This window comes from Peromyscus leucopus, chromosome 5 (assembly GCF_004664715.2).
Source record: "Peromyscus leucopus breed LL Stock chromosome 5, UCI_PerLeu_2.1, whole genome shotgun sequence".
NCBI lineage: Eukaryota > Metazoa > Chordata > Mammalia > Rodentia > Cricetidae > Peromyscus > Peromyscus leucopus.
Genome location: NC_051067.1, coordinates 25,330,882 through 25,907,597, shown reverse-complemented (window position 1 = coordinate 25,907,597; position 576,716 = coordinate 25,330,882). Strand labels below are relative to the sequence as shown.

Genomic DNA, 576,716 nt, shown 5'->3' with positions numbered 1-576,716 from the left:
GGGTCGTCCTTAACTCCATAGTGAATTCAAGGCTCTATGTGACCCTGTCTAGAAAAGAAAAATAAAGAAGAGATATTGAGAAAGCCTAGGGGATAGCACTGTACGTGTACAGTCTTGCAGAGCCCTCCTGGGAAAAAACAGGCCATCTGGGACTCAAGACCATGGTTCCAGTGCAAACTGAGCTCCTAACGACCAAGGTCATGGAACTTGAGTCATTTCAGCACAAGTACAACCAGTCCTGGGTTTTCTGGTTACATGGGACTTTTCCAACAGAAAAGGAACAATAACCTAAATAATTCACTTGTTTGTAAAGAAGGAGTCACATACTTATATGCTTAATTACAGTTTATGAAATGTCCACAGAAGATGTTGCAGATACCCAGGGGCCATGCATGAGACAGTGGACATGGACGCTGTCATCTTGCATGCTCACATCTAGCCTTTTCCTCAGCGAGTTCTCATCAAGACAGATGTTCCCAATTTAGCCTTCAAAAGTACACAGTAATAAAATAATCTGTAAATTAGCATGTCGGTAGGGCCCAGTGTTTACAATCCAGTTCCAAAAGAAGGCCCTGCTTCTGCCTGCCTGCATCTGTGTGGGGAAGATGGGCTTGCTCAGAGAGCATTATCGTGTTATCTGTATCTCCTCAGCTTTCATGTGCGCGCCATGGCCCAGTGGAACATTCTTCCTTTGAAGCTGTGTGCGGAAGCTGACCAAGTATTTGTACTTCCTAAAACACTCAATTTCTCCCTTTTTCTTTCTCTCCTTTTTCTTTGTCCTCCTATTCTGTCCCCTCTTCCTCTTCCTCCTCCTCTTCTCTGCCTCTCATTACTTATTCCAACTGTGGTCAGTCTTTCTTAGAAGACAGTCAAAGCCTGTTTGATGGGTCAAGCCTCCTTTGAGGGAGTGGATTTCAGAGCTCTTAATTTGTTTAACCTGGGAAAGATCTGGATCAGCGAGGGGAGAATGAAGAATCAGCACACGGTGGGCTGGCTGATGACCAAGGGCACCTTGCAGAGAGGAACGTGGGGCATATGTCTTCTCGAATGGCCTTTGATTTACATGGTCGGTAGACAATCCTTTCTAGGCCCAGCCCATGTAGAAGTCCACTTATGAGCTCCGGGTGCAGATTCTCTGTGCTGAGCCGTCCCTTGGGATCTGGTCTGGGCTGATCCAGTTGTAAGAGGGCTTGGTGATGGCTGTCACTGTCATGGCTGCGTCACTGTCTCTTTTCCTACCAAGAAAGTGGTGAGTTTGCTTCCTCTTCTAGAGCCCAGGCAGGTCTGTGATGGCTTTCACAACAGGATAGCAGAAGAGAGATGTGTGGGCAGTTCTGGACCAGGGCATTGAGACAATTGTAGTGTCCATCCTGGGCTATTAGAGGACTGGGCTTCTCCATAAGTAATCTGCCTACCCCTTTGAAGACTCCACATGGAAAGGCCCTGAGACCGTGTCAGGAGGGAGAAGGGTCTCACCCAGCCAGTCTCTAGACAGTCCTTGAAGGCACCAGACCTGTGAGTGAACCAGGCTCCAGATGAACACCACCTAGTGATCTGTTAATCGCACAAATGGAAGAATCATTGGTTGAGTTCAGCTCAAGACCCCAGCCCATGAAACTGAGGGCAGTCATTGTTCCAGACCACTGTATTTTGGATGGTTAATTTTATGCAGCAACAAATAATTGGAGGAAGCATGGTGCCATCTAGAAAGTATGCAAGGTGTTGACACTTTCTTGGGGCACATTCGTGGTGATTTATCATAAAGAAATAAACCCAGAAGGGACAGTCTTCTCAATATTTCACCTTTCTCCAGAAAAGCTCACAGATGCTCAGATTCAACCTTATTAGTGCCCTGGTCACACATGTCTGCCTAAGTCCCTAAGCTTCTTGCCAAACCTCAGACCTGCAAATACATGTTGAATGGTTAGGTTCAAGCTGCCCAAATTATGTAGGAAAGTCTCACTGGTGCATATAACTTACATTGGGACCTGTTGTCAAACAAGTATCTCTCCTGTCTCCAAGGCCAACAGCCCTGACTTGTCAGCTGCCCCTTCTCCATTACTATGGATCAAATAGCTCCCCCATTTTCTTGTTGACAGAGAAGCAGTGGGTGACGTTGCTCCCCTGTCCAACCCAAGCCTTGTCTATGTCACAGCGCAAGTGAGGTGCATACTGTGCTCTCAGGACAAGCATGATTCCAGTTTGAGGAAAAAGGAAAGAGCACAGTGCAAAGTGGCTTTGTAGATAAGGATACAAAATATTTTTTAACATGTGAGAAAAGTGAACCAGCTGCTCAAGCTTGGTAGGCACCACACAGACAATAATATAAACAGCATCAGCAGTATTTACTCATCAGGGGTGACTCTGCCTCTGGAATTGCAATCACAGAAATTAGGTTTTAGCTCCTAGTAGGTTTATTGTGCTCACAGTTTGCCCTCTAAGGATAAAAGTTATGCAATGGAAATGGAAAACGCACTAAGTCGTCTTCTTTAGGAGGCAACAAACCCTCATAGAGAAATGGTGCTAAATTGATGAGTATAGCCTGGGAATGGTGGCACATGCTGGTGATGCCAGTACTGGGGAGGCTGAGGCAGGAGGAGGTTCAAAAGTTCAAGGTCAGCATGGGTTACAAGACTGTCTCCAAAATCCCAAACCGAACCCCAAAGCCCCTAAGAGCAAAAGCAAACATTGATTAGTATAGTGAACCTTATTTAAGGGTTTTTTTTTTATTAATCTTTTCTCCACTGTTAAAAAAAAGTGGTATGAAACTGAATTTTCTCTCAATCCTTTTGAAGAGTTAACTATTTGGGGGTTTATGGCGTATGTGTGTTTGTATGTATGTGTGGTGTATGCATGTGGGTGTGCAGTACACACACCTATGCAAGCCAGAGGAGGCCATCTTGAGTCTTTCTCTGTTGCTGTCCACCTTTAAGATAGGGTCTCAGGGCCAATGAGTTGGCTCAGTGGGTAAGGGTGGAAGGAGAGAACCAGCTTCCGTCCTCTGACCTCCACGTGTGTGTACCCATCCCCTAAATAAGTAAGTGTTAAGAGAGAGAGTCACACACACACACACACACACACACACACACACACACACACACACACACGCGCGCGGGAAGTAGCGATTCCTTCCCCACCTGAGTTGTGTCGTACGCCTCTGCGGACCCTCTTTTCAATACTCTGTCTCCTGAGCTCATGAGTTAGAAAGTTGGACTCTGCAGCTCGGCAATGGATGGGGAGGAGAAGTGAGAAAAACAGAAGGAACAAAGGTGGCTTTGTTTTTGTTTTCTCCGACAAAACTTAGGAAGAATGAGGGAAGATATTGCAAATTTAAATTGGTATTTAAAAACATACTTTTCTGTCTCTAGGAGGAGGGGAGGGAACACAGACAGCAATCAGAGAAGCTGGCAGGTCTTGATTTACCTTGGAATGATGGGGAAGGGGTAAGCCACTCTGAGGATTTGGAAATGCCTGCTCACCCGTCCACAGAAGGACTTGCTCAGAGAGTCACAAATATCACGCTTGCCCTGTGTCCTTAGACTCGCTCCAGAATGAAAGCTTCCATGCTGTAACAGAAAATGAAAGAATTTCCACACGTTCATTAACTGTAATAAAGAATAACAGCCGGGTCTGATGGCGCCTGCCTGTAAACCAGCTACTGAGAGGCAGAAGCGCAAGGCCTGAGGGTCTCAAGCCTGCCTGGGCTTCAGAGTGAGTTTAAGGCCAGTCGGGGAAACTCAGAAAGATACCATCTCAAACACACACACACACACACACACACACACACACACACACACACAAACAAACAAATAAATAAAATACAGCAGAGATGGGGATGTAGCTGTGTGGTAGAGCGCTTGCCTGGCATGTTCTAGATTCAAACCCCAGTATCACAAAAACAAAACATTTCAGTAGTACCAGAAGGCATGACAGGTTCCTAGTTATTAGTGGATAAGAATATAGTAACTTAGTAGTAGAACATCAGAACCTCATTACGTGAGCCTGGACGTGACGCTCGGGGGTTGAGTGCTGGCCCTGCTTGCACTAAAGCCCTGGGTTTAATCCCCAGAACCACATAAACCTAGGGGTGCTGGTACGTGCTGGTGCGTGCTGGTGCCCACAGTTCCAACCTGTGTAAAGTGTAGGCAGATGACCAAGGTCATCTTCACCTACATAGTGAGTTGGAGGCCAGCCTGGGATAAAACTCTCTCTGTCTCTCTCTCAAAACCCCAAACACCCCAAAAACCATTACTGTGAATTTAATATGCATCAAATATCATTGGTAAGTTGTGAGTGGAACTGCCATGTGATCCAGAAATATCACTTCTAGGTATTGATTCAAAAGAAGCAAAGACATTATCTCCATTCACATGTTCATCAAAGTATTAACACAATAGCCAAGAGGTAGAAATAGCCGAAGTGCCCATCAATAAATGCCTGGATAAAGAAAACATACATAGATATACAAGGGAACGCTATTCAGCCTTAAAATGAAGATAAACCCGTCAAATGATACAACATGTGTGTGTGTGTGTGTGCGTGTGTGTATGTGTGTATATCTGGGAGTAGTTGAGAGTAAGCTGGTCACAGAAGGACAAATGCATATGATTTCTTTTTCATGGGGTATTCAAAGTAGTCAGACTCAGACAAAAAGTAGACTTATGGCTCCTGGGGATTTGGAGAAAGGGAGCAAATGGAGAAGTGTCATTCAGTGAAAACTGAGTTTCAGTCATGAAAAGGTTCTGGAGATTTGCTGTACACCATACATGCATTTAGCAGAGCTGTATCACAAATGTCAGAGATCTCAGGAGCCATCTCTGGTGGCACACACCTGCAATCACAGCACCTGAGAGAAGGCAGGAGGATCATGTGGTTGAGACCAGCCTGGGCTTCATACTGAGTTTGGAGTCATCCTGGGCTACATAGCAGGACTCTACCTCAAGAAACACGACAAGCAAGCAAAAATCTTATGCTATGTGGTTTTGGACACAGTAACTCTCATCGATGACCTATTTGGCCCATGTGTTATTTTTATGCTTATATTTCATAAAGTGCTATAATGGTGTGCATGTTTTCTTATAATTTCTCATTTTCCACCTTTTTTTGGCTTAGAGTTTCTAAAATTTAAACTGTACTCTTGGGCTCTTGAGAAACTACCTCTTATGGCTGGAGGTGGAGCACACACCAATGCCAGCTGCTTATGGTAATTTTATGTGGTTGTAATTTTTTCAGAATTAACTGGTGGTGTGTCTGAGCCTTTGATGTGAGTGGCTTTCTAGATGCATTTTACCATAAAAAAAAAAAAACATGGAAGCAAGCGGGGGCTCTTTTAGTGAGTTTCTTTCACAGTTGGTGACTCCTTCACTGTTTGTCTTTACAACTAATTTTCAGAATAACTTTGGTGCTTTAATAGGAGCACACAAGGTCAGGAGACTAACCTGAAGACAGCAGCTTGTAAGAGAATATCAGGACCCTTAAAGTTATTTCAGGTCTTAAAAATAGTCATTTTCAACTGACTTGATTTCTTTGGGGTTTTTTAATAGTTCATGTTTAATGAATGTCCTTCCTCTCCATAGCAGAAAAACAGCTATACTTTGGAATATTAAGAAAGCTTTTGCTAGGCCTGGGAGGCTGAGGGAGGATGATCTCAAGTACAAGATGTACCTGGTCTACACAGTGAGTTCAAGTTGCCTGGGCAGCTTAGTGAGACCCTGTCTCAAATGAAAAAGTGTGAATTAGGGACTGGGAAGATGCGTGGTCAGTAAAGTGCTTCCTGCTCAAACGTGGGGAGCTGGCTTCTGATCTTTGCTACCCACATCAAGTTGGACACCGTGGTTTGCACCGGTAACCCTGTGCCGGAGAGGCAGTGAGAGCGGGATCCTTGCTGGTCATCTAACCGCTGGTGAGCTTCAGGCTCAGTGAGAGACCTGGGCTCAACAACAAGGTGGAAGACACACAACATCAACCTCTTCACACCTGTCATGTACATGCATGTCCACGTGTACATGAACGCATACACACACACAATAAATTGGAGAACAATTAATGAGTATGACTGGTGTCAGCCTCTGTTCTACACACACACACACACACACACACACACACACACACACAAACACACATATGTACAAACACACTCATGTACACCCCCCCCCAAAAAAAAAGCAAAACTGTCTGGGAATATAGCTCAGTGGAGGTGCTTTCCTGGCAGTCAGAAAGCCCTGGTTAAATCCCTATTACAGAGAAACAAAGAAGAAAAGGGAAGGAAGAAGGGAGGGAGGGAAGGAGGGAGGGAGGGAGGAAGGACAGACTTTTGACAGTTCTTCTATACCCAGCGGCTTAATTTCATTTCTGTTGCTGTGACAAAATACCCTGACTTGAAGTAACTTAGGGGAGCGAAGGGCTTGTTTGACTTCTAAGTCCAGGTTACAGTCTACTATCGTGGGGGGAATTCAAGGTAGGAAGTCACATTCACAGTCAAGAACAGAGAATGCTCCCATGTTGCCTGCTTGGTGTGTATAGCTTTCTCTTGTCCTACGTAGTTCAGGCCTTCCTGCTTGGGGAATGGTTCCACCCATGATGGACCTTCCTATATCAGTTAACAAGCAAAACAATCCCCCAAAGACAATTACTCAACTGAGGCTTTCTTCCCATGTGATTCAAAGTTATGAAAAGTTGAGGGTAAACACCCAGTGACTGAGAACTTTGAGAGCCAGGAGCTTCTGGCTCAGGTTTTGTAGGTTTTTCTTTTTCTTTAAGAGTAGATTTTACCACTGTCTTCTAAATATTCTCTAGATCAAGAGTTCTTAATGGGATGGCACCGAGGAAGGCTGGAATGAAGCTCAGTGTTCTGTGAAGGTCTTCACAAATCACCGCATGCAGACCCAGGGCTGATCCCAGGTCTCTTTCAAATGTCGTGGAGTGTGATTGGGCCTTACTTGACAATATGTTCATACTGGAATCTGTTCTAGGACCCAGAAAAATCTAGGACATCTCATGGCAGGTGCTGTGACCCTGCTTCTTTATTTGTCACCACGGGCTGCCACAAGAAAGCACCATGGACACGGTTGGAATGGGGCTCATACCACGGGAATTTATTTCCCACAGTTCTGGAGGGTGACAGTCTACAGTCGAAAGATCAGAAGGGGCAGGTGATTGCATGCTGCTGAGAGATGTCTCTGGGTCACAACCATCTTCTTGCTATGACCTCACATGACCTCTCCTCCCTATGTGCACTTGGAGAGAGATCTTGAATCCCTTTCTTCTTAGGGCCCTAGTCCCATCCTGGGCATCCACCCTCATGACCTCATTTAACCCCAATTACTTCTCAAAGGCCCCACCTTGAAACACCACACTGGGGATTAAGACTTCTGCATCTGAGTTTTGAGGAGACACCCTTCAGTACCCTTCAGTCCAGAACAACTTTTCTTAGATACCTCTACTGTGGAAGAAAATCCAAGCTTTGATATTTCTGGAACACTTTCAGGAAAATTGCTGCTTGTTAGAATCTTGGCTTAAATATCTAAAGTGATTCTTATCAGTGATTTCTTGAGAATGTCAATATTTATCTAGATAATAATTGCATGTCATAAAAGATTAAATCTGCTTGATCCCTTAGATGTAAAAGTTACCCTGAGGTATAAAGTGACTGCTAGTGATTATCATGTTTTTGGACATAGGATCTTGCTGTGTAGCAAAGATTAGCCTGAAAACCAGGATCCTGTCAACCTCTGCCTCCCAAATACTGAGATTACAGCTGTACACCACTGCTCCCGGTTTCTGTTATCATTTTTATTGATATGTCATTACTATAAGCACATATTGTTATTAGCATTCAAAATTTCTTTTAACTTGTGGGGTCTACTTGGTGTAGAATGACCTCTAATCTAGATGGCCCAGAGTCTAGTCTAGATGCCTGGGTATTTAGTAGTCTGGAAGCTCAGGATGTAGATTCTGGCTCTGGAGCTTGTACATCAAAACTGTTAGTCTTTCTACATTTAAGAAGTCCCTTCCTTCCTTGTGGTGGTTTGAAAAAGAATGGTCCTGGTAGATTCATATATTTGAATATGTAGTCATCAGGGAGTGGCGCTACTTGAGAAGAATTAGGAGGTGTGGCCTTTCTGGAGTGTGTCACTGGGGGTTGGATTTGAGATTTTGAAAGCCCACACCAGGCCAAACATGTGTCCCCCTGCCTCTCTGTCTTCCTGTGGATCATGATGTAGCTCTCAACTACTTCTCTAGAACCATGCCTGTCATGCCTGCTGCCATGATGAAAATGGACTAAGCCTCTGAAACTGTAAGCAAGCCTCAAATTAAATGCTTTCCTTAAAATATGAGTTGCTTTGGTCATAGTGTTTTTTTTACTGTAATAGAACAGTGACCAAGATACCTTTGTCTGAAACATCGCTCTTGTTCTTTCTGTGTATATGAGTGACTAAGTTCATGTGTGTGAAAGGATGTTGATTGAAAGACTCACTATCCAACACCAACTGACTTAGGAAAAGGAGAGATATATTGATTTGCTGTTATGATTTGAATGTAAAATGTATTCCATAGACTCATGCATTTTAACACTTTGGTCTCCAGCTGGTGTCCACTGATTTGATGGTTGTGGACCCTTTAGGGGGTAGAGTCTTAGTATAGAGTAAATGGGTCACTGGAGGCAGGTCTTGAGGTTTAATAGTCTGGGCCTCCTTCCCATCTGGTCTCTGCTTCTTATTCCATGAAAATGTAAAGAAGTGAAGAATCCCAGCTGTCCACTGCCATGGAGCTGCCATGCCTTCCCCACCAGCATGGACTGCACTCTCAAATTGTGGTACAAAAGAAACCTTTGTCCCCTTAAATGGCTTCTTTCTGGTGTTTTATCACAGTGATGAGAAAGTAACTATACAGTAAGTTGGCACCAAGAAGTGGAGTCACTGGCTGGGTGGTGGTGGTGCAAGCCTTTAATCTTAGCACTGGGGAGGCAGAGCCAGGTGGATCTCTGTGAGTCAAGGCCAGCCTGGTCTACAGAGTGAGATCTCGGACAGGCACCAAAACTACATGGACAAACCCTGTCTCAAAAACCAAAAAAAAAAAAAAAAAAAAAAAGAAGAAGAAGAAGAAGTGGAGTCACTGTTGTGAGAGGCCTATGTGGTTCTTAGGTTTTTGGAACTGGTTTTCAGGAGGAATGTGGAAGAGTCTGGAGCTGTGGGCCATGGAAGACTAGAATGGAAGTCTAGTATATGGAACTGATAGACCATTCTGGTGGGAGCTCAGAAGACCAGGATGCCAACAGAACAGTACAATCAGTAGGGTGCTGAATCGATGGCCCAGTGGCTAAGAAATACAGACAGTAGACTATGCTCATGAGATTTCAGATGGGGACAAGGACTCTACTGGAAACTGGGCTAGAGGCCACACATTTTATATGTTGGCAAAGAATCTGACTGTGTTTTTCCAATGTCCTAAAAACTTGAATAAGGCTGAATTTGGAAAGCAATGGACTCAATTTTTTTGGTCAAGGAACTTTCATGACAGCATAATGTCTAGGCTGTGGTGTGTACTTGTTGCTTCCTGTGTTTAGACTTACAGTGAGAACAGGGCCACAAGGATCTTGAAAGAGATGAGTTTGGGCAGCTGTAATTGTCAAAGAATTGGTGCCATTAAGGAGAAACATGTGTATTTACACTGGGACAGTAGGGAAGGTGCCTGGGAGGTAAGACTCTACCCATCTGGAGCTCCAGGGCACAGAAATGCAGATTCATTGAAAATGAGAGTGGCTAAAAAGATAGAGCCTTCAGAGCACCCTTCTAGGAATGGCTTCCAGGCATGTACTTTCGAAGGTTTGGATAGGACAGCAAGTAATCTCTGCAGCTATAATCCAGTCTACATCTCAAGCTGGCAGCAGAACTGGGCATTGTGGTTTGTGTAGTGCTGTTGGTCTGCAGGATTCAAGGGTATGGGCCATGGAAGCTAGCACTTAGGTTTCAGAAAACTGCTAAGGACCAGGTCATGGGTAGAAAGGTGAGACTACCTGCATGGAGCTCCTGAGTAGGTGAAGTCTAGGTTCTGGTGGAGACCCCAGGATACTGGAGACGCCAGAACCAGGGAGTGTTTTGCCAAGGAATGTTGCAGGCACCAAGTAGAACCCAAGAGAATGGCCATATGCTCAGCAGGTAACAGAATGGAAAAGTGTGACTACCCAGGCCGAATGGAGCCCAGATGGTGCTACCACAAGCCCCAGATATTAGATGGGGACCTGTAAGATTTGTGTTTGCCTTGCTGGGTGTTGGACTGGCTTTAGTCAGATCTTCCCTTTCTGTCCCCCTGTTACTCTCTTTTAGAATAGGAATGTTTTCTTCGTGCCATTGTATATTAGAAATAGGAAATTTGTATTTCAATTTGTCACAGTTAAGTCTTAGGGTGGACTTTGGCATTTGAACAGCATGGAAACAGTTAAGAATATGGGGGCTTTTGCAATTGGATGGAATGTATTTTGTACTATGAGATGGCCTTGAGCCTGTCGGGGCCAGGGGTAGACTGTTACGATTTGAATGTAAAAGTCCCCCCACAGGCTCATGTATTTGAACACTTGCTTCACAGCTGGTGCTACACTGTGGGAAGTTGTGGGAACTTGAGGAAGTAGCACTTCCCTGGAGGAAGTGGGTCATTAGGGGGTTGGTCTTGCATTTTTTAATATATATAATCTTATATCTTTATTTATTATATGACTGTCTTGCTGCATGTGTGTCTATTCACCACATGTGTGCCTGGTCCCTGTGGAAGTGAAAAGAGGGCACCAGATGCCCTGGAACAGGTGGCTGTGAGCCACAGTATGGGTGCTGGGAATCGAACCCCGGTCCTCTACAAGAGTAGCTGGTGCTTTTAACTTTTGAGCCATCTCTCCAGCACCTCAGGCTTTGAGGTTTTATATCTTGTCCTCACTACCTGTCAGCTTTGTTTACTGATCTACCAAGACATGAAGAAGTGTGGGTTTCCAGGCTGTAGGCTTCTGCCACTGAGCTGCCTGACGCCATGACTTCCCTACAGTGGCGGTCTCTATCTTCACATCATGGAACGAAAATGATCCCCTTCTCCCATAATGTGCCCCTGCTTAGTTTTCTGAAATAAGGTTTCATGTAGCCCAGGTTGGCCTCAGATCTTGCTTTGTAAGGGTAGCCTTGAACTACTAATCCTCCTGGCTCTACCTCATTAGTGCTGGGGATACAGATATATGCCAGCAAGTCTGCTTTTGTTTGTTTCTTGAGACAGGATTTCTTTAGCTCTGGCTGATCTGCCTCTGGTAGAATTATAGACACACTGCCATGCCTTGCCTTGAGTTGCCTGTCTACCCTCATTCCAGGTTTTTTGTTGTTGTTTTTAAATCACAGTAATGAGAAAAGTAACTAATAGACTTTCCTAAGCAAGCATCCTCTTGGGTCTGGTGAGGCTGAACAATCATATGATTAAGCAAAATCAATTTATCCCTCCCAGGGAGACAGCAAAGATAAGCAGATGCTTAGAGGAGGGCAAGCCAGCTCCTCAAGGCTCCGGAAAACTTCCAGGGTGGAAGAGTCTTCCCTACGCTGCCCTGTGGCTAAGTGACACCCAAACTGCTCACTCTGGGTTTTATGCATCAGGTGAAACTGGGACCTTTGAGAACAAGTACTGAAGGACTCTTGGTGCTAGGAAGGGCGGGCAGGGGTGTAGTCTGGGCTGTCCCAGACAGTCCCCTCCATGCCCAGCAGCTGCATTCTTTGTACATTTCAGTTGTTCTGAGAACTACACACAAGTGAGGGAGATCTGGGCAAGGCTGAACCATCCAGGGACCCATTCTCTTGCAAGTAGGAAAACAGGGATGCCCAGAACTAAGAGGGAATGCTCCCTCTACCCCTCCTCCTCCCTTCCTCTTCCTGCCCCCCTCCCTCTTCCTTTCTCTCAAATTATCCTCCATAGGACCAAAAAGGAAAGGATTCTAGTTTCTTGGCTCAACAAAATAGGGCAATTGTTCTGATTGGCTTGCCTTACCTGCTGGGCCATATGATGAGCCTAGCTATGGTAAGAGCTTTGTGAAGGACACCCACTTAGCTCACACATAGACCACCGGTTGGAATGAGGCTGTTTACCACAAGAGGCAGAGAGGGCAGAGACACACCCACCTAGCCCTGCTGCCTGGGCAGCCTTATCCTTCCTCATCTAGCTTCCAGTCCAGTAGGAGAGCTTCTCCTTGCAGCCGACCTCACACAGCTGTATGGGTAGAGCCACCTCAACTCTCTACCCACCTTCAGACACATCTCAGTGAGCCAGGGTAGAAGAAGCATCTCAGGGCCCAGGGATGAGCAGGTGTAGGTGGCCTTTGCTACCCAAGCTCTCCAGAGTACTCCCAACACAGGTTTTGGTACCGCTGCCTTCACATGTCCAGTTTCAGAGCTTGTTATGACACACTCCTGGTCGACTTGGTCGACTTGCCAACATTATTCTACCCTGCCTACCGGTCTGACTTGTAGCACTGCATAGCTTTGCTGCTGAATGTGTAGCAGAAAGAAAGATTGACAGTCTTCTCCTAATTCCACAGTCACAAGTCCTACTTAAAACAGAAGGCTGTTCACCTTGGATTTCAAATTATTTCCCCATGGGTCTGCAGGGATTAGCACACAGATCCATTACTCAGCCATACTTGATGACTGGTCCCTTGGATTCTAAAAATGGCTTGCCAATGCAGAGTTTTCTGGCTATAGGACCAAGTTCATAAATGAGAACCATGCTTCCTCATCTCTGACTGGGAAAAACGTTTTGGGTTTCTTCCTCCTCTCCATTATGTGGGTTATTTTAGTTTGGGCATCCATGGTGAGTTTGACAATTCTTTGAAGATAATGGTTTATCTTAAATTAACGTCAACTTTTCATTCTACTCAGTTATATCTGTTTACTATATAAGCAATGTTTTAGATTACTTTATATTGAGGAAAAATAGATTTTCTGAAAAGATACATCATATTTATCTTATTTTCCAATTTTTTTGTAATTTTGAGTAATTCTTGGCAATGGGTTTGAGAGCACAGTCACATGGAATTACAGTCTTCACTACCCTTCCCCCAGTCTCCCGGAGCAACTTTGAGAACTCAGGCTTTATAAACTTGAATATCTGGAACATACAGCCTCCTCTAGACTATAGAGTGCTGTGAATGGAAAAGAACTTTCCAGACAAGCTCAACAGTCCAAGTTCATCATAGCAACCTTTGGCCTATACAACACGCATGCCTTCTTTTGACAACTCCCTGACCGGGGACATGCACGTCATATACTTGCTGGCCTCATGAATGTCATTGAGTCACCCGGCTGAGTGCAGCAGCACCATCCTGGTCAGCTTTGACTGCAACTCTACAAAGCAGGGGGTGGAGAGGCTACTTTGGGTGTGTACATGAGTCAGGACATCCCTAAGCCTCTGGATGGGGTGGATGTTTTTCTGCCCAGTGTCCATTCGCTCGGCTCTGATAACCACACCCAGTGCCCCTCTGGGACCCAACACTAATGCACACTCATCCTTCTCCTTTAGGTGGCTTTCAGTCCTTTGAGGAATGAGGCATATGGCTCAGGTCTAGGCAGCCAGGATGTTCCTGTTCCCTGATCAGACACTAACTGCAATGTAATCACAGCAAATAAAATGAAACGCTGCTCAGCTTAAAGCCTAGAGCATACACTACCTAACCTTTCTGCATAGATTTTTTTGCCCCAGGAAGAAACTTTGAAAATAAAGCCCAAACAGACTAGGTTGTGGCTAATAGGCTGTGTGAGGAACAGAAACTGTCCTGGTGACATTGGTGAGTGTTTCCTACAAACTGTACTCAAAACTAATACCACCCTGAGCTTTTCATTTGTCTTAGTTAATCTCCCTCCCTCTCTCCCTCTTTCCCTCTCTCTCCCTCTTCCCCTCTCTCTCCATCTTCCTCTCCCTCCTTCCTTTCTCATTTCCTAGATGAGTGGAGTTTTGTTCTTTGGAATGAAATCGTTTCCAATTAGCTGTTCTGTGCAAGCAGGGATTGCTTCCATGGGCCATGAGAGAAAACTGGCAGCGGAGAGGCTGCCGCAGTCATCCACATGGCTAGCCAGGAAGTAGGTGCTGTCGTCCTCACTGAGCACACCATGGTGTGCTTCCTATCGGCGAGCACCACGAGCTCTTTTCCATTACTGTCTTTCTCTGCTGATGGCTTTATGGTGAGGATCCTGTTTGCTTCCACCTCTGTACACCAAGTGTATCAGCAGTTGCTAATTAGATTTGGGTCTTTTGGAAAAGCGGTTGAGTGTATTCTAAGTATACATAGGTACTTTGCAAGATGTGGGAGGAGGTGGGGCAGGCAGGGAGGGAACTTAGACCTTCCCCTGGGCAGACATTCAGGCTGCCTCCTTGTTCAGTGTTAGTGAGCATGGCTCTCACAGGTCATCATGCCCCCGCAAGTGGTATTGGTGAACCGGTGAGGGCAGTTCTGTCTTCTTTCTTCCCTGTTCTTAATTATCTGAATGCTTTACAAAAAAATGGTGCCAGTAAAAGTGAAAAGGAATGACATTTTGCCATGAAAGTTTACTGTTGTGTGATATTTTGTTTGTGTTCTGACAAATAAAGCTTGCCTAGAGATCAGAGGGCAGAGCTAGCCACTAGTTAACCATATAGGCCGGGCAGTGGTGGCTCACACCTTTTATCCCAGCACCTGGGAGGCTCATGCCTTTGATCCTAGCACCTGGCAGGCTCAAGCCTTTAATCCCAGCACTTGAGAGGAGGAAGCAGGAAGATCAGGAGTTCAAGGCCACCCTGGGCTACACAAGATTGAACCAGTCTAAAAGAGAAACAAAGCTGGGCAGTGGTGGCTCACACCTTTAATCCCAGCACTAGGGAGATGGAGACAGGAATGTAAGGTGGTTGGAGACAGGATCTCAGCCCCTTCAGTCTGAGCATTCAGAGGTAAGAAGTGACTTCTTGCGGCTGCTCCTTTGCTTCTCTGATTTTTCAGCTTCCACCCTTGATATCTGACTCCGGGTTTTTATTGATAAGACTAATTAGGATCGCACCTCAGTTTACTCTTAATAAAAATAAACAAACAAACGAACCCTTGTCATTTGTGCATGCCGGTGCATACCTGTAATCCCAGCATTCAGGAGACTGATGTAAGAGGGCTGCAAGTTCTAGGCTAACCTGGGCTAGGTGCCAAGCATCCCTTGGAATCTCCTATGGAATTAAATAACTCCCTTTTATTTTATTTATTTATGGCTGTTTGAGACAGTGGTTCCTCTGTTTCCAGTGTAACCCTGGCTGGCCTGGAACTGGCTATGTAGACCAGGTTGGCCTTGGACTCAGAGATCTGCCTTCCATTGCTTCCTGGGTGCTGGGATTAAAGGCATGCGCCACGACCGCTCTTAGAGAGTGGGAGGGAGCAGAGGTCTCTTCAATCCAAGACATTGCTTGAAACCTTTGCCCTGTGCACTCCAATTTAGACATCCGTCTCACTGTTCTAAGTCCTGATGATAATCTTGTTCACGGTTCTGTCAAAATAAACAGTTAATATATCCCAGGAGGGAAGAGCCAAACTTCAGGCTTGCTTTTGTGCTTGGTCCTACCTTGAAAAATATTGATCATGGCTTGCAGAGCTTTCTGGAAGGTCTGCATTTGAGATGATGCCCTTTGTTACAATAACTCTGACAGTTTCATCTAGGACAACGGCAGACTCAGAGCTAGTTTCATTCCTGAGCTCTGAACTCTACTGGAGACATTCACACGGACTTCAAGTTACTTTCTAGATTTACAAAAGTATTTTAGGATGTCATACCATCTTCCAAGATGCTAGTCATCTGCCAATAAATACAAACTTTGGCTTCGTAGTGCACCCTAGGCATTCTCTTATGGTCTGCGGTTTATATCCCAGGTTTTGGAAAGTACTGTCCCAATTCTGCCATGTCAACAACTGTTTAGCAACAGATACAAAGCCAATCTTTCAGCAGCAGGGAGTCAAGCATGCTTACCAGGAGGAGCTACAGCACACGATTGGGTTAGGAGCACCACCAAAAACTCTCCAAAGCACAAGGTTTCAGGAAACAGGACTGAGCATTTCAGTGGAACTGCTGCTGGATTTCCCACTGCTGGACCCATGTCACTGGTCTTTGCTGATAGCTGGAAGGCTATTTCCAAAGGCGTGATCATGGAACAACCAATTCCAGCCACTGCATCTTGTTTTACCCCCTGACCCCAGTCCTCTGCTTCCTTCTTATTACTCTCTCACCTTGCTCTCACGCTAGGGAGATGGGATAAAGAGATTTGTTAGGGATGGGACCAGAACACCTGCTGGGAAAGATTTCTGCTTCTCTTGGCACCAGGGCATATGCATGTGGTAGGACTCAACAAATAATTAGCCAATAAACAGGCATATTTACTAACATATCTTTTTTAATGTTTGTGTGTGTGCCTTTGTACATGTGTATACAGGTGAGTGTGTATATATGTGCATGCAGAGGTCAGAGGTCAACCTTGGGTTACACTTGTTTCTCAAGTGTAATCTATGTTGTTTTTGAGACTAGATCTTTTCTTTTTTTGAGCGGGGGAATAGATTTTCTTTTAATGGAAACCTGGGGAAATCTCCATTTCAAATATACCTGCTCTATTCCGTGTTTGGGAAGATGTGTTGGAGATGTTGCACCCTAATTCTGCCTCTGGGGGGAGGCACTTTCAGGAACAATGGCAGTTGTCCTCAGTGTTTTCTTTTTCTCTTCTCTTTTCTTCTCTTTTCTTTCTTTCTTTCTTTCTTTCTTTCTTTCTTTCTTTCTTTCTTTCTTTCTTTCTTTCTTTCCTTCTTTCCTTCCTTCCTTCCTTCCTTCCTTCCTTCCTTCCTTCCTTCCTTCCTTCCTTCTTTCTTTCTTTCTTTCTTTCTTTCTTTCTTTCTTTCTTTCTTTCTTTCTTTCTTTCTTTCTTTCTTTTGTAGGGGGTTAAAACAGGGTAACTGTAAGCAGCTGCTTCACCAGATAACTAAATAGCCAGCTAGATCTCTTCTTTAGCCTGGATCTTGATGAATAGACTGAGCTGGCTGGCCAGTGAGCTCCAGGGCCCACCCATCTCTACTCCCCCACTACTGAGACTTCAGGCATGTGCACAGCCATCCCCAGCCTTTATATGTTGGTTTGGGGATCAAACTCGGGTCTTGTGCTTCAAACACTTTACTGACTGAGCCATTTCCTGGGCCTATTTACATATTTTTCATACACATTGATAACATTCTTGGACATCTAGTCCATGAAATGAATCTCACCTCTTTAAATTTGGAGCACTGCTTAAAATAGAATTTATGTGGCATTCTGGATTGTATTGCCCATCCCTTCCTCCTTCCTCATCCCTTCTGCCCAAGGCTACTGGGAGGTCAGGGCCCTCAAAAGCTCTGCATCTCACAGCTCCTTGCCTGGCTTATATTTTCTAGAAAACAATTATATTTGACTGTATAAGCATTCAGTTTTAATTTTGGAAATAAGAAATACAAAGTCAGATATAAAATAGGACAAAGCTCATCTGCTTTATGAGCACAGCAATTGAATAATTGTTGACAAGAGACTTTAGACCAGGATTCTTCATCACAATAAACATCTTTTGCACGGATGGCCAGTTTTTGCAGTTATTTCATTCATCTGGTAATTTCCCAGACTGCCTCCATTTGCTGTGTGTTAGACTTGTTTTGTATTTTCATTTTTTTCCCTGACATGGCTTTGCTGAAGCTGGTGCTAGATTTTCCTATTATGATCGTCACATTCAGAGCGTGGGCTGGAAGTGAAGTGATGGCTATGCTTCCCAACTGTCTTTAAGAGCTCACCTATGGCCAGGTGGTGGTGGTGGTGGTGGTGGTGGTGGTGGTGGTGGTGGTGGTGGTGACACACACCTTTAATCCAAGCACTTGCGAGGCAGAGCCAGGCAGATCTCTGTGAGTTCAAGGCCAGCCTGGGTTACAGAGTGAGTTCCAGGAAAGGTGTAAAACTACACAGAGAAAAAACCCTGTCTCGAAAAACAAAACAAAAAACCCTAAAACAACAACAACCAAAAAAAAAAAAAAAAAGAAAGAAAGAAAGAAAAGAAAAGAAAAGAAAGAGCTCACCTATGACCTCAGCTACAGATAAGTTCTCATGACTACATACCCCCAAATGGATGGATTTCTGTGTAAGATATGGTACGTAGGTGATAGAAACCTGCCTACACCAGAACAAAGATCTTCATTTCCAACTTGGCAATTAATTGATTTAATTATTGGTCTTAGGATCATGCCCTGTGATCTTGAGGAAGGGCCACCAATATTTTGTCAACATGATGCTTTGCTGGGAGGGCTCATCCCACACACAGAAGACACAGAACATCTCCGGGCCTATCTCAGGTACCTGCTTAACGGGGGAGTTAAGTCAACAAACCAAAGTTCCTCCCATATCTCTAATCCCTCACCCCTCCCATAAGCAAAAAGAATGAGGACTTACATTCATGAGAGCATGGAGTTGAAAGCAAACTTAACAGTTCCTTTGTGGAGAATGCCTGGGACAGACAGAAGAAACATGTCCACCTTTTACACAAAGCAGTTAATCCAGCAAAATGAGATCTGGGCTTCAGATTGGTCAAACTCTTGATTCAGACCCAGAAAGACTCCAGAAACTTCTCCAGAAAGGGACTACATGTGCCTATTGTTTTCAAAGTTTGAGGGTGTCTCTAGGTTTTATCCTATGCTTCTAAATAGAGAGCAGTGGGCAACAGCAGTCTCTTGTAAAAGGGCTCAAAGTAGATATGTGAGTTTACCGAGTGCTTTTTCAGGACCAGTTCCGGTTTGTGTAGAACTTACATGAAAAGTCTTGATATTTCGAGCCTGGACAAGTTTCAAGGGGTGGAGTGTTATCACTCATGACATATCTTTTTATTTCTCTGTAGGCACTGTAATATAAAGCTTCCATCAGCCATATGAGTTGTGTTACATGGGAGAGGGAAGAGATCTTGGCTTTAGTAGGATAAAAACTTTCCAAAACTAATAAAAACTTAAGGGACCAAATGCTTATTATATGTGATAATCAAAAGCTTTAGAATGTTGTTTTCATGGGCCTTGGAACTGCATATTTATAAACATAACACTCTCATGGGTAGAAGAAAATTCCAGTTGAGGTTAGTTTTGGAGAAAATGGTAGTTCTTTGTCTCTTATGAAATGCAGAGGACGGATCACATTTCCAGGGTCTCTGTGACTGCATCAAGTTAAGGAGGTTAGTAGTCCCAACTGTGGCTAGATAGTGGTTCGTAGAGAGAGCAGGTGGTAGGCATGTACACAACTCTCTTTGAAAAGGTTTAACCTACCGAATGTGCTTTATGTGCAACACTGTCAACTGCTGAAGGAATAAACAACAACAACAACAACAACAACAGACAAACATGGGTTTGTTTCCTCTCTAAGTAGAGATCAAATGAGCCACACGCACATCAGGGACAGCCAGGAAGCCCTGCCAGTCACGTTAGCATCACACACCATGATGGTTGTCTTAGTCCATTTTTTTTGTTGCTGTAATAAAATCCCCGAGGCTGAGTATTTTATTAAGAAGTTTCTCACAGTTAGGTCCAAGGGCATGGTGCTGTCGTTGGGGCAGCCCTAATGAAGGCCTTCTGGTTGTGTCACATCATGGTAGATAGCAACATGATGGAGGACACATGCAGGAAGGAGAGGTCACGTGGTGAGACAGGAAGAGAGAGCAAATTCATTTTAGACCACCCCGATTTGCTGGTACTTGTCGAATATTACCACAGTCAACATTAGTTCATCCATGAGGTGGTACCCATGATATAATTGCCACCTAATAGGCTCTACCTTGTAAAGGTTCCATGACCTCCCTATTGGTGCAATTATTAAGGCCACTCCACGTAGTTAAAAGGGAAGTTTATTTTGTGGGGTAACTCACAAGTGAAGGGATAGGTAGCAGGGTCTGGGAAAGGAGTAGCGCAGTCCAGCGGTATTCTCTGGAGAACTCTGCTCGGTCTACCTTCAGTGTCCAGGGTCCAAGAACCAAGAGAGCCAGCCTATCTGGATCTCGGGTCTTTAGGGTCCTCCCTTGGCCCCACCTTGTAGGCATGACAGTTACCGAAGCCTCAGTGGGGGTTGAAACTTCCAGATCAAAGCTGAAATGGCTACCCACTACATCTCCCTACTCCAGCACTGTGGGCATCAAACTTTCAGGAGGTGAAATGTTGGGATACACCCTTAACCCACAGCAATGGTCAACAAGGCAGTGTGCAGAGAGGCTCTGTCAGCACTGGCCACATCTTAGTAGCTTCATCTTGAAGCTGTGTTGCCACACATGACACCTAAGTATTTTCTATGAGAAGATTTCAGCCATCACCTCTGTAGGGATTGCTTCAACATATGCTTCTAACTGCAGGTGCCATGTTTTAGGAGGGAGTGGTGGTGGTGGTGGGTGTTTCCAACAGACAGACAGACAGAAGCTAGAAGTGCTCTAAAGGCTAAGAAAGGAAGGCTGAGGCCAAATGAAGGGAAATAGGCATTCATCACAAATAAAGGTGTAGATGGGGAGGTTCAGAAGAAGAGAAAGGGATGAGATGCTCCCTGAAGAGTTAACAGTCATGTTCTAGGAGAAAGAAGGGGGAGGGGTTACTTCTCTGGTCCTGGAGGAGGCCATACCAGCTTGTAATTGATGACAAACAGAACCGCCCTGTCCTTCTCTCCCTTCCTTCTCCGTTCCTGTTCCTGAGAGAGCAGGGGAGGAGTGTGGGAGCACTGTGGAGACCCAGTGAGGTTCCTCCTTAGATTCTCCTTGCCCAGCGCTGACTTCAGCTGCAGCAAGCAGCTCATTATGGAGCTTAGAGTCTCATGAGGCAATGGACACCTTCATGACTAAAATAGGTCCAGTCCGCAGCATGATATGACCACAAGGATACGTTCTCATCCCTCCCTTTATCTCTTTCTAAAATCATTACTGCATTCCTAATATCTAGCATAGTGCCAGCACCTAGCAAGTGACTGACAGATGTATTTCAATGAACGAATCTCTGTGCCATCATCAGGAAACATCAGTGCTTCTCTATTCATTGTGATCAAATACCTGACAAGAAGAAACTTGAGGAGAAAGTTTTATCCTGGCTCAGACTTGGAAGGGATGCAATCTCTTGTGGGGAGGAAGGCATGGTGGCAGGCAACTCCATGGTGATGAAGGCTGACAGCTGGGCCTCCTCACGTACCCTTACGTCTTGGAGGAATAGCAATCAAAGACTGGATTGGATGTGGGTAGTGCTATAAACTTAAAAAGTCTTCCCTCAGTGACCCACTGAGACTCCCCCTCCTAAAGGTTCTGCAGCCTTCCTTAATAACAGATCAGCTGGGGGCACCAAAGACATTTCACACTCAAATCATAAAAGAAAGACTAGGATACCTGTGTGTGTGTGTGTGTGTGTGTGTGTGTGTGTGTGTGTGTGTGTGTGTGTGTGTTCGGGGCAGAGGGGGACGGGGCATGTGTGCACATGTCTGTGGAGGCCAGAGGAAGATATGGAGCGTCTTGTTCTGCCTCTCTCCACCTTATCCCCTTGAGATAGGATCTCCTCCTGAACCTGGAGCTCACTGTTTTTCAGCAAACCCCAGGGGTTGTCCTCTGTTTCCTCCCAGCAGCACTGGGGTTACAGAGGGTGGTCACACCAGGCTTTTTATATAGGTGCTGATATCTCAACTCTGGTTCTCATGCTTGCATAAGTGTGCTCTGTCCCAGGCCTTGTCTCTAGGAGGGTACACTTTTACCCTGCTCTGGGGTGGGTTTTTTTTGTTTGTTTGTTTGTTTGTTTGTGTTTAATGATTGACACCCAGGGCTGGTACAGCTTTGTTGGGAGGACTGCTCTCTAGGGTGCTTAGCAGCTTTTGTGCCTCTACATACCAGGTTCCAGGAGCATGTGCCGCCTGACCCCCTAGACATCGCAACCCATGATGCTCCACACAGTACCACATATGCTGAGGACAAGGAGGAGGACCAAATCGCTACTGGTTTTGAGTCAGTCACTATTTCGAAGAGGCTAAGGTAGTTCCCTTTTAAAAAATATAATTGCATTAACAAATACATGTGTGTGTGTGCGATCATTTGTGTTGGTGGGTACGCCTCAGCACAGGTGTGGAAGTTAGAGACAACTTGTGGGAGTCCATTCTTTCCCTTCGCCATGTGGGCTCCTGGGGCACTTTGACCTGCTTTTCATCTTGCTGGCTTAAGTAGGTTTTATTCTTATCTCCACATGCTTTTGTAGTGTAAAAACTCTACCGGGAGCAAGTATTTCTTCTGCTTAAAACAAAACAGAACAAAAAAGTAGTGTGTGTGTGTGTGTGTGTGTGTGTGTGTGTGTGTGTGTGTGCGTGCATGTGTCAGGTGTGGGGAGGTCAAGATTCAGGACTGTCAAATGCCAGAGAGAGAAGGTGAACCGGGAAGACATTTCTTTGCAAGTGGCTCTGACACTGTCAGTGACCTGTGGGCATGTTCAGGGGGTGCTGGGAAGGCGAGGTCACATGACTGGGGGTTTAAAGGACCAAGGAAGAGATGAAGTTAAGGCCGAAGAGGTCCAGCATTGGACAAGGAGAGGGGAAAAAACAGAAGTAATTAGTGATGAGTCTCAAAGGTTATTACTTTTCCCACTTTTCAAACCCTGGCAGTTAGTCCATTTGTTTGCTAGGACCACAGGCTGGGATGTAAAACATGGTCGTTTATTGTCTCTTCTGTGTGTTAGAAGTCTGCAGTCTAGGTGTAGATGGCTCATTTCTCAGGAGGCCTCTCCCTGTGGTACACAGATGGTGTCTTCTCCTTGTGTCCTCTTATGGACATCCTTCTGGGTGTGTCTGTGTCCTAACCTCCTCTTCTCACAACTGGATTAAGGTCAACTCTAATGGCCCCGCTTTAATGTGATTGCCTCTTTGAGACAGTATCAAGAATGTGTCCCATTTTGAGGTCAAGACTTCCACATATGAAGAGAGGGAACACAAGTTGACTTGTGACATTAGTGACCATCTCAGAGAGGTGGTACAGCCAGAGGTCCCTACCACCGACACCTCCCACCTCCATTGCAAGGGTCACAGCAGGTAACTCTAACCAATATGGCCACCATTGACCACGGCACCCTCCTTCCTCACAGTGACACACACATTCCTCCCTGGGATGTGACTACTCCTTGGTCATCCTGGGCGTACCTGCCACATTGGAATCATCTCAGGACCACTCCTTGCTTACTAATCACTTGAACCTAAGATCAAACAGGTTCAAAGTGACTGTGTCAATCCTCAGGTCTGGGTTTCAAACTCAGGCATTTACCTAAAGCACCACAATACTGCTAGTCTTAGGTGAACTAAGGCATGCCCCAGTTAGGAACTGCAGGGGGGCAAGGTCTCCTGGGAAGCCCTCGCTCTTCGAGAGAGACATCCTGTTTACCGTGAGTCACTTGTAACTGTGGCAGCTAACATCTTTTGGTAACTCGCTAATGAAACGCTCTCTGTTAAGTACGCATATAGAAAGGTAAAAATAGGTGGGACGATTTCTAAATAACCCTGGCTCAAGGTAAAATGGTAAGGGAGTTATTAGTTCTTTTCAAGGCAAAATAAAGTAGTTCTTCATCCTCTCCAACCACCCTTCAACTTCATCCCAGGACAAACAAGTCACCCCCCCCCCCCATTTAAAGAAAATGAAATCGCTGTTCATGACGGGGTGGCTTCAGAAAAATGCTTGGCCTCTGGAGCTGCAGCTTCAGTGGGCCTCATTCTTACAGACTCTAAACCTTGTGGTTTTTTGGTAGGAGGTAATTTCTGTGCTGGTTATGATTTGAAGGAGCTGGCCCACAGCTCAACCTTGCTTAAATTGGAACAAGATGTCACCCGTGGTCTTGCTCCCATAGTGCGCTCTTGAAAATAGATCGTCAGATGGGTGAATTGTAGGCCACTCTGGGGGACTCCTGTTAGTTTCCATGACCGGAAATGACACCACCATTCTGTCACTGCACTTCATGAACTGTGTAGGGACTGAGTTGTTATGGGTGGTTTTCTTTTTTTTTTTTTCTTCAAGCAATGAAGGCAATGGCAAAGAATATTTCATAAAAAACAAGTGACAAATTTCACTCAAGTTACTGACACATACAAGGAAAAAATGAGTTTTTGCTTTGAAGCTAACCAGAAACAAATGGGACCATTTCTCCAAAGGAAAAGTTGGGAGTTCAGTTATGATCCATCTCCCAGAAATCTAGGAAATTATACATACCGTCCCCTCTGTTTATAAGAATATGAATAACATGATTGTGTGCTGGGGTCAGTTACAGGTCAGAGGAGAATTTACTGCCTGAAGCAGCTACTGCATCCCGGCGGTGAAAGACTGCCCTTAACCCCTTATCGACACCCCCCAAAGGCCGGCGTTTTAAGAAAGGCAGTGGGAGTTCCTTCAAGTTAGGAAGTGAGTCTCCAATGCCTATAGAGAGCTGCCCACAAATGCCTCCTTCGAAAATCTTTGGGAAACCTAGAAGCTGGGAATGGTAAAGACTGCCTCATCTCCAGGGGGGCGGGGAGGGGCAGGCATGATGCCCTCACGTGAGTTACATGTGATCTTGGAATGAAGCTGTCTGCAGTTAACTTCTTTGTTCTGGGTCCTGGGGGTGAAGCGCCGTGCTCCTGCCATGCTGGCTGGGGAGCTGAAAGCTGTAAGCATGCTGAGAGTTTTCCCAAGTACTGTTTGCTTTGTCTCCATTTAATTTACCAACCGAGGAGCGCATGCTGCCTTCCTTTTAGGGGTGAGGGGTACTTGGCCCAGAGGGGTTAAGCAGCTTGCAGTCTTATGTAGTAAGTACAGTAAAAAGGGCTCACACCCAAGCTTCACTGAGTCCAAAGAACCCCACCCTCATGGTCGGAGGTTCATGAGCCGGTCCCCACCAGATACAATGGGAGGGCACAGGCGGGAAATCTGGCCAGGCTGAGGGGTCCCTGGAGTCCTGCCTCAGTCACAGTTCAGGACCCCTCCCTGCCTCACTTCACTGGGGGTTGGGGGAGGGGTGTAGCAACACTGAAGCGCGTGGGGCAGTCCAGAGTCAGCCTAGGGGTCCTTGGAGGAAGGACGAAGCTGTGTGGAGGAGGCAAGGATGCCATTCTGATTGGCAGCCCCAGGGCGAAGCAGCTCAGGAAGGGATCTGGGAGGCTAGACTGCGCCGCTGTGGCGAAGGCCTATGGTCGCGTGGGAGGAGGGTGCGGCCCCAGGGCAGGATTGTTTACAAGCACTCAGGCCTTTTTAAAGCACCAGCGGATGGCGCCACCTCCTTCACTTCTACTTGAAATCCCCTCTGAGTCACAGGGCCCTTCCAGCCACCTGCAGCCCCCAATCTGCTGCAGAAAATGCAGCACAGCCCAGGAGCAGAGGGTTGGGAATCCAGCTGTGATGTGGACCAGCTGTGGGCAGACTGCTTAGGAGCTCTGCATCCTCCTTGTGGGGGTTATGATACCCATCTTATGCAATTCTTGTCCAGCCCTGTGCAGTGTTTAGAAATAATGCCTGACACCTAAGAAAGACTCGGATACTGTTAGTTTCTGAGTTCTGGAAAAATAAAGAGACTGTTGTTGCCCATATTTCTAAATTGATTTTGGTAAGGCGTGGTGATAGCAAGTCTTCGAAAGCACGCCTGCCAATGATTCTGCTTCTCTTTTACTGTAGCCCTACTACTAGGATGGAAAATTAAATAAAATAGAACCCTTCATTTCTGGGCCCTTAGATTCCACTGAGGAGATAGACACACAAATAAACAAATTACGTATCACTTACTAAATACTGCCTCACTGGGAGCAGGGAGGCTTGAGAAAGCCAAGGGAAGGGTTGCTGGTAGTTCATTGGTAGAATGCTTGCCTAACCAGTTTATGACCTTGGCTTCTGTCAACAACAGCAGAAACACACACACACACACACACACACACACACACACACACACACACACCACACACAGGAAACATTGGGGTCAAAGACATGGCTTCAGTGTGAAGGCATCTACTCAAGTCTGATAATCAGAGCTGGTCCCTGGAATCTACATTAAGGGGGAAGGAGGGAACCACACCTCTCTGACCTCTACACTCAGGAGCTGTTGGATGTCCACCATGGCAAACGTATCATAGACACGCACAATAAAAGAAAGAAGCTAAGACAGGAAGGCAGGAAGAATACAGAGAATGGTTGGTGGGTCCAGTGTGGAATCACATGTCATTTCCAAAGGAAGATACTCAAGCTGAGTCTAAAAGGCCAGGGGAGTGGTGACCTTAAGCTTGCTTGCTTAACAAGCTGGGACTACATTTCCCATAATCCCCTTTGCCCTTTGGATTCAGCAATGAGGAGAAGTTAAGGGGTAAGGGAACTTGTTAAAGTAGGGTTTGGGCTATACAATTCATGTGGGAATCATGATGCGAGCTGTATTTAGAATAACGTGTAGCACCCAAGAGCAGCGGAGGGCAGTTATACTGGCAACCAGACTTGTCTTGCTGCTTCTAAGCTGATGCTTGCTGTTGTAGTGCTTTGGACCCCCACTGGAGGCCCAGTTTGCAGCCGCCTCAGCTCCGGCTTGGACTCCCTCCTTTGGTTTCTGACACCTGGCCATCTGTTTAGATCGGTGATGCAAGCTGTGAGTTTCCCCTGCAGCATGCTGACCCGTGAGGTCTGAGTGCTCACTTCAGTTCCCATTTCCTCCTCCCGGCTTCCAAGGTATGCAGGTGGGATCTACTTGGCTTACTCTCCCAGGCTTCACATCCCTTTTCTCTTCCTAACTGTCAGCCTGCTGACTGCATTCATAGCCCCAGATGCAAACATGGCCAGATTAACTGGTTATGCATCTCCTACAATTGTGTGGGATAAACCCCTTGCTTGGTATCTTCACACTGAACAGCCTTTGATGGCTAGGCCAACTAAAGATAGCTGCGACAAAATAAACCAGGAAAAGGGAATGGAATAAGCATATTCATGAGACGGTGGGGGCTGTGTGAAGGCCTCATATCCCTAGAAATAAAAGGAATAGTTGGGGAAGGAAGATGAGGGTGTGGAGGGAGAGAGTGGCAGGTGGTGTGGGAAAATACTTGGCCAGCACAAGGACACCTGAATGAAAGAAGCTTCTACACATTTGCGAAAGATGCTGTGACTAGCTGGTGAGATCCGATATGCTGTTTGTTGTTCTCTGAATAATGCTCCACATGATACATCCTTCGAACACAGTGCTCTCTTTGAGCAATGCTGTTTCCTATGGGCGTATGACAAGGATTAGGAAATGCATGGTCTTGCATTGCTCGATGATGAGGAAACGTTCTAAGAAAGGGATTTTTTGGTTGGGGTCGGGGGTAGTATTTGTCACTGTGTGAGCATCTTAGACCACTTACACAAACCTGCATGGAATAAGCATGGCTTCTTGTGGCCTTTTGATGCAGCCAAGAAATAGTAATGGCAATATGGACCAGGCTGCTTAGCATCATATGGCTGGTGACTTTACAGTCAGCATTTTAAAAGTAGGAGTGTGAGCTAAAAGAATGATAAAAGCATAAAGCAAATATACACAACAGTAATGTAGTCACTTGTGGCTTCCATGTACTGTGCTCACCTGTATGTGTTTTACTTTAACACAGAGTGTCAATACAGACATGTGATGAACGCCGTGCTATGTAGTAATGACTGCAGTGACTCTGGATGGTGGAAATATTCTAGCTCCATTATTACCTTCATGGCCATCATCTTACGAGCCTGTCATTGACTAAAATGTCATTATGAGGCATGTGACTGATTGGAACAGATATGCTAAGAGTGATGAGCAAACTGTGTATTTCAGTAGCTTTATGCTACAAAGAATTTTTCATGTTTTCCTGGTCGGAGTAGCACTGTTGCTGTCTCTGGACTCCACTGATTCTTTTTACGACACAGGGTCTTGCAAGGAAACTGAGGCTGGCCTGTAAGCCATGATGCTCTTGCCTTAGTCTTCTGAGTACTGGGACCACAATGCTCTACTATGCTTATCTGTGTGTGTGTGTGTGTGTGTGTGTGCGCGCGCGCGCGCGCGCGCGAACGAACGCACATTGCTGGAGACTGAACCCAGGGATTTGTGCATGCAGGTACACTACCCCTGAGCTACACCTCCCCTAAGCCTTGTCTGTTTCTGATACTGACACAATATGTGATCTAAGAGATTGCTAAGAGAGGGGACACCATGGTAGACCATCCTGCTGGTCAGGAGCAGGTGGGCCATTGGTCAGGCCTAGAAGTGACTTATATGACTTCTACCAGCTCCACATTCATGGCACCCAGACATGCTTCCCTAACTGCTAGCAGGCTGGACAAACGTGGGTCTGGAAAAGAAAAAGAAAGTGAGATTTGATGCACACATGGTGTTGTATCTGCCACTACTGTCAGCTTAGAAGCTGTTCTTTACAGCTCACTTGCAGTGACAGAGCAGCTGTGTTCCTGCAAGGCGGGATGTGGAGAATGCTTTGTATTACAGATGCTCACACCACTTGAAATAAAACATCCCGAGTGGGTGAGGCAGTCAGTCCATCGCATCTTCTGAACAGAGAGCACAGCACTCATACAGCACACTGTGCAGAACCAACTGTTTCCTCATATGCTCTCAAGGCTCTGTTTGCCCCTCAGCCCCAAGGAGGAAGAGGGGCAACCACAGCCTGCACATTACCAGCCTCAGAAAAGACCCCAATTCCAAGTTCAGGTTCTAATGAATGTATATCAATTTCACGCCTTTGGAAAGTTGAAAAAATTTTCCCTTTGAATCATCTAAAGCTGGGATCCATAATCCTCTACATTTACTTAAACCAGCCAGTCTGCTGTTGATAAACACTCCCAATAGGGGAGCAGGTGAGTGAGTTCACTCTCCAGGATTAACACCCAAGTGCTAAATGGTTTAGGTTGATGTCAGCTAATAAAAATGCAGAGTGGTTACTTTCTGTCTGTTTGTTTGTTTATGTTGAGACATGGTCTCCCTATGTAGCCTTTGCTGCCCTTAAATTCACCACATAGACAAGGATGGCCTTGAACTCAGAAATCCAACCTGCTTCTGCATCCCAAGTGCTGGGATTAAAGGGGTGCACCTCCACACCAGGTCCACACCATCTTAGAGAAGTTACTTTCTATGATTACGTGAACAGAAACACAATGGTTCTGGTGTTCAAGGGCATGGGTGCTCCCAAGTTCTGGTCTTTTTGGTTCTTCACAATCCCACCAACCAATGGAGAGGCTGCTACAGGCAAAATACCACAGGAATTACCCTGTTTATTTACTTTCTCAGACTGTTATACAGAAACATAAGGATTATATACACTAATGAAGAACCTGTACAGTGTTTCCATACGTATATCTTTGTATACATATACAATGTGTTAAACACGTTCCCTCAATTACTTATCCTTTCCTCCTAGTAAAAACATTTATTACTCTTCCTTTTGGAGACGTACACTAGGTGACTGTCATCTATGGACCATGAGCTGTGCGACACCACCAGGGCTTCCGACCCCTATCTAGCTGTAAGCTAGTGTACAATGGTCAACTTCTCCACCCCCTCCCTCTCCCTCACAGCTGTTTTGAGGTTTAGGGTGTGTTTCTCCATAGACACAGTGTTGCAAATAATGGTAAGGTATGGGCCAGAGGAAACCATCAGTCTTGCACTTTTTCCAGCCCAGGATGGACCAAGCAGGAGAAATCAAATTGTTTATTATATCAGCTGTCACACATGTTTTGTCATGAAGGCAAGGCAAGGGGCCAAAGCTTTGGAAATAATGACTTTCTTTCCAGTGTCCAAGTAGTGTAAACAGTAAATTTTCTTGTAATGTCTCAGAGTCCGAAAGATGCTTGAAACAATAAGATCACACAAAGTACAGTAACGCTTTACTTGTAGAGAACTTTGAGGGTGGAAAATATGATATTGCAGTGGGTAATTTTATATGTCAACTTGGCCAGAATAAGATACTGATGAGATATTTGATGAAATGTTATTCTAGGTCTTGCCATGAAGGTATTTTTTTTTAGATGAGCCAATAATTTAAACCATTAGACTGAGTAGAGTAGATGACCCTTCATAAAATCTTAAATCACTTGGCTTCCTTAGAACCAATCAATCGGTTTATCTATCTGCAGCCATTATTTTGGAGATAAGATCTGACTGTAGCCCAAACTGCCCTAGAACTCACTATGTAGCCCAAGCAGCTTTAAACTCATGGTGATCCTCCTGCCTCAGCCTCCTGAGTGCTGGTATTACATACTTGAGAGGCACTCCCCTGTTGTAGCTCCAACTTAAGGCTTTTGTTTCTCTGGACAATCCTGACTCATAGGAACATCTTTGTCTTTCTGAGAAAAGAAAACAGATAGTGGTCTACAGAGAGAGTTCCAGGATAGCTGGGGCTGCATAGAGAGACCTAACTCTTAAAAACAGAAAAACAAACAAACAAAACTCTGTCTTTAGCCAGGTGATGGTGGCGCATGCCTTTAATCCCTGCACTTGGGAGGCAGAGGCAGGTGAATCTCTGAATTTAAGTCCAGCCTGGTCTACAAAGCAAGTTCCAGGAAAGCCTGGGCTACACAGAGAAAGAAAGAAAGAAAGAAAGAAAGAAAGAAAGAAAGAAAGAAAGAAAGAAAGAAAGAAAGAAAGAAAGAAAGAAAGAAGGAGGGAGGGAGGGAGGGAGGGAGGAGGGAGGGAGGGAGAGAGAGAGAGAGAGAGAGAGAGAGAGAGAGAGAGAAAGAAAGAAAGAAAGAAAGAAAGAAAGAAAGAAAGAAAGAAGAAAGAAAGAAAAAAATCAAATGGACAATATCCATTAGTTTGCATCAAAGCCATTTAGAATTTCACACCTACAAAATGTTCTTTGAGAAACAAGAATTCATTTAGGCATCTGAGGTTTCCTATTCTTCTGGTTAGCTTGAGCTGTTACTTGATATAGCCCAGTTACCCGAGGGAGTCTCAATTAGAGGATTGTCTTAATCAGTTCAGCCTGTAGGCATGTCTGTGGGGCCATTTTCTTGATTGTTGATTGATGTGACCCAGTCCACCGTGGGCAGGACCAATCAGGGAGTGCTGGCCTACGCGAGAAAGTTAGCTGAGTAGAAGTTAGGGAGCAGGACAGTAAGTAGCCTTCTCCCTTGGTTCCTGCTTCTGCTTCTGACATCCCCCAGTGATGGACTGTGACTTGGAAGTATAAACTAAAATTAGCCTTTTGTCTCAAGTTGCTTTGTGGTTTTTATCCCAGCAACAGAAAGCAAACCGTGACACATGTCCATATACCTTAGGCCATCTTCTGCTTTTCCCATCTTCTATAATCCTTGTGATTTCTCCTCACTTCTGCTTGATGGCAAATCAGTCGAACCCCACTTGAGTTCAGGCAAATAAACCCAGGACTATCTGCTCTTCATTCCATGGACAGAGCTGTTCTTACTCTGAACTCTTATTCTGCCTCTGATAAAGAAGTAAACTAATGTTAGTACATGTTAGATACAGTCCCAGAAACAAAAGGAATCGGCGCTAACCAGAATTAAATAGCACTTGGGCACAAGCCAATGGAAGAAATGAAAATGTAAAATATGATGGAGGCTGTCTGCAGCCTGCCTCTCTCCGCTCGGGCTTGGCTGGAGTTCTGACGCTCAGGGGGACGCACTGCGAGGAGGATGGCTGAGCGTTGGAGCTGGTCGGCTGCACAAAGAAGAAAGTGTCAGCTTTATGGAGGTGATTTGTGCTCTGTGAGGATTACTTCCTAAATAACGTGAACAGAAGAGCCCCAGTCTGCCCCGTAAAGTGGAGGGCTGCCTAGCAGCAGCCTCCTGCTGTCAGAGATGGGACACATGGTTCTGAGATGCTCAAAGGAAGCAGAAGGGAGAAGCCGTGAGGAATGGTACAGAGGATGACATCCAACCTAGGAGACGTTGTGAGAGGCAACTTGTTCTTATTACGTTAGCAGACAGTAAATTTGAAAAGATTAAAAAGGAAGGGTAGGGCAGGGGAGAAATGGAAGGTTAGGAGTTAAAATCCCCCCACTTTGTAAACTCCCCCTTTTGGCCTGCTTTGGAAGCTGGGGTGGGAGTGTATTTCTTCTAGATTGAAATCCCTGTCATAAACCTCATAATCTTAGCAATGCGGGTGCCATCAGTCATCCCACGAAAGGAAAAGCTACAGCAGAGGCAGCTGTGGCCGGGCTGCTGTAGCCAACGGAAGAGAGGTAGTGATCTAGAACTAAGCCTTCTGCTGGGCCTGATGGTGTATGTCTGCAATCCCTCTGCTCTGCAGAGGCCGGGAAGGACGGATCATCGTGAGTTCAAGGCCAGCCTGGTTTCCATAGTGAGTTTCATCCCAGCAAGCAAGCAAGGAAAAACAAAAAACAAAATGAAAACAAAGCTCAGGAAGCAGAGGCAGGGGGATCTCTATGAGATCGAGACCAGCCTAATCTACATATCGAATTCCAGGGCAGCCAAGGCTACATAGTAAGAGTCTGTCTCAAAAACAATACAAAATGTAAAAAAAAAAAAATAAAATAAATTAAAGTTAAAAACCAAGACTTTTACTTCAGTAGGAGCAGAGGGGAACAGAGGAGAAATGAAAATTGGAGCCAAGTGTGGTAGGGCTTATCTGTAATTCATCACTAGGGAGGCTGAGGCAGGAGACCAGCCTGGACTATGCAGCAAGACCCTGTCTCCAAAAATCCAAATCCAGCTAATAAAACAACAATAAAATCAAACACACACACACACACACACACACACACACACACACACACACACACGGGAATATGATTAGCCGAAAGCACAGAGGGATGTTACATTAGAGAGGGCATGCCCTTCCTGGACCTAGGCAGCCTTGCTATCTGGGATCTTCATGGACTATTTCCTGCTTTCCAAGGACAATGATAGCTTTGGATTTACACGAGTGCCATGCAGGGGCTATGCAGGGGTTCTAGGCGTCTCCACCTCTGCATACTGAGCCTAGGACCTTTTCACTCATCATATTTTGCTAAGAAATCTGACCATTTTCTCAGGAGATATTCTAAAATCAGCTTTTTCATATATGGCCTGTACATTGCGCAATATGAGGCTTGTTCTCAGCTTTTGTTGTTGTTATTGTTTCTAATTTTGTGTCTTTGGGCAAGTTAATACTTTGTCCAGGCTTCTATCTACACGATGAAGAGCCGAGGAGGTTTTTTTCTCTAACTCTCTTTCACGTAAAATATTCCGTGATTCTGTGAAACTAGGTTGAGGGGTCCCAGAGCTTCAAGCACATAAACCTTACCTTAAAGTTAAGCCCAATTCCATCACAAATAGTCAAAGCATGAAGTAAGCAGACAGAATGCCCAGAACTCATGGAGGGAAGCGCCTTGTTCTTCCCATTGGGATGGTGGTGTTCCTAGACCCAAGGTAGGGTCTCTACCCTAAAAAGAAGGAAGGTATAGCAGAGCCCCAGAGCACAGGACTCACCCGGTCCCAGAGCCAAAGAGAGCTCCATCAAGGAAGGAGACTCAAGAACTATTTGGGAAGGACTAGCATCCCTCTTGAGGCATGCTGTGGTTGGATTCAGTTTGTCCCCCACAGGTTCATGTGGTAGAAGCTGGGCATGGCAGTATTGACATGACAGCCTCTCAGAGGTGCAGCTAAAGGGTGGGGACCATGGCGGCTCTCCTCTCAGAGAAGCACTCGTGTCTATGCCTTGGGAGTGGGCTAGGTTTGGAGGAACTAAGTTGGTGGGTGTAAGAGCAGTGTGGGTTAATGCCTGCAACCTCTACCGAGACATGTTCATGATACTTTTTGCTTTGTTACAATGTAGAATGACACCCACCCCCAAGCAGATGTGGTAGCCTGGTCTTTGGTTCCAGAATGCAGAGACAAAATACACCTCTTTTCTGTACAAAGTAGCCGGTCTCAGCTCCTTCACCGCAGCAGTTCAGCAGAATGGAGTAAGATAAGAAGGATTTCAGAGTATGTATAGGAGCGAGAAAACGGGATGGGAGTGGTGAATGTGGGCAGTTTGCAGAGGGCCTCGGATGCAGAGCGCAGGGCCTGTGCTTAACTGACTAAACATTTCTGAGGAAGGGCACCAGAGGACATTCTGTAATAGATCAGTCAGGAACTAGACAGGGAGAGAGGACCAGAGGCACACCCACTGAGTAAGACAGACTTCGGGGACAGCAGGGATAGGGCAGCTTTCTCACTCGTGACCTGGTTCAGCCAGTGGTTCATGCTATAAAAATGGCATATGGTAAATGAATGTGGTAGAGGGATGTCATTGTCACTGGTATTGACTACGTGCCTCTGAAGGTGTCTGCTTGTTTTGCTAGGGTATCTCCCGGAAATAGTTTTGTTTTCCAAGTGTGTCGTTGACGCAGCCCACGGTGGGGAGGTTTGGCTTTCCTCCCGTCCATCTCCTAATGCTCCTTTTTTTTTCCCCCCTTTGGCTGTCTAGTGGCAGTTTGGTACATGTCTGGGTGCAGCAGCCCTGAAGGGTGTGGTTCTCAATGGTCCTTTCTTTACTTCCTACCAGGACACAAGGCAGGGGTGGAAATGAGAAAGCCAGGATGTCTTCTGGCTCTCATTGTTGATTTTTTTCTTTCTTTTTGTAAATGGGATTGCTGTATACATTCTTCACAATGCATTCTAAGGCCAGTGTTTACATGGCCATTGTTGTTAGGCAGGAGGGTTTTCTTTACTTCTTTGTAAGTACCTCCTTCTTTTTATGGGTTTTTTTTTTTTTCCCCAACCTCTAGCATTTTGCAGGCCTTCTTTACATCATAGCTTCAGAATTTTTGTCTAGCCAGGCATAAGGACAAGAGTCCTGGATTGAGGACTCGAAGGACCGGCATGGTAACACAGTGGGTATTTTAGGGACAGACCCTAGGAGGACATTAAGGGAGGTTGGTATGGTACATTATTTCTTGTTCACTTGAGCTCAGGGTAGCTGCCAGCTCCCTCCATTTAAATGATCACTTCTCTTTCTGTTTTTGTCTTAAGGCAGTTGACCCCATTTTGCTGATTTTTCCACACTTTGATGTCTTTGGTAAGGATTCCACATTTGCGTTTTAGTCAGTCCCTGCTTCTCTGTTCTGTCCTGTAATTCCCATGAGCCTCCCCTTTTGCAGGTTAAGCACCACACTGTTCACACTTCAGTTCTGGAGCTTTGGGCATGTTTGCACGCGTGTAAGCACAAATGTCCATGCAAGTCCGGCTTCCAAAGTTACTTCAGCTTGTTTGCAGCTATTTTCATAAGATTTTGAGTCTGTGTTTTGTGTTTGTTTATTTTTCCTCTCTCAGATTTCCCGTCGGGGGCATTTCACTTTAGGACCAGCGTTCGGTTCACTGTAGAAGTGTGGATGGTCTCCTTACCCCAAGAACCGACTTGGGTTTTCAGTCAGCTTGGATGGGAAGCTGGAGCAGCAGGAGGGAACGCTCAGGTTCTGGTAGTCATGTTCTTCTCCACAGTTGCAAATATGCTCAGAAGTGACATGTTTGAAGTTGTCCGTAACATTGACATATAACTTTATGTGGCAGAACACACATCACATCACATCACACACAATCAAAGGAAAAGTAAAAACCTCTCCATACTAGGGTATTTGTCACAAGTTGCCAGATTATGCATTTCGGATTCAAAAATGTCCGTGGAAACAGCTGTGAAGTCATCAAACACACTGTGGTTTTTTAAGTCTGAGAAACAAGGAAGGATTCCGGTTAAGGGAAGTACAGCTAGGCAGGAGATGGGAGAGGGACAGAACACGGAGGGCATATCCCCTGCTAGCTTAAAGACTGGTGCAGTGCAAACATTGATGGTGGTCATGGTCTGGATCAGGTGTTTCTAGGTTCTTGATTCCTTATTCAAAGCATTGAAAAAGTACAAACAGATTGCAAAGTAGCAAGGAAATTTTATTTATGAGAGAAGTGAGAGTACATGTCAGATCCACTGCTGAAGAGAGAACAGACCCTTTGAGTTCAGAGTGTCCACGGGCTCCACGTCATTATTGTATGGATCCTGCCTTTTTTAGATCTAGGAGGTGGAGGACTTTGGTTGCTAGGGGCGTGGTGCGGATTGTTCTCTGTTTTGATTGACAGCCTTGGATTATGTAAGTTTTTCTCTATTGTAATGTCCTTTCTCATAATGCATCTGACTAAAATTATGATATGCATAAGATGGTATACAGAGGATTTTCCCTGAAAGTTCACTCAGAGGACATAGTTTGCTGTATTGTGTATGTTTCCAAAACCAGTCTAGGCTAGTTGTTCCCCTCATTTCTGTGTCTGGATATGTTCTAGAATACGTTTGCATAAAAACTATTGATGGTTGTAAGGGAAGAGAAACTTATTCCATTGTTCAGGGTGTAGTATATGGCAGCCTGGTCAAGGTAGGAGGGTCCTCAATTGCCTCACTTGCTAGGATTGACGGGAAAGGGATATCTATCTCTATCTCTATCTCTATCTATATCTATATATATATCCCAAGCCAAATGGAGTCCTAGCTTGCTAAGCAATTCTATACACTTGCCTGGATCAGAAGCAAGGTGTGGCAGAGTTACATTTATAACATGGGACTCTTATTAGAGAGAGATGTTGGCTGTTCGGTGCCTTAGAGGAACTGTAAGGTTCTGGCATAACCCTGATCTTGGCAGAATGAGTGGTGACTGAGGTGGAAGTTTGCTGAGCTAAGATGCTCGGGGGGTCAGTGAGATGGGCAATGTCTTAGTCCCTGTTCTATTGCTGTGAAGAGACACCATGACCCAGGCAACTCTTATAAAGGGAAACATTTAACTGGGGGCTGGTTTACAGTTTCAGAGGCTTAGTCCATTATCCTCACGGCAGGGAGCCTGGCTGCACACATGGCACTGGAACAGTAGCTGAGAGCTACATCGTGATCTGTAGGGGGAGAGAGGGAGAGAGAGTGCACGTGAGAGAGCCTGGTCCTGGTATGAAGCCACCTCCAGTGACACACTTCCTCCAATAAGTCCACACTCTACACCTACCCCAGCAAGGCCACACCTCCCGATCCTTCTAATCCCTTCAAACAGTGCCACTCCGTGGTGACTAAGCGTTCAAATATATGACTCTGTGGGGCCATTCTTACTCACACCACCACAGACAGACTTGTAGGTCGTCTATATGGAAACTGCTAGTGACACAGAGCAGGCTTGCAACTCAGAATAGAGACCAAAACTGAGCCAAAGAAAGAGCGTGTCTCTTCTCATTGGCTTCTGTAATGAAAACTCAGTGTTTCATTGTTCTGGTTTTTGTGATGTGCCTCCTCCAAAAGTTTCAGCTTTGGAAATGAATTCTCCACTTAGTGTATCGATGGCTTTTGGAAGTAGCACTTTGGGGGAGGGGGGCAGTTAAGGTTAGATGAGGTCATGAGGGCGGAGCTCCATGGTGACCTTGGTGGCTTTCTGAGAAAAGGAAGACGTGAGGCTGACATGTTGTTGTACTCTCTGGCCATGGCTTGTGTACAAGTGAGTCAGCAAGGAGGCAGGCCCTCAGCAGAAGCTGGCGCCTTGATATTGGACTTCTCAGCTTTCCAGAATATCAGCTGCAGAATACCTATGTGGTGTTCTGTTATAGCAACATAAAACAGACAGCGACAACAATCCGTTTAACACTCATTTAAAAATCAGGATGCCTTAAGTGCCAATCAAATAGCAGATGCTGTGAGTTGTTGGAGTTAGAAACACACACACACACACACACACACACACACAAACCAACCAATTAGCCATGTTTCCAGCAAAAGAAGCTGACTCTAATTGGAGTTTATACTGCTATCTCAAGCCACCTTAAAAGCTCCTGGTGCTGTAGGGCTATGGGAAGAGTGAAACCAGCAGGTGTGATGTGTTGGGAATGTCTGATAACTGTGGGGAAATGGGGAGCTCAGAGTCCGCCCAAAAGATGCAGCTGGTAAATCTTTTAAAAAAAGATTGTGTGTGTGTGTGTGTGTGTGTGTGTGTGTGTATGTGTGTGTGTGTGTCTAAGTGTCTGCCACTTGTGTGCTGGTGTCCTTAGAGGCCAGAAGAGGGCACTGGATCCCCTGGACCTGGATTTATAGGCAGTTGTAAGCCACTTATCATGGGTGCTTGGAACTGAATTCAGACTGTCTAGAAAAGTGCTCTCAACTCCTGAACTGTCTCTCCAGCCCCAAATGTTTTTCTTTTATTTATTAATTTAAATTTTTTTCATATAATATATCTTGGTCATATTCTTTCTCCTCCCCCAACTCCTCCCATATGCTCCTCCAATTTCATAATCTTTCTCCCTCTTAAAAACATAAGCAAACAAACAAAAAAGCACCAAAAGAAAAAAAACCATACATATATACCTACAAAAGAAAAGCACAAAACATAGAGTCTCTTTTGTGTTGGCCTACTACTTCTTACAAGCATGCAGCCTACCCATAGTGTGGATGATATACCCAGTATCACCCTGAAGCACAAAACTGATTTTCCTTCTCCTAGCCTCTGTCAGCTGCAAATAGCTTCTTGGTTAGGGGGTGAAATTCCCTTCTCTGTGCTGGTATTTTGTCTGCCTTAAATTTGTGAGATCTTGTACGTGCTGTCACAGTCTCTGTGAGTTCGTGTGTGCATCATGTGTGTCTGAGAAACACTATTTCCTTGGAGTCATCCTTCACCTCTGGCTCTCAGTCTTTCTGCTTCTTCTTCCATTTAGATCCCTGAGCCTTGAGGGGTAGGGATGTGATACACACATCCATTTAGGACTGAGTGCTCCAGAGTCTCACTTTCTTCACATTGTCCAGTCATGGGTCTCTGTGTGTAGTTTTCCCATCCCAGGACCTGCTTACAAATGACCACACAAAGGCTTATATTAATTGTGGTAGCTCAAGTGTACTACTAACTAGCTCTTACATTTTAAGTTAATCCATATTCCTTATCTACCCTCTGCCACTTGGTGGTACCTTTATAAACATGGCACATTCATCTCCTCCTCCCTCTGCATCTGGCTGGATACTCCTCTGACTCCATCCTCTTCCTTCCCAGCATTCTCAATTTGGCTTTCCTACCTAACTTTATCCTGTTCAGTTATTGGCCAGTCCGCTTCTTTATTAAACCAATCACAGTGACAAATCTTCACAGTGTACAAAAGGATTATTCCACATCTGTATTAATTCCCATCTACCACAAGAAGAAGCTTTCTGATGAGGATTCAGCAAAACACTGATCTACGGGCATAGTGATATATTGTGAGAAGTCATCTTGCCTTGAAAAGAAGTCAGACATGTAGGTTTATGACAGTAAAATGTTATAATTTTATGATTTTTTAGCAAACAATTTTAACAGTTTTTAAAAAGAACATACCAGTAGTTTGGTGGCCTCTGGTTTAAATAATTACTGATGCAGGTAACTTTGTGTTTCTGACTTTGCCCTGAACCTGCTGGTGATGTAAGAAAAATGACTTAACTTCTTTGGACCACGGTGACCCATCTATCATGAAGAGCAGTGACCTGTTCAGCATGAATGCTAGAGTTTTTCCCTAGTTCTGTGATTCTGTGATTTTGGTATCCAAATAAGCTAACTTCCTCCCTTTTGCCAGGGCGAGGGAGTCTGAAGGCTGTATCTTCTCTGCTCCTTTCTCTAAAATGTATAGAGTGCTGTCACTCTCTAGCAGTGGTTCTCAACCTGTCTGTTGCAACCCCTTTGGGGGCTAAATGACCCTTTCACAGGGGTCACCTAAGACCATTAGAAAACACAGATGTTTACATTATGAATCATAACAGCAATAAAATTACAGTTATGGAGTGGCAGTAAAAATAGTTTTATGGTTGGGGGTCACCACAGCATGAGGAACTGTGATAAAGAGTGGCAGCATTAGGAAATTTGAGAACCACTGCTCTATAGGAATTTATCTGATGACTGAAACTGGACCAATTGCAATCAAGAAAAAGGGACCAGGTTCGGAGCTACTGAGATGACCTTTCCTTTCCGTCCCTTTCTCCTATGCCTGTGGTCAGGCGGGATGTGGGTGTGGCTAATGGAATGGGTCAGACAGATTCAAGCTGGAGTCATGAATCTGTTAGTGATGTCTGTGAGTGGGAGCATCCTTTTCCCTGGGCCCCAGCTGTCACCAGCTGTAGGGCTGGGAAAAGAATGTCCTCCCGTAAGAACTTGGAAGCTTCCCCTTGCCAGAGGAGAACCATATCATCACACGCTGTGGTTGGAGCATGAAATGTGTCCCCTACCCCCAATCTGGTAGACTCTTGTATTGGAATGCTTGGTCCTCAGCTGGTGGAGTTGCTTTGGAACATTGTGACATCTTTAGGAGTTGGAGCCTCACTGGAAGAAATAGATCAGTAGTGCTGGACCCTGAGGTTTTACTGTCTGGCTCCATTTCCTGCTTTCTGATTTTGGAATGTGACCAGGCGCCTCATGTAGTTCAGCCATGTCTTCCCCACTGTGACGGACTGTATCCCCTCAAACTGTGAACCAAGACGAAGGCTTCCTCCTTTAAGTTGCTTCTTGTCAGGTTCTCATTGTTACAGTAATGAGAAAAGTAACATATCTACTTGTTTGGGTTTTTTCCCCCCCTCAACTAGAGAAAGCAAAATGTCTGGACCAAGCTAGCATAAGACCACTTTGACTAAATTATAACTTAATGATTTATTTTCTTCAGCATTATTGTCTTAAAAAATGACTATTTTCAATGATTCAAGATGTCAGCTCAGTATTTCCTATGTGGCTAATTAACCTGAAAGTCCTATAATGTTGACGAGAGGAGTTGTTGGTGGGGCCACATGAATCTTCACTGAACTTTGGCTTCCCTGAGTAAGGCGAGCAAGAAAGCGGGAGTTGAGCTGCTTGGAGAGTTTTCAGAGGTTGTGTGAGGAGTAGAGCTTCCTGTGAGAGAGAAGAAGGGAGACCTAGGAAGGAAACCAGCGAAAAGGCTTCCTGGTGGATGACGATCTCCAACATGAAGTTGGATGGGGCTTGGCCCTGTCTCAGCGGTTCGCAACCTTCCTAACACTGAGACCCTTTAATACAGTTCCTCACTTGGGGTCACCCCCAGCCATAATTTTTCTTGATGCTACTTCGTAACCATAAATTAGCTATGGTTATGAATTGTAATGTAAATATCTGTGTTTCCCAATGGTCTTGGGTAACCTCTTGACTCAAAGAGGTCATGACCCACAGTTTGAGAACCACTGCCCTATGAGGTCTGTAACCATATTATCCACTTCATCTCACAAAACCACCAGCAAGCAACATCTTTACCACTTGCTAGTGATGCTTGATAACATTTTGATATTGCTGGCTTCAGTGGTTGCTTGGGAAGAGCTGAAGCTATCCTGATGGTCCAGCCACCCATGGATTACGTGTCCTTTATCAGAAATGCTTGGGACCAGAAATGTTTAGATTTCAATGTCTTTCAGATTTTAGAGTATTTGCAAAGACTTTAATAGTGGCTTGGGATTTTTGGATTTGGGAATTAGGGAAGTTCAATCTATGTAAGTGTTCCATAATATTTTATTGTCAAATGTTATTGCCAGAAAACAGCATGTTTTGTCAAATAAAAGTATGGGCCTCCTTCTGCCTAAGGAGACCTACATGACTAATTGAGCATTTTGGTTTTAGCCTTGGTTAAATAAAATTGGAACAAAATTTAGTGTCCAATTATATGTCACCAGTTCCTAGTATATTTATTTTTTCCTCATCATCTTTGACTTCTTTCCCCATTTGGAGGTGGAACAGCCCTTTCACAGGGGTCGCCTAAGACAGATATTTACATTATGATTCATGACAATAGCAAGTTATAGTTATGAAGTAGCAGCAAAATAATTTTATGATTGGGAGGTCACCACAATGTGAGGAACTGTATTAAAGTATCACAGCATTAGGAAGGTTGAGAACCACTTCTGTAAAGTTTATGTATACAAAATTTGTGACATTTTATTTTATCTATGACAAGGTTTCACTATGTAGCCCAGGTGGGTCTTGAACTCAATTAAATTTTTTTTTAACTTTATTTATTGTGTATATGTATGTAGTTGTGGATGGGAGTGTGGGTGTGACTGTGGCATGGGTGTGCTTGCAATGTACATGTAGAGGTCAGAAAACAACTTTAAAAAAATAAATTATCTCCTCCCATGATTTCGAGGCAGAATCTCTCTCGTTATTTCTGCCACCTCATTGCCTATGTGATACCAGGATCCAGTTTCATTGTCCAAACTCAAGCCATGCTGTTTGAATTTACATTCTAAATATCCAGATTAGGAAAGCACATCCAAATTTTACTGAGAAGCAACCACCTCACCCCCCATCCCCAGGGCTGAGAATTGAACTTAGGCCTTCACACTTTCTAGGTAAGCCTCTATCACTGAACCATATTCCTAAGATCCTAACAAGTCTTTTTTTACATTATGTTTAAATTAAAGCTGAAAAAAGTAAAGTCTTAAAAGATTATAAAGCTAGAATATGTTAAAAAATAAAATGACTGAAGATACCTAAATTTGGGCTATGGATGTAACTGAGTGGTAATGTGCTTGCCTAGCACATGGAAGACTCTGGTTCAATACCCAGCACTGCAAAAACCAACCCATCAATTGTAGTGGGTAGCTATTCCAGCTTGGATCTGGAAGTTCCAACCCCCATTGAGACTCTGGCAATTGTCACGCTTAAGAGGCGGGGCCAAGGGAGACGTCTGGAGACCTGAGACCTGGATGGGCGAGCGCTCTCTCTGTTCCTGGATCCTAGACGGTGGAGGTTGACTGAGCAGAGCTCCAGAGAACACCACTGGACTGCGATACACCTTCCCCAGAACCCCACAACCTATTTATTCCTTCATTTGTAAGTCACCCACTAAATAAATCTTCCTTTTAACTACGTGGAGTGGCCTTTATAATTTCCCCAATATCTGGCGCCCAACGTGGGGCTCGAACCCACGACCCTGAGATTAAGAGTCTCATGCTCTACTGACTGAGCTAGCCGGAAAAAAAAGGGAAAAAGAAGAAATGGAATGGATAGGTATAAGATATTATGGTAGATCATTGTATATACTAGTAAACAAATTTAGTAAAATAGCAACCTTAGATAATTTTCACTATAACTTGTACTGTTATGGATTCTTATATGTTGATACAAATGTAAACTATTTTTATATTCCTGTTTAAGATAATTTGTATATTGATACAAATACAGAACTATATTTGTTATAATGTACATATATTTCTACTCTTATTTGAAATATTTTTATATTGATACAAATGTAAATTTATATCTGTCATACTTTATGTATGTTCTACTTCTGTTTAGGATATTTGGTATATTGATATATATTTAAGATTATTGTCATATTGCATATCGCACTATATATTCCTACCTCTGTTATAAATATCTTGTGTATTGTCACAATTTTGAAGTTATCGTTCTTCACCATACATTTGCTCATAGACTGTTTACCTTGTTTACATGAAGCCTTAGTCCTTAGGTTATTTCAGTAGATAAGACTTATAGATTTATAGTCACCTATGCCTGTCATCTCAATAGTTACATTAGTTAGGTTATCCAGATTTACAGATACATAGGTCAGATGGACAGGTAATCTTCAAACACTTCATAGACCTAGAGAATATGGCATTTAAATAACTTAGAATTCTGTTGACGTGAGACACAATTGCTCCTGGCTGCGCCAATTTGATCCCGAGAGAATGTTGGGCTTCTAAGACATTTCCATTTGGAAGTTTGTCTTCTTGGCACAAAATGGCCTACTGGGCAAAGAACTGCCCTTGCCTTGACGGCTGACAGTACAAATGCAATGCTGTCCTTCCTGGACAAGCGGGACACAAGGAAAGTGACCACTGTACTCTGCCAAGACAGGGTAAGATGGTCTTTCAGAATTCCTGCTTCTGAAGATGGTCTGTCAGATACTCTAGGCCTGTAGCCAATTTGAATGCACCAACAATGCTGAGAAACATTAGGTGACTGTCTAGGCTGCCAGCTGTCTCTGTCTACTCTTGCAAGACTCCGAAAGTTGCTTGAATCCATCTTCCATTTCTCAGGTACCATTATGTTCCTTCTCAGGTCTTTGATGGGCTTGAAGACTAGCAGTTATAGTTACAACTTAGTATATATAATATCTTAGATAGAACATATTAAGTATTAGATTCAGGTTCTTAAGGATAGGATACCTTTTGGAATGATCTTTATAACATGCCATTTACCTATGCTCTATACGTCTCTGGATTTTAGTATGTGTTTCTTGCTTGATATTGTTTGCATTGGTTGTAGTTCCATCTTATCTAGGTCATTATCCCTCATTATTCCTGGACAATATTTGATAACCATTCTTTTGTATATAGTCTTGTATTAGTTTAGAACCTTCTTATTTAGACAAAAAGGGGGAGATATAGTGGGTAGCTATTCCAGCTTGGATCTGGAAGTTCCAACCCCCATTGAGATTCTGGCAACTGTCACGCTTAAGAGGCGGGGCCAAGGGAGACGTCTGGAGACCTGAGACCTGGATGGGCGAGCGCTTTCTCTGTTCCTGGATCCTAGACGGTGGAGGTTGACTGAGCAGAGCTCCAGAGAACACCACTGGATTGCGATACACCTTCCCCAGACCCCTGCAATCTATCTATTCCTTCATTTGTAAGTCACCCACTAAATAAATCTTCTTTTTAACTTTGTGGAGTGGCCTTTATAATTTCCCCAATAATTAATCAATTAAACAAAAGAAGTCTAAATTAAGAATAACAGCTGTTAGCCAGGCCTGGTGGCTCACACCTGTGATCTGAGGTGGGGCAGAAGAAGAGTTGGTGGCCAGCTGTGACTACATGGTGGGTTCCAGATCAGCCAGTAATATATAGCAAGACCCTGTTTGAACAATTAACAAAAGTAATTGGATAAAACAACTTGAAAAAAGTTTATTAAATGGGGCTAGCGAGATGGTGCAGTGTGAGGGGGCTCTTGCTGCCAAATCTGCCGGCCTGTCTTAGGAACTCATGTGGTGGGGGGAGCCAGTTCTCAGAGACTTGTCTTCTGACCTCAAGAATGTGTGGCACATGGGCACCCACACACATGCAATAAATAAATAAATGTAAAACTCAGTTCATTCATGTTTAGAATTTTCCCATGCCAATTTCAAGTTTTTTTTTTTCATTTTAGCCTCAGTAAATTGAGGTTCTTATTTTTTATTTTAAGCCCTTCCAGACAAACCAGGGTTGACGTCCAATAAAGCAATCATGAGGTAATTGGACATGTCATCTTATGGTGAGAACTTGTTTTATAATTTTTCAGTAGGAAGGGGCTTTCTAATTATAATCCTAAGACAATTTCATTGAAAAAAACCCCATACATTTTACTCTTGATTTAAAAATACTTGTGTAGCAGAAAACTTCACAAAGTAAAAGCCAAACAAATTTACTTACAACAGAATGCCAATCAACTGCCAAGAGCTCCTTGGGGTAAATTCTTAAAATTCTAATAGAAAAATGGACAAAGTGTCAAAAAAATAATTCATGCAGAAAGGAACACCACCAGAGTTCAGTTATATGGCTCAGTGGGTAAAGGAGCTTTCCCAATATTCTGAGGAGTTCGAGCCCTTGGACCCATATGGTTGAAGAGAATAGACTCCTGCAAATTTTCTTCTGGTGCCCACATGCATGCCATGGTACACAAAAGTGCTTTATTTTTAAGGAAGTATGATAATTTACTGACTTGCAGAATTATATTGGTAGCACCATCTCTTCCTTAAAACCCACCAGGCAGAAATGCCATGGCATGCATATGGAAGTCATAGAACAACTTGAGGAAGTCAAGACTTTGCTTCTACCTTGTGGGTTATAAGGATTGAACTCAGGTTGCCAGGTTTGGTGGCAAGAGCCCTTACCTGCCGTCTCATTAGCCCCAAAGTAAAATTTCTTGTATACTGTTTAAATAGGAATAAAAAACCCGATCTCTTTATAAATATTAGATTGAAAATCAAGGACATCTTATTTTGTGTGTGTGTGTGGTCTTGTGTGTATATGTGTGAGTGTATGTGTAGAGGAGACCGGAGGTCAGTGTTTAATGTTGTTCTCAATTGCACTCACTCTGTACTTCTTTCCTTTTGTGCTTTTGTGGGTGCATGGCTGCCTTAGTATGCACATGGAGATCAGAGGACAACTTGTAGGAAGGAGTCAGTTTTCTCCTTCCACAATGTGGGTTCTGAGGATTGAACTAGGTGTGACAGCAAGGGTCCTTCCCCTCTAGCCATCTTGCCTGCCCCTCCATCTTACTTTTTAAGACAGGGTCTCTACAGAACCTAGAGCTCACTAATTCATCTAGACTGGCTGGCTGGCAAGCTCGAGGGTTCCCCTGTTCCTGCCTCCCCAGGGCTGCAGTTACAGGTACTCACAACTGCACTGTTGGGGGCTTTGTTGTTGGAGGATCGAACTCAAGTCCTTGGACTCCTGATTTTCCTGCCCCCGCTACCAAAGAGCTGGGATTGTAGATACATGCCGTTGGTATACCACCCCCTGACCTCTTAAAAAAATAAACAAATAAGGACTTTGGATTTGATGACCTATTCTTCTCCCCCCCCCCAAAATAAACTCCGGATACCTTGATATATAAGAGTGTAAACTGTGAAGAAGCACACAGACGAAGCTTGTGACCTGCCACAGCTCTCATGAGCTTCACTGCGCACACTCAGGAGGTGAGGTAGAATCTGCCGGAAATCCCTCACCAGCTTCTTTCTCCTTCAGAACTGTTACTATTGCTGTGATGAATCCATGACTGCTGTGGGATTTTGTACACTGTGAAGATGTGTCTCAACTAAGGCACCTTCTTCTGACAGGTTTAATAAAGAGCTGAATGGCCAATAGCCGGCAGGAGAGACCAGGGTTAATTAAGTTATAAGAGCTAGTTGGGAATAAGACTAAGCTAAGGCCAAGTTTTCATACTTAATAAGAAGTCTCCATGTCATTATTTGGGAGCTGGCAGTCCAAGAAAGGCCAGCTACACTCGACCAAAGCAAGTTGAGTAGTATCTTAGTTAGGGTTCCTAATGTTGTGGTGAAACACTATGACAAAAAAGCAAGTTGGGGAGAAAAAGATTTATTTGGCTTATATTTCCATATTGCTGATCACTGCTGAAGGAAGTCAGGATAGAAATTCAAACAGGGTAGGATCCTGGAGGCAGGAACTGATGGAGAAGCCTTGGAGAGGAGCTGACTTGCTTCCCCTGGCTTGCTCAGCCTGCTTTCCTTCTTTCCTTCCTTCTTTCTTTCTTCCTTCCTTTCTTTCTTTCTTTCTTTCTTTCTCTCTCTCTCTCTCTCTCTCTCTCTCTCTCTCTCTCCTTCCTTCCTTCCTTCCTTCCTTCCTTCCTTCCTTCCTTCCTTCCTTCCTTCCTTCCTTCTTTCTTTCTTTCTTTCTTTCTTTCTTTCTTTCTTTCTTTTTGGTTTTTTGAGACAGGGTTTCTCTGTGTAGCTTTGCGCCTTTCCTGGAACTCGCTTTGGAGACCAGGCTAACCTTGAACTCACAGAGATCCACCTGCCTCTGCCTCCCCAGTGCTAGGATTTAAGACATGCGCCACCACAGCCTGGCTCAGCCTACTTTCTTATAGAAGCCAGGACCACCAGACCAGAAATGGCACCACCCATCATGGGCTGGGCCCTACCTTGCTGATCACTAATTGAGAAAATGCCTAACAGTTCGATGTCATGGAGGCATTTCCTCAGCTGAGGTCTCTTCCTCTCTGATGACTCTAGCTTGTGTCAAGTAGACACACAACCAGCCAGTACAAGGAAGAAAGGGTTCATTTGGCTTACACTTCCATATCACTGTTCATCCCTGAAGGAAGTCAGGACAGGAACTCAAACAGGACAGGAACCTGGAGACAGGAACAGATGCAGAGGCCATGGAGTAGTGCTGCTTACTGGCTTGCTCAGCCTGTTTTCTTATAGAACCCAGGACCACCAGCCCAGGGGTAGCACCACCCATAACAGGCTGGACCCTCCTCCATCAATCACTAAGAAAATGCCCTACAGCTTGCCTACAGCCCAATCTTATGGAGGCATTTTTTTCAATTGAGACTTCCTCCTCTCAGATGACTTTAGCTGTGTCAAGTTAACATCTAGCCAGCACAAGAATCTATGTTCTTATACTTGGTTCTGAACTTGTGTGCGAATAGAACCATGTAGCAATGAATCCCGCACCCTTAGTGGGACATTTAGTTATATTTCAAATTACTGCTTTTCTTACCTTTGTATAGATATACCAAGTAGCAACAAGGATTATTGGACTGGCTAATGCCCCTGCTTCTTCTAGGTCTTAAATTTGAACCTGAAAGTTAAGAGAATTGCAAATATTTTTGTCCAATAAAATTATCTTTAAAAAAATCTAAAGGCATTTAGGAAATGTACACCATACATTTCTATTATATTTTTCTCCAGTGTTATCTTCCCAAGCATGGTTAGACATTGGTCTTAAACTTGGGCTGATATACTGATCCTGCCAGATGATACATCCTTGGTGAGTAACCAAAAATGACCTAGGAACTTTTCCTGCTTTGTTCTTTTGAGCTCGTATTTGACCTTCTGCTTGGTGATATTAAAGCTGGGAGAGGATCCTAGAAGATTGTGTACTTAAACCTTCTCTACATTTGAATATTTGGAAGGAAATCTATGTGCCTGGTCTGGTCCTAGCTTGAGTCCTGTGTGGTGGAATACACACACACACACACACACACACACACACACACACACACAGATACACACAAACACATCCACACATATACACACAGATATACATGCAGACACACACACACACACAAACACACACATATACATCATACAAACACACACAAACACACACACACAAACACACACACACAGACACACACACACACAATCTTCTCTATGCTCTTTGTGGTACAAGCCAATTATACTGGTTTGGTTTTTGTTATTCTTTCCATCGAGAGAACCTGGAGTCACAGCTCTGGGTTTCAGGGCTGGGGCAGGTCTTATTTTCTAAGCAGTAACCAAGCCACAACAGAAATAACACAATCCCTAACAATTAAAAAAATGCCTTGAAAAACAATATCAATAGCACATCCTCTGGCTAACTCAGAGTTTGAATTCAGTATCACACCCTGAGATGCCTTCACAGAGCACTGGGCCAGCCACTCCTTCCATTGTTCCAGCCAGCCACACCACAGCTCAAGGGAAGGATATTCCCCAGCTGGGTGTGGCCAGTGGGTGGGCGGGCGGGCGGGTGGGGGTGGGGTGGGGGCTTGTGGGGGTGTGGGAGGACGGGCAAGCCGTGGATTTCTTGGTTATTATAACGCAGGAATGATTTTTTTGTAAACTGGCTTTTATAAACAGGGCTAAGCTGGAAGATTCTCTCATTTCCCCTCTCTGCCTTTCATCACTACAATTCTGAGTTCCTTACCTCATGGTAAGAGTTTTAATGGAAATTAAATGCTTTTATTTTTGCTGTTGTTTCATTTCTAAGTGAGAAGCTGGTATAATTCATACATTTAATTACAAACTACCCTCATGGGATTTGATAAATGTTGGCACTCAGGGCCTACAGAAAAAGTCATAGAATGCTATGCTGGATGCGAATCCTTCTGTCGGTGAGTGACTGGGCTTGAAGGCGTATCATTTGCCTGAGGTTTCATAGGCAATTAGTGGTAAAGAAAACTAGTATCTTGGAAGCCCCCATTTTCCAGTCAAAGACTCTTCTTTTATATTTTCATTCTCTCAGAACACACTGATACTGCGGGAGTTGAGAGAGAGCATGTGTGTTAGAGCAGCATCTCAAGAACATAGTTAAACATTTTTTTCCGGGGATCAGTTGAACAATCTGAGGAAGGCAGACTTCAGCAACACTTTGCTTTGGTGGTTTAATGATACTTTCCATGATAAGTTTCATTTCCAACTTCCCAGTTGCCCTTTTGTGGTGTTACCGATTTCTGTTTTTAATACAGCTATCAATGTGCTGCCTCCTTAAGACTCAAGAAGTAAGGGAGGGCATTGTTCTGGAAAGTTCCAGAAGATCTCTTCAAATCTCTCCTTGTATTACATTGGTTTTGATGGCTGATAGGTCCATCACGAACCTTCAGCTGTGGTTGGGTTACACTGATTAAGCATTGTCTGTGTTGTAGGTTCTATTCTGGAATCACATTCCTTTAAGGGGAAGTGTAGTTGGAAGGACAGAGGATAGAGGCAGTTGCCAAGGAAGGGGAAATACATAGAAAGGCATGAGCCAAAACTACAATAGGTACACCATCAGATATTAACCGGAACTTGTTTAAATGAAGAGTGAGAATTCATTCAGAAGTATAGGTTCATCTTGTGGAATCAGAAGCTATGGGGCAAAGAGGAAGTATGGACCCATGAACCAGAGAGCCTTAGCCAAGATCGTCTTTTTTCTTCCCTTCCATGCTCTCCCCTCCTCTCACTTTTTTCCTTTTTCATACTGACATCCCCCCATCCTTCCTTTCTCCTCCCTCCCTCCTTCCCTTCCCTCCCTCCTTCCCTTCTCTCTCCCTTTCGGTCCCTGTCACCCACCCCTCTTCCCCCTGCCTCTGGTCTTTCTCTCTTGTTCTCCTTTCGTCCTTTCCCCACTAACTGGCCATCTCTGACTTCCAAGTCTTCATCCCAGGGAATCTGTTTAGTTATCTTATCTTGGACTAGTGCCCACACTGTGATGAGCAGAGCATCAAGGCAAGATAAGGCTACCAGATCCATTGTTGGGTTGTGTGTGTGTGTGTGGGGGGGGGGATGGGCTTACTGCCCTGGTTCTTAGAGGACCAAAGCTAAGGTGGCCCCCTGAGGGCACTAGTAGATAGGGACTTGGAGCTTTTCATAGTGGCTGTCTTTCACGTTGTTTCTGGAACTGGAATGTGGTTAATGGTGAGAGAGACATCTGCTAGTTCACCCATTGCTCGCCTTCCCAGTTTGCAGGTCTGGAGTGTGGAGGAAGGTATGCTGGGAGGGGAGGAAGCAGATGGCACGGGCTAGAAGAGAAATCTTGCTTGTACGCAGCTGCCATGGAAATGAGAGGAAATCTTCCTGTAGAGCCATAAAACTGGAAGGCTCTATCTGCTGAGGCTCAGGACAGCTTTTACAGTGTTTGACGCTGCAGCCGATGAGGTCCTGAGAGGCAGCCCACAATGATCTCTTTCAAACCCTGCCTCCACACTACCTTTCGGGAGCCCAGAGCTCCTCCCTGAGACAGCACACTCCCAAAGTTCTCAGACTCAGGTGCTGCAGGCTTTCTGTTTACATTCAGCAGCCTCACCCTTTCCTCTGGGAGGGTGAGTCACTGCCCTGGATCGCCAGTGTCTGAGCCAAGAGACAAGTCAGAGGTGACTGTTAGGGGGCTAGAAGCTGTCCTCTGTAGTGAGGGCAGTCGTCACCGCCGCCTTGCCATTGACAATAAACCCACCACAGCCTTTTCTGTTTTATTGTCGTAACTCTCATCAACACCTAGAATGATGATCTTATGAGTAGGCTCTGTGTGTGTGTGTGTGTGTGTGTGTGTGTGTGTGTGTGTGTGTTCTGCAGTGGTCAGTTTGAAAGGTGAGAAACATTAAGAACAGTCTCTACTGCCAAGTAATGTTAAATTTCTCACAAAACAAGGCCATTTTTTGAGACATCCTGGACTAGCAAACAGTATAGGGCTAGCAAAGGGTACATAGAGCAAGGGGTCCAGGTTGGCAAAACCCAAGGTCCACCTCACTAAAGGAACAACGCCAGAACCAAGAGCCACTTAAGAGAATCAGAAGACCAAGATGAGGAGGGAGACCAGAAGAACTGGGAAGAGACGAGACCAATGATGGGCGCTGTCAGGCCGACACTGCAAATCGATTGGTTTGGGTCCTTGTCATCAGCAGCTAAAGCTGAGCAGCCATTTTCCTTAAAGCACCTTGGATTTGACAAAGCTCCTTACTCACACTCAGGATGTTGCTGCACCCCAAAGACATGTTCTAGAGGGTAGCCATCATCCCATTCTGAATGAATAAAGTGAGGCTGGATGCAGTGAATATTTTAAGTGTCCCATTGTGTGAGTCAGCTTTCTAAGACCAGAGGGAAAACAACCTGAAACAATCAATGTCTTAGGATGAAAGGTTCATTTTGACTCTTGGCTCCTGAGGTTTCAGTCTATGGTTAACAAGCCCTGTTGCTCCGGGCCTGTGGGATCTCCGTACATCATACGGAGGGCACTTGGCAGGCCAGGCATTTTCACCTCTTGTCAGCCATGCGGCAAAACGAGAGACCGGAAGGAGTCTCGGTCTCCTTTGATGACATGGCACACAGCCAATAAGCTAACCTCCTCCCTCTAGGCCTCACCTCTGTTTCTTTTGTGTCCACCTCCCCGCTGGGATTCTGCCTGGCTTGAGCTTCCACAGGTCCTGGGTGTGTTGTCACAATCTCTGTTCATATGTGCAACTTTCCTGTCCTAGCTAGAAAGTACTGTTTCCTTGAAGTCATCCGCCATCTCTGGATCAATCCTTCTCCCTTTTCCTCAAAGATCCTGAGCCTCAGAGGGGAGAGGTATGGTATAGATGTGCCCGTTTAAGGTTGAACGTTGGAATCTTTTATTCTCTGTGTGGTGACAGTGGGTCTCTGTGCTAATTACCATCTATTGTAAGAAGAAGCTTCTCAGATGAGGCCTGAGAGATGCTCTGATCTGTAAGTATAGCAATATAGATAGCACGGGGAATTACTTTAATGGTATACCCATTTAGCAGAGGAATAGTGTTAGCTCTTCCCTAGGGCCTATGGTCTGTCCGCCACAGGTTCTTGGCCCTGACTACAGTGCTGGGTATGGGTTCCATCTTGTAGAGAATAGGCTCCACATCTTAGAGGTTTTACCACTTCCCAGTGCTTCTACTATTGGGGGGCAAGCCTTCAATGCATGGCCCTTTTGGAGGCATCCCAAGTTCCAAACCATAGCATCCATCTAGTGAGTTTGGGAGCTGGGATACAGACTTGGGTCCTCTGTTGCATTATACTGTCTTACATTCTCTTGCTGTGTCTTAATAAAGCACACCAGCCATTATCCTCTCACTCCATTCTCACAATGACAGTGCAAATTTGCTTATTTTTTATTATGCAGATGAGGAGAGACATGATAAATACATTAAGTACAGATTGATTATATACCAGACTCTGGCCTAAGTTCTCTGTGCTGTCTTCTTTGGCTTTTACCACAGTTCTACCACCCTTCATTTTGTGGTGGAGAAACCAAAACTTGGAAGGCTAGGAGCCTCTCTGTTATCTGTATAACTGTGCAGCATCACAGAGAGAGTTCAGATCTGGTCCTGTTGTTCTTCAGTAGTCTGCCTAATTACATCCACATGGGATGGTTCTGAGCATGGAGCCCAGACAGGCTTACCTCAGCTGACCCAAGTTACCTTATGGAATTCACTTTTCACAGCATTCACCGAGACCCTCTTGAGTGCTCAGCCCTTTCCTAAGGATGAGGAGGAAAACTTGCACCAAAGATGCCTTTTCTCTGGAAACTCACAGGGTGATGGGGAGGTGTAACAGAGGTATTCACACAACCAAGCATCATTCAAGTGCTATAGCAGAAGGCCTTTATTTCTTTGGGTTCTACAGAGATTTTTTTCATTTATTTTAAAATCTGAAGAAAAAGATGAATTTTAGGGCCAAAAGATTTGTCTTTATGTATATAATATTTATTTTGCACTGATGCAGTTGTAACATGTAATTTACAGATAGTCAGCACTCCCTGCCCCCAAAACACACCTGCAGAGTCTACATCGCAGATTCAATTTTTTTTAAAAGGATGTAAAATATTGGAGAAAAAAATTGCATCTTTTCTAACATATACAGACTTCTTTCTTGTCATTATTTTCTATAAAATACAGTATGACAACCAATTATGCAGTGTGCAGCTTCTATTAGGAAAACCATCAATAGCTGATTGAATACAGGAGGGGCTGGAGAGATAGCTCAGTAGATAAAAGTATTTGCCATGCAAACCTGACAGTCTGAGTTCTGTCACCAGCCCCTACATGAGAAGTCAGATGCAGTCATGGGCATGTACAACCTCAGCACCTGTGTAGCAAGATCGGAGGCAGAGGCAGGATAATCGACCAGACGCTCTCAGGCCAGTACGAAGCACAGCTACAGAAGCAACAAGAGAGACCATGCCTCAAAATAAGGTGGAAAGTGAACACTGACTCCTCAAGTATGTCCTCTGACCTCCACATGCAATCAGTGGTGTGCTGGAGCCTAGACAGACAGACAGACACACACACACACACACACACACACACACACACACACACTAAATAAATAGACAGACAAACAGATAGATAACCAGATGAATAAATAATAGGGGTTTTTTTTTGTTTGTTTTTTGGTTTTTCAAGACAGGGTTTCTCTGTGTAGCTTTGTGCCTTTCCTGGATCTCACTCTGTAGAAGAGGTTGGCCTCGAACTCACAGAGATTCCCCTGTCTCTGCCTCATAAATAATAGTTTTTTAAAAAGAAAGCATACAGGAAGATGTGCACAGGTGTTACATGATACTATGCAATTTTCAGTAAGGGATTTTTGTGGTGGTCTGAATCAGATTGGTATATAGGTTCACATATTTGAATGCTTAGTCACCAGGGAGTGGAACTGTTTGAAAAGACTAAAAGGATCAGGAGGTGTGGCCTTGTTGCAGGAAGTGTGTCACTGGGGGTAATCTTTGAGGTTTCAAAAATTATGCCTAGCCGAGAGTCTCTTTCCCTGCTGCCTGTGGATCAGGATGTAGAACTCTCAGTTACTTCTCCTGCACCGTTCTGCCTGTGTACATCCGTGCTCCCTGCCCTGAGGATGATGGGCCAAACCTCTGAAACTATAAGCAACCCCTCAATTAAATGTTTTCTTTTAAGAGTTGACTTGGTTATGGTGTCTCTTCACAGCAATAGAACAGGGACTAAAAAAGACTTGATTATCTACTGTGCCTATTGAAGGATGTATAGATATACACATGTGTGTGCACATGTAATTCACATACTTTTGTCATGGACTTGGTATGAACACAACCACACTGCCATGGTACCCTGGGAGCTCTCAGAGCAACAGTATCTTTGAGGCATGTTTTCATTCTCATCCATCTGGTGACCAGACCTCTATATGGACTCAGTAAACATTTGTGAAGTAAGTAATATGTTTTACAAATATCATGTGTGTGTGTGTGTTTTCTCTTTTTATGTAGGAAGGTGCAGTAGATCAGCAATGCCTAGTTGCCACAAGTGTCCTGATATGTCCCTGATAAGTAATCTATTATAAGGCAAAGATCCTGGCTGGTTCTTCCATGGGCCAAGTGATGTGGGACATGAACTAACTTCTAAATCAATCAGGGAGGGTAGAGAGCTGTGTTGAGAAAGGTTTTTTGTCTTTAAGTCATGTTTTATTTACTTTGTGTGAGTAGGTATGTTTATGGACACATGCACCATGTCAGGCAAGTAGAGACCAGAGGACAATTTGAAGAAGTCGAATTTCTCCTTCCACCATGTGGATCCTGGGGCTAAAAACTTGGGTCATCAAGCTTGGAGATAGACCCCTGTTTCTGTTGAGCCATCTCACCAACCCTGAGCTCTTAGTTTAATAGCAGCAGTTGTGAGCATGATCATGGCTCCTAATGCTGTGCCAAGAGTGTTCTCTTTGATATTTCTGGAGCATGTGCTTGGTTTGATGGACTTTTGTGAATGTTTACAGCTGAACCGGGCAATTCCGTAGGGACTCTTTTTGTGTTTGGACTTAGGAAAGAGGGCCTTGCCTACCATTGTCCTTTTCATTCTTAAAAACATTTTCACATTTATTTATCTAATTTATTTATTTATCGATCATTTACTTACTTATTTATTGTATGTGTGGCAGGGCAGAGTCACGTGCCATGGCGCCTGTGTAGAGGTCAGAGGGCAACCTGCATTGGTTCTCTCTTCTTTTTTGCGGGTTCCAAGGTTGCATCTTAGGTTGTCAGGTTTGGTAGCAAGTACCTCTACCTGCAAAGCGATCTCACTGGCGCTTGGGGGGAGGGGGAGTGAAACTCTTTAAAAGAACTTTGCCCTTCAAAGAACTGTATTTTCATCCTCCAATGGCAGGATATATTTGTGGGTATGACTCAGGAGGCATTAGCTAGAAAGAATTGGACAAGAGATACCAGGAGCCAAAATTTCCAGGTGTGGGCAGTGATATGGATGATGGGACCTCCAAAGGGTTGATAGTTGAGGTTCTTGAGGAGCTCCATTTGAGAATTACATACCCTGTAACTCTAAGAGCTGAAGCCCTTCTGTTCAAGAAGAAGTAGAACACACATGACCTTCAGAGAGACTGTGTCCAGCTAGCATACTGTGAATGGCTTGGGAATTTGCCTCTTGCCTTTGCATTTTCCTGCAGGGGTTCCATCTACAGACACCCAAGGCTCCTTGGGCTCCTTGGCTCATTGAGGGCCTTGGTCCAGTTTAGAGCACCTCCCCAGTGTTTTGAAAACAGATGGGTCAGAATTGGCTCAAACCAACATGACTAATAAAGAATGTTACCTGGGTTTGGTCAGCTTTCTGTAGCCATGAAGACAAGAATCATTGTCTGTCTTTGTTGATAATCTGGCATGGGCCAAGTTTATTCTCAATACATACTTTCATACAGTAGTCAGTAACTCGGGCAATAACTCATTTGGAGGGTACCCCGAGTGTTTGCTATTCATTTATTTTTACTCAATCATTAGTTCACATGACAGATGTAAGACCAAACTGTGATAGTTACCCACCCCTTACAACACCTTTAGTGGCTTCTTGATTCTCTTGAAGAATGACTGACTCAATGGCTGACTGAGGCCTTGTGTGGCCTCTGGCTTTTCGGGTTCCCCAGTCTTCTCTCTACCTTCTCGTCTCTGCTCTGCCCTTGCACAGCCTAGACCTTGGATCATCAAACAGTCAACCCATTCTGCTGCAGACTTCAGACAGAGCAGTGGTTCTCCCTGTCAGTTAGCTCTGCCTTCCCTTTAGGTATTTGATTGAATACTACTTAATTTAAAGATGGTGTTTCTGGGGCTGGAGAGATGGCTCAGTAGTTGAGAGCACTGACTGCTCTCCCAGAGGACCATGGGTTCAATTCCCAGCACCCACATGGCAGCTTACAACTGTCTGTAAGTCTGGTTCCAGGGGAATGGACACCCATGGCAAAACACCAATGCACATAAAATAAAAATTTAAAAAAAGGATGGTGTTTCTGACCTTCATTGGGTCCAATCCTGTCTAAGCAGTGTTCTTTAGAAAGTTTTGAGGTTCCTTTTGGGGTACTAATGCCAATTGTTTGGTTAGAAATTTTTAAAAAAATGATGCTTTTATGTATGCTATATTATTGTATTGTCTCACATATACAATGGATTATGATTAGATCAGAATAAATAATTTGGTTTTTCTTTTGTTTAGCCTCATTGTCTTAATCCTCCTGCCTCAGCTTCCTACTTACCGGGATTCCAGTCTTGCACATCCAGTGCAGAATTTCTTTCTGACAGCCAAATTGGCCAATTAAGGTATTCCTTGACAGATAATAAATTAAAATGTTTACATATATTAGAAGATTATTTATCCATTAAAAGAATAAAAGGGGCTGGACAGATGGTTCAGCAGTTAAGAACACTGGCTGCTCTTCCAGAGAGCCCAAGTGTGTTTCCCAGCACCCACGTGACAGCTCACAACTATCTGTAACTCCAGTGTCAGGGGATCTGACACCCTCATCTCGCCTCTAAAGGTACCAGGTACACACACAGTGCACAGACATACATGTTGGCAAAACATTTTTTTTTTTAAAGAATAAAATAAAACTTGGCATGGTGTATACACAGAGGCTTTTCTCTTTCCCACCCTGTTCCCAAATACCTGGCAGCCACTTCCTAAATTATTGACTTGGAGGCTTAATATTACTTATAAATGCTTGGCTGATAGCTCAGGCTTATTACTAACCAGCTCTTATACTTAAATTAACCCATAATTCTTATCTGTGTTTAGCCATGTGGCTTGGTACCTTTTCTCAGTATGGCATTCTTATCTTGCTTCCTCTGAATCTGGCTGTCGACCTCCTGACTCCAACCTCCTTCTTCCCATCATTCTCATTTTAGCTTTCCTACCTAACTTCCTGCCCAGCTACTGGCCAATGAGCGTTTTATTAAACCAGTTTGAATGACAAATCTTCTTACAATGTATGAGGAGGATTACCCACAGCAATGGTGGTACATGCTATAATCCCAGCATTCAAGAATCTGAGAACGGCCTAGGCTATGTGATGAGAACCAGTTTTCCAACCCCTCAAAAATTAAAACAAACAAAAAGCAAAGAAAGAAAACGAAAAAAAAAATGCAGTCCTGTCATTTATTGCAACATGGGTAGAACTGGAGGGCATGCTGTTAAGTGAAACAAGCCTGGTGGGGGAGATAAGCGCGTGTGCTTCCCTCATATTACACACGCTAAAATAATGGTCAAACTTCCTTTGTGATTCTTTGATTCCTGTGGTTAATCTTCCTAGATTTTCTACTGGGGCAGGAACAATGTCTGATGCTGTTTGCTTTCGTCTCTCCAGTGCTTACAGGATAATAAAAAGTTAACCAATACTTGTTAGCTATGAGGTAAAGTGAATAAATGATAACAGTGGATAAAAGAAAGATGAAGGCAAGAATAAACCCTTGTTGAGCCAAAGGGAAGCATCTGTCATGGAATATAGAATATAGAACCACTTGTTTAGGGAAAAGCAGGCTGACCAGTATGATATCCAAATTACTCATATAACAGACAGGACATTTTTTGTTTTTTGTTTTTGTGGGGGAGAGAGGGAAAATCCCATAACCAAGCAAGCCTCACGTACAAAATGATAGATGCCTATTATGTATTTTTTCCCTTCTCTGTATTTTTCTTAATGGAAGCAAATGGAACTTTCCAAATATCACTGTATGATTGGAAAAAGTGAAGTGCTCCGTAGTGCCATTTGGGGGGAAGGAGGGGGCAGACAAGGCAAAGATTCTGAAAAGGGTTTATGTTTTCTAATGGAAATCAGATGTGGGGCTCATTTACATCGCTCTGCTAGAGGGCTTCCTTCTCTCCATCAGAGGCTGTGTCCAGCCTAGGATGTCCAGAGCCCCTCTAAGATGCAAATGCTCTTTGCATTCTGGCTCTCCTTGTACCTCAGTTATTTGTCCCCCCCGGCTTGCAGTGGAGCTGAAAGGACACTCTGGGCAAACCTCAGACGACTTTGAATCAGAACCTGCCTGAGAAAGATTTCTCTTACAAGCTAAATTTACATTTCCACTCGACAGAAAGGTACTGCTGTGTGGCCATAAAAAGCTGGCCAAAACCCTGACACCTTTTGCAGTTAGTCATGTTATTTTTGGTTCGTGCCAACGCGGAGCACAGCTGTGACTCAACAGAACCACTGAAGCAAGAATTTGGAGTTGAAAGACCTCAACCCCAGAAAGCACTTTTTTCCCCCTTGTGGGTCATTACGCAATGTGTCTTGTTGCTTACCTTTCCGGGTCTTCCCTGTATACACACGAGTTGGGCTGTCCTTTGGAAGATGAAATCTCTGAGTTGCGTCAACACCTTCCTCAGCTCGCACTGCAGGCTCAGGCTGGGGAGCTTTCCTTCTTGGATGTTTGCTTTACGTAAGTAGTGACTGCCTTTTCAGACTTAAAAAAAAAAAATCTGTGTTGATATATTTCTCGCTCAAATACACTCAAAATAGGAGAGGGGTTGATTCAAATGTTTGCACCTTCCTATGTGAATGACAGTAGCCCTGTCCACTGGGTCTGTGTCTGTTTTGGCTCTTCCCAGTTGATGTTCCTAAAATGAGTCCATGAGTTTAGACCTCACCAAATGGAAAGCAGGGAATCTTCTCTTGTGTCTATCAACATTATTATTATTATTTTTTTTTTTTTTTGGCTTTTTCGAGACAGGGTTTCTCTGTGTAGCTTTGCGCCTTTCCTGGAACTCACTTGGTAGACCAGGCTGGCCTCGAACTCACAGAGATCCGCCTGCCTCTGCCTCCCGAGTGCTGGGATTAAAGGCGTGCGCCACCACCGCCCGGCTGTGTCTATCAACATTATAAACATCCTTTGGATCTTTATGTTTGTTTTCTGTTATTTACTTATGTATTAAAACACTGGGGACGGGGGTAGACCCAGGCCTTTGGCATGCTAGACAAGCACTCTACCACTGAGCTGTGTCTTTGCCTCTCTCTCATTTTTTTAAAATTGCTTAAATTTGAGAAATACTGTAGTTTTCCCTTTCAGGGGCACATGGGAGGAGGATACAGAGAAAAATTGTTTATGTATATCAAGTATGACTTTGTTTTAATGTGTATGGGTGTTTTGCCTACATGTATGTATGTCTGGGCAACATATGCATGCAATGCCTCTGGATATCAAAAGAGGGCATCAGATCCCCTGACAATAGAGTTAGTTGTGAGCTGTCATGTGGGTGCTGGGAGCTGAACCACAGTCCTCTGACAGAACAGTGAATGCTCTTAATCACAGAACCATCTCTCCAACCCCCTAAGGATAGTTTTTTAAGTTTAACGATTAAAATTAAAACTTGTAAGTGGTACTGCATTCCTATAATTCTAGCACTTGGGAAATATAGGCTGGAGGTACAGGAATCTAAGGCCATCCTTGGCTACCTAGTGAGTTTAAGGCCAGCTTGGACTACTGGAGACCCTGTTTCAGAGAGAAAGAGCGAAGGGGTGGGGAGACCCATTAGTTCACCAAATAGTTTCCAGGGCAACACCTTCAGCTAGCTGACTTGTCTGGGAAACATCTGGCATTTGCAGCCTCTGGTTTTGCTCACTGTTTTAGTGTGGCCACTGAGACCAGGCATGGCTCTTCCATCCTGACTCCAGGATAAGTTAAAATACGGAGCCAATTTTAGACCTTTCTGCTGTAATTTAGCTTTTAAACACCACCCCCAGAAGCTTGGTTTCCAGGCCATGGCACTACTGAGTGGTGGTACCTTAAAGAGGCAGAACCTGGTGGGAGGAAATTAGGTCATTGGGGGTGCACTCTTGCAAGGGATAGTGAGATTCAAGTGCCATTGTCTCTTGCTTCCTGGCCTCCATCAGGAGAGCAGCCTCCTCCTCCTCCTCCTCCTCCTCCTCCTCCTCCTCCTCCTCCTCCTCCTCCTCCTCCTCCGTGTGCTCCTGTGTGATAAGTTGGGTTCCCCCAGGCTTAGAGCAGCAAGATGAGACAACTGTGGACTGCAGTTTTCTGAAACCACGGGCCAAAGGCAACCTTTCACACTCATCTGCTGATTTTCTTAGGTATCTTGTCACAGTGATGGAAAGCTGACTGGCACTCCTCCAAATGCAAAGAGTCTTGTCCTAAAGGAAAACATATTTGTGTTGTACCCTTTGGGTGTGGTAGAGAGCTATATCTCTAAGGCACATGGGTGAAACCCTCAGAAACCCCCTTCAGATACTGAGCAAAAGGGAGAGGGGAAGGTACTTTGCTGGAGGAATGCCTCTTTGTGAGCTGGTCTAGGAACTGGTGTTCAGCCTATACATCCTAAATTCTAACTGAGGAGAGGCAGGCTTCCTTGTGTGTTGTCCTCTTATTTCAACACATTCTTACCTGAAAAAACTGAACTACAATGAAAAAAAAATTATTTTTATTTGTGTGTGCATGCAATTTGGGTACCCATGGAGGCCAGAAGAGGTCGCCAGATCCCCTGGAGCTGGAGTTACAGGCAGTTGTGAACTGCCAGGTATAGGTGCTGGGAGCTGAAGAGTTTGGAGCACTCCTAACCACTGAGCCGTCTCTCCAGCCCCCGCGGTTTTTGAGGGAGAGACTTCAGGAAACTTGTAGGCTCATCATCTTATTTGTAGTAGAAGAAAGAATGCAGAAAGGTCAAGGAACTCGCCTAAGGTCACATGGTGGATTCACGGCAAAACTGGCCTTCACATCCAGATTCAGTATTTCCTTTGAATCACCCTGCTACTGAGAACAAATTGGTTCAAAGAAATAACTGCTCCAAAGAGTTTGGATTCTTAAATCCTAAGAATATTATTTCAATCACTAAATGTCAGGAGCATTAACACTGAGACTACCAAGCAAACAAATGGGGATTTGAGAATAAATGGAAATTGTGTTTATTTAATAAAAAAATTCTTCTTCTGTCCTATGTGTACAATGATTTTTAGATTATCTTTTAAATTGTTGATGTTTAGTTTGGAAAAGCAATTAACTTTGAAAGGCATGTTAATAAACTGAAATTTTATTTGTTGAGTTTATGTAAACAAATGGGCACTAGAATGTTATCTGTGAAAAGGATTCATTTGTTCCTGATACATATGAGCTCAGTAAATATTTGTTGGATTATTGAATAAAAATTGCAGTGTATTTGACTGTAGGTACATTAATAAGATGTATAAAACATGGAGTTGAGAAAAATAGCCAAGACACAAATTAGCATACTATATAACTGACTGACAGATGACTGACTATCTATCTATCATCTATCTATCTTTTTTTATTTATTTAAATTTATGTGCATTGGTGTGAAGGTGTCAGATCCTCTGGAACTAGAATTACAGACAGTTGTGAGTTGCCATGTGGGTGCTGGAAATTGAACCCGGGTCCTCTGGAAGAGCAGCCAGTGTTCTCAACTGCTGAGACATCTTTCCAGCCCTATCTTTTTTTTTTTTTTGAGACAAAATCTGACTCTAGTCCAGACTGAACTGAGACTCATTCACTCTGTAGCCCAGGCTGGTCTTGAACTCATGGCAATCCTCCTATTTTAGCCTCCTGAATGCTGGACTAAACTTACAGGCATGAGCTACCATTGCTGGCTTGACTACTTTTGTATGAAGTTAAAAAACAGGCAGAGTTAATGTAGACTGTTGCAAGTCAAGATACTGGTCATTCATGGGATAGGTTTTTAGTTGTTAGGAGTTTCTGGAAGGGAACTTGATGGACTCCCCATGTTTTTCTTGACTCGGATGCTGCATATTTATGAGTGTTCAGCTTGTGAAACTCTATTAAGTTACACACACACACACACACACACACACACACACACACACACACACACACGAAATTTCATACAACCAGAAAGGATTAACAGATATTTACTTCTGGGGAGAAATTCCTATAGCATACATTTACAGAATGATATCGGGGTGGGGTTTTTATTTTCTACAATGCTAAGCATTTGCAACTCTCATGCTGTTCCTGGCTAGATAGACCTTGGAATGCCTCGTCGCTTTCACAGCTCCCTCTGTAGACTCTGACAGGTTTATCACATTTTTGACAGTTACAAAGCATGTGTTAGACATCAGGATGATGCATGATGATGCTGGAGAGCCTGTGTATGCAGGCTCTGTAAACGGAAAATGTCTTGGCAGAAAATAAGCCATGGTGTCAGTCAGTTGACCTATGTTGCCAACTTTATGGAAGCACTTTAAGTGTGATTCACTAAATAGAAAATGCTGAAGGATTATCTTTCTAAATTAGCAGACTGGTTTTGGAAAAATCACATCCAAGTGAGTACTTGTTTAGAAGGAATATCTAGCTTTAGGTATATTAATGTGTGTCCGTCAGGGTCCATCAGCACCCTTTTTAGAGGGAAATAGATAATCAAGTGATACTTGGGCTATCAGACACCGAGGTGAAAACCTCTTTTGTATAGAGTTTTATCAGTTTCCTACCTCACCTCTTCTCAAGAAGAGGCCAGTGTATTTTTAAGAAGCAGACAATTTCAAAAGACTCTCTGGCTCTTTTGGCAAATGCACTACACTTTGGAGCTAGCTTGTGTGTGTGTGTGTGTGTGTGTGTGTGTGTGTGTGTGTATGTGTGTGTGTGTGTGTGTGTGTGTGTGTACTGGTGAGGTGTCAGATCCTCTGGAATTGGAGTTACAAACAGTTGTGAGCTTGGAGCTAGCTAGCTTTTTAGTGTAGCCATAACAAAGGAATCCTTTCCTCTGGGAGATGTGTTCATTCAGTGTTTGATGGCCCTGTGTCTTTCATGTATCAACAAAAGTTAAGATGTAGGTGGATTCACATTCCAATGGGAGGGTCTTAACAAGAGAATCCATTCAGTGCATAAATAAACACCCCCTTTCCAAAGCAGATTCCTTCAAGATCTGTTCTTAGTGGAATGTGTGCATCCAAACGAAAAGTGTCCATTCTGTGTTTTTGCAATGAACAGTCAGTTGGTCTGCTTAAAGAAATACAAATGAATTAAACCAGGTATGATATGATATTCATAACTAGATTTATTTAGCATGTTACAGTGTATAGTCTGTGTACTATTTCTCCCCTTTCTAGTCAATTCTCACAGTAATTATGCTAGTATTATTTAAGTATAATTGTTCTCTTCCTAAAGAAGAAATTTTTCCTAACATATTCTTTGAAAAAATAAGTTTGCAAAAAATATGCTAGAATATGCTGAGAAAATTGTTTTCAAATGTACAACTACAACCTGTCTTCCAAAATAATAATTCACTATATTCAGCAAATAAATTTTATTTAAAAAAATTTATCCCTCCTCACCCCCTTCCCTCGTGGTACTGGGGATGGACTCCAAGGTCTTAGCCAATTAGGCAAATACTCTGCCCACTGAGATACACTGCCTCTATCAACTTTTTATTTGACAGATATCTTTTCAGCATCTCCCAGGAGTCACAAAGGATGCTGGGTTCTGGGGAGAATACACATAATCCTCAACTTCTGGACAATTATGAAGCTGTTTGCCAAGACAGAGAACATTTTAGTCACACACAAATGATAAATGCAGTGGTCCACTGGTATCCACAGGGAGTTGTTATCAGGACCTCCTTTGGATAGCAGAATCCCTCCAAGTACAAAACCCTTCTGTAAAATGGTGTAGTGTTTTCAGAAACCTACACATACTTTCTTGTGTATTGAAACTCTCTCTCTCATGACTTATAATATCTAATACAACCTATATTGTATTGCCTAGGGAATAATGATAAGAAAAATGTCTGTGCATGTTCAGTACAGATACAGGTTTTTTTTTCCCTGAATATTTTTGATTTGCAAGTGGTTGAGTCCATAGGTGGAGGACTGATAAACACAGGGAATCAACAGTTTAACTAAACTGTGCTCAATAGTACCACGATACCTGTAGAGGGCGCTGTGAGCAGTTGTCACTGGAGAGATACCTAAAGTCCAGTGAAAGCTTTTTAGAGGAAGTGATATAGAGTATCAAGGCAAGGCTTGGGGAGGTAAAGAAATTTGGTGAGGAGAGATTATTCCAGAAGGAAAGAACAGAGTTAAAGCAAAGTGTAGACTGAAGTTTCTCAGTCCCACCTGGTCCCACCCTGGCATCAACTGTTTCTATAAAATAATCACTCAGAGGCTTAATATTAATTACAAACTGCTTGTCCTATGGCTCAGGCTTATCACTAGCTAGCTCTTACATCATAAGTTAACCCATTTCTACTAAACTATGTATCACCACATTATAATTATAGTTTTTCTTAGTTATGATAAAAGGTAAATTAGATATAAAACTTTTGACTCACAAATATAGGATAGATGATAGAATATTTTCTTTAATTTTGCCAAATACAAATAGACTAGATATTATAACTGTAATCCATTCTTGATAACTGTTTTGTTATATGTAATTTTACTATGTTAAAATGAAAACCTTCCTTTTTGACTAGACAGAAAAGGGGAAGTGCTGTGGGATGGTCTTTCTGTATGCTGTGAATATGTGCTGCTACCGTTGGTTATTAAAGAAGCTGCCTTGACCTATGGCAAGACATGTTATAGCCAGGTGGGAAATCCAAGCAAAGACACAGGGAGAAGAAAGGCAGAGGGGATGACAGCCTGCTGCCCAAGGAGGAAGATGCCAGCAGACCAGTAACACCAGAGCCTCGTAGCAAAATATTGATTAATAGAAACGAGTTAATTTAAGATGTAATAGCTAGTTAGCAAGAAGCCTAAGCCATAGACCAGTTTGTAATTAATATTAAGCCTCTGAGTGATTATTTTATAAAAAACAGCTGCTGCCTAAGTGGGACTGGGCAAGACCAAGAAATATCAGTCTACGGCAAAGTCCCTGAGGCTGGAGACTGAGACCTTAAGGAGGTGGGAGGAGCCTAAGGGTAGCAAAACCACATAGTGAATGACAAGGGCAGAGCGTGTTTTTGAGGCTGTGAAGGTTGGTAGGGTTTTTGGAGACTGTTGGAAGATTTTGACAAGGGATACAGTTTAGATTTCAAGTCTGTTGTGGCTGCTGTTAGAAGAATGGATGCTCCAGAAAGAGCAGAGGCAAAGGACCAGAAGAAGGGATAGGATACAGCCAAAAGAGGACTTTATTCAAGTCCTGAGGCAACAGTGTTTTAAGAACAGGGATGAGGTCATGTGTACCTGTTGCTGTGAGAAATTTGCAAAGCTCTTGGCTTTGATGGGCTAAGTAAGGCTAATGGTGGCCCGCAAGGGGAAAGATGGAAGCCAGTTTGAATAGGCTGAAGAGGAGACAGCATGTACAGATCACTCTTTGTGGGAAAAGGAAGAGATGGAGGGGAAGCTTGTTGGAGGGTGCTGTGCTCTGAATGTTTGTGTCCCCATCAAGTGTTGTAATCCTAACCCCCAAGGTTACATGTTAAAAGATGATGCAACTTGGGAAATGATTAGGTCTCAAGGATGCTGCTCTCATGAATAGTGTTAGTGCCCTTATAGAAGAAGCTTGGCTACCCTTTCTACCATGTGAGGACACAGCAAGAACATCCGTGTACCAGAAATTCCTTACTGGACACAGAATACACAGGTCCCTTGATCTGGGACTTCTCAGCCTCCAGAACTGTGAGAGTTGAGTTCTGTTGTTTATAAGCCACTCAGTCTGTGACATTTTGTTAGACCAGCTGGAGCAGCCTGACACAGAGTATGCATTTATCAAGGGATTAAAGGGTAGGCCTCAACAGGTAAACAATCCCAAACTAAGGCACTTGGCAGAGGATGAATGTCATGTGTCTCGGATGGAGAGATCAGTGATAATGGTGGCATATGTGTGAGAAAATGTGACACAGGACACACTTTGGGCTCATTAAAACCAAAGTGGCAACAAAACCAAAAACCAAACATCCCCTGCCCCCATAAAAAGACCTGGGGAGTCACAAGATGTGGTCATAGCACCCATGGAAGCCTGTGAGTTTACTCTGCCCCTGAGATAGGAAAGCCACTGCATTACTGTAATACAGGACAGGGAGCAGATGTGTCTGTAGTCTTGGTGTAGGAGGATGGAGGCATTTCTTCCCAAGAGGTTGCTTGTCTTTCTCTTTCTGGCCTGACTCAAAGTCATAGTAAATGACAAGAAGTCAGCTGCAGCCAAGTAAGGACATTCAACACTGCCTTGGTTTGGAGTTGGAGAGCTCTCGGAGTGCAGTGTCCCCGAGAGACCAGTGAGGACCATGGTGACTCCAGACTGCACCCTGGGCCCCTTCTGTGCCCTGTATGTCCAGCTGTGCTGGTTTGGAGGTTGTCTAGGTTGCAGAGAACAGCAGGGAAGGTGTCCGTTGGTTAGATTATACTTCGGCTGTGTTTTGGGAGACATCTAGGAGCTCCATCACAATACAGGTTGTAAATGTGATGTGGCAAGAACTGACTGAGTTCGTGGGGCCTCAGAGCTTCAGTGGCTCAGTGAGTCTGGCTTCTCTGGTCCTTTCATTGGAGTCAGAAGTAGAGATTTAGACAAAGAAATAGAATGCCAACACTGGAAATTCAATTTCTGGCTACTGAACTCTACCACAGTGTTGGATGCCCCACAAGGTATTGATTCCTACCCTCTTCTCACCTTGCCAAGGAGGGAAGAGAGAGGGACTCCCTGGATCAAGATCAGGAGAAGCATGGCTTTTTTTACTCACCCCCTTGCCGTGGAGGGGCTGTTTCTGCACAAAGCTAGATATCTGTGCAGCATCCACAGGACCTGCTGTGGAGACAAGAACATTCTACAAAGGGAAGGTTGGGCCTCATGCCTTCACTTTGTGCCTGTGAGCCTGGAAACCTGATGGTCGGCTCTCATGCTACAGGAGAATAAAGAGAAGCTAGGGAACAGAGTCCTGGGGAGGCCTACCACATGTTCCCTGGAGTTTAGGGGGCCCGTGTACATGGAGAAATGGGAACCTCCTCTGCTGGAGATTTCTCAAGGAGGGCCTTTCTCAGTAACCTTTGGTGGCAACTGTGCTGAAAGGCCATGCTGCAATGGGCTTTGTATGATGAGGAAGGGCACTGAGGGGTCTTGTTGCAGTTTCCCTGGCCTTCAGAGACTGTGGGAAGGATGCCCATGGCTTGACACGAAGGAGCACAGGAGCTGGACAAGGAGAGAAGGGAGAGTGAACTAGATGGACTTTGGGGCCACCAAAAGGAGGTTCAGCTTAAGAGACAGAGGTCATGGGCCCCCATCGCAGTGCCCCCTTTCTGAAGGATCTTCAGTGATGCAGAAAGAGAAGCAAACCCCAACCCAACCTATAGGCCACATGTGTAGGCCTTAGGTCCTATGTGTGCTGAAACCACTCTGTCACAGAGGGCAAGAGTACCAGATAGGACCAGACAAGACTAAGGATGACTACCATTAACACCTTACCTGATGTTCCAGATTGTTCCTGCCATGCTTCATCCCTGTAGATGGTACACTCAGAAGAGGGAAGAGAAAAGGGTCCCACAGTGACCATACCTTTCCATTCAGTTACAGGTACAGGTATGGAAGGATGGTAGGCAGAAACAGAGCTATAAGTTGCATGTATACCTACATACATACTAATAAACATATACACATATGTATACATAAATACATGCATATAAAACATGTACACCCACAAGCCCAGGCACACACAAGCACATCTACCCAACACACACAAAAATAAAATATGAACATACAAACACACACACACACACATACATGTTGAATATATACCCCAAATATAAGTATACATATCCAACACGACACATGCACATATACACACAAACAACACAAAACACAAGTATATATGTATTCAACACATACAGAATCAGAGTGGTCAAGGAAATATTTGGAAGAAAAAGACAAACAATTTGAGCACTTAAAGTTCCTGTAGGTGAACCCACCCCTGGATTTTTCAGGTGTAGAACATACCTAAACTACACAACCAAACAATACACAGAGTATTTGTAATCTTTTGCAAACCTGGACCAAGGTAATAAAATATTGCATCACCAATGAATCAGTTCTTGCATTAAACCATCCCAAACATAATATCCATTTAAATGTTAGAGCTCTTAAAAGATGAAGAACAAAGTATAAAAAGTAGAGATTTTAAAAAAGGTTCATAAATAAATGATTATCATATCAAGACATACATCAGTAGGCACCCCAACTGCCACGTGTATACATGCAAGGTAATCATGCTCATAGATCCTCAGGCTGTCTTAATTAGGGTTTCTATTGCTGTAAAGAGACACCATGACCATGACTCTTATAGAGTTTTAATTGAGGGGCTTACAGTTTCAGAGGTTTAGTCCATTATCATCATGGTGCAACAGGGTGGCATGCAGGCAGACTTGGTGCTGGAGAAGTTCTACATCTTGTGCAGGCAACAGGAAGTGCTCTTAGACACTGGGTAGTATCTTGAACATATATGAGACCTCAAAGTCTGCCTCCACCGTGACACACTTCCTCCAACAAGACTACACCTACTCCAACAAGGCCACACCTCCTAATAATGCCACTCCCTTTGGGGGCCATTTTCTTTTAAACCACTACATTCCACTCTCTGGTCCCCAAAAGCTTTGGAGCCATATCATAATACAAAAATGCATTCAATCCAACTTCAAAAGTCCCTATAGTCTATAACAGTCTCAAACTTATTTAAAAGTCTAAAGTTCAAAGTTTCTTCTGAGATTCATGTAATCTCTTAATTGTAATCTCCTGTAAAATCAAAATTAAAAAGCTGATCACATAATTCCAACATATAATGGCACAGTATAGTGATATTTTATTTGTACTGAAATGTGATTTGTATGTTAATAAAGTTGCCCTGGGGGTCAGAGCTATTAGCAAGCCATAGCGAAAGCTGGGCAGCAGTGGTGTATGCCTTTAATCCCAGCACTTGGTAGGTAAAGCTAGGTAGATCTCTGTGTGGTCAAGGATACAGTCAGCATTGGAGACACACGCCTTTAATCTCAATACCAACCACAGAAGGCCTGGAGGTCTGTACAGACAGGAAGTGATGAGGTGGTCATGTGGTTGGGTTTACAACCAATAGAAGGCAGAGCAGAAACACTATAAAAAGACAGACACACGGGAAGTAGCTCTCTTTTGGAGAGGTAGGGCAACAGTGAGAGTGAAGGGTAAGGTTTTTAGCTCTTAGCTATTGCTCTGACCTCTTGGCTTTCATCTCTGTATTGGCTGTGTTTCTTTTTTTTCTTTTTTTTTTTTTTTTTTTTTTTTTGGTTTTTCGAGACAGGGTTTCTCTGTGTAGTTTTGCGCCTTTCCTGGAACTCACTTGGTAGCCCAGGCTGGCCTTGAACTCACAGAGATCCTCCTGGCTCTGCCTCCTGAGTGCTGGGATTAAAGGCGTGCGCCACCCACCGCCCGGCTGGCTGTGTTTCTTATTGAATAAGACAGTTACTTCTACATTTGGCACCCAACGTGACAAGAATCCATTAAAAACTGCTTGGCTTGGCTTGGCGGCAGGTCTGGTTTCCCGCCTGGGCGGCCCGGCTCCCTAGTTGGGACCCAGGTCGGCTTGGTCTTAGGCCAGACTGACCATAGCCCCAAGCGGTTAGCTGAAGCTGGAGCTACTTGCTTAAAGCCGGTGTACAAACAACTCAGGCCTGCTCTGCAGAACAGGACCCCTGCCTGTGAAGCCAATGCACATGGTCAGAGCTTAAGGAAGCCAGAGCCAAGGCTTGACTCGACTCAGGCGGGAACATGTGGCTGGATTTAAGCTTTTAGCCAGAACTTGTGGCTTCTCTCTCTCTCTCTCTCTCTCTCTCTCTCTCTCTCTCTCTCTCTCTCTCTCTCTCTCGATTCATACCTCGGACACTAGGTGGCTGTTTTGAAATTCTCTCAGATTTCTACTGTTCTATGCAGACTTGGTAAGTCAATTAAGATATCAGATATTTTAAAGGAAACTATTTAAAAGAGAAATTTTTTCCACATTTAAAAAAATGGATTTTATGTGTACATTGGAAGAAAATTGGGCTTTGTTTGAAATTTTAGGCAGTCTGACAATGGAACAACTATATGAGAAGATTAATGTTGATCGAATTATGCACTTTATTACTTTTCTTATCCTCATTTCACTATTTAAAAAGATTATCAATTTAAGTGCTAGGATAAAAGTTTTAGAAAAACCTGTTAAACCTATTAAAATGAATTATAGAGAAATTCAAATTCAGACAGAAGAAATTAACAGTGAAGTTTTTTCAAGATTGGATCATAAGGTTACAGAAAGAAAGCCTGTTTTTACATAGTCACCCTTAATTTATCCGGTAACTGTATAACAGTTACCTGATCAAGTGAATACACAAAATATTTGGACTCCAATTGAAATGTTAGATTTACGAAGGTTTAAGGAGGCAATAGTATCTTATGGCATGCATTCCCCATATGTAAAGCAAATGTTAAACACCTGGTCAATTTATAATAGGATTATACCACAGGACTGGTGGGAGCTGGCACAGGCTGTTCTGGAACCCTGACAAAGGCTCCAGTGGCAAATGTGGTTTAAAGAGGAGGCTAAAAACATAGAGAAACAATGGAGGGATAAAGGAATATAAGTCTTCCAGGATCAGCTTATTGGAGAAGGCCAATATACTCTAGTACAAACACAATGTTTATATGATGTCCAAACCCTAATTCTATGTTGAACGGCAGCCTTGAATGCATGGGACAGAGTTGAGGAACCAGGAAAGAAAACTGAGTCATTTACAAAGGTTATACAGGGCCCAAAAGAATCTTTCACAGATTTCTTACAAAGATTGACTTCAGCAGTACAGAGAATGGTCCCGAATTCAGAAGCTAGTCAGATAATAATCGAATCTTTGGCCTTTTGAGAATGTGAATGCAGCATGCAAAAGAATAATCAAGCCATTAAAGGCAAGATCTGCACCCTTGGAAGATTGGAGTAGAGATACGGTTAATGTTGCGGCTCATGACCATGATAATATGTGGGTAGGAGAAGCAATTTCAAAAAGTTTGAGGAATGTTAGATGTTTTGGATGTGGAAAGCAAGGACATTTGAAAAGGGACTGTAAACAGGTCATTCCTAGAAACAATGTTTCTTCAAGGAACAATGGCAACAGAATGCCCCTTCCTTCTGGAGTATGCAGAAGGTGTGGTAAAGGAAAACACTGGACCAACAAATGTAGATCAACAAGAAACAGGCAAGGTAATCCTTTGCCTCGGTTGGGAAACTCCCAGAGGGGCCTCAGGCAGGCCCCACAGCAAATCCAGTTCAAAACTTTCCTGCAGTTGTAGAGGAAACCCCTACTTAGAGCAATTAAATAACCAAATGCCTATTGGAATAAATCATGCTGGTTGAGATGATGAAACAGAGAGAATAGAAAATTCAGGAAAAAACATAGAGAAATTTTTTTGGCAAACTTCTATTAATGAACAAAGATCAAAAATAACAATAAAAATAAATGGTGTTTTGTTTTCTGGTCTGGTAGACACAGGTGCAGACGTTACCATAATTGCACCAGAATTTTGGCATCCAACTTGGCCTCTGCAGGAGGTAAATGTTCAACTGTTAGGAATTGGGACATTATCTCAGGTGAAACAGAGTGCAAGATGGCTCGAATGTATAGGTCCAGAAGGACAGAGAGGAAAATTAAAACCATATGTGGCTAACATAGCTATGAACCTGTGGGGTCAAGACCTGTTTTAACAATGGAATACTCAGATTAACATCCCTTCAACCTCAGAAACAAATAATAAACTAGCACATGTTTCTGAGAGAAATATTAGAAGATATTTTTCTAATGAGTGGTCCCCAACCATCCATATTATACAAGAACAGGGCACAACAACTGATGATCTTCCAAAGACACCAACAGCTCTACCTTTAAAATGGTTAACAGACAAGCCTGCATGGGTTCAGCAATGGCCTTTAACAACAGAGAAACTCCAGGCTTTAGAAGAGCTGGTAGAAGAACAGTTAAATGCTCAGCATAGTGAAGAATCAACCAGCCCTTGGAATTCTCCTGTATTTGTTATTAAAAAGAAATCTGGTAAATGGAGAATGGTAACAGACCTTAGAGCAATTAACAAAGTAATTTAGTCAATGGGCTCTCTAGAGTCTGGAATTCCTTTGCCTACTCTGTTACTAAAAGGATGGCCTCTCATAGTTATTGATTTAAAAGACTGTTTCTTTTTAATACCCTTATAAGAAAAAGACAGAGAAAGATTTGCTTTCACAGTGCCTACTTATAATAATTCTCAACCAGTTAAAAGATTTCAGTGGAGGGTCCTCCCACAGGAAATATTGAATAGCCCAACTCTGTGTCAATATTTTGTACAACAGCCATTGGAAGTGATACATAAAAAATTTCCTAAATCTATAATTTATCATTATATGGATGATATTTTACTAGCTGACTCAAATGCAGATACTTTAGAAAGAATGTTTGAAGAAGTAAAGAAAAATTTGCCTTGCTGGGGATTACAAATTGCTCCTAAAAAGATACAAAGAGGAGATTCTATTAATTATTTAGGATATAAAATAGAACTACAAAACATTAGACCCCAAAAGGTACAAATTAGGATAGATCGACTACAGACTCTTAATGACTTTCAAAGATTATTTGGAGACATTTCTCATCTACTAACTATTGTTGGGGTAAAAAATGATGAACTGAATAATTTGTTCAAAACCTTAGAAGGTGACAAGGACTTAAATAGTCCAAGAGAATTATCACCTGAAGCTGAGAAAGAATTGGCCTTGGTAGAAAAGAAAGTACATGAAGGGCACATGGATCGTATTGATCCAAAGCTGGATTGCATTTTGGTTATTTTACCTTCTAGGCATTCTCCTACTGGAATATTTATGCAGAGGGAAGATATTATATTGGAATTGATATTTTTACCAAATAAACCAAATAAAAAATTAAAAACTTATGTGGAAAAAATTGCTGACTTGATTTGGAAAGGAAAATTGAGACTTCGTCATTTAGCAGGAATAGACCCAGCAGAAATTGTCGTACCTTTAACTAAGGAGGACATTGAAAAATTATGGACAGAATGTGAACCTTGGCAAAGAGCTTGCAGCAATTTTTTTGGGAGAAATTAACAGCAAATATCTCCAAAATGATAGAATTGATCTTATAAAGAGAGCTGATTGGATCTTGCCTTGAATTGGATGGGAAAAACCCATATCTGTAGTTTGTACATTTTATACAGATGCCAACAAACAAGGAAAAGCAGGTTACAAATCAGAAAATTTAAGTAAAGTGATTCAAAGTCCTTATAATTCAGTTAAAAAATCGGAATTGTATGCTATTCTGTTGGTATTAATAGATTTTTCAGACATCTCAATGTAGTAACTGACTCTCAGTATGCTGAAAGAGTGGTATTACATATTGAGACTGCAGAATTTATCCCTGACGCTTCAGAATTAACTTCACTATTTATTCAATTACAAGATACAATCAGGAAAAGGAGTGATCCTTTATATATAACTCACATTTGATCCCATACTGGTCTGCCAGGCCCTCTAGCACAAGGCAATGATGAGATTGATAACTTATTGATAGGAAATGTGCTGGAGGCCTCAGAATTTCATAAAAAAAAATCACGTCAATAGTAAAGGCTTAAAAAAGGATTTTTCCATAACTTGGCAACAAGCCAAAGAGATAGTAAAGAAATGTCTTACTTGTTCCTTCTACAATCAAACGCCATTACCAGCAGGATGTAACCTAAAGGGTACTCAGAGGAATGAAATCTGGCAGATGGATGTGTTTCACTTTGCAGATTTTGGAAAACTGAAATATGTACACCACACCATCGATACTTATTCAGGATTTCAATGGGCAACTGCTTCGAGTTCTGTAAAAGCTGATTCTGTTATCACTCATTTGCTAGAAGTTATGGCCATCATGGGTATACCTGCACAAATCAAAACTGACAATGCTCCATCTTATGTCTCTGTTAAAATGAAACAGTTTTTTTGCTTATTATAATATAAAGCATATTACAAGCATACCACATAATCCTACAGGTCAAGCAGTTATAGAAAGATCAAACAGAACTCTAAAGAATATGCTAAATAAACAGAAAGGGGTAACCCCCCAGAAATAGACTGTATAATGCTCTATTAACTTTGCATTTTCTCAATGCCAATGAGAAAGGAACAACAGCTGCAGAGAGACATTGGATAATAGAAAAAAACTACAGAATTAAACCAGCCTGTATACTTTAAGGATGTGCTGACCTCAGAATGGAAACCAGGATATGTGTTACATTGGGGACAAGGTTTTGTTTTTGTTTCTACAGGAGAAGATAAGCTGTGGGTACCATCAAAATTGATAAAAGTTTGATTTGAATAAGAGAGACCTCTTAATTAAAAGAGGTGATTGTTCATCAACCAGCATGACCATCCAATTTAAACTAAATTATACCAGTAACACATGCCTTTTCATTTAATCAGATAATAACTTGCCAAAAAGGAACCTCCCCAAAATTAGTCTCAGGGAAAGGTTTTTGTTTTTGTTTTTTAGGAGAATAAAGGCTAAGAAATCTGAAGAACACTGGACAATGAGACAACTGAAGAAAAAGGACAAATCATCTATCCCAGGAAACCGAGTAAAATGGCCTATTGGTATATCATCTATAAATTTTTTTTTTTTTTTTTTTTGGTTTTTCGAGACAGGGTTTCTCTTGTGTAGCTTTGCGCCTTTCCTGGAACTCACTTAGTGGCCCAGGCTGGCCTCGAACTCACAGAGATCCGCCTGGCTCTGCCTCCCGAGTGCTGGGATTAAAGGCGTGCGCCACCACCGCCCGGCCCATCTATAAAATTTTACAAGTCTTCCTAAGTGTTTGTTTCTGTTCTTCTCTAAAGACATTTAACACTATTGGTCTTCGTGTAGTCCCAGTTCAATTAAAATTTAAAGCTGACTTTGGAGTTGGAGAATGGCTCTCTCCTTCTTTAATCTCAAGCATGTTGTTAAAAGGAAAATGCAAACTCCCTGTATCATGCCACGAGAAAAGAGCCATCTTCTGCTATGGGACAGGAGAAAAACCAAATTAATTAAGGGACTATTCTATTACTAATCTCAACTCTTTGATTCTATTCTGATTCTTTAAACTTTTCTTAAAGTATGAATTTTATATCAAAATTTACAAGATATATATATATATATATATATATATATATATATTTTAAACTTTGTTAAGGTATGAATGGTCATATAGAGTACTATTTCTAGAAAGAAAAAAGGCTTTAATTAGCTGCATATATATGTCTTTGTGTTTGAGTCTCTTATCAGTTTTCTGCAGGAAATCACGGCCAGGCCTAACATCAACTGAAGTCTCCAGGAAGAAGATGGGGCCCCACAACAACAACATTTCCACGTGGACAATAATATCACTAAACTGACAAACATCATCTATAGATCAGCTTTGGACTACAATGTGCTCAGAGCAATTTTGAGAGGGCTAGCTGAGATGATCCAGTCTCAAAGACTACTTGAATAAGGACTTGAGATAAACCCTGAACTTTGGCATTATACACAGACTGAATAACGAAGGATATAGTTACCTTTCCTTGAATTTGACAATTAACCTAAAATTTTTCTTTTCAGGATAAAGATACCTTCACCCATACCCAGCAGGAAGCAATTTTAAGAATATGACGCTCACATTCCCAAAGAGGTGGTGTGGGGTGGGTGATTTTTTGATCTTTCAATGGGTTTTGGGTCTGGGATAATTTTCATTGTTTAGAGGGGTTGGTTACAAGTTGTTGTCAAGGGTTAGGAAAAGGACTAAGCAAAGGAGATTAGATTTAAGGTTCTTGTGCTGTGGGATGTTCTGTATGGTAAATGTGTTGCTCTGATTGGTCAATAAATAAAACACTGATTGGCCAGTGGCTAGGCAGGAAGTATAGGCGGGACTAACAGAGAGGAGAAAAGAAAGAACAGGAAGGGAAAGGGAGTCACTGCCAGCTGCTGCCAGGACAAGCAGCATGTGAAGATGCTGGTAAGCCACGAGCCACGTGGCAAAGTATAGATTTATGGAAATGGATTATTTTAAGCTATAAGAACAGTTAGCAAGAAGCCTGCCACGGCCATACAGTTTGTAAGCAATATAAGCCTCTGTGTTTACTTGGTTGGGTCTGAGTGGCTGTGGGACTGGCGGGTGACAAAGATTTGTCCTGACTGTGGGCAAGGCAGGAAAACTCTAGCTACATTCTTGCTTTTTTTTTTTTTAAAGACAATTACTAGTTTTAATACTTTACATTGGATTGGATTGTTTTGTATTTTGTAAAAATTATATATATTGAAATTGATATTGTTAGAAAATGCTACATGTATATTTTTAATTGTACTTATTCCGTTCATTTAACAATGGAATGCAATTTTCTGGTCCTTGAATGTTATTATTATCAACTATTAGGATATAAAGAAATGAAAGTTAGTAGTTAGACATTATAATAGAACTTGTAATAATATTAATATGTTTTCAAAATTGAGCAGATATATTTTAGATAGACAGGTCATCTTCAAACCCTTCAGAGATCTACAGAATATGGCATTTAAAATGTTTTAACAACTTAGAAAATTTTTCTTTTTTGTTATGACTATGAGACATGTCGGCTCCTGGCAGTACCAATCCACTTCAGAGAAAATATGGGCATTGAAGAAATTGCAGATGGAATTAACTTCCATTGTGGCAAAAGTTAGCCACTGGACAATAAAGTGTCCTCAAATCAACTGCTGACAAACAGGATAGACAGGACATGAAGCAAAGGACTACCGATTCTTGCCAAAACAAGTGTGGTTATGACTTTATTAAAAGGCATCTTTTGAGGCCAAGGCAATAAGGAACCATCCCTGAAGTGGCCTTCGCAATCTGGAAAAGGTACAGTGCCCTTTTCTTCAAAGGCAGCTGAACAGGCAGTGGGCTGATGGCTTCTGATGTGCAGTGGAATGACAGCTGAAATAGTTATTCTTGAAGAGTAACTAAACTCACACCTCCCAATAGTAGACTGGCATTTAATAGAGGAATATGGAGAAGAACAGGATGCTGATATGAAGCCACACACACATATAGCCAAGAAGAATGGACAGCTAAATTAAAAAAAAATCAACAATTTCCAGAATTTAAAATCCTGAATCATGACAGGACACTAGTGAAATTCAGGTGTTTCTGGTACATGGACTGCTCTCATCCAATGTGAGGTCAAACTATTGACCTTGTGTACATCCTACTTCACAAATGAGTCTGTCAGATAACGCTAAGCCTATAGGCTGAAGATAATGCCCCAACACTGCGGAGAAACCTCAGTGACTGTCCAGGCAGCTGGCTGTTTCTGTCAACTCACATTTTTTTTTTTTTTTGGAAGCTGCATGCATTCACTTCCTGTTTTTATTTTTTATTAGGTAATATTATTTCCTTCTTGGGTCTCTGAGGGAGTTGAAGATTAGTTAGTTATAGTTGAAGATTAATTAGGATAGAAAGTGAATTAGATACATTTTGGACTTACCAAAATAGGATAGATAATGGAATTATTTTCTCTGAATTTGTCAAATACAAATACATTGTTTAGGTATTTATTATTTGTATATATGGTATGTAGTTATTATACTTTTATATATAGTTTTGCTTATGTTAGTTATAACCTTTTTCCTTTTTTCTTTTTATTAAAATAGAAAAGGGGAAATATCAAAATTAAAAAGCTGATCACATAATTCCAACATATAATGGCACAGTATAGTGATATTTTATTTGTACTGAAATATGATTTGTTTGTTAATAAAGTTGCCCCGGGGGTCAGAGCTATTAGCAAGCCATAGCAAAAGCTGGGCAGCGGTGGTGTATGCCTTTAATCCCAGCATTTGGTAGGTAGAGCTAGGTAGATCTCTGTGTGGTCAAGGATACAGCCAGCATTGGAGACACATGCCTTTAATCTCAATACCAATCATAGAAGACCTGAGGTCTGTACAGACAGGCAGTGACGAGGCAGTCATGTGGTTGGGTTTACAACCAATGAGAAGGCAGAACAGAAACACTATAAAAAGACAGACACACAGGAAGTAGCTCTCTTTCTGAGAGTTAGTGCAACAGCAACAGTGAAGGGTAAGGTTTTTAGCTCTGACCTCTTGGCTTGCATCTCTGTATTGGCTGTGTTTCTTATTTAATAAGATAGTTACTTCTACAGCACAGGATATATATTACCATTCCAAAATGTAGGGAAGGGAGATTAGTGAGGAAATACTGGACCAAAGCAAAACTGAAAACCAGCTTGGCAAACTCCAAACTCTGTATCTCCATCTCTGATGTCAAAGAACTTTTCAGTTCTCTACCTCTGTTCAGCTTTGTTGACTGCAACACAGTTCTTTCTCTGGGGCTGGTTCCACTCTCTGTTAGCAGTTCTCCTGGGCAGGTATATAATGGCTCTGGCATCTCCAACAACTTGGGGTCTCCAAGGCAATCCAGGCTTCAACTTCACAATTTCACGAAATGGCCTATCTAGGCCTCCATTCAGAGACACACCCCTGACACATGCCTGGCCTCAGTGACTTTCCTTATTCTCAAAGGCAAATTCCATAGTCCCTTTTTTCTGTCCTTAACTCTAAAGCCAGAACCATGTGGCCAAAGCTGCCAAGTGTTGTTGTTTATTTTGCTCTTTTGGGGATCCCGCCACTCAGCTCCCAAATAAACCACACACAGAGGCTTATTATTAATTATGAATGCCCGGCCTTAGCTTGGCTTGTTTCTTGCCAGGTTTTCCTCACTTTAAATTAACCAGCTTGTCTTTTGTCTCTGGACTTTTACCTTCCTCTATTCATGTATACCTTTCTTTCCTTCTTACTCTGTGTTTGGCTGTGTAGCTGGGTGACTGACCTCCTCCTTCACTTCTAGATCTCTCCTTTCCCAGATTTCTTCTTCTAGCTATTTCTCTGCCGCCAGCCCCACCTATCCTTTCTCCTGCCTCGCTATTGGCCACTCAACTCTTTATTAGACCATCAGGTGTTTTAGACAGGCACAGTAACACAGCTTCACAGAGTTAAACAAATACAACATAAACAAAAGTAACACACCTTAAAATAATATTCCCTAACAGTCAAGTTCTGCTAGTTGCTGGGGTGAAACATGGCCCCCTCGTTTAATTATATCTTCACCAGCTTTTTGTTTTGATGGCTTCCTTCACTGCCTAAGCTTGGCTGTTGTGGAATTTGCTCTATAGACCAGGCTGGCCTCAAACTCAGAGATCCTCTCTCTTCTTAGTGCTAGGATTAAAGGTGTGTGCCACCACACCCAGCTCTAAGTTTCTCTTTAATTTGTTTTCACAAGTTGGAAACGTAGCTGGGTGGGATCTTGCCTTGAGGTCACCACTCCCTTTATTCCATTTCTTAATCTGTTACTCCCCTTTCACACAGGACTTAGATGCATTCCACTTCCTGGTGCTCCTTTTCTCCTTAAATTTTACATTTTGTAATTTACTCCACTTAGCTTGCTCCTTTTCATTAGAAATCTTCATTAGAGTTACCAATAAAAACCACACAGCAGAGTCTATACTAGGCTGTTTTGAGATTTCCTCTGCCGACAGAATTAATCCAAAACTCTTCACTTTAGCCTCAGGCAGACTCTTTGGACAAGGGCAAAGGCAGCCATTTTCTTCACTAAAATATCACAAGAACCATCTCTAGGCAACATATTAATATTCTTTTCCTCTGAAACCTCTTGAGCCAGCCCCCACAGTTCAAATCACCTCAGTACCACTGTTTTCCATGCTCCTACTAGTGTGGCCCATTAGGCAGTGCTTAAAGCATTCAACTGCTTTTCTAATCCACGGTCTCAAGCTTCATATTCCTTCAAACAAAAGCATGGTCAGGCCTATCACAACAAAACTGTTGGTTAGTGGCCATGCCGGCAGAGCAGAGTGCTGATCAGAAGAATCACAGCTATGATTACCTTTTTAGAGCTTTATTGGGAGAGAGAGAGAGGGAGAGAGAGGACAGACAGAAAGAAGGAATGGAAAGGAAAGAGAGAGGACGCACAGAGGGCCCACCTACTTTTTAGGCTGGGATGCTGTTGCAAGCTGATGATGTAATTAAGGACAGAATCCTTACAAAAACCCCAGTCCCTAGTACCAATTTCTATCTTAGGGTTTCTGTTAATGTAAGGAGACACCATGACCATGGCAACTCTTATAAAGGAAAACATTCAATTGGGTGGCTTGCAGTTTTAGAGGTTTAGTCCATTACTATCAGGGTGGCATTCAGGCAGACTTGGTTCTGGAGAAGCAGCTGAGAATTCTACATCTTGTGCAGGCAACAGGAAGTGGTCTCAGACACTGGGTGGTATCTTGAGCATATATGAGACCCCATAGCCCGCCTCCACAGTGACACACTTCCCCCAACAGGACCACACCTACTCCAACAGGGCCACACCTCCTAATATTGCCACTCCCTTTGGGGGCCATTTTCTTTCAAATCACCACACAAGCTTTTTTCCCCCCTCTGAATACCATATTTTAAAGGCAGGTGATCAAGAATCAAGAGAAACAGTTTCATCGTGACAGTGAACTGTTTTTCTTACAGTTATAGCTGCTGTTTTCTCCTGGTGTTGGAATTCCAGGCTTTATTGGGGGTAGAATTGAGAAGATCTTGCTGAGAAACAGTGATGGTCTGTGAGATTGGCTTTGTGGAATATTATTACAAGATTTTAACTACTTTTCATTCAAGCTGGGGACTGAACAATGGACTTGGGGTCCCGCTTAAAAGTATTAGGCATTTGATGAAGACATTGGAGGGCTATACTGAATGGAATCTTAAATCATTAAACCTTTACCATCTCTGCTAAGAGATGAAAGATAGGGATTTGAAAGTAAACAGTTGAATGCATAGATCTGAGAAAAATGTGTAGGGTTTTACATTTTGATTACATGCAACTGAGACCGGAGTGGCATAATACACTTGATTTTTTTTTCTTGTTTGAATTTTTCATTTGCTTCTGTTGCTGTGTAGCAACTCACCCCAAGACTAGAAGCTTAGCGCACACAGGCTCTCCCTGCCACAGTTTCTGAGTGTCAAGAACCTGTGAGGAGCCCAGCCGGCGGTCCAGGACTCCTGGGTTTGCTCTCAAGCCACCAGTTCCACTCGAGAGTCACCTGAAGGCTGCACTGGAGCAGGATCCCTTCCTAGCTCCCCTGTGTGGCTGTTTGCGGGCTTTAGTTCTTGGGCTGTGGGACTGAGGCTGGTTGGCCAGAGACCTTCCTCTGTCCCTCTGCTGATAGGCTTCTCCACAGGACCATCCCTAACATGGCGGCTAGTTTTCCTCAGAGCAAAAGGGTAGGATGAGGGAAGTCACGTTTTATTTTCGTTTTTGTGTTTTTCGTAACCAATTCACAGAGGGAATTTCCTTCTTTACATTAGAGATGACTAACTGGAAGTAGGGGTATCAGCAGCAGCCATCTTTCTGGCTGTTTAACCTCACACCTCACTGTCCCTCTATAGTTCCCAGTCTCACCTAGTAACATGGCTTCACACTCTTTAAGAAAGCAGGTAACGTCCTCTATTTATCTTCTTGCAGTTCTTGTGCTGGGCTTGACAGGATAGGATGGTGATTCATCACACTCTGAAGAATGAAATTCTCTAATTAGGAAGTTTTCAGTTTAATACTGTCAAACTGTGGTTGATGACAGGTAACTGAAATGACAGGAAAGTGTCAGATAAAGGGGACGGGGCACCACTTTTCTGTACACAAATTTTGTTCTTAAAAATGAGATTGATTTTTCTTTTCTTTTTAAATTGTGTGTGTGTGTGTGTGTGTGTGTGTGTGTGTGTGTGTGTGTGATATGTCTGTGTGGATGTGCATGTCACATAGCGCATATGGAGGTCAGTAGATAACTCTGTAAAGTTTGGTTCCTCCTTCTATCAGTACATAAGTTCTAGGGATCAAACTCAGGTTGCTAGGTTTGTGTGGCAAGTACCTTTACCCACTGAACCTTCTCATTGGCCTGTTTTTGGTGTTAGATGGGATTTTAGACTTGTAATTCTTCTGCCTCATCCTTCCAGGGATGACCAGGACTCAGGATGTTATTTTATCTGGCAGATATCTCTAATTTATGGAATGGTTCTTCCGTTCACTTGAAGATCTTTGGATATCTCAGAGAGACCTCCAACTAAATGCCTGTAATAAAACTTTTTGCCCTTCACCCTAGCTTGTTTCCCTGTACAATCCCCCACCTCCACAGTGCCTTTCACTTTCCTGTCCATTTCCCTACCGTCTTCATACTTCACCCTTGCCTCTTGGTTCATTGCGTCTGGCTTTTAGACTGTGCACAACAGCCTAATTAAGCAGCTCAAAATTCTGTGTTAGACTGTGTTCCTTTTTCCCTTTGTTCTCTGGAGACTTCAGTTGCTCTAATTTATGTGCAATGTGTCTCCTGATGGTCCTTCCAAGCTCAGATCATTTCATCCACCTGCACTTACCATGTGTCAGCTGTCACCTCTAGCAGCTCTGAAGAATGCCAGGTTCTCCATGACAGTTCTTCCTGGACCTCTGCGCATTTCTGTTCCTTCAGTTTGAAATTCCTTTCCTTCTGTTTCTTGCAGTGGCTAGCTCACACATTTATTGCAAAATTATTTAGTTGCACATTTATTCACCCTGTTCAGTTATGGCCTATCGCATTAGACTGAAAGCTGCTTAAGGAAGGAGACCAAACCTGCTGAGTTCTCAGTAGTAAATGTAGCACCAGTCACTTAACATGGTTCTTCTTAGAAGAAACAGCCTGCAGCCATGCTCTAAGTCTTCCCTTAAATCTTCTTCTCTCAGCCAGCGTGTAGACGAATTTTTAGAAGGTCTTATTAAATAAAAACAAACCCGGGAGCCAGATATTGGGGTGAACGCTGAAAGATCAGAAAACAAAACAAGCCACAGCCAACCTCACCTCGCCAATTCCTCAGCTGATCTTGTTTCCTCAAACTGGAAGCCTCTGTGTCCTCACCCGAATGGATCTCAGCTGAACTGCTGCTCAAAAGCCTAAAAGCTTAAAAAGCTTCTAGTTCTTGGTCCTCATGTCTTATATACCTTTCTGCTTCCTGCCATCACTTCCTGGAATTAAAGGCATGTGTCACCATGCCTGGCTGCTTCCAGAGTGGCTTTGAACTCACAGAGATCCGGATGGATCTATGTCTCCAGAATGCTAGGATTAAAGGCATGTGCTACCACTGCCTAACCTTTATGTTTAACATAGTGGCTGTTCTGTTCTCTGACCCCCAGATAAGTTTATTGGGGTGCACAGTATATCAACGACACCAGTGAAATCTTCCCAGATTCCTTCAGGCTCACCTAGACATTTCTTTCCTTCCCCTGTTCCCTGTAGCAGCAGCTGTGACTTATGGACCACTCTGCACTCCCACTACAGTAGACCATACATACACTTGTGGAACATGCTTATTGTCTTTCCATCAGCCCAAACACAAGCCTTCTTTATGGTGTTTGATAGGGACACATGTGTGCCTGGTGATGATCTGAGACTGTGTGTGTCCACTACCCTGCCCCAGCTCTGGGGTAAGAGGGAAGATGGCAGCGATTTTCCTGGCTCAGGCACAAGACCTGGTTCCCTGGCCACTCTGCCAGCCTCCTCCCCTGGGACCTGTAGCAACCTGAAGGGCGTGGGAGCCTATCTGGGAAGTGCCCCTTCCAGGCCTTGGGATTTTGCTAAGGGAAACATGCTTGCATTAGGAAGGACAGCACAAAGGTCTTGCAAAGGCTGTTTACTGAGTCCCTCTGCTCAAAGATAAGAGAAAATGACACAGGACAAGGGTAGTTACATTACAGTAACACGTTTAACCCCAGGCCAGTGCATACACACACACACACACACACACACACACACACACACACACACACACATACACACACACGAGTGATACCATCTTCATTTTATTAGCTGAATACAAACAGCTTTTCTTTCCCCTCAGTTCCCCGCTAAGGGCATGGGCAAATCCCATTCTTCATTTAGCAGAGCATGCCTAGTGACAGCAGCCACGTCCTGCTGGCATTGCCCGGAGGTTCTTTCTCCTGTCCGTGCTGGGGAGGTGGGATTGGAGGCAGGTGTGAGTGTGCATCCAGAGGGCGTGTGAAGGAATCTGCTTCTCATGCCAGGAGATTCAGTTCTGGTGAGGGACATGAAGGAAAATTATGAGAACAAGTGTCCTATTCACAGGCTAGGAAAATAAATGTTTTACTAATCCTTAAATAACATTTTACTCTGAGGTGTATTGGCAAATTTTAGTTTTATTTCTGTAGGAAAGTCTCATTTTTAGAAGTGTGATTTGTACACATTTAGGTAGTAGAAGTGACTGTTAAAATTAGCTTCTATCATCCTGTTCTAATGTCCACATAGAAAGAGGGTAATGTAATTAAAGTTGTAACATTCTTGTAGTGTTTAACAAATAATATTTGTCACCACAGGCTGTAGCTTATTTTAAATGTTACAAGCATGCTGCTCATCTGTGTTTTAATGCTCTCTTCTCATAGAGCATAGAGGACGATGAAGGAGGTATCCTATGTTTTCTTTCCCCACCCAAGGACTTACCCAAGAAAATTCCATCATTGAACAAATATTTATTGAGCACTTTACTGTGTTCCAGGCACTGTGCTAAGTCCTGGGAAACAAAAGAGCCTAGAGCCTGACTTGCTGGTTGGTGAAAGTGGGAAGGAACGGGTTTCTTATCTGTAAGGATCAGGAGGGATATTGGGAGTGACCGAGGAGGTGGCTGCTGTTACCTGTCCTGTTCATCTCCGTTCACATGTCAGCAGAATCAATTTTAGAAGCCTCCATATAAAGATTGGGCAAATCTTTATGCCACATAAAAGCCAAACAGGTTAAAACTCAAGTAGCTGTTGGGGACCATGGCCAGCAATGAGTATTCCTTTATTGCTACCGAGCCACATGGGGTTCAGTGGGCTTGTGGGAGAGATCATCAAGCATTTTAGACAGAAGGGATTCCACCTTGGAGATCTGAAATTTATGCAAGTCTAGGGAGACCATCTCAAGGAGCAGTGCATCAGCCCGAAGGACCTTCTGTTCTCTACCTGCCTGGTGAAATACACACACCCAGGGCCAGTGGTTATTATGGTCTGGAAGGGGCTAACTGTTGTACAGACGGGCTGGGTGATGCCTCGGGAGTCCAACCCTGTGGATTCCAAACCTGAGACCATCCCCGGAGACTTGCATCCAAGTCTGCAAGAACATCATTCACGGCAGCCATCCTTGGAATGCATAGAGAAGGAGATCAACCTGTGGTTTCTGAGGAACTGGCAGGTTGCCAACCTCCCTGTCCATTCCCACAGGCAGGGCAGCAGACTGTAGCAAATTTAATTATTTCTAGAACTCCCTGATAACCCAGTGTCTTAGTTGCTGTTCTGCTGATGTGTAGAGACATCATGACCAAGGCACGTTAGTTATAGCCCCCTATTTAATTGGGGGCTTGCTTATAGTTTCTGAGGGTTAGTCCATGATCATCATAGCAGGGAGTGTGGAAGTAGCTGGGCAGGCAGGCAGGTAGGCAGGGATGGTGCTGGAGAGGTAGCTGAGAGCTTACATCTGGCATGAGATTTTGAAAAGCCTACCCCAGAGACATCCGTTCTCCAACAAACCCACATCTCTTGATCCTCCCTAAACAGTCCACCAACCGGGAACTGAGTATGAAAATGTATGAGCCTATGGAGGCCACTCAAACCACCACGCCTGGCAAGAAACTCGGAGCTGTGAGTGCTCCCTCCCCGTCGGTATGCATCGCCATCAGATCCAAACGATACACTTCAACAGTGGCTTCCATTCGGTGATGGACCATACCATCTGACTCTCACTGGAGAAGCTCCAGCATGTTTAATATATGTATTCAAGTAAAACGGGGAAATTAGCATGTGCTCGTCAATTGGAGGAAAGGATGTCAACACTCAGATGCTTATCCAAAGAACCACGAGAGCAAAACAAGTCACTGTAGACAGTCAAGCGTCTGGGTGTGGGGAAGCTGGCTCTGGGAAGCCTCTTTTTTTTTTTCTAAAGACCAGACGCCAGCCCTCTTCAAGTGGGCATGGAAACCCCACTTCCACCTCGCCTTCTCTGCCTTCCCAGCTGTAAGCTTCATCATGGCAAGGCTTTAAGCCCTGCATGTGTGTTGCTGTCATCAAATCTGGTGTCCGAATCTCAGGAGGAAAAGGATGGTCTGTGGTCTCTCCCCTAAGTTTCTCACCCTTTTGTTCTTCCGTTCTGATCCTCCAAGAAGATTTCTACCACTTTCCTTCTGTTGAAGGGACTTCCTTTGCCCGTTCTCTAAAGGCAGGTCCCCTTGCGATAGATCCCCTGAGTGGACCTTTGCCTGAGAATGAGTTACCTGAAGGAGCTGAAAACTTGCATCGACACAGAAAACTGGCCTGGGTGTTGACAGCAGCTCTCCTTGTAATTGTTAAAACCAACATGAGCCAACAACACCTGCTTCAGGAGGAGAATGGATAGACCGGTGGTTCTCAGCCTTCCTAATGCTGTGACCCTTTCATCCAGTTCCTAATGTTGTGGTGACCACCTCCCCCAACCATAAAAATTATTTTCATTGCTACTTCATAACTGTAATTTTGCAATTATGAATCATAATGTAAATATCTGTGTTTTCCTATGGTCTGAGGGGACCCCTGTGAAAGGATCACTTGGCCCCAAAAGGGGTCACGACCCCCAAGTTGAGAACAGCTGGGTTAGACTGAGAAGCACTGGGATAGACAAAGCGTGTGGTTCAGCCAAACAGTGAAAAAATTTATTATTCAGTGCTAAGAACAAAAACAAATGCAAAGCAATAGCAAACACGAGGCACGGAGCAAACTGATGTACATCATCCTGAGTAAGGGAACCCAGTCTGGAAACCTGGAGAGTTTGTCATTCCAACTCTGTATGGTTCTGAAGAAGGGGAAACCATGCAGAGAGTAAAAACAAACCGAAACAACAAAACCCCCACACTTCTGGGGATGCAGGTGAGGGATGAGTGGAGCACAGGCATTTTTAGGGGAGTGAACCTGTTCCCTGTGAGATTATGGTAGGGGGGATATGTCCCGATGCATCTGGAGGTACATCACCAAGTGAGGACTGTAGATTTTCCCGGATAATGTGTCAAGGAGGTTTATCAGTTGTAACAAATGTATCACTCTGGTGGAGGGTCCAAAGGGGAAGTATGGAGGACACGTGGGAAACTTTTGTATCTTTCAGTTTTGGTGTAAACCTAAAAACACCCTAAAGAGTTGTGGGCTTTTTTTTTTTTTTTTTTAAAGACAAATTGACAATAGCACAGAAATCAAGCAGATGTAGAAATTATCCCACATCATCCAAATCAAAGAGTTTTAACTAGTTGTCACACACAAAGCACTTGCATCGTCAATTATACATTCTAAAGCAAATGGAGAGCTGCAAATCTTGGCAACAAAATAGCAGTTTTATATTTTATACTGATATACTGCAAAAAAAAGAAAGAAAGAAAGAAAGAAAAGAAAAGAAAACTTGCTAATTAGGCTGAGCAGCATAGATGACAGAGGATGCAGTTCAGAGGACCGGATCGTTGGAGGTACCAGTAGAATCCATTCATTCTGATAACATGGAGAAAATCAGGGATGCGAATCAACAGAACCCGGGGCCTGTGGAACAATCACAAAAGATTGAGCCATTTCATTGTCTAGTCCCAAAAAGAAGAAAAAGCTGATTTTCCTTCCTTCTGACAGGATCTCAATTATCCCAGACTGGCTTTGAACTCTCTATGTAGATAAGAATGACCTTGAACTGACATTTTTGCCTCTACCTCCTGGTACAGGGATCATAGGCCTGCGCCATCATGGAGTTTATGTGGTTCTTGGATAGCGTTCTACTTACTGAGTTACAAACTCCAGGTTCTACTTTGTCTGCACCCCCACAAGTCTGGCAATATAGCTAAGGGACCTTTATTTGTGATCCTTCTATTTCGGCTAGGATTATAGGTATATGCCACCATACCAAACTCCCCTCCACAGATTTTTAACACATATCTACATATTTAGGAAGCTGAGGAAAATCTCAAATAAAATAAACCAAATGAAATTCACTCAAAGACATAATTAAACTACTGAAAACTAAAAACAAAGGGAAAGTCTTGGATGAACCATACAGAGTTGGGTTGACAAACTCTCCAGGTTTCCAGACTCGGTTCCCTTACTCAGGATGATGTACATCAGTTTGCTCTGTGCCTCGTGTTTGCTATTGTTTTGCATTTGTTTTTGTTCTTAGCACTGAATAATAAATTTTTCACTGTTTGGCTGAACCACACGCTTTGTCTATCCCAGTGCTTCACAGTCTAACCCAGCTGTTCTCAACTTGTGGCTCGTGACCCCTTTTGGGGCCAAGTGATCCTTTCACAGGGAAAAACATGTGGGACACTAGATATTCATCTGAAACCATGGTGGAAGAGGCACAGCATGCTTCAAAGGCTGAAAGAAAAGAGCTGCCTACTGCTGTCAGTTTACCTCCAGGGAAACTGTCCGTCAATGGGCCGTTTCATTTTTCAATACCAACTTGATACAACCTAGAATCACGTGAGGAGTCTCCGTGGAGGGGTTGCCTAGATCAGACTGGTCTGTGGGCACGTCTGTGAGGAATTGCCTTGATTGTTAATTATGTAGGAGGACACAGCCCACTGTGGGTGGCTCCATTCCCTAGGCCCTGGGTGGGGCAAGAGTGAAGAAAGCTAGCCTAGCAAAAGGGGCAAGCAGAACTTGGACACTTTTGTTTCTCTCCTCTTGAATGGAAGGGATTTATGAGCTGTTTGAGTTTCTGCCTGACCTCTCTGAAACGATGGGGGTGTAACTTAGAATTACAAATCAAATTAATCCCTTTTTCCCTGAGCTGCTTTTTGTAGGCTGTTTGAACATAGCAACAGAACAGATATCAGGGTCATAAGGAGTGACGGGAAAACAAAGCATGGTTGCCTCCGAATGGGAGTGGTTCCGGGATCTCTCGCATCCCCAAAGCCTCAGGTGTTCATAGTTTGTCTTAGTTCCTCACGGGAAGTAACTTAAAGGAGGAAGGCTTTCTTTTGGTTTGTGGGTCAGAGGGGATATAGTCCATCACAGAGGGGACATGGAATGCTGTGTCACCTATGCATACCCTCATGCATGCTTTAAATTACCTGTGGATTAATATGTGGCACAATGTAGATGCTGTGTGGGTTACATACATTGTTTAGTAGGAGATAATGGCAAGAAAAATCTGTATATGTCTAGAGCAGATAACATATTGCTTTGAATATTTTTTGGCCTGTGGTGGGCTGAGATGGAAAGCCTGCAGATAGGAGTGCCAGGAGAGCCAATGGTAATTCCAAAAGGAAAACCCACAACTTATTGTGAGCAGACCTGTCCTTAAAGAATGACTGGAGGAAGATAATAATAATAAAAGATTCTTGGACATCAGAGAGCAGGATGCTCATGAACCAGAGACTGTCATTTTCCTCCTGAGTTTTAGAAATTCTGTTTGACGATGACCACAAAAATTATACTTTTGTCACATTTATATTATTACTTATAGGAAAATGAAATAATCAAACTTAAGAACAGGAAGATGAAGAAAGGGGTTAGAATCTAATGGTTCTCAACCCATGGGTCATGACCCCTTTGGGGACCGCATACCAGATATTTACATTGCAATTCATAACAGTAGCAGAATTACAGTTATGAAGTCGCAATGAAAATAATTTTATGGTTGGGGGTCACCACAGCATGCGGACGAGGGTCACAGCATCAGGAAGTTTGAGAACCACTGGAAGATGGAAGTATGGGTCTTGTGCCTCAGCACAGGTGAAAGTGAAATAATCTTAGTAAGTGTGGAGTAAATGAAGTAAAATCTTAGTGACACAATCACCCTGTGACACACCAAATCGGAACAAAGGGCCACGTTCTTTCCTGCAGTGAAGGAATAGCTGCATCTGTCACATCCTCACAGGAAAGCCACAGGAACACTTAATTTTTAAAACAGCTTTTATCTTGGGGTTCATAGTTAATCCCAGCACCCAGAGTCTGAGGCAGAAGGAGTCCTGTGAGATTGAGGCCAACCTTACCACGTAAGCCAGTGTTAATCCAACCTGGGCTATAGACTGTGATCCTGTCTCAGAAAAAAAACAAAACAAAACAAAATAAAACAAAAGGAACAAAAAACAAATTTCTTAAGCCAAACAAAGCAAAAATGAACTCAACACTTTTAAAAATACTTCTATTCTGAAATGATTTTCTAAAGGTTTACTTTTATTTCTTTTAATTATGTGTAGATATGTATCTCTGCATGTAGTTATGTGAAGGTGCCCTCAGAAGCCTGAGTCATCAGATCACCTGGAGCTGGAGTTACAGAATACTGTAAGTCATCTGATTTGGGTGCTGGGAACAGAACTCAGGACCTCTGGAAGAGCATCAAGTGCTCTTAATGGCTGAACTCACTCTACAGCTCCTATTCTAGTTTTGACCTTCAAGAAAGTTTTCACATGTAGTGGTGAGTTTCTGTATAGATCATGTGTAGTGGGAATTTGCTCTGCCCATGACCTGGGCTATCTGGCCTGATAGAGGGTGCTTCTTGTCTGCCTACATGACCTCTTAAAAGGGAAGGGGAGGGGGTCGCTAGCTCTCTCTTGGATGTGGAAAGTTTCCTGGAACATGGTTCTGAGACCTAGTCTGGAGTTTCCCCCATCTTTTCCTGGGAGACGAAGAGGCAATGGTGCTTCATTTTGTATCAGTTAGTCTGTGTTTCCCATAGAACCCCTTAATAAATTGATATATAGACCAGTGAGGTTATCATTACACATGGCGCCCAACATAGCACAAGGTCATGGGCAGTGTGAATTCCCACTATAATCATGCCTGGTGTCTCCTGTGATTGTAATGTACCGTCTTACATTATTAAAACACATTTATCATCTTCCATGAACCACCATGGATACAATACTATCAACTATATCCTTTAATTCTATCAGTTTTCTCTTAATGTCTCTCTTTTTTCCTGCTGTGCTATCCAGGATACCACTGGAGGTTTTTCATTTGTTATTTAACTTGGAGATGAGGTCTTGTTATGTTGCTCAGGCTGACCCTTCCCACCACAGGCTCCCAAGTGCTGGAACTACTGTGGGATACTATCATGCATAGCTTACAGGAGTTTTTGTAAAGTTTCTTTCTATTGGCCTTCTTGTGTCTCAGCAGAGATTCAGAGGTGGAGGGGTGGTAGTAGAGAGTTCACTGGAAGGCTACTGGGGGCCTTGTCTTGAAGTTGTACCTGCACGGTGAACTTCTGATTATTTGGGGTCATATTTTGTACTAGAGGGGCAGATGGAGAGCATGGTTACACTCTCTCCACAGCTCCTTAGCATGACAATAACCTTTAGGGTCCTTGACTTTGGTCCTCAGCAAATTTATCTACCACTCCAGGCTTTGTGCAAGGAGTGGAGGTTGGAATGACTTGTGTATGCAGTTAGCACATCTCCTTACTGGGTTCTGTCTTCACAACTTGTCCAGACCCATCTCCTTTGCCCTGCATCCTCTGCTTCCCTCAGAGGGTTGCTGCGAGCTACTGTCCTCTTCCTCCGATTATAAGCAAAAAGTTCATTGCTGGTCTCCCTGGTTCTGCCCTGAGAACATCACAATGCTATTCTTAGCCCAGTGGCCCAAGAGATTCTGTTAACACATAAGTCAGTTCTAATCTCTCCTCTACTCAAAGCCACCAACGACTTTTGCAGCTCACATTTATTTGATGCTATTGCTTTATTTTAAACCAAAATTGTACTGACTTTATACAGAAAAGTGTCTAAACCATGTGCAAAATATTCCCTGAATCAAGAAAATTGACATCATCTGTATGGCTTCCACCCAGGTGAGAAAGTGGACCAATGGCTGGGAAGTTCCTGTTGGGTTCCATGTCGTTCTTCCTCTCAGGATTTTTTTCTTTTGAAAGAGAGCTACTCAACTGACTTCTAGATTCAGTCAGCCTGTCTTTGAATTTTACATAAGTGCAATGGTAGGATGGGTTGCTTCTCATCTGTATGTTGGCAAGATGCATCTACGTTGAACCATCTAATTTTTTTTGTTATTTATTTATTTATTTATTTGCTTGTTTGTTTGTTTGTGTTTGAAAGCTGATATCCTTACCAGGGTTTCCATATCAACTTTCCAACAGAATTTCCTGTTGCTGTTCCTTCTAATGTCTCCTACTATAACCTTATTCTTCCTCTTTCTTTTTCAGACTTCTTAGGCGCATCCCTGCCACATGGCTCTTGCACACACTGCTTCCACAACCTATAGTCGGATTTTTCTGTCCTGCCTGACAGCTTCCGAATAACCACACTGAGACTTCTTATTAATTATGAAAGCTCAGCCAATAGCTTAGGCTTGCTACTAACTAGCTCTTATAACTTAAATTAACTCATTTTAATCAGTCTATTTTTTGTCTCATGGCTTTATTACCTGCCCATGCTGCTTCCTCTCTGGCTAATGACACCCTTCTCCTTCTTCCCAGCCTGAAAATCCTGCCTAGCCATTGGCTGTTCAGACTTTTATTAAACCAGTCAGAATGACACATCTTCACAGTGTGAAAAAGGATTATTCTACAACAACAACCTATTCTACAAAAACAGCCCTTTTCAAGATATCCTCCTGATTGACCAGCCTGGTCTACAAACTGAGTTCCAGGATAGCCAGAACTGTTACATAGAGAAACCCTGTCTTGAAAAACCAATATATACATATATTTTTATATGGCTCCTGCCTGGTTTCATTTATTCTACCAGAGCTTCATATAAAGCTGCTTTATTTGCAAAGCCTTTCCTGAGTATCAATATACTTCTAGCCCTTTCCCTGTCTACACATTCTCCATACGACTTATCATCCAAATAAATACATGTTTGGTAGTTTTTTTGTTTTGTTTTTGTTTTTGTTTTGTCTTATTGCTGAAAGAGCACACATTTAGTGGCTTAAAACAACCTCACTTCCTGGTCACAGTTCTGAAGATACGAAGCCTGACTCATGCGGATCCTTTCTTTGTGCAAAGGTCCCAAGAGGTCACTGCCCTGGGCTGGTATCTGTAGAACCTGACCTGGAATCTGAGTGAAGGTTCCTCTGGGTTGTTGACTCGATCAGGAATTAAGGCCGGGTTGCTGTTTACTTAATTCCTGTTAGCTGTGCTCCTTGTATCCCCTAACCTGTTGCCACTTCACCTTTAAAGTCTCTCTCTCGCTGGCTGTGCCTTTCTATCTTTTTAAGGACTTTTGAGGTTACACTGGGCCCCTTGGAAAATCCAGGACCAGCCCCATCTTTAGGCCACCCATCTAACAACTTTAATTCTATCTCTGAAGTCCCCTTTGTAACACACTGTAAAACAGTCTGCATAGGTGTAGCACCTGGAGTAGAATCCCCAGCAAATTTGTGGTAGACTGCTAATCCCAATGTAGTTTCTTATTTTGTCCATTTCCCAATCGAGGCTGTAGGTGGGCACAGGTCTCTGACTATTTGGTTTCTCCAATTTGGGACACTGCCTACCACATGGCAGATATTTGAACATTTGTGAAATGACTGAGTGACTGAGGCTGGGTATGTAGTCTTGCCCTTTCTTCATAGCTGAAAGTCAGAGATATTGGTTTTTAGGGGTTTTGTTGTTGTTGTTGTTTTTTCTTTTCTTTTCTTTTTGTTTGCTTTGAAAGAAGGTCTCAGTGTGTGGCCCAGGCTGGTTTGGAATTCAAGTCCATCCTGCCTTAGCATCCCCAGTGCTGGGATCACAGCTATGCACCACACCCCACGTGACTTTCATTCTGACCTGAGTGTACTCAGTGTGGTGATTTGCTGGCCTCACATGTCACCAGCATGGTCAAGAGGACTGATAGCACAACATGCCATCTTATCATGTAGCCTGCTAGTAGATAGAGACATTCCTAGAATATAGGAATGCCAAGAAACCTAGAGATTGATGGGTCAGGGGACTCCCTGCTCTACCCAACCAAACACATGTCCAGTGCTTTCTCAGAACAAGACTCCTCAGGGATAGTAAAGCTAGGCAGGGAAAAGTGGTATTGTTTGGTTCAGCTTAAAAAAAAAAGTGACTTCATTTACACATGCCAGTTGGCCAATGAAAAATTTAGAAATGACTTAATGAACCACCTGGATTCAGCTAGTACTTCATTGTTCTGTATTATAGAGATAGTTCGGGTTCTAGGATCTTGAGATCTCAGAGTGTGTGAAAAGTGAAACTCAACAAATAACAGATTTGCTATTTGGGTTACAGTGTGGAAAAAAAAAATCTCTGGAAACAGAGTTATATATTAGTTTTTCACTTTGCCAGCAGATGTCCTCCAAGTAGGAAAATGTGATGGTCTGAGTGACATTTTGAAGTGTGAATGCCCAGCATTTTTGAATAGACAGTGAGGGGAGAGTGTGAGGGAATGTACATGTGACCGCAGACTTTTGGATGAGACACGTATTTTGAAGTTTGCCTTACAGGTGTAGCTTTCAGAAGCAATATTTATTTAACACTCAAATGTTCGGTTTCTCGTGCTCAGCAAACATTTACTTAACATAGTTCCTTTTCACTTAATCCCAAACTGGTATTTTTAAAATGTGAGTGGGTTTATTATATTTTGGAATTAATGTTAAACTCCTCCAACCTTGTGCTAATTATAATGATGAAAGTTTAGTATTTCTACTGGAGCATCCCAGGGACTCGAGGAGGGCAGAGCTCAGGCTTTTAACCACCACAGCCACATATAGGACTTTTATGTTGACTTCTGAAGGCAACAACTTACAGCTTTTAGGGAAGGTGATGTAATACAAAATCAAAGACTGCACTTGGAGTATATTTTTCGTTTGTTTGTTTTGTGGGTTTTTTATTTTTGTTTTTTGTCAAGACAGGGTTTCTCTATGTAGCCCCAGTTGTTCTGAGATTCGCTCTGTAGACCAGGTTGGCCTCAAGCCACCTGCTTCTGCCTCCTGAGTACTGGGATTAAAGGGGTGACTACCACTCAGCTACTTGTAGTATATTGTTACTACAGCAATCCATAGGGAAGTATAGAGTATTTCATGTATTAAGTAAATAAGCAGCATTGTTTCAAAAAAGAATATTTAGCATGGTAAATTAATAAACAGTCACTTTTCAAATCAGAAATTATAAGGCCAAGTGTGTTGTAAACATAGAACTCTCCATAATATATAAGGAACAATTTTGAAAATCCTAATTTAACGAATTTTCTGTGGGCTATTCTGTGCCCCAGTGAGGATTCCCACCCTGTCCCTAGTATCATTGAACGTGTGGAACAAATTTGTGCTTTATGGTGAGGCCATCTTCACTTCTTCACGAAGTGGGGAAAGGGTGGGACAGACAACCTATTTCCAGAGACTGAGGCCATCTGCATGAAATGTCAGCCAAGCAGCCAGATGTTTGCTATGGGTTGGCTCTCACATTTGGCTTCTTGACGGAATTCCTCCTCTTTCCCCCCATATGCTTGAGAGATGCTCAGAGAGAACTTAATGAAGCTTGTCTGGGTTTACAGAGGAAGGGGCCAGTAATATTTTGGTGTCCTGCAGGGGGCGAAGTGACCTCTGATTTTCTCCAAGTGTTCACAGGTTCCAGTGAATCCAGAAGCCAGAACTGCTCAAGTCCCTTCAACGTTATTCTGCACCCACTTGAATCCCACATGTGCCTTGTCAAGTCCCCTGATCTAAGACCTCTGGACCACATAGAGTCTCTAATGGGATGTGGTCAGGAAAAGCAGGGAGTCAGAGGGATGCCAATTAAGGTTCTCTCTGCGCCCTGAGTTCCAGTTGACATAGAGAAGCTGTAGTCCCACTTTGAAGTCATTGGAATCTCAGGATAGTACCTCTTTATTCACTTTGAATCCAGATGGATCCAAGTGCTTGCCTGCCTCGGCACAGTAGACATGTAAGAACACATCTTTTGTGACCCTCAATTGGACATCACTGTCCTTATAACCTTTCATGTCATACCTTTTTTTCTCATGCTTCCCCAGACTCTCATACTCACTGTCTGAAGGCACCCCCAAACACTCCTTTGTTCTAGCACTATTTTATAAGAACAGAGTTCCTCTTGGTAGGGTTGGGGAGCCCGTGACACCTGAATTAGGGATTCTGTTGTTGTGATTGAAAATACTTCACAAAGTGTTATTTTAGACTCACACTATGTGGGTCCCCTAAATGAGGGCTCAGTAGTGTAGCTCCACATATGTGTTCTCTACGAGGCTTATCTCCATAGAATCCTACACCCCAGATGAGTCACAACCTCACTTTTGTGTTTTAAATGGCACTGCCCTGTGGAGTGCCCTCAAGGTTTATTTGTTCATTTGTTCCTCTATTTCTTTCCACAGATTTCAATGCTGTCTTCTCTGCCCTTATAACTTGAGCTCCTTTTGCTCCATATGTGCCTTGCCAGGCCTCTTACAAAGGAGGCGTTGCTGAGTCTACGCGAGGAGTAGGCCCTCGGCTAGAATCCTGCATTACTTGTTAGACTTCGGATCTTCTAAGCGGTGCTCCAGGCCTTTTGGGCAACACAGCAGTGATTTTATACTTGTAGGATGTCCTAGACAGAAGAAATGGTGCAGGCTCTGATTTCTCAGGGTCCTGGCATCCTAGACCAAGTATCGATGACCTAAAATGTTTCAGACTGTGTAAACGAAAACTGAAAGTTGGTGAAGTTTTTGTTTCCTAATCCTTGCATTCTCCCCAGGTGGAAGAATCTAATGTTTAAAGTGGATTTGCTTATACCATCCACAAATGAGCGGGTATTTGAATTGTGTTGAAGAAAATGAATTTACATCTTCATTGGTAGAGGGTGGTGTTGGAAGAGGTCCCAGTTTGTTCAAGGATCGAAGCAACCTGTGTTAGGGCCCTGTTTATTATCCTGGCCATTTTCCATCCTTTCCAGGCCTCTGCCCTCATCCAGACTATCTTTACCACCCTCTTTATGTTTTACCTGGCACTGTGTAACTTATATTGTATTTCAGTACATTAAAATGCAATGCCAACTGACAAACTGCATTGAGAGATTAGAAAGAACACAGGGGAGGCTTTCCTAGTAATACTAGCAGATTAAGGCCTCTTTTATTTGGGTTTTAGTTTAAGAAGCCAAACGCAGCCCAAATGAAGAGATAAATTGGAATACCCGACTGGAAACCTTCAGGACTCTAAGCGGGCTTGTCCTCGGCCCTCTTTGCAGCGTGTGTGTGAGCAGCTTCTTCGCAGGGTGTGTCTTAACTTACAGCAGCTGCCTTTGAGAGCCACGTGTCCGCTAAACGCCTACATTCCATCAATAAGAGAAACCAAGCAGGTCAGGAGAAAACTGTCATATTATTTTCTCCTTCAGCAACTGCATGGATTAAATAACCGTGTTTACTTATATTTAACATAATTGACCTTTGACGAGGTAGTAGCAGAGAAAGCTTTAGATCGGGGTCGGGCTCAGATCTTTCTTCTTAGCAATGACCTCTTTACCTTTCTTACCCGCCCAAGCAACTCCCCGTGCCTCCAAGAATTCTCTGTGCTAGAAACCTACGCGCGGTGGAGGCGAGGCCTCGGGAGAAGGGAGGGTGAAAGAAGGGGTGGGTCTATGTAAATATCCACAAGAATCGTCTCTCCATTGGGTGGTAGCCTGTCCGTTACGGAGAAGGGCGGGGCATTCCTGGGCTTGAGTGCGGTACCTGAGCGAGACGCGCAGCAGAAAGCCCACGTTGGCGGCTGCCGGGAGCGCAGCGCTCAGAGGCGGGAGACTGCGAATTCCCGAGCCGACGCCGCAGCCTCTGCTCTGCGCCCGGGTCCTCGTCTCTCCCATCGCCTCGGAGAGTGGGATCCTCCGGGTATCCGAGAGACCGCGGAGCGGAAAGCGAGATCCTGGCCGCCTCCACTTGGGGAGGCGTGTGGAGATTCCGAGGGGGAGCGACGGTGCCCGAGGACGGAGGGGCTCTGAGTTTCGGGACAGAGGGAAGTTAAAGCTACGCGGAGAAGTCTGGCTTTTCAGGACGCGAGGTCGCCACAGCCAGGGACCCGCGACGGGGTAAACTTCACGATCGTCTTACAAGCCAGGAGGGACGTGCACAGGGATGGTGCCCGACATCGCCCCCAGCTCCTGAGTTGTTGCCACGGGTCCCCCTCGGCCAGCCTCCTGCGAGGGCACAGGGCAGCTCACGTGTGCGGATTGCGAGTGACCGCGCCGTGACCCGTCCAGGGGTGCCGGCTGCAGCGCAGTCCTGCCTAGGACACACCTGGCTCAGCCCGTGCGCCTCCAGAGACCCGTGGGAGAGTGGAGATCCTGGCCGTCGCCCCTTCGTCTCTCCTCCGCCTGGGCTTCTGGGGGCGCCGCGGATGACCATGAGAGATAAGGACTGAGTGCCAGGAACGGGAAGAGAGCCAGCCGAGAGGTGGCGGGGACTGCCCACGCCAAGGGCCACAGCCGCCGCGCTCCGGCCTCGCTCCGCCGCTCGACGCCTCGCGTGGCCCGCCGGGGCAGCCGGGCCGGGCGGCGATGCCCGGGCTGGGACGAAGGGCGCAGTGGCTGTGCTGGTGGTGGGGGCTGTTGTGCAGCTGTGGACCCCCGCCACTGCGGCCGCCTCTGCCGGTAGCCGCGGCCGCCGCCGGGGGGCAGCTGCTGGGAGCCGGCGGGAGCCCGGTGCGTGCCGAGCCGCCGCCGCCGCCGCAGTCCTCTTCTTCGGGCTTCCTCTATCGGCGGCTCAAGACCCACGAGAAGCGGGAGATGCAAAAGGAGATCCTGTCGGTGTTGGGGCTCCCGCACAGGCCGCGCCCCCTGCACGGCCTCCAGCAGCCTCCGTCCCCCGTGCTCCCGCAGCAGCAGACCGCCCGCGAGGAGCCCCCTCCAGGGCGGCTCAAGTCCGCTCCGCTCTTCATGCTGGATCTCTACAACGCCCTGTCCGCCGACGACGAAGAGGATGGGGTGTCGGAGGGAGACAGACAAGAGCCCGGGCCCCACGGAGGGGCCAGCTCGTCCCAGCTCAGACAGCCGTCTCCAGGCGCTGCACACTCCCTGAACCGCAAGAACCTCCTGGGTCCGGGGCTCGGCGGCGGCGGCGGCGGCGGCGCGTCCCCATTGACCAGCGCGCAGGACAGCGCTTTCCTCAACGACGCGGACATGGTCATGAGCTTTGTGAATCTGGGTAAGGATTTGGGGTGGTGTCACGCCGAGAGCAGATCCCTCCTTTCCAGTCTCCCGGGTTCAAGTGGTGGGAAGCGGTGGAGGAGTGCGCGCGCGCGCGCGCAGCGGGGATGCGGGACAGCTGGCGCTCCTGCCACCTGCGCAGCGGAGGGGAAGGAGTGCGCTCCGCTGCGGTGGGAGGGGCTGGGCGCGCCGAGGTGCCCGCCGAGGGTGTCTTCTTGGGGGAGCTCGGGACACTTTCCCTGTATTCCTACTCCTAGCTCGGGCCACTTCAACTCAGTTCTGGCCCGAGTGTGGCCATCATTAGTAAGATAAGGCCCTCTGCACTCTTGCCCTCTCTGAACTGTCCTCCTCTGCCCCCCGGACGCTTGGGGTGCTAGTTTACCCACCTTGACTGTCAGGGAATCCGACAGCGGTTGAGAACTTTGAGAACCTGATGTGAGTGCTTTATAAGAAACTCCTTAAAGAAGGAGGGCTTTGGTGGCTGAGGAAGGTCCCACAAGACCGTGACAGGGGTCCCAATCCCAGCCAGGCGGGGCTTGCGTCAGTGTGGGGCGAGATTCCAGCTCAATTGGGGTAATCCACCCAATGCCTGCGCTCTCATGCCCTTGGCCATTGTCCCAAAAGGCTGACCCTTTAATCAATGCTGCCCAAGCTGCTGGGGTGCAGGGTAGGGGCCAGGGTTGGCCGCTGAGCTCCACCGAACTCCGTTGCCAGGCAACAGAATGGAAAGTCGAGGGCGGCTAAATTGGGCTCTGCCACAAATGTTCTGTGGCAAACTCGGACAGAGTCACGTCCCCCACTCCCCCCTGAAGTTTTCTCTCATCTGTAAACAGAATAGGGGGTAAGGAGGACTGCCGAGCCAGTGCGGTACTTCCGATCCTCGCTAGACTTTTTTCATAAACTTAGTATATATAGACCGGGAATGTAGGAGGCCTGTCCCCAGTGGGTAGACCTGGGGAAGTCGACACGCCTAGAGTGGGTGCAGCTGTCCCTGGGTCTTTGAGGGCTTTCTGACCCCGGGGAGACCCAGGCCTGTACCCAGGCCCCAGAATGGGTTAGCATGAGCTTGTCAGAAGGACTGCAAGGCCCTGTCAGAGACATCCATCATTTTCGAGGCAGTAGTTACAGGAATGATCCAGTGTTAAGTATCTGACCGAGTTCTTTGCAAGTGTATCTAGGATTCTCAGTTAAGCCGAGGTGGAGCGGTGCGTGTAGAAGAAAAACGAACCGAGAGTTACAATCAAATGGAGTAGAAAGTCTGGAGGCAGAACTACCGGCATCCAAGTAGGGCTGAAATCCTTCTGGGAGTTTCATGAAACAGAATCTCAGAGGGAGTGGAGGGTCAGGGCCTGCCAACCTGGCTACTTGGACTGCAAGGGGATCTGACTGGACAGTAATTCTCACAGTGTACTGGAATCAAATTGAAGGTTGAGCCACCTCCAGGAAGCACCCTAAGGAAATTGTCTCTCATGCCAGTCCATAAAACTTGGTGGTCAGGGCTGCAGAGAACCAGTGCTGTCCTTATTCTAACATGTCTGGTTCTTTGATTTCATAATTTCCATTCCTGTTCTCTCCTTCAGTACCTCCTTCCTCTACGTTTCCTGACTGCTTTAGACAACACGTTTTATTGCCATTTGGGGTGAGTCCTAAGGTAAAGTGAAGGAAAGCTGGTACTGTTGCCTCCCCTCAGCATCTCACTGCAGTTCTGTGGAAGCAAGAGGTTTGTGCCATATAGGCCTCAGCCTTGGCTGCTGACATTGGTGTCACTTGGGGGCCTATAAAGTACTAGGGTGCTGGTCCTACCCAGACCCAGAGATTGGCAGAATCTTGTGGGTGAGCTCAGGCATCTTTTATTTTTTAAAGTTCCTTAGATTTTTTTTTTATTGAGTGTGCTACTGTGGTGAAGATGTCTGAAGAAAATCATATAACATCTCTGGAGACATAAGAAACAAGGCTTCCGAACGCTATGGCACATTGGAGTAACCTGCGGGCTTTGAGAGTGCCAGGTGAATCTGCGGTTCAGTTGGCATGTGCAGGGTTGGGCAGAATTCAGAAACTATTTTTTTAAGTGCTGCCCCAATAATTCAAGGGCTCAGAAACCATTGTTTTTGATGGGGTTCAGAAACCTTTGTTTTTGGCAGTAATTGAAATGTTACTGGTCTGGTTTGAGACAAATTTGTTAAGTATGGTTTTGTGTGTGTGTGTGCGTGTGTGTGTGTGTGTGTGTGTGTGTGTGTGTGTTGACTTCCAATTTCCCCTCTTTCCTTGCTTTTCTGACCTTTTGTGGTTTAAAATGCATACAGCTTCTGAGTCACACTGAAGGTGGTTGGCAACTAATTTTGTTATGGCTATATAGTTCAGCATCATATCTCCCATGGCATGTTTTTAACTCTCTTTCTCCATCCCTCCCTCTGTCATTTCTCCCCCCCTTTTTTTCTTTTCCTTTCTTCCATCCCATCCTTCGTTTTTGAGAGCTTACGCTGTGTAGCCCAAGCTGGATTTGAACTGGAAACCCTCCAGCCTGAGCCTCCAGAGTACTGGCATTGCTGGCACACATGATCATATCTGACTTTATTTTTCATAAATGATTTTTTTTTGGTTTTTTGAGACAGGGTTTCTCTGTGTAGCTTTGCGCCTTTCCTGGAACTCGCTTTGGAGACCAGGCTGGCCTCGAACTCACAGAGATCCGCCTGCCTCTGCCTCCCGAGTGCTGGGACTAAAGGCGTGCGCCACCACCGCCCGGCTCATAAATGATTTTTAAAGGCTGAAAGTTCCAAGTGAGCACATTAGTAGGACAAGGGAATTCCTGGATAGGCTGACACAGAACACAAAGATCCCACTCTTTGTCTGAGCCTCTTATATCTCATCATGGGGCTCCCTGCTGTTACCCTTACTGGAAGTCCAGTTCTAGACTCCACAGGGGGAAAGGAGAAAACCGCTTCTCAATAGGTAGAATTCAAGCAACAAGCCTTACCACCTGCCAGTAAAACGCAATTGTATTCATCTTAATCCATGCAGCAGTGGGAAAGACAGATTTCACCAGAGGCTAGAATGTGATAGCATCTGATGACCATGGCTGTGAACTAAGAAGGGGCTTTAATCTGAGGAAAAGGCCCCAGAAGCTCAGCAGTGTGGATTCTCTAAGGGTGTTAGAGTCCTGCAGGCTTCCTAGTTGGTGTCAATGTCATGTTGAATGATGTAATACATGACTCATCTATTAAAGAATCTACAGAAAGATAAATCTTACATCACTGTGTTTGTACGTTATCCACTGGGCTAAGAAGGTTACTCATTAAAAACATAAGGGAAAGTTACCCATCTTTGTGAGCACGCCTCTTTGCTGGGACGAGAGGAATAATTTGCTCATGAAATACATTTGAAACACCCTAGCTTTGTCAGCCAGCCCGACATCAGGAAGTATGAATCAACAGGATGGATCTCTCATAGCCTGAACGCCGGTCATTCGACCAGCTCATTGTTGTTGATGTTCACTGTTCAAAATCCTATCTTGGAAACAGGCTGGGATGTGGATGGCTGTCTGCTGTTGATGCCATGTGTCAGCGGAGTGCCTGGGTGAGCTTGTGAATTTACAGCAAATTAGGGCCACAGATGTCATTTGCTATTTGTTTTCTACTGCTCAAAATGTCTTGGCAGTCTACTAAGCAAGCTTGCCAATTTGGTGACCTTGGAGAGATATCCTGAAATATCCTTTAGGTCTTAGGTTAAGATTCCCCCTTCTGCAAACACCTTCTTACTACATGCCTTCCCCTCTTCTTTATCACCCCAGCACCCCGGTCCTTTCCTTCCTCCTGCTGATCACATGGAATTTCTCTCTCTGCCTGTCCCTCTCTGTTTTTAAAATTGCTTATTCATTGTGTGTGCACACTTCAGGATGTCAGCTTCCAAAGGCAGACATCACATGGATCCACCGGGGGAGCCTAACCTAATACGGAGCACTCTGACAGTGTTTCCACAAGATTGAATTAGTGAAAATATAAGCAGCATCTGTATTTTAAATTCCCACTGATCTGTAAGCCTTGATTCTTTAGAAAAGATATTCTTTATTTATGCTTGTTTATTTGTTGTTTTCCAAGACAGGGTTACTCTGGGTAGCCCTGGCTGTCCTGGAACTCACTCTGTAGACCAGGCTGGCCTCGAAATCAGAGATCCACCTGCCTCTGCCTCCCAGTGCTGGGATTAAAGGTGTGCACCACCACTGGCCAGCTTGATTGGTGTTTAGTAAAATGCTTGGAGATATTTAGAACATTCATTGAGGCATTCATAAATAATAAATGCTTTATTAATAGGCCTTTAAAGACCAACTCCCCACATGTGCATTAATTTGTAATATCTCGACACGTGTGAGAGTAGAATTGATGCCTCTTTAAATCTGTGTACTTCAGGTTTATCTTGAATTAATAAGGTGTTGCACTCCAGATGCTAGGATTAAATGAAATGAAAGGCTCACATCGTGCTCGGGTAAGGGAACCAGTAAGTGTTCGTACAAGGAACAAGAAACTTATTGTACTGAAAATACTGGCAATCTTCTCAACAGAATTGCTCTTGGGAAACATAAATTAGAAGAAAAATGGAATACTCCCTACTTGTGTTTGTAACCAGAGACACTCTACTGTCCTTCTCTCATAAACAGGATCAGTACTACAGTTTTTCATCTGGGCTGCCTGTACTTAGCAAGATTTCTTTCCTTCTTTTTTTTTTTTTTTTTTTTTTTTGTAACAGAAAATAAATTTGTTGCCTATAAGCTATCCTCATCAAAAGTAGCTGGGAGAATTTGAAAGAGTGTGGTCTAGGGAAGCTGTAGATGTTTTCCCGAAGGGTTTTAAATGTGAAATTCAGTGGCATTTCGACAAAGAAGTTGGACACAGTGTTCTTCAGCTGAGATCAAAGGGCAAGTAGATACCATTGTTTAGCCCTCCGATGACACTTCCTCTGTTGTCCTTCTAAGAATGGGTATAAATCCTTTTTTAAATGTGCTGAATCATGCTTAGTTCCTCTGCTGGAGAACCAGCCTCTGATTAGCTGGGAAAAGGCTTTCCCGGGCTGTGGGAATCTCAGTGCTAAGTGAAATAAAGGGGATGTTCATCATTTTCTTTACAAGTCATGGTTGCAGTGACTCTGGCTGGGTATCTTCAGAGTCCAGCTGCTGTATATGCTGGATTTCATTTTCCAGGGCTGGGGATCGAACCCAGGACCCAACGCATGCTAAGACCACACTCTGTCACTGAGCTACACCCAGCTCCAAAGCAGTATTTTGCATGGATATGGCTGGAGGTTGTGAAGACGTGCCATTGAGGATTGCGGAGGCGGCTCTAAGGATGATTGTCTCACCCTAGGCTTACTGGAGAAGTGGCCTTAGGAAAGTGGAGGACGAGTCACCTATCAGCCAGCTTTGTCTCAAACCAGCCCCGCACTCTGCTTCTCATTGCACTATTCTAGGGAATGTGTACTTTATAGCTTGGTATAAAGTTACTGTGGTTTTGTTCTTTAATATCCATTTTGGGCTGCTTTTCTCTGCTTTCTCTCTTTCTGAGTTTCATCCATTTCACCGTTGTTGGCTTCCAGCATTGGAAAGAAAGTAGGCAATATTTTAATGAGGTAATTTTGTTTCTGATTAGAAGTTGTCATGAGTATCTAGTTTAAAGCAGTGGGGATCATTGCAGGAGTAAGATACTAGTAGTCAATTTACAAGGGCCCAGGCATGTAAACAGCTGTAACACATTAACCGTCCCACCCTCCAGAGGCTGCACTACAGCCCAACCACGTGCCGGCAATCCAGCCCAGCTTCCCTGGCCACAAGCTGTCACCCAGGAGCTGACAAGGGGAATGGCCGGGGCTGGTGTCTTTCTTTTGTGTCACTATCAAAGAACCAGTGTGTTCTGCTGTCCCTGTTTCTCTCTTGCCACCGAGACGGCTGAGTTCATCTCATTCAGACACATCCTTCTGTCCCCGAAACCCTCAGCCTCTAGTCCATACTCATCTGTGGTCCATCTCTTGTCCACATGAAATCTGTGAGCCAGAAAGCAAATGCGGTCTCACCTGGAGTATGAGAAAAGAGTTACAATTGTATTGAGGAGGAGGAAATCTACCACTTTAGTAAAATTTAGTTACTTAATAACCAGTGCCATCAAACTCTCAAGTGCCTGGGCATGTCAGAAATTCTCAGAGCCTAAGTTCCACCTGCCAGTCTTTTACTATTAACATGAGAAATTAACAATGGGTTGTGGGCTATTGATTGATTGATTGATTGCTATTTGTTTGCGAAAAGGTCTCACTATGAAGCCCATTCTAGCCTCAAACTCACAATCCTTCTGCCTCTGCTTCCTAATTGCTGGGATTACAAGCATTTGCCACTACACCTATATAGTAATGCATAGCTGATCACTTTTTAAATTAGTTACAAGTGTTTTGAAGATGTTCTCTCTATATCTATATATATTTTAATATAAATCTGTAGTCTTCCAGCACCCTGTGAATAAAGTTAGGATCCATAAGATGGCTTGGAAAACATTCACACTGGTTTTTCTGAGGAAACATGCCTTGCAACAGATAACTGATTCTGGGTTTATTGATGAACCTAGTTTGGGATTATTGGTAACTGTTAACTGAAGACTTTAGAGCCTGGAGAGTTCTCCCATGCCACCTGGCCTCCTCTGTTGGTAATGCATTTGTTAGATCCATTCAGCACCAATCCCCCTGTTCTGGTGCTAGCTGTCAATGGTAAGGGGAAATCCCTAGACCCAAGAAGCCATCCTTAGTGCACTGGAGCAGGAGGGCCGTGGGGCAGACCGATTAAATGATGGAGGAATGGCAAAGGCATCCTGAAGCACTCTTCCAGTTAAGAGGTGGGGGAGGCACACAGCTTCTGGATTTTTCTGGACGTTTTCGTGGCCAGTAACATTTCCTCCTAGAAGCCTGCTTTCTGCAAATAAAATGCCAAGTATGTCTATAAATATGTCTTGCTTGGTGTGCTGCAGGACTGTTGGCCCCACAAAGAATTGTTTTCTTCCAGAAACTGAGTTGAAAACCATGCTGTCTTTTGCTGCATTGTTCCACTGGTACGCACCAGGAGATCCCTCTTCCTGCCCTTCCCAGCTCCATTATCCCCTGACCAGGCCCATAATGGAGATGGTATCTAAATTACATCAGGTAATTCCTTGATGGCTCCCCACGGTCTTATTCTCTCAAACACAATCCCAGATGACTGGGCTGAAGAATCTCCTTCAAACATTTCTGCTGAGAGAGGGGCTCCTGGTTCTGGGAGGGCGGGCCTTCCTGGCTTTCAAGTTCATGGGCATACACCCTTGATAACTGATCCTGCTAAGATAGCTTGGGACTGCCCTAGACCTGACCTGTCTGTGCTCCCCAGTGCCGATTTTATGTTCAGCTTGTTTTCTCATCATCGGGAGCTTGGTCTGGGCGGGGGAGTGTAGACTCACAGCAAGCTGGGACAGTGTCCCTTGAGGTTCCACTCCGAGTTGACCTTTGCTATCTGCCGCGGTCCCAATGATCACTCGCTCACCACTTACCCTTTCACCTTGCCCAGAATGCGACTTCCAGCCCGAAACATCTGTGCCTGTTGATTGTTGTTCCTGTGTTTACAGTCTTGTTGGTTTCCTGTTCATGAACATGGGCTGGGAAAAATATTCCGACTTGTGTCTTAGAAGAGGAGGAGCTTAGCTGTATCATTGGGGCAAACTGTCTGTGCGGATGAGGCCAGGGGATATTTTTACAAATTGGCTTTGCTTACTCTCCAAGACCAGTTATTTTCCCTCCCTAAAAAAAAAAAAAAAAAAAAAAAAAAAAAAAAAAAAAAAAAAAAAAGTCTGAATTGCATTTAAATTGTCTAAAGGCTGACTTTTTCCAACTGCAAAATGACAAATTTTTACTTGGCTTAATTTTTCTTCCAGATTTTATTTGTATTTTCCCATATCAGTGTATGTTAATGACAGAGACAGTATGCTAAAACGAAATAATAAGAATATATATATGAAGTTTTAGTTTCATAACAAAATTGAGCAGAAAGTTCCAGAAATTTCCTCTGTAGACCCTGCCCCACCACATGCGCACATCTTCCCAGGAGCATTCCTCACCAGGAGTGGTCCATTTGTCATAGAGGACACAGCATTGTTACCCAGCACCCACAGCTTACTGGGTTCACTCGTGTGGTGTACATTCTGTGGGTTTGTACAAAGGTATAATGAGTGTCCACCATCATAGTGTCGCACAGAATAGCTCATTGCCCTGGTGTGGAAAAGCTGTCCATTTAATGGGCAAGAAAACTCTGTGGATATATACAAATTCAAAATATGTAGGGTTTGGAGAAAGAATAATGAAATACCTTTGTTGAGTATTACTTGGTCTCCACAGTTCCACCCTAGCATTGTATAAACTTTTGATTGTATATGACAACGTGGGTCTTACAGTGTTCTTACGTGTTGGCAATGAATCTATCAGAAATCTTTCTTTCCTTTTTTAAAGTCTAGGAGCTATTTTTTCCCCTCTGCATACTTTCACTGAGGTGTCTGTCACCATAGTACCTAGACAATCCCTCAGGCAGAGAGAGACACGAGTGATTAAATTTCTCCCTGGTTTGTGCTCTGTTTGATCCATGCTCGGCAGGATTTGAAGAAGTAAAATAAAGAGTCCTGAAGAATGAGCAAGAATTATTGGAATTTTATGCTTGTAAATTATTGAAATTGGGGGTGCTTAGGGGAGGAGGTAAATATTTTTCCTTCCTTTCTGAAAATTTATATTAAAATAGTGTGAATTTGGGATTGAGAAACTTCTCTCTCTTACACCCTTCCCCCACCCCACAAAATTTTTTTTTCTGGACCTAGAGGCTAGATCATAGCCTATCTTAGGAGAAACTACTTAGGCTGCAGTAAATCTAAATTAATTGAGACTCATAAATCCAAAAGGCTTTGTAAATAACATATAGAGTAGGCTCTTTTGCCTTTAACTGTTTTCTATTAAGAAGGGCTATGCAGATTACTGGTAAATAAACATGAAAATGGGATACCAGAAGCAAGGACCATGGGCACTCTGAGTGGCATTGACCTCACAGTAGTTTGTCTGAGATGTGTCAAGAGTTTGAGTATTCTTTTATGAATATTCATCATAGGCAGGGGTATTTTCCCATTGAATTATAGCCAAATTCCCACTCCCTTTTCCCCATATACCTACCACCTGCATAGAGAGACCTCTCCAAATAGGGAAGAGCTTGGGGCCATGGCTGTAGAGGTAGGTTCAAGAAATTCACCTGTCCTTCCCTAACATGTGACTTAGGGTGTGTTCTGGGAGATAGGGTAGATATTTAATTGAACAAAGGAGAAACGATATGAGCGATAGAGCAAAAGATTGTGGGGGGAATTGTAAGAAGGTGGTGGGTACCTCCAGCTAGGAAAAAAAAATCAACAACCCAGAACTGTTTCTTTCAGAGGGCCATGGAGCAGGCCCGTCCATTTTTATGCAGTTTGTGTTGGACAGGAACCTCTGACACCAGCCTTGGGGGCTCCTCTTTCACGTTTGGCCCCTTAGTTACATTGCTTGCTTAATGAAAGTTATTTGATCCTATTGTTACACAGATACATGTGTGCCATTGTAATAAACGTGATAACGTGGTGGCCGGGATGTAGGTGGTATCTAGTGGATTTTAGTTTTTTTTTCTCTTTGTGCCTCTCTCTTTTTAAAAAAAGATTTTTGAGACAATTTTTCATGTAACCTAGGCTGGCCTTGAACTTGCTGTGTAGCTGAGGATGACCTTGAACTCTCAACCCTCCTGCCTCAGCCTCCAGAGTCTTGGCATTACAGATGTGTCCTACCATGCCCAACTCTCCCCTCTTTTTTTTCCTCCCAATTAATAGCACCAGCAACTTCACTGTGTTTATTCTCTCTCTCTCTCTCTCTCTCTCTCTCTCTCTCTCTCTCTCTCTCTCTCTCTCTCTCTCTTGGGTTTTTCGAGACAGGGTTTCTCTGTGTAGCTTTGGGCCTTTCCTGGAACTCGCTTTGGAGACCAGGCTGGCCTTGAACTCACAGAGATCCGCCTGCCTCTGCCTCCTGAGTGCTGTGATTAAAGGTGTGCGCCACCACTGTCCGGCTATTCTCTCTTTTTAATGTATGCTCTTTCCCCATAGTTTGGGTGCATTTGCCATTGACCCAATAGGGCAGGTAATACACTTTCCCAGAGAGCTTTGCCAGTCACTGCTGACTGCTATGGTTAAGTAGTTGGTTTCTTGATGGTGCTAAAGTACTTACAGTCTTTTCCCTACAGATTTGAAGGCCCTTTGGTTAAGACCTGGAAGCTTGAATTTAGACTCCAGTCTTTATAGTCTCCTTTTTTCCTATCTTGTTCAAGCCGCTTAACCAAATGTCTAGGGTTCTTTCCTTGTCTGTAAATTTTCAATACTGGCCTAGATCAGCATTTCCCAAAAAATATTTCATGGGATACTCCTTTTCCAAAATGGTCTGTGAAAGAAAGATCATGGAGGTACTTAATAATCCTCTTGCTGAGATGTATGTGCTTGTCAGGGTACTGAAGCTGTGACTGGGCTGAGAGCAAATCAGCTACTGTCAACGTAGCCTTGGAGCCTGCTTTTGTTACATAACCCCTTCCCATGAAAGTTCCTCCTGGAGGTAGGAAGTGGCTCACCATTGTCGCTGGTCTGTCCACTGCCATTCCACTACCTGTTAGGCTTCTGAATTTTCCCATTCCTATGGACCATCTCTTTATGACATCCCCTGGATGGAAACATTTGCTTCCCTGGTTGGTCCCAGTGCTGGTCAGTTTCCATTGTTGTAACAAAATACCACAATTAACAACAGAAGGATGTGTGTGTGTGTGTGTGTGTGTGTGTGTGTGTCTTTCTGATGTGTGATTATATGTATGCAGTGTGTGTGTTCATGTACATGAGTGTGGGCCTGCATATGCCATGGCACATGTGTAGAGGTCAGCAGATAACCCCAGGTCTCTTGTTCAGGTTATGCCAGGCTAGATGGATTCTAGTCTTACTAAAATATGAGTCCTATTTCAAAGAGGACTCTATTTCTACCCCATCTCACCCCATCAGTCCCACTCCATAGGACTGATGGAAGTGCAGACATACATATGCTTCCATATCTGTCTTATATGGTATCTGGGGATTTGAACTCAGGTCCTGTGCTTGCACAGCAAGCTCTTCCCACTGAACCATCTCCCCAGCTCCCTGATGGCTCTTAATGTCCTAGAATACAGTTCAGAAACCCTAGACTAGCCTGGAACCCACCTAGTTCTAGGGTTGTTCCCTAATATGTTCCCCTGAGATACAATCAGCTTTGACATAGAAGGTATCAGTGAAATTTTCACCACAGTCATAACGAATAATATCTTTTGAGCTACTCCAAATAGTTTTCCACCAAAGGGCATGGAATGACCAATCCTAACACATAGGAAGTGATGCTCAAAGGCCCATCCTTCATCCATGCCATTTCTCTTGCTCTTATCTAGAGGATGTTTGCTGTCCATATGCATGGAATGCATTGAAGGTGTTTGTGAATGGTTTTCTTGGACCAGAGAACCACGGGGTCGGGTCTGCATGGGCTCTGATCTACAGGGAGTCAAGTTGACTCTTTGTAACTGTAGTTGGCCTTAGTCTGGTATTTCACTTTTCCTATTTATGTTTGAAAAATCATGATACACGTAGGCACATTTCTTTTTAAAATTTGAGAGCTGCCATCTGGGGTACTTTGGGGGTTGTTAGTGACCCTCTCAGCATCTTCTTTCTTAAGAGTCGAGTTTAAAAGATCGGATCCTGCTGGAAAGCAGCACAAAGATGCCTCTATGGCTTTCTGTTTTAAATTCGGGCAATTTAGGGAGGGCATAAGTCCAAAAACTTTAAGAAAGCAGTCTCCAATCAACTCCCAACTTTCTCCCCATGCTCCCCCTTCTCCCAGGGTCCAGGAGGCAGAGGCAGATACTACTGCTTTTGGTTTTAGTGAGACAATGTAAATATTGTATTTTGTTATGATCTCTTGCTTTATGGAATAGCTGATGCTACTTGTTATCCTGTTATCTCAGTAAGGCAGAAACTTCGACTTCATTAGCTGTGCAGATGCACAGAGTAAGGAGAGACTTTGAAAGTCTTGGGAGAAAATGGTATTTAAGGCAATGCTAACAAAAGTGTCTAAACAGCATTCAGTCCGTGTGTGTGTGTGTGTGTGTGTGTGTGTGTGTGTGTGTGTGTGTTGTGTAGGGGTGTGTGTGTGTGTGTGTGTGTTGTGTAGGGGTGTGTGTGTGTGTGTGTTGTGTAGAGGGGTGTGTGTGTGTGTGTTGTGTAGGGGTGTGTAAGGGTGTGTGTGTGTGTGTGTGTGTGTATGTTGGGTGTGTGTGTGTTAGGTGTGAATGTATAGTGCAGAGACCAGAAGTTGATGTTGAGTCTTCTCTATTGTTCTCCACCATACTTCTTTTTTAGAGGTCAATTTTTACTTTATTTAATTTAAATTTTGAGGTAGTAGGGACCAAACCCAGGGCCCAGCACATGTTAGTCAAGGCTTCTACCACCAAGCTACATCCCCAATTGTAACAGGTCTGTTTTTACACAGAACATATAGAAAGTTATGGCAATATGAACTCTTAGAAAATCAGTCAAAACCAATACAAAGGTTATAATCTAGAAAATGTACCATTTGTTAAATTTATTAAAAATAGTATTGAATCAGTTAGCGGTAGTAATCTGCTAAGCCACCTCAGCAAAGTCTACAACTGTAGTTATACTTGCCCAACACAGGTGAATCTGGTCAGGGAGTTTGTTCTTTGGAGGTAAACTTTTCTCTAGTCCTTCCTCCGATTATGGTAAATTGAGTGCAGAGCCCTGTTCTGGAGTTCTTAGACATTCAAATCTAAAAGCTCACAGAAGTGCAAAAGTTAAGTATTTCTGGAATTAAATTAATTTATGGCTTTAGACATAGTAATTTTTTTTTAATGGTTGTGGGATAGCCTCAACCTTATTTGTTAAGGGTCATTCACTGAGCCTGGAACGTGCTGTTCCAGTTAGGCTGGCTGGCCAGTGAGCTCCGGACATCCACTTGTCTCTTCTCCACATTCTTGGTGCCGTACTTGTAAAGACACTTGTCGAGGACACTTGGCTTTTATATGGGTGCTGGAGATCTGAACTTAGGCCCTCATGTTTGTGGAGCAAGCACTTTGCTGAGGCATCTCTGCATCCCCATGCTTTTTTGGTGGTGGTGGTAGAGTTTTGCTCTGTAGTTAGTGCTGGCCTCGATTTCATCATCCTTCTGCCTTAGGCTCCATGCCTGGTTCATGTATTGGTTCTGGAAATGACTTGAATCCTTCTTGCCTGCCATTCAGGGAAGCTGCATATCCCCTGCAACCTGGTTTCTATCTTAGTTGCTTTGTTAAAATTGCTTTATCAGTGGCAACTAATGGCTTCCCCAAGTCCTTGTCCCCTTCTCCACAAGACCTGATCATGTTGGTGCTCCTTTGTTCTGTTGTCTAGCTTGCTGTATTTTTGTACATTTCTGAAACGTAACAGATTCAGAAGATTGACACATGGCAGGAGAACTACACACTGGGCTCAGGGAAGGAAGGGAGGGCACAGAAGGTCAAATGTGGGTGCAGGAGTGAAGGGAAGTGGCCAGTGGGTCCTGTGATGGTCACATAGAATTCTTGGGTGACGCACTGCGGAGGCCATGGCAGCCAGTGTGCTCTGATGAGACGTGTCCCTCCTTTGTCTTAGCATGCAGATGAGCATCCACTGAAGACATTCCTTACCCTCCTCCTCAACTGACCCATCTCTTCTCTGAAAGGCCTAAGACACTTCTGTGCGGGAGTCATATAGTTTAGCATTCTCACACTGCCTTGGTACAAGAATGGTGTCATTTCTGTTTAACAGACAGTAGTAACTGTGGACCCGTAGTTTTGCAAAATTCATGAGAAATGAATTACTAGAAAAGTGACAAAAGCCAAATGTGCACAACATCAAGCCTCGGTTCTGAATTATTAGATTCCATTCCTATAAGGTCATTCGTTAGATTGCCATCGAACTGTCTGCATGCTCTCCATTTCTGTTCAGATCTCATGGCAGGACAGTAATGGAGAGTTGGGAATCATCACAGATACTGTAACATGCAGCTTCTTACATCTGCTCTTGACTTTGGGGGGGCGGGCGGGGAGTGTGCAATTCTGCATCATAGCAAACTCTTGGTGATGGGAGCCAAGTAAGGGTTGAGAACCATAGTTTTCAGGTTTAAGTTTAATCTGCTCTCACTTCCACATCCATCCAACGGCCAGATTCACTGTTTCTGATTTGGAAATCTCTCACTCCCACCTGCCCATCCTCTTTCCATTGTTTCCCAGGTTCCCCAGATGAAGCCTTTAAGATCTTTGGCTTGACTTCTGCCCTGGCCTCCCTGTTGCTAATCCACCCCTGCATCCCTGCCAGTCCAGCTTCTCTGTAGCACAGATGTGATCTGTTCCCCCTCCAGCACCTTCATTGGATCCTTATGGTCTACTGAAGGAAGCCAAAATGCTGGCTCCCCCAAGCCTGTCTGTTTTTCCTCCATTCTCTGGTCTGTCTTTGCGAACACTCACCTGTTCCCTCCCTCTGCTCCATGACATTGCCCATTTACATTGCACAAGTGTCTGCTTTCACACTCTCAGTTCTACCTGGTTCTTTAAACCCAGCTCAGATGCCACCTTAGCCTGGAGACATTGCTGAGGTTCACATATCTGTATGCCAAGATTCTTTAGGAGAACATTTGGGGCCAAAAGAGAGAGGACTTTCTTAGTGCACAGAACCCTGAATGGCATTCAGATTCAGATTCCTGTTTGTGGATGAGGAGCTGGCAGCCCCGAGTTCTTGTCTCTGCCACCCATCAGATGTATGAACTGGTCCAATTCTTTGAAGACTGACTTGTCTGATGACAGTCCTCTAAGTTTTGTTTGTTTTGTGGTTGCTGGGGATCAATCTCAGGGCCTTGGGCATACGAGGCGAGAGCTCTATTGCTGAACTAGATCCCCAGTCCTTCCCTCTATATTTTATTCATCTTTGGCATGTCTGTCTTCCCACATACCTAGCACGGTGGGAACTGAGATGATATCTAAGAATACTAATGTGTAGGTCAGGTTCTCTAACAATGCAGTGGCTTATGCTGCAGTCTTTTCTTTTTTTCACCAAGAAGACCAAACTTTTGAATGGTAAAATCCTGAGTTGGGAAGTACTGAGAGTACTTGTCAGGTTCTGTACACAGCAACTGCTATAACAAAGAGAAGTTCTCTTTTTTTCAGGGTGTATGTTCAAGAACTTTCTACATGGTTGGAAATAAAAACAGTCCCTAGGAAGAAGAAATACTATTTTTCTTCTAACTGATATCATTGAGACTTTAAGTCTCAATGTTGCCACCAAGAGTGAATTTAAATTCCCTGCCTATGCCGGGCAGAAAGCTCACATGCAGGCAGGCAGGGCTCCTGCAGAAAGTTCACATGCAGGCAGGCAGGGCTCCTGCAGAAAGCTCACATGCAGGCAGGCAGGGCTCCTGCAGAAAGCTCACATGCAGGCAGGCAGGGCTCCTGCAGAAAGCTCACATGCAGGCAGGCAGGGCTCCTGCAGAAAGCTCACATGCAGGAAGGCAGGGCTCCTGCAGAAAGCTCACATGCAGGCAGGCACGGGGTTCCTGCAGGTGCTGATACCAAATACTTATCTTGTCAGCTTCAGCTGTAGCCTTGCTTGGCTTGCGTGGTGAAGGTGTTAGACATTCTGTTTACATAGGAGTTGAGAGGTGACATAATGTCTATTGAAGTGGAGTCACTTTGCTCCCCACCAGGCAGCAGGGAACATTTAAAAACTGAAAACAGATCAAAGCCTGGAGCAGGGTTAAGATGCCCCTGTTCAGAGGGGAGGGTGGTCTCTTGGTTCGGTGCCTGAAACAGACGTGCATTATGGCCTCAGTGTATTTCCAGACCATTGGAGAAATGAATCAGGCAGAATCAGAGCTCAGAGAGGCCAGTCCAGAGACACTGATTCAGTAAGTGCCAGTGTGGCCAAATAGGTTGGAAAAAAATGTCATGAGAGTAAGCACATGCAAGATGTGATGGTTCTCTTTTTATAGGCTGTTATAAAGTGTTTAAAATTAAACATCTTTTCAGTACTGAAATGTCTCTAATGAGATAGGAAGGTCTTGGGAGGAAGACCACTTTTCCTTTCCTTCCTGTCCCGTTAACCTTTTACTCTCTCCACGAGAGCCTGTAGGATGCAAATGCGCTCATCTCTAGGACAGATACTAGCTGTAAGATGGAGAGAATGGGGAGGGAGAGAGATGGAGTTGACATAGCAGTAAATCCACATGCCTTCCACGTTTGATTTAATGGAAATGGAATGGAAATAAAATGGAAAGGAAAGATGAAAGCAATTTTATTCTCATGTTTGTAAGTCCTATCAGGTGGTAATCTTGTCTATTTTGATGGATTTTGGTACCAGGCATGGAATCCAGGACTTTGGGTAAGCCAAATATGTGCTCTGCCACTGAGCTATACTTCAGGCCTATCTCGGGCATCTCATGTTTTTAGAATGTGTGACACATAGAGGGAGGTTTCTAGATGGTATGTTCTCCCTACACCTTCCCATTCCAAATCAGTAGTTTTGTGTTTTGTTTTTCATTTTAAATTTTTGTCTGCATTCTGAAAATGCTGATGGGTAGTAGTGTATCATTCACTGTTTTCAAGGTTTATTTATCTTGGCCTTTCACATACATGTGGCTTCTTTTTCTAGCTGGCAGGCTCTTATTAGAACCATTTATCTTGTGTCTGTAGGATGCAATCTAACCATGGCACCCTTCAGTGTTGGAGGACATGGGGTGGTCCATTTTAGGACAAAAGGATCGGTCATCCCTTTGCCCTTTTAACCCAGGCCCGGAGAAATGAACAAGCCATGCTCCACCCGCTAATTTAAATGCATGTTCATCAACAGGCATGCAAGTGTCCTCTCCTCTCATCCAGTATTTTCATGGCACTTTAGGAGTTTGGGATCTGGCTCACAGAAAGTTGAACTCAGACTCAAAGCTTATCCTGAGGTGCCACCTAATGCCACTAACCACACAGACTACCGGGATAGCCCTGTTGACACTATAAAAATAAAGTATGTCACCAGAACATTTCACGGGAATGAGGATGTTCTTTCCATGATTCTCTAAGGTCACCTCTAGGACATGCTTTTTCCTACTAGAGGGCAAATGTGTTTTACCAAACTCTTACCTAAGTGCTTCTCGTTTACAACTCTGTAATAAATTCCTGGCTTCCTTCGTATTGACTTCAGCAAATGTGGGGCTTCCACAGTTTTTGTGGAGGGACCAAATTCCAAGCCAGGATGCACCTTTTAATTTTTCCCAGCATTTATTTTTATTGTGAAAAGTTTCAAGCACACAAAAAAATAGAGATGCTTTATAGCCTGGCACGTAGAGTCTACCATTACCTGTGACTACACCTGCTCTAAATATGTCCAGTCATGTTTTTATCCATGTCAACCCATCTCTTTTTAAAAAAAAATGAATTTTAAAATAAATTTGCAGGTACTAGTATAGCAATATCTCAGAACTTCTCCTTGTGTGTCATTACAGTTCAGTGCTTACATGGAATGTGTGTTTTTTTGTTTGCCATTTGATGAATTTTGATATATACATACACCCGTGCAAACCATACTCCTATTAAGATATATAGTGCCATGCTGGGCGGTGGTGGTGCATGCCTTTAATCCCAGCACTCGGGAGGCAGAGGCAGGTGGATCTCTGTGAGTTTGAGGCCAGTCTGGGTTACAGAGTGAGTTCCAGGCAAGGAGTGAAGCTATACAGAGAAACCACGTTTCAAAAAAAACCAAATATATATATTTGTGTATATATATTTGTCATTATGTATATATATTTGTCATTATGTATATATATATATTTGTCATTATGTATATATATATTTGTGTGTATGTATATATATATTTGTGTGTATGTGTGTGTATATATATGTGTGTGTGTGTGTGTGTGTGTATGTGTGTGTGCGTGTGTGTGTATATGTGTGTGTATGTATGTGTGTGTGTGTATGTGTGTGTGTGTATGTGTGTGTGTGTGTATGTGTGTGTGTGTATGTGTGTGTGTGTATGTGTGTGTGTGTATGTGTGTGTGTGTGTGTGTGTGTGTATTGCCTAGAAAGTTCCTTGAGGCCACATGCTGTCTTGGGTGTGGATGGTTGAGGGGTCACTCAGAACTGAGGATTTTACCTCCCCATTTCTCCCTTCTGAGGCCCCTTTAATAGCTGGGGTGCTCTGTATCTGTCCCGTGATTCTTTCAGGCAGGCCTGTGGGTCTCTTGCTGGTGATCCAGCTAGGGTTAGCTGTGGTTAGCTTTACCTGGAAGTCACAGGATTGGGAAAGCCATCCCACTTCAAAGTACCAAGCCCTGGAATATGCCAGCTTTTGGGCAGCCTCTAGAGCAGTGGTTCTCAACCTGTAAGTTGTGACCCCCCAGGGGGTCAGATATTTACATTATGATTCATAACATTTGCAAAATTACAGTTATGAAGTAACAATGAAATTTTATGGTGGTGGTGGGGGGTCACCACAACATGAGAAACTGTATTAAAGGGTCACAGCATTAGGAAAGTTGAGAACCACTGTTCTAGAGCCTTCAGGTAGCTGGATGTGGGCTTTTTTTAAATCAATTTTTATGAGTTTGTCATTTTTAATCCATGGAATGGTCAGTCTAATAGGATCTTACTGGCCATTACCAGAATGAATGGTATTAATTTCTTTTATAGTTATTGTGTGTCTAATGCTCAAAAGCTCTCATAGGATTCCGGCTGGATTGACTTCGAAGTCTTCTGCCTCATGCTGCTGCAAAAGCAGTTCATACTCTTTAGAAGTCATACTTGGGATTTTGATTTTGGATTATCACCCAAGCTGGCAGTGTGCATTTGGTGATGCCAGTGACAATGGCGGGCCTCTGCTCCTCACCACTCCATGACCATAAGGGGTGACAACTTACAGCTCCATAGTGTGCTGTGAGGCTCAGATGAAAGAGTTGGGAGGTGACATGGATTCAGTACAGCGTCAGCTTATGATTTTTTAACTTAAGATATATTAAGATATAAAACTCAGCTGTCCTAAGTCATACTTATGGAAGGGTGTCAAGGAACATTATGAGGAAAACAGTATATGGACCCTGTCATCATGAAACTCCAGAAGATGTAGTGACAGTGTTTCTCTAGCCAAATGGAACTACAGTTCCAGCATGAAGAATATTGTCCAAGTTCATAGAGTGTCTTCTGTATTGTATGTGGTACTTTTACTCTGACTGTACTGACTGTATTGGGTTGGCCTTAGCTATAGTAGAGAGGGGTTAATTTGAGGGTGCAAAATGCTGGGGGATAAATCACTGGTTTGAGAGAGAGAGGCAGTTGAATTGAACTGACTCTGACCTCAGAGACACATGTTGATGTTTATTGAGGTAAGACTGGAATGTTCCAGGAGCATCCAGAGGGTGTGGTTATTGAGGGGGGCACTTCAGACATGCGGGCTGAGTGTGGAAAGCAAAGATGGGTTTCTGCTGGTTGATGAGGGCGAAAGGGGAAGGCTGCCTCAGGAATGTTCCAGGGACCATGGCAATGGTGATTTGGGAATGGCGAGCAGTCTCAGGGGACCGGTCCCCAGGGTGCACTGTTGCTGGTGGCGGCATGCGACAGGTGGGAGAGCTCTTGCAAAGGCAAGCTGAGACAAGTCGGGTGACGTGGAGGCATGCCTGAGGATCCAGGAGTTGAATTTGTAGGCAGTGAGAAACTGTGACCCCCTCAGGAAGACTGGAATAATGGCTGTGTGGAAGTGGAAGGCCAGGAAATGGGGCCATGAGGTAGGACATTTTTTTTTGTAGTTATCTAGATAGATTCTGTCCCCAGTTTAAACTCTGTTTGCAACGCTTGATTGTGTGTGCCTTTTTTGAGATTTTAAAGTAGTTTGCATTTTTACTTTCCTGTAGCTACATTTAGAAGGTTTTAACCAAGTAGGTGAAATTAGGTGATGATGAATTTGTGACTAACACCCCGGAGATTGTGACTTGTGGAAAAAAAAAAATTCTTGTTCCAGGAACTAAAATCTGGTGAGTTCTGATTTAAATAGACCTATCTTCCTGGAACTCTCCCCTCATCTCTCCTTACTATTAAAAGCACCCATCTGGGAGCTGGTTGCTTAGAATTGGCATCTGCGGTCAAGGTGCGGAGACTATTCTCATTGTGAATCTAATTGGCCCACAAGGAGGCTTCGGTGATCTGGGACTCTTTCACGGGCTGCTCAACCTGCCTAATTGGCTGAACTAAATCAGCTTCATTTTCTCCCTGGCTTACCCTCATTCTCTTGCCCAGTCCACACCTGCCTAGGTATGGTGAAATGTCTTTGAGGATGGCATCCACCAGTGCCAACTGAAGCAAGGTGATGGGAATTGACAACCGACCAGATTCCCCACCCCCACCCCCAATTCATCACACCCATTTTACTCCTACGAAGGTTTTGTTTACAGGATGCAAACTTCATTACTTTGTCATAAAAAAAAAAAAAAAAAAGGACAGCCGCATATGTAGGTGTAGAAAAATCTAGACATTTTATTGCTGTGACCTGAGAAAATCAACATGGGGGTATTTAGGCTCATGGTCAGTTTTAGAGGTTTCATTCAGTGGTTGCCTGTGCTCACTGCTTTGGCTCTGAGGTAGGGCATAATGTCACAGCAGTTGAAGCAAGTGGCAGAGACTGCTCACTTCATGGCCATAAGGAAGCAGAAGGAAGAGTCACAGGAAGGGGCTGGTGACAAGATAAAGCTTTCCTCCAAGTAGGCCTTGCTTCCTGCTTCCCACCTCCTTCCAATGATGCAGTCATGTGATTCCACAAAGGGATAATCCATTACTGAACTCAACCCTCCTGATCCCATCACTTCCCAAAGCCTTGGCTCTGAATACTACTGCACTAGGAAACAAGCCTTCAGTATTTGTGCCTCTTAGCAGGACTGTTCTTATCCCAACCTAACAACAGAGGAGGTGAGTGTTTTTTGTAAGCAGGATTTTGGCCTCTTGATTTTTACTCCTGGTATTTTATCTGTGACTATGTTACCTTACCTGGCAAAGCAAATTATGATTATGGAACAGCTGACCTCAAAACAGGTGTTTTCCTGAACTATCCTTCACAGGGCCCCTGTGAGGAGGAAGACAGGATATTCAGGTGGAAGAGACAAGAAGGGACTGACTCTATGCTTCAGTTTCTGAAGATGGAGGAAGGGGGCTCGGGCCGTGGAGCTATGACCTCTAGAAGCTGCGAATAACCTTGAGCTGACAGCCATTAAAGAAGGGGGTCACTGTGCTATAGCCACAGGGACTTAATTCCCCCACAGGATAAATGAGCGAGGAAATGGATCCTCCTCCCCACCAGCATCCTAGAGAGGATGGAGTGCAGAGATGCCTGGTATCCTGACTTCAGCCCAGTAGACCAGTTGGGCTTCTTTCTTACAGAACTGGGAGTCAATAAAATTGTGTCGCTGTAAGTTGCTAAGGCATCAGTGAAAAATGAATAGAGGTATTTTCTGTACAGTTCATTCTCTTGGCATTGCTTCATTAGAATGTTTTAAGCTGGTAGACATTTCTGGAGAGGCTGCAGGTGTTGGAGTAAAGGTGCTTGAGTTAGCCTGTTCACCGGGCTTTGAATAAGCGGCTGGCCACCTGAGACTGCCTACTATCAGCCATGGTCAACGCCACCATGTTTTCAACATCAGCATTGGTTGTAAGGTCTTTGGTACCTTCTCCTTTGATCTGTTTGCCAGAGTTTCAAAGACACCATAAACTTTTGTGTCCTGAAGACTATAGGATAAGATTTGGTTGCCAGGGTTCCTGCTTTCACAGAAATGTTCCAGGATGTATGCTCTCTGGTGGTGACTTCATGTGCCACAATGGCACTTAATGGTATAAAATTTGATGCTGAGAATGTCATTCTGTAGTACATGCATCCTGATGTTTTCTGCACAGCAAATGCTGAAGAGATGAACACAAAAGGTCCCATGTTTTCATCTGCACCAATACTCAGGTTGGATGAGCATGTGATCATTGGAAAGGTAGAGGAGAATGTGGATATGGTGGATACTATCTAGTGTTGGCGTCCAGTTATGCTAAGAATCAGCAAGGTCACGATTGCTGACTGGAGAGTGCTAATGATTTGACTTCCATGTTATCTCTTTCTTTCTGTATATCTTATTCATTTTTTAGATTAACTTTTCAGTTAGCACACACATGATTTTTTTTGTGACATTTTAATCCGTACACCATTTACTTTGTAATTTTTTTGCCCCCCCCACTGGCCTCTGCAATTCCTCTTTGTCTTTTGTGCTTAAATAACCAGGCCCCCTCCCATTGCTTTGGAGAGTGCTGCTCTGCCCCAGGTGCTTACCATCTTGTTTTCATTCCTGCTGTGCTCCTTTTGATTCCTTACTTGAAAGTCTGGTTAGATGGCCAAATTAAGTTTATGATTATGAAATAAAAACTAAATAACAGCAAACATGATCTTAGCTCTTAAGGTGGTGTGGCTTAAGGCAAGTTGCCCTCTTTGGGCTTCCATTTATTAACCACAAAATGGACAATGTGTACAGTTGTCAAGGTGGCTGTCAAGATTGGTGGAAATACTGCATGGAGTCCAGAATGGTGGTGCATGTCTGTTGTCCCAGCACTTACAAGCCTGAGGCGTACGGATATGGAGTTCAAGATTAGCCCAGGCTACATCATGAGATTCTGCCTCAACCCCTTCACATCCTAAAAGGAAAGAGAAAGATAACTACATGTAAGGAGGTTATCACAATGCATAGTACATTTTAAGCATTCAGTAGTTATAAAGTATTATTAGACTTGTTTGTAATAAGGGGCCACATAAAACAAGGTCTTCATGCTCCTTGCCCATTACATTATTTAGCACATAATCAACTTATGCTGAGGGTGGGGAAACATCCAACAGAAAGTTAGAAAACCTCAAGTGGTTCCTGTTTGTTTTTAAAGTTCTTCTGGAAGACACTTAATATTTTGTAATTTTTGGAATGTGAACAGAAATGAAAGGCACTTATAAGTTCAAGGGATCTGTCAGTGTATGGCAAAATAGACGAGAATTTTTGAGTTGCACTAGCCATGGGTACTGTGAAGACCCTGTGAGTTAGGTCAGAGCTACAGTGGGCTTCAGCCTGGGGTGGAGATGTTTGCTATAACTGCTCTAACTCAAGTGGAACCATCAAGGTTCACTGCTGATGTCTGAGTAGCCAACAGTACTGAGAACCATTCCAATGACCTGGAATTTTGGAATTCCACATTCTCACAATTCCACAGTCGTATGGCTTTCTTGCATCTCACAGTGTCTCTATGACTGTAAGAGAGTGGTTGTGTTTTGAGGATGCCTTCATCCTGGAATCAGTTGAGGAGGAATTTAAAACAGTCCTGAGAATCTCAATGTTCTTGAATGTTCTTTTAAACAATCAGCAATCTTAGTAAGGATGAAAAACAAACAAAGGAAAACCTCTAAATACTATTGAGTATCCCTTGTCCAAGACACTTGGGACCAGAAGTACTTTGGATTTTAGAATTTTGGGGATATGTCCAAATTTAAATACAAAATTCATTAGTGTTTCCTATTACACCTATATATACACACTGAAGATGATTTTATGCAATGTTTTATTTATTTCTCTCTCTTTAAAGATAGGGTCTTAGTATATAGCCAGACTGGCTTCAAGCTCCTAATCCCCCTGCCTCAGCCTCCCCACATGCAGTTGTAGTATTTGAAATGATTGTGTGTGGGGAGTAGATTTATACACTTTCCCTCTTGTAGTCTCATTATTGCTTATAGGTTTTCTATTCCCCATCTTGGTGTGTAGTTCAGTAGCAGAGAAATTTCTAGCATTCTTTGGCTCTGGATTCGATGCCCCCCTCCATCTCTCTCTCTCTCTCACACACACACACACAGACACAGACACACAGAGCTGGGAGGACATGGGGTTTCCAGAGTATAAATACTCAACCTGAACCAGGAATGCCTTTATTAAATGACAAACATAATCCAACCATATCTAGAATGCAAGGGACAAAGGAGATAATTGTTTTGTTAGTGGAGATATATGGGAAATTTTCTCTTTATTTTTACACTTTCAAACATATGTACAATGAAATATGATCATACCTACCCTGTATTGTGAACTCACAGCAGCTATGGTAACCTGCACGAAACCAAGCCGGAAAAAATTCCTGTGTAGATGAGGTAGGTGATCTCAGTGATGGGATTCTTGGGCTTTTTGGAACTGGAAGCTCAGCTGTCATTGTTTGGAAAAGTCAGGAGTTTTTTTTTTTCTCACTGGCTTTTGTTTTTCCTAGTGAAGATTGAGACCCTCACTGGATGACATAGTTGTTTAGGGTTTAAAGAACTCTGTTTAGCATCTGGTAGGCATCTGCCTACATGATGGTTGATGTTGTCAACTAGATTAAGGCATGCTCAGGGCATTACTGAGGCCCAACTTTACACTGTCTGTGAGAGTGTTTCCAGAGTTATGTCTCCCTAATGCCCTGGGAGAGGAGAGTCAACCCTGAATGTGGGTAGCACCGCCCCATGAGCTAGGGTCCCAGACTGAGTAAAACCGGAAAAGGGGAGAATGAGCCGGGTGCTGGCCTTCCCTTTTCCTGCTTCCTGGATGCAGATGCAGGTGACCAGCTGCCTCATGCTCCCACATGCATTCCTACCTGCCATGGCAAACTCTGCCCCCTCAAAATGAGCCTTAATAATCCTCCTCTTAAGCTTCTGTTGTGGGCATTTGATTACAGAAATAAATAACTACAATTAGCATACCCACCTTAACCATTTCTTATTTTCTTGCCTCCTTTCCTGTTTATTCTTGTTTCTACATCTGCTGACTGTTTGCGTTTGTTTCTTTACTCATTGCTGTGACTGTATGATAGTCTTTCTGCATTTTCTAGAGGAAAAAACCCCATGGAACACAATCGTTTGCAACACTCCCAACATTCATAAAATAAAAAAGGGGAAGCCGGGCGGTGGTGGTACATGCCTTTAATCCCAGCACTTGGGAGGCAGAAGCAGGTGGATCTCTGAGTTTGAAGCTAGCCTGGTCTACAGAACAAGTTCTAGGACAGCCAGAGCTACACAAACAAAAATCCCTGTCTAAAATAAATGAATAATCATAATAATAACAACAACAACAACAACAACAACAATAATAATAATAATAATAATAATAATAATAAATTTGGCTCACAGTTGCAGGGTTTCCGTTCTAGTCAGTTGGCTTTTTACCAACTTTTGGGGTGTAATGAGGCAGCATGTTCACCTCATGGCTGCCTGGAAGCTGAAAAGAGAGAGGAAAGCGCCTAGGTCCCAATACACATTATAAGGGCGCTCTTCATCTATGTAGCTTTCTTCCACTAGATTCACTTTTTAGTTGTTGTTATTTAAGTTTTTTTATTAAATTTATAAACTTTCCTAAAAATTTGAAATAAAAAAACTCCACACTCTATACATTTCCATGGATGTCTATGCAGGGGTAGAGAAGGTGTTTGGAGCAGAAGCTGTGGAGCTTCTCATTGGATTTACACTTTTACTGCCAAATATATTTGTTTTGAGACAGTGTCTCCTTGGCTGGCCTAGAATTCACCATGTAGTCCAGGCTGGCCTCAAACTCACCGAGATCTTTCTATCCTCACCTGTCATGTGCTGGGACTAAAGGCATGTATTACCAAGCTCGGCTTCAAATACATTTTAATGCATTCATCAACCACTCAAAATGAAAAGTCTGTGACAGAGTTAGGCTTAGAAACACACTTCTTTATGTCTTTTTTATAAATCATGTCCATTACCTGCCCTCCGTCCTCCCTCATCTCCTAACATTTAGCCTTTCATGTTCTCATTTTTGCACGTTATCCTGTGTCATACATGTGGGTGCAGTCTAACATGTAAAAACAATTTCTACCCTCCTTCTCCCTCCTCAACACCTCCCATGTCCCCCTCTCAAATTCATGACTTTTCTTGTAACACATATATATGTTGAAAGGTATATTATATATATATATACATTTAAAGTGTACACACACATATACCTAACATGTAAATGCAACACTGAGTCACTTTAGTATTCCTTGTATAGATATGTTTTGTTTCTTTCCAAGCCTCTGACACATGGGCCCGTGGAGAATATTCCAGATCCAAATGGTCACTATCAGTTTAAATATTTAATATGCCCTGTACCAGTGAAATATTGAGGACCTCCTATGTGCTAGCTACCTGTATGGGTTCCCATGATGCTAAAATCTCGAGGCCACATTCTCCTGGAAGCATGTGGTTTAGAGGGGAGGGGCTGCTATGCGGAGGCACAGGACCACTGTAGCAAGTACCAGTCCAGGAATATATTTGGACATATATCAATTCGGAAATGATAAGGGCAGGATGAGGAAGCAGAGGGGTTCTGAAACTGAAAGCTGAGAGGGCTTTTTGCATTTTTGAGTTTCTAAAGTCATACAATGCAGTGATTCAGCTAGGGATTCCCACAGGAGCTTTTATAACAATAACTTTTTTATTTTTCTTGGATAGTTCGCTTGTGTTTTACCTGCCTTTTTAAAAATTTAATGAACTGTAAAATATAGTGGCCTTGACTAGGTATATTTGGGATTTTTTTTCCAGTGGGTTCTGGAACATGAATTCTTTATTTTTTAAATCAAAAGCTTCTTTGACTTTTCATCCCCCCCCCCATTTTGAAAATACAAAGCGAACATTCTTTATTTGAAAGATTAAAAATGGCAATTTTTTTTTAATAACTTGGCTACTGTTTCTTTTCAAGTCTGGTTTCCATGGCCATCAAATACTTGGAGGGGAAGTGTCAGGTAACCTCCTTCCTCAGCTCTGCCTCTGCCCCAGTTCTGAGCTGTCCGAGATTGAGCGGCCCCCACCTTGCTTCTCTTCTGACTGCCTTAGCTGTGAGGGTGGAGGAGCCACATGGGATGCCGCTGACCCACGTCTGGAGGAGGGCTGACGTTTGCAACCTACTTCTGGCTGGCTGCGATCCAAGGCTGTGACTGTTGCTGGATTACTCCCTTCTCAGCCACATTAAGCTCCGGCCTTTGATGTAGCTGAAAGGCAGACTTGACCAAGTGGCATTGCCTCCCTCCTGCTGATGCTTAGGTGGAAGCCAGCACCATAAAAATGAACATCTCACTCAGAATACTTGCTGGACTACCTGCAGCCTCAGCCAATCACGCTGCCAAGTTGGTCAAAGAAGAAATTGGCTTGAGAACTGCAAAGTCCATTCCTCTGGCCAAGACACAGAGCTCAGATCAGCCTCACGGGGCTCCCTAACTAAAAAGTAGTAGACATGTGAACATTTTAATTGGAAATTTCAAAAAAAAAAAAAACCCTCTTAAGAAATGAACCTTTGACAACTTAAGCATTCCTTATCTCTTACTTCTAGAAAATAGTACTTTTGTTTTAAAAGATGTGAGCAGAATGGCAGATATTTCAGAGTATGTATATGGGTTGATGTATATGTTCTTTGTCTCTACATCTGTGGGAAGACTAGAAGGATCTGGCCCTCTGGATTGCATAGATACATTATTAAATCACGTTTATAGATCTCTGTGGAGCAATTGTGGCATGCTGAAAGCTTTAATGGTCACAGAATTGGACATGGCTTCTGTCCAGCAGCGTTAACTTCAGTGACCAGTTACTGACGAGCAGGCCTCCAGAAGGTACCCAGGCTTCTTCTTTGGAAGATGCAAGTTCTCTTTTCGCCTTTATAAAGGTACAGTGTAAGATGTTGTTCTTGGTTATCTAAGTGAGACTGCTTTTCAAGAAGGCTCATGTGGACCCCTGAGCAACTGATAGCGGTGCAGTGAAGCCGAGGCTTTGATTGACTTGTGCGTCACTGCACCTCACCCAAGACCCCACCTCAGGTCTTAGGGTGGTAGCCTCATATGACAGCAGCTTAGACACTCCCAGGTACGTAAAGTCTAACGTAAAGTCTGCTCAGTTGAGTAACTCTTCACCCTTCTAAAACTTCTTGATCTTTGATCAACTTCTGACACAGAGGGCTGTGACCCAGGGTGGGGTTGAGTAACTCAACGTGGGAATCGCAAACATTTTGACAGAGATTGAAGGTTTCAGAAGGTACAGCGACCAACAATTTAATTTTAAACCGAACGTGGAATGAAACTGAGCTCCTGGCAGTGTCTGCCCACGTGGCACGGCATGACTCCTCGGTAGCCTTGGTTCTGAACACACAGCACGCCCAGTGGTGTGCTGCACGGGCCGTCAACATCAGAGAAGCTGCTGGAAATATATTAGCTCATATTCTTGACTACTGTTGTTGCATACATGTTGTGCATATGTGTTTCTGGTCTTACAGAAACATAAGGATTTAATGATATGAAACCAAGACTTAATCAATCCTCAGCATGTAAGTATCAAGTTAGTATATTTTTTAGTCATATTGTCTTAGAATGTGATTTTTAAAAATTGCTGTCTGAGTTGCTGACTTGAGTTCCACTTTTTAAAAAAAGTGAAATTAATTTTGGCCAGGGATTAAGAAGGATTCCCAACAGTTTATGAAATGGCCCTAAACATGTTTCTACCATTTTGTACTATGGGTTTATGTCAAGTGGCATTCTCATATGTAATCAAAATATAATTATAAAATCAAAATATTGATACATTTTGACAAACAAAAATGTTCTGTGTCCTGCGGTATCAAACATGCAGCCAATAGTTCTTTGTTTGCTTAAATTTTTAAAATTTTAAAATAGTATACAAAGTATTAGATATTGTTTTGGCATTTTCAAACAAAGTGTGTTTTAGTAGACTTCTTTCCCCTTCATCTCCCCCCACCTCCCTACACAAGATTTAGTTCTTTATGTGAAAATAAAACCCACCTCATTTGTGTGCAACTTGCTTTTGTCTTCAGTAAATGATGAGGTATGTGCATACTAAAGATTTATTTAAAATTTGTGTGTGTGATTTGTTGTCAATAAATGTTTGATTTGTATGCCTAACCAATCTTAAGAATACCAGTCCTGATTCTGAAGAAGAACCTTTGTCCAATCATGGGGGTGGATTCTTTGGGCCTCCAAAGATCTTTTTTTTTTTTAAAAAAATTTAGTCTATGTGTCTTTCATATCATGTATCTTGATCCCATTCATTCCCATCCCTTTGCATCCCCTCTCTGCCTCTGCATGCCCCCTAAACAAAACAAAATTCAAGAGGAAAAAGAAAGAAAAATAAAATGAAAAACACAAAAGTAGGGGAAAAAATAAATAATCTCATCATGGAAGTTGCAGTGCAACCCAACAAATCATGCCGTGTACTCCTTTGTCCATACATCTCTACTTGCAAGTGTTCATTGCAAAGAGTCATTGGTCTGGTTCAAGGCCCCTGGTCTTCACTACACGGTTGATGCTGGGCCCCCACTAGGACTCTATTCCTAGACATCCTGCTGCTGCCCTGTGTTGAGATCCTGCAGCTTTGGGTCTGCGGGTCAGATCCCTTCATGTGCTCCAGCAGATCGTGGATGGGATGGATGGTGCAGCAGGCCAAGTCATAACCCTGGGTCTGGGCCTGGGCATCTGTAGGGTTGGTCCGCCAGATGGGAAATGGGGACAGTTTTCCCATGGTCACAATTTCAGGGCTGGTTCACCCACACCTGCGCCAACAGTGTTGGCTCTATTGTACTGCCCTGGTGAGGTACAGGGCCTGCAAAGATCTTTTAAAGGCCCTCCACCTTGGGTGCCATTACAGTGGGCAATTGAGGCTCAGGATGCGTTTTACTGGGTCCAGTCACGTTCAAACCACAGCAAATCCCAATAGACGAATTTGTAACTAGAATTATCTAATGTCCTAAATATGTGTGTTTTCATTATGGAATTCAGTTTGCTTCTTGATTACTTTTTTTATTTATATTATATGTGTTTATGTGTCTATGTTTGTGTGCATGTGTGTCACAGTGCATGGGGAGGTTGGAGGATGACTTGCAGGAGCTGATTCATTCTTTCCACCATATGGATCCTGGGGATTGATCTCAAGCTGTCAGACTTGACATCAGGCACCTTTACCCATGGAGTCACCTTGCCAGCTAGCCTCCTACAGTATAGCAGCCTTGTTTTTTTTTGTTTTTGTTTTTGTTTTGTTTTGTTTTGTTTTTTGTTTTTCGAGACAGGGTTTCTCTGTAGCTTTGGAGCCTGTCCTGGACTAGCTCTGTAGACCAGGCTGGCCTTGAACTCACAGAGATACGCCTGCCTTTGCCTCCTGAGTGCTGGGATTAAAGGCATGTGCCACCGCCGCCCGCCTTGTTTATTCTTTTTAAGAGAATAATTGAGACGCTATTTAGTTTTTAATGTAAGGAATCTATAGCTTGAAGAAAGTGCTTGTGGTACTGATGGATGAACCTTATGTTTGAGTTGGCACTGTGGAGTAGAAAAAGGTGCCAGTGAACAAAGGCAGGGGTGGATATGGTTCTGCCTGCATACAGCCATCCTTGCAGGGCTGTGGCGGTGATTTGGATGTAGACGTGGTACATAGAGTCACTGCATGGAACGCAGCACATGTATTCTTTCCACTGTCCCACTTTGTACTTTCTTCTTTACCGGTTGACACCTTCTGGAGGGCCAAATGATTGCCAGAGTGTTATCCTCTGGGTATGTAAACGGCTCCATCTATCTCAAGAGAGCAAGACACTGGGTCAACCAAGAGTCAGCACTGATGCTGCACGGAATCCGCACCATTTCCCATTACCTATGGTAAGAGTACTACTGACCTTAAAAAATCTTTCTGGTTTGAGTCCAGAGTAGTTTTAGATTTCAAAGAGCATTCAGAGTATTTTAAGTAACAGTTATTAAAGCTAGTCCAGACCTCAGTCAGACACCTGCTATTTAATTGACCCATTGGTCCCTGGTGATTCCCATCTCTCTGAAAGTGAATAAGGACCATAAAGAGAAAAGAGAGGAATGCTAGGTGTGATATCCACTCTGCTCTGAAGTACAGGGGTATCCAGGGGCTTTCAGAGATGGAAAGGATAGGACGCAGGAGGAAGTAAGAAAAAGAAAATAGTGGATCCTAGTTGAAGTGCATTTACCAAGCAGGCTGTATGAACGAGCATGCTCTGTGGAGCCTCAGCATCTGTTATGAAGGATTGTAGTTAGAGGTGCAGAATATATGACATCTCCTCACCTCCCGCATGACTGTCAATCCTTGGCATTTGTGGCTTGTAGGAGTATCACTTCGGTCTCCACCTCTCTTGTCATTACCTTCCCCGGGCCTATTTCTGTGTCTTTTTTCATAAAAGGATCTTTATCATATTGGAATAAGGGGCCACTCTATTCTACTATGGCCTCACCTTAACTTTAGTTATATCGAGGAAGACCCTGCTTTCAAATCATGCCACATTCTACGGTTCTGAAAAGGACATTAATCATGGAAGGACACTAGTCAACCCAGGACATAGGGTGCCTGTGAGTCCCAGCCTTCATTTGATCCCTTGATAAGGAAATTCCTTATCCTGAAACAAGGCTAATGTCAGATATGTGGCTTGCTTTATCCCCAGCTCTCTCCTCCTGTGTCCCTGCACCCTGCCCAGTGATCTGTTGGTATTTTCTATGTTACACAATGTATCGTAGGCTTCATCTCCCCACAGCAGGAATGTCTGATTCTTGTAGGCCCCTAGATATCCCTGTACTGCAGAGCAGGGTGGATATCGCATCTAGCATTCCTCTCTCTTCTCTTCATGGCCCTTAGTCATAACTGCTGGTCACCTCCTTACCCTGCTAATGTCAAAAGTTCACATATGTTAGAATCCTGCCTTAGATGATCTGCACAGGTTTTCTTTGTGATGCTCTCCCCAGCTGTGACTCCTTTTCTAGATCAAAGTTTTAGAATAATGAATCATGGCAAATTGTACTCCTGCTGGTGGAGAAGGGCACCATGGCCCGGGAAGAGAACCAGGCAGATAGATGTGTTTCATTTTTTACTGAGCTACAGCTCAGCCTGTCATCATCTGCACAAGATCCAGAATATGCCCGTCCTTTATTTCTCCCCCCTTCCTTTTTATCTGGTGCTGGGATGGAGCCCAGGCCTCCCACTCTTGAGCCACACCCCAGCTCCAGTGGTCTAGCATCTTCGTGGAGTCACTGAGATTGTGAGTTCAGGTTGAGCAGCCACCACACTTTGATAAGCAACATGCCAGTTCTGTGGGCAGAACTGTGTGAAGAAATAAAGATCCTCCCTCAAGGCTAAAATAGCAGTACCAGGAATAGATTCAGTGAATTTGGGCTCAATACTCAACACCAGGCACTTTCTTAAAGACCAAAGACCTTCAGTCAGGTGTGGTGGCACACACCTTTAATCTCAGCACTCGTGAGGTAGAGGCAGGTGTGTCTCTGTGAGTTCAAGGCCAGCCCGGTTTCCAGAGCAAGTTCCAGGACAGCCAGGATTACACAGAGAAACACTGTATTGAAGAACCAACTGATAAAACAGGAAACAACAGCAATAAAACCAAAGACATTTATCCAGGCTTCTATTAGGTCCTTGCAGGACCAATAGTCAAGTTTTTAGAAAATCACATGCTGACAGCGAGGATTTGCAACCAAGACTGTTTAAAACAAGATGAATGGATCTGCTCTGCTCTCTTCTCTGCAGTACCTTGTGGTGTGGCATCTTTTGTGTTGAGTTTAACTTCTCTCCTGTAGCTGTGGCCGAGGTGGCTGAAGGGCAAGGCTTAACAGTGCTCTAGAGAGGCCAGTTACAGGGGTCTCCTAGCCAAGCATGATACCTAGAGAGCATGCCTAGCGTCAGGCTAGCCCTCGCTACTCGGCCATCCTGTCTTTCTGGGACATGGCCACAAACACCATCACCCTCCTCCACCCTCTTTTCGTGGGCTCATGTATATGTGGGGTGAGTCAGGGTCCTCTCCTTTATATGCTCACCTCATACACAGATGCATTTGTGGTTAAGGGGAGGCTACATGGCCAGAGTGGAACTGAAGTGCCCATGGAAGACCAACATGAATGCTCCATGTTCTGCGCTGGCTTTCCCACACCCTGAGAGCTCCTAAGGCCAGGGACCTTCTTGCTCCTGTTTGTACCTGTCATGTCTGCCACAGTGCTGGAATTGCATCCTCAGAATTCTCTTCTGAATGGCTAAGTGGATCAAGGAAATCTTGCCTTGCATGTCTTTCTGGGTGCTGTTCTGAAGACTTGAAGTTCAACGGCCCAGTGGGTAGTCCTTGCTGTTTTAAGTCCTGTAAGGACCACACTTCATGTAAGTGTGCTTGACAGTTGTGATTGCACCCAGTTACATCAGGAGCTCCGTGTCCCTGGGAAGACAGAAAACTGCACCTTCCTTGAATGCCTGTCTGTAGAGGAGAGCTGTGAAGGTGGGTGAAAACGTGCACCAGATGCTGTGGACAGCTGGAACGCATGTCTTCCCACTCACCCACCACATAGCATACTGAAATCCCAAGCATGCCAGTTAGTCCTGGTTTTGCCATTAACAAACTGGTGATCTTGGAGTCATGTGACATTTCTGGATCCCAGTTGCCTAGTCAGTGAAGCAAGCACATACTCTTCAAGAACCTTCTAACTCTGAATTCTCACCTGGTGTCTACTTTGAGTTTTAAGTAATAGACACAGGTAGGACTAAATAGATCACTTATTCTATTTTATTATTATTATTATTATTATTATTATTATTATTATTATTATTGGTAGTGCTGGTGATTGAGACCAGTGGTTCAGTATTGTTAGACAAGCACTCTACTATTGACCTACATCCTCAGTTCAGCATTGTAATTTATTTTAGAGACAAGGTCTTGCTATGTTGCTGAGGCTGGACCTAAATTCCTGGGATCCAAGAAACATCTTGCTTCTGCCTCCTGAGTAGCTGCCACTGTAGGCACGTGCTTCCATCCCTGTCTCCAATCAGATTTCAAAGACTTTCATGTTGGGCCCATGTAACCTGTACAAGTAACTTAGGTATATCTATAATCCCAGCATTTAGAGGAGCTGAGGCAGGAGGCTTTCAAATTTGAGGCCAACGACATTGAAAGTTTCAGGCAATCATGAGCTACATAATAAAATGGTTTCAAAAAATCTAAAATCTAAAATGCAAAACAAATAAGTCAAAAGCCTGAGTAAAATAAAATATCCTTTGTGGTTGCTTTTAAGAAATAAGTAAAATTTAAAGACAAAATAATTTCTTGGTTTTTTGTTTTTGTTTTTGTTTTGTTTTGTTTTAATGTGGCCTTGGCTAGCCTGGTATTCCCTGTGTAGCCCAGGCTGGCCTTGGACTTGGGGCATTCCTTCTGTCTCAGCTACTTCTGGACTACTGGGATTTTAGATTTGCACCACCTCTCTCAGCTTTCAATTAGTTTTTTTAAAAAATGAAACCTTCAAAATTTCTAGTATGATAAATTCACAAAATTGAAACAAAATGCAGAATTATAACTTCTTTTGCCCCGTTTCTGGAATGTCCTTGTCAGTCTGCACATGGGTGGAAAGAGATGTCAGAGTGAGGAAGACATTTTTCTACCTTGACTTTTGTGCTGGGTGACTTTGGGCAAGTTGCTTCCCTGTCCTGGACTGTGTGACTTCACATGTAAAAACGAGGATCTGCTAGATAAAATGAAAATCAAAATCAAGGCCTTGGGTGTTTCAAAAGTTCTCTGAACAGGCCAGAGAGATACCAGTCAGTAAAGTGCTCACACAAACATGAAGACCTGGGTTCAGACTTCCAGTGTTCATTGTATGAAGCTGGGCATGACAGTGAATACCTGGAATCGCAGTGCTGGGAAGGCAGGCAGGAGGATCTCTTGGCCTTGGTGGCCAAACATTCTAGCCAACTAATGAGTTCTATGTTTGTGAGAGACCCTGTCTCTCCAACAGTAAGTTAGGGAATAATCAGGGAAGACATACACTCATACACGAATCTATGAACATACACACACACACACACACACACACACACACACACACACACACACACACCACAGAGTTCTCTGAAATAAGTACTGCTGTCTTGTGGGGCCTCCCAAGTGCATTTCCTTTGCCCAGTGCTGCAGTGGGTAGAATGTTGGCCGTTAACTTGGTAAAATAGAAGCCTCCATATGTTAGTTTCCCCAGGATTAACCTCCTCCCTGCCCATTCTGAATAGTTGTGGCACATCTTGTTTGAAAAGTGGATTTGCCCTTGCCTTCTATTGAACACAAAGCTATGGTGTGAGACAATAACCTCTCCAAGGCTCAAACTGTATCCTCTCATTTCATACTTTTCTATGTAACACGTCTCCAGGACTATCTTTGGGTTACTTATATGCACAGCTGTTTCATTAGACTGTGTTGGAGTTTATGAGTCAGAGTACTGTTACCCAAATGTTTGTGAAATCACTTCTGAAGTCATGGTTTTGCATCATGTACAACCTGTTTGACAATCAAAACATTCTGACCTTCAGCTCTTGGCTGGTCATGATAGTAAGTTTCCAGTCAAGTGTTCCACTATAATATCATTGGCAGTGGATAGAAAGAACACGGTTTATTATCTTCGCATAGCATTCTAAGTGCATCTCTTTAAGTTGAGAAGGGCTTGTGACATCTTGTAATAGCCTCATTGTCATCAACCCACAGCACGGAAATCTTGCAGTATAGCGAGGGGGCTGCAGATACAGGCCTGGTCATCCTCACTATTTCAGAGTCACTAGTTCTCAAAGAGACACTGAAAGAGTAAGTCGAGCACACTGCTGTGGGCGGCTGTCTCTCACTGTCTTGGGTGTGTTTTGACGATGGCTCAGGGCCAGCCTTCAACCTCAAATGGGAGCTACTTCATTCTTGATATCTTCCCAGTAGACCCCAGCTTTCCTGTTTCTCCAAGTCTTCTCAGCGTTCTTTTTCCACCCCGCCTCCTTAATCCTTCAATTCTTACTTGTTTGCTTTTCATTTGTCTAACTCTCTTGAGGGCAAGGCCTGTGTCTTGCTTGTGTGTCTCACAAGGAAAAGGTTGCTCTTTTCTTAAGATGAGACTCCATGTGGTCGATGCTATTTTTCCAAGGAAACATCCAGGTCCAGCCGGGGACTCCCTGGGTAGACCTTTGCCTCAGTGATGAATTGTCTCACACCTGCTATTGCTAAGACACAGTGTGGCAGAACTGAACTTTTCTGCAGTAAACATTGCCCTCCTAGAGTTTTATAGCATATTGGGGGTGATAAGAAATACAAAAGAAAAATGAACGGCACCATTGTGTTCTAAATGCTAGTCTAGTAAAATAGTTAATAAAGTCTGTAGAAATGTGAACCTCAGCCTTATTTCATAGCTTCCTGACCTCCGTTCTGGCTCTGGGCATGGAGGCATCTGTGCTCAGATCTGGTTTAGTTACGAGATGCGACAGTGTGCCTGTCCCAGTGTGTCTGTCTACAGGTTTTAAGTATTTTTCCAGTGGCTCTACAGGTTGAGCATCCCTAATCTGAAAATCAGAAATCCAAATTCTTCCGAAATCCAAAATGTTTTGAACATTGACATGGATACACAAGTGGAAAATTCCGTACCTGGCCTGCTGTGAAAGGCAGGGTCAGAGCAAAGACACACTGAAAACACTGTGTAACAATACCTTCAGCCACATGCATCAAGTGTACAGGAAGCATCGATGAGTTTCATGTTTAGAGCTAGGTCATATTCACGGGATATTTCATATATATATATATATGTATATATATATATGTATATATGTATATATATATATGTGTATATATATATATATATATATATATATATATATATATATATATATATATATATATATATATCTGCAAATGTAGCAGAATTGGGGAAAATCCAATCCTGGAAATATTTCTGGTACCGAACATTTTGGATAAGGCACGATCAACATGTAATTTGCCCTGTCAACACATGGGTTGCACATCCATGTAGTCACATTTCTCTTTTAGGGAATTAGGCAATAGGATGCTGGCTAGATCTTGATAGTTGGCTCGGCGAAGCAGCCAGGTGGGACACAGACGTACATGCAGCTGAGCTGCACTTTGAACTCAAGGCATCCTGAGAGCCTTCTACACAACCTACTCACTGTGGCTGTGCAGTTTAGGCTCCATGTTCTGTCTGAGCCCTAAACTGTGATGGCTTTGCACATCCCCGCACTCTGCTGGGCAGAGACACAGAGAAGTCTGTGAGCCCTGGATGCACAGGTGTGTTTTCAGAAGAGTGTGTGTTGCAGTGCAAAGGATGCATCTCCAAAGTGAGTTTTGAACGTGGAGAAAGTTGTCCAGTGTGTGTGTGTTCCTTCTCTGGTGTCTGTGGTCAGCTCCAGGGGGAGAGAAAACACAAAGGAGTTCTCGAAAAACAGAAGATATGCCTTTACTTTACAAGAAGAGGACTTAGTATTCCTTTTAAAAAAAACAACCAAAGTTAAGCCTTTTATTTTTATACAGAATAATACTCATCTTATTGTTTTTATTTTAAAGCACTGGGGGGAAGGCATCCATGGGGGGGATCAGAGAAACCCAAACCAAAAGAAAATACAAGTGTTTTTTCAAATAGAAGAGACTCTAGGAAGCAGCCCCATTTTCTTTCATGTCCTTGCCTTTTACCTCATCCTGGTGTCACTTTAAAAGATAGACCATGGTTAGTTTCGTGCACAAAGCTATTTGCCTCCTGGGATCATGTGTGGGTTATAGAAGTGTGGTTTGCAGTCACTGACATCCATGTTCACTCTGGGGAAGTTCACAGGGTGACTACTGGCCTGTCCCCCGTGTGTGTGTGTGAGAAGTGAGTGTGCCATCAAAGGTAAACAAAGGTCAGGTGCTGATGGTGACTGTGGGTCTGGAGGTGTGGCCTTTGGCCCTGCTGAAAGGAAAAAAAAAAGTCTGTTTGTCTACAGCATTTAAAGTAAATAATACCAGATCCCTGGACATGGCAGCCTTCTGTCTATCTACCCGCTTGGCTCCCATTGATGGCAAGTTATAACTGGGCTACATAGAGCAATATATTGTGTAGTCTAGAGGGGGAAATGCCAAAAGAGAAACTCTGCTGGATCAAGCCAACGTGTCTTGTGCTCATTTCTAGGCCTGTAAACAAACACAGCTGTTGAGTGAAGGCCGGTCTTCAGAAATGGTGAAAAACAGCCATGCCCTGCCAGGGAGCTCGCAGCAGGAGAGTGTTCTCCAGGACTTTGGAGGCACAGGCGAGGCTCAACAGGCTGTGTCCATGTGTCTTCTCTGTCTTCCAGAGCAAGCTGGGTGTGAGCAGGGCCAGTTCTGTGTGTCCAGCTGAGGCAGATGGAGGGGTCAAGAAGGATGAGTGTGGAAAGGCTTTGGGGGAAAAGGAGTCTCAAATTACATCTGCCTTCTTCATTTTAAACCTTTTTTTTCTCCCCCATACACAAGACCGCAGCTGCCTTTCCTGGTGGTGATGGGAGAACTTTTCTCTCTTTTACTTACTCTCATTTAAAAATAATCTGTAATTTTAAGTAAGAACATGGGAAAATCATGGACCAAGCAGCCTGTGTGCCATGTCAATTCCTGCTGAGACTAAGTCTTGTATCTCCTGCTTCCTTTCTTTCTCTGAAGCTAAAACATACTACATGGTATGCTATATGTAAATTTGATGGCATGATCTTGATAACATACAAGGACTGTACTAGGTGACTTTGTGCATGGACAACCTGTGACCTTGGCATCTGATGGCTGGAGGCTTCCATTTGTGCCTTCCTTTATTTAATAGACATCTATGAAGTACTTAGCAAATACAGGTAGTTAGCTGACTCCATGGCCATATCTATTCTCAGTATTTCAAAGCTTGTGATAAACTTGAGTTTTGTTTCATTCCTTCTTATCTTCCTCACTGTTTCTCCCTTGTGATATCATTTTCAGTGAAGGCCCCAAACCTACAGAAGTGATAGGCGATGGAAACACTACTTAGCCTGATGTGGTCATTATGCCTTGTATTGTATAATGTATTGAAACATTACATTGTACTCCATAAATATGCACACTGCTCTGGCATGCATCACTCTTGAGACTTGCAGGCTTACATTGTCCCGATCATTAGTTTATCCCCTCTCCACCTGCCGTTGGTTAAAATAGTTGACTGCTCTAAAGGATGCTAATGAGCTCAAGGTTGTGGGGGTCATTCTCAGAAAGTTCAGGTTTCTCAGACAGGGAATCTGATCATTCTCATCACCTGCTGCCTCAAGATGATGATGGTGACGATGCTATTGTGACAGTTATTGCAAGACTAGGGACAGAAGCAGGGCCTTGTGCATAGTCATCGAAATTTCCACCCCCTTCCTTATGGAGTCAGGGGTGTGCTGTGTTGCCAGTCTGCTCTTCGACCCTTACTTAGTCCAGTAGTCATTTATCCTCGGCCTCCTGAGGGGCTAGGAGTATGGGTGTGTGCTTCAGGCATCTGGCCTCCTAAACCTCAGGAATGCTGGGAGAACAATGTAACAATACAGCGTTAACACCAATAGTCATCCTCACAGTTGCAGGACCTGGCCACTCCTGGCTTGGTTCAGTTAAATTACCTGGACTAAGAGAGTCACAGAGGGTCACACACCAGCCAACAGCGTTTCTTAGCATGTCTGTGCCTGCAGCATCTGCGAAGGAAGCCCCCCGACTCTCAGGTTTCTCTGTCACCTCCTCAGCTTGACTCGCTTTTAGCACACACTGGTGGGTAGCAGTTGGGGCAAATGACCAGAGACTTCGTGGTAAGATATTCAGATGTATTCTTCAGTTCAGTAGATGAGAGTTCATCAGTCTTACTATAAGGTCAAAGCTGCGGCAGGTTCTATTCCTTCTGGAAGCTCTGGGAAAGAATTCACATCTCATGTATTATTTTTCCAGCTTCTAGAAGCCACTTGTGTCCTTTGGTTGATAGTTCATGGTGCTTTTTTTATGTTCAAACCTTGCAGTTGGGAACTGGGGCTGTAACTAATGGGCAGAGCACTTACTTCGTACACGAGGCCTACAGTTTAACCCCCATTACTAGAAAAGAAAAGCTGAGCATTTTCTAACCTCCCTGTCTCTTTCCATTCTGCTGTGGCCATCAAGTTCCCTCTGCAGACTCTTTTTTTTCTTCCTTTTGTAAGAATCTTGTGTTAACTAGGTTTATTATGTAATTTAGGAAGCTCTCTACTTTGTCCTTCACTCAATGGGGCCAGTGTGAATTCTCTCTGGTTCTTCTAGGTAACCTGTTCACAGGTTCCAGGGATTAGGATGAGGGCATCTTCATTGGAGGAGGGAAGGTTGTATGATTCTGCCTGTTACAGTAGACTTGATGTTTCTCTGGTTCTCACCACTTCTGAATGGGAGGCTCTTTCTGTGTTTGCCCTTTAGCAAATTGTAGAAAAACCCTGTGGAGTCTTTTGAAACAGGTCTGTAGGTTTTCTGAGTTTTTTTTTTTTTCCAAACAATCCTTAATGATAAGTTAAATAAAATGGTTTTTTTGTTTTTTTAAGACAGGGTTTCTCTGTGTAGTTTTGGTATGTGTCCTGGATCTTGCTCTGTCAACCAGGCTGGCCTCAAACTCACAGAGGTCTTCTTGGCTCTGCCTCTCAAGTGCTGGGATGAAAGGCATGCTCCACCACTGCCTGGCCCATAAAGTGTATTTTTTGAAATCATTAATTAGAAGGTATGTAATCATAGGCTGATATTACTGAAGATTACCTGATTGATAAAATAAATTTAATGTGTAATTTGAAGGTACATCCTCTACAACTTCATGGCCATAGGTAAGGACATTCTAGCTATCACCTCTGTCTTCTAGGTCAGTTTACTACTCTATTTCATAAATGGTTTTTTAAAAAATCCAAGAAGGCTGGGCATGGTAGTACGTATCTGTAATATGAGCATATGGAGTATGGTGTGTGTGTGTGTGTGTGTGTGTGTGCATGCAGGCATCAACCCAACTCATTCCCTTAGGCAAAGCCCCCATGACCTAATCTCCTTTAATGGCCCCACTTCTTAATACTTTTAGATTGGTGATTAAATTTTAACATGAGTTTTGGAGGAGACATTCCAGCCATGGCAGAAACATTCAGATAATTAAAAAAAAATACTTCAGTACATGAACCAACAGGTTTGGAACATCATAATATTTTGAAGATACTTCAGCGCTTCTAGTGCTTATTGTAGAGAGTAGCAAAAACATTTCAAGTTGGTCGTTCGTTCTGCTCAGGGAGGTAGGGAGTGTGTCTCTATTTTTTTTTTTTTTTTTTTTTTTTTAGCTTCCTTTGGCACAGAGCAGTTTTCCCCAAACTGCTTGATCATCAGAGAACCTGGTACTTTGCAAACTGTAGATTACTAAGCCCCACCCTGGAGGTTTGGGTCCAGTAGGTGTGGGGGTGGATGCCAAGGAAACTCAGTTCCCAGCTATTTTCCCTCCCAGATACAAAGCTGTCTTTTTCTGTATTTATTATGCTAGGTGAAAACCTAATACAGTCAGCTCATTCAGGCCAAAGACAATCCTTATTCAGGAAGTAGCTGGCAAATCTCTTGCCCCTGGCACTTAGCTGTAGTTATTTCAATTTCCGGATGCGATCATTATGGCTTCTTTAAAGGCTCCACCTGAGTCTGTCTTGATGCTTTGGAACTTTCTTGTCTCTTAGTATGCCTTGTACTTTCTGTCGAGCTGGATTCCTGTCCATCGATGTCAGTGACTTCTGCTGCTCAAAGAAGCCGTGGTGATGGGGTGGGCAGGTGTGGGGGCATGGGAGACATTCTGAAGTCCGTGGTAGGTTTTAGTCTTTAGGGATGCTGGGACCCTCACAAGGGTCTCTCATCTTCTTTCCTCCTCTTAGGTGTGGCAGGAGGCTGGAAGGAGCTAGAATTGGATGCTTGCCTTCCTCCAGGTTGATGAGGCCCAGACGAAACCATTGGCTCTGCTGGAGTAGCTCCTGTGGGCATCCTTATATCACAGCAGCGCTTGTGCTTGTCAAAATGGTTCCTTTTTCTGCACCTGGTTGGAGGCAGAAGGAAAGTCTGTTCTCTTACTCGCTGTGAGGACCCCTTCGTCCCCTGGAGGCAATGCTGGTAAAAGTGCCACCACCGCGGCTGGCCTCCCTAATTCTTTTATCTCCTAGACTTGTCTACAGGGAGCCGCCAGCAATCTACCAGTTTCCCAAACCCGGTGCTACATCCTCTGACATTTTCTATTGGCCTCTTCTGCTCTGGTAAGTCGTTCTCTTCCACATCCAGCTGTCGGTGTCCCCACTGAGCAGCAGTGTGTCCCACGTGCCCATTCCCTGGGAATCTGGGCAGAGTGGTTGATTTTTTTTTTTTTTTGGTTTGTACAGTTTCTAGCTTATTAGGATGGTGTGCCTACCAGAGTGTCACACACTGAACTTGGAACCAGAGTTAAAATTACCAATGTCACTTGGGTTTTGCTTCTTGCCTAGTTGGGCCTGGGGGCCCTGGGTTCTGTTACTTTGACGCCTGCTTCTGAGCATAGGCAGGTCCCCGGCCTGGAGGTGGCCTCTGCTTCCTCAACACGTGTGTGCCACATTCCATTTTGTCCTGCTCTTGTTGACTGTAGCGGTTCCTCTGGAAATGAGTTACCTCAGCCTGTCTGACATCACCTTGTCACTTCACCAGGTCACTGTCTGGGGACCCATGGGCGTCTTTCTTGGTTATTTCACTCCCTCAGCTGGAGTGTCTGGCATATCCTTGACTTAGTAGTTTGAGGGGTGGAAAGAATTCTTCCCTCCCTTTGAACTCCCTCTACACTTGATTTTTACTTTCATTGTGGTCTGTGAAATACCGTGGTTATTTGTGTCCTTTTCTACCGTATTGTGAATTACACAAACCCCAGAGTCAGAGATGGAAGTCTCATTGCTCTGTTCCCCAGTGTCCAAACGAGTATATTGCAGTCAGTAACAGTGTACAGCAGCTTCCCTTTGCAGAGTAGATAAAACAGTGCTGGGGAGTTGGGGGGCGGGGAGCAGACTGTTCCTACCCATGCTTCTTTCCACACACCTTAGCCCAAAGGTTGTCAAGTATGTGATAGTTAGTACAAAATAGTGCAGTAAAACAGAATCCAGATCAAACTAATCAAAAGTCCCAAGTAACTACCGAATTAAGGACAGAACCTAAGAGCAAAGGGTACAGGCTGGCTAGTGAGGAAGGGCCTAGGGGTCCGCACTGGCCAGCATGCTTATGGCCCATCAGATAGGCATCCTGAAAGTTGTTTAAGTCAGTAGTTCCGGATTCTGTTGGACATTAGAACCACTTTGGGGGGGGTGGGTGCGGAGTGTGTCTTTAAAAAGAGTCATGCAGTCTGTAACCCTTCAATTTCTGTGTTTGGGTATAGGTGCTAGGCCTCTTTAAGGGACTCCCAGGTGAGCCTCTGTGTGCAGCAGCGTTCAGAGCCACTGGATTTTACATCAGATGTGTTAAGGGTAGAGTGCCTAACCTTTTGCGGGGCAGTGTTTTCTGCATTTTGTAGTTTTTAAATTTAAAAGTTGTGAGGCCTGACCGTAGATTCCCACAAGCATGGAAAAACATGTATGGCGGTTTCCACAGGAGTTTTAGAATGTCAAGGAAAAAGACATATTTGAAAGAGTTATTGATGTCAGCTGTGAATTGTAATTTGCAGTTCTTTTTTTACTTTTAACTGATTATTTTGGAATCTCACATGGTGCACTCCAATCTTGCTCACCTCCTAGTCTTCCAGTGTTCACCCCCTCCTCTGTGACTCCCCTCAAAAGAAAGCAAGTTCATTTTGTGTTGTCCATATATTCACTGGAACATGGTCACATCCCTAGTGGCCAGTGTCTCCCCCCACCCCCTCAGGATGAGTCTTTCTTTGCCTGTATCCACCAGAAACTATCAACTGAGGAGAGCCTTGTGGCTGCCAGTGAGGGGCAAGGCCTGCTCTTCCATGAGGGTCGAGATTAGCTCTCTCTAGCCCACGGACATTATCAGGATTCTCCCACCCCCCAGGCAACAAAGCCTGAGGACATCACCAACCAAGGCATCACACAGTGGCACTAACTGCTTACGTCCACGTGGATTTTAAGTTTCCAGCAGCATGGACCACAGTTGCCAACATGGCCTCCTATGGCTTCATGGACCACAGTGGTCCTTCGAGAGGTCTAATCCAGAAAGTGAACCTTTCTTTCTTCACCTCGGGTTTCCATTGTTGCTCAGAGCCAGGAGGATCCCCTGGCCCAGTGGAAGTTTTTTTTTTTTTTTTTTTGGGGGGGGGGGGGGGGGGGGCGGGGTGCAGCTGAGTCTGCATCTGCATAAGCTCCAAGCCATAGTGCACCCTCCTGCTGACTGGACAGTGACAGCATGTCAAGCCCAGCCCTCTCTCACATATCACCGCCATTCCGTCTCCAGTTCTGTTTGCCTCTCTCCATAGAGTACACATTCCTCCGTTTTTTCTCTTCTTCTACCTCTCCATCACATATTTGTTAATCATAGTGGTGCCTGCCTGCCCCAGGCTGTGGGGTCCCCAGGTGGAGCTTGGGTGTCTTCTGCCTGCCCTGGGGTCACAGGGCCAAGCCACTGTAATTTGCAATTTTGTGTCTTCAATGACACTATTGAAGTCACTTGAAAATGGTAAACTTTTATAGGAAGGTTTTCTAACCTCAAAGCATTGTTGCATCCTGCAGTTAACCTTGTGGTTGTCTGTATATATTTTAACAGACTGTTATCTTAGTATCTTTAGATATAGTCAGATACAATTTGTTTTACATTCCCCTCCCCATGCTTCTTGAGTTTTGGCATGGGGTTGCGTGTCTATTTATAGAGCCAACTTAATGAGCTTGGAATCGTTCTGCGTTATTGTTGTTTAATGCCATGGACTAGTCTAAACAACACAGCATAAAACTTATTTAAAATAGGAAAATAAGCCACATCCTGTTTTGAAGCAGCTGAGCATACTCTGAATTGAATCAGTATCTAAGTACTATTCAGTGGTGTGAGTGAAGCTGACATCATGGTTGAACACTGGGTCCTGGTTGTTGTTTGTTCAAATAATATTGGGGGGGGGGATCCCATGGGGAGCGGCCAAAACCACGTGTAACAATTGATTCTCTTCTCTGGGCCTTGTAGTCCCCTGAGTAAGGATGGAGAATTCTCAGAATTGCTTTTTTTCTTGTTTCTTTCATCTGTCATTTAGGTCTAGGACATAGGTTAGAGCTGCAATAAAATCCCAAAGGGGAAGGGGGGAGACTCTGGGTTGTGGATGGAAACATAATGCTTTGTGTCGTTACTTTCAATTTCCTACTGATTTTATGATATTACCTACACTATTTCTTGTTAATGCCCCTTGTCCTATGGACCCCACTCCAGAGTGGATCATTCAGAAATTCTAGGAAAGGGGGCTGGGGTGCATGGTAGTCAAGTTACCCCAGATGACCCCTGTTATGAGGGGAGCTAAGAAAACCCTGTCATGGTGGAAATAATTTAAAGTCCATTATAGCTGTGCTGTTAACTCTTGTCTAGAATCCATGGGGGAGCTTAAATCCCAATGTTCTGGCCTCCCCGGCTAAGTGAATCCATCTCTGGAAACAAGCCTTGGGCATCGGGATTTTCAGTGTTCTCTGCCAGCTTTGAAATGTTGACTTTGAGCATTCCTGGGGCCCAGCTGATATTCTTTGAGATGACTGATGGTTCTTTGGCGCATTGGAAGATCAAGACTGAGTATAACAGAGCATGATGTGCCTTTGTATAAATATGAATGACACTGAACTTTCATTCTGTTCTGATTTTTTATGGTACTTCACTGTCTTTCTTGGATTTAATTCTACTTAAAATCCTACTGGTCAACCAAGTTAAACCTTTGCGGGGAAACAGATGTGTACCCAACACATAGTAAATGCTCAATATACACCAATTACTGCTGGTAGATTCCAGATGTCATCCAGGCCCATCCAGCTCCCTGGGCTTGGGGCCTGATTGTGTGCGATTGTTCTTCTGTGCCCCGGAGACAGCTGCCTGCCAAGTTAGAGTTGTGGGTTCTCCTGGCCTTTGCTCTGTCTTCTGTACAGAGTTGGTTTTGATGTACAGGCAAGCATCCCGTCCATCCATAGAACTTCGTGATAATTCCATCGTCTATACGACTGCCACAAAGTCACCGCCATTCTAGCCTTTCTTCCCTGAGGAAATGGAGGCAGAGAAGTCTTAGGACTTTTTTCTGAGGTCTCATGGTGAGTGTGTGGTGGATCAGGACCCTGTCTGAGGGCATATCATTCTGAGGTCTACTGGGTCCTCTAGCTCCGCCCTATCAGCACTCGGTTTTACTGAAGTCTGGCCTGGTGTGGGAAAGGATGTCACCTAGGGACCATAGCAGAACAAACAGTCACAATCTCAAACTGAATACCCATAGTTTCTTTTTCTTACACATCTTCTGCTGTCATGTGATCCAGGAACATGATACTTGGTTTGTGTACCTGGGTGTGCCGACTTGTCTCCTGCTGAGATCACCTGTGGGAACGCCACACACTCTGTCCTCTGTTTAACAGAGCACTTCCACTTTGACTTTGCGACACCAGGCTCATCCAGGTCCTAGACCGGCAGGATGGTCTCTACCGAATGGAGATGGGTTTCCTGTCCTCCTCAATATTTGGAATAGGATCATTGTCTTTCCCATTTTCAAGTAGCCTTGTATTTGTCAGGGGCGGTTTTCTTGGGGGAATGTGGGAACTTGGACCATGGTCTTAAAGGTCCATGGCCTGACATGTTGGCCATGAGCTTACTGACTGATGATGGAGTTACAGGGACAGAAGGTAGCAGACAGCTCCAGTTGAATGTGGGAGCTTTCTCTCCCTGTAGGTGGGGCTGAAGCAAGCAGCACTCCAAACTTAGTGCTGGTTCATTAGCATACCCTGGGATGATGACTCCCAGTGGGACCAAACTTGTGTCCTTTGGCCAATATGTCCTTTCTCCAAGGACTGATACCACAGAGTCATAGTATAACTGGGAGGTGGTTGTACAAAGCAGGAACCAGAATGCAAGAGTGTGTTAGATCCTTCAAACTATGACTTTTTTTATTCTGTTTTCCTGAGGTTGTCTCACCTAATTCTGGATGGTGCTTGGGTAGGACCCATGTCTGATCTTACCTATGGACCCTGCTTTCTGTAGTTCCTCCCTTCCTAAGGAGACAGGCTCTCTTTATATAGCCTACGATGGTCTAGAGCTCACAATCTGCTCTCCTCAACCTCCCAAGTGCTGGGATTATCTGCATGAGCCACCATGCCTGGCTTTGGATCGATTTTCTAAGGTCCGGTGGCTGACAGGTGACAGGAACACCCCCTTCCCCGGCTGATTACCACATTCTTCAGGTCTTTTTTTCCGATCTTTTGTGAAACACTTGATCTGATTACTCCCAGGCCTGCAAGGCCTGGGAGCTAATCTGTCTCTTTATGGTGGCTTAACTTGTCTTAATTGGATTCATTATGGGTTGATTTCCAAAATTTAATTTTCCAAGGGCAATTTTATCTCCAGATTCTCAGAGGAGATTTCTCACTATAGCCCCCTATGATGCAGTCAGCAAAATAACTGAAGAGAAATACATACAAGGACTTAGTAGATTCTGTTTCCATAGGACTTCAACCAACTGATGCCATTTCCGGAGTTTCTGTGTGTGAGTGCTCCCCAGTGTGATTGTAAAGTCCTGGCACGGTCCTCCCTCTGCCCTGCCTCTCTGCACGCATGTGGACACAGCCCAGGAAAACCAGGTTTATGCTTGATTGCAGTGTTTTAGGCAAAGCCAGAGGAGTTCCCATATTCCAAAGGGAATCGGGAGGGAACAGGAGACCAGAGAACATCTGGAATTAATCATGTTCACTCACCACAATGCATTTTCCTAGAGAAGGTGGCTGAGCAGACTCGATGGGATAATAGGAAAGTGGGGGCTTACCATGGAGAGCATCCTTCAGACAGGATTGGAATAGGGAGGTAGGAAAGCCAGACTGTACACCACATGGAAATGGCACGAAAATGCGAGTAGTGAATGAGGTTGGTGCTGATGCAGAAGCAGCCTGGAGTTTATCGGATTTACTTGCATTTTAAATCTCTTGCAAGAAGAAAGGCACACCACGGAAAGAAGCTCAGTCAGAGTGCACGAGAATCCTTGAGTCCATCTCGTGACCATGGAGTACCTGGAACTTGACCTCTCGAGTTTGTCTATTAGTGCCTCAGGGTGCTGCTATACCATTAGCAAACCACAGCCCCTTCTGTCAAAGGTGTTTGTGTGTGAAATGTTCCCCAGCTAGTGATGCTGTCTTGGAGGCTGTGGAACCTTTAGGAGGTGGGACCTCACTGAAGGAAGTGGACTGCTGGAGGTAGGCCTTGAGGGCGATAGGCCCAGCTCTGCCTTGCCCCTTCTCTTGTACCCTTCTCTACTCTGTTCTGCTGATATGAGGAGGGGAATAGTCTCAGGCTGCATATTCCTATGCCCATGGGGAGAGAGTCTTTCTCTGTACCGCCAGCTCACAAAAAAAATGGCATAGAGACTTATTATTAATTTTGAAAGCTCAGCCTATAGCTTAGGCTTGTCCCACTAGCTCTTATAACTTAATTAGCAACCCACTTATATCAATCTATGTTTTGTCGTCTGGCTTTTTACCTCTTTTCCATCTTGCACCTCCTGTTTCCTCTCCGTGTCCTCTGGAGTATCTCTCGTGCCTAGGTTTCATCTCCTATTCCTCTCTCTCTCTCTACCCGGAAGTCAAGCCTAACCTCTTCCTGCCTAGCTATTGGCCATTCAGCATTTTATTAAACCAATTAGAAGGCGCCTTGGCAAAGACACATCTTCACAGTGCACAAAAGGATTATTCCACAACGCCCCTGGAACTGCCAGCTACCATGCCTACTCCAGCCATGCTGGATTGTAGCCTCTCAAACTATGGGCCAAAATAAATATGCCCTAATTGTGTGTGTGTGTGTGTGTGTGTGTGTGTGTGTGTGTGTGTGTCTGTCTGTGTAGACTGGAGGTCAGTGTTCCTCTGTGTTTTCCTCTATTCCTCTTTACCTCATTTGCTGAGACAGTGTCTCTCACTGAACCTGGAACAGCTCATTGATTTGACCAGGCTGGCTGGCTAAGCCAGTGGACTCAAGAGATTTGCCTGTTTCCATTGCCCAGTACTAAGGTTAGAGATCTGCACCTGTGTAACTCTGTCCAGCTTTTACATCCTCTGCGCTGGAGGCTTGGGCGATGTCCCTTCTCCCACTGAGCCATCTTACCAGCCCCTTAAGTTGCTTCTTGTCGGGTAGTTTGGTGCAGTAATGAGAAACGTACCCACTAGAGGTCTCCTGTAGGTTCCTTTGGCTGTCAGCGGCGGATCATGATTGACAGGCATTTCTTTGAAATCCTGGGTTCTTTCACCACATCAGAACTGCCTGCTTGCTCAGCAGAGGTGCCAGTTCCAGGAGAGAGAGCAGCCAGGTTGTCTCTAACGCAGTGTCAGGGAGGACTCTGTGTCCAGAGGGTGTGGGGATGGGGAGTGTATAGGGGAGGCTCCTAACCTTTGTCAGGGGTACTAGGACAGAGTGTCATTGAATTGGATGGATGGACATTTCAGCAATCGGTCTCAGCTGACTCTCCAGCAAGGCAGCAGGTACATTTGCTGTTTTTGTGGAGATTTGAATAGCTTGAGGGCCTGGGCTTGCCCTGGATTTTGTCCTTTAGAATGGGGATGATTCAGTGCAAGGCTGGACTTTCTTGCTGCCTGCAAGGACAGTGGGCTGGCTCCACCCTCCTGCTGTGCTTTGCATCATTCAGGCCCAGCTGCAACCAGCCTCAGCTCTTGGCATGGTTCTCAGTTCCCCACTTGGCTGTGCTTGTGGACAACTTCAAGTTAGAATCACCTTAGGCAAGGGGAGCAAGGCAAGTGTGTGGGAGTCTGAATTTGCTGGTTGGTGCTAACCTTTCAAGTCCAGTACATTATATTTGGTCCACCAGCAGATTCTTGTTTCCCTGCTTGTGCCTAAGATGATGTGTGGTCCTGGATTCCAGGCTATCTGCAAATGTGGTAGCAATTCTTTTAAGGAAGCCACTTCCGGAGTGTTGTTCTAAAGCAGTGGTTCTCAACCTGTGGGTCGTGCCCCCACTAGGGGGTCACATATCAGATATCCTGTGTATCAGATATTTACACTAGGATTCATAATAGTAGCCACATTACAGTTATGAAGTAGCAATGGAGTAACTATGGTTGTGGGTCCCTCTGGTACTTACTGTGGCTCAGTATACACCCAGTTGCCCAAACTAATTTTTTATAGATATAGCAGTCTGGTCATCAAGCTGACTTGAGGTGTCTCAGCTACTTATGGCTTTCTGTACAATTTAAGAGCCTGAGATAAAAAAAGTTTTCTAGACACTCCACATAGCTTATTAAAGAAAGGTAGGGAATTAAGATTTATGCTTTCAACAACATTGTACACCGGGACAGCTGGTCTCCACCATAGCATCCTTTCAGAGGTTCTAAAATTATGCAACAGGAAGCGAGAGAGAGAGAGAGAGAGAGAGAGAGAGAGAGAGAGAGAGAGAGAGAGAGAAAGAGAAAGAGAGAGAGAGCGCACCCAACTTCACTATTGTGGTTCTGAGGTGGAGATATGAAGATGAGTTCATAGCCTTGCCTCAAGGAAGTTGGGATTTGAGGGGAGGGGATGTGGAGGGACCAGTACACAAGACAAATACATTCAAACTTATATGCATGTCTATTTGTATATAGAATCCTCTCTTCAAATTGCTATGTTGGGTTTTTGTAATGTTGGGGATTGAACCCAGGGCCTTATCTGATTTAGGAAAATACTTTGCCACTGAGATGTATCCCCAGCACACTAGGTTGAGTGTTATTGTCTGCATCTGGACTCCTCATGATATAGTTGAGTCAGTATATGGTGGCTGCTAAATATTCTCACTGCTTGGACTGCAAGACAAGAAGAATGCTGACTACCACAGGACTATTTCAAACATCTCTTTGCTTCTTATTTTTATCCAATATGATATCACACATACATGCCCACTCACACACACATGACATATACACAACATATAACATACATACAAATCTACAAGTAATAAGTTTATTTTATTGATATTTGAGACAGGGTCTTTCTACACACTGGCTGTTCTGGAACTCACTATATAGACCAGGCTGGCCTTGAACTCAGAGATCCACTTACCATGCCTCCCAAGTATACCACTGTGCCCAGCAAAGTCCAGATTTATAGAGGATTTGGGATCCCATGTTCAAAATGGTTTGAACAGACTGGGTGGGTGAATTTAAAACACATTCGTGTTTTGCAGAAGCAAAATCTGAAACTTCCTATCACAAGAAAATCCCTCCCAGATATTAGGAGCAGACATAGAGTCCAACATTGAAGACTCTTCACTTATGCTGTCGTGGGCACAGAGTAGAAGTCCCGGGCTTGTGTTCCTTGTGTTCTTGTTCCTTTGTCTCCTTCAAGCCCCATTAGCAAACCTGTTCTTAGCATCAATGAGTTTTAGTAGTAATTTTTCCTCCAGACAGAGAGGAGGTGGCTGCCAGTGTTACCATTTAGCGGTGGTAGTGCCGATGTCCTGATAGTGATGAGTAATTCTAATAAGACTCGAAAAATCAGTGACTTTGTGGGCGGCACAGAACTCTGCTGTTGTTCTCTGCTGGACAACTTGAAAGAATGCAAGCATAACACGTCCAAGAATTTCTTGAAATGGTTTCACAACATTCGTGTGAAAGCTTAAGCAGCAGGTTGACGGCTTGCGCAAAGCCCAGGCCAAGTGGTATCTTAGGAAACATTCTGGACTCACACTGTTGCCCACAAATCCCAGCTCTGAGAGCCTAATTCAGTGAGTTGTTTAGCAACTCTTGGCCTCAGTGTATCCTCACTGTAGAATGGTGGAGGATGAGGTGGGTCATTCTGGAGTTATTTCTGGCTTTAGATGTCTCTTGTCTGTATTTATTGCTGACCATTGAGGCTGCTGTCCTGGTGGCGTGGGCTGCCTGCTTTCTTCCTGGGGAGGTAAATAAGTAAAATTATGTGCTACATTGCATATAATAACTCTGCGTGTGGTGTGTGTAGTGTGTGTGGTGCATGTGATATGCATATGGTGTGCGTGGTGTGTGTGTGTGTGTGTGTGTGTGTGTGTGTGTGTGTGTGTGCGCTGTGCATGCTGAATTTGGGTTTTCTGATGCCATTTCTCCTCCCTCCCCCAACTGATGACAGAAGAGTTCTTATGGAGTTCAAGTTCAGGCTGTACTTTAGAAGTGTTTAAACTGGCATAAATCCACTGTGTTGTCCCCACAGAATAATGTGCAGTGTGTCCTGTGTGCACCCTCCTGACCCTAAGAGCACATTTATCCCTTGTCACTGTCATGAGTCAAGCATGAGCTCTATGGCAGGAACCCGCTCTATAATGGATTCTTACCAGAATCGCCGAAGGGTCTACTTAGAATTAAGTTTACAATATGGAATGTTCCAGCATTTCAAGGGCTTGGTGCTTTTGTTCATTCATCTCTTCTTTCGCCTCCATGTTCTACAGATGGCTGTCGTGTTTTCATGCTGGGCGGAGTGCTAGGGGTCACGGGGCAGAATCCCTGGGGCCCTAAGCTAGGACAGAAATAGTGACTGCTCCTTTACTTTTCTTTCCATTTCCCTCTCACCTTCCAATTTTACCCTTTTATTTTTTTTTAACTTCCTTCATGTGTACATATTGCACAAAGCAATGTGGTTCCCAGCGACATTTTTTTCAAGAATGTCATGTGCTTGGACTATACTCCTTCCTGTCCCCTTTCCCATCATATTTATCCTCTCTTCTAGATTGTCCTTCTTCTACTATGCCATATGTGTGTACACACACCCCTCTACATACGAGAGAAAATACAAAATATTTTTGTCTTTCTATGTCTGGCTTACTTTGTTTAATATGATCTCCAGTTCTGCCTATTTTCCTGCAAATGATATATTTATGTTCTCCTTGATGGTCCCATTATGTGTATAAACTACTGTGGTGGTTTGAATAGGAATGGCCCCCATAGACTGTGTTTGCATGCTTGGCCCACAGGGAGTGGCACTATGAGCAGGTGTGGCCTTGTTGTCTGAAGTGTGTCACTGTGCAGACGGGCTTTGAGGTTTTTATATGCTCAAGCTGGACCTAGTGTGACAGTCTTCTTCGGCTGTCTGTCGATCAAGATGTAGACCTCTCAGCGACCCTCCAGCACCATGTCTGCCGCCATGTTCCCACCATGATGATAATGGACTAAGCCTCTGATCTATAAGCCAGCCCCAATTAAATATTTCCCTTTGTAAGAGTTGCCGTGGTCATGGTATCTCTTCACAGCAATAAAACTCTAACTAAGAAAACCACGTTTTTAGATTTACCTGTTGATGGACACTTAGGAAGATTCTGTAATTTGGTTATTGTGAATAGAGAACTATAGTAAACACGGATGAGCAGGTGTGCCTGTGTTATGCCGTCTGGTATTTCTTAGAGAATATCCAAATGAAGTATAGTTCAAGGACAGTGCATCCTCCCCTGCTGAACTGAGTTCAAGTGAAAGTCAAGTGCATTTGGAGGGCATTGATGGAGAGGTGTGACTCCAATGCCCTTGTCTTGATAACAGAGAGGAGCAGGTGCCAGGAACTGTCACGTGATAAGGCATTCACAGACTTCCACTCAGCAGAGTTGAACCACCTGCGTCCTTCTGTGTGACCACCTGGGAAATCACGTCTTAGTTGCTTGGTGACTGAACTACAGGTGACAGCCCACCAGATGTGGGTTTTCAAGAATCCTGATACTTCTTGAAATGGGTTTCCCATGGACCTTGTGACCGTGGCGCCTTCTCACATGGGTATCTTCACTCCTCATCTGGGCAGGTTGCATCTGAGACTTTGACTTCCAAGCAGCAAGCCTGGTGTCAAGGCTAGTGATAAGAGTACAGTGCTCTCCCATAGCATGTTATGACATCGAAAGTGTCCTCAAACACACTATTTAATTCATTTGAACCACACTTTTGTGAGAGAGAAGAGAAATTGAAGTAGGGGAGGAGGCAGAACCTAAGTAGCCAAGGGATGCCAGTTGAAGTCAAGAAGGGACCGGGAGAAATGGCATTTTGCTGGTGTCCCCTCAGGCTGGCTATGTCTTGTAGTGTTCAGTGAGTCTGCTTGGGTGAAAGTGATCTTTCTTCCCTGGAACCACAGGTTGCCTTAAGGAAACCAATGTGTGGCTCTGGTTCACCTCGTTCTGCCTTACTCCACAGGCCATGTTTGGCTGAGTGTATATTTACATTCAGGAGAATCTAGATAGCACATGCCTGGACATTTATTTCTGTAGTTCTTTCTACTCGACCATGGTCGAAAGTCTTCTCTGGTCCCACCCAGCCCTGTGGTCTCAAATAAAATAATCACTCAGAGGCTTAATATTATTTACAAACTCTATGCCCTATGGCAGGCCTCTTGCTAGTGAACTCTTTTTTTTCTCTGAGAGATAAGGGTTTAATAAAGTAGGGTGCAGGGCAGTGCTCACTCACTGTCCTGAGCTTGGTCTGCAGTAAACGTCGGCAGCCACTACGGAATCGCTACTGAACTCTTATATCTTAAATTAACCCATTTTTATTAATCTATGTTTTGCCATGTGTTCTGTGGCTTTACCAGTCTGCTGGCATGTTGCTCCTTGGGCAGCAGGCTGGTGTTTCTCCAGACTCCGCCTTTCTCTTTCCTGTCTCTCTCCTTGGATTTCTCACCTGCCTCTAAGCTGCCTTGCTGTAGGCCAAAGCAGCTTATTTATTAAACAATAGGAACAACATATATTCAGTGTACAGAAAGCCATCCCCCAGCACTCAACTGTATGTTAATTTGCCGTGGTTTATTCTAGGGAATCACGGTATTCTCACACTTCTCTTGTGTTTTTGAGACCACATTTGCTGGTGTGTTTTAGTGCTTCTACACTGTTCATATGTCAAGTAGTACTTCTAGTTCTTTTTTTAAAGTAAAGGAAACTTTTCAAACCTCTCAATTTTCCTCAATTCTTTTTTTCCCCAAGACAAAGTTTCTCTGTGTAACATCTCTGGCTATCCTGGAACTTGCTTTGTAGAAGACCAGGCTGGCCTTGAACTCAAAGAGATCCGCCTGCCTCTGCCTCCAGAGTGCTGGGATTAAAGGCGTGCGCCACCACTGCCTGGCTTTTCCCTCAGTTCTTGAATCAACATCCTTTTAGACCTCCAAACAGCTTCAAACTTAGTGAGGACTCCATGCATAGTTGTTTACTGTGAACAAGATCATCTTATTTTTCACATGTACCTCTTGGGAACTTGCTAGTTCCCAAACAGGACAACACTTTGTGTCGCCATCTTTTATCAGCCCTGACACTCTCATTACAGCAGTTTCCACAGCTACTTCTCACCCTCTCTCATGGAAGTCACTAGTCAAGGCTATCCGCACTCTACTTACTCCCTATCAAGTTCTTCTGAATACGAACAGGGAACCCCCAATTCTGCGCACGGCCATGAGGCTCAGAATTTCACGTTTGGTGCATTTCTGAAGCCATGAGGGCAAAGCCAGGCAGTGGTGGCACATGCCAAAACAGACCTTTCTTCATTCAAGCAGACTTTCTTAGGTGTTTCGTCACAGTGGCCGGAAGTGGAATGACGGTGCCTGTCAAGTGTCAGGAGCTAGGTACGGGTTACTGTGAAATAAAACCACAAGGCTATTAACCACGTAGTTACTGGACTGAAGATAAAGACAAACTGTGTTAGGTGCTCTGAAGGAGCAAGAGCTATGGGCTAGCACAGGGAACCCTGGGAAGGTTTTCTGGAGCTGTAGCACTTGGTCAAAAGACCTGTCAGTGGGGGCTGCTGGACTTGTGGAAGGGGATGTGATAAATGCAAAACCTTATGGGATACATTTGGGATTTAAGTGTAGAAAGAGTAATGGGACTATAGCTCAGCGGTAGAGTGCCTAGCCTAGCATGCATGAGGCACTGGGTCCAATTCCTAGCATAAATAAATAAACAAAGGTAATGGGAAGTCACGAGAATCTCTATGTGACCACAGTTGAAATGGTGGGAGGTAACTTGACCAAACATGCATTTGCAAGGAGCCTTTGAAGCTACTCACACCTGTAATCCTAGCATTTGAGAGGCCGAGGTAGAAAGTCAAGAGTTCAAGGCCTGCCTAGGCTATGTGGCCAGACCTTGTCTCACAAGACTGAAAAGCTGGTGGTGGGGAGAAGAGCCATTGAAAAAGACACAATATGGGTAGATGAGTGACGGGGGTGGGGGGAGCCCTGACAAGCTATTTCTGTAGCTGGACGGGGCAACGGTGGTAACGTAAAAAGCAGGAAGGCAGAGTAGATGAATCGGAGAGATTCAAGAGGGACGTGAGAAGGGGGTGGGGGCAGATAACAGTTGAAGGAACCTCTGAGAAAGAAGAGTGAAGTCTCTTGGAGAGACTATGCTCTTCCTAGAGACTGGGGACTCTGGAAGCCTGTGCACCAGAGAGGAAGGTTATGTCATCCATGCTCATGTTGAGTTGGAGGCATCTGTGAGACACAGAGGTGGAGCTCTTGCTCTGGCATTGGTTGACAGAGTTCTGGAGGTTTAAAGAGCTGAGCAGGGTGGGTGGAGCTTGGTGCTATCAGTTGTACAGAGGAACTGAAGCAGTGGGAATGGACGTAACGACAGGATACGTGGGCAGAAGAGGAGAGACGACTCAGGCCCAAGTCAGGACTGGGAGACCAGGAACAGTGAGAAGAGGCATGTCAGGAGACAGGGAAATGACGGAGTTTTCAGGATGGTGGTAGAGTTCAGCTATAAGACTTTTGAACATCCCTTACCGGAAATGTTTGGACCAGAATTTGGTTTTTTATGAAATTTTGGAAAACTTATATATATGGTACCTTGGGGAGAGGTTGGGACCCAAATCTAAACACAAAATTAATCTATGTTTATACACATTGCCCAAAGATCATGTCATAAAATTGTGTGTATATGTGCACATGTTCATGTGTGTTTGTGAGGGGGGAGGAGGGCACAGAGACCAGAGATCAATACTAGGTATCTTCCTTAATCGCTCTCTCACTTCTTGAGGCTATTTGTCTTGGATTCTATAAGAAAGCAGGCTGAGCAAACCATGAGGTAAGCTGTACCCCTCCATGGCTTCTGCATCAGCTCCTGCCTCCAGATTCCTGTTCTGTTTGAGTTCCTGTCCTGACTTCCTCCAAGGACAATGGTGCTGTGGCAGTGTAAGAAAAATTAACCCCTTCCTCCCCAAGTTGCTTTGGTCGTGGTGTTTCATCGCAGCAGCAGTAGTGACCTAAGACAGGTAGACAGGAGTTAGGAGGAAGGGAGGACATGGAGAGCAGGCATCTGCTATGAACTCTGGCTGGGGAGGAAGGAAAAGGCAGATGTGAGCACTCAGAAGGTAGAGTGACTGTCAGAGGGATGTAAGCGTGTTTAAATGGTCCCTGGGAGGGATCCAGGTAAGAAGGCACAGCTGACTGCAGCAGGAGGAGGCCGGCTGAGAGTGTAAGGTGGAAAATCACCCTGTGATAGTACAATGGGCTCCACGCAGCAGGTCTCCTCGCTTTCTGTGGTGATGGAGGTTTTTCCTGCATCCTTTCTAAGGTCCATGTTACTTGTCTGAAAAGCCTTCACATTGGATGCCCCTTTGCCAGTTGTTTTCTTTCCATAGAAAGCAGTGTCTCTCAACATTCTAATTCTTTGAAGTTCAGTGCTTTTATTATAAAGCGGGTGTGATTCTTCAGCAATGTGGTTAAATGGGCTTGTATGTTCCGCAGACGTGTGAGGTAGGACTTCTAGTCGCCTAACTGTATGTCTTACATAAACTTCAAAACACCCCCTTCTTCCCCAGCCCTTCTGTGACTGTTCACATTTAAAAAGACAAATCAAGCTTCTGATCTCTCTTCTTGGATCTCCTCTGCTTCAAACCTAAGTCCTTCTCCTTTATTACTTTAGTGCTGATTTCTGTTAAAAATATACTGTCTTGCTGGGCAGTGGTGGTGCATGCCTTTAATCCCAGCATTAAGGAGGCAGAGGCAGGCAGATCTCTGTGAGTTCCAAGGCCAGCCTGATCCACAGAGTGAGTTCTAGGTCAGCCTCCAAAGCTATAGAGAGAAACCCTGTCTTGAAAAATAAAATAAAATAAATAAATAAATAAATAAATCTACTGTCTCTAGAGTTCAGCTGATAAGTCTGTGTGTGTGTGTGTGTGTGTGTGTGTGTGTGTGAGAGAGAGAGAGAGAGAGAGAGAGAGAGAGAGAGAGAGAGAGAGAGAGAGCGAGCGAGCACTAATGTTATCTGGAGGTAAAGTGTTAGTAAAGTTTTCAAATTTTTGTATCAAATTTAGGTATTTTTTCCCCTGAGTGTCTTTTATTTTAAAAAAACTTATGCATCTGGTGACAGTCACTTTGTCTTATAAAATCCTTCAGACTTTAAATGGCAGGATTTGATATGAGTGCAGAAGATCCAACACACAAGTCCAGAAGATACAGTAAGTTGTTCTTAGTCTGTGCTGAAGTCATTCCACTTCTCAGTTGGATGCTAACCCAGAGTTTTAGGAGCAGTAAGGGAAGGGGGGGCCACTGTCCCAGGACAGCTTGGCTACTTCCTGCTTTTGGGGTGGAGGGGCTGTCACGTGATTACTTTCTTTTTTCTGAGACTCCAGAGTGTTCTGTGGAAATCACATGCTAAAGTGCACTCTTGACTCCAGGAAAGGGGAGCCCCTAGGACCCTGCCTTCTTAGTAAGTATAACACATATGGAATATCCCTTATCCAAATGCATAGGACCAGATGTGCTTCAACTTTTGGATTTTTTCCAATTTTGGAGTATTTACATAGACATAATGAGCTATCTTGGGGATGAGACCCAAGTCTAAACACAAAATTCAATTATGTTTTGTATACACCTAATATACATAGCCTGTTAGTGATGTATGCAGTATTTTAAAAAGTTCTCTGTGTGAGACAACGTTTCACAGTGTGGAATTTTCTGCTTGTGATATCATGTCAGCACTCACAGCTTTGGATTTTGCAGTGTTTCAAACTAGGAATGTTCAACTGTGCTTATAAACCAAGACAGGTTGTCATGGTGATGAGAAATGTAGGTCAGTCCTGGAGAAAACTGACCCCCTACCCCCATGCCAAACACCTGTTCTAGGTAGCTTGAAGGGGCACTTGAGGTTTATGGGCACAGTGCTGTGCCAGCTAGGTCTTTCTTTTTTTTTTTGGAGTGGTCCTCTCTCAGCAGCTATGACCTAGTGACAGGCACTTGTGGTATCTCTTCAGGAGAGAGGATACTGTGTCTATTTCAGAAGTGATAGTGTAAACAAGTATCATTGCTGAAATGAATGAAATGTATTCATTCACTGATTGTGATGGCTCATTTGCTGGCTTTTCTCTTCCTGTACCACAGCCGGCATCCTTGCTATTAGCCGTCGTGGTGGATGAGAAAAGAGTTTTTCTCGTGTGTGGAATTTGAATTGCCAGGCACTTAGTAAAATCAGTTGTCTTGGCTATACAACCTTTGGCTTTTTCTGCTGGACTGGGGTTGGGGGAGGCCTGTGCTATTTCACACTCAGGGCTTTCTTTTGCTTTCAACTCCAGTTCCATTTTAAGTGATTAAGGGAATAAATGGAGGCCACGGGGCAGGGTGATTTTCCTTAACTGTCTTCCCATGACCTACCATGTCTGCTGCTGGGAGGACTGTGTGGAGAACTTAACCTTCGGTTGTGTCTTTTGCCTTTCAAAAAAAAAAAAAAAAGTCTATTTATGGAGGAGGAGGACATGGCTGAAAAAACACTTGTACATAAAACAGCTGTTAAGCAAATCTCCACACACAGAGATCAAGAGAATGTGAAGAAATATGTTTTTCTGAGGACCCTTTTAGCAACTTGGAGCCTCCTAAAGAGAATAAATACAGCCATGCTGCAAGTTTCTAGTAACTTAGTTACTGAAAAATACTTTGAGCTACTTAAACCCTTGAACTTTGATTGGAAATGAAAACAAAAACCCAAGAGCTCTGGGTTCCTTTGCAGTAATGCACAGAGAGCTAAAGAGACTGCCCAATGTGTCTTTGCTCTTTGATGAACTGTGTGCCCCAAATAGTCTCAAAAAAAAAAAAAAAATGCTCAAGGCAGGAGTCAAGGCATTCCCAGCAGAGGCATTGGGTTCTCCAAACCCCATGTCCTCTACTGTTCCTCCCTGTGGCCAGCTGTGGTGGGGACAGTGCACTCAGTGGCATTCCAGAAAGCTCAGTGCTGTCCCCAGAGAATACCCCTGGACTCAGCGCTCTGTCCCCTCCTAGGAACACCTGGGACAGTGTATTGCCTGATGTATCTTGTGTGGGCTGGGGTCTTGTTTCTGAAGTATGAAGTCCCTGTAAAGCCTCATGGTCACACTTAGAGATTCTGGTCTTGTGCTACAGATGTTTTATAGTTTATTTCCAAACAGCTGTTTTTCCCTTCTTTAGTCTGTTTTTCTTTTATTTCTTTCCTCCCCACCCCCCCAATAAAATCCTTCCGGAAACCATTCAGCTCACATCTTTGGCAAAGTGCTTCGTAGAAGCCCTTAGCTTCCCTGTCATGGTATATTCCCACTAGCACCTGTTACTATCAGCCATCGAGCTGACAGGTTGCTGTTGGGAGAGCCAGGAGTTTAGTGCATGTGTCAAAACTGTAGACTCAACCCCCCAAGAACAGAGTGGCCCCCAACAATGAGCAGCCCTTCCTGTAGTTTCATGAGACAATGCAAACAGCGGAGAGTTCAGAAAACCACACTCAAGGATTGATGACTAGCTCAGAGCATCAGGTAGCTGAGCAGGTGGTTTAGTGCTGGGTTTCAAGAAAGCAGTTTCTTAAAGGCACCCCAGTTTGCCATCCCCCCCTCCCCAGCCTTTGCCAGCAGCTAGCTGTCAGTGTCCCTGACCTTTACAGGTAAGAACAGGAGGAGGAATTAAAATCCACAGATAATCCTTAAATCTTGCTAATGGTTTTCACATCCTTGGCGAGCCTAGGATCATTTTCTTTAGAGCTGCCTCATGGAGCTAAATGGCTAGTTTTTAAATGCAGTCTCCATTTCTGGGGAGGGGGGTGGGGGTGGCAGAAGAAAAAGTCCAGTCAGGGAGGGAACGATGGACCGAAGTGGAGAAATCCTTCCTTGGATAGCTGTCTATCAGCTCTTAGAAAGGGGGATGTATGTCCGGGTGTCCCTTTGCCAGTTGTACAAGGACAAGCGCACACCATCTGCACAGCAAACCTGTGCGTGGAGAGGCACCAAAGTGAGTCAGCCTCGGAGATGGAGTTGCACCTCTCGAGCAGCTATCAAGTATTCAGGGATGAAGAGCTGCAGAAGCCACGAGAGTGAAAACAATCTATAAAGGCGGGTTTGGCCAGCCCTCAAAAATCTTAGACAGTTGCAACACAGCCCTTGGCTCTGGTGCTGGATTTTTCCCATTCATGCACTTTTTTTTGACAGATGAATTGTTGCAGGCTGTGAAAAAGCTCTGCAAGGAATCCACCCTGCTCCTCTCTCTGAGCAGGGCTCCTTCCGGCTAGCAAACCCAGGTGCCCTGTGTTCTGAGTCATCCGCCACTTGGCCTCTCCTCAGCCTCAGCAGCCCCGTCTGGAGAGGGCTAGGTCACACTGGGGGCTAGTGTATGTTTGAGTTAGGCTGGAATGAGCCCTCCATTTGCTAAATCTTAGACATTGGTATAAGTCTTCTGGAATTTGTATTTCTTAATTCCTATGGAATGCTTATTATTTTCATTATAGCAGTAAGTTTTTTTTTTTTTTTTTTTTTTTAACTCAGAAGCCCACAAAATGACTTGGCCTTGACATTTCCCTTCTAAAGCTAGCCTTCCTTTTTGCTGATAAGTGAGTTCACATTTATATCTGGCAAGATTTGAGCCACCTCCTGGTTTGCTGGCTGGTAGATTCTGGTTACCGTTTTGTTGTGTTTGTTTCTGAGACAGAAACCCACCACATGAGCCCAGGCTGGCCTTAACCTCCACCTCTCCTCCCTCAGCCTTTAGAACTAGGAGTACAGATGTTCACCACCACAGTCTGCTTCTAGATTAAAAAACAAAGATGTTTTTCTCTGTAACGTACTATTTACCTATGCCTATAAACTTATAATCGCAGTAAGGCTGAGGCAGGAAGATTCTGAGTTCCAGATTAGCCTAGGCAGCACCATGAGACCCTGTCTCAAAAAGAAGTTAAAAGTCAAGGCAAAAATTTTTGATGTAATGAGCACCCACCCTGATATAGTTTTAAACATGTAGCTTTAGACCACATGTGGTAGATGTGCCCTGTTAGTGATCCCACCAACAGGTGGTTGATGTTTAATTGCAAGGGTGGTTCAGCCTCTCTATGGGCAGTCTTTGCACAACTCTGGGATTTATTTCTTTTTTTCTTTTTTTTTTCTTTTTTTTTGAGACAGGGTTTCTCTTGTGTAGCTTTGTGCCTTTCCTGGAACTCACTTGGTAGCCCAGGCTAGCCCCGAACTCACAGAAATCCACCTGCCTCTGCCTCCCAAGTGCTGGGATTAAAGGCGTGCGCCACCACCGCCCGGCCCGGGATTTATTTCTTGAATCACTGGAGTAAAATGAAGTATCTTTCCAGAGGCTTAATCAGTTAAGTGTCACACCCTCAGGTCACACCCTTTCTTGTTAAAGGTTTGATAGCAGCTAGCCATAGACCACAAACTCGGCTGTAGCTCAACCAAAGAAGAATCACCCCAGGCAGCTAACGTGGAAAGAACTAGGCTTGCTTAGATGAGCGCTCTCTCGCTGTAACGAACATCCAAGGTAAAGCATTGCCTCACAGTTTAGAGTGCTTCATCCACATTGATTGGCCTTGTTATGTTGGGTCTGTGGCAACACCGTCCATCATGGTGGGGGTCACATGGGGGAACAAACCACTCACTTCATAGCCCAGACATGTAAGTGAAGAGGGGCACAGGGCTGGGGTCCCTTAAGTCTCTTTGAGGGCATGTTCCACTGACTTGAAGACTTCCTACTGGGCCCTTCCTTTGAAAGGATTCACAAACCAGGGATGCCACATAGAGACCACAAGGGTCTTTGGGTGACATTTAAGATACACACTGTAGCAGGATCAGCTTACCCAGCTAGACTCTAGATAGTAACTTCCATGTCCAAGATGGAACACAAGTATGTGCTGTTGGACACTGATGCAAAGCTGAGAAAATAATTAGCTACTCCCAGTGTGTGTGCTGAACAACTATAACCCTTTATATGTTTTTAAGCATCAACTAAAGATCAAAAAATCAGCTTGGATAATTTGAGAGTTGGACATGACATCCCATGAATCCTAACACTGTGTATATGCTTTCAGTATATTTTCAGCAACACTTAAAAGTTAGTAATTTTTCTCCTTTCTACTTGGGAAAATGTTCATTGCAAATTATGGATGATGGCAGAGCTTGTCTTTATTCATAAAAAAGTTAATGTTATTTTGCCTTCTAATTTAAATTTATTAACATATACCCCAACCATATTAACATACATCCCAAACAACAATATTCTGTATGAAATTAAACTCTAAGATATATGTATGTGGAAAGGAAGAGACAGTAAGGACATTGTAGTATTCTGGAAGAAATAATGTCCCTTGTTAACCCTCATATCATAGCTTATTCTTATCTCTATCTGCTTTTAAAAGACATATTCCGAGCTCTGTCTTCAGGGGCTCCTCCTTGGGAATGCGTTTGTAGATTACTGTTTGTATTCAGCACACATAGCTCTCTCCCATGGATTTGAAGATACATCCTACATGGTTGGTTGTATATGCTTAAAGCATCCAGCTTGATTCGATGTATTTGCTATGCAATGTTACTTGAAATACTTATCATGGTCAAATAACACACCCATTGCTTGAGCTCCATCTTTTTGTTTGAGAAGGGATCACTTACAATCTACCTTGTTAGCAAGTTTCACATGTGTGGTACATGTTACTAACTAACCACTGTCACCACACTGGACAGTAGGTTGGGAGACTTGAGTGGCTGAACTCTTTGCGGAGCTGAGGCTTGTGCATCCTGTTTAATAACTCCCCACCTATCCTATAGTCAAACCAGGTGGATAGAGAGTTTCTCTGTGACATTTGTTATACAGAAGGACAACAGGAAAGTTACAGTAATGTGTTTTTAGGCCATGTGGCTGACTTGGCGGAAGAGGGTAGAAAAGGTGAGGTGGACGACGTGAGGGCAGAGGTTTAGAGAGTCTTTGCCTCTAAGGTCCTTCGTTAGGGATGTTATTGTTTGAGCCCAACACAGGAAAGAGTTCGTCTTGGCACTGAACTTCTGGGAACTGAGTCAGCTTTTAAAAACCACCCACACTCAGGTCTGCTCCAGAATGTCATTGTAAACACCTAGCCGATTGTGAACCCCAGCTGGGAGATAACTCTCATGAGGCATGTGGAGAGAAAAACTCATTAAAGGGTTGTGAAAGAGAAAACCATGTTATCTGACTACTTACAAAAGAAAAGGTAGAGATAGAAAGACAATGTGGAAGGAAGAATGAACCCATGAAACTGTAGTTCCCATGGATCCGTGAACTGAAACTGTGGATGATGTTGAAAGACAGGCAGGTGGAGAGGCTGGCAGATGCCCCAGATCTCCTGGGAACGGGCCACTTGTTCCTAAGCAGCCAGTTCCAAAACATCTGACCAATGTACATGGGGCCAGTCCTCATTGTCCATCTTATGGGAGACCTTAGGAGACTCCTCCTGACTAGCCTTTTACAAATAATGCTCCTATCTTTTCAAGACAAAGAAGGTTCTTGGGTGGGGGTGTCTTTGAGCCTAAACAACCCACAGGGAGTCCATAGAATATGGCTTCTTTTCACATACCACCTGCCACGGACCAGGGCTGTGGGACTAGGTGGCATCCTGTGTCCGAGACCCATGTCTCTGTCTTCCTACCTCTTCCACCTTGTGAGAGTTTATCCAGTGTGGGTCAGGGGTACAAGTGGACAGTTACCATTTGGCAGTCATTTTTGTGGTTCTTGAGACCTTATTAGTACAAACAAACTTGAATGAGACACAAGCCACCAGTTTCTGTCACTTGTGTGATGTCAACTGCATTGTCCTTTATTGCCATCAAAGAACTCTCACTATGTCAACCCAATACCTACTCCACTCCTTCCTGCCTCAGAAATCCACCCATCCTTTCCGCTTTCATGTTCACATACACCTGGCTGCAGAGTCCTCCCCATGACACCAAAATAAGCTTGGGTCTTTCTTTTTAAAATGCCTCCTAGCCTGTTTTCCTCTTTGTACTCTAGCATAGAAATCTTTCCTTGTCTTCATAGGGTTGTATCTCATTTATTGAGTTTGTATGGCTTTGGAAAGTAAGTGGGGAGGATATATCTGTCCTTGGTCATATTTTTCCAGGCAAATTCACTGGATTGTTCTCACATTTTGTACTCTCATCTCTTCCCACTTTGATATATGCTTATACATCTATATAACACTCCCTTTTGTAGCACTGTAACTAAATGATGCTGGGTTCTCAACCTGTGGGTCGTGACCCTTTGGGGGTCAAATGACCCTTTCACAGGAGTAACCTAAGACCACTGGAAAACACAGATATTTACATTGTGATTCATAACAACAGCAAAATTACAGTTATGAAATACCAACGAAAATAATTTTATGGTTGGGGAGGGTCACCACAATATAAAGAACTGTATTAAAGGGTCACAATATTAGGAAGGTTGAGAATCACCATTCTAAATAATAGAAGTTCATTTATCTCAAGTTTTAGAGGCTAAAAGTCAAAGATTAGGTGGTTTCATTGACTCAGCCTCTAGTGAGGGCCTCCCTGGCTGGGTAGCATGATGGAACATGTAGGAAAGAGATCACCTGGTAAGGAAAGAACTCAGAATATGGAAAAAGGCAGTCTTGTATTATAACTTCCTCTCAACAGGATTAACAGATCCCACAAGAACCACCTATCCTTTCTGAAGTCCATGTACTCAACTACTCCTGCTAGACCCTGCCTCTATCACCTTTCTAGAGTACCATGCTGAAGACTCATTGACCAACACATTAACCTTTGGAGGAGAAACCACTTCCAAACCATAGCCAGCTGCCTGGATTTTCAGGTACCTAGTCCAGGCCAACATATGCTACTTGCAAGTCCTTTTAAGATGGCGTGGCTATCTAGCAGTTAATTTCATCCTTGAGCACATGCTCTAAATGTCAGTAACCCCTCTACCCTCTGAGGGCGCTATTCTCTGTGACTTTTTGAGTTCTACCAGTGGCCATGTCCACCCTTCTGCTCCTAAATGTTGTGTGTACTGTAGGTGTCTCCCAAGACTCTCAAACAGGATCTGAAAACGTGCTGCATATTGTCTAAGCTCTGCCTGAAGATGCAATTTATCTTCTGGGCCCCATAGTCACACGCTGTCCTGCTCTGTCTGGTGCCAGAGAGAGAGAGAGAGAGAGAGAGAGGGAGGGAGGGAGGGAGGGAGGGAGGGAGGGAGAGAGAGAGAGAGAGAGAGAGAGAGAGAGAGAGAGGGAGGGAGGGAGGGAGAGAGAGAGAGAGAAAGAGAGAGCACGCAGAGGGAGAATTACTCATCCCAGCACATGCTCTATCAAAACTGCTTCCTCGGGGAGAGTCCTGACTTTTGAAAATCAAAATGTTGGACTCTGTGGTTCTCTTATTGTGCTTTGGTGTTTTGTTCGTGATAATGGCCTACTTCATATATCATAGTCTACATAGAAGATAGTCATAGGACAAAGAGAAGACTAACAGGGGCCTGGGGAAGTAATGCATCATTTGATAATTTCCAGTAAATCTGCCACAGTTATAACAGTCCTAGATCATATGTCACTGCCAAGAGAAGATGGAGAAATGTGATGCAAGGCTGCAGCCGCCATCACATTTACCCAAAATCTAGAGGTGGGGCAAGGTTGTGGACATGGGCTGACCTGATATCACTGTGTCATTTACAAAAAAAAAAAAAAAAAAAGAAAAGAAAAGAAAAGAGGCCGTTCTCCCAGGAACACCCGTTCATGGTGTGAGGAGAACCAGCTGCAGCATTAACTCAAGCAAGACTTTCCCCACTACACAGAGAAAGCTTTCTGAACCTGGGGATCCCCATTACTGTCTAGGAAATTATAAGGATCCCTTCTGAAAACACTTTTGTTTATGTTTTTTTTTGTTTGGCTTTGCACTCTATTAATCTGCAAAGTAATGCAATAGTTGCTATCTTAATGGGGGGGAAAGGCATACTGAACCATCTGTCAGTCACTATAGATAAAGCACCTAGTGTGTGCAGTGAGCTTGAAATTCTCCATGTCTGTGACCTTTCATGAGGAGAAACACAGAGGTGGGTGGTTTTACTTTATACCTAGGCTACAATTTTGAAAGAAGCATATAGCATAGCTGTAGTGGGTAGCCGTTCCAGCTTTGACCTGGAAATACCACCCCCTTTGAGGCTTTGGTAACTGTCACGCCTACAGGGCAGAGCTGAGAGAGGACCCCTGAAGACCCGAGATCCAGATGGGGGAGCTCTCTTGGTTCCTGGACCCTGGATGCTGGAGGTAGACCGAGCAGAGTTCTCTAGAGAACACCACCGGACTGTGCTACACCTTTCCCAGACCCTGTTACCTATCCCTTCACTTGTGAGTTACCCCACAAAATAAACCTCCCTTTTAACTACATGGAGTGGCCTTAATAATTTCACCAATACACAGCTACAGAGGTTCCCCAAGGAGGGACCCCAGCTCTATCTGAGGTGGTGGGTTTAGATCATCAAAGTCAGTGGCAATGACGAATAAAAGGAGTTGATTTGGGCAGATGATCTAGAGAAGCAGTTCTCAATCTGTGGGTTGAGACCCCTTTAGGGGTCGAACCACCCTTCCACAGGGGTTGCATATCAGATATTTGTATTATAGTTCACAACAGTAGCAAAATTACAGTTATGAAGTAGTAGTGAAAATAATTTTATGATGGGGGGGGTCATCACAACATGAGGAACTGTATTAAAGGATCGCAGCATTAGAAGGCTGAGAGCTACAGATCTAGAGGATATGTTTGGCAGGGGTAGGTGCTGCTCCAGGCTGAGCAGATGAAGAAATGAAGCCACAGAATGAAATCAGCTCTGTTGCGCAGAGATCTCTACCACGGAGGGACATGGCCAGACTAAGAGGCCAGGCCCAGCATGCACAAGGCCAGTTAGAGGCCATTTAGATGCAACTCCCTTGTTGATGACAAAACACTGAAGCAACCTGGTCAGGAGTAGTGTGGTCAGCCTGCGCCCCCTGACTCAGTGGGAGACGAGTGGGTGAAACAGAACCTGGAGGGGGAAAGCCATCCTGTAACACAGTGAAGAGACGAAGGCCTGAGTAAGGCAGCGAAGGCACAGATGGAGAGCAGGAGGCCCAGGAAAAGTGTAAGAGGGCAATTCAGTTCCAGTCACTTTGCACTGAACCGGACCCCAGAGGATGAGGTGTCAAGGATGACTCCTAGGCACAGATCTTAAATTGTTTAGTGGATGGGTAACTCTTGATAGCTTAGCAGTGGTTCTCAGCCTTCCTAATGCTGCAACCCTTTAATACAGTTCCTCATCTTGTGGTGACCCCCCAACCATAAAATTGTTTTTATTGCTACTTCATAACTGTAATTTGCTGTTGTTATGGCACATAATGTAGATGTCTGATATGCAGGCTGTCTGATCTGTGACACTTGTGAAGGGGCTGTGACCCACAGGTTGAGAACTGCTGGTTAAGAAACTGAGGGGAAACAGTAGATTTGTAGGAGAGGCAGAGTTCGTTGTATGCTGACTTAGAGGAACCTTTGGAACCCATCAGGTAGGCAACTGGAATCAAGACTGGAATTTTCCAAAAAAAAAAAAAAAAGCCAAGACTAGAATTGAAGGACTACAGCCTAGATTGATGCATAATTTAATAAATATGAATAGCATTTCCTAGAAGAGTACCTGAGGTTAAAAATGAGGTAGTTACTGGGATAGACTAAGAAATAGGGAGGTAGTGAAGAGGACTGTGGGAAGGAGGTGAAATAAAAAGAAAGGTGTAGAATCCCAAGAGTAAAGACCAGTAGAGTCAATATGCTGTTCTGTAAAGAGGTCTAAAAAAAGCAGGGAAGAACTCCATCTGTGTTTCCAGTGAGAGAAAGACAGAGACAGAGACAGAGACAGAGAGACGGAGAGATCTACCCACCCACCCATCTATCCACAGTGGCACAGGGGAGGGATGTCTTGGCAGGGTTAGTGAGGATGAAACCAGAAGCAGCCACAGTGGCTGAGAAAGGTTGGTCTTGTTTTAGGAAAGTCCTTCTTGGGCCAGATAGAAACATGATTCTTTCTCTATCCCACTCTCCACATTGTTTCCTTAAGGGCTGCTAAATGACATCCCCCTCTTCCTTATGCATAAGAATGCTGGAGCTAAGATTAGTCTTTGCTGCTGGACGATTGAACCAAACCTACCTAGATTCTTACCAGATGCAAAATGGACATTCTAGGTAGAGAAAAGATATCACTAGGTCTCCAGTGTCTTGATTCTTAGGAAATCTGGACTTCGTTGTGGTGAAGTTATTTTTTCAGATAAGCAATACTCAGCAAATAATGTGATTTTCCATCTCTATTGTCTTAGTGTAACCCATCCCTGTACTGTTAGTAAAGTCAAGACATGCAATTTTAGTCCTACCTCATAAGATTTGATCTGTAAGCAAACTAATGCAGACTTTAAAAAAAAAAGATAAAGTTGCTGGATTCACATAGAATGGAATCTTTACATTTTAAATTAGTGAATTAATTTGGGAAATAGTGGTCATACTCAGAGATACAAAAATCTGTCTGGACAATTGGTTCTGTGTTAAATATATCAGCCCAGCCTTCAGGCTCATAAAAAGAACCCAGGGGTTTAGTTCTCTCTCTCTCTCTCTCTCTCTCTCTCTCTCTCTCTCTCTCTCTCTCTCTCTCTCTCTCTTGTCATGTGGGTTGGTTGGAGTTTATTTTTTATTTGTCAACTTAGATCTAAAATTCTGTGTGTAAGCCTCTTTACTAGGACCCACCTCTTCACGGTGTGCTTTATTGTAGAAGAACTAATCCCAAGATGAGGAGCTTTTGGTAAAGCAACAGGAAATTTTGCAGTAACTACAACAAATATACATCGTCACACTCTTTGTGAGGTGACATACTGGAAATTCCAGGTGGTGCTTATTTTTAAATGTATGCTCTATTTAATGTGTCCCTAAGTTCTCAGTCTCCAAAATAAATCCAGTGTGGGCAGCACCCCATCTTCCATCCACCATGCAGAACGTGGGCTATTACAAATCCCAAGCAACTGAGTGTTATAATCATTCCAACTTTGTCTTGGCATCTAATGCCAAGGAGTGGATAGTCTAATAGGTGATGTATTTTAATCTTAATAAGCACCTAAGAATTTGTTGAATAAGAAGTTAAGGTTAGCAATTGACCTTGGCAAACTGAGACTTATAAATTCTGTCAATGTGAAATTGAATTGTAGATGAGGAACCAAGAGTGGCTGTTGAGAAGGAGCATAAACCATCACTCTGCAAATGGGGACATTTCGTCACAAAACTGCTCTTATTGGACGTTATTCACGAGTGTACCTTTGATTTATTTTTCTCCATGGGTCTGTAAATCTCTTTCTTGGATTGCAGATTGTATGAGTAGTAAGTTCCATGTGCTTGGAGATGGCTTGATTCATCTCTTAGGTTTCAACTTTATTAAATACAGCAACAAAATGTTAGAGACATCAACATAAAAAGATATTTTAGATTCTGTGTTATTTTATATGTATTTCTTTTTTCTTTTCTTTTCTTTTTTTTACTAAATGGCCTTCTCTGTGAGGATTAGTCCCATCACAATGTGATGAGAAATACAGAAGCCAGCACCTGAGTGGAGTTGACCATTGGCTTATCTTTCTTGTGGGGTGGGATGGCTTCTGCATATAATAGTGTTGTGCATCTTCTGCTTTACTGTTTGCTTCCCCTCAGGTTAGCATGAGTATGGAATTCTCTTATCACTTGAATTGTAGACTTAACTCATTGACTTGTTTGGTTGGGTGAAGTATGGAGAAGTACAAGACTTGGATTTACTAATGGCAAAAACCATCTTCTATTTTAACCTAAGAATGTGTCACTATAGAGTTCATTACATTTGTAGAGTCTTAACATTTGATGATCATAGGCCATGTATACCTATAGGTTAAGTAGCCATATCTTTGTTATGGGTCATGGAATAGAACTGGTTACAAGACCAGAAGATTCTGGACCTGCAGGAATCTCCTGGATGACCTGGGCCACTTTCCTTACCCTATAAAGGATGAACTGAGACCTTACAAGATCAAGTCCATGCAAAGCCCACAGCCTCTTCTAGTTTGTATTGAATGGCCACACTTCTGCACAGTGCTGTTTCTGGTATAGTGTGAATAGTTGTCTCCAAAAACATTCTACATTATTGTCATAAATGAGCAAAATACACTAGGACCCATGCTTATAGGTTCCTAGCCATTTCTATTTCCTATTCCTCAAGCCAGTAACGTTCTCCCACTCATCTCGAGGGTGCTTCTTAGGTGTCCCACAGTCACCGACTAGACACTGCAGTGTATCACATGAGTGATCACAGGACAGATCATCCACCTGTTAATGGGAAACACTTCAAAATAGTCTTTGGATTTTTGAACCATGTGTAGCATAAGGAAAATGCTACAAATGAACATAATTCTCTTATGTTCAGCCTTTAGAGTAACCCACGTAGGAACCTGAGGAGTCCGTGCTAGGGTTAGAGGTGACTTTATCCCACAGCCTCTGTGGCTAGATGCCTAGGAAACACAGGGAAACTGGGAACGTGGTCACCAGTGGGCCCTTTTGGCAGGCCGAGGGGATTGAATCATCTCATTACCTCATTTTTAATTATTACCTCTTGACCTCATTCACTCACTCTCCCTCACCACATCGTGTACGGATTTTAATTGGTCAGTAGCCGAAGAGGAACAAGCTTACCCGAACTTTCCAACACAGCTCAGGAAACCTTGGGCTACTGCAGATTCCAAGGTTTTGGATGGCAAAACCTGGCAAGGCCTCCAAAGCAGGCCAGGAGCAGAGGGTGGCTTGCTCCACAGAATAACCTCATCTAAGGCCCGAGAGCCAAGCTCATTTGCTAAAATTACTACACTCACTTCTCAATTATGCATTTCAAGGATTATTTATGTTGCGGATTGTCAATGGTCCCCCTGCCTCGGCCAACCAAAGCAGGGGATGCAGTCAGATGCTAAATCAGTAATTGTGTATAAAGTAGGGTTCAGAGAACCGCTAATAACTTGGATTATTCAACAGAGAAGGCCTGTTGAAATTATTGAAGACATTAATGTTGACATTTTTTTTTCCTCTGAAAATAGGGCTGCTTGATTCTAGGTGATCATTATCGTGCAAGTTGCCTGTCTTTTCTGTGCCGCAGAATCTCCCTGTAAATTAGGGCTATACCAAGATAAATCTTAAGGTTTCCTCCAATGCTGGCATCCTATAAATATAGGACTGTTACTTTAAAAGGCCAATGGTGACATAAAGAAATGGCCAAATAATCTTGATCTGTGTAACTTAATCAACAAGCAACTGTGGTCTTCAGTTAACTAAAGTACCACCAATCTATGCTGACTTCTGTTATGGGTATACTGTCTTTTTCTGATGTGTTTGTTTGCTTGCTTGCTTGGTTGGTTGGTTGGTTGGTTGGTTTGGTTTGGTTTGGTTTTTTAAGAATCTGTTATATTTAAAAATCATGTCATCTTAGAATGTTTTTTACTGGAAAGATCTTTGGTTTGTCTCAACCTTGCTACCCGTTAAGTCTTTTCTCTTACACAGACATCTTCTGCTTGCTTAAGGGACTGATTTCTTATTGATTAATGGTTAATGCTGAAGGGTCTGGTGTCTATAAACAGTCCCTGAATCAATGAAACTCCTGGTGTGCTATAGTTTGGACTATAAATGTACCCCAAAGGCCTGCGTGTTAAAGGTATGGCTCCCAGGCCGGTGCTGTTGGGGAGTTAGTGGTTTACTTTAGGAGGCAGGGTCTTGTGGGAGGTCTTTAGGTCATTAGGGGTATGCCCTTTGGGATAGTGGGGCCCTGACCCCTCCTATTCCTTGTTCTGCCTCCTTGCTTCTATTCATGCTTCCTGTCATGACCATCTGACAACGTCCCACCAGAGGCTCAAAGTAATGGCTCAGTAGAAACCGCCTCATCCCCTAACTCAGCCCCAAGAGTCTTTTTCTGTTTATAAGTTAATTATCTCAGTTATTTTTATCATAGCAACAAGAAGTTGACTAACACATTGTGCACAATGAATGCTTTGTAGGTTTTTATGCTCGTCATTTTTCTGTTATCATTTGTATCTTCTTCTAACCAAGAGATGGATATTCTCGCAATAAAGAAAAGGGCACATGAGAGCACATGTATGAAAGTCTCTGTGTTTTATTTCAAAGCTCCCACTTGGCAGGTAGCTTCATTCCTTTTTATTCCCACCTTCAATCATCATCAGATTGCCTAGGATATTTTACCTTAGAGGCTCAGCTATAAAATGGGATCATCTTTCTCTTCCTTACTTCCTCACAAGGAACAAATACAAAGAGAAAAAACATGACTGCTCCTTGAATTTTTAAGGAAAGTTTAAATGTGCATTTGAAAAATTGCCTCACAGAGCTAAATATTTCCAGTAGAAAATTTCCTACATAGTCAATAATGTCCATAAAGTGTTTCATTTGATCTCGTTTCCCTATGGATTAGCTTCTATCTCCATGGCTCATATGTCCTCTAAAATTCAAACATTTCTCCTCCCTTGCCCTCAGAGGCCTGGAAGCAAGGTCTAAACCATGTTGGGTGGCAGGATCTCTATTTCATCTTTATTATTCACTAGCTCCGCTTGATACTTATAGGAATTGTTTTTTATCCTCTAGAGCATTGGCATTCAACCTTCCTAATACTTTGACCCTTTAATACAGCTCCTCATGTTGTGGTGGCCCCCAACCAGAAGATTACTTTGTTACTTTATAATTATAATTTTACTTCTGTTATGACTATAGTGGCTGTGTTTGCTGAGAGGGTCACAACTCATCAGTTGAGAACCCTGCTCTAGAAATTAGATTTGTATATTTACATTTTGGGATTGCATTCTAATTTTATCATACCATTTCATTTTCATGTGCAGAAGCATAGTGGGAATGCTCATCTGTAGCTAGTTTTCCTACCTCGCCCACAGTCAGGACAAATCTTTGTCACCTGCCAGTCTCACAGCCACTCAGACCCAACCAAGTAAACACAGAGACTTATATTGCTTACAAACTGTATGGCTGTGGCAGGCTTCTTGCTAACTGTTCTTATAGCTTAAATTAATCCATTTCCATAAATCTATACTTTGCCACGTGGCTTGTGGCTTACCAGCATCTTCACATTCTGCTTGTCCTAGCGGCGGCTGGCAGTGACTCCTTCTGCCTTCCTGTTCTTTCTTTTCTCCTCTCTGTTAGTCCCGCCTATACTTCCTGCCTAGCCACTGGCCAATCAGTGTTTTATTTACTAACCAATCAGAGCAACACAATTGCCATACAGAACATCCCACAGCACTCATCAGAGTGGCTTTATTCTACAAACCCACTGGCCACATTGATCAATAAATATTCCTCAATATAAGCAAACCACATTCAGCCACATTTTCTAGTTTCAATGATTCTTTAGCTGAGAGCAAGATTAGTCATTCCAGGGTGGCTATAAGACAAAGAAAATGAGGGGAAGGCTATGTCCTTGACCCTGGCAGTCAGCTGAGCTGGTCAGTCCCCAGATCTACTTCAGTTCTGTGGAAAAGGGTAAGCATTGGCCTCAGGTCGGAGGGAACTGTCTGTGAGCTTTTCAGAACTGAGACTGTTCTCATCTGGCCACTGACTTTGGAAGAAGAAATGTATCACATTTCTGGAATGTAGTAATCAAGTCAAAGATGATGAGGCAAAAATATTTCTAACTGGATGGTTCCTCCTGTGCACATGAATGATATTCCTTCGGCTGCTCAGCCTTAGCTTTTTAATAGAATATTTATTAACTTAAACCATACCCTCTTAAACTTTCTTGCAAAAATTCCAAATGGCTCTGTTTATTGTTTTCTTGAAGACCAGCCCTCTTGTTTTTGGCATTGCCTGATAGCATTGGACTTCAACCCAGCCCTTCATCGCTGAACAGTGACGCACCGAGAAACCCGATAGAGAAGCACCTGCGAGGAGTGACGCTCGATTGCTTGGGTGGGCTCAACAGGGCCCAATCTGAATAAATCCTCAAGAGCAAACCCAGGTGAACAGGAAATCCTGGCCTTTTGGTCAGCATGGAGCTCCGAGATCCGAAGTGATCAAGTGGCGTGGCCCAGGACAATTGCATGCTGCCAAGTCATGCGTCCCTGCCAGCCTTACTGTCCTCAGTGACCTCGGGGTGGGGGGGGGGACCCTCACAGTGCAGGGACTGAAGAGGTCTGTCTCGATAATGGAACAGTGTAGTGTCAGAGGAGATTTTCGACTCTGGGTGGAGAAGATGTGTGCCAGACTGGGACGGGTGGGAGGAAGTAGTGTGGACACGGATGCCTTCTGTGCCTCTGTGAGTTCTGTAGAGAGCCTAGGCATGGGTGCCCATCGTGACTTAGTGGGCTTCTGAACTGTTTCATGACAGAAGCCATTGCATGCTTGTTGGATAGCAAGTATTGTGGGGTTGGCAATGGTTCAGTACCGAAGGTGATCAACACAGTCAGCTTGATACTGATTAGAGAGACAGATGTGTGTAGAAATGTGTAGAAGACCTTCTGTTAGGGTGACTTGGTGTGTCCTTTCCCAGCCTGGGGCTGAGAGGGTAAATTCCTCATTGGTTTCTGGCTACATGGGCAGGGAAAGTGTTTGGTGGGCTTCCCCAGAGCTGGGTGTGTGGCGTGTGTGGGTGTGGCCCTGACGTGAATCAGTTCATTTCCTGCCCTCAATCCCTTCTTCACGTTCCATCAGTCATGAAAGAAAAAGCTCGCGCGCGCGCGTGTGTACTGATAAATTCAGATGTAAAAGGGAAGTGTGTGTGGTCATGTTACTGAGTCAAGGGGGCACAGCATCAAATCTCTCTGTGCTCTCGGCCCTGGCGACGCAGTGGTGGACACAGCAGGTGCGGCCTGCAGTGTCGGATGATGGAACTTCACTTGGAGACTCTGGGTAGCCCCTACTGTCATTTGTCCCCCTGGGATCTGTTGGACACAGTTGTGGCATTGGCTTAAGGGGTTTTGAGAAGCCACTCAGAGTTAGTATACAGGCACAGTGACCCTGGGTTGGTGGCAGGGAGTCAGCTTATCCAGTAACCCATGGGTAACAGAGGAACAAGGCAATCGTCTTGATCCAGAGAAGGATGCTGCCACTGTCGCTCTGACCCTCGTGAGCAGACTGCTAAATGGAGGAGGTGGTAGCTGTGCCCTTGATGAACTGGGACTCCTTTGATTGTCACCCGATGATTACCTATTCTTCTGACTGTTGAGTGTCTGATTGTCACGATCTCTTCATCCCGGAGACACTCTGAGGCAATGTCTTAGTTCCAGATGGCAAGTCCGAGGAAGTCTGGGGACCACCTGGAGTTCGGACATAGAGTGTTCTTGCTGCAGGGAGGTAGGGTCAGGCTTAAGTGTGGCTGCTCTAGGTGCACTGCCAGGCACCTGGGACCAACCAGAAGATAGGAGAGGCCCAGCTGCTATAATGATGAACATAGTTTACTTATAAAGAGAATAAATCCAGCCTGTGGTGGACGCTCGCAGAGAACATAGAAGCTGGATGGGAACTAACAGGCCTGGTGGGGATGGCTGGGGTAGGTCTCTCCTGCACAGGTGAGCACACTGAAGGGTGAGAGGGATTGATGTGTGAGGAGTAAAGGAGTGACAGCCTAGAGTGGTGGTTCGCAACCTTCTGATGCTGCGACCCTTTAGTACAGTTCCTCATGTTGTGGTGACCCCCCCCCCATCCATAACATTCCATTACTGCTTCCTAACTGTAATTTTGCTTCTGTTATGAATCATCATATAAATATCTGCTATGCAGGAGAGGTGATGTGGGATTTCATATCAAGGGGTCACAACCCACAGTTCGAGAACCACTGGTCTAGGCAAAGGGAGCCGTATGCACAAACACCCAAGGCTGAGAGATCTTGGCCAGCTCAGATACAGATGTTTCAGCCAGTGGTCAAGCGGGAGAAGGGGTAGACTGAGTTGGGAGAGGGTGGGTGGCCAGACAGACTATTGAGTGCTTTCACGGTCCTGGGGAAGAGTTTGGGAGGTCCAACTAGAATTCACTGATGGTTTGAATACAGTGGCGACGTAGTCCTAGATAACAACGCCGTCAGATTCCTGGGCTCTGTGGGCTGACACTGCGCGGAAATCTGGAGCTCTTCGCCTTCCTCTGGTGTTTGGAGTCCTTTGATTCTTATCTTCTGTTTCCCCCCAGTATGCAAAGTTAGCTCAAATCTAGTGTCAGAGTCTGCTCTCCTTCCATACATTCCTCCTCAATCTCCATTCATGTGATGAGCTAGACCTACAGAAGCCCCCCTCCCCACTCCCCTTCAAGGCTCCATTCATATGACATTCCTTCTCCCAGGCCTTTCTACCATTGGCTTCTCAGTCCAGGTGTGATTTCTTCTCAGTACTAGCCCCTTGTAAGTTAGGAAAACCATAGTATTCCATTAATCAAGATGTGTGGTTTAATAGATCCTGTCATTTCTATTAAGAGTAGCTACATAAGCATGCATATTGGTGTGTGCGCGTGCATGCAAAGGCTTGCTCTGAAGGGACATACAAGCTATAATAAGAGTGATTTACTCTGGAGAGGGGATTGTTCAATGTCTTTCCTCACATGTGTTAAAACAACTGTCTGGTGACTATAATAGGATGCAGTTTTGTGTGTGTGTGTGTGTGTGTGTGTGTGTGTGTGTGTGTGTGTGTGTGTACTCAATGCCAAGTGTTAAACTTGCTGGATCACAGCTGCCAATTTTTGAAAGCTAGATCAGTCTTCAAGTGGAGCATAATAGTTGTATAGAATCAAAGTTTGATTTGCCAAGTTTTGACCTTTCTCCGTAGTTACATAAATGAATGCTGTGCTTCATTGAATGTGGCATCTTAAACTGGATAAAATGCAGCAATCAATTTCAACCTATAAAGAATCAATGTAATCGCATTTTTCTGCATTGAAAACTACGAGCTTAGGGACAATGTGGTATCCCTTTCTGTATCCATTTTAAAATGTGGAGTTGTCTAGAGTGGATGGAGCGTTCTGGTAGTGGAGGGCCCAAATGCTGTGCTAAGGACTTTTGATCTCCTTAGAATTACCTCAGACTGTATGTAGAGGGAAAGACACAAAAGTGGGGGACATTAAAACAGCATAAAGCTCCTGTACTTTTGTCTTAGCTTTCCGTCACTGCTAATAAACGTCAGGACCAAAAGCAACTGGAGGGATAAAGAGTTTATTTCATCTTACAGCTCCAGGCCACAGTCTTATCACTAAAGGAAGTCAGGGCATTGAACCTAGAGGCAGAAACTGAAGCAGAGACCATGGAAGAATGTTGTTCACTGCCTTGTTTCTCATGGTTGCTCAGCCTGCTTTCTTATACAACTCAAGACCTCTTGTCCGTAGTGTTACCACCTACACTGGGCTGGGCCCTCCCATATCGATCATTCATCAAGAAAATGCCAAACAATCCAATTAAAAAATGGGCTATAGAACTAAACAGAGAATTCTCAAAGGAAGAATTCAAATGGCTGAAACACATTTAAGGAATTGCTCAGCATCCTTAATTATCAGGGAGATGAAAATCCAAATGACTCTGAGATACCATCTCACACCTGTAAGAATGGCTAAGATCAAAAGCACTGCAGACAGCTTATGTTTGAGAGGATGTGGAGCAAGGGGAATACTCCTCCACTTTTGGTGGGAGTGCAAACTTGTACAGCCACTTTGGAAATCAGTATGGCAGTTTCTCAGAAAATTGGAAATCAATCTACCTCAACAACCAACTATATTACTCTTGGTCATATACCCAAGGAATGCTCAATCATACTACAAGGACACATGCTCAACAATGTTCATAGCAGCATTATTCATAATAGCCAGAACCTGGAAACAATCTAGGTGCCTCTCGACTGAAGAATGGATTAAGAAAATGTGGTACATATACACAATGGAGTACTACTTAGCAGAGAAAAACAACGACATCATGAAATTTGCAGGCAAATGGATGGAACTAGAAAATATCATCCTGAGTGAGGTAACCAAGACTCAGAAGGACAAACATGGTATGTACCCACTCATAAGTGGATACTAGATATAAAGCAAAGGATAATCAGGCAACAACCTACAACTCCAGAGAAGCTAACTAACAGGGAAGACTGAAAGAGGTATGCATGGACTGTCCTGGGAAGGGGAAATAGATGAGATCTCCATGAATAAACTGGGGGTGAGGGAAGGGCCAATGGAGGGTAGGGGATAGGGGATGAGAACATAAGGGAATGGGATGGTTGAACTGGAACAGGGAGGGAGGAGGAAAGCCATGAAAGAGATACCATGATAAAGGGAGACATCATGGGGATAGAGAGAAACCCAGTGCTAGGGAAGTTGCCAGGAATCCCCATGGATGACCCCAGCCTGGACTACTAGCAATAGCTGAGTGGGTGCCTGAACTCATCTCACCCCAGTGATCAGACTGGTGAATACCCTGTCATCACAGAGCTTTTCTCCAGTGACTGATGGAAGTAAATGCAGAGATCTACAGCCAATCACCAGGCAGAGCTCCAGGAGTCCAGCCAAAGAGAGAGAAGAGGGATTCTATGAGCAAGTGCATCAGGATCACGAAGGGGAAACATGCAGGAATGACCAAACCAAACTAGAGGGAATTCATGAAAGTTGGATCAATGACTGTGGAGCCTACATGGGACTGGACTAGGCCCTCTGCATGGCAAGACAGTTGTGTAGCTTGATCTGCTTGGGGGCCCCCTGGCAGCAGGATCAGAATCCATCTCTGGTACATGACTGGGCTTTTTGGAGCCCACTACCTATGATGGGATGCCTCGTGCAGCCTTGAGGCAGGAGGAAGGGTTTGGACTTGCCTCTACTGGATGTGCTTCCCCATGGGAGGCCTTCCCTTTTTGTGGGTGGGAATGGGTGGTGGGTTGGGAGGGGAAGGCTGGGAGTGCGTGGGAGGAGGGAAAAGGGTGATCTTTGGTGTGTAAAATGAATGAAAAAATTTCTTAATAAAACAAAAACAAAAAAAAGAAAGAAAAGAAAAAAGAAAAAGGAAGGAAGGAAAGAAAGAAAGGAATGAAGAAAGGAAGAAAGAGAAAATACTCCCACAGACTTGCCTCTGGGGCAATCTGATGGAGGAGTTACATTCTTGCCACTTAGATTTAAAAAGAGAAAAGAAGGGAGGAATAAAGGAAGGGAGGGAGGGAGAGAAAGTGCCTCTATTTGTCACCATGTTGGTTAACTTTTTCATTTAGCAGTTTAGAGGAGGTGAGGCTTACTGCGGCTCATGTTTCTGGAGAGTGCAGTCCATCCTGGCATGGGGACTGGAGGAGCTCAGTTTGTGGTGGAGCTGAGGGCACAGAGAGCTCACATGGAAATGGGGACATGCTCTAACATAACCATCCAAAGGGCTGGCCCCAGGAACCCAACTCATCAGCCCTGCCTCCTGCCCAAAAGGTTCACAACTTCCTAAAACAGCCCGCAAGCTGAGCCTAAGTGTTCAAACACACAGCCTGTAGAGAGCATTCTACCTTTGAAAATACCTTTGTATTTTCCCATGACCTGGCCTCAAAATTCCCTTTCTTTTTCCCTCCCCCACCCCTTTATTGTTTGGTTTAGTGACTGTCAAGAGTTTTCAGGGATCCCTGTTGATTACCAGAACCTGTTACCAAAGTCCTTTATCTAAGTGATTAATTTCATCTTAAGCCTGGACTTTAATGGAGATAAGAGTTCAGAACAAAGACACATGAGTAATACTAGAAGACTCCTCCTCCTTCCTTTACAGTTAGAAAATCCATTTGTTCAGTGAACATCTAATGACTTCAGGGGTGTGTGTGTGTGTGTGTGATGCTAGGGAATGAACCCAGGGTACACACACCCTCTCTTCCTCTGAGCTACAGTCCTGCATACCTAGTGTTTTCTGTGTTAGTCATAGTCGTGAGTGCAAGAAATACAGACAGAAATGCCCCCTGCCTTCCATCAACTTCTGTTCTACATAGAGTCTTTTGAAAGCCATTTAGTCTAAGAACAGGACCTGTTTCTGAGTGTGGACGAATGTGGTATTTCCTGACTTACTTTCTGATTCCATAACCAAACCAAATATCTCTGTACTAACTTCCATTTCTTAATACAGATAATGTAAACTCTCCACCTTTCCCCACTTCAGTATAGTGCTTGTAAACTCATTGCCAAGCTATGGCAGGGTGATTAAAAGAAATCTTTCCCAGAATGCTAGTTATTATTGAATTCTAAACACTGTTCCAGGTCTAACCCTATGAATATACTATGTTTGAGCAGGTGAAAACTTCCCTTGCCTATAATCTTCTAAGAAATAGCAGCAAGAAGGATAAGCAATCTCACCTAGGATCCTTCCCATGTAAAAGCTTACATTTCATCTGCCATCCTTTTAGTAGAGCCTGCTGAGTTCATTGTCAATGCTTTATACAATGTGGAGTTCATCAATGCCATCTTGTATTACAAAGCCACACACTGATATATAGGTGTGTAAAGTGATCCATATCTATCCAGTATGCACCCAATGATGGTCTTGCTCACAGACATTTTTAAAAGTAGACTGAAACGTGTATCCTTTTAACTTGAGACACTGGAAAGCTGCCATTCCTGCTACCCTGTTGTGTTCACCTGTGGTAGCAGCGGTGGCGGCGGCGGTGGTGGTGGCACACAACTTTAATCCCAGCACTCGGGAGGCAGAGCCAGGCGGATCTCTGTGAGTTCAAGGCCAGCCTGGTCTACAGAGCAAGATCCAGGACAGGCACCAAAACTACACAGGGAAACCCTGCCTCAGAAGAAGAAGAGGAAGAGGAAGAAGAAAAGAAGCAAGCTCGTTCTGCTCTCTTGTTCAAGTGGTGGAGGATGGACTATTAACTGCATAGCTGCCTGGGAGGCAGAGGAAGGGAACCATGTCTAGTGTTGTTAGAGTTTTGTGGGGGTCTCACATAACAGAAATGAGCAGGAATCAGTGAGCATGTGTTTTGTAATGATGGCAAAAAACAGTCTCACTATCTGGTTCAAGAGCTTTGTGGTTTTCTAAGGGCCTTTGTAGGACCATGTAAGGCAAAATAAAACCCCATGAAGAGCAAGTTGAGGGTCAGTGAGACCATAAATTATTCTGGCACAGAAGTCAGAAGGCCATTAAAATCTGAAAAATACAGCGTGTAAAGTATACTAGTGAGGCTGAGCGAGGTCAGCACAGAAGGCGCATTCGAGTCTGCTTATCTCTGGTTGGACTGACACAGGACTCCAGGCACATTTGGTCTCATTACTGCTCAAGTGTGAAGGGTCCCCTTGGAAAGAATGTACCCTTTCACACACAAACATTGCTGCATTCTGAGACACGGGTCAGCAATGTGGTTTAGGAGATTAGCACCAAACGTTTCCACAGAGCATACTCAACACATTAAGTTGACCAGTTGGAAACACCCTCCCAGGGTGAGTGCTGCCCTTGGGTTTCCAGCACCTGGACCTCTTGTTTCAGAGATCCAGGTCCTCAAAGGAGGATGACATGTATTGTAATCCAACCCAACTTGGTGAGGCTGTTTTCTTTGTTGGTGATCACTTCTTAGGGTGAGTGGGAAAAGCTATACGTTAAACTCTCATGTCCTGTTCCCAGGACTTCTAGACAGCTAATTGCTTCATGCAAACAACTTGGTGACCCTTTAAGATTCTTGTCCTGTAAGTATGTGGACTGTGACTTTTTTCATTCCCTTACATGGATCTTTGACTTAAAAAAGTCAGGCTTCTGTGGTAAGACTGTGTTCTTTTGGCTTGTGATGTTTTCTGTGATTCTAAGGACCACATTCCACCTATTTGTCTAGACAACTAGGAAACCAAGTGACTTAAGCTGCCTAAGCCCAGTGAAGTAGTCAACAGAGACTTCTGTTGTTGTCTTTCCTTGGTTCTTTCCCTTCTTGGCTTGGCCGACATTCAGTGTTTTATATCCCAGTGAAATTAATGCTTTCCACTTAAGCCTAAAATTAGTTTATCTTCTATGAGCTGAAATGGGATTGCTATTTTTTTTTAAAGAAAGCAAAGTTTAGAATTAAAGTTCCATGTTATAGTGGCTAGTTCATGTAGCATAGTGAGGAGGCAAGAACTATTACAATTCATCTCACCGGGATGAAAGTGGATTCATTAAACTTTCTGTCCAGGGTGAGTCATCATACTGAACTGTAAATTGTCTACTTATTCTTCTGGCAAGAGGACTTTACTGCTTACCCCATCTCAATACTTAACAACCCTCCCAGTTTTAATCTGAACATCTCTTGACTCAGTTTGTCAGCTTTCTTAGTCTCTTTTTTCGGCGGGGGGTGAGGTGGGGTTCAAGACAGGGTTTCTCTGTGTAGTTTTGGTGCCTGTCCTAGATCTTGCTCTGTAGACCAGGCTGGCCTCGAACTCACAGAGATCTCCCTGGCTCTGCCTCCCAAGTGCTGGGATTAAAGACGTGCACCGCCACCACCACCCAACAGCTTTCTTACTCTTTTTTTTTTTTTTTAAAGATTTCTTTATTTATTATGTATACAGAAGAGGGTGCCAGATCTCATTACAGATGGTTGTGAGCCACCGTGTGGTTGCTGGGGATTGAACTTAGGACCTCTGGGAGAGCAGTCAGTGCTCTTAACCTCTGAGCCATCTCTCCAGTCCAGCTTTCTTACTCTTAAAAATAGAAACAAGCGAGCAAGCCAGATGGCTCAGTGGGTGAAGGCGTCTGCTGTCCAGCCTGACGACCTGAGTTCAATCCCGGAACCCGCATGGTAGAAAGAAAGAACAGACTCTCAAAAATACCTTCTGGTCTTCACACACTATGCTCTTCTCAAAACATGCTAAAAAAAGATTTTTGCAATAAATTGACTGGTAAGACAGAAGAGGAGGTTGGGAGAGGATGTTTGAAAAAAATATGGAAACCAACTACTTTATAAGCCTCTCTCCCTCCCTCCCTCTCCCTCCTTCCCTCCCTCCCTCCTTCCCTCCCTCCCTCCCTCCCTCCTCTCAATTGGAGTTAACATGGGTTAATACCCCCCTGGAGACTATAGACTGCTGAACAAAAAGCCCAGTGCAAGGTGTGGGAAACCTCTTCCCTTCGAGTTTTTGGTCAGGAGAGTCCCAAAGACACCCCAAAGCAACACGGGCTCTGGCTCTGGTTCTTGGTGGCCCATCAGAACTTTATGGTAAGACCCTATTGCTGAAGACACCACACAATTGAGTCATAGAACATGGAAACATCAGGCTGGTATTGATCAAGAACTTCCCTCCATGTTGGCTAGTTTTCCTAGTATGGGAAGGTAGTATGTAGGCTGCTGGAAGGAAAATCATCAATATTTTGTGAATTTGTGAGCTACGGTAATGACCTACATGGCAAGATATGCTAATAAGTACAATAATGGCAGAAATATTATGGAAGTAACCATCCACTTTCTGATTGGATTTAGGCTCCACACACATAAGAGAGTAAATCTGGTCAAGAACCCATGGCCGGGAAGCTCAGGGAGAATTTATTTTTTATTATTTTCCTAACTGGACATAGTATCAAACTGCTATCTAAACGCACACCTCTCTGTTCATAGGTCAGTGCAGTTCTCTGTCCTCATCAGAGAAGCTTCTTTGTACAGTAAGTGGCAGTTAACAACAAAACTTACAACCAGTCAAAGTGGAGAGGACAAATGTCTGTGGAGTGCTTGGCCATAAGTGGGACATTTATAGCACATCCTTTCCCTGCAAGACTTAGGGATCGTCACAGAAGAAGTGATAAAAATGACCATAAGAACTAGAAGCCAGGGAAGATTAGAGTATAACAGTAAGTTCTGGACATGACAGCACGTTTCAGTGATTGCCTGTACAAGACTCAAGATCAAACTAGTCAACATTAGAGCATGAGGAAGGGAAGGGCCCACGAGCCCTTCCCATGCCCGGGTGAGAAGCTATTGGCAGTTGATGGTTACTGGGTTTTCATTAAGGGTGTTGCCTCTGGTAAATCAACCGTGCTTCAGTGGATGACCCCACACCTGTGCCTGTATGGACAGTAGAAATTGGATTTAGTAGGTTATTGGGGGTGGGAGCTTAAAATTAAGATACAGTTAGAAGTCTTGGGGGTAGATCCAGGAGGAGTGAGGGGCAGAAGTGGGGATGGATATGACCAAAATACATTATATGCATGTATGAAACTCTCAACGAATTAATGAAAGCACTATATTAGAAAAGAAATAGAAACCAGTGAGCTGTTATCCTACAGAGTAGTCAGTCACCTAATCACTATAGATGAGAGAGTGGTACCCTGCAGGACGCCTAACCTTGTGTTCCATCTCCAGCCTTTTGATAGACACAGGGCATTGATTCTCAAAGTGTGGTCTGCATTTGTCAGCATTACTGTCCCTTGAGGACTTGTTAATTGTGGCTCTGGAGCCTACACCAGATCACTGCTAAGCTGCAAGTGTTGGGTATGGGGCCCAGCAATTTGACTTTTCACTGGCTCTGCAGGAGCTTCAGATGTATGCTGAGTTTGATGTATGCTTAGAGTGAAGAGAGTTGAGGAGATCAGTCACAAGGAAGAAGTCTGCCTCTGCTTCACGTGTCTGCTACTTCAAATTCATCTTGAAGACTCGTATGTATGGTAGGCAGGCTTGGTCAGTGATCCCCCAGTGTCTATAATTGACTCCAGGCTTTTTTTTGGTCAAAGGCAAACTTCTGGAATATTGAACATTTACTGATGGATGGGAAAGGGTTTTTGAAATCTGCCTGTGAACCCAGCAGATGTCATTCACCAGAACCTGCTCAGAGCTTCTTGGGGAAACCATCCCTAATATTAGTGCTGTAGTTAGCATCTCAGCACCACGAGTACAAGTTCTGAACTGTCAGTTTTAAACTTTTCATTTGTTCTTCAGACATGTGGCACCTAACAAGGACTTGGATGGCTTTCATAACCTCATCTCTCCTCCTTTCTGACAGCTGGTGCTAAATAGATTTCGAGATCATCTTATTTGCTTTGAAAGATCAAACTGGCCCCAAGTCGTCCATTTCCTATTGCACATCTGTGCTTTAAAGGTTCTTGAAACTTGTGACCATCAGGAACATCGAGAACTATTTTTTTTTTCAGTGTGGGGCTTTGGTTCCTCTTATTCCAATGGGTACATGTCACAGGAGTATAGCCTTTTTATGTCTATGTTGAAAAAACTTTAAGTGGTTGCTTAAACATTTCATCCTTTCAAAATGTTTGGCTTGAGTTTATATAAGTGGAAATTTCTGGTAGCTTTGTGAAACCTGTAATAAACTCTTTGGAATGAGTGCGGAACTGATATCATATGTTTCCTAAACCTTCCTTGGATCTGTGGCCGGGAAAAGCTGTCATTCAAGGGTTAATGGTATCCAGGCCTTATTTACGTTTGTGGGATTGGGATGTGCAAAATGGGCCTCTTGCACTCCGTCCAGGTTTGTGGAAGATTAGCTGTTCTAAACAGAAATGGAAGAGCAGCCCAGAAGAATTGGGAAAAGAATGCGTAGCGTGGACAACAGGATTTTTCCCCTGTGTGTGGCTATGGAGGGTCGGAAAAGGATGAGATGAGGTTTAAAAATTAAGTGTAGACTCATGGCTCCTCTCCTGATTAGTGTCAGAATACATTCAGTTTGGGGGCTACTCCTGACGGGCTAACCACATTCCACCCACTGTTATTCAGTAGAAATCTCCAGATTCTGTGAGGCAGACAGGCATGGTTATGACTGTAAATGCTGTTTGTTGATTTCAGTTGACAGCCCAGTGTGTGGCTGTGTTCGAACTCATGCTGTGCTGAGCTGGACAGGGAAGTAGCCATGTGGGTTGAATGTTTAGGAAGTCTTCTAGGGAACTAGGCATCTCTGAGACAGCAGAACCTGGGGGACTAGAGTTGATTATGGAAATAACATATTTTTTTCCACAATCTCTTGCACCGAGAGACCTTTCATTTCAGCGTTGGTCACTGAGAAGTTGTCTGACTGCCTACTGCATACAGAGCTAGAGATTATTAACTCAAAGCTTTGAAATGATTTCTTAAAATAATTATGGGTAGTATTGGTGCATGCCTTTAATCCCAGCACTCCAGAGGCAGAGGCAGGCAGATATCTGTGAGTTTGAGGTCAACCTGGTCTACAGAGTGAGTTCCAAGACAGCCAGGGCTACACAGAGAACCCTGTCTCAAATATAAATAAAATATAAATACAAAAATAAAATATAAATATAAAAAATAATTAAATATATTTCCGTATCCTAAGTCCCTGAAGTTGGCTCTTCATTGGCTAATTGTATATACTGATAGGGAAAAATTTTAATGCCATCATACACAAACATATTAATTAGGTTTACTAAAAAGTAAGAATTACATGTCCTTTGTTATCGATAAGTAGCAGAACGGTGGCCCTCATACTGTGTGAGGCCTAAAGTATAATAGCTACAAAGGCTCACAGAAAACCTTAAATGTCCATCAAGTCAGAGGACACACAGCTCAGTATCCCACCCTTAGCAAGGGCACACTGAGCCCAGGAAGGCTCCTGCTGCCACAGAGGCTGATGGGTAGCCAATCCCAGGACCTTTGTGTTTCCTGTCCTTGCCACTCAGGTACTCATGCTACATGCACAGAATTCTTCTTCTCTTTTTCTTTTCTCCCTCTTTTCTTCCCCTCCCTCTCCCATGCTTCCTCTCTCTATCTTTGTTTCACAGGGTCTCACTGTGTGTCCTAACTGCCCTTAACTCACAATTCCCCTGCCTCAGCCTTCTGAGTGCTGGGATTACAGGTGTTCACTACTGTGCCTGGCTTGCGTGAACCTCATCCTGAGACACTGACTTGGTCTCAGGCGCTGTGCTGGATTTAAGGACTGAAGCAGTAAATCAAGTGTGATGTGCCTGTCTCTGAGTTGCTCTCTGTCTTTGTCCTAAACCTTTCCTTTTGTGTTACAGACTAGAAACACAAAGTATGAAATCTAACCAGGGGATCCGTTAGCGTTGCCGAGATTGTTTTCTGGGTGCTTCATTTGTTCGTTATTCTATGGAATTGCATTCTTTATATCTTGCTCCAAGTGTCTACGGAGCCTTAAAACACATTTGTTCTCCGAGGGAGAGCTCGGAGTGTGCGAGAGGCAATACCCACACTGTGGCTTCTACACTTCTGTAGTGAGCACTGGTTCCTGATGATTGGATATTTAAGAACAGGCAGTCTTTTCCTTCCTTCCTTCCTTCCTTCCTTCCTTCCTTCCTTCCTTCCTTCCTTCCTTCCTTCCTTCCTTCCTTGAGTCTTTGTAACAATTTATTTTTTATTTTATGTGCATTGGTGTTTGCCTGCATGTATGTCTATGTGAGGGTGTTGGGTTCCTTGCAACTGGAGTTACAGACAGTTGTGAGCTGCCATGTGGGTGCTGGGAATTGAACCCAGGTCCTCTGGAAGAGCAGCCAGTGCTCTTAACCACTGAACCGTCTCTCCAGCCCCAAGAACAGGCATTCTTACAATGTGAAAGATTAGGGAAAGCAACAGTATAGAGTCAGAATACCAGGGATGACTCTGTCCTTGCCACACCTGTCCCTGACACCCAGGTTGGACACTGAGTCCCTCTGAGCAATACCCCCCCCACCCCTTACACATTAGAACATGTCATGTGGAAGGACTCATCATAAATGTAAAGCACCTCAGGGCAGCTCACACTTAGAGCCTAAACAGTTGAATAAGTAATTACAAAGCTCATGCTGAATGGAGTTAAAGGTCAGTAATAAACACGGCTGTTACACCATCCTTGTTTTTTTTTTTTAAAGTTATGCCTGAGAGAATAGATTTACTCACCACACTCACTTCTGGTCCTAGAAGCTGACGGCAAATGCGGGGCATTCCCAGCTCCTTCCACAGGTGTGAAGTTGGTATCAAAAGTTAGTTAGCTTCTAAGAGCCAAAGTCAGACGAGGTCCATGAGGGCTGGATTCAGAGCATGAGGTCGTGAAGGGAGAGATGCTTATTGTCAGGTGAAACGACACGGGGCAAAAATCAATGATGGCAGAGAAGGAAATGGCGAAGAGCCTTGAAGAAGAAGGTCTGACATACAGGACTGCGCCGTTGGCATGGTAACGCGTTGCTGAGTCGGTCTTGTCCACTTGTCAGCATGGGACCAAGCCCCCTAGGAGGGCAAATGGATACTCGCCAGGGAGAAGCCCTCGCAGTTAGCCCGGTCCGCCTCCTCATCTAGGTGAACTGACTGGATGGAGGAGGTGGTGGTGGTGACACACGCTGTTCTGAAATGGGGTCCAAGCCAGCGCTCGTCTCCCCGGTCCCCCCACACACACACACACGCTGTGTCCCTTGACTGGAACATGGTATAATTTGACCCGGTTGATTCCAGGCCTCTTCACTGTCTCTAAGCTGTCACTCACCCCTTTGTTAGGGTCATGTGGGCTCTCTTCCCTTGGTTAGGCTTTTCCAGGGACACTGAAGTGGTGACGATTTGTCCTACAAATACCTCTTATCTTGGAATCACTTAATGTTCTCTTTAGGTAGTGAAAAGCCCCTGCTGATGAAAAGTGTGTGTGTGTGTGTGTGTGTTTTAAACTGGACTTTTTTTCATAAAAAATTTTAAAATTACATGTATTTATGTGGGGGTGGGGCGGGGTGGGGCAGAGAATGACTTGTGGGTGTCAGTTCCCTCCATCGACCACATGAGCCCTGGGGACAGAATTCAAGTCTTGGAGGCATGCCTATTTACCCACTGAGCCACCTCTCTGGTCTGGAATTCTTAGCAAAACGAGAAAACATATCTGTGAAAACGATTGTGATAGTTCTGAGAGCCCAGGATGATGTCTCCCTCAGAGCCTGGTGTCTGTACGGGCAAGTGTTGGAATGGAGGTAACAGGGTGGAGGGCACCAAAGCCAGAGTGAAGTTTCCAGGTTTAACAGTGCTATGGTTGTTTTGGGTTAGGGCCGGGTTAGAGCAAGCCTTGTCCATGTTGTATGCTTTGATAAGGTCATGTTATAACAGGACTAAGAAAACAGGAGGACTTTAGGGAGGGAAGAGTAAGCGAATCCATCTGCTCTTGAGACTGACGGAATATTCTCTCACATAACTATTTTAAACTCTCAATCTTAGGAAATGTTTCACTTGGTTTACATAAGGAGCTCTCTTCATTTTGGTGCATATGAATGTTGCCTTAGACTTTGGACATATTTTGAAATACAATAGCCTTTAGGCACCAGAAATTTACAAAATTAATCTATTACAAACTGGAAGAAAATAAAATGATTCTAGCTATAAAGTAATCAGCGACCTATAATAAGGAATAAACATACACATACATTAGAACAGATGAAAAGTTAAAATTCACTCAAGTCACAATAGAAACAGAATTAAGCTGGGGATGTAGCTCAGAAGCAGAATATTTGACTGGCATGCAGGAACCCCTGGGTTTAATCCTAAGCCCCATCTCCCCCCGACACACTATTAAACACACTATCGGTATTAACCCTTTGGTATATTTGTTAGAACAGTGATAGTGAATGCCAAAGCTATTCTTATTTGTGTGTACATTCATGAGTAGCTGCATGTGGAGGCCAGAGGTCATTTCATCTCAGGTGTCCTCAAGACAGCTGCCCACCTTTTGTGTGTGTGTGTGTGTGTGTGTGTGTGAGAGAGAGAGAGAGAGAGAGAGAGAGAGAGAGAGAGAGAGAGAGAGAGAGAGAGAGAGAGAGATGATCTCACCCTTGGACCCAGAACTTGACGATTAGACTAAGATGGATGACCAGGGATCTTCCTGTCCCTGCCTCCCCACTGCTGGGATTCTAAACATGCGCTACCACACTTGGCTTTTGTGTGTGGCTCTGGGAATCAACCTCAGGTCCTCCTGCACAGCAGATATTTCACAGTCAACTATTTCCTAAGCCCTCAAAAACTCTCCTCCTCCTCCTCCTCCTCCTCCTCTCTGTATTTTTGTGTATGGATGTTTTGCCTGAATGTAGGGCTATGTACCACATCTCTGTAGTGCCCTTACAGGCCAGAAGAGGGTGTCATATCTTGTGGAACTGGCATTACAGACAGTTGTGAGGCACCATGTGGGTGCTGGGAATTGAACCAGGGTCCTCTGGAAGAGCAGCCACTGCTCTTAACCATTGATCCATCTCCATCCCCCAAAGCTATTGTTATATGAAGAGCCCGTAGAAGAAATATGTTTAATTATATTTAAAATACTCAAAGCACTAAGAAACTAAGGAAATGTAAATGTTTCTGGTGTGTTTTCAGCTACATTATTTACAGTTTCAACACCTTGTCCAGCTGTAAGCCACCCCCATAGGGGTCTACTCGTAGGTCCCAGCTTTTCTTGGGTGACTTTTCTATGTAAAGTATATAACTGATTGTGGATCTTTGTTTCATCAAGTGCTGAAAGTGCAGAAAACCATTCTTAGCATGGGTAAAGGGTCTTAATGGCACACCATTTGTCATTAATGTTCCTGGTTCCATGTTCTTACCTCCGTTCTGGTTTTCTCACTTAATTTTTTTATCATGATGCACAATTGGATTATTTTGTAGAATGGCATGGGTTTCAGATGGGGTTATGTCCCAGTAAGCCCACGGGAAGTTGAAAGTGCCTGGAATACACCTCAATTAGGAGCATCCTAGCCCAGCCACACAATTGACTGGGTAGTGTCGCAAGGGTGGACCTGCCATCCAGTGTCACAGCTTAGCAGTCCCAGAGAAGACTGGTAATATCGCCAGTCCAGGGCAGATAGACATTCCAAAACTTCCTGTTGCTTTCGCACTGGCATAAAGTAAACATAATTTTAAGTTCGATGTCCACATTTTAAGAACAGACATTCCTCGTTTCCCTGCAGATTCTCTTGGGAATTCCCCTGATTCTGAATAGGAAGTGGTCACGTGCATAAGAGGTGCTTCTTTGCTCCTCCCACCTTTCCTTCTCTAGTTTCTCTAGAAAGCCACCAGAGGTTCAAGATTAAAACCTACTGCTCTTGAGTGGTGCCGCCCCCTCGTGGCATGCCTGGGAAACTGCAGCTGGTCCAATCTGCGGTTGCAGTGATTCAATTTGTTGTGGTGGTTGGACTAGGGTCCCCTTTCTTTAATGGTGTCAGTCAAAGCTCGTCTGTTCTAGAAACCTCCCATCTTCCTCGCCGACTAGTGTTCTCTTTGTGAGAGCCACTGCAAGTCCATCATGCCCGCAGTCTCCCTATAGGCCCTTGATACTGGCTTTCAGTTGCTCTGACGAGAGTCCGAAGAAAAGCAGCACAAAAAGAAGAGAAGCTGTAGATTTTAGTCCGTGATCAGTTGGGTCTGTGTCGTTTGTACCCATGGTAGGCAAAATGTCATGGTGTGGGGACAGAGAGTGGACAGCCCCTAAGGCGGATAAGAAGGGAAGAGAAAAGATCAGGGTCCCAGAATGCCTTTCAGGGGCACATCCCCACAAGGAGGAGGAGACTTAACTTCCTTTCCCCACACCCCTTCTGTTAAGGGTTCTTCCACTTCCTAGCATCTGAGAGGCTGGGGAATAGGCCTGGAAGACATGGGCCCTTGGGGCACCCTCTAATGATGGACAATTCACAGTACAACTGAATGAAACTCTGGACCTTTAAAGGGAGCCTTCGATGAGTTTAGGCCCAAGTGGATAACTCACTCACACTGTGTTTCACTCGAAATTTACTGATTAGCAATTTTAATCACAACTTGAGCACCTGTTTGTCACACCATCTGGCACAATCAGGGCATGACACCAGGACCTACACTAGGAAATCTTAGGGGGAGGGTCTCTAGAAATTTGCCTATTACAGCCAAAGCCATAAAACTATTAGTTTTCCTTCAACCTTAAGACTGTGTTTATTATCTTCTCCATTTCAGTATTTATTGTTCCCTAGCAAGACTTCCCACATCTTCCTCTTGGGTCTAGCTTGAACTAACAAAGGAAGTCCAGATTTCATTGCAAGAACACCAACAACATGAAAGATCAAACCAGCATCTTCTTTCCGTAACCCGCGAGCCCTAGAGAAACACTTGCCAAGGAGAACTGCCTGGATGAAATCCAGGTCACACAATGTATTCATTCACCAGCTTCTGATGTTCTTATTTTTATTTCTGGGTTGTTTTCCTTCTACATGAAGTGTGCAGATTCTCTTTATGTTTATCCTTCAACTCTCTCCCCAAATTTCTCATTAATGACATGAATCCTCTCTCTCCTGACCTCTTTCCCTCTCTGAGTCTCACTCTTCATCAGACCACTGCAGGGAGATGGGGTCCAAGAGGCAGGAGGCCCATATACTGGACGCAGCTCAGTCCCCAAAGTGAGTATGCCACTGGACCTCCCTGGCATCATCATTTCCTTGCTGGTGACTCATGTGTGTCCTTGTTAGCTAGTTATATAATGAGCTTATCTATATATCTTTCAAAATAATCATATTGTGTGATGCCAAGCTCATGAGTCACCTGTTAAATTATTCTTCCCTTGACGGGGTCTCTTCTCTCACAACACCACAAGAACTCATGGACTTAATTAACCAAGAAGTCAGTCCTGGTTTCTAGCTTTGAACTGGGAGTGTCATTACCTCCTGGAAGCTATGAATTCCAACCTCCACCAAGGACTTCAGCACTAACATAGTCATGGGCTGATGGACACAAAAATAGCTTTGAATGTGTGGAGAATAGCAGGGTGGTTATCAAAGTGAACTTTAGAATAAAGTCTCTGGGTTCAAAGCAAATGTACAGGCCCTGTCACAGATAGCCTTCGGGAACTGGGGGAAGTTTGTCACCAGTTAGGATGAAGTGGGAGCTGTGAGAAAGGAGTCTGGGTATATAGTGCCGATCACTCTTCTGAATACATAGTAAGTGTTCTATTGATCATACATACTGTCTCCACCACTGGTGGCCATGCTCATCCATAGTCTTGGTTGAAATGGCTTCCATAAAAATATTGTAAATGTTAAAATGATCCTAGGAGTCATGAGGAAGATCACAATTTGGATTGGGGTGTGAGTGTGTGTGTGGGGACGTGGGGGGTATGTAGGTGTAGTGTTTCTGGGAATTATAGCATTTCAGGCAAGTGCTTTCCCAATTCATTGAGTTGTGTCTCCCAGCCCCAAAATATTAAAAATAGAGGGAAGAAATGACCTAATTGGTTCCCATTATAATTTGCAGTGAGTTGAACAAGGATGATGTGTTTGGTATTAAGGTTTTCCTTTGTCTCCAGTTGGTGGACTTCCTAACACAATCCCTGTGTCCAAAAATAGAACAAGAGGAAATAGAACACAGCAGAGCTGTAGAAATACCCGTTCAGACTGGAAACCAAATAGTTGGCAGGGGCATCTTGCTAATCTCTTGTGCATTGGTGTGGTTTCAATTAGGGTCTGACTGACGCCTGCACATGGGTTCTACTTCTGTGTTAGACCATCTCAATCATCAGTGGCCTGCGGAGGGCTGCCCTCTAGATGACAAAGCCAGTGGTTAGATGGAGAGTTTCAAGGGAGACTTTGAGCACGTTCACACTCCATTCAAGAACAGCTAGAATGGATCTTCTCCCTGATTCTAACAACACACTGGCTGCTCAGCCATCAAGTGATCTTCTGGTCCACGCTATTTGAGTGGAGGAGCCAGTATCTCAAACCAAAGTGTGTATGATCACAAAACCCACCTATTAGCTACTAGAGTGACCTTGGGTTCTGACCTAATGAATGACCACAGCCAGGAAGTCTCAGGGCGTGTAGCCAATGAGTCACCGAGGGATCAAACAAGAACTGAGAGCAAGCTTCTCCCCAAATGGAAAACTTCCCAATGAAAGAACTAGCCAGAGTGGTCTTTTGCCTATACTGACTATTGTTTAATGATTAACAATTTGAAGATTAACTGAATTAGTTCATCTCAAGGTGCACCCGTGCACCAGGATAGGAGCTACCCTGCAGCTTAGGTATCAAGTGTCTCCACAAGGCTCATGGAGTAGACTTGGTCCACAGGTTGGTACTGCTGAGAGAGGTGGAGCCCTCAGGAGCTGGTATCAGTGGGAAGACGGCGTGTCACTGGGTGCCCTCACAGGGGCTGGAGGGTTCGGCTCCTCTGGTCTCTTCCATCTCTACCATCAAGTAAGCCGTTCCTGTTCTTGTGGTGTGTTTCCTTCCACACGGCCAGTCAGTCATGCAGGAACCTCCAAAGCAGTGAGCTAAGAAAACCTTTTCTTTTTTCTTTATAAGTTGATTGTTCCAGGCATTGTGTTAGTGGGATGGAAAGCTATCATAGGTCAAAGAAAACAACACTGCGTCATTAGGGGGAAATACTCTAGAATGCTATATAAGCAAAGCTTGTTATCTACTATGTCTGGTGTGGCCCTATGGGTGCTTGATGTTTTTCATTAGGTCAAACTTCAATTCCTAACACTCCAGTCCTTTAGTTAACCAGGATTGTCAATTATTCTAAACACTACTTTAAAAGGGAGATGAGTCAGAGACAGAGGCAAACAGATACAAGCCCCAATTCCTCATCACATTTTGACTTTGGAGAAACCAACTTTCTGATTTCATCAGAAACACAAGGCTATGTTTTTGTGTGTGCACTTTCATGTGTATGCAAGTGAGAATGTGTGAGATCATGTACTGGAGAATACATATGTGTTTATGCATGTGGAGGTGCTGCTCACGTGTGTGTGTGTGTGTGTGTGTGTGTGTGAGAGAGAGAGAGAGGGGGGGGGGCGGAGGGGGAGAGGAAAAGGGGAAGGGCGCAGGGTGGGGGAGTTCCTTGCTGACCTGGAACTCTCTTGAAGTAGGCTAAACAGCTGGCCAGTGAGGCCAGGGATCTGCCACCCTTCATTGCCCCAGTGGTTGACAAGTGTGTGTCACCACACCCCATTTTTTGTTTTTGTTTGTTTGTTTTTGTTTTCTGTGGACTCTAGATAATGAACTCAGGAGCCTGGTACTGGCTTGGCCATCTCTGTAGCCCATGCCTTGCTTTTGAACATCACAGCTGTGACATGTTCTTGCATGTGTGAATGAGCTCATTTGGTTCTTGTATGGTCTGAGAGGAGTCAGGTGCATGCTCTCATCTCTGGATCTGCTAGGGCTCAGCATCACTGACCTCTTACTTCTTCAGTGGAGGTCCTCAGAACACTCAGTCATCAATGAGTAATGGAATTATGTCTTCATAAAGTCAGCAAGCTGCTTGCTTTAGTCTGGAGCGGAAGTCCTGCATGTGAGTGCATTTTCTTTTAACCTCCATCTAAGCAGATTGTGAAAGTAGCCCCAAACACCTCCTGTCAGTGTAGAAATGGGATGCTGGGATAGGCTTTGGGGATCATCTTCTTCAACTGCTTCATACTGCAGAGAGAAGAAAGAGGGATCTGGAAGTGAACTGGCCAGCCTTCTCCAGCCTGATCACTCCCGTCTGTGTGGGGACAATTGTGCTTTGGGTCTAACAGGTGAATAAACTCAGACTGTGTCTCCATGCCCACATGGTATCCTTGGACTGCTTCCTTGAAGATATTTAAAAAGCATAAAATAGACCAAATCCATGGCTGAGACAGTTTTGTTCTGCTGATTTTTCTCATAATTTACAAAGGATTTCAGTAGATCAAAAACAAGGCAAAAAATGTACAAATTAGAGCCAGGGAAGCATTCCAGATCTCCTAATCTCACTGTGCTGGGAGTATAAAAGAACGTTCTTAAAACATTCCTTTTTTCACATAACACATGAAAAAGTCACTATAATGTGCTTGCTTTATACCCATGGGATATTTGTTTTATTGAGACAAGATCTCTCTGTATAGCCAAGGCTATCCCTAAATTCAAAGCAGCCCTCTTGCCTCAGCCTCATGAGCAGTAGAATTCTGCACTCCCACACCTAATTCCCTATGCATGCATTATGTCCTCCTTTGCTGAAGTGGACTTGAGATAAAAATAGTTTTATTATCTTTGATACTCCCCCATGGAATCATGGTATTTAACTTAGTATCACGACTTGTGAAACATTGCAGCCCTTCCCATTCAGATTTGGAAAGTTCCTCCTGATCTGAACCTGCTGGCAGCTGTAGGCCATGGCTGATATCTTCATGGAGTTCTACATTATCAACACACACAACTTGCAAAATTTCCCTTCTAGTGAATGTTTAATCACAAACTAGCTCCCAAGGGGAGGTGCTGCTTATGGCTCAGTCACAAATAGCCAGACTATTGGCTCCAGCCAAAGGGCCTCATTCGGAGCATGGAACCCTGGAAGCCTGCCCCATCACCCTCCTCTAGAGTAGGCAAGAATGCAGGCACTTGCCTGGAATCACAACTGATTGGGAGGCTGAGGCAAGAGGACAGTGAGTTCAAGGCCAGGCTCAGCCAACTTAATGAGACCTTGTTCAAAAAGAATGAATGAATGATAAAGGGTGGAGGGGGTGTCTCAGTAGTACATCCCTTACCTAGCCAATGACAGGGGGATGGCTATCAGTTTAGGTTTGTGGCCTCAGAGGCTTTGAATTAAAGTCTGTTCACCCCCCAGAAGCCAGGAAGCAGTGTGCCCTGCCCTTGCTACTGTGTTTGCTTGCCCCTGTCCCCACCACAACCTTTCCCCAGAGCTTAGCAAGCCAGTGAAAAAAGTCTTTCCATCCCAAATGCTGTTTCCCATCTTCCAGCTGTAGTCGAGGTGATCCTGGGAGTTTTTAACCAGAAACACAAGCCTGAGGTTCTGTTTTTGTACAGTGAGCAATCTTCCCATCAGCTGGAAAGAGGCATTACGGCCATGTCCCTGGTCATCTGAGAGTGCTCAACCAATTAAGGAAGAAAAGTAAGAGGCAATGAAATCAGGACCATCGATGGTCCATTTAAATGATGCCTGTCTAACTTTTTCTTTTTAAATAACACATGTATTTTATTACAAACAGAATCTATTTGTCATGAATCATTTATGAAGTAGAGGCAACAACAAAAGACAAAGGACTCATCCACAGTAATTATCACTCCTAATAAATGTAACTTTATTGTGTATTCTTCTGTGTGTTCATTTTAATGTGTTGTGTGTGCTATTGCGCTATAGAACTATAGAATAAAAACTATGGATAGTTCTGTAGATACAGTAGACCTCAATGTCTGAGGGGTTTGCATTGACAGACAATCAAATATGGAAACAAGTGGGTAATGTGAACTACTTTCAACCCAACACTCAAGAGGTGGAGGCAGGAGAATCAGGTGTTCAAGGCCAGCCTTGGCTACACACTGAGTTTGAGGACAGTTTGGGATCCATGAGACATTGTCTCATAAATGAATAAATGAACAACAACCAAAAAAAAAACTAAGAAAAGTTGGGAACAAAAACTGGTTCTCCACTGAACAAGTGTAGACATCTGCATAGCATTTTGTGTTGCCTTCAGTTTTAAATTAACCTGGAGATGATTTCAGACATTTATTAATGTATTGTGGTCTTGAGAATTGAACCCAGAGCTTCATGGAAACAAGGCAACCACTCAACCACTAAGCTATATTCCTAGTCCTGGTACTATTTTATGTAAGAGACTTAGATAGGTGTAGATTTTGGTGTCTGAAGGGATGTTCTAGAACACCCAAGGATAGGGAGGGATTATTGCAAACCTTTTCTTACTGTCTCTGTTGGCATTAGGCCCAATGCTAATTAGGAAGCTCTCATCTGGAGATAATAGATCTGACCCTGTGAGTTTGTGGTGGGTTGGGAAGCCATTGGGAGTAACAGGACCACAGATTTGGTTGTACATGTCACAGCTCTTGGGGAAAGGCTTCTCTTGTCTTGTTCATGGCCACATGCTGGCTCTTTCTCTCCCTTGCTGATAGCTCTTCCAGATTCTGGCTGTTCTAGGTCTCTACTTGCTTTGGGGTTTGGGAACCTTAAGTCCCTCTGTACATAGTCCCATGGGGCACCAGGTGGAGCCCGTCCACTGAAACATGACCATCGGATCGCGCCCTGAGGCAGCAGGCACAGACAGCCTAGAAGACTGCAAACCATGCCTCTAGCCCTGGAGTTGTTTCTTCATCTTTGACTTCTCCTCAGAAATGTTCGTCCCACAGAGGGGAATCTAGCTGTTTCTAGATTCTAGAAACAGGCTCCAGGCTGTTTCTCCCATCTACAGCTTTCTTCCAGGGAAATCTCAGACTCTTTTGGGTTGTGTTCTATTTTGTTTGAGACAAGAGATTCCTCTGTAGCTCAGGTTGGCCTTGAATTTGCAGAAAAACTGACTCCTTGGTGCTGGGATTACAGGCATGAAGCCCATGTCTGACTTAACCAACCCTTTCTAAGCAGAATGGGGTTCACGCTTTGGGGTGCACACTGTGCCTTACTTCCATCTAAATGTGGCAGTTTGAGCCCCAAACCATGAGATATGGGGCCCTGTGTTCTAACTTCCCTGTTCCCACTGGAAGGATGCTTTCTGATCTGAGTAGCAGGGCTAAACCTTGCCTCTCAGGTCCTTGCATTGTGATGAGATCACTGAGTTGTGAGCTGACACTGTCCTCTGAACTCTCTGGTGTACTGGTGGCTGCCCACGGGCTCTGGAGGACAGTAATTCCTACATGGGTTTAGGGGTAAGGTCCTAGGCCCTCATTAGCCATGTGGCTTAGAGTAAGCTATTCCCCTCTTTGAGAATAGTCTTCCTAATCATGCAGTCAGCACAGCGTTGCAGCTACCGTGTGTGATTATCATGAGGACACTGTACACACACCACTCAAGCTCTCTGTGTATAGTCAGTGTTCAGTGTATTCCTATTGAAGCACGATGTCTTTGCCACAGGTCACATTAGAAAAGTGTATATAATGAGACTCAGACTGTCACAGGAGGAAGCTGCTGGGAATGAGATTCAGCATAAAGTTTTGCTTGGGGACATGGGACTGGCTGCATCTTATCCTGGGCTTTGGAAATGGGTGTCACGTTTGCCTCCTTTCTCTTTGTGTACATCACTTTGAGGGTTGGGTCAGGTCTTGGAAACTCATTCTTATTCCCATCTGGCACATGAGCCTAGTTCTGAATGTGTCAACATCTTGCCCCAGTGGGCTTGGTCTCTTCGTGTGAATTTTATTTTCATCCTGGGAGCTTATACGGAAACCTCTTCCTGCTCCCTGCAGCCTGTTCCATCCTGGGGTTCTCCTCACTCCTTACCATCATCCATCCCTCTGCAGCTTCACAGATCCCCCTCCTATCTGTTCGCACTCAGCTGGGAACAGCGAAGTGAAGCAAAGTGGCACAGACGACCCAGAGTGTGGTGTGACTCTTAACAGTTGAAGTTTCAGAAGTCCTGGTGCCAGGTCCTGTGGCCTTGTTGATTCGATGGAATCTTAAGCCATGGCAAGGAGTCCCTCAGGCACTTCATTCAGTCCGCTAACCACAGGGCTACTCCAGGCCTGCAGCAAGGCTGCACTGTGTGTGTGTGTGTGTGTGTGTTCCAGCAACTCTGCGCCCACCCACCCCCACCCTCCCCACTCCTGCTCTTTCTGGCAGTGGTCCAGTTTAAGGTTTCTAAGTCTGAAATTACATATTGCAGCCGGCCTGTTCAACATTCGGGGCACCCTGGCTTTCTTTTTCTACAGAAAATGTTCTAAGTTGAGGGACTGTGCCTGCCACTGTGGTGTCTCTTTTTAAAAAAAGTTCAGATTCACTTTATTTTTATTTACGTGTATGTGTGTGTGCTTGCCTGTATGTGTGTATATATGCACATGTATGTGGGTGCCCTTGACGGTGTCCATCCCCTGGAGCTGGACTTACAGGTAGTTGTGAGTGGTCCAGTATGGGTGCTAGGAGTTGAACTCCAGTCCTCTGCAAGAGCACCAAGCCCTCCAAACCACTAAGCTTTCCTCCAGCCCAGGGGTAAGTCTTGACGGGCATTTTCCTGAATGTCTGGAGGGCTTACTTGTAGGAGGTGAAGCTGATTATGTGTCACCTCTGCTGTGTTCTAAGAGAGGGACAGAAGACACGAGTCACTTACATCTTTCATTTTTGCAGGATTTCCCAAACGCTTCTGTGTGCGTTACCTCATTGAAACACTGGGCAGCTCTAGGAAGCAGATGCGGTCTCTTCTGTTGCCCACTGAAGATAATGATATAGTGTTCAACAAATTATTGCCTAGTAACCAGGTTCCCTACACAGTTCCGTACTCAGGTATAAACGGGCATCACACAAACAAGAAGTGCTGACAATCTGGAGGTAGATCTGGATCTGCTGACACATCTGGGACTCCCAGAAGTCTTTCCAGGACACTCTCAGGGTCAGTGAACCGCAGAATATGTCTCTCTGTGGCCACTGGGAAGTTTCTAGGAAGTTCCCCCTCTTCCTCTGTCATACTTCCTTTGGACAGCGAGTATCATCTTTTTCTGGCTGGTAGAGGGGAGGGTGGGTTGCTGTAGTATCTTTTGACTTCATTTCAAGGACATTGGGGAGGGGCTTGTGGGAAGCCTTGACTGCATGTTGGAGTGAATGGCAGGTCAGTATTCAGTCCATGTGTGGTATTTTTAAAAGCTGTGATGGCCTTTGAGTTTCTTTCCTGTGAAGATATAAGCTATGTGAAGTGTGATTCACGACTGCAAAGCTGGTTGGTTAACATGTCTGCTAGGGAATAAGTGATCAGTAGATATTTGTTGGTTTGATGAGTTCTGGTTGAATGTGGAGAGTCGGCATGTCCTGGAGCAGGCTGAGGGTGGTTCTTTCTCTTGTTTGAGTCATGGCTCACATGTGGGACTAGTTACCAAGGAAACTGGGAGGGAGAAGATGAAGGAGGAAGGCACTTAACTGAGACTATGCCATTGACTCACCATCCAAGGAGGTGAGTGATGCCTCCCTATAGATCTCTAGTCATCCCTATTGGGACACCCAGCCTGTGGCATCCCGACAAAGGGAAGACAATCTGTATTTTGCCCCCTTTAGCTGGATGGTATAATAAAATCTGGCCACTGACTGGTAACTTCTAAAACTTGATTGACTTGATAACGAAGTGTTTTTCCATAGTGTTGCTTGAAGGGCATATGGCTTTATCTAGCCACATAGCAGAGGCTCCTCCGTGATTAAATGACAGCCTGTCTGAGAAAATATTCTCCAGCTTTGAGTTTTTGTTTTTATTGGCATCTTATTTGAGGCCATAAAAACAATAGTAAAGCAACGAGAAAATCACTCAGTCATTCCAGAGCCCATTTTTGCTCCCTATTCCCTAATTTAGCACTGCTTAATCACATGAGGTCTCCACCACAGGAGGGAGGGGGAAGGAAGATGGCCCGGGAATTGGGACTATGCTCTTCTCTGTTCAGCAATGTCTGCGGATGGTGGACCATAGTGTTGCCATGATGTACACCACTCTCTCTGTGATCAAGCCTCCTTGGATGGGTTCATCTTTGGTTCAAAAGGGCTCTAAAGAGTCAGGCTCCTTTCCTTACTCCTCCAGGCAGGTCCTTCATCCCAGTCAGGTCCTTTCTGGAGTAGGCTCCACAATAGTTGCTTTCTTGTGTTCTCCTCCAGCTTGGGCAGATCTTTCCCAGCTGTATTCTTGGGAACAGCAGAACTCGGGGCGCTGTGTCTACCTAGAGGGGCTCTACCGACCCTGCTTGTCAGCTTAGGTTTGAGTTCCCAAACAGCAAGTTGGCGTTTGTGCTTTGTTCTGTCCTGGGTTCCTGCTTGTCAGCTTCTGGGCTGTTGAAGGTTCTGAATAGAGACCGTCAGTTGCTGATTGCTGCTTCATTGCTTTGGTGGAAAAAGCAAACGGTTAAGATAGTTTGCATAATAATTGCCTGTGGCTTATTCCCGCCCACCTATTGGCTGCTTATTGCTGATACCAGACAGGAAGAGACAGCAAAGTGTAGTCTGTGGGGGCATCAAGATGTGGCACCTCATTGTACCAAGTATCCATGGACCGTATGACTTGTAAGTATGAAGTTAGGGCAATCATATGCTAATGAGGACGGGGTTTAATCTGTGTGCTTGTATGCCTTTACTGCGTGGCCGATGCCTTTTTTCAGTAATGTACCTCCCACCCTGGTGCATGCTCTTTGACATCCCCCCAACAACCCCCTTTCCTCTCACTCTTTTCTTTTTGGTGCTATGGATGGAACTCAGGGCCTTCCACACACTAGACAAGTGCTCTGCCACTGAGCTACCCGATCCCAATCCCCACCTGCTTTCTTTCCACTCTGTGAACCTTGGCTCTTTATTATCTCAGTGTTTTGGTGAGGCTGGAATGCTGGTCTCTGGAAATCCTGGGTCAAAGGTTAAGTCAGAGATGCTTGCTGCTCTCTACCGGTCTTGACCACGCTGCTGCTGCTCCTCCGCTTCTTCCCCAAACCTACGGAAATGCCTGCTTGCTGATCTCATCAGCCTGTGATCTGAGACCTTGTGACTTGGCCAGAGGGAGGTAGGGAGCCACCCACCCTGTGGACCCTCTCCTACTGCGAGGACCTGCTGTGCTTCTGGGAAAATAGAATGTGAAGTGAGCAGTTTAGATTGGACCTGGTCCGGAGGCAAATCAGTCGCTTCACACGGAGATCTTCTGTCCATTGTGTTCTCAGGAAAGCTAAGTGAATCACCAGAGTGAAGAATGTGTGTCTGGTGCGGCCGCAGTAAGAGAGTATAATGTTTTGAATTAGAGGAGGGAGGGAGACACTGAGAAATCTTTGGAACAACAAAGTGACCAGCCAATTACTCCCCTCCCCTACCCTCCCCACAGATATATGCTTGGATAAGAATTCTCTTCTCCGGCCTGGTTTTTCCTAAGCTCAATCCTGAAGTGACATGACAAGGCCATGTTAGACATGGAAATTATTGAAGAGCAGCAGATCCAAAAGTCACATTTCACCAAAGGCCCCAGGAAGCAGAGACGAGGCCCTGTGAGAGAGCACGCCTCTAACTCAACCCAAAATGTGTTTTCCTTGTCCCACTTGTTAATTAGTAAATCGAAACCAAACGAAAAATATAAATAAATGCATGCCACATATCTGTCACACTTGAAAGGTTCCCAGATTAATTTGTCTCCTGGCTTTAAGCTGTTCATCGGCATTGCCCCGTATAAGGAAAAGTGCCCCCAAATACCTTGGTAGGTTGGCATTTCTGGGGCCTTATGAATAGAACAGCTTGATATGGCGTTGTCCAGGTGAGAGGTACCTGCTCAGCTCGGAAGTTAGGTTTCTCTTTTAGACATGATTTTCCTCATTCTTTCAGTTCTCTAGGGGCATTTTCTGTCTTGTATGTTCCGAGTCATATGTTCCCATGCTCAGCCCTGCCGAGTTTGTATGACTTTGGCAATGTAGAAAACATTACCTTTTCAAGTACACTTAGAATCCAACAGGACTGAACAGAAGCAGCTGAGCTGTGGCGAGGGGGGATAGAGAGGCCTTGTTGCCCCAGAAAAGGCAAGCCATTCTCTGAGAGCAGCGTTGGGAGAAACATTTTGTTATGTTTTTGCAGGGACCTGGGATCCAAGTTTTGTCTATTAAAGGAAAGGAGAGGCCCGGTTCTGTTTGTGTGCAGACCGCCAGCTGTACCAGGGAGCTATTTGCACCCCCAGGGTGGTGTCTTTTTATTCTTGGGTTTAGAACCCCGAGGCATCAACATACAGCCCTGTTAAGACCCTCATTATCTGGTGCCAAGTCTTGGCCTTTACTTTGACTAGGAAATCTTCCAGTGTGTGACCTTGCTGTTCCTGGGCCAGCCAGTACTTGAAATAGAGTTCTGCTGGCTTCGGGACTGTTATCCCCTCATTGGTCACATGCATGCAGCTACCTGCTGCATGCCAGCAGTTGCTGGAGGCACTTGAGCCAGGTGAACACAAAAGAGAATTCCATGTCCTCGCCTGCCTTACCTTTGGGACACACCTGTGTTTTCCTTTTCACTTGCCATGGCCTGGGTGTTATGGAGAGGAAGGAGGAGGAAGGCTGTGTGCAGGTGGTTCTGGCGAGGGACATGGGCTAGCCTCAGAGCCTAGACTGCCCTGTGCCAACCGAATTTGGGAGAGGTTGGAAAGGATCATGAGAAAGAGTTCTACCCACATCCCTGTGTTTGGCACACTGGGTGCTGTGCCATGGATTATAATAATAAAATAATCTGATGCGGTGTAATTTGATAGGAATATAAACCTTGGTGACCCTGGGAACTGAAGCAGGGGACTGGGCCTGTTGGTTACTTTTTTTTTTTTTTAACTTTTAAAACTTGAATGGTTTGTTGAACCGAATAGCTCCATTGTCATGGTTAAGCCCACTGTGGAGAAAGCTAGGATTTAGGATTTAGTGTTTTGGGGTTTTTTTTTTTGTTGTTTTTGCTTTTTTTTTTTTTTTCTGCCACCCAGTTTGAGAAAGCAGTTGCCCAACCCAGCATAGTTCAACTCTCAGTTATTCAGGAGATGATTTTCCATTTTGGAGGTTTTTATTTTTCCTCCCCTAGAATCTTTCCTGGAAGCAGTAAGATGCATTGGTCAGATAAGCAGAAGTTAACACAATGAACACGATCCCTGGTGCTGGAGAGGCTGATAAACAAGGTCTGTAATAAAAGGAAGGGCTGTATCTTCTAGTGCCCAGAGGGACAGTTGGAGTCTATAGAATGCTTTGCAACAAAATAATCCTGTCAATTCCTCTACCTCATCTCTACAGGTTAGTCACCAGAGAGTGAACACAGGCAAAGCTATTAAAATGGATTTTTTGATACCATAGTCCAATACGTGATAAAATAACATAACACCATCTTCATTTCTAGATTTTTATGGCCACTTCGAGAGACTGAGAATGGTTAAGCCACTTGGACCCAGCTAGAAAGAAGTGCCTTTGACTGGCCCATCATCAGCCTCCCCACATGTCCCGCACACTAGGCTACTGACCTTCAGAGGAGCGCACAGACATCATTTGATGAGGGTTCCTCGCTCTTTAACTTTGCCAGACTCTGTTCTGGCAAGATGTGCCCTCTCTTGTCTTTGCCTCCCTCGTCATCCTTCCCACGATGTTGATCTGGGGTGTCATGTTCGTGTGCTGACTGTCAGTCTGCAACACCCATCCGGTTCTCCCTCTTTTGCCCTCGTCTGTGACGCCTCCAGATTAAGCTCGTTTCTGTCCCAGTCAGCAGATGCTCACTGTGAGCCTTCTGTGTGCTGACTCTGCACATTGACAGTGTGCACCAGATCCCCAACTCCTTTCCCCTGAGTTGTGTTGTGCAGTTGACCTCATGTTGAGATAAGCATTGTAATACTATGTTGGGGGCTAAGTCTTTAGCACATAGACTTTTGGGGTGCACTTAAAATTGAAATTATAGCAGAAGGCTTCCTGGGATTCAGTCTTAAAGGAAGATTTCAGTATTTATTGTTATTGTGTTTAATTTTGTGTGTGTGTGTGCGTGCGTGCTTTTGTGTGGTGTGTGTGTGTGTGTGTGTGTGTGTGTGTGTGTGTGTGTGTTATGCACATGTGAGTGCAGTGCCCAAGGAGGCCAGAAGAGGGCATCAGATCCCCTGGATCTAGAATTACACATGTCGTGAGCTGTCTGTCATGAGTGCTGAGATCTGAACCTTGGGTTCTCTGCAGGAGAAGGGTTACAAGCTTGTAACCACAGAACCATCTCTCTAGCCCCTTGCAGGAAGATTTCAAAGAGCTCTGCATTACTCCAACAGACTGAATGCTGGTGCCCCCTCTCCCTGCCGGATTCTTATGTAGAGACACAATAACTAATGTGATGGCATGAGAAGGTGGGGCCTTTGGGAGGTGACTGTGTCATCAGGCCAGAGCCCTCATGAATGGAATTAGCATTTATATTTATGTATATGGTTCCACGGGGCTGGAGAGATGGCTCAGCAGTAAGATTGCAGCTTTTCCAGAGGACCTGTATTTGATTCCCGGCACCCACACCAGGTGGCTCACAACTACCTGTAACTCCAGCTTCCAGCTTTAGGGAATCTAACAACCTCTTCTGGACTCAGGCACACACACAAGCCCTCCCTCTGACACATGCATGCACACATAATTAAAAATAAAAATGAATTTAAAAAAAAAAGGTTACATGAGGCTGGGAGTATAGTTTTGTGAAGGACATGGTTAGTTAGTATACCTGAAGCCCTGGTTCCAGTCCCTCAAAGCCACAGAGGGAGAAAAGGCGCCCCAGAGTGCACCTTGCCCTGAGAACCGTGCAGGGACAGTGTAAGAAGATACTCTCTGGGAACCAGACTCTCAGCAAACTCTGCATATGTTGATTTGATCCTGGCATTCTGGCCCCTCTCTGTAACTGTGAGGAATAAATTCCTATGGTCTAGAAGCCACCCAGCCTATGGTTTAAATTTAAAAATATGTATAAAACTAAAAGAGTTGTCAAAGAAGTACCATGCTAGGGCTCAGTTGTCTGGAGATGATGGGGCCTTCATGGGGTGGGCAGTGCAGAAGGGGTCTGGGGGAATAAAGGTACCTGGAAGGAAAACACACCCTTTCAGTAAGGACAGCAGGATGGAGGGAGATACAGGGGAGGGGTGAGAGACACCAGGAGGAGTGAGCATAAAGAGAATGGTTGAAATAGTAATAGTGGCCTTTGGCCTTAGATTCCTATTGATTTTATAGTGGGGATAGGCTTGCTCTGCCTACCTTCAGGGACAATTCTAAGGACAGAGAAGATAATCACATGTGTGGTACTGCTTTATAAACACTTCAGACATTAAGCTGTTTTTACAATATCCTTTTAACAATATCCTTTTTACAACATCCTTTACAATATCCCTTTGAGAGGGATGCTTCCCAAATGTTGTTTTCCAAACATGAAAGATAAGACTTCAAAATATGGAAGTTTTCAGGGCAATCTGTGAGCTCCCTGCTGATATACTATCAGATCTGTGATAAAGAAAATCCAATAGGCCTGAGAGATGAGGGTCAGGGGCTCAGGGGTGCTCCAGGGTGGCATGAGAGCCAGGCTTGGTTCCCAGGAGCAAATAAACATAAAGTCCAGGTTTCCACAAGAGCAAAGGTCAGCACTACTGCAAAGCCTGAGACCAGTCGGGGAGCTGTTGCTGAGGTTCACACAGCATGCTGAGACTCCCCGGTAATAAGTGGTCCCTAAAAGAAAACTACATTTTTCAAGGGACAACAGAAACATCAATTTAAACATTCATGGTGAATTTCTAACTCAAAACTTGAAAACCCCAAGCCCCCAAACATACAAAGAGGCACACTACCAAAGTGGGGATCATCAGAGGAGTTGGAGAGGAGTATCCATTCACTTGTCCTGAGGACTTTGGAGAACAGACCCGGCTTAGATAGAACAGATAACACTATAGGAGGACAATTGGAAAGGACTGGAAAGACCCAACAATGACAGCTGGAGCTATTAGAAATGAAAAAAACACATTCTATTAAACAACACAAGTTAGTATCGATGAGTTTTTGTAAACAGACCTAAAGAAATTAACCACTTCACCTATAAGATTTTTTTTTTAAAAAAAAAAGCAAGCAATAGAAATGTTAGAGTCTACTGTGCATCTAGCTGTTGTATTTGAAGGAGACAGTAAAGAGGGAGATTTAAAGAAAGCACACTGCAAGGCATGCTTTGTGAGATCCGAAGCTGAGGTGTCTCCATGCAAACCAGAGAGAGAAGAAATCGAATGTGCAGTGCAGCGAGTCTAGGCTTGGCCTCCTCCCTTCCTCCTGAGGACACACTGTCCAGCCTTGCTGTGCTGTGGAAGTTGGGGGGTGTGGGAGGGTCTGCTTTTCTTCTTAGGTTTTCAGTTTTGAGCAAATATGTGACATTTTTTTATCACTTGTGAAAAAATGCATACTGTGCATATTGCGTTTTACTAAGTGTGGCCAGGTTGCTTTATCTAGTCTTTGTGAGTGGGCAAAAAAAAAAAAAAAACCACCCATAGTTACTTGATATTAATCGTGTCCTGAGACTTCCTGATCCACATTTAAGTACCAAATGTGCTGCTCTCTGATGGGAACTGAGATCTTCTGGTTTCCCTAGTGAGACACAAATAGTTGAAGCTACCAAGAATGTTCCTGACCTAAAATGACATTAGTACCTACATTTGGGTGTGAAAATGGTTGTAAAATGTTGTTGTTTTTTTTTTTTTTTTTTTTTTTTTTTTTTTTTTTTTTTTTTTTTTTTTTTTTAGTGATAAATGACTTGACTTGGTGTATGGCTCAGTCTGTAGAGGGCTTGCCTTGCATGTGTGAGGCCCTGTGTTCAGTTCCCAGGAACTCAATCCAGCTAGGGAGGGGGTAATGTATGTGATTGCACACGAAGCAGATTTTTCTGTTCTCTTCCTTCATCCTCATTTCCTTGTCTCTCGGAGTTCTTCAGTTGAAATGGGTGCTACCTTTCTTTTTCTCTAGACAATTTTTACATGTGTAGGTGCACATGGGTGAGGGGGTATCAAGAGAGTGCGGGGGATGGGGTTGGGTAGATGTGTGGCGGACAGAGGACAATCTTGGGAGTCATTCTTTGTTTTATGAGACTGGGCCTGCCACTAGGTAGGTTGGCTGGCCAATGAGCCCCAGAAATCCACCTGGCCCCATTGCCCTAGCCCTGAGATTACAGACACATGTCACCATGCCTAGCAGAGACCAGGCCAAGACTGTGAGAAGAGTCACAAGGGCATGAGAGATGCTATCCAGCATTGAGCCTAACGTGTAGGGGAGCTGAGGACCAAGTTCAGGTTCTTGTACTTGCTCAGCCAGCATTGTACCAACTGGGATTTCTTCCCAGGCCTTCTCTAGACGGACAACTTAAATAGATATAATTCAGCCATCGATGCCGTTTGGGAAAATACCCATATTAACTATCTTTTTATAATCAAATTAAGCAACAGTGAGGAAAAAATAACATTTAATAAGACCAATAAAGAAGGGGAAATTGAAAATGAATAATAGTTATGAAATTCTTTTTTTTTTTTTTAAGACAGTGAACTTATCTGTGAGTACCAGGTCTCATAGAAAGATCCCAACTAAAAACAAACAAAACAAAAAAATCTAAGGTAGTCATCTCCTGAAGTATGACACTCAAAGTTGTCCTCTGGCCTTCACATGCACACACAGAGGCACCTACACACACATACACACCATCAGGCATGCCCACACAACCCTCCCTCAAAAAAATTACTGGAATGAGGTGTTCTATAGATAAGCTGCCAGACCTCTGAGAAGAAGATAGCTTCTTGGGAAGAGAGTGATCATCCCTGGCAGAATCCGAGAGGATACTGTGAGAGAGAAGGTATCACTGGTCCTCTCATGAACACAACTGCAGAAATTCCAAATGAAGCTGGGTGTGCTCACTCCCCTGTGACTCTTCATATGCCCGATTTAGCTCCCAGCACAGCACCAAAAAGGAGCATCATCTTCTCCATTATTTTAAAGGGCATGGTTCTCATGTTCCCTCTCTTGTTATCAGCTCTCTCTCTCTTTTTTTTTTAAATTAGGCTAATGGAATTCTTCGTATGTCTGGTTAACTAGCTTTTAAAACTGACTCAAGAGACAAAACAGTGAATTGGAAAGGAAGAACTCAATTGGGACCCTAATTCCATTAAGCCAAATGTAGAAAGATCATTTTTTGAAATGTTTGAGAAAATTTGATGGATTGGTTATCGTAGGAGAAAGTAAAGAATGTCTTAATTTAGCTGGGTATGATCATGTGATAGATACAGTGTCTATTTTTAGTAGGTTATTTTTATTGTGGTTAAAAATATACATAGCCTAAATTCATCATTTTTAGAGATGTGTCCATTTTTACTTTTTTTTTTTTGTGATATATATTTTTTATTTTACAATACCATTCAGTTCTACATATCAGCCATGGGTTCCCCTATTCTCCCCCCCTCCCACGCCCTCCCCTTACCCCCAGCCCACCCTCCATTCCCACCTCCTCCAGGACAAGTCCTCCCCCCGAGGACTGTGATCAACTTCCATTTTTACTTTTTATCTGTTTAAGTGTTTGACTGAATGTATGTGTATGTGTGCAGCATATGTGTGCTTGGTATCTGCAGAAGCTAGAAGATGGCATCAGTTCCCCTGGAACTGGAATTACAGGTGGTTGTGAACTGACTTGGGGGAGCCGGGAACCAAACCCAGGTTCCCTGCAAGAGCAGCTAGCACTCTTAACGACTGAGCCATAATTTAAAAGCCTTTTATAGGCGAAGTTTTTCATGTTCCAGAAGTTGCTCCCAAATAACCACACAGAGACTTAATATTAATTATAAATGTCCAGCCTATATCTCAGGCTTATTACTAACTAGCCCTTACAACTTAAATTAACCCATTCCTATTCATCTATGTGCTGCCCTGAGGCCTGCGGCTTTTCCTCTCCTGCATGTGCTGCTTCCTTTCTGTCTAGCTGGTGACAACTCTCACTCCACTCTTCTTCCTGCCAGTGTCCTTAGTCTGGTTCTCCCACCTCACCTTTTCCTGTCCAGCTATTGGCCAGTCAGCTTCTCTATTAAGCCAATCACAGCAGCATATATTTACACAGTGTAAAGGAATATTCCACAGCCTTTGGGTGTTCAGTTCTATGGTACCAAGTATATTCATATTGCTTTGTAATCATCTCCAGAACATTTTCATCTTCCAAACTGAAACTCTACTCACTGACCACTAACTTCCAGTTTCTCTTCCTTCAGCTCCTGGCAACAGCATTCTACCTTCTCTCTCTTTGACCTAAGCTATCTTATAAATGTAACCATACACTATGTATCCATTTGTGTCTAGCTTATTTCACTTAGCACAATGCCTTAAGATTTCATCTATACTGTAGTATCTGTGAGAACGTTCTTCCCTTGTAAGGCTAAAGAATATTTTATGGGGTTTCACACCGTGTTTTTGTTCACCGATGGACACTTGCCTGGCTTTTGGCTTTTGTCTGTTATGAACACCACTCTCTCTGTAACATATCCAGAGAGATAATGGCCGGTCCCATGGTAAGTCTGCAAGGAGCATGTTGAATTGTCACGGCTTTCTGCACAGCAGCTGTACCATCTCACATTCCCAGGAGTAGCACACAAGAGTTCACCTTCTCCACATCTGTGCCAACTCTTGTAAGGAATCTCCCACGTGAATAGGTCCATCTGAAGTAACGATGAAGAAGGGAGCTGGGACTAGTCAGCAGCACCCACAGAAGAGCTATGCCCACCTGTGGAGCTGCAGCCTGTTTCTCAGCGGACAAGTCGCTGGACATCTGCAGGGACTGTCTACACTCTCACTGTGAACATGCCTGTCCTGTGTTCATAAGTGCATGCTCAGTTCCCACCCAGCCTGTAAGAGGAGACAAAAGAAAACTGCAAGGAAAAAAGAGAAACACGAAACCCTATGAATTGCAGTGGTTCACACATATGTAGTAGAAGTGTTTGTTTTTAAGAGGCAAGGCATGATAAATACACTGTTCATGATATGAGGCACTGTGGGGCAGACATGCAGTGGGACTGTCCCATTCTAGGATTAAGCTGGTGCTTCTTGCCCTGCTTCAGTGTCTGCCTCCACAAGCTGCATCATCCTTACACCGTGTCGTTTCTGTTCTTAGGGAAATGATGATCCAGGACTGGTCTGAAGTCTAAACAGGTAGGATCTGAGGCAGAGAAAATAAAGCGAGTTCTGTAAACCAAATTCGTTCCATTTAAAGGATGGAATTCTGGTTCTCAGTAGTGTCTTTCTGTTTTATTTAGTGTTAAAACAAATGTACTGTCGTGGAAATGGAATGACAGCTGAAAGTGTGCAGTACATTGTTCTGTTTCCACTGACCTTACACAGGACGAACAGAACGAGTGGGCGACCTTATACAAGTTTATTACTGGTTAAAAAACAGTTTTAACTGGTCCTTGAAGTAAAAATTCTAGGAAGTATTGCCTGGGAGAGAGCAGCATCATTTTACTTGAAAGGAGGAGAATGTGATTTCACAAGTGCCCTTTTGGACAGGATAGTCTGTTCTGAGAGACAAAGCAAAGTCACACAAAGTATTAGTTGGTACTATCTAGGGCATCAGCGAAGGTCTGTTCTGAACTCACAGGGCTGGATTCTCAAATAACTGCCTGTGATTGTCACAGCATTTATTGTGTGTATTTACACGATGTCTGGGGCTATACTGAATAGGTGGTCTCATCTGATCATAGGAAATGTTATCTCCACTCAACTGATGCTTGAACATACTGTCAGCATCACGTAAGAAAAAAAAGGTGTGTGGGGGGGAGGGCTGAGATTTCACATTACAATTTAAGAAAGGGTTTAATTTGGTTCAGGGATTAAGACAGGATCCATACAGTCCACGGTGGCAGCAGGGATAGGAGATGGCTTGGTGGCAGTCAGAACCTGAAGCAGCAGTGACATCACATGCATAGTCAAGGAGGCAGAAATTATACAAGTAGGATCAGGCTAAGAAAACTTAAAGTCCAACCCCAGGGACCTCCTTCCTCCAGTGAGGCTCCACCTCCTCTAGGTTGTACATCCTTCCAAAAAACGGTGCTGTCAGCTGGAGATTGTGTCTTAACACACATGAGCCCAAGAGGACATTGAACATTCAAACTCTACCATCACATGGTCTTCAGGTGCACATGGAGGTGGTAACCTAAATGTGTTTATGTCCTACATCCCTGTGAGCCACCAGCCTACATACTGTGTAAGGACAATTATATGCAAAATGGTAGCGGAGAAATAGGGATCTGTCAGCAAACTTCAGTGATGATGGCTGTGCATCCAGGAGGAAGAGAGGAAGACAGGCAGTTTGCAGGAAGGCGCGAGAGAGGGTCAGGGATGGGTGGAAGACACAGGCAATAGTCAGAGGCTCTCGGGGTTATAGAGACCATGAATCTCTTCTGAAGAGGATAAAAGAAAAGAATGTTCGATGTTGTCTTAGAAGGGAAAATGTCCCTAGAAGGCAAGGGGTTGTAATTCACACTGTAACAAAGCAATGTTTTCTCATTTCTAGGATCTTTATCTTTTTATGTCTTTGAGAATTTGCCAGATTCTTTACCCTTTTTTTTTCCTTTTCTTTTTTGAGCTAAGCTTTTAGCCCACACTGTTTGTGTATGTATGCATATGGATGCGTGTGCATGTATATGGAGACCAAAGATCAGCCTTAGGTATTTGCCTCCATTGTTTCTCGCCATATTTTTTTGAGGCAGGGTCTCTCACTGACCCTTGGACTCACTTACTTGGCTAAACAGGCTGGCCTGCAAGCCCCAGGAACCCTCTAGTCTCTGTATTCTGTCCTATTCTCCATGCCAGGATTCCATAGATGCTTACCACCTTGCCTATTATGTGGGTCCTGGGGACCAGACTCAAGTTCTCCTGCGTGCGTAGCAAACCCTTTGTCAACGAGTTATCTCTCTCCATGCTGTTCTTAAATTTTGGGTCCTCTGTCCTCTTCCTCATGATTGCAGATGAGCATCACCTGACTCTGTCAGGATCTTAGTCCTGCATGTTGCCTTCCAGTGTTGGACAGTCAATCTTAAGAATTATATACTATCACCCCCTTCCTAGTACGATCAGATTTCCCTTCCTCCTTCCTCTCTTAGCTTCTTTTGTCCATTTTTTCTTTTCTTGTATTAGTTGCCTGTTACTGTCAAACAAATCTCCAAAAATATACTGTCTAGAAACAGCAATGCACTGTGACTTTTCAGTCCTTTGAAATTACTGGGTTCAGCAAGGTGGTTCTCCCTTGAGGTTTCTCATGTCAGGTGGTGGCTGCAGTTGGACTTATCCAAAGCTCCAATGAACTGGATGTCCAAGATGGTTCCCTCAACTGGGCATAGTTACATGCCTATAATCCCAGCCCCGGTGGAGGCCAGTAATTCAAGGCCAGCCTAGTCTACCTAGTCTACATAGTGATTTTGAGATCAGCTTGAACTGCATGAGACCTTGTTTCATAAAACAAAACAGCATTAGCTGGAGAGATGGCTCAGCACTTAAGAGCGCTTGCTGCTCTTGCAGAGGACCCAGGCCCAGCACCCACATTAGTGGCTCACAACCACCTGTAACTTCAGTTCCAGGAGATAGGATGCCCTCTTCTGGCCACCTCTGTTATTGCATGCACATTCTGCACATGCATTCACACACACACACACTCTTTCTCTCCTAATGTGACATGGTTACATGTTATCTCTCCATCATTTCCTCTCCTCTCTTCTGTCCCCACACCTCCATGTACATCTGCCGTGGTCTGGGCTTCTTTATAACAGGGAGGTTTCAGGATGTGAGACCTCTTACACAGTAACTGTCTTTCCCCCAGCAGGCATGTGAAGAAGCTCAGAGACTACAGAAGCACAGGAATTGCTTCATGTTCACAAGTGCCAGAGTCCACAGTCAAAAGCAGGTTACAGATTTAGCTGGGGGTGGCTTGTTAGGAATGATGGTCCCTGTAAGGACTGATTGCCACATTTTCCATTTATTGAAAATTGTGTCTGTCCCTCTATTTCTTGCAACTGAAGTATCTTATGTTCATTCATGTATTTTATATTATATACATATTTTTTTCTATTCATAGTAAGAGGTGGAAGGAATTCTTTGGAGAATTCTTATGCATGCTTTCTAAGGAATCTTTAAGAAACCCATTTTCATTTAGGTATATTAAAATTAAGTATCCTAAAGGTCCTATAGAAAGGATTGTGACTTTGTTTTTTAAGGAAAATCTCTTTGAGAAATCAGATTTAATTCCTTTTTAGCCGACAACGATAACATATCAAATTTACAAGGCGGATCAGTTTTAGGGAAAGGTGATCCACCTTCTTCTGTGTGGCCGTCCTTGGGTGAACCCTTCAACAATCTTGCTTTTTATTCTCAGTCACTGACTGGCAAACCTGCCATCGTGCTGGTGACACACCATCATCTGCTTTCTGCTCAGACCTCATTTGACTTTTACTGAAGCCAAGTTTTTTCCTAAAGAAACTGAAAAAGGGGGCATGGAGCTGTTAAGGCCACCTGCTGCTCTTGCAGAGGATCCAGGTTCAGTTTCCAGCATTCACATGGTGGCTCACAACCATCTGCAACTCCTTGAAGTCTCTGAGAAAAGTTCAATGTCGTTTTCAAATCTTTCCACCAATAGATTTACTTAATTAAATATTTTTAGATTATTTTTATTTTATTTATTTATTTTAGAAGACTTTTTAGAAATATAATTTATTTATTTGTATTTTATGTACATTGGTGTTTTATATGCATGTAAATATCTGTGTGAGGGTATCAGATCCCCTAGAACAGGAGTTACAGACAGTAGTGAGCTACCGTGTGGGTGCTGGGAATTGAACCTGGGTCCTCTGGAAGAGTAACCAGTGCTCCCAACCACTGAGCCATCTCTCCAGCCCTAGATCATTTTTAAATGTCTGGTGGTTTTGCTCTCATGTGTGTCTGTACCATAATTCCAGGGAAGCTCTCTGAGGACACCAGGCATGCCCATAGTGCACATACATGCATGCAGGCAAAACATTCATACATAAAAAAATAAAATAAAATAAAATCCCCAACAGTTTTTGAACTGAAAAAGGAAACAGATACCTCAAATCTAGAAGACTGCTCACATAACTACACGGTAGTTTTGAAAATCTTTATCGGAAACCTTGCAGCCCCAAATAACCCAACTTTCATTAGCTTCAGGGGATACCATTGAGGACTTACATTCTTCCGGAGAGTTATTAGGCTGGTTTTTGTTGCTATGTTTTGTTGCTTTGCTAAATCTTCAAAGCTTTTCACTGGCAATGATAGAAAACAGCACATGTGGAAGGAAATAGGAAGTCAGAGGTAGCAAATAGGTTTTTGGTTTTTTTCCCATGACCCCCTACAAAAGCTGCCCCATAAGAGATGAAGTTTCTTTAAGACTATCATTAAGAAAACTGAGGCTGATGAGACCAGTCAGCATTTAAGAGTGCTTGCTCTTCCAGAGGATCTGAGCTGGTTTCCTAGCATCCATGTTGGGCAGCTCACAAACCCTGTAACTTCAGCCCTAGAGGATCCAATGTTCTCTTCTGGACTCTGAAGGCACCTTCACTGAAGTGTAGATACCTTCCTATTGATACATGTGCATACATATATGTTAATTAAAAATAAAAATAAGTATGTAAAACGAACCAAAAGCATTGTGGTGCGTGCTTGTAATCCCAGCACTCAGAAGGTAGAAGGTAGAAACATTCTTGTAAATCCCAGACTAGCCTGGGCTATGTGGCAAGGTTACCTCAAAAAAACCAATGAAACAAACCAGCCTGCCTATCTCCCACGGCTCTCTACCCATGCTTTGGTGGAAGTAGAGCCTCTGTCCTTTTGAAATGACTATGAACTAAGCATCTGGGGTTTAATTTTACCATGTCTCTTACCCAGGAATGAATATAGACAGTTGAAACCTGACTCCAAAAAATAATACTTAGCAATTGCAAATTTCTTTTGCCTTTGCCTGCATGCAGGAAAAAAAAGACAGATATTTTCTTTTCTGATCTTTTTTTTTTTAGACATAACTAGCAAATAAAAAGGACCTATGCTGATGGAGTGCCACAGATCGCCTCTCTGTCCATTGTGGCTGACGAGCCCCTCCACGTCTCATACGCTTGGCAGGTCTCATATCAAAGCAATGTAATCTGTTAGTCACTGCGCTGTCTATCAGGTCTGTTAAACATGTTCATCATACAGAATTTAACTTTTGTTCCTTCGCATCGACTTTCTCTAAATCCCTTTCCACTCTTTCTTCCGACCCCAGGCAGCCACCGTTCTACTCTTTGCTTCTAGGAGTTTGATTTTCACAGATGCTACATGTGAGTGAGATCAGCTGTCTTTGTTGTTCTGTACCTGGCTTATATCACTTAACGCCATGCCTTCCAGGTCCATCTGTGTGCCACAGAGGGCCAAGAGTCATTTAAGTGTTTATATACTTCATTTCCTTTTTATGTTCATCCACAGGAGGGAAACTGGGTCCAGGTAACGTGTGTGTGTGTGTGTGTGTGTGTGTGTGTGTGTGTTCCATATTTCTCTAATTTTATATAAGCCATTTATAGCAAGTGACACTGTTTTCTTCATGCATTCCTTTTCTCTTGCTTGGAATCTGCTGTCAAATTAAAAAGGGCTCCAGCAGCTTTGTGGCATATAGGGCTTCCCTCTTTATCTTCAGCGATTGCTTCCATTAGGAGGAAATCATCTTCTACGAGACTTTACCCTAGAGTCCTCAACAAAAATCCACTGACACCAGCCTCCAGGGGATAGTTCCAAACCCATGGTCAAACAGGTGGCCCTGGTTAAACTCAGTGGTTAATCAAAAAACAAAGACGTGAGTGGGGGAAAGGGACTTGGATGTCATAGGTGGATGGGAGATGAGAGGGTGTGGTGAGAGGAAGAATGTATTATGTGCATGTATGGAGTTGTCAAACAACAAATCTAGTGTTGTACAAATATTTTCACGGGACAGCAAGCAAAACGCGGAGACTACTGTCGTGTCGAGATGGGGGAGACGCACTGCCTGCCCTCCACTCATGTCACAGCTCCCAGGTTTAGCTCAGGGTGCCCCTTTTCATATCACCTACAGATGGCGACACAAGAAAAAAGCCAGGGAGGGAAAGGCAGCAGGGAGGGAGAGGCTGGAAGGTCAGGAAGTCATCTGCACAGAGTAATTATACACAATGATGGATTTCATGGTGACCTTTCATGTATTCTGATCATATTAACCCCTCACTGTCTCTGTGTCTCCCTCCTGCTCCCACTACCCTCCTGCCTCTTTCCAGCTGCTCCCACTCTACCTTCACGTGTTTTTCACCCAGTGAACTGTCACTAGAGTTTCTGGATTACAGAGGAACACGAGCAACAGGTTATTTATGGGAGCATAGGCTCCTCCCCAATGGCTGCACCGCAGAAGAGGATGTCTTCCCCTCCTCCAGCACTGTCAACAGCCTGTAGCTCCTCGGGGTGACCAGGCCAGCTCTCCTGTGGGTCATAGGCAGGCTATCACGGGGCTGTCAGTTCCCAAGTGCAGCCACGTGTCATGCCCAAGGGACAGTGTTCTGTAACAGTCCACCCTGTCCTTGGGCTCTTACATCCTGCCCTTTCCTCTTCGGTGCCCCTGAGTCTTTAGAGGTGGTGATAGACCCAGACGTCCCACTTACATCGGACCCTCAGTGGTCACTTATTCATCAACCTCAGGGCAGACATGAGTCTTTGTAGGTCCACTACAAAGTGAAGCTTCTCTTCCCAAAGCTGACATCAGCACTGACCTATGGGAATAAACATAAATATTTAGAAGGTAATTTGACAGGCACATCGTGGGTATTTACAAGAGAAAACAAAAAGCAGTAGCTTTTCACTAGGACCTCTGACCTCCCCAGTCACGGGTCTTTGGCCAGGTTTACAGGATCAGATGTGAGTTCCTCCTATGGAGTGGGCTGCAGTTGCAATCAGAAAGTGATTGGCTACTGTCCTAACAGCCATGCCACCATGGCACCAGTGGGCACAGCTTGCCTTGGTATAGTTGGTAGTATAGCAGTCAGGTCCACTGCTGAGTTAGACGACAAAGGACTTTACCCCTGGCAGGCTCCATAGCACCTTGCAGCACTATGAGACCTCACAGGCAGGGAGGAAGCTTTTGTCTCAGTTCCCTCTTGATTCTCTGTTCTGCAGCCAGAGCATGTGGCGTATTCACCAACGAGTCCTCACCGTCTTGTTCTGGTGGGCAACCAATTACAGTGACTGTTAACATGCGTTGTTTAGGGGACCAACAACTCTTAGGAAGGTGTAGTGGGGGGCAAGTTCTTCACTCTTTCATTCATTCTCACACCTTTCTGCACAGTTATATTCTTTTTTTTTTTTTTTTTTTTTTTTTTTTTTTTTTTTTTTTTTTTTTTTTTTTTTTTTTTTTTGCTGATGAGGGAACCCAAAGCCAAGCATCTTTAAATAACTTGATCTCGTGCAAATAATTTGTTCAGCCAACTCTTGAACACAGCGCAAAGACTGTGCTTCATCTCGGGCAGAAGGGAAAACTTCAATCTCAGCCTGCAAGGCAATTCATCTAATGTCCCTTACCCCCTCGGTCTCATTGCTCCACCGCTGGTAACTGGTAATCTGTGAAGTAAAACTGGGGAACGTTCGTGAGATGAGCCCGTGGCACCAGGTCGAGTAACAATAGTTGTCACTCTCTCTTGTTTAACCCTATAGTGGAGTACGACAAGGAGTTCTCCCCACGCCAGCGACACCACAAAGAGTTCAAGTTCAACCTATCCCAGATTCCTGAGGGTGAGGCGGTGACGGCTGCAGAGTTCCGCGTCTACAAGGACTGTGTTGTGGGGAGTTTTAAAAACCAAACTTTTCTTATCAGCATTTACCAAGTCTTGCAGGAGCATCAGCACAGGTAGGAAGGCTCAGGGAAGCCCAAAGGTGGGGCTACTCCCTGCTTCTCACCCTCTCTCCTCATAGGACTTCAGGTGTCTTTGGAAGGTGGTCTGGAGGTCAGGGGCTATTGAACGTGAAGAGCTGGTGCTCTGAGGGGTAGCATTTAGCTCTCAAGGTGTTTTGCTGTTAAGTAGATTTTTCAAATAGGGGTCTTTCCCTAAGCAAGCCAGTAAGCAGTACTTAGTAAACATCCTTGATGACCAGCCAATTGATGTATTGGGATAAACTGTTTCCTGTTATCGTTTGGTCCTCAGGTTTGATGATGTGTGAGTGGCTAAAATTAATGCACACATTAAAATTATAGAATAATGCTTACAAGTAATTGCAAGTCAGGTGACTGAAAGGTATGTATTTGTGTATATGGTATACATACATGCTTACTTTGAATAAGCAGATATAGCCACTACCATTTAGGTACAGGGAATGATAGATTACTGTTTTCTGTATGTCTGTGTTATTATGCTTTGCCAAAATGAGTTTAGACTGATTTATGGGGGGGGAGGGGATCTGCAATAAAGTATATTCATGGTGCTGCCTGGCAATGAAGAAAATATTCCCCAGCAACTGCTGGAGCTTGGAAGGGCAGAGGACTAGGCAGTAAGACCTGAATTCAAGTCTGTAGTAACGGAAAGGAAAACAATCAGTGTGTTGAGCAGGTGGGGATCTGTTTAGCTTATCAGTCAGTGAGAACAGTGTACAGGAAGCAGAGATTCACATGACACAGGGAGTAACCTAAGTCACTGATCATGCCTGCAGAAATTAGAAAGCCAAGGCAAAGATAAGCATGAACGAGGGGAGGAGACCCCATACTTAATAGACCCAAAGACAATGTGGTTTGGCCTTTTTCCAAAGCAGGTTGCCATGTAGCTGAGGCTGGCCTCAAACTTGCAGTCTTCCAGCCTCTGCCTCCTGAGTCCTGGGATTCCAGCCTGCCCTCCCCCACTGTCTACTTTGGCTTCAGAAACAAAATCTAATTGAAAGACTATTGACTTTCCAGTAGGTTCCAGAGATTCCAGACTGACCTTGGTTTCTTCTGGATATATGGATCTGTGTGTGGGGATGGCAAGGAACAGGAGCTAGCCCTGGGGGAGGGTTGTTTTAGTTTTGAGAGCACACCAGTGTCCAGGAGGGAGATGTAGAAGGCTCTGAGAGCTGCGAGACACACTTAATAGAGTGGATGAGGAGTAGCAGGTGGAGAGAGGCAGCAACTTAAGTATTAGACTCTAGAATTTGGAGTCAAATCTGGTGGATGGCAAAAGCCAGCAGAAACGAGCAAAGGATCCTTACATACCTTAAGAGAGACAGGTCAGCAGCCTGGTTCAGAGAGGTCGAGTCCCTGGGAGGGGAACTTATTTATGCCGCTCCCAGTTTCAGCACCCCATGAATGTAAAAAAGAAGCAAAAGGAGAACGTGACTCTTCCTAGGTATGGTGGAGGTTGAAGTTTATTGTAGATAAAAGGGAGAATGTAGCCAGAAGCAGACACATCTGGAAAAGTCCAGAGTGAACATGGCTAGACTGAGCCAGACCATGTGAGGAGAGAGGCCGGGGAGGCACGACACACATGATGACCCGAGAGGAGCCACAGACCAAGAGTGGCATCCTGGACCAAGAGACTGGTGTAGCCAAAATGGCTGAGTTATGCAGGGGCCAGAGGCACCAGGGAAGGGAAGCCAGAGAGTCCAGGGTAAGAAGCAGGGTATGCCAGCCAAGGAAGACCCTGAGACAGGTAGGGACTGAGGGATGGTGGAAGAATTGATGGCCAGCATCCACTTTGATATGTTAAAGGCATCTCAATTAGCCATTTGTCCCAGGTTTGAGACCAAACACTAGAAGAAGGACCAATAGATGCCAGGCACTGGGAACACATCATGGTGCTGCTGAATATATACACTAAGGTCGTGTCTTAGCTGGGACAGTTAAATGATGAGTAAAATATAGCCATTGGGGTATGGTGACAATGGACCAGAATTTTAGAGCAAGGAAGTTTCCTGGTCTTTTCTCTCATAAATACACGTTTATCTGATAACTCTACAGCAGAAGGCTTGTTTGGGAAAGCAGAATCTCTCCTTGCTAGATATTCATCTTTTGATGTGGCGTTCAGTGGGTCTTGGACCCCGTCTTAGCTGTGGGCTTTTCAGTCTGTCCAACTGGATATTCCATTTTACTTCTCTGGTGAGAACAGCCTGAAGATACCTGTTGGGCTCACACGTTTGTTTGAAATGCATGATTTTTTCCCTCTCTTGCAGAAAAAAAATGATAACAAAAACACTAGGCTAGAAGTACAGTGACTGTGGAATTTTTCAAAGGAATTTTTATTTTAAAGAGAGAGCTAGCAAGAGCTTTGTGGGCTTCAAACTGAACTCTAGCCAAACGGGAACAGCTGTCATGTGCTCACGATGGTGGTGACATCCTTCCTCAGGACCAGCCGTGAGTTTGGAAAGCAGAAACCAGAATGGCCCCAACCTCGGATGGCTCTCTGGTCCATTTGTCTTGTAGGATGGGAGCATTTGGCAGTTGGATGTGTTTCATTTGTGCGCATAGGAGAAGGAGAATGCTAGGGAAGTTGGGAGACTTTCATGCTTTTGAAGGGCTCCAGGTTGGCTGGGGGAGGTTTTCTTATCTGTGGGCCAGGAGCCCAGGCCTCCTGCTACTTCCAAATGTTCTTACAGAGGTCTCCAGACTTAGCTGCAGGGCTCCTTCTGCAGGTTTGACCTCACCATCTGTACCATCTTGGGGTGTCTTGGCTGAACACGCTTTTCTGAGCGGAGAGGAAACTTATTTATCTAATCTGTACTGAAGGGCAATTTGTAGCGTTTGCTGTGTTCACTGAATGTAACAAATGTTTGGGCTACACAATAGTTGGCCTCCTCAAGGCGGGAAGTTGGGTTTTTAACTGCTAACACAGAACTTTAGTAAAAGGCAGAAGAAGTAGTATCGAGTCTTTTGACACAAAGAGCTGATTGGAGGTTGTTAAAGCCTCTGAGAAGGCAAGGACTGGCTGTAGAAATGTGTTTCTGTAAATAGCTGGAACAGATAAGTTTATAACAATAACAAAAATTGACTTCCTAAGTACAGGGTACTTATTTGAGAAACATGGTACTTGAGTCAAAGCCTGAGAATGGGTCTTGAGATAGAGCATATGTAAGTCATGGAAAGACCTGAAGTTAACCTCAGGGTGACTTGATTATTTTGAGGTCCAAGGCATTCATTGGACTTATGTATATTACTTCTTTTAAAATTTACTCCATGGTGGTCTGGCAAGATGGTTCAGCAGATAAAAGTGCTTGCCATTCAGGCCTGGTGACCTGAGTTCAAGCCCCAGAACCCACCTGAAGGGAGAAGCAGCCCCACAAAGTCGTCTTCTCATCACCACACACATGTCACAGTAGACACACGCATCACGCACACAGACACATCATGGGCACATGTACACAATAACGACAAATAAAATTTAAAAATTACTCGGTGGTTTTGTAAATGTTTATATTTTAAGATGAGTTTAATGGAATGTAGCTCAGTGTAGAGCGCTTGCCCAGCGCGTACAGAGTGCTGGGTTCCGTCCCCAGCACCTGAAAAGGGGAGAGTGGGTGGGGGTGAAGAGTGTACCTGGGAGGAGTTAGGGGGACGACAGGGAAGTGGATATGATTAAAACACATGGAATGTGTGTTAGTTACTGTTCTACTGCTGTGAAGAGACACCATGACCAAGGCCACTCTTATACAAGAAAGCATTTAATTGGAGGCTTGATTACAGTTTCAGAGGTGAGTCCATTTCTATCATGGTGGGAAGCATGGCAGGAGGCAGGCACAGGCTGAGAGCTCCATCCTGATCCGCAGGCAGAAAGATACTGAGCCTGGCGTGGGCTTTTGAAAACCTCAAAGACCACCCCCAGTGACAGACTTCCGCCAATACGCCACACCTTCTAATCCTTCTAATCTGTCTCCAAGAGTCCACCAAACTGGGGAGTTAGCATTCAAATATGTGAGCCTGTAAGGACCATTCTCATTCAAATATCACATCATACATGTATGGAATTCTCAAAGAATTAATAAAAATGTATTTAAAATGAGAGCAAGGTTTGGTACTGAAAACGAATACATCCTTACAGTAACACTGATACAAATTTGCGTTTTATATAGAACTGGCAGTTTGGAAAAGGCCCTTCCCTTCATATCCTCTCATTAGGATTTTCCCCTGTTCCATCAAATAGGAGAGGAAAAGGTCACATTTAAGAGAATAAAGCATGGCACATTTGAATTTTGCCAAGGCTAAATCATGCTGAAACTATGGTTTGTTGTGTTTCCTAAAAGTCACCCTGATAACACGGAGGTTATCCCTAAGCTAGGATGAGCAGGAAGTGCCCAGAAGAGGTCGGCAGGCCCCATACCTCCATCTTTTGAGCTCAGATGCAGGCGTCACAAGGATGCTCCAGTCTGCTCCCATTGGTGGCAGAGCATGTCTGTTAGAATTTGGCCTTCCTACAGAAAGCCTTTCCATTCTTCTCTTGACCAACCGCCCGTCACCATGTTTTGTAGAGGACGGGAGGGGAGGAGAAGGACAACGAGGATAAAGTGATGTGCCACCACCTGCAGGCTTTCACAGATCGTCCTGTCCATTTACCTCTTCATTATGATCTTCTGTGTGACGTGCACAGTAGCTGTCTTCACACTTGGAGTGCACTCACAGGCCGCCCTGAATTCCTCTTGCCCTCCCATACCCATGCAGAGTAGCAGGATGGTCACGTGTCTTTTCCACACACTCCAGGACTTACTTCTATCACATCTGCGTTAGTTACTTTTCTCATCACGGTGACCGAGTTGAGCTGGGAAAGCGCAGCTTGGGGAAGACGGGATTTATTTTAGCCTACAGGTTTATGGCCAGGGAGGCATGGTGTGACTTCATCTGTGGTAGAAGTTGGGGCACAGACCATTACATTTTCATACATGAGGAAGCAGAGAGAGACTATGGTGGGGGGGGGGCGGGGAGGAATACCAGGGCTGGCTGTAATTCATAAGCACCCCCACCCCCCAGAGACCTACTTCTGCAAGCCAGGTTTCATCTCTTAAAGATTCCACAACCTCCCCAAACACCCACATCAGCTGGGACCCAACTCTTCACACTCCAGTCTTTGGAGGTATTTTACATTTAAAGTATAGTAGCATATTTAGGTAAATTAGGCGATTTTTGAGGCCTTTGTGTCAATTTTTTGTCTACAGATCTTATTCAGTAAACTTTTGCATTCCTGAAAGTCCAAGAGATTCTTGTGAGAGCCAGTCAGGAATCCTGACAGAAATGGTTACTTCCTGAGGTGTGGCTGTTCTGCGCATGCGTCAGTCATCTTGCCTCTGCTGGTTCTGGCTTTCCACATCTTCCCTCTCTGACAGTCACATTGTTTGGCAGTGGTGGCTTATTCTCCTTGAGTATGATCCTTTCTTTACCATCTTCTATCATACAGGTTTCTTGGGAAGATATTTAAAGTAAGAATGAGCAAGCTTAAAATGCATTTTTTTTTCCTGGTACAAATGGCATTAAGATGGGGGGGCGGTGGCGGGGAGGGAAAATGCATACATGTGGATGGAGAGGGTTGAGTAGAGGCCGGAGAGGGGTGTCAGGTGTCCTCCTCTCTCTCACATTCTCTACCTTATTCCTTTGAGGTGGGGTCTTTCTCAGAACCCAGAGCTCACAATTTCTGGCAAAGCCAACATCCAGCAAGCCCCAGTGATTCCCCTGTCTTCATGCTATACCACTCTGGGTTTACAGAAATGTGAGTGACCATGCTCAGCTTGTTACCTGAGTACTGGGGTTCTCATAGACCTAACTCTGGTCCCCATGGTTTCACAGCAAACCACCGAGTCGTCTCTTCAATCCTGGTGTTGAATGTCTACATGCTATCATAAATGGTAGTGGGCTGGAGAGATGGCTCAGCGGTTAAGAGCACTGGCTGTTCTTCCAGAGGCCCTGAGCTCAATTCCCAGCAACCACATGGTGGCTCACAACCATCTGTAATGAGATCTGGTGCCCTCTTCTGGCCTGCAAGCATGTATGTAGGCAGAACACTGTATACATAATAAATAAATAAATGTTTAAAAAAAAAAAAAAAAAAAAAAAAAATGCCGGGCGTGGTGGCGCACGCCTTTAATCCCAGCACTTGGGAGGCAGAGGCAGGCGGATCTTTGTGAGTTCGAGGCCAGCCTGGGCTACCAAGTGAGCTCCAGGAAAGGCGCAAAGCTACACAGAGAAACCCTGTCTCAAAAAAACCAAAAAAAAAAAAAAAAAAAAAAAAAAAAAAATAAATGGTAGTGTAGGGCAGTGTGTGTGAGTGTGTGTATAGTTGGTTTGTGCTCCCATGTAGAACCGCAATTGATTTTTGTGTACTGATCTTCTATTCAGAAACTTGAAATTTTATGTTAATACTAATCATTTTTCTGTTCAGACTTTTGAAATGTCTGAGTATGATCATATCATCTGTAAATATTTTTTATTTCTTTCTTTTCAATGCTGTTTTTTTTTATGCTGTTTTTTTTTCCTTTTAATTTTCCTGGCTAGGAAATCCAATGCAATTCTAACATCTACTTATACACTAACCTTGGGGGATGAGTGACAGATTTGCTATCATGTTATTAAGGATGATTGTTATAAATGTCTCTATAGACACTTAAACTAAGTAGACTAAAGAAATTATCCTCTAAATTTCCTAAAAGTTGTTGTTTGTTTGTTTTAAGATCAGGAATTGATGTGATATTTTATATATATATTCTGATTTCATAGGATTGTGTAGTTTTTCTCCTTTATAGTGTCAATACATTAAAATTTCAAATACTAAAACAATTTTAGACCCTGGAACAAGTTCAATTTGTGATTTGTTATTGTTATATACACTTGGATTCAGAAACTGCATCTGCATCTAGTGTCCGGATCACCTCTGAGTCTATTGCCAACATCTTTTTAGTCCCTTGATTGTTTCTCCATTTGATTTTGTTTCCTGACATGCCTGACAACTTTTTGTTTATTCAATTTTGTGTATAATTTAATAAAAACAGCTACAGACATCGTTGCTTTCTTGCAGATGGAATTCAACATTCTTCGGGAAGCCAGAGGCAGTGCAGAGCAAATCATTTTACCCCTTTGTCTTGGATGAGGCTGGACTTTGGGCTCCCTAAGGCTCATCTGTTTCTGGTCCCCCCACCTCTTGTATTTTAGCCCCCTGGGGGTTTCAGCTGAGACTAGGATACTTATGAGAGGCCCTCATCCTTGGTGGGCTCTGAACTCTCGGGGTTTTTTTTTTTTTAACTCCCCAGCATTGTGAAGCTGCCAGAAACCCTCCTCTGTTCTGGAGCTTCCAAACAGCTTGCTTCTGCTTGTTTGCTCAGCTTCCCGTCCCATGTATACACAGCTTAATATTTGGCAAATATCTCAAATGAAAATATTGGTGTTCATGGCAGCCAGAACTTGAGGAAGAAAACTGAACCCAAACCTCTGTGAGATCACGTTTACATGTTCACTTCCAGCAGGCTGCTTCCTTTGAGCCTTTCCTCCTTCACGTCCTGTCTACTTTCACCCCGTCATCATTGTCATCATCATCATCATCATTGTTTGAACTCTCATTTTTATCCTTAGCTGGTGATAGCATGTCAAGCGGCTGCTTTCCTCTTTGGTGTATTGATTGTAGGAATTTACAAGTGTTCTGAAACGAAAAAAGGCAGCAAATACCTTGCCTCAGTGCCCCGCCTCACTCTGGGATCTTGAATTTGACCCCTCATGTTGCCTGGCTTCCTGCTCTATGATGATTTCAAACAGGCTTGAGTTTTTGCCAACAAATTCCTTTTTTGGGTGGTGGGGTTAGCTTGACACATCAAAACCAGAAGTCTACATCATCTCAGGAGACCAGCGTCTTACTAGCATTTTAATTGAGAAGTCTCTTAATGGATCCCCCATAAATATTGATGAATGTGTTATTAACCAAACATAGATCTATAAGAAGACCAGAGTCCAGTAGCTGGCCCAGAATAGCATTACTTGTGGACAGATGGTGCTGTTATGAAATGCTATTGGGTTTTCAGCTAAGATAAAACTCAACCTTTTCAGATACCCGACAGTTTCTTTTCTAAAAAGAAGGGCACACTTGGGAGAATCAGGATGAGAAGTTGCTTTTGCTGATGGAGGAGAGGAAGGCCTTCTGTCATGTGGCCCAGCCACACAGTGTTCCCTTTTCTACCTGGCTTTCACAACTGAGTGTGGGCCTCAGGCAAGCAATAAGCCTTTTAGTATTTGTTCTTTTCCATTTGAAAAGGGGGTAATGCAGGCCATCTAGAGCTTGGGTTATGTAACTAGCTAGCATCTCCAGCTAAGTATATGCCCCTTCGACTTGGAATGCTCTCTACCTGAAGAAATACAAAACCAAAGCTCAAGCTTGAGAACCTCCCATGCCTCACTCCCATGATCCATTTGTAAAGCACAGTGTAGAATTAAAATGATAAAAATACTGCATATACTCAGAAGAATGCAGAGGTGTTTCATGTTGGAGGGAAATCGGGGTGTGTGTGGTAGGAAAAGACAGCAAGCCTTTGGGAACTGCCTACCTACTTGGTCAGCTTGAATGAGATAGGAAAATGAGTTTATGTTTCTCTGCACTGAGCCTATGTATTATTCATTGCTGAAAGCTGATTGCTTTTGATTGCATGCATCTCCATACATGCGGAGAGACAGGCTGCATTAGTGGTTAGGATTATTTTATGAAACTTCTTTTTCTCCCCCCCAACCAAATTAGCAGTCTTTTAACTGTTTCATTACCCTACATTGGACAAAGATGTAGAAATGTAGGATCAGATAATTAAAACAGGTAAGATTATGATGTATTCTTCCTCAAAGGGTAGAGGGATTCTTCACTCCCTTTGTGTTTGTCTCTAGGGCAGGCTGGAATAGACTCTAGGACATGGAGCCATTGTTTTAAGCAGCTATAGAAGACAGGCTGAGAAGCCCTGCATGTACATAGTCATCAGTTCCCGTCCCAGCTTCTCTATCTTCTCAAATACTGCAACTTTGGACTTGATCTTTCTGTGACTCTGCTTAGAAGCCTAACTCGATAGCCAGTCCATAATACAACCAACCATTAGCTCATGGCCCAGCTTCCATCTGATGTGTACTGTTTCTGGAAGGAGAGGAAGAAAGACATCTTGAGAGCAGATGGCCTCCAAATGTATGTCAACAAGCAGGCAAAGGGAGAGCTGAAAAATTGAATGAAGCAGTGGGATGCTTTGGGCCTTGCCTCATGGAGTGTTCTCCACGTCCAGTATTAAATGCATCGCTCTCAAGTCTCTGTCAAACACACACCTGCTCAGGGCCCACCTGGGCCTACTGAGCCCGAAGCTCTGCAGTTGAGGGGTCAGAGTCTAATGCAGTCTTCGAAGTCTTCACTGGAGACTGCAGAGAACATGGTTAGGGGCATGTGCTATTTGGCTGTGTGACCATGATGGCCAAGCTACTTAAACTTTTGGCAAACCTGTGCTGGTGCTGGTCACATTTCTCTATTAGGGTGCCAATGAGGAGCTAACACATGGAAGAGCTCTTGGAACAGTCACAGGGCAAACACTGCTAGTATTTTCTGTGTTTGTGTTCTGACAGCAAAGTGCTTTGTATTGGGTAAAAATGAAAGGGTGCCTGCTGGCATTTCAGCATCTTCTTAGAATAGGATAGTCACTGAGGTGAAAACCTAGCACAATGTGCTATGAACTCAATTCAATTGACCAATTTATGTATTTCTTCAGCATTGCCTCTCAAACCCATGCATGTGCCTGTATGCGTGCGTGCATGCGTGCGTGTGCGTGTGTGTGTGTGTGTGTGTGTCCTGGTTTGTAATACTCTATCTTCAAATTATAGTCCCCCTGTCCACCTTTCTAGTGGCAAGAATTTAAATACGTACCTTACATTAAGCAAAATTCAAGTGTCAAATATTCTTCAATTTTTTTTCTTTCAGTCTACTCAAAAGCTGGAGTCTCCTTGTTTTAATGAGTTTACCAATATTTGAATTTTGTTTTGTCTTAACTTTCCAGTAAATCCAGACCCATACACGGCAAAGGAATGTATTATGAATCTGCTTATTTTGAAGGAATACATTCTACTTTATCAAGAACATTTTTTTCTAACAAAATGAGTTCTGGCAAACACAGCTGTTTCTGACAGGGCACTGTGACCTTGGGTACAATCTGGAGAATGGATATTTGGGCACCTCCTGCCCTTCTCTGGAATGAATGAAGGAAAGGCCCACAGTGTTTTACCCAGGGGAGTATGATTAACCTGGAAAGTACTTTGGAAGCTGAGTCACAGGGGAGACCACTTGGGGACAGTTGTGCCCACCAACCTGAACCTTCCAGGTCTTTGAGTGGAATGCTAGTTGTCAGCTTTAATGCCAGTGTTAATTTTAATTTGTAGATCTCTTCAGTTAGCCTTGTTGATTGGTTAAAAAAAAAAACAAAAAAAAAAAAAAAAAAAAAAAAAAAACAACCTCTTCCAGGATGATTATAGTCTGAGGATAATCACACACTAGAATGGAAACACCTAGACGAGCAACATTGTTCTGTCTCTGGACATGGAAACCTTGGTTATCAAACACAGTGGGATCTGAGTGGTGATTGAGAGCAAAACCGTCAACAGATGCCTTACGGATTGTATCTTTTTGGTTTTAAGAATTCTTTTCTTGTTGTTATAGTTGTTGTGTAAGTGGAGTCTGCCATGTCAGCAAGAGTCCAAATGACCAGTTGGGGTGACTGTGGTTGGTGGGGATTCTCCATTTAGCAGTGCAGGGTCTCCTACCTGAGGCCATCTGAACTCAGGTCTCTTACCTGAGTGACAGAGTGTGATTAAGAGGAATCAGATGCATGTTGTTTGGCTTGGGGGAACTCTTATTCTCCCAGTGCTGGCACTGGAACCCTTGCACATGCTGGGCAAGTTCTCCGACAGTGAGCTAGAGCCCTCCATCTGCCCGAGGGAGGCCACACTTTACAGAGGAGTCAGTGCACTAAGAAGGCCACAAGTCACCAAAGTAAACGAATAGATGTGGCCAGAGAGTTCCTAGAGGCTGTGAGATTTAGAGTTTTCTTCCTCTGTAAAGTTCCTTGTGTTAGTTGTGTCAATGGGTGTTTCTTGGTCCACTTTGTTCCAGTATAACAAAATACCAAAGATTGATGTTTTCTTTTACAAAGAACAGAGATCTCTTAGTTCACAGTTCTGGGAGATGGGCAATCCAAACTAGGGAGCCACAGCTGGTGAGGACCGTCTCTTATGTCATCACCAGAATGGAAAGTAGATGGAAAGAGAAAAGGGGGAAGCTTGTCCTCTATCAGGAACCTTCTCTGGTGACAAGGATACCATCCATTCCTAAGGGAAGAGCCCTTGGGACTTAATCACACCCCAAAGACCCCCCTCAGCACTGCTCCATTGGAGAATAAGTCCCCAACCTGTGACTTTGGGGGCAGACACCTTCAGACCTTAGCAGACATCAGTGAAGCCATCACACTGAGCGCACCATTCTCTTGAATGGGAGGAAGAGGGAAAAGTCAGGAAGGTCTTAGGGGTTCCACCACAGCTAGCCATAGTGTGCCTGCCTGGATGCACCTCTCAGGCACCCTGATCCTAGTGTGTGGGGCCGGCTCATGATTCTAACCCCGTTTCTGCCCTGTTTCCATAGGCAGCTGACTCTGATCTTTAAACACACTGGGTCTTGATTCCATACTTTATTTGAGCCCTTGCTTGGTATTTGCAGCTGTACTGTGGCCATTCCTAGACTCTGCTTTTTATAGATGGGAATGGGGGCCATAAAGAATGAGCCTCTGGTGTACAAGCCAAGAACTACTGCAAGAAATTCCTCCTAATGGAATATTCCAGACAAGCTTCTTGATGAGGACATTTGCATATATGGCCATCTCTATCAGTGAGCTATGGCCAAATCCTGCAGACAAACTCTCCAAATCAATGGTTTTTATTTCAAGTTTACATGAACTCTTCTCATGAAAGCTTCCATTTGTCTCAACCTCTTCTGAGGGGAGGTAGGAGATGTGGTATGGACATCTGTGTGGAGGTCAGAGGGCAACCGAGTGCTTTGTTGGGGTGTGGACATCTGTGGGGGGGGTCAGAGGGCAACCTAGTACTTAGGTAGGGTGTGAGCATCTGTGTAGAGGTCAGAAGGCAACTGCGGGCATTGGTTCTTGCAGTCTAATTCGAGACAGTGTGCCTTGTCTGCTGCTTCTTATACTAGGTTGGCTGGTAGCTGTAAGATGAAGGCCAGCCTGGTCTACATAGTGAAATCCAGGCCAGCCAGAGTTATATAGTGAGGCCCTGTCATGCACGCGCATGCACACACACACACACACAGAGTGGCATTTTGGGAGGTGATAGGCCTAGCTAGAGACTAGCTTGGGGTTTATTCCAGAGGGTATGTTGTTTTTGTTTCTACTTTTCCCTCTCTTCCTTCTCCATTCCTCCCTCTCTCCTGTTTTCCCTCCCTGTATATCTTCATACATCCCTCTTCACCTTCTGTCTCAAGAGACAGCCTTGAAGTAAAGAGCTCTCCTCTATAGCATGTTCCCACAGTCAGGATGTTCTGCTTGTGCCCACAGGTCTAAGCAGTTATGAATTGAACCCTCTGAACCCGTGAGCCAAAAGTAATCCTTCCTTCCTTTGAGTTGTATTGGGAATCAGTATATTGCTGTCCCTTGCAGAGGACCTGGGCATCCTAAAGTCAAGCTCCCTGCCCACCATGTCTTGAGTCAGTAGCTGTTGGACTGCATTTGTTCAGCCAGTCTCATAAAGCATCGAGAACTGCCATGATCTTCATTATCATGAGCAATGGGCACCACATGAACAGCTATGCATTCTGGGTACTACAGAATGCAGTGGTTACGACAGAAACTCAGCCCCCAATGTCCACTGATGACCATAAACCATTGTCTTCGAGTTTCTGTTGCTGTGATAAAACACCATGACCAAAGCAACTTGCAGTAGAAAGGGGTTATTCGGCCCACACTTCCACATCACTGTTCTTCACTGAAGGAAGTCAGGACAGGAACTCAAACAGGGCAGGAACCTGCACAGGAGCTGATGCAGAGGCCATAGACGGGTGCTGCTTACTGTTTTGCTCTTCATGGCTTGCTCAGCCTGCTCTCTTATAGAGCCCAGGACCACCAGCCCATGGTTGGTCCCACCCACAATGAGCTGGGCCCTTATTCATGAATCACTAATTAAGAAAATGCTCTACAGGCCTGCCTACAGCCTGATTTTATGGAGACATTTTCTCAGTTGAGGTTCCCTTCTCTCTGATGGCTCTAGCTTGTGTCAAGTTGACATAAAACTAGCCAGTACAGCCGTATAAATAATTTCTTCCACACTGTAATAATGAATCTTTCTCACCACCTCTTTTCCAATGCTTTCTCAGATTTTACTTGCTCCCAGATCCATAGTTTGGCCTCCCTCATTCCCTTCTCTTTCTCCATGTTCTGTTTTCCATCTCCGTTTTAGACAGTGATTTTTCAGGCTAGGATTACATGTGCACCACCATGTTCAGCTCTCCATCCTATCTTCTGAACCCCTCTCCTCAGAAACAAAAACATAAAGCCCGTTCCAGCTCTGTGCGCGAGCCTTGCCTGCCAGCCTTGCCGTATCCACACTGCACCTGTCTGCATCCATCTCTTGCTTCCTTAGATATTAGGTACCTGCTGCACAGCTAGAGCTCTGTACCTAACCACTGACCCTTGTCAGGGGCTCTGTATGTAGGCACACACTCCACCTCCTACCTTGAACTTCTCTCTGGATCTTGGTTCTAGGGAGTGCCAGTCAAGGTCTGTCCCTACCATGATGACGTCCTCCGCTTTCTTTGGGACCAGGCTGGTTTTCCCACAGAGCCCTTCGTCCCGTCTGTGTTATTTCTGGACGAGAGTTTCCTATGACCTTGCCGAGTGGACCTTCTGTCTTTCTGCATCTCCACTTCAAAGCGTTGGACTCGCGGTCCCCTCTTGCTGTTTTCCCTGAACACCCCTCATCCCCCTGCTCGAAGTTGTTGCCCCAGTCACAGGGGGGCAGTCTGTCCACAGGGGACGTGACACATCCAGGTGGGGGAGAGCTTTAAAGAGGACAGGCTTGAGTGTGCCCCTGCAGACTGCTGAGCAGCTGAGTAAACTCCCTGTCACTCTACCTACTGTTTACATGTGGGGACCATGACACCAGAGCTCCCTTCGGACGCCAAGCCGCCTTGGAAGGGAGAAGTGTGTTTCTCATCTCAGAAATCGAAGATTCTAAACTCAGATGTTGCACTGGCCTCCAAAAATGCCGATGAATGAGAAGTGAACTATATTCATGTATCACAGGATGTCTTGGGAAATAATCTCAAAAGATAGTCTGTTGTTATGAAAAACTTTTTGAATCAGTGCTGAGCTCCTTGCTTTGTTCATTCACTAATTTCCCACACTGGTTTGCTTTAATCTTGGCTACATAATCCTGACCCATAACCTCATGTCTGAGACTCCGTTTCCCAGCTGAGAATGGAGACATATACTCCAACAGTCATGATTATTGTGACAACTAGGTAAAGCAAGGTAAAAGAGACTGCTCTGTAAATGTACACTATTAGAACTTGATGCTTATTTTAAACTAGTGAAGACATTAGTATCCACTATGTAAATTGCATGGGATTAGGAGTGTTTCTGGGAATTTTTTTACATAATGAGATATTTTGAGAATGGCTGCTAAGTCTAAATGCAAAATTTATTTTTGACTCACATATATCTTTTTTTCTCTCTCCCCAACTCACATATATCTTATACGCATGGCCTGATGATATTTGTAGAGATTTGATGCAAGACACCTAATCATTATGTATTAGTTGGATCCTGACTTAATCTTGTCTTATGCCTATTGCTCCCCACCTTCTACTTTTTAGAGTTCGCTAGCCATAATTAAGCTATTAACCAATAAATAGCATCATAAATGAGACAATGCCATAATAAAAAATGAACTAAATATTGAGACAAATGAAATAATATTTGCAATTATCCTAATTCCAAGAAAAAAATTATTGTGGGAAGCAGTAGGTGGTTATGAATTTAAGGAGCCCCCCGATCGCTCATGTCCTGCGTCTTTCCCAATTATGTTGTGTCTGTAGACTACGTGGTGTCATTCAGGCAGAGCTGTGGCTGGTAACACAAACGGGCACGATCTGACTTCGGCATTCTTTAATGACAAGACACAATAGGAATGAGCCACAGGACAGCAGGTGACTCGCTGCGCCATTTTTCTTTCTTTCAGAGACTCTGACCTATTTTTGTTGGACACCCGTGTAGTGTGGGCCTCAGAAGAAGGCTGGCTGGAATTTGACATCACAGCAACCAGCAATCTGTGGGTGGTGACACCACAGCATAACATGGGGCTGCAGCTGAGTGTGGTGACTCAGGACGGTGAGTTGTGATTTGCACTCTGCCAGCATCTACCCACAGTCATTTCCATTCATTTCCTCTATAGCAGCTGCGCGGAGACCATTGTTTGTAGCCCAGTCTTGGCGCCAGGATGACCTTCTTTTCTGTTTCCTCACGACCATATCGAAAAGCAAAACCTTTCTTCTAGCAAGGACTTGGAAGCAGGCTCAGGCCATGTCCCCTAACGTCCTCACTCCACGAGACTAACAATGGGAGGCTAGCTTCCCCAGGCTGAGGCAGGTGGGAGAATCCCCAGAGGAAGGCAGGGAGCTTGGGGCAGGCAGCTCAGCGATAGAGCACTTGTCCAGCCTGTGTGGATCCCTGGGTTCTTTCTACCCAGCACCAAAAGATAGAAGAGATGGAAGGGAAGAGGAAGGAAAGGGAGAGCCCAGGAAGGGGACAGTCGTTAGAATCTGACTGTCCAGTGAGTTTGCCAAGGGACCCTTGAGGAGACATCCCCTCCTGACTGGCTGCCTGCTTCAGTTGTTCAACTCCTGCACAGTTGTTCCACGGATGGGGAGAAATATAGCCAGAAAGGAAGTGTGAACACCGGTGAATAAGAGGACCAGAAACAAGAGCACTCCCTGGGTTGATCCTGTACTTTTTAGAAGGCACACTTGGAGTCTGCCCATCTAAAGGGAACCAGCCAGGGTGGGAGAATGTGTGGGGCCTTGCCCATACTTTCCACTCTTTACTACTTTAATAGTATGTGGAAGAATAGAGTCGCCTCATCATGTAGCTTTGAGACTAAGGTTCTGTGGAGTAAAGAGGGGTGGGCTTTGGTTTGCATTAAAGGACTCCACGTCAACCCCCGTGCGGCGGGCCTGGTGGGCAGAGACGGCCCTTACGACAAGCAGCCCTTCATGGTGGCCTTCTTCAAGGTGAGCGAGGTCCATGTGCGCACCACCAGGTCAGCCTCCAGTCGGCGTCGCCAGCAGAGTCGCAACCGTTCCACCCAGTCACAGGATGTGTCCCGGGGCTCCAGTGCTTCAGGTGAGTGTGAATGGAGCCTTGGTACCCATCAGGACAAAGGTACCTCTGGCCCCAGATGTTGGACAGCAGCTTCTGCTCAGCAAATACAGTGGCTAGTGGGGGTTCCTACAAATTGTGGTAAATGTCCTGGCCACAGATACCTATATAGACTCCTAGGACCCTCAGCCTAGAGCACTATTACCCAAAGGCTAGAGCTGTAGGCATCCCCACCACCTCTTGATTCAGACAAGCATTCTGTTGGGTGGGATTTCTACTTTTTTTTTCCTTCCCACAAAAATCATGGAAACACCTCAATTATTTTAATTTTTAGATACATTTTATTTAATTCATAAATGTGTTGCCTGTATATATTTGTGTGTGTTACGTGCATGCCTGGTGCCCATGGAGGTCAGCAGATGTACCAGGTCTTCTGGAACTAATTACAGATGGTTGTGAGCCACCGTGTGGATGCTGGGAACTGAACCCAGGTCTTTCTGCTTGAGGCCAGAAGGGTTTCAAATGTTTCTTTTCTTCAGATTTGGGGATAGGTACATATATACATAATGAGATTTCTTGGGGATAAGACCCATGTCTGACAAAATTAATTTATATTCTCTGTTCACTTTACATACATATGGCTGTATGTTAATTTTATACGGTATTTTTAGTGCACCACCACCCATCAGCTGATGCTTTTCAGACTTGGGGTGCTCAACTTGCATGAAGAAGTGTTGTACATTCATGCTCTGTGGGGCTGGAGAGATGGCTCAGCGGTTAAGAGCACTGACTGCTCTTCCAGAGGACCCGGGTTCAATTCCAAGTACCCACAGCTGTCTGACACCCATGGCAGAACACCAATGCACATAAACAAGAACAACAAAAACCAATACCCAAGGCCATTCATGCTCTGTGGACTTCACCAGAACCCTTGACTGGGAGCAACAGTCCACTCAGAGCCTCTAAAGTGGATTTTATTAGTTCACTGAACTGAGAAGTTCAGAATTATTTCCTGCTTTAGTTTGGTTGGATTGTTGGGAACTAATGGTACTGGAAAGTTTTGTGTCTTGTTGGTGGGATCCTCAGAAAGTCAGTTAGTGTATGGTATAGTTTCCCAGGATCTCAAGGTGAGACCTCAAGAATTCTTCAAATACAAGAATTCTCTCCCTTGCTGGGTTCAGCAGGAAGCCAGGCCTTGATGCTCACTGGACTAGCTTGTACCATATGCCCAACCCTGAGCACTTGCTGCCTAGGCAGTGCTCTGATGGGCCAAGCCTACATTGAATACTCAGTTCTATTCTGGACAAGCAAATCCAAAGGGTAAGAGAGAGGAACCAGTGTCTGAGGTTAATTCCAGCTTTCAGAAGTCTTCTCTAAAACTGGGAGAAGTGGGAAATGGAAGCTTCTAGAAGCAAGTGCATAGCTGTTAAGTGGTACCGAATTCAAACCGCACCATTGCTCACGCTAGTACGAGTGCTCCTGGGTCCTGGATTCCTTGGGCTGTTCAACAGCCCAGAAATCAAGTGTGACACTGAGCATCTGCGGTGAGATTTTTCTGACAGAATTTTCTCTTTCTTGCAACCTTGTGGCTTTGGAGAAACCTGCCCAGTGGGCCTGAGCTTCAGTTCATCGCTCTGTCAGTGAGGGTGCAGGATACCTCGCAGGGTGTTAGGACTTGGTGAGATGCAGTCACAGGGCACATAATCACCTCCAAAGATTACTTACACCCCCTTGTAGGAAGTAGGTGCTTAGAGTATGTGCTGGGATCCCAAGGAAGTAAAACACTTCTAGAGGGTGTGTTTATTTCCCAGGCAGCTCACGACAACTGTCATTTTTGGTTCCCAGGGGGAATGAATGCAGTTTCTCAAAGCACCCCACTTTTCTCTGGGAGGAAATGTCTCCTAGATTTTAGGCTGTGACTTACTAAGGTTTCTCTTATGCTGGTAATTTGGATGTGACTCTTGAGTAGCCACCACCCGGTGTGATATGACATTTTGTTTCTCCTTGTCATGGTGTTTCTTGGAAACACTGCACAGCATGGGTGTTCCTGTATTTACCACTAGAAACAGTCAGTATTGAGGCCTTAAAAAAAGAAAAAGGAAAAAGGAATGCCTTGCTTTGCTTTATTCCCCTGGGAGGCAGTCTGCTGAATTGAATTAATAGTCTGCATTTTCCTCTGGGGCCTGATGATAAAGTCAGCCAGTGGTAGACTTCATTTGGGAACTGTGGCCAGTTTGGTTACTAGGACCTCAGACTGTGGAGGCATCCCAACAGTGTTGATTGCTTTTTAAAATTATAATTTCGCATGATTGACTCAGCACTCACCCTGCCCGCCTAATACATAGACCAGTTCTTTTTAATTAAGAAAACATGTCTCTGATTGGGCTTTAGCAAAGCCATCCAATTACTTTTGTCCAAGTCCCTTTCAACTTTTTCTTTCAATCTGATGAGTTAAAATTAATTATGGATATTAAAGTGGCCTAATTTGTAATAAGGTCCAGGGTCCCTGCTGTCCCTCGGTCTCCCCGCTCCACTTCCCAACCCAGCCCTTCTGGTTGGCTTTGTTCCTTCAGTAGTCTGGGGCAGAGGAATCCATGCCAAATCCCTGTGATCTCACATATTTAAAACCCCCAAGAAAGCACTGAGCTGAAAGGGCCTGTCATCTCAGAGCCTCCAGTGAGATGAGCTGCGACTCGAATTCAGCCCCTCAAACTCTGTTTATGCATTTGGTTCTTTCTTCACTTAATGGAAATGGACATGCAAAGGGCCCAATTCCGACCTAAGAAAGGATTTCTAGGGCTGGAAATGCAGCTCAGTTGATAGAGTACCCGCCTAGCATGCACAAAGCCCCGGGTTTGATCCCTAGTTCTGTATAAACTGGGTATGGTCGTGCATACCCATAATCCTAGCACTTGGGAGGTGGAGGCAGGGGGATCAGCAGTTCAACGTCAGCCTTGCCTACATAGAGAGCTGGAGGCCCAAACTCTTGTGCAGAGCCTAAAACTGTCTCAAAGTAAATACATAAAAACCCTAAAACCAACTAACTAACCAACCCAACAGCAACAAACCACAGGAAAACTAAGAAAGAAAAGAAGGAAGATTTTTCAGAAATATGGCCTGTGCTTGGAGAACGGACATACCTCTTTCTAGGCCCCCCTTCCAGGCTGTCGAAGGGACAGAGGTTGCTGGGCCTTTGGGAACTAGTTCATCTTCAGAAAAGACGCCATCTGCAGTGTGACTCCACCCACTTGCCCCCTGTAAGCCATTCAGGAGACTGGAGAGAGAGTTTTCTATTCTTTGGTTACCCACTTCTTCTAGAGTACACTCCCAGGGCATTGACACTTCTTCCCAAAGAGGCCCTGTCTAGAAGAAGCCCACCAGGGACATCCTGCACCTGAGTAAAGATGTCAACATCATTCATCAAATCACCTGTCAGCAGAGTGAAACATGACAAGCAACTATTTTAAGAACCGAGCTGTGGATTTCTGAGACAGCCAGGCCTGCCCACCACAAGGAAGTGGCCAAGAGCCCACCCGTGGCCTTCCGGTCCCTGGAGCCTGCCCCAACCTGCTCTACCATTGGTACTTGACTTCAAGATGGCCTCGGCAGACACATACACCGGACAGTGGGTTTGGAGGGAAGTCTCCCTGCATGGTGTCCATGTGCCCATGCTTCTCTACAGCTGTCCTCTCCACAGGAATGGTGGACGTTGGCTGAGCTGCACTTTTCTCATGGGCTTGGACAGCCTCAGGACGTGTCTTTATTGTTTTTACACCTGTTTGACAGTGCTGGGCCAAGCTGCTCTATGGAGCCCAGGAGGGATTCTTATGAATCTGGCAATTGTTTCTCAGCCCTGGTTCTTGCCGGTCTAATGCGCTCTGAGACCCTGCCCTAGGTCCTTCAACTGTAGCCTGAAGTCTCTGCTGGCTGCCATTCTCTCCTCTTCTGTAATATTTCTCTTGGCCTCTGCTGTTTCGTCTTGTCGGGGACTGTGATATCACTGGGCCAATCCATTGTGACGTCAATGAACGGATGGCCTTGAAGGATGATTTCCTTTGGCAATTCTAGGTTCTGCTGCGGCTACGTTTTCGAGACTCTCCATGACACATTTATGTCATTTCAAGTTATCTAATGAGTCCGATGCTGTGACTTTGAACTGGTCTTTGTTTTATCAGATGATCATTGGAATTGCTGCTGTCACTTTTTTTCCCTCTTTGCAAGGGAGGGCGGTTTTCTTTTGGTGGCACTGGGCTTTGAAACCAGGACTTTGTGTGTGTTAGGCAACTGCTTTACCACTGAGCTATAGCCCAATCTTCACTATCACTGTTACCAGATGACGTGAAATTCTGTTCCTGCTCTTTCTGCCTATGAAATAGCAAGCCTTCAGGACTGAGCACCCTTGGGTATGGCTCTGTCACTATTCTATTGCTACTGGGAAAAAAATTCTCCTTCCTTCTCTTTCCCACCCACCTGAACATACATCTCTAAGACCTCTCAGGAAAGTGTGTTTCCAACAGTTCCATGTGCGGTTGGCCTTCTTATTGATGGTTCATATCCTCAGTCCCTTACATTTCCCATTGGGGTCCATTCTATATGCTTCCAGCACAAGAGAAGTAACCAAAATGAATGTCTTAGAAAACATGTCTTCAATTACTTTATTATGATGTGTGATCTTTGCTGTAGAATTCAGGGGCCCTGAGTCACATATTGGGGGGTCACATCTTACAGTGTTCCTGGTACTTCATCTCTGGCTCCCATGGGCTGAGGATGCTGAAGCTGAGGGAGTGAACCTACCATGAGCATCATGGTTCAAAAGAAGCCAGGACCCAGGTCTGAAAATGCCAACTTTTTGATTTTCCAAAGGAGGTGGGGATTTCACTCTGTCATTTTGAGCTTAAATTGAAGTTTTAAAGCCTGACCTTGGCTTCTAGATGCCTCAGCTAAGAAGTGCTTGTTTGGAGTGTGCTAAATGAAATCAAATCTTAATCTTGAATAGATGTACAGGACTAAGTGTGGGCCAGTGACTCAAAAGTTGGAATCATTTCGAAACCCTCCTTTATCATGCTTGGCTTTTGCTATTAGATTGCTTTAGGATAATAGTTATCAGGGGAGCAATATAGGAGAGCCTTCTCCCTAGGTCTCCCCCTGTGATGGTCAGCAATCGGAAAAGTCAGTCCAGACCAAGCATCCCCAGTCTGAAATTTCCAAAATGGAAACACTTCATCTAAAACCATTTGAATGTCCTGTCAACAATCAAAGTTTCATGTTTGGGGGGGTGGGTTTGTATCAAAGAAGGTTGACTTAGGATGCAAGTATTCCAAAATCAGAAAACCCTCAAAATCTGAAACTCTTCTGCTCTGGTCCCAAGCATTTTGATTCTCAACCTTAAGAAAGCAGAATAAGCAGGTGTAAGATGCCCGGTAAGTCAGAGTGGTTACCAGCCATGGGAAGGTCCAGGGAGTCAGGAGACACCTCAGTCTAGGAAGTGACACAGTGAAAGGAAGTCACGTGCAGCTCATGAAGTCTCAGTGTTTAAGGGCAATCTTCTGCTTTAAGGCATGTAGTTGGGAGGAGATCAGTGTCACATATTGATTAAGTGGCATGTATGTTAATGTAACCTTGAAATCCTAGAACTCCACCGGATGGGGCCTTCCCATGGCCTCTAGTACTGATCGGACCGGTATAAACAAAATCTAGACGAAAGCCAAGCCACTCTGCAGTCTGTTATGAGGCTCCTGAAACCAGAACTCTGAACACCACTGGGTCCCCCTGCATTTGCCTGATGTGGCAACACAAAGAGCTGGCACCTCCTACATCCCCCTCAATGGCATGTTGTTCCACAGGGGGAACGAGTGGGGGAGAGACTGTTCTTTTGATAAGACTGGGCCTAGGAGCTCAGAGATAAGGCAAGGACAGCCAAGCCCCTGCAAACAGAGGTGTCATTTTAACAGCTACTGTTTTTTCTTGCCCTTGTCATTTAAAGAGAAAAGGGGGGATAAGAGTGAGTATGCCCCCTTGAAAGGAGGAGAAAGATGAAGGAAGGAAGGAGGGAGAGTGGGAGGGAGGAGAGAGAAAGGAAGAGAGAGGAAGGAAGAAAGAGGAAGAAAGAAAAAAGAGAAAGAAAGAAAAGGAAAGGAAGGAAGGAAGAAAAGCAAGAAAGAGAAAGAAAGAGAGAGAGAGAGAAAGAAAGAGAGAAAGAGAAAGAAAGAGAGAAAGAAAGAAAGAAAGAAAGAAAGAAAGAAAGAAAGAAAGAAAGAAAGAAAGAAAGAAAGAAAGAAAGAAAGAAGAGGAGGGAGGGAGGGAGGAAGGAAGGAAGGAAGGAAGGAAGGAAGGAAGGAAGGAAGGAAGGAAGGAGAAACTGGGAAGTCAGGCCATCAGGCTTGGCAGCAAGTGCCTTTACCTGCTGAGCCATCCCACTGGCCCTGCCCTCCTCTCTGGAGCAGAACCTCTGTGGGGTGGCTGCGGGCCAGGCTTTGTTTGCTGTGTTAAGCTTATAGCAGCCAGAACTCCTTGAAGATGTGTCTCGAGGCTGGTACCAAGTGTTCATGTCAGTGTGTCCCTGGGCTGCCTGGCATCCTGGGGGCCAAAGCAGACTTTGGCTCTATTTGGAGCAACACTGTCCCCTGCCTCTGATCCTCCAAGGTGGCACCTGTGGCTCTTGTGTGCTCAGACCCACCCGGACAGCAAGACACTTGTTCCCGGTGGTTCTGACCTGGTCTGGATGGAGCTCTAGTGTCCTTCCAGTGGCACTGCTGGTGACGTCCATGAGCCAGACACCGTGTCCAGGGCCCTATCACTGGCCTTGGAGCTATGGTGGCTCTGTGTTTTCACGCTTTTGTTTTTGCCTCTGACTCTGTACCTACCCTTTTCTTCCTCTGCCCCCACTTGGACAAAAGCTGTGACCTTTTCTTTTCTCCTATTTAAGTGGATATGTTCTTATTAAATTTTAGCTACATACTCTTTAAAAAATAAAAACCTGGCCTTCCTCAGACTTCTCTTGTAAACAGATATCAATGGTGGTGTGGGTAACAGGATTTTTTTTTCAGCTGCCTGTCAACCTGTAAAAACAAAACACACAAAAAAAATTGGGTCAGCATCATTCCACGTGGAATGCAGGGCGCCCACCCCTGAGCTACAGAAACAAGTATTCCAAAGGTCAGTGACCTTCACAAATATTTATACGCTCTTTGCCAGCCCTCACCATGGAACTATAAGGAAACACAAGCTTGGCCTGAGAATATCTGTAGGAAAGGAAACAGGAGGATTGAATTCCTGCTTTTCCTCTCTCTGGCCCCAGTCCTTAATAACAAAAACGTCAATGTCTGGCTCTGAAAGAAATAGCTTCTCTTTCCAGAAAGCTCTGTGTGTTGAGCACCAAGGGGGTCAGTCCAGGCATGTTCACAGACAGCTGGGATGGTTGGGAAGTGGACAAAGTTCTTGGATCATGTGATCTCAGGTCTGCTGCAGAGCGGAAGCTAGAAGTCCAGGGGTGAAGAAGTTGTTCCTTTCTGTGTTCTGACAACAGTTTTCGAATACTGACCACCCAGGGGACCGTTAGGTCTGCTCTAACATGAGCTAACTCATTAGAGCAAGGTCCCCAGTAGGAATGCCATGCCCACCCCATCAGACACTATCCTGAGCTGAGGTCTCCAAGCACGCAGGTTTGTGTCTGGTTTTCCTACAAGTTGAGGAGTTTCTGTGTCCGCTTCTTCCTATTTACTAATTTTCTCCAGGAGGCTATGTATTTATGGTCACCATTTTGTTATGAACTCAGGAAGAGCCAAACCAGAGATCTAGAACAAGGTGGAGTAGAGTTTGGGGTCTTGGAGTTTCTGTACCCTCTCCAGGTGCGCAGTTCTCTTACAGCATCAGAATGTACACTCATCTGGAAATCTCGCTGAGTCTCATGGTCCACGGTTTCTATGTGGCTCAGTCCAGTTTGTATTGCTATAACAAAGTGTCTGAGACTGAGTACTTTATGAGAAAAAAAGCATATTTCGGCTCATGGTTTGGAAGCTGAAAAGTTTGAGCAGCTACATGTGATTAAGACCTCATGGTGTGTACAGAAGATGGATCCAAGGACAGAAAACGGTACACAGTGGAGATAGCAAACATGGGGTGGCCTTGTGTCATCGGAATCTAGTGTCAAGGTAACTGACCTAGTCACTAGAGGGGCATGCAGCACCTTGTGAGGTGGTGCCCCATGACGTCACTACCTCCTATGAGGCCCGCTTTACTTCTCCCTCATAACTTACCTTGAGGACCAAGTTTCCAGCATGCAAACCTTGGAGCAACATACCATGTGTGAACCATAGAATGTGGGATTTTGTTGCTGTGCACAATCAAATAATTGGTCACATGATTATACTCAATCTCCAAAGGTGACGCAGGCCCAGAGCTCCAACCTTTTTCTCATGTGCTAGGCTTTTCTGATGACCAGCACCCGTCTTGATGCTTTTTATGGGCCTACAATGAAGGATATAGGTGTGAGTATGTGGTGGGGTCTTGTTAACACTCCTATCAGCAAATTCCAAGGGCTTTCTATCCCTCAGCTAGGAAATAGAGACAAATATTTTTTGAGACAGGGTATTACTTTATAGCCCTGGCTGACCCAGAACTCATTATGAAGCTCGGGCTGGCTTTGAACTCATGGTGAGTACTCCCACCTCAAATTTCCCAGGTTCCTAAATGCTGGAATTACAGGTGTGCACTACCATGCCTGACCATGCACATTTTTTTTATTATTATTCCACACTGCTTTTATCTGCCTGACCTCTGAAAGAAATTTATGTAGAAATTTCCACTTTTTATGTGGCTAGTGATTCTAAGATTGATCGAAAAGATTTTGAGGAAGTTTGGAGGAAGGACAAACCAGAATTAGGTTGATTAGGGACATTCCAGATGAGTACCCAAGTCTGGGATCATATAGTTGACCAGGATAGTTGCAAGGACCTAGGGCCTTAGAATCTCCAGGAGACTGAGCCTATGTTCCCAGCTAGCAGGAAAGAGAGAGACCCAAGGACCCTAAAAAGTGAGGAAGTCTTATAGATGGGTAAAAAATTTTAGATTAGTGGGATTTTTCTTAATGATATTTAATATTTGAATGCACATTTTTGTTAATTTTACCATCAATCTACTTAGTAATCTTTCTTTAATCTGAGCAACTTTTGAGAATTTTTCTGTTTAATATACTCTTATTTCACCAGATTTTGACATCATAAGAATTTATTTATTCTGCTTAGGACTCCTCATGCCTTTTATTTGAAGGTGTTTATCTTTTTCAGTTCTAGGAAATTCTCAGAGCCTTTAGGTCTCCAAATACCACTTGCCCCTATCACTGTTTTCAGGAGTTCCAGATAGAAGAATGCCAGGTTTTTAATTCTGTCTTCTAAGTCTCTTTATAGATAGTCATATTTTCCTACCATTTACTTTTATATTATATTTGAAGAAGTTTCTTTAAATGAATGGTCTGATTTTTCTATCTTAAGTGAAGTCTTCCATTCTATTTCCAATGCTTATTGTTTTTATAAAGCTCCACTTGTTCTTTTTTTTTTGCATCCACCTATCTTTTCATATCTGCCCTGTTCTTTTGCCATAGTGTTCTTGCTTTAGTATGTCCTGCCTTTCTATTATTTATGCTTCCTTTATAGCCTTATCTAGAGGTTACTCTGACTTGCGATCCCTGACCCCTTTTTCTTTGATGGGTTATTTTCAGCAGGAAAGGCTGGTCTGTGCAGTGGTAGGTCATAATGAGAATCCTCCATGCCCTGAATAAAGAAACTTGCCCCTCTGGTGGCTCTGAATTTCCTTCTCATGTGGACTTAAAACTACAGGTGGGGGAGGGGTTCTTCTGCAAGGTCAGGTAGGCAGGGGCTGAGGGTAGAAATGAGTAAGTTTAGAATTGGTAAATACTTGACCCACATCTCTCTTCCCAGGTCACTAGCCTCAGGTGATACTGTTTCTTTACAAAATTATGACTTCTGCACACTTCTGATTTGGGGTTGGGAATTCCCAGAGTTAAAGTGTGGAATTCCAGTCCAAAGACATCTGTTAGGTAGCTCATCAGTTTGTATAGTCGATTGACAAGGGCAGGGGTAGTATGTGCGTGATCTAGACTCTCTCTCTTCTTGATCATACTAGAGGAAGAATTTTCCTCCAAAACTTCTTTTCCTCCTTTCCCTTCTCTGACCCCTCATACCTAACAAACACACCTGTGTCTTTTAAAATCATAGCTCTGAACTCCCTGATTCAAAAACCTTCCAAGACTCACTTCCTACTTCCACTAAAAAGTCCATTTCATTGTTGGCATTCTGAGTCATTCATTTCTCCAGCTTTATCTCCCAGCTCCAATGCAGTCAACAGAACTGCTCTCTCCCCTCCCAACCCCTCATTGTCCCTTCTATAAGCCTCAGTAGTATTGACTCATGACCCTTGACCATGCCATTTGTACGCTGAGTTGTATTTGAGCTACTTGAGTACATTTCTCATACAGACCCTTTGAGTCTCCAAGTTCTTGGGGGACAGAAGCTATACATGATCCATCTCTCTACTTCCCTGGCACCAGGCAGAAGACATGCATGACACAAAAACTGCTCTGATGGGCTGAAATGAATCAAGATGTTCCCAGGCCTCCTGATGAGGGTTGCTAGGCCAGGCCAGTGGCTCTGAATTGCACAGGCCAGGCGGGCTCAGCAGATTGTTTCGGGGAACTGCTGATTTTGGAATGATTGTTTTAGGGCACATATAAAGGGTACAACAACAGCAGTGAGGCTGGAGCCCATGAACAGGAGAGCGTGGCCGCCCAGTGTCATCCTTGCCCCCATTTGGGGGCCAGAAGCTATCACCCAAGCCCTATGCCATGTCTGCATAGCCCACATTTGAAATACAGTGACTCTGCCTGACACAGTTACCTGCTAATGACTCTCATCTCTCACATCCAGTGGTGAGCTCCGCACATCCATCTGTAGACCCTGCAGAAAGCAGATTACATGATGCACATCTGCTCTTTAATGGTGTCCATGAAAACAACAGGGCGCCCAAAGCAGACCCCAGGATGGGCAAGTGCGGTGTGTTCTAAAGCTCCTCTAACTCGGTGCCAGCTTTCTCTAACTCTTATCGCATTCTTTCACAGCCCAAGGGGAATGTGTTATTTAAACATTTAAACCACTTTTATTTTGAAAAGAGATTAGAAAAAAATCGAATGATTAATTTCTCCAGTGGCTCTAAATTTAGGCAAACGACTGGAAACTCAACTGAACTGTTGGGGGACCCTGTGTGCCAACAGGGGCCTGGTTCACAGCTGTCCTGAGCATCACACAGTACCTGGCATGTAGGAGAGGAAAGTTCTCATGTAAGTTTTTAAGTGAAGGAAAATGAGTTAATGAATTACTCCTTTTATCTCCTCCAACAGACTACAACAGCAGTGAATTAAAAACAGCCTGCAAAAAGCATGAGCTTTATGTGAGCTTCCAGGACCTGGGATGGCAGGTGAGTCCTCAGAATAGGGACAGGCCTTGATGGGTACCTTGTTCATAACTCACCAAAGGCTGCCGCCATCAGCTTCCGGGATGAGTTGATTCTGGAATCCAAGCTCTCAACTGCTCAGGCTGCTGGCGTAAGGCAGGAAAACCTGGCAGGCTGGTGTACCAAGCGCCCTGCCCCCTTTATGGGCTCCCCTCTTTCCTCATTCTTTCAAAACGCCAGACATATGTATTTATTTGGACATTTAAGCAACTTTTACTTTGAAACAGGTTTACCAAAAAAAACTGATGATTAATTTCTTCAGTAGCTCTACATCGGCTCACTCAATGGACCAACATGTTTGACTCACCTCAAGCCCAGCTGAATATGATGAGAAATGGGAAAAAATAGTTGCTCTGTATGTAGGTGGCATTACTTAGACAGGGACATAATGGGATCCTGCAGATGACCCTTTGGGTCTAAGTAGACATGATAGATCCTGACCTACAATGTTTTAACTGACCCTTTTCCAGCGGTATGATGACGCAGGAGCAGTATGTGTTCACTAGATACAGTGCTCTGAGTTTTGAAGTTGAGTCTTTCTGGGCTTAGAGTCTCATCACTGGACATGATGTGTGGCAGCAGCAAGCTGCAGCGCCCAGACAGCCCCAAGGTGCACCGTGCTAAGGCTCAGTTTTTTAGGTGTATCGTGGGCATTTTCAACTGGTACTTTTTTGGGATGTAACCCCATCCTAAGCCAAGAAGCATTTGTCCATCAAGCCAGCCACAAGGGCAATTCCAGACCTAACAGGTTCGTAGCAGCTTGGAAAGACTGAAGACTCCAGGGTCAGACCAACCAAGTTCATCCCTTAGCTTCACTTGAATGTGAACTTGGGCAATTCCCAAACCTCCCTGCATGTCCCCACTGTGCACCATGATCAATGCCTTCTCTGGGGGCCACTGAGAGTGCAGATGATGTAGGGGTGCCTGGTGATCTTTCACGGCTTCCTTCTGCTTTATCTCCAGGACTGGATCATTGCACCCAAAGGCTATGCTGCCAACTACTGTGATGGAGAGTGTTCCTTCCCACTCAATGCGCACATGAATGCCACCAACCACGCCATTGTACAGACCTTGGTGAGTGCCCTGACTTGGCTGTAAGTGGGATCGAACCCACATCAGGTGTCATTTCTAACAGTGCCCTCTCCCGTTTCTATTTTGGGACAGGTTCACCTTATGAATCCTGAGTATGTCCCCAAACCATGCTGTGCACCAACTAAACTGAACGCCATCTCGGTTCTTTACTTTGACGATAACTCCAATGTCATCTTGAAAAAATACAGGAATATGGTTGTGAGAGCTTGTGGATGCCATTAAGTCAAAGCTGGTTGTGGGGGTGACTCTGCCTTGGATTCCTAACTAAATCTGCCTTAAAACACATGAAGCAGCACAGTGAAGTGGGATGATGACTCTCTGGAAGCATCTCCTGCTGGTGCCTTAGCCCAAGGGGGGTTTTATGAAGACCTTGCTGATGACTTCCCCAGTTCATAACCGAGCAGTTGCTCGTCTGTCGGAAGTTGTAATGCTTTCAGTGCAGGCCTGGGAACTGCAGAAACATGCCTGAGCTCACTTCCTTCAGTCCCACCCAGACTAATTTTAGCGTTTAGACCTAGCTGTTTGTGGTGTAGAGAATAACCTCGAAGGAATATTAAATATCCCCTGGCTGAAAGACCAGCTGGTTCAGTAGCACTCATCAGTGGGAGACTGCAGATAACAGACTGGAGGGGAAGAGAGAGCTTCCTATCACTCCCTCCCCAGCAAGGCCAGCTCACCCAAGACCTGCATCCTGGCCATCAACATGCTTTGTGGAGGTGCCTTTTGTCTGTGGATGCAGTTACATGTTTTTTTGTTGACTCTTGGTGGTGTGAAATGAATATTATTTTATTCAAAACAATCTGTAGCATTTCTACACCTCCCTCCTCCCTTAGTTTCTGAATTCTTTACTAGAACCCAAAGTAGACAGACCATACTTTGTGGTAGGGCCATGAGCATCTGCAGTAGCCTCCATCTAAACCATGTAACAGCAGAAAGTGATTCTGCACCTCTTAGGCAGACTGGCTTGACAAGCACATTAACATCAGGAACACTGGCTCCAACACACCAGCTCTAACTCTGTTCTTTGCCTTTTCCCTACAGTAGTATTCCATGGCTCAGGGCTAGTCTACAGCAGAAACCCATAGAGGAAGGGCCCCTGCCTCTAAGAATGGGTTTGTTGAGATGAGCATGCCATTTGTGAACCAAAACCACGATTTCCTCTTGTAGAAAGACTCAGATTAAATCTTAGAATATTTTTTAGATGTCTTTTTCACAATCATGTACTGGGAAAGCCAATTTCATACTAAACTGATTAAATAATACATTTACAATCTGTAACTGTACTTACAGCTTTTTTTGTAAATAGAAACTATAATTTATTGTCTATTTTATATCCATTTTGCTGTAACATTTAAGCAAAGACCAGACTTTTTCTTTAAAAAAAAATTTATTTAGAAAGTATAAACCAATTGTACCACTCGAGTTTTCTTTTAATACAAGACTCATGATGCAAAGCTGAAGCCACTGTGAGCTGGGCCTCAAGAGCTGGTTTTCCAGGACAGCTGTGACCCACACACGATTAATAATAAATGTCCGGGATGGGCTGGCGGGGTGCCTTTGCTGCTCAGGAGTAGATGTCTTGTTTCTAGTCTCCTTACGATATGTTCTGTGCCAGGTGTTGAGTTCACCTGCTCATGGAAGGTGGGTGAAGGGCTGGGCACACAATGGCAAAGACAGACAGACAGACAGGCGCGAGCTTTGCTGCATCTCTGCAAGGGTGAGAGCAGCAATGTCTAATATCCAGGACGGCGAGAATTAGAAGGAGCTAGTGCGACATCCAACCTTGGGCTGGGGCAGCCCTGCCAACTGCGGTCTTTGGTCTTGAGGTCAATTGAACCCCACTGCTCATACATTAGAAGGTCAGCCTCCTTGAAGGTGGACATCATAGAACAAACTGCTGAAAGGACTTAGGAAGTGAATCAGAGCTGTTGCTAGGAAGCCCGAGTGGGGCTGCAGAGTCTCCCTGGGCCTGCCTGGGCAAGCCCATCGGGCGCTATAGCCCCAGGAGGCAAACAGAAAGGTGAGCACCCACTGTGTGGCCTTCCCGCAGAAGACATCTACACCTCCCACCTTATGCAAAGCAGACAAGAGGATCCTTTGAACATCCATCAGAAGTACCATCATTATGGCTCACCTCTCTCAACTAGAGAGGCACTAACAGAATCAGGAACCCAACAGTGGCTACAAAGGTATCTTCAAAACTCTGTGGATTTTTGTTCTGTTTTAACATCTCCAAACTATGGACCACCACATTATGAAGTCAATTGTGACCTTCAGATCAGAGGGACATCATCATGCCACAGGCCACCTTTCCAGAATTCAGGCAGTTCAAATAAACCTGCTTTTAGATGAGGCATTTCCCCACATCCCTCAGGAGCCAACAGAGTTCAGCAATTTGGTTTTCCTTCACAGTATTTTAGTAGCAAGGGAAGCCAATTTAATTTTGTCAAGAGAAGGTTATAGGATGAATCGCCACTGAGAATGTCTGCCCAGGGACCGTGAGCTATGATGAGAGAGGCAATCACATCCGTAGTGTGCCGGGGCTGAAGAGGCACACACGGAGAAACTACGCGACTCAGTGCAGTGGACAGGCGGCTCTGCATCGGATGCCACTCCCATGCACTGGGTGCATGAAGCCAGGGTCCTGACGTCATGGGGGCTCCTAGAGTTCATCCTTTGCCTGGCGCAGGACGAAGCTGTGTAAGGAGTCAAGGTCTCTACCTCCATTGTGCTCACCCACTTTCTGACCTCCGCGGAACAGCAGCAACGTGGGATAGCCTCGGACCTTTAAAAGACAGAGAGGAGAAGAGAGCACTTGAAATCACACCGACAGTGTTCCTGGGAAATGGAGTGGCAGGGGAGATGGTTCGTTCCGTCAGTAAAGCGCCACCCACGTAAGTATGAGGACTTGAATTTGGAGCCCAGCACCCTATAGAAACCAGACCCTGGGGTGCCCGTCTGCAGTGCCAGGGTTGGAATGGCGTCTAGGGGTTGAGATTGGCCAGCCCAGCCAATCAGTTCTGGGCTCAGTGGAAGATAAGGTGGACAGTGACTGAGACAGACATCTGATATCAACTTCTGGGAGTCCACACATCTATGAGCACACAGGCAAGGCTGGGGGTTCGGTGACTAATGTCAGTAGTACAGTTTGATTGGGGTACGGGTGAGGCCCTGGTTCCATGCCCATCATCACCACACAAGAACCAATAATAGTCCATAACGTCCATCATACGATGGGCTCAGGACAAAGGCACCAGTTAAACAGACTCACTCTCTAGCCATGGCCTTTTCCTAGGGTGGTTTAGATGTCTAAATTTCTTTTAGCTCCGTCCTTCAGGATGCTTGTTTGTAACTGAATGCTGAGCCCTCTGGTGGTTAGGACAGGGCACCAGGCCGCTCCTGGGCAGGCAGGGCCACGATGGCAGGAGCACACCTCTCAACACCTGGCACCTCAGTACCGTACAGCTAGACCCAGCAAGGCCTCAGAACCTTCTCTGCAGCACAGGAGAAGGCTGGCCTTTCAGAGAGTCCTTTGTTTCTCAAATGGCACAACTCAAGATAAAAGCCACTCTCTAGAGAGGTCTAGACAGTGAACTCATTCCATGCTGCCAAGTGACAGTCCCCCGGGGTGCTGATCCAAATCTTCAGTTCGCCTCCCCGGGAGCGGTACCCACCGAGTACTTGCTGCAGACATCCCGCTCAGCAGTGCAGTCTACTTCTGCAATGGTGACCTCTGGCAAGCCAGGGAATTCTTTTCTAGAGAGCTCCTCCCAGGTAGGAGCCAGGTTTTTACAGTGGCCACACCTAGAAGAGAACAGGGGCGGCTGTGCTGAGATCTGGGTCGAGATCATTCTGTTTCACCTACGTCACAGTCACAATATCCTCAGAATCCACACCATCGAATTCTCCCACAGGGTACACGTGGGCCCTTCCCTTCCTGAAAAGGAATTCAGAGTCATGCCACATTTGGTAACCTGACAGCTTCAGAAGGAAGGGGGGATTCTGTGCCCACTTCCACACTATGGTGACGGGAGGAGCAGGGGTGAACGGGACAGACAGTGCAGATTCCTCGACACCTGGGCCACTTCCAAGAGGCCACAACAAAGTCAGGCCCAAGCCTTGCCTTCTGTGCTGACAGTCACTGCTTCTGTCCTTGCTCACAACAGGAGGGTCTTCTTTCTGCACTGTCTGTATGGCCTGAGCGGTTTTCTAAATAAAAAAATAACTCGAATGGCATTATGCGGTAACGTTTCTTTGTTGTTGTCTCTTCTCTTTGTAATCCAAGCTGGCCACCACCTCACAGTGCTCCTGCCTGAGCCTCCCTGGCGCTAGGATTTCAGGCATGGGTCACCATACCAAGCTGCCCAAACCATGCGTCATGTCCTCATTAACCTCACGCTCCTGAATCCACGGAGTGAAGAGCTGCTCAGAGGGACCGAGTGGCCTCTGCGTATTTAGGTCAGTCATCTAACACTCTTCCACAGACTCTGTCTTCATAAGTACAACAATCACTTGAACAAGCAAAGTGCTGTTGCAATTTTACAGCTAAGGAGAAGAGGTTCTGGGGTCTCAAAAGGACATGCAGCGTCCCAGCCATTCATGGAACCTATCTACCGTCCTCCGGAGCTGGGCTATCTCGGTCTCAGTTTGCTCTCCATCCACTCTTACTCTGGTCCCTGAAGACCACATGGCAGGGAGGTTCAGGTAACTAGGTCACGCACTGAATGGCTCTACGAGAAAGCTGAGCTCTCCTGAACTTTTTATACGCCCATCCTAATTCACTTTCACATCTGTGCCTAAGGAGATTGAGCTTTAAAGCAAATTAACGTGTCTTTTTTTTTTTAATAAAATAACTTTTGCTTGACAGGGTACAGTGGCAGTATTCCCTGCAAGACAGCCTGTGTAACTGTGACTCCAGCCCATCAGCTGGAGAACATGCTGTGTGACAGGGTGCTGGCCCAGTGTCGAAGACGGCCACTTACCACGGAGCATAGAACTTGATGAAGGTTATTCCTTGTGCAATGGTGTCCTCAAAGTTCTTTTCAGTGAGTGCCAGCACAGTGCCCTTCAGGGAAGGAAGGTCAATTTAAAGACACCGATTAAAAGAGAACAGGGCAGAAAGATGGACTCTAGCCAGAGCCATCTACAAGTTATATGCAGGGCATCCAGAGCTCTTACTGGGCAGACACACTATCATATCACAGAGCTGCTGGGGGTGGGGGCAGTAGGCCGAAACAGACCTCCCAGGTCTCTATTCTGCCCATAATCAGCCCAGGGGCTTCAAGTACAGGCCCTATCCTCCAGGGCTCTGCAGCATGGACCAGTCCATTCTAGGCATAAGCCTCTAGCTCCCAAGCCTGCAGCCCAAGATGCCTGTGGATCTGCATCAGCTCACATGCCATTTTTCTCTGCCCTGCTTATCTTCAAGCATTTATCTCTTCTAGCCAAAAGGAACCTAGCAGCACGGATGTGACTGTTGGTTTTAATCACACCCATACCAATGGGCTACTTATTCTGGTGTACAAAAATAAGTGTGAGTATGGCGTCCATTGCAGGCTGGAGAATTTCACACAGGCATTTTAAAGCAATTCTATCTTGACAGTTCTTCATGGGATCTCATCGGTATTTCTCTAATAAAAGTAGAGCAGGCCAGTGAAGGTGCCGCTGTGGGGCACTGATCGCACAGCTCCATGGCTGTTGGAGACTCCCAGACTGAGTGGGCCGCTGCAAACAACACTACCATCCTTATGTCCACAGTAAGCAGCCGCACTCTCTGAGAGGCCGGATTAGTGACGGAAAGCTTTGTTAAAAATAGCCATGGTGTGCGAAGAAGGCACTCGAGGCGTGTAATTACCCTGTTAGGGATGGCCATCATGACACACATGTTCCTCTGACATCTGTATGTGGTCACACTTCTTAAACCAAAAACTTCAGACTGTCCGCAACCAATAAGGAGCACAGCTAAGGAACGGGTCCCTGTGCTTGGAGGGAGGCCCTTGCTGGCCCACTAAGGGGCAGGAGCAACTGACACCACGGATTTTTTCCAATTTCAATGTAATGGGTTTTGAGTGTTGGCCACAGTGAGTCTCACCCTCTCTGCACACAGTGGGTGTTCAGTGGGTCACTGCCCTCATCCCAGGGGACAAGGCATGCTCACCAGCCCTGGCCATGGCCCCCAGGGCCTCACTACTAAGGAAAGAGCTCAGTGGTGGAAGCTAAGCAAAAAGGTCCACGCAGTTCTCCGGTGGTCCCTATGCCAGAGTCCAGGGTTTGCTCACGTGAAATGACTGGACAATTTACAGAGAGTACACACACATCCTCCCATGCACTTTAGCTGGTTCCTGTCACTCAGTGCGGACCTCCTGCTCTGGTCCCGAGTCCTGTGCTGCCTGCCCACGGTTTTGTCTCTACCCTCACACACGCACAACCTGGAAACCAGACTCAGGCAACCAAACTTGCTACCACCCACACCCCCTTCTTACCTGTGTTGAGTATCTGCCAGAAACTCCTGAGATCTGAGTCACCTCAGACCCCTCCTTCCCTTGCTTCCTGCTCCCCAGGAACGATCCTCACTGGAGTGGGATCCTTAGGCTCCCTCCCCCCCCCCCGCCCCCCTATCTCACCCCCCGTGCTTGGGGTCGCCTGGTGCTTCAGGGCCCAGAGCAACAGTTCTCCTCACCCCAGCAGTTGCAGGGCATCTTCCTGAAGATGACCTGCTCAAACCTGCTACGGCTCCTCCCTCCAGCTCCCATCCCTGCCCCTCTTGGGCACCCACTGCACCACTGGAGCTGGTTCCTCTCAGTGCCTTCCTGCCTGGCTGGGGCTCTGCTCTGATCACGAGGGCTCCTTCTCCCAACTGTATCTGGCTCATCAGCGCCCCCCTCTGGCAACTTTAGAGCCGTCAGTTCTGCAAACACTTGGCTCATCTCTCCGCTCTCTAGGCTGGCCACCCTGCACACACGCTTGTCACAGCCTCGTGACACCTGCTCATGGTTTCCTCCAGAGACCCTGCACCCTTCACAGGCTGGAAAACAGTTATAAGGGTTTTTGTTTGTTTTCCTGGCAGCCTATGATAGGACCTAGAATGTGCCTGAAGCTTGATAAATGCAGAACTAAAAATACTAAAAGTCAAAAACCCAAGATCCCTTGGGGCTGGAGACATGGCTCAGTGGTTAAGAGTGCATACTGTTCTTGCAGAGGACCCGAGTTTGGTTATCGGCACCCACACTGAGCAGCTCAGAAACGCCTGGGATTCCAGGTCTAGGGGATCAGATGCCTCTGGCCTCTGCACGCACCTGCACATACACACATCCGCCTATACACTGAATTCAAGTAAGAATAAATCTTAAAACCCAAGATCTGGAATGAATAAGGGCAGAGGCAGCAGAAACAAGTGAAATATTCTGTGATCTGGCTACCCTTCCTGCTGCAGATCTCCCAGGAGCCTTTGCTACAGGGTCATAGTAAAATGACAGCAGCCAGTTCTGGGGTCAACGGAATGGGGCCAGGGCAGTGGGAAAGGCTGTGCAGCAAACCTCATGTACACTGTCCCCAAGGAACCAGGGCAAAAGGACCAACTCTGGAGGCCTTTCACACCAAGTGCCTTCTCTCAGGATTGTCTCACATCTACCTCAGGTTTCTTTGAGGGAAACCTCTGCTGACCTTGACCATGCAAAGAATGTAATGTAGATGAGAAGTCATTTTGCAGTGAGAGGACTCTGTAGGGAGGCAGGACCATCTCCCTCCACCTGACAGACACCCACCTTGTCACCTGTGGGCTCAGCATCCAGCACGGGGGCCTCGGAGGGTTCCACAGTCTCTGGAGCCTCCTCTGGATCCCGCAGTTGCGACTCCACATAGTCTCTCAGTGACCCCAAGTCCCTCTTTCCCTTGTACTGATCCACCTGTCCAAGACACAGGCCACAGTGATGCCGTCAGCAGTCAGTCACACGCCTCCCCCAGATGAGGGGTCTCAGCTCCAGCTCTGTGTCTCCTGTGATACCTGCCTGCTCCCACTTAGATGGGAAATTAGATTCCACAACACCCACCTCCTACCCCTGCACCCTCCCCACCCCCCTACCCCCCCACCCCCACCCCCGCCAAGCTATACATCATCAGAGTCTCAAGTACAGGCTAGCCATCCATCTGCCCTACTTCCTTGAGAATTCTGAGATGCTGACCATGGGCAAGGCATGGAAGAGAGGCAGGGACAGACCCCCGCTGAGAGCAAGCATTACTACTGTTCCCAGGCCCGGCAGGTCTGTGTTCATACCACAGCACAGGTAGGTGTCTAATTCCAATGAAAACCCAAGCTACCAAAAATGCCTCAGAACAGTCTGACAAATGTCAGTTTTCCTATCTACTACGTCTTATCTAGTTAGGGAAACACACATACTGCGTTCCACATACACGTTCCTCCAACAGTGGACAGCAGCCATTTCCCATACTGTGAACTCCCAGCAACTCAGCCACGATGGCTAGTGGAAGGATTATCCCCACACAGCACACAGGAGCTGAAGGCATACCTTCTTGCCATCTCGAAACCAGAGCAGAGTCGGATAGCCTCGAACCTGGTTTTCTGAGCAGAGTCCGTAGTGCTGTGTGCAGTCAACCTGTGAACCAAGTACAATCAAGCACCCAGTAAGTTCCTTCATAGCCTTGTAAAAAGCATTATCAGACAATTTATACTTAGGAAAAAACAAAACAAACCAGTTTTACTCCAGATTCCATAGCATCTGTGTGGCAGCATCCTGCAAGTTTTAGAGCAACTTTGCCTGGAAGCCACCCCCACCCCCACCCCCACCCACGCTAAGGGCACATAGTGTGACAAGAGTTAAGATCCAGGATTCATTTGAATTCAATTGAAAATGGCAGATTTAGAAGCCTCGGAAGCCTGACACCTGGGGAAGGGGTGTGAGCCAGGCTGCTGTGAGGAAGACACTCACCCGGGCAGTTCCCGGTGACACGGAAATCTACTGTCACTCAGTTCTACAGTTTCAGATCAAGGCGGGGGGCACAGTTCAGTGACATGCGTGGGTCCCTGCCGTGTGATTCCTGTGCATATACCCCCCCTCCCCCAGTGTGTAGAGAGAAGTTTCTGTGTCCCACCCAGCCCCATGATCCGGCCAAATCTCTCCCGCCCACGGTCCCACAGCCGCTTATAATCACTCAGGGGCTTATATTAATTACAAACTGTATGGCCTGTGGCTCAAGCTTCTTCCTAGCTAGCTTTTATAACTTAACCCATTTCCGTTCATCTCTGTCTTGCCACGTGGCTTCCTGGCTTCCCCATGCTTTCACAGCTTGCTTCTCCTGGTGGCTGCTCGCAGCGTCTGCCCTGCTCTCCATTCTTCTCCTCTCTCTCCAGCTCCAATGCCCCGCCTAACCTTATTCTGCCTCACCATTGGCCAGACAGCTTTATTTATCAACCAATCAGAGCAACATATATTCACAGTGTACAGAATGACATCCCACAGCACAAGTGGGAGCAAGTAGGTCATGTTTAACAAGAACATTTGGGAAGTGTGGCACTATAACTTGTCCAAGTGACAATTACAGTAGCTGTTTGTTTGGGTAGGAACTGAACCCAGGGCCCTGTGCGTATGAGGTAAGCACTCTACTGCTGAGCCACATCCCCTGCCCTTGTTAAAACATGTTTATTTTGAGATAGAGCCTCAATAAATTGCCAGAGCTGGCCTTGAATTTGTGACCCTCCTGCCTCAGACTCCAGAATAGCTCGAGTTAAGAGACCTGTAACATCAGGCCTCGCTCAGATTACTTCATGTAAATCAAGATTCTGCTTGCCTGATATTTTTACAAGCATTATTTTTAAAAATTTTACCAGCATGAAAATTAGCCAAGCAGAGCTAAGCTGGTTTTTAGTATGTCAATAAAGGATTTAAACAGCATTAAGCTGTAAAACTGCAGTGAGAGCCATTAGAGTGTTAAAATGAAGTCCGGGAAGCTTTAGGCTACGTCTGGGAGGGGCACAAGCACTCTCCAGGGTCCTGTCTAAAGCAGCCCGAGTGCCCAGCAATGAAGGCCTCTCACAGCTGCTGCTCCTGCTCATGCCTGCTTCTGCTTAGAGCCTGGATAAATCACTTCCCATAAAACCCCACAAAATCATCTGAGTAAGGACACAGAGGTTGGGGCAAGACAGAATGCAAGGTGACGTGCATTTCCCCACAACGCTCCATGACTGAAATAATCACAGCATACAACAGGGCACTGGAAACACATCAGGCGGAGAAAACCCATACAACACGCAATGAGAACACCGCTAACTGACTCAGCATCACCCCACCCCAGGGGCCATGCTAAGCAGCCAGCTCTCATCTTCTTGACTACACAATTCACCCTGTTTCCCTTCTGCAAAGGGGGATCTGAGGGGAGACATCTTGACCAAGGCCAGCCTGCCAGGTCTACCCAACCCTGAGGTTCTGCTTCTGACTATCATACCCAGATACACAGCTCTACTTCTGCATGCAAATAAGCCCTGTGGCCAAGTGGAAAAAGGAGATTTTCTTTTGAGGAATTCCATAAAGAGTGGCTGGTGAGTATCAGAAAATCAATGAGATTCAAAATACCCAGTATCCCAGGAGCTGCTCCAGATAGTTCCAGAAAACCCGGACACACAGAAGTTGTTACACATTACTTCTGACTCCTCTGTCTGAACAGTTGGAAGGAACTGTGGACGGCAGTGCAAAGGAGGGCTCACCATGAGGAATGCCTGCTCTGAGCCTGCATGAGTGCAGAACCCAGGACCCCTGAAGAAAGCTACTGGCTGAGCTCTATGGACATCCAGCGAACTTGCTACAAGGCTCTACCCCATATCTTTATATAGCTTCAGGGCCGCCAACTCAGAATTGGCCATCCCTTCAGAATAAATCGGCCAAGGCCATAATTTATCTCCAGGCTGTGGAAAAGCCAGCAGACTCCCAAACCAGGCTGCCATCTGTGAAGGCGAAACGAATCGTCAAGTGGCACACTACCTGGAATAATTAATAAATCAAGTTTTTTACTTTGTACACAGAATGAATAATGGGCTACTCTGCTAATTAATCCATCCCAAAGCAGACTGTTTGCAATTTAACAAGGGTTTGCACTTACCTTGCCAATCTTGACAGTTTCGGAATGTTCGAGGCCCAGGGCCAGCTGCTCCCAGGTCGGAGCCAGAGCTTTGCAGTGACCACACCACGGAGCGAAGAACTTGATAAAGTGGTTGCCTGTAGGGAAGGCCGAAGCAGAGGAAGGGGAAGAAGTGTTGAGCTTTACATCTCAAGAGACCAGATGCTGAACTGAAGAATACAGCCCTGTGCTCTTGCTCACAGATCTCAAGCCCTGCTTGTAAAAAGGGACTTGCCACCATGTATGTTTATATTTGAGTTCAAAACAGTAACTCAAAATCAAACTTGCCATCTCTGAAGGGTGACAAAGAACCAACTCAGACTGAGAAAATTGGCAGAAAGGTAAAGAACTGTACATTTACCCTGCCTCTTTTCCCACCCTAACGCTACAAGTATAAATGAGGTCCGCACCAACAAGTCTGATGAGGGAGGAACCAGACAGTGGCCATCAGTGCGGCTCCAGTCACAATCACAGAAACAGACATGCAGAGTCACTAGCAGCCATGAGGCCTTCCAGCATCCCAAAAGCATATATGGGAAAAACAAAACTAGGAAATGTGTGAATCCACAGGAGATTTATTTAATCAGAGTCCAGACTGCGGGGAATTGGGCAGGTCCACAAACCAAGTGCTCAGTAAATAACTGAGCTGGAAGAAATGCTGGAGAGCATACAGATCAACAGAGCCTTACACAGACACTCCCAGCCGTCAGTGAGGTTTAAACAAAAAGCATTTAAGATGCATAAAATCCAACATAAGCTTGGAAGAAAAAAAGAAGAAGAAAAGCAGTAAACTGAGCCATGATAAGTCAGATGACTAAAGTCTAGTGTTTAGTAACACACACCTGAGCTATGAGGCCATAAGGAAAAGCCAAGGGCCCACATATAGGGCAAGTGCCTTTGGAGAGAGAATGGGAGAGCGGCCTGGGATGTGGCTGGTGCCCAACAGGCTTTCTGCACTTACATTATATTTTGCCAAAAACCAGGTTTAAAAACAAACAAACAAAAAACAATAACCCTCTGGAATGTTTTTAGAAAAAAACAAAAAACCAAAAACCAAAAGCAATCAAGTCCTCACACCATTATTCTCTGGACACTGGAGATTTTTATTGAGCTGTTCTTCTTTACATAGGCTGACAGCAACCCCCAATCAGGAGAGAAGCCCCAGTGGATGTCAGGCAGTGGGATGGTGACCTGCCACACTGATGGCTGAGGCTATGGTCTTCTTGCTATGACAAGAATGCATTTCAGGGAAATGGTGAAACACTTGTTGGAAATTATGAGCAACTTAGCTTCACAGCTAAAACCATCTCTTCGCAGACATGTGGAGTACTAACCCTGGGCAGCAGGATGGAGATTGAATCCCCAGAACCCAAGCATCTCTGATGGGAAGCCAGTGAGGGCAGGGAGCCCTGACTGCCTTTTGAGGAAAGAGCTTCAGTGAGCCCTGGAACACCACCATGTGGGATCTGCGGGGTGTGTCCTGCAGGAGACACCTGCTCTGGGTAGGGCTCGGCTGGATTGTGGGAGACTGTCTATGTCAAGGTGACTCGGGTGCACATTCTACGCAGACCTAGTTTGACTTCCCACAGGGAAACCACCGAGGTGCCATTGCTGAAGTGCTGGTATAGAGTACATAACTCATCCGAGCAGGGCCGGAAGCCACCAGGACAAAGTATTTGAATAATACAGGTAGTGTGGAGGAGGTCTGGCTCCCACCAGGCACAGCTTCCAGGGCAGATACAGGTCTAAGTTCTTTAACACAGTGTGTACAACCCAGTCTTCCAGGGGGGGTTCTCTCCAGGGCAGCACTTGATAATGGAGCCAGCAAGGAAGCTGTGTTTGCTTTCTAGCTATACGTGCTTGAGCCAACTTCTGAAACATGTCCACTGTTAACAAAGGGAGGCTTGTGTTTTATTCACTGTAGAGACTGTAGGTAGATCTTTAAGAGACCAATTCCAAAAAGTGTGTATACAGAACATCTAATTTGATTCATAGTTGTAACAGTCCAACTACACTGTTTAAACAAAAAATGTGCTTGCTCCTGCCTCCAGCCAGTAAACACGTGACTAGCATTAATAAAGACTTTCTTATCTGAGTGTGCTCACAGCTTTAGCAGAGGTTTGGGCAGGCAGGCCTACAAGGATGACAGGAGGAAAGGTGTTACATCAGAGCACGCTCATTCAGCAACAGTCCACCGGTGCTGAAGAGACAACGGGAGTCGTGACTAGATGTTGCTATGAGCCCTCACTCAGCAAGAGGAAAAGCCAGCCCAGACCCATGGCCACCAGGTCCATCCTTACCTTGAGAAACATGCAGCTCAAAGTTGTTGGCTGAGAGCTCATACAACCCCTGCTTGAGCTCAGGGGCTCTGGGTGGCTCCGCTTCCGGCTCTGGTGTCTAATAAGAAGCAAAACAACCATCTGTGAGTTTGTTTGTTTTTGTTTTTGTTTGTTTGTTTTTTGGTTTTGTCCTTGAGGATGGCGTTGATGCAGGGAGGAACAGTCCTCACCTGTCTATCTCACACCTGTGCTGAGCCAGGCCAGACGGGAACTCACCTCCACCAAGTACTCCAGGTGCATTAGCACCAAGCTCGCCCTATAGAGCTGAGGCTCCGGAGCAGCCGCCTCCATCCCAAACTCAACCAACCAAACAAGGTGAAGTCTGCACAACCCCAAACCCTGCCCTCTTCTTGGACCTGGTATGAGATTCCCCATGGGATTCAAGGTAAATTTCCAATGAGAGGCTCCAGGCAGGCAGGCACTCACGACACAAAGAGGGAAAACCAGGCACAGCTAGAGGCGAAATCACAAGGGAACAGGTCCCCCGACCCTCCGTTCATCCCGGGGGCGGGAGAACATGGGAGACGCCACCAGAGTGACAAGAATCAAGAACCCAACAAGCCACAGGAAGCAGAGGACTGGATGGGATGGCTTGGTGAGCTAAACCTTAAGACGGCAACTCACACGACAAGGTTGGGGACAGAAATTCACAGGCAGCACAGCAGCCAGTCCTTACAGCAAGTGACACATCCCAAGAACCCTGCTTGAAATCACGGAGAGAATCAAGCCCCGCATCTGCTGCTTTTCCTGAGTATGCACGCCTGTGACAGTTTAATTTGTAAATGAAGCACAATGGGAGATCTAATAATAACTAGTGATAAAATAGGAATCACAACAATATACTATAAAAAAGCTATTTAAAGCTTGTGAATTGGAGAGAGCCCTTAGCAGCTCTGGCCTCGTTCCCTTCACACCTGGGAGGAGCCTGAGCCAGCCCAAGTCACTTCATCCTCAGAACCATGACCATGAGGCTGAGATCCGGGAGCCACAGCCCAAGCCCTGAACCACTGACACCAAGTCAGGCGTCACCGGCAACAGAGGCCCAGACAACCCCATCAGGTGGCGTGTGCCAGTGAGGACCAGAAGCCATGAGGTTTGGAGAACAGGAAAATGGCCAATGTCAGAAACAGATGTGTCTCCCCTACAGGAACATACAGCCGACTACCATCAAGAACCAGAGGAGGACCTTCGCAGTGTAGGGGACAGGGAGAAGCTGAGTTTGATGCCGTTGAAGGAGAAATGAGATTGGGGGAGCAAATGTTACAGGCCTTGGTGGAGTTCCAGTGCAAGGCTGTGGTGGTATTGTGTTCCCAAAATATTGTGTATCCTAATAAACTTATCTGGGGTCAGAGAACAGAAAAGGCACAATATTAAACATAGAGGATAGGCAGTGGTAGCACACGCCTTTAATCCTAGCATTCCAGAGGCAGAAATCCATGTGTTCAAGAATACAGCCAAGCATGGTGACTCATGCCTTTAATCCCAAAAAGCAAGCCTTTAATCCCAGGGAGTGGTGGTAGAAAGCAGAAAGATATATAAGGCATGAAGACCAGAAACTAGAAGCATTTGGCTGGTTAAGCATTTGGCCTGGTTAAGCATTCAGGCTTTTGAGCAGCACAGTTCAGCTGAGACCCATTCTGGATGAGGACTCAGAGGCCTCCAGTCTGAGGAAGCAAGACCAGCTAAGGATCCAGCGAGGTGAGGTAGCTGTGGCTTGTTCTGATGCTCTGATCTTTCAGTGTTCACTCCAATACTTGGCTTCGGGTTTGTTTTATTAATAAGAACTTTTAAAATTCATGCTACACAAGGCAGTAAATACGCAGCAGACCATAACCCTTATAGATGCTATCTGTCTTATAGAGGTCCTCCAGACAAAGATGATAGAATTTCCAGAATAGTGAGAGTGGGGAAGGAAGAGGTATGGAGGGCCCACAGCACTAGTCCTGCCACAAGTGAAGCTTCCCACTTTCCTGTATGTGTGGAGTCCACTGAACACACAGTATTCCAACAGTAGGAAGAAGGGACAGGGGATGTAACAATCAGGGTTCAGCCAGGCAGTGGTGGCTCTTGCCTTTAATCCCAGCACTTGGGAGGCAGAGCCTGGCAGATCTCTGTGAGTTCAAGACCAGCCTCGTCTACAGATTGAGATCCAGGATAGGCACCAAAACTACAGAGAAACCCTGTCTCGAAAAACCAAACCAAAACAAGCAAGCAAAAAAATCACGGTTCAGCTGAGCAAAGCAGACCAGTGACACAGAACACATATGGGTTAGGGACTACAATTCCACGGGGCCCTCTTCACCAAAGACAGCCTAGAGAGGGTGGCAGTGGAGAGGACAAGGGAAATCGAGGAGACGAGATCAAGGTCAGCAGTCACCTCATCATAACCGTCCCTGCAAATCTGTTTACTAACACAGATGCCCAGAGAACCCCACAGAGCAAGATGCCACAGAGACAAAAGCAGCCAATCTCCCAGCTGAGAACGTATCTGCTCCTGAGGCTGAGCAGGGCAGGGCTAAGTGGCTAAGATGGCATACCATCTCTACCAACATCCGGTTCAGTCATCCATCAAGAATAAACGAATATAAAATTCTAGCCATAAGAAATGAGCAAAGGGGGCTGGAGAGTCGGCCCAGCAGTTAAGTGTGTATTGCTTTTGCAGAGGGCCAGAGTTTCGTTCCCAGCACCCACTCAGGCAGCTCACAGCCACTTGTAACTCCAGCTTTGGGCCTCCAGCAGTCTTCTGATCTCCAAGGCAATTATACTCATGCGCACATGTCTCCACATAGATATATGCATATACATAATGAAAAATAAAAACACACATACTTTTTAAAAAGAAATGAGCAGAAGACCAGGGCTGAGAACCCAACGCTCCTCGACTCACACACTCAGCCTCGCTGAGCTGCCTCTGCAGCACAAGCATTTTAATGTATTTACCGTTTGGTCATGACAAATATAGTTTTTAAAAAGCCTGGTTTTTCTCAATACATCTTTCAATGTTTTTAAATTGCTTCGTATCTAGTCAAGCTGAGATTTTTAAGAACTTGATTTTTCATTTAAACAAAAGTGTATGTTCTAGTTGTTTTCTGTTGCTGTGATGAAAACCATGACCCCAAACTAACTCGGGGAGGAAAGGATTTGGCTTATAATTCCACATCACAGTGGATCACTGAGAGAAGTCACGGCAGAAGCAGAGGTCATGGAGGCTGCTGCTGACTGGCTTGCTCCCAATGGCTTGCTTGGCCTGCTTTCTTACAGAGCCCAGGACACCTGCCTATAGGTAGCGCTGCCACTTTGTGCGCTGGGCCCTCCCACATCAATCACTCATCAAGAAAATGCCCTACAGACCTGCCTACAGGCCAATCTTACGGAAGCATTTTCTCAGTTAAAACTCTCTCTTCCCAGATTAGCTTCAGCTTGTGTCAAGTTAACAAAAACAAACAACCAACCATGACATTGTCTACACTACAAATTCAACATCCTTAACTCCAACCACAAAATACTCAAAAATCTGAATTTTTTTGAGCAAGCACCTGTAGTTTGTTTTTTTGATTCTTTGGGGCCTGCCACCCAGCTCCCAAATAAATACACAGAGACTTATTCTTAGGTCTCTTATGAAAAATGAATGCATGAATTTGAATGCATGGCCTTAGCTTGGCTTGTTTCTAGCCAGCTTTTCTAACTTAAATTATCTCAATTCTCTTTAACTACATTTTGCCTCTGGGCTTTTTACCATTCTTTGTTCTATATGTCTTTCTTTCCTTCTTACCCTGTGGCTGTCTGGGTGGCTGGCCCCTGGCATCCTCCTCTCCTCCTCCTTTTCTCATTCCTCCCTCTTATTTTCTTGAGCCTAGATTTCTCCTCCTATTCTCTCTGCTTGCCACCCCTGCCTAGCTATTGGCCATTCAGCTCTTTATTAGACCAATCAGGTGTCTTAGACAGGCAAAGTAGCACAGCTTTTGAGTTAAACAAATGCAACATAAAGAATGCAACATGTCTTTGCATCATTAAACAAACATTCCACAGCATAAACAATGTAACACATCTTCAACTAATACTCCACAACAGGTACCACAATGGGGGAAACCGCACTGGCCTCGTGTCACAGACTGAAGTCAGAAAGCAGGCACACTAAAAACACTGAACAATATTTACCTTTGGGACATACATAAAAAGCACATAACAAAACTATGAAACAATGAATCTCATGTTTAGACTTGGGGCTCCTCCCCAAGCCATCCCATTACATAGATGTGAATGTGTCAAAATACAATCCCCCTACTCCCACCCCCAGCACATGCACACAGACACAAATTAAATAGATAAATGTAATTTAAAAAGAGAAGAATGCTCTATAGAAAGACCACCTATTTGGGGTTGGGAGTATGGTAATACCTGCCTTGAGTCAAGGCCCTGGGTTCAATTTACAGTGCCTCAAAAACATGCATATCTAAAGTTTTCCACCAGGAAGCATGCTGCCACTGTCGTTCTTCCTGGGAGATCATCTGAGAGTCTACTGCTCAGAGACACTAAACATGAAGCCTAAGTGACTGGTCCTGGCAGCCATCTCTCTCCTACGCTGATGAGGAAAAACCCTCCAGACATCTGTGCTGAGCCTGGCTAGCCCACCGCCCTCCCAGCCTGTACTTCCCAATGGGGAGGCAGGCCTCTACATACATCTATTCTCTTTCTGACACCGTGTGCAGGACAAGGCATCCCATCAGTAGGCCTCTTTGGTGCAAAGCTTACTTTAAAAGTTTTTTTGAGACTGTTACCTCCTCTTTAAAATTTTCTCCCTTACCGCACACCTACCCCTCTGAAAAAGAAACACTTTCATAGAGAAAACAATGCTGTTTCAATCTATATGAAAACCCCACTTGTCCCTGCAGCTTTCCAGCATGAAAAAGATGCAAATCCACCGAGAAGCTTGTGGCTTCTGGTTACCTAAAATGAATGCAGTCTCCAGGCAACTCCTCAACACTGTGGACACAGTAATGGAGGTTTTAAACGTGAGGTATGGAAAGGAGGCAAGTTTCTGATGAGCTGGGACATCCCCAGAGTAAAGACCACAGCTGGAGAGGGGCACACACCCTTGAAAATGGCACCAATGAGAAGTGGAGCTCAAACCAAGTGTCAGGACCCCATGCAGCCACAGACAGCCTTCCCATCGGCGCACAGCTCCAACACAACAAACAAAGCAGCCCCAATGAACTGCTCTCCCTGCAGCTGCACTCAGAAGTCCTGATGCTCGTGACAATCACCAGAGCGGTGAAACCAGGGAATGCTGGCTACTTTTCCAGTCCCACCAACACCACGCCACAATCCATCCAAGTCCACCCACCCTTATCTAACCACCCACAGACAGAAGGACAAGGAATTGTGCATGATCATTATGATTTAGAACACAATGAAGGCTTCCACGTCACCCTTAGTAAGTAACACTCTTACAGTGTTCTGATGGGACCTACACACAGCGAGATGCAGGAAAACACAGGAGCATCTACTAAGAGCTTTACATCATTAGTAAAGCCAGGGCAGGCCTGGAAAGCTGAGGATCGAGACGCAAAGGAAGAGCCACACTATGGAGAGCCAGTGGGAGCAAGCCCAAGTGAGCTATGTGAGCAGGAGCTGGAGAATGAAGAGACAAAACACTGGCTTGAACAGGAGACTCTGTTCTGGACCCGGGCTCACCTGACTCCCGGTGGCCCAAGCCAGCCACTGGTACAAATGCACGGTTGCTCACTGCACTCATGTCAAAGTGACTTGGTGGCTATGTTACAAAGCAAAAAGTGTGTCTGTGTCCTGAAATATTGACAAATGACATTCCCCGGGACGGAGGCAGGAGGGATCAAGAGGAAGGGGAGACAAGGCTGACAAAAAAGGCAAAACTGCACTTTTGTACATGTTCGAATATTCTACATGAAGAAACTGTTTTCAAGTTATTAGCAGTCAGTTCTAAGAAAGGTGCTTAAATAAAAATGGAACCTGGAGACTGTGGGAGGCTCTCCTCCAGCCTGGTAGTCCTGCCTTGTCTTGAATGGCATAAGGAAAACTGAGAAGTAAACCCACAAATCTGAGACGACCCCACCGTTGGCCAAGGACAGACAACCATGGTGGTTTGCTATAGGCAAAGGACAGCTGCAGCTTCAGTGAAAGAATTCAGGAAAGCAGATAATGTTACGGATGGTCTCCATGACAAAGCCATCTGAAACAACCTCCAAGGACTGGGAGCAGTCTTGCACCAGCTGCCACCTAGACAGCTCAGAATGGAGTAGAAAAACTATGATAGCTTACTCAAAATTTAACATTCACATGAAAAATTCATAGAGCAGGTCAGGTGGTGGCGGAGCACATCTTTAACCCTAGCACTCGAGAGGCAGAGCTAGGTGGATCTCTGTGAGTTCAAGGCCAGCCTTGTCTACAGAGTGAGATCCAGGACAGGCACCAAAACTACAGAGAGAAACCCTGTCGGGGGGGGGGGGGGGGATCATCATAGAACTCTAAGGAAATCATGGTGAACTACTTACAGGAAAAAGTATACAAATGAAAGGTAAAGTTGTTCAGCTACAGAAGGAGCAAGCAATCAGAAGCAAGAGCAAGTATGGTGGCACACACCTATAACCCCAGCTCTGGGGAGGTAGGGGGGGGGGGCACCTGAGTTCGAGGCCAGCCTAGGCTACACACTGAGAAACAGAGTGAAGTAAACAGAGCCACCCGAGGACTTTAGATAAGGAACTGAAGACTGTTAGGAAGAATCCATATCTCATTCTTGTCCCAGGAAACCAAGAATAGTTCTTTAAGGGATCAGTATGATGGACTGAGAAATGTACAGTTGTCCTGACAACAGGATACACCCCGCAGAGGTATCCAATGAACATGCTATGGCAATTCCACCGTTTGCTTCTTTTAAGAAGGAGGATTCCCACATACTCAGTACCTTGTATCTTGTACTTAAGAGAACATGCTCGGGGGTTACACTGTGTTTTCTGAGCTCCTCTGTGCTCATTAAACTCATTTGGTAACGTGAAGTGGCAGCAGCTGAGAGGAGCCACTTACAATTGCATCAAGAACTGTAAACCTTCACCTCTTCTGGCCTCTGGGCTGTGAAGGGAGGGAGGGGGGACACTCACAGGCGGCTCCTCGTTCAGTGTCTGCAGCATCCAGTTTTCCAGTGTTTCGAAGTCTCGAGGGCCCTGGTACTTCACCGCTTCTTGGCCAGGCTTGAAAAACTTTAGGCTGAAAAAAACATCAACAGATCAGGAAGAGCAGACATTTAAATGTTTAAAAGCCGCTCTGGGTTGAGCGCAAACCCATGCAGTGAAACAGTAATGGAGTCAGTCAGGGACCTATCCGCCACTCAGATAAAGCTTCAAAGGGAAACAAAGCCGATGTCGCAGGAGACAGCATGTCCCCGTGCTCCTGAACTTTCACACACGTCTGATGTTCCTCAAGCGAGGTGAAAACTTCCGGATGGATGCAGGCTGTGAGTTAAACCTGCCTTCAGTATTTCTCCCAGGCGTCGCCTTGTTAGTCTCCCCTATCTGTCCTTCCTGGCCTTGGGCTGCTGTTCTGCCTCGCTGCTCCTGCTGCCTGTCGGCCTCCCCTGGGCAGCAGCAGACAAAACACTCTTCTGCAGTTGGTGTGTCTGCAGACCACTGTGGCGGATGGACACCCAGTCACTGATGGATCCCAAACATCAGGGCACTCCAGCTGTTGCAGCCCATCTAGAGTCCCTCACACTCCCCCGCATCCATCCACTCCCATCCCTATATCTTCGCTTGCATCCCCACGGAGCAAGAATCTTTTCTATTCACTGGCCTCTGAGGATTCTTCAGAGATGGGGGAACAGTTCCTCTGATGGTGACCAAAAGACATCACCAGAGGATGAATTTCACACACCCTGGTCTTGGACCATTCCACTCAGGCCTAGAAAAGACTATATATTAAACAGGTGGCTCCTGTCAGAAGGAAGAGAAATGCAGGCCAGAGGGCTAGAGTAAACCTGCCGACCAAGGAGCCCTCTAACGCCTCTCAGCAATGATGTGGATTTTGTGAGGTGATTCAGAAACAGATTTTTAAGTTAGGATGTGCACAGCTCGGATAGGTAGGTGGAGTGTCACAGGCAGTGTGGGCGGCAGCGACACAATACGACTGGCCTGGCATCCCATAAAGCAAAACAATTCATTTCCTATAGTTCCGGAGACAAAAGTCCAAATTCACAGCGTAAGCTAGCCAGTGTCTATGGTGGCTTTCTGGTTCCCTGATGGTGCTCTCTCCTTGGGTCCTTATGGGGCAGGAAAGCCAAGAGAACTTTCTGGAGCCCCCATAATAACATCCACTTCCTATACCAACACATTGGGGTTTAGAATGTCAGGATGTCTTCCAAGACTCGAACATTCAGCCCATTAGCAGATAGGTAAGTTCCCTTTAAATGAAGGCTTTCAAACAGAAGCCTTAAAGTGAAGTTCCATGGCTCTACAAGGAAACCACACTCTATGGTGGAGTTTTCCAAAGGATGAGGTAGGAGGCTAGCGAATCTGAAGCAAGCCTAGGACACACAGTAAAAGCCTGTCTGAAAAGAACAGAGGACGCTGCTCCGCAGTAGAGGGCTTGCTTAGCACACACAAGACACTAGGCTCCATCCAAGAGCACAAAAGAAAGGGGAAACAGCACATTAGCTCAAGCTGGCCGTTAGGAGGGCAGACTGGCCTTATGGAGAACATATGAGCAGATGCCCGGAGTCCTCAGGCACTCCGAGACAGTGATCCTCAGCTTACAGCAGGTTTACCCCCTCACAAGCACATCCTAAGTTAAAGCCACAGTAAGCTGAAAACGACCACTTAACAAACATCCCACCCGGTTTACCAAGCACTCAGAGCACACAGGAGCCTCAGGTGGGTCAAGTCACCCTGACACCAGAACAGTGTTCAACGTCTCCTGTAACTTACTGCACTGAGGGCCGTGAGTGGAATGGCTGTAGGGGGGGGGGGCTGCTTCTGCCCCATCCTGAAGGTGAAGGATCTCAAGCCGAACTACCATGGGGCTCTACACAAGGAAAAGCTAAAGTCTAACGGATCTAGCCACTATCCTGTTCCTGCAATGAAGAACATATGAAAGCTAGGCAGAGGCACACACTCAGTATCCCAGCACTGTGGGGCCCGAGGTAGGTGAGTGACCCTGAAGCACAAGGCCTAGGAGTTGAGTTCCAGGTCATCTTGGCAACACAATGAGAACCCGTCTGAAAAGAAAAACCACCCGCGACAAAACCGAAGTCTAAGCGAGCTACGGTACGTTGTCATAATTCGAAGATCATCTGCACCCGCTACAGGGCCTCCTGCGGCTCCGGCAAGGAAAGCTGGGGTCCCAGAGACGTGGGAGCCGCATGTTCCATGTCTCCACCTCCCTCTCCCTCTTGGTAAGTGCCTCTCCACACCAAAGTGCTGCAGAGTGGGAAACAGATGAATTCTCAAAACACCAGAGAGAACCAGGGCTTAAACTCATTTTGTTGTTGTTTCTTTGCTAAAGTTAAAATATAATTAAGATCTAGCCTGTTTGGGGGGGGGGGTGTCTCTAATTTGATACACAACTGAGCAAAACAAAAATCTCTTGTTGGATTAAAAGAATCTTTCCACGCTTAAGTCTTCGGTTCTTCCTTAGTAAGTTGGAAGGACCCCGGGAGGGCTAGAGAGCTGTTACAGACCCGCCCATTAGCCCGCTGCCCCAACTTTAATTCTCAGTTGACATAGATAAAGAGGTCATGGACGGAATGAAGGCTACTGGCCCCAAGTTCAGCCCCCAATTTGTCTATTACAAACTTTCCGTGGACATGTGTGTCTCCTGGTGATCTGTGTCTCTTCCTGCGAAGCTACAGAGAAGAAAATCCCCACTTGGGCATCACTCTGCACAGACTATTTGATTGTGACCTCCAAACAGAGCTATTAAAAGCCTAACCCAACCTGAGGATGTGGCCTCACTCAGACCCAGGCCTTCACAGAGGTCAATGTGACTCGTGACCTCACAAGAAAGGGACATTTAAACACACAGATGTGCAGACAAGGTCAAGGATGTAAAGAGTTGATGGGGATACAGTTTGGCTCTGAAGTCTCCCAGGGGCCCATCCATCAGAGGCCTGTTCTCCACAGTGGGGCTGCTGGGAGGTGATGGGGCTTTTTAAGAAGCGGGCCTAGGGGACAACTCAGGTCACTGTGGGGGTACACTCTTGAAGACTATATTGAGGCTATGCTGAGCTTCCCCCCCCTTCCTTTCTCTGCTTGACTGACAGTCAGTGCTCTATCTATCACACCGCTATGACCAAATGCCACCCTGCTGCAAGCCGGAAAGCAACAGGGCCAACTGACCCTGCACTAAAACTTACAAAACTGTCCATCAAATAAGCCTTTTCTCTTCTGAGAGGGAGGGAACTGAGACAGAGTTTCACTCTGGTTCCGTCTGGCCAGGAGCTTACTAGTTACCTTTCCTCTGAGTATCTTGACTGTTCTGTAAGAAGCTGAGACATCAGCAAACCTGAGAAGCCAGAAAGTGGCACAAAAAAGCCAAGGAGGTTTGGGCAGCACCTTAACCATACTCCAGCCTCCAGACCTGTGAGGAAATAACTTGTTTTCAGCTGCTGGAGACCAATACAGGTGCTATCCCCACTCAGGCCAGCCCTGCTCAGCATTTCCACCCAAACAACGATTCTTGCCTGGCTCAAAGAGACGATCTATACATTTCCCTGAACATGGCCAGCCGTCTCTCGGGGCTGGGAAGTCCAAATGGCTTCCCTCTCTAATCCTATACTCCATTTAAATGTGTCAGGACAATGTTTTTAAAACCTATATTCTGACACAAAGCCAGAGCTCGGGCATCTATCTCCAGCCATCTTCTGATAAGGCTCTGCAACACTGTTTGAGATGGGACTGTCTGAAAGGAAGTAAAAGCACACACAGGTACACTCACCTGCCTCAATGCAGCCACCCCGCAGCACTCTGCCTCCTGCATTCTGTGAAAGCCAAGACCAAGCAAAAGCTTGTCCTCGGTCACTTCTGCAAGCCCCAATCAATATGGGGTCCCTCTTGGACCACATTCACTATAGTCTAGGCTTATTTTCATTTTCTTTAAACACACACACACACACACACACACACACACACTCTGATTTACTCAGGAGGACTAGATTTCTAAATGAGTCAGGATGCAAAATGCAAGGTGTTTTTAAATTTGTTGGTGGCATCCATGGGGTCCTGATGTTGCAGTACAGAACACCTCCAACTGTAGAACCCTGTTAAGCTTCCGCAGTGGCTAGTTTTGTCAACATGACACAATCTAGAATCATTAGGAAAGGCAGTCTTGGTGAAGGATTGTCAGAGGAGGGTGACCAGTGGGCATGCCTGGGGGGAAGGGGTTGTCTTGATTACACTGATGTGGTAAAAACATGCTCACTATGGGTGGCCCCACTCCCTAAGCCAGGGATCTTGAACTACGGAGTAACCTGGCTGACAATGAGCCGGCATGCATTCTCCCTCTACTTGACTGTGGATATGACTGGATCCTCCCTCGACTCGACTGTGGATGTGACTAGATGCTTCAACTTTTATCCACCTTGATTTTCCCACAATGACAGTCTATCTATCGCCTAGCATTCAGAGCTAAAATAAACTTTCTCCTCCTCTCATCTGCTTTAGTTGAGTTAGTCTATCACAGCAACAGGGAACTAGGACAGCTTCCCTCTCAGGAACACCTGTCCTTCTCAACCCACTGTGACTCCAGTTTCAGCCTCACCACATGGAGCCCATCAACCTTGACCTTCCAGACCTGGAGGCTGAATACAGCTTTACTCCTGTGTCAATCATCCAGTCCACAATGCAACTATAGCAACAGAAGTGGACAAAGACAACCTCTTTTCTTAAGAAGTCAGTTTGTCAGTCAGCTTTCTGTTGTTCTAACAAGGAGCTGGGATCATCAACTTAGAAAGAGAAACAGTGGCTTTTGACTCTGTTTTAGATGATTGGGGCCATGAGAGGACTTGAATTTGTTGCCTTTGGTCTGTACCAAGATAGAACCTAACAGACTCTCTCCTTGTAGCAGATATGAAACAAAAAACATATAAAAGACAACAGGAGAGGGCTGAATCACAATCTCCCCTTCAAGGACACAATTCTGCCACCCACCAGCCCCCACCTCCTAAAGGTTCTATCCGCTCCCCACAGCACCACAGCTGCCCAGCCTAACACACCGGTTTTGGGGGGACATTCACCCAGACTGTAGCAGCCAGTCATGGTTTATCAAACCACGCAGATGCCTGTCAAGGGAGTCAGTGGATGCTTGTGAGGCTTGCTGTGCTCTGGTTTGTTACCCTCACCCTCCTTCCAACAGAAAGAGACCTGATGCTAGCCCCAGAGGATGGACCTTTAGGAAAGATCTTGAATCAATAAAAAAAAAAAAAAAAAAAAAAAAAAAAAAAAGGAAGAACTGCAGTAGTGGTAACAGTTCAAACCAGAAGTGATACCCAAGTCCTGGCAGGCTATGTAAAATGTATTTGAAGCATCACATGGGGCTGGATCTCAGGCAGCCAGACCCCACCACTGCCCTGCAAATGCTCACTTTCTCATAAATGGGAAATGCCAACCAAGATTAATTAAGGCTTTCCCCATGCAAAGTACAAAAGGTGTCTATAATAAATACTGTTCAACATAATGTGTCCTAATAGCAGGGACCACCTGCTTACACTCAGGGATTCAGATCTATGAAGGAAGGTACCAGTTCAGCTTGGGTGTTCCTTGGTCACAGACAACAGACACACAAACGTGGAAAGCACAGCACAAAAAGGCATGCATTCTCTTTCTTCCTACTTACGTGGGGTATCCTCGAACACCCTGGGCGGAGCACACATCGGAGCTGGCCGTGCAGTCCACTTTAGCCACGTAGACCTTGGCATCCTCCATGCTGTTGTATTTGTCTCCCAGGTCGTTCCAAGTTGGCTGCAGTCGCTGGCAGTGCCCACACCTACAGTGAGATCAGAGGAAGAGCACATTGAGGCCCAGGTCCCAGGGTGTCCAGATAACTACCTCAGCCTTCTCCACCAAGCAGTCAACTCTCCACCCTTGCTTTTCTCAAAATGCAGCAGATGGATAGCTCAAAATGACAACATTCTCCATATTAATCAAAAATTTGCAGGCTACTGTCCTAGCATTATTTTTTTACCTCTATGTCCAGCCACTACCTCCTTGACTTCCAGCTGGCCTACAGGGACAGCGGCAGTATTTCAATTCCCTGAAAATTATAAACTTGCTGAGCTCCTGGAGCTCAAGGTGTATATACGTACAGCCTACCAAGAATGTCCTTAAACTCCACCTGCATATTTCTGTTTGTCCTTCAGTTTTATTTGTACATCACTTCCTCCAAGGAGTCTTCTTTGGCTCCCAGGCTACCTGCACCCACTCTCTTCTCTTCCTCCTCTTCTGGAAGTCTCAGACCCCTGCCCTCCTCAACCGGCTTAGCACTCCAACTGCTCCATGATTTACAAGGACAGGACTCTGCTACTACATATCCAAATGTACACAGATGCAAGGAGATCTCATGATTCATCAACTCTCTGCCTTCTCCCATCAGAAGCCTTAAGCTAAAGACATTTCAATTATTTCTTTATGTCGACAGGTCTTGGGTATCCAAGGCCGGCTTTGAGCTCACTATGTAGCTGAGGATAACCGTGAACTTCTGCCTTTCTTACCTTCACCTTCCAAGGGCTGGGACTGCCCGTGTGCCCAGCCACCCTCAGCCTAATGTGGTGCTGGAGATCACACCAGGGCTTTGTGCGCCGGATAAGCACTGTGTCATCTGAGCTACACTCCTAGACCCCCAAACAACTAAGGTTGGTAGAATCGAATATGTGGTATTGACTGTGGGATTAGTCATACACAAATATTTTTAAATCATCTATCATTTAATACCAGCACTGCACTGCAGCATCAGGATCTCTCTTGTCACGGGCCCTGAAGGGCAGTGCTGACCATCGTCTCGCATTCTCATCTGTACGCTGTACTACATCTGAGTTCTGAATGGGTGAGATCGCGCAGCATTAAGGCACAGGGCTGTGGTTTCTTATCTAATAAACAAGTGGTTTGTGTTTATCACCTAACCACTTGCCGTACTGCAAGGGATCCTTTTAAACAATGTACTGAAAATTGGTATTGACTCAGTAATGTCTCAATAAAATCTGTGGCAAGCCTCTTTTTTGGCAGAAGACCTGACCTCCAAAACAGCCATCTAAAGGTAGTCCTGAAAAGCTGGCTTAAAGCTAACGTGTTTTCCCAGCAGCACTTTCTTGAGAAGTTAAGACAAATCCCTGTTTTATAAAGGCCCAAATGAAATAGGGCTGGAGAGAGCTCAGTAGTTAAGAGCACTTGTTACTCTTTCAGAGGACTCAGCACCCACACCAGGCATCCCAACTGCCTGTAGCTCTGCTTCCATGGAACCTGATACCCTCTTCGGGCCTCCTCGGGGACCCACACACATGGCACACAAACCCATAGAGATACACACACGCACATAAATTAAAACATATAAACAAATAAAAGCCTAACATACAGCATCATTCCCTTTTTCTGGAAGATCATTGGTATTCTCTTTATGTATTTGGTACAAGAGCCTAAAAAGCCAGCACCGTCCTGTCCAAACACTTGGTATGCACTAAGTGCTTGGCAACAGAAGCAGAATGAATGGGGTGAAAATCCACACAGCGGAACTGTATTTGAGGACTTCACTCCTGTGAATCTGGCAAAGTTAGTTCAGCAAGGTTGTGGGTTGGGGAAGAAAGGATAGATAGCAAGGAAGGGAAGGAAAAAAAAAAAAAGCCAAGACCCAAGACCCAAGGACTCCTTGAGTGTGTACACAATGGGGCCCATGGACTTTCTGTTCCCCAGCTGGCCCATGTTCCTGTTTGCTCCTCATGGCATCTGGTACTTAATCAAAGAAAGCAGGATTGGTTCTAATGGTGGAACAGAACCAGGTTATGAGATGTTGCTGGGTGACTGAAGGGTGACTGCCTTCAGGTGGCCGCCACAAGGGATTTCCAAGGGCAGTTCTGATGTTAGAGGAAATCTCATCTTTTAGAATTGGACACTTCCTCTGCATCCTTGAAAAGACTCTTATGACAATACAAGATTAGAAATGAGAACAAAGATTTAGTTCTCTGCAGCCCAAGTTAAACTGACCATCTGGGGCCATCACCAAGCAGGCACGACCCTCTGCACCCACCCAGGAGCATCGATGAACCCACTGGCTCTATCTAGCTGGCATTTCTGTTTTGGAGCCCTTGTGGATTCCAGCACCATTGAGACAGCTAGCTGCATTTAGAAGGTGGCCTGGGGCCAAGGGACAGCAGAGGCACCTAACCTTAATCTTGACCTTACTGTCCCCAGGTTCAGTGTGACCCACAGACTGGCACTTCAGGCCCTGTGATCTGATGCTGGCACAAAATGAACAGCAGGGCAGTCCTGCAGCCACCAAGCGTAGAACAAACAGACACAGGTCAATGTTTTCATTACAGTGTCCTTGCCCCCAATATCACCGGTAGGCATCTAACATTCTAGGCACTCAGACTGAGAAAGAAGTGGGGACGGGACCCAGTGTCTTCTATCTTGAACTTCATGTTGTTCTTAAAAGTCTAATTTCGAAATCTTAGCACTCCATAGCCTGAGACAAGAAGATTGTGAATTCAAGGTCAACTTGGCTACACAGAGAGGTCCTGTCTCAACTTCCCTTCAAAACAACAAAAAATCTAGCTCCCAAGTCCATGGTGGACACCTACATATCTCTAATATTTTAGCAGAGTAGTAAGAAGCAAACAACTAAAGGCTTACTTTGGGGAGAGCAGCAGCAACATAAATACAATGAAAAAAGAATTTATGTGGTATCTATTCCCCTGACTGGCAAAGACTAGCTGGTTATTTATTGGGAATATTCTAAAATTAAAATTCCATCAGCACTGCAGAAAACCTAACTCTATCTGCATGTCAATTATCCTTATAAAACTAAAAACCCATAGATTGATTCCACTGAAACTGGCGGCAATTATATCCTGAGGTGTACTTAACTGGAGTCACTACTCTGAGAATACTCGTGCAGAGTAACTATTAACACCCACTGAATGTTGCAGTGCTACAGATTCAAGTCAGCTGTCCTTGGGAACCAAGGTAAAACAATGTATTCCATTTGCGCATTCTTAATGGATAATGGCTGTGAGCCAAACTGATCCTTAAAAGTTAATGTAACCCCAAATGAATTGAAATGCAAAAATAACCCACTATAGGGTTAAAAGGAAAGTTTCTCCCACTTTGGACAAGGCACAATCACTGAATAAGTTGGATTCCACAAATACATTTTTCTTAACCGCTTAACCCCTTTCCTTCACGAGTCTCTGCTGAGCTAGGGGAAGAGTACTTTGCTCAGCAATAAACGCAGCCAGCACATCCCCACATCTCAGGCGGCTAAACTCTAAACACTGCTTTCTGCTCTGGATCAGAGAGAACTTCTCCGAGCATCTAGGCCCCAACAGAAAAGCACTGCTGTGTCTAGAACAATTCCTGAGGTACAGTACTCTTGATTGAAAGCAGCTAGGTGCACCAGGAAGCCCCAACTGGAGAAAGGAAGCATGAAGATGCATGACTTCTACAAAAACTTCCACCTCACCTCACACCTTCCAACTGACCGGGCCCCAGAAAGAGCAAAGGACAGGAGGTGACAGAAGACAGCCTTGAGTTAAAGGCCTTGGGAACACAGCTCATATCCACTCCAGTGTGCAGCGGGGACTCCAGAACTGGCACTTACTCTGGGCTCCCAGGGGTCGGGGTACCCCCAACTCCTCTATCTAGGTTATCTCTTCCCACCCTCGACACAGAGTGGGAAATCACATTTCGGAAAGGCCTTAGATTTTTCAATTCAACCCAGTATGGAAGGGCCAGCAGGGAGGACCCTCCAGGCTAGGGCACGTGGTCGCCGGGCTCCCGCCGCGTCCGGCCAGCACAGGAAGTTTGGGGGAGCTGGGCAGGGGACTTGTGTGTGTGCATATGTGTGTGTGTGTGTGTGTGTGTGTGTGTGTGTGCGCGCGCGCCTGTGTGTGCGCGCGCGGGGGGGGGGGGCAATGTCTGGGCTCCAGCAGAGTGGCGGGGCGGAGAGGCCTTTCCGGGACTCCCCTCGGGGCCCGCCCTTCCTCGCGCTCGGCCCGGCGGCTAGCGCCACGTCAGCGGCGAGGCCCGAGCGCAGCGGCCCACGCCCCCCGCACAGCCCGCGCCCTCCCCCGGTCTCCGGTCCCGCCGGTCTGCGGGAGCTGCAGTTACCAGGGCGCGAAGAACATGACGAAGTGCGCGGCGCTCTGGATCCCGTGCGTGAACATGTCGGCCGTGTACAGGTGCTTAGCGTGCGGGTCCTGCTCGGCTCCGCCGTCCGTCGCCGCCGCCGCCTCCTGGGCCCGGGCACCCCTGCGCGCGCCGAGCAGCAGTAGGAGCGCAGCCAGGGCCGGCATTCCGGCCAGCGGCGGGAGGAGGCGTCCTGGGCGCGGGGGCATCGCGGCGGGGCTGGCGAGCTCTCGCCCGGGGCCGCGGGTCCCCTCCGCGGCGCCACCTCCCGCCCCGGCTCCTCCCACGACCGCATAACCACGCCTCCATGCCAGAGCCCCGCCTCAACCACGCCCCAACTCTCAGAGGCACGCCCCTGGCCTGTCCGACCTCCCGGGGCAACTTGCTGCGTTCTCCTAAAAGCAGCCAGGAAGAGGTCGCTCAGATCCTGAGGTCCTTCGTGCAGCACCTCCAGGGCTATCCCAATCCGATTCCGGTCCATCTCGCCGAGCTCCTCCACCTTCCCAAGCCCCTCGGCAGCCTTATTCCCTTCGTTTCCCTGTTGGGAACGTAGAGGCCATGCAGTGAAGGCGCCGGTCAGTGGCAGCCTCTGTTGACCTAATCACACACCAAGACCCCGAGATTTCAGGACCAAGCTGAGCTGCTGTCAGCAGAAAGGAGGAAAATGGGCAAAAGTGGGTGGGGTTTCACTCTCATGAGTCAAGATTCTTAGCCAGAGCTGAACTGTGATTTGAGGGCCTGGCCTCAGGGGGTGTGATGAAACCACTTCCCAGGAGCACCTCTGTTATTCAGCCCTGCCTTCACTTAGGGTGAAAAGGAGAGGCAGTCACAGCGGCCCCTCCTTCCTGCACTGGCTATGCCCTATGTGTCCTAACTCACCCTGGTTACAAAAAAATGAATGCCAACTGCTGCTCGGCTGAACCGGCCTTGTGCTTGCCTGAGAGCCGTTGCCTGGGCTGAGGTGTAACTCACGCCAACACTCGAATCTTATGGCAGGTGGCAATCCACGCTCCCAGCCCTGCCCTGAGAACCTGAAATTAAATTAGGGAGAGTGAAACAACCAATAGGAACACTTGAGAGTGTTCCTAGCGCTGCGCTCTATGTAGATGAAAAAGAAACTGATGTTGTAAGAAGTGATCCCTTATTGGGACGTCTCAGCAGCATTTCTGAGAATTACCTGATCCTTTATTAGTCTCAGCCTCCCTAAACTGAAAGACTTTATTCTTGGGTTAGCAACAGGGGAAACTGGCATCATCTGTAACTCCATCATCAAAGGAAATCTAGATTGTTCTCTGTTTCTAATATCCGAGTAAAGATGCTACGATTCGGGTCTTGAATGTCCTGCATGGGGTCCATGTGTTGGAGATCCAGAGCGGTGTTGGTAGGAGGTCCTGGCTCTTTCACAGGTGGGAGTGGGAGGTTGTAAGATCATTGGGGCAGGGGGCATCTTCACAGGCAATCTCAGGATCCCCACCTCTCATTCCCTGGCTCCTGAGGTGAGGAGGTGTATAGCCCTATGTGGTGCTATCTCACCACAGGCCTAAAAGCACTGAGATGATTCGTCATTGCCCAAAAGCTCCAAGCCTGTGAGTCAAAATAGTTCTCTGTTTCTATGTCTCAGGTATTCACTGTAGTGGCAGAAAGCAAAGTTACACAAAGGCATCCCAGTCTGATCGTGAACACGCCATTCTCTTCAGCTCCCTGAGCTCCTCTGCAGTGTTGACACAGTGGACCCCCACTGCACCTGAATGGGTGACACTCACACACCCGAGTCTGCCGTCCTCTTCAGCTTCTCTGATTTGCTTCTCTAGACACTACTCAGGCTCCCTCTCCATGTTACCCTCTCAGGGCTTGGCCTCCAACACGCCTGCTGTCTACACTCACTCTCTTGGAGACCTCCTGCATTCCCATAGCTGTGCACACCTCCTTGGAAGACAGCACCCCACAACTTAGCTCCAAGAAGGACTTGTCTGACCCCAGAAGGAAAGAACTCCTGCACTGTGCACCTGTGACACTTTATCCTTTCCAGGCTGTGAACAGGACATTGGTCCCTGATGCTATCGTTTCTTTGTGTGGCAGACCTTGCTCAGTGTCAGAGCTCCATGGCGTGAGGATTGTAAAGATGTCTGATGCCCAGCACCTGTTCATGAAATGAACAAATGGAAAATCCTAGCTGTTTACTCTCAGAGGCTGACTTCCTTGAGAAGGTGTCCTAAGAAGACAAGCAGTGAACATGGGGGCCATTACTGAACAAAGACATCCTGGCACACCATCTTCTGACTGCGCATCTTAAGCCTTCGTGGGGTTGTGGTTCCTTCTAGCAGCTATTTGTGGGGTGCCCGGTGAAGCCTCCTGGTTCCAAAGCTTTCTGTGTCCCAGGGCATCCCATGAAAATGGAAGCAGGAGGAATCACTATCAAATGGACGAAACTGAAGCTTTCAGGTTCCACCTCCTCACAGTGCCATGAACCCCTAAAATAGCACTCTGAAAAGAGTACCCCACAAAAAGCTCAGAAACTGAAATGCCACCACTTGAACTATCTTAACAGGTGCATCCTGAGTTATTATTGGGCTGAAAATGCTACTTTTAAGCAAGGACCGAAAGTAAATACATCCGGCTGTTCTAACTTTGCCACAGCATTCTTGGTGCCTCTCTAGAGAGAAATTATGTTCTTTTTTTAGAAATTAACTTTTATGATTGCTCAAATATGAGAGATGGAGAGGAGGTCAAAGAGAAGATTATTGTGATCACTCCCCAGGAAAAAAATCTAAAGAACGATGCAATTTCTCAGCTTGGAATCACTCAGCCATCTTCAGTGTTTTAAAATAGTGTAAGAAACTTAATATTTACTCATTACCCACATAAGCTCTTGGACAACACAGCCTCCTGAATAGTTAATAAGCACAGACAAACACATTATAACATAATAGATTCAGGACTCTAATGGAAGAGAAAAGCTTTTGAAATCCATATGAGATCATTGTGGACAGCAGGGAGGCAATAGAAACTTTCCCTGTGGAAAGAATGGTGAGACCATTGAGATCTGTGTTGTCTGGTGAAGTCCATGGAGCCTGGCTCCCACTCCCCCATGGTCCTGAATCTGTACTGATGCTGGGTCTTCTTCCCACCCATCACCTCTCAGCCCTTTGACTGCTGAATGCTTCCACGGAAGCTCCTCTGTCCTCCTCCCACAGAACCCCTGCACACAGGGCCAGCAGACAGAGGCACAAGCTTACCAACCATCACCCGGGGTCCTGCCAATCTTCCCCTGCTAGCCATCACTGACAGCAATCTCTGTGGATCTGTGATGTCCTGGTTTGGCATGAAGGTACATTTCTCTAACGGTGCTTAGGAGACAGCTTTAATGGACTGCCTGAATCCCAGAAGACTAGTCCAAACTCAGAATCCAGGAAAATGGTTTGACTAACACAGCAGTTCTCCATTCTGGCTGGCCTGGAATCACATAGTTCTTAAAGACAATATGGATGCCCTGGCCCAACTCCCAAGGCTTGGAAGCACTGCGATTCAGTGGTGCTGCCTCTGGTGCTCTTGGAGGAGGTTATGGCTGGACTGAGGAGCATGTGGAAGTCGGTATTTTCTTAAAAGTCAGGTTCTGACTCAACCATGTTTGGCGAATACTATGTTTATACCCCTCCAAAATATATAAAATTTATTTTTATCCCCTCTGTCTCTGTCTCTCCATTTCTGTTCATCCCTGTCTCTATGTCTGCCTGTCTATCTGTCTATCTGTCTCTGTCTCTCTCTCTCTCTCTCTGTGTGTGTGTGTGTGTGTGTGTGTGTGTGTGTGTGTGCAGGCACATGAGCCAAGGTATACATTTGGGGGTCCTAGGACAGTTTTGGGGAGTTGATTCTCTTCTTCCACCATGGTTCTGGGTATCAAGCTCAGGTTGTCAGGCTTGTGCAAGAGTTTTTACTGGCCGAGCCATTTCACCAGCCAAGAGGTCAAGTGCTTGCCTATCATGTGTACTGACCTAGGTTCAAACCCAGCCCTGGAAGAAAGAATGAAAGAGGGGAGGAAGAGGGAGGAGGGAACAACAGAGGGAGAGAAACATTTTATCGGTGGTAAATGCAAAGGGCAAATAGGGAAGGGGGTATTAAGGGTCGGGGTTCAAGATGACAGGGTTTAGACTTCTAAGAGAAGGTAGAGAATAGCACAGAAGAGCATTTGGAGGAAGAACAGTTTAGCTCTGAGAACCGCATCTACGAGAACGCTTGAGTAGAATAAATTGAGGGACAAGTGTTACTGGGGGTAGTGAGGGGTCACGGGCACAGGATGAGGCAGTGTGCAATGTGAATGTGGCTTCCCTGACTGACAGGGATGTCCCTAGAGGACTGTCAGCAGAATCACGACATGATCTGGCTTCTGTGTCAACAGCATCGCTAGGGCAGATGTTAAGTGACCAGTGAGGGAGCTGTCACAGTTGTGCCACAGGAGATGCCTATGACTTAGGCCGGGGTGGAGGCAGTACTAGGTGATGAGAAGCGGTTGGATCCCATAGCTGTTTTGATGTAACTGCCAACAGGATTGCTGAGTGGGCAGCTGTGGGCTGAGAGCTGTGGGACAGAGAGGAGTCAAGGTGACTTTGTTGGGTTTAGCTACCGTAGCAACCAGGAGAACTGAGTTGTCACCAGTGGAACTATGAAGAGGCTTGGATGTCAGAGTCACTCAGCACTGAACACAGGAACTGGAGATGTGTGCAGGTCCCTGGAGTTGGCACACAGATATTCCAGTCCAGGGAAGAGGTGTGGGCCAGGTCGTTTAAGAAGCATTAGGGTGGAGGTAGCCTTTAAAGCCGTGAGATGGAGTGAGATCACTGTGGGAGTCTGAGAGGTACAAGGGCCAAGCCCGAGGGGGGGGGTGGTCTCTTAATGTTTCAAAACCAGCAGCTGAGGAAAAATAGGGGAAAGACTGACAAGGAGCAACCAGGAAGGAGGAGGAAGGCCTGATCACTGTTATCCAAATGGAGACACAAATAGAATTAACAAGGAAGCAGTGAGCAGCTGTCTCAAATCTACCAGCAGATCTTGAGTTTCTGTGAACAGTCCCAGCTCATGCCTAGTGACTTGGTTTTGTTAATTCCAATTTGCAGAAGACTGTTGGTTTGAACTGGGTTCCTACACAGGGCAGGCAAACGGCCCAAACCAACACAGAAGTTAGCCACAGTGACTAAGCTTTGGTTGGTTGCTGGAGGCCCTGAAGCTAATTATCTAATGAAGCTGTAATCCATTGACTGATTGGTTGACTAAGCTGTAGCCAGTAAAGACTACGCCTCACTTCTGATTTCTTGTAAATGCTGTCAGATGACGTTGTTGGCTGGGGGTGCCAGGGTCTGCTAGCTGCCTGGTTTGTGGATAATTCTTGTTTTGCATTGTTTAAATAAACTCTACTAGGTAGGTATGAACACTCATGCATGCATGTGCTACCCCCAGCACAAGAAAGGTACAGGAGGTAAGAGGATCAGGAATTCAAGGACACCCTTAGGTACATATCAAGCTTGATGGCAGCCTGGGCTACACGAAACCTTGTAACAAAAAGAAAAACAACAATAAACAAACAAAAAAAACCCACTAGGTTTATTCAGTCTAAGGAAGGTTCTCTTTGAATAGTTCAATCCTTATTAGCATCTCCAATCATTCTTAAATGTGTCCCAACTTAGCCAACAAGCAGACAAGCTACCCTCTGGTAGGGAAAATAGATAAGCAATGTATAGGTCAATGGTGACCTTGAGAACAGTAGTTTCAGGAGGTACAATGCAAATCTGATGGGAGCAGCTTTGAGAGCTCAAAGAGGAACTGGGGATAACTGGGGTACATGGCACTTTCAAGAACTTATCTTGTTAAGTAAGAAAGTAAGGAGGGGGACCAAGGCGGTTTTGATTTCTTAACATGAAGGAAAAGTCAATTCACCTGACTTTGCATCACAAGAATGATGACTTGAAGCTGAATGAGTGTACAGGGATGTCACCAGGTGAACAGGAACCTCAGCTTTCCATAGGGCATGGATGTTGCCTGTGATGTGAGCAAACTCAATGGGTAAGGATAGAACCAGAGAGACAGGCGGATGATGGTTTGGGGAGCTTGCATCCGTCCTCTTCCAGCATCTTCCACTTTCTTGCTTTAATGGGAAGCGATATCTGGAGTGTAAACTGAAGATAGAGGACGTATTTGAGGTTTGGAAGGGCGGAGAAGGTCTGAAATGGAGGTCTAGAAATGAATGGGCAGTGAACGGATCAGGGTAGTTGAACATTATTGCCAGTGGCTTCGAGGGTCCAGCCATTGTGACATGCCAGGCATGTTCTGCTGTACGGTTCATCCCCAGAGCATACAGAGAGATGGGTTTAGTCATCTTGCATCATGGCCAAGTGGAGTAGCAGAGGCAGAGAAGCAACAGAGTGAATGTATAAGAGACATAATAATACTGGATCATATCATCTAAGTTAGCCAAATAATGTGATATCTTAGAAGTTGTAATACTCAGCTATGAACATAAAATATGTGAGTCCATTAACTCTTTGACCTGTTAATAATTTTCAGTGAATTACCTGTCAATTCATTTACTGAGACATCATATTCTATGTGGATTAGTCAGCTTCCTTCTATGCTAAGTGCTTAATATAATTTAATTATAAAAGGTAGAGTTTGTTTTGGCTCTCTGTTGGCCTCTGGCTGTGGGCCTGAGGTGACACACGTCATGATGTCATGGCAAGAACATTCACTAAAGCAATGCCACTCACCTCATGGCTGGGAAGCAAAGGAGAAAATGGGGAGGGGGGCCGCCATTGCCTTTGTGGACACACCCTTAACGACCTAAGGACTTCCCATGATGCTCTGTTTCTTCAAGTTTTGTCCAGCTCCCAACAGTATTTCAGGAGGGTGACCAAGGCATTACCACATAGACCACCAGGGAACAATTAAAACCTAAATTACATGGTATTGGCCCAGTGACTAAAGTATTCACTACACTGGCATGAGGCCCCAGCTCCAATCTTTAGCACCCATGTATAAAGGACATGGTGGCATAGGCCAGTAATCATAGCACTGGGGAAGCAAAGAAAAGAGGGACCCTGGAGTTCACCGGCCTACTTGTCTTGCCAAATTGGGGAAGTCATGTTCAATAACAGACCTTATCTCCAATCGATGATGATGACGATGATGATGATGTGGATCCTGACAGAGGAAGATACCCACCATCAACCTCTGGCCTCCACATGTGTGTACACACACATGAATATGTATACACAAACACATCACATACACATTTGAATTTGAATTTTCTGCAATAAGCATATCTTCATACTACTTTTGTAATTTTAATTTTAAAGATTCCCTTGCTGCTATTTTTTGTTAGATATTTTGAATTTAAGTAAGTATACCATTAGGCATGGTAGTCCATTCCTGTAATCCCAGAACTTGGAAGGCTTAGGCAGAAGGGTCAGGTGTTCAGTGGCAGCCTTGGTTACATAGAGAGTTTGAGGATAGCCTGGGCTACATAACATGGGGCAGGGGGAGTTGAATTAACAAATAGCAGGAACAAATACAACAAGGCATCAGATTCAATGGGTAGGTTTAAAACATCTCTGTGGCATGGTCCTGTTTATAAATATTAAACCGACTTTCTGGGAAGATGATCATTAGAATATTCTATCTGAGTATAATGAGAGCTCAGAAGGATCTTGGTTTCTTTTTTTCTTTCTTATTAAGAACATTTCTATTCATTTTTACATATCAACCATAGATTCCCCTCTCCTCCCTCCTCCTGCCCCCAGCCTTCCCCCCCTACCCACTCCCCTTGGTTTCTTATACTTTCTATGTTCTTTGAATCAATGATTATCAATACAGCTCCTCTCACTGTTTTAATAGCAACCCACTTTTGTCTCTACCCATTCTTTTTTCTCTCTTTCTTTTTTATTTGTATTTTTTATTTTTTGTTTTTTCAAGACAGGGTTTCTCTGTGTAGCCTCAGCTGTCCTGTAACTCACTCTGTAGACCAGGCTGGCCTTGAACTCACAGAGATCCGCCTGCCTCTGCCTTCCAAGTGCTGGGATTAAAGGCATGCACCACCATGTCCAGCTCTCTTACCCATTCTTTCCATCTCTCTATTTTATGTTTTTGACAGCATTTATTTTCAAGGTATTGCCTTACATTACTGCAGAGCTGTGTGCCTGTTACTAACCTGCTTGTGTCTGGGGACAGAGCGCACTCACAGGTGACAAGTGACATGGAGCAGATCAACTACTTGCCGATAAGCAGTAAGGGACGAAGTACCCATACTACTACCCACTGTGTACCAGTACCCAGACTACCACCCACTGTGTGCCAGTACCCAGACTACCACCCACTGTGTACCAGTACCCAGACTATGACCCATTGTGTACCATTACACAAGGTCTAAAAATTAGCAGGTGAAGTCTAGGTTGCATTTGCCATAGTTCTTCACAGCTAAGGACAGAAAAAAGAAGTCAGACTGTCTGAATGAGATATCTCAGAGCCCAGGTGACACATTGGGTTGAGCTTTGAAGGACATGCCTCTTGGGAGAGAGGAACAAAGCTTAGGCTATCCCAGGAAACTCCCCCTTAAGTCAAGATATTACCTTGAATGCCAGGCAGTGGTGGCACACGCCTTTAACACCAGCACTAGGGAGGCAGAGGCAGAGGCAGGCAGATCTCTGAGTTAGAGGTCAAGCTGGTCTACAGAGCGAGCACTAGGACAGCCAGGGTTACACAGAGAATCCTTCTCAAAATCAAACAAATAAACAACCCCCCCCAAAAAAAAAGATGTTACCTTGAACCAAGGACCAAGAGCCAGGTAATTTGAGGCAGTTTTTCCTCTCTCAAGGCTATTTCCAGTACATTCTACAATTATTCTTAAAGCATATAAGAAAGATCTATAGGAAGGGGGTGGCTCAAGGTAACCTGGAAAAGTGTCCTGCAGTTATATAAACATATATGTCAGCCCTCCATATCTATATCTATCTATCTATCTATCTATCTATCTATCTATCTATCTATCTATCTATTTTGGTTTTTCGAGACAGGGTTCCTCTGTGTAGCTTTGCGCCTTTCCTGGAACTCACTCTGTAGACCAGGCTGGCCTCAAACTCACAGAGATCCACCTGCCTCTGCCTCCCTAGTGCTGGGATTAAAGGTGTGCGCCACCACTGCCCGGCAACATTAATTTATTAAGGTTTGATTCTATGGAGCTGGTGAGATGGTGCACTGAGGGCTGCTGCCAAGCCTGGCCAACTAAGTTCAGTCTCTAGACCCCATGTGGTGGAAGGAGAGAACTAGTTCCCCTAAGCTGTTCTCTGACTTCCACACAGATGCCATGGCATGCACACCCCCAGTCCCCGTCCCCTCAACACACACACACACACACACACACACCACACACATCACACACGGGGTTGGGGGAAGAGGCGGAGAGAGAGGAGAGACTTGATTCTGCATACTCCGCTTGGATGTTTGTTACAGTCCTCAGTTTACACTTTGATCAAATGCTTGGTTTACTGTTGCATTCCCCACCCTGCTCTCACACATTTGGATACACATCCATTTGCCCTCAAAGGCCAAAGGAGGACCTTGAGCATCCTCCTTTATGGCTGTCCGCTGAACCTGGAGCTTGCTAGCTTTCCTTTAGGTCAGCAAGCCCCAGCAATCTTCCAGCCTCTGCCACGCCCCCGACACCACAGTTACAGGTGCATGGCGCTGTCACAGCTTTTCATGTGCGTGCTGAGGATCTCAACTCCGGTCCTCAAGCTCACACAGCAAGAGCCCCCACCCACTGAGACCACCTCCTCAGCCTGAGGTCTCAGATTTTAATGTGCAGATAAGTCACATGGAGAGCTTGACAAATTTCAGATTCTGATTTAGTGGGTCTGAGATTATGCCTGGGATTGTGCGTGCGTGCGTGCGTGCGTGCATGTGTGGGGTGGGGTGGGGTGGGGGGTGGGGTGGTACTTTTTATTAATTAAATTAGTTCTTTGAAAGTTGCATACACTTGCCGGGCGGTGGTGGCGCACGCCTTTAATCCCAGCACTCGGGAGGCAGAGGCAGGAGGATCTCTGTGAGTTTGAGGCCAGCCTGGGCTACCAAGTGAGCTCCAGGAAAGGCGCAAAGCTATGCAAAGAAACCCTGTCTCGAAAAACCAAAAAAAAAAAAAAAAAAAAAGTACTGAAAGTTGCATACATTTATATAATGCATTCTAATTATCTTCCTCCCTCCCATCCTGCCCACTTCTCTTCTTCCCTACTAATTTCTTCCCCACATTCATGTGTTTATGCTTTCTTTGTGTCTCTCTGGGTTTGACCACATTGCCTGTGTGGCCTTGGGACTGGATCTGTCCGTTGGAGCCTGGCGATTTCACCAGTGTGAACACAACTGAAGACAATGGCACCTCCATCCCAAAGTCTGTCAGGAACCAATAGTTCAGCAGTCAGGGGTTGGGGCTCATGAGCCTGTCCCCCATTGGTGACTCACTAGTGAGAGGGCCTGTCTTGTATGGGTGCAGTGCCTGTCAACTGATCAACCAAGTTCATGATGACATGATCCCTGGGATTTCTAAGAAGCACCCCACCCACCCACCCCCCGTGACAGGATTCTGCTGGCCTGTGGAGCACAGCTTGAGTGGCCCCAGATTGCCTCTGTGGCTCCTCTTCCCTCCACAAAGAATATACCGATGCACATCCACCCAGGTCTCACTGAATCGGGTCTCTGTGAATCTCTCTGCTCTTGACATGTAAAGAGCAACCTGACTGTGAGGAATTTGGGGTCACAAGTTTTCCCCCTCAATGTTGCCTCATTGCCTTTTACTCTATATTGTACAAAGTAGGGTACCTCTGATGCTCCAAAGGCAGCCTCTTTCCTTCTTCCTCTCCCTGTGTGGGACTTCCTTCAGAGTCTGGATGGTGCTGTTTATTTATATGTTTATATTCATACAGGTTTGTGAACTTTAGCCAGGGTGTGTTCTGTCCCTCATGCTCTTCATTTTACTTAATACATGCTGGCCTATCTGGTTTTTTTGTTTGTTTTGTTTTGGTTTTTTAGTATTTTAAAACAGGGTTTCTCTGTGTAGCTCTGGCTGTCCTGGAACTTACACTGTAGACCAGGCTGGCCTTGAACTCAGAGGGGTGTTTTGTCTGCATTTAAGTCTGTGCACCATGACGTGCAGTGCCTGTGGATGTCAGTGGAGGGCATAGGATGCCCTGGAACTGGAGTTACAGCTGGTTATGCTTTGCCGTTGTGTGTTGGGAATAGAACCTGGGTTCTCTGGAGAGCAGCTTGTACTGTTAACTGCTGAGCCATCTCCCTGGTGCCTGGACATTCTAATTCCTAAAAAATTGCTCTCCAGGATAGGAGGATGACCAGAGAGTAAAGGCCCATGCTGCCAAACCTGACTAGATCCCTGGCATGAGGCAGATAAAGAGAACCTCTCCCACAGTTGTTGGGTGGCCACCACATGTGCGGCCACACACAGAGAAATAAACAAATAATTAAGTGTATGTTTTAAAATAATACTTCTTCCATTTGTTCTGGTGGTTTAAAATATATATGTATCAGATAGTCTAGGAGAGCACTCAGTGGGTTGCCAATGGGCCTGAGAACCTGCGTTTGATCCTCATACCCACATGGTAAAAAAGAGAACTGATTCCTTTAAGTTGTCCTCTGACACTGTGGCACACATACACACACTCCTGCACACACACAGGATAAACAAATAAAACAATTAAAAATATTAGCTATACATACCGTGGCTCTCCATTGTGCAACTATAGGAATTCCCATATTCTTTTATCCTTTTTGCATTATGGTGTGGTGTGTGTGGTGTGTTTGTGTGTGGTGTGTGTGTGTTTGTGTGTGTGTGGTGTGTGTGTGTGCTGTGTGTGTGTATGTGTGTGGTGTGTGTGGTGTGTCTGTGTGTGTGTGGTGTGTATGTGTGTGGTGTGTCTGTCTCTGTGTGTGTATGTGTGCATGTGGGCCACTTCCAGGGTGTCTTCTCCATTACTGAAATAATTCTTGGCAGGGTTATGTTCTTTACCACTTCTAATGCTTCTTGAAAACCTGATGTTATCTTCCTGGTTCTAAACCATTTCTTCAATACCCCATTGATTTCCTTTTACGGTCTGCTTACTTATCAACTCTCTCTGCACTTACCTCACAACTCATCCTATTTCATGAGGAATCTATTCCTTGAATGTTATTGAGGTTTAAAATGTTGTCTGAAGTTCACTGATTGCCAAAAAGTCCAAAAATATGCTTTCTCTGAACCCTACCTCAGATTTCATGAGAGAGAACATTGTTTATGGATAGCATAGGTTTTTCCCCCTTGCTGATTGTTGTTAACCCAGTGAGTGATCAGTCTGCGTACAGCAGAGAGCATCCTAGCCACAGCTATGTTGATGAGGGAACTCTGTCCCTGTGATATCTCCTGTGGCTACGGTGAAGCTCCTCTGCTGGCCACCAGGCTTGTGGCATGCCTGCTGCTCTGTCCAGTCTCCGACACAGATGCCACTGTTTCGGTCAAGAGTGACAGTTTGTTAGGCACTGCTTTCGTTCGATCCTCGGTTAGTGTGAGAACTCACAAACCAGCTAGAGGGAGGGAAGGGCCCATCTGGCTCAGGTCGCAGGCCATCTGTTATCAAAGGAAGTCAGGGCAGGAAGTCAAGGCAGGAACCTGGAGGCAGGACCTGAAGCAGAGGCCAAGGAGGAATGCTGCTCACTGGCTTGCTTCCCCCAGCTGGCTCGCTCAGCCTGCTTTTTGTTTTGTTTTTCTACACAGGGTTTCTCTGGGTAGCCCTGGCTGTCCTGGAACTCACTCTGTAGACCAGGCTGGCCTCGATCTCACAGAGATCTGCCTGCCGCCACCTCCTGAGTGCTGGGATTAAGGGTATTCACCACCACCAGCAGCAGCAGCAGCAGCAGCAGCAGCAGCAGCAGCAGCAGCAGCCTTCAGCCTGTTCTCTTACACAGTCCAGGACCTAGGGATGGCACCTCCCCCCGTAGTTGGCTGTCCCTCCTACATCAGTTAGCAATCAAGAAAATGTCTAGCAGACATGCCCACAGGCCAATCTGACAGGGGCAATTCTTCAGCTAAGGTGTGTCTTCTCAGGTGTGTCAAGTTGATAGCCAAGATGAGCCATTGCAGTCACCATCCAGGGATGCTGGTCCCATTACCAGCAGCTTCCTATTAGATGCAGTGGTTCCAGCTCCAAAGTCTCCAGTCCAATTTTACTAGGCAATTCCCACCACTTTAACCACCATTTTTCACTAATTATAACCATGGATCTCTGTACACTGCCTTTGACCCCACAACAGGGGATCCTAGTAGTTCATGCACTTAAATTGTTCACATCACTTCCTGATTGTCTTTATCTACATAGGTGCTGTAACAAAATACCACACACAGAGTGGCTTATCAACAATAGGAATGTATTACAGTTCTGGAAACTGAAAGTCCCAAACCAAAGGGTCAGTGTCTGGGGACGGCCCACTTCCTGGTTCAGAGAGATCACTTTTCCCTGCATCCTCACGTGGCAGGAGGGGCAGGGCAGCTTTCTAGAACTTCCTTTGTAAAGATGCCACCCCAGGTCATGAGAGACCCACCCCAACAACCTCCCTGAGGCCCTGCCACCTTAAATCAGCCTGTTGGCTTCAGCACAAACATTCTGAGGAGACCTTAGCTCAGGGCACCAGGTTCCTCTCATGAACCACCCTTTTCTTCAGAACTCAGTCCCTTAGGTCCAGACTCCATGGAGCTAACGGTTTTACCCCTTTCCTTTCCAGAAGGCTGTGCCAGGGCCTTGGAAACGGCTTCAGTAGTGCTGATCTGACGATTTATTTCTTCATCTTTCTGCGAAGATGGATGTTTTGCCTAACTTTATATTTCTTTAGGTTTGGTGGGGAAGGAGCAGTTTGATGTAAGTGACATCCTTGAACGTCTGTGCTCAGTGAGGGTACCATTGTCCCTGGCACAGTGGTCTGTCTGTTGCTGGTATTTGTTTGATTTGGTTTTCCCTTGTTGTTGCTTTTAAGCAAATGGCTCCTCCAAACTGCACATTCTGAATTGGAAAAAAAAAAAACCAGAATTTTCTGTCTCCCTTTTTCCACTTTAATCCTCTGTGGATTGCAAATTAAATGTTGCCCACACAATTAAAGAAAATATACTTGTGGATTTTTTAAAATTTAATCAGGAATTCAGCACTACAGAGTTGGCTCCGGGGTTAAGAGCACCTGCTATTCTCGCAGAGGACCTGAGTCCTGTTTACAAATTCTATTATAAGTCAGCTCACAGTCACCTGTAATTGTAGCTGCAGAGGGTCCAATGCCCTGTGCTGGCCTCCTTGGGTACCCACACACATGTGGCATAAACACACACACACACACACACACACACACACACACACACACACACAAGAACAAGAAAAATAAATCTTTAAAATAAATTAGTTCATGCCAGGTAGTGAAGGTGTATACCTTTAATTCCAGTACTCAGGAAGCAGAGGCAGGTGGATCTCTGTGAGATTGAGGCCAGCCTGGTCTACAGAGCAAGTTCCAAGATAGCCAAGGCTACACAGAGAAAACTTGTCTCAAAAATACCAACCAATCAATAAACAAATAAATTAGTTCAAGCAAAAGTTAACAGCCTCTTTCTGAAATAATGGATGCCATGGGTTCTGTCATATTTTATTTTATAAATATGCATTTAGAAATGTTGTGTTACTTACTCTACCAATTTAGACTAACTTGGCATATACCTTTGAAAAACAAAAGGGTTTTGAAAAACAAGAAAATTCTCAGGACTGTGCATTCAAATGTCTAATAAACTAGCAGTTTATTTTTCTTAATATCCAAAGATGTTCTATCTGTATCTATCTATCTATCCTTATATACACATATATATCAATAGATAGATGATAGATACATAGATGATAGAAAGAAAGATAGATGATAGATAGATGGATAGATACATATGTTCACTGTACCTGTTTCACTGAGGGAACATATTCAGTCTTCCTGTATTTGAGCCAAAATGTCTGGCAATGAAATTCTAAAATTGTTTATTAACAGCTGTTAGGGAAAAGTGAAAGAAATGCAAAATTTTAAATCCTACATAAATACATGTTCTCTTCTCCCTTCAATTATTAGTACAATTATATTTCCATGGAAACAAGTTCTCATTCTGAAGAATTTCTCAGTTGGTTAATGTGCTGTCTTAGTCATTGTTCTGTTGTAGAAGAGATACACCATGACCACTGCAACTCTTATAAGAGAAAGCATTTAATTGGGCCTTGCTTACAGTTTCAGAGGTTTAGTCCATTATCCTCATGGTGAGGAGCATGGTGGCAGGCAGGCAGGCAGGTGCTGGGGCAGCAGCTGAGAGCTCTGATCCCTAGACTGAGAGAGGCAGAGACTGGGCCTGGAATGGCTTTTGAAACCAAAGCCTACCCCCAGTGACAGACTTCCTCCAACAAGACCACACTTCCTCCAACAAGGCCACACCTTCGAATCCCTTCAAACAATTTCACTCCCCGGTGACAAAAGGTTCATGTCTATGAGCCCATGGGAACCATTCTCATTCAGACCACCACATGCCTCCCCCTGGCACTCATAGGTTTGTAGCTATGTCATGTCAGCACCACCAGGGCCTGAGTTTGGATCTCTAGACCCATATGAAAGCTGGGTGCCATGGTAACATCTATAATCCCAGTGCTGGAGAGGAAGAGAGGTAGATTCCAGGAGAGGGTGGGGGAGGAGATGGAGAAGCAACTGAGAAAGACGCTTGACATTGACTTCTGGCCTCCACATGTACATATTTACATGCGCATGCACACACACACACACACACACACACACACACACACACACACAATCACACACGAAGACTCTGGGTTCACAGTCAATCTCTTCTGGGCATGTCATTTTCTTCTCCTTCACCTTCTGAGTGTTCGTTGTCTCACTATGTAGCCCTAGCTGGCTTGGAACTTGCTACATAGCTCAAGCTGACCTCAAATTGGCAGCAATCCTCCTGCCTCTGTCTTCCAAGTGCTGAGATTTTTAGGAATATGCCCCACATTTCCCCTTTACCTCCTTTTTAAAAATCTATTTGTATGAATACCAAATACACTGCATTAGTTACTTTCCCTTTGCTGTGATAAAATACCCTGATAAACACAACTTAAGAAAGAAGGGGCTTGCTTTGGCTCCTAGTTCCAAGGCACAGTTCAGCAGAGCAGGAGAGTCCTGGCGGGGCAACTTGGGACAGCAGGTCACATTGCATCCACAGTTAGGAAGCAGGGAACTATGGTTATCACTGCTCAGCTCACCTTCTCCTTTTTATTCATTCTGGAATCCAATGGAAAGGTGCTGCCTAGTTACGGTGGGTCTTCCATTCCAATGAACATAATCTAAGTAATCCCTCAGAGGCATGCCCAGAAAGCTTGTTTTCTAGGTGAGTTTAGGACCTGCCATGTTAACAATCAATATTAACCATCACAGACCCTGTAAGAACAGATTGTCTTGAGCTAGTGCAATTACTTTAAAGCCTTAGTTCTTAAGATGTACAAATAACCGGAGAGCTGTGAAATCGTGTACCTTTGAGCCAACATTCTAGGTCCTGAGTGTCTGGTGTTTACTCAGTTGTGCCTTCTTGTTTGGCATTTAACTAAACATAGAAGATTCCATAGCTTCACCCATGAAAGTCAGACATAATATAAAATACATCAAGTATATGTAATGGAGGACGCACCTCAATGATGTAATGAAGACTTTTCAACTAGATTAACAAGCCTCTGTGCTTTTTATAAACATGGTGGCATGATTCCTGTTGTCCAGTCAAACCCTGAGACCCACTGGCTTCCCCTTACCAGGAAGACAGTCATGGCAGCCAGAGGAAGGCTGGTTGCTGGATACAGCCAGGAAGTTTCTGGAGACCCCAGCAGAGAGTTGAATGTCGGCCGAGGTGGTCACTCACATCTGTGTCACCGAGACTCACAAGTGGAATTTCTGACTTACAGGCTAGTTCTGCCAAAGTCTTGCTGGCAGAGGGTTTTGTCTGCAAAATAGGCATGCTAATGAGGCCCTCAAGTGGATTTTTTTTTAATGCCCTACACTCTGAAAACTTCTGTTGGCAGAAGGGAAGGAAGAAATCCACTCTTTCCCCGGGGAGGAAAAGTGTTTCTGCTGTTCTGGGCTTGTCCCTCACGTAAGACACTAACAGCTGGTTTTTAAATGTAAGTAGGGTTATGGATAGAATTTTACCTTAGGACTCTGAAGCCAAATCCACAGGGGATTGTCCCCAAGAGTCTTAAGTGGTCCTTCCTAGTCATGCCACTATAATTCTGCCTAGGCAGGCTGAGTGGGTCTGGGCTCAGAGCCCTGGGCTGCGGCACATGCTGTCTATCATGAGCTGCAATCCTAAACCCAGGGACCTCAGAATGTGACTGAAGACAGGGCCACAAAAGAAAGAGGCAATGAAGTAAAGTGAGGCCGTTTATAGTCCTTATAGGAAGGAGCTAAAAGACACACACACACACACACACACACACACACACACACACACACACAGGTCACACAAGAGGACAAGGGAGAAGATACCTTTTGCAAGCCAAGGAGAAAGACTTCAGGAGAAACCAGTCCTGGCTGAGTTTCCAGTTTCCACATCTCTGATTAAAAAAAAAAAAAATCCTGATATTTATGCTTACTAGACTGTGACACTTTATTATGAAGACCTTATCAAAGAAAACCACCATTTCCCTTGGTGATACAGACCCCAGAATATGCTGCCATTTTTGAGACGTGGATCCCCAGAATGAATGATTGGTGTCTTAGTGAAGGTTTCTATCGCTTTGAAGAGACACCACGACCATGGAAACTCTTTTTTTTTGGTTTTTCGAGACAGGGTTTCTCTGTGTAGCTTTGCACCTTTCCTGGAACTCACTCTGTAGACCAGGCTGGCCTCGAACTCACAGAGATCCACCTGGCTCTGCCTCCGAAGTGCTGGGATTAAAGGCGTGTGCCAGCACTGCCCGGCTTCCATGGAAACTCTTATAAAGGAAAACATTTAATTGGGGTAGCTTACAATTTCAAAGGTTTTAGTCCATTATCATGATGATAGAGGGAAACATGATTGCATGCAGGCAGACATGGTGCTGGAGAAGGAGCTGAGAATTCCACATTTTGACCCACAGGCAACATGAAATGAACTGTTTACCACACCGATCATAGCTTAAGCAAAGGAGATCTAAAAGCCCACCCCCACACTTCTGTTGTGAGATATTTAATTACACGGTGTAAAGATATGTTACTGTGACTGGTTTAATAAAAAGCTAAACAGCCAAGAGCTAGGCTGGAGGTATAGGCAGAACTTCTGGACAGAGAGCACTCTGGGAAGAAGAAGAAGGAGGAGGAGGAGGAGGAGGAGGAGGAGGAGGAGGAGGAGGAGGAGGAGGAGGAGAAGAAGAAGAAGAAGAAGAAGAAGAAGAAGAAGTGTAGGGGGGTCACCAGCTGGACACAGAGGAAGTAAGATATATATGCAGGAGGAGAGGTAAAAGCCACTAGCCATGTGACAGCACATAGGTTAATCTAAATGGGTTAATTAAAGTTATAAGAGCTAGTTAGAAAAAGCCTAAGCTAAGGTCAGGCCTTCAAAATTAATAATAAGTCTCCATGTTGTCTTTTGTGAGCTGGTGGCCCAAAGAAAAATCCACCTACAAACTTCCACCAACAAGGCCACACCTCCATAGTGCCACTCCCTTTGAGGGCCATTTTCTTTCAAACCACCTGTTCTGGCTGGTTTTGTGTGTCAACTTGACACAAGCTAGAGTCATCAGAGGAAGGAGCCTCAGTGGAGGAAGTGCATCCATGGGGTTCAACTGTAAGGCATTTTCTCATTTAGTGATCAATGGGGGAGGGCCCAGCCCATGGTGGGTGCTGCCATCCCTGGGCTGTTGGTCCTGGATTCTATAAGGAGGTCAGATGAGCAAGCTACGGTGAACAAGCCAGTAGGCAGCACCGCTCCATGGCTTCTGCATCAGCTCCTGCCTCCAGGATCCTGCCCTGTTTGAGTTCCTGTCCTGACTTCCTTCAATAATGAACAGTCATATGGAAGTGTAAGCCAAATAAACCCTTTCCTTCTTAGCTTGCTTTTTAGTCATGATATCTTTTCAAAGCAATAGAAACCTAACTAAGACAACACCATAATTGGTGATACCACAGCTTATGCCTATTGATACACAGCTCTGTGATAGAAGTGCCTTTTCCCACCTCCTCTTGTTCCTCCTCCTCCTTCCTCTTCCTCCTCTTCCACTTCTATCTCACGTATCCCAGGCTGGTCACAAACTACATAACTGAGGATGACCTTCAACTTCAAGTCCTTAAATTCTGATATTACGGGTGTGTACCATCACACCCAGTTTATACAATGCTGGGGACTGAACCCAGGGCTTCCTGCATGCTGGGCAAGCACTCTACCAACTGGTCCACATCCCCAGCTCTTTCTGAGCTTTCTCGATACAACACAAGATAATGAAATGGATGAACAAGAAAGCAAGTCAAGAGTGCTCCAGCCACTGAACTATCTATGAAGGAGGAAGTCCCTGCTCAAACCTTCTGCTTATGACTCTGGAGGTGAGTATCTGGGGGTTCTCAGAGACACAGTTTATAGAGAAGTCATGGCTGAAGTAACTACCAAGAAGGCATTTCTGTTAGTTTTCTGTGAAATAAAGGAAGCAAGATTTCTTCAACTCACTTTCAGGAATCTCTAATCCCTTCCTATCCACCCTAGTGACATCGAAGCGTATTTCTAACACCAGGGTACCTTTTTTGTTTGCCCTGTGTTTTGGTTACTTTTCAGTTGTTACTGTGATAACTGCCATGATCAAGAGCAACTTATTGTGTAGCTAGAGAGTTTTCTCTTCTGGTCCCACCAAGCCCCGGCAGTCCGACAGCCCACTTATGAAATAAACACACAGACGCTTATATTATTTAAACTGCTTGGCCATTCACTCAGGCCTATCATTATCTAGCTTTAATCTTATATTCAACCCATTTCTATTAATCTATACTTTGCCACATGGCTCGTGGCTTACTGGTCCCTTACATCTTCCTTGTCCTGGCAGCGGCTGCAGTCTCTCCCTCTGCCTTCCTGTTCCCTCAATTTTCCTCTCTGCTAGTCCCGCCTATACTTCCTGTTTGGCTACTGGCCAATCGGCATTTTATTTATACAGAGCGATATCCACAGCATCATAGACAAAAGAGTTTAACTTGGCTTACAGCTCCAGAGGGAAAGTCAGTAATGGCAGGGGAGCGAGTAGCATTGGGTGGCTGGAGCAGGAAGATGACTGATCACGTTTTTTGTCACCACATCAGGAAACAGAAATAAAACTGAAGTGGGGTGAGGCTATACACTGTCAAAGTCCATCCCCAAGGAATGTACTTCCTCTAGCAAGGTTCCCTGTCATAACCAGTCCATAACCTCCACAAACAGCGCCACCAATGGAACCAAGTATCCAAACACATGAGCCTAAAAGACACTTCTCCTTCAAATCCCCACATCGTGGTAGGTAACAGTTCTTAATCGATTGTGTCTCTGTTTTATATATATATATATATATATATATATATATATATATATATATATATATATATATATTTTGATGGGCTCTGGGCTATTGTAAAAGATACTCAAAGTTTTCAGATCTAGACAATAGCTACAATAAATGTTGCCTTCAGACTGTGAAACTTGCGACAGTCCCTCTCTTTGTTATTAACTGGCAATACGTTTGATCCCCAAGCCCAGCCAGATGTGAGGGACCAAGGGTAGGTGAGCATAGCATTGGAGGCTTTTGCTGGCTGTCCAGGGTATTCCTACTGAGACTTACCATGGGTACTCAGGCAGATATAGTAATCATGACAAGAGCCCAGGCCTGATCTCCTAGTACCCCCAGAGTTCCTGAACTTTCTCCTGGCTCATTTGCAGCAGCCACCCTCTCCTATTACATCTTTGATATTGCTCTTAAATAGGCAAACCAATTAGTATGTGCCTGCAGGATTTAACCAAGCTGCCAGCAAATATGTTTTATTTTCACAGCTGTGCTCACATGCTTACACAATGCTATTTCAAGGGAGATAGCATGACATAATGTTGGTGACAACACAATTGTCATCCCACTCAAGAGAAGAATGTTGTGATTGCAATGGAAAAGAAAAGTGTGACTTTCATCTGAAAGCCTAAATCCCATTTCCAGCCATCATCTCAACCTCTGTGCAGAGCTGGGAGTGGAAATTACTACAAGCTGCTGAGCGGCGATGATGTCATCTTGCCACCCACCAATGTTGTGGGTTTGACAACCCAGAAGATGGCTTATACTCAAAGGAACACAGTTCTGACTAAGTGGACAAGGTTTTTGGGTGTTTGAAAGGGAGCATATTCATAAGAAGTTATTCTGTTTGCTGTTTTCTCTTTTGGTTTGGCAACTACTACTACAGTAACATTACAACTATGACAAGAAGCCATTAGCTCCTCAGAGAGCCATGGCAACAGCCCCCCCCCCCCCCCCCCCCCCCCCCCCGCACTCCCGCATGGAATTGAGTTTTAGGTCCCCTTCTGATTCAGATTTTCACAGCATGGGGCTGTGGAGACAAAGATTTCAAGTATATGTGTTATTTTCTGTCACTCCTTCTGCAGTTTTCTCTGCTAGAGGGCTAATCTCCAGGGCTTTTTGGTGTGACTGCTCAGACACACCACTGTGTACTGAAGTTGACATGGGTCATAAAGAGTATTTCCTGCCTGCTCCTCCTGCAGCTGATCCTGTTTGGGGGCACACTGAGCATGTTTCTCTGTGCTCCGGTTCTTTTCTGTGAAAGGACGCACACTTCAGCATGATCTCCGGCGGCTTCTACGTGTAGCTCTGCAGTCCCTGTCAACTGTATCCATGTGCCCCCAATCCTCCTGTTGGAAACTTCAACAGTGTTGGGGAATTAGGCCGGATAAGAGGTGGCTAGGTCATGAGGGTGTGCCCTTGGCCATGAACGGATGTTACTATCCCAGGACTGTATTACAAATCATGACAGTGGCCTTGCTATAGCAGTGAGCTGCCATCCCTTGCTTTCTCTTGTCCACGTTCTCCCACCATGGAGTGATACCACACAAAAAACCACATCATGTGCTTTTCTGTCTCCAGAACCATTTGCCATTTGTCAAATCAACTTTAGCTTGTTATAGGTTCCCCCAGACCTGGAGATTCTGGTATCCTAGCAAAAAGCACATTAAGACTCGTCATTCTTTGTGTGTAACTATGGTTGTATTAAGGACTATATTTACCAGCAATCCTAAAAGTGGAGATAAAAGAAAAAGACAATTCCAGAAGCAACTATCTACACAAAATCTATGAGATGCTCTGGACACATGAAAATAAATCAATGTACACTGAAACAATTCTTTTTCTGTCCCACCAGTCAGCTTCAAAATAACTACATGGAGTCTTCTTATTAATTATAAAAGCTTGGCCTTAGTTTAGACTTGCTTTTAGCTACATCTTATAACTTAAATTAACACATTTCTATTCATCTATGTTCTGTCACATACCACCCATCCTGCTTCTTCCATGTCTCCTGGCATCTCTTAGGTGCCTAGACTTATCTTCTATTTCTTCTCTCTCTGCCTGGAAATCCTACCTATACCTCCTGCCTAGCTATTGGCCGTTCAGCTCTTTATTTAACCAATCACAGAAATGTATCTTCACACAATGTACAAATATCCTACAACATTTCCCCCCTTTTGTCTAAATAAAAAGGAAAGGTTTTAACTCTCACATAGTAAAACTACATAAAATAAGAACAATTATCAGGTAAGAATTATATTTACAATGTCCAGTCTATCTGTCTTTGGCAAATTCAGAGAAAATATACTATTATCTATCCTATCTTGGTGAATCAAAAGTTTTGCACCTATTTTACTTTTTTGTTTTTGTTTTTTCGAGACAAAGTTTCTCTGTGTAGTTATTGGTGCCTGTCCTGGATCTTGCTCTGTAGACCAGGCTGGCCTCAAACTCACAGAGATCTGCCTGGCTCTGCCTCTTCCTGGCCCCTAATTTACTTTTTATCCCAACTTGTATTAAACCAATCCAAAACTATCCTTTTAGATAATAAAACATCATTTTTTTTTGGGGGGGGGGGGTTTGAAAACACACAGACTTTTAAAGGTAACATATATATCAATATTAAAACAAGTATGGAATGTGCGGTGTGCCCAAGTCAGCTAAAGATGATTTTTTATTCTATGTTTGAGCAGGTAAAGGGCATCTGTCAACTTTATAAGTCTGTTTGGACAATGCAATTATTAGCATCTACTCACCAAACAAAAGGGCACCCAAGCTCATAAAAGAAACACGACTACAGCTTAAACCACATATTGACCCTCGATTGACTGATAGTGGGAGACTCAATACCCCACTCTCACCAATAGATAGGTCATCCAGACAAAAACTAAACAGAGAAACTGACAACAGAAACCAAAATGACCTAACAGATATTCACAGAACATTTCACACAAATACAAAACAAAAACAACAAAAAAACCTTCTTCTTAGCAGCTCATAGAGCTTTCTCCCAAATTGACCACATACCCATACACAAAGCAAGTCTCAACAGATATAAGAAATTTGAAATAACACCCCGCATCGTATCTGACCACCACAGGTAAAGCTGCATACCAACATCAACAGAAACAAAATGCTTGCAAACTCATGGAAATCAAACAGCTCTGTACTAAATGAAAAATGGGTCAAGACAGAAATTAAGAAAGATATTAAAGACTTTCTAGAATTCAATGAAAATTAATACACAACATACCCAAACTTATTGGACATAATGAAAGCTGTTCTTAGACTCAAGTTCATAGCACTAAGTGCTTACATAAAAAATTAGAGAGATCTCATAGTAGTAACTTAACAGCACGCCTGAAAATCCTAGAACAAAAAGACAAAATCACACCCAAAAGGAGTAGATGGCAAGAAATAATCAAACTCAGGGCTCAAATCAATAAAACAGAATCAACAAGAAAACAATACCAAGAATCGATGACATAAAGAGTTGGTTTGTTAGGTCCCAAAGAAATCATGGACAAGTCTCATGCTATACCTCTGGCTCCCCCCACCCCCAGCACTTCTAACCCTGCCCTTTACCCTAAATCTTTCCAGCCCAGGGTCTTTCTTCCTTTCCCCCACCTCTGATCCCTGTATAACTCTGCCATCTGGCTACATGTTCTCTTGGTCTCTTGGCTTGCTCTTTACCATTTGGTCCATGGCTCCTCTCTTGGTCCACTTGCCCCCTCTCTCTTCTCTTGCTCTCTTACTGCCTGCCCCCCCCCATGGCCTGGTCTCTTTTCTGCTGGTCATGTTCAGTCTGGATTCTTCCAGATGCCTCTGGCTGAACTCTTCCTCATCTCTACAATAAAACCTTTCTCCTCAACCATACCTAGGAGCAATCATGTCCTCATTTTTCATTCATGGTTCTTTGAGAAAATCAATAGGATTGACAAACCCTTATCTAAATTAACTAAAAGGTGGAGAGAGATCCAAATGAAAAAAAAAATAGAGCTGAAAAGGGGGACAACAGACATGGAGGAAATTCAAAGAATCATAAAGACATTCTTTAAAACCTGTACTCTACCAAATTGGAAGATCTAAAATAAATGGATATTTTTTTGGATATATACAACTTAACAAAATGAAATAAAGATCAGATAAGCAATTTAAACAGTCATTAAAAGTCTCTCAAAACAAAACAAAACAAAACAAAACAAAACAAAAAAACACCCAGGGCCAGATGGTTTTAGACTTTCAAAGAAGAGTTAATGCAAATACTCCTCAATTATTCCAGAAAATAGAAACAGAAGGAACATTGCCCAATTTGTTTCATGAGGCCACAGTTACCCTGATATCTAAATCACATAAAAGCCTAACAAAGAAAGAGAATTTACAGACCAATTTCCCTTGTGAACATAGATGCAAAAATTCTCAATAAAATACTTGCAATACAAATCCAAGAACATATCAAACAGAACATCCACCACTATCTGCCTTTAACCAAGAGATGCAAGGATGGTTCAATATACACAATTCGATAAATGTAACCCACCATATAAACAAACTGAAAGACAAAAACCACATGATCATCAAATTAGATGCAGAAAAGGCCTTGACAAAAATCTAACACCCCTTCATGATAAAAGTCCTGGTACATTATAATTAACATAATTATAGACAGTTTACAGCAAGCCCATAGCCAACATCAACTTAAATGCAGAGAAACTCAAAGCAAGTCCACTAAAATCAGGAACAAGATAAGGTTATGCACTCTCTCCATACCTATTCACTATAGTACTTGAAGTCTTAGCTAGAGCCATAAGACAACTGAAGAAGAACAAGGGGATTCTTTAAAGGGAAGAAGAAAAAGTATCTTTTCTTTTTGGTTTTTTGAGACAGGGTTTTTCTGTGTAGCTTTGTGTTTCCTGGAACTCACTATGTAGCCCAGGCTGGCCTTGAACTCACAGAGATCTACCTGGCTCTGCCTCCCAAGTGCTGGGATTAAAGGCATGCGCCACCACCGCCCAGCTAAGAAAAAGTATCTTTATTTACAGATGATAGTATATATAAATGACTCTAAAAATCCCACCAGGAAACTCCTACAGCTAATACTTTCAGTGAAGCAACTTGTAACCCACCAAAGAGAAACACTCAGCCGGGCAGTGGTGGCGCACGCCTTTAATCCCAGCACTCGGGAGGCAGAGGCAGGAGGATCTCTGTGAGTTCAAGGCCAGCCTGGGCTACCAAGTGAGTTCCAGGAAAAAGGCGCAAAGCTACACAGAGAAACCCTGTCTCGAAAAACCAAAAAAAAAAAAAAAAAAAAAAAAAAGAGGAACACTCAACTCAATCACAGTTTACAGTCAATTGAAAGTCTTTATTCCAGCTGGCTGGAACCACACCCAAGTGTTCTGAGAACATAGGGTTTTTAAGGGCAAAGACCTTGTAAGGGCATCTCCGTCAATCAGTAGCTGCAGGGTGGGCTCTGAAGAGTAAGCAATTTGAAGCAAGTTTTACCAGATGCTAAGATAAGCAGTTAGCTGGAGGAGGGGTGTCCACACAAACAGGCAGTTTTAACAGAGGCTAAGATAAGTTAGCTAGGACATCCTGAACTTTGGTTCCTAGAAGAGAGTTGGATAATTTTCCATGGGATTCTCCATCAAGGAGACCAGATTCTAGTTAAACCTATAATGGCCTCAGCAAGAATACAAGATGGAGGAAGCATTACATTACAGTGTCTTGCCCTGTCACAGCCTTTCTATGTATAAATGACAAATGGACTGAGAAAGAAATCAGGAAAACAACATCTTCCACAATAGACTCAAATAATATAAAATATCTTGGGGTAACTCAACCCAAGAAAGTGAAAGACTGGTATTGTGAGACCAAAATGAGCCATCTTAGAAATAAGACCAAAATGCTTTCACCCTAAAACTAAGGCCTAAGATTTCTCCTTTTAGGAATAGGCCATTAGTTACTGAAATCAGTCAGTTCAGATTCCAGAAACCAGGAACTGTAAAAGTACAGAGTCACAAGATAGTCACGAGGTAATGCCTGCCAGACTATGGAATGTCCTCTCCCTGGTTTCCAGGGTAACTGACCACAGAAATGCCCCCACCTGAGGGCAGCCAATGAGAAATGGTGGCGGGCAACCACTCCCTTAGAAGTAATTTCTAGAAGTCCCTAGAAGCGAGCCAATCAGAATTGTACCCGTACTAGTGTGAGACCAAAATGAGCCATCTTAGAAATAAGACCAAAATGCTTTCACCCTAAAACTAAGGCCTAAGATTTCTCCTTTTGAGAACAGGCCAGAAGTTACTGAGACCAGTCAGTTCAGATTCCAGAAACCAGGAACTGTAAAAGTACAGAGTCACAAGATAGTCACGAGGTAATGCCTGCCAGACTATGGAATGTCCTCTCCCTGGTTTCCAGGGTAACTAACTACAGAAATGCCCCCACCTGAGGGCAGCCAATGAGAAATGGTGTCGGGCAACCACTCCCTTAGAAGTAATTTCTAGAAGTCCCTAGAAGCGAGCCAATCAGAATTGTACCTGTACTAGCACCCCTAAATGATGTAACCTTGTGACTTTTCCCTTTAAAAACTGAGCTTGCAAGCCGGGCGGTGGTGGCGCACGCCTTTAATCCCAGCACTCGGGAGGCAGAGGCAGGTGGATCTCTGTGAGTTCGAGGCCAGCCTGGTCTCCAAAGCGAGTTCCAGGAAAGGCGCAAAGCTACACAGAGAAACCCTGTCTCGAAAAACCAAAAAAAACCAAAAAAAAAAAAAAAAAAAAAAAAAAAAAAAAAAAAAAAAAACAAACAAACAAACAAAAAAAAACAAAAAAAACAAAACTGAGCTTGCAGACAGGTGGGCGCTTCCTCCAGCCTCCACTGCGTTGGATGTATTGGACGAAGTCCCTGCCTAGGCTTGTATTGCTTTTGGATATCCAGAATTAAACCTTGCTTTTGCATTCCGGCATGCTCGTCTTTGGTGGTCTCTCTGGGGGTCACGATCTGGGCACAACAGTATGATAAAAACTAAAGACATTTAAGAAAATGTAGAAGATATGAGAAGATGGAAATATTTCTCATGTTCATGGATCAGTAGGATTAATATAGTAAAAATGGCCACCCTACTAAAAGCATTGTACAGATTTAATTCATCCCCCATCAAAATAATAACACAATTCTTCACAGATCTTGAAAGATCAATTTTCAGCTTCATATGGAAACATAAAAACCCCAGGATAACTAAATAACCCTGATGGAGGTAGCCCCATTCCTGACCTCAAACTGTACAGAGCTGTGGTAATTAAAAACCACATGAAATCAACACAAAAACAGACATGTTGATCAGTGGAAGTGAGTTGAAGACCCAGACATAAATCTAAACACATATAGACACCTGATTTTTGATTTAAAAAAAAAGTCAGAAATCCACACAGGAAAAAAAACCAGCATCCTCAACAAATGGTGCCAACAAAACTGGATGGCTGCATGAAAAAGAATCCACATAGATCCATACTTATCATCATGCACAAAACTCCAAATGGATCAAAGACCTCAGCATACAACCAGATACACTGAGCCAGATAGAAGAGAAAGTGGGTGACAGCCTTGACCTTATTGGTACAGGAAAAGATTTTATGAATAGAACACCATTAGCACAGGCACTAAGATCAACAATAAATAGGACCTCATGAAACTGAGAAACTTCTGTATGGCAAAGTACACCATCATTTGGATAAAGCAACAGCCTACAGAATGGGAAATGATTTTTTTTATCCACTATACATCTGAGAGTAAGCTAATACCCAAATTACAGAGAACTACAAAAACTGGATCTCAAGAAAGCAAATAACTCAATCAAAAAATGGGGTACAGAACTAAACAGAGAATTCTCAAAAGAGGAAACTCAAATGGCTGAGAAACACTTAAAGAAATGTTCAATATCCTTAGTCATCAGGGAATTGCAAATCAAAACTACTTTGAGATTTTTACCTTACACCTGTCAGAATGGCTAAGGTCAATAAAAAAATGACAGCTCATGCTGGCAAGGAAGTGGAGCAAAGGGAACACTCATCCACTACTCATGGGAGTTCAAACTTGCACAGCGACTGTAGAAATCAGTGTGGCAGTTCCTCAGGAAGCTGGGAATAGATTTACTTCAAGATTGAGCCATATCACTCTTGGGCATATACCGAAAGGCCATTTCATCCTACCACAGGGACACTTGTACAACCATGTTTGTTCCTGCTGTCTTCATAATAGCCAGAAGTTGGAAACAATCTTGATATCACTCAATGAATGGAGAAAGAAAATGTGGTACATTTATACAATGGAGTATCACTTGGACATCAAAAAATGAAATAATGAAATTTGCAGGTAAATAAAGGAACTTAAAACAATCAACCTGAGTGAAGTAACCCAAACCTAGACAGACAAATATGATATGCATTCATTTATATGTGGCTATTAGCTGTTATTTCAATGAAAAGTAAGCTACAAGCCATAGGACCACAGAGGGTAGGTACAGAGTAAAGGACTAGATGGAGGGGGCAGGTAGATCTCCACATAAAAGGGAAATAAAATAAGTAGCTATGGATTTGGGGGGCTGGAACTGGAGAATCAAGCATTAAGGATGAGGGAAGAAGGGGAGGATGGAGGGAGGATGGGGAGAGACAGCTAAAATGAAGGGCCATTTGAGAGACAGTATGTAAACCTAATTCAGAAGAAGCTTCCTAAAATACATACATATAGGAAGGTGACCTAAATGAAATTTCCAAATAATGGGGCAAAACAGAGCCCCAACTGGACATTTCTTGTCACCAAATGAAGCTTCCAGTACCAGGACTGGATAACATAATTGAGTTGTTGGCCAAAGGGGTCCCATGAGAACCCCCTAACAAACCAGGCCATTGCCACGGCTGCTGTCCACAAACTGAAGGCAAGGCCCTGTTGCTGAAGACAACACCTATACAAGCCACTGAACGTGGAAAAATTGAACTGACGCCCACCTAGAGCCTTCACCTCTACAGGCTAGTATTCTTGCTACTTGAGGATTCTGTGCATGCTACCAAAGGAGAAACATAAACACCAATCCAGCTAGAAAACCCTTCTATCTACAACAGTGTCCTGCCTACAAGATATGCTAGTGCAATGGTGGCACAAAGCTTGTGGGTGGGAGTAACCAACCAATGTTTGACTTGACTTAAGACCCACTCCACGAGATAGAAACCATACCTGACACTACTTGAGTGACCCAGAACCCAAAACCAGATATCCCAGGTACCTAGGGTAAAACTAAGGAAATAAGGCCTTCTAAACAGAACAGAACCAATGCACTAGGAACTCAAAGAGACTGAGGCCGCCTGCACAGGGCCCACAAATGTCTGTACCAGATGGGGTCCTAGCACTGAAACAAGTGGACACATGACCTGCAGCTATCTCCAGTTGATATTGATAACCACTTGCAAATGAAATTTTAGTTTTCTCCATAGAAGTCTCACTAGGGAAACAAACTATTCTTAACATCTACCAGCAGTAGATGGTCAAAAGAAAACAAACTCAATGACTTTCTTTCCTTCCTTCCTTCCTTCCTTCCTTCCTTCCTTCCTTCCTTCCTTCCTTTTTTCTTTCTTTCTCTTTCTTCTTACCTTCTTTATTTTTGGATCTTATATTTTTTATTTTTATTTTATTTATTTTTGTCTTTTTTACCCTATAGGTCCTTTGCATATATATTATGGTTTCCAGTTTTGTGTTTGTATAGGATTCTTGAGTGTGTGAACCAGTGGGTCTCTTCATCTATATCTGTTTTCTTGTGCCTTTTCTTGGGGTCTTTTCCTCCTATTTGTTTATTTTGTCCTATTGCAATGCTTTGTTTTTGTTTTATCATATTTTATCTTATTATTATCCCTCAGAAGCCTGTTTGTTTTCAAATGAGAGACAGAAAGGGGATAGATTCAGATGAGATGGGAGGGGAGGAGCTGGGAGGCATAGAGGGAGGGGAAGCCATAATCAGAATATATGAAAAAAATCTATTTTCAATAAAAGAAAAATCTTCATATTCAAATCATGTAAAAATAAATAAAATTAAAATGTCACAAAATGACAAAAAAATTTTCATATTTAATTCATGCTCATTTCTTAAGCTTCCAACAATAAGGGTAAACAGACACTGTGAACGACCCTTCTCGTTTAGGTCAACCCATTTCTCCAGCCTTCTGAAAGCTCCAAGCCAATTCCAAACAACAAAGCAGCACTTGATAAAGTCTTGTCACAAGTTCCCCTCACCTCAACTTCTCCTTTAGGCCTTGTTAACATGCTCATGGAGGCATGAGTGGAAAGTTGGATTAGTTCCAGTATTTAGATGTCAAATCCAAAGTAAATCATATCAAAATTCTTACTTCATATGATGGAACCTACAAGCAAAATAGATGAGACTAGAACCCACAGCACAGACACCCAACAGTCTCCATGTTTCTACTGCCATGAATTGAATCCCACCATACGCAAATCCTGAAACCATTTTGTTTTTCTACATAATTTATAATCATTTCCTATAAAATCAGGGTGACTATTTCTTAAACAGTACAGGCATAACAACTAAATTTACATAGTATTTGCATAATATTACATACCATAAGTAATCAGAGATAATGAAGTATGTAGAAAAGTCTGTCTATGTTATATGTTAAGACTATGCTAACTGCTGGGTGGTGGTGGCGCACACCTTTAATCCCAGCACTCAGGAGGCAGAGGCAGGTGGATCTCTGTAAGTTTGAGGCCAGCCTGGTCTACAGAGCAAGTTCCAGAACAGGCTCCAAAGCTACACAGAGAAACCCAGTCTTGAAATTCTCTTCCACCACCACGCCGGAAAAAAAAAAAAAAAAAAAGACTATGCCAACCCTATAAGGTACTTGAGTTGAGCAATCCTTGGGGTTTAATAGCCATAAGCATCCTGGGATCAATCTCCATGGATACTGGGGGCTAACCTGTATTCTGGAAACTTCAAATATAGAAACTTCAACTGAGTAGAGAAAGTGCCTGAGAATGAAGGTTATCCTGAGAGATGAGAGTTCATTTCAGCAATCCTGCATCAGACATCATCTCTCAAAAGAGGTTAGGCCACATTAGTGGAGTCTGGCATCACAGGCTGCCCTGGATAGAACGTACCATTTGCAAAAGCTCTTGAGGAATCTGTTCCACCACACAGAACAATGGAAGAATAGTTTTAGTCACTGTGTTCTTAGAAAATTCTCCTCATTTTGGTCATCTATATTTTAGCTAGTGTTTGAATTGTTGGCCACATTCCAAAACCATCCCTACAATTATTTTGCTTTTCAACAAAACACATAATAATTCCCCTACAAAAGCGGGGTGACTTCTTTAAAAGTCCTTTGCTCTTCATCAAAATATTTTTTAACTTGCCAGGCACGGTAGCACATGCCTGTGATCCTAGCACTTGGGTAAATTCAAAGCCAGCCATGGCTACCCGGTGACAGCTTGTCTCAGGAACAAATAAACAAACACACAGGGCTGAGAATGCAGCTCAGTTAGTAGTATGCTTGCCAAGCTGGTATCAGGAAGCCCTGGGCTTAATTCCCTCATGCTCCCTTCAAGGCTGAAGGCACAGAGATAGATAAAAGCAAAAGCAACCCATGGCAGGACAAGGGCTCCCCCAGATGAGGGCAGTTATCTATAAGTGTGAGGTGAAGTGAGCACCCTGCAGGACACGGATTGATCCTTTTGAAGCGATGGCTGCAGTAAGGCCTGTGTCTACTGGGGATCCCTAGTGCATGAACTGGCTTTTGGGAGCCCATTCTCTATGGAGGGATACCTTGCTAGGGGCGGGGGGTGGGGAGCAGCTTGGTCTTGCCTCAACTTACTATGTCAGACTTTATTGACTCCCCATGGGAGGTCTTACCTTCTCTGAGGAGTGGATGAGGGTGGGATGGGGGAAGGTGGGGGGTGAGGGGGAAGAGGGGAAGGAGGGGGAACTGTGGTTGGTATGTAAAATGAAAACGGAAAAGAAAAAAAAAAAAGACCCAGAGCTGGGACCATGATCAACCCAACCACACCTTCACCAGCACAGCTTAGTTTTGCATACCTCTTGCTCCTTGGCCCAGCTCTTCTGCTATTAAACCAAAGCCTTATTAAACCAAAGTCAGTCCTTGAAAGTGGACCTAGAAGTTACTGGATCCATTTGTGACTCCCAGAGTGGTGGCATTGATGAAATGTCCTCTCCCTGCTTTTCACCTATATTCATCTTAAAATGACAGACTGGGGCAGGCGGTTGAGTCTTGCGTCTTGGGGCTGCTGGCACCCCAGCTTTTAACCTAAAACTCCAGTTACACTAGCTCCATGGGCTCTTTGCACTGCTCAGAGCTAATAAGCACTTAAAGGGAAAAGTAAGGCTTGCAAAGCCAAACTACGCGTGAAGCCACAAGAGCAGCACACACTTGATAGAGAGGAGTCGGATTCGGGCAACATCAGGTGGTATAGTGTGGCCCCGGGGCATGAGGGTTGAAGGAGTGGGAGGGTGGGGGTGGGGCAAACCAGATCCTCAAGTTTCTAGATTGGAGGCCACTCTGAAAGAGTGACATGGAAGCTGGGTGGAGCTCAGGGGTCAAGCTGAGCTTAGCTGCTGTAGGCCCTGGGTTTGATGGGAGATGGAAAGAGAGAGGAAGAGGGGAAGCAGGAGGAGGCTCGAAACCAGGCTGCCAGGCTTGGAGTCATTAATTCAGCGGCTTGGCCACTCAGCGCTGGGTCCATCCAAGCATCCTCCTCAGCAGTTCTGGGAGATCTTCGCTTCCTTCAACTCCTCTTCCCACTACTCCAGCTGGGCCTCAGTCTCCCTTGCCGGATTTGTGGACAAAATGCTTCTTCTCCTCCTCACCCATCTCCCACCATTTAGCTTGGTCTGTTTCCAATTCTGAATTAAAATTCTAATGTTACTCATCCTAGCCTTGCCCAAAATTGATCAAGCCTTCTCACCGTCTGCCGAATAACACCTGAGTCCCTAGGCCCTCCTTCTGCCTCGTTCTTTTTCTTACCACTCCCAGGCTCACTCAGTCACTCACAGGGCATGAGGAGCCTCAGTTCCCTCACAGGGGCAGCCTCCTTTATGTGGTCTTCTGTCTGTGTCTCCAACACCCCTTCTTGTGTGGCCGGCTCCATTTGTGAGCCTCAGATGTTGACTTACTCCATGAATAGACCTAGTTTTCTGATCTCCACAGTTAAGAAAATCCCTTTGTCTCTCTCATTGTCTCCTAAGAATACTCAGTTCTGGAGCAATTGTCCAGATTGTTGTGATGGTCATTTTCCTCATAAAATTGTAGGTGTATTCCAACAAGTCATAAGGTTGGGGCAATAAAAACCATAGCAAAAGAGCAGTGGAAATCTGGCTTGAACAGCAGCATCGATATTTATGACTCAGTACATATAACAAATACATGGTAATAAAATAGATGATAAAATAGAATACCATGGTTTCTATTCCCTTGGGCTTAACTAAACCTACAGAAGCTGGAAAAAGTGCCCCCTGTAAGTTAAATTCATGATTTTATTTCCAAGACAAAAAGTTCATTATTAAGCTACAAGCTTATTATCAAATGTTACTGCATGCCATGTGTTGGAGGCATAAAATGTTTAGCCTTATAATCCCATAAGGAAATATTCCCGACTGACTTTAGTGCTTTGTTTTATATATACATTGATTCAGGAAGCCTGGTTTGAGTGACAGCTGAGTAAGATGATATGGGACACAATAAGACTCTCACGGCAACCACAGTAGACCAAATAACTCCACACCTTCCTCCCCACCTTCTAACCCAGCACAGGATGCATGACTGCATATTTAAAAGTGCCGAGGAGCCCAGGAGTGCAGGTAGCTGATAAAGATCGCATTAGCAGAGCTTGAGCCTGCAAATAAGAAGCAGCATTATTACCAGGCACTTTCTAGTTAACTCTTTTCAGAAGAACTGATAAGAGAGACCAATAGTTCATTTTAAATTGTTTATAGTCTACAAAAGATATAAGTGATATCTTGGCTGTCAATATTGATAACCTCCAGAACTTTCTAAGAACTGCTCCAGAGTTGGTGGTAAATACAGAATGCCTCAAGATATCCCCAGCACATGAAGGGATAAGATCTGAAGAGATGTTCAGATCTCTGCACACTGGCAGGCTAGATCAGCCTCTCCAGCATGCTGGCAGGCTAGACTGACCTTCCTTGCACACTAGCATGCTAGACCAACCTCCCCTTCTAATCAACTCTCTTGATAATTCCTCAATCATGTATCTCAGGAGTTGGATATTATCGTGATAGGAAGGGGATGTGGGGAAAATGCAGTGTGGATTCTAACCCATTAAAACTTTCATTACACATTCAGACTCATAAAACCTTATAGAGTTCATTTTTTTGAGTGGAAAGAAAAACAACTGCACCACCTTCCCCTCTGTTACCATGAGTCCAATAAAATGCCACATGATTTTGGCAGGCTCATGGCAAATTTGGGAACTCAGAATCTGAAGCCACTGAAAGGGAAGGCCAAGCGGAGTGTATTAGGTTCCAGGCTATACCAGATGCCTAAGACAATAGACTTTCAAAATGGAAGGTTTATTTTGGCTCACAGTTTGGGAGGTTTCGGTCCATGCTTGGTTGGCCCTGTTATTTGGGGGTCTGTAGTGAGACAGCACCTTACAGAAGGAAGCATATGAAGCTGGGTGGTGGTGGCGCACGCCTTTCATCCCAGTACTCGGGAGGCAGAGCCAGGCAGATCTCTGTGAGTTCAAGGCCAGCCTGGTCTACAGAGCAAGATCCAGGACAGGCACCAAAACTACACAGAGAAAGCCTGTCTCACCCCTACAGTGACACACTTCCTCCAACAAAGCCACACCTACTCCAACAAAGCCATAACCCCTAATAGGGCCACTCTCTAAGGGGGCCATTTTCTTTCATATCACCACATTCCATTCCCTGGACTCCATAGGCTTGTAGCCATATCATAATGTAAAAATATATTCATTCCAACTTCAAAAGTCCCCATAGTCTATATCAGTCTCAAACTTATAAAGAAGTCTAAAGTTCAAAGTCTCTTCTGAGATTCATGCAATCTCTTAACTGTTAATCCCCTGTAAAATCAAAATCAAAAAGCAGATCACATACTTCCAACAGATAATGGCATAGGATCTATATTACCATTCCCAAATGTAGGGAAAGAAGCATAGTGAGGAAATATTGGAACAAAGCAAGACCAAAAACCAGCTGGGCAAACTCCAAATCTCCACATCTCCATTTCTGATGTCAAAACCCTCTCCACATCTCCAACTCCATTCAGCTTTGTTGACTACAACACAATTCTTTCTCTTGAGCTGGTTCTACTCCCTGTTAGCAGTTTTCCTTGGCAGGTATCCCACAACTCTGGCATCTCCAACATCCTGGGGTCTCCAAGGCAATCTAGGTTTCAGCTTCACAGCTTCATGCAATGGCCTCTCTCAGCCTCCATTCAGGGACACCCCAACACATGCCTGGCCTCAGCCATTTTCCTTAGTTGAGGTAGAAGATTCCATAACCCCTTTTTTTCTATCCTTGACTCTAAAGCCAATGCCATGTAGCCAAAGCTGTCAAGTTCTTTCTGCTGCTTGTTGGGGCTGGAACATGGCCTCCTTGTAGAATTACATCTTCACCAGCTTTCTATTTTCAATGGTTTCCTTTACTGCCTAAGCTTGGCTGTCCTGAAACTAGATCTGTAGACAGGGCTGGCCTCAAACCCAGAAATCTACCTGCCTCTGCCTCTGGAGTGCTGGGATTAAAGGTGTGCACCACCACATCCAACTCTAAGCTTTTCTTTGATTCCTTTTCACAAGTTGTAAACTTAGCTGGGTGGAATGCCCTGAGGTCACCACTCCCATTATTTCATTTCTTAATCTGTTTATCAAGTCCTCCTTGAACACAGGACTTAGCTCTGTTCGACTTCCTGGTGCTCCTTTTCTCCTCAAATTGTACATTTTTCATTTTTCTTTGCTCAGCTTGCTCCTTTTCCTTATAGAGCTTCATTAGAGTTAACACTAATAACCACACGACGGAGTCAAAACTAGGCTTTTTGAGATTTCCTCTGCCAATGGAATTAATCCAAATCTCTTCACTTTAGCCTCAGGCAGACTCTTTGAACAAAGGCAAAAAGCAGTCACAAGAAAGATCTCTAGGCAACATACTAAAATTATTTCCATCTAATACCTATTGAGCCAGGCCTCTACAGTTCAAATCATTCTCAGCACCATTGTTTTCTATGTTCCTACTAGTATGGCCCACTAAGTAGTGCTTAAAGCATTCTACTGCTTTTCTAACCCAAAGTACCGAAGTCCAAATTCCTCATACAAAAACATGGTCAGGCCTGTCACAGCAATACCCCAATCCCTGGTGCCAACTTCTGTCTTAGTTAGGGTTTCTATTGCTGTGAAGAGACACCATGATCCTGGCAACTCTTATAAAGGAAAACATTTAATTGGGGTGGCTTACATTTTCAGAGGTCTAGTTCATTATCATCATGGTGGAGCATGGCAGCATGCAGACAGACATGGTGCTGGAGAAGGAGCTGAGAGTTCTACATCTTGAGCTGCAGGCAACAGGAAGTGAACTGTGTCACCGGGTGCAGCTTGAGTAAAGGAGTCATTAAAACCCACTCCCCACAGTGACATACTTTCCACAAGATCATACCTACTCCAATAAAGCCATACCTCCTAATAGTGCCACTCTCTATGGGGGCCATTTTCTTTCAAACCACTATACCATGTCATAAAAAAAACTGTTCATACTGTGGAAGAATATCAGATGATCATTAAGTTATTTATGAATATAAACATTAAATGCAAAAGGAATAATTGACTTGGCAATGTCTATTAAAAGCTTAAAAAACAAAAATCTGTCCAAGTCAGAGCTGGAGAGATAAGTCAGCCAAGTGCTTACCATGCCAGCATGATGGCTCAAATTCAATCTCCAGTACCCATCAGAAAAAAAAAATTAAACCAGGTATGGTGACATGTATCTGTAATCCCAGTTCTGGGGAGGTGAAGACAGGAGGATCTCCAGAGCACTTTGGGCAGTCCCATGGAATCTGCAAGCTCCAGGTAAAGAGAGAGAACCTATCCCCAAAAGCAAGATAGAGAGTAGTTAAGGAAAACATCAAGTATCAACTTCTATCCTGCATGCATATACATGTGTACATATACAAACATGCGCGCGTGCGCGAACACACACACACACACACACACACACACACACACACACACACAAACTGCCTTCTATTCAAAAAGTCCTTCTATTCAGAACTGCCTCTAAGAATTTGCTTTAAGAAAATAATCTTGGAGACAAGATCTTCTTGGGGTTTGTCTTTTTAATTGTGCTATCACAACAACACATACTTAACCACTGACATTTAGTATAATAGCAATGGGTTAAAAAATACATATTTTGACTAAGTGCATCTATTTAATCAAATCAGTTAAAATTTTATATCATGACTTAAAATGATACCTTAGTAGAATAGATGGCTGAAAAAAAGTCACACAATTTATTACTTTTATAACTGGTAGTAAACACACAGATAAGCTAAGCCCATTTCTCAGACAAGATGCTGGATGCATAAGATGCTGGATGCAATAAGGATGCTGGATGTAATAGGGCTAGCTACATGCTGAGGTGGCAGCTATTGTCATGTGCACTACAAAAGTTTGATGCTATTATAGACACAAAATTGGAAGTTAAACCCTAAAACAACAGTGAGTATGCCTTAGTAATAGAATTATGAGCAATTTTATTTTCTTCTTTTTAGTTCACATAGTCTAAGTATTCTACAAAGAATATGTAAGAAAGAAACACTAAAAATTCACTACTCCCTAGGTCTATATTATTTTTTAATGACTTCTTATTCTGTGTATGCATGTGTTTTATGTATGGGTATGTGCACATGGGTGCAGGTGCTTGTGGAGACCAGAAGAGGGCATCAGATACACTGGAACTGCAGCTACTGCAGCTATAGTTGGCTGTGAATCACCTATGTGGGTCATGGGAACTGAACTTTTGAGCGCTGGAAGAATGGCAAGTGCTCTTAACCATGGATCCATCTCTCCAGCACACAGATCTATTTTTTCATATAAAATATAAGTTATATCCCCTCTTTAAAGTGCCTGGAATTAATTTATATATAAAAATCACATATCTGTTATGCTGACCACAAATGAAGTTTCAAGATGCTTATTTGCTATTTATTTATAACATCAAGAGAAGGAAGTTTGATGTTTCATTTTTAGAACATGTTTTTGGCAGTGCTGGGAATCAAACCCAGTGCACTGTGGATGCTAGGCAAGAGCTCCACTTAGTTCATCATTTCCCCCTTTGCTAAGACAAAGTGTTATTTTGTAGCCCAGGCTGGTAATCAATTTGTCCTGTAGCCTAAGCTGGCCTTGAACTCATGTAGTAGGACTTTCTTTTGACTGCCAACACCCAAATAATGACACTAAGACTTCTTATTAATTATGAAAGCTTGGCCTTAGCTTAGGTTTGCTCCCAACTAGCTCTTATAACTTAAATTAACCTGTTTATATTAATCTACGTTCTGCCACGTGGCTCATTAATTCTCCTCCATATTGTATGTCCAACTTGCTCCATGTCTCACTGGCGAATCCCACCTCTCTATTTCCCAGAGTTCCTATCACTTCCTGGAGATCCCACCTATCCTCTCCTGCCTATATTGGTCATTCATCTCTTTATTAAACCAATAATAAGGTGCCTTAGCAGAGACACATCTTCACAATGTACAAAAAGATTATCCTACAACAAACTCATGATTCTGCTCTTACCTCAGAGTCCTGGGATTACAGGCACATACCACTCATCTGAGTGAAATTTGACATATAGTGGAGAGGTGCTTCTTGTAGAATTGTGTGAGAATAACTGAATTTCATGTGACCTCAGTTTATGGTTTTCTTCTCAAAAGAGTTTATCTTTCACTCTCTCAATTCAAACTGAAAATTCCCTGCATTATACGTTTTCAGGAGGCAGGGATGATTTCTCATTGACCCTTGTATTCTTTGAAAGTAGTACTGAATACTCCACATTAATGAACAGGTTAGCAAATGTCTAAATATATTTTATACAATCTCTGAAACTCTTCTATTGCACATAATTCGATCATCATCATCATCATAAGCCTTCACTACATTAAGAAACAATTTTCTCTATTTCTCCTGACCAGGGAAATTACCTAGATTCCCTGGGGCTGTGGATTGTAGCCTGGTTATCCTTTACTTTGCAGCTAATATCCATTTATGAATGAGTATACACCATATTTGTCTTTCCGTGTCTGGGTTACCTCACTCAGGATGATTTTTTTCTGGTTCCATTTATTTGTCTGCAAATTCCATGATGCCACGAAACAGTTTTCTCTTGAAAGAATTATGGAAATTGGTTAAAGAGGGCAGTTTTCATAGTGGAATATTACTCAGACATAAAAAAGGAAATTCTGCAATTTGTGACCCATAGTTAGTATTGTCACCTTTATAGGAAATCTAACATAGAATTAAAATTGGAGAAACAGGGAAGTTACCAAGAACTGACAGTGGATAAAACAGGAAAGTTGGTGAAAGGTTATACACTTTAACGCTGAGTAACTTCTGAGAATTGAAAGTTCTGTGAGTGATTATAGTTAATAAAAATGTGTTATATATTTAAAACTTACTAAGCTTATATCTGAAGTATTCTTATTATTTCCCCTCTAAATGTGACTGTATCAGATGATGGACATGTCAACACCATGCTGTGTACTTGAAATCTTAACTTTTTTTTTCTATCACACCTCAATAGTCCTCAGTGCAAAAAGATAGTCTTTAGAAAGTGACTTCTATGGATTAGTCTTCTCTAGAGCCAAAAATCTGGTTTGGTAACAGCTATAAGTGATTTAATGCCTTGTCAAGGATAATGCTGTGGACATCGGGTAGACATGTTTCTTCTCATCCAAGCAAACCAACTTGAGAGGACCCAGTAAACTCGGGCCCTTCAGCACCATGCAGCTGTCAGCCAATCAGGCACTTTTGCTATTTTCTCTCAACCTGGTGTGGTTTATGGCCAGTAAGAGGCAAGTGGGTGAGCCATCTTGTACTCACCTACAAGGAGAGGACAGGGCCACTTTTGCCCTTTTTTTTTTTTTTTTTTTTTTTTTTTAAACAATAAAGGTTGGGGTGGGTGGGGCTTATGGTCCTTGTTTAAAGCATTTCCAGGGCCATCAATGCCATACAGTTCCCGGGTTTGGTACCTTTACACATAGGCCAGCTGCTCCCTACTTTCAAAAGAACACACCTGAGTGGAACCCTCCCAACTACAATCCTAGTGAGGTTCAAAAGCTCTGCTCAGACAGGAAGTTATTAACTGCTGTGCTTCCAAGGCCGGTGTTGCAGATGTCACAGGATGCAAAGCCTTGGTGCTGGCAGCTTCGGTTATTTTCTCACACAGACCCTGTGCGTCTAGTGAGTAACCCCACTACAAGCTGCAGAGAAGAGGAGCGACTGCAGAATGGATTCGGATCGCTTGTAGGTGTTCGTCATTCCACGACATGTTTCCTCTCCTAAGAAAACATTGACTTTTGACATCTGGCAATGGGGCTCCTGTGTGTGTGGACGTGGCTCAGTTCCTGGAGAGAGTGGAGTGAGTTACAGAGTGAGTCACTGGGCCACACCTCAGGGTACTTACCCAGGTCACCAATATGGGATAGAGCACCATTTTAGACTTCAGCCCTGCAAGCAGTGCTGTAGAGGAAGAAAAGGGTCCAGAGAAGGTGGAAACTTTTTTATGTTAATTCAGATTTGGTCTGGTTACTCTGTGAGAGTAGTTTAGCATTAGGGTAAACAATAGCACAAAAATGAGCTTTATACCCTGAACGGCGAACTATCCCAGGCAGGAGCAATGATATTCTAAACAGAGAAACAAGGCCTCTCCCTTTGGCTATCAGACTGTTGAGACAACAAATCTAATGAATTGGGATTCTCTCAGGAGTCTCATGCTGGGAAAGGAGAAGGTTGAAGCCTTTGAAGCCTTGGGCCATCCAGGGAGAACTTGTCTCCTTGGAGAGATTTCACACTGTTCTGATAAGTTCTCAGTCCACCTTGCGGGAGAAACTAGAGCGGAAACAGTGATAGGCAGGACTCCACCTTGACCAGGATTGCTTACCTATGTACACCTCTTGCCCTCTACTTAAACCTAAATAAACCTTATGTCAGGGCCCAGAAAATGGACTTGGGCATTTCCCAAATGTGACCACATTAAGTAAATCATTCTTGCTTTTCACTAATTCTTGGACCATGTGAGACAGGTGGCTGAGCCTAGGCTGTTAAGGCTGCCAGGTCCAACAGGGTGGCTGGGGACAGCAGGCTGGTGGCGCCAAGAGGACCAGGCTTTGACCCTAACCACTCTGGAGACAAAGGGCCCAATGTCCCACCAAGCTGCTGTAGACTTCTTCTGTAGCTTGTTAGAGTTCACATTCTTTTCAATTCTTACTGTTCTCTTACTAACAGGACCGAGATTCTTTAGAATTTCCTATGATTAATTTGTTTAAGTATAAAGGGAAGGAAAATGATCTTTGGGTTTAGATAACGCACTGTGACCAAATACACAGCAGGAAGTAACTCAAGGGAGGAAAGACTGCTTTTCTAGTTCTAATTCTGTCCTAACTTTTTCATCTTTTGTGGTAGGTAAGTGCACAAAAATGTATTCAATCGTCAAAGTATAAAATCCAACACAAAGCTAGCTCCACAGCTTCAGAATTTCTATTCTAACTGTATACAATTAATTGTATAATATTTATGCAATAAAGTGTCAATATTTAAAAAACATTTGGGGAGGCTGGGCATGGTAGTGCATGCCTTTAATTCCAGTACCCAGAGGCAGAGGCAAGTGGATTTCTGTGAGTTCAAAGCCAGCCTGGTCTACACAGTCAGTTCCAGGCCTGACATGGTTACAAGAGACCTTCTCACAAAGAAAAAAAATGTTTTGGTGAAAAATTATATCAAAGAACTAAATAAAAACATAATAATGAGCCAGGTGGTGGTGTACACCTTTAATCCAGCACTTGGGAGGCAGAGGCAGGCTGATCTCTGTGAGTTCAAGGCTAGCCTGATCTACACCACCACAAGTTCCAAGACAGCAAAAGCTACAAAGAGAAACACTATCTTGAGAAAATAAAAACGAAAATGATGTTAAACAAATAGAAAATATCAATGAAGAGATAGAAAACCTATAGCAAATAGCTAAACAGACATTCTGAAATTGAAATTTTCATTAGCCAATTTTTTTAAATGAGATATTCCACCGCAGATTTAGGCATGTGAAAAAAAAGAGAGAACAAATTTGTAAAACTGAAAATAGGTCAATTGAGATTCCAATCTGAAAACAGATGATAAAAGAATGAAGGAAAATGATCAGATCCTCAGAAACTACACGTGAATGTGAGTCTCAGAAGGAAAAGAAGAAAGAACAACTGAAAAAGAAATGGATGAAAAGTCCACAAATTCAATGTAAAACACTTATATGTGGAGTTTAAAAAAGCACTATGTAGGATAAACTCAAAGAGATTCTCATGTGAACATGATCATGATACAAACTGTTGCAAATTGAGGCCTAAGAGAGAAACTTAAAAGCACCAGACGAGAAGCAGCCTCCCTTGTGGACAAGTAATTCTCAGGAATACCAAATGCAGGTCTCTCATCAGAAGAGCCAGGGAGAGCAGAAGGCAGGAGAATGTCATATTCAAAATGCTGAAAGAAAAGCACCTGTTAACGTAAGAATTCTCTACCAGGCAAAGCTATCTCGAGACACGAAGGAGAGACCAACACACTCTCCAGAAAGTGAGAGACACGGCTCTGGCAGAACTGGTCAACCAAAACTAACCAGGGAGCTGGCAGGATGACAGAGCCGGTAAAGATGCGTGCCGGCGGCTCCAGGACCGAGTTTGATCCCTGGGACCCACATGGTGGGGGAAAGAACCGACTCCCACAAGTTGTCCTCTGACCCCTGTGCACAGCTCCCCTGAACAAATAAACGTAATAAAAACTTAAGGAATAATTTGGAAATTGAGAATCTTCTAGGATTAAATGGAGGGATGTCTGGCAGCAGAACAAATCCAGTAAAACAAAAAACAGAAGACCAGCAAAGAAAACCACATAGATGACATGACTGTTACATAAGTAAAAGTCAGGACAAAGACACTTTTGTAACTATTTTCTTTTATTTAAAAAGTAACCACAGTGAGAAATCATATATATATATATATATATATATATATATATATATGCATATAACAGATAAAGATGTAATATATATGCATAGGAAATCAAGAACAAAGTGGAACAGGAGTGAAGTTTTATATACTATTGTAATTCAGTTGGAATGGATGTGAATAATGTTATAAATCAAGACAATGGCAATCTTCAGGAAAATATCTAAGGAAATAACTAAGGAAATATGTAGATAAAAAGATAAAAATGATAATTAGAAGTTAACACAAGAGAAGAGCATAAAGGAGAAATAGAGGAACAAAGAAAACACAAAGTGTATATATACATACATACATGTATATGTGTATATAAATAGCACAGTACAGAAAACAAGTGGAAACTGACATATCTAAATCCTGCCATACTGGAAATTACATTAGATAGAAGTATATGAGAATGCAGAGTTGACAAAAGCTATAAAAACAAAAAGATAATGTTTAGATTTAAAAAGGTATAAATAGATTGCAACTAAAAGGAAGGAGAAATATATGATGCAAACAATTAATGATAAATTGTGTCAGACTACTTTCAGATAGAGTAGACCTTAATTAAAAATTTGTTACAGGAGACAAATAAATTTAATAGAGATAAAAGGATCAAGGTGTCAAAACTATAATAATTATGAACATACATTTCATGCACCCAGCAACAGCAACTCAAAGTCTGAACAGAGAACCTTACAGAGGTGAAGGAAGAAATAGAAACCCCAACATTAGTAGTTCAATAGTCCACTTTCACATTAATTAACTCATTAATTTCTGGTGCCAAAAGTTGGACCTGTAGCCTCTCACAAGTTAGAAGAGTGCTTTATTACTGAGCCACACCCTCAATCCTAGCACACCTTAAATAATGGATAAAACAAATAGACAGAAAGTCAGTTATTATACAGGCGATTTGAATGACTCTATAAGCCAGATCTAACAGATGTTGATAGAACACTCCACCCAATAACAAAGGTAGCCCAATAATAACAATATCCATTCTTATCAAGTGCAGATGAACTTATCCAGATAAATAAATGAAAAGTTTTGGAATCATCAAAGTGTGTTTTTCCACCACAAGACAATGAAATTAGTGATTGGTAATAAAAGGAATTTGGTAAGTCAAACCATACAAAAGTAAAGGGGCATAATCCTAAAATAATCTATGCATTAAAGAAATTATAAGAGAAATGGGGTAATTCTTTAAGATAAATTAAAACTTTAAATTCTATGAGGTGCAGCTTACAGTGATATTTTAGAGGAGAAAAACATGTTTAGAGGGAAACTTATAGTTGTGCATGCCTGCATTTGAAAAAGAAGTATGGCAGGTGGTGAATACAGTCGGCAGAATGCTTGCCTAGCATGCAGCAGGCCCTGGGTTCAACCCCAGCACCCCACAAACCCGGCATGGTATGCAGGCCTGTGATTCCTGTAGTCAGGAGGAGAAGCGAGAGGGTTAGGAGATCAAGGCTTGACTATATATTGAATTTGAGGCCAGCATGAGCTACCTGAGACATTTCAAACAAAAAACAGACATTTTAAAAATCCCAAAGTGATAAACACAAGATGCAAAAAAAAAAAAAAAAAAAAAAAAGAACATACTAACCCCTGGCCAACAGAAGGAAAAAAAAATAACAATGAAAGTATAAAATAATGAAATTAGAAAAACAATAGAGATAGAGAAAAACAAAAACCAAAAAGCAAAACAGAACCAAGGTTTTTAGGTAGACTGATCAAAATACAAAGATAGCAGGGATTCATATTATTAATTCTGGAACAAAAGAGAGAGTGTCACTACATATCTTAGAGATATAAAAAGGAAATTCCATGGATAATTCCATGTCCAGATAAAATGAACAAATGGCTACAAAGGCAGAAACTAGAAAACTGACTTAAGCAGTATGAAGTCTGAATATGTTTATAATAGGCAGGGAGATCAAGGTAATAATAACAACAGTAGTTAATAATAACTACCCACGGAGGCACGAAGCTGGAGACTCTGCAAGACCCTCCGGGCCCGGAGCATCTGAGTGGTGAATTCTTCAAGTCTTTGATTTAAAAAAAAAAAAAGGCCTCCAATAAAACTACATTGCAAAAAATTGGGAAAGAAACAGAATGGAAAGAGTCAAAAAGTTGAAGAGGCAGAGCCTGAAGATTTGTGGTAGAAAAAGTACTGGACCAGCGTGCAGTGAATGGGAAGGTGGAAAGGGTTCACAGATGCTGATAATACTTGGGAACCAGAAGAAAATTTAGATTGTCCAGAATTAATTGAAGCACTTCTTAATTCTCAAAAATCCGGTAAAGAAAAAGATGGTCCAAAAAGGAAATCTTATCTGACAGTGAATTGATGGTAGCAAGTCAAAGATGAGCTGCAGCTGACAAGCCCAGGGGCTTTGCGGGAAGTCCTGATCCTGCACGAATAATCGGGGCCACAGCCGGCAGTGGAGAATTAATGATTCTCACGAAGTGGAAGGACTCAGAGGAGGCAGACTTGGTGCTGGCAAAGGAGGCGAATGTGGAGTGTCCTCAGATTGTCATCGTCTTTTATGAGGAGAGGCTGACTTGGCATTCTTGTCCAGAAGATGAGGCGCAATAATTGTTTGCATTTATATATACAAAATCTGGATCTTGGGTTTTGAATTACTAGTGTGGAAAAAATAGCGTTCTAATGAAAATCGAGTTTGATATGCTGGCTTTGAAGTATTGACAGTTAGTTGGGATATTTTGGGGTTTTGTTCTGCATCAAAAGGCACTGATTCCTTTGAGCAAATAAAAGCTTTCTGTAGTTGCTTCTTTAACAATAGAGTATTTGATACCATGTTGTATTTCCTCAGCTTTGAAGAACAGCTTTTCTTAAACGCTGAGGAGACTTTACAGCCATTACTCAATCAGAAACTTATTTTTAACTGGGACACAGGACCATTCTGTTTTTTTGTTTGTTTGTTTGTTTGTTTGTTTTTTGGCTTGTATGCCTGTATATGCATAAAACACTTATGTAACTGTTTTTCATTTTTTAATACTCAAAAACTGTAGATGAAAACACGTATTGATGAGATTCCATCATTGTAAACATTTTCCTAGAATCATAACCTTTCAGATTAAGTAGATGATTCTGTAATTTACTGGATAGTTTTAAAGCAACCACATCAGAATTTATGTATTATCACACAAGTACAGTAGTTTATATACAAAAGTTTGTCCTTATAAACTCCCTCTTCAGAAAATGGAATTAGACAAAGTAGTAGTATGATTTAATAACAAGACTTAAGCTGGGTGTGGTGGCGCATGCCTTTAATTTCAGTATGAAGGCAGACTGATCTATGATTTAGACTAGTTCAGCCAGGGCTACAGAGAGAATCCCTGTCTCTAAAAACCAAACAAAAAGACTTAAATGGGCATGTAAAGGTTCCTCTAATGAACTGTTCCTTTGTAGAAAGTTGAAATCTACTAAAAGGTTATGATTTGTGGGATATCTGTCTGCCATGGAAATGGAATCATGGTTAGAGATGATGTTGGCAATTTCAGACCCGCTGATATAAATGAACAAAATTTGGTAATATAAATTAATGACTTGCATGCTTTTTCTTTACCCTGACTCATTCCTTGCTGGTAGGATCAGTCTTTTCAGTATTTGGATTCTGGTTCAATGAGCCAGAAAAGTAACTTTGTGGTATCAGAACCAACTGTATATTTACTTTATTGTAAATAATGGTGAGCAGTGGTCAATAAATAGTTTTACATTCTTTTAAAAAAAATAATGACTACCCACCAAGAAGGAGATGCATGGGTTGCTTACCTAGTGAACCAACACCAATCCCTTACAATGTTTCTGAAAAATAGATGTGAGATACTTCCTGGATCTCTTTGAGGCCAGAACTACACTAGTAGCAAACTGATGAATCCAGTTAGAAAAGGAAACTATGTATTTCCCAGGAGTATGAGTGCAAAATCCTCCAAAAAGAGCTGTACCCCAAACCCAGCAAGATGTAAACTGCACTATACACCATAAGGAAGTAGGGTTTATGTCAGTAACAAAAGTCATCTGAAAACAATACCATAGGAAGGACAATGCCCACACACTCTCCTCCACAGATCCAGAAAGAGCACTTAGCAAATTACAACCCTTAACTGATAATGTCACCCAACAGCTAGGAATAGATGAGAACTCCTAGAATCTGCTGACATCAGCTACAAGGAAACCCCCGTGGCAAGAATCATCATCTATAGTGAGAGCAAAAGCTGCTTTGGAGTCAGGAACCCAAAAGGATGTCTGCTCTCACCTCTGTATAGTATGGAGTGAGCATCCTGACAAGGTCAACTGGGTAAGAAAAACATAAAAGCCGTCCATCTTAAAATGTAAGAGGTAAAACAAAGATGAGAAGAGAAGGGAAGGCTTTTGTCTATACAGAAACCTAAGTGTGTGTAGAAGTATTATCTATAGCAGCTGCATGGTGAAGACAATGCTCAGGGGTTAATGAACTGATGATATATAGTATGATATATAATGTATCTCTCTAAATAAATATATATACACAAACATATATGTATGAATACACACACAGGATGGATGAACTTTGAAAATAATTGTATTGTTGTATTAAGGAAATGAAGTTTGGCAGTACAGTCATTTATTAATATAAAAAGTTCTAAATAGGCAAATCTATAGAGCAGAAAGTCAATGAACAGTTATTTAGAAAGTAAACCAATGGGACTGTGAATGCATCTTAGTTGGTAGAGTGCTTGCCTAGCTTATACAGAGCTCTGTGTTGGATCTCCTGTACCATGGTAAACCAGGAGTGGTAGCACTTAACTGAAATCCCAGCACTCAGGAGGTAGAGGCAGGAGGATCAGGAGCTCAAGGTCATCCTCAGCTACATAGGGGATTCAAGGCCAACCTATACCATCCCCCCCCCCCCCCGTCTCCAAAATAAAAAATAACAAGTGAATCAATGCATCTGAAGTTTTTCTGAGGGTGAGGAAAATGTCCTGGAATTAAATAATGGTGATGTTTATACAGTATGGAGAAGAACTGAAAGCCAATAAATTTTCCCACTTTAAAGTGGTTGAAGTACAGGGCTGGAGAGATGGCTCAGTGGTTAAGAGTCCTGGTTGTAGGTTTTCACCCACAGGGTAAAAAAAGCCAAGGAAAAAATCCCGACTCTGACTTGAACCCAGGACCAGGGATTGAAAGCCCACCAATCCCTGAGCTTGCCCTAGAATCAGACCACAAAAATCCACCAATCCCAAGCCACCCTGGAAAGCTCCACCCGCTCCAAGAAACCCTGTATAAGCTCTGTACCCTGTTCAGTTTGCTGCTGCTTCTTACCCAAGGCAGTCACCCTCCTGTATTCTTCATTCCCAATAAATCTCTTGAGTGAGGTTTGTTGTGTGGTGTAACACTTTCTCAGGAGCAGAGCTCAGCTGTAACAAATTTTGCCAGAGCTGGAACAGAACTGTAACACTTTTGCTGGGAAGGCTTTCGGTTAGCAGAGCAGAATTGTTACACTCTGTCGGACCTAATAAGAGCTGTAACACTTCTCCAGAGTTGAGCTGTAACAACTTCCCTGGGAAGTCCTCTCCTGTGGGAGCAGATTTGTTACATTTGCATTGGTCAAACCTTTCCCTGGAGCAGAGCTATAAGCTCCTATGGTTACAATGACTTTGTGCTATGCCTTGGCTCCCAACTGTGGGATACATTTCCACTGGAGCTGCAATGATTACAGGTTGCCCTTCCAGAGGACCTGGATTCAATTCTCAGCACCCACATGGCAGCTCACATCTGTCTGTAAATCCCGTTCTAGGGCTTCTGACACCCTCACACAGTCATACACGCAGCCAAAAAGAAAAAAAAAACACAAAAACAAAAAAACCAATGAACATAAAAAATAAATTATCAAAAAGTGGTCAACACATAAACTCTGCTATGTAATCTTATCATTATTAAAAGCAAATAAAATAGAGGCCATCTCCATCCCCTTGGAACTTGGAGGACCCAGGGTCATGAGGTCCCCTTTCTTTCTAGAGCATCTCCATTCCTTTGAGACTCCCATCCAGCCCATAGGTCAGGTACCCACAATCACCTCACTTGGCTGGGCTCAGACCAGCAAATGGGAGAAGCTTCTTGCAGTAGATGGGAATTAGCAGAGAGACCCACAACTGGACGACAATGTGCGGAGTATGAGAGACTTTGGAGCATTCAGTCCCAAATGGGGTGCCTTTATCATCCTTATAAAAACCTCTCCCCTCAGGGGTCAGGGATCTGTGCTGAAAAGAAGGAAAGACTGTAATAGCCAGGCATGGCGATGACTCTCAGGAAACGCATCTTCCAGACACAACGGAACTAACACACCTATGATCTCATGGAGACCGTGACAGCATGGGCAAGACCTGGGCAGGTTCAAACCAGACAACATCCCAGCACTGAAAAGGTGAGTGGCACCAAGACCCACTCCTAACCAAGAAGTTATTTGCAGTTGATCACCTGCTGGCAGAAGGGAAACCCGTTTTCTCTCCTGGAGTGTTACCGGGTTGATTAACCACTCCAAGGAAGGCCACGTGCCCAGAAGTCACTGGCCAACACAAAACAGACTCAATAATTTTTTTGCATTTTTGTTTTTTTTTTTTGTCTTATTAGCTTTTTGTTTGTTTCTTTTTACTTTTTTGAGAGAGAGATATAGCATGAGAGCATGATGTGGGATGGGTAAGGAGAATCTGGGAGGAGTTGGGGGGGAAGAATATGATCAAAACATAGTTTATAAAAACTTTTAAAATCAAAACATTAATAAAATAGTGGGCAATGATTTTTCTACTGTAACCAGAAGAAAGCCAAAATAATGATACCAGTTTGACCAGAGCATGTGGCAGTATTAGTCCAGATCCTGGATGGGAGGGTGGACACCTTTTCCTCTCACTAGGGAAGGACTTAAGTAGTCCCCAGGAGGGACTTTGCCCTCAGTCCTTCAGAGCTTCTCTTTGAAGCCTTGGGTTACTGGTGGCTTTTGTTGGTCAGATGGGAACAGTGTGACTTAGGGTAAGGGGGTGTCCACCTCAGAAGACCAACAGTGTGGTATACAATGGAGGGGGGGGGGTAGATGTTCCCAGTGGGGAAGAGACTGGAAATGAGATCTACATGTGGAAATCAATCAGGCTCACAAAATGGAGCCATTTAAAACAAACAAACAAACCCCAAACCCTCTGAACACTGAGGCTTTGCTCAACTTTTATGATTGTCAATGTTCCATCCTCTGGTCCTGACCCACCCTGACTCCACGAAGGAGGAACAGCAGAAGCTCTGTGTTTGCTACTTCCTGGGCCTTATGGAGGGAAGGAGGGGACCAGCAACACCTGCAAGGATGGAGAGTAGCAACACCCTGGTGTCAAAGCAGAAGCCAGAGGTGGGCAGGGAAGAACATCACCCACCCCTTGATGGGTAAGCAGTTTGTGGACAGCCTGTGTGGACCATCTGCTTGGTTGGGTCAGAAGAAGATGCAAAGAATATGGAACCCTCCAATTGGCTGAACCGATGGTATGCTCAGAGAACTAACTAATCTCAATAGAAATTGTCTTAGTCTTTGTCCAGTTTCTGCTATAATGTCTCTAAAAAGCTCCCAGACAAACAGATCAGTGGTGGGGTTTACTTTCTTAGGACCCCTGCAACTCTCAGGAGTTTCACTCACTTTTCCTTGATTTTCCTTAATAAAAGCTTGTGTTTGCTTTGCTTGCTTGTGTGTGTGTCTCTCTTTGTCTCTGTCTCTGTCTCTGTCTCTGTCTCTCTGTCTCTCTGTCTCTCTGTCTCTCTCTCTCTTTCTCTCTCTCTCTCTCTCTCTGTGTGTGTGTGTGTGTGTGTGTGTGTGTGTGTGTGTGTGTGTGTGTGTGTGTGTGTAGGCCCCAGGTAAAGGTCAAGTGTCTTCCTCCATAGCTTGTATATTGAAGCAGGGTCTCTCACTGAACCTGGAACTTACCATGTAAGCCAGTCTGTCTAGCCAGCTTGCTCTGGGGATTTCCTGTGTTTGTTTCCCATGGACTAGGATCACAGGCAGGCTACCATACCTATCCAGCTCTTACAAGGTCCTGAGAATCCTAACTCCAGTCCTCACGCTTGTGAGGTGAGGACTTTATCTGCTGATTCATCGCCCCTGTCTTTTGCTGTTGTTTTGAGACAAGTCAAAACATGTGCTATGATGACCTTCAATGTGCTGTGTAGCCAAGTCCTGTCTGCCCTGGAATGATGGGATTGCATGTATGTCTACCACTCTGGCTTCCCTTTTCTAATCTCTTTCCTCTAGCGTGGCAGTTAAACAGCAGGAAGCCGGGATTCATTAGCAATGTCCTGGGTAGACATCAGAGGACAGGTCAACACTACCCATTGGGAAAATGCTTTCTGGTTTCTGGCTGCCTTTGACTGGATCCTGGGCATCTGGATCATCAGGATAGACAGATCAGACACCCACCTGCTATGGTGCTGGCCATTTTCAGTAACCCAGGAGAGGGCCATGTGTGGCAGTCTGATCCGGTTCAACTCCCTGCAGATGGGTCCTGCCTTCCTTCCAAGTTTCCTGTACCATTGTTCACTCTTCTGTATTTGGGGGGTGGGTGGGGTGGGTAGCAGGTCTCACTATGTAGCTCAGGTTGGGCCCTCCTGCCTCCACTTCCCAAATGCTGGGGTTATGGAAAGGCCTGTGCCACTTCATGGCTCATGCCCAGCTCTTATATTCCTCTTTGCGGGGTGTATGTGTGTGTGTGTGGTGGCGGGGGTGTCTTCAGAACAGTAGGCTCTCTGGGTCAGTGTTGGTGATTCCTGAGTTTGCTGGACAAATTATTAAAAGCAAACTCCCTCATGTTTTCTCAATTTCCAAAAATAACCAGAACGTTTACTCAGTTATGAACAATCTGTACCTAGGTAAATGGTAGGCAATGCATTCAGTATAGTCACTGAAACAGAAAACACTTCTGGGGGAAAAAATGGTCTCTGAACTGATAAAATTCTAAATACACCAAATTCCAAGAAAGAAACTTCAGTGGTCATGAAACCATCCTCTCCACAGGTCTAATGTTTCTTTTTATGCTTTCTTTCTCTCTTTCTTTCTCTCTTTCTTTCTTTCTCTCTCTCTCTTCCTTTCTTTCTTTCTGGGGTGGGGTCTTTTGAGACAAGGTTTCACTGTGTAGCCCTGGTTGTACTGAAACTCGCTCTGTAGACCAGGATAGCCTCAAACTCACAGAGATTCACCCACCTCTGTCCCCTGAGTGCTGGGATTAAAGGTATGCATCACTATCACCCAGCACCTGATGTTTCTATGGATGAATTCCATCCAACTTATAAGGACAGAGACATCGAGTCTTCCAGATGGAAAATACAAACACTGTACAGCCCACTTATATGAGGATGTAGCTATCGGCAGATTCATTCAGAGACTGGGAGAGAGGGGTGGAATCAAGGAATAGAATTAGGGTTTGCAGATTTTGTTCAGTGGCAGAGGGTTTGTCCTCAGTTCTGGGCTGGGGGTGGGGGAGGGAGTTAAGAGGTGGTGATAATCATACAACAGAAAAATGGGCTCAACACCACTGGGCTAAACATTAAAAACGGGAAACGAGATCAATTTCACCACAATTTTAAAAAGCTGCCTCTAACAAGTAGGTACCCAGTTGAGGAGGCTCTTGAGTCAAGCTCCCCACAGCCTAGCAATGAGTCTAGGGCAGTTTTAGTCTATGACCAGGTTATGTGTTCCAGAATGTCACGCTGAAAGCAGTTCTGAGACCCAAGGCTATCTAGTCTTGCATAAAGCTGAAAGAAACTCACCCAAGAAACCATAGCCTCTTGGTCGGGAGCACACAAAAATAGCATAAAAACGGATGGAGTCCTGGAAGATGAAACCCTAATGTCCAAGTGTCTGATGTGTAGTCTCTAGCATGGGAAACCATTAACAAGAGAGAATGCAGGATATGACTGCCTCCCAATCTGAGGACCAGGAACCTCACTGAAGTGCCATGGCTAGCTTCTCTGGTGACCTGTAAGAGCGAATAATAACCAGCCCCGAGATCATATATCAAGATATCAAAGGAATATAGAAGCCAGAAGTCACACCTATGACATGCTGCCTATGGGCTAACACCTTACCTCAACACTCAGTTCTTACAACAGTTGACTCACTGAGGCTGAGGGCAGGAAGAACCGGGTTGCGTCTCTACAGGCTGGCACCATATGACAGGGTAAACGTGCTAATTATTTAAGGCATGAACACACTGTAAATATGCCTTAGGTTAAGGTACTCGTTCATGTGCAATTTCTCCAGCTATTCTGTAGCACTTGTTAGGGACTCCTGTGGTGGCTTGTACCTTGTAGACCTTGTTCATTAGTGACAAATAAGAAATAGTTGTTTCCCACAAGTAGAGACGAGAAAAAAAATGGAAAAGCAGTTCTAACATGCTATTCAGAGCCTATGGTGAGTTCACAAAACAAGAAAGAGGATCAGCTCTTGGAGCCCAGATGGCCTGCCTGGAGAAGGGTCCTCTTTGTGCTCTGAAGGAAAAGTGTCAGTTAGTTAGAATCCTGAGGAGCCTGAGGCGCCCAGATGTGATCCCGAGACAGGTGGAGATCCGAGGTGGGGCCTTCGCTTCCTATGAGCAGTGCTGCAAGTTCACTCTCCAGGTGAGGGGCTGGGGGGCCTTGGCAAGGAACACACTCAAATCCAGCCTAGCAGGCACACGGATCAAAGGGTACAGACACCCCGAGGTCACCTGCCAGTCCCCACCTTTACGCATCTGGCCAGCGGTCTCTCACGTTTAGGACTCAGCAAGAAGCAGTCCCAACACCTCACCTTCCCCTGTGATCCCCTCCTTCCTTCCTTCCTTCCTTCCTTCCTTCCTTCCTTCCTTCCTTCCTTTCTTCCTTCTTTCCCTCCCTCCCTCCCTCCCTCCCTCCTTCCCTCCCTCCCTCCCTCCCTCCCTCCCTCCCTCCCTCCATTCCTTCCTTCCTTTATGCTATACAAGTTGGGCAGGATGTCATGGTTCACTAGGAAACACAATGAAGTGGTGATGATATAAGACTCACTGTGGAATGGAATGGAATGAGACAGAGGACCCAGAAACAGACCCACACCACTAAAGCCAATTTAGAAAATATTTTTATGTGTATGGCTGTTTGGGCTGCATTAAGTTTGTGTACCACATGTGTGTGTGTGTCCTTGGAGGCTAGACGACGGCATGATACCCTGGAGCCTAAGCTGCTGTGGACGCTGGAAATTGACCTCCAGAAGAGCTGCCAGTGAGCTCAACCACTGAGCCATCCTACAAGCCCCCAGGTAAGGCCAGTTTTTGACCAAGTCTCAAAGGGAGTTCAACTGGGTAAAGAGAGAAAACTTTCAGCCAATGGTACTTGAACAGCTAAATAGTCACATGGGGAAAAATAAACTTTGAATCTAACTTCTCTAAATGATTCTTTGACCTAATGTGCAGCCCCAACCTACAAAATGTCTAGAAAATCATACAGGAAGCAAGTGTTGTTCCCTTAGGCAAATATTTTTCACAGCTTTTTCTAAAAGGATATGAAAATCACTTATTGTCGGGGTTAATCTTAATTGTCAACTTCATATGATCTGGAATCAACTAAAGATACAGTTCTTAAGTTAGGGAGATATTTCCAGGAAGGGTTAATGGAAGAGAGAAGACACTCCCCTAAGTATGGATGACCTTCTAGCAGGTGGCCCAGATGCAGAGGTCCGAGATCAGTGCCTCCTGACTGCTTTGGCTTCTCACTGGTGGGTGGGTGTATTCTTCCTGCAGTTGCTGTGGGAATCCCCGACTAAACATCAGATTCCAGCTTCTTCCGCCTTCCAGTACAGACTGAAACCAGTGGTGATCTAGGGAGCTTCCAGGCCCTCAGCACAAGACTGGGTCTGCTGCAGCATCAGCATCAGGGCTAAGCAGCTACTGGGTTCTCAGTCTCTCTCCAGAGTGAAAGCAACCACTGATGGACCACCCTGGCTCACTCTATGGGATGTAAGCCATTCTAGTGAGTCTCGAGTGTGCATGTGCTACAGAACCCTACCTAATAATACACTTGCCATGAACGAGAATTGGATAAACTGGGCTTCATGAGAATTAAGAACTTCTGTGTTTCGAAAGAAACTGCTCTTCAGGAGGCTGGTGCCAAGTATTTCTTACCTGATGTGTGATCATGATTTCAACAGTGAACTTGCCAAAACTCAACAAGATGTCTACCTCTTGCTTATGCAGCCTATCGTGGTTAAGTAGAATGTAGTGAAGTTGTAACTAAATTTGGAAATGGGGTCGATGGCAACTAAGTGCATGGTGGAAAAAACAAAGTCAGAGCATAAGCCAGGAGAGAATTAGCACAAGTCAAATGGGCAGAGCATTTATATCTCTAAGGAAGAATCACTACCCAATAAAGGAGGATAAGACATGCTGAACATGAAAATGGAAATAATAGACACATCTTTATATATGGATGTACAAATGTAAAAAAGATGTAAAAAAAAAAAAGAAAGAAAGAAAGAAAGAAATGCAAATTAAAACCAGGCAGAGAGATGGCTACCCATTCCCTATAATAGCTACACTACAAAAAAAAAAAAAAAAAAAAAAAAAAAAGGAGGGCGAAAAGTAATCCTCATTAATAAAAGGCATCTAAAAATGTCAACTTAGAGAAACAGAGAGCAGGATTGTTTGTAGGGTAGGTAGCGAGAGGATGGAATAATGTTGGCTGAAGGTTACAACTTCCAAGATGAATAAGTTTGGAACGCTAATGTACAAACGCTATGGACTATAGTTAACAATTATGTCTATTTGAAATTTGTTCAAAGTAAATCTTAAGTATTCTCATCACACACAGTTCCTATATGAGGTGAGTGATATGCTAATTACCTCCACCGTGATAATCATTTCATAATGTACAACATTCAAGCTATACACCTTCTTCCAATTTTTGTCAGTTTTATCCTATTTTAACAGAAACAGGTGGGGATATATTGTATAGCTTTACCCTCTGAATTGAAATTTCCCTTCCTGGAAGGAGGAGGAAGGCTCACAGGACTCAGAAAACAAAGTTTACAAGGCTCAGGAAGCTCTTGAGACATACAGGAGTCACAAGGATGCTCCTCAAGGTTCTAAAAGCAGTAGGTGATCGCTCACGTTGAGACTCTCTGGCCCTAGGGTGCTTCAAAGTTGTACAGGGAGCTCCAGGGATGTGGTTTCACAAGTTGTCACCCATGTTGGGGTGATGTAGCTGTCTCCAATACACCTGTACTCCTCTAAATAACCCAATAAATTCACTGGTTGATCCAGTCCAGTTCCAGGGCAGTCTATCTCTGGTCTGTCATTAGTGCCTTATCTGGGGTGAGCAAACAGCTGGTCATGTTCCCCCCAGGAGAAGTCACATAATACAGATAAAATATAGATACAGATAGGATGTTCTTATGGCTGGGTGTGGCACATACACCTGTAATTCCAGCACTCACAAGGTGGGGGAGGAGGGTCATGAGTCTGAGTTTGAGACTAACCTGAGCTATATGGTAAGAACCTATCTTTTTAAAAATAGACAAGATAAAAAGGAAAAGAAAAATATGAATACAGATATGTAGATGGTAAACTCTTGCCATAGGAAGGATACACACAGACACTTCGTTGGCCCACGTTGTCTAAGCAGTACCTATGAGACAGTAGAGGTCTTGTCTTGCCCCCTCCTCCAATAATGAAGTGGGCAGACAGTGAAGGTGAACAAATCAGGAGGACTTCTTAACAATTAGAAAGGAAAATAAAAGGTCACCACCCTGGAGAAGGGAGCGACAACTTGAATAGAAAACGAAAAGACTTTAACTTTCAGTGGCATCGGGATGCCAAGTCAGAGAAATTGTGGTAGGACCCTAACCTTTCGGCACTCCTCAGGGCCCCCAAGTGCTGTGCTCCTAAGAACAGGTCTGCAGAAGGCATCCTGATGACCTGAGGGTCAGGAGCAGCGAGTCTCAAAGGGCAGGAATGGTAGGTCACTGAGACAAACAAAACAAAACAAAACAAAACAACAACAAAACCCCAAACAGCCCCCCAGGCAGGGTGCCTGCAATCTTCCATAGACGGCAGTCCCATGAGTCTCAGCTGGATGATGGAAAGGCTATGTCCAGGGCTTATATAGACCCTGATTGGCTGGGCAAGTGTATGTAAATGAGGCAAAGAGTAAGGACCAATCATGAGTCTATTAGCCAAGGAGGTTAAGCATAAGCCTGGCAAAATTCAGGGGCTGGGGGCACAGTTGTCAATCAAGGCCCGTGCTCTATCCCCTCCCTTCTCCCTTACTGATGCACTGGAAGTCGGGTAAGTGGACAAAGTAAGGTTGAAAACCCCCCAAAACTGCTTCCATCATTGCCAGGAGCCCTCCGGATGCTGATGCTGGCTAACTGTAGCCGGGGCCCCTTCTACCCGCCATTCAGTTAAAAACATTGCATTCACCACTACAAAGCAAATACAACTTGTGCTTAGGTGACAGACACACAGTCCACCACACATTTTCCCCAGTCATAGCCACTCTTCTACCTTGTTTTCAAAACAGTCGCGGAGCTGATTCCACCCGAGCTCTGCCCATTATGTCACGCAAATCCATACCTGAACATCCTACAGAATCCACTCTTAAAGGTTGAGCCCGCTCTCTGGCCCCAAGACATGATTCTTAATACAGATAAAGTGCTGGAGAACTTTGATTTTTTTAAAGACGTGGAGCTTAACCTGATACTGATACACCTTCAGGCAGGTAGAACAAGAAACAACAGCTCAGTTTTAAACATTGACATTTTCTCCCCTTTAGTTTAAAATGAAGATTTAAAACTCTGAAAAAGTTGTTTTTGAAAAAATACAAGTGGTGCACGCCTTTAATCCCAGCACTCGGGAGGCAGAGCCAGGTGGATCTCTGTGAGTTCGAGGCCAGCCTGGGCTACCAAGTGAGCTCCAGGAAAGGCGCAAAGCTACACAGAGAAACCCTGTCTTGAAAAAACCAAAAAAAAAAAAAAAAAAAAAAAAAAGAAAGAAAAGAAAGAAAGAAAGAAAGAAAAAATACAAGTCAAGTCACCAGTGATAGCTTTATATTTAATACTATTATAACAAGTTAAATTTTATCTTGAAAACGTAAGATAATTTTTAATTTTAGATTTACTTATTTTTATTTTATGAGTATGGGTGTCTTGCCTGCATTTGTCTGTGTATCGTGTGCATGCAGTACCCACAGAGGCCAGAAGAGGGCATCACATCCTCTGGAACCATAATTACAGCCGGTTGTGAGCTGCCACATAGGTGCTAGGAACCAAACCTGGGTCCCCTGAAAGAGCCACAAGTGCACTTGACTTCTAAGCCAACTCTCTAGCCCCCAATTCCAGTTATTTTGGGGATTTAATAACAGTTATTTTATTGCATACAGAATTAACTTACCTAGACTTTACATGTTGCTACTTCTTAGGATCATGTCTCCTGTAATTTTCACTTGTTCTTAGCTGAAAGGCCAAGATGCAGTCTCTCCTGAAAAGAAAATTTAATATAAAAATCTTTGCCAAACACATACAAACAGCACGCGCACACACACACACACACACACACACACACACACACACACACAATTTCACATGTATCACAGACTTAATACAATCTTACATTTAATATTCATACAGTAAGAATATTCATAAAAACCAAAGCAATTAATCTAACAAAAATTATAATTTATATTACTTGGAAATACTTTGATTAATACAAAACCTTGTATTTTCTATTGCCCATGCTTATTAATCCACAGAATAGAATTATTTGTTTGGAAGGAAATCACCATCAAAATCTATATATCCAATGTTAAATTTTATAGCCTAATAAAACCTTTATCTTATAACACCAGTGAATGTTATTTAATATAGACATGCAACATTTATGTAATATTTACTTGACCCAAAGATACCATATTACTAGGTCCAAAGAATGTCAGAGTACCTCAGTTTATATGTTATGTACTTATTGGGCCTTTTAATATATCCCCAAACACTTATATTTACATATATGCACACACACTTTTTAAAGCAGGCATGCCAATATATACATATATTTTTCTTTAAACTCACAGTAAAAATTAATTAAGGAAAGTTTTTATTTCCTCTTTAAGGTAGTTTTTCATTTCCTCTTTAAGGAAAGTTTTTATTTCCTCTTTGAGGGAATGTTTTATTTCTTCTTTAAGGGCCTCTATCATCTTCTTAAAGTCATTTTTAGGGTTGATCTCTTCTGTTTCTTCTGTCATGGTATGTTTAGGTCTTGCAGGTGTAGAATCACTAGGTTCTGATGTTGCCATATAGGTCTTTATGTTGTTGCCTGTATTTTTGCACTGGCGCCTACTCATCTTTTCCTCTGTGCGGTGCCGGTGGTGTCTGTGTCTGAGAGTGCCTCTCTTGTTCTAATTTTTAGTCTTGGTTTAATAGGGGTTCTTGGTTAAATTGGTGCTATTGGGCTGTTTCTTCAGGACAGCTAATTTCAGTCAGTGAATTATATACTTATGATTCTGGTGATCTGGTTTGGTGACTGGGTAGTGCCTTCTTCTGTGTTCCCAGGTCACGTTTTGTTCATTTGTCAACTCCTCAACTGATCTTGTTTCTTCAGACTTCTAACTGTAGGCATCTGAATCCTCTCCCAGATGGGTTTCAGCTGAGCAGGGTAGTCGCACCAACACCTCCAAGTTGTTGGGTTTCACAGGATCAGCAGTTGGGCCCTGGGTTGTCCCCAGACGGAGTGTCCAGACTCGCCCTGGTTCCGACCCACGGAGATAGCCTCTTCCCCAGGTGTTGGGGCTAGGGGCATCCCTGTTCCAAGCTGCATCCGCCCCTCTCCGTCCCCGGGCCTGTCCACCCCTGTGGCCCGCCGCCACAGGCCCACCTGCGTCCACTTGTCTCCACCGCTGGGCCTGTATGTCCCTGTCAGCTGCCGCTGGGTCTGTCTGCCTCTGCGGGCGGCCAACCGGCCTGTATATCTCTGTCGGCTGCCGCCGCAGGCCTACCTACCCCTGCCCATCACTGCTGCCGGGCCCATCCACCTCTGCTCTGTGAACTGCCACCGGGCCTGTATGTCTCTGCCGGTTGCCGCTGGGCCTGTATGTCCCTGTCGGCCGCTGCCACCGGGCCCTTCCACCTCCGCGAGTCACCGACCTGCGTCTGCCTGTCTCTACCGCGTGGCCTGTCTACTTCTGTGGGTCGCCGCTGGGCCTGAATGTCTCTGTCGGCCGCCGATGCCGGGCCTGTCCACCTCCGTCTGCTTATCTCCGCCGCAGGGCCCGTCCACCTCTGTGGGCCACCGCTGGGCCTGAATGTCTCTGCCAGCTGCCGCCGGGCCTAAATGTCCCTGTCGGCCACTGCCGCCGGACCCGACTACCTCCGCAGGCAGCTGCCACAGGCCTACCTGCGTCTGCTTGTCTCTGCCATCTTAATTAAAAAATTAAAGTGGCCACAGGTCTGGTTACTCAGTTATTTGGCAGAATTTTTAAACCAGTGTAAGCTCAGCCTGTCTTAGTAGGGAGTGATGTACGGACATCTGTGAACACACATGATACCATCACCTTAGCGAGGTGAAAAGTCCTTATCTCTGTTGGTCTTCAGAGAGAACAAGGCTTCCTGTGGGGAGACCTGGAAGGCTCTCCTTTGTCTGTCTCTCTTGCTGGGTGCTGTCAGTCCTGTCTGTGAGCATGTCAGAGGCTGGGCCTTTACCTTAGATCTTCATTGGTGAACTTCAAGACGGCAGAGCCCAGCAGCTGAGTCTGTGGGGCCTGAGTTCCCGAAAGTTCTCCATAGTGTCTTAAGGAAGTTCTAGGGATAGTGTTTAGGCAGTAGAAGGAAAAACAGAAGAGGAGGACTGGCTGAGGAGGACGTTTTACTGATTTGGGGAGATGGATGGAAGATTGGGGTGCATGCCTACAAAAAGGGCAAATATGGAGATGTGGTTGTGTTCAGGGAACCCAGCAGCATTAGGGACTCTGAGCCACCACATGGGTGTCATCATCTTGGCTGGTCTTTACCTGTCCTTGGTTGTCCATAGACAGGTCCTAGTGGGACCCCTGTGTCTTCCAGACTCACCATTAGGTCACCCTGGATCCGTGTGGACCTCCCAGGAAACCCCTCCCACAACTGCCTCTCAGTTTCAAAGGTGGGTGGCCACGTACATTTCTTTGCCCCAGCTCATATCCCAGTTGGGTAGGAGAGAGAGTCTGGTCATACCCTTGTCTCATCTGCCACATCAGCCACAGAGAGGAAGGCAGAAAGAAGAGGCTTATACTGAGCTCCTGGGGCAGTCTGCCCCCAGTTTTCAAGGGCTTGAAGGAAAGAACAGCAGTGAGTTGGGCAAGCTTGTTAAAAAAAAAAAAAGAGTGGTTCAGAAGCTGCTAGAGGCATGGATCTGAGGGCATCTGCTGAAGTTTCTAGGTACGTGTGTCCCTGGACAAAGGACGCCACCAGGGTCACATGGTTACAAGCAGAACTAGAGAGCATTATTAAGAAAGGAAATGCACTCCTGAGAACGGAAGTGGACTAGCGAGAGGGAAAACATACGTTCGCAAATGCTAGGCCACAAGTGTCATGAGCCCTTATAGGTCATCAGCATAGCCTCGGTCCCTCCTATTTCTTGCACATGCTCCGTTTGTTCCATGTTGCTTGGGTGGGGAAGGGTTTCTAGTCTTCTGCCAGCTGGCTTTCTTCACATGTCCATCTTGAAACTACTTTGTGTAGGTTCCGATCTCCAGCTGCAGATTTAGGATGTTGACTTATGTTTGTGTTTACAGCCTTGGGGTGGGGTGAGAGGGATAAGATGAACGGACACCCCTTGCATGGTTAAAACACTCATACAAAAATCAAGCAAGAGCTAAGCCAAAGCATTGCTAAATTGCCTTCCCTTGGGGAGATGTAAACAAGATCTATCCTTCCTCTTGTGGTCCCAATGATAAACTGAGGCATGATTTCACCAAAATTCACTCTGCAGAACCAATGGTCTTCCTTACAGGTCCTAGGTGAGGGGACACAGGGGTATAAGCACCTCTTTCCTAAAAGGCCACACCTGGAAAGGCTTTACCCCACAGGAACAAAATGGAACACCATTCTCCTCTGGTCTTCACACCTGTATACTGTAGCCCTCCCCTGGGGCCAGACACCATGAAGGCAGAGCTGCACATAGCAGGGAGTAGGAGATACTCACGGGGGATGTAAGCAGTTAACAAGCCCGGATGGAAAATCCTCTTACAGTTTCTAAGTACATGCTGTGATATATTCTGGTACATCTGCTTGCTCACTTGCTTGTTACACAGTTACTAGTCTGGAGTTCTCCCAAGAGTTACAGCCCTATTTTATTAAACATTATTCAGTCCAGGTGTTCCAACGGTGCCTGGCCTCGAGGAGAACTGCCGGACGATTTGGTAAACAAAGGGCCATGTGAGTGACCAGAGAATGATGCACAGCCTGTAGAAGGAGGCCAGGAAGCTTCTCTCTGAGAAATAGGTAGATGAAATGAACTAGGGAAGGAGATTGGCTTCTCTGACACCCATTCACCTACTGTCCACCAAATCTCCTGGCACTTTCATCTTAACTACTGTATCTCTCAGACTGAAATCCAAAAACCTGCTTTGCAAGATAACTCAGTGGCAGTCCGTTTCAGGACCGAGGGAACCAGGTTCCCAGCACTAAAAGTGCTCCTGGTGGACTTTGATGCCAGCTGGCTGAGGATGACTAACGTCATGTTTGCGATTCAACTACAGATGGTACCTGACTAATAATGGGCTGACTTATCTTTTGGCTTTATGATAAGCATTCAGTGGAGATTGCTTTTCAAATGTTGAATGTGAGTCTCTCCCCAACCCCAATCTATCAAAAGAAGGGTAATTGTTCCTCTCCCACAATGCAGGACATTGGCAATGAGCCTCAACTCCCAGCCAGCAACCAGAAGGACAAACAGACACTGTACTGTACACTGTGGTATTAAACTGGATTGTTGGTAGGGCAGGCACATTAAATGCATTTCTGACTTCTGATATTTTCATTATGATGTACTTATTAGGAAGTATCTCCATACAAACTGTGGAGAATTTATATAATCTGGCCTATAAATTATTTTATTTTTATATTCATCCATTCATTCATTTACTCATTATTTGAGCCAGGGTCTTATACTAAAGCCTAGGCTGACTGGGAACTTACTATGTAGCCTAGGCTGGCCTGTAACTCACTGAAGTTCTCCTTCCCAAGCCCCTTAGTGTTGGGATCATAGGTGTGAGCCACTATGCTCAGCTCTAGCATAGAAAATTTTGACTAGAGAGGACACAACAGAATCTCTGTGAGGAAGGACAGGAAGGAAATAGAAATTCAGATTTTAACTGCTTTGTTTGCTTTTGGATTTTTAGCACTTGGTATGGGGGGCTTAGGTTCACAAAGGCTAGAAAGTGATCCAAATAATATGATCAGATGGCAATGGGACATGGATGGCTTTTAAATGTGAAGCTGTAATACCCAGGAGGACAGTGGAGAACTGAAGACCGGCTAACTTGGAGGATGGACGTAACCATGACTTTGGGTTTGCTGAGCCTCAGGTAACAGCAGGATGTTCTACAGAGGCTGTGCCATTCACCAAGTCAGCCAATGAAGGGCAAAAGAGCCATGAATGAGAACCTAACATCAACTCTAAATTACAGGTCACTCTCTGCTGTAGACTACTTACCACCTTGTTCCCAGGGCCTGGCACAGGACTTTACAAAACCACCATAGCATGGTTGGAATTGTTTTGTCAATGAGGTGGTCCTGGGACATCTTTTTATAGCATGCGGATGAGACTGGGCACCAGAAAGAATAGAAGGTTGGAATGGGACTGGTGCTCTCTGGAGGGGTCCATGGATGGAGAGTTGGGGAGTGTAGATTGAATCCAGTCACGTGGTCAATAATTAATCAACCATATCAGCATAATGAAAACTGGAGTAAAAAAAAAAAAAACCTCCAGATAGCAGGGACTTCCTGACTGGTGAAGACATTCATGTCCTGGGAGTGTGAGATAATAGATCCCATGAGAGGCAGGATGAAAGCTCACTCCCAGGACCTCACCTTAGGAGACCCTTCCACCTGGCTGCTCCTCCGTTATATCCTTTTGTTAGGAAGCCATAATCCTCTCTTCACTTCTATTCGGGATCTCCCAGGACCCCCAAACACCCACATCCCATAGACACTTGAGTCCCCACATAAAATGGCATAGAATTTGCATAGAGCCTGTACACATCTCCTTGTCTGCTTCAAATCATCTCCAGAGGACATATAGTCTATTGCAATGTAAATGCTATGAAAATCCTTATTATACTGTCTGTATTGGTTAAGGACCTGTGGCAAGAATAAGGACTGTGTTCAGCACAGACACACTTCTGTTTGGCGTACTTTCATGTTACAGATGGTTTTACCTATCTGTGGAACTGGAGGACATGCTATGCCAGCGATGTGGGCATTCACTATGTCATCCCGTTTTAGAGAAAGCAATGTAAAAATAAAGTGCATCTTGAATTTCACTTTCTTTTTCTACACAACTGAAGTCTGGACAAGAATTCTTCACTAAGCACCATGGTATATTATGCACTGGCAGACACCAGCTTTGTCTCACAGATGCACAGACGCCGCACGGCTTTATGGTGCGCAGCAGGCATTCTCCGCGGTGCCCCACGAGAACGGGACCGTCATCAAGGCATATTAGCTGGGTGGACACAGAAATAGGAATCCTATCAGAGAGTCTCATGACCAGAAACAGGGCTGGCAAGATGGCTCAGAGGGCAAAGGAACTTGCTGCCAAGCCGAAAGACCCGAGTTCAAGCCCTGGCATGCATATAATGGAAGGACAGAACTGAGTTCTGCCAGTTTTTCCTGACCTCCACATGTATGCCATGGCACTTGCCCCACCACATGTATGCATGCCTACATACCTACCTAATACATACATACATACATACACACACACACATATATATACATACACATACATACACACATACATATACCTACATACATACATATACCTACATACATACATACATACATATACCTACATACATACATAAGTACATACCTCCATACATACATACTCTATTTAAATACCAGATAAATTTCAGGCAAAAGGAAGCTGGGCGGTGAACTAGTGCCCTCAAAGGTGTTCATAGAAGGTTGCCCTACCTGTTCCTGTGCTCTGGGGGATAGAGTGTGTTCTCTTGCCAGGAGCTACTGGCGCCCTTGGGTTTCCAAACAATCACATTACTTCCCCTGTCTCCTCTAGAAGTCCAGCCCAAAGGAGGAGTATCTACAAAATTAAAATTTATGATTATATTCCAGGCCCTGTAACTGACAAGTCCTTCATAACAAATATATCAAGTTCGTGTCTTGCTGGGCTTGGTGCTTCATGGGTTGCCTACAGGAAGGTTAATGCACTGCTCAGTACAAGAGTACTCAGCACTGGCTCAAGAGTTCAGATGCTTAATCACAACTCTGGTTCGACCAAGAGACCAATGATAAAAGTGCTACTGTTGGGTCATGCTCCAGCCTGAGCAATGGAGCCTTATCTTCATTTGCAAAAACTTGATGAAAACAAATGTACAAAACCTAGCACAATTGGCTCTATGAAGGTAAAGCCCCACATTTTGATGAGATCTTTCTCTTCAGAGGACGTAAGTGGCTAACATACAAAAATCAACCTGCCCACATATTAGGCACAAGGAGTGCTGTAAAATCATAGGGGGAGAACACTTTGCTCTTGGTCAGGTAGCTGGTGAAACATCATATGCCTACTGAAGTCTCCTAGAGATTAAGCTATATCACAGCCACTGCCTGAAGGTGAGGAGGTGTCAGTCCAGGGTAGAACTGTGTTTATATACTGTAATTAAGTTGCTTAGTGTCACCCAGGCACTTTTATGTTGAATCAACATTATGCAAAAATTAGGTGTGGATCATGATTGGAACAACTCATCAGGCTAAGAGGTTTCTCTGAGTCACTGCTAAGAACAAGCTGTGTGACTTCAACAAGTGACAGGACAGAGCCCAGTCTCCTTACGCCCACCCGCACTGTGCTCAGAGTGACTCTGGTGAGTCGTGTTGACCCTGCTGTTCAGGACTTAGGGGCACCTGAATGTCTAAGCAATTTACACAACAGTAAGGACCTGGTTATGAACTCATTCCTTTATCACAACTTCAGTTATTATTCCACGAAGCTCGGAGACCATGAGGGGGCTTTTCGATCAATGTCTAGTAGTAACACTGTCAAAGAGGATGCTTGCAGGCCGGGCGGTGGTGGCGCACGCCTTTAATCCCAGCACTTAGGAGGCAGAGGCAGGCGGATCTCTGTGAGTTCGAGGCCAGCCTGGTCTCCAAAGCGAGTTCCAGGAAAGGCGCAAAGCTACACAGAGAAACCCTGTCTCGAAAAAACAAAAAACAAAAAACAAAAAACAAAAAACAAAAAAAAAAAAAAAAAAAAAAAAGAGGATGCTTGCCTGTGTATTTAATGACCTGAGTTGAAGATGCCTCTGCAAACCAATGTGTTCCATTTGTCCTTGCTCCAGCTCTGTAACAATGCCTTGCCTGCATTATGATGCCCGAGAAATGATGCCTGGGAAATGATGCCTTGATGATCTACTTATGAGGAGCACAAGTTTGCTTTAGCTCCCAATTCTGGAGGTTTCTGTCTATAATCAGGTGGACCTGTTGCTTTTAAGGACTTTGGTGGGGGGTGCTGTGGGCAATGGTGAAAACACACAACGGGGGGGGGGAGAGAGAGAGAGAGAGAGAGAAACCAAGTTCCAATAATCACCTTCAAGTTAATACACCCAAAGAGCTAAAATCCTCCCAGCAGCCTCCACCTCTTATAGGTTTTGTTATCTCCTAATAGTACCACTCTGGGACCAAGGGCATGGTCTTTTGAAGGACATTCTAGATTCACATCCCTACTAAACAGTGAATTTTGTCAATAGTCAGTGTTGGTTGAAATTCTCTTTAGGCAGCTCAAAACAGGCAAGTCAAATTACTTTGAATTATCAAATCCATCCTGTGAGAATCAAGGATGTGCCAGTCACTCCAAGGATGATTTATATGACTGTCACAGCTTCACCTTTCCTGGATATGATATGTACCCATAAGCCCAGCACTTCGGAGTTAGATGCAGGAAGATTAGGTGTTCTAGGGCAGCCTCAGCTACATAGTGAGTTTGAGGAAAGCCTGGGCTACACGAGACACTGTCATAAAAATAAAAACCAGATACCACTATTTCTTTCTCTTTCTGCTCCCCCTTTCCTGATGATCCCTGAACCCTGGGGAGGGGGTTGATGTAGATGTCCCATTTAGAGCTGAATCCTTCATAGTCTGCAGTGAAACAGTATTTGGTGGACATGATAGAGCTATTGCACATATGAACTCATAGTGGCTGGGACTGCATCTGCAAGACTCACACAAGACCAAGCTAGCCAAACTACTAACATAGAGGGAGAGGGGTTCATGAAGGCCCACCCCTGCCTGAGGAGCTATGGGAGGAGAGGTGGTTGTCTTCCAGGATGCACTTCTGGAAGGCCACCTGTGCTCCAGCAGATTGTCCTGCACCCGTGCACATACAGGTGGCCCTGGGTGGTCTCCAGGGGGTTAAAAGAAGAAAGCACATGGAGCTGGGAGGGAAAAGGGAGCAGATAGGAAGGAGCTGGAGGGAGGGGTGCGGTGGATCTGATTAATGCACGCTTGAAATTCTTAAGCAATAAAAGGTTATTTTAAAACAGTCATGGATAAGTGAATGGATATAAGTTAAAAATGGATAAGTGAATGAAATATATTCCACACTGAAAGTGTAAAGTTTAATCTGAAGCTTCGCAGTGCCAGTCCAGTTCTGAACGTCAACTCTAACTGTGTGAAGTCCATTACGTTGCACAGACTTTGGGTCTGGTTAATTCTGGTCTGTGATGTTTTTACTTATTTGAAAATTGCTTTTAATAATAAAGTTTATTTTAAAAATGAAAATATAAAAATCTTTGCATCTTTTATACAATCATGTCCTCTCCCTCTCCCTCTCCCCCCTCCCCCTCCCTCCCCTCCCTCCCTCCCTCCCTCCCTCCCTCTCTCTCTCTCTCTCCTCTCTCTCTCTCTCTCTCTCTCTCTCTCTCTCTCTCTCTCTCTCTCTCTCTCTCTCTCTCTCTCTCTCTCTCTCTCTCCCCCGGAACTCACTATGTAGACTAGGCCTTGAATTCAGAGATGGGTCTGCCTCTGCCTTCTGGGTGCTTAATGGCCTGCACCATCAATCCTGGCTCATGTGTCTTTTCTAAGAACTACAGAAAACACATTCTTTCCTCAAGATGAACTGCCTGCATTAACTTAACTTCCATGCATGATCCAGAAATAAACTTTGTCCTTCTGGCTAGCACAGGGGCATTCAACTGTGTTGACGGTGGATCTCCAGGGACCAGGAAACCCTGTGCAAACGGGCTACTCTATCTCCTTTTCCCTTTGCCTGTCTGCCAGGTGGGGCCTTGATGTCCAGTGGCCGTCGGCCGTCTGGCTCTCAGTGGCACCCGCCTGTTATCACTGTCTGGCAAGTCACCACTCGGCTTCCAGAACCTCGGAGCCTTCCAGGGCACCGCCGATAAGGGATTCTCAGGCCATGGTGCCAGGGCTTTCTGGGCAAGGGCCTGAGGAAGGCCATTGTTGTAGCTGGCTGTTATCTCTCACTCCGACTCCACTTGGCAGAGCGGCCAGGTCCATCGCAGCGGTGTGGAAATGGCTGCTGGACACCGGAGGGGCCCGCGCGTCAATAAACACGAGGCACGCAGGAAATAGCAACCAGCCTTGCAAACAAAAAGAGAAACATTCTCAAGTTTATTGGATGCCGAGATGTTTGTCCTTGGTCGTGCTACCCGGCTTTATCTCACTCCACAGCCTTCCTATGGAAGAAGCAGGGAAGTGAGCGTTTTATCAGTGGGGATCGGAGGTAATGTTTACGTTTGGCTGACATAGCTCGGAAAGTATTTTTGGTGCAGAGGGTACTGTTTTTGTTCATTGCAAATGTCTGTCTTTGTCATTCACTTCTTTGTTAGACTCCATAGTCTAGGAAATCCCCAGTCAACTAAGATGTTTCTTGTCTCCCCACGCCATCAGGGAACCTCCAGACTGTGGCCTCATGGAAGGGCAAACTGCCAGTGTGCTCCTGGAAGGGCAGCTGCAGAGTGGAACCCCTCCCCATCGCCGCTGTGGCTCAGAGACAGACACATCTACATGGAGATAGCTTCACCACGCATGCCCCCTGCAGACATTGAATGATGCTGCACTCTGGCCCAGTTCTGGGCAGCACTTATATCAAGTATCAGGATAGCCTTCCTGGGCTGGTCAAATGCTAAGCCTCAACCATGTAGCAGGAACCAAGTGAGATTCAAATTCAACTGTTGAAAATGCCACCCTACCTCAGGATTCTGGGAGAATTGCAGGGAGATGGAGCTACAGTGTTAGATCATCTTTCCACCCAGAGATCTTGAGTCAACAAGAGCAATTAAGAGCAACATTACAAACAGCCCAAGACTAGGTAGTGCTGTCTGGGGTGACTCAGGATGCCTCACACTAATCCTGTAGTGAGAGTCATAGCTGAGAGCTCTGTTTCCTCTAGGAAACAGGTTTTAACCCAGCACATGTCTTGGTAACAGTCTCTTCCATGCTCAGAAAAGCACTTTCATTTGGATGGTAAATGGTCCCCTCCTCATGAGCTGTACCAACAGCACAGCTGCTCTATAGGGCCACTCACCACCTGTGCTTTCCTGTAATTTGGTTTCAGCAAACACTCCTTAGAACAGCTGGGGATCAGCCCAGTGTCCTGAACACACCTATTGCCAGCACTAGGGGGATCAGAGGCAAGAAGATCGAGGTTTGAAGGATATTTTGGGCACATAGTGAGTTCAAGGGCAGGCTGGGCTATATAGTGAAGGGGGATAAAAGGGGGAGGGGAAGAGAGGAGCAGAGAGCCAATCATGGTGACACTTGCCTGTAATCCCAGCACTTGGGAGCAAGATCAGTGGTTCAAAGTTCTCAGCAGCAAAGCATGTTTGAACCTAGCCTGGGGTACTTGGGACCCAATCTCAAAAAGAAACAAAAATAACATAAAAAGCAATTCGTGTCCCCTTTCCCAGCAGTTTACAGGGCAGTAACTGGACCTCAGAAAGGTGGAGTAACTTCTCCAGGGCCATATACAGGGAATTTAAAGACATTTCTATATATCCTGGGGTACCAAGTTCTTTCCTCCATGGCATGCTGGTTTTGTGGTTGTAGTATCTATCCATGAACCGGGGTCTTAGGTGTGTTTTAAATGCTAAGAAGTGGAGTTAGAACAAGTGAGGTTCTAGGATCTCCAAGGAGCTACAACTTGAACAGTGAGGCTAACAGAGGGGATTAAGTGGGGGGACTGTTGGATCAGTGTAAGGTGACCATGAGGAAAGCTGATGGAAACTAGAAGCTGACATACCCTGTCACCTTTAAGCCACAATCGAGGGGGTGTGGGCTGTGAAAAATAATGCACCTGACCACAGGAACAGTAAGAGCAGGCAGTGACTATACCACGTGTGTGCTGGTGCAGTGGGGGGATACAGGACAAGATGAAAAGGAACGGCCAGGATGCGATGATGTCTATTGCAACTAATGAATGCAACAGGATTACAAATGGCTGGGAAATGGACATGTTCTTTTCTTTTCTCTGAACCCATAGTCTTTTTAAACACACAGCACCACTTCCTTCAGAGAGTACTCAAGCCATCGGGATGAGTCTGGAGGGCCTTATTTTCACAGTGCTGGGACTGGAACCCAGGACCTTGAGTGGTGGAGCAAATGCTCTACCACTGAGACATATTCCCTGCCTGGGTTTGAAGTTCTTCTATTACTTGCTTCATAAGTCTAAGATGTAATCAAATAGACTGCGTGTTTTCATAACATATCTTCTCACACAGACAACTGCCAGGGTGCTTGGCGCTTTAAGGAGAAACTTCTGCTATGGTGTCAGCAGCCTCACTTCTGAGACACAGAACTGGGCTGCTGTTATACTAAGCCACCCATCCAGAGAAAAACTTATTAAAATCTATGCTAAGAACCAAGGAAGCAGATAAAGAGCTGTGACTGCCGCCGCCAAGAAGTGGTTTGGCTCACGGATGGAATTTCCTAGTTCCCATGTTGCTCTTGGCTCTGTAAAAATTAGATGCTTGAAATGTTATTATCTAAGGAGGGTATGTTATGGCACTTAGAGAGAGGAAAAGGCCTCAGGAATGCTGCCCATGAGGATGCTTGTGGAGGTATCAGGTTATTAGCACAACCCCAAGATAGAGTCTGAGCTACTAGCTCCTTATAGAAGGGCAAGCACGTGTTACTTTTCCTACAACTGAGTGAAGGATAGCAAAGTGACATTCTCGATTTGTGTTCAATGGTCTTTAAGAAAGAGAGCCAAGCCGGGCAGTGGTGGTGCACGCCTTTAATCCCAGCACTCGGGAGGCAGAGCCAAGTCTGTGAGGTAGAGGCCAGCCTGATCTACAGAGTGAGAGCCAGGACAGGCACCAAAACTACACAGAGAAAGCCTGTCTCAAAAAACTGAAAGAGAGAGAGAGAGAGAGAGAGAGAGAGAGAGAGAGAGAGAGAGAGAGAGAGAACCAACACTCTGCACCAGAAGGAAGACAATTGTTATGTTACTTGGGAGTGCTTTCTAGATGCTCAAGTGGAGCACGCTGGTGAGGCCAGTGTGGTGACTCCCTCTTGGAATCCTAGCACTCAGGAGTCCAACCTGGGATATACAGGGAGCTATAGGCTCTTCAGGGCATGTTTCCAAGACCTCATTCTAGAGGGGAAAACAAATAAACTCAGCCTTGTGACATAAAGGACACGGAAGCTGATGTGGCTTTGCTGTTTTCAGTTAATAAGACAGTTGGTTCCTCAGACATGCCAGCTGCATTTCGAGGACCAGCAGTCATAAGTGGCCACCACCGGTCCCTAGACAGCACAGCACAAACACAGGGCATTTTCTCCATTCCAGAAAGATGACTGGATAGTTTGGAAGTGGAATGTGTCCCTGCTCTAGAGGCAGTGGGACCTGGGAGAATGGAGCCGATAAATGAAGTCTCACGTGATAGCCAACTTTATTTGGAGCATCAGAGCATTTATACTTTGAGGGTTAAGAAAGATCACATAAGTAAAGTTCTCATGAGTTCAAGCTGTATACAATCACAAGGACAAGGTGCACACGGGTGCAAAACATGTTTTTCCACAAAGGCGTGTAAAGGATAGCTTGAACAAAGTTAAACTGAATGCCACCAGCAAACAACAATGCCTAATCTGAAGTAAACTCAATCCTATCAGCTCCATCTGAGAAGAGCTTGAAAACACCTCCCAAGAACAATTCCATGTTTTGACGAAACAGGTCACAGAACTCTTGTCTTGTTTCTTGGAGTGTTCTCACAAGCACTCAGAATTTTTTTCACATCCAGGATCATGCTCTAACAGAATCAGTTTCCAATAGAGGCTCAAAGTTGGGATTGAACACAGAACTACTGGGTTTAGAAGTTTAAAAAAAAAAAGGAGAAATTATAGCTAATTACAATGAAATGTAATCAGAATTAAAAATCACAGTAGAAATGTGTGGGTCAGGGGATGGGGGACAGAGATTAACCGTGGCTGATGTTCCTCAGGTACCATCTACCTTTGTTTTTGAGACAGGGTCTCTTACTGGCCTGGAACTTGCTAATTAGAACAGTTAGGTGGCTGGCCACCAAGCCCCAGGAATCCTCTTGTCTAGGCCTCCCCAGAGCTGGGATTACAAACACATGCCACCAAGCTTAACATTTTACATGAGTCCTAGGAACTGAACTCAGGTTCTCAAGCACTTTACCATCTGAGCAATCTTCCCAGTCCTGGAGAAACTTTAAAAATATATAAGTCAAACAAAAATTAGGGAAATAAGCCTTCCTCCTATCACCTTAAGTATCTGGGTGACCAGCTGTTTTGCCTTTTGTTTGTGTGACAAGCGAGATGCTGTGCCTGTGCGCAGCCCTCACAGACCTGGGGTCCTTGGCTGAGTGGCCTCGGCATTCTGCAGCTGCTGCCTGTCAAAAACGGTCTTGCAATTGAAACACTAGGAAAGAATGGGCCATTTGTCTATACACGAGCTTGTAGACCTGCCTAGCCTGCTGACATCCTAACATATAGAGACAGTGTGTGTGTGTGTGTGTGTGTGTGTGTGTGTGTGTGTGTGTGTGTGTGTGTTGGTTCGATGGGGTGGTGGGGTAAAGGCAGGAGGTGGGTATGAGTGATAGGGCTGAGAGGGAGATAAGAGGAAGTATCAGGGGAAGAGCGATCAGAATATATTGTATATCCTATGATGTTGTCAGATGACAAAATCAATAAAATTTAAAAACCAGAATAAAACAGGGCCCATGGTTCATTTGGTTGTCTCACGGACCTCCACTCAGATTAAGTCAGAGCCTTGTTACAAGAATCCAGTACGAGTCAGGGTGAAGCAAGGTGAGTGGGATTTTAAAGAGAAACGAGAGCACATGCCTTAGGTGGTGAGAGGGTTGGGAAGAAGTGGGAGAGCAGGAGAGAGGGACTTAAGCGTCTTCACAGTGGGGATACATAAGAGCTGCTGCTTTGTAAGTTACATCGTGCGAGGGTTGTGATGGACAACAAGGCTCGAAGATAAAGCACAATTTTTAAATTAAGCACATAACTATGCGTTGCTTTACTTGTCATGTTAAGGAATTCCTGGGACCAGAGAGAAGGCTCTGTGGTTCAAAGTGCTTGCTGCTCTTCCAGAGGACCTGAGTTCAGTACCCAGTACCCATGTTGGGTGGCTTACGACCACCTGCAGCTCCACCTCCAGCGGTTCGGATATCCTATTCTGGTTTCCACTTGTTGCATTAACTTATGGGGACACACAAAAGCACACACACACACACACACACACACACACACACACACACACACACACACTGGGTTTAGGGAGGAATGAGATATGCTAATACTATAAAACTCAATTCCACAAGCATCCTGACCATAAGCAAGAGTAGTTTTTCCTGTCCTTGTTTGAGATGTCTTAGCAGACAGCAGGGAATCCGTAGGGCATCTTGGTTATATCAGCTGGGTTGAAGTTTCTGACCCTCAGCCAGATTTCTCCCTCGTGTCCCTTAATTTTTCCCTTCCTATCCTGCCTCAGTTGGACACTTGGTTATCTTGGGGTTGTCCACATGCAGCAGACTTTAGTTCGTCCAATTTGTCTTGCTCGTGTGGACACAGCACACCGTTCTCTACGTGAATGACTTGTTCTGATGGAAGCCCATTCGACACATTCTGCTCTCGCTTTCCCAACTGAAGACAGAGTGCATGGGTGCAGTGTCCCATGGCTTACAGCCAAAGCTGCCATAGGAGCAGTGGGAAGTGGGCAAGCACTGCTTTGTGTTTTCTGTCTGTCTCCTAGCGGTCAGAAACTACCAGTTAAGAGGAAACGTGAGAAAACAAGCGTGGACAATTTCCTGAGTATCTATTCGGTCTTAGCAGGCTAGAGTCTGTTTGCACAGCACTGCCAACTCAGCAGGGGAAAAACTGAAGCGGATTATTCTGCTTTGGAAATGCTCTTCCCAAGCAGCTCAGAGCCCCTCAGCAGGAGGCTGTCTCCTGCCAGGGTGCCAAGCTCAGAACGGAGGGGCCATGGCTCAGGGCAGGAGCTCCATGGCCCTCCTGGCCTGCAGTCCTTCCCTTGGCCGCAGACAGCATCCACTGATTCGGAAGAAGGACTGCCAGCTCTTCAAGGCAGGCCTAGCTAATCATGTAATGTTATCCTGAGGTGCTGGGAGAAGTCAGAGGGGCCGGCAGGGAACAACTCCCTCCTTGGCCGGAGTGATCAGCTTGCATCCTGCCCCATCAGACTCCACTGCCCTTATCTTTTCCTGCTTCACTAGGAACGGCACAGTGACCAGACTTCCAAGAAAAAAAGAAGAGAAAATCCAGCCACAATATTGGAGGCCATGGCTGCCCGTGGTGGCAACTTCTTCAGACCAGCTGCATGCTGTGAGAAAAGCTGTTTCTTCTCATTTGTTTCCACCCAGTTCTCACGTTGGAGAAAGGGAGACAAAGGGAAGGGCCGTTCCTTCTTTCACTGTCCCATGTCAGCAGGGAAATTTAACCCAAATACCCTCTACCTTCCTCTTCCATACTGCAGTCATGTTAAAACCTTCATTTAAAAAGATAACTTTTTGTTCATTCTGTAAGCTTCATTTGATCCTATTCACCGCCCCCACCCCCCAGTCTTCTCCTCAGTTCCCCCAGACCCACTTCACCTCTGTATTCTCCCATCGCTGTGCCTTTTCATTTTCACCCATGGAGTCCAATCTGTGTCATCCACATAGTCCTTGGGTGTGGGCATCCACTGGAGTGTGGTTACCTACCAGGAGCCACAGTCTTGAAGGAAACTGAGTTTCCCTTCCATAGCTCCTCAGGAGTCAGGAGCAGGGGCTTGCAAACCCCTTCTCCCTCCATGACTGTATGTTGACTGGTTTGACTTTTACTGGTCCTGTGGAGGCAACCACATCTGCTGTGTCCTCATGAGGTCCTGGAATGTCCAGAAGACACTGTTTCTCCCAGATCCTCCTGACCTCTGGCTTGTATAATCTTTATTCCCTCCTTCACAATGGTCCATGAGCCTAGGTGTGTGGTGTGTGTGTGTGTGTGTGTGTGTGTCATACAGGTGTCTCATTTATGGCTGAGCACTCCATTGACACTTACTCTCTGCACTAAGAACTCTGTACACTTGCCTCTGTTTTGGAGACAAGCTCTCACCTAGGCTAGGCTGGCCTGAATCTCTTGATCCTCCTGCCTCCCAAGCGCTATTACAGACATATACCACTATACAGAGCTCAGGCTGACCATAGTAACACCCCTTCATCTGTTAAATGCTGGGATTAGGATTACTGGCATGTGGAACACCTCACTTGATTCTCAGAGTTTGGGTTACAAGGTTTCCAAAACAAAACTGGTGATTCACTTTGGTTTTTCCAAGTTTGACTATGTAAGTACAGATGCTAACCAAAAAGAAAAAAAAGAAAGAAAGAAAAAAAAAAAAGAGCTACCATGGGTGTCATCGTTTCTTAAAATTATTTTGGTGTAAGAGGCCAGAAAGCTAAAATCTGGGAGGAAAAGGCAGTTCTTTGAATTGGATCAGTGTAACTCTATGTTAAACTCACTGTGTTGACTCCTCATAGCCCCGTCCAGCCTGAGACTGCAGGGGACCGTGTGGAGGACCACCACACTGCCCCTCAGGAAGCTCCTGAGCTCCAGCCTTTGCTGCCCCGTTTCTATGGGTACACTGCGGAGTTCTGAGGAAGGAGCTCTAGGACCTGGAGTCCTAGCTGATCGACTTGACTCTTCCTTGAAGCTCATTTGTCAACTTCAGATGAGGGCAATAACAGGAGTCCCATGTGGTGGTATTCTAATTGTACTGAAATGTGATTTTGATTGTATGTTAATAAATAAAGTTGCCCGGGGGTCAGAGCTATTAGAGCCATAGACAGAGTGTGGCGGTGGCGGCAGACGCCTTTAATCCCATAGATCTCTGTGTGTTCAGGGATACAGCCAGCATTGGAGACATATGCCTTTAAGACCTAGGGGGCTGTACATTCAGACAGTGACAAGGCAGTCATGTGTTTGGGTTTACAACCAATGAGAAGGCAGAACAACATACTATAAAAAAAAACGAACAGACAGGATATAGCTCTCTTTCGGGAAGCTGGGACACCGCAGGCGGAAGGGTGAGATTTTAGCTCTGAGCTCTGACCTCTTGGCTTTCTCTTTTACATTCTTTCTGTGTTTCTTATTTAATAAGACGGTTGGTTACATCGACAGCCCCACTGTCTTAGTTTGGGTTTCTGTTGTTGTGAAGAGACACCACGACCAGGGCAACTCCTAGGAAAACATTTAATTGGGATGGCTTACATTTTCAGAGGTTCAGTCCATTATCATCATGGTAGGACATGACAACATGCAGGCAGACATGGTGCTGGCTACATCTTGATCTGCAGGCAACAGGAAGTGGTCTGGGGCACTGGGCATGGCTTGAGCATATATGAGACCTCAAACTCGCCTCCACAGTGACACACTTCCTCCAACAAGACCATACCTATTCCAACAAGGCCACACCTCCTGATAGTGCCACTCCCTTTGGGGGCCATTTTCTTCCAACCACCACACCCACCCTCTTCATAGGAACTAAGTGAGTAAGTTCTGTGACCAGTGAGCGAGGGGTCGAGTACTAATGGACATTTATTAAGCCTCACCAAGCACTAGATACTGGTCACCAAGTGGGGAAACTGAGGCATACAGAAGCTAAGGTAACAGGCTAAATTTACAAAGCCAGGGCAGGGCAAGAGTATAACGGGGTGCTTTGATTAGTTCCAATTTCATAATTTTAATCACTATCTCCATTTTCCTAATGAATAATACAACCTTTACTAAGATTGTTGAAATAACTGTTTTAAATTCCAGCTACTGGTCAAACATACACTAATGATTCAGTTTGATAGGCTTGAGCTCTTCTGGTGTGTTATCAGGGCCTTTACAGGTCTGGCCTTGTTGGTGGTGGTATTTTACTCTTTGAGGGGGCCCTCGACCCAGCTCCCAAATAAATATACACGGAGTCTTATTCTTAATTATGAATGCCCGGCCTTAACTTGGCTTCTTTCTTGCCAGCTTTCCTTAACTTATTCCGTCTACCTTTTGCCTCTGGGCTTTTTCCAATCTCTTATTTCTGTAAATCTTACTCTTACTCTATGACTTGCTGGTTGTGTAGCTGGGTGGCTGGCCCCCGGAGTCCTCCTCCTCTGGCTGCTAGCTCTCTCTCCTCCCAGATTCTCCATCTATATATTCTCTCTGCCTGCCAGCCCCCTATCCTTTCTCCTGCCTCACTATTGGCCAGCTCTTTATTAGACCATCAGGTGTTTTAGACAGGCACAGTAACACAGCTTCACAAAGTTAAACAAATGCAACATAAACAAAAGCAGCACATCTTAGAATATTCTACTACATGGCTCCACAACAATTTGTTCAGGAACCAAAGTGCCACTTGCTTTGTGTTCAGATGCTAAGCAGCCTTTGTGGATAAAAACATGACCTGGCAGGTAAAGGCATAGTCTGTATTGTTCATTGTTCAGGCAATGGGTTGACTGTTCCTGCCAGAGTGGAAAGCTGTCACTGGGTGAAGATGTGAAGAAAGGGGGTGGGGAGCTGGGAAACAGAATGAGATGTTAGATACATCTCAAAATACTGAGCTTCTGTACATGTGTCCATAGAAAACTGCATGAGGTTTGCTGAGCCCGAACCACACCTTGGGGACGACAATGCTCCCTTCTCCTTTGCACTTTATCTAGAATAAAAGGCTATTGACTCTGCCTTCCAGTTAAGGCAGAGTTCTTCTTAGCCAATTCCAGGTTGACTACAGTCCACCCAGGCAGCAGACTTTCATCCCGGCATCTCCTATATCTCCTACTGTGACACTTTCATCAGCCCCCCCCCCCAGCTTGGACCAGGATGCCTCCTCTGATGTCCCCCACCTCACAACCCTGCATTGTTAACTACCATCTGCTTCATCCAGGTACCTTTTCTCATCTTCCCTAACCCAACTCCACTTTAGGTACAAAGGAGACTTCATTCCTCCAGAGAAGGCCATATGCTTTACATATGTTCTTTACTCTCCGGCAAAGGGCATAGACTGCTAGGTCAGCCAGGAGGGAATGCTGACTCTTTCATATAGACATATGCATGAGTCATATATAAAGACACATACAATCTCTAGTACTGTGTGTGCATGCACAAATGCACATATGTATTTAGACTTCTTTTTATTTGGTACTGGGGATTGAACCCAGGACCTTATGGCTACTACACAAGAGCTCTACCACTGACCCATATCCCCAGATGATTTTACTTTTTTACTTTGAGACAGGGTCTCATTAAGTTGCCCAAGCTGGCCTTGAACTTGCAGTTCACCTGCCTCAGCCTCAACCCAGTGGCTGGATTACAGGCCTATTCCCCCTAGACCTGACTGTATACAAATTTTTAAGCATTTGAGCGGCTACCTTATGCCACAAACTGTATTAAGTTCATGTTTCATTAAGTATTTGTCGCCTTCGAGGTAGGTCTTATTATTTCTCCCAATATAGAGAAATGATCAAAGCACAATGAAATGAAGCATGGGTTATGGCATGGTTCGGTTGGTAGAGCACTTGCCTAAGCATGCATAATATCCTCGGTTTAACCCCCAGCAACACATAATGTCAGGTATGGTCAAGCAGACCTGTGATCTCAGTACTTGGCAGGTAGAAGCAGGAGAATCAAGAGTTCAAGGTCATCTTTGGTTATATAGTGAATTCCAGGCCAGCTTGGGCTATATGAGACTTTTTTTTTTTTTTTTTTTAAAAAAGGAGGGAAGGTGGACAGTGAATCAGGAGAGAAGCTGGGACTCAAATTCAGAGCTGTCTGGACTTTGGAGCCAAGAATATACAGAGTACATAAACTTGAGCCAACTATTGTCTCCGGTCCTTGGTATCCTCGTGTAGAAACAGGGATCTAGTGTCCACTCTGCAGGATTAACACAAGTGTGTACATGGAGCTACCGGCAAGGACCCTGGCATTCCCAGGTGGTTCCATGAATGTTTCTCTTTCCATCTCTGCCCAGTGTATTCATCTTTTATACCCTGCTTCTTCCATGAAAGCTTTTGGGAAGAAACAAAGACCTATTTTAACCTATTTCTTCTCTCACAAAATCCAAAAGTTCAGAGTGTAGTTTTCAAGCTATTTATGTTTTAGCTCCTCATGGTTTCTTCAGTTGAAGGATCTCATAGGGTTGTGGCCATATATTATATCTCATTTATGTTGGATGTTATTTAGAAAAGCGTATGGATATATCTAGATAAATGGTGACTGGCTTAGAGAGAAATACCCCAGAATGCAACTGAAATTAGCTCCTGCTTTAGAAAAAATCCATTCCATTTTAACACTGCTTATAAATAGGTACATGGTACATCTATTTACTCAGAATGACTATAAATTAAGAGTGAGGAGAAAAACTCCTATTTATCTTGTTGCCTGAGTACAGCCTAGGATGTACCACCTTGTGTTGAAGGCTGACAGACTCTTGGCATTTACATTAAAAACTGTACTATTTTATCTAGAATTTCTGCATTACTAAGAAAATAACATCTATACTAGAAAACACATTTTTGCTTGGATACATATGGTAGCCTATTAAAGAGTTTTGATCAAGAGTGAAGGCACATGTCCTTAATCCTAGCGTTTAAGGTCAGCCTGGTCTACACAGGTAGTTCCATCTGAGACCACAAAGCAAGACCCTGTCTCAAAAATTAAATTTAAGTTAAAAACAAACAAACAAACTAACTAACCAACCAACCAACAAATTGAACAGAGATGTAATTGTTGATTATTCATAGCTGGTTGCCTCTGGGGCAAATGATATAGCCCAAAGTGGCAGCTATAATTTATAGAATTTGCAAATGATTATGTTAGCCAATCCTAGGAGTGAGCTAAGGCACAAAAACCAAAAGTGATTCCAATGGTACAATATATGCCAAACAATGAAGACAAGGTTCATTCTTAAGTTCTTATGGCCAGGCTAAATGGAGAGATAACTTAAAGGATGAAAACTTCAAATCAATTGTTGTTAGCATTCCACCACTATAATAAAATACAGGTCATCATTACTTTAAAAAAAGAAAATGTAAGCCGGGCAGTGGTGGCGCACGCCTTTAATCCCAGCACTCGGGAGGCAGAGCCAGGCGGATCTCTGTGAGTTCGAGGCCAGCCTGGACTACCAAGTGAGTTCCAGGAAAGGCGCAAAGCTACACAGAGAAACCCTGTCTCGAAAAACCAAAAAAAAAAAAAAAGAAAATGTTCATTGGACTGGTTTCTTTGGACCCATGGTGAAGTAGCCCATCACAGCAGAACCAACTGCTGTGACAAAAGTGACACTCAAGGAGCAAAAAAGACTCCAAGTTGAGGTGACCAGAATCCCACAATTCCTTTAGAGGACACACACCCAGTGATGTAAGGGCCTCAGGCAAGCCCCCATCTCCAGAAGGCTCCATCACCTCCCAACTGTACCACCCTGTGGACCAAGCTTTCAGCACTGGGGCTTTGGAAGATGCTCATACAAACCATAAAATTACTTCCATAACTTCCATATGGTTGATTTCTGAGAAAAAGACAGGGCATTTTAAATGCCAACTTTACACTGTACCTCTCATATTTCATCAGAGGAAAATGTCAGAGAAGTTGATTCCAATGCATCAGAATGGAGAGGAACAGGTTGCTGATGGAGCTCCCAGGGAGGGATCTTTATGGATGTGCTACCAAGCAGATAAGAAAACTCAGACCCAACCTCCCTCCCTCCCTCTCTCCCTCCCTCTCACTCCCTCCCTCCCTCCCTCCCTTCCTCTGCAATGCCAGCGTCTTGGTTCTCTTCTTTCTGTTTAGGATCCTCTTCGGTGGCAGGTGACATTCACACACAGTATTCTACTTTGCATTGTATGTCAAGGGTGGAGGATATGTCAAACCAAAGCCAAACGTTCAGATGAAGCTTGAACAGCAACCTCCTGGAAGTTTCCAACTCACTTTGGAGCTGGCACCATACTGAAAACCAGTTGACGGTCTCCATCGTTTCCTAAAGACACAGAGATGAAACACGCAGCCTGCCGGCTTCCCTTCTGGTTCGAGCTCCAGAAGCCAATGTCTTCCTCTTAGCTGTCTCACTGTTCCTGCCACGGCACCATAGCTACAGTGGTGACATTGAGATGGTGTATTGTTACTCTCTGGCTGCTGTGACAACATCCCTGACAAAGGCGACTAAGGACAGCAGGGCTGGTGTTGGCTCACAGCTGCAGGGTGCAGTCACCAACAGCAGTGACAGAAATTTGAGGAGACAGCGGCACCAACCCAGCCACAGTCAGGAGGGAGGGAGGGAGGGAGGGAGGGAGGGAGGGTGGGGGAGAGAGGGGGAGAGAGAGAGGAGAGAGAGAGAGAGAGAGAGAGAGAGAGAGAGAGAGAGAGAGAGAGAGAGAGAGAGAGAGTCAGTTTGTTTGCTAATTTTTATCCACTCCACCCCTTGGAATGGCACCGCCCACATTTAGGGTGGGTGTTTCCGCCTCAGTGAACTCATCCCAGAAACGCTCACAGGTGTGTCTAGAGATTTCCCACCCCCATGGTGATTCTCAATGCCATCAAGCTGACAGGATTAACCATGGGAGACTGTGAAGGATGGCAAAGAGGATAGTTCTCATGGTGGCACACGGAGGCAGAGGCAGGCAAATCTCTGAGTTCCACGCCAGCCTGGGCTACAGAGTTTCAGGATAGTCAGGGGCTACACAGAGAAACCTGTCTTGAAACAAACAAACCCCAAAATAAACAAACAAAAAACAGGGATACTTTTTAGTTCGAATTCAAGGTCAAAGAAGCCAAGAGGTTAAAACAACCTCTCACACTGCTACAAAACTTGTTTGACTGAAATAGATACCTATTCTTTGTTGAAAAGCATTTTATTATTATTATTTTTAAAATCTGGAGATTTGAAACAGAAGTCCTGAATTATCTTTAGAAAAAAAAAATGAAAACACTGTCATAGAATAAACACAATCCAATAAACTGCAAGTCGTCTCTGGATGGTCCCCGGCCCTCATCTTACAGAATCCTGAATGCAGCTACCAGCACACCCAAGCACATGCCAAGCACATGCCAAGTGGGTAGTGACGGGGGCTCTGGTGGCTGGATCCCGGGAGGTCAGGGGGACTGGAATGCCATGCCTTCATTCATAACACTGCCCCATGGAATTATTTTTTCCGGATTCCTGGGGAAGTTAAAGTATTTGAGGAGACTATGAAGAACTGTTGTTTCAGCCTGTTTTGTGAGTAGATAATTGCCTTCCAGTTCCATTACTTCAGGAAGTGATGTGTGCAGCATTGTTCCGATGGGGGAGGTGGGGTGGTTCGGCCAGCCACACCAAACACGCCGAAACAAAGCAAAGCCGGGAGCGAGGAGTAGGTCTCCACGCTGAACTCAGGCTTGGGCATCTGGTCTGCAGATAAGACAGCCCCAGACAACCTGACCACATACCAACCCCATTATTCTGAAAGGCTGTTCAGTACAACTTGTTTTAGGAATGAGAAATTTCACCACATTACTAAAAGTGATCATAAAAAAAACATTTGGTAAATGAAATGTTATCAAAATGGCTTCAGCAGAAACTTATTTGAAAGGCCAAACTTCTCATTTGGGTCTGAATCAGAAGCCAGCCTGGGAACTAGAAGCCAAACACATTTTGTCCTAAGAAATACCTTTGATCCTATGGAATATATTAGCCGATCTTCCTGAAGTGTGACATCATTTGTGGCACCAGCTGTGTGGGTGCGCCATCTAAGGATTTAGAAAACTTGCCTTCCTGTGGCCTTCGTGTGTATTTTAAGAGTGCAGAAAGCAGTCTAATCCAACTAAACGCTCCAAGGGGAACTGTAACTTCAATTTAAGAAGCTTCAACTTCTTATGGCTGTGACCTATCAACCTTTCAATAGTTATTACAAAGAAATTCCCAATGGGCACCGGGAACTTATGATAGTGATGGCAAAATGGTTCCTGAGCGAGCATAAACGTCACACCTATGCAGTCAGTTCCCTCGAAACTCATCAGACGCATTAGCCCATCCAATCTTCAAACTTAGGATGACTGTATTGGTACTTCTGCCAACTCAAGTGCACAAATGAGGAAACTGAGGTTAAGTGACTTGTCTATGGTCACCCCACAAAGGAAAAGAGCTGGGATTTGAACTCCCACTCACGTGATTTCCTCTGCTTTATCACCTCTCCTGGTTCTCAGACAGTTTTGACTTAGTTCAGTTATAATATGATAGTCAAATATTCTCCTAGCAAGAGCCATTAACTAGTTTTGTCAAGAAACGAGGAGCACTGAATTCTTTCTGGAGACTAATTTTTAATAGAATCAGTAGAATTTTATTTCAACTCAACACACAGTTAGTTGCTATGGGGAAGTTCTGTCTTCTCTCAAGCAGTGGGCTTAGTGTTATTTAGCAAGTGATTTATCTGCTTCACTAAAGAAAGGGTTACTTTTAAGTATCAATGCCTAAAACTATCACTCAACAGTTTATCTTTAAATGTTCTAATGTATTACCTTTCAATGTTTTTAAGAATCCATTACCAAATGTAGTCAGGCTATTGAGAAACGCCTCAATTCTTTCATATTACACTTAAAAATAGCAGGAGTGAAGTTGTCCAGGTGAAAGGAATACTGGGTTACAGCATATTCTACCCATCCATTTACTCACCAATTTATTCACCTACCTACTGACTCACTCACCCATCCACCAGCAACCTATGTGTTCATCCACCCATTAATCCACCTATCCATTTATCTACCCCTCATACATACACCTGACATCCACCCACCCACTCACCCAGCCAGCCAGCAACCCAATAATACAGAGTGGATCAGACAAACAGGCTTTTCATGCAGCTTATATTTTAGTGCTCGAAAAACTAAATAAAAACAGGAGGATGGCGGGCCTGAGAAGGCCTTTCTAGGGAGGTAGCATTTGTACAGAGAGCCAATGAAATTGAGGGAGGGACTCCTGAAAGAAGTTGGGGAGAAATCTGAAAGGCAAGAGCTTCCCTGGTGTAATCAACAATGTTGGAAGATCAAGGAAGCCAGCATGATCAGATAAAACAAGCTTGAGGTGAAACAAGAAATGAGACAAGCAGGACTGCAGAGTTTGGGTTTCATGGTGTGGGCTAAGTCACTGGGGTGTTTTCAGAAAGCAAATGGTAACCTCCACAAGACACAACTGTTGTGTAAAAATGGACAGAGGGAGACAAGCAAGAAGCAAGGAATCTGGTTAAGAGGTGATGTTCTGGAATTGGGGGAGGTGAGCTGGTAAAGTGGTGGTTACAAAGCCAGGGCCAACTTAGCTAATACATGTTAACGTGGGCAGAGTGAAGAACCAAGCCAGACTCCCAGAGTGCTGTGGAAGTGGGACTGGGGACTGTTTCCCACCTGGCGGCACCACTTCTGAGCAGCAGGAGTGAGCTAGGCCATCTCTGAGGTCAGATCTGGATGCACGCACACCAACAAGCACAGGTAGCCAACGAAGCTGTCCGTGATTAGTGCACGTGCTACGCGCACACTGCTCCGGAGCTGCATCTGACCAGATTAGGGATCGCTTTTCCAGTCACTTCTAAATGAATCTGCCCACAGACCAGCAATGTATTACAACAGTCACCCCTCTGAGTCCACAGAGTGAGCTTCCTGAGACACTTAAGAGCCTCATTACATACTATCAGGATAATCAGGCTACTGGAGTGGGAAGTGATGCAAAGCGGGCTGCTTAGAGTCCACATGTAGACTTAGTGACGGGAGCATGCCTAAAAAGGGCTTCTGACCCTGCATGGATGCTTCTCCCCTTTCCAATCTTATCTACCATTTATCAACATCAAGGACGTTTATACATTGTTTGACTTTTCCAGGAGTATTTCCAGCTCACTCACACATACCCCCTCCCCCAACCAATATTTAATCACCCTTTTCTCCCTAGGAGTAAAAAAAAATACCTAGAATAAGGCAGTCCATAAGTGCTTACTGGATTTCACAACCATCTTTTCATTAGCCAGATCCTTAGGAATTCAAGTTTTACCTTTAGTGAAAATGATTCCCTGACCACAGGTCACCAAGATAGTTCTTACAGAGTTTCCTTATTTTAGTCATGGACTACACCTTTGTCCTGCTCATGGGAATGCTAAATACTTTTTGTTTTCTATTTTATTACAATATAGACTCAAATTCCTTAATGACAGAATTCAGTATTGCCTAGTTTTTTTGTTTGTTTGTTTTTGTTTTGTAACTAAATCCTGGTATAGCTCAATGCTCCAGTGAATACCATGGGTCAAATTCTACTTTGGCTTACATATTGGAGAGGAATAAAACATTAGCAATTAGCTTTCTAGTTCCCATTTTTATATTCTACCAATTATATTTTTATGTCTCTGAATGATGCTTTAGACATTGTAATTCTTCCTTAATTTGAAAGAAAACATTACAAGTTTCTCAGAGTCTGTGTAAGTCATTATGGATAATGGTCTTAATTCAGTTTTGATTACACAACCTGGAGCCTTGTAATATGTGTACTTTATTAAATTTAATATAAAGTCCAGAAAATTAAGGTTATTTTAACCTTTACTTTTCCCCCTAACAAAACTCTGACATCAACTACATAATAAAAGATATGAAGAAAATGAGAAAAAAATACAACTTTGAAAAACACTCCTAACTATCCATATTACAGGTCAGTTCCTGTATTTCTCTATCTTTATTCAACTATGTGAATACAAATTTATTATTTCTTATATGCTTTTGTCAACAGAAGAGGAGGGAAATAAATCTTTTATCACAGTGACACCTGCTGGTCAGATTCTCTGGTGTCGAAATTGCTTGGAGGCTGAGCATGTTGTACACACCCACAGTTCCAACATTTGGAGGGCAGAAGCAAATGATCAGACATTCAAGGCCATCCTTAGCTATGTAACAAGTTCCAGGCCAGTTTGGGATACACTAGACTTTGCCCCAAATAAAACTAAACACACAAGAAAATATCACCAATAGACATGCTAAGAGAGGTTGGGGTGGGGGGACAACATGGCCACAAGACCCCAACCCTACATAAAAAACTACAGACAATGAAGGAATGTTCGGAGTGGGAGAAAGTCTTCTCCAGGAAGAGCACACCAACTGGTTATCCAAACCAAATGGTCATCCCCGGAAACACACATACAAGCAGTGCCATGCAGACTGAGCAGGCTATATTATATATGTAAGAATACACACACACACACACACACACACACAGACATACATATGCACATGCGTGCGTGCACACAGACAGACAGACAGACAGACACACACACCAATAATTAAAGAAAAAGGCATCATGAATTTGAAAGAGAGTAAGAAGGAATATATGGGAGGAAGGAAAGAGGAGAAATGACATAATTATAATCTTAAAATAATAATATAATTACCTAATGAAGAAATCTTTTAACAAAATCTAAACAGTGTTTTCTACTTTAATAATTTATTTGCTATCCATTGAATTTTTAAAATTTTAATATAACCATATAAGCTACCTTGTAAATAACATGAAGAATTTCTAAATCTTATAACAATGATCTCACTGTAACCAGATGAGCCATCTTCTTTAAAAGCACCCATCTCTGAAAAAGCTGCAAAGGCACTTCGGATGACATCAAGTTGTTAAAATGTGAATGTTGTGGTTTTTCTTTTCAAATTCTCTACAAATTCTACTTTAAGGAAAAAATGATCAAACCTTACCATCTGTAGACTATTTCCTCAAGAATTGAATGTTGGGGGCTGGGAATGTAGTTCAGTGGTAGAGTGATTGCCTAGCATGTGTGAGGTCCTAGGTTAGATTACCCAGCACAATGAAGACAATAATGTTAGCGATTGAGGAATGTGAGTGGGATCCACGTGGAGCACACTCAAGCCCAAAGTCAAACACACTGACTTCCTTCCTAGTGAAACGTCAGTTCTACGTGGTGGGAACGTTTGCTCTGGTGGCTGACGACCATTCACGGCTGATCCCACTGAACGCCTTCTTGTTAAACTGAAGAGCAAGGGGGCAGCAGCAGGGAGTGACGAGAAGCACAGAACCCCGCTCTCTGGTTCTTCTTTCCACCTTTATTTATTTACTTGGTGCATGTGTGCATGAGCTACAGAGGACATGTGGAGGTCAGAGGACAACCTGTGAAGGCTGGGTTCTCTCCTTCCATCGTGTGGCTCCTGGGTGTTGATCTTAGATGCTCAGGCATGTCATCTTCACCAATGAGCCGTATTTCCAGCCCTTTTCCCTTCAATTTAAAATGGACGACACTGTACCCGTTGGCTGTGGAGGGGACCTGCTGGCCACAGGGACCATGCATTCCAAAGAAGAATCCCCCACACCTGTTAGTAAACGTGGTGCCATCTGATGCAGGGACTGTCTGTGCTCGGTGACTCTGAATCATGCACAGATCTTTAACAACCGTCTCTTGACCGAGGCGATACTCACCCCCAAGTGTGTTTTGATGTATGCACGAAAACTGGAGGATGACCAAACTGGGCTTACTAACATATTCATCACCTTCTATGACATCCTATCCTGAGTCCCAGCTCACAATCCAGTGAATGGTCAAATAACAGGAACCATCTTTAATGTTGTAGAAAAGCCAAACTTCACACATATTGCATGAAAGCTATGTAATTATGAAGGAAAAACTGGGATGTGCCTGTAAAAGATCTTTATGATAGAACTTACAGAACTTAAAAAAAAAGCATAAAATAGTCTACCTGACATAGTATTTGTTCTTAGCTCAGAAGCAAGTAAGTTGTTTTTTCTTTAAAAGAACAAATACTTCCTAGTTATGCGGATGAAAAGAGATTAAATTACAAATAAGGCACTGAAAAGTCATCTATACTGTTCTACAAATCAATTATTGTTTCTCTTTACCTTGAGTTGGTTTTGACTATTCATAGACTACCTAACCTTGAGTTTTAATGAGGACAGGATGCCAGTATACAGTGTACTGATGGACTTACTGCCCCATGAAAAGTGACACATTAGATAAGTGAAGCTTTTTCCTGTTTATGGACACAAGTGCACACATCTGAATTCTGCTTCACCGATATCACAGCAGCTCCAGAGAAGCACCGTTCTCACCTTGAGCCCTAGAACGAGGGACAACAGGCAGAAAGTGATATTACTCTTACACTCACTTCACTGCCAGACCTTGAGCTACATCAAGTCAATCAACTGTCAACACTCAGAAAACGGCTACAAAATCTTTTTAAGGTGTGCCTAGTGTGCTTAGTTTTAAATGTTATCTTGCCACAACCAGAATCAACTGAGAGGTTCGCTGAGAAACAGTATAGACCAGGTTTGCCTGAGTGTGTCTGTGGGGTTCTGTAGCTGGGCCCTGAATTACAGGAGTGAGAAATCAAGCAGGCAGTGTGGCTGCATTCCTCTCTCTCTGCTCTTGTGGACACGATGTGACTAGTTCCTTGAGTTCCTGCTTTGACTGCCTCAAAATGATGGGCTGTAGTCTGGAACTGTGAGCTGAAACAAACCCTTACCCCCCAAGTCATTTGGTAAGTGTTTCATCACAGCAACAGAACGCAGCTAGAACATAGAGGATTAAGACTAAACTACTAGAAAATCCACGTTAGGAATGACAGTTTCAGGGACTGAGGTTGGAGTTCAGTTGGTCCAATGCTTGCCTAGCACGTAGCATGTGGGAATACTAGAATAAAGCCCTGGGCTCCCCAGCATCTCATAAAGGGAGCATGGTGGCATACACCTGTAACCTTGGCATCTGGGAGGTGAAGGCAAAAGGATCGTAAGTTCGAGGCTACCCTTGGCTACACAATGAGTTCTAGGCCAGCCGGGGCTATAGGAAACCTTGTCTCAGAAACAAAACAAAACCCCCAAATCAAACTAACAAGTAAATAAAACAAACAAAAGGTTCATCTATTCTGGATGAATTAATATGTAAAGTATTTTTCTGGTAAAGTTAGATATAGACTTACCCCCTCTACCTCCATGTCTATGGGAGTAGCTTGGGGCATTTCACCCACAATAAAGCCCTAAAAATCAAAGGCATCTAAGATCAGGTATTCAGGTAAGTTATGCAGGTTTAAAAAAAATGGCTTTACAAATCATATTACTTATTTTGTATGCATGCATGTATATGTGTGTGGCTATCTGTGTGTGTGTGTGTGTGCGCGCGCACGCGCGCGCGCGTGCGTGCAGGTCAGAGGACAACTTGCAGGAGTTGGTTCTCCCCCTCTACCATGTGGTTCCTGGGGACTGAACTCAGGTCAAGAGCCTTGGCATCCTGCTGCTGAGCCATTTCACCAACCCATTATGGAGACTTAGAATAAGACTATTGTACTCATTTTGACTTTCATTAACTTATGAATAGCAAACAAAATACAGTAGAAATAGATACAATCAAATCTGTTCATGAATAAGAAGCAAAAATAATAGAAAATATTTGGCACAAATATCAAAAGAAACATTCTTTTTGTAGGAAACTTTAATGTGGCAAAATTGCTACATATTTCCTTAGCCGTTTCCATACATAGAGATCTCTCTGGCTATGGAATACCCCCCAAAATGCTACAAGAAGTGATTTAAGCTGTATTCTTTATTCATAGCTGAGTTCATGGGAAGTTAATAAAACAAATGAGGCCGATGTGGAAGACAATACAATTCTCCAGGGTAACTTAGCTCTGGTACTGGGACTGCCCTGGAGGTGTCCCCTTCCTTCTGGCTGGCAGGGTCTGGGTTTCAAGCAGCCGTGTCTACACGAGTGACCAGAATAAAAGGCAGGGATGGTGTCAGTCTACACTGGTTGTCACAGGGTGGGTGGCTCAACCATAGGAAACCACTCTCCTCAGACTTAGAAGCCAGGGTGTCCAAGATGGAGTTGCTCAAACACTTGTGGTGAGGCCCCTCTTTCTGGATGTCAGATCGCCAGCCTCGCTTCTTGCTAGACCCTCAGATAACCTCTTCCCTGTGCTCAAAAGGTGAGAGAAAGCAAAACAAGAACCATACTCGGGTGTCTCTTTCTCTTCTTATCCAGACTTTGGTCTTTTTCTTTCCTTTTGCTACAAAATGATCAAATTTTCATGCCAGGGCTGTGGAAGGGCAGCTGTAGGCTACCGTGGGTATTGGAGGCTCAAATCTCTCCTCTCTGCCTGGGATCCCCAGGCACTAACCAATGCGGCAATGAGAGGCCACAGATCTTGCTCCTTCGTAGGACAGGTCAGGACTTACAACCTGGGTTACACACAGGGATAACGGGGATGTGGTCCATCCAGGGTTTGCAGTGGTTCTCGGGAGAAATCAGTGGTGCTGGGAGAGCGGAATGTCTAACCATCACTAAAGGGGAGGATCTTGAAAGTGACCAAGGAAGGACAAAGGAGTGCTGCTCACACACAGACAGGTGTCACTTCAGAGGCCAGGTACCATTTCAGAAGCAACAAGGCTAAGACAAGGAGAACGAAAATAACCACTCCCCTGCAACTGCACCCTGACAGCTTTCCAGGGAAATAAAACCCAAGCCTGAGCAAAACAGCACACAAAACTGCTCAAGGAGTCAAACAAGAGGGAACTAAAATTCTAGATTTGTAAGTTGAGGGAGGTAATCAGACATTGTTCAAAAGCTCTCAATGTTTAACAGGGGCAAGAACAGGAAATTTAGGTTTTCTCTACTAATGCATGCTAAATTTTCTGGTGAGCATGAAATGAATATTCAACTTCAACTAGTATAAGAGAAGTACATGGAAAAACATTCTATCCAAAAGAAGGCAAGAAAATGAAGAATGTGGAAAAGCAGGAAAGGGGCCAAACACACAACAAAATGTAAGGCTGAGCTTGATCCCCAGAATCCATATAGCAGAAGGGAGAACTGACGCCCACAGATTATCCTCTGATCTCCACACATGTGGTGGCCTGTCTTCCCCCAGTAAATAAATGCTAAAAGTTTATAATGATAGAAGCAAATCCTAATATATTAGTAGTTTTAAGAAGTATAAATGGATTACACTTTCTAGCTAAAAATAACCAGGAAAAAAACTCTAGTTTTTGAAACACACCTAGTTTGGGCTAAATGTACTTAGCAACAGCGCCCCCAAACACATAAAACAAAAATTAATAGTTAGTCTTAGGGATAAAATAGTAAACCCAGCAGAAAAGGAAATTCTAACATATTGCAGAATCTGAAAGATCCTGTAGACACCGGGCCTGGCCTAACAGACACCCAGCCGGAAGTGTACATTTTCCATACACTATGAAACAGTTGTGAAACTGTCCATAGCTAAACTATAAAGCAAACTCCAACAAATCTGAACAATTCGATCAAATATGTATTCTCTGACTAGACTTCAACTATGGGAGGAATCAATAATAAAAACAGAACTATAATCCATATATGTTAGGAAACAAAAAAGAAAATGTCACATGTCAAGGAGAAATCAATTACAACCAGAAAATACACTCAAAACAACATTTCCTAATAGTTTAAAATTATAAGATATTATTTCATTTGATTGTTAGAATCCTGTGAGCCACACATAACCCTTAGTATCTCGGTCCAACATAGAACAAATGTCAATTACGCATTTGAATATTTTAAATAAGAATATGTAACAAAGATGATCTGGAAAGAAAGGAACGGAGAAGTGTTCCCCACTGAACAGGACAGCAGGAAAGCAAACCAACCGACCCTTTTAGAAATTCAACAGTGCTACAGAAAACTGAGTGCATTAATATGGAAAGCTTAGAAACTGCCCTGGTCTGCACTCTTTAGAAAGATTTATGTTATACACAAATTCAGGAGGTAAAGTATTTGTTTGTAATGCACACAAAACACCAGAAATCTTTGCTGTGCTATGTGTCCAGTGACCACAGTACACATGTCCGCCAGCACCCAGAATTCTGATTTGGTCACAGCAGCTATTAATAGTGTGGTGGTCACTAACGACATTCCAAAAAGTGCCTATGGTACAAAGAGGATTTTTACTTGTGGCCCCCTCCCTTTCCTTTTCACGTGTGGGATATTTTTGGAAATTTTTTTTCCATCCACTGAAAGAGAGAGAATTAAGAAAATTCTAGCATGCTTCTGTGTCAGCAAGTGCTCTTTCAGTCCAGGGAGCAGAGGATGATTGATGAACCTGTCAGGCCTACAGTAGCAGACAGAGAAAGTTGGCACAAGTTCAGTGTTACTGAAAGAAATCTCAAATACTTATTTCATCTCTTCTATTAGCTTTAATCACATTTCAACATGAGCTAAGAATGAAGCTTTCACAGTCTGCCATACATTTACACAGGCAAGCATTGTCAATTTTCTGCAGTGAGAACATGGAGATATCCTGAGAGAGTGAGGTATTTTTTTACCTTTCTTGACTGAAGAGCAACAGAAAACACTAGAAAGACTCATCTGCACCCCATGCCCACTGGTTATGCAGCTCCTCCAATGACTGCATGCACCTCTGTTCAATTCATAGCAATGAAGTTCAACATGGTTCTTCGGTTAGATTAAGTGCAAGCGTGGAAAGGTCACAGTGGTGATGGACAGCGGTGTTCCATATGGACACACCTGCTGGAGAACAGACATTAGTACGAAAGGGATTTACCTCTAACACAGATCACCTGCTGTGTGGGTGAACAACAGTCCTTGTCTGCCCAGGGCCAGTCCGACACAGTTCTGTAGGGACTCTGTGGCGGACTCTGCTGACTACTCCCTGAGCAGCTGAGGCATGCACAGATGCTGGTCTTTAAAGAGGCTGCCCTAAGCAAAACGGACCTAAAGGTGGAGGAAGTACTATCTATGGGCAAGATGATGATCCTTGGAGATGCTAATGTGAAAATACATTTGGGTGGAAATTTTCTCCTAAGCATGGTTTACAAGATGAAAATATTAAATGCTAAAAGGCCACCTTTTAGCATGTCTTGTCACCCAGTGAAAGACACAGTATTGTGTTGTACTGCAAAATACGGTATCTCCAAGCACATTGTTCAAAGGCCACCATGGCATCTGTCACAAGAAAGGCTAGTCTGACCCTTGCTTAGGGATGCTGTGACAAGCAGCTGCATACTTGCCATTTAATCCACAATGAGAAACCATTTACCCGTGGTGAAAATGAAGCAGATTCTTGAAGAAATGGACACACAGCAATCTAAGCTAATCACCGAAAAGAAGACCACATTTGATTAGTAATACATTCCTCCCATGTTCACTCTTGTCCTTCAAATGATCACCTTTAGGCATGTAAGCACTCTTCTTCCACTGGACATTTATCTGGCTCCAGAAGCTTCTCTTTTCAGACCCAAGAGTGCCACTGAGTATATTTCTAATCTTGAAGAAGAGGCTATGTGGTTGGTGGGAAGATCTGGGAGAAAGTTTCTCATTCATCTGTCCCTGTAGGTCAAATTCTTAGAAGGTAGAAAACTTTGCCAGGTCTTTCTCCATTGCAGCATATTGCTCTTTAAGCCTTTCCATGGCTCTTCTGTGCTCGTCATCCACTTCAGCTCGGCGCTGTGGCTGTTCTTTCATGAACTCCTCCCACTGGAGCAGACGCCCCTTCTCACTGGCTGTCAAGTGGTCATTAATCACCTGAGGAAAGAAAGCACGAAAGCCACATAGCATCTTTCAGACATATGTAGCTACACAAGAGAACATTATCAACTGACAGTTATTGTAAGAACCAGCAGATAGGACAGCGCTAAAAGTGCATGACTGTTTCAATAGCCACTAAGAACATTATACATGAGGTCTGTAACCACAACATTTGGGAGGCTAAGGCTGGAGGGTCACTGTGAGTTCAAGACCAGCCTGGGGTACAGAGTGACTTGCCTCATAAATAAATAAATGAATACATAAATAAACGCATGATATAGAAACATTTAAAACTTTTCTTACTATAAGTGAACATGGATACTCACATTTCTACAGTCTCTAAAATGCTCAGTGTCTTTATGGTGCCAGCAATCTGAAGTGGCACCAGGGTCTGAAACAGAGCCTGGAGACCACTGGGACAGTTCTCTACCACCAGCGCCTTTAGGGCTTCTAATGCCATTAAATGACAAAAAGTCAAGTCAGCCACACACTTTCATTTCTCTCAAATTTCTCAAACTACAGGTAGGTTTTTTTTGCTTTGGTTTATGGTTTTTCAAGGCAGGGTTTCTCTGTGTAACAGCTCTGGCTGTCCCAGAACTCACTTTGTAGACCAGGTTGGCCTCGAACTCATAGAGATCCACCTGCCTCTGCCTCTGAGTGCTGGGGTTAAAGGTAAAGGACACCACACCTGGCAACTACATATAGTTTTAATCAAGTCTAAAAATACATACTGAAAGGTCACTGTAAGAAGTTAAATTTTCTGTCTTACATTTTCTGAAGCATTTTTTTGATACATTAGAAAGAATCACGTATTAGCAGTCATTGGAGGAGAATCCAAAACATCTTGCAGTTCAGTCTAGTTTTTAAAGTGATGTCACCATCTCATGTCAAATATCTAAGCTGTTTTCAGGATGGTTTTTAACATTTCTACACCAACAAAGGTTTGCTTTGAGTACCATAAAATGCAGATAGAATAGTGTAAAAAAGAAAAGAAAAAAGATTTGAATTCCATCTAACTTCTATGAAACAAACTACCAGAACCTAGACAGAACATGTGAAGCCCTTCTAAACTCCTGTATACCAATTCCTAAGAGTCCACGAGACTCCCCAAACAACATGGGCTACTGCTGTTGTCCATAGTTGCTTCCCAGAGGTTGAAAGTAAATCTGAATTGCTGAAGACACAACATACTTTACACTTGGAAGAGTTGAGCTGGATCTCACCTGAAAGCTTCCTTCCTGAGGTCTATCAGAAGTACTATGCAAACTGTCAAAAGAGGAAAGCATTTGATGCCTATAAATCACAGTGATGATTAGCAGGGCAAGACAGCCCTAAAGGTGCAACAGTGGCACTCATATCTTGGCAGTAACCAACCGCTGTCTAACTTATGCCCAAAGATAAGTGCAACTCTCACTCCTGATCAAAGAAGCTCTTTGCAGCAAATGGAAACTATTACAGAATACAACTGCCCAAAATGCAGAGAACAACTGACCACAGGGTACCCAACCCTAATTAACATATCTACAGCACAATCTTACCCTAAGACTCAGAGAACATCTCAGAAGATGAGGTGGGAAGATCATAAGAGCCAGAGGACCAGAAAGTCCGCTGTAAAACTGTTCCACCATGAAATGACAAGGAACCTACACATATGAAATCTCAATAATATGGCTCCCTAAACAAGGCCTGAACAAGGATAATACTAGCTGACAGGTTAATACGGAAGGGGAAAATATCTCATGGGGCCCCACCCCTAGACAAAGAACTACAGGCAACCTAGGAAAGCTGAGAGTAGGAGAATTAAGACTTTCCCAGGGATGAGCCCCCTAATTGGTTCTTCAATGCCAAGTAGTAAGCCCTGAAACCAGTAACACTAAATACTTTATTTACAAGTATGTATCGGAAAAAGAGGCCATGAATTTAAGAGGGAGTGAGGGGGTGCATAGGGAGGACTGGAGGGAGAAAAAAGAAAGGGGAAAATGATTCAATTATATTCTAATTTAAAAATTTAAAAACTAAATAAAAGGAGAGTCAGAGAATAGACTGTGAACTTGAATGCCAGCACCATTGTGGTGATATATTGTGTACCCTAATAAATTTGCCTGAGCATCAGGACAGAGCCAGCCACTACATTGGACACAGAAGCCAGACAGTGGTGGCACACACAAATCCTATCATTCGGGAGACAAAGATCCATCTGGATCTCTGTGAGTTCAAGGCCATACTGGCTACATGAGATTGATCCAGTATAGGAGAGAAACAGAGTCAGGCAGTGGTGGCACACACCTTTAATCTCAGCACTTGAGATCTCATGCCTTTGCTTGGGAATCACACATTCCTTTAATCCCAGGAAGTAATATGGTAGGGCAGAGAAAGGTATATAAGGTGTGAGGAAACAGGAACTCACTCCCTTTAGGCTGAGGATTTCGTAGAGGTAAGAACTAGTGGCTGGCTGTTCTGCTTCTCTGGTCTTTCAGCTTTCACCCTGATATCTGGTTCTGGTTTTTTATTTTTATTTTTTTATTAAAAGATTATCTAAGTTGAACAACACACCATTACCAGGGAAAAGGTGAAACTGTTTCTAGTAGTCAATATATTCTGGGGGCTCTGGAAATACCAATACACTCTTAGTGCCTATGAAATGCACCCCAGAACTAGTTGCTTAGCTCACTTCTAAAAGTCCCTCTTGTAACATCATACTATCTCATTTTACAGACAAACAAATGAAGGCTTAAGGACAGACCTTTGTCCCCTCACTGTCTCTTATCTATCAGCTGGGCTGCTAAGTCAAACTCAGGTCTATTTAGCATGGGGACCCATGCCTCTCCCACCAAGGGCTACATAGCAGGTCTTTGGAAAGGCAGTTTTACACAGGCTGCTAAACCTTTCTTTTGCAAGAGAAAAAAGCTCTGGCTACAGGTTTTCTGTCAAGTTATCCAGTGTTTTCAAGAACTAAGAGTTTTTAAGTGAGAATTAAAATGAGTCTGAAGATGGGGTTTTAGTTAAATGTCCCCCTAAAATATGCCGCACAGAGCACTGGGATGTGAGTGGGTAGTGGAGAGTGGGAAGAGGGGGCTACATGAGGCTTCCTGCATCCAATGCATTTGAGAAATGATTTCAACAACCATTGTAACACATTATTGCTTTAAGTTGTTAGTCTTACAGGCTGGAATTCTCCAGAAACCGAACAAAACATGAGGAGCTTATTACATTAGTTTGAAGGAATTTTTGCAAAAAAACAAAACAAAACAAAACCACAAAAACTGTGACAGTTTAAAGGGAACACCATATAAATATAAACACACTTCATGAAAATGGCACCTTGTTCAACTTTATTTCTTGTGTGCCACCTTGTCAGTCTGAATCCTTTTTAATAAATACAGGGAATATTAACACACATGCTCAGATGTCAGTTTTCTCCTTTCTCTGTAACTGAAAAGCCATAACTGGCTTAGCTGGCCTTTTGATTTGTTCCATAAGGCAGACGCCTAGGCTGTCGCCCCGCCCCGCCACCAGACAGCACCCAAGTCAGTGCAGCTCAACAGAGAGAAATACAGACCTAGGAGGAGGCCCAGGAGCCTCACTTCAGATTCAGGATCACCTATCACCAACACCATGACACGGAGCAAGTTAAAAGTCTCTTTGGCCTAAGAACTGAAGAAAATGACACTTTGTGTTCATAAATGAAGTTTATGAAGATTGGAGGCGACACCTGTCAAGTTCCTAGCTCCGTGCCTGAGGGACTCAATCAAAGGTAAACATTCTCACACAAGTCACAGTAAGCTTCTGAAAAGCATACCACATCACTGTTTACCCCCACCAGTTAAAAGTGATCATCTCTTAATTTTAATAACATAGTTTTTAGCAACAGGCTTTTGTAATAATTCAAACAATAAAGGTGTCTCAAGCAAAATCAAAGGCCTCCCACCTTTATGTTCAATTCATCCCACCTGATGTGATCACTGTTAGCCACTGTTAGAAAAGATTCTTAGGAAAGTCAGTATCATAGACCAAAGATCAGCATTTCTATTCTTTAAAAAAAGTGTGTGTGCATGCGCAGCCAGTGCCCATGGAGGCCAAAGGCATCATATCCCCTGGAAAGGGAGTTATAGATTGTTATAGGGGCACTATGTCATGATGGGAATTGAACTCTGTTCCTCTGTAAGAGCAGTCTGTGTTCTCTCTTTTCAATTTTTTATTTATTTTTATTTATATGTATGTGTGTGTCTCTGTGTGAGTCTATGTTACGTGTGTGTGTGTGGGGGGGGTTCCCCTGGAGACAAAAAGGGATGTTGGATTCCTGGAGCTGAAGTTACAAGCAGGTGTGAGCTGCCTAAAGTGAATGCTGAGACTTACACTCCAGTCCTCTGGAAGGGCAGTGGGAGCTCCTAACCACTGAGCAACCTCACCAGTCTGAAAGCAGTAAATTCTCTTAAATGTTGAACCACTGTTTCAGCCCCAAGCATTTCTGTTCTGTAGTTGCAGAATATTGTGACTAAAGGTGTATACATACCCAAGTAGCATTTTGCTGTCCTGCAAATCATTCCTTGGACTCAAAGCCCAGGTGACCATTAAGTTGAAAGCTGACAGCTCCCAACCCAAATGAAGATCTTCTGTGGCTGTCCTACCAAGGCGTTCCTGAAATCACTCTCCTTTACCCTTACTTAATCTCTGCTTTAAATAAGTTAGTTATATGCCCCTGTACTGACAATACTGTAAGTGCACACTTGTAAGCCAGAGAAAAAAGCTCTCAGGTCTACCTACAAATACTGCAGTTTTCAGAGGACACGGGGCATAAGTGTCCAGCATCGCACTCTTCTAACCAGCTAACTGGGGTCTAGGACAGCACCAGAAGAAGAAAGGCTCATCAGTGAGGTGGAAAGAAACGCTCCCAGCACAAGAGCAGAGAGGCGCAAACAGGGCAGCACAGGGCCCCGGGGAGTCTGGGCTAGATCACAGCACAGCACTTACCTCTCCATCTCCTGCTGAGGTGAATATGACAATCACCATAATATAAACTTTTGTATTTTAAATAATATTCAATTCTGTAGAAAATTAGCCGGAAACATGAAATACTTCAAAAAAGTCAAGAGCATTAAATAAAGTTTTTAAAGGCAATCAAAATCATAAAATACTGTGCTTAAAGATAAAAAATTTAAGCTTTGTGCATAGCTATATGTTAATATTATGATTGCTTCTTAAAAAATTTAGTATTGCCATATAATTCAGCAACTCCACTTTGGGATATTTGCCTAAAAGAATTAAAGGAAAGGGCATGAGTAGATATTTGTAAACCCATGTCAATGCAGTATTATTTAGGACATCCAAGGGTTTACCCAAGTGTGCACAGAAAGCTATAGACTCATAAAGTGTAGTGTGAGTGTGTGTACATATATACACAAAAATGTAGTGAATGTACACACACACACACACACACATACACATATGTAATTATACATGCATAACTGCATAACTATTCATCCTTTAAAAGGACAAAACGTCTTTGGCATACTACCATGTGAACAAGCCTTGAAAACCAATTCTGAAGAATTACTCCATCTTGAGCTAGGGATAGAGCTCAGTTGGCAGAGTGCTTGCCTGGCATGAATAAGATCCTGGGTTTACACTGTGGAAATCAGTATGGTGGTTTCTCAGAAAATTAGGAATCGAACTACCTCAAGACCCAGCCATCCCACTCTTGGGCATATACCCAAAGAATGCTGATTCATACCATAAAGATACATGCTCAGCTATGTTCATAGCAGCACTATTTGTAATAGCCAGAACCTGGAAACAACCTAGATGCCCATCAACGGAAGAATGGATGAAAAAAATGTGGTACATATACACAATGGAGTACTACTCAGCAGAGAAAAACAATGAAAGCATGAAATTTGCAGGCAAATGGATGGAACTAGAAAAAAATCATCCTGAGTGAGGTAACCCAAACCCAGAAAGACAGTCATGGTATGTACTCACTCATAGGTGGATTCTAGATATAAAATAAAGAACAATCAGACCACAACCCATAGAACCATAGAGGCTATATATATATATATATAGCACGGAGGTCCCTAGGACGACTGTGGCTTATAATAAATTTCCGTTTTACTCAATTATTGAAAAAAAATAGCCAAATGAATGGAAACACATGAACTATGAACCAAAGGCTGAGGGGCGCCCAGCTGGATCAGGCCCTCTGAATAGGTGAGCCAGTTGATTGGCTTGATCAGTTTGGGAGGTAACTAGGCAGTGGGACCAAGTCCTGTGCTCATTGCATGAGTTGGCTGTTTGAAACCAGGAACTTATGCAGGGACACTTGGCTCAGGCTGGGAGGAAGGGACTGGACCTGCCTGGACTGAGTCTACCAGGTTGATCGCAGTCCTCGGGGGAGGACTTGTCCTGGAGGAGGTGGGAATGGGGGGTAGGCTGGGGTTAAGGGGAGGGGGTGGGAGGGGGAGAATAGGGGAACCCGTGGCTGATATGTAGAACTGAATGGTATTGTAAAATAATATATATGTATACATATATATATATATATACATACATATATATAAAAATAATAATAAACAGAAAAATATCAGAAAAAAAGATCCTGGGTTTAATCTCCAGCACCATAAAAACAAACAAAAAAAAAAAAAAAAAAAAAAAACAGGACTGGAGATAGAGACCTGTAATTCCACCACTTAGGAGACAGAGGCAGAAGGGTCAGTAAGTTTAAGACCATCCTCTGCTATATATCAAGTTTGAGGTCATGTTCAACTAGATAGTGAGTTCAAGGCCCATCTGAGTACACTCTTATGGTGTATTATTATGACATAATTCATACAGACAGAAAGCAGAATGCTGGAGGCCAGGCACGGGGGTAGAAGATGAATTAGTGTTAACAAGTGCTGAGCTTCACAGCTCTGAGAATTAGTTAAAAGGCTACAACTATGCAGCCAAGACAACAGCTATAATAATATCTCTATCGGGTCAAATGAGCAAAGTAAGTTACAACAGAGGAAGGAAGAGCAAACATAAACTGGCCTAGGGTAGTACCACATTAGAGACATTTAAGTAGAAAATGATCCTGAAACTAGTCTATATCTCCAACCAGGTCTATGAATGAAGTCTGGACACACAGGAGAAACATTTTTGCATGTACTAGTCTAAGTCACTAGTTCCCTTCATCTTCAAGAGATGTTTGGCATGGGAATACAGGATGAGAGAGAGATGCTATGGCAACCAGCAGGCAGAGACCAATGCCAAGGAAAGCCCCATGGAGACCCCATTACACATCCGGGCTACAGTGCCAGCAGCACCAAGGCCGAGGAACTCTACTAAGAGAAACTCCAACTGAGGTTGGGACGGTCTTTTGGGAGCCCACATGGCAGATAATGTCTATAATCCTAGCACTTGGCGGCAGAGGCCAGCTTGAGGGGTTCTGGTGAGTTCCTGCACCAGAAAGGTTTGGAACACTTGTTAGTAATACACATGATGTTGATTTTACATGAACTTTACATGGGCATAAGGGAAATGACTTCGGTAAGAAGTATCACTATAAAAACTACTAAAACTATTTTACATAGAGCAATATGTACTCATGTTACTCTGCACTTTCTAATTCTGTCAAGAACAAGGCTTCATGTAATGTCATTGCCCTCCTGACATCATCATACTGGAGACTAGCTAAAGCTGTAATTGTCTGTGGTCAAGATGAAACAGAAGCCCTCACAGTCGATTCCTTGTCACTGGGGTGGCTGGACAGGGCTGCCAAAGTGGATGTGTGGACATGGAGCAAGTTTACTTTCTGACAGCTGTTGCTGGCCATCTCACCTCTCATGGCCTGTTTTTAAGAGCAAGTGGACTTCATGAGCCAACTGTATTTCAGTTCACTATTCTGTTAGTGCCCAAAATACAACTCTGTAGTAGGGTAGTTCTTAAGACATGCTAACCAACTGCAGAATGTGCATATATTGTTCTCTTGAATGTACTTTTAGATATCAATTGTGGGAAATGTGATCTGGACAAATGACGCTTATCAATTGACTTCCCACAGAATTCCACAAATTGTCTTAACATAAAAGAATTACTGATTAATGGTAACAGGCTATTTTATTCCACTACTACTCCCATCTCTCTTTGTTTCGAAAGCCTTTCAAATATACAGACCGTGGCCAACAGGATGACCCCAGGCAACAGCTAACATTAGGCAGTAAAGTGCAAAGAGAGGTCATCTTTCATCTGTACCTACCTGCTGTCCAAGGGACATGAGCTTCACCTTTATGGTGTGTGTGTGTGTGTGTGTGTGTGTGGGTGTGTGTGTATGCACTCACGTGCGTGCACGTCCAGGAGGCAGTGGAGTGATAATAAAGTCAAACAAACAACTTTAAGGACCTGCAGCCATACACTTCCAATGCTCTGATAATTAGGTAAGCATAAAACTGAAAAAATTAGGACTTAGACTAGAAGTTTATCCCAGTAAGAATGTAAGGAATTTTTACTTGCTGCTAGTCTGTGAAAATGCACCTCTTTTCTAACTTCACGAGTGTTAATTTATTGAACTATCTGGAGGGGAAAAAATAAGAGTATCTCCTTATAAATGCAGGGTCCACTGACTCTATACTAATTCTTGGTGAAACAGCCTTTCAGTATTCAAAAATACTCATGTGTAAAGCCAGGCTCAGTGCAGAAGTCTAAATCACAGACTGTGGGAACTAGAGGCAGGAAGACCAGGAGTTTAAGGCTATCCTTTGCTACACAGGAAGTACAAGGCCAGCTTGGGCTACATCAGATTCTGTCTCAAAATAAAACAAGCCAGCATTGTACCAGATATCCTGTTTCTTACAAACAGAAATGCTCCTCGTGCCCCAGTAACAGTGTCAACACAGGATTCGGGATCCCAGAGCTGTCATTTGGACGTCCAAATTGGCCGCACACCAGCTTCTCCTATCTTCTCTCTTAGCTTACATCATTTTCCTTCCCCTCTAACCCGTCCTCTACCCACCAGCAACTGACTTCGTACTTGCCAGTTGGGGCGGGCGTGGATTGCCTTCCTACTCATTCCTCTGGCTAAGATCACACAAGGCTTCTGTAACTTGACTACAGTGCTGACTTTGGCCTATTTTCTATTAGTATTTGTGGTTTAGGACTCCTGGATTTTAGCTCCCGGGGTCTAGAAACTGCCTTCATCGTAACAATTAAGAAAGTGTTTACCCCCTGGTGGCAGCGGGTAAAGCACCGGCCCAGCAAGTCCACTCCAGTCCCTGCCTTCAGTTCACTCCGCACAATGCTGGCACTCCACCTGCCTTGGGTCTCCCAGGCACAACTCTGCCTTGTGCTCAGCAAAGCCCTGCTTCCAGAGCTGGACCCTGGGACCCCAGAGCAGCCTACCCACCTGGCTCAAATACCAGGTCCTTTTAGGAAGGTTTCCACCATCAAATTGTTGAGCCTCAAAGCGCTCAATTGACATACAGAATAGGATAAAGGATGTAAAACCACAACTCTGGAAGGCTCATTCCATTATCTATTTATGCTGTGGTAGACCTCAGTTAATGAACACACAGACAGGTACTGCTTTCAGAATGAACAGCAGTGTCAACATCTGTACTAGTAAATGTGAGGTGTATTTTTATTCATTTAGATCAATAAATAAATTACAGAAACACTAAGAAATTTCCAGGTGAATTACCCCATTAACCCACCTTTTTACTGGTTTTCCACATTTGAATTATGATACAATTCAAATTAAACAGCACATTGCCTAGCTAAGGCTGCACAGACCCCCGTGACTGTCCACTGAGCACCTGCCACATTTCCTAAAGGAATGTGCATAATGCCACACTGAACATGCTTCAGGTTCATAGGCAAGGCTTATGTGTCCCAACAGGTGGGCACTTTTCACACCAAGCAAAAGTCCTATTTTCTCTTTCCTGGGTGAGACAAATATTACTTTCAGAGAAAATACGGAAATGTTGAAAAAAGGTCTATATTCAAATTATTAAAAATGGATGGGGGCTGGGAGACGGCTCGTTGGTAAAGGACCTGCTCAGAAAGAATGGGGTCTTACATCCCAGCACCCAGGTAAAGGATGGGAGTGGCAGCATGCGGCTGTAACCAGTGCTGGAGTTAGGGGGGGTCAGACAGGAGAGTCCCGGCAGCTCACAGTCTGGCAATCTACCCAAATCGATGAGCCCAGGGTCAACAAAACCCTGTCTCCAAAAGTGGGCTACAGGGGATTAAGGAAGACACCAGATGTCCATCTCTGGCCTCCAGAAGCACAAATGCCAACAAGCACACTTGCACACCTCACCACAACGAACACAGACAAACATTTTTTAAAAAAGATGATGGTACCACCATGTTTTCAATACATCTTAATGTTTTAGCCATGTTTAAATCTTTTTTCCCTGTATATTTGTTGTGTGTGAGTGTTTTGCCTGGATGTGTATTTATGCATCATATGAATGCAGTGCCGGCGGACGCCAGAAGAGGGCACTGGATTCCCTGGGACTGGAGTTACATATTTTGTGAGCCATCATGTGGATGATGGGAATTGAACCTGAGTCTGGTGGAAGAGCAGCCAGTGCCCTTAACTGCTGAGCCATCTCTCCAGCCCCATTCTTAAGTCTTTTAAGCATATCAGAAATGTCAGAAAATGAACTCAGAGAACTTATGACCCCTTTGCTCAAATTACCCATTTTTACCTTTTTCCGTTCCTGTTCTCTCTGCTGGAGTCTGCAGATGGAGTCGTTGGCGGCTTGCACTGAAATAAAACAGACAGTGGGGGTTCAGTGGCAGCCTCTGGTCAGGAGGAAGCCTATCTGGAATCTTTAGATCTCAACAGACTATATTAAAATAGGTATTAGGTGCCAGTTGGAGGGGTGGCTTGGAGGAAAAGCACGTTTTTGTCAATACATTCAGGGTGATATAGCTGGAAAAAAAAAAAAACCACATCATTTTTGAGCTTTGAGGAGTTGTAATCCAAAGGGCACAGAAATACTAAGCCCACCAATAAGTTGGCAACAACCACCTCAGTAGTCTCTAAAAAGGGGAAATGCCAGATGAATTTACAGTCATATTCAGATCAGTTAAGCCTTTCTGGCCTGGGCCCCTCAGTCCCTCGCTTTTCTGACTTATGCTGCTGTTCTCTCATGCGCAAGGCTTGACATCTAGATGGCCTCCAACGCTTTCCACTCGCTCTTCTTGCCTCTCCTCCTGCCTTCTAACTCATCCTGGATGTGGCTACAACATTCACCTCTCCACAGCTTGAAAATACATTAAATCATTTCCATGTCTTAGGAACCAAAATTCTAAAACAGGGTGAGCATCCCCTAATTCAAAATGCTCTAAACCCTAAAACTCCCAGAGTGCTGGCGTGATGGTACAGGGAGAACCTTCCACCCAGACCTCATGTGATGGGCTCGGCAGAGACTCCCGTCATAAACAGTGCAGGAAAGCACTCCAGGGCTGGTAGGACTCCCCATGACCAGCTGCACTTTGCTTCTACTCTAACAAGGCAATTCGTCTGCAGGCCAACAGCTAGCCTTGGCCAGTTGTGAATGGTCTTCTGCCTTCTCGCTTGTCCACTGACTCCTGACATGTCTGCAGAGCCTGTTACATGCCCAGCTCTGCTCTTGCTGGGCTCTCCACATCCCTTAGCTCCTCATCTTATAAGTCCTGCCTTTACATCCAACCTCCTTGCTCTTCTCCAACATGCCAAGCATACTCCCACCACAGGGCTTTTGCATTTGCTACTGCCCTAGAACATTTTCCTCTGAATTTTCCTGCAAGTCTCTGTCCGGGTGTTATTACTCATTTTACAAATGAGGATGGATATGATCATTCATGAAAAAGCATAGTAAACTGATAATATCTTATGTCTGATAAGACATTAAGTATTATAAATAAGAATCATGTAACAGGGTGGGGACTTGGCTGCATGAGTGTGAAGACCTAAGTTTGGATTTCCAGCTGCTGTGTCTGCAAGCCCAGTACTGAGGGCAGAGACAGTTTAGCCAAAATGCCAAGACCCAGGTTTAATGAGAGACCCATAGGACAATCTGATCTACAGAGTGAATTCCAGACCAGCCTTAGCCACAGGAAAGACCCTATCTCTAAAGCAAAAACAAGAACAAAGGAGTAACTCTTCACACACAAGCAGCATCAAGTGACAGTGTGCTGAGTATCCTAATCTCTCTGCTCACCTCTCCTTTACAGCTGCTGACGCTGGAAGCCATCTATGTGTCTTCCTTCCCCTGCCCAGGCCTGGTCACACCAGGTCACAAGTTCACACCAGGGCAGGGACTGTGATTTCTCTTTCAGAAAACTGTGAACTTCCACCTCTGGGATGCAGCCAGAGGATCTCATTTTCAAAAGCTGCATCAATGGTGACTATTAACAAACTTTGCTGGATCACAGGTGACATCTAAGGACTGAGGATTAGCTTCCCAGTTTTTTTTCCCTTAACAAAAAATATGAAAACAAAATGAGAGGAGTTGATTAGATCTGCCTTCTTCCTGTGGCAGTAAGTATGACATCATCGTTCCTAAGTATGGCACTACCATTTCCTGTTTGTCTTTTTTCCTTTTTGGCTCATGAACAGAACTTAAAAAATCTGTTTTTCTGTCTTCTTTGCATTTTTGGATCACTCTGAGTGCAATGTAAAAGAAAAGTTGTAGGACCATACCACTTTTGCTGTCCCGTCTCACAGCCCCTCCTCCAGATTATAATTACATCATTCTCCCCCATCCCCTTTCTCCCTCCAAAGCCTCCTATACACCCCTCTTTGTTCTCTTTCAAATCCATAGCCTCTTTGTCCATTACTTGTTATCACAAGCATCTATATATATTCCTAAATATAACCTACACAATCTGTATAATGTTACTTATATGTGTGTTTTCAGGGCTGACATTTAGTATTGGATGATCAGCTGGTGTGCTCTTCTCTGGGAAGACTGTATCTCCTGCTCTCAGTACTCCTTAGTTGCCCATAGTTCTCTGTGTACAGTTGAGGCCTTGTGGGCTTTTCCCCATCCACTTTGGCATGTTCAGCTCATGTTAAGGCAGTCGTGCTGCTGAGACTTTATTGGTGTAGCTTCTGACATCACTAGGAGCCACACTCTTAGTTAGCAAACTCCCTGATCCTCTGGCTCTTAAAGTCTTTCCACCCCTTCTTCTTCAATGTTTCCTGAGACTTAGGTTCGGAAGTGTTATGTAGATGTATTTGTAGAGGACTAGGCTCTACAAATCTGCAATTTGATTGGCTGTGGTTTTCTGTGGCAGTCTCTGTCTATTGTGAAAAGTCTCCTTGATGAGGTGTGAAGACTATACTTATCTCTGGATTGTCTCAGCCTTTAAAAGCGTCCTTCCGATGCACATGACAAGCCTACAGTTCTGTCCCTCTAAAGAACTGTCTCCATGTTTGGAAAGAACATCCAGCTTCAGAACTTGATTCCCTGTGCAGTTAGTCACATCCCAGCCACTTAGCGACAAAACAGAAAAGGCTTTTTCTTTTTATTTCATTTTGTACGTGTGTGCAGGTATGTGAGCTCGAGCAGGTCAAAGAACAACTTGGTAGTTGGTTCTCTCAGTCTACTACGTGGGTTCCATAGATTGAACTCAGGTGGTCAGGCTGAGCAGCAAGTGCCTTTCCCCGCTGAGCCATCTCACAAGCTCAGAAAAGGCTTTTCTGAACTTCTGACATTTGCTATTCCACAATCTAAATAAAATTATAATTACCTGACTACTCTAAACATTCCCTTCCTTCATGGTCAGTGAGATCCTGAGAAGGCCCACTTTGTAGACACTTCTCCTCACTTCGTATCACTTTCTAGCCACACCCTTCAACAGGAAGCACTCTCTTTGGCTATCTGTGTCAGGAAGCTGTACTGACTTGGGAAAAATAACAGTAACTTACCAAATGGCCCCACCTGAGAGAGAAAGGGTCTCAAGTAGCCAAGGTTGTCCTCACACTCACAATGTAGCCAGGGGATGCTCTTGCCTTAGCTGGAAATAAGAACTACTGAAATGGGGGGGGGGGCTGTGTCAGAGGAAGAAATCCGAGAGTGCTGAACCAGAAGGTAAGGAGGGCTGTTGTTAGATGCACAGAAAGTGGCATCTGAGAGACTGGGATGGAGCTCAGTTGGCAGGGTGCTAGTCTAGCACATACAGCCCGAGTTCCACCCCCAGAACTGAGGATGTACACGCCCGGAGTCCTAGCACTCCGGAGGTGAAGGCAGGAGGATCAAAAGTTCAGGGATATCCTTAGCTACCCAGTGAGTTCAAGGCCAGTCTGAATATGAGATCCTGAAAAAATGTTTTACAAAGTGGCATCCTGAAGCTAAACTTGAATTTGGGAGTCAAAACAGTTTGTTCTGCGTGACAGTTCTTCCTGTGATCATGGGAGAGCCATGGACATTAAACCACTATGCATTTTAGTCTCTTCAACAATGAAGTAGAGAAGATAATAAACACTTTTTTATTGTGTTAGGATTGTTGGCACTGTGGTATATAACCTGTAATCCCAGAAGTCAGGGGGCTGAGGAGGAAGGATTACCGTAAGTTCAAACTAGCCTGGGCAACATAACCAAATCCTGTCTCAAAAGCAAAACAAAACAAAAGGCAGGTGAAGAGTCCAATGAGTTAAGTCCATGAAGATTAGTATTTAGTGATGGGTGTGGAAACACAAACCTACAATCCCAGCACTCAGGAGGGTGGATAAGAAAATAAATAATCTGAGGCCAGCCTGGGCTACATGGCAAGTTCTAGTAAATAAATGAGACTCCAGATTACAACCTAACCAACTCACCTATAAAAATTTATGCCAAGGGCCATGGGAGTACAGCAAGTGATAACTAGTATTTAATAGGTCGACCCACCAGATGAATAACTCTCTGATGGGGAGCCCCACTTGGCAATACTGTGGGGTTACTGACTAATGACTGCTTGTTTCTGTCTCATGTGCCACTATATTTCTTCCCTTAAAAGAACAGCTGTGGGGTTCCTTCTACAGCCCACTGGTAGTGTGTTTTACATCTTTGGGCACACACAGAGCTGTGGATGGTGAAGAAGATGATTTCTGCTTAAGTATAGAAATAATACTAGAATATTTTTCATAACTAACACAGGAAAGTAACAGTATTCTCAGTCACAAGGACAGCTAATTTTAGACTTTAGAACAAAATCAAAACAGACAAGCTGCCCTGCAGAGAATATACAAACATAAGTTCCCAGGTGTTTATTGCTGAATCAAGGTCAGGCATGAAGTAACTTTGGCAGACATAATCCCCTGCAGTAATTCTCTTTCCACACATACAACAACCACTCAAGGTTCAGCCAATTAACTGTTATTGGTAAGTCCTGAATTTCAATGTCACTTTCTGTCTGAGAAAGAGATACAAGCACGACCAAGTGTTACTCACTGGCAGGTCAATGAGACCTCCCTAGCCTGAGAAAAACTGTGAGACTTATCATGTGTAATGAGAATAGTTTGGACCCTGAAAATGTAGCATATCATTGTTCAGAGTTTGGCTGTAAGGGGGTAGTGAGTGTGAGAGTGAGGTCTGTATGTGTGCCGAGTGAGGGATGTAGCTGAATGGGCAGGAAGAAAAATGTGAAAGATAAAGAAGTGTGAGAGAATGAGTGAGTGAATGATGTAGAAGTGTGTGTGTGTGTGTGTGTGTGTGTGTGTGTGTGTGTGTGTAGAATGTAACAGTGTGGAATGTAACTATGTGGAGACATTTTCAGAGAAAGGATTTTTTAAGATGAAGTAAAAGAGAAAGATATCATTAGATTGTGTGTGTGTGCCTTTTTTCCTTTTACCCCACAGACAGAAAAAAGTATAACCCTCACCGTATTTGTGGATTTTTTTTTTCATACCCTGAGCTGCTGGAGGCTGGTCCTCCTGCTACCGATAAATTTAGCTGGAGAAAAAAAGTTGACTAAACTCTTAGAACTTCAAGATTCTTCAATTTGTAGAAAAAACAACTAGGGGTGAGAAAAGAAAAGAGCAGACTATATGAGACCAACAAGGCAAGGTGCCTGTTCTTAGAAACAGCAGAGAAAAGCCACAGCACCCCTGTGGTTGCCTTGGCATGGTAAAGAACACTGTAAATGTGATGATAAAACACAATGAAAAAGAAAGTGAGACTGAAAGCTAAAGAAACATACTGAGCTCGGCAGTGCCATCAGATGCAATAAACAAAGCAGAAAAAGAAAGAATCCAGGCATGGTGCATACAAGGGTAAACCCAGCACTCAGGAGGCTGGAACAGGAGGACTGCCATGATTTTGAGGTCAATTTGGGCTATATAGTAGGGCCTTGCCTCTAAACCAAAACCAGATGAAATCAAAACAAACAAGGGATTGAGTAGTGTAAGCAAGAACAATGGACAGAATTCTATCCGTGGAGTACAGAACTGAACTCCACAGGGAGAGGGTGGGCAGGGAGAAGGATGTGGTGCTCAAGGTCTGGTCCCAGCCATCCTTCAGTTCTAATCAGTCATCTTTCCTGGAGAGGCATTCACTAATGCTGCAAACAGCCAAGACAATACAAAAACAGGGAGAAGAACCCAGCTGCAACTTCTAAAGGCTTCATATCATTACTCTCTTTAGGGCAGGCTTCTAGGAACTTCCTCCTGACCTGCAAAAGCACTTGTCTTCAGTTATTGCCTTTGGGTTTACCTCACTTTTTTATTCTGTTACAATGTAAATGAATTTTTAAAACTTTAACTGAAAAATTACGTGTCACATTCCTATCAAACATCCCCCCTCATATGTATCCCCAACTTCTTCACTCTCTAATCACCCAGCTGTCACTCATCAAGCAACTTCTCCATTCTGCTATACATGGAGACAGCTGGAATCAAGTGCGGAATATTATTTTATGGTGTGTTACATTTGTTTATGCTGTGGAACATTTGTTTAATGATGCAAAGATGTGTTCCATCTTTTATGTTGCATTTGTTTAACTCTGTGAAGCTGTGTTACTGTGCATGTCCAAAACACCTGATTGGTCTAATAAAGAACTGAACAGCCAAAGCAAGGTAGGAGAAAGGATAGGTGGGGATGGCAGGCAGAGAGAATAAATAGAAAGAGAAATCTGGGAGAAGGAAGAGAGATCAAGGAGCAAGGAAAGAAGGGTTCAGCCACCCAACCACACAGCCAGACATAGAGTAAGAGTGAAAGTAAGATTACAGAAGTAAGAAAAGGAAAAAGCCCAGAGGCAAATGATAGATGGGATAATTTAAGATAAGAAAAGCAGCTAGAAACAAGCCAAACCAAGGTCGGGCATTTATAAGTAATAATAAGCCACTGTATGTATGTATTTGAGAGCTGGTTGGTGGGCCTCCCAAAAAAGAGCAAAGAGTAAAAACAACCAACTACAATCAAGTTCACCACAGTTAAAAAAACAATGGTTATTTTATGCACTTACTTAGTATAACATATTACATTCTCTCTTCCTTTTAAAGCTTTGTTGGCTGGTATGTACTAGTGGTAAGTACATCCACAGCACACGTGAGACTCTGAGCTCAAGTCTCAACACCAAAAAACCCAAATTCTTTATCTTCCTCTCCGTCCCCTTTCTTTCTCTTTCTTCCTTCTTTTCTTTTCTTTCTTCTTCTTCTTCTTTTCTTCTTGAAACAGGATCTGACTTTTAGATCAGGATGGTCTGTAACTCACTGTGTGCCACAAGCTTGCTTCAAACTTCTGGCAATCCTCCTGCCTCAACCTCCCAAATGCTACGGTTAGCAATGGGAGCCACCACACCTAGTTTTCTTTTTGTCTTGTTAATGATACCCTTTTGCTTTTAAATAATATAAAGATAAAGTCACCATACTTCAGAACAGGAAATGGGTGAGGAACATTCCCTTAGTGTGGTCATGTCTGGCTATATGATCGGGTAACCTGGGGGCTCCCTGTTCTTCTTACTTGAAAACCAAGGGAAGATCTCCTTGCCTCAAACTTGTTGAAATTTAGAAGCCTATTAAATAATTGAGAAGCAGGACACAGACACTTGTGTCTTCAGAATGGGTCGGCTATGATGCTCTCCCTTAGGGGATGCCTTCTTGTGCCCTGAGAGACTCTCGTTTCTTTTCTGTGGTTTCTGATGAGCTGCAGATAGAGTTGGGCCTGAAAGCCTCTGCTTACTCAGCCCTAGGACACTCTGCCCAAGTGAGCAAGGTCCGCATCTGCAGGGTTCTCCAACATGAATTCTAGGAGATAAAGGTGGTAGTTCCATGGACAGACACAGAAGTATACAACTTATCACTCGCTGCTATACTTAGATGAGAAAATACTCCATGTTGAAGCTTGTTTTAATGATCTTACACAAATGAAAACAAACATGCTAACATGGGTTTAGCAGTCAAGCTTTCCAAAATGAACCCTGCTAGGATGACAGCTGGACCCAGTGTAGCACGAATTGCTAAATGGTCTTAGTAATTAAAAACCAGATCCTGGTATTGGGGTGAAGCTGAAAGATCAGAGAAGCAGAACAAGCCACAGCCACCTCACCTCGACAACTCCTCATCAGATCCTGTTTCCATGAACCTTCAGACTGAAAGCTTCTGAGTCCTCACCGAAACGGATCTCAGCTGAATTGCCGCTAAAAGCCTAAAAGCTTAAAAGCCTCTAGTTCCTGGTCCTCACGCCTTGTATACCTTTCTGCTTCCTGCCTCACTTGCTGGAATTTAAGGCGTTTGTCTTTTTCAAGTGCTAGGATTAAAGGTGTGTGTCACCACGCCTGGTGGCCTTGAACTGACAGAGATACCGAATGGATCTCTGCCTCCCAAGTGATAGGATTAAAGGCGTGTGTGCCACCATTTTCTGGCCTCTATATCTAATCTAGTGGCTGTTCTGTTCTCTGACCCTCAGGTAAGTTTTATTAGGGTACACAATTTATTGGGGACACAATATATCACCACATCCAGGTTAATTTTAAAAACTATTCAGTTTGCAGGCTCGTCATTATTTCATTAGGGCCATGAGACTTAGCAAACCAGGCACAAGGAAACCCTCATGCAGGACCCTTTGCAGCAGCTTCTCCTGCGGCTGGTGGTGAAGAACAGCTTCAAAGGCTATGGCCAAGTTTCTCACACCAACAGTACCACCCCGAGTGCTTCAGCGGCCAAATCCCCAATCACTAGAATATAATTCTCCCATTCAAGGAAACAGATTTTTGGCTCAGATTCTAAATTACTGGCAATACTTTCCGACATCACTAGGAAAGCCTGAGAGCAGAAGAACTTCAGTCTGAAGCAGAAACCAGTGTGTGCTTATTTCACTGTCTTATTCAACTGCTTTCGTAACCTTCCCGTGTTAGAGTTCTTCTCAATTCATATCTAAGCATTGCAACTGATAATAATCACGGGTCGGGGAAGGGCTCAGTTGGTGAAGTGCTTTCCATTCAAGCACCCACACAAAAAAGCTAGGCACAGTGGTGCACCCCTGTAATCTGGGAGGCAGACAGAGAAGGGTCTCCGGGGCTCAATGGCCAGCCAGCCAGCCTAGCTTACTCAGGGAGCCCCAGTTCCTAGTGAGAGTGAAAGGCTCTCTTAACAAACACGGTGGACATCTCCTAAGAAATGACACGAGTTGACCTCTAGCCTCCACATATACACATGTGCACAGGAACCACACACACAGAGACGAACACACACAAACACAGTCTCTCTCTCTCTCTCTCTCTCTCTCTCTCTCTCTCTCTCTCTCTCTCTCTCTCTCTCATATGCAAAACAGTAATTATGGTTTTCCTTGCAGCAAACTACCAAGAATGCTTGTCAGTGATGTAGCAGTGTGAACAAATGAGTATAATACAAAATCCTAATATCAATTTTTTTTTCTTTTTTCATTTTTTCCTGCTGTTGTACATGAACAAGTAAAATGTGACCTTGGGTGATTTTCAACCTCACAGTACACACAACCCTCATCCGCTCCCTCACAGTACACAACCCTCATCTGCTCCCTCACAGTACACATGACCCTTGTCCTGCCTCCCTCACAGCTGGCAACATCCCCTCCCTCATGGCTAGGTTCACCCCTCCCTCACAGCTGGCTTCATCTGTAGTGGGTAACCATTCCAGCTTTGATCTGGAAGTTCCAGCCCCCATTGAGGCTTTGGTAATGGTCACGCCTACAAGGCGGGGGCCGCGAGAGGGCCCTGAAGACCGGAGAAGATCCGATGCTGGCTCTCTTGGTTCCTGGACCCTGGACGCTGGAGGTAGACCAAGCAGAGTTCTCCAGAGAACACCGCTGGACTGCGCCACACCTTTCCCAGACCCTGTAACCTATCCCTTCACTTGTGAGTTACCCCACAAAATAAACCACCCTTTTAACTACATGGAGTGACCTTAATAATTTCACCAATATTCATCCCCTCCCCCACAGGCTGGTTCCACCTTGAGCTTCAATCATCAGTCATCATTCCCGTGGGCTAGCTGCAAGTTCTTAGTGTAGACATCTGAGGAGATGCCTTGATGTTCTGATAACCTAATTTTAACATCAGACACTAGCAACAAGTTTCTTTTATGTTAAAGTCTAATATTAAAAAACACTAACAAATGTTCTTTTGTCAGTTACCTCTTCTCATTAAAATATTTTGCTTAATGCAAAAGGTGATAAAATGTAAGCATTTATAAAGGAGTTTTTTTTTTTTTTTTTTTTTTTTTTTTTTTTTTTTTTTTTTGCAAACAACCAAAACCTCTCATAGTCCATTTGAAAAAGAAACTCATTTTCTAGTCATCATATATTTTTCTTATAGAGGAAATTTTAAAAGTTTTTAAAGGTAAAAAGCATGAATTTTCTCCCATCCTCAAGAGCTTGTCTTGTGAAATACTTGCACACACATCTTCCTTTGGATACTAATGCCAATCACATCCGTGACCACACTGGACAACCACTATCTGTGGCTGGGCTGTCCTCTGGTAAGCCACAGTCAAGAACACTCTCCTCCCCTCTGCAACAACACTCAGGAGAATATGCCTGGGTCTGGAACATCTGAGATCAAGGCTGCAGGAGAACAGCTAGACTTACGTCTCTGCAGGGCCTCCTCCAGGCCATCCTGCATCGTCTCTCTGCACTTGGGAAGCATGCGTTCATTTGTTTCCTGGATCATATTCTTCAAGTTCTCCAGAACTCGCAATTCTCGAAGACCACGTTTTTCCTATTAAGAAAAAGAAAATGACTAGTACTGTAAGTCTTAGCAGTTACTGCCTGTAGTTCCCCCTGGGATAAGCTTGTGATACTAGTACATTATTCCTATAGAGCGCACACACCTTCTTTTAATTCTCTGGCAGAATAGGTTAAGACCTGGAGGCATTTTTATTATGAAATGCTCCAAAAGTTGCACTAGGAGTAATATATTTATAGTAGTGTTCAGAAATGGAGGGAAGAAATGTTAAAAAAGCAACCAAAGAGCTTACATGGCCACACATTTTATTAGAAAGAGCCCTGCTCTGACTTTAATATTCATTTCATCATTCTTACTATCATATCGCTTCTCTTATTATGTGCTATAGATTTTATGATTGCCTTTATCCTCTTCAAAATAACAAGGGTTATGACATACAGACACTTCACCATGCAAAAAAATGAGCAGTGAAGGCCTGCTACTCTTAGAAAGACCTGTGTTGGCCTTCAAGGCTGGACACCTGCCCAGGAAGCAAGTCTCTTCTAAGTTGAAAGTGTAGTCCAGTGAGCCTAAGGCGCTTGTACTAAGAATGTGGTTAATGCCGGCATCTGGTTCCTTAGTACATGCAATCTTGGCCCATGCTAGGCAGGTGTCTGTCCCAGCTAGGACAACACTGGGCTCCTCCACTCAAGCGGCTTCGGGTCATGTAAGGTTTACAAGCATTGTCATAGCTGTTGCTGAGGAGCTGTACTCTCCAGGGCACTTCTGGGTGAGGACTTTTGGAAGCTTCTGTCTGGTTTTTCTCATACCATTTCCTACACATCTTCTTTGCTTACTGTGCTTCGGACCCTACAGCCAGAAGTTTCTCCAGACCAATTTCTCCCACCTGAGGTCCTACAGCTCCTTATAAAATAATCACTCAGAGACTTAATATTAATTACAAACTGTATAGCCTAATGGCTCAGGCTTCTTGCTAGCTAGCTCTTACAACTTAACTCAGCCCATTTCTATTAATCCATGCATTGCCACGTGGCTTCATGGGGATACCTGTTCTCTCACATCTTGCTTCTCCTGGCAGTGGCTTGCAACATCTGCTCTGACTCCACCCTTCTGTCTTCAGTTTGAATGTCCTGCCTAACCTTATTCTGCCTCGCCATTGGCCAAACAGCTTTATTTATCAACCAATGAGAGCAACACATATTCACAGCATACAGAAAGACATCCCACAGCAGAACCTTTCTGATGTGAAGCACAGCCTCACACACAGCCCCGCGCCAAGTCCTGGGAGTTTCAATCAATCACTGAACCTGGGTGTTCTCAGCATCCCACTGAAAGCAAAGTCTAACCACCTTCCCCATCCAACTTGAGCGTGGGCTAGACTGAGTGAGTTGCTTCCAAAGAACAGTACAGGGAAGCGAAGCACTTCCTTCCACAGTGGAAAAAGCTGCAAATGCTCCCTCAGTCAAGCAATGCAGGGCTCATGATACCCCTCTGACGGCAGGAGCAGGATGTAATGTTACGTGAGGCTACTTGTCTTTGCTGAGGCCCAGAAGCCCAGTCTAATCATGGAGAAAACATCAGACAAAGGAGGTGGGGAGGCATGCTACAGAATCCTGGCCAGGACTTTAGAGCCATTCTGCTCAAGGAAGACAACGGATGACTGAGAAACTATCTGTCTGAGTACAGAAGCAGCAGGGACAGTAACTCTGGTATTGTATTAATAGCAATTTGTCAATATTGTTTCCCAGTTTTTACGAATGTGGTAAAATAAGACATTAGAAATGAGAAAATGGGCTAGGGATACAAGAGAACACTGTAGTATCGCGGAAAATTTTCTGTAAATCTGAAATTAATATAAAAATGTTAACTAAAAAGAAAGGTTGCTAAACTTGTAAGAAAATAACAAATTAGTTACATTGCTGAGACTTTTGTTGGGTTCTGAGCAAGCTTATGAAGCAGCTGTGGCTAGTTTCTTATATTTTACACATTTTTCTATAATGAAAAACTTAAAACTCATACAGAAGTTGAGAGAGAAGGACAAAAATGCCTCTCCTCAATCACCAAGCCCCAGCCAGCAATGCTCAGCTCATACTGACTCATTTCCTCTATAAAACTCCATGCACCACACCTCCCCCAGAGTACTGTGAGGCATACTCTAGATAGTATACCATTTTATTGTAAACCTGTCAACAGATGCCCGCCTTAGAATAAAAGATAGAGAGCTGGAGAGATGCCTCAGTGGCCAAGAGCATCGACTGTTCTTCTAGAGGACCGAGGTCCAGTTTCTAGCAATCACGAGGTGGTTCACAACCATCTGTAACTCCAGTTCCAGGGGAGGTAACATCCTCTTCTGATCTTTGTGGGCATCTACCATGCATGTGGTGCACATGCAGAAATGTGGGTGCACACACATAAAAATAAAATAATCTTAAACGTTAAAAATAAAAGATACAATAAAAGTCTCACACACACAAAGGCAACAACTCTTTAATATCACTAAATAATGGTGTATTCACAGTCCCTCAAATGTCCTATAAATGTTCACTTTACCCATGCTTATTTGAATCAAAATACAAATAAGAGTCATACACTGCAGCTGGTTAATATGTTTTCAATCTACAGATTTCTCCTCTATCAAATTTTTTCCTTGGCAATTCACTAGACACAGCGAGTCATCTGTTCTGCAGTTTCCCACAGTCTGTTTTAATGAATGACTCTCCATGGTATAATTTAGCATCCTCTGCTGTCTGTCCCCTTTCCTGTAAGTCAGCAGTTAGAACTAACTGTGCAATCAGATTCAGGGTTTGTCTGATGTTTGCATAAAGTTTTCAAAGGCAGATGAATGTCCACTCTCGTGACAGAACAGAGTTGGCATGTCATCTTCATTTATTAATAGGGATACTGAAAGTGAAGACTGCCTTTTGTCAGCAATGTGATTTCTCTGGGCAACAGTCATCTAAAAAAAGCAAAAGAAAACATAACTTCCTTCCCTTATTTGCCAATTTAAAAAATAACAAGTTGGACCAGGCACAGTAGCACATGCCTGTGATCACAGCCCTTGGGAGGTGGAGGTAGGAGGATTCTGTTCAAAGGCATTCCCAGCTGCAGTTCTGGGCCAGCCTGGGCTAAGTGAGATACTCTCTCAGTGGTACTGGGAACAGCAACAGTGACAAGTCATTTCCCTGGCATCTAAGAGCCATAGAAGGAGACTTTGTTTACACGCATCCCAAAGGTTTAAATATACTGAAGTTTCTCAGTCATTACACTCTCTTGGTAGTCCAACTTGGGCTTCTCCAGGGGCCTCACTTTGTTCCAACCAGCTGTAGTGGCTTCTGTGAACTTCAGCTTTCTTTCTTTCTTTTTTATTTTTTTGGCTTTTGAGACAGGATTTCTCTGTGTAGCTTTGCACCTTTCCTGGGACTCACTTGGTAGCCCAGGCTGGCCTCAAACTCACGGAGATCCGCCTGGCTCTGCCTCCTGAGCGCTAGGATTAAAGGTGTGCGCCACCACCACCCAGCGAATTTCAGCTTTCTTGATCACTTTGGTATGACCTTATGCCCTCATTCAGCTGGTACTTCCCTCTTGGCTTGGAACTGGCTAAGACCACTGGCATTAAGAGATGAAATTTAGAGCGGGGAGGCTGCTCACAGCTACAGGGTGGGCCACCACATCTAACCCACAGGGGACAAGGCAGGAAATAGTCTTGTTTGTTTTTTGAGACAGGGTTTACCTCTGTAGCCCAAGCTACTCTGGAACTCACTATGTGTTACAGGATAGACCTGAACTCTGGATTCTCTTGTTCCTGCCTCCCAAGTGCTGGGTTTACAGATATGAACTACCATCACTGACTGGCTTAGGAAATTACTCAGTTTTTATATGAAGAAAAGTTACATTTTGAGGTCATACTAACCAAATTCAAATTACCTTCATATATTCTGTTTCTTTCCAGTTTCTAAAATACCAACACAATTACTTAGTTCCCTTTTCTGACTTTATCAAATAAAAACACCAATATGATTACTAAAAACTAAAATGTTTATATATATATATATATATATATATTATTTTACAATACCATTCAGTTCTACATATTAGCCATGGGTTCCCCTATTCTCCCCCCTCCCACTCCCCAAGAATGTTTTTAAAAGGGCTTTTTTGTTCTGAAGGTGTATCACACTATAAATGTACAGTCAAATCACTGTTTGTCTAAGACAAAGTCTTACTATGTAGCCCAGGTTGGCCTGGACCTCACAATCTTCCTGTCTGTACTGCCTGAGCTTGAGAACTACAAACAGGCATCTCTACACCAGACAATCCCTCTGCTCAGTGCTCCCTATAAGAATGTCTGAGTAACACTGTCACCACTCAGAACTACACACGAGCTTCTTTATACAGAATTTGGCTTTGGGGACTGCTCTTTGATATTCAGTATTGTTTTAAATTATATAAAATATTTACATGGCTTCAAAATTATATCTGTAAAACAACATGCATCCAGGGAAGTCTAGCTTCCCTCTCCATCCTTGTTTATACCTATATGTTAGGTATTTTTTAATGTATCTAAACCTTGGTTTAAATATAAGGATACATATACCTGGATGCACAGGTGTGTCTTTGCCCCCCCCCCCGCCCCCGCCCCACCACATAGCTGAGTATATACACATACATTTTAAATTCATTTTAAAACAGAATGGGATACAGAGATGTTTCTTTTATCATTCATGAGTAAGGTTCATCAGCACAGGGCTAGAGAAGTGGCTCAGTGGTTAAGAGTACTTGCTGTTCTTCCAGGAGGATCCAAGTTCAACTGTCAGCACCCACCCTGGCTAGCTCATAGCCCTGTAACTCCAGCTTCAGGGCATTGGGTGCCCTCTTCTGGCCTCTTCAGGAACTGTACTCATTAGTCCAGACACACATATGTAATTAAAAATCTATCAAGATTCAAAAGTACACCTGTAGTACATGTATCTTTCTCTATGTGGTCTACTTGTTCCCTTTTCCGGTACTTTCTAAATGACTCAGATACTTTCAAATTATGATGGGGTTAATTCCTAATAAACCCATAAAAGGGAGCTGGAGAGATGGCTCAGAGGTTAAGTGCACTGGCTGTTCTTCCAGAGGTCCGGAGTTCAATTTCCAGCAATCACATGTTGGCTCACAACCATCTGTAATGAGATCTGGTGCCCTCTTCTGGCCTGCAGGCATACATGCAGACAGAGCACTGTATACATAATAAATAAATCTTAAAAAAACAAAACCAAACCCATAGAAGATTGAAAACCTAAATAAAAATGTATGTAATCCCCCTAACTCAGCAAACATCTTGTCAATTTAGGTTGTTTCCTCAAACAATCTTGCAGCCAATCTTGAGCTATGGCTTCCTCTGCTGCCCACATGGCAAGAGAGAACGGGACCTCAGATCACTAGACAGAAAAGATTCAATTCAAAACATTCCTAAGATGATTAGTACTAAATGTGCACCACTTCCACACCTATTCAAAAGCAGACACCCCTGAGTTGGAAACTGTGTGTCTTCAGAATGACGTGTACTTGTAAGTGTACACACGTGCGTGGCTAGCTCTAGAGGTCGGAGGAGTGCACTGGCTCCCCTGGAGCTGGAGGTAAGGAAGAGCACCACGTGCTCTTCATCACTGAGTCGTCTCTCCCTCCCAGGACATACATCTTAAAGTCGGCAAGTTGGTTCTCATGGCTGACACTGCCAGTGCTTTGTACAGCACCCCTGTGGAGAACATCTCCTCTCCTCCTTAGTGCTTATTTGCTCCCCACCACAAGGCACATCACTGTCAGGTGATAATCTTGGTTTGTTCTGTAGTCCTTCCTTTTCCCTCAGGATGGAATTTGAAATTGTGCCCTTTTATTTTTAGTTACTGCTGAAGGGGCAATCACTGCGGGACAACAGCATACTTTTCACAGGCCTTCCTGCCCCGCTCCTTTGAAATTCTCGTACCGTACATTCTCTGTCCCAACACAGGCGTTACACACTGTTCTCTCCACATCACTCCCCCTGCATCTGTTTTGTTTGTTTGTTTGAGACAGTCTTCTGTAGCCCAGGTTTCAAACTCCCTGTGTAGCTGAAGCTGGCCTTGACCCCTAACCCCTACTGCTTCCACCCCCCAGTGCTGAGATCACAGGCCTGCACTACCCTACCCAGCTATACTGCTTAGGATTAATTCCATGGCTAAATGTGTAAAAGGAAATTACGGACAGCCAGGGCTATACAGAAAAAGCATCTCAAAACAAACAAATAAAATAATAATAATAATTATAGCCAAGCTTGGTGGCACATGCCTTTAATCCCAGCAATTGGGAGGCAGAGGCAGGCGGATCTCTGAGTAGGAGGCCTGGTCTAGAAAGAGAGTTCCAGGACACTAGGGCTACACAGAGAAACGCTGTCTCAAAAAAACAAAACAAAGTAATTTAAAAAATTACATTTTCATTTGTTTATTGGTGGGGGTAACAAACACATGTCATGGTGTGTGTGGGGGAGATAACGAAGTTGCGTGTGTGTTGATGCATGCGCACGCACATGCCAGAGGACAACTTGAGAGAGTTGGTTCTCTCCTTCCATCATGTGGATTCCAGGGATCAAACTTAGGTCATCAGACTTGGCAGGAATCACCTCTACTGACTAAGACATCTTCTGGCCCACTTAGCACACTTCAACGCTTACTAACTCCTGACAGGAAAGAGTCTCTCTAACTCTATGATGTGCATTCCGACATGCGCATCGGAACGACATCCCTGGAGCCCTGCACAGCCCTAACAGTGCATCTGTCATCTCCTCAGCTAGGGTGCAGATGGGCTAGATACAAAGCCCACTGTCATTCCGCCTTTGTTTTCTAGCATAACACAGGCAAACCTGCTAACAGTTGGATTTTCTTCCCTTTACAAAGGGCCTATTCATTTAGCCTGGATACCCAGAAGATTTTTTTCCCTCTATAAAGTCCAAGTTTTTTTTTTTTTCTTCTTTCTGTTTAGAAATGGTCTCAAGCATCGGCTACTTTGAATTAATCTTTCCAGAAAGTAGTACATACTTCAAAATGAGTGCAATAGCAATTTGAGGAAAGTTTTCCTGAATTCTTTTTTGGTTTTTGGTGCTTTGATCTTTCCTGGGCTTGTTGTCACAGTCTTGGGTCACATGTACTCATCATCAACATGTGTTCTTCCCTTTCGAGTCCCTCTCTCATTAATGTTAAGTCTCTTCAATCTTACTTTAGGACTACATATTCTGTACACTCATTCTTGGGCTCTTTGTTTAATTCTCACTTCAAAAATAATTTTAAAATTTCATTTCCCTAGCCAGCACAGTGGTGCATGCCTTTAGTCCCAGCACTCAGAAGGCAGAGGAAGGTGGATCTATGAGTTCAAGGCCAGCCAGGTCTACAGGCCAAGATCCGGGACAGGTGGGGGTCAACAGAGAAACTCTGTCTTGAAAAACAAAACAACAACAAAAAAACAAAAAAAGAGAAAGACCAAACAAACAAAAAATAAAATTTCATTTTCCCCAATTCTTCCCCTTACTTCTTTATTGTTTTATTTTATCCAGTCATTTGCAGTTTTTCTGATTCTAACTTACTTTTTTCCTGTAACTTTCTCTGCCCCTTAAGCTCCTGTTAAAATAGCTATGATCTCCACTCATCCCGTGTCGTCTCTTACTTCTGTAAGGACGGTCACTGCGCTTTGCACCTTCCGAGGAATCCAGCTCTGTCCAGTTTTAGAGGAATCTGTTTTCCTCTATTGTTTTAAGATGGATGGGAACAGCTTCTGGCTTCAGGACGAAGACCTCCCATTGTTCCTGTCTTCAGCTCCTATAGCTTCTCCACAGTGTGGTCTTGGCCTCCATGGCACTCACTCTGAGTCTTCCCTCCTCACTCTGAGGTAGAGCCTGTGGTTCCATCTGCCAGACTCTGCTGCTCTTCTCCAAATGGCCCATCAAGATTCCCAAAGAGGCATGATGGAAATTTTCAGGGGCCTCCCAAATCCCTCTGCCATACCCTCTGTTTCCTCTGGTATTTCTGGTGTCATGAAAGCTGTCTTAGGGTTTCTATTGCTGTGAAGAGATACCATTGACCACAGCAACTCTTCTAAAGGAAAACATTTAATTGGTGTAGATTACATTTCCAGAGGTTTAGTCGATTTTCAGCATGGCAGGACATGACAGCATGCAAGCAGATGCTGGAGAAGGAGCTGAGATTTTTACATCTTGATCCACAGGAAACAGGAAGTGAACTGTTTCTACACTGAGCATAACTTAAGCAAAGGAGACCTCAAAGCCCACCCACACAGTGACATGTGGGGGTATTGTGTCCCCCAAAATATTGTGTATTCTAATAAATTTATCTGGGGTCAGAGAACAGACAGCCACTAGATACAAAGGCTAGAAAATGGTGGCACTCACACCTTTAATCCTAGCATTCCAGAGATAGAAATCCCTCTGGATCTCTGTGAGTTCAAGGCCACATTGGAAACAGCCAAGCATGGTGACATGCCTTTAATCCCAGAAAGCCAGCCTTTAATCCCAGGGAGTGGTGGTAGAAAGTAGAAAGATATATAAGGCGTGAGAACCAGAAAACTAGAAGGTTTTGGCTGGTTAAGCATTTGGCTGGTTAAGCATGTGGCTGGTTAAGCTTCAGGCTTTTGAGCAGCAATTCAGCTGAGACCCATTCGAGATGAGGACTCAGAGGCATCCAGTCTGAGGAGACAAAACCAGTTGAGGATCCGGCAAGGTGAGATAGCTGTGGCTTGTCCTGTCTCTCTGATCTACCAGCATGGACCCCAATAACTCGCCTCGGGTTTGATTTTATTAATAACAACTTTTAAGAATCCTGCTACATCTGGCGCCCAACGTTCGTGTTACGAATTCATGAAAAAGCTGTTTGCTTGTGGCCTTGTGAGCCCCAGCTCAGGCCCAAGCTACACTCAGCCGGTGGTGGTGGTGGCACACGCCGGTAGGATTTGCTGAAGGAGACAGAGGCAGGAAGATCCCGAGTTTGAGGCCGGCCTAGGAGGCTTGGGAGAAGCTTTAGCCCGGACTGAACCACAAACAGTGGTGGGACCATGGTAGCAGTGGCTACTGCTCCACGTTGCCAGCTCCTTCTCATCATGTTGGTGACTGTGGTGATGCTGCTACCTGGGACGAAGGGTTTACTGCTGCTGGTTCAGAGAAGAATTGCCAGGACCATCGTGTTACAAGAAAGCATCGGCAAAGGTCAGTTTGGAAAAGTTTGGCAAGACAAATGGTGGGGAGAAATTGTTGTGAAGATTTTCTGTTCTAGGGAAGAATGTTCATGGTTCCGAGAGACAGACATTTATCAGACTATGATTGCTCCAAACCACAGAGGAGGCAAAAAAAAAAAAAAAAAAAAAAAGTCTGCAGGAAACCATGACCATGCCTAACAGTGACTTTGAAATCTTCAAAAGGATGACAGGATCCTACAACGATGATTCCACATGGACTATGATAAAGCCATTAAGCAGATTAACACCATGGAAAAATCGACTTTGGACTACAAACTGGTGAGGACAATTTCGAGAGGACTAGCTGAGATGATCCAACCTGACAGACTACTTGAACAAGGACTTGAAACAAGCCCTGAACTTTCCTTTTATGCAGAGACTGGACAAATGATACAGGACTTGAAAATTAACCCAAAAATTTTTCTTTTCAAGATTCCCTAAAGATATCTTCACCCCTAGAAAGCAAAAAGAAAAAGAGAATATAGATATGAGATAGATCATTGAATCTACTCTGAGAAAAAAAGGTAAAGAAATAATAGGATAAATAGGTAGATCATCGAATCTACACTGAAGAAAAAGGGGAAGATATAAAAATGACAAAAGGTAGAATAATGAATCTATTATGAAAAGAAAAAAGAGAAAATATGGATATGATAAGATAAAAAGGGAGATTGTGGAATCTACTTTTAAAAAGGAACTGCTTGTTTTCAATAAGATAAGTAATGAAAATTTTTTGGTCTGAGTTTATCAGATGTTACTGGACTGGACATTGTTAATATATATAATAGAGTTTTTTGTCTGGATCTGTCAAATGTTAATGGACTAGACATAGTTAATGTAATCTTGACTGTATATTGTATATACTTATTGAAGATAGTTTTTCTTGTATTAGTTATAAGCTTTTTTAATTTTAGACAAAAAGAGAGGAGATGTGGGGGTATTGTGTCCCCAAAATATTGTGTATTCTAATAAATTTATCTGGGGTCAGAGAACAGACAGCCACTAGATACAAAGGCTAGAAAATGGTGGCACTCACACCTTTAATCCTAGCATTCCAGAGATAGAAATCCCTCTGGATCTCTGTGAATTCAAGGCCACATTGGAAACAGCCAAGCATGGTGACATGCCTTTAATCCAGAAAGCCAGCCTTTAATCCCAGGGAGTGGTGGTAGAAAGTAGAAAGATATATAAGGCGTGAGAACCAGAAAACTAGAAGGTTTTGGCTGGTTAAGCATTTGGCTGGTTAAGCATGTGGCTGGTTAAGCTTCAGGCTTTTGAGCAGCAATTCAGCTGAGACCCATTCGAGATGAGGACTCAGAGGCATCCAGTCTGAGGAGACAAAACCAGTTGAGGATCCGGCAAGGTGAGATAGCTGTGGCTTGTCCTGTCTCTCTGATCTACCAGCATGGACCCCAATAACTCGCCTCAGGTTTGATTTTATTAATAACAACTTTTAAGATTCATGCTACAGTGACACACTTCCACCAACAAGGCTGCACCTCCTAATAGTGCCACTCCCTTTGGGGGCCATTTTCTTTCAAACCACCACAGAAGCCTTTAGGCTATGGATGACTTGGCCATTTGCTATTCTGGAGCCATTTCTCCTTGGCTTTATTATTGCTGTTGCTTGTATTTACTGAGTTTTGAGTTTTGGGGCATGTTCTCACAGACAAGATTTGAGGAAGAAAAAACTAAGCTGATAAAAACTATGTGCCATTAATGCTGCTGTTTCCAGATGGCATTGGAATTGGGAAAAATCAAGTTCAGGAGAACTATTTCAGTTCTTATATAAATTAACTTCTTTATTATCAGGCAGATGAATAGTCTCTTAATGTAGAAACAAAGTTATCTAAGGTAAAAGAGCAGAGCTCTGTGGCTCCAGACAGGACAGGCTCTTCTCAGTTCAGGGGAGATTTGAGGGCTAAGAAGATCCCCCTTGAGATATAGTCAAACAACTGATTGTCAATCACTCTCTGTAGCAAATGGATTATTGTTATTTACTTCTGTTTCTTTCTCAGTTGGCTTTCCCTTCCTTCATTCCTTCCTCCCTCCCTCTCTTTCCTTTTTTTTTTTTTTTTTTTTTTTTTTTGGTTTTTGAGACAGGGTCTCACAGAACTCAGGCTGGCCTCAAACTCACCAGGAAGCTGATGATGATTTTAAACTTCTGATCCTTCTGCCTCCATCTCTGAAGGGCTAAAATTATAAACATGAAACCACCAAATCCGATATTATTATTATTGTTGTTGTGAGAAATGGTCTCGTGTAGTCCAGGATAGCCTTGATTTTCTTTGTAGCTGAGAATGGCCTTGAACATCTGATCCTCTGGCCACCAGTTCCTGAGGGCTGAGACTATAGCAGTTTTATGCTGTCCTGGGGATTAGTACCAACTGAACTGTATCCCTAGCTCTACCAAGTGAATTAGTAGTCACATTTCTTAGCCCAATAATGATAAGAATTAGCTTAAATAATGAAGAGGCCTATGGAAGTGGCATGTTGTATATAGTCTCTTCACTGAGGTTCACACCTGACAAGTGCTTGTTTTTAAACTGATGTATCTGATTGCGAACTAGTATCAACATCAATCACAAAAGGAAAAAGCTATAGTAACACATGTACACTAAAAGTTGCATCTTATTCCCAGGTTAAAAATTCTTGGAACAACACCTAGTACCAATAAAATGACATGTAACCTTCCATAAAACTATATACATTAACTCCTTAAGTTGAATTAATAATAAGTGCTTATATAACATGCTTAAGACAATGCCTTGCAGTAAGCACTTACAGTGTTATAACTGTTAGTAATATTATAGTAACTATAATGTTTATACCAGAGATATAACTTGATGGCATTAGAGAAAAAGGCCAACAACTTTAAATCTCCACACCACTAGTGGGGCCTGCAGAGTTGAAGACTGGGCTGTTATGGGATTCTACTTAGTGCTGTCTTTAGGGTTTTTTTTTTTCTTGACCAATTCATCTCACAATGGAATTTATTTATTCATTTTGTCTTCCTCAGACAGGGGTTCACTATATATTCCATGCTGGCCTTGAACTCATAGCAATCGCCCTGCCTTCCTTCCAAGTTCTGGGATTACCGAGTGCCACCACGTCCACTATCCCATATCAAAACCATTAACATGAGTGCTTTCAATTCCTGTATCACAGCATTTCTGTCACACCGTGAGGGCCTCTTCATTTTCCAATTCTCTGCCTCCCCTTAACATCTATTTTTCTTTCCTTGCTCAAGCGTCACTCTTCTGGGGCACTCTCTTGTTGAGCCCTGCGGGGAACTGTCCCTGGAGTACTGTCCTCTCTCAGGGACGCTGCTTATCTATCATAACTGCAGCAGGGCAGCTCTTGATCTACAGGAATTTCTTCTCGTAAACATTCTGAGTTTGCAACTGAAAGCTTCCTGGCTGTAAGGATTATTTCTCACTCACTTTCACATGCCTGCTAAGATACTTAAGCATCACTCTCCCTTGCTGCCAACAATCGAGCCGTATCTGAGGCAGCCTCTAAGAGAGGCTGACTGCTGCTTCCTGCCTGCCCTCTCTTTTACCACGCAAAGTGCCGACACAATGACTGAGGCTCCAGGGCCACTTCTAAGTGTAAGGGCAATGTGCCAAGGAGACAGAGGCTGGAAGAAGCTGACATCACAGAGCCACCGTGCCAGCCCTGGACGTTCCAAATCTGTCTCAGGACTATGCAAGAAAAACAAGCCCTTGTGGAGGCCTGTTCTCCATGTATCTGTTCCTAGTAACTAAACCCATTCCTACCGATGTGCTGCCTGGATGGTAGGTATTTAGCAAAGCACTGGAGAAAGGGGGGTGCCAAGCACTTTCTAATAAAACACACAGGATTACCCACCCTGCGGGCCCCTTGTGAAACTCTCTCTCTAACATCTCTCTCTCTCCTCTCTATGAGAAAGGCCATGATGTCTCATCTACAGCTAGCAACACTGACCTAGAGGGCAAGGCCTCTCCTTAGGAAACTGCCATACCGCCCTTCACTGAAGTGCTGGAGTGAGGGTGCCCTAACACGGGCTGCTCGCTCTTCCCAAGCTCTGCCCATAATGTTCACTGTAATTCAGGGGGAAACTCTAAAGTTAGGAGGAAGGTTGTCAACTGTTTTCATACACGAAAGAAAACAGCTTGTCACAGTCGACCAGCATTTGAGGAATTTTGAGAAATGCTGCCACCATGTGGCACTTATTCCCACTTCTGCAGAGAAAAGTCTACAATCCAATGAACTGGAGCATCTAGTCAGCTCTTCCTAAAGTGAACTCCACCTGAGTGGCAGAGAGAAGACGCCTCGTGGCTCTGCTGTGTCTCTCCCCTCCAGAGACTGCACCCTGGAGCAGAGCTCTGCTTCCGAGCATGCTTCCTACCGTCTGTGTGTGAACGCTGGAAATGGCTGGACTCTCAAGTCTCTGGACTGCTTACAGCCTGTCTTCCTCTTCTTGTTTTTAAGACTTATTTTTATTTTGTATGTATAAGGGTTTGCCTGTAGGTTGTTAGTATGTGCATCACACGTGTGCCTGGGACCCACAGAGACCAGGAAAGAGCACTGGGTCCCCTGGAAGTAGAGTTACAGACAGCTGTGAGTCACCATGTGAGTGCGGGAACCTGAGCCTAGGTCCTCTGCAGGAGCAGTTAGAGCTTTTACCAGCTAAGCCATCCCTCCAGCCCCAGCCAACAGAGCGGAGCGGATTCTGACGCTCGGCGAAGTTTCTGTGCTACTCTCAGCCCTTGGGAGGCACAACATGGGAGGCCACTGTGGGAAAGGAACAGAGTGCTTGTCAAAAAGAGCAAATCAAACAAGGCCAAGACTCCATTTCTGGGCCCTTTAAAGAACATTCTTAAGTGAGAAGTTCCTCAAGAGATGACTTCTTTCCTGGAGGGTGGGTAGCCATGTGATTGTGTCTGTTTTATTTATACAATTCTATTTCCTGACATGTGACTTAAAATGCTCAACATATTTTGTTCAACTCTCTCTATATATGGTACATCTGTCATGGCCAATGTAGTGCACACATGGCAACGCGCGCGCGCGCGCGCACACACACACATGTAGAAATCAGAGAACAACTTACAGGAAGCAGTTCTCTCTTTTATCATGTAGGTTCTGGAGATTGAACTCAATTCTCAGGCTTGGCAGCAGGAGTCTACCTTCAGAGCCATCTCACCCGGCCCCGGGTAAACAGTTTTTTAAGAGAATGCGTATACAAACTGGTTGTAGCACACACCTTTAATCTCAGATGCATGAGGCACAGGCAGGAGGATCTCTGTGAGTTCTAGGCCAGCCTGGTTGTACAGTGAGTCCTCAAAAACAAACAAAAGGGAGGGGAGGCGACAGGGAGAGTAGAGGAGGAGGCAGAGGGAGAGGGGGTGGACGAGAAGGTGGAAGAATACGCTTATACATTTGTCTAGGCAATCCCTATTTTACCCAGAGGTATCAAAAACTGAACCTAGGGGCTGGGTGATGGCTCAGCTGTTAAAGAGCCCTCATTGCTACTGCAAAGAACTCAGGTTCTATTCTCAGCATCCATATGGTTGTTCATGATCATCCCAAACTCCAGTTCTAGGGGACCTGACACCCTCTTCCGACCTCTGCAGCACCAGGCAGGCACATGGGGTGAATACATATAAACATACATCTATATCCATGAAGGTAAATGCTCATACACATGAAAATAGAATAAATCAATCTAAACTAAAGAAACTAAAACTGAAGCCAGTGCTCACTTTGGCAGCATTACACTGAAGTCAGAATGATCCAGAGAGGATTAGCAGGGTCCCTGTGCAGAGATAACTAATCTGTGAAGACTTCCAAGGTTCTCAGTCCAGGCTGAAGAAAAGAAAACACTGAACCCAAACTCATATGAATTATTGTAAAAATTTAAAGTGTAAAAAAAAACCCTGAATTATAAAATTAGTATATTTTTATTTGCTTTACTTGCTATCATCTTTCAACAACAGAAACATCTTTTATCAACACCCACAGTATAAAGATTTTAAAATGAAGTTTCATTTAACCTTCATAAAAACTCATATTCTGAAGTATATTACTGTTGCCATTTTTAGTGATGAAGAAATTGAACCTTGCAAAGCATGCAATCATAGCTACTCAGATGGGGCCAGGACTGGAACCCAGGTACAAATGGCAGAGTGCCATGTTCTTCCTACCCATCTACACCACCTTAAAAGGCTCAATAATGTCCTCTCAGGCACATGTCCATTGTCCCTTGACAACTATCTTACATCCAGCCAAAAAGATGTTGGCTTCAATAGGAAGCTATTTTGAATACAAAATAATAAAAAACATAGAAATAAAATGTCTTTTCAGGAAAAAAAGGAAAAAAAAAAAAAGGAAACATCTACATTACCTCAAAAACCCCAGCATAAGCATACCAGCAGATGCTTAATTTTAGGGGTGACCCAGCCATTAGTTCACTGATTTCCATCTCTGGGCTCAATCTTTATGAAGTAGGAAGTCAGGTTAAAGAAGCCACCTTAATTTCAAAATTCTACAATTATTTTAATAAATTACGTCCTTTGAAGCATATTTGTAAATATTGTCTTAATAACAAAACTAACAAAAGGGTGACTTATGAGAAAAGTCAGTCATGGGATGTTTTAAGATTGTTACCTCTGCCAACACTACTGCAGATGTTTTAGATACAAAAGAGAATATGTAGGTCTGAAGTCAACTCTCTAGTGATGAAGGCCAGCAAGGTGAATGAAAAGAACACAACCAGGTTGGCCAGCAGAATTCTAAATGACCTCCAGGTCTGCAGCCCTGGTGCACACACATCTACCAGTTAATTCAACCTTAACTGTGCTACCATGAAGTGTTGCCGGGTATATGACCACACTGCGAACCCCGAGTTTGGGTTTGCATTAATTAAATCAAATCGACCTTGGGTCAGGAGGCAGAGCCAGCAACTAGTTGACAGAAAGTAATCATAGAGTGTCAGAGGGAGTCCAGAAAATGGATAGAGAGATGCACAGGACACAGGAGAGACTCTGGGTGTGGCAGCCCTTTGAGGTGGTCCTTTTTGGTTTGGAGCAATGGAAGAGACCCTCTCTTTCTGAGATTCCAGCAAAGAGGGACGGTCCACCTATACGAGTTAGCAGGTGTTCACCCCAGTCTCTGACTCCTGAGTCTTTATTAGCAAACAGAACGACAGAGATTTAGTTTAAAAACGACATTTGGTGGCAGTGGCAGGAGGCAGCTCCAGCGGGACGTAGAAGTCCCTCCAGCCGCTTCCTGAGAAGCAGGCTAGTAACTGCAGCAGTTACTGGCTGAAGCAGCAGCAGACACAGGTGCAGCCACTGTGCTGGTGGAAAAACAACAGTGAAGGGTTAAGGTTTTAGTCCCAAACACGATGGATTCGTTAAGGTCTCCAAGCAGGAGACAGGCAGAGTGGTTATTTCTGGAGGTCCCCACTTGTAAAGTGAGTCCTGAGCAGAAAGGGGGGCTCTTCTTGCCAGAGAGAGTTAGAGCATGAGAGGAATTCCAGGTGAGGGAGACTCAAGCTTTGAAGGTAGAAGAAGCTATGTGACAAGGTCTACAGCTATCTTCTGGAAGCTGAAAGTGGCTTCCAGAGACGAGCTGAACAGTGCTACAACCGTGTGGGTTTAGAAGAGGGCCCTGATCCACAGAGGAGAATGCAGCATGGCCAATGCCCTGAGTTTGGCTTCCTTAGAAGCTGAGCTTAGGTCGTGGCCACCCCATTGCAGACTTCTGACATACAGAACTCGAATAAACAGACCTTGTTTGATGCTGCTGAATGTGTGGTAATTTGCTACATGGCATTAGAAAGTGTGGTGATGCACAGAGCACCACAGAGAGCAACATGATTCATGTTTCAGTGGCTGCTTTGCAGTAAAGGTCTGTGGTGATAATTCAACCTGTAATCTAAACAGAAGAGTGAGGCATTCACAAAGCAGAGGGAAGGGACATTTTGGAAAGATGGAATTACAGATAGGCAGATAACTGAGATGTGTTAAAGAAAAAGGAGGAAGGTGTGGCTGCGGTACCGTGGGTACGGGGGTGTACAATAGTTTGTGGCCATCCAGGATTCTCAAGTATGGCCAAGGAGATGGACTTAGGCAAGTGGGCAGAGAAGCTGTGTGGCAGGGATCCAGTGAGGGTGGCAAGGGTGGTGTGAGCCAGCAAGTTCGTGACAAATGGTGTGCAGAAATAAGGTTGGGCACGGGAGATCAGGTAGAGTCTACTGACCACGGGGAGGGCAGATGGAGGGCTGCAAAGGGGCGGGTCAGTCATAAGCAGGTACGTGGGAGGGCTTAATAAGTGGTTTGGAGGTGAACTTGATGACAAGGTAGTTGCTGGAGTGAAGGAAAAAGCAGAACCCACTCTAACTCCACATTTCAGAACAACTAAATCAGAGAAAACCCTAGTCAGGATGGCTGAAGATGAGCCCAAGAAACCAAAGTGCAAAATGTCCGCTGCTCAAGTTTCACTCTGTTGCTACTTCATAACTGTCACTTTGCTGCTATTATGAATCATAATGTAAATATTTTCGGAGATAGAGGTTTGCTGAAGGGGTCGCAACCCACAGATTGAGAACCACTGTTCTATGGTTTCTACTTCAGGTTCCTGCTTTGAGTTCTGTCCTGTCTTTGCTCAGTGATGTACTGTGACCTGGAAATATAAGCTCACCCTCAAAGACAACTTAGGAGAATTAAGGCTTTATTTGGCTTATATTAAAGGGTCACAGCATTAGGAAGATTGAGAACCACTGCCACAGAAGAATGCTGCTTGCTGGCTTGTTCACCTGCTAGTTTTCTGTACAGCCCAGAACCATCCAGTTAACAATCAAGACAATTAATAAATAATCAAGACAATACCCCATAAACATGCCACAGGCCAATCTGATCTGGGCAATCCTCCAATTGAGACTCCCTTCTCAGGTGACTTTAGGCTGTATCAAGTTGACAGTTAAAGCTAATGAGAATATTTGCTTACATCTTTCTTTGTGCAGACATGAAGAGGAAAATACAAGAAGAAAAACCTAGAGGTCCTGTCAGTTTTGCAGAATTTTCCAAACAGTGCTGTAAGAGGTGGATGACAGTGTCTAGCAAAGAGGACATACAGTTATGAAATGGCAAAGGTAGATAAATACACCAGGACTGGGAATGAAGGACTGCAGGCCAGCTGAAGGAGGAAGGAAGAAAGGAACCGATGCCACACAACAGGAATGGGCTGTATTTTCCTTAGTCTGCGCCGAATTCCTTCCCAAGGTCAAACCCACAAGCACTGGCATCTCCAGTGAACATGTGGCAGAAAATCTGAGTGAGATGTGGAATAACGTAAGGGACAGTGAAAAGTAGTCGCAAATCACCAAGGCCACAAAGCGAAGACAGATGAGAAAGATGATGCTGACTACGATGAGCCTAAAGGGATATGTGATGGTGCTAGAGTCCTGCTAAAGTTGCCCAGAAAAAGGTAGAAGAGGAAGATCAAGAGGAGAAGGAAGGTGCATTTTCAAACACACAATAACCATTTCTCTGTCTACAGAGGGTAGAGAAGCACCTCCTATTTGAAGTGTGTCTAATGCCCTTGTTAGGTTTTATTACAAAATTGATCATGATCATATCGTCTCTCAAAGTGTCAGTGGATTCTATGAGTGTCCAGAGCACCCTAAAACTATCCAAGTTATACATAGCTCCAAACATTTTTTTTTCCTTTTATATTTCGTTTTAAATTATGTGTTTGTGTCTGTGCATATAAATACAGTACCTGAGGCCAGAAGAGGGTGTTGGAGCCTCAGGAGCTGGAATTACAGGTGGCTGTGAGCTGCCTGACATGGGTGCTAGGAACTGGAATTAAGTCCTCTCCAAGAACAGGAAGTGCTCTTAGCGGCTGAGCCATCACCCCGGCCCCTCCAAATGTTCTTAAAATGAAAAGACACTCCCATGTTCCCCTCACTCTGCACTTCGCTGCTGGTGTGACAAGGCATTTGAACATGTTCCTGGTATTTCTGTAAGGTAGTTTTCAGTACGTGGTTATAGGATAGACATCCCGAGCTGTACACATCTTAGTTTGTAAAGAGAACAAAACACTAAGCAAACTCTTGACGCTCCTTGCTTGGCATGGAGGTTGCGGTGTAGATGCCCTCTGGAGGGGATGTAGCCCATGGCATGTCCTGGGGCTGGGTGTGTTGCTGCTGCAGGGGGCATCCCTTTAGCTTCGGGATGTTCTGTTGAACACAGTGACCAAGCGTTCTGCTGACATTAGTTATGGAACAGGGGAGAAGGGGACGGTGAACTGGCATAAGAAGTGTTTGGATCTTTCTTTTAGTTAAGTGCAGATTTGAAACTTTTTTTGTTTTTTTGTTTTTTTGTTTTTTTTGAGACAGGGTTTCTCTGTGTAGCTTTGCGCCTTTCCTGGAGCTCACTTGGTAGCCCAGGCTGGCCTCGAACTCACAAAGATCTGCCTGCCTCTGCCTCCCAAGTGCTGGGATTAAAGGCGTGCGCCACCACAGCCGGCTCAGATTTGAAACTTTTTAAACAAACTGTAGAACTTGCCATTATCAGCAAAGTGAAGAACTGCTGTATCAATGAATGTTTGAGCACTTTCCGTTCTCCAAGATGACTTGCAACACTTATTTTTTTGTATGCTTAGAATTCAGAAAAGTATTTGAAATTAAACAAACAGTATCACGAACTAAGGCCAGGCACTGTGGTGTATGCCTTTAATTCTAGCACTCAGGAGGCAGAGGCAGGCAGATTCTTGGGAGTTCAAGGTCAGCCTGGTCTACATAGTGAGTTCAGCCAGGGCTTAAGGATAATTATATCCTCATTTCATATGGAATATTTGATATTTTTAAACATATTCATGCAACATCAAGGAATTACAGCACGTTTGTAGGGATTGGTACTGATTTTTACATCACATGTAGAGAACGCCCTCTGGGTGGTTTTCTGCGTCCTACATTGTTCTCATCCCGTATAGACACGGATGCTGAAAGCTGCTGACTCTTCCTAGGGTTATTGCTCGACTATGAAATGTCTCCTTCGGGCTCATGTGTGTGAACTCTTAGTCCTGGCCTGGTGGACTGTTTTCAGTTTTGAACCTACAGAAGGCAGACTGTCACTGGAGAAAGTTCTTCACGGAGGCTAACCCCGGAGGTTTACAGTCAGGCCCTGCTTCCCGTCCTGTCTGCGCTTGCTCCTCCCAGACGTGACGAGTCCCACTTGTTCCGCCTGCTCTCATGGCTTCCTCTCCAGTTGAGAAGCATCTCCTTAAACTGTGAGCCAAGCAAACATCTCCTCTCTCTGTTGCTTCTGTTAGGTATTTGGGCAAAGTGATGAGAAAAGTAACTTACACACTAGGCAACAAACAGATGCGCCTAAGGTGCACACCTCTACACACATCTTCAAACTTCAAAACCTTGGGGAGTATTAGGCAGTTTTGAGTTGGAGTCTACTGAACTGGAAATTGTCTGTCTGGTTCTACAGCTCTATCTGGAGGGCTGAGCACCACAGACGTGCTGCACTTTGAAGGGTGTATTAGGAGATTTTGTGTTTTTTGATACTCTTCTTGGTCAAAGCCCCATCTGAAGATAGAAACTCATCTTACACAGGCTCACAATCTAACAGTAGCTTGAGAAATTACTACTCGATGCTTGTGCAGAACTAGAACTAGAAACAGGACTGCACACTCTCCCATGCAAAGTGAAGAATGGCCGGTGGGAGGCTGGAGTAGGGTCAGGTCACAGAAGAATGCTGAACTCCATCCTGCAGTTGGCAACGGATTTCAAAAGTGAAGTATTATTGGCTCACTTGGGCAGGCAGAGTGAAACTGAATCTGACTGGATGACTAAGCAGGCAGAGCAATCAGAAGCAGTGGGAATCCCTAGGTGAAGTCAGATATGGAAGGCTTGGTCACTGATGTGGGCATGAACAGTGTGGAAGAGGCAAGCGGAGTTCCCATGTTCCACCCTGACTGTTTATGCTCCAACCAAGGGAAAAACACAACAAATGCATCTGGGAATTCAGACCCATCAACCCCTAAGAGCTCTTTTTTTTCACTCTATCTGGTTTCATGAAAAAAGTCTGCAATTGGCAAACATTAAAGAGTCGATACCAGAGCATGGTCCCCTAGCTCCTGGTGTCTGGTCTTGCATTTAACAAGTACTTTTATCTTTTCATTTTTACTACATATATGTTAAGTAGACTTAAAATAAAAATATATAAAATAAAGTCAGGTTTTAAACCTCAGAAATTACCTTTCCGTGTAGCAGGTCATTAACAATTAGTGCAATGCTTTTCACCAAAATAAGTTTTAGATACTTACTTCAAATTCTTTTACAAAATAACGAATTTCCCCTTGGGTAACTGGTCTGTGATCCAGAAGCCTTGAATGAATTTCTCCAAGATCTAGAAAGAAAAATAGAATGGAGAATTAATTCACGTTGATTGGTGTACTCTCTGGCCTATTTTACTCTTTCCCCTCTCTAGAACAGGTGAAGATTGGTTAAAATCCAGTTCAGACCATGGGTCAGGAGGGAATCTCATCCACTTCCAGTGTGTGTTAATCGGTAGAACCACTTTTGAGAGCCATCTAACAATATCTAATAGAGCTGAAGACATATATCCTAAGCAGTTCCATGCTGTGATATATAACCTAAGAAAAAAAACTTATACAAATAAACACGACATCTATAAATGTTTACTGAGGCATGTGTACTACCAAAAGAATAATTAAAAGGAAAACACTCTAAACAGTCACACATTGTGAACAGGGAGTAAAAATGTGTATACCAGATCAACACCTATTAACATGGATAAATCTCACAAATACAACGTTTAATAAAAGCAAGCTTCAGAAGGACTAAATCCATTTACATAAACTTTAAAGATATGCAAAATGATACTTCCTCTGGGACACACAAATTAAAGATGGAGGCTGACATCAGAGTGAAGAGGGTGAGGAAAGTTAAATAGAGCAAGGTGCATGGTGGGCTTTGTAAGTCCTGGAGACTGAACTTGAGGCTTTGCACATTTTTGGCAAATGCTCTAGCACTGAGCCATATCCTCAGTTTCTCCAGCAGGCCTGTTAGTGATTTATCTGTGAAAGATGGTGGTGAGTGTTGGTTTCAAGTATCTTATACTTAAAATTTATACTAGATCTGAAAACACCATTGCTATGAAAGGAAAATTCTGAATTTTAACTATTTGGGTAAGTCAATCTATTCATCCTTCTAACAACAACTCAAAATAGCTAGAGAAATTAAATGCCCAAATAAAAATATGTATGTTCTATATTCATGTGCTGATAATAGTTTCCCTATATTTATTTTTTAAGTGGATCAGATTCCAGTTCTGTGTTTTATAAGTTTTACTAGGATATATCTTTTTAATATGCTAAATAGAAAAAATATAAACAGAAGCACGATTTTTGTTTAAATCTCTCAGTAGGTTATTACCTGCATCATTTCTGTAAGAAGATATTTGGAGTTTAATGAAGAAAGTTCAATGGTTAGTAAGTTTGAGAAACACGATATGCAACAGAGCATGTAGAGTTCTTTATTGGGATCTTGGAGCCTCTTGTATACTAAGAGTTATGACTGCCTGAGTGAGATCAAGAGAATGTAGGAGCTGATAGACCTTGTGCAGAGAAGATACTCTCAAGAGAGTATCTATTTGCAGCTCAAGAATATAAACAAGCCTTTGAAGCACGGCTGGCCAACAGGATACATAGTTTGGCTCCAAAAAGCCCATCTAAGGTTCTCCATTCCAAACCACCTGCCGTTTTCTAAACATACCATGCTGCCTCAGGCATCCTGATGCAGCTCCTACAATTGCCACGGTCTGGAACCCTATACCCCAGACACTCATTTCACCTACTGCCAATTTTCCTCAGCAACTGCTGAGCCCTCCTTCTTCCCAGACACTGTTGTTCATGCTGACCAGCTTCCTCCCAGGCTTCAGAGACAGCCTGCATGCTGTGTTCTTGAAGCACCAGAGCCATATCATATACCACAGAGTCCCCAAATCATCTCTTCCCTAGTGAGCATCTCACAGAGCAAGCTGTTCATGCTATTTACACAGCACACATGAGTTACCGTCTCTTTCCACATGACTGAGAAGCAGTTAAGGTTTGCCGGTTTGGAGACATCTGCTTCTGCAGCCTGATGATATAACAGGGACTCACTTGGACTCTGCAGAGACAATTCGGTTCTACACAGAAGTAAATTAACGGTCACGTCTAAAACTTCAACTGTGGAAAACCATGGGGGGGGGAGGGGACATATCATGAAATACACATTATCAGTTACTAGGTAATTACAATGCTACCTAGCGCCATTATAACAAGACAAATCCATTATAATTCAGTCTGTAAGAGTTCCAAATATTAAATATAAATTCTTGTAGTTTAATCATGTATGTGTAAAATACATATTTCTGTAGAAATCCAACTCTAGCCAGGCTATATGTGTTCTTTTACTGTTGGGTATACAAAAATGTTAGAGATATATAATCTTTTGATCTCTACATGTTCATAACCTAATGTGAAAGTTAGATAAACATCTCTTCCCAAAGACACAGAGAAGTGTTTTGACGGACGATCCATGAGGCTACAGGATGAGAAGAAACAGGAGTACAGCTCTCTCAGTGCCCAATAAAGGGGAAGGCTGTGTGTTTGGGTCCTGAATGTGGAAGTGAGAATCAGTCTCAAAATAAGAATACAGGAAAAGGGGTTAGTGATGTAGCCTCTAGTGGTATGGTTCTTGTCTAGCATGTGGGAGGACTTGGGTCGATCTCCAATACAGTACTACTTCAAAATTTAAAACTTCTGACTCAAAGGCACAATCAACAGAATAAAAAAACAACCAGACAAACGGGAGAAAATATCTACAAACTCCTGCTCAAGGGCACTAAGGAGATATACAGAACAGCATTGATGGTACAGGGGTCAGCACAGCTGCCTTCCAAGAATATATCAAGAACTATAACTCAGTAAAGGACCTAGACATTTTTCTGAAGACAGGTAGTAAGTACACATGAATAAGTACACTTATCACCAAACATTACAGGAAATGCAAATCACAACCACAAGGGGCATCTTCTCTCACCCATCAGAATGACTGCTACCAAAGTCAGAAAATAACAAGTGCACTGGTAAGGACTGGAGAATAGAAAATGATGTAACAAATATAGAAACGTCATTTCCTCAAAAAGTTTAAAGAATCACCATATGACCCAGAAATCCTTTTGGAGATATAACACCAAGTACTGAACAAGAGACCTTAAAAAGATGTTTGTGCATTTGTGATCACAGCAGCATTGTTTCCAATAGTGAAAGAGTGGAGCTGCCCAGTCCAGAGGCACGGGATCTTGGTCAGAGATGTGGTATGAGGAGTTACAGTTTAATGCATACAAAGTTTTGCAAGATGAAAAACATTTGTGGATGGAGTGACGGTAGGTAGGTCAACAACAGTCATAAAACGAATCAATTCTTCACTAGGACTGCACATAGAAATAATTCTTAAGTCTTAATACACACGCAATACTACTTGACCCCAAATTAAGAGGCAGCATGAGAAACAGTCACAGCCAGCTCTGCTGGGGCTGCATACAGATCCAGTAAGATTAAAATGGAAACCCACACCAATGATAAGGCAATCATTCCCCGGGCAGCGCAGGGGTGTAGCTGAAGTTGGTGAGACAGACCGGGTTAACAGAGTTAAGAGAAGCAGTGGAGAATGCAATTAGAGGTCTTTCCGCGGTTAACAGGGACTTCCAGGTTTAGGAATTAAACCTATCTGAGTTACTGTAATAACTTAGATTGAAGCCTTCTAAGGCTCAAAGGTCAGATCGATGCACTGGATGGTGCTTTGCGCGGTGTTTCAGGACGTTTTCCCAAGTGCTGTCCTCTCTCCCTGGCATGAGCCAGGCACAGAGGATAGAGAGAGGGTGAAGGTCCGAAGTCACCCTACCACGTGACTGTGTGGGGCCCAAACTAGTTCCCATCCCCAACTTGGGCGCCCTTCGCCGGTCCCATTAAAGTGGGCTTGGGGCGGAGACAGGTCAGGCGGCTGAGGGCGGTGCGGGAGCCGGGGAGCACCGGGAGGGGCGGGCCCCTGCACGCTCCCCTACCCCGCTCGGAAGACCACGCCCTCCACTCCGTACCCTTGATAATGAGGTGCGCCGCACCCGGAGTCCCCAGCGAGTCCCGCTTCTTGCCGCCGCCGCCGCCGCCGCCGCCGCCCTGGGCGGCCTGGCACGCTACTGGGGTCTCTGTCCCTCCGCCACTCATCCCGGCCAGCTCCGCCCACCCCCCGCGGACTCCGCTGCGCAGGCGCAAACCTGGAGGCTAGTTTGGGAGACAGAAGGCGTAGCCCGCCGGAGGGGGCGGGGGGAGTTACGTCATCACAGGGCGTCGGAGTCCTTGGGTTCCGGAAAGGCGCTCGGAATGAAGCTGATGCTGCCATGTTGGATTAGGGCAGGTGATCTGAATACAGAAAATTAATCTGAATACAGAATACTTCAGAATATAAAAAATTAATCTGAAAAATATGAAAATTACAGCTATCTTTGTTATTTCTTCCTACGCCTGCAGATGGGGCAGGGGTGGAGTGCAGAAGAATAACAGTAGTAGTAGTACCTCTCCCTCTGTTCCTCTCTACTGATGCTCATCCTAAAGGATCTAAATTAGTGAGGAAGGAGGAATGTGAAGCAACGTAAACAACAGGATGGGGGAATGCATTCCCAGAAGAGGCAAGTGTTTGTCGTCATAGGAACGTGGGGAGAATGACTAGGTGAAGGAGGGATTACTAGCAGAAGAAATGATAAACCCCAAAGCAAGGGTGAATACAAAAGTTCATCTCCTAGTTTTTTAATAATATGTAGACGGCATAGCTCTCAAAGGCACTGATTATTCTCCCCACCTTCAAGAATTTATTCAATCGTATTTTTCTGCACTGTAAATAAAATTTTCCTTTAAGACTGTGGATTGCTGAAAACCTGTGAAGACTCATCGTAGGCTTTTTGTGTAAGAAAAGTTGAATGCTTTTCTTACATTAATGTGGCTGTTTTAAAAAAAATATTGATTCTGGATTTCACCTCTGAAATATGCAAACTTTGTGTTATAAGTAATAAAAGAAATTCTAGCAACCATAGTTAACACTTTGGAAACAGACAGAATTGGGTTCAAATTCTTGCACTGCCACTTACTTTCAAGTTTCTTTTCTGCTTAATTGTCATGAAGGTATCTATCTTTTTGGGGTGTTATAATAATTAAAGATAATATTTATAAGCTTAGTAAGGCCATGTATGCCTGTGATCCCAACACATGGATCAGGAATTCTAATTCATGAAACCCTGTCTCAAAAAAACAAGCAACAACAATAAAAATGATACAGAGCAACCGCTATAATATCTGGCACATAATAAATAAACCTCAAAAATATTTTTTATTACAAAATCCTCTTTAGAGTCTCATGTAGCTCAGATTAGACTTGCACTTGCTCTTGCTGTACATTTAAGGGTGTTCTTGAAAGCCTGACTCTGCTGCCTCTGTCTCCTGAGTACTGGGAATGCAGGTGTGTACCATCACTCCAGGCACCTCTGTCTGCTTTTAGGACATCGTATATTCTGCTTCAATTCTTCTACTTAACCTTTCTTTATCACCACCACTAAAATATCTTCTGTTTGTTCCACATTTTAAAATATATAAAACTCCATCACACACCTTATATCTCTTAAGCCTGTCATTAATCTAATCAAGAACCCAAGGAAGTATCAGTTACAGAGTCCCCATGGAGAACTGAAATGGATGATATTCAGGTATCTTGTATGAAATTATATATTTGCACAGAACTGGGGCATGTTGTGCCCTGGGCACAAGACCCCCCCCCCAAGAGACCACCAGAGACACAAACTCACCGAAATGCAAAAGCAAGGTTTATTGAAGCAGTTCAAGCCATGCGGCAGGGACCTCGGCAAGCCATCCAACACAGCAGAGGCTGGAGGAGGTGCCCGCCCCTCTGCAAGCTCAGTTTTTAAAGGCAAAAACCATAAGGTTACATCATTTAGTCATGCTAGTACGGGTACAATTCTGATTGACTCAAGTTTTAGGGGCTTTTCAGAATTTCTGTGTTATCTTACTTTATAGTTTTAACCAGTTGTTTGTCAAATTTTACAGACTATCTCCGTTATTGGGGCATTCTATGGTTAATCAGTTGCTACCAGATGGCTCTTCAAACATCCTGACTTTGTCCTGGGACCTATGTCAGCAGCTCTGAGAATATTGAAACTCAGGCCTGTTTCAAGCTGGGGTGAGGGGCTTGCTTGAAATGGGGGTGCTTTCGTTCTTTAGAGCATATCTTCTTATAGTCTTTAAGTCATCTCAAAATTGATTATAATACCTTATACAACACAAATGGTCTGTAAATAGCGGGTACATTGTTAAGGGAAAGTTTTGAAGTGTTTTTGAGGACAGGAGAAACTTTCTTGGTCCTTGTGTGGGCTTTTATCTCATGAGATAAACTTCCACTGAGTCAGTTGCCCTCAGGTTCTTTTTTCTTAAATTCGAAGAATGAAATTCATGGACTACAGAAGGTTTCAGAGATAATTTTATTATAAGTTCAGAGAAAGAAGAAGGGGAGTGGGAGGAAAGGCAGAGAGGGAAGGAGAAGGGAGCTCCTACATAACAGGAAGGGTCCCAAGAAATAGGGTAACACTGAGCTGATAGTCTGGTGGGGTTTGGAAGGATTTATAGTAGAAATGGGGGTGAAGCATGGGATGGGGATGGGTTGGTCAGTACTGTTAACCCAACTGAGTTATCCAGGTGTCTCTACTCAGTTTCATTTGGGTCCTCAGATACAGCTTCCAGGAAAGGGTCAGAGGTAGCAAAGAACCAGGAACCAGAGCTTTCTTCCAGCATTCTTGCCCTCCAGCAAGGACATTCTTAGAAGCATTGCTTTGGGATCCCTGCCCTATTGGACCAGTTTCTACTTCCTGTTCTTCTCATCAATACTCTATTATTTCTGGAATAACAACAAGGATAAAAGGCCAATACTAAGTACAGATGCAGTCATTATAGGCTTAATTATGTGATACAAATGGCATAAGCAATATAACATTTAAAAAATGCTTTCTCTATGGCTGTGGAATATAAGGAAGGCTGACTTATGAGAATCCCCAATTTGAGATGAGGAGAAAAGGTCAGAATGGCCACAGCAGCTCCTGACTTCTCTGAAGAAACATGCCACACTGCACCGTGAGGGATAAAGTTAGGTTTTAAGTTTAAATTACTGAGCTTAAGAGTTCTATAAAATGAAAGTGCCTTTAACCTGGAAGCCCCACCTGCCCAAGGACGGATAACTTCCTGGAACCCTGGGGGCTATTGTTTATTATGTAAGATAACAAACCCTATGTTTTTGCTTCTGTAAACAAGCTTGGCTGTCCCAATTGCACAGAATACGCTTGATCACATGCAGCAGGAGGTACATAGACAGGAAGTATGCTTACCCCTGAGTGGACAAAAGTGGGAAGTACATAGTCTTGTGGGTTTTGCCTTTATAAGCCTCTGACTAATGTAATTTGTTGCCATCTCTGGGAATTTCTGGTATGGACCTGGCCAGTGTCAACCATCCTGGCCAGTATTTAATAAAGCTTGCTTCAAATTTGACTCAAAATTTGTGGTAGTGGTCTTATTCTCACCAGTGGGATTACTAGCACCGCCTGTCTGGAGATGGATTTGTTTCCCTTCGCCTCATGTCTGGGCTGGCCTTGTGACTTGCTTTGACCAGCAGAACACACTGTACTTATAAATGAATCCCAGAAGACCAGCAGCTTTCTGCTTTCATTTTCTTGCCAGGACATTCAGGCTGTCCTGATGGAGTGAAGCCACCATGTATAGAAGCACATTAGTTTAGACATGTGTAGAGAGAGGATGCAAGGTGATAACCAAGGCACACCAACAGTCCCCTTCTTATCCCAGAGGTGTGAGAGAGACTTTTTCTTCCAGTCAGCCAGCCAACTGCAGTCACATGATCTGTGTGCAGTGTTAGAAACTGCCAGATCAGCCCCTGTATTGTGAGGGGAGGGGAAATCTGCTATTTAAACAATGTGTACGTGGTGTGTGTGTGTGTGTGTGTGTGTGTGTGTGTGTGTGTGTAAGAAAGAGAGAGACAGAAAAACAAGTTGACATTCTTGAGTAGTCAACAGAAGAGCCAAGGTCAAAGAGTGATCTTGCTAGATCTCAAAGTAGTAAAGCCAGTTAGTGGGGGGGGGGGGCAGGGAGACTTCCCCACTGTGCCATTTCCCTACTGTTTGCTTGTTAATCTTCCCTCTCTGGGCGGGATGCTTTATTTGTTCCCTCTACCTATTCAATTCACTGACTAAGTTGTACAGTAAAGCGTTTGGCTAGGTGCCTGGAGAGATGTCTCAGCAGTTAAGAGCACCGGCTACTTCTCCAGAGGATTTGGTTTCAGTTCCCAGCATCCACATGGTGATTCACAGCTGTCTGTCACTCCAGTCCCAGGGGATCTGACACCCTCTTCTGCCCTCCTTGGGCACCAAGCATTCATGTGATACACAAAACCTCCATATGAGCAAGCACCCATAAACATAAAATTTAAATTAAAAAAAAAAAAGGCTGGTGTTTCTCCCTCCTTTCTGGAAGGTAATCCCATAAATCTCTGGAACTTTCCAAATGATGGGAGTGTCTTTTTTTTATTCATGGTGGACCCAGAACCCATCTAAATTTATGCTAGCTAGGTGACTGAAGGTGGGCTCATAGGTCAGTTACATTTGAGTCACATGCTTTGCTCTACTTCCGAGGAGGCCACAGAGTGGGGGATTGAGTTCAGTTACACGGGCCGTGATTTGATCACCTGTGCCTTTTGTACAGGCACCCCAATAAAAATCACAGAACACTGGAGCTCGGGTACACTTCTCGTCTGGCAATCATACAACCATGTGCCAAGAGGAAGATGCTTTTCTGAGGATGCCTGAGTTACATGTTTGGGACTCTTCCAAGTCTCCTGTGGCTCTTCATTTGCGTTACTCTGGTGCAAGTTTATAATAAAACAGAGCATGTTCCTGCGCTATACAGTTCTTTTGGTGAATTATCAAATCCATGGGTGCCTTTGGAACCCTGGATCTGCGGCTCCAATCTGAAATATAAAGGGATTTGTGGGTGACTCTGCTCTCCACCTCTGAAGCCTGTGCTAACTCTGAATAGTCAGTATCAGAATTGCATCGCCCCTGAGCAAACATTCACACAGCACATGCTACCTGCCAGGTATCAAGGTAAGTACCCTGAAAACATGAATTCACTTCGTCCTCTGGCACGCCTTTGAAATAGGTATCCGTTTTCTCACTTTACAAAGAGGCTAAATGACTAGATGACTTGTGTGTGTCAGGAAAAACTACTTCAGCGGTTGTCTCTGTATATGTTTATGGGTTAAGAGTGGGTGGATGATGTGGAAGGGAGACTGTGGAAGAAGGAAGAGGAAAAAACACATTAACAGGCTGTGTGGGGCCAGCTGAGAGACTGGCTCTCACATTTTACCCCAGGGTACTCTTGAGGAGTGAGGGATGCGATTTAGATAGAAGGATAGAAGGGAGAGAAACAGATAGAAACACAGGATAGCCTCGAGAGGGCCTGGATCCTTATCCACCAGCCCCTTTTGTCTCTTCTAAAAGGCTATTTATAGGAATGCCAAGGGGTGGAGCAAAAGACCTCCTCCAGCACAGGGAAGTGCAGACCCTTTCTAATCACCTGGTAACCACACACGTGGTCAAGCAATCCTCTAATGCAGCCCTGCTGAGTGAAGCAAGCTCAGATCTCAGAAGGAAACCTTTGTGGGCCTCCACAACAGGCCATATAAACTCTTCATGTTTCTATTAAAAAACACATAATAATGAATCTGTATTGAACACATGCTATGTACTCAATACAGTGTTAAGAGCCGAAGAGTGGTGACCAAGGCTGGCTCCGCCTCTTTCGTCCCTCACAGAGCATTCAGTCTACCAGTGGAGACAACACTCTGAGAACATACCGCTTTCACAGTTCTGATGGTCTGAGCCTCAGGATCAGACCTGTGAGCATCAGGTCAGACTTTATTATGTCGTGGAGTTGTACTGTTCTCTGGGATGGTCCAAGTCAGAATATGCCTCTGTACCTTCTACTTTGCAGAATTTTTTTTTTTTTTTTTTTTTTTTTTTTTTTTTAATTTGGGGCTACAGTGGGGCAGCTCATGTCATGACAGACAGGAGACAGGAAGGGAGCAAGGAAGGGAGCGGGGCCACATATACTCTTTCTTGAAAGGCGCACCTCTGTGACCCATGTCTCTCAGCCAGACCCCACTTGCTAAAGTTTCCACCACCTCCCCAAAATAGCAGCACCACCTGGGGACCACTTGTTCAATACAGGAGCATGGGGAACACATTTCAAATACAAACCACACAAAGGAATTCTATATCGTTCCTCTGAAGGGATTTTACTGTCTTTCTTGTCTCTGGATTAATGGAGCTTTCTATACATACTTTTGAAAATGTCAAAACTACATTCTATTTAGTTAGATTTCATGTGTGCACACACAAGAGAAGAGGTGAGAGGATCTTTGGTCTTGGAGGTAAAAGCCTATAAATTTGTTTGTATTCACTTCTTGGTTTAGGAAACACATATGGCATGCTCAGTGTGAACGTCAGCATGGTGTGAAGCAGTGCTCATTGGTGACAGCAATCCCATAGACCTCATACTGAACCTTCTTGTCCTGAATCCTGCTATATGGTGATATTTTAATTGTACTGAAATGTGATTTTATTTGTATGTTAATAAATAAAATTGCCTGTGGGTCAGAGCTAATAGCAAGCCATAGCAGAAACTGGGCAGTGGTGGTGCACGCCTTTAATCCCAGCTCTTGGGAGGCAGAGCTAGGTGGATCTCTGTGTATTCAAGGATACAGCCAGCATTGGAGACATACGCCTTTAATCTCAATACCAACCATAGAAGACCTGGAGGTCTGTACAGACAGGCAGTGATGAGGAAGTCATGTGGTTGGATTTACAAGCAATGAGAAGGCAGAATAGAAAGTTTATAAAAAAGACAAACAGACAGGAAGTAGGTCTCTTGCTGAAGAGGACAACAGCAGCAGTGAAGGGTAAGGTTTTTAGCTTTGATCTCTGCATTGACTCTGTGTTTCTTATTTAACAAGACCGTTCATCTACATTGCTAGTTCCTCTGAGATATACTTCTGGTGACACAGCATTCTGCACAAGGTATGCATGTGTGTATTTATAGACGCACCTCACTTCCTGCTCTCTTTTTGCTTCCTGCATGCAGATAAAATGTGATCAGCCAGCTTCCTGTTCCTGCTTTCCTGCCATGCCTTTCCCACTATGAGGACTCTATCCCTCTGAAATCATAAGCTAAAATAAAGTCTAGGTCATGGCATTTCATCACAGCAACAGAAAAGTAACTCATACTGTCTAATTTGTAATTTGGATTTTAATAAAGGTGTGTATATAAAGAATCCCTGCTCTCCATGATACTGCTTTAGTTTGGGTTTTGGAATGTTCCTCCAATGCTTGTATGTCAGTAACAGCTTGGTGCTACTTGGGGGGGGGGGTGGAGCCTTTAAAAAATGGGGCCTTAGGTCATTGGTGGCATGTCCTTGAAGGAAGTTTTGGGATGCCACCCTCTCCTTTCTTCTCTTCCTCTTCACCATCACATCCCACAGCCCTCTGGCCATGAGGTGAGCAGCTTGACTCACATGCTCGCAGTCTTGACATGCTGCCTCACTGCTGGTGCTAAAGGAACAGGAGCACAGAGTAAATCTATCTTCTGAGTTAATGATACACGGGAGTTTGTTATCTGGATGGAAAGCTGATGTAGGTATTACCTAGGGTTCCAGGCATCCACTTGAGGTGTCAGAAGGTATCCTCTATGGATAAGGGGCACTGCTATACTGAGCTGGGGTTCAAAAGCTGAAAACAGGACAGGAGAGGCCAGTCGGCAAGTTAGAAGTCTCTAAGGCCTTTAAGACATGTAAATGCTCAGAAGGGCAGGAGAAATGGAGCTGTGCAGAGAGCTCATATCACAGGAATGGTCTAGTTCAGGGACTGAACCAAAGGAGCTTTGAAATTTGTAATTTGGGGGTTGGAAGTTTCTCCTCTTGGTCAAAGCAAGCCTGGGGCCTTCTTATTTAAAGCTATGCCTTGTCAAATTAGTTGTACGGCTGCTGTAGTTCAGACTTAACGTGGGCAGACAGGCCTGCCAGGCACAGATTTCTCAAGCAGATGATGTGAGGGAGAATCAATTTTATCCATGGCAAGACCGCAGGGACAGATGACACTCAGCGGGCACGGCAGGCCAAATCTGCAGGATCTATAATCCAACCGGCAAGCCCTAGGGACCTGGCCTCGTGCGAGTGGAAGCGACAGGGCGAAGGAACGATCAAATTAACTCACCGAGCTGGAAAAGATTCAGGCTTCTCTTCCCTCCCAAGGAACCAAAACATCTTAAAAATCACAATACTCCTAAAGGAAGTATGATCATGGAAGTAGAGACACTTGAGACACAACAGCAAAAACGGTCAACCTCTTAGATTCCCCTGACTTCCCACCTACCTTCTTTTGGCCTCCCTCTGCTCAGTGAAAGATGAGTTTTACTAAATTGGGAAGCAGTAGGAATTAGTTTTATTCACGGGCAGTTTTGGGAATAGAGGCAGAGCCTGCAGGAATCTGGGCTCCACAACAAGTAATCATTATTGCCAAAATCAAATTCCCCATCTCATCTGTGATACGCTTGTGTGTAACCCTAGAGCTGGGCTTCACAGCGTTATAAATCCACCATACAAGACGTGGAACAGCGGGACGTGGAGCCCCTTGTGTGTCTAAAAGTCTGCCCGGCAAGAGAGATATATGATGGTAACTTTTCTCTCCATTGCTTTTGCAATAAAATTCACCCAGAGCTCCAGGAAGGGTTAGGAATGTAATTCAGCTTCCATAAATCAAGACTAAAATTAAGATGGCCAGATATGTAGCAGCCTGTTCAGGTGTACAGAGAATTTGAAATTTAGTGCCCTTGGTAATGGGTAGCAGCAGATTATCTAATTATGGAGAGAAAGAAGAAATATTGCTCTCTGGGGTAAAAAAGCTAAATGCTCTAATCCATTAAGTCACCACATCTCTGCCAAAGCTAGATTAATATTAAATTTCATGTAACATTTTTCTTTTTCTTTTTTTAAGGAATGAAGTCAAATGTTAAGGAAAAAAATGTAACTGAAAAGGCTACAGTTCACAGTGATTCTAATTTGACTACCTGTCAAACAGTTGTGTATTCCATCTTTTGGAGTGATGTATGTGTAGCTGATTACAGGACAGTTCTCTACTTTCCTAATCATAGATCTGTTTAAATTTTTATTACCATCTCTTGAAGCTATTCTGGACAGACTTCAAGCAAGGATCTCATACATTAGATATGCTTTTAAGGGGTAGTGGACAGGGTGTGCTGGCGGTGGGCGGGCCTTCCTACTCATTCTGCGGTCACCTTCTTGCCTTTGTCCTGGTAGAAAGCCTATGGTGCCTGTTTCTGACCCTAACTACAGGTTTAAAGAGGTGAAATCAGTTTTTAACAGGGTATAAAACATGAAAATTCCCATATACAGCAGTTCCATTTCATGAAAGGTTTCACTATGGTTTTAGTTACCCACTAACAAGGGTAGACCAAAAATATTAAGTGGAAATTCCAAGAAATAAACAATTCATGTCACATTGTGACTATTTTGGAGCAGCAAGATAAAATTCTGCCCTAATGCCAATTATCTTTCTCTAATGTATCCACATTGTATAGTCTACCCATCCATTATTTACTTAGTAACTAGTCTAGTTGCCAGATTGTTGCAGAAATGTATTGTTACAACTGTTCAATGTTACTTTATCATGTCTTTTACTGTACTTAATTTATAATTTTCATCAAATACATGCGTATATAGGAAAAAACATAGTATATGTCCAGTTTGGTACCATCTGTAGCTTCAGTCACCAGCTGGGGTTTCTTATACCACTTACCTGTCCGCAGATAGATGGTGGGGTCAACTATAACTGTAAAAACCTTACTGAAATAATTCATTACCTGGAGGAGGTGTTCAGAGGGGAAGTTGGCTCAAAATACTTGAATTTCACGTAACTTTTGTCTATGATATTTTTCTGGATGTTGCTTTCTTATTTTAAACTAGTATTTATTCTAAGGAATGAATAAACCCATGGACTCTTGACCGAAGAGCAATGCTTTCCTACTTGGAGTTCTTTATCTGTTTCTGAAATTTGTGTGAGGAATAGACATGTAACTCATCAGAGTAGGAGCATCAGTGAACAGTATGGACAGGCTGTCACCAACTCTGAAAGGTCATGTAATTCTCATTTATTCTACCATGGTCCGAGGTAAGACCATGTAGCAGGGTCTGGCTTCCTTGCTTTGTAAGTTAGCATGAGTTACGATAAGTTTCCAGAACACAGGAGACAGTTATTCAACACTTAGTATTTATTTCCAGAGAATGGTGGGGTCAGGCAGCTCCCAAAGGAATCTTTGTGTGCCCTGCCTCAGGAGCCTGTTCACAGGTGGTCAGGGTATAGATTCTCTAAGAGCAAGAATGTGTTGTAAGTTTACCCCCAAGTCTTGAAGCCTATCTATGCCAAGTGCTGAACACACACCAGGGCAATCACCGAATGGTCAGCAAAGCAGGTTTTGGGCATTATAGACAGGAATAGCAGGAAAGAGGCACCCACTTTTCAGGAAGAACAGCACACCTTTGAGTGGTCACATTTTAGATGCATCTTACAGACGTCTCAGAAGCATAAGGTAACAAATATGAAATCTTTTACATCTTGAAGGAATCAAGGACCAGATTTTACAGGTGGTAATGTGAATTTGTTTTTTCCACAATTAGAAGATGTGCTACCAACTGGTGTCTTATCTCAGATGGATTCACATGCTGAGCAGGCTGGCATCTCAGGGATGGTAGGTGGGAAGAGACTGACATGGAGTTTTTATGATTACCATCAAAAGTGAAACAAGATCGGTGACCTTTACTTCAGAAGAGGAATTTCATCAGGTGCATTGATTTAGCCAGTGTCTCATCACTAATCAGGTGAGAGTGGTCTAACTCTGACTTATTATACTACTGTATTGAGCTATAATTCTTGTAACGTAATTGCTAAAGTGTGCAACTGTAGCAGGACAGGCCCACAGGGTGGAGGAAATTGGCTCAGACCAGTTGCCAAAGCATGCACATAACCTAATCCTTACGAGCCAACCTGGAGTCAGCCTGAGGGCCTAGCAATAGGCACTGTCAGAGTTCCTGGTCACTATCAGAGGTCCTGGTCGCTGTCACAGTTCCTGATCGTGCCCAGCTAATGAGAGACAGCCACACACACTGGGTGCTGGGAGGAGGGTATATAAGGCCTTCCCTGTTACTGAGTAAATAAGTTCGTTATTTGCCTTCAATGGACTCCCAGTGTCTGCGCCATGGATGCCCCCTCCCCCTCCCCCCAGGGAGCCATTAGAATCTAAGCAACATGCAACCACTTCATTTGTTCTTTGAAATTTTAAATACATTTATTTTATTGAACACTGATGGTTCAGAGGCTAAGATTTCCCCAAAAGAACAACTGTTGAAAGACTGGCTTCCATTGTAGTAATATTTAGAAGTGGGGCTTTTGCTTTTCTTAAAATCATATGCTTAGGAACAATGACTCAACCAAAGTGCTGAATATTTCCAAATTTCTTACCCTTTTACCGCAACTCTGAATCATACAACCTAGGATTCCTTCCCTTCTCTGGCTCTCCTGGCTCTAGGGACTGAACACACACCTTGTGCATGATAGGCAAGCACTCTACCATGGAGTTACACCCTAGCCCTTCATTGTTTTCTTTAAGACAAAGTTTCCCTGTGTAGTCTAGGCTGGCCTTGAATCCCCGATCCTTAATGACTCAGCCATCCTGTGGTTGGTTTATGAACACACAAGGCCATGATATGCCTGACTCTACTCTCTTATTTGGGCAGACAAACTCTTGAACTCTCAACAACCTATTACTATTACATTAGTGAGAGTTCCAGGATGTCCAGAGCTGTGGTTAACAGGGTCCCAGTGTCCCTGCTCGTCACAGGGCTGCAATGGCAGACTCTGAGAGTGCTGGCTGGCTTTCTGTCAAGCAATGAGATGGTGAAGCCCAGTTTCCTAAGTCACTGTCTTTCAATATGCCCGACAAAAGAAAGGAGTCATTAGCTTAAGAGGAATGCATTTATCTAACTCCCTCTTGGTGGGGGCTCAGTAGTTAGTTTCACCTCAGTAAATACTGACTACAGGAAAGAAAGAAACAAACAAAAGTTGATTTTTAAAATCACATTTACTAGCTCACATAAATAATTGGAGAACAAATATCTATCTTCCCTTCTGGATCCTCAGCATAATTTATCATAGCTTTTAATAAACTACTATAAATATCTAAGAGAAAAATGAATTTTAAAAACATGAAGAAGCAGATGTGAAACACTGACAAGCTGACTTTTTTTTTAAAGATTGACCCACTGATTTGCACTTTTTATTAAAATGAATTTCACCTATAAATATGAGATAATTTGTAATCCAATCGTGATTTGTTTGGATAACAGTTGAATTTTTACATTAAAAAACTGCAAAGCTTCAACTAAGGGACAAATAAAACATTCAGACTTGAGCTTACACTTTAAAAATTCTACCAACATTAACAAAGAAACAATGACGTCATAGTAATTTACATTAGTACCATGGTCCAAAATACATCTTCCATTACTTTTCTATTGCTGCTGCTGCATGCAGAGGCTTCTAGTGGGAGTTAGCATAGAGTTTGTTCTTGATGAAGACAACACTAGACAGATGTTGCCTGATGTCTGGGTAATGCTGAATGTGACAAAACCAGCGAGACACATTAAGATATTTCTCCTTTTCTTGAACTGTCAGGTCAACCTAAGTAGAGATTAAAAACACAACATATAATGTTCACTGTGCACAGGCAGAGCTGTCAGCACTAGGAGGTGACTGACAGAAACCGAAAAACACCCAATCCCCCAGTTTTCGAAGCCAACATATTCACACGGAAGTGAAAGCTGCAGACAGCTGCGACAGCAACACATTTGTTACTACCTTAATGTCAGTTCAAAACCAGACGTGCTTTCTAGGAAAGGATCAAGCTTTCCATAAATATAAAAATTGACATTAGTATAGAATTTAGAGGCCCAAAGCGTTCCTCCCTTTATTAGAAAAAGAAAATGAGAGATAAAAACTTTCAAAAGGCTAAGATATAGTTCTTTCTCTGATTTCTTTTTTTTTTTTTTTAAATTTTATTCATTTATTTATTTTTGGTCTTTTTTTGTTTTGTTTTGTTTTTTCGAGACAGGGTTTCTCTGTGTAGCTTTGTGCCTTTCCTGGAACTTGCTTTGTAGACCAGGCTGGCCTCGAACTCACAGCGATCCGCCTGGCTCTGCCTCCCGAGTGCTGGGATTAAAGGTGTGCGCCACCACCGCCCAGCTCTTTCTCTGATTTCTAAGCAAGCCTCAAAAATGAAGAGTTTCTGATGTCTAACATATTTAACAAGAGATCATTTAATAAAAAAGAAGTATGAATACATACATTATAAATATGTACATACACACACATGCATGCACGCCCACACACGCAGAGACTATTGCCATCTTCCTTCTCAACTTCAGAGGGAGAACCCCACTGAGACAGTGAGCGGCTTAATTTCAAGTGCTCACAGTTAATACAGGGTAAGTCTGTGTCTAGTGGCACATGACTTAGAAAGGGGCTGATTAAACCCCTACGAAAACACACCTCAGTCTGTGGCAGTAAAGACCTATGTTTTAGTGGACGCAGCAGTGATTCAGTTACTCTCTTGGATGCAGACAGAGGTGCTTATCATTCCCGTGGGATCACATCCCAAAGTAGGTGGTAACTCAAGATTTTTCTCTAAGACAAATTTTGGAATTAGGTTGTTCCGTAAGAGGAAGTCAAGTAGGGCAGTAATGGCAGCTGTGATCCCATGTGTGGGTGGTACAGCCCTTCTCCTGTGGTTAATCCAACATTTGTAAAGGATATCTAGGTCTCTAATACACAGAAACAACTTGGGGCCCACAGGTCCACCTCCAAGCAGAGGTCTGCATGTCTGCAGGCACTTTTAGTGAGATGATGTCCTAAGGCTGATGTATGGAGGTGTGCCTATAGACCAATACCTGTCAAGTCACAGGACCCAGCAACATGAAGGACAAGTGAGTCTGCAATAACTATTATAAAACACAAAACAACTTCAGTGTAAAGGCTCACTTTTTTATAAGAGAATTTATGGTTTCAAATATTCCTGATTTTTATATTTGAAATAACAGAAGCATGTGATAAACTAATATAGAAACATGAGGTAATTACTTGTGGGCCTTAGTTTGTACTCAGAAAATACTTTCTAAATGAACTATTTTTTTTCTAACTCTTTACCAATATATTATATTATATTATATATTTATATATATTTATATATTATATATATAATATACCAATATATTATAAATTTCACCATGAACTTCAAGAGAAAATTGGAGTTTTGTTTGCTCTTTTTTTGTTGTTTGGTTGGTGTTAAGGGCTGAATATGGGGCCCTGACATGTCAGGCAAGTGCTCTACCATTCAGTTGCCTCGAAGGCCCCGAAAGCCAAGGTTTTTAAAACGTTTAGGGGTGGGAGGTGTAGCTCCGTGGCATAATGCATTCCTGTCCAGCTCGTGCTAGGTTCCATTCCTAGTACTGACTGCAAAATGAAAGAATGAAAGAATTAAGAGTAACTCCTTAAATTTAAGAGCTATTTCATTACACCAAAACTACTTAGCCATTTCATGGTGTGTCATTTTTCAGGGTGAACTAAAATACAGAGTAAGGCATTTCTAAACACTATGGTAGCAATAATTATTTGTCTTTAGCTTGTGCACTGGTATTTTGAACCAGGTTGAAAAGGAATATGCACATGTCGTATTTTATATTGTGAAACATTTGCTAACATACAGAACTAGTTAGTATTTGTTGCTACCATGCCCATTATTTAAACAACACCAACTGATGATATAAATCAAAATAAATATGCCCCATCCTACAAACTCCACAATTGGAGTCTCTAATATAAGGACTATAGTCCAACCTAAGTATAAAATCACTTTTATTCTAATAGCTTCTAAATCTCCCAATATTTTCAAATTAAATACAACAATTTTTGGACAGATGATCTATTACACAGTAGTCTCAGTTGGTTTAAGCTAACTTACTCTTCTACTAGAAACACACAGGCTTCCTAAATGGACCAGAGCATCCTTTTAACATCCTTCCACTGCTTAGGCCTTGGAATTAGTCCGAGTCTGAGAAAATGGCGACTGAACCTGGGATGTCACCTCTGCTACTTTTTCAAAAACATTTTTCACATAAAGTTACCGTCAATAAACCAAGCAAGAGATTTTTCTCTTTACTGAACTGATACTATTGTAAAAAATGCTTCTGATGTGATCTCTGGGCTGTTTCATTTATAACACTGGCTTCCTAGCACTTTCACTTAGTTACTATTATTATTATTTTAAACAGGGGAACCCAAGGCAAATGCTGCTTCCTGCCTCTCACTGGTCTAGACAGCAGTGTCTCTGGTGGTGCCGGCTCTTCCTCCTACTTACTCACTTTTGTTTATATTGGAACTCAGAAATGACTTTGAACCTTCAAGCCAAACAGATAACATTCTGACTGACTTATTTTCCACTAGGAAATGTGGGAAACATTCACACCAACCCTTTGCAGCCTGGCCTCAGTGCTGGCTTTATCCTTCCATTGGCACCAGGCTGGCTCTGGACAGTCAGTATTCTCGGGACTGTTTCCTACTGCTTTCTTTCTCTTCTTTTTTCCTTCTCCAAGAACCAAATTCCACTGGTGCTCAGAACAAATGCATTTCCGCCCAGAACAATCTCACGGGCCAGCCACAGCATCCCAAAGAATTCTAACAATCTAGAGGCACAGTCTGTCTCTAGACTGTCTCTCAGCAGAATCACTGAAGAAGGCAGTTGGTGATAAGAGTTGGAATCAACAGGCACATTATAGGCATTGTTGACAAGGCATACTATAACATGCCAAGATGCGTTAAGTTAAACCCGATTTCAGAACTTCTCAGCCAGAGCTGTAACTCTGGGCTTCCAACAGAAACAATCTAAGAGGGTGATTTGATTACCCCAAGGTTCCTGGACTGTTGAAGGTTTTGTTTCAGACACTGGGCCGATTACAGAGTAAGGATTTAACAACATAAAACACTAAGTGAAGGCATGCAAGGTTGGCAAGGACCAGTATGCTGCTACCGGGAGCAAAGCTGGAGAAGCTGACGGACACAAGCAGGTGGCCAAGCCAAACTCAATACCGAGCAGTCACTCTCCTCACACCTGTGTACACGCCACAGACCAGTTAACAAAATGTCACTTGACACCACGGTGTCACCCTATCACCATGAGGGCTTTAGTTGATGAGGCCTATGCCTTAAGAAGGTCTTCCTTCCTGTGAATACCTTGCCTGCTCTGACTGGGAAAGGGCACACACCCAAGGTAAAGCTTTAGGAATTATTCTATTCAATGCTGCTTTGAAAATGATAGTCCTAATACCTTTAATCACAACAGTCACCACAGGTGTAGGAGATAGATATTCCAGAATAGGAAATGTAAGTAGGATTAAGTGGCTACAGATTAGGATAACCCCGATTTTAATATTCAGAACTGAGGGAAACAGTTGAAAGTCTCCTAAAACCAAAGGCCTTTCAAGATGCCCGACTCATAATTAAGTAACCGTGCAGCTGGAGCTACGAGTATTTTGTACTATAAAATTATGGTTTTGTTCACTGCTATGGCAGAGCAACATTACACAGGTTCCTGCCCACAATCTACATGAGCCCAGCAGAGGAAAATTCAAATACGCACTTAGTTTGTGTGAGTTCCATACACTTTACTATCATCTTTGTTTTGAATCAGCTGGGAGGAATCGTCCTTTTTTTTTTTTTTTTTTTGGTTTTTCGAGACAGGGTTTCTCTGTGTAGTCCTGGAACTCACTTGGTAGCCCAGGCTGGCTTCGAACTCACAGAGATCCACCTGGCTCTGCCTCCCGAGTGCTGGGATTAAAGGCGTGTGCCACCACTGCCCGGCGGAATCGTCCTTCTTAATGACAGCTTTATGCTACAGGAGGCCAGACCTTAGAGCTCTGCAGACAATCACCAGCTTGCTGGTAGTCACTGCACATTTCTCCCAGGATTAAATAACACCAAAATATGTGCCATGACTAAATGTGTAGAAGCGACCAACTCTGTTGAGATGTAACTGCCCCTGCATGTGGGTAAGGCAGCCATGGTCTTGCTCAGGTCAAGGCAGGGGCTCCCCCAAGCTGAAAGACTATGTTTGCCACCAGGAGAGATGGTTAGATACCTTAGCAGCAAATCCTCTTTCCCTTGGAGGCTTTTTTCATTTTGAAATGAGGTAAGTTGTACCACGTCATCATTCTACGTTCAAGAAGCTACTAAGGCACACTGAAGCTAGAATGGAACAAAAAGAGGCTGCCGTGACTGCGATGTTTCAGCTCCAATGAAGCTTTCTTCACATGTAAATAAATTACTCTAAATATACTGAAGAATATAACTAAACACTACATTTCACTGTAGCTGCACAACGCAAAACAGGAACACATATGGGTACAGAATACCGGATACTGCTAATTTCACAAGCGTGCATCAGGATAAGTCACTATGCTGAGTCAGGAGGGCAACAAAGAAATAAGACACTGACTTCACATTCCTGGCTTTGTGTAAACGAGTCATATTTCTTCTGAGTTCAGGGACCATTCACCTACTACATTTCCCTGTAGCAGCAGAGTCATGAAAAGCTGCCTTTCACAGCTAAACACGCTGCTTTTTGATGAGAAATTATATGCCCATTCTACCTGTTAGAAACTTTAGATACGACAACTCCTTTTCTAGCCAAGGACAATCATATTCTGTAGATATTTGTCATGTGTCTTTTTCCTGTGTTACCTGACTCTTTAAATGATCAAATCATATGCTGACCAGAAATCAGTACTTGGTTCCATTTTCTCTAATTTTTTATTTTTATGTAAAACAACCTATCTTTTCAACAAGATTAGTAGTAGTTCCTTAAAAAAATAAAGGTTGATGCTCCTTTTATGTCCCTCTGAAATATAGCACAGTGGGCAACACAGGAGGCGCTTGATAATTTCAAGTGTAGAATAGGGAGTGCTATGCTAAGCTAATCAACTAGGCCATTACAATGTTCCAGAACCAGCCGGGCGGTGGTGGCGCATGCCTTTAATCCTAGCACTCGGGAGGCAGAGGCAGGTGGATCTCTGTGAGTTCGAGGCCAGCCTGGACTACCAAGTGAGTTCCAGGAAAGGCGCAAAGCTACACAGAGAAACCCTGTCTCGAAAAAAACCAACCAACCAAACAAACAAAAAACAACAACAACAACAACAAAAAACAAAACAAAACAAAAACAATGTTCCAGAACCTAATGTACCCACTTGAGAAAAAAAGCCTCCTTTGTCCTGTATCTCACTATGTAGTTCTGGCTAGCCTTGAACTTGTACAACCCTCCTGCCTCAGTCTTCCAAGTGCTGGGATTATAGGTGTGTGTCACCACATCCAACTTGGGCACTAACTGTAAATGAAGTCAAGTAAACCAGACTGAGAAGGATGGACTAGGTGGTGGACTAACACTAAGACAGTTCATTAGTTTCGGCAGGAGGCTGGTGCTATCGAATGCATCCTAAGTGCTGGGACAGACAGCACGTGTTACACTGTAGTGGGGAGTAGAGACAAGGGAGGCCTGCGGATGTCCAGTGCAGATGGGATTTTTTCTGTATTTCTGCTCTGTGCTTGGCTCAGTCTGGTCATTTGGAGCCTGCTACTGCAGAAGGCAGAATCTAACTGTATCACTTCTTACTATGGTGGTTTACAGTTTAGAAATGGCTTTTTATACACTAAGATCTGCCTTGGTCCTTGAAAATATATCTAGACAAGTATATATGTATCTTATTCCTTGGAGAGCCACACAATAACCTTCACATTTACTTAGTATTATGGAAGCCTGACTGTATGAGGTGTGCCAGGAATTATGCCAGACAAAAAAAGAAATCTCTACAACTGTGACATAAGCAGTCTGTGACAGCGATTTCCAAATAGTGATTATAGTACAAGCAAAATAAAGTCCAGCTTTAGGAAGTCCTCCACAGGGTCAAACAGAAACAACAGAGAGGAGCACTTCAGGATGCTTCGGGAGTCTGAGACAGCCCTACGCAAGGAGGCAGAGCCGGAACACAGACACACGTCTGAGGACATACAAACCGCAGAGGAAGGGACCAAGGACCTGGGTGCAAAAGAGAAGAGCAATGCAAAGACACGGGTAGGAAGAGCCCAGCAGCCAGCAGACGTCAGGGCTGTCACAGCTCAGGCAGAGAGACAGGGTTAAAGCCAGAGGTGGCAGGAGGCAGAAGGAAGTCCTTTTGTGCTGACAAACTGTACTTGCTGGGGTTAGGGAACTACTGAATTACTGAGAAGGAAAAAGCCTGGTCTTAGGAAAGATGGCCTAGTGGTCACTCATAGAGCCCACCTAATTTGTATCTTCTTTATCTGGACCAGAGATAATAAAACTGACTGATACTCAGGGAAAAGTCACTCCAGATCCCAGGAAGGAAGAGACAGGGGTGTGAGGACCCAGCAAGTAGAAACACCAGGCCCTGGCTGGATACGTGAAGTGGAGAATATAGAAAATGTTTTGAGGTCTTTTCCCACAATGGAAGAAGGTTGAGAGTTTTTTAAGGCAAAAAAAAAAAAAAGACCTAAGAAGGCATGAACTCAAGACAAACTGCCTGAGTTCGGGACCTGGGTCTGCCAATTAGTTAGATGACACCTGACTGACCTCGCTGTGTCTCAGGAATATCGCAGGAAGTAACAGAGTGAAGAGAAAATAGGAGTGTTTGTAAGTGTAAGAAAGTTTTGGATGATGACACCTGATTTAAACTGTAGACTAACCAAGCGCTTAGAGGATCAATGTGAAGGAATGAGAGAAAAGAGAAAACAGAGTTTGGGAGATGACCCAGAGGGCTGGCAAGGAAGGGAAGCTGACGTGTGAGGCCAGGGGGATTTCCTTCCGGGGCCAGCAATGGGAGAAAAGGTGGTTGAGGGCTGACGAGCAGGTGGGCTGAAGATGAAAGAATTCATTGAAGGAAGAGGAAGACTGTGAAGGGGAACGGCTCTACAGTGAGGAAGTCAGAGAGAGAAAGACCTATGGACACTGGGAAGGAAGGAGAGCTGATGACTGCATACGCCTAGCTACAATGGGAGTGAGGGACTTTCTAGGCCCAGCAACCTAGACTTGTGTAATTTCTAGAATGGCTCTTTGTACACAGGAAACGAAGACTCTAACATGGCGGTAACTGTACAGCACAGCGGAGCAGCTGGAGGCGGCAGTAAGACGTGGCTGACGTCAGCAGAAGGGCGACACTCAATGGCAAGGGAAATATACAGTAAAGAAGACTCATCAAATTATGTTAGGATAGCAACCCAGATACTTGATTCAAGAGCTTGGGTAGGAGGTGGACAGAGGGTGGGGTACGGTGGAGTGTGTGTGTGTGTGTGTGTGTGTGTGTGTGTGTGTGTGTGTGTGAGCTGATGGTGACAGAGCCAGAGGCTGTGGAGGAAGAACAGGAGCAGAAGCTGAAAATACAGCAGCAGAAGAGGGAGCACAGCTCTGCAAACGGACTATGTGGCAAGTTTTGCCTACAGCGCCTTCTTCAAAAATAACCTTTTATTGATACGGTGAAATGCAGATCTGATTAAAATTCACAACATTTAAAAAAAGTGATTCTGAATACTACAGAAAAACCTACACACCACCTGAATACTCACTATGAAGCGGTGGAGCCCGTAGTACAGAAGGATATCCGCCAAGGTAAAGTTATATCCTGCGAGGTAGACTTTATCTTCAAGATAGGAATTAAGATCCTAAAAAAAGAAAAAGTGTTTTAACTCAAAAACAGGAGCAATGATGAGCTGTTGTGGCATATGGCTTAAAACATTTAGAAGGCCACCCAAAAGAAAAGTACTGAGACTTAATTTCCTAAACTTCATCTTTAAGGTGGGTGTGGTGGCTCACATCAGCACTTAGGAGAACGAGGCAGGCAGACTGGGGTGAAAGCAGTGTGAGGAACCCCTTTTGGAAATAAACAAAAATCTGACAATAAAAAAAATCACAAATTGGATGCCAATCACCTAAAAGAAAAAACAAAACTCCAACAGAAACAACATTCTAAACACCATATATGATCACGTCAGAGTGCAATGTTTGTTCTTTTTTTTTTAAATTTAAAATTTTTTTTAAAAGATTTATTTATTTATTATTTATACGGAAGAGGGTGCCAGATCTCATTACAGATGGTTGTGAGCCACCATGTGGGAGCTGGGAATTGAACTCAGGACCTCTGGAAGAGCAGTCGGTGCTCTTAACCTCTGAGCCATCTCTCCGGCCCCTTAATGTTTGTTCTTATAGGATAAAAAAATGCTCACTCTGGCTGGGGCTCAGTGTAAGTGCCTGCACATGAGCACCCACATAAAAGCTGGGCACAGCAGTGTATGCCTGTAACCCTAGTGCTGAGGAAGCAGAGGCAGGTGGATCCAGAGCTTGCTGGCCAACCTCTCTAGCCATGGGTAAGCTCTGGGTTTAGTGTGAGAACTTGTCTCAACCAAACAAGGTGGAGAAAATCGGAGATACCTAAGGTTGGCCTCTGGCTTCCAGCTGCACATGCTCACACATGCACATACAACATTCACATGCATACAAACTACAGATGCAAAACTTAAAATCATGCTTTTGTTAAATTTTCCCAACATAAAAAACTTCTCAGATGATTCGCTTCAGAAAATTGTTATTGGTGTTTGGTATACTTACATACATACATATATGTATATATAAAACATAAAATTACCACCTAACCATTTTAAGAATGCACCTGGAAGGCTGAGCCTGTATAGTTAAGCATGTTCACAGTTTCAAACTGATTTCCAGAGCTTTCCTATCATGCAAAACTAAAGCTCTGTCATTAAGTGGCTCCTCCTCTCCCTCCGTTCCCTCGAGGCACTGGTAACCACTGTCCTGCTAGGTCTCTGTGCAGATGCCTCATGGGACTCACTTATTTCCCTCAGTGCAAAGGGGAATGGGAAAGGCGGCTACTGACTAAAGACCCTGAGGGGAAGGACTTAGGCTTCCTGGCTCCAGCAGCGCAGCCTACAGGAACGGTCCAGATACCTTCAGCAGGCTGTGGGTATCTTCTTTACTGGAGTGTCCATCTACTCGAGTGATCCTGTACTCTAACCACTGCTGAACGACTGCCTTTTCTTCGGCGGTGCTCCCTAGCAAGTGCTCTTTATTGGCTTGCTTGACTAGATGGGTCGCGATGGTAGCCAATCCCATTAGACTTGGGCCATTGTTTGTTTGTAGGACCGGAACCTAAAAAAGAAAAATTCATCAGAAAAAAATTAAAAGCAGACCATCATGATTGTAAGCTGGAGGTAAGTACTAAAATCTCCAATTTTCAGAAATACTCTATAACACTAAATTATGTATAACTGAAAATTAAGACACCAGCAGCCACAGGATTTACAATTTAATGGCATGCTGGATGATGTAACTGGTCATAACACCACCGAAAACGGTTAAATGTTATCAAAATTCAGAACCAGGAGCATGTAACATGGAAAAACAGAAACCACAACACTATTAATTTCACTCAGGATCCCCCACACTTAGCCACATGTAGTGGCCCATGTCTGTAATCGCAGCAACTTGACAGGCTGAGGTAAGAGGATTACACATTTCAGGTCAGCCAGGGCTATATAGGGAGACCCTGCCACCAAAACAAAAAACAGGAAAAACAGATTGCCCCTACCCATAAACCAAATAATACCTGTTTAGGCAAGACTGTATAGCTGTACTACATCTAACATCTTATTGGTTGAGTAGGTCTATATGTTTATTTTCTGCTGTGTTGGGGACAGAACCCAGGGCCTCGGACCGACACATCCTCTGCCCCGTAAAAGTTTATTTCTTACTCAAGTAAAGCCTACAGAAGTTTGAGGAGACTATCTGAAACAGTGCTCCAGCAATCCTGGCTTCTGCCTTGTAGTAATTCTCTTGAAGTATCTCTAAAACCGCAACGGGGGAGTAGCCAGCCCGAGATACTTGTACCAGCAATCAGATGTTTCCATCCGGAAGCAATGTTCATCACCTCTTCAGGTAACCACTCAGGTCACTCAAAACTACAAGGACTAATACTGTGGGAAATGTAAGCCTCCCATGCATCAATTGGGCATGCTCTGAGAATTCTCCTAGACATCACCTACAACCAATTTTGGAACCCCTTACAAAACAAAGGAAACAGATTTCTTTCCCCCTTTAGAGCCTATAAATTCCACAAGAATGAGGACAACCTCATTGCTTGGTTTTCTTTCAAACTTAAAATTTTTATTTTATGTATATGAGTATTTTGCTTTCATGTACGTCTGTGCACCACATGCATGCCTTGGAGACCAGAATTCGATCTTGGATTCTTTGGAAAATTAAAAACCACACCTGGTGAAAGTATTTACTAGGAGCTGGGTGTGGTGGTGCACACCTTTAGTCCCAGCACTCCCAGAGGCAGAAGCAGAGGCAGGTGGATCTCTGTGAGTTCAAGGTTTACAGAGTGAGTTCGAGGACAGTCAGGGCTACAAAACTCAAACAAACCCCCAATTCCTCACTGTATTCCTCCCTAGAGCTTGTTCTGTTGGGCTCTTAATTGCTGGTGACTGTCCCTCATACTAAATAATCCTCGAGAGCAATATTCATATCTTGGCTGGTTTCCAAAGCCAAATGTGGGAGTAGTGGCTGATGCAAAGGAAACACGATAGAGTCAGAGAACATCACCTCTCGGAAGGCTGGCCTTTGCAGCTTATCACAGGCAAGTCATGGAACCTTCCCAGGAGTCACTTTAAACTACTGTAAACCCCACAAGACTGCTACGTTTTGGACAAAAATTTAACCTGCACCTAATGAAAAAACATCAGGGCCCAAACAGAACAAGTTATCTGGAACCACTCCCCCAAATACACATTCAAATTGGGTTTCCCACTACCATTCTTCCTCTAGTACAGTCTTTCCAAGGCAAATAACATGTTACAAACAACCCATTTTCAACACCCTAAGAAATCGGAATCCTTACACCTCACCAGGCACCCCACAGTCCCACACCAGGTAACTTTCTCAATTCTCGGCACAATGCACATCCAAGCCAATGTGTTCCCGGTATGAGCAGGACCCCGTTCCTTGTTCTCTCCGCCAAGCGGCTACCAGGAATTACTCTGTACTGTTTGCCGGGCCGGCCAGCCGCCTGCAGGGCGAGTCTCCGGCCGCATACCCGCCCCACCCCCGTGACTGCACGTAAGGTGGTCGCTGAATAAAAGGAGCACTCACGGCCGCCTAGAGGGATCTCAACCCACAGCTCTGCCCAGGCCTCCCCTAACTGACTTTCCGCTCCCGGAGGGGATGATGACATTTGCCTGGAGGTCCAGACCAAGTCACGCGGCCCGTCCCGTACGCACGTGGGGCGCAGCGTCCACTCCCGAGACCCGGCGGGATCCACTCTCGAGTCCCGGTAAGCTCGGGGTCAACTCGTCGCTCTCCCGCCGCCCCGCCTCACCTGTCGCTCGCCCTGAGCGCTGTACTTATTCCCCGGCCTCAGCCCCAAAGACTTCTCCAGCAGCTTCAGCTCCGCGGCCGCCGCCATCTTCTGGCCCAGGTCCCGGCGGAGGCGGAACCGGGACTGCTAAGGCATTGATAGAGCAGGAAGTCCGGCCTCCACAGATCTGTCCCACGATTGGCTGGACGGACGGCAAGCGCGCCTGCGCAAAGGGGCGGGTCTTAATAGGGGGCGGGGCCTGGCAACGTTCTGAGACAAGCCCACGGCTTTGCAGGGAGTAGTGAAAACCTTCCCCAAGAAAAGCACTGAGTCCAGATAGTTTCACTGAACAGTGTATCAGAATTTTAAAGATTGAATCATTGCAATGCTTATAACACTATTGTAGAACGTAGAAGAACAATTTAGCCTATTTGTTTTATAAATATAAAACACTGATTCCCAAACCCATCACAGAGTTCTCCAAATAAGAAAACTATAGACCATTCTTGGTTAAAAATAGGTGAGGTCCAGCGATCAGGCAAGGTGACTTGAGTTCTGTGGTGGTTTGAATGAAAATGGCCCCCCTAGGCTTATAGGGAGTGGCACTGTTAGGGGGTGTGGCATTGCTGGAGGAAATGTATCACTTAGAATGACTGAGGTTTCAGATAACCAAAGCAGACCCAGTATCACTCTCTCTTCCTGCTGCTTGCCGATCCAGCTGTTGAATTCTCTGGCTCCTTCTCCGGCGCCATGTCTGCCTGCATGCTGCCATGCTTCTCACCAAGATGAGAATGGACTAAATTTTAACGGAGGCTGGCTTACAGTTCAGGCATTGAGTCCATTATTGTCTTGATGGGAAGCATGCCAGCATGCAGGCAGACATAGTGCCAGAGAAGGAGCTGAGAGTTCTACATCTTGATATATAGGCAGTAGAAGAAGACCATGTGCCACACTGGGTGTAGCTTGAACACATGAGACCTGAAAGCCTATCCCCAGTGACACACTTCCTCCAACAAGGCCTCACCTACTCCAACAAGGCCACACTTCCTAATAGTGCCACTCCCTATGGGCCAAACATTCACACAGGAGATTACAGTAAAGAGATTGCCATGAGTCTCAGAGGCTTTGAACTGTGGACTTATAAACAATGTTGAGACTATGATAGACTATGAGGACTTTTGAAATTGGACATAGAAGCATTTTGCACTATGATATGGCTATAAGCCTATAGAGGCCAGGGAGTAGAATGTGGTGGTTTGAATAAGAATGGCCCCCATAGACTCATATATTTAAATATTTTGTCACCAGGGAGTGAGACTATTTGAGTGCATTTAAAGGATTTAGGAAGTGTGGCCTTGTTGGAGGAAGTGTGTCACTGGGGGTGAACTTTGAGGTTTCTCTCTCTCTCTCTCTCTCTCTCTCTCTCTCTCTCTCTCTCTCTCTCTCTCCATATCAGGATATAGCTCCCAGCTACTGCTCCAGTGTTTACCTGTATGCTTCCCTGCTCCCAGCAGATGATAATATACTAAATTTCTGAAACTGCAAGCAAGCCCCCAATTAAATGCTTTCTTTCACAGGAGTTGCTATGGTCATGGTGTCTCTGCACAGCAGTAGAACAGTGCCTAGGACACCCAGGAACTCATATAGTAGAAGGAAATAATGTCTCCACAAATTATTCTCTGATCTCCATATATGTCCTAGCTTTGAGTGTACTTGGACACACACACACACACACACACACACACACCCCTAAAATATGGATAAAAATCATACATAAAATATTAAGAGAATCAAATAACATATTTAATCACATAACACATCATGACTAAGTGGAATTTAGTCCAAGTGTTCAAGGGAGTTCAATATTATAAATATAACATAGTTCATCATATAAATAGAAACAAAGAGAAAATGATAGTCATTTTTATAGATGTAGTAGAGCCATTAACATTATTTTATGACTCATTCATATTTAAAAATAAAATATGCAGTTAAACAGCAAACATGGAGGCTAGATGACTCAGAGGTTAAGGGCTTTTGTTGCCAAGCCTGATGGTCTGAGTTTGATCCCTGAAACTCACATGGTGGAAGAAGAGAGCTGACATCCACAAACTGTTCTCTGACCTTCTCATAGACAATGTAGCACACCTCCTCACACCATTTGTAAACATGAATGCACACAGAAAAGACAATAAATGCAAATTTAAAACCTAAAAGGTAAAAATAGTCATTTATTATATGATATGGTGTTTGAAATAAAATGGTGCCCATAGGGAGTGGCACTATTAAGAGGTATGGTTTTGTTGGAGTAGGTATAGCCTCGTTGGAGGAAGTGTGTCACTGTGGAGGTGGGTTTTGAGGTCTTATGTAAACTCAAGCCATGCCCAGTGTCTCAGACCACTCCCTGTTGCCTGTGGGGTCAAGATGTAGCTCCTTCTCCGCTCTCAGCTCTTTTTCCAGCACCATGTCTGCCTGTGTGCTGCTGCCATGTCAATAATGCACTAAACCTCTGAACTGTAAGCCAGCCCCAATTAAATGTTTTCTTTTATAAGAGTTGCCATGGTTGAGCTGGGTGGTGGTGGCGCACGCCTTTAATCCCAGTACTTGGGATGTAGAGCCAGGCAATCTCTGTGAGTTCGAGGCCAGCCTGGTCTACAGAGCAAGATCTAGGACAGGAACCAAAACTAGAAAACAGAGAAACCCTGTCTCGAAACCACCACCCCCCCGCCCCCCCAAAAAAAAGAAAAAAGAAAAAGAAAAGAGTTGCTGTGGTCCTGGTGTTTCTTCACAGCAATAGAAACCCTAACTAAGACAAATGGGAAAAAATTTTGAAGTTTCTTTGTTAAAGTAAGTCCCCAGCTTCCCATTTGGTTACACTGTGTTACAGCTGGAGTAGATAATCACCAGAAGTTTGTGTTTTGAAGCAAGAAGCCACTGACCCAATTAACAGAGTGTAGTTTCATATTTTGAGAATTCAATCAAAGGGGAAATCACAAACAACAAGAGACTTTATAAAAGTAGCAAAGAGAAAAACAATATTTGCAAATTAATAGTAAGAAGTGAAGGAGAGAAGATCCTACTACTTACACTAAATGTAAAATCTCAAAAATCACGCTCAAATTTAACCTGTGTTAACTGGTTATGTGACTAATGGTAAAAATGCTTAAAGCTTGAAAATTGGAATTAAATGAATGGACAGTGGTACCATATAGGTGTCAATCTTCATTAAGTTACACGGGCTCTTTCTTTTTTCTTTTCATGTGAGTGCTCAGGAGCAAACCCAGGACCTCACATATACTTGGCATGCATGCTACTATTAAGCTATATCCTAAGTCTTGAGATGGACTTTTTAGACATAAGTATTTATTTGTATATTTATTTATTAGTGTGGGGGGATACTCCTGTACCACAGTATAGGTATGGAGGTCAGAGAACAACTTGAAGAGTCTATTATCTTTTTCTCAGGTTATCAGATATGATGGTAAGCGCCATTACCTGCCAGCCTGAAATAGACTTAAAATTATTTATTTATTTATTTATTTATTTATTTATTTATTTATTTATTTATTTATGTGTGTGTATGTGTGTCTTTAGGTGTCTGGGAGGCCAAAGGCTGAGATCCTCCAGTAACTGAAGTTATAGGCAGTTGTAAGCTGCCTGACAAGGGTGCTGGGAATTGAACTTGTGTCCTCTGCAAGAGCAGTTGGCCCTCTCTGTTGCTGAGTCATCTTTCCCACCCCTGAGATAGATTTTTACAAAACAATGTTTGCTAGCTTCACATTGATAACCTCCAAGTGTACCAGAAACTCACAAACACCAGGCACAACCGTGAGGCGGTTTGTCTATAGCAAATGGGGAAACTCCTAATCATGAATTCAGATCTAAGCACAATCATGAAGATGGCTGTTGTATTTGATTGAGGCTGGGGTGGGGACATAGCTCAGTGGAGAAAGTGCTTGCTGCATAAGCTTCAGGGCCAGGGTATGGATCTCCAGAAGTCACAGAAATCAGGATGTGGCATCATGCAGCTATAATCCCAGCCCATCTACTTCCAGATGGGAGGCAGAGAAAGAGTCCTTGGAAGCAAGCAGGCCAGCTAGCCTGGTGTGAGCAGCAGTGCACAAACGATCCTGCCTGGAACAAAGTGGAAGGCAATGACTGATACTCAAGATTGTTTTTTAACCTCTACATCTGTGCAGTGGCATGTACCTCTGCACTCAGATATACTCACATACACGCTGTACAGAATACATTGTATCATGAATACAGATATTGAACCCAAAATAAGTATTTCTTGGGTTACAATGTTATTCACCAGGCTTTGGAACAAACATAACTTCCATAAAGAGTGACATCCCAATCCACCAGATTTTGGCTTTGAATGCCATTTCCCACAAGTAATTATGGCCGCTCTTTGGAGACTGGATGCTTCTAGACGTTGGCAAGAAGTGCATGAGATGGGAAAGGCACCTGGTCTCTCCCTCTGGCCTCTGCATGTGCACCCATGGGCATGAACACACCCCCTATATGCATATGCATGGATACCCCTTCCAACACCGATAAGTATAATGATTAATTTTGGTTATCAACTTGATCGGATCTGCAATCAACTAAAGAGTCTGTGAAAGAGCTTTGTGGAAGGGTCACTGGAGGGGGAAGACTCTCCCACAGAGTGGGCTGCACTCTCTCTAGGTAGCCCAGACATAGATCTAAGGGAGGGAAGGTGCTGCTTTGCCTGCCCACTGTAACCCTCTGTGGGTGAGCGCATCTACTCTGTTGCTGCTGTTGCCATGCGTTGCCAACACTGGGAATCAATTTCCTTCAGCTTTCCCATGTGGACTAAAAGCCAGCAGCTTTCTGGGAAGCCATCAGGCTGTCAGCACCATACTGGGACTACTGAGGCATCCAGTCACGTGTACTAAACAGAGACTGGGGTTTCAGCCTCTCTAACTTGCAGAGAGCAGTACTGTCTATGCCAATTTAATAAATACCCCCTGTAATATATATTCATCTTAATGCTATGTTTCTTATTACATTTATTTATTTACTGTGTGTGTGTGTGTGTGTGTGTGTGTGTATTTATGGATGCCATGGTACACGTGTGGAGGTCAGAGAACAACTTTCAAGAATCAGTTCTTTCCTTCTACCGTGTGGAACCTGGGAATGGCACTCAGGCTGTAAAGCCTGGTGGCAGACTCCTTTACCTTCTCTCTGGTCCAGGATGTGTTCATTCCACTAGCTGGGTTCCTCAGAGAGCTCTGACTAATACAATGTTCTCCTGAGAGTGGTCTCAGCATTGCCTGCTGCTTGTGTAGTAATCTTGCTGACTGAATCTAAATTTGACCAGGACTTAACATTTTTTTATTTAATTTATATTTTAATTAAAAAATTTCATACAATATATTTTGATTATGTTTTCTCCCCTCCCTCAACAACTCTCAGATCCTTTCCACCTCCCTATCCACCCAGTTTTATGTACTTTCTCTCTTAAAAAAATTAAACAAAAACCAAAATCCCCCCCCCCACACAAATGAAAATAAAAACAATCAAAAGATCAGTAAGACAAAAAGAAAAAAAGGCTGAATACATCCCTCTTAAATTACTCCACCCCACAAACCATGTAGTTAGTTCACTTTGTGTTGGCCACCTACCCCTGAGCATGGGGCATGCCCTGGAGTGCGATGGATATATCCAGGGACATTGCACTGGAGAAAGCTGATTTCCCTCTTGCCAGTAGGTATCAGCTGCAGACGGCTTCTTGGTGGGGGGATGAGGGAGAATGCACCCCTTCCCCGTCTTAGTGCTCAGACCCATTCTGGCTAGGATGTGTGTAGGACTTGCGCATGTTGCTACAGTCTCAGTCCTGTTGTGTCTGGAAGACACTGTCCTTGGAGTCGTCACCATGTGTGGCTCTTAAGATCTTTCCTCCTCCTTGTCAGCACAGATCCCTGAGCCCTGACAGGAGGGGCTTGATAAGGACACCCCATTTGGGGACAAGTGCTCCAGAGCCTATGCTTGTCATCCAGTTGTGTTGACCAGGTCGTTTGACCTAACAAATTTGCAGCAAATGATACAAAAGAAGGAATATGTTAAATGATTTTGTGGTGATACAAACAGCAAATTCTAAGTCATGGAAAACAACCAGACTATCTGATTGTTTCACCCAATAAATTAAAAGAAAAAAAAAACAGTACGAAAACATACTATATATTTAGAGTCATAAGGGACACAACTAATTGCAATGTATGCACCTTTTTCACTTGGGTTTGATTTATTTTCAATCCTGAGCCCAATAAATGAGTAAAATTAAAAAAAAAAAATTGGTACCCATATGTTAGTTTACCCATCATGACAGCGAAATGCCTGACACAATAAAAAAGTATGTGTGCGCACACACACACGCGTGTGCATGTGTGAGTGTGTGAGAGTGCACTATAGATCTGAGTTACTGTACCATGACATGGAATATTGACTATACTCACTTTATATAAAATGATGTTAAATTATTTGCTCAGTCACACATAGATAATAGATCTGTGCATAAGGCACCCGGAGGTTTTACAAGCTGCAGCTGCCATGCCAGGCTGGGGAGTTGACCTTACTTTATGTAGTGAGGGGCGAGGCTCTGACACTAAGGAAGAAAAATGGGCTAGCCAATTCTAACATACAGTCAGACTTGGGACCCACTACAAAAGGTCTCGAACTTTCCTCTCATTTCCTAGTTCTCACGCCCATGGTTTCCTGCCACTATCCTCCTCAGTTGTAATGAAGAACTGATGAACATTCTACCTCACTCAATATTAAGCATAAGCAAACAGGCTTACATTTTATTTAAAAAGAATCAACAAGAGTATCTTTAGCTGCTCTGTCTATTTCATTTGGTCTATCAGAATAGCCTTACTCGTAGGAAAGACCATTTGAGAGACTGATTTTGCCAAATGGAACACCACTCTAATGTGCTGCTGTCATCGTCAAGTTTGAAACCCACGATACCTTAGGATACAAAGGGAACGTCAGATGAAATTAATTTGGCGAGTAGAACATGAACTGGATGATTTGCTCTTTGGAGCAGACGTGACAGCTCTCTGCGTGTCATCTCTGTGCCTGTTAAAATGAGCCGTGTGTGCCAGAAACTGTTCCCTTATCTGACTGCTCTTAGTGATGCCGCATCTGACAACACTCCTTCTTGGGAGATTATTTTCCTGTCTGGGACTGTGCTGGGCCTTAAAGTTGGGGTTTAGATGACATCAGATGTGGGGCACATAGAAGGAGGATGACACAGGTGCTGTGCATGCTGTTATTTCTCTATGTCTTGGATTTATTCCACTTGTTTATGGAGCCATCTCTATGCACCAGGCACTGTTCTAGGAACTAGGGGCACAGGAATGAGCAACCATCTGTCAGGCTTAGGCGTCTTGCATGTGGACCCACAATGCTTTCTGGTCACTATTGACCTCCATAGTTTAGATCTGGAAAATTCCTTAAATGTCTCTGGGTTTAAGGACTAATTCTCAGCTTGGTGCTATTGGGAGGTGGTAGACCCTTTAAGAGTTGGGACCTATGGGTCCTAGACCATGGGAAACTTGGGGTAATGACCTTAAAAATGGTAAGAACCTCCCTCACACTCAGTTTATCTTCCTCAGGCAAGTCTCAGTAGGAGCCCAGGTTGGTCTCAAATTTGCAGTCTTCTTGCATCAGTCTCTTGAGAGCTGGGATATTGATTTGTACCAGCAGACATCCATCCATCTATCCATCTCTATCTATCCATATCTATCCATATCTATCTATCTATCTATCTATCTATCTATCTATCTATCTATCTATCTATCTATCTATCTATCTTTTGCCACCATAAGGCAGCCAAGCCTCTTCTACCATGCAGTCCCAACACAATGTGCTACCTTACCACAGACCCAAAGCAACAGGGCCAAGAAGCCACATACTAGAATCTTCAAAACTGTGAGCCCAATCAACCTCCTCCCTTTAGAAGTTGGTCATCCCAGGAGTTTGTTAAAGTAATAGAAATACAACAACATACTCCTTTTATACCTATCTTTATAGTCACCTCTTCATCACCTGTTGCTTATGCCTTAGCCCATCCACCCTCACAGGATATGTCAAATTCTTCTGTGGTTTTTCAGGGTCCCAGTAGCCACCATGCTCTCTTTCCATCTGCTCTCCACCCAGAAGTCCCAAGCCACCAACCTATTATTCAATTTTAATGCAGGAAAAGATGTCTGAACTTCCCATAGGACTTTAGTTGAGAGACCTTTGCCTGATGTCTCAGTTCGCTTATACTATTACTTCTTTTGACTTTATCTCCTGACTGGCATCGTCTGCCTCAGTACTTACTTGTGTTTTGCAGCTCTGGAAGCCTTAGGTGCTCTCAGGCCTCTGGGCCTCTGTGTCTGTCATTTTCTGCTTCTTCCATTCCTTCCTTAGAGCTGAGTTTGAGTTTCTGTGTTGTCATGGCAGCCTTTGGCAATACTCCCACACCAGACACACTCACCCCCCCCCCGACTGAGTGCTTGGGATTGGACCCACAGTAAAAATGATAAGTCAAATCAACCCTCTTTATTTATAAGTGCTTGTTATAGTAATGGAAAGTTGACCAACACATCTTGTTTACACACATGGAAAGACATCTCTTTCCTTAAATACATCGAGATCACATATTTATGATCTGTCTGCCTCTGGAATGTAAACTTTTAAGGAGACAGACTACATCTTGTTTGTCATTCAGTCACCACACCTGGCATCTGGTTTGGAACAGAGTAGGTATTTGTTGAATGAGCACATTGTTGAATGAACACATACACATGCAAAGACAAAGAATGATGATGTGTGGATAAAGAGATGAACTGTGATGATATTATTAAGTCTTGCCTTTAAGTAAATATTATAAACCAAAACCACAAAATCTTTTTCTGGGGAATAGGGCAGGGCAAACAAAAGTGTCTCAGAAAACTACAAGCCAGGAGTGGGAACCAATTTACCAAAAGAAAACTTATTCCTTCCACCAATCCCCAAATCAATCATTCAAGGATCACCCAAACCACTTCTTTGAGCTCGGGAAGTGGCCTTGCGCCATCTTGTCACAATCATCGTGGTCCTCTTCCCCATCCTCTTCTTCCTCCTCACTATCATTATCCTGAGGTTACCTAACATTTGTTGATTATTGCTGTCTGTTGGATTCTGGTCTAAACTCTTCATTGGCATCAACACATCAATTCTCAGGACAGCCCTTGAATCAAATATTATTATTATCTCTGTTTACAGAAGAGGAGACTGATACTCAAAGAAGGGTGGAGAAACTGATTTTCAGGTTGTTACACACAAAGCAGTTCCTTAGAGGAATGAAAGACTCTCTAGGTTATGAGGCCCACAAGATGGCTTGGTGGATAAAGGGCTTGCCTAACTAGCCTGGGAACCTGAGTTTGATACCTACTACCTGTGTCAAGGTGGGTGGAAAGAACAAGCCGACTCCTCCCCTAAATGCTGAGATTACAGATGTGTGACAACAGACCTGATTCAGGCTCCACCTCTTAAAAAACTATACTGCCTCCAAGCAGCACCACTCTTTAATATATGACCTTTTTTGGGGAGGCACTCTCCCTGTTTAAACAATAGCAGGACCCAAAGTGGTCCTTAATCCTATGGAAACCAGTTTGCCACACAGTGGATTCATTTTTGTTCTCCATTTGTCCAGCTCGGTTGCACCTGGATATCTGTGTCTTAGAACCAGCTAGTTCTGGGATTGGGGCTTTTAATTAAAGGTGGGCAATGCTAATAGGAGTCAGAAAGACAGGTCTGTGTACCCATGTTGCTGCTCAGAATTCCACAGACGACCTGCCTGCTCATGTCTTAAAGCTGTTTCTGCTTTGAAATTTGGCAACTAAAACTTGTGTTTCCAACCTTTATTTGATTTCCCATCAAGCATCCTGCAAATTGAGGGGCATTTTTCAAATTCCCATAAAGTTTGTGAACAAGAATCTCCGAGGAGGTTTTGCCACCTCCGCTCCTGATTTGTGTGCTCTCGCTAGCTTGCAGCTCTCGCCAGGCTCTCTGGTGTTAAATTAATAACAACTGATGTGGAGCTGACAGGTAGGTGAAGATGGAGAGTGTCATGATATTAAAAAATTCTCAATCTATTATGTAGCTCAGTGTGCAACGCTTTGTCAGGTTTTGCCTGTAGGTATCTTAATTTTGCTTAAACAGTTTGCTCACGTCTTTTAAACCCAGAGGATGGAAACATTGCCCTTAGCACCCGTCTAGCAGACTCTGCAGCGAATGTCGGTGTGATACAGAAGACCAGAAACTTATTTGGAATTATTGGAAAAGGTACTAGATAAAATTAAAAGACTAAAAATACTTTTATGGAATTAAGGATGGTCTTATTTTCTCTTGTAGTTACAAGAGGGTATATTTGGGATCCAGATAAACATCATTTTCTTGAAAACAGCTATGACTACCTCAAAACTCATGTGCTTCTTTGTATTAGAGTGTTTAGGCAAATGCAAATGACCCACCAAAGATCCCTTGGAAATGATCCCAAACATCCAAGGATATTTGACAGATTTTTAAACTCTGAACTGTTGGACCCCAAAATCTAGGGTTTCAAGTGGGCGCTCCAAGAACCCAGACTCCAGTCCAGTTGATGCAATAGCAAGAGGTTTTTATTGAAGCTTCTATGTAGAAGGGCAAACTCTGCTCCTAAGAGCAAGAGTCGCATCTTACTGCAGCCCCATGGGGGCTTTTAAAGGAAAAACCCACAAAAGCCATAAGATTACAATTCCCATACAATTTTGTTTCACAAGATCATGGTCTGGTTACAGAGGGGGTACAGTTACGTCAACAGGTACATTCTTCCTGAAACCTCAAGGGGGGTATCAGGGCGGGAGTGGAGTTTACACAAAGGTCACAGTGGTCCTTCCTAGAACACCTGCAACTATCCCAGTCACAGTTGAGCACATCTCTTTTTTAAATTTTTTTTTTTTTTTTTGGTTTTTCGAGACAGGGTTTCTCTGTGTAGCTTTGCGCCTTTCCTGGAACTCACTTGGTAGCCCAGCTGGCCTCGAACTCACAGAGATTCGCCTGCCTCTGCCTCCCGAGTGCTGGGATTAAAGGCGTGCGCCACCACCGCCCGGCTAAAAATTTTTTTTTAAATCTATTTTATTTTACAATACCATTCAGTTCTACATATCAGCCACGGGTTCCCCTATTCTCCCCCTCCCACACCCTCCCCTTACCCCCAGCCTACCCCCCATTCCCACCTTCTCCAGGGCAAATCCTCCCCCGAGGACTGCAATCAACCTGGTAGACTCAGTCCAGGCAGGTCCAGTCCCTTCCTCCCAGACTGAGCCAAGTGTCCCTGCTTAAGCTCCAGGTTTCAAACAGCCAACTCATGCAATGAGCACAGGACTTGGTCCCACTGCCTAGTTGCCTCCCAAACTGATCAAGCCAATCAACTGTCTCACCTATTCAGAGGGCCTGATCCAGCTGGGGGCCCCTCAGCCTTTGGTTCATAGTTCATGTGTTTCCATTCATTTGGCTATTTTTTTTTCAATAATTGAGTAAAACTGAAATTTATTATAAGCCACAGTCATCCTAGGGACCTCCATACTATATATATAGCCTCTATGGTTCTATGGGCTGGAGCACATCTCTTAACAGACATCTCTTTACATTGTTATATGGTTGCCGGGGAGATTGAGTAGTGGCTGAGTCAGGTTGCCCTTGGAACTAGATTTTTAGTTTCTCTTTCCTGAGGCTTGGGGGTATAAGCCTGAAGGGCTAGGGTCTTTCATGAACATGATCTGTTTTGTACATTAAATGTCAATGTAATAGTTCTTTAAAACTATGAAATAGTTCTTTGAAAATACTATGGTTGGGGCTGGAGAGATAGCTCAGGGGTTAAAAGCCTGCAAGTTCAATTCCCAGCACCCACACGACAGTTCACAACTGTCTCTAACTCCAGTTCTGGGGGATCTGGCATCCTCATACAGACATGTATGTGGGCAAAACACAAGTGCACATAAAATAAAAATCAATGAATTATTTAAAAAACATTTACTATGAAAATTTTCTTAAATACACACAGAGAGAAGTAGAGGAAACAACATGATAAAGTCCCATGAGTAATTTGTCTGTTGCAGCTCTTATATATTTTAGCTTTTAAAAACCAAACAGTTTCTCTTTATCAAAAGGCCTGAGCACACAGGCAAGCTGCTGTATCAGGCACAAGGAGGAAGAACCCTTCCTCAGATTCAATTCTTATGCCTAGAGCATAAGGGAAGAAACAGAAATCCAGACAGGGCTGCAGCTAAAATCTGATTTAGAAACTTTGGGATTGGATAATGTTAGAATACTTTATGATTCGATTTGATAAGCAACATGATAGTTTCCCCATCTTGAATGAACATTGATTTTTCTTTTTTAACCAATACATAATTGTATCTGTGTATGGAGTACAGTGTGACTATTCCAGTACATACTTATAATGCATAGTGATCAAATCAGAGTGGTAAGCAATTCTGTTTCCTCGCACTTCCTGCAGTTTTCAGTGTCTACAGCCTTCAAGCCCTTCTCGGTTGGCTCTTCAAAGGTTTATACTAGGTCATTATGAACTACACTCACCCTACTGTACTGAAGCCAGACAAGAAGTAGTTCCTCTATTTCACCGTGTGTGTGTGTGTGTGTGTGTGTGTGTGTGTGTGTGTGTGTGTGTGTGTAGTTAGGTTGGTTGTCTGGAACTTGTTATGTAATCCAGACCAGCCTTAAATTTACAATTCTCCTGCCTCAGACTGGTATTGTAGCTCAGTAATAGAGCTCTCACCTAGCATGAGGTCCTAGGTTCAGTCCCAAATATTGCTAAAAAGCAAAAAAGAAAACCCTATATATCACCAAACCCTATCTTATCTCGAATTGTATTTTGATTCTTATTATCCTAACTCTAGTCCTTGTCTACCTCAGTGCCTAGTAACCACCATTCCTATCCTTTACTTTTGTGAGTTCAACTTTTTTAGATTTTGCCCATCGGTGACATAATTCAGGATTTGGTTTTCTGTGCATGGAATATTTCAGTAAGTGTGGTGATCAAACACTGTGCTCTTTTCCTTTACATTTTTAACTGATTAATGTATTTTGTTTTTATGTGTATAGGTGTTTTGCCCACATGTATATCATGCACTGAGTGTATGCCTGGTGCCCACAGAGGCCAGATGAGAGCATTGGATGCCCTGGAATGAAGTTAGAGATGATTGTGAGCTGCTATGTGGGTGTTGGGAATCAAACCCAGGCCCTCTGAGAGGGCAGCCAGTGCTCTAACCACTGAGCAATCCCTTCAGTCCTAGCACAGTATTCTTCAGGTTCAGTCATTTCGGTACGAATGGCAGGATCTTATTCTTCATGGCTGAGCAATCGTCCACGGTGTATATATTCCATATTTTCTCTGTCTATCCATCTACCAATGGATACTAAAGGCCAAGTTTCTTAATAAAAATTATAGGATGTTTTGAGTTATTTCTTACTAAACTGTCCTCTTGGTCTCAGTGAGGAAAGTGATGGAAGATGAGTGCAGAGTAATTTGAAAAGACCAGGATATCCTAGACCATGGAAGGACCTTTGGATTTTATAAACAACATGATAGTTTTCCCATTTTGAATGATCATTGCTTTTTCTTATTTAATCAATACATAATTGTATCTGTGTATAGAATACAGTGTGACTATTCCAGTACATACTTATAAAGTATAGTGATCAAATTAGAGTGGTAAGCAATTCTGTTCTCATGAAAGAGCCCTCGCAAGCTTTAAGCGGGCCTGTGAGTAGTTGGACATTTACTGTAAAAGAACACTCTGGCAGCCACGCGATATGAGGAAGAGTCAGCAAGCAGGGTGAGTAGAAGTAGGGAAATGAGTTTGGAGTGATCCATGTGGTTAGGAAGGGGGATTATGAAAGCTTGTTCAACCATGCAAGATTGTATCTGGTTGATTATATCAGAAACCCAAGTATACTGGTTTCAGCAAGGGCATTTCTTACATAGTAAGAAACCTATTGGTGGACTGTCCATAGGAATTCATGGCCATTCTAACCACAAACTTCAGAGCTCAGACTACTTCTGTCTTCCTGAGGCATTATTACAGCAGGGTCCTCTTATCTTCATGGTCAGAAGATGGCTGCCATGTCTCCACTGCCTCTGCATTGAGATGAAGGCCAAAGAGAAAAGACACTTGCCAGTGGAAGCTGTCTCTCTTAACAGGAAAATATATTTGTTAGCACTGTTGTAGAAAACATAACTGGGCAAAAGCATGGCAATACTACTTGGCTCCTGTGATGCTCAGGACCAGGTACCAAAGCTTCACCTTCTCTACCCCTGGAGGGTCCTGCCCAGGTGGAGTCCCAGCATTGCCACTTTCTCAAGCTTCCCCTTCCTCCTTAGTTATAGAACTGTTGGTTCTTACGTGGATTCATGAACTGAAAAGAAAGGGCACCTTGTTTAGGGAGCTAAGCTGCAGTTAATAAGAATTAGGCTCAAGTGTTCTGTTAGGAAAGTGACACCATCTTCTCTGACTTCCTTTTCTTCTGCTAACTAAAATGTAGACCAGACCAACAACCGTGGAACACAAGGAGAACGCTAGACAGGACCAGAGCAGGAAAACAGGAAAAGGGCACCTAATTCACTGGTGATCACAGGCTGCAGTGTCTGTTTTAGATGCCTCTATGTGACAGAAGAACACATTTTATCTTGTTTTGGCTATTTATCATTGTTTGGTTGGTTATATGTTTCTCCATCACCTAGATAGCCAGACTTAGCCATTATTTATTTAAATGTCCCTTGCCTACTGGGCAAATTCTTATTTATTTTTCAACAGTTAACTCAAATATATTGTTTCCCCTTTGCATAGCTGTTACTGTTTTCTCAACAATAGGATTGCTCTCTTATTTCTTGACTAACACGTTACATGAAAGCATCTTTCTATTTTTTACATTATATCCTATCAGGGAGCTCGATTATATCCCTGATGTCTGAGCTAATGAAGGTTGGGATTATTTGTCATTACCAGTCTGATCACAGCTCCACATATATGGTGAATATCCAAATTTTGCTTCAACATGGTCTTTCCTTTCCTTTCTGTTTCATTTCAAGCAATGTTCATGGTTATGTCTTACATTTCTTCTTTTTCCTGGTGGGATTATTGGAGGAATCTTAAAGCTTTATGCATGAGAAGAGAGTTGCAGCTTTTATACAGTCCAAGTGACACTTTGAAAAATGTACTTCTAAAATGGCCTAGACTGGAAAGTCTCACAGTGACATTTCTATCATATCCTATTTATCAAGACCACTCAGCATCAAGGAGAAGAGAGATAGAAGGCCCTAGAAGGGCACATGGGGCTGAAATAGTTGCCACAGCCATTTTTACAAAATGCAGTCTGCTGCAGTATATACCTTGTGGCCATAGCAACGCCTATGGGGCTGAGATGCAGAATGAATTTTCCCTGAAGCTTCATCCTGCTTTGATTTCAGGCTCTTCCTCAATGTCCAGGGATCCATCATTTAAATCAGGTCCAGGTGTAGATGAGCCTGTCTCAGGGTCATTCCTTTCAAACTCTTCTCTGAAAGCCATGTCTTGTGGTTAGATGACCTACAGTGATAGTGACAAGCTGTCTGGACTTAATTCTCCCAATATGCAATGGTGAAGTGGATCTGGGGGCAGGACACCATGGGCCTGACTGTTCCAAAAGAGAAAAGACTCTTTAAAAGAAACATATTCACTTTGAGGCTCTACCTCTGAAGCATCCTTAGCAATCTTTGCTTGATTTTAAAGGAAAAGTTGGTAATGGCTTGTTGTCCAGTCTCTGTTGGAACCTAAAATTCTATTTCCAGGAAAATCTGTGTTTGGAGAAATGGTAGAAAAAAAAAAAACCAAAATCCAGTTCTTCCCTTGCTATCTGCTCTGGAGACAAACACTGGGTCAGCTTGGGTGAAATCATGAGACAAAGCATAGACATTGTAAATCAGAGGTCTTTGATGGCAAGAAACATCTTTTGCAGTATGCAGTAGTGTTGGTCCACTTGAAAACAGCTGTGCACTTTGAAGATAGAGATTGTGTTAGTTCTCTCATGATTGTAAGCAAATACTCAGCAAAAGCAACTTAAGGGAGGGAGGGTTTAATTTGGCTCCTGGTTTGAAGGTCCAGTCCATCACGCTGTGGAAGGCATGGTGGCAGTGCAAGCCCTCTGGAACCATAAGCCCAATTAAATTCTTTCTTATATAAGTTGCCTTGATGATGATGATGATGATGATGATGATGATGATAATGTTTTATCACAGCAATAGATAAGTCACTAATACACCTACATTATTTTATCTTAGTTTCTCTCTCTACTATAGTTTAAGATAAGCAGCTGCTTGACCAGAACTCAATGTCTAGTTCATGTGTCTTTTTCTCATTTCTTTTTATACTTTGAGAAATGCATACATGGATACAGTGAATCCTAATCACATCTACCCCTACTCTCTCCCTCTATCTCTATTGCCTTATCCAACACATCTTCCACTTCATGCCCTCTCCCTCTCTTAAAAAAATTCTTTGGTGGTTTAAACAAGAATAGCCCCCATTGGGTCATACATTTATTTGGATACTTGGTCCTCATTTGATAAAACTGGTTGGGAAAGGCTAGTAGGGTTGGTCTTGTTGGAGATGTGTTACCAATGGTAAATTTGAGGTTTCGAAAGACAACACCATTGCCAATTAGTGCCTTGTGGTTGTGGATCAGATGTAAGTTCTCAGCTACTGCTCTAGTACTATGCCTGCCTACTTGTTGCCGTGTTTCTGCCATGATGGTTGTGGACTCACTCTCTGAAAGCATTAAATGCTTTCTTTTATAAGTTGCTTTGGTCATGATGTTTTGCCACAGAAATAGAAAAGTAAGACAATTACATACTGAGCCCAACTAGTCTGCCCATATTTGCATGAATGTGGAGTCATTCACTGGGTCATGGGAAACCTACTTCCTTCAGTGGTCATCAACTGCCAATAGCTCCTTAGTCAGAAATAAGACCTTGATGGCCCTTCTCCTCTCCATCCTGGAATTATTTGTCTGGCTTGATCTTGTGCAAGTAACCACAGATGCTGTAAGTGTGTGTGTGTGTCAGGGACAAGGACAGAATCTCTAGTTAATGAAAAATACAGACCCCCCCCCCATAAGACAGGGAACTAGAACATCTTGCGTTCAGGTTGCCTAGCGACAGGACATTGAATTTGAACCCTTGGCCTTTTCACCCTGTCAACATCCTGCACAAACATTCTACACAAACATCCTGCAGCTGCATTAGCTCACTCCACGCAGATAACAGCTTTCTGCTCCTCCCACCCTACAAGAACTATATAAACCCTCTTGGAGAAAAATAAAATTGCACCTTGATCAGAATCTTGTCTTGGTGTCTTCCTTTGTGTCTCCTGTCCTTATCATTCTGTCCTTAGAGTGGTTGAGTTCCTGTTGAAGCCCTGCAGGCTGGGGCATGTCTGCAATCATCATGTTCAGAGAACAGTATTTCATAGCACTCCTTCCCATCTTCTGACTCTTTCTGCACCTTCTTCCTTGATGTTCCCTGAGCCTTGGGGTGGGTGCAGTGGGTGGGTTATATACTCAGATGTCCCATCCACAGCTGAGTCCTCAAGGTGGTTTATTTTCAGCACTTTGAGTTTCCAGATTAATCACTATCTATAGCAATAAGGAGCTTCTCTAACCAGAGTAAAAAACAGAAAAAAAATCTATCAATATAAACATAAGTAGTTAAAAGGTATTTTGACAACATAACTATTTAGCAAAACAACATCAGTAAGTTCTCCCCTTGAGCCTATGACTCCCCTAGCCTTGGGTTTTGGCCATGTTTTCAGTATTGAGCATGAATTCCCTGAAATCTTTATTGGATTTGAACAGGCCTCAGTTGGTTGGTTCCCCTATAACCAGTTTTGCCACTACTGCACTAGTGGGCACATCTTGCCTGGCAGACTGGTATTGTAGCATGCAGTGTAGCTGGAGAATTTCTCTCTAGCTCCCGCCAAGTCCCACCAGTCCCGGAGCCCACTTATAAAATAAACACACAGACTCTTACATTATTTAAACTTCTTGGCCATTAGCTCAGGCCTATTATTGTCTAGTTCTTACTCTTATATTTAGCCAATTTCTATAAATCTATACCTTGCCACGTGGCTCGTGGCTTACCGGCATCTTCACATGTTGTTTGTCATGGCGGCGGCTGGCAGTGTCTCCTTCCGCCTTCCTGTTCCCTCAATTCTCCTCTCTGTTAGTCCCACCTATACTTCCTGTCTGGCTACTGGCCAATCAATGTTTTATTTATATAGAGCAATATCCACAGCAATGCAGGGTCCAGTGCTGGTTAAGACCATTGATATCTTTTCTTTCTCAGCAGCCTGCATGGCACCTTTGAGGAATTTGAAAGCTAGTCATCAAGGAGAGAGTTTCCTGGTCACTTTAATACAATTTTCTTTGAATCTAGCAACCAAAATGTGGGGTGACTTCAGCAATAAGGTCTTACTCTCTAGTTAGAGTAGGCAGTCAAGAGCAATGACAGTAGCATGCAATGTTTTGGGTATTTAGGGCATCTCCTGAACAAGGAGAGCTCATGAGGAGATACTGAGATTTTCATTTAATAACCCATGTCTTCTGGCAAGTATTGTGCACCCATGTATGTGTGGGGTACCTCTGTTCAAACTCCCCCTTTCCTTTTAATTATACTTTTAGTTTTTTTTATTAATTTTTTAAATTTACTTTACATACCAACCATCGGTTCTCCTCCCTCCTCTCCTCTTGTTCCTCTCCCACCTCCTCCCCTCCTCCCTCAAACCATCCACTCTTCAGAAAGGGTAGGTCCTCCCATGAGAGTCAAGGAAGCATGGCATATCAAGATGAGGCAGGACCAAGCTCCTCCCCACTGCATTAAGGCTGAGCAAAGCATCCTACCACAGGAAATAGGTGCCAAAAAGCCAGCTCATGCACCAAGGACAGATCCTGGTCACACTGCTAGGGTTCCCACAAACAGACCAAGCTACACAACTGCCCACCCCATGTAGAGGATCTAGGTCGGTTCCATGCAGGCTCCCTAGCTGTCAGTCTAAAAGTCTGTGAGCTCTAATGAGCTTGGGTCAGTTGTCTCTGTGCATTTCCTGTCATGATCGTGACCCTCCTGGCACATATAATCCCTCCTCCTTCTTTTCAACTGGACTTCCAGAGCTCCATCTAGTGCTTGTCTGTCTGTGGATCTCTGCATCTGCTTCCATCAGCTCCTAGATAAAGATTCTATAATGACAATTAGGGTAGTAACCAAACTGATTACAGGAGAAGGCCAGTTCAGGCACCCTCTCCACTTTTGCTAGGAGTCTTAGCTGGGGTCATCCTTGTGGATTCCTGGGAGCTTCCCTGGGACCAGGTTTTTCCCTAACACTGTAATGGTCCCCTCTATCAAGATACCCCATTCATTGTTCTCCTCCATCCTTCCTCCAACTCAAGCATCCCTATCCCTCATGTTTCCACTCCCCATCCCCTCTCCTCTATCCCCTCCCCCACCCCCAGTTTACCCAGGATATTTAATTTATTTCCTCTTCCCAGGGCAATCCATGCATCCCTCTTAGGGTCGGTCCTCCTTGTTACCTAGTTTCTCTGGGGCTGTGGATTGTAGTCTGGCTATCCTTTACTTTACATCTAATATCTACTTATGAGTGATGTTTGTCTTTCTTGGTCTGGGTTCCCTCACTCAGGATGATTTTTTTTCTAGTTCCACCATTTGTCTGCAAATTTCATGATGTCATTGTTTTTTGTTTTTTTTTTTTACTGCTGAGCAATACTCCATTGTGTAAACACACCACATTTTCCTTATCTATTCTTCAGTTGAGGGGCATCTAGATTGTTTCCAGGTTCTGGCTATTAGGAATAATGCTGCTATGAACATAGTTGAGCAAGTGTCCTTGTGGTATAATTGAGTATCCTTTGGGTATATGCCCAAGAGTGGTATCTATGGGTCTTGAGGTGGATTAATTCCCAATTTTCTGAGAAACCACCATACTGATTTCCAAAGTGGCTGTACAAGTTTGCACTCAACATTAGCTGTCATCAGTGTTTTTGATCTTAGCCATTTTGACAGATGTAAGATGGTATCTCAGAGCTGTTTTGATTTGCATTTCGCTGATGACTAAGGATGTTGAACAATTCCTTAAATGCCTTTTGGCTATTTGAGATTCTTCTCTTGACAATTCTCTGTTTAGATCTGTACCCAATTTTTTAATTGGATTATTTGATGTTTTGGTTTCTAGTTTCTTGAGTTCTTTACATATTTTGGAGATCAGCCCTCTGTAAGATATGGGGTTGTTGAAGATCTTTTCCATTCTGTAGGCTGCCATTTTATCTTATTGACCATGTCCTTTGCCTTACAGAAGCTTCTCAGTTTCAGGAGGTCCCACTTACTAATTGTTTATCTCAGTGTCTGTGCTACTGGTGTTATATTCAAATAGTCTCTTGTGCCAATGAATTCAAGGCTACTTCCTGCTTTCTCTTCTATCAGGTTCAGTGTAACTGGATTTATGTTGAGGTCTTTGATTCACTTGGAATTGAGTTTTGTACAAGGTGATAGATATGAATATATTTGCAGTCTTCTACATGTTGACATCCAGTTATGCCAGCACCATTTTTTGAAGACGCTTTCTTTTTTCCATTGTACAATTTTGACTTCTTTTCAAAAATCAAGTGTTCGTAGGTGTGTAGATTTATGTTCGATTCAATCTGATTCCATTGATCCATGCATCTGTTTTTATGCCAATACCAAATTGTTTTTATTACTATAGCTCTATAGTAGAGCTTGAAGTCAGGGATGGTGATGAAGTTTCTTTATTGTACAGGATTGTTTTAGCTATCCTGGGTGTTTTGTTTTTCCATATGAAGTTGAGTATTGTTCTTTCCAGGTCTGTGGAGAATTGTGTTGGGATTTTAATGGGGATTGCATTGAATCTGTAGATTGATTTTGGTAAGATTGCCATTTTTACTATGTTAACCCTACCTATCCAAAAGCATGGGAGAGCTTTCCATTTTCTGTTATCTTCTTCAATTTCTTTTTTCAAAGACTTAAGGTTCTTGTCATAGAGGTCCTTCACTTGTTTAGTTAGAGTTACCCCAAGATTTTTATATTATTTGTGGCTATTGTAAAGGGTGATGTTTCTCTCATTTCTTTCCCAGCCCGTTTATCATTTGTATATAGAAGAACTACTGACTTTTTTTTTTTAGTTAATCTTGTATTCTGTCATATTACTGAATATGTTTATCAGCTGTAGGAGTTCCCTGGTAGAATTTTTGGGGTCACTTATGCATACTATCCTATCATCTGCAAATAGCAAAAGTTTGACTTCTTTCTTTCCAATTTGTATCCCCTTGATCTTCTTTTGTTGTCTTGTTGCTCTAGCTAGAACTTCAAGTACTATATTAAATAGATATGGAGAGAGTGAATAGCCTTATCTTGTTCCTGATTTTAGTAGAATTGCTTTGAGTTTCTCTCCATTTAATTTGATGTTGGCTATCAGCTTGCTGTATATTGCTTTTATTATGTTTAGGTATGTTCCTTGTATTCCTGATCTCTCCAAGACCTTTATCATGAAGGGGTGTTGGATTTTGTCAAAGGATCTTTCAGCATCTATCAGATATCATATGTTTTTTCTTTCAGTTTGCTTTATGGTGGATTACATTAACAGATTTTCATATGTTGAACCATCCCTGCATCTCTTGGATGAAACTTACTTAATAATAGTGGATGATTTTTTTTTTTGATGTATTGGATTTGGTTTGCCAGTATCTTATTGAATATTTTTGCATCAATGTTCATGAGGGAGATTTGTCTGCAATTCTCTTTCTTTGGTGTATCTTTGTGTTGTTTGAGTATCAGGATAACTGTGGCCTCATAAAAAGAGTTTGGCAATGTTCCTTCTGTTTGTATTGTGTGGAACAATTTGAGGAGTATAGGTATTAGCTCTTCTTTGAAATTCTGGTAGAATTCTGTGCTGAAACCATCTTGCCCTGGGCTTTTTTTGGTTGGGAGACTTTTAATGACTGCTTCTATTTCCTTAGAGGTTATAGGTCTATTTAAATTGTTTTTCTGGTCTTGATTTAATTTTGGCATGTGGTGCTTATCCAGAAAATTGTCCACTTCTTTTAGATTTTTCAATTTTGTGGAGTACAGGTTTTTTTCTCATATTTTTTTCTTTTTATTAAGAGATTTTCTATTCGTTTTACATGTCCACCGATTCCCCTGTCCTCCATCCTCCTACCCCCAGCCTTCCCTCCCAACCCCTGCCCCCATTCCCACCTCCTCCAAGGCAAGGTTTCCCCTGGGAAGTCAGCAGAGTCTGGTACATTCAGTTGAGGCAGATCCAATCCCCTCCTCCCTGCACCAATGCTGAACAAAGTGTCTCCTCATAGGCACTAGGTTCCAAAAAGCTGACTCATGTACTAAGGACAGGTCCCCATCTTACTGCCTGGGGGACCCCTAAACAGTTCAAGATAAACAACTGTCTGACTTATCCAGAGGGCCTAGTCTGAGTATAGGTTTTTGAAGTATGACCTAATGATTCTCTGGATTTCCTCAGTGTCTGTTGTTATATCCCCTTTTCATTTCTGATTTTATTATTTTGGATATTCTCTCTCGCTGCCTTTTGGTTAGTTTGGATAAGGGTTTGTCTATCTTGTTGACTTTGTTCAAAGAACCAACTCTTTGTTTCATTGATTATTTGTATTATTTTCATTGTTTTTATTTTATTGATTTCAGCCCTCAGTTTGATTGTTTCTTGTTGTGAAAAGTAAAAAGAGATAATATAGATAAAAAGGTAGATTATTAAATCTACTTTTAAAAGGCAACTACTAGTTTTAAATATTTTACATTGGATTGGATTTTTGTATACTGTGTACAAATTATATATATTGATACAAATTTGAGATTGATTTTGCTAGAGAATGCTGTATGTATATTTCTAATCTTGTTTAAGATATTATAATTTTATAGTTCATTTAACAATGTAATGCAATTTGCTAATCCTTGAATGTTATTATTACCAACTATTAGGATATAAAGAAATGAAAGTTAGTAGTTAGACATTACTATCAGACTTGTAGTCATACTAGGTATGTTTTCAAGGCTAAGCAGATATAAATTTTAGATAGGCAGGACATCTTCAAACCCTGCAGAGTTCTATAGAAGATGGCATTTAAAATGTTTCAATAACGTAGATTTTTTTCTTTTTTTTTTTATGACTATAAGACATGTTTGCTCCTGGCAGCACCAATCTACTTCAGAGAAGATATGGACATTGAAGAAAATGCATATAGAATTAACTTTCATTGTGGTAAAAGTTAGCCACTGGGCAACAAAGTGCTCTCACATCAACTGTTGACAGTGTGCTATCCAAAATGGACTAACAGGACACACAACAAAGGACTACCGATCCTTGCCAAGACAAGGTGGTTGCAGCTTTGGCAACAGGTGTCCTCTGAGGCCAGGACAATGTGGCACCATTGCTGAAGTGGCTTTGCAACCTGGAAAAGGTACAGTGCCCCTTTCTTTGAGGGCAGTTCAACAGGCAGTGGACCGATGGCTTCTGGTGCGCAGTGGAACAGTAGCTGAAACAGTTATTCTCGAAGGAATAACTAGGCTGATGGAGTCTGGCCTCTCAATGGTAGACTGGCATTTAATAAAGGAGATGAAGCCATCCACAAGCCAAGAAGAATAGGCAGCTGAATTCCAAAAACACCAGCAATTTCCAGAATTTAAAATCCTGAATCATGACAGGACACTGGCAGAATTCAAGTTTATCTGGTACATGGAATACTCACACCGAATGTGGTATCCAGCTGTAGGCCTTGCGTACATCCTGCTTCACAATGAGTCTGTCAGATATGCTAAGCCTGTAGGCCGAAGATGATGCCCCAACATTGCAGAGAAACCTTGGTGACTGTCCAGGCAGCTGGCTGTTTCTGTCATAACTCATCTTTTTTGGAAGTCATTTGTTTGCACTTCCTGTTTTACTAGGTAATATTATTTACTTCTCGGGTCTCTGAGGGAGTTGAAGATTATATAGTTATAGTTACAGTTTTCCTTGTTAAGGAACTCAGAAAAGAAACTCACTAAGAGGTGTTAAGTGTGTAAGTGTGAAAGACATCATAAGATAGTTCTCTGTTGGTAATATAAGAGGACAGAAAGTGAATTAGGTACATTTTGGACTCACCAAAATAGGATAGATAATGGAATATTATCTCTGAATTTTTCAAATACAAATGGAATAGTCATTGTTGATGTATTTATTGCTTGTATACATTGTATATAGTTGTTGTAGTTATTGTGTATAGTTTTTCTTATATTAGTTATAACTTCTTTATTTTTTATTTTTATTAGACAAAAAAGGGGAAATGTGGTGATATTTTACTTGTGCTTTAATAAATAAAGTTTGCCTGGAGATCAGAGAAAATAGAAAGCCGTTTTAAGTAAACAAAGAAGTCAGGCAGCAGTAGCACACACCTTACAGGCAGGTCCTATCCCTTAGCAGGCAGGATCTCTGTGTGTTCAAGACTACACTAAGGAACAGAGCCAAGTGTGGTGACACATTGCCTTTAATTTCAGTACCAATTATAGAGGCCTGGAGGTCTGTACAGGCAGACAGAAAGTGATAGAGCTGTGTAGGAAGAGGAATGGAGGTAATTGGGCTAAGATAGCCAATGAGAGGGCAGAACAGTAAGATAATAAAGGCATGGGTAGACAGGAAGCAATTCACATTTGGTGAGGTAAGGTTGGCTGGTGGCTTTCCCTATTTCCTTGCTCTATCTAAGGCTTTCACCCCTATGTTTGGCTCTGTGTTTTTTATTTAATAAGACCATTTAGAATTTGTCTACAGTGTCCTCTACTTCTCCTGGGTGAGTGCTTATTTTTGTTCTAGAGCTTTCAAGTGTGCTGTTAAGTTGTTAGTGTGAGATTTCTCCAAATACTTTAAATAGGCACTTAGTGCTATGAACTTTCCTCTTAGCACTGCTTTCATAGTGTCCCATAAGTTTGGGTATGTTGTGCATTCATTTTCATTGCATTCTAGGAAGTCTTTAATTTCTTTCTTTATTTCTTCTTTGACCCAGTGGTGATTCAGTTGAGTGTTGTTCAGTTTCCATGAGTTTCTAGACTTTCTGTAATTTGTGTTGTTGTTGAATTGTAACTTTAAGACATGATGATCTGATAAGATACAGGGGGTTATTACAAATTTTTGTATCTGTTGAAATTTGCTTTGTGATTGAGTCTGTGGTCAATTTTAAAGAAGGTTCCATGAGGTGCTGAGAAGGTATATTCTTTTTGTTTGGGTGAAATGTTCTATAGGTATTTGTTAAGTCCATTTGAGTCATAATATCTGTTAGTTCCATTATTTCTCTGTTAAGTTTCTGTCTGGCAGACCTGTCCATTGGTGAGAGTGGGGTGTTAAAGTCTCCCACTATTAGTGTGTGGGGTTTGATGTGTGATTTAAGCTTTAGTAGTGTTTCTTTTACAAATGTGGGTGCCCTTGTATTTGGGGCATAAATATTCAGAATTGAGACTTCATCTTGATGGATTTTTCCTGTGATGACTATGAATGTCCTTCTCTATCTCTTTTGATTAATTTCAGTTTGAAGTCTATTTTGTTAGATATTAGGATAGCTACACCAGCTTGCTTCTTTGGTCCATTTGATTAGAAAGTCTTTTCCCAACCCTTTACTCTGAGGTAATGTCTGTCTTTGAAACTGAGGTATGTTTCTTGTATGCAGCAGAAGGATGGATCCTGTTTTCATATCCATTCTGTTAGCCCATGTCTTTTTGTAGGCAAATTGAGTCCATTGATATTAAGAGATATTAATGACCAGTGATTGTTAATTCCTGTTATTTTTTGGTTTTGTTGTTGTTGTTGGTAGTGTGTGTGTGTGTTTGTTTGTTTGTTTGTTTCCCTTCTTTAGGATTTTCTGGTGTGAGATTAGCTATTGCCTGTGTTTTTACGGGTGCAGCTAACTTCCTTGGGTTGGGGCTTTCCTTCTAGTACTTTCTATAGGGCTGTATTTGTGGATAGGTATTGTTTAAATCTTGTTTTGTCATGGAATATCTTGTTTTCTCTGTCTATGGTGATTCAAAGTTTTGCTGGGTATGGTAGTATGGACTGGCATCCATGGTCTCTTAGTGTCTGCAAAATGTCTGTCCAGGACCTGCTGGCTTTCAGAGTGTCTATTGAGAAGTCTGTTGTAATTCTCATAGGTCTGCCTTTATATGTTACTTGGCCTTTTTCCTTTGCAGGTCTTAATATTCTTTCTTTATTCTGTATAGTTAGTGTTTTGATTATTATGTGGCGACTTTTTTTTGTCAAGTCTATTTGGTGTTCTGTATCTTTATTGTAAGATTTTTGTGTCTTTATTGGCATGTCCTTCTTTAGATTGGGAAAGTTTTCTTCTATGATTTTGTTGTATATTTTTTTCTGTGCCTTTGAGCTGGAATTCTCCTTCTTCTATCCCTGTTATTCTTAGGTTTGGTCTTTTCATTGTCCCAGATTTCCTGGATGTTTTGTGTTAAGAATTTGTTGGATTTAACATTTTCTTTGACTGATGAATCTAGTTTTTCTATCATATCTTCAATGCACAAGATTCTCTTTCATTTCTTGTATTCTGTTGGTTATGCTTGCATCTGTAGTTCCTGTTCATTTACCCAGATTTTCCATTTCCAGAATTCCCTCAGTTTGTGTTTTCTTTTTTTTTTTTTGTGATATATATTTTTTATTTTACAATACCATTCAGTTCTACATATCAGCCATGGGTTCCCCTATTCTCCCCCCTCCCACGCCCTCCCCTTACCCCCAGCCCACCCTCCATTCACACCTCCTCCAGGACAAGTCCTCCCCCGAGGACTGTGATCAACTTGGTAGACTCAGTCCAGGGAGGTCCAGTCCCTTCCTCCCAGACTAAGCCAAGTGTCCCTGCATAAGTTCCTGGCTTCAAACAGCCAACTCATGCAATGAGCACAGGACTTGGTCCCACTGCCTAGATGCCTCCCAAACTGATCAAGCCAATCAACTGTCTCACCTATTCAGAGGGCCTGATCCAGCTGGGAGCCCCTCAGCCTTTGGTTCATAGTTCATGTGTTTCCATTCACTTGGCTATTTTTTTTCAATAATTGAGTAAAACTGAAATTTATTATAAGCCACAGTTGTCCTAGGGACCTCTATGCTATATATATAGCCTCTATGGTTCTATGGGTTGTGGTCTGATTGTTCATTTTATATCTAGAATCCACCAATGAGTGAGTACATACCATAACTGTCGTTCTGGGTTTGGGTTACCTCACTCAGGATGATTTTTTCTAGTTCCATCCATTTGCCTGCAAATTTCATGCTTTCATTGTTTTTCTCTGCTGAGTAGTACTCCATTGTGTATATGTACCACATTTTTTTCATCCATTCTTCCGTTGATGGGCATCTAGGTTGTTTCCAGGTTCTGGCTATTACAAATAGTGCTGCTATGAACATAGCTGAGCATGTATCTTTATGGTATGAATCAGCATTCCGTGGGTATATGCCCAAGAGTGGGATGGCTGGGTCTTGAGGTAGTTCGATTCCTAATTTTCTGAGAAACCGCCATATTGATTTCCACAGTGGTTGTACAAGTTTACATTCCCACCAACAGTGGAGGAGTGTTCCCTTTGCTCCACATCCTCTCCAACATTGGTTGTCATTGGTGTTTTTGATCTTAGCCATTCTAACAGGTGTAAGGTGGTATCTCAGAGTCGTTTTGATTTGCATTTCTCTGATGATTAAGGATGTTGAGCATTTCTTTAAATGTCTTTCAGCCATTTGTAGTTCTTGTTTTGTGAATTCTCTGTTTAGCTCTTTAGCCCATTTTTTAATTGGACTGTTCAGTGCTTTGATGTCTAGTTTCTTGAGTTCTTTATATATTGTGGAGATCAATCCTCTGTCAGATGTGGGGTTGGTGAAGATCTTTTCCCAATCTGTTGGCTGTCTTTTTGTCTTATTGACTGTGTCTTTTGCCCTGCAAAAGCTTCTCAGTTTTGAGAGGTCCCATTTATTAATGGTTGTGCTCAGGGTCTGTGCTGTCGGTATTTTATTTAGGAAATGGTCTCCGGTGCCAATGCGTTCAAGAGTGCTTCCTATTTTCTTTTCTATTAAGTTTAGTGTAACTGGATTTATGTTTAGGTCTTTGATCCACTTGGACTTGAGTTTTAGTTTGTGTTTTCTTTATTGCCTCTATTTCAATTTTCAAGTGTTGAACTGTTTCCTTCACCTGTTTGATTGTTTTTTTTTTTCCTCTTGGCTTTTTTTAGGCTTTCTTTAAGGGATTTATTGATTTCTTCCATTTTTTTTGTCTTTTCCTCGATTTCTTTAAGGGAATTTTTCATTTCTTCTTTAAGGGCCTCTATAATCTTCATAAAGTTATTCTTAAGATCATTTTCTTCTGCTTCATCTGTGTTGGATGTTTAGGTCTTGCTGTTCTAGAACGATTAGGTTCTGGTGGTATACCATATTGCTCTTTATGTTGTTGAATATATTCTTACACTGCCATTTACCCATCTGGGTTTGGGATAATTATAGGTATAGGTGTTGATTCTTGTGATGTCTTTGTTGGATAGGTCTTTTGTTCCTTTATTGTTTGTTTCTTTCATTGTCTTTTGGCCTTAAAGGCTGAGGTTTCTGGTGATTGGCTGGTTGTCAGGTTGAATAGGGTTGTCTCAGCTGAGGTTTATGGGGATTTGGGTGCCTAGGTCCAGTGTATGGTCCAATTCTTCTGACTGGTGTGGGCTTTACTTGTGCCTATGGGGTCTGTTTTCCTAACTGGTGTGAGTTGTGCCTGTGCCTATGGAGTCTGTTTTTCCAACTGGTAAAGGTTTTGCCTGTGTCTGTTCTTCCAACTGGTGTGGGTGGTGCTTGTGTTTATAGCGTCTGCTGATGTTGCCAGAGAGGTCTGTTCACTGGTGAGGAGGGGTGCTGCTCTTCTTTCGATTAGTGCATGTGGTGCTTGTATCTTTAGGGGATGCTGATGTTGCAGGGGGTGGGGTGGGGTGGTGGTTGGCCAGGGGGAAGATGATGGGTTCAGTGGGTTTGGGCGGCAGAGTAGGTCTTGTAGGTTATAGAGCCCCGTGGGTGGCAGTGGAGGTGGAACAGCCTACCTGCAGGAGTTTTACCTGCTGCCTGGCTGCTGGGGCTGATTAATTATATTTTTAATTAGCTTACAAACTATAGGAGTTTTATAAGATTTCTTTGTAAATTCTTAGTTTTGGTTATTCTCCCTCCTATCCTTCCTTTCCCAGCTCTCCATCCCCCTTTCTTCTTAAACCTTTATTTCCTAGTATTCCCTATTACTTATTTTTTCCATATCATATATGTTCTGCTATCCCCTCATATTGCTCACTTGGGTTGCCATCTTACTTACATAGATCCCCATGCAGCTTCTTCATGAGTACTTCATTTGGTTGACCCTTTCCCTGACCCTCTCACTTCTCCATCCCCATCACTCTACTGCTGGTTTGAACATTCCTGCTCCTGTATTCCCCGACTCTATTTTCATTTCACTTCCATTCTTCATCCATCCCTTCCCCACCCAGGCTCATTTCTAGATTCCTGGCTTCCACACATACTCCAGCATAAACACAGCAGATAGCATTTTCAAAGCTAGGACCCACATCTGAGAGAGAATTTGGAGCATTTTTTTTGGTGGGGGGAGGGGACCTGAATGACCCCAGTTAGCATAGTATTTTCCAGTTCTACCTATTGACAATTAGCTGCTCAACCCAGAACGTAAAGGCCTGGGGGCTCCTGGGAGGGTCATTAGTTTTCAGTCCACATTGGAGGGCGCTGAGTTTACTATCAACAGTGACTGTGGTGGTAGATGCACTTGCTTAGGAAGACACAAAGGCAGGTGGGTAGCAATGTTTTGTCCTCAGAGCTCTTTATGTGTGGGCCACTTATTGGAAGGTACTGCGGACTCTGAAGGTGGGTCATCTCCCCTGCCCTCACCAAGTCCAGTTCGTCCTCTCTGGAAATGTCCTCATAGCTGCGATTGATCGGAGGTGTGTATTCTAGAGGATTCCAAATCCTATGAAGCTGGCAGTCAATGTTGACCACACCTTCCAGAAGCTCCACCCCTGAGCACTGCTGCACTGAGGATCAAGCCTTCAACACATGAGCTTTGGGCATTTCAGATCTAAACCAGAGCAGGTCTTTATTCCAGAGTTCTCTGAGCACACCATTAGAGACACTGTCATTTGTTTTTGTGTATGGGCCTATTCATGGAGACCAAGAAACAGATTCTGCAACAAACAAAAATCAAAGTCATCTGAGATGTAGACTGATTTTCTATCTTTGGAGGAAAAAGGGAAGTTCTTGTAAAAGATATACTTTCAAAATCATTTTATTCAAAACTGTTCTTTCCATTCAGGGAAACTTAATCCATTCCAACTACCAAATCATTGGCTCCCCATTTATTCATTAACATAATTAGCCATGGAGGGAAATGGCTCAGCAGATAAGAACACTTGCTGTTCAGGCGCGAGCACCTGAGTTCAAATCCCCAGCACCCGTGTAAACAGCTGCCATGCTTCAGTTCCAGTGCTGTAGGCGACAGAGCAGGACTCTTACTGGGGCTTACTGGCTGTCAGCCTTACTCCAGGTTCAGTGAGAGACCCTGTCTATAGAACAGGGTGGAAAGTTACAGAACAGGCTACTGCGCATGTATCTCCAACCCCTAAAGTGGGCATGCAACGCCGCGCATGCGCACGCATGCACAATGCTCACAAGTAATCAATCAATGGTTTTCTTTTAAAAATAACTAAATTGTAAAAATGGTGGTTTTAAAAAACTGTCTGGGAATTTCCATTTCTTGTTTTTTAAAATTCTCTTTATTTTTATTTTATAGCTATGGGTGTTCTGTCTGCATGTATATCTGTCCACCATGTGTGTACTTGGTACCCAAGGAGGCCAAAATGGATTCCCTGGGACTGGAGTTACAAGATGGTTGTGAGCCACCAAGTAGGTGCTGAGAACCAAACCCTGGTCCTATGAACTTCAAGTGTTCTCAACCACTGAGCCATCTCTCCAGCTCTTAAAATCTGTTTATTGCTGGCTAGCATGTGCATGGAAAACTGCATTAATTGTAAACATTTAACTCAATGCACTTCCACAAACAGGCCATCCCATGTAGGCAGCGGCACCTGGATGGGGAGGGAACAATTGCATACCTTTGGAGATCTCTCCAGCTACTCATTCCAAGAAGAACCAACCACTGCCTGGACTCCAAACCCCATTTATTAATTGTTTTTGCTGCTGAAACTTTCAAAAACACCATCATATGCTGAGGAAACTTTAAAACATTTCTAACATTTTGTTGAGGCCCAGTGACACCCACTACATTTCATATATTTAAAGGGTGCAATCTGATGTGTTTTGACATATGAATATGCCCATGAAGCCATCACCACAATCAAGATAATGAACATGCCCATCACTCCTAAACTCTTCTTATCTACCCTCTACCCCACCCTCCACTTTTCTCTCCGGGCTATCAGTGATCTGCTTTCTGTCAGTGTATATTAGTATTTTCTAGAATCTGATCTAACAAGAATAATATGAAATCTATGTTTTTTCTTTCTCTCTCCATAATTTCTTTGAAATTCACCTATGCTGTCCTCCTATGTATCATTACTTTATTCCTTTTTATTGCTGAGTAGTGTTCCTTTGTATACACACACATACACACACACACACACACACACACACATATATATGTACACACAAAGGATATATACTTTATATAAACACACACACAAACAAATGGATAAAATGTGGTATAAAGTGTAATACCTGTCTATGTATCTATGTATATATCACATTTTTTATTCATTTGCCTGTTATGAAATACTTTTTAGCATGTGGCTTATTTTGCTTCACATTCTTCCTACTACTTATTAAGAGTGGAGCCCAGAGCAAGTTAATTCCCATCTGTGTGCTTGGTTTTCTTCACCTGTTCAGTGAGATAGTGTTAATCACCTAATAGGACAGTCATAAGGACTAAAGGACTTAATATAGTTGTCTCCTGACATCCAAGATGGCGTTTTGCCTGCCTAGAACCAAAATCCAGAGACACCCAAGCCCCTTAGGGTTTAGTGTTTGCACATAACCTCTGTGTCTTTCTGTGCATTTTAGATGACTTCTAGACTGTTTGGAATACCCAATACAAGGCAAGCGTCTCGTGAGTAGTTGCTATACCATATTCTCAGAAAATTATGACAAGAAAAGAGCTTGCTCAGTACAGATTCAGTTGTTTTCTTTTGAAATATATTCAGTCTGAAGTTGCTTGAATCTGTGGGTGTGAAACTCTTGAATATAGAAGCTTGATTGCATGTACAGAGCACTGAGAACAGAGTCTGGTGGGTCAAGCCTTAATGGGATGGGTCAGCCCACACTGATCCACTCTGTGCTGAGTATTGGGCATGGATTGACTAATGCATTCACCACTGCATTGTGAGCCTGAGAGGTGTTCTGATCATGCTGTGGCTTCATCCAAGGCCTTGGTTGTTGTTAGGACTGGCATCTAAGCCAATCAGAGAAGGGAAGTTTGTCTTCGGCAATTCTCCCCTTGTAGCATTTGGTCTTCTCTGCCAGTATTTGATGGTCATCTTCTCCTCTTGGTCCCATTTGCTCAATATCTTTGTGACCTTGATCCTGACTATGGATGGGTCCACTGCTGTCAGCACCACCCCATGGAGATTTCCAGCTTCTCGTATGTGTGAACTAGTCTAGACCCATCTATCCATACAGTAACATCTACCTCATGTGTGGGCAATGGCTGTGCGGTAGTTGTGCTAATTTGCTTCTTTGGTGCTGTGATACAGCACTGACTCAAACCATCTTGGAGTGGAAAGGGTTTATTTGGCTTATACTTTTAGGTAATAGAACATTACTGAGGGAAGTCAGGACAGGAACTCAAGGCAGGAACCTAGAGGCAGGAACTGAAGCAGAGAACACGGATAAACACTGCTTACTGGATTGCTGCCCATGGCTTACTCAGCCTGCTTTTTTTTTTATACAACCTGGGACCACCTGCCCAGGAGTGGCCTTGCCTATTGTGGGCTCAGCCTTCCTGCATTTATAAAGAAATTGCCTCACAGACATGCCTGTGGTTGAATGTTCCCCATTGGCTCATATATTTTCATTTTTAGTCCCCAGTTGATGAACAGTTTGGAAGGACTGGGGGTGTGTTGGAGTAGGCATGGCTTTGTTGGAAGAAGTATGTCTCTAGGGGTGGGCTTTGAGGTTTCAAGACACCAAACCAGGCCTAGCCTCCCTCCCCCTTTATCCACCTGCTACCTACAGATGTAAAGCTCTTAGCTCCTGCTCCAGCACTATGTCTGTCTGCTTCCCATCATGATGACCATGGGGGACTTACTCTCTGAAACTGTAAGCAAGCTCCCAATTGTGGTGGTATTGTGTTCCCCAAAATATTGTGCACCCTAATAAACTTATTTGGGGTCAGAGGACAGAGCAGCCACTAGATAGACACAGAGGCCAGAAAATGGTGGCACACACACTTTTAATCCTATCACTTGAGAGGCAGAGATCCATCTGGATCTCTGTGAGTTTAAGGCCACACTAGAAACAGCCAAGCATGGTGACTCACACCTTTAATCCCAGGAAGTGATGTCAGAAAGCAGAAAGGTATATAAGGCATGAAAACCAGGAACTAGAAGCTTTTGGCCTGGTTAAGCTTTTAGGCTCTGAGCAACAGTTCAGCTGAGATCCATTCGGATGAGGACTGAGAGGCTTCCAGTCTGAGGAAACAGGATCAGCTGAGGAACTGGCGAGGTAAGGTAGTTGTGGCTTGTTCTGCTTCTCTGATCTTCCAGCCTTCACCCCAATAACTGGCCTCAGGTTTGATTTAATTAATAAGACCTTTTAAGACTCCTGCTATACCCAATTAAATGCTTTATTTTATAAGAGTTGCCTTGGTCATGGTGTCTCTTCACAGCAATAGGACAGTGACTAAGACAATGCCCACAGGCCAATCTGATGGAGGCAATACTTCAATTGAAGCTGGTGACTATAGTCTTTGTCAAGTTGACAAAAACTAACCAGCACTCTAGGGTATGCTAGAACACTAGTTACAGCTTCTAACTTTAGAAGCATGCATATAGCAATGTGGTATTGGATTCATTCACAGGGAACTATGGTATACCCTGACAATTCTAGCCATTCAATAGGCTTTCAAAGGAGGCAGTTATATTTTTCAGGGAATATTTAACTTCTTGATATACTGACATGCAAGGCCTTATCTACTTACCTGTGAGTCATGGTGTTATAAATATTAGAGGCTGGAGATGACGAGATGGCACAGTGGTTAGGAGTATGTATGTACTCCTCTCACAGAGGACCCAGGTTTGGATCCCAGGGCCCATGTTGGGTAGCTCACAAAAGCTCTCGGGGATCTGACACTCTTCTGGACTCTGTGGGCACCTGCATGCATGTGCACACACACACACACACACACACACACACACACACACACACACACAGTCTTGAAACAATAAAAATAAATCTTATAAAAAATCCAGCACATGTTACCAGTATTTAAAGACTGGGAATGTGTACTTTTCCAAGATCCAAGCATTTCGATAGGCAGTGTAAGGGGAGTGGGCACTGTGAAAGAGTTAGATGATGCTTCACAGACCCTGCAGACAGGACCCGGAGGCGTTTCCTGAAAGCTGCTGGTCACTGCGCATGGCGACTCTGCTGCACAGCAGGAGGAGTTAATGATCCGATGCTTTAGTCCTGGTCACTAGACCCCCGGAGCTATTGCTAAAGCTGAAGAGAACGACCACAGCACTATCCAACTCTCCTCACTGGATCAGTCTCCCCCAGCACTGCCATGCTGATGTTGCTACTGGCCAGTTGTTAGGAAAATGTCAGGGTTGTGTCCAATGCAACTGGTCATCCTTGAGGCCATTCCTTGATTCAGTAAGAGATTTCGGACTCAAATCTAAATCCTCAAGAATCTGAGCTACGTCTCTTTTAGCCCAGTGGCATCCATGACTTCCTAATATGCAGCCTGGCTTCTACTAGTTTGCTCTGTACTTGTTTACGGTCTCTTCCCCAGCATTCTGTGGCTCCCACTCATGTTTTCCTCTTGATTAGATACTTCTTTTGACTTACTGCTCATAATTTCATAGCTGAATTTATATATATAAATTTCTCATAACCCAGGCTAGCCTCTTAACCTCACTGGTAGTGAAGATGACCCTGAACTCCTGATCTTCCCATGCCACTCCCCAGTGAAGGGACTGCAGGTGTGCACCACCATGCCTGGCTTTCCAGTTCCTTAATGACCTATGTTACCTTTGCCTCCTGAGTTTCCAGGTCACTGTGTCTATAATCGTAACCATTCAGTTTGGCCATTACTTAAATCCTAGTTGTTTCATGTATTGCTGTGGCTCCTTTGAAACAGGACATTTCTGGAAGCTTGTTTTCTCCATGTATTACACAGTATCTATCTAAGAGCTTACATCAACCCACACAGTGTTACAGGTAAGGATCCCAATATATATAAAGCTTATACTATCCGAGGGACCCTCTTCAGGGGAAAGCTATAAGATTATGGGTACAAAATCAGAAGCAAAGGTGAGTAAAATAATTCCTAGGACCTTTTTGTGGTGGAAGAGGCTTGTGTAAGAAAGGAGCTCTGGAGATCAAGTAGCCCCTGAACTAAAGGTAGAGTCTAGACATGTTTTGGCCTTCTTAGTTTCTTTTCTTCACCTATTGTGCACAGACTAAACCCCCAGGTCTCGCTGTCTCTCTCTCACTTGCATCTCCTAGCAACCCCTGACTTAACTCCGGGAGACAGACCTGGGTGTACAATTGTCCTGGAGAAAGAGGTTGTTTGACAAGCATCAGCAACATCACTGACTTTTGAGGACTGAAGTGGCCACTAAAAGACAAAGACCTGTGCATTTGTGCATCTGCCGTGTTCTTGTCGCAGACATGGAAATATCTGCGCCTTTTGCAGCACATATTTCAATCAGAAAAGTCTGAGTCCAGAGAGCACACAGGGTACATTGCTCTGAGATATTTCCTCTTCACAGAGGCTGCTATTGGGGATGTGGCCAGCTGATGTCGCTATGGGACTGTGAATACAGCCACATTTAGGTTAAAAAAAAAAAAAAAAAAAAAAAAGCCCCAGCAACTTAGACTTGGTGTTGTAGCCCTGGGAAGGATAACCTCCTCTCTGCCCACAGCTGCCTGACCTCATCTCTTCCCCTGCCTGCTTAGTTTATAAAATTGAGGACTGGCTGACGGATTTAATTTTGATGGAGAATTACCTGTAGGCAAGAGGACAATCAAACCCATACTGCTAAGGAGAAGGGGCTGAGGTAATGGATCTATTTTATTTATGTTTAGCGAACGGAGAGTATAGGCTAATGGTTTGCCAGTCTCCTTTCCCTCTGCTATATACACTTCAGTTTCCCTCTTGTTAGGTACCACCCGCTCGGAGCCAGTTAGAAAGGACCGATTAACACAGTGCCATCTTTCCCAGGCATCTGATTTCCGCTCCTGTTGCCCGCCCTTCATCCATTTGGACCATCAGAAGAGTCTTGGCTGAACTTCGAACTTCCAGCCAGTCGCTGGGTGCAGAGTTCTAGCAACTGTGGGAGCTTGGGTAGGCGAGGACCTTGAAAGCAATAGCTAAGGCTTAGGAAACTGATGTTTGATAGAAAAATTAATGCCTCCCTATTTGGTCTCTCCTGTAAGCCATGTCTGTTGCAGGTCACAGAGGGACCAGATAAACCTTTGGGTGTTTAAAGTCTGTTAAAAGAAGGGTCCTGCTGGCTCGGCTCACTAATGGGGTCTCATAGAGAGCCTATGTTCTTCCTATGTTATGTGGTTTGTAGAGAGCTCGCTTTGATCTCATGTTAACCCTCTAATAGTCAGCTCGGGTGGCATAGTAAAGTGTCACATTCAGGGATGGTGGCTTTTAAACGGTACTGTGATTTACTCATAGCTCTGGAGGCTGAGAGTCCGAGATCAGGGCGCGGCAGTGTTATTTTCCCCTGGGCTTACAGGTGGCCATCTCCTCCCCAAGTTCTCACATGTCTTTCTTCTGGGCGTGTCTGTATCTTAATCCTTCACACAGATACTATCAGCTCTGATTAAGGCCCACACTAGTGCCTCCTCCCCTTAGTTTAATATCCTCCTTAAAAAACTCTTCTGTGAATACAGCCTCCTTCCGACATGCTAGGTATTTTACCTCAGCATATGGATTTTAGAGAACAAAAACCACTCCACCTGTGAGGGTTCGAATCTAAAATGTTCCCTACAGGTTCCTCTTCTGACTGGCCCCTAACCTCTGGCTGTGAAGGCTCTGGAGACTTTTGCAGGTGATGCTTGGTTGGCAGAAGTGGGCCATTGGTGGCGGATCCTGCGTAAGTGTATCCCTTCCTGGCCCACCAGGATGTGACTGCTCACTCAGCACCTCTGCCACCACAGATGGGGGAGCTTCTGTGCCTTGCCTGCCTCACGTCGAGGGACTGAAAGCTCCGTGGAGCCATGAGCCAACGCCTCCTTCTTCCTTTAAGTAGTTTCTATCCAATATTTGGACACAGTGCCAGGAAAAGTAAGCAGTGAAGCCCCCTCCCTAGTCTAGGTTGGAGGTGACCCATCTGAGATGCTGACTAGCTGAGCTCCATTTCTCTTAGCTTGGCTGTGCTCTTTTGAGTTTCATAAAACAGAGGCATCACAAGCTCATAGTGCTTCCTAGTCAGAATCCTGAGACCAAAGAGAGTCTCTGCTCATGCCTGGGAGGCGTTCTGCAGACCACATAACTTGGGAGAGCATAGCCTAACCCAGTTGTTGGTGAGGAGCCTTGGTTCGAGCCCAATGCATGTGAACTTGGTCTCCTTTCATTTATCTAAGGGCCTTTGAAAATTTTAAAGACTCTCTCATATCAATCTGCTCAAAGATGAGCCAACTGAAGAGTCAACGCAAAAAACAATGGACAAGATGCTTTTGCTTGCAATATGGAGTTTTGACCTTTTTATACATAAAAAGTAAGGCAGATGGATCTAAATAACATGCAGATAATATGGTTTTGTTATAAATAATAAACAATAAAACCTGTGTTAGAAAATACAGGTAAGGGGCTGGAGAGATGGCTCAGCAGTTAAGAGCACTGGCTGCTCTTCTAGAGGACCCAGGTTCAATTCCAAGCACCCACATGGCAGCTCACTAGTGTCTGTAACTCCAGTTCCAGGGGACCTGAAACCTTTACACAGATACATACACAGTCAAAACATCAATGCAAGATAGCGCACAGGTAGCAGATGGACGCATGTTGCCTTTTGTCAATTCCAAATGCATACACATTTAAAACTCTTTGATGGTTGGATGCATTTTACATCACTGTTGATCTGTAGTGATCACTGCCAAAGCCATGAGATATAAACAGTCTCAGGATGGTCACTGAGGGCTTGAAAGAAAATTCCAATGACAGTATGAAGCATGCCTTTGATCACTATGAGCAAATGGCTACGGGACAGAAGTGGCAGCACTGACATCCCCAAGGGGTGTGGCATCTTTCTGCAATCTGGAGTCCTTCAGGCCCACTCTGTCCCTCGCCCGCCCATGGGGTTGTGGTCTCTAGCAGCTTTAAGAAGTGCTGCAAGATCAACGACCTTAATGACGTGTTCGAAGTGTAATCATAAGCCAGTTGTGATCAGATCAAAAATGGATTCAGACAGGTGGAACCCATTGCAAACGTTTTTGGTTATCTTAATTAATTTCATGCCATTAAAAGGCACACACGAGGGGGTCTATGATACATGATAAAAACCTATGTCTCCTAGATCAAAAGAAGCTCCTTTAGTGAAGACAAGAGTGTGGTCTGTAAGAAGGAAGCATCGTGCCTATCTGAGTCAGCAGTGGCTTTCTTTTCAGTGTCCATAAGACAGTGGCAGCTGTCCCAGCTGACAGTTTCTGAGGTGGTAAAGTGTGGTGGTGCATCATGTAGAGAGAAGTGACCAAGCTACTCCATCTTTGAAGGTGACCCGGAAGCCCCTGAGGATTTGCAGGGCACTGGAGAACAATGTGTTGGGCCTCTTGACAGAATGGAGACACAGTTACTTTGTCTTGTCTCGCCCACCAAGTTCCTGTGGGAATTTTGGGACTCAGTTTTTCTGAGCCTCAGTTTGTTGGCTAAATCATATTTGTCCTGGCTGTTTGGTTAGAGTATAAATGATTGTCTTCTGATATTTGTTCATGTGGCCAGACAAGGATCACACAGGAGTGTCCACAAGGTCTGTGCTTGGTGCCTAGAGTGTAACACTGAAGAAGGCAGAGGGCATTCCATTCCTCCAGGATTTTTTTCCCCCTGGTTCCTTCTGGTTTTCTCGCCCAACTCATAAAAGGGGATATTTAGTGTGAGAGAACCACATGAACTCTTTAATAACTTGTCTAAGGAGAAGTAGACAGAAATAGACACCAGTGAATGCATTGTATGTGCCTCTCAACAAGGTTACCTAGGAACTGTTTAATTCATTCAACAGGAGGATAGGGTCTTTGAAGTAAGAAAAGTTGGCTTTTAGGAGGCAAGACATCACTTTGAGGAAATTCCTTCTCAGTGCTCTAGATATCACCTAAGGATGAGCACCTTCTCCTCCAATCTCTGTCAGCTTTGCCTCCCTACATACTCATGGTTTCAACATTTTACTTTTAGGACATATTATTTTTTTGAGACAGGGTTTCTCTGTATAGCAGCCCTGGCTGTCCTGGAACTTGCTCTGTAGACCAGGCTGGCCTCGAACTCACAGAGATCTGCCTTCCTCTGCCTCCCAAGTATTGGAATTAACACCGCCTGGCTTTTTTTTCCCCCAACTTTGGTTTTATTTTTTGATTATGCATACAAGCAGGTGAGTGCAGATGTACCTTCATCCAAGTCCTGGGTCTCCAGCCTGACTCCTATCAAGACTTAAGCACCTGTGGTGTCTGGCACTTGTGCTGAATCTCCAAGAGCTGGAGTTATAGATGGTTTAGCTGGCTATGTGGGTGCTGGGACTTGAAACCCAGTCCTCTGCAGGAGCAGCCAGTACTCTTAACTGCTGAGTCATCTCTTCAGCCCTGAGATAATTTATCCTGAGGGGTAAATGATTGACATAAGCTTAAATCAGAATACAGTCCTTCCTAAATGCTTTCCACTTTAGTGGCAACAATACTTTGGGAAAATAACTGATTTTTTTTAAAAATACAGGTTTCAGGTAATAATCATTAAATAAGTAATGTGAACCCGCCAAACTCACCTACTTCCAGGGACAGTGTAGGATAATTAAAACCATCACAACCATGGCCATTTACTTTGCTTTCTAGCAATGCTAGATGTACTTACCAGGAGGTTTTTTTTTCCCCTTTGTGTGTGTATGCATAGTACTATAGATGGAACCTGGATCTTTGCATGAGCTGGACCAATGCTCCACCACTGAGCTATATGCCTAGCCCTTATTAGCAATTTTCTGTTACAGTGGTCTCATTTCATATTGTAATTTTCTTATTGCAAAGATTTTCTATTCAGATCCATCTATCTTCTAAGAAAACCTGCCTCTTGAAAGAGCAAAAGCTGTAACTTTAACCTCAGACAACTATATTTATATTTAATTTCTCAGAAGGGCTCTTCCATTTTAATTTTAAAAATATGCATTAGATGGCAAGGTGTTATGTATGTGCTGGAGGAAGGCATATGTTAGAGAACCTGAAAAGTAATGTAGCTAAGGAAGACAAATGAAGTGTACCCCATGGTCTCGTGTTTGATGATTCATTTTCTTTAAAGAAAAATGATTTCTTGATTTAACCTCAAGTGTGCCTTCCTAAAAAGTACAGAAAGAAGTCTTCTTGTTCTTTTTTGCTATTAACACTGGCTGACAGCACTCTAGCCATCAGGCAGTATCTGACAGCCTGAAGAGCAGTGACAAATATTCATGATGGTCCAGGCTTGGTTCACATTATCCGTGCAACCGTTTTTATTTTTAATCATCATCAGCTTAATTCAATGTGAAGTGTAGGGAAAGGATGTTTTTTCACAGTGAACCGTGATCAAATAAAGTCACGTTTCTGTTGGCTGAGGTTTCATCAACAAGAACATCGGCATTTATATACCGTGCTTGTCCTGCTGTGAAATGAGTATGTTCTTGCCCTGGTCCCATTTCCTGTTGCTTAAGGAATAGGACGCTGTTGTGCACAGTCATTCGTGCGCCCAGAAGACTCAGCAGTAGCCGGGAAAGGACTGTCTGTAGTTCTAGTTCTAGAGACACACCCAGGAGCTGGTCTAGTGCTTTGGGCTTCACTGGTGAGTAGCCACTGGGGAAGAAATCGTCCACTGTTGCCCATGTCACCCCTGAACAGAAGAAAGCAGAAGGGAACGAAGGACGGTTCATTGAGTGGAAACAATCATGCTAACAGTCTGAGCAAATGCAATGCAATTGGGACGGAGCCGCCATTGTGTCCACAGACAGCAACCCACTTCTGTTCTTTTTAATTCCTTTTACCTGTAGACTTCCATGTGGGAATAGAAAGGGGACTTCAGAGTCATATCATATGTACTATGCTTGAGGTATTTCTTTTGATGTCAGAATTATTTCTCTTACTTTACAGTTGAGGAAACACTGAACTCAGATGGCTAAATTACATGCCCAAGGTCACAGAGATGTTGTTGTTGTTTGAAGGTGGAGTAGCTCTCAAAAGCCCTGTGTTAAAGCCTGTGCTCAGGGTCTGAGAGGTGGTGGGCTCTTTATGAGGTGGAGTCTGGTGAAAGGGAGTCAGGTCATGGGAGGTGTACCCTTGAAAGGAATATTGAGATTTTGGTTCTTTTTCTGTCTTGACTTCTTGGTCCTAGGGAAAAAAGTAGCACTGTGCAGCCATGTGAGGTTTTGCTTTGCCGCAGGCCCTAAATCATCAGAACAAGTAATGGAGAACTGAAATCTCTGAAACAATGAGCCAAGACAGAGCCTTTCCTGCCGTTTCTCTGACAGTTTGTCATAGCTGATGTGTGAATAATGAATAAGAGAACTGAAGTTTTGATTCATAAAATCCCAGCACACGTATGTTCGTTTTCACACATGAAAACAGAGTATCTGATGTGAACAGCTGGGAAGAGAGGGCTGGTTTGGGCTCACCATTCTTGTTCTTGCTGGGTTGGCTCCATTCCTGTGGGCTTAAGGAGATGCACACCATCATGGTCTCAGGAGCATGTGGAAGAGAAGACTGTTCACCCCATGGTGGTCCGGAGGCAGAGTACAGTGACCTAAGTGTCTAGTACCAAGATGTATCCTTCAAACTCACGTTCCCAATGACATGCTTCTCAGAGACGCCCACCTTCCAATAGTCAGTTCAAGTCTGAATCCATCAATGGAATCAATTTGTAAGATCAGAGCTCTCATGATGCATCACTTCCCCAAAGCCCCCCTCTAGGCATTGCTTGCAAGGGATCATGTCTTCGATATACTAGCCTTTTGGAGGAATGCTTTACCTACATACCATAACAATAACTTTTAAAGGAAATTAGGTTGTGAATTTATAGATGATATTCTATATTTTTTAAACTACAGTGACTTAAAGGTTCTTGTTACCAATATTTTGAGACATGAACTATTCACAGGCTTGATAATTGTGCATAGTGGGATTTAAAGGCACTACTAGGGATATGACCATGTGTAATGTTCTTCACTTACATACGAAAATGCTTCTACTCCATGAATATTATCCTTTGGTACTTTGTTCTAAATATAACTTATGGATTAATCACAATGAAGGGATTTAGCTGTTGTTTGGGGGCATTCTAAGTGTTTCTTTTTTGTTCTTTTCTCTCTTCTTTAAAATCTTTGTCTCTGTCTCTCTTTGTGCCTGTCTCTCTCTCTCTGTCTCTCTGTCTTTCTGTCCTCATCTCTCTCTGTCATATGTGTGGAGTGTTTGTATGTGTCTGTGTGTGGAGGGCAGAGGTCAATGTTGAGTGTTGCCCCGGCCAGCGGGGTCTCAACGGGGGCGACCCACCTGCGGGAGAGAATGAAAGGGACGGGAGACACAAAGGAAGACAGCAAGACAGGGTTCTGATCAAGCTGCAAGTTTTATTCTCCTCAGCAAGGCTTATATAGCATGGGATGGGGAGGGGGCAGGAAGGAGGGAAGGGGTACAGGATGTGCAGGATGTGCAGCTGAGCGGGGGCATGCAGCTGAAGGGATACCTGCAGGTCGTGAAGCTGCAGGATGTTGTGCTTTGTCACTGGTCAAAGCCCATTGTTCTGTTGCTATGCTACCTGACCGCGGGATGTTCTTTATCTTTGGGGAACATCTGGTTTAGGGCTTGTGGCTTGTTCTCTGATCTAGCTAGCACTTTCCCATGGTTCATGTTTGGTCCCTGACAGAGTGTCTGCTTTAATCACTCTCCACCTTATTTTTTTTTTTGACAGGGTCTCTCTCTGAACCAGAAGCTCACTGATTCAGCATGGCTGGCTGGCCAGTGAGTGCCAGGGATCTGTTTCTATACCTCCTTTCTCTCCAGCCCTACTGCACAGTAGTCCACTTTTACATCAATACCTCAAATTGATCTTCAGTCCTCACGCTTATGCAGCAAACCCCTTAAAGACTGAACCATTTCCCAAACCCTTTTCATTTAAATTCTTCTATGTGAAAGGAACTTACTATGTGACCTACTGGCCTCATACTTTCAATCCTTGTACCTTATCCTCCTGGGTGGTTAGATTACAGGCATGTGTCACCATAACCTAAGCTAAGAATGCCAAATGTTTCTTATGGGTTTTATTCACTGGCCCCTCAAATATCTATCATGTTCATACATAATGATTTTGGCAGAGGTGTTGAGTTGGCAATTTGTCTCATTGATAAAACCAGGCCAATTTAATATATTATAATGAAGATGTGCAAAAAAATTGAAGTTTTCCTTATTTCTTTTAACTAGGACATGTACTACTCGAGAAATTCCATTTTCATTGATTTCTGAAAGACTTACATTTGACATCTAAAGATAATGGTCTCTTTTTCTTTAAAAATGGTCCCTTTTGGACAAATTGGGTCAATTAAAAAATTTCAAATTCACTCTCCTCCTCCTACTTCCTTTCCCCAAGACACACTGGAAAGAGATGCTCAGAAATCTCTTGGGAACTCAGACATTCTGGTCTTCCTGGTCACTTTGTACCCTGCACAGAAGTGCCATACCATGTTGGGTCCTGTATGGTTTCTGGTAATTCTTCCAGTGCCAGCTGAGGAATAACACCCTCCTGGAATGCCAAGATCCTTCTGGATCTTTCTAGACGCTTTCCCTGAGCCATTCCACCCTCCCCCCAACCCCCAGTGCTTTCAAAGAAGAGTCTGCTGAAAAAGCTAGATGATGGAAGGGGTGGTGAGGACGAAGTGTGCAGTGGGTAGCCATTCCAGCTTTGATCTGGAAGTTCCAACCCCCATTGAGGCTTCGGCAACTGTCACGCCTACAAGGTGGGGCCAAGGGAGGCACCTGGAGACCCAAGATCGCTGTTCCTAGACCCTTGATGGTGGAGGGTGACCGAGCGGAGCTCCAGAGAACACCGCTGGACTGCGATACACCTTCCCCAGACCCCACGATCTACCTATCCCTTTTTTGTAAGTCACCCACTAAGCAAATCTTCCTTTTGACTACGTGGAGTAGCCTTAGTAATTTCACCAGTAGAAGTGTAAGACAGAGGGGGCACTGAGCTAAGCACCATGCCTATGACAATGGGAGCTCACAAATGGTAGATAATTTGCTGTTTCCAGCAGTCAGGTGATTCTGGGTGAAAATCGATGCTTCCTAAGAATCAGTGTGTAAATCAAGGCTGCTGAGCCCAAGCTCTGATCCCTGAGTAAGGTTTTCTGTGAGGTTTTTCTCAAGTTGCAACCTGAGAGATGCATTGGAGATAGCTGGTCAAGTCAAGAACAGTGAGTTTCCTGAGAGGTGGTGATGGACTGAAGGTATGTAACAGGCAGTGGATGGAGTGGATACTTCTTACTCATGGGAGACACATTACAAGATGCCCCTGTGGAGCATGAAGCTGTGATTAGAATTGAACCACATGCATGTGTATAAGTATATATTTTTTATATACATATGCATGTCACTATGTAATGCACATTATGTAATCTTCACATGATATATAGTATATATACTATACATATAACATTGGTTTTCTACATAAAATACCTATGATAAAGTTTAATATATGAATTAAACTAATAAGAGTATCAGTAATAACTAATTGCAAAATAGAACAATTATGGCAATGTCCTGTAATAAAATTTGTGGGAATGTGCCCCCAGTCTTTCAGAGTCTCTCATGTACGGTAGATCTCAGCAACCTCAGTACGGGGTTCTTTTTTGCCTCTTCTTAATCCGCAAGCTTCTGTCTTTTTGTTTAAAGGAAGCACTTCCCAGCATTCCTTGGCACCTCTGAATTGCCAGCACCATTACTTTGTACTCTGGGACCATTATTAGGTAAAACAGGATTACTTGGACAGAGGCACTGTAATTCCGTGAGTTGATCTGGTATCAGACATGGCTATTCGGAGAGGAAAAGGGAGGTGCTGTGCAGTTTGGATAAACTAGACCAAGGGATGATTCAGGTCCTTGGCTGGATGGAGTGGAAATGTGCAAGAATTCATTATGCTGACCATGGGTAACTAAAACCATGTAAGATGAGACCACACACAGTGAGGCTTACATACATCACGGGAGAGGGCCCAATGGTAGGTTTTTTTTTTTTTTTTTTGAGAGATTGGTAGATAGAGTAAGATATGTATGGGGGATAGAGACATTAAGAGATGAGGCTTGACAATGGAACTGGGACCAAGTCAAGAAAGGTTATAGTAGTACCCATGCTAACTGTGATCATCGTAGTTGATCATGGCTAAGGGAAATTAGACAAGTATTAGTCAGTACAGGTACAGGTACAGAACCAAGAGTGTTAGTATTAGTATTAGTACAGGTACAGAACCAAGAGAATGTATTTATGTATTTTTTTGTGACAGGGCTTCTAACTATATATCCAAGGATGACCTTGAATTTCTGATCTTCCTGCCTCAACCCCTATATACTGAGACTATAGATGGGAACTACCATACCCTTTATGTGGTACTTGGATCAAACCCAGGGCCTTTTACTTGATAGGCAAGCACTCTCTCTAATAACTGGGTTGCATCCTTACCTTTACTTTTCTAATTAGAAGAAGGGATTTATTAGCTTCGTTCTCATAATTAGAGGCTGGACAGTCCCACAATGGAAGTGTGGAGAATGCTGCAGAAATCCAAATCTGGAAACTTCAGAAACAAGAGGAACCAAAACCATGGCTCCAGTGAGAAGGTGGGAGCCTGGAAGCTTCCTGGAGGGTTTCTGGTGTGACCACATTTAAAGGCTGAGGACTGTGGAGTCTGATGTCCACAAGCATCAGGAGTAAAAAGGCACCTGCTCAGGACGAACTGTGTGTGCATGTGCACAAGTTTCCTCCTTCTAGATGTTCTATGGGATCGTACCATTGAGAGAAGTTCCCACTTTCTCAGTTTGTTAACCTACATGTCCATCATCTCTGGAAATACAGACACACCTAGAAATGTGCTTGACCAGTTTTCCAGGTGTTTCTCAATCCAGTCAAACTGACAACAAAGCTTAATCTTTATAGGAGGCTGCAGAAAGTTTGGAGGCAGAGGTTGGCCCTGTAGACAGGAGAATGGCTAAACTCAGAGAGGGGGTCAGAACATCTTTTGTTATAGGCTAGACATTTATCAGAAGAAAGATGTAGATCCTATTCCTTCCTTAATCACTTGTCCTTCCCTCTACACAAGCATCTAGAATCTATGTGTACCCTAGAGAAAAAGGCAGAGGCTCTGTGTGGGTGTGCATGGTTTTCTGTAACAGGGTTCCTGAAAATTTCCCAACATGACCTCTTTCTACCTGGAATTTTTTTTATTAAGGAATTTTCTATTCATTTTACATACCAACCACAGATCCCCTCCCATCCCCATTCTTCCCCCCATCCTCTCCTCCATTCCCACCTCCCCCAGGGCAAGGCTTCCCATGGGGAGTCAGCAGAGCCTGATACAGTCAGTTGAGGCAGGTCCAAGCACCTCCCCTAGCACCAAGGCTGTGTAAGGTGTCCCACCATAGGCAGTGGGCTCCAAAATCCAGCTCATGCCCTAGGGATGGGTCCTGATCCCACTGCCAGGGGCCCCTTAAGCAGATCAAGCTACATAACTGTCTTGCCTATGCAGAGGGCCTAGTAAGTCAGTCCCATGGAGGCTCCACAGCTATTGGTCCGCAGTTCATGAGTTACCACCAGTTTGGTTTGGTTGTCTCTGTAGGTTTCCCCATCATGATCTTGATGTCCCTTGCTCATAGAATCCCTCTTCTCTCTCTTGGATTGGACTCCTGGAGCTTGGCCTGGTGCTTAGCTGTGGATCTCTGTATCTGCTTCCATCAGTTACTGGATGAAGGCTCTATGATGACAGTTAGGGCATTCACTAATCTGATTACCAGGGTAGGTTAGTTCAGGCACCCTCTCCACTATTGCTAGTAGTCTAAGCTGGGGTCATCCTTGTGGATTCCTGGGAACTTCTCTAGCGCCCAGTTTCTCTCTATCCCTATGATGTCTCCCTCCATAATGGTATCTCTTTCATTGCTCTTCCACTTCATCCCTGTTCCAGCCTGACCATCCTTTATGTTCTTATCCCCCAACCCCTACCCTCCATTGTCCCCCCTCACCCCAGACTACTTATGGAGATCTCATCCATTTCCCCTTCTACCTGGGAATTTTTAAGTGACCCTAGATATATAGGTACATAAAATGAAAACTAGTTCAGAAAAACATCTTTAGATAAAATGACTATTAACAATTAATTTCAGAGTTTGAGAAAAGTTCACTTACAACATTTGTTGTTCAGTATTAGCTAAGTGACAGTTACTAGGTTAGACTTAAAAGAGTAAAAGGGTGGGCTATTTTTAGCCTTCCAACATCTCAGCTTTACATGGAGAAATAGACACAAAACAAGTACCTTTAATACGATCTGCTACATTCTATGTAGGGAAAAGGCTGTATGTTGGTGGAGAGATGCCCAATTTATTATATGAAAGGGCTGGCTTGAATTTAGCTCTATCTGGTTCATTATTAGTCTAGCACATTAGAGAGATTTTCCCATAACACTTTTTTTTCCCTGTAAAAATTCCTTGTCACTGAATGCACTGTTTAGATAATTTCTTGTTTAGGTTCAGAACAGCTTCTTTGGGTTTCATCAATATTATCTGAGCAAGAAGACAAAATATGTATATGTTAAGAGAAGCCACAGATAATTTCCTCAAGAATTAAAACAAGCATATATATAAGCGCCCAAATAAAGCACCTCTTTGCTTAGCCTTCTAAAATAAGTTGGCATATCCAGCGAGGAGGTGCAGGTTGGAAAGCAGGCCCTAACTCTTATGGCTTTAACAGGACCTGACAGTTTCTTATTTAGGCAGACCGTGCTTCTTTGTTGACATGAAAAGTTCTGATGACACAAAGCCCTAATTATCCTCTACTCTCTGCAAGAGCTGAATCCTTAACACAATCCTGGGTGACATGTTTCCCCCTTTCTTGCTGTTATCAGTCTCCACCCCACTGGTCATCGTCTCAGCTCAACCTGCAAAGACAAATTCCCACATCATTTAAGGAGACCCTTATCTACAGGCAGCTTTGAAGCCGTCATAGAAGCGAGCCACTTCAGGGAATGCTGCCCTGAGAATAGAGGTGTCTCTCTCAGAGATGTCAAGTTTGGGGTGCCCGGCCTCTGAAGCTGGCTAATGCATTGCTTCCTTGCTAGGACAAGGTAAGGGACTCCCTGGAATGATTAGAGCAATTATTTGGAACTGCCATGGGTAATCAGCCCCAGGTCAGCTGATGGGAAGAGGTGACCTAGACCTGCCTTTTCAGGACCAGCGTTGTTATCGGATGACATCTTTGCCTTTAGCATCTCCTTAGACATGCTCAAGTTTCAAACATCTTTCAGCCACGTTTAACTTTCTTGGATTTATATTTCTTCTGCATTTTAATAGTTCTTCGACTCAGAGGAGGTTGTCTGAGGCTTACTATGATCTGTTTTTCTTCTGCAATTTCTCTTTTATCCCACTTGACATATTTTCTTGCTAAGTTCCCTTGTGAGACAGCAAGAGTTTTTCAGCTATAGAAAACTTATTTTCTTTCATCCTGTCAAATCATCCCAAAGAGTAGATAAAAGCCTTTCAGTGAAACTTGATATGTGCTACAAGCAGGAAAGAAATTTGAAAGTCATAGGGAATGGCTCCTCTCTGATGTAGACATTATAGATGAGGAAGGGTTTGTCGTCACTGCAAGCCTGTCATCCTCTTCATCATCCTAATCAACAGCATCTTCACTAGTGTTATTCTTGCTTCAGTACCACTGGGTACTCTGTGTAGGCCAAGTAGTGTTCAAGATGCCATAAAAGTGGGACTTGTCCTGCCTCACTGAAAGATGCAATTTAAGGCAAAGGAGCTCGACCCATACATAAATAAAAACAAGGTATATTTTTGAGGAAAGACCAAATGAGCTCAGATTACAGAAAATAGTTGAAATATTCTCTTTCAATGTAGTACGTTTTAAAAATTTAATGTGAGAAGTGTGCCAGGTTTAGTGGTGCATACTTGTGATGGTTAGTTTTATGTCAACTTGACACAAGCTAGAGTCATTTGGGAGGAGGGAAATTGAGAAAATGCCCCCAACCAGACTGGCCTGTGGGCAAGGCTGTGCTGCATTTTCATGATTGATGATTGATGTGGGCTGGTTTTCCTGGATGCTATAAGAAGACATACTAAGCAAGCAATGGGGATTTTAGCTCAAGCAACGAATAAGTGGAACTCTTATAAGGTCTTTGCATAACCTTCTGCCTCCAGGTTCCTGCCCTGACTTCCCTCAGCGATGGAGTGTGATGTAGAACCACAAGTTGAAATAAAGCCTTTTCTCTCCAAGTTGCCTTTGATCCTGGTATTTATCACAGCATTGTAAACCCTCACTAAGACACTTGTAATGTTAGAATTTATGAGGCTAAGGCAGGAAGATCATGGGTTCAAGGCTTGCCTGGGCTACATAACAAGTTTGAGACCAGTGAGGGATGGATAGAGAGATTCTGACTCAAAACAATAAAATACAAGCATGCAGAGGAACTTTGGGTGACTGTCCAGGCAGCCAGCTGTTGGTCGTTTCTCATAGTTTTGGAAGTTGCTTGCTCTGCATTTCCTGTTTATTCAGGTAATATTATATCCTTCTTTGGTCTTTGATGGAGTTGAAGACTAGATAGTTATAGTTACAGTTTTCCATATAGTTACAGTCATGATAGAAAGTAAATTAGGTACAAAATTCTGGACTCATTAAGAGAGAATAGATAATGGAGTATTTTCTCTGAATTTGCCCAATACAAATGGACTGGACATTGTGAATGTAATTCTTATTTGATAATATTTCTTATTGCATATAGTTTGATTTGTTAATACCTTTCCTTTCTATTTAGACAATACCTGATAATTGCTCTTATTGTATGTAGTTTTACTATGTTGGAGTTAAAACCTTTCTTTTTCATTTAGACAAAATGGAAAAATGTTGTGGAATTATTTTTTTGTACTGTGAAGATGTGTCTTTGCTAAGATATCTTCTGATTGTTTTAATAAAGAGCTGACTGTCCAATATTTAGGCAGAGGACATGGAGAGGAAACAGGAGGTGCAAAATGAAAGAGAGTAAAAAGCCATGAGGTAAAATGTAGATTAATATAAATGGGTTAATTTAAGTTATATGAGCTAGTGGGACAAGCCCAAGCTATAGGCCAATCTTTCATAATTAATAAGTCTCCATATCATTTTTTTGTGAACTGGTAGCCCAAAGAAAAATTCACCTACAGTGATCCTTAAATACAGTTCCTCATGTTGTGGTGATCCCCAACCACAAAATTATTTTTGTTGCTACTTCATAACTGTAATTTTTCTACTGTTATGAATTGTAAATAACTGTTTTCTGATGGTCTTAGGCAACCCCCATGAAAGAGTCACTCAACCCTCCAAAGGGGTCATTACCCACAGGTTGAGAACCACTGCTATAGAGGGAGAGAAGAGACAGGTATTTTGGAACTCTGGGGAGGTGGCTATGCTAATAATCAAGCTTAGAGGGAGGGATGGGATCAGGGAGGCCACAGACCAATGATTGAAGAACTGTGGCAGGTAAGATATGGAAAAGAACGTAACCGGATGTGGTACTCTGTACAAAGGGCACAGAGGGCAGGGAAATGCAAGCAGTTCTTTAATGTGAGGTTTGTTTCTTGCTGTCCTGGGATTGCTAGGGGGTCACATTGGCATTCCGCATGCCTTAGGGTATTTGATATTGCTATACAAATTTTTTGATGTTGGCTACTTTACATAGAAATGAGATTTATTTGGCTTGTGATTCTGGTAGCCAGGGGGTCCAAACCGCTTGGTGTCCTGGCTACGTCACATTGTTTGGAAATACAAAAGTGTGGTGGGGCTAGTCTTTTGAATCCCAGCCTGAGTAACTCCATCTTGAAGCAAGGTGCCATGGAGCTGGTGTGTGTACTAAAAGGCAACCAAATAAGTTGTCTTTCTTGTGGTTGGATGGTGTTTTCTGAGATCAGCAGAATTCCTGATATGAACAAGGATATGATGTGGAGAAGCACTGAACTTTCCTAGGATTAGGTTTTGTCTGTCTCATATTGTGTGAGCCTGTGGTCATTTCTAATACTTCAGTGCTAGGTAGTGCTCTGAAGCCAGGTTTGTGTTGATTGCCCTCTAGTCTCAGAGCCAAATGAAAAGGAGTTTGGTGGACAGTGGTTGGGACTTCTGGGTGCAGTATGTCTGTCCGTGAGTCACCTATGCTCGTGTAAGTAACCCTAATATACTCAGTTATTCGACTAAGTTATTTGAGTCCAAGTAACCCAAATAAACTCGGTTATTTGAGTCCAAGGAAGACTCATTAGAGTATTTTTTGTCTGCCAATGCCGTCCTTATTTGGGGTGAATAGATGTTCCTTTTATCCTTTACATTTCCACAGGTCTGCCATGCAAAAAAGGCATAGGCTGTCTATACAGAACCAAGGTGTGAGTTCCCTTTTATAACCATCCCCATTTGAGATGACGAACTATGCAAGCCAATATTAATACTTTCCATGAGCAGTGACCTAATTATCTGCCAGCAGACCCTTTCTCTTAAAGGCATCATTTCCTAATACTGTTATACCATACTGTGACCAGGTTCCCAGCATATGAACCTTTGTGCAGACAAGCAAATCATATCCAAACTGTACAACACGTATAGCTTAACTGGGCATTCAGAAACCCCTGGAGAAGACGGTGGAAATTCACCCAAGGTGAGCTCACCAGCATTCCCCTGGGAATTGCTGTGGGTGAATAAGGTCACATTTCATTTCAGGTGAGTGTATTTGAATTCCACCTTGCTCAGAACACTGCTACTGCTTCTTTCGTCATTCATAATAAAAAGGAAAATATTTAAACAACTGGGACTTACTGTCCTTTGTATTCTAGAAGTAACTGAAAAAAATGTTACTGTTCTTAAGAAGGAAGAAAGACTGCTCCCCACCTCCTTGAATTAAAGGTACAGTGCGCACCTCATCATATGTGTTGGAATGCATACTTGTGTACCAGAAGTATTCAAAAACAAACTATTACGGTAGAAGAGTCATTCAATACTCCCCTTAGTCTAGCTGTTTGCTAGGTCTTGAAGACATAGAATGGAATCTCAATGTTTTGACACATTGCATTCAAAAGCTATTTGATTTAGCGGATTATGGGTTCTGCTTTTGAAAAACGACATGTTTGCTGCTGTGGTTAAAAGAAAAATCTTTGTGAAGATAATCTCATTTCAACCCAATGGCTTTGGGACGGTGCGTTCCCCCTCACTGCCGCTGATCAGCCACATTCCTCCCGGGCACACTGCCTCAGTCAGTGCCATCACTCGTAACAGGACTAACATCATAACATTTGTAAGTGGCAGCGTCGTACGAGCCTGCAGCACACAAATTAAAGCTCTTCCTGGCTGGCCTAAGTGCTTCATCAAGTCGCAGAGATGCTGTGGTTTGGATGTGGTTTGTCCCCCAAAGGCTCACAGGCAGAATTGGTGCTCAATGTAGTGATGTGGAGGAGAGAGAATCATTAAGAAATGAGGTCTAGTGGGTGGTGATCAGGTGACTGAATCATGACTACCCTCATTAAGGGATCAATGCAGGTCTCAGTAAATTAGTTCTTGAGAGATGTATTTGTTATGAACATAAGGCTGGTCTCTCATCTGACTCCTATTTCTTCTCTGACCATGTGAACCTTCTTGCATATACTTTCACCATATGGAGCAATCAGGGACCTTGGAAATCTCAACCATCAGAACCACGAGCCAAATTAATTACTTTTATTTATATTTTACCCATTCTTGGGGATTTTTTTTATAGAAACACACAATGAACTAAAATAAAGGAGAATCTCTGCTACCAGTCACAAGTATTTGGGAACTTGGGGGCAACCATTTCTCACCAATTCTACTTTACCAACAGTCCCTGGAGCCATCCCTCTCCTTATCGTGGTAAAGGAAAGAGGGAAGGCAGTTTGTCTATTAGGAGACAGAAAGGACCTAGGTCAGACCTAATCCAGACTATCTCAAAGGTCCCTTCTAAACTTAAAATCTTAAACTTATTACATGACTTAGAAAATACACAGATAAGTGAGGTGGGATCATTCCCACTGAATCTAAGTCTAAACATGGACCTAAAACATGTGTAAGAACAGGCTGAGAAGAAAGCTTGCTTCTCATTACCATTCACTTTTAATTGTTATTTCACTGCTATCACCTATTTTTTATTGATTTTTTTCCCTTAGCTTTTGAATACATGGAAGTGTTGGGCCTCCTATTTTCCCGGAATGGATTTTCTCCGAAGTAACTATTTCACACCTCTATTATTTTGCTTCTCTAAAATACACTGCAAAGATGTTTGCAGACAAGTTTGCTTCTTTTTACGGCAGTGAAAATGGAAGCACATTCTGTGGAAGCACCTGATACCATAGGAGGTAATAATTGCTGGTTTGCCGGTGTAAGTTCTTGATTTCAAAGCCTAAGGCCAAAAAAACGAGCTCATTTTTCCCTCACTTGTTCTAAATCCAAAGACCATATGCACTGAGAGTGTGGGCTTACATTTTAGCATTTTCCTATTAAAGCTGTAGCCTGAGCCACAGTTGGATTTATCGTACACAGGACCAAAGATACATTTTCTATTGCTCTTTTCTTTCATAGAGAAGACCAGTAACCAGTTGTTTAGCATACTACCAATTGTTTAGTATGCTACCTTCATAACTGCCCACTGTAAACTCAATCCCCATTGCCTTTAATACCACAGCATGTCCACAGGAGATGTGAGTGCTATTGATCAAGATCCCTGTGGAATCACCCACACATTCTTCACAGAATCATGGACGACAAACTGACATGCTATGTTTCCACAATGACACAGAGATTGGAAATGCAAAAGTTAAATATAAATCTTCGTAGAAGTTTCAGTAATTTTTAATAATTTGTTCTTTTGTGGCATGCATATGTGAATGATATATATTTCCTACAGCAACAGGAATTCATTTCCCCACATCTGTAATATCTGCAGTAAGCTAAATTAAAAATGCATTTGTACTTGTACAGTTAAATGATCATATTTAATGAAATGTCAGAGATGAATCTTAGCAAGTAGCTAGGAAATTATTTTAGAGGGTGCAGCATTTTATTACTTGTAGTCAGGGAAAACAGAGTGATTAAGCAAATGGTTTAGTGCTCTTACGTGGTGGCCCCACAAAAATAGGAAAAGAGTGTGGAGAGTGGGTAGACCAGGGCTGAGTTTTCACTCCTTGGACCACTGTCTTCAGTGGCTCCCTCCACGCCCATGGACTCTTTTTAAAAAGATTTATATCTTTTTAGTTTTTGTGTATGTGTTTGAGCCTGCATGAATGTACGTGCACCACATGCATGACGGTGCCCACAGGGGACAGAAGAAGGTGTCACATACCCTAGATCTGCAGTTAGAGGCAGTTGTGGGCTGCCATGTCAGTGGTGGGAACTGAACTTTAGCTCTCTGCAAGAGCAGTAAGTACTCTTAGCCACTGAGCCATCTCACTAGTCCCTCCTCTGGAATCTTGAATTGGTAGCTCACATTAAGAGGGAAATGAGCCATTAGGAACTGTCACGATGCAGGTGTATCATCTTTATTAGGTCCACAATCAAATTTGTATTAGTCAGTTTTCCATTTATTATAGTGACATGCCTAAGGATGGATGAATGATAAAGAAAAGGCATTTATTTACCTTGGGTTTTGGAGGCTAAAAGTCCAAGTTAGGCAACTTCATTTATTTGCTTCAATTTTGGCCAAAGCTTTAAGGCATTTAAGGCTCCTCGCTGGAGCACCAGTGAGTGAGGCTGGGAAAGGAAGCCTGAGAAAGATTTGAGGAGTCAGATCTGCTCTTTTATTTTTCCATAGTAAATATCTATTTAAAAGATTTAGTGTGTGTGTGTGTGTGTGTGTGTGTGTGTGTGTGTGTGTGTGTGTGCGCACACGTGCATGCATGTGAATGGAGACTAGAAGAGGGTGTTGCGTCCTTGGAACTGGAGTTTTAGGTGTGGTGAATCACCTGACGGGCATGATGGACACTAAACCCAGATCCACTGAAGAGCAGTAGGACTTCTTAACTGCTGAGCCATCTTTCCAGCCCCGACCTGGTCTTTCATAACAACTTGCTCTTGTAGTTTCTTTCAATGCCAGTGTCTCCAGTACCCTCACTACTCTGTACTAAGCCCTACCTCACAAAGGTTCTGACACTCCTCAGTATTCCACATAGAGGGAAAGACTTGCAACACATGAGTCCACTCTAGTCATACCTAACCCAGGGCTTTCCAAAGCATAGACAGATGGACTGAACAAGAGACTTGGGGCAATTGGGTAAGAATAATGTCTCAGTTACTTTTCTATTGCTGAGATGAGACACCATGACCAAAGCAACTTATAGCTCTCAGTTTCAGAGGGTACATCTGTAACCATCTTGTCATGGCAGGGAGCATGGCAGCAGATTGGCAGACATGGCACTGGAGCAGTAACTGCAAGCTTAGATATTGATCTGTAGGTATGAGACAGAGAGTTAACTAGAAACGGTGTGGGCTTCTGAAACCTTAATGACCCACCCAAGTGACACACCTCCTTCAACAAGGCCACATCTCCTTATCCTCCCTAAACAGTTCCACTTACTAGGGACCAAGCTTTCAAACATATGAATTGGTGGGGGGCATTCTTATTCACATTGCTACAAACAGGAAATATTTTGTCAAAGGATGAACTATTTAGGTCAGCCACAGTTCTTCATCCATCACAAGTGTTTGGGGTTGGTTTCAAAAAAACTAATGCTGGAAAAAGATAGGGAATTTGTAACTGTGTTGTAGGTAAGCACAGGGTGAATGAAGACAAGCAGTAGTAGTTAAAGAAGGAGCAGAGAAAGAGAAGAGGATCAAGAGAACCAGAGAGAGTCTGGAGGGAGAGAACTGGTCAGCTGAAAGGACACTGTGACTGTCAGGTAAACAGTGTGACCTTAATTTGTCATCAGGATGGAACCATATCCCACACAAATATCACACATGCACTTTGATGGTAGAGCCATCCAAAAATAAGACTAAGAATGATCAACTGAGTTAGCTAGCATTGTGACTTGAACTATGGTCTCTATACAGGCACTTGGAAGTCCCAGCTCTTTGTACCTTGTGCTATGTCCTTGTTTGGAAATGGGATCATTACAGATATAATTAGCCAAGAAGAAGTCACACATGAGTTAGGTGGGATCTTCATGCAGTGTGCCCAGTGTCTTCATACAATAGTGTGTGATCTGCAGGGAGAGGGCCATATGACAAGAGAGGTGGGGTTTGAAGGGACAAGGAAGGATTCTTTCTGGTCCACCTTCAAAGACCATATATCCCTGAGGACATCGTGAGCTCAGACTCCCCCAGAACTGTGAATCAGGAAGTTTCTATTGCTTTAAGTAATCTGGTTTGTGTTGTTCTTTTACTGCAGCTCTAGGAATTCAATATGGCTGCTCAAGTAGGATTAGCAGTGGCAGAACTGGCGAGTCATCTCTCAGTGTATTGACACAAACGTCTTACCGCTGCCTAGAGTTAGAACGGGACTAATGAGGCATGATTAAAGGGGGCTATTGGAACACAGTAATGAAAAGGATAAATATTTGGAAATATGCAAAAGTCAATGATGAGAAATTAAGAATTGGTCTTCATATTTAAATACAACTTTTGATTTATTTCTACTATTTAAAATTATGTGGTATGTGTGGGAAGGTGTATGTGCACATTCATATAGATGCTGCTGGAGTTATAAGCTGTTGTGGACCGGGTGCTAGAAATCAAAGGTGGAAGAGCACTATGCCCTTTTAACTGGTGAGCCACCTCTCTACTCCTGAAAATTTTTTTTTAATGAGATGGCATCTTTTTATATTGCTCAGGCTAGATGATCCTCCTGCCTCAGCCTCACAAGTGTGTTGGGATTATAAGTAAGTACAAACCACACCTAGCCTATGATCCTTTTAAAATCATGTTTTTCTTGTAACTCCAGTATGGCCTGGCTTGATACTCTCAGTATCTAAACCACACAAGTACATTTAAAAGTATATATAATCATATTTATAAAAGATAGAAGCCATAGTTGTTTTTGGTTTGTGTGTGTGTGTGTTTTCGAGACAGAGTTTCTCTGTGTAACAGCTCTGGTTGTCCTGGAACTCTCTTTCTGGACCTGGCTGGCCTCGAACTCACAGAGATCCACCTGCCTCTGCCTCCTGAGTGCTGAGATTAGAGGCGTGCACCACCACTGCCTGGCATAAGCTATAGTTTTTTAAAAAAGCTTTTTTCTATGTCTATGTGTTTCTACATGTGTCTGTATGTTCTTCATGTGTATGTGGATACAGTGTAAGCATGTATTTAATAAACTCATGTCTCAGGATGGCCTCATTTTGTTTTGAGACGGGGTCTTTCATTGCCCTGGCACTCACTGATTGGCTAGGCTGGCTGACCAGTGAGCCCAAAGAGCCACTCATCTGTGTGTGCCTCTCCACTGTGGGCTCACAAGTGCATGCTATCTTGCCCTGTTTTTCTTTTTTTTTCCTTTTATTTTATTTTACAATACCATTCAGTTCTACATATCAGCCACAGGTTCCCCTGTTCTCCCCCCTCCTACCCCCTCCCCTTACCCCCAGCCCACCCCCCAATCCCACCTCCTCCAGGGCAAAGCCTCCCCTGAGGACTGCGATCAACCTGGTAGACTCAGTCCAGGCAGGTCCAGTCCCCTCCTCCCAGACTGAGCCAAGTGTCCCTGCATAAGCTCCAGGTTTCAAACAGCCAACTCATGCAATGAGCACAGGACCTGGTACCACTGCCTAGATGCCTCCCAAACAGATCAAGCCAATCTGTTTCACCTATTCAGAGCTTGCCCTGGTTTTTATGTGGGTTCTGGGGGTTGAACTCAGGTCCTCATGCTTGGAAGGCAAGCATATTACCAACTGAGCCATCTTCCCAGATCTGCTGTATTCAAATTTTGTTACAGGTACAAAGCCCAAATAAACGATATTAGGGAAAGCAAACTGATCTAGGTCAAATTCATTTCTCTGAAGGTAAAACTCAGATTGCATATGGATAACAAAAAGACCACATCAGAGCTCAGTTATGCCCTGTTCAAATCTACAATCTACATTTAAAAAAATACAAACTACACTAATCTCAGTAGGGAAAGGGATTAGATTCTCTGGCCTTTGCCACATGACAGTAAATGACAGCATAATAAATAAAGCAACGATGATTTCTGATCCTTGCTTCTCACATCGTATCCCGGAGGCGCTTTGCTATTGTTACAAGTATATTAAGTGTAGGTCTGATTATTTCCTAGGGAGAGATGACAAGAGGCATATTCTGCAGCAGGGAGCTGCTAGCATGTGTCTGGTGGTTAATATTTATTGGGTACGCACCTCTAAAGCCAGGGAACGATCAATACTAGAAGCAGGGGAGATCGAGTTTGGAGCAGTATAGCAAACATTTAATGCATATTAGCTCTCAGCTGCTTAAAGATGTCACGGAGTGTTTGACCTGTGACGATGAGTGTTGGCTGCTCTCTTTCATGCTCTGAAACGACAAGTGTCTGTCTAGCAGCCCGAGGGCTGTATAGTCTGTGGATTCCAAGGAGGAAGATGAATGAAGATGGAAATAATCAAAGAAGACATGGAGATCTGTGCTGTTGAAGAAAATGTTGATTCTTTTTACAAAATTTAAAGTATTTTTATAACTTTTTTTTCTTGTGTGTGTGTGTGTGTGTGTGTGTGTGTGTGTGTGTGTGTGTGTGTGTGTGTGTGCTATAGTGTGGGTATAGGGGTCCAGGGACAACTTAACAGGAGTCTGTTCTTTCCTTCAACTTGGACTTGGCAGGTTCTGTGGAAAAACAAAACAAAACAAAAAACTAAAACCCAAACCAAACTAAATCAAAACAAAACCCCCAGGATATCAGGCTTGATAGCAAGTATCTTTACCTGCCAAGTCATCTCTCCAGCCCTTTTTATTGACTCTTTTTTTGGTATGCATTTCTATGAATTTCAACACTGTAGATTTATGTGCCCATTGCCATGATCATAGGGAACATAGTTTTATATTCCCCCCCCCAAGTCCCACCTGCTACTCTTTCCTGACTACATTCTGAATAGTTTGACACTGTCTTTGCAGGGAGGCCTGGTAATATTGAGATCTTAGGACATAAGATAATGTTTCTATTGAGTAAATATTCTGCAAATTCATTTCTGATTTTAATAACTCAAAGCTATTTGCTATCATGTTTTAGGATCTCTGACTTCAGGTTAACAGTTTAATAAAATATTTGAGCAAAGAAAGAAAATATGGAGATAAGGTCACTGTTTGACCAGAATTAGATGCAAATCACAGGCAGCCAGAAGCAGTGCGCATTAGCGTACCACACACTCGTCTTTTCAGGAATGCTTAATCTTCGTAACACGAAATTTCTTCAACAGCCGTATTTTTATAATTGATGTTGATAATCTGAATGGGCTCCAGATATTCTAAGTTTGATCTTTTTCTTCAGTGTTCTCTTATTTCAGCTATTTTCAAGTGTACATTTTAGTGACAGTGAGTACATCTATACTCTACAACTGTCACTATCGTCCATCTCCAGGTCTTTCCTGTCTTCCTAAGCTGAAACTCTGCACCCATTCAATACTGGTTCCTCCTTCTGCATCCTCCCCACACCCTGGCTGCCACTCTTTGGCCACTGCAGACCCTCAGGCGGCAGTCCTACCTACAGTATTGGCCCTTTCATGACAGGTTGGTGCTATTTTCATAAGGACCTTGCTCATATTTTTTAACATGTGACAGGATTTCTTCTCTGTTTAACCCCAAATCATATTCTTTTGCACACATATTCCTCATTTTAGTGTATCCCCTGTTCAACTGTTGCTAGGTGTGGGTTGCTTTAAACTCTGGCATATTGTGAAGAATGCTGTGCATGTCGGTATTCAAGTATTTGCCTAACGCCCTACTTTCTACTCCTCCAGGAGACACAGGAGAAGTGGGATTGTTGGCTCATGGAATAAGAGAGTTTATTTTTTCCAGGTACGTGGTTGTACAGTGTGCGTAGTGGTTTACTTACACCACTGTACATTTCAACCAGCAGGGCACAGTGTAGATGTAGTTTTCCTGCCTCGCCCACAGTCAGGACAAATCTTTGTCACCCGCCAGTCCCACAGCCGCTCAGACCCAATCAAGTAAACACAGAGACTTATATTGCATACAAACTGTATGGCCATGGCAGGCTTCTTGCTAACTGTTCTTATAGCTTAAATTAGTCCATTTCCATAAATCTATACCTTGCCACGTGGCTCGTGGCTTACCGGTGTCTTCACATGCTGCTTGTCATGGCGGCAGCTGGCAGTGTCTCTCCGCCTCAGCCTTCTGCTTCCCAGAATTCTCCTCTCTCCTTGTTCCACCTACTTCCTGCCTGGCCACTGGCCAATCAGTATTTTATTTATTGACCAATCAGAGCAATTTGCCATACAGACCATCCCACAGCAGCACAGCATTCCAGTTTCTCCACATTTGTGCCACTGATTGCTAATCTTGTTGTTCCTGTTGCTTTTTAAGTGGAGTCATCCAGGGGCTGGTACAATGGATCAGTGGATTAAGATACTTTTTTTTTTTTTTTTTTTTTTAACCAAGCCTGATCAATGGAGTTTGATCCCTGGGTCCTACATGAGGGAAGGAGAGACCCAATTTCCACAACTTGTTCTCTGAGTTCCACACACATGCCACTGACTTCCCCACTCCACTCCCACAAAACAAACAAACAAACAAACAAACAAACAAACAAACATCCAAATGGGTAGAAAGTGGCATGCTGCTATGTTTTGGGTTTGAATTTCCTTAATGGCCAATGAAGATTGGCATATTTTCACGTGCTTTTTGGCCATTTTGTATCTGTCTTGTTTTGGAGAATTGCAAAGTCCAGGGAAGATGGCTATAACTTTGTAGATTTATAGGCTCACCAATGAGCCCAATTGATCCAGGCTTCTCCAAACTTCTGTGGAAGATTTTGATGACAAATTCAATTTTCTTACTAATTATATCTACTTAGATTTTTTTCTTTAGGATGAATTTTGATTGTTTCTAGGAATTTTCACACTTCCTCTAGGTTTTCCAGTTTGCTGTCAAAGACTTGTTCTTAGAACTCTCATAAATACTTTTATTTCTGTAAAATTCATAGTAAGATGAATGTTTTTGTTTCTGATTTTAGTAATGAGGTTTTTCTTTTATTTTTAGTGAATCTAACCATATGTTTGCCAGGTTTGTAGATCTAAAGAATCAATTCTTGTTTTTTTTTCCCCCTGGATTTTACTATTTACTTGGTAATGCAGGCTTTGGCTTTAACTTAACTTTTTAGTTCATAAGATCTAGAATTAAATTGCTGGTTTGATGTCTTTCATTTTAGTACAGACATATCTGGCTATGACTTTGCTTTTAGTTATTGCTTTCAATTTATAATGTGTTTTTATTTTTCTTTATCTGAAGATAGTTTGTATTTCCCTTGCCATTTCTATTTTTGACTCATTGGTTGTGTAAGAGCACTTTTTCAGTTTCCACACATGTTTAACACCTCTAGCTTTTCTGCTTGTGCTGTTTGCTAGTGTTGTCCCACTAAAATTGGGTACTCTGGATGAGCCCAATCTTTTCACTTTCTTCTGAGAGAGGTTTCGTGTAGGCCTTGGCTGGCCTCAAAATCCCTGGTAGCAGTCATGACTTTAAGTTCTCATCCTTTTGCCTCTACATCCAAGGTGCTGGGGAGAACACTACCATGCATGGCTCCATCCTCACATATTTCACAAACATGTTTACATTCTAGGAGAGGTCTATACTGATGAAGTTTTCACATGCACATGGGAAAATATGTATTCTGCTGTTGTTGGATGGGGTACTCTGTATACATGCATGCAGGGCTGTTCATGTCAGTATTTCCCCATTAATCTTCTATCTAGTTATACTATTTATATTGAATATGGCCTGTGGAAGACTCCCCTAAGTATTGCAGAGTTGACTATCCCTCCGATCTATTGCTATTTGGTTTATATAATTTGGAGCACTAGTGTTTGATACTTAAAAATTCACAATTCACATTCTGGATTAGTTTACTTTTTGTTGTTACATGATGCTTTTCCTCGTGTCTTGTGACTTGTGACTAAAAGTCTATTTTGTCTGGCATTAGGATTGCCATCTCTCATCTCATTATTTGTATTGTATCTTTTCAGCCTTTCATTTATTTTTTAAAGAAAAGTACCATCTAGATCCTTTTTTTTTCTTTTTGTACATTAACCATGAATTCAGAGGGATTGGGCTCCTTTCTATAAATTCTCAAAAAGTATGCTTCTCTGCGGACTGCAGGCTTCACTTCCATTGAATCCAGATATTTTTCTTTGGCATCCTTTTTTTTTTTTTCCTGATCATTTTCCTTCATCCACTTTAGTAAGGGCTCCTAGAACCTTAACGGGTCCAGTCCACACATCAGTTCTCCTGTCAAGAACCTTGCCCTTAGCATGTTTGTCTGTAACCACTCCCATGGCATGAGTGATGGGTGGATTCTTCCAGCTTTGCCATGGTAACACTTACAAGGTGTCCCTTTCCCATTCCCTTGATGTCAACGATATCACCTTTTTTGCAGGTTTGCATGTGCATGGCCAAAGGAACAACTCCCTGTTTCCCAAAAGGCCTAGCGAGGGTATAGAGGATGCCTCTCCTCTTGCCCTGTGTTTGTCATTTTGGCGAGTTACTGGAAGATAGCTACACATTCACTTTTAAACTGTTCATGTCTTTAAATCTTTAACATCTCTCTTGTAGGAAATTTTTTGTTGGATTCCATTTATTTTTATTTAATACAGTCTAGTAATTTACCACCCCCCACTGTCTCTTGGTGTTGGCTATGGGGAGATTTACTTTAGACTTTTTGTATTTACTTTCTTTTCATCTTATAGATGTTTAACACTCCCCCCATTTCCTCACTTACTGCCTTCCTCAGTGTTTAGCTGATTTAATTTTAGTAATACATTTGATCCTCTTATCATTATCTTTTGTGTATATTTTTTAGATATGTTGTGTATTATTTCCACAGATATCACATTGTAGCATTTTGAGACTATCACAAACATTTCCACAAACATCACATTGTAGCCTTCTGAGACTATCACCAACTATTTCAGACTGAAGCCAGCTGTCTTCAGTTGCATGCAGATCTCCAACCCTTTACAACTACTTCACATTATTGATGTCATCAACGGCAGCTTTACATAATGCATATTTATTAACATAGATTTGAAGTTAAGAAAATAAAAAGAATTATAAAGATTATAACAGTATGAATTTAAAAATGATTTGTCCAGTATTTTCCTTTATCAGAGAACTTTTTATTTTATCCTTTATTTCATCTTGAAGGACTCCTTCATAGTCCTTGTAGTTTCTGGTGATAATGAATGTCCTCAGCATTTGTTTGTCTGGGAATGTAGTGATTTCCCCCTCATCTTTGAAGGTTGGTTTTGTCACACACTATAGAATTTTCAGTTGACAGGTCCCCATTGCTGTACTTCAAATATTTCATACTGCTGTTGCTGCCTCTGGACAGTAAGGTTCTTTATCAGGATAATTGCCGGTGACTCTGTTGGAGCTCTTCTCGAGACGTGACAATGGCCGGTTGCCCTGCTGCTCAGTGTCACAGTGTCTACAGCTAGTTGTGACACATGTTGGTACAAGTCTCTGGGTTTATCCTGCTAGGAGTCTGCTGACCTAGGCTTGTAGAGGTGTCTTTCCTCATGTGTGGGAGCTTTTCAGCCATCTTCAGCAACATCACTGTCCCAGTTGGTTCTTTCTTTTGGATTGATTTTCTTTCTACTCCTCTGGAACTCCGTTTGACTTTGATCTTCTTCGAATTTGACAATTTCACATAACTCATTTTCTTGTTTTCTGGCCCATTCTCTGGCTTGATAGAGCTCTGTTTAGAACCTCTCCAAATTAATTGTTTTATTTTTTAGCTTCAATGTTTTTGCATTTCTATCTCTGTTGATAGTATCATCCTGTTCATAATAGTAGACCATTTCCTTGCTTCCTTTAGTTTTTTCTGACTGTGTTTTCCTCCAGTTGTTTGTGTGTCCTTAAGACAGTTGTTTTTAATGTTTTCTTCTAGTTAGACAAATGCCGTGTTTCTTCAGGGATTATTCATTTTTTCCCTTTTAAATGAACCATGTTTTTTTTCTGTGTCTTTGCATGCCTTGGGACATTTTGTTGAAAGCTTGGCATTTAAGAAGAAGCAGCTACCTCCCAGTTTTTATAGACTGGTAAGGAAGAGCTTTCTTGAATACTGTGGAGTGTTGGGGACTTTGGAGTCAGCCATGGGTTAAGGCATGAGGTTTTCTCAAGTCTTTCCTAGGCATGAATTTTATCTGGGCTTTGTGTTACCAAAATTCATCCCCATACCCATAACTACTTTTCAATATCTTAACATCTAAAGCAGTGGTTCTCAACCTGTGGGTCTCGACCCCTTCAGTAGTTGCATATCAGATATTTATACTATGATTCATAACAGTAACAAAATTAGAGTTATGAAATAGCAATGAAATAATTTCAGGTCGCCACAGTGAGAGAAAACATGACCCTGTGTTTTAGGATTGGTTGAGCATTAGGAAGGTTGAGAACCACTGTTCTCGAGCCTCAGTCTTGGGCCTCAGATGTGTTGTGGTATTCCTCTGCTAGTAAATTACATTTTCCCCCCATGTGTGGGTCTATTATTTCCCTACGATTTTCAAACCCTGAGGACCCTACAGTTGCCTTCTGTTCTTTCTCCTGGTATGAGTTATGCATCAGGCTGTCATTTCCGTTTCCTCTCTGGTTCAGGTGGGAACCTTTGTGTAGCCCCCCCAACTCTTCACAGTGTTGCAGTTCAGTTCCGCTTTGCTCCTTCTTGCCCATCATGGAACTGCAACACCTTGAACATTGGAGATGCCTTTGTGCGGGGACACTTGGAGTTAAATGTTGGCTCAGTTTCATAATCTTTGCACATTTTAAAGAAGCATTGCTTTCCACTTGTAACTTTGAAAAATTTACATTGAGTATTTTTAAAGTAGTCAAGTTTTTTTTTTTTTTTTTTTTTTTTTTTGACATTGAAACAGAACTTAAAGGATTCATAGGAACCATCGGGAAACTAGAAACATTAGTTGTGTTTAATGTGCCATTTGTAGGACCCCAAACAAATTAAAAGAGGAAAAATGCAGTCAATTCACTAGTGTGTACAAAGACAGGTGATATTTTGACACGTTTTCCACCACTGAATTAATGAAATCACTGGTTACTTTGATTTCTCATACGTGAAATCCCAAAGCTGTCAAGTGCTAGAAAGTGACATAATTAAATTAATTTGCTTTTCTCCACAGAAAATGAGAAGCTATGCAGTGTTTGGAATAGTGAAGGCAGCCATTAAAATCCTTCCTTAATTTGCCGGTAAACACGCGTAGATTCTCCTATGTATATAAAATAAAATGGAAAATCAGAGTTTCTGGTTTCATTCAGATGACCTAACCTTCTTCTTTGCTAATTGATCACTGACAATTCACAGAAAATTATACACATAATTTGTTATTGATTCAGTCACTCAAAAAAAATACTGTTTTAAGAACTTGAAGTGCAACAGCCCTGTGAGGAAAAGACAGGAAACTGCAGGCAGAGATTGTGTCCTTAGGAAAATTCTGACGACATGACTTAGAGTGAACATAAACACAGTGTGAATCTTTAGTAAAAGGGTCAAAACAAAAGTCTAAGGCTTCCTAGAATGAGAGCTTCACCTCAGGAGGCAGAAGGAAGCTGTGTGAGGAAGAGGGAGTTTAACTGGAGTCTTGAAGAGCAGCTGACAGAATTTCAGAAGCTTAGGGGTAGGGAGAGACTACTCCAGGCAGAACACCCAATGAAACCAAAGCTAAGGAGAGGGGAAGGGGGCCTGGTCAGGGAGGGACCCCTCAATTTACCGGGGCATATGAAACGGAAGGATGCGAGGTTTGGAACAGAATGGATGGAAACTGTAGGCTCCTCCCTGTTGTGCGTGGCTATCTCCACCCCCAACGGTCCCCGCATGGGTGTTTCTTTCCTTTTTGTTATTGTCTTTTTTTTTTGTATAGATGGAGGAGCTGAGATGTAGAGAAATGAAGGGACATGCTTCTCACTAGATAGCAAGACTAGCACTTAAACCCAGGTCCAAATGAATCCTAGGGACAAACTTCTCCCAGTGTTTCCTGTGGCCTTAAGTGAGATACTAGCAAAATGGGGGTGTGGAGCCCTAGAGGGGCACTGACACTCCCCACCCCAGCTCAGGAAGCTGGAGGCCATCTGCAGGCCAGACTAGGAAAAATGTGCTAATTTATGTCTGATGAAAATTTAACTGAATGATCTTTTTTACATTACATGCTAGGCAAAGGAGCACATTGAGTGACTGAGGGGAAACATGCCTTGATACAATTTTAAGAGTTTATGGAGTCAATGGCTGTGTCATGCATGTTGACGGAGCAGCTTGACTCATGGTAACCACCGGAAGTCGGTGTTAAGGACGAGCTGTTACTTCCTTAAGGTTACAGAGCTAATGAGGGGACAGGCAACCTTAGACTCTGGGTTTGTTTCTATAATGTGCAATGTTTTGTATCCTATGGTTTTCTGGGGGGGGGGGTAAATCCAAAAGAATTTTGACTTTAAAAGTGGATCCAGGGTGCAAGAGGCTGGAGGTTGAGCCCCTTCAGCTTGGAAGTGGATTATGCACTTAGCATGCACCCTAGGCTGGGCGCTCAACCCTTTAAAGAGCAAGCGAGTGAATGAAGGAATGAATAAACACATATACAAGCAAACACGATAGTCATTCTAGCCAGTGTCTCTGTACCCATCCACTCTGTGTGGGTTCTAGCCTTCTCTCTCGTTTTCTTTCACCAAGGACTTCTTGCAGCATCCCATCGGACCACCCGAATGTGCACAAATCATTCCCTCAGACAGTGTCACCAGCATGAAGTGAGCAATCCATCCACACCCACAGAGTCTGATGAACGATGAAACCTCTTTCCAGTTTCCATTCGCTGTGACCGGAGTGGGAGTGAGGTCAAAGGGACCGTGTGGTTGGGATGCTTTGAACACTGGCCTATCATTAGGGAGAGGCTACGCAGCGTGGAAAGCCCTGTTTGTCCTGCTCTTTCTTACCCCCTCCTTCCTTCTCTTTTCCCCTCCATTTTCTAAAAAAGTATAGGGGGAAGGTCACACTGGTCGGAAATGCCACAAACTTGTGGCTTCTGTTTTGTCACAGTTATTGTGTCTACTTCTGCTTTGCTCCAGTTGTACCACCCCTAGAGTCCAGTTTATCTGCCTTCTTAATTCAGTTGGAGTTTTGTTTATTGAGTGACTACTACATGCACGGCGTGGCCCTAAGCATGCTAACATGCATGCAGTCTTTCACATTAACCAGAGCAGCGATGATGCAGCGTGGGGGCTGGCGCCTTGCCTGCGGTGGTTTCACATGCACGCCAACCCGACACTCACACAGTCTTCATTGAAAGCTAGGGAAACACCTGAAGCAAGGCAACCACTTCAAGGTGTGATAGCTACTCGCCAATTTGAGCAAGGATTACTGTCGACACAGATAGGAAGACAGGAGAAGCTAGGGGTTGGGCTCAGTGGTGGAGGCCTTGCCTTGGCTTATATCAGAACCTGATAGCAAACCCCAAGCAAATGAAAGAACAGAATAGCGGATTTGTTATACACACCTCTAATTCCATGTTTATCATGAGCTAATTAAAATATACTTCATGCCGCTTTGATAGACCACAGGTAAACCCTGCAATGAGTACGTAGCATGTTCCCTGTTTATCGGTGCTTCATGCATGGATACCTGTAGACACAATGCCTCTTTAGGTTAATTCAGGAAAGAAAACAGAAAGGATGGAGAACTGAACTGATTCTTGCTAAATTATTTCATTGTTTTTTTGGGGGAGAAGGGGCCAGGATTTGAACCCAGGACCTTATGCATGGTGGGTAAATGCTCTACCGTGGGCACATCCTTATCCTCTCTAAGCTCCACCCCCAACTTTTAGTGACTAGAGAGGTCTAAATGGCAATCTATTCTGAAAGTGTGAAAAAGTGTAATTCTAAGTACACACTGAGACCCAGAAGGCTCAACATAGTATTACTGAGTGGACTGTTGAGCTTTTGGAAGTTCCCTGCCAGAAAAGAACAGATTTAGGACAGATTAAATTTGTTTGTGGGTCGTGGTGACTCTGAATGGATGGATGCGTGGAGTTCTTTTTCCTTCCCTGGGCTGTATCAGATTGCTTGTCCTTGGATGTTTAATGTTTAAAAAATGTTGCACACGTTGCTCTAGAATGAACGCCATTTATTGGGGTTTACATGAAGACTCGGAGAAGATAAAGCCGGCCCTGGAGCCTTTTGTTATTGTTTGTTTATTTATTTTGCATCCCAATGAAAGTTTCCCCTTCCTCCTCTCTTCCCAGTTGTGTGCCCCTCCCATCCACTCCTCCTCTAACTGTTTCTCTTCAGATATAGGCTGGCCTCCCAAAGTTATCAGTCACCATGGTATATCAAGTTGCGGTGAGACTAGGCATCTCCTCTTCTATTAAGGCTAGATGAGGCAATCCAGTAGGAGGAATGTAGGGCCAGCCTGATGCTAAGAAGGGGTTGAAGCATGCCTAAAAGCCTGGATTTTCTCATCCTGAGAGTGGTAGGAGTCTGGCTACTTCCCTGCCTTGCTGGGGTGCCAACAGACTGCAGCTAGACATGCCATGGTGCACGTAGCAACAGATAAGCTCATGCGTCTCCAAGGACACGAGGACTGATTGCTGTTTATCTGATGGCCGAAACATCTTAGGCAGAACTCCCTTTCTTTTCTATATAACCTTGTAAGGTTCCTTCTCCAGACCCTGCTGCTCCCGAGTATGCAAATGAAGCACCTCTTCCCTCCATGTCCTTTCCCTGACCAATAAAGGACCACCCCATGGATCCAACTGGCCATTCTTCCTGGGGTACAACTACCCCCTACCCCCTCCTAATAAATGAGCTATCCTCTGACCCCCTCGTGTTCTTTGCGGCTCAGGACTCTCCTTCATCCCCAACTGTGCTCCCCCACCTAGATGGACGAGTGTGCACTAGTCCGACTGTACTGGGGTGAAGTGGGACCTGACCCTACAGAGGAATAGGTCCCAAAGCAGTCACTGTTAGGAGTCTCACACAAAGACTACGTTATGTGGTTGATATTGTGCACCCCAATAAACTTATCTGGGGGTCAGAGAACAGAACAGGCATAATATTAAACATAGAGGTTAGGCAGTGGTAGCACACACCTTTAATCCTAGCATTCTAGAGGTAAAAATTTCTCTGGATCTCTGTGAGTTCAAGGCCACATTGGAAACAGCCAGGCTAGTGACACACGCCTTTAATCCTAGGAAGTGATGGCAGAAAGCAGAAAGGTATATAAAGCATGAGGACAGGAACTAGGGCCTGGTTAAGCTATTAGGCTTTTGAGCAGCAGTTCAGCTGAGATTCATTCTGGATGAGGACTCAGAGGCTTCCAGTCTGACGAAACAGGATCAGCTGAGGAACTGGCAAGGTGAGGTGGCTGTGGCTTGTTCTGCTTCCCTGATCTTCTAGCATTCACCCCAATACCTGGCTTCAGGTTTGATTTTATTAGTAAGACCCTCTAACAATTCGTGCTACAAAGATACCCATCTGTAACATATATGCAGAGGTCAGGAGCCTAGGTCAGTCCCATGCAGGATCCCTGGTTGTCGGTTTAGTCTCTCTGTAAACCCCTATGAGCCCAGGTTAGTTGATTCTGTGGGTTTTCTTGTGGTGGGTTTCTGCCCTTGACACCACAGCAGAGACCCACAGTTAAAAAAGTGGGGGAGGAAGAATTGTAGGCTCTGGAGCTTTTAATACTCATAGCTTTGGATCTTTTAGATCAGGGTCTGTATTAGTTTCTAAACTGTTGCAGTAACAAACACCAAATACCTAGTAGCTCTTAACAACAGAAGTGGGCATGGATGAGCAATATAAAAGTATGCTGACACATATGTATGAAAATGCCATAGTGAAACCTTGTATATGAACTTAAAAATTAATAAAACAAAACCAAAGCATTAGAGATTCATTATTTCACAGTTTTTAAGTCCAGAAGTTCAAAATTAAGGTGTTTGCAGGGCTTTTTCCAGAGAGCCAGAATTGAGCCTTGCCTGTGTGTTATGGCCTTAATGTCCCTTGACTTGTGGCCGTGTCACTAAAGTTTCTGAATTTGTAGTTACAGGGTCCCCCCCCTTTCCTTTTTGTCACTAATATCCCCTTTCCTCTTTATGATGAGGACACTTGTCATCACATTTAGGACACACCCAGATACGCTAGGATGAGCCTTGAGTATTGGGATCCTTTCCCTAATTTCATGGGCAAAGATTCTTTGTCCAATATGGTCACATCCACAGAATCCAGACAAGAAATTAAGGAATTTCTCAAAATGAATTCATTTTCTTACAGCGAGAAAAGTCCCCTTTGCACTCCACCTGAAACCATTGTATGGCAATCCCATACAGCCTCATTTCTTGACCCCTTAAATTGAACTCATGATTCATTAATGTTGTTATCAATGGCAGTTTTAGATGCTAGATGATTCTGGCTGTGTAGAACCTGGGGATGCTTCTGCTTGGCTTGGATTCTCTAGGGCTGGCTGCACCAGCCTCCCTTGGAAGGAGCAGTTGGGGAGGTTAGGTGTGCAAGCAGATACTCCACCATTTCACTATTAGTGGATTTAATGCACATCGACAATATTTCCTGACATATTTTCATGCATCAGGAATTATGCTAGGTGGGAGGACAGTAAGAACAAAAAACTGAACTACACCTCCCTCAGGCATTTCCTGAATTTTCTCCTATTTTGTAGCACACAAATGGTTTATACTGTACCTCCTTAACAAGGATTTTCTCAGGAAGACAAGTGACTATAAAGATCCACATTTTAACTTTGTATTTCCTTAAGTACTTGAGATAGGCTTTCCCACTGAAGAGCTTAAACACATGTTTTGCAAACCATTTCAAGAGGATTAATCTACAGTTAGAGGAGGGCCATTTCATAGAAGATGCCCATCTATATTTCTCATGATGGTGTGGGCATTTCTACACTTAACAAGGGGGACTATACATGTGAAAACAGCCACACACACACACACACACACACACACACACACACACACACACACACAGCTTCCATTTTAAGCAGGTGACGTAAGAGATGCAAAATCCATGATTAAGAAAAATGAAATTGTATAAATTATAGCAGCAATGCCTGTCATCGTCCGTATTAGCTGCTAAAATGCCTCCAGGGGGTTAGATTAGAAAAAGAAAATTACTTATCTGTAATTCTTATTCTCTTTAGGTAGCAATTATAATAGATATACACTCTTGGGTACAAGTCATTGGTGTGAGAAAGAGAAGCAGACTTGAAGTCAGCTAAAGAATTCTAACCCTCAAGGAACATGTGCCCTGGGACGTCAAGGGCAAAATGTATATGGAATGTCATTGCCCTGCATATCATTTCTATCTGACCACCGAAAAGAGCAGGCAAATTTGGTCCCTGGAAAGGAAAGAAGGACAGAGTGGATCTATTATCACTATCATACTATATTAAATGTATAAAGGTCTAGCCCCAGGCAAGATTTGTGAATTGGGTCTACTCATTTTCTCTGTATGCCTCTCTACCTGCTTCAGGAATCCAATACCCACTTAGTTGCCCCCTTCCTCTCTCTGTTTCTAAGCAAGGCCTCATTAAATTTATTTACACCAAAGCTGAGGCATTTACTGCAGAAAGAGCCTTGAAGAGGGAATCAGGAGCCACAGGCCTGGTGATAGCTTAGCCACCAACTAGCTCAAGACACCAGGTAAGCAAGCCTACCTCTTTGGGCTCCACTGTTGTCATTTGTACTGTGACAGGTAAACTAGGGAATGTGGTTCCTGGGAACACTTTCATCTCCATAATTTGGGGTGAAAAGGGTGAATTAAAACCAGGCTAATTTTAGTTTCAGTGGTTAGACTGAAAATGTTACCCTTGACGACGACATTTACACTTAGCGAGCGAAATGGACCATGGAAGGGGAGACTATATCCAGGTTTCTACTGGAACACAAAAGGGTGTCTGAGGTGTTGTGTTTGTACCAGAAGGAGGGAGCAGTGGATACACAAAAATCCCAAGACTGTCTTAAGCAAATCTTAATTTAACTTGAGCTGATGCACTACAACATGTCAGAAATCCTGTGTAAGATTGTTTTACCCGAAGCCGCCACCAGGGCACTGTTAGCACCATGGAAGGGAAGTCACTCTTGAAAGAGAATGGGAAGGAAGGAGGGCCATTTCCAGGAACGATTGCTTCATTGCCAGGGAACTTTTCAATAGAAGTGTTTCTTCTTGATTCCTTTGTAAAGTACAGAGGCTCCCTTGGGTGCTTATTTGAACACAGACACAAATGGCATTTCTTCCTTTTTTTTTTTTTTTTTCGTGTCAGTCTGGGCTTCTCCTTGGAGGAGGCCGTTCTGAATCAGACTAAACAGATATTAGGAGGCATTGCCCAGCTTCCTGAAGCTTTTCTAGGAAAGAGAGGCTATAGAGGTTTGTGTGGTGCTATGGTTTAGAGATGGTGTTGTCTAAGCTTTCATGTGCTGAAGCTCGGCCCCCAAAGGAAGGCTACTGAGAAGTGGTAGGGCCTTAAAGAAGCGGGTGTTAGGAGAGGTCATTCAGTCCTGTGGCAGCATCCTCATGAATGGATTGTTGCCTTTCTTGAAAGACTGTGTTAGTTCCTGTTGAGTTGAAATTAGGCTTTGTAAGAAAGAGTTGACAGGTCTGGGGTAACTTCCTTGACATTCAGTTGTTCTAAAGGCAATGCACTTCCCTTCTGTGACTCTCACACATGTGTGTTTCTTCCAGGTGTGCACTTCCCCTTTCTGCTTCTTTACCATGAGCTGACATAGCAAACTGGGTGTAGCTGCCCAACTTTGTGTGGACTTACTGGCCAAACCAGACTTTTCTTTGAACTTGCCTAGCCTCAGATATTTTGTTATTGCAATCCCTTTATTAACTTACTTACCCACAGCTAAACATAGTCACATGAGCTGGTTGTCTTATCTGGACATAGTTAGTCTTGATTAAATTCTGGCCAAGTCTCATAGCTGGGTTTTCCCTAGGAAAGCTCCCAACATAGAGAGAAGTACTTCTCAGAGGTATGCGATTCTCTTTACAGTAGGGTATTAATGAATGTGGTACAGCTGTGTCTGTCTCTCTTGAATTCACATCCTGAGAATTCAGTGCTATTCTATGGCTGAAGGCTTGTAAGTTGGTGCTTGGAGGCCAGCTGAGTACACTCTTCCCATTAGTTACCCAACTTAGAGGACAAACAGTGCTAATAGCTAAAGGTAGAGCAGAAACCAAGACATTGTGCCTGTCAACAAAGCATTTACTGTCTAATGAGGTGGGATGTTTGTATTTTAGATGCCAACCAAGAACACAGAATTTTAGAGGCCATTGTATGACGTCATGTGTATCTTTTTCAGGTTTCCTAAAGTCCGTAGTGTGATAACACACACAGAATGTCTGTCTAGAGAGCAGAATTACCCATGATTTTGCAAAGCTATAAAACAATTAATTGCAAAATGATTCTGGATCATTAGAAATCCAGAGCAGTTCCTAAGACACAGCAATTTGAATGAACAGCTTCTGGATTCTTATTCTAATAATAAGGTCACATGAAAGCAAGCAGGGTTTTAGGGTGGGAGGCTAGACACTTGGGTCATCCAGAATAGTCCACAAACCCCATGACTCAATTAATCTGTTCTAGTTGTCCTCTGTTTCTCCTCTTCCTCTACTTCAGAGATCTAGGAATATGGCTTCTCAGTGTTTATGATCCTTTGCTTCATTCATTCATTCACTTAATTCATTCAATTTTGTGGTGCTAATAATCAAATCTAGTTCTCACAGGTGCCCACCATTTAACCACAGAGCTGGTGCTTCTGCACTGAATTTTTATTTTGGAAGAGAAGGAGTAAGAGTCCTTTGTAGCTCCCTCTCTCCTTTTGGTCAGGGTGATGGGGCACAAGCATTAGGTCATATGTCAGTTTTTCTCATGAATCTGGTGACCACAGACCTCTATGGAAACAAACTCATGGCATTTACTGGAGGCTGAATCCGTCTATGGAGTATGGCTAGTAGGATTTATCTTGGCTGTCTAGTAGTGCCTATTTTAAATTAATATGGAATGCATGCATTATAGGAGCCTAGTTTCCTGGAAAACCCCACAGAAACCATCTTACAAAAATGTAGATGTTTAGAAGATGGATTTCTTTGGTGTATGATGTGAGTTTTGCTTAGATATGTCACATGTTAATTTAAGCCAGACAGCTTCTTGTTGATGAGGACCTGGAGCTTTGATGATAGTTAAGACCCTCCCGACTTCCCCTGGGTCTCTGGATCACTTGTGTCCTCAGAATGACTGGTCTGTCTTGACATTTATGAAAAACTGATTCATTTGAGACCAAGTGACCAAGTGTGATGCTGTTACCTCAATGTAATGTTGCCTTTAATGATAGATGTTTTCCTTAACATTTTCACCTAAGTATCATTGGATAAATTGTTTCATTCACTCATGCATTGAGTTACTCACTCAGAGGGTACTTACTGTGTGCACATTACCTGCCAAACATTCCTCTATGTGTAGAGGATACAGTAGGGAGCTGAGGGACAAACAGTCCTGCCTCCGTGGAGCTTATCTTCCCAGGTGAGCCATGAGAGGCAGTCAATTCCTTTGGGGAAGTAAATGACAGTCAATGGAAGAAGATTATACGAGTAGGAGACAATGATAAATACAAGATAGATGGAGATAAGTAAGAGTAAAAGAGATGGAGATTGCAGTGGGGAAGGAAGCAATTCAAATGAAGTGTCCGGGTCAGCTTCTATGGGAAAGTGACAATAGATTGAATTCGAGAAGTTATACTGTGTGAACACTGGAAAGGAGTGGTCTGTGACATGGGAAGTGCCTGGGAAGGAAGCCTGTGTGGCCACCAGGAAGCACTGATGTTATGATGCACAGGTTGGCTACTGTTGGCTTGCAGGCTACCTGGAGGCTTTCAGGGTCACTAGGAAGGCTTAAGGCTGTCCCCTAAGTGATATGAGATACGCTGGGATGCTTTTGAGCAGAGAAATGAAATGATTCAACTTGTAGTTTTTAATATATTGTTTTTAATCAATTCTTTGCGAATTTCATACAATGTATTTTGCTTATTTTTATTTTGTATGAATGGGTGTTTTGCTTGCATCTATGCATGTGCACTGTATGTGTGTCTGGTATCTAGAGGTCAGAGGAGGGCATTGGATACCCTAGAACTAAAGTTCAGGCAGTGTGAGCCACCTGATGTAGGTCCTGGGAACCAAACCTAGATATTTTGCAAGAGCAGTAAGTGCTCTTAACTGCTGAGCCATCTCTTTAGTTTCATACAAAGTATACTGATCACATTCACCCCCACTCTTCCCTTCAGCTTCTCCAAGATCTACCCCCACCTCGCCAGCACTCCCTTTTAAATAACCCACTGAGTCCAATTTGTGCTGTTCATATAATTGTGGGTGCGGGGCCATCCAATGGAATATGGTCAACCTACCAAGGGCCAAACCCTTTAAGAAAATGATTTTCTCCTCCAGAAGTCATTAATTGTCAATAACTGCTTGTGAGCCCCTCCTCTCTGTATTAGAATTTAACTTGTATTTTTAAATTATCCAAATTATCCTATAACATTTTCCATTTTGAAAATTTTTTTCTATTCTGTCTTTCATACTCAATCTACAATAGTACTTATTTTTTAATTAAAAGTTTCATTATATGTATTCATGTGCATGGTATTGTATTATATAAGAACATTTTTCGAGCTATATAGCATTTTACATGTTGAACATATCTATCCCACACCCTGCCCCAACTTTTTCTCCTTCTTCCCTCCTCCCATCAGTCACTTTTATTACTCAGATAGTTTCATGTTAACTTTCATGTTAAGTACGCATATACGATTCGATGTATCTATATGCAATGGAGGAACTGTGCATGTGTGCATGTCGAGGGCAGACATGGACACTGGGTGTCTTTCTCTGGCACTCTCCATTTATTTTTTGAGGCAGTGTTTTTCACTGAACCTTGAACTCATCAATTGGCTAGACATGGAAACCTATTTTTGCCTTCCCAGCACTCCAGCTACATGCCACCATGCCTGGCTTTTTATGTGTGAGCCAGGATCAGAACGCAGATCTTCATGCTTGTGTGGCAGGTACTTTAGCATAGGGATCATCTTCCTCGTCTTCTTGTTCTGCTTCTTAAAGTTTCTTATGGTCTTTGCTGTTGGAGACTTCGTTTGCTTCCATCTCTTCCAATAGCCGTCTCAGAGCTCCTCCCACTCTGTTCCCCGGGGTTCTAGCAGGTGCCTATGTTTTGTCTGCCATCTAGGGCTGAGGTAGGAATTCTTTCTAACTGAGACTCTTAGCTGCTTTCTGCTATTGACTCTCCAGGTTGGTTTTTGTGTTTGAGGTGGAGACATCCTTCTCTTCCTCCCCATTTCTCTTTCCCCACCTGCTCTCCTCTCTCTCCCCCTTACAGTTCTATTCCACTGTGTCATCTCCCATAATTCAGCTGTCCTCATCCACATGGAACATCATTCTACAGGTTCCATCCTATTCTGGCTCACCCAGCTCTTCCTCTGAGGGAAAGGATCCAGAAAGATGGATGACAGAGCACACCTGAGGATGAGCTTCTGGAAAACAAGCCTGTCTCTTCCATGCCTGCTCCTCCAGTGCCATCACAGCGCTCAGTCAATGCTTACTTACCCAGAGGTGTGTGGTTCAGATTTTCACAGTAAGACTGATTTACAGGAGAAATGCAAACTGCATCCTTAAGCCTGCTGTGATCTGGTCTCCTTACAATTCCACTTATGGGCTGCAATCCCACAGTGTGACAGTGATTCTCTTCACTAGGGATCATATAGCCTGGGTTCTAGCCCTGGAACCCTGTGTAACTGGCCTGGCATGTGCTCTAGGCATTGGCATTTTAAAATTTTCCCATGTGAGTTTAGTAGGCAGTCAAGGGAGAGGAGACAGAGAAAAGGAAAAATTGAGAGCATACTGTTACTACATGGTTGCTAGATAAATATGGGATGCCTAATCGAGTTTCAAATTCCAACAACCAACACAAAATTTTTAAGCATTAGCTGTGTCCCTCTATGGCATGGATTAAAAATGCTAAGAAATGACATGGTTTTTCTGAAATTGAAGCTTAGCTGGGTAACTTGTATTTTCATATTTTTGAGTTAAAAACTCTCGTTGCTATAACATTATCCTTCCCGAGCTGACACTGTTAGAATCACAGTCTCTGGGTGATGTTTCTCCATTCCCATTACATCATGGTGTTGTGTACTGTTGCTCACATTGACTTGATTTCTCTTTGTGCCCCTAGTTGTCTGTGCAGCTCCGGATTGTTCCATGAAATAAAGCACCTGAGCACCTGCTCCTGTTACCTGTCAATCAACCGATTCACCCTCCTGACTTAGGCAAATTGAGGGATAAGCATGAAACTTTCTTTGGAAATGTTCTCAGAAAAAGAAAGACTGAGAGATTAAGTTCATAGCAGTATCTTCACAGTACAATTAAAACCAGAAAAGAAGAACACAGATGCTGTGGGATGTTCTGTATGTTAAATGTGTTGCTCTGATTGGTTAATAAATAAAACACTGACTGGCCAGTAGCCAGGCAGGAAGTATAGGTGGGGCAAGGAGAGAGCATTCTGGGGAGTGGAAGGCTGAGGCAGAGAGACGCTGGCAGCCGCTGCCATAAAAAGTGAGATGTAAGGTACCGGTAAGCCACGAGCTACATGGCAACTTATAGACTAGTAGATATGGGTTAATTTAAGAACTAGATAACAAGAAGCCTGCTGTGGCCATACAGTTTGTAAGCAATATAAGTCTCTGTGTGTTTACTAAGTTGGGTCTGAGTGGCTGCAGGACTGGTGGGTGAGAGAGATTTGTCCTGACCATGGACCAGGCAGGACTGGAGAAAACTCCAGCTACACATGGATTTTTTCATTTTTGTTTTTTTCCAGCAAGATTAAATGAAGGAATTTAATAGTAGAGTGATTCACGTTAGAGCAGTATCAAAGATGGCCCATTTGTGGAACAGACACCAGTGTCTCTGCTTCTCTTCCACACTATAGATGCACAAACGCCAGCATGTCAGCCCGCTCTTGCAGAACTTGTCTTCACCTCTCAACTTGGCAGGAGTTGCTATCCAGGCCCTTGGAAGGTTCTAGAATGAAGATGTCTAATAACCCTGCTTTTGCTGCATTTGTTTGATAGTGAGGTGTGGAACCCAACCCCATGTATAGTTTTGCTTCTGGGTTATCACAGTATCGGGGAATCATTAATGATATTAATAGCTGTTGGTGTTTTAGCCACTTCCCTGGTTATGAACAAGCCCTCAAGGAGAAGCGGCACAAGGGAGGCAGGTTTATTTAGCTCGCAGTTACAGCCCCTCACCCTGGGGAAGGGATGGCGGCTGGAGGCTGAGGTAGCTAGTCACTCTGTGGCCGTGTGTCAGGGAACAGAAAGCTGACAGGATGTGGGGCGGGGCTATAAAAGCCTGAAGCCTGTCTCCAGTGGTCCACTTCCTCCAGTAAGACTTTACCTCAGTCTTCCAGAGCAGGAGTAGTGCTCAGTTAGAGATCAGCTATGTAAACACAGGAGACTGGGGGCACATTGCATTCAGTGCACAGCTGCTATACACTGGCATTCTCACCTGTCCTTCATGTGGAGAGATGACGCCATCTTAGAGTCAACACACAGTTGCCTGTGTGGGGCCATTCTGATGGAGGCAGACTCCTTACCCCAGTGGCACCTTCCTAGCACACTGTCTCCTTCTTATATTTCTAACCTTAACAACAGCCCTGCTAAGGAGGCCAGGCATTATTTACTTCCACGGCTTTGCTTATAATAAATAAAGCCCGGCATAACAAGTGACCGTAAAAAGCTGCACACTTAGTCAGTGACGAGGACCTGAACTCAGACCTTTGGGCTCCTAGTTCTGTGCCTCTACTGAGTTTCCTCTCTGGTGACACTGTGTAAGTGTGTCTGGTGGCTGTTAACAGACCTTGTTGAAAAATGTGTGGCTTCTTCAGCCTTGTTCACGTCAGTGCGAATGCAGTGGGTCCCAGGATCTGGAGTTTAAGAATCAGCTATCAGAGGCAGGCAGTGCAGGCTAGCAAGCTGGAAAGCTGCTACTGACATTTACGGGACAGGGTCTTTCGTTGTAGCTCAGTTTGGCTTAGGGGTTTGTGATGTCCCTGCTTCAGGTTCCTCAGCACTGGGATTCTGGGCAGGCATCATCTCACCAGCTCTGGGACTGGAATTTTTGCTTATAGTTCTTGGAATTTGGGAGTTCGAGCATTTGGCAAATCTTTTTGTCAATGTTGGCATTATTTATAGTAGTTTACTTAAAAAATGTTGACCTCCTTGTTAGGTAAAACTAAGTTGCCATGTGGGGATATAAAAGTGAGTTAATTTTCAGTGGCTCACTTCAGTAGTGACTGATGGAGAAGGGGGCTCTCTTTCTTTTAGAATTTGTTCAACTCACTCCATTTACGTAATTGCATTTACTAAGTATTTGTAAAATACCAGGCACTATACTAAGTACTGGAGTTGAAAGGTTGAGTGAGAGCCACTGTAGGAAAGAAAAGGCTGTAAACGGGCTGGTTTATGTTTGGACAACATGGCGGCTGATAGGGATATCCAGTATGAGTCAGCATTAAATGGCCAGCCGTGGATGTCTGGGGAAGTTCAAAGTAAACAATGATTTCATCTGTTCGAACTGTTCTTGCCAGAGTACCACTCTGTGTGACTCTGTATAAATATGACATCGAGTCAGAGGCAAGTGCTTTGCCTTTACCAGCTACTTGCCTGTTGGTATCTGTCTCAAGACCTGTGTGCCTACCTCCCCGTGGCCTATTTGCCAATCTGCCTGTTTCACTACGGTCCGAATGTGATGTGTGCCTGGGTGTTGGCTGGCAACTGCCTGCCTAGCAGCGTATGCACTGGTGAATAAAGCATGTTTTCTCTATCTATGATCCCTCACTTTCTCTCCAACCTCCTCTGACCTGCTTCATTCTTGGCATTGGAGCTTGGACTTCATTCCTGTCTTCGCATAGCTTAGAGTCTAGTGGGCAGACAGACACACAATCCTGTAAATTACAGTATGTCATGGATAAATAGGATGAGGCTTACACATTGTGGGAGCTGAGGGGATGGATAATCCTGCTGTATTGAGGTCAAGACAGGCTTCAGGAAGTGAGGCAAGATCTGATCTGTGATTTTTTTTCCCCCAACTCTTCATGAGATTTTAGTCTTTGCTTTGTGGTGTGTTGACAACTTTGAGGCCAAGGACCCTTCCTATAAGCTCAATTGGAAAGCCAATAGAAGACAGAAAACAAAAGTCTGATGGGATGAGGGGGCTTCAAAATCAGACCCCTCCCTGCCCTTCAGGATTCCGAGCTGACCCAGTCATGAAGCTTTGAAGGTCATGGCCTACCCAACTATTTAGAATCCAGCCCACTGGTTGGATGCCTGTGTATTTCTTTCCTAAGGAAACTCTGGAAATGAACTCAGAATAAGAAATCAAGTAAGTGCTGAGCCTGAGAAGCTGCCCTGCCCTTGTTAGGAGGAGGGAAGTAAGGATGGGAGTCCACGGTGCTCACTTAGCTCTCCTTCCTCAGAGGTTGAGTTTATCTTCAGTGACCCGTAATTAATCGCACCTGTCTAGAGATCTCCCTCTTCTTGCCTTGCTCAGCAAATTCCACGGACAATGGCTCCAAACAGAGGATGGGAGAAAGGACAAAGGCAGCACCGCCCTTAGTATGAAACTCTGAGCCATTCAGGGTCTCCACATTGTAGTCCCGTGATTTGATACACTGCTAACCGGGTTCTGTTCTGTGGTGTTTACACTCCCACCCTTAACTCTCTGGCTTCCCTCCCCAACCCAGTGCCTAGCTGACCTTCCGGCTTCTTGCTTTAAGGGCAGCCATTATAATGAAATGCAAGGTGGCAACAGGTATTGAGGGAGAAGGCTGTAAGTCACCATGGCTATTCCCAGAGGCTGCCCAAGGCAGATCAACAGTGTGTCTCCTGCCCAGCATCCCTGGGTGGTTATCCTGACCTTAGGCAGCATTTGTGTTTTCTACTGTGGCTCTCTGGAATGCCCGGTCCTGGAACTAGACCTGTGGCTAGGCTTAGGATGAGGTGGTGGTGACTTATGGTAGGACAAGCAGGAAGGACGGATAAACAGACTCCAGAGCTTCGAAGAGCTGGATTCCACTGAACATGTGAACATGTGAAACCATGAAGCTGTTTCATCAAAAATACCTTTAAAATGAAAACCTAAGCCCCACTGGAGGAAAAGCGACCACTCCCTTGTGTGGCTGTGTGTGAAGGAACCCAGGGCTTAGAGACAGGCGTTTCAGTCCCTCTGGGGAGGGAGCGGACTGTGGAAGCAAGCGCTGTCTGTGACTGTCTTGTGACACGTTTGCTTTTCAGAGGGTTCAGTCTTGAACAACGGTGAAGCAGCAAATGATTTTGCTTGAGGAGGCGAGGAGACGGAAGAGGTGACATTTCATCCAAGCTTCGAGCGTTGAACAAACATTGATCGAGGGCTTAGAATAGGCCTTCAAGGTTAAAATAAAAAACTATGAAGGTTCAATGTTTATGCTCCCCAAGTATAAATGCAAATACAACAAAATCTTCCTCTAGTGAACAGTCTTTGGATTCCTTACATACAGCATATGAGAAAAATAAAAACATCTGTTTTTATAAATATGGAAAAGGGCATTCTAGTAGAGAAGAAACTTCACATTGTATTTGGGGCATTAGATAGTACCCGGGTGGCTAGACTGGAGGTGGGGCAGGGCTGAGCCAGTGTGGATAATTTTTTTTTTTGTTTAACTGTGTCTTCACGAAGTGGTGGGAAGATTTTACTTTATTTAATTTTTTAAAGAAACAGTCTTTGTAGAACCATCCACATTTTATTTAAGCTACCGTTGCCAAAGTCACTTGCCTCCTTCTCCTTTTTTGAGACAGTCACTTTGTGTAGCTCTGGCTGTTCTGGAACTCACTTTGTAGACCAGGCTGACCTGCCTCTGCCTCCCGAGTGCTGGGACTAAAGGCATGTGCCACCAGCCTGGCTAAGCCGATTCTTACTGTAATTGATACCAGAACATTTCTCCGAAAGCTGGGTCTAGTCATTGGGTAGAACTGTCCCTAGAGAAATGCCTGGAGTTATTAGGACAGGATATCTTTGTCTTGTGGAGATAAGGACCAAGTGAAGGCAAACAAAGCTGTTTTTTTGCTTAAAACAGAGGGATTGTCATCTAGAAATGACTTAGAGCCATGGTTTTCACCCTTCCTAATGCTGTGACCCTTTAATACAGTTTCTCATGTTGTGGTGACCCCCAACCATAAAACTGTTTTTGTTGCTACTTTATACTCTAATTTTGCTACTCTTGTGAATCGTAATGTAAATGTCTGTGTTTTCTGATGGTCTTAGGAGATCTCTGTGAATGGGAGGTTTGACCCTCAAGGGGTTGTGACCCACAGGTTGAGAATCACGGTCTTAGAGCAAGGCAGGTGGTAGAGAGGGAGGATCAGGTGTGCAAAGAATAGAGGCTGTGGGCTGGGGAAGCAGGCTGTCCAGGGAGAAGTGGGCATTCTAGACAGTGGACAGAAGTATGTATTTTGCTTTTTCAGGCTGAGTCAAAGTTGGAAGCAGGGACAAAGTGTTACGTAATTAAGTCCTGGCCTTTTGTGACAATTGTCACAGGGGATGTAGTTGGGCTTCTTGGATGGTTAGTAGAAATAATGTCTGCCTTTCTGCATGTCGGTGATAGCCATGGCCAGCTGGATTTCTGGCCTGGTTCTCAAAAGTCTTAAATGTATTCTTTGTGCCAGCTGTGAATTGCAGGTCAGAGTTCTGTTTTTAGAAACAATGTGGAACTTGCTTATTTATTCTCCCAGCCTAAGGATTGATGCTCTGGAGTTTAAGTTGGGGTTGAGCAGAGTCTGTTTGGAGAGTATGTGTCATATGGGATAGATGAGGTGTAGGAGGAGATGAGTGAAGAGTGGGAAAGTGTAAGGGTCAGCTATGTGGACTGTTTCCAAGGGTGCCAGTGGCTGCTCTCCACCTCTGTTCCCTGAAGCTGCTCCTTAGCAGTTGGGACAGCCCTGAAAATGTCTTCAATGGACAGCCAACTTCTCTCATCTTTTTATGTTTTAAGGTTTTTGCCATAAACTCATCACACACAGTTATAGGTTTTGTAAGGTTACATTTGTAAAAGTATGTAGCAGGTACTTTGATCACAACCCCCATCTCCCTCCTGTTATTCTTACTCATTCCTGAGGACATCTCCACTCTACTCACATGTCCTATTTATATGCATAATTTTAGGTATCCACATGAAATCTTGGCTTTACAAATGAAAAAAACATGTAACATTTGTCTTTCTGAGTTGGACTTATTTTGATAACTTAGACTCTACCTCAATACAATGCTTAGACTCTATGATGCAAGCCAGGAACTGGGTGCTGGATTATTGCTACTGGAGATAAATACAGAAAGAGGACCCTTTGTTTTGATAACAGCTCAGGCTATTTTAACAGAAAATTAACTTTCTTTTTATTCAGCCTTCCTCTAATTCTCAAAGGCTTGTTGAAAAGGGATCTTGGTTCCCTCTCTCAACTAGTATCAGGTGTCTTACTGAGTTGAGTCAAATAGTCAAAATATTTTTATAATGGTCATAAAAGGTTTTACAATACACTTGCTGTTTATGAGTTTTACAGTACCCTTGCTGACATGTGGGGGAGCTGTCATGGTTGTGATGGGCACACATAGAGAGACTGGAATTTCTGAAATGCGTTAATCCTGGTGACAAAGCCAAGTATAAAATTTTAGTGGCTTCTGAAACTGTCACCCTTTTTTATGTTCCCTGTCTGAAACACTCCAGAAACCAATGGAATCAGACAGAGCTAAATGTATTTGCTCCTGTGAACTGTGTTTACAAGGCCACGTTCTCTTGCAGGCAGAAGGTAGATGACAAAGAGAACGAAGATCAAATGTCAAATGTTGCCTTTTAAATAATTAGTGGTGTGAAACCCCAGCAATACCAGTGTTTGGGGGTCATTTTTTCATTCAGATTGAAGTATTTTCCTCTTTCAACGACAAGTGGTATTATTATTTTTATATGGAAAATAGTACCAATTAAAAAATATTTGAAGACAAAGGTGTCTGGTTTTTAAAAAGCAGGAATGAAAACATTGTGAAACAGAGCAGGAGAGCAACATATTTTGCAGGCTTGGGAAGGAAAGTTTAAGTGATTAGCATCCTCTTTAATAGCCCACAGCAAATAACATAGTTTAATGACCTTAATGATATAAATTCTTGTGCATTAACAATGCTAGAAAATTATGGAGACACACTCATTATGTGGACAGCCACAAACAGTATTGAGAGATGATTAAAATCCAGCAGAAGTTCTTCACCCAGCAACTCTGAGCTCTGACTACATTTTTTATCATCTATGCTGAGGGTAGTGCATAAGTCCTGAATGATGGAGGTTCAAACGGTATGCATGTTGTAATGGAAAACTCAATTTCCTCCTCTGTCTTCAGAGGGAAAATATTCATGAGAGTTTATTTCTGAGCTTTTTATGATATTGACTACAGAGATGGAAAGAAAAGGAAATGCTAATAAAAATGTTTAACTGGTTCCCCCAAACAAATGACATTTATCTTCTGCTCATTTTACATTATCAAATTACCTTGCTGTTTAAAAGAGGACATTCGTGGGGCTAAGGAGATGGCCCAGTTGGTAAGTGCTGGCCAGACAAACAAGAAGAGCAGCTGAGTTTGATCCCTAGAACCCATGTTTTTTTTTTAAACAAGTTCAAATATATGAATGCATGAAACTATCAAATGGTTAAAAAGCACAAATAGGAAAAACTCACGTGCAATGACCATAAAAATAGAACACAAATAGACAGAAAGCAAACTGGTGTCAGTAGTCCCAGGGCTGAGGCACTAGAGACATCAGGGTCTCTTGGGCTTGTTGGATGGTCATTCTAGCCCAGTCCATGGGCTCTAGGTTCAATGAGAGACACTGACTCAACCTATAAGATGGAGAACAATCAAAGTATTTACTGGCAATCCTCTGTAGCCTCCATACACATGTGCATATATATAGGATCTCTCTCTCTCTCTCTCTCTCTCTCTCCCATGCACACACACAAGAAACTTCTCACATTGTTAAGCCATGTGACTACTTTACTGAGTAGGACAGTGTAAAGGCCCCTTTCCAGTGAAGGAGCCTCTTCCACCTTCCTACTGGTCCCTCCACCATCTTATGAGGAGCTGCTGGGCATGGCTTGTTGTAATCCGAACACCTTTGATGATGTTGAGGCATGGTCTTACCGTGTAACCAAGAGGTTTTTTTGAGTCAGTGATGATCCTATAATGTTTACCTAAGTTGTTCTAGTGTAATACAAACTCGGGAGCCAGAAATTGAGATTAAAAACCTGGTAAATCCAGGGAGAAGCAGAGAGTAGATTGCCTGCCCTTCTCTCCATGTTTTCCTGATGCACCGGCCCTATAAACTCCCCAAGAGTCCCCACTTCTCTTCTCCTGTCCCTCTCTATTAGACCCCTCAGTCCTCCAACAACTCTATGGCTAATCCTGGTCAGCCAATCGACGACGACTCCATCCTTTTATTCAAGGTGGCTTTGTTGGCACAGTGGAGTGGCAGTATGAGCAATTCTCCTGCAATGTGATCCTCCTGCCTCATCCTCCCTAGTACTGGGCTTATAGGACCACATGATCAGCAACTCTCCCGAGCTTCCACACGAGTAAGCTAGGGACATGAATGTGAGTGGGGACATTCTCTCCACCTCACCACCTTGACAAACCCATCCATGTCTTTGGATCTTTTGTCCTTTTGCTCAACAACCCTGCCTTTCTCAACCTAGGATGTATCTTTAGTTTTCTCCTATGTAGACCTTGAACTCTCAATCTTCCTGCTGTAGTCTTCTGAATGCTGGGATTTCAGGCTCATACATTTATGTCTAGTATGCATTTAAATATTTAAAAGAGGGGCTGAGAGATGACTCTGTGGGTTAAAGTATTTGCTATGCCCTTCAGTGTCTTTATATTTTTTTTAAAGATTTATTTATTTATTATGTATACAGAGGAGGCACCAGATCTGATTACGGGTGGTTGTGAGCCACCATGTGGTTGCTGGGAATTGAACTCAGGACCTCTGGAAGAGCAGTCAGTGCTCTTAACCTCTGGGCCATCTCTCCAGCCCCCCCTTCAGTGTCTTTAATTGTCGCTGTGATAACATATTCCGACAAAGGCGGCTTAAAGGATGAGGGTTTCATTTTGACTCACAGTTTGTGGCAATGTAATATGAAAATATCTCTTACTTTCTAAGGAACTGGAACTTCGCTGGACTCCCTACCCAGAGTTAGAAATACAACTTGAGGTCACTTATAAAGACCACATTTGCTTTTTACTCACTTATGAGTGGACATTAGCTGCAAAGTAAAGGATAATCATGCTACACTCCAGACCCAGAGAGGCTAGCAAGGGCTCAAGAGGAGGGAGGATGCATGGCTCTCTCTGGAAAAGGGAAACAGAACACATTTTGTAGGTGGACTGGTGGAAGGTGGGGATGGGAACGGGAGGAATTGGTGGGGATTGGAGGTGGATGGAGGAAGGACGGGGAGAGATGCCTGGAATTGGGGGTGCATTTTGGAGGTAAGGTAGAAACCTACTGCAACAGAAACTCCCAGCAACCCGTGATGGTGATCCTAGTAAAAATTTGATTAATGGGGTTATGGAGCCTGAACTGGCCATCTTCTGTAACCAGGCAAGGCTTCCAGTAGAAGCACTGGGACATCACCCAGCCACAAAACCTTCAACCTACAATTTGTCTTGCCTGCAAGATATGCTGGAGTAAAGTGGCACAAATCTTGTGGGAGTGGCCAACCAATGACCCATGTGTGGTGATGTATTGTGTTCCCAATATACTGTGACTCCCACCTGATTTACTTGATCAGAGGAAAAAGCAAGCTACTATAGTAAACAAAAGTCATGCAGTGTTAACACATGCCTTTAATCTTATCACTTGGGAGGCAGGGATCTGTCTGGATCTCTGTGAGTTCAAGGCCACACTGGGAACAGAGCCAGGCCTGGTGGCACATGCCTTAAATTCCAGCATTACTTAACCATAGAGGTCTGGAGGTGTGTACAGACAGACAGGAAGTGACAGATCTGGGCAGGAAGAAGAAGTGATGTAGCTGGACAGAGAGAACAAATCAGATGGCAGAACAGCAAGGCATATAGGCATGGGTAGACAGGAAGTAGCTTGTTTTTTTGGAAGCTGCGGAGTTGGTGAGGTGAGGTTAGCATGTGGCTGTTCCTATTCCTCTGATATCTCTCAGGTTTTCACCCCTATATCTGGCTCCATGTTTTCTATAAATAAGACCATTTAGAAATTTGTCTACACCCGTGTCCCAGGAGGGAGCCCATGCTTGACACTGCCTGGAGAGCCAGGAACCAGAGTCTGGATAGCCCAGAAACCTAAGATAGAACCAAACATAACTGGAAAAAAAGTCAATGAAATGATTCCTAATGAAACTCTTCTGTGCTCATAGACTAGAGTCTAACATAACTGTCAGAGAGACTACATCCAGCAACTGATGGGAACAGATGCAGAAACCCTCAGCCAAACATTAGGTGGAGCTCTGGGAATCCTTCAGAAAATCAGAAGGAAGGGTTGTAAGAGCCAGAGGGGTCAAGGACACCACAAGAACATGGCCCACAGGATCATCTAACCAGGGCTCATAGGGGCTCACAGAGATTGAATCAACAACCAGGAGCCTGTATGGGTCTGATTTAGTTCTTCTGTATATGTGTTACAGTTGTGTAGCTTGGTGTCCTTGTGGGACTGCTAACAGTGGGAGTGGGGTCTGTCTCTGATTCTTTTCCTTTTTTTGGGACCCCTTTCCTCCTACTGGGTTGCCACATCCAGCCCTAATATGAGGGGATGTGCCTAGTGTTATTGTAACTTGATATCCCATGTTTGGTTGATATCCCTGGGAAGCCTGCCCTTTTCTGAAAGGAAAGGAGGAGGAGTGGATCTGGGGGAAAAGGGAGGTGGTGGAAGGGTTGAGAGGAGAGAAAGGAAAGAAACTGAGGTTGTGATGTAATACATGAGAGAAGAATAAAAAAAAAGACTTAAGACTACTATCCTACTGTGTACTCTGCCTATTAGTTTAACCTGTCTTTAAGAGAACAATATAACAATTGAACTTATTTATGTTGGATTTCCCATGTAGTCAACTTTTACAACCTAAGCTAATGCATAACTGTAATCTTAAATTATGTACTCCAAGGACTTCCATGTCCCTGACCCAGAGTAATGCATGTGTGTCCTTTGCTGAAAGCAGCAAAAATAGAGGTTGAATGCAATCATATGCCAGCATAGGATACTGTATACAACATCTTGAGGTCACTTAAGACTTAAGACTGCTTATTTATGGATAATGCTGAGTACATTTGGATATCAATTAATAAACAATGATGTTTGTAATACTGTTTGTTATTTGGCTTAATTGGGGTCAGTTGGCATCTGTGACTTATCCCTTGTAAAACCCTATTAAGGAGTTCAGTAAAGTATCCTTCATCATTCCCCGTGTGATGCTTTCAGAGCTGGTCATTAAATAGAGAGCAAGCCCTTTGTTAGGGACAGTCACACACAGTCACAGACAGATACAGACACAGGGACAGATTCATAAGACAGCCTTTAGGCAAGCACAGATTCAAATTCATACAGCAGACAAGAGGAGAAGAGAAGACACAGGGAAGGTGAAGTAGAGAATCCAATCACTCTTGGTCCAATAATACCAAAGGGACGGACATGCTTTGATTTCTTTCCTTAATGCAACACCAATGCATCATTGGAGACTTGGAGTTAATCACTAATGCATTTAATCTACCAAAGAGTTCAAGGTTACAGTCCATTATGGCAGGGAAATCACATTGGCAGGATCTTGAGACAATTATTCTCATCATATCTGCAGTCAAGAAGCAGAGACAAATGCATGCTGTTGCTCAGCTCCCTTTCACCACCTATGTATTCCAGGACCTAGCCAGGGAGTGGCACCACCCATAGTGGGCAGGCCTTTCCTCTTCAATCCCTGCAACCAAGATATCTCCCATGGTCATTCTCAGAGGCCCAGCTCCCAAGTGGTTCTAGATTCTGTCAAGTTGATAATTAACATTATCATACCCTGCAGTCATGAGGACTGGAATTTAGATCTCAAGCACCCATAAAAAAAAAGCCAAGAGTGTTTGGTAATCCACCTGTAATATAAGCACTTGAGAGATAAAGACAGGAGAGCTGAGTTGTCTAGCTAAAGATGGGCAAGCTTCTGGTTCAGGACAGGTTCTGTTCCAGTAAATAAAGTGGACACACATTACGAAAGACATACTTCAACCTCTGGCATTTTTATGCATGTGCATATACAGGCACAGGTGTCCCCAGATGTGTACCCACACACATGTGAACATATATGCACATGCATGCATCTCTCTCTCCCTCTCTCTCTCTCTCTCTCTCTCTCTCTCTCTCTCTCTCTTCCTCTCTCTCTCTCTCTCTCTCTCTCTCTCTCTCTCTCACACACACACACATACAAGTCTTTGAAAGAAATGATTCGAATAAGTAGTTCTAACACCTTGCAGAAAGTGAGGAGAGACTGATACTTTCCCTGCACCCTGTCCTCCTCCTCGGTCAGTGGGGTCTGTCTGCTCAGGATTGGCACTGCTCAGAATCAGGTGATTTCTATTTGTGGCTGTTGTTCTTTTAGTGATCCCAGGAACTCCTGAGTTCAAAGACTGGATAGTTGGCTTTTCACACCCTTAGGACACCCTTGCGATATTGAAAAAGAAACAGATCCACACATATGCCAGCCCAAGGAAATCCTAACCTTTTCTATCACCTGCCCCCAAGTGGTGGGGATATAAGGTGAGAGAGAGGAGCACAGGCTCCAGCGACAGCCTGACTATGTCATTTCATGTGACTAGTGCCACTGGCATGAGAGGCCAGCCCTTCAAGTGCCGTTGAATGACTCGGTCTCCTATTTCTTGGTGTCTGATGGACAGCTACAACTCTGGCCAGCCAGAGATCTTGAGTAGATTAGTGGAAGACTCATCTCATTCAAAGGCTGTTGGTACCCACCGATGGGGTGGGGATGTGGGCCTTTTTAGAAGAGTGTTAGCTGTCAGCCTTTCCTAATGAATAACTACAAATAGTACATTTTTGAGCAAATGGATCTCAGAGTGCCATGCATGTGGTACAGGAGTCTGGGGAGAATGAGAGACAGAAATGAAGAGGTGGAAGACGTCGAAGGAGAAGAACATGAGAAGGGGTAGGATGGTGTTGTCAAAACACATGCTGCTAGAGTAAAAGGCCCTCTCAGTGGATCATGGTAACCACAGAGATGGTAGCATCCCAGGTAGTATTTAAAAGTGCTGAAAGGGACCTGGCGGTGGTGGTGCATGCTTTTAATCCCAGCACTCGGAGGGCAGAGCCAGGCAGATCTCTGTAAGTTCAAGGCCAGCCTGGTCTACACAGTGAGATCCAGGACAGGTACCAAAACTACACAGAGAAACCTTGTCTTGAAAAAAACAAAAAACAAACAAACATAAAAGAGTGCTGAGAGTGAAGATTAAACACTCTCTCCACAAGCCAGGCATGGTGCATTCCTTTAATCCCAGCACTTGGGAGGCAGAGGCAGGAGGATCTCTGTGAGTTCGAGGCCAGCCTGGTCTACAAAGTGAGTTCCAGGACCCAGAGCTACATAGAGAAAGCCTGTCTTGAAAAACCAAACCAAACCAAACCAACCAACCAACAACAACCCCTCCTACAAAACAACAACAACAAAACACCATCCCCGTGACCCAGAGGAAGCCATGAGACTGCAGGACAGAGCGTGACAGGCCAGGAGATGCATGGTTGTTAGATCCTCTTGCTGGGGAACAGTTCCCAAGAAGACATGCCAGTCCCCTACAGTCCTGGGTCACTCATGCCCCCAGGAAAGCTCTCAAGACTCTGCAGGGTAATTAATGTGTTATAAAGTGACCACTGGTATCTTTGGAGATAAGAATACATTGGGTTACTATGACAAAATAAAGTAGGTTGAATGTTTTATAAACAACAAAATTAACTAATTTTTGCAGTTGCAGTGGAGGTATTAGACCCTAGTTCATGCCAGGCAAGTGAGATTTAGCCTCAGACTTCATTTTACGTTAAAATAATAAAAACAAACCTGAGACTGGTTTCATTATGTTGCCCAAGAAGGCTTTTGACTTGCAATCATCTTATCTCAACCTCCCTTGGGGCTGCAGGCCTCCACCATCAGGCTGCCTAGAAATGTATTTATCAGAGTTCTGGAGGCTAGAAGTCTAAGACCCGGGTCCCAGCCTTCTGGTCCATAGACAGATTTCCTGCTGTGTTCTCACTTGGTAGGAGAAAGATATCATGCATGTTATTAATACCCCCATGGTTTATAATCTCCTGGGCCCCACTACCTCACACTATTACACTGTCAGTTGGAGCCCTCACATGAGGTTGGGGAGGGGAGGACACAAACATTCAGTGCATCCTAACAGTAGTTTTCTTGGAGGTTGGTTGCTTCCTCAGAATCAGCAGGGAGAAAGTGTGCGCTGGTGTTTTTCTTTGCTGAGAGTTGGTTTTTCAGGATAAAATCAGAACATAAAATTGGCATCCTTAAAAATCAATTTTTAATAACTTCGTATTTAAGACTCTTTGTAGATTTCCCTTCTGCATACATTTTCTTGCCTTAAGCCCAGTTTTATGGTCCTTTGAAGCTTAAAAAAAAAAAATCAACCTCTGAGTGAAAAGCCTCATTTTTTTCCCTTGGCATTCTGGTGACTTTTTTTCATCTCATGGCCCGAGGCTCCAACAATGTGGCCAGAGGAAGGGTCCAGAAGCATGGCTGTGATAAGGCAGCTTGAAAGGGGGCAAGGCTTCAACTAAACAAGAGGTTGGTGGGGGTGGTTTGACAGTTTTCCTGACCAGTAAACAGATTGAAAGGTAGCCAGCTTTCCCGGAGCTCCTTGTGGGACTTTGGCTCTTGAAGGCTTTTCAGGGGTTCCTGTGCTGAAATCTGCTGTGGGACTTTTCCTGAGAAGCAAAGCCATGTCTCCTTGCCACAGACAGAGCAACAACGGTACAAAGAAAGGATTCCATCCAGGTCCAGTGTGGTGAGCCAATGGGTATATTGGAGTTACTTACAGGAACTCTTGGGTGGCTCAAAGCAACTGCAATGAAAAATAGTCCTCCCGTGGTGTAGACTGATCGAAGCTGCCCCATTGATGAATCACCATCCATCTATCTTCCATCTCCTACATACTCCAGCAGTTCCAATGACCATGCGTAGCTCTTGAGTGGCTGGGAGGAATCTCAGCTGTGGGTTTGGTGACTTTCTCTATCCTTCCATGAGGGAATAACAACGTCATCACTGCTCCTATAGCCCTGGCTGCCACTATATTGCTCTGTTTATCTCATACTTATTACTGCAGACCAAGGACCTTGTAGTTCACTATAGCACTTTTGCTTCACAAAAGCCAATGGTCATGTCATGCCTGGGGAACACAGATCAACTACCACAAAGGCTTAGTCCTAATCTTGTTGCTACTGGGAGATTGTGGAGCTTTTAGGAGACAGAAGCATCCCTGAAGGTGATATAGGGCTCTCTTTGCTTCCCCCCTGTCTGTCTTTGCTTCCTGGCTACCATGAATGAATAGGCCTGCTATGCTACCCACTGCCACCATGTACCCCCTCAGCACAGCACACAGGCACATAGGCAGTAAGGCCGAGCAACCGTGGACTACAACCTTTTGAAACTGTGAGCCAGATTCAACCTTTCCTACTAATATGTTGATTGTTTCAGGCATATTGTCATAGAGATGGAAAGTTGGCTCACACACTTCTGAATAGATGGAAATCCCAACTGTTTCAGGCACATTAGGAACAAGCCAGAGGCTGCACGTGGGCAGCATTATTGTAGAACAGGGGTTCGCATATTTTGCCTGTCAGAATATAAAGGCTAATGGTATTCTGCAGACACAGTTCAGAGGGACTCAATTCTCTAGTAACAGCATGTGGAGAGACTCTGATGTGCAGAGACTAAAATCCTTACACACATGGGAAGTGAACACGACTGCCCGAGATAATGCTGAAACACAGAAGGACAGATGATGTTTGGTTCCACTCACAGGAGATGCCCACCCCGATGGCTGGAAACTGCAGGTGTGTTCCACTATGCCCAAAACTCCATGCTTACTTTCCCAAATATGTTTTGGGGATGTGACTTACAGAACATACTTAAGAGCCCATAAAACGTGTGTAACTTAGCAGACTCCAGGGTAGCCAGAGCTGTTCACATGCATCATTGTAGTCACTTTTAACAGCCAGTTTCTTGAGACAGCGTTTCTCACTGAACCTGGGACTCACTGATTGGCTAGGCTGGCTGGCCAATAAGCTCCAGGGATCTAGCTGTCTCCCACCGCCCTGCAGTGCTGGGGTTGTAGCCCTGGCACAGCCCTGCTGGCTCCGTGTGGGGTCTGGGAATCTGAGTTCAGGTCTTCGTGCTTCTGTGGCAAGCACTTCACTCCTTCAGCCGTCTCCCCAATGCTTCTGTACGGTTTTACTGTAAAGAAATAGGTAGGATGACCTCTCACTCCTCATCCTCTACCTTACTTTTCAGATAGCAATGGCCAAGTGCTGTGATGAACAGTCTCCTTGATATCTGTCCTCCTGCCCAAACAAGAGGAGGAAAAAAAAGTGCAGACAGTATTTTTATGTGGAATAAAGATAAAACTAGCAGGAGAAATTCCTACATACTCATATTAAAAGCGATGTTACATTTTTCAAGGAATACTGATCACCCTGTAAGCTTGGGGGTCGTTAACTGTGTGACTTTCTATGGCAGTGTTTGCTCCCTGACACTTAAACACAGCACATTTATTTTTTGGAAACAAGTGCCCCCAGAATCCTAAATGTAAATCTCGACATTAAGCCGGTCCTCCCTTCCCTTGCCCCTTGAATCATTTATTTAAGTGGCAATAATAAAAGGTGTCAGCAATTCAGTCGTGAGCTCTGGGACATTTCTGTGTGCTGACCTTTAAGTGTTCCGTGCTGACACGTGAGCTGTTCCTCCCATTTCCTATGAGATACAGCGTGGCCGAGGGGTCAGGCATTCTAATGGTAACATTACCATTTACTTTTTTCCTGCCAGACCCAGAGCCTGACATTATAAATGCCTAGAACCTTTCACCTGGGGCTCTTCTGCTCTGTGGGAGATTATCTCACTGGCAACAAGATCACAGTGCAGGAGACACAGGAAGCATTGAATCTAGTTCTCCCTCCCTCTCTGGGTTTCTTTGTGGGATGTTATTCACACTCAGTCTAGAGAGCATACTCTCTGTTCTTTGGGGCATAGGGCTGAGGTGGGGTTAGAAAAGAGGCCCCCTTTGTCCTCTCAGCTTCCAGACGTTTTTGAAGCCTGGCTGTCCTCACACTCTTTCTCTAAAGCTTTAGGCATCCATAGCTTTTGTTGATGGCCTTATTTCATTTGTAGCCGCAGCCTTCTTCCTGCTGACTCCAGGGGAGTAGTATTTCAATGCTGGGAATGGGGATAGCTTAAGCAATTAGAGGACTCATGGGGTAATTTACAAAGACACTCTCTTCAAGTTGTGAAGAACAGTCATCAATCACAGAGGGGCAGTGGCCATAGAAGGAGCTTGAAGAAGAAGACTAGTTGGGGCAAGACACACAAGGCTCATGAAAATTGACATTCATTCCAGCTCTCCAGGTCACTGTCAAGACAGAACATAAATCGTACCACAAAGAGGGTCAGAGAGTTCATTTGGAGCCAGATGAGTGACCAAGGCCCAGGAACACAGATTCAGTTTACCCCAGATTCCATGTTCCAATGTGGTAATGGCTTCATGAAATTTTACAGTAAGAGGGCAAAGGTCATAAACCAACAGGGTTTTCAAATTTGTTGGTGGAAACATGAGGTCAGTGGGTTAGGGCAAAGCAGAGGATCCCTGGCTATGGGCCTAAGATGGTATTTGATGGCATTTTTAGCTTTGGGATTGGCAGAAGTTAGGAATTTATTTCCAAAGGATTTATTTCACAGTTGTGGGACATCAGGCCACACAGAGAAGAGGACAGTGGCTATTCGATAGGCAGAGGTATCCCTAGATAATTTTCATTTGGGTCCTGGACAGGCAACTTTCTAATCTCTCCACAATCACTGAAATTCTTTTTATTGTTAAGATTCATTTTATTTTTAATTATTTGCATGTTTATGTGTCTGTGCTGGGTATGTGCACTTGAGTGTGGATGTCCTTAGAGGCTAGAAGAGGGCATCACATGCCCTGAAGCTGGAGTTGTGAACTGCCAGATATGAGTGCTGGGAACCAAACCTGGGTCCTCTGCAGGAGCAGTTAAGAGCTCTTAGTCTTTGAGACAGCATCTCTCCAGCAGTATCACTGACATTCTGGTTAATCAGTCCTGTGGAAAGTTCTGTGGAAGGTGGGGCTTTTTTTTTTTTTTTAATTTTTTTTTTATAGAAACTTATTTCCATACCAGCAAGACAGTGAGGTATACACTCTATTTCATTGTATTAATTGGCTGATATTGAATGTGCCAAAGGATGGCGTAATTGTCTCTAAGTGACATTTTGGCTGAGTATCCAGAGAATGGACTCATCGAAAAAAGATAATAAGATTCCTTATTGCATATTTACTTTCTAATGATGTAAAGAGTAGAGAACTTGTGTGTGTGGGGAGGGGGTAAGGAGGGAGGAAGGGGTAGGGGTGAGGAGGAAGAAAGGAGGGAGTAAGGAGAGGGAAGGGAACACGCTAATTTCTGGCCTTTGGTCATTTTAGTGGTTTAATGGCATGTCCCTCATAGTCTCGGGTATTTGAAGAATTGGTCTCTAGTTGGCGTCACTGTTTGGGAGATTATGGATCATTTAGGGTGCAAAGACTTTCTGGAGGAAGTATGCCACTGGGGGTTGGATTTGAGGGTTTATAGCCTCACCCCACTTCTGGTTCACACTCTCTGCTTCCTGTGTGTGGATAAAGATGTGACTTCCAGTTTCCTGATGCCATACATGGGCTCTCCCTTGGAACCATAAGCCACATTAAACCATTTCTTTCACACATCTCTTTTGGTCATAGTGTTTCATCACAGCAGTGAAAAGTGCTAATAAAGTCATACTAAAAGCCTTCCCAGAACAGGAACCGTGGCTGACTAAAAGTGAGAGAGAGCCGGTTGGGGTGCACTAGGCTTTCCTGTATCCCACCTATGCCCTCCCTGGAAAGGATGGGTGATTAAAAGGAGCTACGAATGTAGTGAGCCCTGACTTCTGTGAAGGTATCTTAGATCCTGTCTGTGAAGTTGGACGGTCCTCTCATAGTACGTTGTCAGCACTTGCTTATAAGAGCAATTTACAATAATGATAATTAAGACCCCAAGAAGTCTGCCCAGTTGCTTACTGTCTTTATTGGGCTTGAGATTTCATATCTAACAGTTATCAAACATCATAAACCTTCAGTCATGAGATCTCATTAGAGATGAGTCCCAGCAAGGAGATAAAAATTTTTGACCACTTGCAGCATATTCAAATGAAAGCTGGTGCTAATGAAATTATTCTTATGTAATTAGATATATTCAGTAATGTCCCAGGTTGGTTCAGTGCCATGGTTGGACTGCTAATTTTTATTCTTTCCAGGCACAGAGCTATTTCTCTCTGAAGATTTGTGCCACAAGTAGCCCTGGAAACTGGCTGAGTATGGAAGCACTGATGTCTTAGAAGCAGAATTCACCATGGCATTCCCTTTAAGAAAATAAGCCCTCCTATCTGCCCTTGCTCTGTAAGCTGGATGCTTGGGATAGAGACTGCAAGAAGGGCCTTGTCTTGCAACTCTTCAATGCAAACCCAGCAAATTGGCAGGGTCACCTTCAGCCTGACCAAATCTGCAGTTACTTCTAGGCTCAGCAGATATTGTCCCCTTGTCTACGTTTATTACTGGTTAGTCCCAACCCAGGAGACCAGAATCAAACAATGTAAGTTCATTTCCCCTTGACAAAGTGCTCAGCCATGTACTCAGTCATTATCTTTCCTCTCCTGTGTCCTGCAGCTGCTCAGCCCCAAGTAAACATACAGAAGCTTGTATTAATTATAAGCTGTTTGGCCTATGACTCAGACTTATTATTAACTAGCCCTTACAACTCAATTCAACCCATTTCTATTAATCTAAGTTTTGCCACGCAGCTTTGTGGCATTACCTGTGTTCCATTACGTCTTGCTTTCCAGGCGGTGCTCAGTGTCTCCTCTGACCCCACCTTCTTCTCCTTGTATCTCTGATTGGATTTCCTGCCTGGCTCTATTCTGCCTTGCCATAGGCCATAGCAGCTTCTTTATTAACCAATGGTAGCAACACATATTCACAGCATACAGAAAGACTGTCCCACAGCACTCTCCTTCCCTTATGGTCTTATGCCGTTCATAATGAGAGAGTTTTATGTCTGGTATTCCTAAGGAATGGCCTGCCTCGGTGTCCTCTTTGGCATGAATGGAGCATGGCTCAGGACGTGAAGGAATAGGAGAACGTACAAAGCAGAGAAGCCTTAACCTTGCCTTCACATTCTTCTGTTTATTTTGTTTAGATAAAATACAATGAATGAAATAATTTGAGAAATCACCTTTTACCCTTGATGACATCTCTGTCCTATTGGATTAGAAGAGGATGAACAGCCATAGACTCTGCTTTCTTTTTTGTTTCTCCCATACCTGCTGTGCTGAGACCAACATTCTCTTTCTGGTTCTTGTGTGTTGGACACAGCTGAGGTCATGTATTGCAAATCCTTCCCTACCTTGAAACCAAAGTGCCAACTGACACGGCCTTTGAAGAGAAGGAGGTATTCTCAATCTTGGCAATGATGCTTCGGGACACATACTTTGTTCCAAAGAATCGTGTGTGTGTGTGTGTGTGTGTGTGTGTGTGTGTGTGTGTGTGTGTGTTAGGGAGAAATTAATTTTGAGATCTTAAGCAGCTAACACCAACATTAGCAGCATCTGAAAGCGTCCTTTCAAGGTGGGTTCTTGCAATGTTGACCTTGGAACTAAATGTTCCTACTCCATGCCACCAGGGGAAGGTCTATGGGATTCTTCTAGGTGTAGGACTTAGCACACTGAAAAGAAACAAACAAAATTCCAGATTCTCATCAACTAGCCGTTCCTGACCCTGCCACTCCAAAGGCTAATGCATTTTGTAGATTGAGTAGAAACTGAAAAGGCAGCTTTCTTTGGGGGCTGTAGATAACTCTGCTGCAGAAACTATGTATTGATTCTTCAGGTTCAGATCAACATAAATCATGCAAACAGGCAAAGACATGCCGCCCAGAGTCCCCATGGCAGGAAGCAGGGGAGCAAGCTTCCTTTTCACAGTGGCACTCATGGCAAAAAAATTCTGAAAATTAATCAATAGTCAAATAACTCAAGTGACAGATGGATCATTCTGGTGGAGACCAATGTCTCTAAGATGTCATGCAATGAAAACACTGGCCATACATAATGCATTTTATTTGACATTACTCAAGTTTTTACTGATTCCATCATATTTAACTCATCTTTTCCCATCAGTCTCCAGAGATAGGAAGATAAAAGTCACTGCAAAATGAAATTTAGGCTTTACATTACAGTGCTCACCTCTCCTATAATTTTATAACAGAAAGTAAAGTTGCTCATTCCATATCAGTTAAAAAAATGATAGTAGGTTATATTTGAGAGGATTTTTATAGGTAGATCATAAAACATCCGCTTCAAGTGTTATTTGAATTATAACTTGATTTTCTTTTAGTTCTTTTGTCTTTGAAAAGTCGTCAGTGAAGATTTAATCTTAGGAATTTTGTCTTGTAGAACAGGCTCTTATCTACTTTTTCCATCTGCATAATATTTTTCTTTTACTTTTCATAGTTCTATGCACATTGAACTTGTCTGTGGAAACTCATGCCCTTCCTTAGTCAGTGTTCTATTGCTGTGAGGAGATATCATGGCCAAGGAAACACTTATAAAAAAAGTATTTAACTGGAGACTTCCTTAAAGTTTCAGAGGCTTAGTCCATTGTTATCATGGCTTGGGGTGTGGTGCTATACAGGCAGGTATGATGCTAGAGCAGTAGCTGAGGGCTTTACATCCTGATGCACAGGCAGAAGGCGGGGAGACTGGGCCTGGCATGGGTTTTTGACACCTCAAACACTTCTTCCAACAAGTCCACACCTGATCCTTCTAATCTTTTCAAACAGGTCTACTCCCTTCTGACTAAACATTTAAATATATGAGCCAGTGGGGGCCATTTTCATTCAAACCACCACATAGCCTTTCTTTCATGACAGATGTTGTGGAGAGATGCATCAGAGTTCAAATTCTATGCGAGCCTTCTGCTGACTGTGTGGTCTGAGCAGGTTTCTTCTTCCCTGTGATTCCTGTTTAGACATAAAAAGGAATCAGAGAAGAATCTGTTAGAGTGACTGTGAGGAGGAAATGGACAGTGTGTGTGGTCCTTCCAGTGCTACTTCCCACCAAGGTCGTCACTGGGAGTGCTGTCACCCTGTGAATGGGAGTGCTGTCACCCTGTGGATGGGAATGCTGTCACCCTGTGGATGGGAGTGCTGTCACCCTGTGGATGGAGGGCTGTCACCCTGTGGATGGGAGTGCTGTCACCGTGTGGATGGGAATGCTGTCACCGTGTGGATGGGAATGCTGTCACCCTGTGGATGGGAGTGCTGTCACCCTGTGGATGGAGGGCTGTCACCCTGTGGATGGGAGTGCTGTCACCGTGTGGATGGGAATGCTGTCACCCTGTGGATGGGAGTGCTGTCATCCTGTGGATGGGAATGCTGTCATACTATATGGAAGGGGGTGCTGTCACTCTGTATGGAAGGGAATGCCTCTAACCCTATGTGGAAGCTCTGTGATCCAGAATCTTGTGGATCAGGGTAATTATCAGGATGCTATTATGCGTGTGTAGAATCTCTACTATCCAGTATGTCATATAAAAATCTTAATCACAGAAAAATGAAAAAAAAAATCTTAAGAATGTATGTCTAAAATGATGAACCAGGGTATTGGAAAAAATCTTAAATTATCTTCTACCATTAAAGAAAAAAAAGTTACCTTATAGTGTTGTAGTTTCCTTTCTGTTGCTGTAATAACATACCCTGACAAAAAATCAATTTAGGGGAGAAAGGGTTTATTAGGCTTACAATTTTAGGTTACAGTCCACTTCCAAGGGTCAGTCAAGGCGCGAGCTTAAGCATCACACCTGTAGTCAAGACCAAAGGCACAATAAACGCCACGACCCTTGCTTGCTTGCTCTCAGCCGGCTTTCCCCCTGGACACTATTCAGGACCCCTGTCTAGGGAGTTGTGCTGCTCACAGTGGTCTGAGTCTTCCTACATCAATTAACAATGAGGACAGTTTCCCTCAGACCAAGCTGATCGAGACGATTCCTCATGTAGACTCTCTTCTCCTGTGACTCCGGGTTGTGTCAAGCTTGCAGAACTAACCAGCACATTAGGTGTACTCTAACATCCAAAATTGTTTTTAAATTATGTGTGCACTAGTCCCTTGTCTACTGGAACCTAACTATGCAGCATAATTTTAAGTTGACTGTATTCCATGTGTCCTTAGTGGGGAGAAGTTATGATTCCCTTCTCTTGTGAAACTAAATAATACTCATAAATCATGTTTGAGTAATGTTGATAATTATGATATACAGTAGAGAAAATTTGTTTATGTTTAAATTTTCTTTGTTTGTAATATTACTTGACCTGTGAGACAGAGTTGGTGTTTATGAAGCATCACATCATTAGTTAACTGGTTAGTGGGATGTCGGGTTAGGTATGCAGTGCTGTCCACATAAGGTCAGGCTACATTATCAGTTTAAAATCTCATAAACACAAAAGATTATATCTCATTCATGCTACTGGGAACTGAAAATCATGAATGAGGTTAGAAGTGAAAAGAAACAGTTTTATTTGTGTGGCATCTTGAAGGCTTCCAATGGGTTTTGGGTTTGTTTTTTTTTTGACTAATATGCCACCATTTTGACTTTTATTTTGTTACTACGTACATGCTATGATTTGACAGGGTCAAGACAGGATATGTAATTTGTGGTGCAGAATTCAAAGTGAAGATTATGAGTGACTGATTCCATGATGGTGACAGTGGATGATTAGATGAAGGTTGGGGTCCTTCTGAGCATGGGGACTTAGAGAACTTACTCACCCATGAGGTCAGTCCCGGGAGCTGAACCCTCTTCCCTGTGGTCATTCTGAGACCTAGACAGTCTGAGACTATCAGGACAGCAATGGTTTCTGTGGCAGGAAGGGCATGTTGCATTTGTCATTTTTGCCATTGTTCCAAGTAAGTCCCAGAGCCACATATAACTTTGGCACCATTTGGGAAACACTCTGTTGTCATTGTCTTGGAAGATAAACTGGAATGACTGGTGACCAGTGCTGAGGATCATCTCACATGGGATTTGATTTTGTGCTGGAAGGAAGCATCCAAATGAGAAGAAGAGTGTTTCCTGGGTGGAAGAGAGGCCAGTCTTGCTCACTAAAGGCAGAGGTAAAGGGACAGTTGTGTTGTATTATGCTGTGGTAGGTGAATTTTGGTGTCCTTCCTGCAGAGAGCCCTCAGCACTCAGAGTGCCCATCCTTCTTTTTGAGAAACTGAAGGCTGGCTTTTTGGCCCCACATTGGGCAGGCTGAGAGTTCAGCGTATCCTCATCTCTGAAGTGCGTTCTTTGGCAAGCGTTCTCCAACTTTTGCATGCCCTGTGATGACTGAAGCCTACTAACCCACCCTCCCCAGAGATTCCTGAATCAGCAGTAGGTCTGAGGTATTCTGGTATTTGCCTAGGAGCGAGAATCAGAACAAAGAACATCCCCTACTCCCAGACATTATTAGGTCCTGGGACTGCATAAGCTGAGAAGCTCCCACAGCTTCAGCAGAGCAGCAGGTGGCATGAAGAGCCAAGGGCGTGTCTCTGGTCATGAGTCAAAAGGCCTGAGAGCCAGGAGAGTGCTGCTCCAGGGTATGAGGCTAAAAGATTGGTACCAAACTCTGAGCCTGAAGGAAGTGGGAGGCCCATGTCCCTGGATGAAGATTGGTAGATAGAAAGAATCGTTTCTTAGTCTTGTGCTCTGTTCAGGTCTACTGTGGATAGGGTTGGGGCCATTACCTTGAGGAGGGCAATCTGCTTTACCTAGCCATTATGGTGTAGATATAAAGTAGTATCCTCCCCCGCATGCAAAAAAAAAAAAAAAAAAAAAAAAAAAAAATGAGGTCATACATTGAAGTTGTGATCCCAGGTAGTGGATCCAATCATTGAGAGGTGTTTAGACCTCAAGGGCTCTGTACTAATCAACAAGTCAGTAATAACATGGATGCACATTCTGATGATGCTATGGGGTAGGAGGATGGAAACTCTCTGAGGTGGAGCTTAGCTAAGGGAAGTAGGTCACATAGATGTACCTTGGGGGGTGCTTCCTTGATGTCTGTGGGTCCCTTCCTTCCTCTGTCTCTCTCTGCTTCCTGGTTGACTCCAGGTAGCAGGCACATGAGCAGGAGCTGTGCAGAGTTCCAGCTGGCACAGGGAAGAGTTCAAAAGGAGAAGAAAATCCTCAGCACTCCACTCACAGCCATTAAGTACCGAGCTGCTCAAAACGCCATTCTGATAAATGGAATGAGATGTGTGGAATTCCGCCAGGCACTTGCAATTTGGATCCCGTTCCTGAGGGAGTCCCACTCAGGCCTTCTTGTAGGATTTATTCCGAGGCTTTCTTCACTTTTGGATGCTTGAAACTGTTAGGTAAATACATGCCTGTGCTCAGAGATGAAGTTCTAGCACCTTTAACTCAACAAGTCACTTGCCAGCTCTGCCACGGTCTAATGTCTCCGGGGCTGCCGCAGTGCCCTGCACTGTCTTGCTCCTTATCCCCCATGGTCCTTGTCTTCCCCCTTGGGCTCCCAAAGCCCATTTTAAATCCTTAAAGTATTCTCCCTTTCCAGTTACATTATTTTCTGGGAAACAAGGAAGGATTGGTGGATGGACAGGCAACAGAATCATTATCCAGACACCTCTTAAGAAGAGTGGCAGAATGTTTCTCTTCAGAGGCAGGCAAGCCTCCCGTGGATGTCAGCCAGCCATGCTAGATCAAGTTGCAGTGAGACTAGGCACCTCCTCTTGTATTAAGGCTGGGTGAGGCCATCAGGTAGGAGGAATGGGTCCCCAAAGCAGGCGACACAGTCAGAGACAGTCCGTGGTGTTCTCAAGCGAAACAGTGAAGGAAGGGGTAGGGTGGTGGCGGGGAGATGGGGAGAGGAAATAGGAGGGGGGCGGGAGGAGAAGCTTTGATCGGGATGTACAAACAAAATACATAAATAGACAAGAAGAAGAGGAAGAAGAAGACGGGCAGAAAGGTAAGGGTCTCTGTGCTTGGAGTGAAGGAAGGGAAGGACAAAGGGGATCTGGGAACTCAGACACAGGCTCCTCTCAGGATGGTGTGGTGTAAATGGAGGAACTGTGCTCAGCGTGCATGGCTACGTACCGCCAGGGCTCGCTTCATGGGGGGATCCACTTCTGAAAGTGCCCACGTTTCTACATTCCATAAAAGGGGCTTGCGTGAGAGGAGAGAGCTGAGCTAGGACCGTGGCTTCCTGCCTTCGGGGCTTCCTGCCTTCCGAAACCAGGTTTCCCAGTGCTAGGTGCAGGGACCATGAGATTTTGGCCCTCAAGGCGGCTCTATCTGAAGCTCTTTCATCTGCTCTGCAGGCTGATGAGCGGCAGACACATCCCTTCTCTTCCCTGCTTCCTGCACTTTCTCCTTTTTTAACCAGAACACATTATTTTATTTTATATGACTGTGATGTAAGAACTTATAAAATGATTCAAGGAAAGTGTATGTTCTTGAATGCAACAGATCATTGTCAACATTTCTTTGTATTCTTCTTTTTATGCTTTAAAAAAACCCAGAAATTCACAATCATGGTGAATGTTAACTTTCCTTACTTGATTTTCCTGCATTACTGAATGATGTCTATAACTATGGCTTTGATGTCTTTTAATACAGGGATGTATTTCTTAGTCTTTCCTATTTAGTCCATCTAGAAGAGATGGAGAATTGAGATACCATAAGATCCACTTGGAAATCTTCCTAAATATCCCCTTCTTGTCCTTTGAAATGTTGGCTGGGTTCTTCTTTTTAGAATACTGAATTAGCTTTGTGCCTTTTAGATAGGATGCTCAAAACTCCAAACAAACTCTGAACTAAAACACTGGCTGATTCTTTTCAGAAACTTGATCTGCTACAAAACTTAAATATAACACTTGATTGTTTCAACTCTAAGATTAATGCTCTCTTGAGCCCTGTTCCTGGGGTTTGGCCCAAAATCCTTCTCTGGATGTCAAGTTTCTCCATCACCTGCAAGAAATCCTGCTACATGCCAGCCTGAACATGAAAAGCTCTGTTTACAGCTCCTCAGTGAAAAGGTCATGAACCTGTGACCACACCGGGGAGAGACCCCCATAGAGAAGAAACCTATCACTGTGCTACAATTGCAGGTAATGGCTTCTGTGGCCTCCAGGTCACCTGGGGAGCAGCAGCATGTGATGTGAAGCACTCACACTGACAGTTTTTCTCTGTGGGATGCTACACAGAAGGCCTGTGAGGGTGCCAGGTGACAGAGACCCTGCCTGCCTTCCTGGCCCTGCTGTGTTCTGCCATCCTGTAGAAAAAGTCAAGCAGGAAGAGGCAAGCAGAAAAGGTTTCAAGATTTAAAAATGATTCCAGGCATGGTGGCACACACCTATAATACTAGCTGTTGCAAGGATGAGCAGGAGGATCCCAAGTTTGAGGCCAGGGGGATCTTTTATAAAAGTTAAAACAAAATTTCAAAAAAAGTCTGGTTTTTTTTTTTTTTTTGTGTGTGTGTATCAATCATTACCATTTCTAAGTCCTTAATCCCACTTACCACTCCTACCCCCTCACTTAGACACAGCAAGACCAAATGATGCCCCTGCCAGTCTGTTCCGTTCAGATAATTGGGAGTCATTCCAGATGCAACCTCGTCTTTGTATCCAATATCCATACTGTTTGGTTACTTCTACCGTATACAGCTTTCGTACAGAGCTACTTCATTTCCTGACTGGACTATCAGCATTTCACGTTTTTATCAGTTATTGGTTGCTGAGTGAATTTCTGTGTCACCATAGCAACCTATGCACCTATCCACCCCATCCCTCTCTCCATCCTCCCAAGTCCTGCTTCACTGCCTCTCACATCGTTCTGATATATTGCACCTTAATTCATTTTTTCTCAGCGTCCTTGTGATCATGTCACTCATCATAGGTCACACTGTTTTTAGTGAAATCTACAGTCTGTGGCCTGGCCAACAGAGGGCTCTGGAGTCTGTTGCTTTCTTCTCTTCTAGTTTTGACACTCTGTCCTGATTGACTATAATGAAATATTGAATAGTGGATTCCAGAAGATGTGTGTTGCAAAGTTCTTCACAGCCCTGATACACATGATCCATTGGTGATCATTCAGAAGTGGCTATCCCAGGAGCTCATTAAGACATCACTGATATTTCATTTCTCTGTGACAAAGTCTCAGGAAAAGATCCATGACAATGTATTTCCATACTAGTCCCCACACCTCCCACCCCAACCAGATTCAAGATGGCCTCCTATGATGTCTGATTCTGCACACAAAATTTTGTTTACTGTTACATACTCACTAAGAAAGCTGTCTATGCTAAGACTTCCTGGGCACTAGACTAGGGATGTTGTTCCCCTAGCTTAACATGCCCTTGCATCCAAGTCAGTCTTTGTTTTTTTTTTTAGGGGAAGAGGAAGAAATGTGAGGGTAATGTGGTGAGATAGTAAGCAAAGGAAGACTTTCTCACAAGATAATATGATGGGATAGCAAAAATTGGAAATGCAGGGGACCCAAGGTCTAGGGTACTGCTTACTCTGCATGTTTTCACATAACACGGTGAAGCCACTGTTTTAGTTACTTTTCTATTGATGTGATAAAACACCATGACCAAGACAACTCATAAAATTAAGCACTTGATTTGAGGCTTTCAGCTTCAGGGTGTTCGAGTCCATGGTGGCAGGAATGTGTGAGAATTTGCACCTTGATCTGCAAGTAGGAGACATAGACAAAGACACACTGGGACTGGCACTAGCCTTTTGAAACTTCAACGCTGACCCCCAGTGACAAAGCCATGCCTTCTAATCCTTCCCAAACAGTTCCACCAACTGGGGCCCAAATATTCAAACAGATGATCCTATGGGAGCCATTTTCATTTAAACACTACAGCCATAAACCTTCAGGATATCAGCAAATGATGTGTGTGTGTGTGTGTGTGTGTGTGTGTGTGTGTGTGTGGTGCATGCACTTGTGAGAGTATACGTGAATGTATGTTGAGACTAGAGGTTGATGTCAGTTGCTTCCTGTTGTTTCTCACCTGACGTTTTTGAGTCAGGGTCTCTTACTGACCCTAGAGCAGTGGTTCTCAACCTGTAGGTTGTGACCCCTCTGGGGAGTGCTGAACGATCCTTTCACACGGTCACCTAAAACCATCAGAAAACACAGATATTTACATTATGATTCAAAGAACAGCAAAATTACAGTTGTGAGGTAGTAATGAAAATACTTTTATGGTTGGGGTTGTTCCACGACATGAGGAATTGTATAAAAGGGTCGCAGCATTAGGAAGGTTTGGAACCACTCTCTAGCGCTTGCTGTTTTGGCTAGATTGGCTAGTCAACAAGCCCCCCGGGACTCTCTTGTGTCCATCTCACGAGTTCTGGGGTTACAGAGGAGCAGTGTGCCCAGCTTTTCCATGAGTGCCAAGAAATCCAAAGTCAGGTGCTCATGTAAGTGGAGTAGGCACATCACCTGCTGAGCCATCTGCCTAGCCCTTTTCCACATGTGGTTTCTTGAGATGGAGTCTTGTTATATCACCCAGGTTGGGCTCAAATTCCTGGGTTCAAGTGAATCTGTTGCCTTGGGAGATTAGAGTCTGTGCCACTGTATTCAGCTTCAAAATCATTTATTTATTTATTTATTTTTGGTTTTTCGAGACAGGGTTTCTCTGTGTAGCTTTGTGCTTTTTCTGGATCTCGCTCTGTAGACCAGGCTGACCTTGAACTCACAAAGATCCACCTGCCTCTACCACCTCCTGGCTATTTATTTATTTTTTAATGATGAAGTACATTGATACAAAATAAAATGAAACTAGATTGTCCATATGAGGATTAAAACCTCAAATATGGTCCATAACTGTTTGGGAAGGATTAGAAGGTATGGTCAGTTTTAAAGCAGGAGGGTTTTTACTGTTTTTTTTTTATTAATATGAAAAATGCTTCTTTCATAATACTAAGAATAAAAGAAGGATACAAATTCTAACTTTCCTAAAATATGTACTGCAAATTAATATTTTAGAACATTGAGTTAACTCTGGTTGTCTCCTGTACTGATTTTAAAATTATTTTTAAAATTTTCTTTCTGATATTTTCCAAACATTACTTTTTGAATCAGGAAAACATAAGTTTACCTTTGTCACGAGCACTGCTGGGATTTGATCAGAAAGAGAGAAGAATTTTAAGGGTTGAGTGGAAAGGGAGAGGAAAAGAGAGGTGTGTGTGTGTGTGTGTGTGTGTGTGTGTGTGTGTGTGTGTGTGACGGTAATAAGGGACACATTTTTTTTTTTTTTTAATTTAAATCCCTGGGACACATTTTAAGGCTGTGTTTTCAGACCATAGCTTCTGATTGTGAGGATCCTAGGATTCAATCAATCATAAGGCATGAAAAGACTGCTCCTGTAAGATTTCCGGGCATCCTTTAGAATGAGGTGCAGACAATGGCTTCTTCTTAACCATTATACTGAAAACAGCAGTGAATTCCTTCCATCACTTTAGAGTAATTTGCATATTGATAAACGAGTCACTGGATGGCGAAGCTCTGGAGTTTTAAGAAAATATTTCCTTCTCTCTCTGCTTCTCTGACTTATCTGGAATCCTCACAAATCAGTCAAGGGGATAAGAAGCCCAGTCCCTGTGGACCAGGGTGTCCCTTTGTCCCCAAGGCACGTCCAGTGCTATCCTGGATTAGGCCATGAATATGCACAGAGCAGGACATGGGAATGACTCCCCCCTCTGCAGTGACTGAATTACAATTTCAAAATGGAATGAGTTAGATAGTTATTATCAGTGTAATTATTCATAAATGTGCCTAATTATTCATAATTATTCAGAAGCATATTACTTCCCTGATTGCCGTGAGTGATCCTTGAGCTCAATTACAAGTGGGTTCTGGTCACAGGACTCAGTGAGTCCGGATCTTCTCTGCATAGTTTTAGGAGCCCTTGGTGTCATCTGGCCCTTTAAATACACATAGCAAATCTGCTGTTTGAAACCCCATGGCTTCAAAGCCCCCATTGTCTTTTCCCCCCTTTCCAGTCACACACTCCTCTTATTTGGGTTCAGCCTGTTCCTTTGAGGGCGCACAGTGAGGCTGTTGTTTAATTAGGACTCTTGTTGTCATTCCTGTGTTTGATATCTTAATAACACCGGAGATCACACATAGGAAAACAGGCCAACAAGAAAGGACCCTCATGCTAGGGGAGGCAGGAGCCCCGGAGGCTGGGCCCTCCCACTAGATCAGTGGCTGGAGCTTCTGGTAAACAGACATCGGCTCCCCTAGCAGGTGGAGGAAGGCAGCCTTATTCTACTTAACACACTGCATTTGTAGCCTGTATACATACACCACGCTGCTGAGGACCCTTTCAAAACAGCATCATCTCAGAAAACATTTCCTGTTCTGTCTGAAGTTCACTGTGTTCTCAACGTGGTGCAGCTTGGACATGGGCTCGCTCTTGTGTGAAGGCTCACCAATACACAGGCTTCAATGATTGAGCCACAGCTCAATTTCTTTTTTTCCCCCTCTCTCCCTGGAAAACATTACAGCAATTACCATATTGTAGGGCGGCATTATGAAGTGCAAATTAGCATATAGATTAGTTCTGGGGGGCAGGGAGGAGAGGTGTGTTAAGATCTTCCTAATCATGTATAGTTGCGCTACACAGAGCTCTGGGCAGAGCTCTTTCAGGTCCTGGTTGTCCTGTCCTGTGTGTGTGAGCATATTAGGTGGGTCTCAGTGGACAATTTCTGGGGGTGGGGGAGGGGGACAAAGACAAGCTGGCTCTGATCATGCAGATACACCCCTCAGACATGGGCAGCAGAAGCTGAAGATCCGCTTCATGCGTGTCGAGGTTTTCATCAGCTCCCCCTCTCATAATATAGCATTCCTGATTTGATTTTCAAGATCCACTGGAACAAGAATCACTACTTTCAGGTTTTGCATTTGGTCCAAGAAAGGAAAAGTTTCAAGCTTTCCTGACGGGGTGGAAAGAGACAAAGAAAACAAAAAGGTATAACCTAGAACTAAGACGTTTTGTTTTTCTTTTCTTTATTTTACACATTTGTCAAAAAGACTAAATATGCATAAAGGAGAGGGCTCCTTCCCTGCCACCCACAGGAGACAGCGAACAGAGCCTTACTGAAATGCATTCGAGACCCGCTTCCTCTTTACAGGTTTGCAAGCCATCATTCACTTATTCTAGTATTTCATGAGTTCCTAGTATCCACACAACATAGTGAGTGGAGCAAAGTGTAAGCCACGGTCCTAGTCATCAAAGTCCCCAAGTCTACTTTTGAAGGACTCCTGCAGAACATAGCTCTGATGGCTGAGGAATGAGTTCAGTTGGAGCGGCCAGGACAACTGCTGTTGGATTGGGAGGTTGTCTTTCCATAAGAGTAAAGCCTCCCCTCCAGCAGAAGTATTTTTGAGAACATTCTAAATGTTCCAAGAGTCACCTCCCATCCAGGATGATGCATGTCAGGGTTGGGAGGTTGAAAGCACTGGGGAAGAGGTGGCTTCATTGGGTACCAGTTTGATGGAAGAGAGGGACTCCACGGAGGTGAGTGGTGGAAAGCGAGCCGAGAAGGGCAACAGTGCCTAAGATAAAAATGTTCTTATCTCAATCTTAACAGGCTTGGAAAATGGATCTAGCAGGGCAGCAAGCTGCCCCGTGGGTAAAGCACTTGCTTACAGCAGCCTGATGACCTGAGTTCATTCCCGGAACCGAAGTAAAGGTGGAGGAAGGTAATTGACTCCATAGGGTTAGTTGTCCTCTGACCTCCACACACAGCCTGTGGCACATGCCCCTCCCCATCATGAACGTGCATAAAAATAAAAATAAAATAAAATGGATCTAACAGTAAGTTTCCAGAAAAAAATACTGTCTGGTAAGTGAGATTATCTAGTTTTTCTATGTGCAATATGCAACTTCTCGGACATGGTAGGCCTTCTGTCTAGTTTGATTAACTTACTACATTTGAAATGATTTCAACGAATTAGATACAACACTACTGAACTCAGGGTCCAGTCTCAAGCATGTGACTTTCCCTGTGGCAAATCTGTCACTAAATTTAGCAGCATGTGTAAAAAGCCATATTTTAATGAAATAAATATGATTTAGAACAAACTCTGTCTTTATCCATGGTCACATGCTGAGCTATGGTCACCTCAGCTAGGGCCACCTTCTCAGCTAGGGTCACCTCAGCTAGGTCACCTGCTCAGCTATTATCACCTTCTCAGGCTTTAGTTGAGATGTAGGGAAAACTGCCTCAGCAGAATAGAAAAATAAAGATCCCCTAGAGCAGATGGACTGAGAAGATAGATGAGCCAGGCTGGTCAGAGAAGATTTTGTTCTCCCCGTGGCCCGAAGGGTCAGAAGTTCAAACGCTGTCACTTGTGGCCTGACAGATGACACAGGTAGCAGCAGAGAAGCCACCACACCTCCTCATGAGCAGGGCACACACAGGAACAGCAGGAAGACTGGGTCCCAGGAACGTTTGCTCAGGGGTTTGGTCAAGACACAGATTGCTCAGTAAGGCAGGGACGGCTGGATCATGAGAAAGCCATTTGCACATGTATGGTTTAGCACCCCATTCCAGGCGTCAGCCCTGGCTTCATGTACCATTCTGTCATCCCCTGGGCCCTAACAAGACATCGGGGTAGGCTCCTTAGTGCCTCTCCAGCTCGTGTCTCCAAAAGCACCAGGGTCTTGGAGAAGGGTCTGACAAGCATGTGCTTAATAAATATTTGTGGAAGAAATGTCAGATGAAATTTTTCAAAAAGTCCCTTTTGTTCAGTTTAAACTCTCAAGTCTTGTAGCTTTTATTGATTATACTGATTCCAATCAGTTATTATTGTCATTTTTTTCTATCAATTTTTTTCTATAGCTGGTACTATAGCTGGTTTTTTTTTTTAAAAAATAATCTTAGTTTTTACTTATACATTTAAGCTATAATAGAAACAAATGTTGATATAATTTAAATTTAACAGAAGCTTGCTCCGAGTAAGAAGAAGATTCTGGAACTGGGCAGCATTCCGGATAGAAGTTGGTTCACAATGCCCGGCTGTTTATTCATTGTCAGAAAAAGGAAGTTACACCCAGAGATGATCTGATAGGCTGTAGTCAGCATTTGCCTTATGAGGACAAGGTCTCAGAGTTAGCAGCCTGTGATTGGCTGAAGCTTCCCTGTCCTAGGGTTACTACCTAATTCTCTTTTTGTTTATGTATTAAATTGGATTGCACTTCCCAGGTATGGAAGCAGCTTTGAGACAAAATTTATCAATTTACCCTTTGTTCTTGTCGCCTCCACAACATCTGGATTCCTGCACAGTTCAGCACAGCTGTGGCAGAGACATGGTACTGGAGGGCAGCTCTGACCTGGTAGGATGGGCACTTGGGGAGGAGCAGGAAGTGCTGTGCGGTATGTGTCTGTGCTGACAGGCATCATGGGAAGGAATATGCCATAACCTCTCTGAGCCTCAGTTTGATGATGTTACAAGGTGGGGATAATTCACATGTTGCTTGTATAACAGGGGCAGATAAGTTCTTTCAGTAAGCACCCAATAAAGTACTTCATACTAAAATCTTCCTTCAGTTGTTATTGGTACTGTACATACATCATAACTTCTGGATTTGAGCCGTGACCTTTCTGTGGGAATAATGGAGGCTCAGAAGTACTAACGTGTGGGAAAACACACATACCTCTTGTGATTTGTTTGCAGGATCCGAGAAGCCCGAAGCCAGGACGCTTACTTGCTTCTCTCCCTGGGTTAAGTGAGATTCATGATTCAAGGACAGACAGCCTTGGGCTCATGAAGCAAGACATAGAATGAATCTGTTCCCAGCACCCATTTAATTTGAATGAAGACTGTTTCTTAGGACAGAGATAGACTATTCTTCTGAGGTTATCCAAACACAGCCAGAAAACTAAGTGAACTAGATCACAGGAGGGTCTGAGGGACTGGAGAATCCTGGAAGCCAGGTAGGGAAAGCTGTGGGTGAGGCCTGTCTGGTGGTGGAGGTAACGCCCAGCCGCTGGGATGGGGGTGTGAGCCTGGAATCACCCAGTTTGCTCCGACCCACGGGGAGGGGTTCCCAGCGTTCTTAGGGCACTCTGGTCTAGAACTTTGTCCCTACCAGGCTGCCCTTCATTCTTCCCATTTTATTAGTGGGTATCTACATCTTCATAGTTCAAGTTCAACCACACACACAGACACAGACACACACACTCTCTCTCACACACACACACACACAGATACAAACACACTCACACAGACACACACACAGATACACACACACTCACATACATAGACAAACACAGATACAAACACACACTCACACAGACACACACAGATACACACACACTCACATACACAGACAAACACAGATACAAACACACAGACACACACACAGATACACACACACTCACATACACAGACAAACACAGATACAAACACACACTCACACACACAGACACACACAGATACACACACACTCACATACACAGACAAACACAGATACAAACACACACTCACACACACAGACACACACAGATACACACACACTCACATACACAGACAAACACAGATACAAACACACACTCACACACACACAGATATACAGACGTACACATAGATATACAGACATACACACAGATTCACACATAGATACAGATACATACATAGACATACACAGACACACACATGGACATACACACACACAGATACATCCATACACACTCACATACAGACATACACCTCTATAGACATACACACACACACATACAGACATGCATTCACAGATATACACACAGACACACACATGCACACTCACATACACACATACATGCTTACAGACACACACATACACATGCTGGGGCTCTTTTCCTTTTCTTGGCAACATTGCTAACGAGTTGTGTACTATCTGGTAATGAGAGGGCAGTGTCCTTTCAGAAAAGACTTGGTAATGTGTCCTTACTGCGACCTCACACACAATTCAAATGACGATCAAGCACGGCAAATAAGATCTGAAGATCCGATTCACAAATCCCAGTTCAGCATGCTGTCCCCAGGCTGTCATCAGCTTGGAAGGACAAGGCTCCTGCCATGTGTCTGTGCATCTGTCTACCTCCACGTGAGTACTGATGTTAGTAGCGAGCTTACGTGGGATGTTCATCTCTTTCGACTTTCCCATCAATCCAGCTTTTGTCGATGTCAGGGATTTTTTGTCCACTTCACAGAGGTAGTGGATGTCAGAATTAGGAATTAGGAAGCGGAGAGAGCAGGACTACAAACTCGTGCTGTTTCTGAATGTAGAGCCTCTATCTACCTATGTATCTTTAGCTAGTCTGATATTTCTTCTCAAAAGACTCCTCCCTCTCTCTTTCTCTCCCTGCCTTCCTTGTCTCTACCTTCACTGAGATAAACTGAATTTTATAATTCCTTCAATTTCTTTTAAAAATCTCCGTAATTGCTTAATATCCCATTGCCGACAGCCTTCACTCATCGGCTGACTGGAAAGGCAGGTTGTAATTCTGTCTCTGGTTTGCGAGATCCCCTACTAAACTGAAACCCTTAAGCTACGTTCTTGCAGACTGGGACATTAGCAAGATCTCTCGATTGAATTACAGAATTGCATTCCACCAAGGATTCAGTTTGGAGAGTACTTAACATTGAACTACATGAGGAGACACAAGAGTAATGGGTCTTTTCAGTAACATCAGCCTTTTTCCCTTCAGTAAATCAAAGGCAGTATTACAAGACCTTCAGTTATGTGGCGTGAATGGCGTTAAAAGAATACAGGGGCTGGCAATTGCCCCCAAATTAAAGCATTTCTGCCATCTCCTGAAGGCTTATTCTTTGCCTTATAGTTGTTAATATGAATAATTTAAGAATCTGGGAGATTTTCCATGATTTGAAACTTTTTGAGGGGATGTAGATTCCACAGCATCCATCGCCCTGGACACTGAAGGGGAAGAAATTACTGACCTTGTTTCTTCTTTCCTTGAGGGACCACTTTGGGGATTTTCTAATGTAATTCCATGTAGCTGGGTGCTTTGCCCTCCAACCTTGGCACTGAGCTTCTGGGGTCACTGCTACTTGTGACACAGCCTGTGTGCTCTCCTGGCTTTGACACTGTCAGGACAATATGATAAAGGGTTCACCATAGAGAATCTCCCACCCACAGCCTGTAGAGTCAGTTTGGCTTGTCCTCCACAAATCCATGCATCACAGGCTTGATCACTATTCTGATGTACTATTGGATGGTAGTTATGAGGTACAACCTATTGGAAAGAACTTAGGTCATTGTGGACATGCCCATGAAGGGCATATTGGGACCCTAACTCCCATTTCTGCTTCCTGCATGCCATCAGGTAAACACATGCTTTGCCGTGTGCTCTTGCCTTGATGTACCACAGACACAAAGGCAACGGAGTCATGTGACCATGGCTGAAAACTCTGAAACTGTGAGCCCCAATAAGCCTTGATTCTTCTTCCTTTCCTCCTCTTCCTGAGAAGGGTGCCATGTATCCTAGGCTGTGAGCCCCAATAAGCCTTGATTCTTCTTCCTTTCCTCCTCTTCCTGAGAAGGGTGCCATGTATCCTAGGCTGTGAGCCCCAATAAGCCTTGATTCTTCTTCCTTTCCTCCTCTTCCTGAGAAGGGTGCCATGTATCCTAGGCCACTCTCTTTTGCTAGGTATGTAGCCGAGGACAAACTTTGAACTTCCTGCCTCCATCTCCCGAATGCAAGGTGACAGCCACCATGCCTAGTCTGTATGGCGGTGGTGATTAAACCCAGGGACTTTGTACATGCTAGGCAGGCACTCTACCAACTGAGCTACCTGTCAGTCCTACCTTTCTTTGGCAAGAAGTGATTATCTCAGGCATTTTGTCTCAGTAATAGAAAAGTTGGCTAATATTCTCAGAAGGCTCCAGAGGCAACGCCATGGGACCTGAGTGACCTTGTTGTGCTGGGAGTTCCAACTAGTGGTTTCTTTTGCTTCTAATCTGGATTTAGCTTTCAGAGTGGTTCTGAATCTGGGAGTCTCAACCTGTGTCTTCCATGATTTCAAGAGCAATGTTCATTTCCTGGAAGATGTCTGAAAACTTGACTAATTTACATTTTTAATTACACGTTCTTCACATGAAGGAACTTGGAGAGAAAGCAGAGGAAAGGGGGAAAGTATGCAAGCTGTAAAACTTGGCTACTGAAATCCTACCAACCTTCTTTTGAGTCGTGGAGGGACTCATAGCCCTGTTGTAGTAGTGGTTACACAAGTTTGTGGAATGCTTTTGGAAAGAAAACAAAATGTTAACCAGGGTGAAAGAGAAGCCTAGCCCTGTTCAGGTTTGAAAGTAAGGAAAATACTGGAAAAGGACGAGAATTACCAGTATGTGGAAAGTTGTTTTAAGGGCCAGGTTTGGTGGCACACACCTAGAATACCAGCGCCCAGCTGCAGGAAGGGTTCAAGACCTCTGCCTCAAAATAATCAGCAAAGAAGTTTCAAAAGAACTTCAAGGATTTAAAAATGTTTTAAACTCTTTTGTCAGTATTATTATACATGACCAAAAGTTTTAAATCACCAAGAATCTTCTAAGTGTAATAGCTCATTTATCTGAATTTTGAAAAAACCCGTCAGCTTTGGGCATGCCCCCTTGCCTCCTTCATGTTACTGGACAAAGACCATTGCACTTAGAGTGTCATAGGGAGGATGCAAGCACCCTTGCTAACATGGTGAAGCTAGAAACCCAAGCATCAGCCCCCCTCCAGACCTGCACAATCAAAAACTCCTTTTAGGAGGTTGACTCTGAGAATTAAGAAATGACTGGTAAGGATTCCTTGTGGCCTAGTGATGACTGGTGAGGACCAGGAAACTCTTCTTCCTTTGAAGGAGGCTGTTTGAACACCACACACAAACACACACACACATACACACACAAACACAAACACACATACACATACATCCCACCACACACACACATATCACACACATACATCATACACACACACACCATATACCACACATACACATACATACAACATAACACACACACATACATACACCACACACACAAACTACACATACACATACCACACACCACAGACACATGCACATACACACACATCCCACCACACACACACACACACATATACCACACATACATCACACACACACACACACATACACACACACACCATATACCACACATACACATACACACACACATACATAACACCACACACACAAACTACACATACACATACCACACACACATGAACATACACACATACCCCATACCACACACACACACACCATATACCACACACACACATACACACCACATACCATACACATTCATATACCACACACACATATGCATCACACACACCTCTACTGTTTCTGCATGTGTGAGTTAGGTTGTTTTCCTTTCTATCTTTTAGGGACTCTTCCAGCAAAATGAGATCAGGCTGAGAATTTTCTCAGGAAGAGCTGCATGAAGCTTTTTTTTTTTTTTTTTTTTTTTTTAATAGTTCCAGCAATGTTTCAGGCTAGTTTTCTGCTTTTTCTCTTGACTTTGTCTAAAATTGTCTCCTAGCTAATTTGGGGGAGCAAGCTAAATTGTAGCTGGAAGTTTTCCTGTGTTCTGCCCTGTCCCACGGCCTCTCAGACCCAATTAAACACAGAGAGGCTTATATTAATTACAAACTGTATGGCCTATGGCAGCCCTCTTGCTAGCTAGTCTTATATCTTAAAGTAACCCATTTCTATTAATCTATGTTTTGCCATGTATTCCGTGGCTTTACTAGTCTGTTGGCATGTTGCTTCTCCTTCAGTGGTGGCTGGTGTCTCTCCCTGCCTTGTTCCTGTCTCTCTCTTTGAATTTCCCACCTTCGTCTAAGCTGCCTTGCCATAGGCCAAACGGCTTTATTTATCAACCAATCAGAGCGACACATATTCACAGTGTACAGAAAGACATTCTCCCATCACTAAAGTGCATGAGATGTTTGTAAAACTAGTAAGAAGAGCAAAGGTCAATCGACAGTTCTAGAAGGCTGTGGGTAACAATGCTAGGTGCCTGTAGCAGGAACACTTCTGGTTGCCTCGAATTGTTTGATGGACACCAGTTCTTACTGTACAGAGCTGGCCCGCTTGCATGGACACTCTGCTGTGGGTGAGTCTGGTCCTGGAGGCAGAGGTGGACCTACTGGAGACACCTTGGGCACTCCGATTGCCTCTGATCAAACAGGATTTTCCTTATGGAGCTCAAGTGTTGGTGAGGAGAGGACCTGTGACTTGTCTCTGGATGAGCATTTAGTAGGACAGCAGCTGGTGTTTCCTTAGGGATAATATGACTGGGGCCACATGCCTTCCTCCAGAAGTGAATTCCTGAGGAAATATGAGTTCCCACCAACCATGAGACTATTTCCTTCATCTATTGTTGTTTCTAATGAATATTTCATGACCAGTTAACTAGCAGTCTGTTGTCCTTCTAATAAAGAAGATATTATAATCAATAAAATGTATTTATTGCCCTCATTTTAAAGTCTTAATTAAGGACCCATCCCTCATGAAAGCCCTTTTGACAATACCATTACAAGTTTAAACGAAGAGGCAGGAAGCCTTTGTCCTTTAAAAAGACAACTTTTTCTATTATCTGAACCCATTAAATGTGCTTCTTCAATGAGTTTGTGAAACCAAGTAACTAGCTTGTTAGGAAAAGGACAAAGAGTATAATTCAGTAAGAAAAAGAGGAGAATTGTTCATTCACTGAGAATTCTGCACATTATGGACAGAACTGTTGCTAAATTTGAGGAATTCAGAAATTTCTGTATTGGGGCTTCAGAGTCAGAGATGCAGTACTGACCAAACAGAGGGGTAGTTGGGGTTCCCACTCCCTAAGTAGAACAGGCCCTGAGAAATGGAGTTTAGAACGTTCCAGATGACTTTAAACAGGCAGACCACACAGAGTCCTGCATCAATTAAGAAGGAAGATGCACTTTGAGAAATGTGTCATGAGGTGATCTTGTCACTCTGCAACGTCTCGGCATTTCTTAAGTTCTTACAGAGGAACAGCTATGTTAGTTATCCTCAGGCTTTGAGATCGTAGGGGACCACTGTTGCCTGGGTGGACCCTTGTTGACTAGAATGTGGTTTTGTGAGTCAGGATTGCGTGTCTTTGAAAAATACATTTATTAGTTTATTGTGTATGTGCATGTGTGCACACATGCCACAGTGCATGTGTAGAGGCCAGAAGACAGCTTTTAGAAATGCGTTCTCTCTTTCCACTATGTGACATCAGGATTGAAGTTAGGCTGCCAGGCTTGGTGGCAAGTGTTCCATCCAATGAGCCATCTCACTAGCCCATGATTATGTCTAAATCCACGGTTTTCATTCTTTTATTTTTTATTCTTTCATAATCTCATACTTGTATAATGAACTGTGAGCATATATCTCCTCATTGTCCTCTCTTAATTCTCCCCTCCCACCCCTGTTGACTGTCTCCTTCCGAACAAGTCTCCCTTTTACTTTGTTTATTTATTCTCTTACTGGAAGCTTAAGTTCTGAGTTCCAGGAGCTGGAGTCTGTTGTGCTCTGTGCCATTGAAGATGCCCTGTAAGGCGGAGGAGCTAGTAGGTAGGTGGTTAAAAACAGCCAGAGTAAATGTTGTATTCTGAAGCAAAGTGAAGTTGAGGGGCCTTTCTGTGTGTTTAGGGCTCTCGGCTCTCCTGACAGCGAAGATGGATGGAAGCCCAAGCTGTCTACTCACTGCCGAGGCACGGGGATTGAGCGTTCATGAGATTTCCCCTAGCATCTGCTGTGTTGCCAGTCACCTTGGAATAAGCCATTCTGCCTCATGGCATTCAATTCAAATATAAAATAGTCTAGCTGCATTTTAGAGAAATTCCACTCTGTTTTATTGGAAAAAAAGAAGAGAAAAAGAATTTAAACAGCTGGCTCTGGAAGGCGAGGTGAGGTGGCAGAATTTCGGTGGGGATTCAGTCATCCTGCTGTGGCTTGGGGTAGAGGGAGAAAAACTGGCGTCTGAGCACTCACTTGGCCAACGGCTGTGAAGGTTCTGTGCCAGGTGACAGCTACTCCATGGATTCCTGGTGCTTAGTCACGGGGGCACATCCAAAGTAGGTACGATGCACCCCACTAATCAAAAAGAGAAGCAAAGAGAGCATCCTTTCCAGAAGATTGCAGCTAATATCAAAATCCAATTTCTACTGTCTCATCACCATCTACCAAAGGGTAAAAGGAGAATTCCTTTAGAATGTGTTAAAATTGGGTTGATTTTGATTATTTTGGCAATAAAACCATTGGAAAGGAAGTAAGGTAAAACCTATTAAAATCTTGACAATCTTCAGGATTCTAATTATGTTTTATATAAGTTTTCTTTGATTCCATCAAATTCACTGTGGTAATCACTTGTATGAATTTTTAGTAATGTGTCTTATGAATATAAAATGCAGGAGTAGAATGTTCAATAGAAGTAATCCTTACTTGATAATTCTGAAAGGTAAAATTATTTCATCAGTTATCTTTTCTTCATATAAGGAGTAACCATTGGGCTGGTTTTTATTGCTATTTCTGCTCCTTGGTGTCTTGTCAAAACTTAATGAAAGGGCAAAAAAAAATGAAAATATTAAAAGGACAGTGAGAACATATCAAAACCAAAAAAAGGCATACTTGTATATTCTTATTTTCACACTACTCAATTGGTCTTTGGTGAATAAAATGGACAATAAACTAAGACCAATGTCTGCCAAATGACCTTTATTTTTCCTGAAATTAAATGATGTAAAAATATGCAGTGTTGCGCCATCTGGTGGTTCCATATGAATCAACACACTTCAGTGGCAAATCCTGTTGCAACTTACTTAAATCATTCCAGTATTTCTTTAAAAATGAATTCTCTCCTCCTTGAAGAAATCTATTTTATTACTGCAAGTAATACTCACCAGATACTGTTATTCTTTTGGGATATTAAAATATAATATTTAAAGTTAAAATATGTCTGCTAAAGTGCTTTGCGGTTCTTGTGAATCCACACAACTTTGCCACTGACTCCTACCAATGAGTTTGAACTGTATTCAGAAATCACTAAGAATGGTGTGCAAAAATGATGTCATGTCCAGCTTTAGAACTGTGAGAGGACATCTGTTAAGACACCAGAAACATTTTCATCTCTGTCAGGTCCTGGCTCATTTTAATTTTTAAATACTGATTTCCGTATAGCTTAACATTTAAGGCAATGCTCTGCTTATTCAGTATACACTTTGTCTGTTTGGCAGACCACATTAGCAGTCAGCAAACTAAGCTTTTCAGTTAGCTTTGCCTTTCTCAAGTCTAGATGTGATTTTCCATTGTGGACTATAGTACGGCCATCATGTGTGTTAAGCAGGTCCTTCCTACATACAGCTCTAGCTCAAGAACTTGCTTTTTCAAGTTGAATATGTAACTATGGCTAGAATCTGGCCCCCAAACCTGATCCCCAAGACCCACTTTTAGCTCCAACTTTGAGCAGGAAGTAAGTCTGGTGAACAATAGAACTTTGCTTTACCCGACTCATCATTGAGTTGATGGTGTCAGAGAGACCAGACACTGGAGTGGACAGGGAGAGAGGACAAGTGCCCCGATGGGAGGGCTAGAGGCTTCAATACCACAGTGACATTTCTAGCAAGGAAGGTTGGCAAGCTGCTTGTGGAATAGCTTACTAAAGGGATCCAAACGCCTCCCCAGAGACCAGTACTAAGCGTGGTAGCTGAGAGCAAAGACCAACAGCAATTATTTGGTGGGCAGTCAAGAGCAGGAAGGACACATTCAGAGAAAAAAGAGCAAAAGGCAGAAGAGGGTCCTTCTGAAATGTCCTTGTCCCTTAACTTACGATATGATTGCCCACTATGAATTGAAAACCTGTTAAATTGACTCCACTTAAGCCACTGAGCATTCTGCCTTGGCATGCCAGTGCCAGTGTCCTGTTGGCTGTTTCCCTCTTTGCTCATGGGGCTCACTGAGGTTTGCATACTGCTACCACTGAGCACTGCTGGAAAGAGCGTGGCCCCTAGCGTCTCCTCAAGAAAAGATCCAAACTAAAAATTCCAAGAGCAGTTTCTGCTGGCTGCTTGCTTTGATATCGTGCAATTGATGCATAATTGAAAAATTGTAAGTCAAGCCATCATACATTAGGGACAGCGTGTATTTCTCATCAAAACAGATTAGGTGTTATTAATTGTGCCAGAGTGAGGGGACATAAAAAATAGCCTTTAAGCTTCTCATGTACCTTTTATAAACTATAGTCATAAGTGTGTTCAAAGATGTAGTTCTCCCTATTATTTTTATGGGATGAATAATGCTTCCCTATTTATTCAACAAAGTCTTAATCCCCAGAGCTTTAGAGTATCATCTGTTATATTAAGGTGAGTCTTAATGGAACATGATTGCTGCCCTTATTAAAATTTGAACACAGAGACATGCTCATAGGGAAAACACTTGTGAACATGATGTCAGAGATGGGCTGCTATGTCTAGAAGCTGAGGAGGCATGCTGAAGATTGCCACCATTTCACCAGAAGTAGAAGAAGGATGAAATTGATCCTTTCTCAGGAGGAACTGATCTGGTAGACATGCTGATCTTAGATTTCTAGCCTTTAGAAATCCTGGGAGCTTGAAGTTGTAAGTTCACTAGGTGTGGTTAAATAATCTGTAAAATCTGTATCAAAAAGTTAGCTTAAAACTTATAACAAAAATTGACATTTAAAAAATCTATATATAAGTAACTTTAATTTGCTACAGCATATTATATGTGATTCAATTCTTGTTTAAGGTGTGTGTGTGTGTGTGTGTGTGTGTGTGTAACTTGGATTCAACTCCTGTTTAAAAAACAATCTACTAGGAAGTAGACTTTTTTGTTCGTTCATTTGTTTGTTTTTTTGAGACAGGGTTTCTCCATGTGGTTTTGGTGCCTGTCCTGGATCTCGTTCTGTAGACCAGGCTGTCCTTGAACTCACAGAGGTCCACCTGGCTCTGCCTCCTGAGTGCTGGGATTAAAGGTGTGCACCACTGCCATCCGGCGAAATAGATGTTTTTAAGTAGCAACCATGTGACTTGCTTCCACCTTAGCTGATGTCCTCAGTAGGATAGAAGCAAACATGTGGCTGGCAGCCATCTTTACTAAGGTTAGAGAGTGCATGCCATGTGACTTCCCTATCATCTTGAGTAAGATGATCACATAGTATAAAGCAACTAAAGTAACAAATCCAAAACTTTTTAGTCCTACTGAACTCTCTGTTTATCATTGTACTTCCTTTTTAGCCTAAGGAGACAACAGCAGGTCTCTAAAATGTTTTGGATTAGTATGGATTTTTGTATGATAAATTTCTAAGGTTGTAGAAGTTTATTCAGATTAACAAAAGTTGATTTAGAGACTTAAATGTAACTACTTATGTCTTTGACAACTGTGTTCAACACTGGGCTTCTAGAAAATTTAAGTAACAACACATGTTTGATAAATAAAGTGTGTTTAACAAATAAGGTTTATAAATTCCTAAGGTCTGTTCAGGTTAACAGTAACTGACTTGAAGATATATGTTTAGCCTCTTTGTCTTTGCTGACTTTGTTAATATGTTTTCAAGGTTAAGCCTAAAGCAAGTAATTAAAAACAAATAAAGTTTGTTTAAAATCAGGTTTTTAAATATCAGTTTAAAATACTGAATACATAATGGTCCTCAAACACTTCAGAGATCTGCTGAATATGGCATTTAATACATTTATGAAAAAACTTCCCATGATAGACAGAGATGCCAGCTCCTAGGGGCAACCCTGAGGTCTCCAAAGAAGGTTGATGGTGCGTCCATGATGCCACCTGGATTGCAGTAATGCTAACCACTGAAAAATCTGCCCCATGCCTCACCTGCTGCCAGGACCCTGTATCAGGTCAGGATTGAAGGATGCTGGGAGAACCTGGCAGCCAGCATCCACTTTGTATGTTAATAGGCATCTCAGTTAGCCCTTTGTCCCGGGGCTGAGACCTAACAGAAGTCTGAGCAAGGGTTGAGCAAGATTTGTTCCTTGGGCATGGATTTCCTCAGCCCTGGACTGTGGGTCCTCAGCAGTACCTCTGGAGTTGGCAAAATCAGAGAAGAAGATGTGCTGGCAGGCTTCTGTCCCATGGGGGGGGGGGAATATTTCTGATATGTACTGTATGCTAAGCCAGTTATGCAACTAAGTAGCTCTGTGGCATGTACAATTATTGCCCTAGTCTGACCTCTGTCTCTTTATTTGTTAAATGGAAGAGCAGATCCATAGGCCCCTTCCAGTTCCTTATGTCCATCATCCAAGGAAATGCTTTTTTCTTAAAGGAACATTAAAAAGGAGTCGAGTTTGACAAAGTGTTGGAACATACTTAACTGTCTTTATGGTATGGATCAAAAGAATCAAAAAGCTGTTGCCTCTTGGGAAGCTTTATCACCCTCACTTCTTAGCAGAAGCTGCAGTTTAATATGGTTATGGTACGTCTTAATGAGGATGCCCTAATTTAGGAGGGCGCTCATCATGATGATCACTACAAAGATCACTGATTTGAGAAATGGTTCCCGTCTTAATGGGTGCTGAGAATGAAGGCTGGCTGATTGCTTCTTTCCTGGGCTGGAAATGTTGATGTTTGCTCTGCTAATTGTACTTAATTTACTGTGAAGTTCTTTTTCTTTTTTTCTTTCTTTACCCAGAAACTCCTGTTGCTGGTGCTATTGGGCAAAATACTGAACTTGAACTCTTACGCCATGTGAGACTGTAGTGAAGGCTTGAAGTTATCTTTAATTTTCTGAGGAAGTGAACTGGAGTCCTCCCACTGTTTTCCTCTGCTCTCCACATTGCTGTTTAGACCCGTCAATAACTTTACTGGTGAGCTGGCAGTAGTGCTAGTAGTTATCAAATGGATAGTTCTAGAATGTCGCATACTGAGACTCAGTGGAAGGTTGGGTTTGTAGGAACAAAGGTCAAGAACTACAGTGAGAAGAAATCAAACAATCCAGGGGCAAAAACTACAGTAGACCCATTGAGCTTATGGGAAGCTTCGCAGAGCAGTGTATGTTTATCCAGGACTTTATACATGGGCTGAGTAACAGACTCAGTCTTGGGTCCCTTCTAGGAGTGGGAGGGTCAGAGGGAGGTCGGTGGCCAGAGTCTGAATTGAAGGTTTTTGGTTTGGACATCCCCCATTCCTCTGCACACCAGAAACACACCTCGACCCACCCAGGAACCAAATAAATCCTAACTTTTTCTATGAGATATTGTGGCCCACAGAAGCTGTGGCCTGGCTCCATGAGTCAGTTTCTCTTATCTCCTCCATGATTGTATAAGGAGATTTTAATCCCCCCAAATGGAGAGTATGGGCAGCTCTTGTCAGCTTCCTTCTGTTAGGGTTTGTTTTTCAAAGACCCACAGGTGCTGTGGATATCACTCTATATAAATAAAACACTGATGGCCAGTGACCAGACAGGAAGTATAGGCGGGACAAGGAGAGAGGAGAATTGGGGAAACAGGAAAAAGGAGGGAAAGACACTGCAGCCACCGCCAGGACAAGCAGCATGTAAAGACGCCGGTAAGCCACCAGCCACGTGGCAAGGTATAGATTTATAGAAATGGGTTAATTTAAGATATAAGAACAGTTAGCAAGAAGCCTGCCATGGCCATACAGTTTATAAGTAATATAAGCATCTGAGTGATTATTTTATACATGGATTGTGGGATTGCGAGGCTTGGTGGAACCTGGAGAGAAGCCCTCCAGCAACACACAGGCTTGGTTGCCAGCCTAGCGCTGTTGGGAAGTGGTCGGGTCTTAAAGATATGGGGTCCATGGGCAGAAGTTAGGACATGAGGTTTTCCCTTAAAAAGCATGTTAGTGCCTGGTCACTCCCCTGTTACCTTTGATGCTCAGATGCCATGGGATGGTTGATTTTTATCACCACACACTCCCTGTCATGATGTTCTGGCACAGACTCAGAAGGAACAGAGCTAAATGACCACATACTAAAACCCCAGAAATCATGAGCCAGAATGAGTCTCTTTTTCCTAGTTTTTTGTCTTAGGTATTTTGACATAGGGGTGGATGGCTGAATAATGCTGTTAACAAATATCAACAACCCCCTCTTTTTTGCTAATGGAAACCTGCTTGTGTTGGGACTCGCCATGGTTTCTGGGGATGGGCTGTGATTCATATTTTTGTTTAATTTCTATGCTTTCTTTACAGCTGTGTGAAACAGCATCTCAACTTTGGTCAATAAAACAAGAAGTCAGAAATCGGGGTCACTTGACTAAAGCCGGTACCACTGGCAGATACCAACTGTTATGGTTATTTTATGGTCAATATGATAACGCATAGGAGGCACTCAGATTAAAGCTTCTTTCCAGGTGTGTCTGTAGGGATATTTATGGAGAAGATTGCATTTGATCTTGTGCACTCATTAAAGTAGATTGCCCTTTCCTGAGAAGAACAAAACAATGGAGGGGGAGGAATTTGCTCCTTTCTCCCCTTTTCATTGTTTGAGCTAAGGCATCTCATTTTCCCCCTCAGAGTGAGAGTTATACCATTGGCTCTCATATTTCTCAAGTCTTTGGACTTGATTTCCTGGGATATCATCCTGCAGACAACAGGAAGATCAGAGGATGTCTCAGTGTTCAGAATCATGTGATCCAGTTCCTAATTGATATCCATCTGTCTGTCTATCTATCTATCTATCTATCTATCTATCTATCTATCTATCTATCTATCATCTATCATCACCTATCCATCAATCCATCCTGTTAGTTTTTTCCCACTGGAGCTCCTTGATTGGTACTCTACCCTCTCCCTGCACCTTCCTACTTCAAGCTGGGAGATGATGTCTAAGGCTGTGTAGGGTTACAAGTCAGCAGGACCTCAGTGAGGAAAGATGATATCTGGATTGTCTACTTTATTAACTCACAGGTTATTCTGAACCCCGCTCCCTAACCTTTGAACATTTTGTCGTATTGAGTCCTACTCCCCCACAGTCAAAACCATCACTGAAATAGAAAGGGGGTGACTTACATACAGAGGCACTAGTATGACTTGGAAAAGACTCCACCCTTGGAAATGTACCAATATGGTATTCAATTTTTTGTCCCAATTTGCTGTTTCTTAATCAAAGTTGAGCAGGTCTGTGCCCTGAAGGTTTTGCATTCTGTTCATTCTCCCACTTCATATAGTGGGATAGAAAGAATCCTGTGCAGCAAGCTCTGTGGAGTGTAATAAAAACAGTAGAAGTGATTGTACCTATACATTATACCCACATTTGCAACGGCTTGATTTATGTTATATGACATTAGCCACCCTCAGTTCTCCAAGGGAAACTCAGCTGGAAATCAGTGGTTGCTCTCATAACTTCGGTTCTGTCTTTTTCGCCAAAGATTGCTTGAGGACTGAGAACTAGACAATTAACCTCAGGCATCCAGCTCTGGAAGCCAGGTGTCTCTGGCTCTTCTACGGAGATTGATTGCCCTGTGTGTCAGTCTGAGCATTCCTGAGTAATTAGGATGCACTTTATTGGCAGACGCAGTCTGACCTCACCTTGTCGAGCTGTCTGAAGTGTGTGAGCAGAGAACCCCCACCTTCCACAGCATCTCTCAGCAGTTACTCTGTGACATGTTGTCATGACATAAGCTCCTGTGAACTGCTTTGCACTGTCCTGTGCCCCAGGGCACTGGAGAAAATGGTAAGCATTGGGAGTTTAAGCCAAATAATATACTTTTAATGAGATCTTGTGAGTTGCAGATCAAAAGCATCATCAAAAGGTAAAAAGTTCAAAAAAGCCCTTTATATGCATGCTGAGTTTGACCGAAGTGGCTTTTCCTGATCTTCCCGGTAGAATCCTAAAAAAAAAAAAAAAAAAAAAAAAAAAGGAAAGAAAAAGCATTTTTATTGCTAAATGTTATGCTCTGGCACACTTCTGTTGCTTTTCATTACACAGGAACAAGAGGAATTTGGTGGTGCGTGATCTAGTAGCTGGGAATGAGGATGCCTCGATGCTCAGGAACACGTGAGAATGTAGGTGCACTTGAGGCTGCTGTCCAGGAAGGCAACCTATCAAAACAGCATCAGGTTAGGGAGGGCCTCAGCTCTGCTCCCTTGACAAATACTGCATGAGACTTTCCTGTTAGAATGAAGAGGCTGGAGATAGGACTCAACAGATATCTGTAGGACTCCCGATACTGTTTTTTCACTGGACCCTGGGAGGTAGTGGCTGTGAATAACATGCTTGATTTTTAATCACAAGTGTAGCATTTATTGTAAGCACCCTTCTGTGAAAGTTCTCTTCTAAATGTCTGTCTTCACCCTTCTGCTCTGGGAGGTGAGAGCAGAGGGTGGGACATTTATAGGCCTACTATGCACCACCTCAGCGCCAAGATCTCCTTATGCACACAGCGTCTCATCTTGGTGAGAACTCATAGTTCGGCATCACTGTGTGTATATTACAGGTAAAGAAACCGTCAGAGATATCTGAGCAGCTTGTTTAGGGGCACCCAGCCCAGTAAGCAGCACTGATGAAATCTGACACAGCTCTTTGAGTCTAAAGCCAAGTTTCTGAATCCTGCTGCCTCACTTCTCAGCATTGTCCCCATGAAGAATGCTCCCCATGTGTCCTGTGAATGCTTGCAGTGTGTGTCACCCTTCCAGGTTCTTATCAAGACATATGCCAGGGCCATTCCTAACTCCTTGTCATGCAAAGTGTGGCTCTAGGGTCAAGATCAGCAACCTAGTCCGGGACTGTGTAGAAAATGTCCATTTGTGGATTCTTCGTTCGCTTTTCTGAATCTGGTGGGGAGGAAGAGGAGTGAGATGTGTTTTACACACACATATACACATATATGTATATAGTATATGTATGAAATCAAGCTTCTGGCATACACCATACACTTAATCCTTCATAGAGCTGCCAGGGAATCTTGATATGGTGGGCATCATTCCGTCACATAGAATGTGCATTTGCCTTCATGGGGCTCTGGGCCTTCTTGGTGCTTTTAGTCAGGCACAT

General features: G+C 43.8%; 4 protein-coding genes and 1 pseudogene across 4 annotated transcripts; 2 read left to right on the top strand and 3 right to left on the bottom strand.

Annotated features, from left to right (window-relative positions):
- Nucleotides 1-98,800: 98,800 nt before the first annotated feature.
- Nucleotides 98,801-251,219, top strand: Bmp6 (bone morphogenetic protein 6). The gene is made up of 7 exons (XM_028894727.2): nt 98,801-100,317; nt 220,665-220,857; nt 236,191-236,339; nt 237,153-237,350; nt 248,737-248,813; nt 249,813-249,923; nt 250,014-251,219. Exons 1-7 carry the CDS (start codon nt 99,672-99,674, stop codon nt 250,161-250,163), a joined length of 1,524 nt encoding a protein of 507 aa, XP_028750560.1. The 5' UTR covers nt 98,801-99,671; the 3' UTR covers nt 250,164-251,219.
- A 90-nt stretch (nt 251,220-251,309) lies between these two features.
- Txndc5 (thioredoxin domain containing 5) lies at nt 251,310-281,027 on the bottom strand. Its single transcript, XM_028894728.2, has 10 exons — nt 280,744-281,027; nt 276,263-276,412; nt 270,541-270,646; nt 263,369-263,465; nt 261,051-261,166; nt 258,467-258,553; nt 257,705-257,845; nt 254,924-255,006; nt 253,616-253,745; nt 251,310-252,726 (listed from the first exon to the last, which is right to left on the bottom strand). Exons 1-10 carry the CDS (start codon nt 280,968-280,970, stop codon nt 252,604-252,606), a joined length of 1,260 nt encoding a protein of 419 aa, XP_028750561.1. The 5' UTR covers nt 280,971-281,027; the 3' UTR covers nt 251,310-252,603.
- Nucleotides 281,028-281,068: 41 nt separating this feature from the next.
- LOC114710564 lies at nt 281,069-327,384 on the top strand (annotated as a pseudogene).
- Nucleotides 327,385-371,848: 44,464 nt separating this feature from the next.
- Bloc1s5 (biogenesis of lysosomal organelles complex 1 subunit 5) lies at nt 371,849-422,653 on the bottom strand. Its single transcript, XM_028894722.2, has 5 exons — nt 422,486-422,653; nt 418,647-418,729; nt 396,965-397,094; nt 386,639-386,697; nt 371,849-375,947 (listed from the first exon to the last, which is right to left on the bottom strand). The coding sequence occupies exons 1-5, from the start codon at nt 422,610-422,612 to the stop codon at nt 375,768-375,770; spliced, it is 579 nt and encodes a 192-aa protein (XP_028750555.1). The 5' UTR covers nt 422,613-422,653; the 3' UTR covers nt 371,849-375,767.
- An 11,944-nt stretch (nt 422,654-434,597) lies between these two features.
- Nucleotides 434,598-447,286, bottom strand: Eef1e1 (eukaryotic translation elongation factor 1 epsilon 1). Its single transcript, XM_028894726.2, has 4 exons — nt 447,139-447,286; nt 444,711-444,911; nt 443,315-443,410; nt 434,598-435,316 (listed from the first exon to the last, which is right to left on the bottom strand). Exons 1-4 carry the CDS (start codon nt 447,223-447,225, stop codon nt 435,176-435,178), a joined length of 525 nt encoding a protein of 174 aa, XP_028750559.1. The 5' UTR covers nt 447,226-447,286; the 3' UTR covers nt 434,598-435,175.
- Between the last annotated feature and the right edge of the window lie 129,430 nt (nt 447,287-576,716).

Coding starts and splice junctions, on each gene's coding strand:
- Bmp6 (XM_028894727.2), top strand. CDS start 99,672: ATGCCCGGGCTGGGACGAAGGGCGCAGTGGCTGTGCTGGTGGTGGGGG. Junction 100,318..220,664: donor CATGAGCTTTGTGAATCTGG/GTAAGGATTTGG, acceptor TTAACCCTATAG/TGGAGTACGACAAGGAGTTC. Junction 249,924..250,013: donor ACGCCATTGTACAGACCTTG/GTGAGTGCCCTG, acceptor ATTTTGGGACAG/GTTCACCTTATGAATCCTGA.
- Txndc5 (XM_028894728.2), bottom strand. CDS start 280,970: ATGCCCCCGCGCCCAGGACGCCTCCTCCCGCCGCTGGCCGGAATGCCG. Junction 263,466..270,540: donor CACTGAACGAGGAGCCGCCT/GTGAGTGTCCCC, acceptor GCTTCTTATTAG/ACACCAGAGCCGGAAGCGGA. Junction 261,167..263,368: donor TGAGCTGCATGTTTCTCAAG/GTAAGGATGGAC, acceptor CCTTCCCTACAG/GCAACCACTTTATCAAGTTC.
- Bloc1s5 (XM_028894722.2), bottom strand. CDS start 422,612: ATGAGTGGCGGAGGGACAGAGACCCCAGTAGCGTGCCAGGCCGCCCAG. Junction 418,730..422,485: donor GGCGCACCTCATTATCAAGG/GTACGGAGTGGA, acceptor TTTTCTTTCTAG/ATCTTGGAGAAATTCATTCA. Junction 375,948..386,638: donor GAGAACAGGAACGGAAAAAG/GTAAAAATGGGT, acceptor TTCTTTCCTCAG/GTGATTAATGACCACTTGAC.
- Eef1e1 (XM_028894726.2), bottom strand. CDS start 447,225: ATGGCGGCGGCCGCGGAGCTGAAGCTGCTGGAGAAGTCTTTGGGGCTG. Junction 444,912..447,138: donor GCGCTCAGGGCGAGCGACAG/GTGAGGCGGGGC, acceptor TTTCTTTTTTAG/GTTCCGGTCCTACAAACAAA. Junction 435,317..443,314: donor ACGGGCTCCACCGCTTCATA/GTGAGTATTCAG, acceptor ATCTCTACTTAG/GTTGACCTGACAGTTCAAGA.